The sequence below is a fragment of the Tiliqua scincoides genome, chromosome 3 (assembly GCF_035046505.1).
Source record: "Tiliqua scincoides isolate rTilSci1 chromosome 3, rTilSci1.hap2, whole genome shotgun sequence".
NCBI lineage: Eukaryota > Metazoa > Chordata > Lepidosauria > Squamata > Scincidae > Tiliqua > Tiliqua scincoides.
The window spans coordinates 97,378,700-97,955,415 of NC_089823.1; the positions used below are offsets into that span (position 1 = coordinate 97,378,700).

Consider the following 576,716-nt stretch of genomic DNA (forward strand, 5'->3'; position numbering starts at 1 on the left):
TGTGGTGAGTCCAGGCAAGCCCTTGTGCCATTCGACTGTGATACGATTCTGGCGATTGTGTCACTGCCTCCACTCCTCCTTGCCCCTTAAGGGGGCAGAGGCCAGGGCTCTCTGGCTGGGGTGTCAGGACGCCCCAGTTGTGGAACCACTGCCCAAGTATATCTACCTGAGAGGATGGGCTAAGAAGTAAAGTCATTCCTCACCCTCCCTCTCCAAGTTAGCCAGCAGGACAAAGGAATGGTATGGGCTTCTGGAGAAGACAGAGCTCTTGGGTTTGATCCAGCAGTTTAAACCTCTTTAGAAGACACATGTAGCTGATATTGTTTGCAGGAGCATCTACCTAATTTTCTCCAATGCTCAATCTTGTATCTTTGTAAATACAGCAAATATTACAAAGGCATCATAAGGATCTAGTGTCTTCCCATCCAAAGGTCACCCAAACCTGGTTTGTTCTACAGTTCCTGGAACTTTTCACAGCTAAGAGAAATGGCGCAAAAGCGTAAGTTAACCTAACCCAACTTTTTGTTTCTCTCTTATGCAAATCAAATAAGGCATCATTCTTGCTGGAGGGGCAGCATTTGAGACAATGTTCCTTATTTACCTTGGCAGGAACATACTACAATGTATCACACTGGAATGTGGAACATCCATGGTTACCACATAATTTCTCTCTGTTAACTGAAAAAGTGATGCTGTTTTTAACATACATCCCATTGCTTCCACTGCTTTCAGGCTAGCCAGGCAGCTGCTACATTTAGACTAATGATGGTGTAACGTAGTTTTAATCCTTCACACTCTTGACAACAATATCAAAAGAAACAAAAGCCACTGTAAAGACAGTGACAGATATGTCCACAACTCTGCAGAGATTCTGCTGGCACTAAAACTCTACTTGTACTGTACTTTATATATTAATTATAAAGATGTCTTCTTATACTGGAGGAAAAAAATTATCATCAGGCAGACTTCAAAACCTTTTCCCATTGTTCATGTCAGCCTTATGTTCTATGGCAAAGAATTGACCATTTCGTTTCTTTTCAAAGCCAAAACAAAACAACCTTCAGAATAATTCATATCTAAAATCAACACCAACTTTTGTTGCATGTTTACATCTCTGCTGCTAACCTTCCATTAGGAAAAATGGCTTCCTGGAATGCCTCAGGCCGTCCTTTTCTAATGGAAATTGGAGAGAAAATTATAAAGAAATTAAGATCTAATAAATATTGCAGAGTAATGTGTTAGAAATGATCAGTAACATGTTACACCGAAATGAATACTCATCACAATTCCACTGCCTGGTTACTTTCATTCCTACCCAGTCAAACAACCTGAGGTGTTATTGATTTGAAATTGAAAAGCAAGTTTCTTGGCATTAGGCTGAGTAATTATAGTGTATTAAAAACAACATTAGCATTCGAATATACTTGCATAGCTCTAAATCAAAAACTAGGGCATCCTTTTTTCAAAGTTGAGTAGTGCTACACCTTCAGTCATTTGCCATCTGTAGCGTCTTGTTTATAGGCAGACTTTTCAGGATGTTCCAGAGGGATAGCAGAGATGCAGCATAATTCTCTGCATGGTTACTCAGAAGTAAGCCCCGCTGTGTTCAATGGCATTTAATCCCAGATAAGTGTGAATAGGATCACAGTTGTAGCCTGTTGGGGCAAACCCCAAAAAGGAGTCTTGAAGCACTTTAAAGGCTAATGCATTTATTGTGTCATGAGCTTATACATATCTGCTAGAACCCATTTTGTCAGTCGCATGAAGTGGCATCTCAGCTGGCAGATACACTAATTACATGGGTAGATTGAGAAAAGAAAGTTGCGATCAGTACGGCCAAAAAGCCCAGGGAGTCCAGTAGGTCTGTCCCACTCTGTTCTTATTTTCTATACATTTAAGATTTACATAGAACTACCACAGACCTACTGGATCACCTACATTTCATGGCCATTTGACTCAACTCACATTTTGATTCTTTCCATCTATGAAGAATGTACACACACAGAATCTCCCTCTTCCTTTTCCAATCCAGAAAAAGGGAGAAGAAGCTACTGGTGTCACAAGAAGTGATTCAAGGGTTAGGAAGAAAGAACAGCCCTTTTCCTTTAATCCATTTCTGCCCAACGTTGCTATATGCAACAGGGACCAAATGTGTACACATGTGGGCTGGGTCAAAATGGGTTAAGGGAACTTGGTTTGTTAGGGGGATAAGGGGCAGCTGAGTGACATTCCTTTCGTTCGAGTTTGCTATAAGATTGAGTATTGTGAGTTGGTTGGGTGTCCTGTTCTGTTTGTTAAGGTTAACTGTCTGCTGGAAAGGAGGTTGGTCTAAGAGGAAGTCAGGTCAGGCTTAAATGTTTTATGTGTGGAATTTTCCCTGTTAAAACTCACCTTATTTGAGAAAAGCTTTTTGGTTGTATGAGCTTTGGCTATTTAACAAAATTATTCATAAAACTTCTTGTCTAGTCTCTGTATTGGGAAAAGTGTGCTGGGGATACCTGGGTTACTGGTTCTTTAGTTGGTCTGGTGGTTTATTTTACTAAGACCAGGGGGAGGGGTGTTTGGGCCTAGTCTCCTTCACAGTGGGCATATCACCAGGTAAAGGGGAGCAGATTTTGGCATGGCTCCTCAGATTGCAGAAGGTTTTAGCAGGCTTGCATGAGGAAGTTGCATAAAAGTCAATTTCAAGTAGTGTAAAAAACAGGAAGCAAGGCACTCTGTAGTGAAGCTGCTGTCTGATCAACCTTTATTTAAGCAACAAGTTGGCTTCTCAAGAAATTCACTTTCCAAAAGGTGGAGCCAAGATGGCATATGTCAAATAATGCTTCTGTAATGAAAAATGAAGGTTGAAATTAAAATTGGCACTATGCACTACAGTAGTTTACAACTACATAATTATTTTGACAGCTTTTTTAAAAAAATCGTGCAAGAGTTATCTCCAACTTAAACTTCATCCATAATTAAAATGTCACCTAAGTATGAAGAAGTGGTGGTGGAGCATTTGGGGGTAAAGTGGGGGAGACATCAGGTTGTAAGTGTAGAGGAAATGTGTTGGAACAGAAGCTGATACTTGAAAGGAAATAGGATTTTTCTGTGGAGCATGAGTTTTGCTAGTCACAATGAGAGCTAAGGAGTTTATTGAGGTACTGAAGTCCATCCCCTGGCTGCTGGAAACCCTTCTTAGATCACCCTTTAGCTTCTGAGATTCAGTGAGGAATTGGCCATACATTTTCAAAAATCTTGGCAATAATAAGAGTCAGAAATCTGCTTTATTATTTTTTTTTTTAAAGGTTCAATTTTTTTTAAAAAAGTGAATTGTGTCCAGTACCAATCAGGAGAAGTGTGTGTGTGTGTGTGTGTGGGGGGGGGGGAGTTGGTCCTTGTGAAGAACTGGGGTGCATACTCCCTGTATGGATGAAACTCTAAAAGTCACATTCTTAACATATTGGCACATCTCTACCTCCTGCAGTGATACCATTTTTTACTGCTCTAAGCCACTTATGCCAAATAAAGGCAAGAAAACAGAAAAGATTTTGCTTCCAAGTAAGTTAATATCCCAATAGAATGACACCCTTTGCTTCCAGCTCTATCAAGCTTTCTTAGATCAAGTTTTGCATCAAACACTGTCTCTTATCTTACAATCAAATCATATCTGATTAAGAGGTTTTTGTTCAGCACAGTATGTTTTTTACTAAAAAAATGAAAGAACTGCAATTTACATTTCTAGAGTAACCAGCACTGCTGATTAATATGCTCAACATTTCAGTGCCTTATAAAAATGATACTGGGGTGTTTGTGTCCTGGATGACTGTGTCCTGGTCAAATGTGTCCCAAGTTGTGGGAAGAGGGCAAAACTGGACAGGGAATGTTACAGGGGGCGGAGGGGGGCTACGGGAGGGGGATGGATCTGGCAGCAGTTGAGTGAGTTGGATCTTATCCTCTGTGGCAGCAGGCCTCTCTGCCCCTTTTCTCTCCTGGGACTTGTGTCAGTGAAATAGCTAGTGTAGGCTGAAGGAGACCCCAGAGGCTTACATAGGGGTAAGGGGATTTATATTCCCTTTCCCTGCTGAAGCCTCCAATCCACATACACACACCCATTGCATACAGCACATTAGTTTTTGGTGTAGCTGAACCAGCAGGGAGGGTAAAGATAGGATTGGAATGATAATACTTCATACACTCAGAGCAGCAAATGTTCAGTCAAGCTCTCTGGCTTCCAAGCATTTCTGCTAGTACTATAAACAGAATGATTCATTATATCCTGTACAGCTCTCTTACCCCACTCTTTTTCTCAATAGCTAGTCACCTCCTAAGAGTGTATAAAGCATAAGTAATTGTAGGGCTAAATAAAATGAAAAATGCTATAAAAGAATGCCACCATAGTATGTGGAAAAAAGAGCAACAAAATGTCTTCCAGCACCTTAAAGAATAATTAACTTAGTCTAAACCATCCATGAAAACTTATGTTGAAATAAATTGGTAGGTCTTTCTGCTGCTTCAAGACATGCTGTTTTTGCTGCAACAGACTAACACCTCTGGAAGCCGGCAAACAAACTATCGATAGTACAGTTGGACACTGGGGTCCAAATTTAAATCCCTAGAAAAACAAAAACATGCAAAAATTGGAGTTTGGAAGTTCCTTTTTGTGATACATTCTGGGGCAAACCTGGGAAAAGAAAGGAAACGACGTGCTACCCCGAAGTGGGTCTTTCAATGCTAAAAACACCTCTACAGGCATGGAAACAGCATGAATAGGCTGTGAAAATGTAGGAACCTTGATTTTTGCACTTTTTTTAAAAAAAAGTTCAAGTCAGGAGACCCCACCATGCTATTTTTAATGGGGAAAAAGCTTCCTTTGAAATCCAATGAATGCTTCTTTTCTTATCAAAAATAGTGCACGAGAGGCTGTGATCAAGATTATAACTGCAGTGGGGGGAAAGCATTACAGCCCCCCTTCTTTCCCCATTATGGTTTTAGCCCACTTCATTGCTCCTCATGCGCTATTTACACATGCACACACAGAATTGATGTTTGGGCCACAGAGTAAAATATACAATTTCCGTACAGGTGCCAATGTGTTTTGCCCTAACTTTGAGAGGATTTGAATGAGAAAACTGGCGTGGTGGAAAGGACAAACACCTTTCCCCCAGTGCCATGATTTACGTCTCCCATGACTGCTACCAAACTTTTAAACATTTAAGGAGGGTGGTAAACAATGTGCTACTTCAGAATGCTTTTAGTTAAGTTTATCTCTTGTGTAAGTAGTTCTAAACTGCTGCTACTATTTTATGATGCTGCTGTTTTACTGGTGGCAATTTGACGTTTATTAATTCTTTATTTTAATGTTTGGTTTGGTGCTTGTTTGATTTATGTATCGTAACTTGCCTTGAGTGTGATTTTTATTGTGGGAAAGCTTAGAGAGAAATTAAAGATAAAACAGGAGATCTGATTGGAGGAATTGAGGCATGATATCTAGTTTTGAGTTCAGCAGGAAATGTAATAGCCAATTCTGTCCAGATCTTACACTGGCAGATCTCATGACCCATTGGTGTAAGGGAGTGGTTCCCAAACTTTTTTGGGCTAATGCCCCCTTGAGGCCCAGGAAAAATTCCTAGCGCCCCCCACCCCTTTGCTTAATAGTCTACTGCAAATTCAAAACAAGTAATACAACACTATAAAAAAAGCCTATGTATTTGACAAATAAATCTAGTAAACAGTATTTAAAGTTAAATATATAACATTTAACATTTTTAATAAATAACATTTTTAAAAAGCTAAATTTGCATCTCTTCTGCAACTACGTTGTCTTCACAAGTTTAATGGGATGGATGTATTTGGTGTAGGGATATCAGCTTATCAACATCTGGCTGGAAGGAACTAAGGAAAAGTCTTAGATCCCCACGTTCAATAATGTTCAGTCTGTTTCTTTGCTTGGAAAGTAGGTAGGCGACTGCACTGAAGCCTCGCTCCACTAAATATGATGTAGGGAAAGCAATGAAGTACATCTTAACTTTGTTCCACAGTGCAGGGTATCGCTCAAAAATTTTTTTTTGTAACCAAAATCTTGATATGACTGTTTGAACTTTGGCCTGAGCTCAATGTCATTTTGGAGTGAAATAGGTTCTTCCTCTACCATTCCTGTTTCATCATTGCCAATATCTAGGAATGGATTTATCACCCAGTCTGGTATCTGAAGCAAAAAAAGATCCTGAAATCTATCAGACATGTCTCTGTGCAGCTCATCCAGGTGTGCACAATACACTTGTAGGTTATCGTCCGGTATGCTCTTCTCCTTTTCCAATTCAGAGAGGCTCGGAAACTGAAAGAGCTCACGATGGGCTATGTTACGTCTGAACAACTGTAACTTCGAGCGAAATGTGGAGAGAACAGATTTGACTTTGATAAGGCTAATCTCATTTCCTTGCAGTTGCAGATTAACTTCATTAAACTTTGTGAATACATCAGACAAGTAGGCGGTATCATGCCTGATGTTTCTTAGTTCATCAGAGAGAACAGGATTGGAGTCTTGGAAGAATTCAACAACTGTTCCAAAAACTGAATAGAAACGTCTCAGGCAGTTTCCCTTTGACAGCCATCTAACTTCTGTGTGCAACAACAAATGTTCAAAATCTTCATCGTTCTCAATGCAGAGCTGTCGAAACAATCGAGAATTGAGAGCATGTGCCTTAATTTTATTTATCGCTTTGATAATAGTGTTTAATGATTCGTGAAGTCGACTGCTTAGGTTTTTTGCGACCAAATGTTGCCTGTGAATTACACAGTGGACCGTAAACACACCAGGTACAGCTTTTTTCAAGAAACTGATGAAGCCACGGTAACGACCCGTCATCGCAGGTGCCCCATCTGTTGCACAAGCAAGAATGTTGGTAAGCGGGATATCTTTCTCCTTGAAAAAAAGTCTCAACAACACGAAATACTGACTCCCCTTTTGTATCTGTTTCTAGTTGTCTTGCAAATAACAGCTCTTGAACCAAACTTTCATCTTGACAAAACAAACATAAGCAAGAAGCAAAGATTGATTGCCTGGAAGAATGGACTCATCTAATTGTAAACCAAATTCTATTGTTCTAAGCATGCTGCACAATGTGTCTTCAATATTTTCAGCCATTTCATCCACTCTTCTTTGAACAGAGTTATCACTGAGAGGAATAGCTTTAATAATTTGTTCGGGTGACTTGTGTAGAACTGTGTGCAGAACCTCACTGACTGCTGGCAGAATAAGCTGTTCCCCACCAGATCTAGCACTTAGCAATGAGATGTTGTATGATGCACGCAAACCATCACTGGATTGCTGTGAAGTGCTAGCAAACATTACAATATTTTTCCTTTTCTGTAATTGTTCCTGAAGTGACTGAAAATATGCTAAGTTTTTGTCTGCTTTATCAGAGTGCACTTTATTCAAATGTTGTAGGAGCCTGGAAGGTTTCATGGCTTCATTTGAAAAAACTCCCTCACACAGTAGGCACATTGGTTGCTGCTCGTTATTTGGTGCTGGTACAAATCCATATTTCAGATATTCCACACTGTATTGCCTACACTTCTTTTTTGTTTGCTGTGTTGGAGCCATATTTTATTCTGGAACAAGAATATGCAAATTCTTTGCAAAGCACGCACTCACTATTTGCAGCAAACTTTGCAACCAACCTTCTCTGCAGAGTCTGCAGAAGTCTCCAGCAGGCCAAGTCAAGAAACACCTGTGCAAATCACATACCACTACTTGCAGCAAACTTTGCAACCAACCTTTTTGCATCCAGCATCAACCATCTTGTATATGTATAAATTTATAAATAAATATGTATAAATATATTGCATATATTTTTTATCTTGGGGCAGGGGGGTGCATGCATGATGGGATTTTCTTTGGGGCAGTGCAGGCAGGTCCAGAGGGGTTGGGGGGGCAAGACTAGTTTAGGCTGCAATCCAAGCCACTTCATTTCAGGGGGCTTACTTCTGAGTAGACACAACTGGGATGGGGCTCAGACTGGGAGATAGAGGCTGCAGGCGCAGGGGGGTTGGGAGGGGGAGATTGCTGGACTGGGGGCGAGCCCAACTGAGTAATGGACCTTACTTATGAGTAGACACAAGTAGGATGAGTAATGTTTTTAACGTAATGTATTGAGGCTGCAATCCTTAAGACACTTTCCTGGGAGTAAGTCCCATTGAATATAATGGAACTTACTTCTGAGTAGACAGCTTCAGGATTGCACACTTATACTTCCTTCTCCTCTTTTACCTGGATATCAATGGAGAAGGCTGCTGCTGAGCTGTGTTGGTCCCAGGCAGGCAGCACAACGCCGCTGTGGTGGCGATGGCAGGCACATGGCACAGGCAAGCAGCTGTGGCCACACAGGCAGCAGGCAGGCACCATGACCAGCGTTGAGGCTGTGGCCACACAAGCAGGGAGGCAGGCGGCAAAGCAGCGCAGGGGAAGAGCACTCACGAGGCTGTTGCCTCAGAAGTCTGGAGCGCTCTGAGCGGTGAGGGGGGGAGGAGCCTCCTTCTCCCACTCATTGACTCCAGGCAGAGAAAAACAAATCAGAGGCGTGCAAGGACAAAGCGCGCGCCAAATTCAAATGCTGGCCGCCTGGAACCCCTTTTCTTGGTGGTGGCCAGCGTTTTTCACCTGGCCTGACCTGTCACTGCCCCCCTATCGCCCACTTTGTCCCCATCGCCCCCTAATGCCCATTTTACTTTCAACGCCCCCTTGGATCTTTCCAACGCCCCCTGGGGGGCGCTAGCGCCCACTTTGAAAATCACTGGTGTAAGGCTAGGTTCACTGTTACATGAACCACTTAACAAAGTGGCTTGGAACCAACAGCAATCTGGAAGCCTTGTGCTGGCCATGTCATGCTACTGAACCAGAGCCAGAGCAGGTAGGTCAGTAGTGGGGGAGGATCATAGGAGATCATAGGTAGTTTGGGGCAGGGAGGAGGCTGGAGGAGGATCTCAGCGGCAGCAGTGCATACCAAGATCCTATTTCCCTTCCCAGCCTGAACCAAACCATGGAGTCTCATTGGCCTTATGCCAGCAAAAGGTTCAAGGGGACCCATCAGAGGCCAGATGGTCTACACACAGGTAAATAAAAATATATTTACTTAAGCTCTCTTGGGTCACCTACTTGTTGTTTGTGACTAGATTCTTATTGGCTAATACTGTGTTGGTGCCCTCTGGGTGGTGGTGCTTGGCACAGCTATGAGCAGGCAGAGGTGAGAGAAGTTGCAGGAGGAGGAAAAGAGAATGGCCACCTCATGAGCAGAAGGCAGTGCCAGCACTCTGCAGTGGGGAGAGGAAGAAATGCCTATAGAGTATATGGCCAATGGGAGGGGGTTGTAGCAATCACATCCAGCCAATTATGCTCCTTGGGTTTTTTGTTTTGTTTTGTTGTTAGAATATGGTTTGGATTTGGTAAATCTTCTGCATCAAATGGGCATAGGTATTGGCCTGTGGAGAACTGGATACATTTGTGCCTGCTTCCAGATGTGCCCTACCATTTTGGACACCCGGGGATTCCAGCTGAACCTTCACAACCCTGGTGATGATGATGAGATGCTGATGATGAGAAGGCTGCCCAAGGGCTGATCTGGGGCTGGGGCAAGCCCAGAGAAAGTGCCATGGGACAGGTGGAGGAGGACAGGTGAATCAATCCCTTCCCCACTGTTGAACTCTGAGGCCTCATTGTTGGGCCAGCAACCTTCAGCAACTTGAGGGATACCCAGCACCGAGAAGCTGTCATTGCCACAACCTTCAAGCTTTAGAGGATGAAGCATTAGATGTTGGAGATGTTGATGAGCCCTTGCTATCATCCTGCCCCATAGAGTTCAAGTTAAGATTCAGGTTCATAAAGTTCATAGAGTGTATGGTGAAGGAAATTCCCTGGCAGTTAACCAGATTTTTTTCCCCATAGGCTCAATGATTCAGTGTCCATTAATTCAGTATCCACTTGGTTTTCCAGGGAACCTAACCCTAGTGGATAACGAGAACTGACTGTAAATGAATGGCTCTCTGTCCTCAAAGGGCTCACAGTTTTTAAAAGGTGCAAAAGAATCACCAGCAACAACCCTTGGAAAAGACTGCATGCTGGGGCAATGAGGGACAGTTGTTCTACCTCTGCTGAAAAAGAGATAATGGTTACTTTAAAGGCACATCTATGCCATACTTAATACAGGTTCTATTTGACATAAGTATGGAAAAACAAATTTCAGTCCTGAAATGTTGCATCACATTTTCTCTTGTCCTGTGAGTTTTGTAAATTGAGAATTGCACTCTCCATAATCTTGAAGGATAAATCTGCTTGCTCATGAGCCTAGAGTTCCACTGACAAGTTTCTCTTCAAAGCCAACACATCAAGTGGCATATGCCACAGGACGTAGTGATGGCATCTTGCCTAGATGCCTTTAAGAGGGGATTGGACAAATTTCTGAGGAAAAGTTCATCATGAGTTACAAGCCATGGTAAGTATCTGCAAGCTCCTGGTTTTAGAGGTAGGCTGCCTCAGATTGCCAGATGCAGGGGAGAGCACCAGGACGCAGGTTGTGTCAGTTGTCTTGTGTGTTCCCTGAAGCATTTGGTGGGCTGCTGTTAGATACAGGAAGCTGGACTAGATGGGCCCTTGGCCTGATCCAGCACGGCTCTTCTTATGTTCTTACTCACCAATGAGAAGATGTTGTTATTAAGAAGAATTATCACTTGCTAGCATTTGGCAACGTGGTCACCCTAGTATGTTCCAGTTCCTTGGGAGCGTATGCAAGATGGATAAGTCTCCATCCATCCATTGCTCATGCTTCTTAGGCTTTGAGAAGTCTGCCTTGCTATGATTAGTATAAGCAATCAAGAGTACTAGAAAATAGCCAAAGTATTTGGCATGCTCTCGTATCCATCCTTTTGAAGAAACTCTGTTGACAAGTAAACAAAGAAATTGTATTATCTTCCAAATTCAGGAGATGACGAGGGTACAGAGATGTAGTAGGAGAGCTGTAAAGACAACAGATCACATCATATCACTGTGCATGGAGGATGACTCAGCAGGTATATTTGGGTCTTGTCTTCATTCAACTTTTGTACAAATAGAAAGAGCTCTACATTCCTCCTAAAAATCAGTATGGTAAAACAAGAACATCTTGTATTAATGTTTTTAAAACTCTGATATGATTAGTTAACACGCCTTCACAAGGGGGGGGGGTACTATCTTTAATTAATATGGGAACAAACCAGTGGCTTGGATCCCAAAAGCTGATCATGTCCACCAAAGGGCTGGGGCATGTCCAGTGGAATCTTTGAAGTCTTGCTTTTGAATAAGACTCATGCCTTATCAAAATCTTTCTTCAGAGTTTGAAAAGCAGTTTGCAACATGGCAAGACACTCCATCAACCCAAAGGAAGAAATCAAGGATTCCACTGGGCATACCACAGCAGCTCTTTGGATCCAAGCCAACGGCAACACAAACAGCATGGTGATGATGTAGGCATGACACAAGTATCTGCAACCAGAAATGGATGCAATGCCAAAGATACCCCACTACTAGGCCAAATTTAAGTGGACCAGAGGTATTAAATAGTGGGGCTTGCTGTGTCCTTGCAGCTCAGTTATAACTAGTGAATTTGAGGTCACTGCATAGTTCTAAAGTACATGCCAAAGCACATTGTAATTACTTTCAGAATAGTCAGCAAACAGTATGATTGAACTTTGCTCCTGTAAATGTATGTGTGGGAGAGGTGGTCTCCAAGTATGCTATTAACCCAGCTCTTGCCCCTGCCCCAGGTTCAGGCTAGGTTAAACTCAATTTATGGTAAAGTAGGACCTCAAAGGAATATCACCTCCACACTGTTTACATTTACATGACCTATGGGCCTGCCTTACTTTCTGAACTGGATTCTTCTAAATTTAGAACACAATGAAATAACAATTGCCTCACAGGATCAGATAAATTCTTCCATTCAGAAGGTGTTAAGTCCACATTGTATAGCAACTAAACTGTCAGTAAAATATGGGCAGAAAATATAATTAGGAATACTTGCCAGTAAAACAGGTAGCCCAATTATTAACAGTATTGGAAGCCCTGACACAGCCTGTTTGGACTCGGTGCAAAAGGGCATCCAGTGAGTATATTTATTTATGCTGGTTTGGATGGGTTTTTGAAATTTATTCACTATTAATGCATTCTTGAACATGAAGAGTGGGAGTGAATTGGGTATGCAAGCCTCTTTTTGCCTGCCCTATTTATGTTGGCTGGTATATCAACAATAACTTCTTGTAATGCTTGTATTGGATCTGGCTGCAGTCTTATCCACACTTACTTGGGAGTATGTCCCATTAAATGCAATAGAACTGAGCAGACATGTGTAGGATTGGGTTGTAACCAATCCATAGCCACATGGCTTATACTGTGTACACATGGCTTATACAACAGCATCTACAGATGGAGAGAGTATCATTAGCACATGGAGCAGAGAAATATAATTTAAACTTCTGGTTCTGATTCAAGCTATAGAAAGGCAATTACTCTCCAGTCTGATAGGAGGAAGCAGCATATGAAAGTGAAGCTCTCACATGGATGATGGACTCTGGCTTCCCTCCAAGGTAGCTTGAGTGGGTAAAAGAAGCAGTTAAGCAGGGAATCTACAGAAGAGCAACCACACAACGTACCTGCCTTAACGGAATAAAGATTTAATCCAACTTGTAACAGGAGGCAGTTTCAGTGTTGCAAATCTGAAGAAAAACATGTAGAATATGGAGGATATTAACAAACTTATCTGGGTCTTTATAACTTTTTTAGTTTATTTTTAACAAATAAGAGTTTGGATTTCTGCTCTTAGGGAGGTGTTTAGGCTTTGCTCTCCCCAGAAGTACAAAAGACTAATGGGACCCTTTTAGGGAAGGGAAGAGGCAATCAGGAAGGCCCTTGGTGAATCCCAGTTCTGGGCTTTTTCTGGGTGTGGACCTCCATACCCTCCTTGCATGTCAGGGCAATTATGCCCAGGCTCTCCAGCTGGAGTTTCCAGCTGAGCCCAGCTTTTCCTCCCTAATAACTGAAACTTGCTGAGGTGAGCTCACTGTGACAGCTAAGGCCTCCAACCTCCACTGAACACACCTAGGGAAACAGCTGAATTCTGAGCTCTGTAAAGGGGGACATTCCCAGTCTGCACCTGATATAAGTAACTCCTTTCTGCAACAGATCCTAGTGTAGCTTGATCCTTTGAGCCAAGAGAACCCCAGGCATGTCTGACCCCACCCTGTTTGATGTAGACAGGAAAAGGAGGCAGGGGTAGCAGTTATTAGTGCAGCAAGTCAAAGAAAATTTACAATTGAATAAAATGCAAGTATTAAAATGTATGAGGATTGAAGAAGTGTGGCAATATCCTTATTAATGCAAAACCATAGGGACAAAAAGTTACTTAAGAGCATACAGAGCCAATAACCTCAAATCTATTTTGTGTTTGTTATATAAATCATTTGCAAGGACCATTTGGGGTCACGTTATTGGCAGGTTTTATCTAAAGACCTGCATTTGTATTTTCAGTAATGTATAGGCACTCCTAAGCAGATAGCCATGACCTGGAAAAATCTTCTGTGAGGCCTCCCTGTGGGGGGAGGGCCTGCCCGGCCTTTCCAACAGGGACCCCTTTGTGGAGGCCTCAGACTAGTTTACCAGTAGGAAAGGGAGGTTATGTCACCCGGTGGCTCCCTCTCTTTGGGTTGGCAGCATTTGCCAGCTGCTGTCAGCAGATCCTCCTGCCTGCTCTTCTGACTCCCAACTGCCTTGTTATCCCTGGCCTTCAGGTTTATGTGGGGCAGACCCCCCCTTTGGCCCCTCCCCTTCCCTCACAGGGATGGTAACAAAAAGGGTGTGTCTTTGGGACTGCTCTTCCCTGGGCTGACCACAACTCCTCCCCTTCCTCTCTCTGTTTCCCTCCCACCTCCTCTCACCTGGAGCTACCAGGGTTGTTCCTGAGAGGGCTGGGAAGGCTGCTGCCTCTGCTCTGGTCTCTGCCTTTGGGGGTGGGCTGGCCCTGCCCACCTGGGTCTTGTATCTCTGCAGATGATGTTGGGAGGTCCAGCTGTGGGCTCCTGTTGTCATAGCCAGGTGCCCTGCCCAGCAAGGCAGGTCCCAGCTGGCTGAGCAAGAAAGTGCTCCCTTTCTCCCCTGAGGCGGGGGATGGGCAGCTGCCCAGCAGCCAAATGGCCTGCATCCTGTCTCCCCCCTCCCTCCTCCAAGGTGGAGGGAGAAGCGGGGGGTTCAGTGTGCAGTGTTCCTCTGCTGTGCTTTGCTGCCCACAGGAGTGCCCAGGCAGCGTATGGGGAGGTGGCCTCATGTTCCTCCCTGCTCCTCTGGCCCAGAAGTCTTCTCCCTGGGTAAGTTGGGGACCTGTGGGAGGAGGGGAACCCCGACATCTTCGTTCTTTAGATTTTCAATAGCACAGCAATGATAAAAAAGGGAGGATGGATTTTGATGGCTGAACTTGAAATAGTGCCCACTTACACTTCTGTGTTGTGTTCCTAGTGAATGCAGAGGACTTTTGAAATATAATGAGGGAGAACATGGCATTGAACCAAGGGCCTATGTGTACCTCACCCTGTTAGCTTTTGCTCTATGGCAACATGTTTAATAAATCAGCCGTATTGTGCACTGTGAGCCAAAGAATTAAAAGCGCATCAACTTTTTAATTGCCTGGCTCTCTCCTGAAAGCACTGCATGACACAGTTATCTTACAATGAAATAGGCCAGAGACATTTGACTGTGGAACATCTGTTGACCTTGTCTACTAGGGAGGAAGACTTGCAGGAGTCCCTTCGTCTTGCCAATCTTTGCAAGCAAGAAGCCATAAAACATATCCAGTAAGGAATAGCACATTGCAGTGGAGTTTGTATGAGAAATGCACAATGTTGATGCAATAGGAATGTCAGGAATAATGCCTTACAGCTAAAAAAGTAGACAAACTCCTGAAAAACAGCTATTGGATACCATGGGCTATCCTCTTAACACTTCCTATGTCCCTTAGTGCTCTTACAGCCCAATCCTATCCACACTTTCCTGGGAGTAAGCCCCACTGAATCTAATGGGGCTTACTTCTGAGTAGACATGCATAGGATTGGGCTGTCAAAGTACTTGGAAATAAGTGTAGCTTTTTTTTTTGTGTGTAGTTGCTTCTGGGTTGATGTACTTAGGAATCTAGCATCAAAACATGCAGTGATTGGGAGCTCAGCAGCGTACAGTAATGGTTGCATGACTGGTAGGCTGTTTATCTAGTCAAGTCCATGGGGCACTCCCATCCCACACACAAGTAACTTTAGAATATCATTTGAAATATCAAGCTGATTTTTTTCTGGTGTTGCTGAACTACTAAATCACTACTGAATGCATTTTTAGTCCGAGTGCTGTAGTAGTCCTAAATTACTAATGAGTGCATTTTGACCATAGTACTTTGCATATATACTGATTGAGACAGTGGGGGGCAGGTGAGGGAACAAGTGGGGGATGTTTTGCTTATTTTAGGAATCTAACAGCCCCAAACATCATGCGTGTATGAGAATATCATGATGAAATGTGCTGGATGAACTGATCACTAGTAGGTGAATTGACATAATGAAATCCATTTCAAGAGTTACTTGCATACAGGAAGTAATAGGTGCAGAAATTCCTGAAAATGTGGACCATTTCCTAAAGGTTTGTGCATTTCTGAAAAATTTCATCAAAATCCATTACAACGATGCAAACCTCACTTGCTAAATCTGGAGCTGATGAACGCTTGCTCTGATAAGGACATCAGTGATGCTGCTTATTTGTATTGTTTAAAAGTAGTTTAATACCACTGTTACTGCAATTTTGTGTGCTGTAGTAACAGCTACTGGGGGAGGGCAATTTTACTGTTCCTAGTGCCCCACGCTATTTCTGTATCATTCAAATCAAAGATGTTTCCACAAATTGTACCACTGAGGACTCTGGACCACCCAGACTGGACGCTAGGGGGCATCAGCTACCTGAACTGCAGCTGTTCAGATGTAGCAGAATCTCTGCTTGTCTACCTGCTGCAGTCAGAAATCAGCGACACTCTCATTAGAATGTGTTTGCTCTACTGTGAAGAACAGTTGGACTTGCAGATATTTACAGGCGATGAAACACTACAGCAACACTGACCTTTTCTTGATATATAATGCTGAACCAGAGTGGGAAAAATGCACAGATTACAAGAGCAATGCTACTGTTGCCTCATCACCATTTTGCTACCAAATGTCAATTGAACAATCACATTTTGTTTACAAGGTAATCATGGTATACTAAATTACAAAGAAAACTTTGGGCACATCATAAAGAAAACATCCTAAGAGAACATCTGAGCACTTGAGTTAAAGATCATTGTTGGGTATCAATAGATAAAGAAATAAATTTTACTAATTATCTTCTCGTTTTACCTTCATGACCATTTATATCTCACAATTAATCTACTTTAAATAAAATAACAAAAAATTTAATAAAATATTAATTTTAATGAAATTTTAAATTGTTTTCTTGTCTTTTCAGAATTTTAATTATATTTAATATACCCTGGATGATTGTGTCCTGGTCATTGGCGTCCCTGTATATTCATGTCTGGGTTTGCATCCCACTATAACCGGGCAAAAAACAAACTGTAACAGGGCAACAAACACCATGTCATATATGCTAAGCCTCTTATCCTAGCCCTAACCCTACATTTCAGTTTAAAAATTAAAAAGTACATCTAATATACTGGGATTCAAATGTCCAGGATGCAAAAAGAACAGCTGCAAATGTCCAAAACTGGGACACATTTGACCAGGACACAGTTGTCCAGGATGCACTGGTCCTATCACTAATTTCAGCTTCCTGTTTGTGCATGAAAGCAATCAACAACTTAACCTCAGTAAATATTTCTTAGGACCATTTCTTAAGACTTAAGGAGCTGCCATGCTGGATCATACCAATTGTACAGTTATCTCAGCAATTTGACAGTCAACCATAAGATCCAAAGACATTCATATACGTAGCAGGATAGCTGTTGTCTTATGTCTGCCTCCCATATCTACTGGACAGTGATTATGTCTTCATGTGTGAAGGTTCTGTTTCTAAGGGCGCAATCCTAACCCCTTATGTCAGTGCTTTCCAGCACTGACATAAGGGCAATGCAGCTCTGAGGGAAGGGAACAAACATTCCCTTACTTTGAGGAGGCCTCCATGAGTGACACCCAACTGCAGGATGCAGTACACATCTCATTGGCTGGAGTGCTGGAAAGTGCTGGAAAGTGCTGGAAAGTGCTGGAAAGTACTAACATAAAGGGTTAGGATTGCGCCCTAAGTAACTTACAGTCCAAGCCCAACATGCCCTGGACTAGACAGGTAGGCTGACCTACACTGCATTCAGAGCAGGGCTGGGCCAGGTTGCAGTGCAACTTGAAGAGGAATTCATTGACAATGTAATGTCAGTAAGAGGTCTTATGCCTTTCAGCTAGTATGCGTCCCAACATTTTTTCCACTGCCAAGGAATCTTGTAGATTAAGGGGCGAACTGTCCCCTGGGGGCTGGGGATAAGAATAGACCCTCAGTTTGGCTGTACTTGTCATAAGAGGCGACTTTATAGCCACTGGATAGATGGGACTCGTTAGCCTGGGAAGGTAGCTCATCTGAGAGAAGGAAAACTCTGATCCCAAACCTCCACTACCTTGTGGCTACATCCAGTTATGGAAAAGGCTTCAGGAGTCAACCTCAAGGCAAAATCCGGAGCCGGATTCCCTGAGGCAGTTCATGGCTGAACACAGTCACGTTAAGAACATAAGAACATAAGAACAGCCCCACTGGATCAGGCCATAGGCCCATCTAGTCCAGCTTCCTGTATCTCACAGCGGCCCACCAAATGCCCCAGGGAGCACACCAGATAACAAGAGACCTCATCCTGGTGCTCTCCCCTACATCTGGCATTCTGACTTAACCCATTCCTAAAATCAGGAGGTTGCGCATACACATCATGGCTTGTACCCCATAATGGATTTTTCCTCCAGAAACTCGTCCAATCCCCTTTTAAAGGCGTCTAGGCTAGACGCCAGCACCACATCCTGTGGCAAGGAGTTCCACAGACCGACCACGCGCTGAGTAAAGAAATATTTTCTTTTGTCCGTCCTAACCCGCCCAACACTCAATTTTAGTGGATGTCCCCTGGTTCTGGTATTATGTGAGAGTGTAAAGAGCATCTCCCTATCCACTCTGTCCATCCCCTGCATAATTTTGTATGTCTCAATCATGTCCCCCCTCAAGCGTCTCTTTTCTAGGCTGAAGAGGCCCAAACGCCGTAGCCTTTCCTCATAAGGAAGGTGCCCCAGCCCCGTAATCATCTTAGTCGCTCTCTTTTGGACCTTTTCCATTTCCACTATGTCTTTTTTGAGATGCGGCGACCAGAACTGGACACAATACTCCAGGTGTGGCCTTACCATCGATTTGTACAACGGCATTATAATACTAACCGTTTTGTTCTCAATACCCTTCCTAATGATCCCAAGCATAGAATTGGCCTTCTTCACTGCCGCCGCACATTGGGTCGACACTTTCATCGACCTGTCCACCACCACCCCAAGATCTCTCTCCTGATCTGTCACAGACAGCTCAGAACCCATCAGCCTATATCTAAAGTTTTGATTTTTTTGCCCCAATGTGCATGACTTTACACTTACTGACATTGAAGCGCATCTGCCATTTTGCTGCCCATTCTGCCAGTCTGGAGAGATCCTTCTGGAGCTCCTCACAATCACTTCTGGTCTTTACCACTCGGAAAAGTTTGGTGTCGTCTGCAAACTTTGCCACTTCACTGCTCAACCCTGTCTCCAGGTCATTTATGAAGAGGTTGAAAAGCACCGGACCCAGGACAGATCCTTGGGGCACACCGCTTTTCACCTCTCTCCATTGTGAAAATTGCCCATTGACACCCACTCTCTGCTTCCTGGCCTCCAACCAGTTCTCAATCCACGAGAGGACCTGTCCTCTAATTCCCTGACTGTGGAGTTTTTTCAGTAGCCTTTGGTGAGGGACTGTGTCAAACGCCTTCTGAAAGTCCAGATATATAATGTCCACGGGTTCTCCCGCATCCACATGCCTGTTGACCTTTTCAAAGAATTCTATAAGGTTTGTGAGGCAAGACTTACCCTTACAGAAGCCATGCTGACTCTCCCTCAGCAAGGCCTGTTTGTCTATGTGTTTTGAGATCCTATCTTTGATGAGGCATTCCACCATCTTACCCGGTATGGATGTTAGGCTGACCGGCCTATAGTTTCCCGGGTCCCCCCTCTTTCCCTTTTTAAAAATAGGCGTGACATTTGCTATCCTCCAATCTTCTGGCACCGTGGCCGTTTTGAGGGACAAGTTGCATACCTTAGTTGCATACGTTGCAAGTTGCAAGTTGCAAGTTGCAAGTTGCAAGTTGCAAGTTGCAAGTTGCAAGTTGCAAGTTGCAAGTTGCATACGTTCTGGCAACTCCTGCGACGCCGCTGAGAACCAACTGTATTGGCCTCTGCCTTTCCATTGGACCATTTCAGCAACGTGAAGAGGGGGGTTTTGCTGCATGGGTAACAGTCTATCCTCCATATCTACTTTACCCAGGCTTCATGCACTGGAGAGCACACTCTGTTCCAGAACCACTATTCAGAGCGCGATACCATAGTCTTCCAAGACTGAAGGATGCCAACACAGAAGGGGCAAACTGGAGGTGACACAGAAGAGTCATGGTCCATTTCCAAACCTAAGCCACTCACCCCTTGCAATAAAGCTGTGGGATGGATTGGAGCAACACCACAGTAATGTATGTGTGTCTGGGCTTGTCACATCCATGCTGCCCCAGGATGGCATGTCAAAGTGGTTTCTGTTTGACATTGCTTGAAAAAGGGAGGAGTGACATGGCTTCTCCTGTGACCAATTTCTCCAGTCAAAATTATTCTCTGTTGCTTTTTCATCCACATGGAAAATACATTATGTTCTTGATCCCTATCTTTTGCCCAGCAGGGAAAAAATGGTTTGGAGGATTTTAATTTTTTTTTTTTCAAGTTTGGGAAAGAACTAAACGCCTTCTATGCTGTACCGCTGCTCTAATCAAATGTACAGCCCTTTGTGGCTGCATGTCAGGAAAAACAAAGGGGGAAAATACAAGGAAAACCAATCATAGGTCTCCAGCATCATACCTACTTTGGTCCTAGCTGAACGTTATGTGCTGATCATGTTTTCTATCAGGTTCACAGTATGGCCATTTTTGATATCAACCAACTTATTGTGTTCAGCCACTGTCACTGTGCCATGACACATCTGCACCTGTCTAAACCTGTAGGATTTCTCAAATTTCCAAGGTTAAATGGAGAATAAAGTATGATGGGACTTGACCTTGCCATATCATAAAACTCTTTCTGTCTTGTCTCTTGTAGTTATCTGGAAGAAAGTCTGTCTTGCTGCTTGTGTTTTACCTTAAATGCGTATGGCATTACTGGAGGAAAGCTGACAGGAGCTAAGAAGCATTTGGTTCAGACCAAAGCATCCCTAAGGGATGAGGATGTAAATGTTAGAGATCATTCAGAAGGAGAAACAGTACAATTTGGAAATGGGCATACAATAGGATGGGACAGTGGGCCAGAGATAGTAAAAGACAGCTGGGGAAAAGGCACACATCAAGAACATTTGGAAGAGAACACACTGTGTAGGTGTTTATATCCAAATACCAGAACACTTTGAGTCAAGATGGGGAAACTGAAGTTCTTGGCTGCAAAGGAGAATGTAGATACTAGTGGCTATAATAGAAACTTGGTGCAATGGGGAGAACTAGACGGATGGGGCTATTCTAAGAGTAGAATAGACATGGAGTGACATAGCTTTATAGGTCAAAGAGGGTATAGAAGCCAACAAGTTAGAAAATGTAGGAGACCAAACTCTCCCATAGAGTCTCTGTGGGTGGAAATACAAGGGCCAGACAATAACCTGGTAATTGATGACATGCTATCATACTCCCAGGGTCTGCAACATCCTCACTCTGTTACCACCTGGGCATCAAAGGAGGGGGGATATTATGGTCATGAGCCCCCTGTTCACTGCTGCCATGATCTATGGCAGACAGTTGCAGCGGAACAGGCAGAGCAGCATACAGACAGCCATGCTGGCAAAAACGAATCAAAGAGCATGGGCTATGTGTGGATGTGGCTATAGGGGTTAGTGTCCAGTGTCAAATGCCAACCCAATGATTGGCACATGCAGTGTTCCTTCTGATAGCTGCAGTCTCCCAGCCAAGTGTTTCTGGTCGCAATGGTGCAAGGTGATAAAATGCTGGACGATGTGCTCTTTATCTGTTTCTTGTGACTGGGTGGTTAGACAGCAGCCTTGTGAGTAGCTGCTGTGGGTTCTAGACTTGCCTCCCCCTCTGCTTTGTCTCTGCCTTGGGCGTTTCGGACCAGTCTTGCCAAAGGCGAGTGCCTTCTGGTTAAGGAAAGTCTCTTGGCAGGGCTTAAACTCTTCTTGGCTGGATCCTAGCCTATGCCTTTGTGCAGTGAGCTACCAGTGGCACCCTGCTATGCTGAACACTATTGAGACTCTCCTTGTTACTTGACAAAGGGGATGGTTCCTTCCAGCTGGTGAATGTTTCCAGACTCAAATCCTTGCCACCAAAAGACTTATGTGTTCATTTTCCAAATCTGCCCTCTTCCAAGGGAACTATCTTTCTACCCTTGCTCTGCACTGCTCAAAAAAGGTATACCTTGGATGTGATTCCTGGCAGTTCTTTGGTGCTGATGCCATAGATACTCCTATAGGGGTTGAGGGTGCTGTGGCATCCTTGTGTCATGTCATGCTGTGGGTGCACAATGTCCTCCTTGGGACAGCTCCCAATGGTTGGTAGTGATGCCTGTTGCTGTGTTGCTCACTCCTAGTGGCTGGTGGGGCACATCTCCCTCAGAAATGGCCATTTATTGGCCCTATGCCTGCCCTAGCCCACTTCTTGGAAGCACCCTGGTAGTGCTTCTTTGGCTGTTTGCATTGGGGTTGGGTGGATGAAGTGATGGACTTCTTGGGCATTGCACCAATGCCGCACCAGCATTGTACCAAATATATACCAAAGTCAGGATGCCACTCCATGGATGACGGGCTATGTTGGGGTTTCCATGGATGCTGTCACCATTACTGGGAAGGGCTGCACCAGTGTTACTGGGAGGGTGTGCTGATGTGGTGTAGCCTGAAGCTTTGGATAAGGGGTTGTTGTGATGGCATTGGTGTGCCATCAGTGTGCCATCGGAATAGGATTAGGCCAAAAGTAGGAAAGGTACCAACATATCCAGAAGGAGGCCAGTGTGGCTCATAAGTGATTCAGAAAGGCGAAATCTTGCCCAATATAAGGGATGCAAAAGTGAAGTCTTCCCCAATGTAAGGGATGCATGGTGGATTGGAGGGGACCACTGGCATACCAGTGTTCCAGGCTACAAAGGATAGGAGAAGGGGAGTATTGGGGGAGTAGGTGGGGTGGCACAGCTCTGTATATCAAAAGCCTGATTCCTAACCAATTTTCCGGCACTGACATAGCGGTGCCAATGGGACATGTGCTGCATCCTGGCAGTTGGGTGGCACTCACGGAGTCTTCCTCAAAGTAAGGGAATGTTTGTTCCCTTACCTCAGAGCTGCATTGCCCTTATGTTGGTACTGGAAAGTGGGTAGGATTGCACCCTAAGTCAAATAGAAGTGATAAGGGATGAGGTTGTAGAGTATATTGACAAATTAAACATTAACAAACCACTAGGTCTGGATCAGTGGTTCTCAAACTTATTGCTACGGCAACACCTTGGAACCTGGAAGTGAGTGATGGTGACATAAAACAAGTCATGCAATGACATCACTGGCCTCTCATGTCCGGGTTAGGAAGTTGTTGCAAGCCTTCAAACAGTGGTAAGAGAATAAGGGCGGGCAAAAGGGCTTTTCTCAGTGTGCACTTTTTGTGTGGTGCAGCTCTGCCTGCTGCAAGGTGTCATGTGTGTTGCTTGGAAGCTCGCACTGTGATCTCCCTCCCTGCCGGGGCAATGAGGGGCCTGCAATAACCCAGCAACTGCCACATGATGCCCTAGGGCATCATAACGCTCACTTTGGGAACTGCTGGTCTAAATGGTATCCCCCCCTCCAAAAGTTCTTAAGGAACTCCAAAGTGACAAAGATGATCAACTAACACAAATGTTAGCTGTTCCCTCTGGGTAAGGGAACAAATGTTCCATTATTTAGAGGACACCTCGGAGGCTGCCCCCTCCCCCCTGCAGGTTGTTGCACTCACTACATTGGCAGGATTTTTTTTTTTTTTAAAGTAAGATTGGTCTGTGATTCCTGCCTTACTAACTGTTAGAGCAGTGGTTCCCAAACTTTTTTGCACTGGGACCCACTTTTAAAAATGACACTCTATTGGGACCCACCTAAATTTATGAGACTAAAAAAAAGTTTTGCTTCACCAGCCATGCTAGCCTCTGTTTTTTTCCTTTCTACTATGGTGGTGTGAGTTCCTTCTGGAGCTTTTGTTGAGTGTCACGTTCATCAGAACAGGACCATTCTGGTGGCCTTGTGTTCTCCTGTGCCTGGCCTTTGATAAGAGCCGAGGCGTGGTCGCCTACTCACAAGTAAATGTGCATATGTGATTCAGTTTCACTTTCCACGGGGCTCAATACATTTTCCTTGTCAGCTTGAAGGCAGAGGGGACTTCCTTCTCAAGAGCTGGTTGGGTCCTGTGTTCATTAGGTTAGGACCATTCTTGCATTCCCTTTAACCTGCTCTTCAAAGTAGACTGAGGCAGGTTTGTCTGCTCACAAGTATTATTATTATTATTATTTTATTAATTTGTACCCCGCCTTTTTGCCCAACGGGCACACAAGGCGGCTAACAAACAATTTAAAAATACAGCATGGAAGACAGTTAAAAACAATTTACAATGATTAAAAAGCTAAAAACAAAACAAACCCCGTGGATTTTCAAATAAAAAGCAAGAACGCCAGCCAGGCTGTCAACAATTAAAAGCTTTTTGAAATAAAAAGGTCTTCAGTCCACGCCGAAACGTTAGCAACGAGGGAGCAGTTCTCAGTTCTAAGGGGAGGGTATTCCACAGTTGGGGGGCCACCACCGAGAAGGCCCTCTTCCTGGCCGCCAGCCCTCTCACATCTCTTAGTGGCGGCACAGTCAAAAGGGCCCCCCCAGAAGATCTAAGAGCACGGGCCGGATTGTAGGGAAGGAGGCGGTCCCTCAAATACCCTGGACCTGAGCCGTAAAGGGCTTTAAAAGTTAAAACTAGCACCTTGAATTGGGCCCGGAACAGAACCGGCAACCAGTGTAGCCACCGGAGCAACGGCTTGACAGAGTCAAACCGACGTGCCCCGGCAACCACACGAGCAGCCGCGTTCTGTACTAGTTGTAATTTATGGACCGTCTTCAAAGGCAGCCCCACATAGAGCGCATTGCAGTAATCTAATCTAGATGTCACTAGGGCATGGGTTACTGTGGCCAGGTCCGCGCAGCTCAGGTACGGTCGCAGCTGGCGAATCAGCCGAAGCTGAGCAAAGGCTCCCCTGGCCACCGCTGCCACCTGGGACTCCAGGAGCAGCTGTGGATCCAGGAGAACCCCCAAGCTGTGGACCTGCTCCTTCACATGTACAAGTAAATGCACATGTACTGCTGTTTCAGTTTCCATAGGGCTCAATACATTTTCCTTGTCAGCTGTTAGGTTCACGACCCACCAAAAATCAGACCACGACGCCACTGGTGGGTCAAGACCCACAGTTTGGGAACCACTGGTTTAGAGTTATTTGATAATATTAAAAGACATGTGGATAGAGATGATCAAGCTGACATTGTATACTTGGAATTTCAAAAAACGTCTTTCAAGCTTCTTGAGTAACTCAGCAGTCACTGAATCAGAAAACAAGCTGTGTTATGGATTGTTACATAATAGACTGTAAGAAAAGGAAGCAGGCAAGAAGGAATAAGAAGGCAATTTTTGCAGTGCTGGTGTCCTTTGTGTTGGGACCAATGCTTTATAACTTGTTCACAAATGCTCTGGAATTAGGGGTGGCCAAATCTGCAGATAACACCAACTATTCAGAGTGGTAAAAAACTAATACAGGCTCCAAAAGGACTTTTCCAAATTGAGTGAATTGACAACCAAATAGTAAATGTAGTGCATTGTCAGTAACTGTAATGTGATGCACAATGGAACAAAAAAAACCAACTTCACTTAGGCACTGATGGGGTCAGTAGTCTGCGACAACCCCGGAAAGAGGTAAGCAGATCAGGCCCAGGATTGGCAGCACTGGTGTGTGTGGTATCCTACCCCCCTTCCAGGACATGATCCACTGATACAGGGCAATGCGGACTTGCGTCAGTGATTTTGCTGGTGCAGGCCCAAGTTGCCCCATTGTGGCTGCTGGGACTTACCCTGGGGCAAGGGAACAAATGTCCCCTTATCTCAAGGATATCTCCAACATGTGAAATCCCCCCATAGGATGTAGCACAAGCTGCACTGGTGCCACTGCATTGACACGGGGGGGATTTAGTTAGGATTAGGATGTACAAAAGGAAGTACGTCACATGGAGCATAATTAGCCTGCAGAATTTGTTGTCATAAGATGTGGTGATGGCCACTTGCCTGGAGGGCTATAAAAAAGGATTGGAGAAATTCATGGAAGTAAAGTCTATCAATGGCTACTAGTCATAATGACTATGTTCTACCTCCAGGTTCAGCACTAGTATGTCTTTGAACATCTGTAGTAGGTGAGCAACGATGAGAGAGAAGCATGCTTTCTTACCTGCTGGTGAGTTTCTCAGAGATAGTTGATGGGCCACTTTGGGGAAACAGGATACTAGACTACATGGGCATTTGGCCTGATCCAACTGGACTTATCTTACATTCTTATGGCATGTAACAGTACAATGATGCTGCAGGAGTGTGGAGTGTATACAGATCCTCCAGGTTTAACCTTGATAATGAGAAATTATTCAAGCCTAGATGGAGACATATATTGCAGTTGATATTGTGAGTACCTCGTGCCTCTTCTTGTAATATTAAAAAGCATTTCTTTACCTTTCATTTAGTCTATCAAAATATAAATTTATGCACAACTTCTGTGACATATGGATCTTAATTAATGTAGTATGTTTCCCATCTGCTAAGCAATAACTTAATGACAACCCATAGAAGGGATACACTGGAATTAAAATCAGGTCAACATGCCTATGTAGTTTTTGTGGGGGGAAAAACTGCTCACTGGCATAATTTAGCATATGAAATGTGTCTACAGGAGAAAAAGGCAAAATTTCATTGGAAATAAAAAAAGGACTTTCTCCTTCAGTTCAACCTGGAAAGGACAGAAGGAGTGCATTAAAAAAAGTTGGCTATCTAATCCAAATAATTTATTATTCCATTGGGACTGGCTCCATATCTTTAACTCGGTGCAGAATTTTTTTTTATATATCCTGGCCCTCAAAGTCCATAAAAACATTGCATTTTTGTAGTAAGTATAGAAAATATATATTAACTGGAGATTACTAACTGAAAAGATGTGGGTTAGGGGTATTTTGGCAAATAGAGCCTTTAATTCTTTAATGCCATTGGAATAATTAAGTTGCAATCCTATGCGTACTTATTTGGGAGTACATACTACATTTGTTTCTAAGTAACTGTGCATATCAGTCTTTATTTTGAACACTGCCAGATGATTATTGCTGGATTCAACTCCTGAATATCCTTCTGATGTTACTGAAGAGCTTGTGTTGTGGTGCCTCAAAATGTTTGAAAGCTACTTGCCGAATAAAGAGTCTAGACAGCATGAAAACGGGCAGTGCCCGAGGCTGCAACTTATGCACAGTGCTTGCGTAGAGACTCTATATGTGGTTGAGGAATGCATAATATACAATATAAAAATATCTGCCCTCTTGGTCCTAAAGACACAATTGTAAATGGTTCATTCAGTGCATTCTCTTTATTGGTAGGATAGGACAGTCAGTTTTGGTGTTGCCCAGCATACTTCTTCAAATGGGAATCTTGAATTCTGGGAGGAAAAAGAATTCTGTGTTGCTCCAAAACCTGCCCCCTTATGTACATACCAAGGAGTGTTTCTTTGCTCTCGTTTTTCACCCATTTTCTTCCACAGTGATACTTCTGAGACTGGGGCTACAATCCTATCCACACTTTCCTGGGAGTAAGCCCATTAACTATACTGGGACTTACTTCTGAGTAGACAGGCATGTCTATGACATGTCCCTGCAGGATGAGCAGAAACAGTCCGCCATCCCCACTGAATCCTGGGATTGTACACATTTACAGTGAGGTGACTTGACAGCACCAGAAAGAGGTTAAGAGGAAGATCCTCTATATTTGGATATCATCCAAGGGAAAGATATTGGGAGTGCCTTACAGCCCAATCCAATCCACGCTTTCCTTGACTCTAATGGGACTTACTTCAGGCCAGGCTAGACATGCCTAGGATTGGGCTGTCAGAGCCCAATCCTGTGCACGTCTATTTGGAAGTAAGTCTCATAGTAGTCAAGGGGGCTTACTCCCAGGTAAGTGTGGCTAGGATTGTGGTCCAAAGCACATGGTCTGGGTAAATCATTGAGGTCCTTGGAATGAGAAGCGGTGGGGTCAGGCATGGAGCTACACAAGCATGCAGGGCAGCCAGGCACGGAGCCCCGCATGCATGAACGGAGTTGCTATCCGTTCAGCACCACTGCGGTGGACAGCTACAGCGGCAGCCGTTTGCCGAGGCTCCCCCCCGAGCTGCAGAAAGGCAGCCAGCCTGGTCTGTGGAAGCGGGAGCGGAGAGTGCCTGGACCCGAGCGGGGCTCGAGTGGGGGTCGCGCGCGGAGGGGGGGGTTGCTGCTTCCTCCTCGGGGTTTCCTCACCTCCGGGTGGACCAGCAGCTGGGAGGGGGCCCTGCAGAGCGGAGCAGGCTCCGCCACCCGCTCCAGACTGCAGGCTCCCGCCGCTGCTGTGCTGCTTCCCCTTCCGACACACAGGAGCGCGTAGAACGTGGAGCGCGCCTCGAAGTCCGTGGCCGGTCCCAGCAGCAGCAGCAGGAGGAAGACCCGCTGGGCGGCTCTTGGGCTGGGCTGATGGATGGCCACGAGGTGCGCTCCCAGTGCGGGCCGGGGGGGCGGGGGCCCGTCGCTCCGACCCCCTGCCGCAGCAGGCGAGGCGCCCCCCGGGCACTCACCCGCCCACGGTGGTCCTTGGACTGCGGAGTGCCGGGAGGAGGAGGGCTCCCCCTGGGCTGGCCCGGGGCTCCCGCGAGCGGAGGCAGAGCGCGGCGGGCGCTCCCCTCCCTCTCCCCCTCCCGCGGCCGAGGGGAGGCAGAGCGAGCCGCCGCCGCCGCCGCCGCCAATGCGCCAGGCTGGCGGCGCAGGAGGAGATGACGCAAAGGGCCGCGCTCTCCCCCCCGAAAAGTGCTTCTCCCGGACGAAGATGGCGGCAACTTAGCGGCGCAGGGCCCCAAGATGAGGGGGGCCCCCGGGCGGCAGGAGGCAGCCAGATCCGCGCCGCCAGCCGGGGGGCGCCGTGCCCGGCGGGAGCCTCCGCAGCAGCAGCAGCAGCAGCCGCAGCCGCAGCCGCAGCGCAGCGGCACCAGCAGTAGCAGCGGCAGCAGGCAGAGCAGCCGCAGCCAGAGCCTCCGTGGCAGCCGCAGCAGCCTCCGCGCTCCGCAGCAGTTCCGGCAACTCCAGCAGCGGGAGGAGGCGGCCACCCGCCGGGCGCGCGTCGTGGGCTAGCGGGGGCTCCGGCCGGCCCTGAGGAGAGGGGGTGGGGCGGCCGAGCGCGGCATGCGGCGCCTGGCGGGGAGCGGGGGGCTGCTGCCGGCCGCGCCGGCGCCGCGATGGGGGCCCGCGCTGTGACCATGCCCGGCTGACGGGCGGAGAGGCAGGCAGGCAGGCAGGCGAAGGACGGCCCGGCCCGGCCCGGCCCAGCGCAGCAGCACCGCCGCCCTTCGCCCAGGCAGGGGGGAGCTTGGCGCCCCGCCGCCCCGAGGAATCCATGCCCGTGGGGCCGTCGTCGAGCCCGGCTGCGGAGCCCCCCTCGCTGTGGAGCCGGCCGGGGCTGCGCGCTCCCGAAATATGAGCAGCCGCCCCCCGGGAGGAGCCGGCTCGGGCGTGTGCTTCGGCCCGCGGGAGCCCGACAAGCCCTTCGCCGACTCGGAGCGGGCGCAGAAATGGCGCCTGTCGCTGGCCTCGCTGCTCTTCTTCACCGTGCTGCTCTCCGACCACCTGTGGCTCTGCGTTGAGGCCAGGCAGGTGGCCGCAGGGCGCCTCCGGCACCGGCACCGGCACCAGCACCAGCCGCAGGGCATGGAGGGGGCGGCGGCCCCCAGCGGCAGCCCCGCCGGCCAGTGCTTCAGCCCGCGCAGCGACGCCGAGGCTGCCTGCCGCCGCCTGCAGCCCGGCGGCGGCGCCTCCTCGGCCCAGGCGGAGCTGCACTTGCCCTTCTGCGACGCCTACACGCTGCGCGAGCTCTTCGCCGGGCTCGCCCGCCCGGACACCCTGAACTGCACCCTGGACCAGGAGGACCTCGACGGCCAGGGCTGCCCCGGGGACGGGGACGGGGTTGGCGAGGGCCGCCGCAGGGACGAGGATTGGCTGGGCGCTTGCCGGCGCTGCGTCCTGGCGTTCCACAGCTACGACCAGCAGGCGCAGGACCGCTACCGGGAGTTCGAGCTCGTCCTCCAGAAGTACCTGCAGGCGGAGGAGTACTCGGTGAAGTCGGGCCCGGAGGACTGTAAGGTAGGGCCCGCTGTGTCTGCAGGGGTCGGCTGGGCTTGATCCTGCCGGTGCCGGTGCTGGTGCTGCTTGCACTTGGGCGTTCCAACCTGCCCGGCTTGGGATCTCGCTGGGTGCCCATCCTCCGGCTCCCCCTTCCTTCTCCACGTGCGGTGAACTCCTGCCTCTGCCAGGGGCTGGCATGCGGCTTGGCAGGGAAGAGGGGGCTGCGTGCCAGTGAGCTGGACCCAAGAAGGGCGCGTGTGCTCCAGGTGGGGAGTGGAGCGTGGGGAGATGTGACGGGCAGTGGGCTCTCCCTGATCCTTACACGATCCAGTCCTGCCACCTCGGTTTGTTCACCCAGCTGGGAAGAAAGGCTGTCTGTATGTCTGTCATGCGCCTGGTGTTGTGCACAACTTTTTAGTGGCTGGACCGGTGGGATTGTTGTGATGGAGTTGAGTTCTGAACTTTCTAGGCACAGCCTCTCTCTTTGGGTTTATGTGCGCGCGTCCAAGAAGAGCTTTCCGAAACCATCCGCCGCTTAAAGACATCCGTTTGGCGTTCCTTTCTCTTCCCACCAGCCTCTGATGACCGGAATGAACCGTCCCGAATAGCTGCTTAGCTGGTCGAGTGCTTTCTGGGAAGGATAGCCTGGTTGGATATTGGCTGTGCAGGCTCCGCACGCCGGATGTTTAAAGTGTTTCTGGGAACGTGGGGGAATCAAAGCTTGGCAATTATCTGGGGAGTCCTAGAGAGTGTGGTAATTGAGTCAGAGAGGAAAGGAAGTAGTCCCGTGTGGCTCTTCCTCTTCTTCTATGTTCGTGTCAGTGTTTCAAGTCTGCGCTGTCTAATCTCTGGAATTGGGACTTGCTCCACATTTATGGCAGGTTGCAAGTAAGCTGCCTTGGAAAAACAGTGATGGCAGAGTCTTAGTGGTTGACTTGTTGCTCTTTGTAGGTGGCTGATTTCCCATTTTGCCTTGTATTTTGGAGAAAGTGCTGTCTTTTTGTTGCTGTTCGCGGGCTGACATGTTTCTCAGGTTGCTATCCTGTGAGTAAGCCCCAATGAAAACAATGGCCTTACTTCAGAGTAAATGTGAATAGCTTTGCCCAGTTTGCAAAACTAATGGTTGTCTGGGTGCTTAAAAATCCTAGGGACTATAGCAGTTTTTTTTAAAAATAGCCAAATAAAACTCTGATTATGGGCATATTAAATAAGTCCAATTGATTTTAATAGAAACTAGTTCCAAGGAAGCATCCTTGGATTATTCATCTGAATTACTGTATTTTCTTTAAGGCTTATCTCCACGATTAAATCTTAGAGCATCTAAAGGAATTTTGAATTTTGTAACTTTAGATACACCTAATTAGTATGAGCCATTTAATTTGTCTCATAAGAATACATAAGAATGATGTTTGGTGAGAGTATTTGGCTGCCAAGAAAACCACCTTTTTCTTTTACAAGGTCAACAGTTTTATTACAATAATTTTAAAGGTTGACATTGAACATATTACCTTTATTTACAAAGGAGGCGACAGTACAAAAGCATTCAGGTTGCAGAAGTTATTAGGATGCAAGCAGCAGTTTAACTTCTTCAGTAGTACCTTTAAGAGTTCAGGGAGTTACCTGTGTGTCAAAAATAAGGAACTGCTTAGTATTAAAGCAAAATGAGAAACTGTTTTGTATTAGTATTCTGAGTCAATTTCTCAGCAGCAGCTATTTTATTTGGTTAAGCTGCAAAGTCTGTAAGGAGTGCTATGAGATGTAACAGTATTCTGCAGGCTTGCACATGCTTGGCGCTGTCCATGGTGCTGGAGGTTCTTGGCGCTGTCCATGGTACTGGATGTAATATGATCTATGATGGAGCTTGACGAACCTATAATATCAATGTGTTCTGGGTGTTCCCCCCTTCCCAATTTTCTGGTTGTAACAAATCCTTACATTTGATGAAGTTAATCTCTAACCAGTAGCCACTGTAATGGCTAATAATATTTATGACTCATGTGAATTAGTTAACATATTAGAAAGTAACTGCAATATTCTGACTGTCCGATATAACTGTGTAGTTCTGATGATTATGTAGCCTGAGGTTCTTATTTTAGGAAAGTGGTCTATTACAAGCTGTACAGACCTCCTTTAATATAATGCTTAGATGTGCTCAAAGACCATAAACGAAAATAATATAGCAATTTCATATTAGGGAAGTTTCTGGAATAACTCAATATGTTTCTTTTGGTCTAGGTGACATTTTGTTATGGTTCTGCTTTAGGTAGCACTTATATAAGCTGGAGTTCCACATCCAGGCCACACTATGTCTCATTTAATTGTTCGGTGTGTCAGAGGCCACCTTTTGCTGTATATTAAAGGAAACAAGATTAATCGGCATGGATCTAAACAGCAAAGCTGTTAAAGCAGTTTCCATTTCAGACAAGAGACTGTTTTTTTCCAGTTTACAATTTGTACTTGATGACAAAATCAATGATACTTACTATGCATACCATCCCTTGTAGCATTTGTATTCTGTCATGTCTTTAATTTCTTCCTACCCAAGTAGCATTAAAGAGCAATTGGAAAGTAGAAACTACAGCATGGCTGATGCTCCTTCTGAAAATTAAGATATTCTAGGAATACTGTGTATTGGCAACAGTAATTGGCAAAGACTCTTAGTATTGCTTAGCTTTGATATTATTTCATTATGACACACAGAAGTCATGTTTCTCATGTTTCATTTCTAATGTGTATTTTTTTAAAATTGTAGCTCAATCCTCTGTGTGGTTACTCAGATGTAAGTCTGACTGTGCTTAATGGGACTAAATGGCCCAATCGTACCCTTTGCTGCCCACTGAAGCAAAAGTGCTAAAATGGCATATGATGGGGGGGCATCTCTAGGTAAGGTAATTCCCTTTCCTGGGGGTAAGCCTCTATGGCACAGGTGGGTATGCTTTGGACTTATACTAACTGAATAGCTGTTGTAGGTTCACATGGGGTCGGGTCTGGGAAGGGGGATAGGATTCAGTGTGCACCAGAGCCACCAATCCCACCCCCTCCCAGGCTTGATCTGCCCACCACTCTCCTCCATTGCCTCCGGCCTTCTGCCCTGTTATGTCCCTCCCTACCCTTGTTCTGCCCTGCCCCACCCTTCCCAACTCCCTTGCTGACTTACCTGCTCTGGTGAGCAGTGGGTGATGCAATAGCATGGCAGTTTATGGCGTAGAAGGCTCACTACCAGCAGGTGGCACGCATAAGATTGGAGCCTTACTTCCAGATAAGGGTGCGCAGGATTGTAGCCTTAGCTATCTTTTCTGTGTGGCAAACAACCTATAGATAACTTGCTATTATATCGTTATTCTGAACTAGAATAATATTTTTGCTGCCACAGCTCACAGTTCATTAAAAATATGTTATTAATTTCAGGGTATACCCTTGATATTTGTTTAATGGATCTGATGAATAAAATCAGGATTATTTTAAGACCTCAAGGCCTTGTGCTACTAGAAAAAGTATTCTGGCAATGCAAGGCCACTTATAGAGGCACAAAAGCAGTGCTGCCATCATGCACATCTGGGCTACAGCAAATAGGAAGCGACATGGCATGTGCATCATTGGCGCCAGAAGTCTCCACTAGTGATGGTGAGTTGGTGGAGATCATGGGTAAGGTTACCAGATACAAAGGGGGATAGAATGCCTATACCGTTAACCATTGTATAGAAAAGGGAATTTTGGCAGGTGCAGCTCCATTTAAAAAGTTGTACCTGCCAAAATTCCCTCTTCTCCACAATGGTTAAAGGTACAGGCGCTCTGTCCCCCTTTGTATCTGGTAATCCTAATCATGGGGAGGGGTGTTTGGGGGGCAGGGATGGGGAAGGGCACAGAGTGAGGTGGGGGTGGATTCCAGTGGCAGTGCCTTGCTCCAGGACCCTACCCCCACTTTTATAGGCTGCCTGCTCCTTTTCTTTTCTTGGACATATGCCAGTAAAATGCCTTGTTTATATCCAAAGAGACCCACAGGTGATTGGGCAGCCTACTGGGGTACACTGAAAATATTATAAAAATATTTTTACTTACCTCTTACTGGCTGTCTGGTTGCTTCCCCCACTGCAATGCGCAGCTGCATTGGTGCCAATGGTGAGGAACAGAATTGGGTAGTGGCAGCCCAATCCTATCCACACTTTCCTGGGAGTAAGCCCCATTGACTCTAATGGGACTTACTTCTGAGTAGATATGCATAGGATTGGGCTCTAAGGCTGTAAGCTTATACAAACTGTCCTGGGAGTAAGTCTCATTGAACAAAAGACTTTTGAGTAGACATGTATAGGATTGCGTTTTAAGAGACCTGGGAACTTTGAGACCACCTTTCCTTCTCTTCTCAATTAGAGTATACTATTTGTCAGTGTTGACCCTGTATGTGTGAGACCTGGGGGAGTTTCCGTCCTTTGCCAACCTCCTTAATGACAGCCTAAACAAGGCTGGCCCATCCATGATGTGGTTGCCTCAGGCAAAAGCTTGGTGGAGGGTGCCTATCTCTGTCTGCTAACTTGTGTCCTGTACTCCTCCGTCTCCTTCCACTCCCTGCCTTGGAAGATGGAGAGGGGTACAGAGAGAAAGAAATGAGAGAGGAAGAATGGAGAGAAGAATGACGAGCTAGAATGTTGGAGAATGGGTTGGGGGGCAGATGCTGGTGCATCATTATCAGGTAAGGGGAGCAGAATTTGTCAAGGCCTTCGGCTAGCCCCGGCTCTCATATTCTAGAACCAATAAATCTAATTTATTGGACAGATTTAGGTGATTCACTGACTTGACTGTATGATTTTCACTGGCAATAAAAAACATACTAATTAAGCATTACAACAGAGATTGATGTTAGAGATAAATATTTGCATTTGTATCGGATGTGGAATTACTTGGATTCTTGAGGCTTTTTGCTGGATCTTGGTTGTTGGTTTGGTTTTCTCCTGCTTTTGTAATTTCCTTTAATGCTTTTGCTTTCAATTTATTTGATTATGTTTGGGATTTTATTCTTATGAATTTTCTTGAGTTTTATTTTAAGTGAAAATATGAGTATAAGTTTCCTAAATAGTTAAGTGAATACAATTAATAATAGTATATTGATATTTATAGCAACAAATGTTCTCTTACCCTGAGAAGGCTTCCAGAGGGTGAAACTCCCACGTGGGATACAGAGGGCACCCTGTTGGTACTACAGCATCTTTGTATGGGGAGTTAGGATTAGGTTGTGTGAGTCACTTCGAGATTTTTGAAGGAAAAGAAGCATAAAAATAAACATAAATCAATACATCCAAAACTTTCTTAAGTTTGTATATAATAGTATAGTTCTGCAGTGAAGCAAGTTTTTGGTAGTTGTTAAGTGAGAATTAAGGCAACTCATAAAGTACCTGTAAACATTCATGTTTTTGAAAATTGTGATACAAAATGAATGTGATACAAAATGAATATGAGAAACATATGAATGTGAGAATTATTGCAAAGATATTTTTAGTTTCTACTTTCAAAACAGATGATTTTAAATTTTCGTCTTCAATTTTGTCTTTTATCATCAGAAGTTGTAATCTACCTTGGTAACACTGTGGTGTTATGTCAAGGCACTATCAGGTTAGAACAGTTGGCTTGTGGATCCCTGCTTCCTGTGCCTCTAGAATTGCTTATCAGAGGACGGGGTTATAGACTGTTTCCGCTGGAACATTCTTTCTACATCTTGTAAACTTTAGCCTGAGAAATCTGGTGGCACCAGAGATCAGAATGGTATAAATCTTCCAGGGCTGCAGACTTCCCCCAAGCTGGGCAGCTTCTCAGTGATGGAGGTTCCCAAGTGCTTTTTTTGAACCACTAGACTACGGATCTTCATCTGAATTTAATGCTCCCATGCCTTGGTCTGGGTACATGATATATTGCAACAATCACATTTAATAGTTTTGTTTTTATGCTAAATCACCAGTGTCCTAAAGCATGAAGGCATCTCAGTATTTTCATTGCACCAAAAGACAATGGGAAAACTCAGAGTCAATAACAATGGCATGAGGATAGGTTTCTCATATCCTAAAATTGGCCCATTGATAGGTTATCAATTGGTTCATTTCTGAACTTTTCTTTACAATGTTTCAATGTGAAATCAGGTAAAGGTATACTAAGACAACTGCATTTTGTGGTATCTCTTTTTGTTACTCCTTACCCAGAGTTAAGGGATGAAAGCAGGAGTGGGCATTATTGTGATCTGTGGAATTTTGTAAGCTTCCTTGGGTGTCCCAGTAATCGGGGAAAAGGTGGGGCATAAATAAATACACATTTTATTTGTGTGTATCACTAATTTTAATCTTGCTGTTGAACCATACCCAGCAACATTCATTGTTGCTGGGCAGAATGAAGTGTTTTCTACAGGCGTACAAGTTTATCTTCCTTCCAAGTACACATACTTGGGCATGTTCATGGCTCTTGTTCCTTCTCTTGGTCAGCACACACCTAGATTTGACCTATATATTTGAACATATTAAAGCCTTATGGTGAAAGATCCACTGGTCATTGACATGCCAGTCCTAACCAACTTTCCAGTGCTGATGCAGCCATGTCAATATTCTGCATTCTCTGGTGGAGGGCAGTCACAGAGGCCTCCTCAAGGCAGTGACATATCTGAGGAGAGGCAAGGGGGACAAATGCCCTGGGCACCAGGCCGGAGGGGGGGAACAGCACTGTAGCACCATCTACCCCGCGGTGCCCCACCTCACTCCTCTCAGGCAGGCACTCAGGGCCTTTTGCCCAGAGGTTTTCTAAGGGCCGGGAAAACAGCACCCTGCCTCCCCAACCCTCCAAATGCCTTGTAAAGGCCTTGGAGGGCCAAAAAACATTTTCATGGAAAAACATGAAAAAAGGAGGAAAAACATTTCCTCCTGTTTCATGGAGGAAATCGGAAGTGACTTTTTATGTTCTTAGAAGGCTTTCTAAGGGCTGGGAAGGCTTCTCTGGCCCTCAGAATGCCTTCTAAGGGAATAAAAAATTACTTCAGGTTTCCACCATGAAATAGGAAGTGATTTTTTTGGCCCTCCGAGGCCTTTCTAAAGCCTTTGTAGGGACAGGGAGGGTGCGTGCGACCTCTGGAAGGGAGGCAGGGGGTGGAAGCCCATCAGTGGGGGGGGGGTGGCAGCTCAGCCAATGGGGAGGTGGCAGCCTGTGGTCATGGCCCCAGGCGGTGCTGGGACCAGGACTGCCACTGCTTCAAGTTAAGGGAATGTTTGTTCCATTACCTTGGGGCTGCATTGTGGCTGTATCAGCACTGGAAAGTTGGTTAGGTTTGGGCTGCCAGTTCAGCATTAATGACTATTATTGGTTCTGTGTTTCTCAAACTGTGGGTTGCAACCCACCAGTGGATTGCGATCTGATTTTTGGTGAGTCGCAGGCCCTACGACCAGGAAGCTGCACTTAACTTGCTGTGTGACCTGCAAGTTGCTTCTGGGTCACTCAGGTGCACAAACAGTTTCATTGGCCATGCTGCATTGCTTCCAGGTCAAAAATTGGTGTTGCAACTCACAGTTTGAGAACTATGGCACACTGTGGCCACTGAAGCAGGTTGCACACTGGCTTGACTTGGAGGCAACTTCCAAGTTGCTCACCATGTTAGGTTGCAGCTTCTTGGCCTTGGCTAGGACCCAGATTCACAACAGATGATGGAGTGGATCACAAAAGTAAGTAGTTTGAGAACCCCTGGTCTAATCCGATTAGCAGTAGCTTACCAAGATCTCTGGTAGAGTTCCTTTCCAGTCATGTTACCTTAAGTATTTTTTGGAGAAGTTGAGGATTGAAGCAGGGGCTTTCTGCATGTAAAACATATGTGCTAAGCTATGGGCTCTTCCTTATATGATGCAACTGCAAAATGAAGGCTATTGCTGGAATGGATAGGCACCTTTTTTGTTACCCACTCCGCTTTTATACATTGAGGAAAACTGTTGAGTTTCCCGTTTCCATTAGAAACTCTGCATCTGATTGATGCTTGAATGATTGTCATGCAAAGACGGGGCTGCAACGAACAACCTAATCCTACTGGGCTGCAGCACTGGTGGACTGCACATACCACTGGTGCTAGCTGCTGTGAAGCAGTCATAAATCATGGTCACATACTGCCAGAGTGCCAGCGGGAAGGCTGGAGCCTTCCCACTTGTGCCAGTAGATCTATGAAGACCCACCAGAAGAGGTAAGCTGGTGGAGGGGTTTGGTGGGGAAGGGGTTAAATGGGGCAGGGGTTGGACAGAATGGTGGAGGGGTGGGTAGAACAGGGTGGTAAAGCAGTTGGGAAGAGGGAGTATCAGGCTTGAGATCGGTGGCAGCAGCTGAATTCCAACCCCCTTTCTGGCCTGATTCACCATCGTGGGTCAACGCGAACTTGTGCCAATGATTGAACTGCTGCAGGTTCACATTGACCCATAGTGGCTGTTGGAGTTTACCCCGAGGAGAACTCTAGCAGCCAAAAGTCCCCTGCGCAGTGCAGTGGAGGCTGTGCTGGTGCCATTGCATCATCGCACATGGATAGAATTGAGTCCTAAATCGCAAGCAAGGCTGGACTGAATTATTGCAGGCTTTGAGGGAGGTGCAAAGGTCAAGACAGAAGAGGGCTGGTTTCATCCGCACACTACAGCTTGAGTATCTTGATGCAAAATCATAGAAATATTAAGGCTTTTCACTGAATATTGTGAGCTGAGAGAACCGCATCAGAAATTAATTCTTAAAAACAAGCAACCAGGTTCAGATGGCAAAATCTTATCAAGGTCCAAGTGCAAAACACACATGCTGTGTAGTCCTAAGCATGTTTACTCAGATGTGAGTCCCACTGAGCTCAATGGGGCTTGCTGCCTAGTTAGAGTGCTTTGGATTGCACTTTTAGTTCCAAAGAAAATCAGTGAGCATTTTACTCATGGGCAAGTTGTTATTATTGGCACTGCAACTGATTTTGAAGCATTTTTATTTTTTCTGCCAAGGGGTGTAAGAAATATAGAAAAAGAATTCGGTATAAATGTAAGACGTAAATTACGTTTTTATTACAATAATGGAAAAGTACAGTGGCAGCATTAATTATTAATATGAAGTATTAATATCTGTATCAATTTATGTAAGGAACAGACAACACATTGTCAAGAAATCATAGAAAATAGAGCATAATTCTCTGAAGCATATTGTTTCAGAACAATATAAGCATTGACTTGGATAAGCAATTATTGTTCCAACTTTTCCCAAGCTTGTATATAGTAAGTTACTTTTGACTGGGATCTGCAAATACATTGCCATATCGCCAGTGAGAACCATAAATTTAATTTTGGTGACCAGTGGTAGAAACTTCTAGTGCAGTTTCTTCAACCTGTGGGTCACAAAGCCTCATGGGGGGGGGAAGGGGTCACAGCAACCTTTCAAAGCCTGTGCAAAGGAGGGCTTGGACCCAATCCAATAATGGTGCTGCCTTATCAAAACGGAGTTCCTGATCTCATCCTGCACAGCCGCTGTCTTGTTCTGCAGCTCCTAAGGCCAGCCCTGCTCTGCTTCCTCACAGAGTTGTGAAAATACAAGAGGTGGAGGGAAACAGGGTGGTCAGGGGAAGGGCTGGGAAGATTGGGTCCCAGGAGCAGGGTGGGATTGGCAGTGGGTCCCCAGTCTTATACTTTTATCTTTTGAGGTTGTGGCACGAGTAAGGTTGAAAACCACTGTTCTAGTGTAATCCACCACACAGGATATAATACTTTCAAATACTATTGCCAACATAGCGAGGAAGATAATGCCTTCTCCAAAGTTTTGATGTAAAATCCATATATTAGATTGTGTTCATAACAATACCTCCCCATCAAACTAACACACACGTACACCAAACTACCCCCTCACTACTGGAGCTCTCAAGCCCAGTAAGAATTCATAGACTCTTGCCTTTGACATTATATCAGCATTATGAAATTTTGCATGGTAGGATGCACATGGTGGGTGCCAAAACTGATTTTAACTGATAATAAGCCACAAATATCATCATGTTGGCTACCTTCAGTCTCGAAAGACTATGGTATCGTGCTCTGAAAGGTGGTTCTGGAACAGCGTCTAGTGTGGCTGAAAACGCCAATTCGGGAGTGACAATCCCTTCCACACTGGGAGCAAGTGCAGTCTGACCCTGGTCTGTCTCCCTGGCTATGGGCCTTCCTTCTTTGCCTCTTAGCCTCAGACTGTTGGCCAAGTGTCTCTTCAAACTGGGAAAGGCCATGCTGCACAGCCTGCCTCCAAGCCGGCCGCTCAGAGGCCAGGGTTTCTCACCTGTTGAGGTCCACTCCTAAGGCCTTCAGATCCCTCTTGCAGATGTCCTTGTATCGCAGCTGTGGTCTACCTGTAGGGCGCTTTCCTTGCACGAGTCACACAAATATCACTGCAGCAAATAGTTAATTTAAAATCATTCTTGATTGATATCCTCAAGGAGTTGATGCAAGTACAGTGGACCCTTGTTTTACAATGGTAATTTGTTTCGGAGACACTACTATATTGTGAAAATATTGTAATGTGAACCCAATAATGCATTTTTTTTTTTTTTGGTAATTCATTCCATGACCTTGGAAGCTGAAGTTTCTGTCACAGAACTTCCCTTTCTGAAAGGTGATTTAAAAGGTGCTTACAGCAGTCTTTAGGGCCATGATTAAAAGTTTACACAATGTTTAGTGATAAAACACAAATTACGAGGCTGTATCCTTCCTTCTGTGTGCATAACCATGATGTTACAAATGCTGCTACCTCCTCAGATTCTAACTAGAAGGCTTGTGTTTGCATTGGCTGTATCCTTTCCTACATGCATACAGCCACAGTGTTAGAAACATGCTATTGGCTGAGACAGTACCAAATACTTGCATTTTCATAGCTGATTGGCCTATCTATCACTCCTGAGGTCCTGTAGATGTCAGCTGTTAGTGAAATGAATAACTTATTGCATATGAACCCCCCTTTTTTAGACTATGAAGTGTCCATTGTTAAGTGATTTGCTTGTAAAGTGAATCCTTTGTAAAGTGAGAGGCCGCTCAGTTCAATCCACTGAGAGCCAAATCCTATCCAACTTTCCAGCCCTGGTGTAGCCATGCCAATGGGATGTACATTGCATTCTGTGATGGGAGCTAGTTACAAAGGGCTTCCGCATGGTAAATGTTTGTCTCCTGGCCTTGGGGCTGCATTGCCACTGCACCGGCACTGGAAAGTTGGATAGGATTGGCCCCTGAGGCTCCCAGGGTCTAATGATAGCAGTCATAATCATAAAAAGAGAAAACTGCTTCCTGAGTTTGAATTGTATTCTGGTTTATTTTCAGTTCTGTGTGATGCATGTTAATACAAGGTGCTTTGTATTTGGCACAATGCACAAAAGGTATGTTGAGAATGAAGAGACTTCTTTTGTTGTAGAGACTTTTTAGAGCTAGGCCACTTGGAGGTGGAGATTGAAATCTTTCCTTTGCTTGAGACTTGCTGGCAAGTCTAGCTGCTCCTCCCTCTCCCTTTTAAAGAGGTGATACAGAGCCCAATCCTATCCAACTTTCCAGCACTAGTGCAGCTGCAATGCAGCCCCAAGGTAAGGGAACAAATGTTCCCATAACTTGAGGGGGTCTCTGTGACTGCCTCCCCACCTTAGGATGCAGTGCACGCCCCATTGGCACAGATGCACCAGCACTGGAAAATGGGATAGGATTTGGTCCAAAGGCAGCAGGGTAAAAGATGGGAGGGGTTAAGTTCTGTGGAGTCAGCTCATGCCAAAATTGTTGGTGGGACTGCACTCTCACTTGGGGCAGTACAGCTGCCAGGTTAGCCAGCACCATGCAAAGGTACTGGTGTACTGGATTTGGTTTTGCTCCTGCCACTTCCCATACCTACCGAGGTTGCTTATGGCCTGGCTAGCCTTGTTTCTTGCACAGCCTGAGAGTGAACCTGTATTCTTTTCCTGGGCAGTGGAGCTGACATGAGAAAAAAGCAGCTGTAAGTAGTAACTTGCTACTTTGGGAACTTGCTAATTTGGGATGGAAATACTGCTAAATATCCTGGCTTGATAAAGCATTTGCTCATAAAAAGCCCATAACAGGGAGGTGATTAACAAGAACCCCTCACATGAGGCCTTGTTGCCAGATAGCATTCTGTAGATGGCCAAATCTCTCCCTAAACACCAAGAGGATGACCTGTTCTAGGCCCTGCCTACTAGTCTTCTCAGTTCTTCCTCCACTAATGTCTAGATTAGTGGTTCCCAAAGGCCTCCTTAGGAGGAGGCCCACATATTTGTTGGGGCGGGGGGATTGCAGCAACGTGATCCCCAGCATCACGCTGTTGCTGGGGATGGGAGGGGTTTTTTCACTTACCTCCAGTCACTGCTGGAGTTCTGGGAGATCTGGGTGTGTGTCTGAGGAGACCTCCGCAGGGCTCCCCAAGCCTCTGTAAATCTGAAAGATAGGAAACAGGTACTTCTGGTTTTTGTGACAAATCCAAAAGTGCCCCTTTCCTCACTTTTTACAGACTTAAAGAGGCTTGGGGAGTCCTGCAGAGGGCTCCCCAGAGCTCCCAGGATTCTAGTGCTGGCTGGAGGTAAGTAAAAACCCCTTTCCCCAGCTGTAGTGTGATCCTGTGGATTGTGTTGCTGCCTTCCCCCCCTCCCCACCCCTTAAAGGTAGTGCTTCCCTACCCATAGGCCAGTGCTTCCCTGGCTGGTGGGTCTTGACCCATCTGTTTGGGAACCACTGGCTAGATGGCTCATAGAAAAATACGGCTTTTTCCAAATAAAGCTAGAACAGAAAGGAGTCTTCACTATCCCTCTAAAGCAGGGTTTCTTATCCTTTTTATGATTACAGACTCCAAAGGATTGCCCAATATATCCCCATGCACCTTTTGCCAAACTGTTGAAATCCTCATCCTCATCACCAGTCCTTTTAGGTATCAGTATGACCTCAAAAGATGTCAAGCAAAACCAAGCTATTAACACGTGGACAGCTAGGAACAGAGCACCTTTTTGACAATGGTGGTAGTTAATAGTCTAATTTAAAAACAATTTTTAAAAAAATTGTTCACAGTTTGAATCCCTTACCCCACCATTTGGTTGCCATATACTCAAGGGGCATGGATACCCCCAGTTAGGAATCCCTACTCTAAAAAATCTCCTGAATTTCCAGTTACTGAATTAGTTATCGGTTTTTGTGCTTTGAAGTTGAATCCTGGTTGTCAGGACTGCTCTGAGATTTTTTTTGATTTAGGTTCAGTTTTGATACACTGAAAGAAAAGCCTCTCTGAACAGTGTCCTAGCTTCTGTCTGGGTTCAATTCCCTGGTGTTAAGAATAATAAAATGCATTCAGACAATCTCATTGTGACCACTGCTCTGTCAGCATAGACCGCTTCCTTTGATACAAACAATAGCTATATTCTAGTACAGTGGTTCCCAAACTGGTGGGTAGTGACCCACCAGCAGAACTGGAAGCAGGGCAATCCCCCTTAAGGGGAGTGTTTCTTCTCCAGTGGTAGTGACAGCGCCACAGGGATTGCAAAGCTGCCATTTCCAAGGGCCTTTTATACTTACCTGGGGGACAGCATTGGCCTCTTGCAGGGTCCTGGAGGCTTGCAGCCCCCTCTGAACTCCTCTGTAGCTGCTGTAAAAAGCCCTTATCTCCAATCTAATGCTATTTCCTGTTTTCCCACAAAAACTGGAAGTAGCTTTAGATCAGGGATAAGGGCTGTTTACAGCAGCCATGGAGAAGATCAGAGGGGGCTGCAAGCCTCCAGGACCCTGCAGGAGGCCAGCGCTGACCCCCAGGTAAGTAAAGAAAAGACCTTTGGAAGCACTGTTGCTTCCCTTCTCCCCACCCATGCAAATTCTCACCTGGATCCCAACTCCCCTGTAGGAATTTGGGAACCACTGTTCTAGTGTTTTGTGTTAGATTTCTGTTCCTTGGTCTCCCCTTCTTGTTTGCTGCACAGTTGTGCCATCATACAGGCTGTTCAACAAAAATTATATCTGAAGGGTGACAGTCTAGCACAGCCATTTTCAAGCACTGTGCCGTGGCACACTGGTGTGCCGCGAGTGGTCCACAGGTGTGCCACAGGAATTTGGGGGAAGGTCATTTATTAATAGGGCCAATGGGAGATGTGAGCCCCATACTGGCAGTGTGGTGTGCCTTGTCAATTGTCAAAAACCTGGTGGTGTGCCTTGATGATTTTAGTGCCTTGTCAGTGTGCCATGCGATGAAAAAGGTTGAAAATCACTGGTCTAGCAGATCCTGTCTTCATATCGACCACGTGGATACAAACATGAAAAGGTGCATGCCATGTGGGATTGGAGTTTCCAGCTTTTGAACTGGTCCCTATAGGTGTCCCTTTAAGAATTTCTCTATTGTCATTAGGAGCTGATCATGTTTAGCTCCACACCATGAAAAACTTTACCTGAATATTTTTGCATAGTAAAACTGTGTTAAAGGGGCAGCAGCAGGATATTTCTGGCCAACTGGCAAGCCTACATGAGAGCAAAAGCAGGCCAGGAGAAGTAAAATCACAGAAAAAGAAAAAAAAAGCAAATATGACAGGGTCGACACATCCTAAGTTCTATTTACTGTGGCTAAATAATCTTAAGTCCCAGTTCTTTGGCTGGGGACTGCTCTGTCATACTCTTGTATTGAATTATCAATTTACAGATAAAGCAAATCTAGAGTTTGTTCTGTTTGGGAGTGCAGAAAAAATATAAAAGCATTTGTGGAAATAGAGTTTGTGCTTAGGAAAAATAAGTAGGTATATAAGATCTGACCCCTGTTATTGCATTTCTTCCATATCTCCCTGCTTTCTTGTCTTTAAGTGGGGGAGGGGATTACTAGGTACTACTAGGTCTTTCTTCAAAATAACCACAGTGATGATCACTGAAAGCTGAAGGAAAATGAGAGTGGGAGAACCAGAGTGTGGGATGTTGTGCTGAAACTGGCTGTGGTTCAAATTTCTGCTCACTGCAGGAACCTCTTTGAGTGGGCTTGCATCTCAGACACCGCATCTCAGACTTACCTGTCAAGCAGGATTGTTTGGATGATAAAATTAGACCGGCATATATATTGGAAAGCCAGCATGGTGTCATATAGTGTGTCGGGCGTAGGCTAGGCAGACGTGAGTTCAAATTTGTACCTATAGACACAGCTTACTACGGTGACCTTTGGCTAATGATTTTCTGTCAGCCGATCTCACTATTGTGAAATGGTTTGTGGTTAGGTGGTTTGTGGAAATGGTTAATTGATTAATCCAAAGCTTACAACCCAGTCCTACGCCCCTCCCCCCATTGATGCAGCCTCACCACTGGAATCCATACTGCATCTGCAGTAGGGGGGTCAGTTGGAAAAGTCTCCTTGGAGTAAGTAAACTTTTGTTCACTTATCCTGGGTAAAGCTTTGATTGCCGCCATGGGACTCCTTGGATCTATACCTGCAGTTCAGCAGGCATGAGGCATGTAGCTGTGGTGGTAAGGGAGGTGGTGTTGGTGTTAGAATCAGCTCATGCAAGTGCCACGATACCGTCCCTGGTCTGCCTCCCTTCCAGCCCTCTGCCCTGCCTGCAATGACCTGGTTCTTCCCATGCCCCATTCTGCCTCTGCTGCTCTTGCACCCATCTGTGCTGGTCTGACATTGGGTTTCCTGCATTGCTGCTGGTTGTGGCAGTACATGCAAAAGGGCTGCCAGGGGCACAATGTGCATGCTACCAGAGGCCATTGTATGATAGTGGAACTCTGTCCCTCTGTTGTAAAACCCTGTGTATACTGGCCCAATCCTGCAAAGGATTGGGCCATTTTTCTTGGTATGGTTTATGTATTGAAAGGAGCCCAAACTATAATTGTCTTCGGAAAGGAAAGATTGCTATATATTGTGCTGTTACTTTTGGTCAGAGATAATATATAGAATCAAATCAGCAATCCATATAGTCCAACATTATGTGTGACACTGCAAACCATTGAGAAAGAAGCCCCCAGCAAGAATGTAAAAAAAACCAAAAACATATTTTTCTGATCCTTGATGTAAATGTAGATGTTCATGCAATATAAATTGACTTCTGTTTACCTTTTGAAATCCATTCTGTTTGGAAAGCTATCCTGTTAGGGAAAAGGCTAAGTTTGGCATTCTAGCTTTCTGTGCGCAAGGAATTTTTGAGATAGAGATACATTCAAACATTTTATGCCCTATATCTGATTCTGAAGTGGTACAGTCCTCGAGAACTGCATTGTACACTTTTTTTTGAATGTTTGAATTGGCTTTTAAACAAATAGTACTTCAAGCACTACCATTCCATGGGCATCTGTTGCAATTTCCAGCCCTCATATTTACCCATCATTATTCTACTCACTCATACGAATCCCTCAGGAGGTCTTCTGCCTTTTATGTTTGGTTAACCAAAATAAAATTGAGTTATCTGTAAAATTTTATTGTCTTCCTGTTCAGCTCCTGTTTTGCAGTCCATGAATAAGTCCTAGTGAGAGCCTGAAGACCTACAGTTATTACCTTGAGCTATACTCAAAATTGACCACTTATTTCTGATCTTTGCTTTCTTTGTATTATAGCTTGATCCTCAAAGCACTCAGTTTACAGGGAAAAGAGATTGTGCTAGTTGACAATGAACAGGCCTGCAACTGTTCAGCTTCATCAAATAAATCTGCTTAGCTTCAGCCACTGAGGCAGTGGCTTGTTCTATCACAAATAAGAGGCATCCAGAATGAGTAGGGCAGAGTCACCCACCTTTGCTTCACTTGTCATGCCAAACTGTTTATCCCCAAAGAAAACAGGCACAAGTAGCACTGATAATCACAGCTCTAGCACTGTCCCTTAGGATGTTGGGTGCTAGAAGGTGCAGTATTAGTGACAACTGCCGCTATGCCAGTACAGGCTCTGAGATCACGTTTTCCCTACTGGTGGGGCAATGCAAGATCGGATCAGGTTGTTTGCAAACTTTCAAAAAACAGTAATATTACAGCCCGCATATGTAGTGAGCTAGTATACTGAAGCAGCACTGAATTCTGATCCAGGTAGTCCTCAGTTAAAACCTTGCCTCAGCTATAAACTTACTTGGTAACATCAGGCAAGCCTTCATGATCTTGGAAGCTAAGCAGGGTCAGGCCTGGTTAGTACTTGGATGGGAGACCGCCTGGGAATACCGGGTGCTGTAGGCTTATACCATAGTCTTTCGAGACTGAAGGTTGCCAACCACCATCATGCTCTTCATGAAGAGCCCTTCATGCTCAGCCCTTCATCTGTAGCATGATGAAGATGATCATTGTCGTCGTCATCATTCTTGCACGGTTGTTGTAAGGAATACGGAGATATTGCATCCTGAACAGTTTAAAGTACTACAGGAATGCTAAGTAATGTTATGTCTGGTCTGGGCAGGAGGTCTGGTCTAGAGGGTTGAGACTCCGTCTGCCTGAAGATAACATCCACAAGGTCGCCAGTTCGAGGCCACCGGCACTGTGCGGCTTTGAAGCAGCTGACAAGCTGAGCTGAGCTATTCCATCTGCTCTGAGCGTGGGAGGATGGAGGCCAGAATGTGAAGCCAGATCGGAATGAAACACCTGAATGTAGTGGTTCTTGAAAGAAAGAAACTTCTTTCAATTGTAAAAATCCCTATTTAATAAGGGATTTAAAATAAGCCTGCCTATGTAAACCGCCTTGAATAAAGTCTTGAATAAAGACCAAGAAAGGCGGTATATAAATACCTGTTATTATTTATTATTATTTATGTAAAAAAGTGTCAGTAAAAAAAAATTGATGAAATTCATTGGGATAGAATGTCTCAAGGAATGCTGAATTGCAAACAGCCTGTTTAACCACTACAGTATTTACTATCAAGTGCTAGAGGGCCTGCTATTAAGGCAATGTTTTTCTTGTATTTGTTTCTCTATTAGAACCAGTCCACACAAACAGGTTGTTGTGCATTGAATGCTTAAAGTGTAACTGCATGGAGTCTGCTGCTCTTTGTGGTGAGCTCTTAATGTGCAGTCTTTTTCAATGTTTATCAGCTTTTTCCTCACCAGAATCCTGGTAACCTTTTTTTTTTTAAAAAAAATCAGTCTGTAATTGCCTTGTAAGTGTTGGTAGATCCTGTGGCAGGCAGCTTCAGACAAATGGGTTGCCTTGTTAAGCAGCCTGGTGACTGCATAATACTTGTTTGTGTGAATTAGGCTTCAGTAGAAGAACTGACTGCTAAGGGATACAGCCTCTGTAGCAGTGATATAATCAAGCCTCAGCTTCTGTAGATAGACACACATCATGATGCTGGGAATAGAATTTTTTCTGCCTTATTTGGATGATCCTTTGAACATATCCTTCCCTGCTGTAGTTCATGCAGGAATTCCCAGATTGTGCTATTTGGCTCTCTGCTTGAAGAATTGCAAGATATTGATACAGGGAGTGGGCACAGAAATATGGTTCTGTAATAATTCTGTGTGATTTTTCAGAACATGTGCTAACGTGCACAAAGGGGAAATCTGTTTTTGTCCTTAGGGACTCTGTGCAGCGGCCAATGGCACAGCTCAGTGGTTTGGTTTGGATGGAAGAGGGAGGTGAGTGTAATACTTGCGTGTCTCTGATGTGAAGAGTGGGCCCCTGTAAGTCCTGTGGCTGGAGATCATGGTGACTCAAAAAGGAACAGGCAAAATGAGTGTCACAGTCATTGGCTTTATAATTGGCTTGACAATTGATGTTTAGGTGGAAGGGAGAGGGTTACATGAGCCAAGCCCTTGGCCTCCTTGAAGCAGCTTCATTGGGCCTGTCTGACAGGTAGAAGTTAGCCAGTAGGAACACTCACCCTTGAGCTCCTGGGCGGTTCCCTGTCTCAACCCTGACCAGGGTTTTAAAAGCCCTTAGTACATTCTGAGCATGCTCTGCTTGCAGCTTCCTGTTGGAGATGACCAGGATGCAACTTCTGGTTCCATTGGTAACTGGGGTCAGTCTAGCCTAATTAATGCTATGCTGAGGCTTACCTTTTGTGGCTTCCATTGATAGCAATACCTGACCCCAAGAAGCAGGAGTTGGATTGCCTGGAACAAGGTGATTCAGAATCAGACGCTGTGGACTTGCCAGCAGCCCCTGACAGCAAAGGTGTTTTGCTCCCACCTAAAAACACCAACTCCCTACCTACGTCCACCTGGCACTCTCTCCTGGCCCCTTCACTGCTTGGCAGCGTACTTACCTCTGCCAGTGGCTGGGCCTCTGGAAACAGCACTGGTGGGATGATTCAGGCTGCTCCGCTGGTGCCGCTTATTTGCTGTTTGTTGCAACATGGGGCTGCTGTGTTGGTGAATCATGTTAGGATTGTGCTATTAGACAAATAACCAGGGATAGCTCTATCGGTGACCAGCCATAATGCATAAGAATGGAAACTTCATTCATGGAACCACTAAAACACTGCATTCCAGATGCCAGGAACAAATACCAGAAGAAGGGATCTGGTTAACAATATGTTGGCTAAGATAAACCTTGGTCAGATCCAGCAAGGCAATAATGTTATTGTATTGGGCAACTCTGTGTGTGTGTGTGTGTGTGTGTGTGTGTGTGTGTGTGTGGTTTGAAAGAGGCCTGAATGATAATTAAATTTTCCATCCAGTCTTAGTCAATTTCCAAGTACACATGTTTCCTGCTTGATGTTTAACTAGACTGAAAGCAGTAGCAAGTTATTGACAATGTTTTTGTATTATGTTAATGAAGATTGTGTGTGGAGCATCCTTGTTTATTTTCCTGAGAAATAGTTAAGAAAAATAATTTAAACTTTAAGCCTGACATATCTACCTAGGCATATATTGGATAATGGAATTATTGTGTTTTTTTTTATTTCCAGAAATTGGAGGGTATGTATTTTTCCTTTATTTCTTCGCATGTGAGTCTGCCATCCATCAGCACTGACCATATTAAAAAAAAATCAAAACTCATATTATGAACGTCCGAAATACTGTCACAGTTTGACAGTGTCCAGCATCAAACCTCTGAGTGCTTTGATGTGTTTTTAGAACAGAAAAGTTTTGAGCTCATAATACATCAGCAAAATACCTTTTGCCTAATCATAAATTATCATCAAAGCCTCTTGCACCTCAGTATCACTGCATGTTCTATTAGAATGAATGGTTTGCTATCAGAAGATTTGAACAGGGATATATTGTGATATATAGAGGTATATGAAAGCCCACTGGCTTCTAAGGCTTGAAAATATATATGGGGATCAGTTCAGGGACTACTGTGGAATAAATAAATTGTGGACTGGGCTTTTAATATCCCCAGCTGGCTTGTTAGTCTTAACTAGCTTGTGTGGAGTTATTTTTGATACGCGAATACCATTCTTGGATGTTGGTGGAACTAGGTGTGATGATGAATATGGGTTTGCTTCTGAAAACAGCAAGTCCACATGGAGTTCCCTCTCATCTGCCCATGCCATGTAGTCATGGAAACACTTAACATGACATTGCCATATTGCGCATTTCTCCCCATCAACAGAAGTCAATAATGAGCAGTTGGGGCGGGGATGCACAACATGGGGGTGCCACTTCATCTGTTGTTATAATGAGGTGTTATTTATCATCATGTGTCCTGGGCAAGAATTGTAAAACTATTCTTATCAACTACTGTTTCCCCCCCTAGATGTTCATTTTTCCAAGAAATCTGTAATGGAGACTTGTTTTCCTGGCCCATCCCTCCTATTATATTCTGAGTGCTTTTTGAGACTGCTTGAAGAATGTTTAATACTTCCTTTTATTCTTTTTAAGTTGTTTTCAGGAATGGAGTTTAATTTAAGGCTAACACTTCAGGCTATTGAGGATGTCTCAGCTTCTCCTACATGTTCCAAAACCATGAGTCAGACCCTGCACCAACTGCTCTGTTAGTGCCAGCTTCCAGCACCAAACTGAAGTTGGGAGCAGTTAGTCACACATAAAAATTGCATGGCAATGGTTGTGCATCCATATGTCACCTTGGAGATGACAGGCAGGCATCACTTCAGGCTCCAGTGCACTGGACTAAGACATTTGTCGCTTCCAAACTTGGGAAGATTTCATTCCACACAAATATGTGCAGGATTTATCTGTATCACCAGTTTACAATCATCAAATAGTCTTTATCCATTGCAGTCCTGGAACGCACCTTTAGTCCCAATCTGCAACATGGATATCATTTTTAATTTTTTTTTTCTGGATATGTCTCCTTAGGGTGATCTGAGGTAAGGGAGAACAGGGCTCGTGTACTTTCAGGAGAAGAAGAATAATGCAAATGTTTACCGGTCATGTGCCTTGAGTGCTGCACCTGCTGAAATTTGCTGTTCTATGCAACTATTACAGGTCAAAGACTTTTTTCTCCCTTTTCTTCTTTTTTTGTCCTCTTTGCCTTTGTTCTCTAAAAAAAAAAAACCACAAGAAAAGAGAAGCTAAAGTAGTGATGGTGTCCTGGTGCTATAGGATTGGATCATCGCCTATGTATAGATTGTGGCTCAGCAGTTAAAGACCTCAAAACCACACAGTGATGGTTGCCAGGCTTTTATAGGGCACATGTTCCCTGTGTTATGATTCATAATGTTACCTTGTAACATTTTTACACTATATTGGACAGCCTTATTTTGGCTGTCCATTACAGTGTAATACTGTTTGACTGAAGTCCCTTTTTATTCTAAAAATTGCTCAGTACTGATGCAGACGTTCTGAGAGGAGTGGGACAGTCACCTTTTCTCCTGGGGAAATAACTAATAGTAGTGCCAGAGTATCCTGCACACAAGGAAAGGCAAGCCTGGCTGAAATACAGTCGCTGTAATGCATGGGAAAACCCCAAATTTAATTCAGGTGTTAACTGCAGCAGAAAAATATGATCCTCTTCAAAAGTGTTTGAACTTGAAACAGTGTTTCAAGTGTTCATACACTGATTCTCAAATGTTTTCGGTGTGGACATGGCAAATCAGTTTCTAGCTATATGAACTTCAATATTGGAACTGAAGTGCATGCATTAATATGTAGCTGTAGACAAGGTATGTCTGAGTAAGTGAGAAAGTGGTGGACAGAGGAAGACACTTCTGCTGTCGCAAATTGGCTGCTGATGGAGTGCAGAGCTCCATTGGTGGCCATCTTGGGCGCACTGCTGCAAGTGGCTGGACCTGTCTGTCACCCGTCTGCAGCTGCTGCAGAGGGGCCAGGGAGGGGTGCAGAGGAGCCGGGGAGATGTGAAATGGGGTGAGAGGGGAGGAATTGGTCCAAGGATATCTACTGCAGACCAGGAGACTTATGAAGGAGGGGGTAAGGAGATTTAAATCCTCTTTGAAGCTTCCTAGTCCCCCCCCCCTTTCAGAATACAGCACACTCCTTTTTGTTGCAGCTGCACCAGTGGGAATGGTGGAAGAATAAGATTGGACTCTAAGGGCAGAATCCTAACCAGGTCTACTCAGAAGTGTCCTATTTTGTTCAATGGGGCTTACTCTCAGGAAAGCGTGGTTAGGATTGCAGCCAAAATATGTTTTTGGGGTTCTGGAATTGTGTTGAACATTACTGCACTGGCAACAGGCTGAGCATATGCCCTGGTTAAAAAGTACGTCGAACCCCTCTTTATTATTCATTTGAAAGCATTTTCCTTCCATTGTCAAATGTCTGAGTGCATTGGATTTAATAAAATCAAAGCATAATTCATATAATTACTGTATTATGATTAGCAGTATTAAAGAACTGAACATATTTTAAAGGTTTGTGACAAATGAAAAGAAAATGAAATAGGAGGAAATAGTTTTTAGGCAGAACTACATTCAATATTTAAATGAACACAGTCATTGTTGGGCATTCTCTGACACTAGAGTAGCTCTGAATGGAAGGTTCTGCTCTCTGACTTCACTGATGCAGTTGAGCTACTGAGTAAGTGGAACCAATCTTAGAAGCTAGTTTCTCCCAATAACTTAAGGTCTTCTATATTGGGTGCCCTTGTATAATGCATTATAAAAATTCATAAACCTATCAGTTAAAACAAATGGAACTTCTTGGATACATTAACTTGTTTTCCATGCTACCATTAACATAGGATGCTGTGTACCTTGGAAATACTGGAAGGCAGAGTGCTGGGCTTGGATTGTGTTCTACGTCATGCTAGTAAACATGTGTGTCAGATTCAGTTGCAATTTCCTACATTGTACTATGATCACAAACCATCCCATTGTAAGAGCCAGTACAATTGTTTGCGTTGGTACTGTTATATATAATAGGATTTAATATTTGTTACTGCATAGCTGGCCATATTTGCCCTGTTTTCCATATAGCATTGCTTCCTATAACATTGTTTCATTACAACACTTTTTGCCTGGAGTGTAATTTTTTACAGACTTGTAAAAAAAGAAAAATATGAATATCATAAAAGCTTGGTGCAGGAAAGTACATCCATCTGCATTATGCTGTAGGCAACAGAAACTGCATTTTCTGGCTAGTGCTGTGCTGATGAGAGCAGCGTACTCTGGCTTCAACAGGGTCTTTCACCTGCTACAAGGAAAATTCTTCAGGAGAGGAAACAGCAGGCAAGGCACTCTACCCTAGAAGCCTGTAGTTCCTAATGATGAGCCACTGCCTGGCTCATCCTCCTGGGAGCAGCTTCTCCCATCATCTTCCGCCACTGCTTTGTAGGAGGTGTATCACCAGCAATGGTCAGTTACACAGCAGGCTCTGACCTAATGCACTGGCGAGTACATCTACATTAGAGCCGTGTTTGAATTACCACCTGTAGCACTGTTTCACCTGGCGCACTGTTTTTCCAGGAACATAACCACAGCGTTATAAAAGGTGTTACTGTGTAGGATTTTAGATAGTATGCCAGTTCTAGTTGCTGTCTGTATACTACCGCTGGATACGCTTGCATTAGGTTCAGATTTCAGTTCAAGCAAAGCTGGAAGTCACCTTCTGTTAACTGCAGTGCTGTGTTTATAAAGGAAAAAACAACAACCCTTGTTATAGAGATGTTGTGATCAATGCTTTACAGTCTGTAAAAACATTTTACAAGTTATTTTTCATGTATATTTATGTAATTTATGTCTTTATCTAGGCATTTATATCATAAGCGGCAAGCCTCTGAACCAGGCATGTGTGCTTATGGTTGCTCTGCCCCTGATCCAACTGTCCCAATTCACAGTAGTTCAGGGGCGTATGTGCCTGATTTAATCTGAGGTTGTAAATGGAGTTCTTCCATTCCTTGCAATTTCAAGGGGCCACAGTGAACCTCAAGGCTGCAAAGCAAGGTTGCAGAGTATTGTATCTTGGGAGGGCTGCCACCACCCTGATTATGCCAGCTCTTCAGCTCAGAGATTCTGAGAACCTCCAGGCTTATGCCAGCCTGTGCAGACTCCAGACTCCTTCTCCTAGGAACCAAGCTTTAAGGTTCTGGACTTTGTTGTTAGCTAGGCAAAGCAGCTAGGCTGGATAGGTAGCTCCCATTCCTTAGTGCTCATGACCAAACACAGACCTGTAAAAGGTATTTTGGTTTATTAGAGAAAGGTTTAAAGTCAATTTTTCCCATGAAATGGGCATTCTGAGGGTTGGGAGGGCACATGCAGCCTTCCTGGCCCTCCAAACACCCTCCAGATGCGACCAGAGCATAGCTCTGGTCACATTTGGAGGGTCTGGGTGGCCTCTGCCTGCAGGTTCAGAACCTGCAGATGATGAAATCAGTGGGTACCAAACCTGTGGATAGTTAGGGTTCACCTGTATGTACAACTTAGCACATGCTTTCCATTAAAACAACTGGCACGTATATACTCAGTATTAGACATGGAGCTACAAATTGCCTTATCATAAGGTACTTGTTATATCTTAATCGGTGTGTCCCAAGTTGATTGGCTACCTGCAATGGCAGCTGAACCTCTGCTCCCACTCTGTAATTCTGTTGCTCACCGCTGGAGCAGCCAACCCACAAACTAGCTCACATCCCTTGTCCTGTGCAAACACCTCACCTCGCGGTCCTCTGCCAACACTGCTGGTTCTAAGCCGGGGTTGAAACCTCTCCTATCCCAGCATTGTCCCTGCTTGTGCCTGGCCAGGTTAAAACCAGTAGCAGCAGAGGATGAAACGGGGGGCACTTGTCTAATCAGACCCTGGAAGGAGGGCACTTGAGAAAAGAATTGCTGCAGGAGTGGAAACCTTCTCCTGCACCACCACTGCCACCACTATGATCCTCAGCAGCAACATTGGAGAAGGAGGTAAGCCTGCCCCAATCCTTGTCCTTTTCTCACATACTCTCCAAGGAGCGCATGCAAGGAGAGTGTGGGACAACTGCCAGGCATGTGGTGGACTAAGGAAAGTGGCACACAGGTGTGGGGTTGAAATGGCCACTCCATCAGTGGTCTCATTGCTGGGCTGCCTGGATTTTAGCTCTTGTTGGAAAGATTTGGAAAAATAAAAAAAGCTGAAAATAGAAATGGTCAATATAAACAAAAGGAAGAGATTATCTGCATTTAGAACAATATGCAGTGCTAAACAGAATAAACTCATTTTTAAAGCTTGGAAAATAAATATCATCCATAATCTGTAACTAAGGAGTAGCAATACATTTGGAAAGTAATAGTGTATTATCATAATAAGACTAGATCCTGTGCACATATGCTTGAGAGCAAGACCTGCTAAATCTATTAGGAGTTGTTTCTGAATAATTATGCTAAGTACTAGCCTCTATGTCATAGTAACTAGACCAAATTAAATATCTTGAACTCACGTTGATTTATTGCATTTATATCCCTCTACATCCCAGTAAATAACATTAAGAATGCTGGCATTTCATTTCTTATTTCTTTAATCAGAATCAGTGCCTGAAAGATCAATAGCTGTACCTGTGCATTAGTACCATGGACTGAATCTGCAAATTTTATACTGCATGTATTTGCTTGAGAGGTTTAAACGTAATTCCGGTAAAATATAGAAAGATGTGAGGCAAAAATCAACAAAGAAAGTGAGGAGAATAAAATGAAGTCTGCAAATATAAGGAAGGCCCAGCTTTAGCACATGGAATCCAATGGAAAGATAGATTATTATGCAGAGACACAAGAATGGAGAAATGTTGATATTTAGAAAGCCTAAGAGAATAATAAGTAGTTTTGAGTTTTCCTTGGTCTCCAGATAAATATAGGTTCATTTCAGTGCAATTCTGTGTATGTCTACTCAGGACATGAATTCAATGGGATTTATTCCCAGGTAAGTACATATGACTGCAGCCTTATGTCTCTAACAATGCTGAAGCCAGATATTGAAAAACTTACAAGTTTGCATCCTCCACATGGATTACAATAAAGTGTCAATTAACAGAATTTTTTTTTGATAGCAGCTCTTATACTACTACTATACATTTCACATCCTTAAGATTTTTCTTTGTTGGTAGAAATAACTACCAATGTTTAAACATTGCATATGATAAAGCACCCTTTTCCCAAATAACAGTGGCTATGAGAGGTGCTATAGAGTTAAATGAGACTCAGAATGGGTCACGAGCAAAAAAAAACAAAAATCAAGAAAGCCTGTTCTAGATCAGGTTATACTAGTGTTTCCTAAACTGGTGGGTCACAGCCCACCAGGGAAAATGGGGGGTGTCCGAGGAATGGGTCCCCGATGTGACAGGAAACTGGAAGTGAGCAGACTGGAGCTCATTGCAGCTGTGCGGAGGGTCGCAGACGCAGCTGCAAGTCTCGGGGACCATCCAGGAGGCTGCAGGATGCCCCCAGGTACGTGGAGATGTCTCTAGGTTCTCATGGTGCTACAATCACTGTGGTGCCATTGGGGCCATCCTCCCTCCTCCCTCCCCGCCTTCGCAACGACTCATAGCAGACCTAACTCTCTCGGAGAAGTCTTGGAACTGCTGTGTTACACAATATGATTTTGTCAAATAATGTGTGTTGAAATAAGCATGCAGTAAGTGTGTTTAGAATCAGATTTATCATACCCTCTCTTTAAAATTTGTCTATAAAGCAACTTGAATAAAGATGTGTCTTTCTTTAGGCCAGGGCCCTGTTTTTTTTGTTTCTTGGCAGGCATGCAGAAACCTCAATGACTTCCTCAGCAGGGCCCAATAAATCATTATGCCTCCCTCTTGAAGGTGGGTCTCTTAACAGGAGGATTCACTTTTGGCAAGTGGAGATTGTGCAGTTTTGAGTTTCATCATCTAGGAGAGAAAGCAGCTGCAGGAAATTTGTTTCTCAGCAGGGTTCCTCTAAACACCAGGTTACTTTTGGGGGCAGGAAAATTGTTTCTTTTTTTCTCTATCTTTTTTTTTTTTTTTAATAAAAGAGGCATAAAAACATACAAGTGCCTGCATTTGTAGCATTGTAGTGCTAGGTTAATTAGGAGATTCTAGGCCCCAGCTGTTTACCCCTGTATTTGAATAAGGCAGCCCAGGAAGCACACAAAGCAAGCAAGCAGATCAAAGTCAAGCTGATGAAGATTAAGCAGGTCTGGGATGAGTTGCTCAGGTAATGGGATAGTAAGGAAAGAAAGGGATATAAACTGACTGGATGTTATGAGTCTGCTGATAGGTGTTCCAAATGGATATTCTGTGGCTGGGATGATGTCAGCAGTTTTTTTTGTCTGTACTATAAGCAGAGGTGTCACTAGGGTTGGTGTCACCTGGTCATTGTGACATCCCCATGATGGACCTCCTCCCGTACCAGACCATACAGAATAACTTATGATATCATACGCACAGCCTAACTACAGCAGCGTCACTAGGGTTTTTGTAACCCTCATTACCATTATTTTAATACATAACAGTACAGGTCACCCAACAAATCAGTAACTTACAAAAAAACCAGTGTCCAACTTGATTAAACTCACACACCTAAATCAGAGTTCTACTTTTATGTCTGATATATGACAATGAGAGCTGACTCATACTAACACCTTATTGGTTCCCTGCTGTTTCGTAACAACACCTCATTGTTGCAACACTGCCCTACTGAACAGTGTCCTTAGTTTTGAGTTCTGAAAATCCACTTTTGGTTACATAAGGCAGTTGTGTTTTCCTTTTCTGGTTATTTAACCACAACCTTTGATAGAATACAAATACTTTAGCATGGTTTGTTTCATTGCAGCTCTGGCCACCTCCAGAGGGCTTAAAAGTCCTGAAACCATGGATTAGCTCTTACGGATACTGAGGACCTGCCTGTATAACATTATTTTCACAGTTTTGGCCAGTATTGGTGATACCTCCCCTGAGTTTGTCACCTGGTGCAATCCACATCCGTCTAGTGATGCCACTGACTCTAAAGAGTATGGTATATACAATCCTTTTTATGCTAAAGAAGGAGAAAAAGATGTTGCTATAATGGTGTGTCTTTTGTGTTTTTCTCTGGTTCTGTAAGAAGATTCTTTGTGCTGCCAGAATGTGAACAAATTGTGCACAGAGAGAGTACTAGAACAGGGTTTAGCAGCTGTTGGCACCAATAGCAGAGGTTTCTGACCCCATGAAGGCTCTTTTAAACCATGTTTGAAGAATGAAAAATGTTCCGTGGCCTCATGTGCTACCTCTTACACACAATTAAGGGCCCAAACCTATCCCATTTTCCAGCACCAGTGCAGCTTCAATGCAACCCTAAGTTAAGGGAACAAATGTTGCCATACCTGAAGGAAACCTCTGTGACTACCTCCCCACTACAGGATGTAGTGCATGCCCCATGGCTCAACTGCGCCAGCACTGGAAAATTGAATAGGATTGGGCCCGAAGTTTTCCACTTCCTGGTTTGCTCTATTCATAGTTTGATGTGACATCTGACAGCTCAATCCTATGCATATCTACTCAGAATTAAGTACCATTATAGCCAGGAGGGCTTACTCCCAGGTATGGATAAGTCTGTAGCCTGAGTTAGTCCTAACTGATTAGCGCAAATCATAATTTCCCTGGTTTGGATTTCATGACAAACTATGATGACAGCAGAAAGGAAGGAATCCATGTGGCTGCGGAGGGAGGGAGAGGAAATGTCAGATTCTGTGGGTTTCCCAGTCCCCCAGACCATGATTTGGAAGATCAGAACATTGACATCTAAATGAGTCCATAGAATGGATAGGTTTGTGTAAGGTACAAACTGAATCCAGTGCATGTTTATAAATTGACCCTATTTCTGAATGAGTTCCTGTTTTTCAGGCTGTGAATCTCAAAATAGCAGGCATCTGATTCAACACCCACTGTTTCTGCTCCTTCCTCTTCCTTTCTTCTCTCTAAATACCTATCAAGATTTATGAGCAAATGTCTTTCTGGTGCTCTAATGAAAATTCCCTGTTTGGTGCTGCTGAGAAGTTGGCATATGATAATAGGCTTCATAGTTAATGTTCAGTAACATCACCCTTTTACTTTTATATGTATTCTGCATCCAAATAAGAGAACCTGAAAATATAAATTCCACTTTACATATCAATGATTTATTGGATAATACTAACTTTTTACTTGTTATATTTTGAGTAATAGTTCTATAATAAGGATTATATAAGGATTATAGAACTGTATAACTTTTCTGCAATTAAGTGTCCGCCCAATATGGGAAAGACCCAATACAGTACTTGTTTGAGCAGGTTTGTACTTAGCTACTTGTCTGAGGCTTCAATCCTAATCACATTTTTCTGGGAGTAAGTCCCATTGGACTCAGTTGGATTTACTTCCAAATAGACATGCATAGGATTGTGCTGTGAGCTTTTGAGTATAAAAAAACTCCCAGAAGAAGGGAAGTTGGGAGAGAACTGCCTTTTTTATAGGCTGTTGATTTGGCACAAAAGTGGCAGAAATAACTGACAGAAGCGCTAAGTGATCTAAGGCCAGGGTGCCTTCTCCCTTATGTCTTTGTTGACATTATCTATGAAGCCCCTGTGCTTGGTACCTCTGCTTTCAGTGCTAATGTGGGTGGCTACCAGAGAGAGAGCCTTTTCCGATAGGGCAGCATCTTTCCGGAATGCCCTCCTCTGATATGTACTCCCTTTAATTTCTTTTTGGTGCACGGAGAAAATGGTGCTCTAGAATGTGGTGATCTGATAGGGCATGGTGATCTTTATGATTAATCTGTGCCTGCTGCTTTTTTGTGGGATTAAATATATCTTCTAAATGTGTGCGTTAATTAGAGTGGCCATACGTCCTGGTACCAGATTCCACCTCTTGTCCCGGTGCCCCATTCGGTTTCACATTTGTCCTGGAAGCCACTATGATGAACTTGGGCACAGCTACATACACAGCAGGCTTGCCTAGCCCTGCCCTTAGTGGTGGGCAGAGGAGGAAAATTCCAGGCACCTGATTGGTGCAGGGAGCTTGAGGGCAGAGCTTGCTGACAGTTGACATTTTTCGTTCTGAGGCTTTGCCTCAGTTGGGGCTGCCTTGTTTGATCAGAGCAGCAGAACTCTGTGTGTTGTTCAATTGATGACTAGCCTCGTGGACTCTATGTTCTTGTTCCAGTCTGTCACTTGGTGGTGAGGTGCAGTACTTTGTTTGTCACTTGTCAGGAGGTGTTTTTGTGCCTCTTTTGTGAGACTTGAATATTCTGTTGGTTAAACTAAGAGCACATTTGGTGACTTTCACTGTATTTCTACTGGTTATTATGGTTGGCAACCTTCAGTCTCGAAAGACTATGGTATAAGCCTACAGCACCCGGTATTCCCAGGCGGTCTCCCATCCAAGTACTAACCAGGCCTGACTCTCCTTAGCTTCCAAGATCAGGCATCTGCAGGGTAACAGATTTCACTACATTTCTTGAAACTCCATTTTCCTCTTAAGCCACCACACATTTCTCTTTTCTCTTGGTCAGTTTCCATCCCTCCTTTTTGGAGGGGAGGGGTTTGCTTTTCCTTCACTTTTTGCTGGATTATCCCCCCTTTTTTCTTGTTCTGTTCACTCGCTTCAGTTTTGTTACTCTCCACCTTTTTTGCCTTTTAGTCTTAACAGTACTTAGGTCTTACTTTTGCCTCTTCATAAAGGCAAATCACTTAGTTCCATATTAGTAAGTTTGGTTACCTGGTGCGCTACCTGGTTGGATGGTTCTCAAACATTTTAGTGTTGGGACCCACCTAAAAAAAATGACCAGCTGCTCAAGTCTCTGTGGCTATAATGGTAATTGGGCAGCAGTGCTCCCCCCAAGAGGCAGGTTGTTTAACCCTTGATGCACATCACCTAATCTACCCAGTCAGTTTCATGAACCACCAAAAATTGGATCATGATCCACTCGTGGGCCGTGGACCCACTGTTTGAGAACCATGCGGTTTGTGGGTTCTAATTTGTGATATTGGGCAGATTTTCCCTGTTTGAGTAATTGATTGGGGTGAGATTAAGTGGAGTGTGGTTATTAATAGTTTAAATTAGCTAATTGCTGTTAAATATTAATTGGTGATTAAATATTAATTGGTAATTTTTCATGATTGCTAATTGAGTCTAGTGCAAACTATCCCAAAGCTGATTGGCCTTGATAGCATTTCAACCAGTATATTTTATATTGATTAGTAAGGAATGTTAATAATTATTCCATAGTCTAATTTGTGATCTACCTCAGCACCTATAGTTAAAAATATTATGGTCTACACTATAGAACACAAATTAATTACAGCCCAATCCTGAGCTGCCTGGTGTGCGGGGCTGCAGCGGCATGGAAAATGGCTGCTACCGCATCCAGTGCACTCCAAGCAGCTGCCTCCTCCTCCTAGGGAGAAGGGGACGTTTGTCCCCTTCCTCCGGGTAAAGCGAGTAGCCCTGCAGTGGGGCTACTTGATTCTATGGCAACCCAAAGGTTGGTGTAGAATGAAGAGCCTCTGTGTTGGACGGCCAGCCCAACGTAGTGGCTCTGGATCCGGTGACGTGAAGCTCCGCTGGTTTTGCCTCCCTCCCGCCCCACTCACCCAGCTTGGCCCCTCTCCACCCTCTCCATGCTTTCCCTCCATCTCCCCCCACCCTGGAACGCCTCCTCCCTGCCTAGCTCCATGCCCCCACCTACCTCTCTGCTGCTCCTTATTCACAAGAGTAAGAAATTTAAGGAACTCAGGTGATCTTAGTAACCAATCCTACAGGTAAACCTAGGTAAAGTCTAGAGGTTTATAAAAAGATTTAAAAAACTCCTTTGTGGATTTGTCCTGTTCTGTCCCCAGTATGGTGTGAGTGTAAGAACCAACATCCCAATGGTGTAGTTAATGATCGTGTAGCCCAATGCAATCTCAAAATGATACCCCGGAAGTGATGTCACAACTGGAAGCGACGTCACACCCTGGCCTTTAAAAAAGTGAAAATCAGGGGAAAGTGCGCCTCCTTGCCCCAGCAGCTCGCCACCCACTTGCTCTGCTGCTTCCCCCCAGCCTGTGGCATAGCTAAGGCATCTACCTCCTCCTGGGGTCAAAAAAGATTTTATAGCCTCCCAGGACAAAATCAAATTTAATTAATTAGGTAAATAAATAAAAGTATGCTCCTTATTGGTTAGAGACATTGTGCTATGGTGAGGAGGAATGGTTATTCTCCCCCTGCTAAATATGAGAGGAGCACCACTTGAAAAAGAGCCTCTTTACCCAGTTACCAGGGGTAACTGTATTATGATACATGGAAATAAGAGCCGACTCATATTAACATCTTATTGGTTCCCTGCTGTATCATGACATCTCATTGGCTCTCAGAACAAATCAACCTCATAGGTCAGTTTTGAGTTAAGAAAATCCACTTTTTGTTCCATAAGGCAGCTGTGTTTTCATTTTCTGGTTATTTGGCTATAGTTTTTGATAGAAAACCGATATTCCAGTGCAGTTTATTTCATTGCATTCTGCATTAAATTACCTTTCCGATGATATATAACATGATGGTATTATTCATACATACAGAGCTTTTCACAATTTTGGCCACTAGTGTCAAGCTCAGCTTGTTGCCTCCCTAAAGCTTGTTGCCCGGTACGGTTGCTACCCCCTGCACCCCCTTAGTTACACCACTGTAACATGCCGAACTAAAGTGAGTATATCTAGAGTAGGGAAGTTACACAGAAAGATGTATTCGCTTTTCGATATGATTTCAGCTTAGTTTCCATGCCAATATTGCCCTAATCCATTGACCTGGTTCTTCCTTTGCCTTTCCATGATTCCTAATTACACCTTGATCTTGCCTTTTATTCCATCCCTTTTTATTTTGGTGTTTTAAAATAAACTCTTTTTATTTTACTGTTTACCCTCCTGGTCCCTATTCACCTAGAAGGGCACTGGGTGCACTGTTTCCCAGACTGCCAGTCTTTCTTATTGTCAGGTTTAAGGAAACCTTCTAAGATTTGGGAGTTCTTTGTGATGCTGAGGCAGAGGTTTCCTCCCATAGAAAATGACATCTTTCTATCTGGATTTTTCCTAGTGATAGCAGATATATCTCCCACCACTGAAGGAGATATCTACCATCCAAGCTGAAGTCCATGGGGATGGGGTGTGGAGGTGGGCCAGTTACTAGCTGGTAAGGTCTCTGCACCCTTTGTCTCTTCTGTAGATTTACTAAATGATGTGGTGTCTCAGACCCTTAGTGATGGCTGTTTTGTTGCCTAAAAGAGAGTGCAAAATCTGATAATATAGCAGCACCTCATTAGCAAAGAAAGTGATTGTTTATATCAGTGATACCTTCCATGCTGTAGCTATGAGGGTTCTGTTTCAACGCCTCACTTTATTTCATAGGCAGTACACCTAACCTGCCTGGTCCTTTATTCACAAGAAGGACATCCTTTTCAAGTACATTTAGACACAGTCACCAGCATTGTCCCCTGTACAGCCATAAGCGGTACATGGATACCTGATGCTTCAAGAGGTTATAGACCTCAGTAGGTATGGCTGATTCAGGTTGACTCTGTGACAGAGACAATGCAATGCTTGGAACCATTACTTCCTTATATCATCTTTAGGAAAGTCTTCTGCTTTCCTGACAGGTATGTTTTTCATTCTCCTAGCCCTCACTGATATGCCTGACATACTTTCCCCAGTTATTCCAGACAGAAATTCACAACTAAAGCTGAGGGAGAAATAACCTTCAGAAGTTAGTCTTTTTAAAAGTAGATTTTTTGACATTTGCATCAACAGCCTCTTGAAAATTCAGCTACCATTTCTCTCCCTTTGAGACACTTGCTGTCATATAAACCCTGATATTAGATTGGTGTGTTTGCCTTGTTTCCTTAGAAACCTTTCTGAATGATTTCCTGTAAAGGAAATTTATCGTCCTACATTTAGAAGGTATAGCTGCAAATGAATAATGTTTTGACAGAATTATCACAATTAAATTGCACACCTCATGATAGTATCCTGACCTGAATTAACCTAGTATTTACTTACAACTCCTAAATGCCCTTATTGTGATTATTCATTCAGTTGAGAAGGTATTGGGAGTCAAGTCCCCAGCAGGTCTTGAATATGAATCATTGGGGACAGCAGGCATGGATTCAATGCGCTCTTGTAACTCAGAGCACAAGCCAGGTCTGAAAAGTGTCCCAAATACCAGTGGGGCAGAACAGCTCATGTGCCAAAGCCTGACCTGTATAAAAGTTTCCAGATGAAACCTCTTCCTGTGATCTGGGCAACGTATGGGCTCAGAGCCCAATCTGAAATCCTTATTGCTACTGAAATTAGCATTCAGATAGTCTGCTGGCAGCGTGTGGAGCAATTGCTACCGGTTTGCTGGCGGTAAGGCCAGAGCACCCCCGTAGAGTGGCGGCCAGGAGAAGGCCTGCTGATGAAGGTAAATTGACAGGGGTGTGTGTGATTAGGGCAGATTGGGTTTGGGTTTGGGATGGAGGTGGGTTCAGCAGCAGTAGTGGTGACCACTGAATCCAAACCCCCTTCCCAAACTTGATCCCATGGCCTGCGTCAACTTGGACCTGCACCAACAATTTTGCTGGCGCAGTTCGGAACAGCATCCTCTTTGCTGCGGACGCTTACCCAGAGGAGTCCTCTGGGACTAATCCTCCTCAAATAAGAGAGGAAAAGGAGGGAGAAGCACCCATCCTTTCCCTTTGGTGCAGTGGCGGCCCCCTTCTCCCTCCACAGTGCTCTTTGTGTTCATTTTCAAAAAAGTTCTGCGTGAGCACAAGAAAAGGGCACTGAAGGGGATATAAGGCATGGAGTTGTCCTTTCTAGCCTCTCCCTGCTCACTCATCTGCAACCAAGTGAGGAGGAGGAGGTGGTGACAGTTGGCACTCAGGAACTTTTTTCCTGTGATGCTGGAGGGAGAAGAGCCCTGCTGTTCTACCAGTGCTCTTCTTACTTGTACTGAGCAAGCAGGAAGAGGATCAAAGCACTGACCAGAGGGGTTATGTTGGTGACAGATGGGGGGCGGGTGTCTCTCATCACTTTGCTGCCTCCTCCAAAGTGTCACCCTGTGCAGCATGTTCAGGTTGAACTTTCAGAAAGAGGTAAGGGCTGACTCTGTCTACACAAAGCCGCAGAGGAACAATAGATAGGGTTTTGGAATGAGTAGTTGGGTAGATAGAAACATTTTGCTAAGTCATCTGCAGAATCCTATGGAACCCCATGAAACTAAGGCCTCAATCAAAGAGCAGTCAGAACCTGTTTACAAAACTTTTTAAAAAGATTACATAAATACTTTGTCTCACAGAATCAGAATTTATAATCCCTATTCATAATGAGATCTTTGAACTGTAGTTCATATCAAATTAAAACTATAATCACGCAGGGCTTTTTCTTAACCCATTTCTGCCCAGCCACAGGTGTCCACATTTGATCTCTGTTGGATATATGCAACATTGGGCAGGAATGGCTTAAACAAAACCCATTTTAATAATAAGAATTAAATTTTTAAAAAATCAAAATTAAATTCAAATTTTTTTTTTTAAAAAAACCAGTTTTTTCTATCCTGATTTTTAAACATACCCCACACTATACATGTCACATAATGTGTAGTTTGGCCAGACAGCACAGCCTTCCAGTTCAGTAATTCTGAATGTGTGTGATCTCCATTGCCCTGTTTGTTGGCCTCCTTTTATACAGGAAAAACTGTGGAACCCGATTTTTAACAGTCTAGAATGGTCTTCAGCTTTTGGATTAACGCAAATGAATTCCATTAAGGGTGCTTTCTTTCAGTCAAATAACTGTCAAGTAGGGAAGTAATTTGTCTGCAGTGCAAACACTTCTGCATGGCAAAGAAGGAGCATCAGAAAATAACTTTAAATGAATTGACCTGTGGCACTTTGAGTTGTTAGCATGTCACAGATGCAATTGAATAAACATTCCTAAACGTGACATGCACTTTGCCTCTCCATTCTCTTTTACTATCCAACTTATGGGTAAAATGTTTCTCCTCTGCTTTTCTCTTTATCTTTTTTCTCTTTCCTTCTGCCCTAGTATGCTAATAAACAAGCATCAATTGCCTGTTCTGAAATCTTGTTTCCGTTTTACTCATAAAAGTTTATCTGATGCCCGATAATTTTTATAATAAATTTTAAGCAAGCACTAAAAGAAAGGGAAATATACAGTCTTGTAAAAACCCACTGTCCTATTTCTGGCAAGTAAGAAGAGCTTTCCCACAGCTGGTCAGAGAAAATTTTGTAAACTGAACTAGTTGTGTTCTTTTTTTTTTTTTCTTTTTTCAGACCATCAGCATTCCAAAAATGACTAATATGCATACACAAGGGCATAACATTTTTTATGGACTTCTTTACCAGGCTTATCTTAAATCATAGGAACGCTGGATGCTGCAGTGTACTGAGTCAGACCATTGGTATTTCTAATTCAGTATTGTCTACTCACTGGAAGCAGTTTTCCACCATGTCAGACAAGGGCCAAATATCTGATGCCGGGGATTGAGCCTGGGATCTTCTGCATGCAAAGCATATGCTGTATTACCAAGCTATGATCTTTTCCCGTGGCAGCTTGAGTGGTTGGAGTAAATGCTCTGGAAACAGACTATAAACGGAAACTATGTATTACTGCTAAATTCTTGTGTGCATGGAGAATAAAATGTTAAGTGTTCAACTCCATTTGTTCAACTCTAACCCTAGTCCAAACCCATACCCACAATCACCTCCCATTAATCTAGCATCTGTTCATAACTCAAAACCTAACGTTATACCTTGTGCACGAGAGGGTGTGTGGAAAAAAAAAATTAAATGATGTCAATTTTGTCTGGGAGCAACCCCAGCTGATCTGCCACTTGATACAGCAGTGGATGTGCTATCCACCACCCAAATTCTTCTGCCCCCAACCCCAGGTGGCACATGTGCCTATGTGTTCATCCACACATGATGCATACACAGACACACTTCACACAAAATACTCGCCCCCTTTTTTGGCTATTGGCTATTGGCTATTGGCGTATGTGTTCGCATGTGCCCTCCACTGCTTCCTCTGTCTCCTCCTTTGCTGGCTGCATCCTCTCTGCGAAATCAAAAGGAGAGGAAATGGTAGCAAGGTGGTGGCAAAGAAACTCTGTGGTGGCAAGAGCAACTTCCGCCTCCTCTTTCATTTCCATTGCCACCGTCTCTGGCAGCAGCACTGAAGGCAGGCCTCTAGCTCACCCACCCACTCACGATCCCTTCTTACTTTTTTCATCATTGCTTTTCCATTCTTCTTTACCAAGCAGAACTACAGAGTGGGCTAAAATAAGGAAGTCAGAGGAAGTACCACCTCACTTTCAAAAAAGGAGGCTTTTTCCTTTGGGAGTGGGGCAATCTGTCTCCTGACTTTCTCCTTCTGGTGCACTCTGCTGCTGTATTTGAAAACACTGTTGGAACAAAAGCAGACACAGAGGTAAGCAGAAGCAAAATGAGGTGACTGCAGAGGTGATCAGTGGCTGTAGAGTGTTGCTTGCACCCATCCAGGGCAACCCCTCTCACCTTGCCTCATGGATGGGCTAGCCTTGGCTTTGTGTTTGTGTGCTGCTGTTGCCCATTGCTTGGAGATTTCCATGCCAGTGTGAGAGCAGGAATGTGATTGGTGAGTGGTGATGGAGCGGTTTGAGTCTCTGTGGCATATTTTTGCTTCGTTACCTCTATTTGTTGTGTGCTCTTGATGTTGTTGCTGGGATGCTGTGGAATTTGAAATGGTAAAAGCTCTGGTCTAGCAATTGCAGGATCACTGTGTTTACTTCTTACTTGCAAATGAAAAAATTGGATTTCTCTTCTATAATACAATTTTCTCTTATGATTTTACTTGAACGTTGCAGTCACTCTTGGCTAACTTGCACAATTTAGATTTATCATGTAAACTAGCTGCAGCTTGCACTGAGGTTTTGTTCCTAGCTCCTTTTTATGGTGAGCTATAATGGAAAACTTCAGCAGAAGCAAAAAGAGACGGATATTGCTCATGCATTGTGCGTCACTGAAGAACTGTGTGCTGTGAATGCTTCTGGTGTTTGAATTGCTTAATGGTTTTTATGGAAAGGTACTCTTTTAAATACGGAGTCATTTTCTGGCAGAAAAGAAAAAGCATTGGTGAGGAGTTTGACAAAGAATTTCTGTGTAAGTTAGGTTGATTGGTGAAATAAAGGATATAGTATTTACCTTTTAAATTCCGAGATAAACCCCAAGGGAATTTGCAAGATATGGACATTTATCAAAGGTTCAGAATGTAAAGGCGTTTGGAGATGATTGATTGGTGTTTTCTGTTTGTGAGTAGGTGTTCAAAATCAGGAGGATTCCAACATTAAGGTTTAATTTCTTATAGAACCTGCAAAGGTAGTTTTTGGTCAGAATAGCTAATTGAACTATACAGTCTATTTTAGATTAAAATGTATCCATTAATCTAGTGGTTCCCAAACTTTTTTTGACTAGTTGTTTCCTTGACGTACTGGGCTATTGGCCATGGCTCCTTGATGCCACAAGCCAAGAGTGCTAGCAAACTCTGGCCAAAGTAATGCCATTTGAACACCAGCTCACTGCCTCTGGTCTGAACCCACAAAGGCAACATCCCCATTAGGACTACAGTTCTATACATTGTATAGGGTGAAGGATTTTTGCTCACAAATTCTTGGCTCCTCTGTCTGGCTTCTGCTTCTGCCCAGGGAGCCACGGCTTACAGTTTGGGAACCACTGTGATGACCCAAAGAGATCTGACGGCCTCATTGCTATTCAGGGTGCAATAGTGTGCTAGTTTCCTCTTATCTATTCCAAATCTGATGATGGATAGATTTTGATGGCTTTTCTTTCCAATTTATATCCAAAGTTAGCAGACATCTTGCATTTTAGCATAAAACCAATATGGGTATCCTCCTAGCAATAAGCACAGTAGCAATTTAAACTGACAATGCACAGCAGAAATTAATGTCAATAAATCTTCTGCAATGACAGGTTTTTAATGTGTTTATTTTGAAAACCATTGTTCTGGTGTGCTACTGCGGAAAGTAACATTTTTGTATTCCTTATTTCCAATTAGTTTTTTTTTTAAAAGCCAATTTAAAACATGGTGTATCCTTTTGGCGACGAATTGTAACTTTGGTATTATATGTAAATTATTCCAAGTTTAGGGAAAACTGTGCTTTTCTTCAGTGGGCATGGAAATTATGGTAATTTGCAGACTTATTTATTTGATTGGTTCCTGTTTAAAAACTAAATAATCATTATTTATTTGATCAGTCCCTCAATTTAAAAACCAGATAATCAGCGTGTAAAACTCTTTCATTATATATGAAACTTCTACTAGTCTCTTTCAGACATTGTATGGAAATGTACAGGCTGAATCTCATTATTTGTGAGGGTTCTGTTCTCAGAGCTCATACGGATAGCAAAAATCACATTAAAGCAAATCCATTCAAAAAATAATGTCCTTTTGCTCAGTAATTTAAAAACAGCCTTGCTGACCTTTGCAATGCATCAAGCAGATAATCAGTCTCTCTCCAGGTGCTTAGAAAAGTTTCACTCTGAACCTCAGTGCTGGAAAGAATGAATGAGGTGATGCACTTGGCAGCATTCTTTTATGTGCTCAGGGGGAAGGGAGGCGGTCGCTTGTCTCAGTGTGAAGTTGTTCTAAGTGCCTGGAGAATGATTGGTAGATTGTCTGCTGGCTGCCCTCTTTCGCATTCATGAGGCTATTGCTAAATGACTTTTTTCCCTTAGTTGGAAGGACCCTTCTCATTGCATTGAGATAAAACTGTGGGTGAAAAATCAGTGGATAATTAAGTTACACCTGTATGTGTGAAGTAACTACCAACCTTGTTATGTTCATAAGACGGTCTGAAGAGAGTCCATGTGCATTTAATTGTACACAAGAAGGACTTCTTTGTGTGATCCTGCTTTTTCGGGGATCCTGATTAAATGGTGAATCTAATTATATGCAAGGGGTAATTTTCAGAACTTATTAAGAATGCATGATGCTTGTGCATCAGGCCCATGCTCATCTAGTCCAGCTTCCTGTATCTCACAGCAGCCCACTAGATGCCTTGGGGAGCACACAAGACCACAAGATACTTGCATCTCACTGCCACTCACCTGCTTATCCTCTCCATGGTTTTTTTAAACATCTGAAAAGAGCTACAAGTCAGACCATTAGTCCATCTAGCCTCTGATGACTTTCCAAGGGCTCAGGCAGAGATCCTTAAGGACCCAATCCTATCCAACTTTCCATCAGTGATGTAGCCATTCTGATAGGGCATGTGCTGCATCCTGCGGTGAGTTGGCAGCCACAGAAATCTCTCAAAGTAAGGGAACATTTGTTCTCTTACATTGTGGCTGCATCAGCACTGGAAAGCTGGATAGGACTGGTTATTACCAGTTTATGGTCCTAGACTGTGGCCCCAATCCTATCCAATTTTCCAGTGCTGGTGCAGCTGTGCCAATGGGGCATACGCTGCTTCCTTTGGTGGGGAGGCAGTCACAGAGGCCTCCTCAACGTATGGGAACATTTGTTCCCTTACCTCGGGGCTGCATCGCAGTTGGATAGGATTGGGCCATGTGCTTGTACATCATATTACCAAACTACTGTTAATAATCTCTTTAGTGTTTGTTAGAAATTGCAAATGTCTGTAAATTTCAGTGATAAATACTACATACGTAAACAAACATGCTGTTTCTTTTTAAAAACTTAAAATATGTAAATATTTAAAAACTGAGCAAATTGCCTTCAAGCTAGATTCAAAGGGGAAAAGTTCAATAATATCAGAGTAGAAGCTTCTAGTTTCCTGCAATATTTTTTCAGTCCTTTGGAGGACAGAAAGATACTTTAGATAGGGTGAATGTTTGAATTGTTTCGCTCTAAGACTATAACAAGATTATATTGGATATTCAATCAGAAGTATGCTCAGATCAAAATGGAAGGTCACAGAGAGCCTATGGGCAAATCTTGTAAACAGAAATGTGCGATACCTTTTAATTCCAGAATTGTGTCTTTGGCAAACTAAAGATGGGATTACTGAAATCAAACAATTTGAAGATTTCAGCTTCTGTAACATCTAGCAGTGGAATTACTGAGACAGGCAGCCCATGGCCTCTTCTGTATCCAGCGTTGCCAGGAGCAGGCTGGAGGTCTCCTCAGGGTATGGGGATATTTTTCCCTTTATACTGAATAATGCCCCGGCCGGCCCTATGTGTCTTCAAAGCAGGCAGATGTAGGCACATGCTGAGACTCGAAGAGAGGTCTGCTTTCCACTATGCACCCCAGCCTGGAAGGAGTCAGTGGTGGTCAGGGATGAGTGTGTGATCCTGTTCTGATTACTAGAAGAATGATTGGAACAGGATCACAGCAGCCCCTTACCAACTTCTGTAGTGCCGGTGCTCATCCAGCTATGCTGGGGGTTAGGCGGCTGCCCCTGCCTTGAGTGGGGCCTCCAAGAGCACGGGGGCTGCAGTGGTTGCTCTGATTCATGCACCCTAGAAACAACTGCGCTGGTACACTTTGTGGGCACTGATGACCCTGGGAATTGGTATGCTCCCATGGGCATCATAGTGCCATTTCCCATAACTCACTGGGGCCTACACAATGTACCAGAGTCTGGTGCTGGCTAGGAAAGAGAGGGATGGGAATTCGGGTTGTATTTCTTTATAAATTATATGTAAGGGGTAGGCGGTTTAGTTTTACCTTCCCCCAGTTCGAAGAAAGAGAAATGCACGTGGGGAGGAAGTAGGTCATATTTCTGCAAAAGTGAATGTGAATTACAAGCTTCCAAAGGTTCTTTCCAGGACCAAGCCCAATGAGCTTTATTGGTATCCCTAGTTGATAGGGGGAGAGAGTATGCATGTACGTTTGCTTCTAGGGTGGGTTTTTAACAGAGACACAAACCTAGGAACTAGGTCCTGAAACAAACCTAGATGCCAACTCCAGCCTCTTATATTCATGGGCATCTAGCCTGCCAAGTGGAGATACAACTTCATGCATCTGATAAAGGGGGCTGATCGTTTTATTGTGGCACAAACTTTTGTTAATAGTTAAGTTTTAAGGTGTCACGAAATTCTTCGTGGTTCTTCCTGCAACAGACTGACAGAGTTATCCCTCTGGGATTTGTCAGTTTAAGGCAGCTTCATACTGAGGCAGCGTTTGAGTATCTAGGGATCATGATGAAGTGGATCAGCTTTTTTACGACATTTGGTCCTTTGGTTATACAGGTTGAGGCCTCTGTATCTGCAATTCTGTATCCGTGGATCTGGCTCAAAGTGGGTCCCCTGGACCCATGCTGAGCTAGCGTTGGCCCAACCTGAGCCCTCTGGAGGCAACCGGAGCTGTGTTCCGGTCACCTCTGGAGGGCTTTCTGAAGCCTGCAGAGGCCATGAGTGTCCGCCAGGGCCTCTGCGGGCTTCAGAATGGCTGTTTTGGCAAAATTAAAAAAAATTTTAAAAGGCAACTTCTGGTTTCCGGAGAGAAACTGGGAGTGACGTTTTTGCCTGTGCAAGGCATTCGCTTTACCACGCCTCAGAATACCCTATAAGGGCAAAAAAAGTCACTTCCGGTTTCCCTCTGGAAACTGGAAATTGTATTTTTTTTTTGACTGAAACAGCCACTCTGAAGCCAGCAGAGGCTGCAGGTGGATGTGCACAGCCTCTGCAGGTCTCCAGAGGGCTTAAAGCAGCCCAAACAGCAGATTTCATTATCTGCGGTTTTTGGTATCCGTAGGGGGTCTGAGAACAGATCCCCCGTGGATATCAAGGCCCCGCTGTAGAGTAAAATCTTTATGCCTATAAAGAAAATGGAAGTTTGTCCATGACCTCAATAACACAGTTTATCATCGGAGTCTTGTTCTAATCATATGTCATGTTTGTTTATGGCAACAAACTCCAGATTGACCTCTTTGGCTTACTTCAGATCTGAAGAATCGGACGTATTTCTAATTTTAAGCAGTAATCATATTTGACATTTGGAGTAGATTGAGTGGGAAGTAGCATGCAAGCACAACTCACCAAGCACAGTTGGGGCACAACCTTCATTTATTTAAAATAATAAAATGGGACCCTTGGCTAGTTTAAATGAAATGAATGGAGCAGACACATCTGCAGTGCTTTGTGGCTTATACGCAGCATTTCCTGTTCTTTGGAAGGTAAACTGTAATGAAGAATTTTGCCTGAAGCTGGAAAGCAGAAGTGTCAGAATTTGCTAGCCTATGCTACTTTTCGGACACTTGATATTTAGGTTTTCATCCACTAAGAGAAGTGGATTCGTACGTAGCTGATTCATACATAGTCTTTGCATCTACTTGGTACGTTTTGCAGTTTTGGCTCACATAGTCTCACTGGTTGTTGTAGGAACTTGTGTGTAAAATGCTGCGTAGGCATTGCAAATAATTTGAACTTAAAGGTTTGGAAAAAGTAAATCTAATGAAGCTTTGATGTGCTTCTGTTCCTGAACAAAATTTGTACTTTAAAATAGGCCTGTGTTTTGCCAAATCCCAATCCACTAGGCCTTGCAAGCCAGTCCCATCAATCAGAATTGCCAATAAGCCAAGTCACTGTCCAAAGTTAGGTTCCAGGTAGGTCAGTCCAATCCGTCAGGGTATCCAAATCAAAGTCCAAAGCCAAAATCCAATCACAATCCAGTCTGATTCCCAATTCCATAAACCAAGTCAGTCAGTCTCCTCTCCAACCTGCACTCCTATCACCCACAATCCATTCTATCTCAGGTGCTCCTTATATCCTGAGGGATCTCCTTTAGCCTCTAGTGGCTGCAGCTGTGCAGCACACCTCCAGCTACCACCTTAATCCTGCATTTACTCAGAGCAAGGGGCACTGTGGACACCACACCCCATCTCCTCGGTAATATCTTCCGCAACTCCAATACAGCCTGTACTGTTAATTTAAACCAGGGGTGCCCAAACCCCGGCCCTGGGGCCACTTGCGGCCCTCGAGGCCTCTCAATGTGGCCCTCAGGGAGCCCCCAGTCTCCAATGAGACTCTGGCCCTCTGGAGATTTGTTGTAGCCCACACTGGCCCGATGCAACTGCTCTTAGCGTGAGGGCCACTGTTTGACCTCTCGCCTGAGCTGTGGGATGAGGGCTTCTTCCACTGTTTGCTGTTTCACGTCTGTGATGCAATAGCGGCAGCAAAGGAAAGGCTGGCCTTGCTTTGTGCAAGGCCCTTTATAGGCCTTGAGCTATTGCAAGACCTTCATTCATTCATATAAGTTCCACCTCTAGTATATTAATTTATGTAAACTTATGTAAATTCATTCAAATTTTAAATGTAAATTAATTCTATTTTTCCCTGGCCCCCGACACAATGTCAGAGAGCTGATGTGGCCCTCCTGCTAAAAACTTTGGACACCCCTGATTTAAACTACTGCACTTTTGCCTAGGAGCCTAATGGAATACTCTTATTAAGCTACAGTAGCCCTGGAAGAGATAGTTTAATTGGAATAGGATGCTGAATAATTATGAACAGAATAAATAAAAATGCATTTTAATTCAAAATAAATTGTTAAATTAAAGAATTAGGTAGCTAAAGATGGGAATAGATGCAAGTTACCAATACCAACAGTGACTGATTTTCTTGATCAGTAGAGCAACAAATATTTTCCCTCCAGTTTTTCTTTCACCTGCTGTTCAGCTTGAGGTGTGTAGAGGGAAAATGAATATACCAAGTGAGACAGATGGGAGGCATTCTTCACGAAAACATGAAGCTACTTGTAGGCCAGGTTTTTTAACTCATTGTCTGCCTGTCTGTGTGTGCGCATTGACTGTGTGTGGAGAGTGCATGCACTGTCATTTCATGCATATCATCATCTATAAGCCTAAATTGGTTTCATGAATCAAAGGAGGAAATCAGGTTTCTGGTTCAGTATCCATACCTACAGCCAGCTCCCCAACCCATACCCTGAGTCGGCAGCCTGCCTACAATGCTCCAAAGGCATTCTGCTCCTACAGCTGGGCAGCCACATCCCCCAGCACCTGTTCTTGTGACTCCACACCATCCCAGGGCACGGTTAGAGCCACCAGAATAGCCTTCTGACACTGCTCCATGGTGTCAGTGTCCCAGATGACAGCCTAGAGCCTCTGTTCACAGGCCACAACAGCTGCCACAGTTAGCCACCCTCCACACATGCCTGCTCAGGGTGGTCCTCACTGACCTCAGGGTGGTCAGTAGGGCACAATCCTAGCCTGTGCTGGAAGAGGCTTGTGCTGTATCCAGCGCAGGATTGTGGCCATAAGCGGCTCAGCCAGAGGCAAGGGGAAACTTTTCCCCTTACCCCGGGGTAAGGGCCACTGGCCCCAATGGGTTTCCTTGGACTTGCACCACCTCCTGAGGTGGCGCGAATCCGAGGAGAGCGGAGCGACTTGAAGCTGCTCCATTCTCCCCAGGAATGGGGGTTGGGATCCAGCATAACTGCTGGATCCCAGCCCCACCTCCTGCTCCCCATCTGCCCACCCTGGGGCTGCCCACCGCCCACCCTCCCCCTGACCAGGAACACCTCCCCCCTGCCTTCCCCCGCCTCCCCAGCTGGGCCAATACGAGTGAAGAGGAGGAAGCCGTCATGGAGGTTTATATCAAGCTTTTGCAGGCCGGTGCTTCTCAGAGTACCGACCTGGCTTCCTCTTGAGGAGGCCTTATGGCACGTTTGCAACCCTCCTGGACCAGCGCAAGGGACTTGAGTCAGCCCAAGGGTGCGTTTGGATTGCACCCTTAGTCATGGTAGACTGGTAGAAAGAGTGAGCAAAACATTGTTGCCCAAACTGTGTTCAAGCGCCTGGAAATTAAAACTGGCTGTTGCCGAATTTCTTTATATGGTGGGGTGTCTCAACAATTTTGCAACTCACAGTGGCAAGGACTTGTGTGGTTCATGATGCTGTCGCTCTGGGGGATTCTGGCCTGTTGCTGATCTGGAATCTGTGTGACCATCTGGAGTTGACACGGTATAGGTGCCAATTAGCAGTGCCCCACCAGAAGCAGCAGATAGTCTGAATGCTTGGGTGTCATTTGGAATGTCATTTGGTGTTTTGTTTTTATTCTGATTAGAACGGAATGTTAACCTCGGCACTGCTCTACACTTTCTTATACAGGATGTTTTATTGATCTGGTTGTGCCCGAGCTCATTAAACACTGCTGAATTCAATGATTAGGAGAGGAGCAAAAGCAGTGTGAGGACTGACCCATCTGACAGCAGCAAAGTCTAATGGTTGCTCTGTGCCCATTCTGTACTGCTCGCTGGGAAAAAGCTGTTTTCAGATTGATGTCTTACAGCAAAATGAAGCCACCACAAAAACTAATCAGAGGCAGGAATACATATGCTTTTCGTGCAGTAAACGTTGCATTGCAAATTTGCCCAGAATGACAAATGTTTCAAACTTGCAAAAATATTTCCCTCGTACGGCACAAGCCCTACTGATGTTAATGGAAGCCGTATGAGAACACATAATTTCAGGATTGCAAGGGAACTTGCAGGAGGATTGTACTTATGGTTTAGTCATCATGTGGAAATGTGCTTAGTTTTGCTATGTTCAGAGTGTTAGGGAAGCTTGTTATTTAGCATCTTAAAGAACCATAGACCAGTAAAATATTCTTCTTGTACCAGTGTGGATCTAACCACTTTTGAAACTGATAAGCAGATAAAGATTTGCAAGAGGATGATTGTGGTAAAGAGAATGCTTTTAAATATGTCTAGCTTGAGCTTCCCGGATCCAAATTTGTGTAATACTGTATTTGATCCAAATACTTTCAAAGCATTGTATTTAGCTGTGTCTTCAATACTATGGGCAAAATGATTCATCTGATGACATTCTGGATCTGTGGCCTTTTACTTTAGTCTTGTCCATATTAATTAAAAAAAAAAATACATGGGTAGTAGCATGTTGTAGAGATAAGAAGCCCTGAGGGCTCTGTGGGCCCTGGAATTGTGTTTGGGGGGGAGATCTATATCTTATCAAATAATGGCCATACAGTCGCACAACATGGAAAGTAATATATATGGGTTAACATCCTGGAATTTGGCATTCCGGAGTATGTGTTTTTCTAAGAACTTATCTGTCTGTTCCTTCCAGGGGACACTTGCCACATCAGCTTGTTTGCTGAGGAAACCCTACACTGATTCTGGGGTATGTTCTTGGGTTTGCAATTGGTTCATGTAGAACAGCTGTTCTCAGGCTTTTTTTTTTTTTAATGGTCTCTGGTGCCTTTTACTCTCCTAAATGGAGTCTTAGGGAGCCCTGCAGATGCCTGTATGGAATCTCAGGGAGCCGCAGTGCTTGTGTGGAGTGGTGAAGCACTGAGCAGATAGCGGCCACTTGTGGCATGCTCGTGGAACCCCTGAAGGGGTCTCAGGAAGTCCAAGGACTCCTAGAAGCACACTTTGAGAAATGTACGGCACATTTGATGTAGAAAATTGGTTGGACCTTTTGCACTTTATCTTCACCCTGCGTATATCAAGAGGGTGCCCTAGAAACCAACCTACTGTGGCTGCCCGTTGTGGGAGAAGTTTGATAATGGGCAGTTATGAGAAGTGGTTTGCCATTACTGATCTTCTCAGTAAGGAATTTCTAATCAGCTTCTCTGGAACTGCTCTGTTTCTGAGAACACAGCTGGAAAATGATTGCCTTATGGATAAAGCTAGCTCAGTTTCACTGTAGTTATTATGTCTCTATAAAGTTGTTCCTCTAGAGAAGGCAGTGTGGATTTTCCCTAGTTATTGATGATTTTCACTCTGGCAGTAGTTAAAAGAGAAGTAATCTTCTCCATGCAATATTCTTCACTTATTTAAGCTGCAATCCTATACACACTTATGTGGGACCAACATCTGAGTAAATATGTATAAAATTGCATTGTAATTCTAACAGCTTGATCCTAACTAACTTTCCAGCACTGATGCAGTGGTGCCAACAGGGCATTTACTGCATCCTCCCGGGGGGGGGGGGAGGGGCTATCATGGAGGCCTCTTCATGATAAGCAAAGACCCTCGCTGAGTTTTAATGGGACTTATTCCCAGGCACGTTCTGCATAGGGCTGCAGCTTTAATTTATTTAGCAATTTCTTTGCGGTTTTATAATACAAATTTCCAGAACTTCTGGACAGTACTCAGAACATATGCAGTTAATCTTTCCTTTGAGAATTGCATCTCCAATAAAGATAACGATTTAGATTATATCAGTGATACCAAGCTTTAAAAATAATTGTGCTGAAGCATTAGAGATCTTTCTGATCTGTTTGTCTTAAATGTAATAGTCTTCAGTCTGGGAAAAATGTTAGCAGAGCTTAAGAAACTCTGATTTTTAGGGCAGCGGTTGTATTAAATCCCGGTATCATGACCAACTTTGAAGAGAGTCCTTGAGTGGAGTTTTTATATATTGAGTTGTGGAATAGAAGGACCGAGATACGGAAAGGCAGTAGGGAATGACGTGCTTTATACTATCACATTGCAGATATCCATGGCTATATTTAGTCAGCAGGCTGAGCAGCAGAGATCTACCAGTGCAAATGCCATGCAATTACTGCCTTTCAGTGTTAATTAGGGTAGGAAATTAAAATCCATGCTGATTCAAGTGAATGTTATGTTGGCAACACAGTGTGCACTTTTACTTACCTTCCGATACGGTGCTCAGTAACAACCTCCCACCTCTAGGATAAACTCTCTGGAAGGCTGGGAACCACTAAACTAACGCTCTTAATTTCCTGTGATGTCTGCCAAAATCCCAGATACCTCCTTATTCTCGTTTTGCTGCATCTCTTTAGGATTCTTTGTTCTTTGCAACTTAAGAGAAAAAGCAAAGTATTCCCTATGACTCGGCTTTATAATTACAGCCTGTTAGTAATTGCTCATTCATTCAAAAGCTCTGCCGCAATATTTTGAAACAAATTGCCATCATTCTGGTACTGCAATTAATCTGCTATTCAAAAAGGTATAGGAGGGCAAAGTCTTAATGCTGTGCACAAATACTTGAGAAGTCAAATTAGCTTTGGAGGCTGACTTGGAATATTTTATTAAAACTATTATATCCAAGACACAACTATTTCTTTATCTACTTGATAACCAAAGTCCCTTTTCCTGAATACATTTTCTTATTAAAAATAAAGAACAGAGAAAGAATTGTGTGTTAATACTACCACATGTGTACTCCCTACTGAAATCTCTGTGGGTCCTTAAACTGAAAAGAAAAGAATGGATGAATTATAGAGGAGGGTGAAAATTTACCAACAACATATAATGTAATGATACATTTTGCAAATCAATTCCCTAGAAATGAGATGGTGAGATTTGTGTGGGTTCGCTTCTCAGTTACTATGTACTATCTGGGAAGTTATACGAACCGCTTGGCTTAAACGGAGATGAATGCATAATTTTCCCTTGATGGCCTTTTGCAAAAATGCTAGATCTTTAGTATGTGTAAAATCCTGATTTGAAATGTTACACGTCATGAAATGTGGGCAAGAGTTTGGCTTCATTTTGTTATTTAGGGGGAAAAAAGTATTTGACAGAACAAAATACATGTCTTGAATAATATTTAACTCCTTGCTCAATTGTAAACAGTGGAAACATGACTAACAATGAAAACGATTGCTAATTTTCTCTGGCAATATATGCAAAATTCTGATGGGAAACCTTTAGAAACACATTTGTCCCCATGTAGTCATATCCAGGCAATTTGAACACTAGATGCTTCCTAATTCATCTGCATCCAACAGTAAATGCAGACTAAGGGCCCAATCCTGAAGGTACAGGTAGTTAACGCCAGCCCAGCACTGAAGGAGGCTCAGCTTGAACCTGAACTGGGCCGTTGCTGATTGGAAGCTGGCCGGCCACTGCCTGGTGCTCTGTGTGAAGTGCGGGGTGGTGGAGAGGTGCGTGGGGGCATCGGGGGAGGTGTTCCAAGGTGGCGGGGAAGGTGTGGTGGGGGAGGGAGTAGGGCAGGATCAGCAGAGCTCAGCTCTGCCAGATCCAAAGCCCTGCGCTTGGTCTCCTACTCTGCACCAGCTATTTAGCCAGAGCAGAGTCAAGTAGCCCCATTGTGGGGCCGCTTCCCTTACTTGGGGGAAGGAAACAAATGTCCCCTTCCCCCAAGGACCATAGGATGCAGTGGCAGCCATTTTGGCACTGCTGCAGCCTTGGGTGCCAGGCACCTCAGGTTTGGGCTATGAATTTACAGTGAGAGAGACGGTGATACAACTTGAATGATTCTGGGTTTAGAGCAAGTACTACTGCATTTTCTAAGATAGCAGAGGTGTGCTAGAGAGGAGCGTGGTTGTGGTCACACTGTAGTCAAAGGAGAATGCCCAGGAGAATGCCAGAGGAAGGTCTCTTGCACTACTCCTGAAGGAGTAGGGGGGCCATCAGGACTTTGGTAAGAGTTACTGTACTCAGTTCAATCCTCAATAACAAGACCAAACTTACTCTTATCTAGACTTAGATCTATTAATTTTTAGTATATTATGTTGTCAAGAGCCTATGTTAGGATGCTGTGATGGGTCGTATGTATGTTCAGTTGTATACTATTGTTATTTTTATGCTGGTCAGTGACTGTAACAAAACTAAACTGAACTGAGGCATACATTATGCAAGATCTAGTCTCATTGTGGTTTGGGTAGGACAATCCTTGGTCAGCATGATGACCAGTTAAAGGAATTAAGTTGAAGTTAAAGGCCAAGTTCTTTATATCAGTGCTCTTGTTCTGCTTTTGACTTGTCCATTTTCCCTGCATAAAGTTTCCTTTAACAGTTGGGAGCATATCCAAGCCTAGAGGGGGAGTATCATAGTCTGGGCTTTAAGCAGATTTATGGGCAACTTATGGCTGCCACGTGACCCAGCAGTGGAAAGTTGACAAAAAATTATTTTTTTGTCTGAAAATTCATTTTACATGAATGTCATTTTTATAAATTTTTATTGGTTTTATGGAAATACACATTTCCCCATCAACCTCACACTTTCTTAGAGGGTCTTCCCTACTCCGAAATTAGTGCCTCTAAAAACGGTCAAAGGCTGTGATCCCAGAACATGGTGAACTAGTGTTTTTCAGAGAGTATTCCTTCAGAAGGAACCCTAAAACTGCTCTTTATATTCCTTCTGCCTCCTAGCTTTACAAAAGCAGTGGGGGTCACTTGCTTCAAGTGCTTCCTGGGGATGAAACCAGCACAGAGTCGCATATGTGCACTTTTGTCTTTTAAGGAATTCTTGTGCAATAAATATCTCAACACGACTTTTTGAACTCAAGAATTCAAAGACCATTTTGAGGGTCCTGAAGAAGTGCCATTTAAGGATGAAATCCAAAACACTGTATCATGAAGTACATACAGATTGCACCTCTGCGGATAATGTCCAGAACCATAAGCTTATACAGGTCCAGCCTATTTATGCACTGATTTTTTATACACGGATTTGACTCAACACAAATGGCCCCTGCAAATGAGAAGGAATGTGCTGATCCCTGGAGAAGGGGAAAATGCATCCCTTTAAAATCAGTTTTAAAAAGTGAACAGTCCTTTAACAGCCTCCTTTATGAGAGAGAGAGGGGGGGCAGCTGGCTGACAATCCATCAATCCTTCTCTCTCCAGCAGACCTCTCCCTTCCCCCTGAGCATGTGAAAGAAAGGTGATAGCTTTGCATTGGTGAAGGGAGGGGCTGAATGAAGCTTTCTAAGCTCTTGGAGGAGGACTGGTTGATGGATTGTCCTCTTAATGATTCTTATCTTAGAGTCAGAAGGTCAGAAGGCTGTTTTTAAATCACTGGAGCAAAGAAACTTTTTTTTAAAGTTGATTTGTTATAGTGCGTTTTTTGCCATCCATGTGAGTGCTTGGAATGGAACCCACACGAATAATTAGTCTCAATGTGTAGTTTTGTCAGTGTTAAGCAAGTTTTTTCCCCTCTTTGCCTGCGGATATGAACCTTATTTCTTTAATAACTGTATCAGTTCTAAAGAAAGTGCAATGGCCTCAAAACTTTTAAAAATACATCTTTGTAGATCCAATTAACCCACAGACTCAAAAAATGAAACATCCTTTCCTCCAAACATAAGAATATTTATAGTAAGTTTGTTTTCCTTCATGAATGCCTGAATTTATGTGGGTGTAAATACTTGATCATTGTAAGCTCCCGTAGAAATGGATGCAGATTGATTAGCTTATATTTGGAAGCAATGCAGATAAAGTCCTTTAAGCAGTAAGAGTGGGAGGGAGTAATCTATGGAACAGCACTGCAACTTTAATTTGTTTTTGCCGAAGCAGAGACGATGATGGAGATGCAAAAGCGGAGAATGCAGAGAAGGACTTAAGTACATGTGCAAAAGTACCAATTTAGCTCTCCGTTCATATGAATAATTAGGAATGATGGATGTGGTGCAGTGTCCCAGTTATATTTATTGCCATACCTTGACATAGTGCATGCAGTACATTTGCTTCAGAATAGCCTGACTTGCAATTCAGTGTAGACTGTGTCCTACTTCCTTAAAGCATGCCAGGTGCAATTTGAAAACCAGAAGTTTATTCTGTGTGGTGGAAAGTGTTCTGTGCCTTAAGCATGTATCAGTATTAAGATGATATGAATTGATTCTAGGATAACAAATGGTGTGCGCCAGCCCAGATCCTACTTGCAGCTCACTTTGATGTAAACTGATCAATGCTTCACCTATTGAAAAGCATAGATTAGCCTTTTTTGTGTGTCTGTGCGCCCTTTCCAATATACCTTATTTTCATTAAAAAATGAGCTACAGGCTTTCTGGTCTCTCACTGAAGGAGATCATTAAAATGTCTGATTGGGTTCTTTGTCACAAGACTCTTGTGAATGTGATTGTTCAGTAGGAAATTGTATTAGAAAACCATCTGAGCACATTCCATGCTCAGTGATTAGCAGACAACTGGGAGCCTTACTTATAGGAGTTTAATATATTTAAGCTGCATTTTAAAAACAGCAGCCCAAGATTTGTAAATCAACAAACAGTTGTCATAGCTTTGGCATTTGTTTCTATGGTTAGTTGCTAATTAGTGCCTGCTTCAGTGGCCATATTGCAGATTACCTTTTCTTCAGCATTCAAATTCTGCAGTGAATGTAAAGGGATTATTTATTTGAAATATTTCTAGTTGTGTCTTTCTGACACATCAGAAGAATAACCATGGTGGCTTACAATAATATAACGATATTACAATTCTTATTTAAACCCAACAAAACTAAAATGCAACAGTGCAACGGAGTCAACAGAATTAGAAAGCTTGGGGAAAGCGAAGTGAAGTGGAGCTGTCCATTTAAAAACAAGCAGTGTTTGATCTAATTTGGGAGGGAGTCACATGATCGGGGTCTGCCCTGAAAAGTTCCAGTTCATCTAGTGGCAGTGGAGAGGCAAAGCAGGGTCTTGGATGAAAAACACAGAGTGCAAGTAGATTGAATTGGGAGAAGACAGTTCTTAAATTGTCCCAGAACCTAGCCATGTATATGTTCTAGAACAGTGTTCTTCAACCTTTTTCATACCATGACCCCAGTAAATCAATAAAGCAAGTATGAGACTGGGAACTCACAGCCAATCCCATCCCCTGCCCAGGACCAGTCCACCCATTTCAATCACTGCCCGCCTTGTTTACCCTTTCCTCATGTGTCTTTATGACAACGGTGTGAGGTAGCAGTGCAAGCAGGGCCAACCTGAGGAGCTGCGGGGCAAGGTAGTGAGAAGAGGCTGTGCAGGATTATAGCAAGAACTCAGTTTCGATAAGGCAGAACCATTATTGGATTGGATCCAAGTCCTCTCTTGCGCAGGCTTTGAAAGGTTGCCATGCCCACCCCCCCAAATAAGGCTTTGCGACCCCATTGGAGTCATGACCCAGAGGTTGAAGAACACTGTGATAGAGGGAACCACCATTTGTGTCCAGTTGTGAATATTGTCCAACTGTGTTTTGCTGCCGGCTACTGTTGAAAAGTACGTTGTGCTCTTTAGCCCGTTATATGGATGTCAATGGGAAGACTGGGAAGGGTATTCAAATCCCCTTTCCGTGCTGAAGCTTCCTGATTCCCCCCTCGGAAACAGTGCACCCTTTTTCGGCATGGCTCCACCCATGGGGGGGAGCATAGGACAGGGCTCTTAGGCAGGTGCTCTAACATATTTTCCATACCTTTTGAAGATGAATGGATTTGTAAATACTTTATCTCTTCTTACAAACTTTTTGTTAAAATTCCAGAGTTTTGTTAGATTTGAAAAATAAATACTGTTCATGAGACAAATGCTGCTGCTTCTTTTTGCTGATGCTTATATGATTATAAATATTGTATATTTTTTACTCCATAAAATGATTGAAAACCCCTAATCAGAGGGTGGTATGCAATTAAAATTAGTTATGACTAACTGCATTGACATTGATGGGACTCAATCCTAGACAGGTCTGCTCTGTGGTACTTACTCCCAGGAAAGTGCATATTGGATTGCCACTTTTGTGTCCCAATCCAATACTTTCCCACTGCTAATGCAGTGGCGCCAAAATAACTACTGCTGCCTCATGGGGGGGGGGGAGTTGTGCCAGTCTCCTCTGGGCCAGGGGACATTCTATGTGGGCCTGTGCTCCAGGGTCAGGTCTAGGATGAGGACTAGGATTTGGCAGCCACTTTGCTGAACCCTTCCCTTCCTGAACCTGATCCGCACTCCCACTACTGCCACCCCATTCCATCCTCCCATGCCCTGTTGTTGCTTTGTTCCACCCTACTCCCACCCAGTCCTAACCCCCCCCCCATTGTCCTTCCTGCCTTGGAGGGTTTTTGTAGATTCTCCGATGGGCATGGGAAGGCTCTGGCCTTCGTGCTGGTGCTCCTGCAGCACTCTGCTCTGCACACTGCTGGAGTGACTTTTATGACTGCCATAAGGTTGTTGCTAGCAGCAGAATTAGCGTTCTGCTATCAGCTGGCCCCAATAGGATTGGGCCGTGAGTTGGTCACTACTAACATATCTCATTAATTTCAGTGTGCTTAGTCATGACTGCCTTCCTTTGGTACCTACCTTGGTTGCCCTTTGGGGAGAAAGGCAGATTACAAATAAAATAAATAAATAAGTACCTTCCTTTGGATTCAAGCCTTATCCTGTAAAACTGATATTTTGTCTCAGTAATGTAGTGCTTTTATCATAGTCGGTTTTCTGCAAAACAGGCTCTTCAGTTCCATGGTGATTTTCATGAGGTCAATGCTGAAAAGGTCATTAGACAAGAAGTCTTTCTCTGCTCTTCTTTTGTATATCTTTTCCAAGGCCACTGTGGCATTATGCTATTCCCTTGACGTACAGTATAAGCAAATTTCTCACTCAGAATTAATGAAAATGGTGTGCACTGGCATGTATATCTAATTCAACCTTGTTCAACATAGCTATTGTGAAGTAAGAATTCCATTTAATCAAGATTCTTTTTTTGGTAACATAGAACATGGTAACCAAGTTTTTGGTAACATAGAATTTGGGGCATAACTCACTGCACATTGAAAACAAGGCCAGCAACATCAATAAACTATAAACTCTGTGGGACTTGATGATAAAATAGAAAGCTGTTTCTAGGTCAGTGATCTAAATCTGAAACTGGCTGATTGTGAAAAACAACCAACTTCTGAAAATATTTGGGTTAAATATGTCTGACGACTGCAATCTGTTCAGGATGAGCTACATGAGTGCCTAACTGGACTGCAGACTTTGTTCCCAGACATTACCACTTATAGATGTCTTGTGGAGGGATGTTAATTAAGTTAGCATACATGTGCATGATTGCTGAGTTCATCTTTCTGTTGATTAATTGAAAGCATCCTTTTCTAGGTATAACAAAGAGAAGGAAAGTAGGTAGAGCATTCAGCATAACTTGTAAAAGGAGCACAAGTTCTTGTGGCTGTTTCCTGTCCCTTAAACATGCTTAGGAGATTGGGAGCAGGTGCACACTGGCTTTTCAATGCACACTTCAGCTGAAGTGTGTAACCGTAACACAGTTTACAAAAAATGGGGGGGGGGGGGGGAGGTTTCTGGACATCTGCTTCCAAATGTTAAACCAGGTGGCTGAAAACAATTTTGCAATAAAGCAATTAAGCCAGAAAACTCCAACGGTCTTGTCACAATTATTGTAATTTCTGCATGCATGTGGAAATCTTTTATGAGATTGTTTTTATTCTTCTACATATTTACATAATTTTTTGTTATTAAACAAAATATTGAAATTTCACTAGCATACACTTAATTTGCAAGATGAAGACGTAAGCTGAATACTAAAAAGTCTGACAGCCCAATCCTATGCATGTCTACTCAGAAGTAAGCCCCATTAGGCTTACTCTGAGGAAAGAGTGGATAGCATTGGGCTGTAAGAAGCTGAACTCTTAAGTGAATTCCTAATTCATGTCATCGACAGTCATATAAAAGTGTACTTGGGTAAGAAGTGCACAAAGCATTGACAAATAAAGTATCCACAGGGACATATATCTTCAAATCTTTTTATGGATCAGGATGCAGTACCGATCACTGTGACGACAGTTCTCCAGATAAAGATTTTCATCTTGGGGTTGGATGTGTAAGCAAGACATTTCTATTGTAATCATACTCTTTTTTTCAGTATGAATTTTATCCTGCTGTACCTATCTAAAACACTGTGATGTCTTCAGTAATATTTCAAGATGAAAGTGAAATAAAGAAATAATTCATAATTAACTTAAACCATCATTAGCCTGTAGATAGAACAGAAAGGTGACCTAAAAATTCTTTAAATCATCATCATCATCATCATCATCATCATCTCATATTTATGAAACTGCCTAATTAAGCACTGTACAACAGTAGCAAAATATAGGTCTCTGCTTGAAGGCTTACAATTTCAAAAAGTCATGGCAAAAGGAGAGAAGAGGGAAAAGGAGAGAAACCCCCCCCCCCCAGAATCGTTGTTTTGATCCCAGAATCGTCAGAACACTCAAATTGGCTGTGGAGCGTTGCACAGCTAGAGTATCGGTGACAGTATCCTTTCCTTCCTATGGCCCAGTGGATCTCAAATTTTTGGTTCTCTGGAGCCCTTTATATTCCTAAAGGAGTTTCAGGGAGCCCTGCTGGTTCATGCTTAGAGGCTTGGGAGCACTTGGGAGCAAATACCCGTAAAAAGCTGGAACAGGAGGGGCATGAGGAAGAAGAGCCACAGACAGGCGAGGTGGGAGGGACAGACAAACAAACTGGGCAAGGAGAAGACGGCAACCACTTATGGTGTGCCCGTGGAGCCCCTGAAGGGGTCTCACAGGGTGCTGGGGCTCCTAGGAGCACACTTGGAGAAATGCTGCTTTACAGCCCAGTCCTGTCCCTGGTGGCTCCGCTGGGTACAGCGGTGCCAAAATGACCACCACTGCATCCAGTGGCACTGCCAGGGTTGCTGGAAGCTTCCTCGGGGGAATGGGACTTTCAAACCCTTCCCCTAAGTAAGGGTGCCAAAGCCACAATGGGTCTCCTCAATTCTGGGCCAGCTATTTTGCCAGTGCAGACTGGAAAAGCTCTGTGTCCCAACATGGAGCACAGGATCCAGTGGAGCAGGGCTCTGCTGGTCCCGCCCCCTCCTGCTCCAGTTCCTCCCCCTCCCCTCCCCCAACCCCCAAGGCCCTCACCACTGCCTGGATTTCCTACCATGCTCTGGGTGGTGTCCATCTGGCATACTTGCTTACGCCACATTTGCGACACCCAGCGCTGGTGCTGGAGCTCAGCGCCGGCACTGAGATTTATTAGGATTGGGCCCTTAGTCATTCTAGGCAGGCATCCATCCAATTAATGGACATGAAATGAACAGCATTTCAGCGAAGGGAGCAAGGTTTAGGAAGCGTACAAATAATACTTCTGAGTAAAGGCTAAGTTGTGGAAACCTTAGAGGTTGGCTTGTGGGAAATTGTGAACAATTTTTATGTGCCTTCACACCATGACCTAGTGCCTTTGTATAGATAAATGCTAAATAATAATATTTGGTCTGAAATGAGGGTAAGAGGAAAGGGCACTGCTCTTTTAAAGGGGCAGTGAGGCAGCACTGACAGTGGTAGCTACACCACTTGATGGGTCTGAAAATGGTTGTTGATGCCATAGTAACTGCACAAGTTGAGTGTGCAGCCCGTCATAGGTATTCTGGGTCCAGGATACTAACCAATAAGGTGAGCTTTAATCCAAGTCTGCACTGCGTAATGAAAAAGGGCGGAGGGATGTGGCTTTCACAGAAGATATCAAAGCAGTATAGATCAGTGCCAGGGGGCCATTTGCAGATCTCATGGACCCCCCAGTCCGGCCTGCGGGGAGCCCCCAGTCTCCAATGAGCTGGCCCTCCGGAGAATTGCTGGAGCCTGCACTGGCCCGATGCTACTACTCTCAGAGCAAGGGCCAACTGTTTGACCTTTCGCGTGAGCTGCAGGCCAAGGACTCCCTCCACTGCTTGATGCTTCATGTCTGTGAAGCAGCAGTGGTAGCAAAGGAAAGGCCGGCCTTACTTTGTTCAAGGTCTTTTATAGGTCTTGAGCTATCGAGAGATCTTCATTCATTCATATAAGTTCTATCTCTAATATATACATTTATGTAAATTTATTCAAATTTTAAATGTAAATTAATTCTTTCTTTTTTTCCTGGCGCCCAACACAGTGTCAGAGAGATGATGTGTCTTTCCTGCCATAAATTTTGGACACCCCTGGTATAGATGAGAGCCTGAGATTTTATGCAGGCAAGTGGAGCCATTTTGCAGCTTACTATTCAGATAGGGCAGTGGTTAAACATAGAGCTTCTGCAATCCGTGTGCAAATAGAGGCCACCTCTGCCGCAAGAGATAGCAAACTGTTGGCCCAATCTTATTTGTTCTGTACATCATTGGAATGATTGCTCTGGAAATCCAGCTTTCCAGCTGTGGCAAAATGTGACATCCTTGAGTCCACAGCCTGGCCACCACTGCAAGTGGTAAGCAATTGGCACTGCACGCCAGTGGACCCTGGACGACTGCTGGCACAGATAAGTGTGTGCAGGGGGGTAGGGGGGAGGTGGGCAGTGAGAGGGGCAATGAGGAGAGTGGATGAGGAATGGGAAGGGGGCAGGTCCGGTGGTAGCGACATCTGCCAAATCCTAACCCCAGCCTTGATAACCCCCTGGCCTGGGTCCAAAAACTCAAGTAGACTTAGTGGCCGGCATGGAAGCACCTTGAAGCTGAAACTCCCCTGTGGGATACAGCGGTGCCACACTGGCACTGCTGCATCACCGCGTGGGGAGTTAGTTAGGATTGTGTTTAGGTTGAATTTGTTAAGATTGGCTTGTGTGTTGCATTGCTGCTGCTCTTTAAGATCCTCGATTGATTTAATAATCAGCTTGAATTTTGAAGATCCAGTGCAGGAAACTGCTACTTGTTCAAACTAATTACTCATGGAAGCATGCGTGCATGTACTGGGTCTTGTTGGAGTGGGCCTATGGCAAATATACAATATGAAGACCTGCTGAAAACCTATTACTTGGAACCCAACTTATATATATTGCCAGTGGTGTCACTAGGGTTTGCATCACCCAGTAAGAGGCCAGCATGATGGACCTCCTCCCGTGCAGCAGGTGGGGTAACACCCTGTGGTGATGCACCATTGCTCTGCCCTCGCTTGTTTTTTGGCTGTAATGTTTGCTAGAATAGAGATATTTCAACATGGTTTGTTTCACTGCATTCTGCATGAAATTACGCATCGAATGATATATAGCATGATGGAGTTATTCAAAAATAACAAGATTTAAAATTTTTTGGCCTTAGTGCTGTCACCCCCCCCCCCGTGTGCGTCACCTGGCGTGGCCTGCACCACTTGCGCCCCCTAGTGACTCCACTGTTTGTCGCATGCTCATGTAAGTACTGTAGCTGTCGAGAAACCAAAGAGCAATATTTGCAGTATGAGGTCTGCTCATTAAATGGATGAATTTAAGACTTTATTGGCTCTACACATTCATGTTTAGATGAAACAAAAAAAAGATTAGCTAAAAGTGTTTGACTGTCTGACAGGCAAAGCTTCAGCCCTCCCCCCCAGAATATAAAGATAAGTGACTCATAAGGTCTTCTAAAGGTCAAGGAAAATTGATATAGAAATAAAACCACAGAAGGAACTGAAAGACTAAATGTCAAAGGCAATGATGAGACTGCGGGGAGAGGAAAGTTAATAAAAAGCACGAAGGATCAATGTACTGAGGGATAAATTAAAGTTTTATTCATGTAATGGTTAATGGTTTATTCATGCAATGAATGACACTCAAGAAGAGTAAATTGTCTAATTAGTATTATAAAAGTTAGAGTTACTGTCTATAGAGGTATCCTTAACATGGAAACTTAATACAAAAAGTGAAGATTCATTATTACTGGTAATGTATACCATTTTTTGTGTCTGCTTAGATATGTGTATATATTCTAGCAGAGGTATGACAATCTCCCTCTCATAATAGATTTGTGTTTTGTGTGCCATTCACTACATTTTTTGGTTCTGAAGCTGTACGTCTAACCTCTGCCTTATTAGAACTGAAAGCTGCAAAATATGCCCATAGGCTGGTGATAAATCTCAGGCCCCATCAGAGCTTTTGTGATACGCTGTGGAGGGGATACGCCTTGTCTCTTGGCTTTACACAGTGATGGATGCCAGAATGAAGACAATGTTGGCGTAATACAAGAATTTTTCATTCTTCTGGCAATCTCTGTATGCACACACTTTTTAGAGGAAAGGCCTTCGACTAAAAGTATCTTGTTCTGTGAGAAGTTTCATTTGTATGTACTGTTTCCTGTCTTTTTGGCTTCTTAGCGTCCTCGTCTTTTTAGATTTGGCTGCTTTATCTTTTCAGAATTGGCTTTCTGTATTGCAAAATTCCTTAGAAAACTTCTCGCCCTTGACATATTAATATTTCCTTTGCACCCACAGATAAACTGAACCCAAGAAGAAAAATAATGGGGCACTCAGAGGAGTGTCATGTGAAATATGGAAAAATTATAGTCAGAAATGTGGAGTAGAAATAGGTTGTGGTGGTTTTTTTTTTTTTTTAAACAAAACTGTGTTTTTATTAAAATGAAAATTCTCATGCAATTTTTATAAAAAAATAAACATACATATTTATTTACATGATTAAGGTCAGGGAAGTACAAAAACTATATTTGGCATTTTGTTTAAATCTCAATTATACAATATAATTAATATTAACACAATATTAATAGAATTATTATAATATTAACAATGGGTATTACACTGAAGTCAGCTCTGACCAAAATGATGAATGTATTTAAGGAAAAGATTTTGCTGATGGCTCATTCTTTATAAACCAAATGAATTCGGTACAAGTCATTTATAAAAGTGTCTAAATCATCCTGCTTATTAATAGGCATGAAATTGTTTTGTTACTTTTCTGTTAACGCCAAGAACTATACCTGTTGATGCCATTGTTCTAACCATGGACATTCTTGTCTTTTCCATTTGCTTGTTGTTTCTAACCTTGCAGTGCTTAAGAGCAAAACAAAACGTTTGTGTGCAGTGTTCTGATTTTGGTCAAAATACCAAACAATTTACAGATGGTTAGAAGCTGTAGTGTCTAACAGTCCAATCCTACCTGACTTCCCATGCAGCAACACAACAGTGTCAGCGTAGAGTTTGCTGCATTCTAGAAGGAAGTTTTGGCATCTGTTCCCCAGAGTAAGCCCCCACTGTCCCCATGGGTCAGCCCAGACCTGCACCAGCGATATTGCTGATGCAAGTCCACATGGACCTGTGAAGAGGGATTGGACCCAGGAAGGAGGTTAGGATTTGCTGAGTGCTGCTGCAGCCAAACCCATCCCTTTCCTGGGCCTGATCTGTCCTTCTCCCCATCCCATAGCTTCCCCATTCTGCCCACCCATACCCGTTCCATCCTCTCCCTGCTACCCTTCCACCCCCTCCACTACCTTGACTCAGGTAGCGGGCATCCCTGGTCTGTCACTTTGCAGACCTTGCTGCTTACTGCTTCCAGTAGTGGCCAGGGTGCGCTCTCCTGCGCTGTCACGTTTTCGACATATGAAAAACTCCTTACGCCACCAGTACATGCATTCCGGCGGTATAATGGGCAGATAGGATTGGGCCATTATTTTGTTAATTTACTTAAAAATGTTGTTTCTAAAACCTGTAGATAACTCTGAGCTCTCACCACTTATGGAAGTAGCTTGTTCTGTGATAGTCACTGTTCAAAGTTTAGTCACTGTTCATAGTTTCAAAGCTGTGGCATGCTGCAAATGAATCTGGGATGGGCTATATTGTTCCAGAACCTCCTGAATAAAAAATAAGTGCCAAAATAATCAGTGTTCTCTAAGATACCCATGGTGTATTGTGCTGGTACTGCATGTTATGATACCAGGCAATGGTCTGTGGTACTCAAACTTTTCCGGCCAGTGGCTCCCTTGACCCCCGTGGCTGTTGGCCATGACTCCCCATCATGTTCCTGAGGGCTGGAAGTGACATCATTAAACAGGAAGTGGCTAGAAATATTAACTATATTTATATTAATCATATCATTAATTAAATGCAGATCTTAAAAATATATTAATACACAGCAATATAAATGCTTATAAATGATCAGCTGCTGATCACTGTTGGAGACAGGATGCTGGAGTAGGTAGATTTTGTCTGGTCCAGGAAGACTCTTTTTTTTTTTAACTTTGTAAGCATACCAATAGAATTGTTTTATCAAATGAACTTTATGAACAACCAGTCTGACCAACATTACACACACACACCCCTGTGGACCCCAATCCAACTAGTCATTTCTCCCATTCTCCTTGGATAGGATTGAACCCTTTATTAATTGAATGAAATTAAATTTTTCCAGCAGCTGGTGGGGAAGACAAAAATAGACCATGAAAATATATCAGAGCTGATAAGGGTTTGGTTAGGAAGCTGATTTGTCTCCTATACTAGGAGACAGCTCCTTGCACAGCTCCTTGCACAGCTCAAGCCTATGCAGGCCTACTCAGAAGTAAGTCCCATTAGAGTCAATGGGGCTTACTCCCAGGAAAGTGTGGATAGGATTGGGCTGGCAATCACTTCATCAATGGCTGAGAAGTATTCCCTTCAAATAGCAAGATTCATCACTTTAAAAATACAGTCTTTCTTCTTCAGTCAAACAACAAGATTAATACATCACTTTAAAAACAGTACCCTTTTTCTGCTCCTGGCCAAGTAAAGTGTGTGCTTGTCTCTCCACCCCCCTTTTGCCAGGGGGGAGTGGAAGAGGGAGGGGGTTGAAAAGAGAGATTTCACATTGATGAGAAGCGATCCCAGGCTGGGAACTAGGAACCAACCAGACAAGGATCAGCGAGGGTTAAGGACTGCAAGCTGAGCATGCCTGGTACTTGCCAGACGGGGGCTGAAGTGGAAGAGCTTTGCAAACAACATGCAGCAAACACAGAAGGCGGCAGCCTTGGAGTGGAGGGAGAAGAGGGCGGGGTGGCAGCAGCCACTCTTGCAGCTGAGCAACTCCCCTGCTTTAAAAAAAGCACAGAGGCAGGCAGAAGACGGCCCGTATTCTACTTAGGAGTGTGACTGTATCACTGTGAGAGGTCATCCCTGCCTCCCCTATCAGTTCTTGGCGCCTCCCTAACGAGCCGTGCCTCACAGTTTGAATAACACTGGTCTAAGTGCACAAGAAGCTAAGCACTGTCTTGCTGAAACGAAGCTGTGTCAGGGCATAAATGAACAAGTACCAGGGAAACCCATGTATGCCTGCCAGAGATCTGTGATGGAAGAAAGGTGTGATATGAATAATGAGAAATAAGTTTCTGGCAAGTTCAGAAGACTGGAGAAAGATTGGTTACAACTATAAATAACAGCTAACTACTAAGCAAAGCTAATATTTATCAATCCTTATGATTTTTCCTTTTAAGGGTATGTGCCCTCCGAACTATCACAGCACACCTCTAACCACTACCTCAACAGAAGAGCAAATGGGCTTCCCCCCCCAGCCAGAATAGTCCCACTGCAGCAAGACTCTTCACCCCCCCCCCCATATGATTTCATCTGTTGTCATGTTGTGGCTACAGAATTGGTTAGCACACAGTTTCTCAATGTTTGTCCCTGCTGTACCACTTCCACCTATTGGAGTAACTGGCAATGATGTCATGGCCAGTTACTTCCAGTTTGGGAGGCCAGAAGTAATGCAAAAAACACCAGTAAGAGGCTCAGGAAGCCTTCTTTGAGCACATGAAAAGCTGGAGCTCCACCCACTAAGCCGAGCCAAGCCTCCTCCTGCTGCTTTTTGTGTTGCATTGCTGGTCTCACTGCCAGGCAGTGAGGGTCTGGGGATCCTGCGAGTACCACCGGACACCACTTCAAGTTCCACCAATGGTATGAGTACTACTGGCTGAGGAACACTGAGTTTGCACAGGATTAGCACTGAAAGGGAACCTGTTGCCTCTGAAATAATTTTATGCCGTCTAAGAAACAGTCAGCACTATCCCCTTTAAACAGCCCAGACCTAAGCTTCTCAGCGTGCAGGGCTGCTGTAGTGCCAAAATAACTGTGCGGCATCCTAAGCACACTGGGCAGCTGCTGGTGACTCCTCAGGGGAAGGGGACATTTGTCCTTTTCCCCCAAGTAAGGAATGTAGCACTGCAATGGGGCTATTTATTATTATTATTATTATTATTATTATTATTATTATTATTATTAATTAAACTTTATTTTTATCCCGCCCTTCTCCCCAAAGGGATCCAGGGCGGCTTACAACATATTAAAAAAAAAAGATTAAAACATAATTTAACAGATAAAAACATATTAAAAACACATTAAGAGAAACCATAAAAACAGTAATCAGATAAAAGTCAGAATAAAAAGAGCACAAAACAGCAGTTCAAGGAGGAATCACGCCTGTAAAAAACTAAAAGATGTATAAAAGATGTTAAAAAGGCCATAGAGTCAGAAGGCTTGTGTAAACAACAAGGTCTTCAGGCCTCGCCGAAAGGTCTCGAGGGAGGGAGCCATTCTCAAGTCAAGGGGAAGGGAGCTCCATAACGTTGGTGCCACTACTGAGAAGGCCCTATTTCTTGCCGCCACCCCATGTACCTCTTTAGGCGGCGGCACATGTAAAAAGGCCTTCTCTGATGACCTGACTCTGCGTTTGTCTATTTAGCTGGTGCAAAGGAGCCCTGCGTCAGGCAGGGAGGCCCATTGCAGGGCTCTAAATCTAGAGGAGCTCAGCTCCACTGGTCCTGCCGCCTCCTGCTCTTCTCCCTCCCTCCGCCATGCCTTCCCCCCTCCTACCCCCCACCCTGGAACGCCTCCCCATGCCCCGACTTACTCTGCACCGAGTGGCGCTCCACCAGCCTCCAACAGGCACTGGCCAGCATGAGCTCACGCCAAACCCACTCTGGTGCTGGGCTAGCGCTTACTCCTGCAAGCATGTCTTACAGCACATTTGTGACAGTGCATGTCGCTGGTGAGCCAGCGCACATTGTTCAGGATTGCGCCCTTAAGAAACCAAAGAAGAACTTTAGAACTTTTACCAGCCTGACTATGGGTTGTAAATAGTGCAGACAAAATATTCCTTTTTGAGTTCATTAATTTTGTCTGTGCAAAAAAGGAGGTCAAAGAACCACTTTTGTTAAGAAAACAACTGAAAGATCCAACTTGTGTTTAACGTTTGTTTTCTTAAAATATGGTTCCTATTTAAACACATGCAATCAAAAAGTAAATTAGTAGAAATTTGTTTGAATTGGCTCATTAGGTTCCACTGCCTAGCTGTAGAAAGCCTGGTTGTTTATATTGCTCCACTGTGTTTGTTCATTCAAGGTGCGTCGATCTTCAGTGCAGTTTTCCCAACAGTCTCTGTATGGAACACGTATGTATCAGCCTCCTGCTGTTTCTATCTAGCTTTATAATTTAAAAATATATTATTGGTAGGAAAAACTACAATACATTGAATAAATCTTTGTATTACCTACCTGCATAATCTGTGGCATGCAGTTAGTGATTTTTATGGAGCAGCTCATGTTGTAGTGTCGTCAAAATCTGTAAATTGTAATTAAATAAATTGCAATGCATACAGAGTGGGGAGGCAAATTTTTATTTTTCACTTTAGTTTCTCATTTCCAGAGTGTCCTGTAGAAAAGATACTGGGCTGACCTTAACAATGCCTTGAATTTTGTCTGGCCTGGTTTGGGACTTTTCAAGGTTTGGGGGAGTTCAAGGACAAAGGTAAGAGGCTCTCCAGTGAAACAGTAGGCTCAGGTCATGCCGGGGAGGCTGTTTTTGGCATGCAGCGGTCTCTAAAGCAACACAAATGGTCACAGTGCTAGAAATAGTGGAGAGTTACATGGTGTAGTTGTTTGGAAGTTAGACTTAGTCCTGGAATTCCAGGTTCAGATCCCTGCTCAGCCATAAAGCTTCCTGGGTAACCTTGGGCCCATCAATATCTCTCAGCCTAACCTATCTCACAGGGTTGTGAGGACAGAAGGAAGGAACCATGTACACTACTCTGAGCTCCTTGGAGGAAGGGTGGTAGAAAAATGTGATTGATTGATTGATTCATTAGGGTAACTGAAAATTGGGTGGCTCTGTTATTTAATGACCATTTCCCTAGTAGTAAAGCATTCCTGATTTTATTTATTTATTTATTTATTTGTAGGTAGGCAGGTAGGTAGTCAGTAGCCATATCTGATGTGCTCCCATATAATAAGTCAGTAACATGTAGACTGCATTCAAAATAATGTTTCTTTTCAAAAGCTCAGGGCAATTGCTTCCAGCAATGACATAAGGGCAATGCGACTCCAAGGTAAGGGAACAAACATTGCCTTACCTTGAGGAGGCCTCCATGACTGGCCCCCAACTGCAGGATGCAGCACATGGCCCACTGGCACAGCTATGCCAGTGCTGGAAAGTTGGTTAGGATTGCACCCTAGGAATGCAATGTGACCTAGTTGGGTGGGTGGGTGGGGAGGGGGGGAGATCACAATCTTTTTAATAGTAGTCCAGGGTTGTGTGTGAAAGAGAGTGGAACTGTGGTAGGAGACTTTAGGGCTTTGTCCTCACTGCACTTTTGCTTCTGATTGTGCCCCTCACTGTTTACTTTAGACAAGGTAAAAACAATCTTCTGTTGGCTTTGAGTTGACTTACTTTCCCCGTTTAAAATAGCAGTGTGGGGAATACAAATGGGAGCAAAATTACAGGAGCGCAAAACCCTAAAGCTTCCCATCTCTCCCACCACAGTTCCTGTCTTTTCTGCACCCCCCTCAGGCTACTGTTTAAAACAGGGGTGCTCAAACTTTCAACTTTAGGGATGCTGGACCTTTAACAAGTGTATAGAAAAGAGAATTGCAGCAGGTGCAACTTGTCATCCCACAGATGACAAGCTGCACCTGCTGAAATTCTCTCTTCTATACACTTGTTAAAGGTCCAGCATCCCTAAAGTTGAAAGTTTGAGCTCCCCTGGTTTAAAAGATCAACAACCAACCTGTTGGACCACATTGCATGTTTAGAGGGACATCAGACTAGGCCCTTATTTAATACTCCACTATAGTGACTTTCAGCCACTGTGCTGCGGCACATTGCTGTGAATGGTCCGCAGGTGTGCGGGAGGGTCGTTTGTTAGTGGGGCCATTGGGGGCAGCTGGGTGTGCCTTGTCAATTGTTTTTAAAAAACCTGATTGTGTTGACAATGCCTCTTCAGTGTGCCATGAAATGAAAAAAGTTGAAATTTGCTGCTCTCGTATGATTAAATCTTGTTTTTTTATTCACATTTGGAAAGTTCCATATTGGTACCCTATTATTTTATTTAGAATGTTTGTTTGCAAAACTGCCTGGGAGGCTCACAGAAGTCCTAAAAAAAAATGTCAAATATAAAATCCACAAAACCAAGAAAACATAACAGAGTGCTCCAACCAGCAGGATCAGCAAATCATCTGTTAAAGTCACGTTAGTTGATATGCTGGGTAGAGCTGAGCAAATAAGAAACTTTGCCTGGCAGTGAAAGGACTTCCGATTTGGCATGTGGCAAGCCTTCCTGGGAAAGACATTCCATTTATGGGCCACAACTGAAAAGGCCTCATTCTCCAATCATAACTGTTCCTAATTTTAGAAGGTGGGAGGACTTGTAGGAGGATCTTTGATGATCATCCTTGGGTTTCAGTTTGTAACCTAGCAGCTATGTTTTGGACTAATGGAAGTTTCCAGGAAGTCTTCTCAAGCACACCCTTTGTTCTCCTAATTACCAGTACTCTAAGAAGGGAGGGGAGTAAAAGAGGGGGCCCCAACAGACTGTAACCATTCGCAGTTAATGAGGAACAAAGAATCAAAGCCTGACAATGTTAACTTTTAACTGAAACCCAGTTTGGCTGCAGTTTGGATGACCCATGGTTCTAGTGTGGTAAGAGAAGAAGAAAAACCTCTCTCTCTCCTGCTCGCTCCACACGATGCATAATTTTATAACTCTCAATCATGCTACCCATGAAACAGTTCTTTTCCAAGCTGAAAGGCTCCAAAATTTATAGTCCTTCCTTGCTTTAGCTGTTGCTAGCTGCAAAAGAACAGTTTGCACTTTTGGATACACTGATGTGCAAGCAATCTTTCCACTGTGACATCAGAAGCAGCACTTTTCAACTACTGCTTTAAAGGGACCAAGCACTCCTGGCACCATTTTTTGTTTTTGTTTTGGTCAACATTTACAAAATCTGAAAGGTGTGCTCTTGTGGTTTAAGCTGTTATTCATCATCACGAGTAACATCATTCTTCTTGTCACCATATAACTTTACTTTGAAATTTCAAACTGACATTTTAAAATTTTGTTATTGATTTTCTAAGGCACTTTAGGACTCAGAACTGTTTTATAGCATTGGTTTCTTGTTTCTTATTCTTTCAGGTCAAGACAAGTTTTGAAATCTCCATTTGCTCTTTTTTCGTTTTTATAACCTGTCTTAAGCTGCAATCCTATACTACTTACATGGGAGTAAATCCCACTGAGCTGAGTAGGACTTATTTTTGAGTAGGCACACATAGGCTTGTGCTTTTAGACTGCACACCTATACGCACTGACTTTCCTGGCAAAAACCACCATTGAACACAGTGGGATGTACTTCTGGGTAAACGTGCATAGCTTGGTGTTCTCTGTAGGGGTCTTGGTTACTGACTGTATTCTGTCACTTCTCTTATGAAAAACTGTTGTTAGGTTAAATTCCAGTAAATCAGAGGCAAGAAATCATGTATCCTTAAAGATTAATGGTTTCACTGTGACGTGCATCTGGTTGGCAACCTTCAGTCTCAAAAGACTATGGTATAAGCCTACAGCACCCAGGATTCCCAGGTGGTCTTCCATCCAAGTACTAACCAGGCCTGACCCCATTTACTTTCTGAGATCAGACATGATCGGGCATGTGCAGGGTAACAGTTGCTGTCAACTGGTGATGTACATCTGGTGAAGATGAAACTGTTGCTTTCCAAGACTCGCACCACAATAAATTACCTTAATGTTTTTGTGAGTATTGTTTTTATTCTCCTTCTCTCAGATGAGCTGCCTTCCCAGGCTGACGAGTCCCATCTACCCGGTGGCTGTTTAGTTGCCTCTTACGACAAGTACAGCCAAACTGAGGGCTTATTCTTATCCCCAGCCCCCAGGGGATCCCAAACCTCCACTGCCTTGTGGCTACATCCAGTTATGGAAAAGGCTTCAGGAGTCAACCTCGAGGCAAAATCCAGAGCCGGAGTCCCTGAGGCAGTTCATGGCTGAACACAGTCACATTCTGGCAACTCCTGCAACACCGCTGGAACCAACCGTATTGGCTTCTGCCTTTCCATTGGACCATTTCAGCGACGTGGAGAGGGGGGATTTGCTGCATGGGTAACAGTCTATCCTCCATATCTACTTTACCCAGGCTTCGCGCACTGGAGAGGACACTCTGTTCCAGAATACTATTCAGAGCGCGATACCACAGTCTTCCGAGACTAAAGGATGCCATCCCATTGTTTTTATTGAACTTTATTCATATTTGTAAACCAGCTTAACCACCTCTCTCACAGGAGGGGAAAAGTGTGGGATATAAATAAACAAAGCAGTTGGTCTTTAAGGTGCCACAACACTTTTTGCTCCTACAGATTACTTAATACATTGTCTATTTTAGATATACAGTATTCCTACTATTGAAATGCATACCCCAGACTATAACAGGTGAATGCAATAAACACATGTTTGTAAAGGTACATATCAGGCAGGAACCAGAATTGGTTGTGACTACCTGTTCAATGTACACTGAGTCTCAAATCCAGGATTGCAGCTATGCAGTGTCTGAAATAGCTCTAAAGCACCAACCTTTCAGAAAAGAGGCAAGATAGTACCTTTTTTTAGAGCTATGTTGGGTAATTAAGGATGCAATCCTAACCAATTTTCCAGCACTGAGGTAAGAGCAATGCAACTCCCAGGCAAGGGAACAAACATTGCCTTACCTCGACTGCCCCTCAACTGCCCCTCAACTGCAGGATGCGGCACATGCTCCACTGGCATAGCTATGCCAGTGCTGGGAAGTTGGTTAGGACTGCGCCTTAAGGCTACAATCCTAAACAAACATATTAGGTTAAAAAGCTCAACTGGAAACACTGGGACTTACAAGTAGGCATACACAAGATTTCAATGTAAGGCTTCATTCCTAAGCACTTGAGAGTAATTTTCATTAACCCAGAGGGAATTAATTTAGACCAGACATGCTTAGGATCATGCTGCATGAGTGTTTTCACATATGACCCCCAGTATAAAGTGAGTTTAAGCTTGTGGCACTGCCTGTTCCACATTGCAGGACAAAAAGCAGAAGAGAGTCATAGTCCTTCCAATGACATTTTGCATAGTAGGCAAATATTCACATTGCATTCTGAAATAAAATGTGTCCCGGAAGAGCAGCACTAGTCATCATGTTTCAGCAGGCCAATCAATTGCCACATTTAATTTTAGCTTGGAGTGTTATGTTAATTATCTGAGTACTATTGCTGTAATGAGATAACCACAAGGTTAATCTGTGCCATGATCAGGATAAGTGTTTGATACCACTGGTAAATGGTTGTGCAAAGGTCTGAATGCTTGGGTGGTATGACTCAGGACTGCTCTCCAATTACCAGGATGCTTTTTATCTTGTTCACTTCCATCACTATGCATGCTTTCCTAAATTTGGGAGGAGGGTGGGGTGGGGGACCAGGCACAAAGCTATTTGCCATAGCGTGTTTGACACAGAACTACAATAATTCTTCTTTTTCCAAACGTGTTTGATCTATCTGAGGCCAAACAGTGACAGATTCATGTTTGAACTTTCCAGTGTCTTTTTCTTAGGGTCAAAGCCACAGTGGGTGTAGAGAAGATAATGCAGAATGGACGTTCCCTAATATGGTGTTCTGTAGCTTAGTGGAGCACAAAGGACCAAAGCAAAAATGCTAGAGGCAAAGTGCTTACCGGCGTAAGTGTTCCATGGATGCCCCATTGCATTTAAATATACTAATCATGTTCAGTGGCCTGTGCATGTATAGGGTCAACATGCCACTGATTGATTGTTGAAGTGGGTGTGCCACTGGTGTGCTAATGCTGCAAGCAAATGGTTGGCATATGTGGTGAGTGCACTTAATATGATTGTGCATGCATGGAACATTCACATGGACATGCACTTTACTTACAGCCTGCATCATATCTGTTTTAAGCCCAAGAGAAACAATGTTTATAGGCTAGTGTTATGACATCTGTTAAACCCTACGCAATTGCCCCTGGGTTGCCGAAAGGCTTGTGATCAACTGGGCTTATACAGAGGCAGCACTTTTATGAGCTGCTGTTGTCTCACAGCAACTGTTACCCTGCACATGCCCAATCTTGTCTGATCTTGAAAGCTACGCAGGGTCAGGCCTGGTTAGTACTTGGATGAGAGACCGCCTGGGAATACTGGGTGCTGTAGGCTCATACCATAGTCCTTCGAGACTGAAGGTTGCCAACCATTTGTCTCATAGGGAGTGGACCCACAGCTGCCACAGTTTGCCCCTTTGACAACTAGAGAAAGGGCCTCTGCAAAATTTGGGGGAAAGCGTGGTCCATCCAGCACCTCCATGCCATTTCAGCCATGTTGCGAGCTTGCTGGCCATCTCACATGCTCCCACACACTGTCGTGTGAGATTCTGCAGTTATTCAAAATGAGAGCATACCCTCCTCAATCTAAACTTGTGGATAAACATCGTTTTGAAATAAAATTTAGAGCATAGCAACAATACTCTCTCAAAAATGCCCCTTTCATGGTATTTTCTGATTTTAAGTCATAGCAAGATAGATTTTTCCTAGTGTTTTATTCTCCCTTGAAATCATATTGATGGTGTGTTGATGACCGAGCATTGCCTGGAAATAAATCATGTTATTCTTCTGGTCTATGGAAGCACAACAAGAAAAAGATTTTTCACATAGGATTATGCTCTCAGTTGGGAAATAAAGTGAAGTTACAGGCTGCCACTGAGAAATACATTTTTTCTTTACCCCTAGTGGTAATAAACTGCATCATACTAGTGAAGTTTTAAATGAGTTAGAGCTTTTTCTCATACAATTGCGGAAAATCAATTTCCTGGCAAACTTTCTTCTATAAGCATTCATTTCTTGAAAATTATCAGTTATAATAGTTTTAAAAGACATTGCCTTAAGTGAATAGAAAAATCAGATGACTTTTTTTCCTGCTGATGTTTTTGTCTGTTACATTTTGGGGTGGTGAGAATGGGAGTGAAGAAGGAGGAGAGATGGAAGGATGAAGACCCATGCAGGTTACATCAAATACAAAGGAGCAAATACTTGCTCCTTTCTCTCACTTCTTGAACTTCTGCTTTGTTTCAATTCAGTAACATCAGTATTGTTGCCACTTTAAGGTACTGCCATAAAGCCAAAATTAAATTCTTCTAAGGGCCCAATACTATGCATTACCCCCCCCCCCCAGATTCAGGTGCACTAAAACAGCTTGTGCTGCATCCTGGGACAGGGATGGGACGGGAACAGTCCAGATCTCTTCTGGGTAAAGGAATGTTCTTTCCCCTACCTGGGAGTAAACCTCCATGGTGCAGAGGGGTCTGCTCAGACATGTGCTAGTGAACAGTGATTCAGGTCAGCATGAACCTGGGTCATGGGATTGCATCTGGGAAGGGGCTAGCGTTCAGTGGCTGCCACTGCTGCCGAATCCACCCCGTTCCGGGAGCTGATCCATCCTTACTCCGCCCTGTCACCACCCCCACACCCCATTGTCACCCTGTTCCACCCTCCCCTGGCCCGTTCCACTCTCCCCCACCCTTTCCTGCCTCCCTTGCTGACTTACCTTCATTGATAGGTCCTGACGAAGCTGCCGCCAAGCTGTGCATTGTGGCAACCTTCCTGGTGTCACTCTGGCACATGCTCCTTTGCAGCCTGTAAGGCAGTCACTGTACCACCAGTAATACAGCCCCAAAGGCTTGGGCTGTAAGTGATGTTGATTTCAGCGGGAATGGCATACATATGTGTTTAAATAAAAACACTTAAATTTGATGGCATGTCACACACATTTTTCCTGGAATATTAATTCATTTAGGCTGCAATCCTATCCACACTTACCTGGGAGTAAGCTCTATTGATTATAATAGAACTTACTTCTGAGTAGCATAGGATTGGGCTCTTATTTCTCCATGTAGCTTATACACTGCCTTTTTTTTTTTAACATGTAGATATCCAAAGTGGTATATTGCTAAATGGTTGGCAACCTTCAGTCTCGAAAGACTATGGTATAAGCCTACAGCACCTGGTATTCCCAGGCGGTCTCCCATCCAAGTACTAACCAGGCCTGACCCTGCTTAGCTTCCAAGATCAGACCAGATCGGGCATGGAAAGACTATGGTATAAGCCTACAGCACCGGGTAGATGGGACTCGTCAGCCTGGGAAGGCATCTGAGAGAAGGAAAACTCTGATCCCAAACCTCCACTGCCTTGTGGCTACATCCAGTTATGGAAAAGGCTTCAGGAGTCAACCTCGAGGCAAAATCCGGAGCCAGAGTCCCTGAGGCAGTTCATGACTGAACACAGTCACGTTCTGGCAACTCCTGCAAAGCCGCTGGAACCAACCGTATTGACCTCTGCCTTTCCATTGGACCATTTCAGCGACGTGGAGAGGGGGGATTTCCTATCCGCCATACCTACTTTACCCAGGCTTCGCGCACTGGAGAGGACACTCTGTTCCAGAACCACCATTCAGAGCGTGACACCATAGTCTTCCGAGACTGAAGGATGCCAACAATATTGCTAATGAAAGTCAAAAATATTAAAACAGATGGATTAAAAAGCTATCCACCAGTGGTACAAGTAACAAAACTGCCACTAAGCAGCAACACAAAGGACACAGAAGCTAGATCACCATATATTTGTGTTATTTTCACCCTTAATTTGACAAAGCAGAAATAACAAACATGTAGCAGAGATGCCATATTACCACATCCCATGCCCACAAGTGAGACTTGATGAGGATTGGGTGCATGGAGAACTTGTTTGGCTGCTGCTTAGATAGAGCTTTCTGGAACACTGTAACCCAGGTGTGGCTGAGCAGCCCCGTGCTTCCATTTCCTGCTGAAGGGGAAACACAGGACCGAATATCTTGGCAACACACCAACAACCCCAGGTTTCCTCCCACCTCTGGACCTTGGGAAGTGGTGGTGATCACTGCACAACTGTGGGATGATACGTGTCCGCGCCTGCAGTTCCAAGGTGGCGAGACTAGGATTCACATGTCTTCCTCACTGCTCACCATGGCAAAGGGGCCAAGCAAAAATATGGAACCCTGTCTTTCAACTGCACTTAGAGTAAAACTAGAATTTTTGATTGATTGGGTCATAATTGTGTAAAAAACAACCCAAGCTAAAAGACAGCCTGGATTCCAATGGGAACATTAAACTGCACAGTACTGTATTGTTAAGTGTTACATTAAGTAGCGAACACAAGGTTCCCAACTAGCTGTTGAAATGCTTTATCGATTTTTCTTGCCTTCTCTTTTAAATTCACGCCGTTCTTGTTTTAAATGTTTATTGTGTGCGATGTTGTGTGTTCACTGCTTTGTAAAATTGTATTTTAAATGTTGTATATAGATACATTAAATTAATTTTAATTAAATTAAATTTTAATTTGAATTAAATTAATTTGCCTTATAACACTAATCTCGGTATAAGAGGGCATTTGAGGACAGGATTAATGTGGGAAGATGATGCTTTACCCTTTCCTTTGCCTGTTGATTTTTCCTGTCATATGTTCCTCCCCAGCAGTTTATTGCTTTATTTATTGCTTTATTTATTGCCAGATGCAAGAGAGTGGCAACAGGATACAGATATATTGTCTTGTGTGCTCACAGAAGCAGCTAGTGAGCCACTGTGAGATACATGATGCTGGACTGGATGGGCCTTGTCTTGATCGAGCAAGGCTCATGTTCTTTGTTTTCCCCTCAGCTAGGCTGTCTGTGGAGCCCATGATGTGGGAGAACAGTTTGAGGGGGATTGACAATGATGAGCCCAAGGAAGTTGGGCAGCCTGATCCAGTGGTGCCCCAGTGCCAGTGTGGAGTATTGCAAATGTGCAATTATGAGTAAGTGGCACTGGTGGGGAAGCCTGCACTGCAACTCAGCAGATGAAGCCCTGGCCACTGGTGGAGTGGAAGTGAGTGCCAAGTAGCATAGGGGCATGGGGAGAGTGGTAGGAGGGCATGGGGGAGAGCAGAACAGGGGAAGGGACAGGCCTGGGAAGGGGGCGGGATTGACAGAGGCTTCCTCTGCTGAATTGGGTTTGAAATTCTCCTTGTTGGGTTTGAAAAGCCGGACACAGGGCTTCTGAAATCTGCGCAAAAAATTTAGCCGGCGCAGACTCGAGAAGCCCCATTGAGCAGGCGGGGGCTTTGCTTGGGGCAAGGGAGCAAATGTTCCCTTCCCTCAAGGAGACCTCCAGCCTACTCAATTCCAGCACAGGATGTAGTGGTGAGTGTTAGCGCTGCTCCTATGCTGGATAGGACTGGGCTGTAAGTCTCAACCCCCTCTTGTCGGCCAATACTCTATTACAAATCTCCCTGCCCTGCATTCATATCAACCAGCAGGCAGGTGCTTGGAAAATGTACGTGCCGCTTTAGCTTGTATTTCCACCACATATGTTTCCCCCCAAAAAGTCTATGGTCTGTTTTGCAGCGTTACAGAGTCTGTGATGCCCTAGAGCAGGGCTTTTCAAACTGGGGCGTTGCGATGCCCCAGCCTGCGGGCTCTGGCCCCTGCCCCCTTAAGGGGTGGGGGCAGCCTGGAGGCAGGAAGGAGGCAGCTTTAGTGGAGGCGGGGTGCGATCGCCCCACATCTACTTTCACTGCTGCGGGGAGCCCTGCTGCAGGTTGCGCCGGGCTCCCTGCGCCCCTGGGAGGCTGCAGGGGCTTGGGTACGTGTACCCAAGCCCCTGCAGCCCCCCTGAGCGGCGCGATCCTGGGGATTGCACTGCTGCCTCCCCCCTCCCACCCATGTAAGAACTTAGTGGTTCTCAAATTCTCCCAGAAAGTTTGAGAACCACTGCCCTAGAGTAATATGACACCAAAATCGCTGTTTGTTTTTAAGAGTTAATTGGTTTGTTTTATTCCCACTGACGACACCTGGTCTCTTCAGTACTCCTTCAGGACTGCTGCTGACCCTTGGTGTACTTGCAAGAATTGATATTCACAGCATGCCGGCCAAGAGGAATAAATTAGAGTGGAGAAAGGTCCCTGGAGATGGTGGGTACTGTTCAGGCATGAATTCTGAAGAGAATGAGGAAATGACATATTTAAAAGTACAAGGGTAACCTAAGGCATTTATCTAAGTGTTCAGAGATTAGGACTTGAGTTATGTCAATAAATAATGACATCTGTACACATTGCTGTACCGCTGGCCAGCAGCCACAACATGCTTGTGACATGCTGCTTCACCCCTATGAAAACTGTTCATTGACATATTTTGTGCAAAAAGAAGAAGAAAAGAAATTGCAACAAAGTTTCATAGGAAGCTGCTTGTGTGATGAAGCTTCCTTGGCAAATCTGAGGGTTTTGAGCATGTATCCTTTTTAAAACTTCATCATTCCAATGTCTGCTAAGAGGTTTCTTGTTTAGGCATATATAACCGTCAAAGATTTATATGAGCCTAGTTTCAAAGCTGGGAGGGGATAAGGAAGAGAAAAGGCGATAAGGTATTTTGGATGGGAAAACGGGAGGGAGGGACAGAGAAAGCATAAAGTGTGCTAATGATGATGGTTGGCAACCTTCAGTCTGGAAAGACTATGGTATAAGCCTACAACACCCGGTATTCCCAGGCAGTCTCCCATCCAAGTACTAACCAGGCCTGACCCTGCTTAGCTTCTGAGATCAGGCATGAATTTCTCTGAATAACTTCACAACAGGCCCAACCTTGTTATACACGGATTTGGCTCAACACAAATGGCCACTGCAAATGAGAAGGAATGTGCTGATCCCTGGAAAAGGGGAAAAATGCATCCCTTTAAAATCACAGTTTAAAAAACTGCTTTTTAATGTTGTAGAGAGACAGTCATGCAAACAATTACAGGTATAACCTAATTATCCACAGATTTGTTAGAGGAAAACAGTCCTTTAACAATAGCCTCATTAATATGAGAGAGGGCAGCCTGCTGGTAATCCATCAATCATTCTCTCTCTAGTCACAAGGCAAACCCCTCCCTTCCCCCTCTGCATGTGAAAGAAGGCTAAATGGCAGTGATTATCACCTCCATTCTTTCCCCCTCTCTGTGGCTCCTGGTGAAGGGAGAGATTGCCTCCTAGTGAACCCTAAGTGCCTGGAGAGAGACTGATTGCCTCTGTGTGCATTTCAAAAGGTCAGCAAGGCTGTTTTTAAATCACTGGAGCAAAGGAACTTTGTTCTTTAAATTGATTTGCTTTAATACATTTTTTGCCATCTGCCTGAGTTCTGGGAACAGGAACCTGAAGATTGGGGAGCTCAGAGCTTACAAGTGCTGGGGAATTAGTCTTTAAGACTTTAGAGTTCCCTTAGCTGGAGGGATAGCTGTTAAAAGGGGTGGTGGCACCTACCATAGGGAAGTTTGCTCTGAGAACTCACACACCCACCTGATTATCGAGATAAAATTGATTCTGAGGAAGAGGAGAGGTGTAAATTATAGTTCAAAACTGCTTATACTTAAGCCTTGGCAAAGCCATAGCTGTATACAACATGTGTTTTGATACATTCAGAACAATGTTTCATGGGTGTCTCTGCTTAAAAGGGTAACTGTACCTCCTCCTAGGAGTGTGCTATATATTGTGGGGATCATTCTGTCATTGCAGAGTGAATTATAGGGCGTCATTAACTGAAGTTTTTGTGTGTGTGTTCATTGTATCACAAAGTTCCATCTCTGAAAATGTGCTCAGAGGTTTTTTTTTGTTTTTGTTTTTCCCTAACAGCCACTTTTGTGGAATCTTTTCAGTGGGGCTCAACTTTCTGTAGACTTTTGTCTTCAATGACACAATCCTTTTCATTGAAGCTAAGCAGGGTCAGGCTTGGTTAGTACTTGGATGGGAGACTGCGTGGGAATACCGGGTGCTGTAGGCTTATACCATAGTCTTTCGAGACTGAAGGTTGCCAACCATTTCATTCATGTCAAACTTTGGTATATGATATGGCAATATGATACTAATCTTGGTCTCTTTGGATGTAGGCAAAGGTAGATTTATTTGGGCTGCTGATGGGAACTTGTGGGGGAAACCAGGGATGGATTTTTGTGTGCAAGAATTATAAACTCGGTTGTGGTATTGAGAACCCGGTTTCTGGACTGAGTGTGTGCTGAGAGGCATCCTGTTCCTTCAGTCTGTGTGGTTGTTCCTTCTTCCTGAGACTATTTGCACTTGGCTCCAGTTGGTGGACCTCAGGTATTCTAGTAAAAACAAAGGAGATGGCACCAGCTTGAAGCCTGCCCACCACTGCATTTCACCATAAGCTTCCATAGGTGCATCTAATGAAGTGGGCTCTGGTCCATGAAAGTTTATGCCACATTCTAGTTCGTATTCTTTAAAGTGCCAGTGTACCATCTCACACAATTTGTTACTGGGCCCATTGGCCTCTTTTCTTTCCCTTCTGAATAACTGTTCAGGTGTTCTAAACAAACCATGCTAACCATTAGAGAGAAAGCAAAAAATATTTTGGGTCATCAGTGGACTTGGTCTCAGGCTTAGATGTGCAAAGTGTGAATGCAGTCTTCCCCCCCCCCCGCCCCCAGAGATTCAGCTCCTTCTGAACTAGTTTTTCAAATGAAACATTAAACTGGTTTGATGTCACAGTAAATTTGCTTCCCAGTCTTTCTTTAGGCTATACTGTGGTTGTCATTTGTAAATAATAAATAAGATATGTGTACAGATCAATAGGATTTTTGCGACACCGCTAAGCGGGCCAATAATTCTTACAATTAAAGTAATAATCCAATCTCCAAGTCTACTCTAAGAATGAGAGAGGAGGAATAGCCTTGGTCTGTTTTTACCCTCCAGTTTCATACAGGTTTTGAAATATGAGGAACATGAAGAGTCACACCAAAATTGGTAAATATATCTTTGAAACTGGGAAGTAATCAACCATATTTTAATTTCTTGAGGTGCAAGGAAGGATTGAGAGAACATGTCAGAGGGCAACGAACTGGGCAAAGAGTGCCCAGGAACTTTAAATTTGACCCCCCCCCCGAATCTTGTTGGATGAATTAAGCCATTTCTGCCCAACGTTGCATATATGCAACAGGGACCAAATGTGTACACCTGTGGGCCAGGCAAAAATGGGTTAATCAAGGGATCTTTGTTAAATAAGGACTGCTGCTGGGTAGTCTTTGTCTTTCACACCCAGTTGAGGGTGCAGTGGCTGTGGGAGCTGTTTTGTAACCAAGCCACCTTGACTGGACTCCAAGTCTGAACACCGGTGGATATTTTCTAACCTGAACCGGGTCTGCTCTCCCATTTATTATGGAATCTCTCCCACCTTTGCCAATGGCCATTCCTATTTCCAGCTTCTTGTGAAACCCCTTGAGAGGAGGGCTTTTATGTTAGCTCGGCTTAACATATTTCCCTCCGAGATGTTGAATGGCTGCTACTCTCGGGTTCCCTTCGATCAAAGGCGTTGCAATTGGTGTGGTATTGAGCCTCATTCTGTTTCTCATTTTCTCTGTGTCTGCTCAACTTTCAATAAACTCCGTTGCTCCATTTTGGGCCCTGTCATTTCTAGTTATTCTGGCCCCCCCCCATCTTCTCGCAGTGTTTCTCTTGCATGACTTCTCACACGATATTACATCTCTTGTTGCTGAATTCCTCTCAAAGGTCCTTACTGCTAACAGTTCTAAGCAGCCCTGATTGGTGTACGTGTGGGTGCAATCCCCCTGTGGTCATTTATAATTAATTGACATTTCGTATTGATGTAGTTTATTTATTTACTTAATTATGTATGATGTATGTATGTTGTAGTTTTTCCTTTTTGCTATGCCATTAAAGGTTGCTGAAATTGAATTGGACTGGACTCCAATAATGGAGTTGATAAGGAATTAGAAAGGAACTTGTGCCCCTGTGAGTACAAAGGAACTGATCTATCTTAGTTTGTCCCAGGCTACTCAGGCAACAGTGTGAAGCAAGCCGGAGCCTTGTGAAGCTCTGTGTGAAGCTCCCTGGAGTTTGGAGAGCTCAGAGCTTGCAAGTATTTCTCCCTGCATGCCTTGAAATAAAATGTCATGTAATATCTGGCAGGCACTAAGCACCATTCACTCATGTGCGCATGTGTGTTCCCTGCATACAACAAATAAAAAAGCTATCAGGCAACAGTTGGTAACTACGTGTGGAACAGTTGTATCTCCAGGTACTGTTAAAACAAGCCTACAAGTCAATCATGTGTATGATCATTTTCATTATGATCACTTTTTTCACTCTTTGACTCATCATGATATGCCTGAAAGAGCTTGCAGTGGCTGTTTATGATGCAGATGTTCTTTGTTTGCTTCAGTTCTCAAGGTCTTGAAAAAACTTAGTTGGTAAAAAAAAAAAATCTCCAATGCTGATTGCAAAAAGATGAGAATGGTAGGCTTTATCATAAGCATTTTCATCCAATGCATCTCTGTTTTTGGGAAGGTGTAGTTTAAGCATGTTGCACTGTTTGTTAAAGGATATTTATATACTGCTTTTCAACAAAAATGTTCACAAAGTGGTTTACATAGCAAAAAGTAAAAAAATGGTTCCCTGTCCCAAAAGGGCTGACAGTTTTAGAAAACACAGAAGAAGCAACAGCAAACAGCCACTGGAATAGATTCTATGCTGGAGTGAATGGGGACAGTTGCTCTCCTCCTAGCAGGAGGAGAGAACCAGCCACGGACCTCCGCAGCCCTGTGCCCGGGGCAAAGCTCCACAATGGTGCCCCCGCAGGCTGTCGCTGCCACCCTCGGGCAGAAATTTGCCCCCCCCACCTTATTAGAGGCTCACGGAGCCTCGCGTGACCTCCTCCCATGCCAGGGAAACCTCTGTGAGGTTCCCCGGCACTATAAACTATGCTTCCAGCAAACCGGAAGCACAGTTTCCACCCCTGTCGGGAGCTTCAGAGAGGCTTCTGCGAGGCCCTAGAGGCTGACGCTCAGGGCATTTGCTCCAGGTCTGCCTATGGCAGGCACGCAACTGAAGAGGACCACCACTCTAGGAAGACCACCACTTGAAAAATGGCCTGTTTGCCCCATTAGCAGACAAATGTTTAGTGCCCTGTACTTGGACCTGATCTCAAGAAAAAGGAAAAAAAAATATTTATATTGCATCACACTTGCTTAAGAACGCCTTTTTGGTTGTTTACCTGATATGTGTTCCATTTTGTGCTCTGGAAGAGCCATCGCTAGAGACAGTCTAAAACAGTTTTATAATTTTAAAGCATCCTTATCAAGTGTAATCACTGTCATATAGGTGGTATATATGTGTTTTATGCTTGTGGCTGTCAGCAGACATAGCCACGGGAATAAAATAGGCATAAAACAAATCACATACCTTCCCCCCCCCCCGAAGAGCACAACTACTAACAGCCCAATCCTGAGCTGCCTGGGGTGCGGGGCTGCAGAAGCACGGAAAATGGCTGCTGCTGCATCCAGCATGCTCCAGGCAGCTGCTGGTGGCTCCTCAAGAGAAGAGGACTTTTGTCCCTTTCCCCCAGGTAGAGCAAGTAACCCTGCAATGGGCCTGCTCGATTCTCCGGCGACCCAAAGGTTGGTGGAGAATCAAGAGCCTCCATGTCAGGTGGTGAGACTGACACAAAGGCTCTGGATCCAGTGTAGCAAAGCTCCATTGGTCCTGCCTCCCTGCTGCCTCCCCCGGAATGCCTCCCCCTATCCTCCCTCTACCTCCCCCCCTCCCTGGAATGCCTCCTCCCCTCCTCCCCCCATGACTCCACCTACCTCACTGCTGCTCAGTGGCCCACAGAACCGCCAAGTGGCAGAGCTCTGGTGCTCACCCGGCAGTAGCCCAGCACCAACTGGAGCTGGGCTACCAGAAGTGGAGCACCAGTGCTAGGGCTTGCAAACGTGCCTTATGGCCTTAAGACACATTTGCGACAGTGCCTTATGGCACAATTATACCTTATGGCATGTTTGCAACAGTGCATGCCGGCGGTGAGCCAGTGCACCAAGCTCAGGATTGGGCTCATAGTTAACTACTTGAATTAAACTTCCAAGAGCCATTTAAGATTTGCATGCTATTTGTAAGAAGAACTGCAATGAACCTAATGCTGCCAAACAGTAGTGATCCTGAAAGTGTGGAACCTCGCGTGCCTCTAGGACTGGGGTCTGCAACCTGTGTTTTCAGAGCCGCATGCGGCTCTTTCAGTCCTCTGATGCGGCTCCCCAGTGGGGGCTGGAAGCGGGGCGCCTTCCCCTTGGCCTCCGCCCAGCCAGCCCAGCCCCGAGGGCGCCTCATGTGCTGCGGGCGCTGGCTGCTGGTGAGTGCGGGGCGCCGATCCTCCCTGCAAAGCTGCAGCTCCTTCCCTGCAAAGTGCCCCCCCACGCGCACAGCAGCTCCTCCTCAGCAGGCAGGCAGGCAGGGGCAGCAGCGCTCTCCTGGACCTGCTCTCCGCATGCAGGCACCCACAGGCGCCCCATTGCAAGCAGGTGCGGGGGGGGGCAGCTAGGCACCTCTTCCCTGCACTCTTCCTTCCTTTGCCCTGCAGCAGGCAGGGGGCTGAACGGAAGAGGCGAGGCTGGTTGGAGGAGCGTGGGAGACGCAGCGCTGCTGAGGCAATGGGCAGGAAGGAGCGAGGTGAGCTGCATTCCTGTCCACACTTCCCTGGGAGGAAGCCCCGTTCACTCTACTGGGACTGACTTCTGAGGAGACGGAGAGGAGCCTGTCCACACTTCCCTGGGAGGAAGCCCCATTCACTCTACTGGGGCTGACTTCTGAGGAGACAGGCAGAGGATGTCCCTGGTTCTGGTGTTATGTGAGAGTGTAAAGAGCATCTCTCTATCCACTCTGTCCATCCCTGCATAATTTTGTATGTCTCAGTCATATCCCCCCTCAGGCGCCTCTTTTCTAGGCTGAAGAGGCCCAAACGCCGTAGCCTTTCCTCATAAGGAAGGTGCCCCAGCACCTACAAGGGAGCTACAAGAAGGGGCTACATTATAAAAATGGGACCTGTAAGAGGGGAGCGCATTATAAAAGTTGCATATACAAGAGGGGAGTGCATTATAAATTGGGACATACAAGGGGGAGTAATAACTATAAATCTCTTTATTGTATTGAAAAATACTAGTCATTAGATTTTGTATTTCATTGTACCTCTTTTACATTATTTTGAAAAAGACACAAAGATGACTATTTACTGTTGGTCAGGATTTTCTGCTGGGGGGGGGGGACCAGCCCAGTCTTGCCTATAGCACCAAACTGGCTAGGGCAGGCCCTGGGAAAATAAATTAGTATTTAATTTAAATGTATTTTATTTTAGCTCTTTCGTTTTTATATGTAATTCTAAATTTAAGATTATGGTGATCTTGTAACATTAAAATATGTTACATATTGTTTTCTCTGTAGCAGTTCATTCATTTCAAAAATGCAACACACTATAGTTTTTTTATACATAGCATAAAGGTAAAAAATAACTATATATGCAGTGTTATCTTCATTTTAGATGTCAAAAGGGTTTTGCGGCACCCGAGGTTTTCTTTTCTCCAGAAAATGGGTCCAAATGGCTCTTTGAATGTTTAAGGTTGCCGACCCCTGCTCTAGGATGTCATGGAAGCCTCACTGAGCCTCCCAACACAGTCAGAAAATGTGCGTCCGATTTGCTGGAAGCAGTTTAAGGCTGTGGGGAAGCCTCAGGAGGAGTTGCGTGAGGCTCCGTTTTGCTCCAGGTGAACGGGGGGAGGAGGATTTGTGCGCGCGGGGGGGGGGGTGGCATCCCACAGGGGTGCCATCACGGACCTTTGCCATGGGGCTGGGGAAGTTCCCCACTGCTGCCAAACAGAAACAGATGAAAACATCGCCAAATTAAAACACTGAGAAGATAGCAATTTGAACCAACAGAATTGAACATAGCATTGAATTGCTATGGAAACAAACTGGTTTTAAAATGCAGGGAAAAAACACATCAACATAGCAAGGAACCATTAAGCATTTGCTTACTCATGAGTAAAGGCAAACATGTAGCTCAGTTTTGCTTTCTACAGGGTTTAATACATTTATCAGCTTGGAGGGAGTGCTTCTTGAGTGGTTTGGGGGCTGTGTTCATTGGATCAGGATCATGCTGGTGGCATTACATTCCTCGCTGCATGCCCATTCCAATAGACCAAGGCATGGTTGCCTACTCACGATTAACTGCTCACTGTGGCTCAGTTTCACTTTCCATAGGGCTCCATGCATTTTCTTTGACAGCTTCTGAGCATCCTTAGAAGACTCTACAGCCAGTTAAAGCGGCAAAGCTCCGAGGGAATTAAGGGCTTAGAAACACAGTCAGAAGCACTCGGGGTCCACTGATTCTTTCCCCCCTTTCAATTAGGCTTCAGGGCAAGCTGCAGGTGCTCCTTAATAGCACCTTTCCCTAAGTTTTACTCCCAACTTATCCAAGGGTGATGGAGCATTCCATGATTCTTGGCTGAAAACCTGCCCTTGACTTATCTGTGAAGTCGCCTTATAGGTGAGCACCTATGGTAATCTCAGAATCCTAAAAAAGAAAAGGAAGAAAGTATGGTGCTTTGCTCAGTTTAGAAAAGAATGTTTTCCTCATAGAAATGTTCACATGCACTGCAGTATGCTCAAATGCCCTGCACATTCTTACCTCTGCTAAAGCTACCATGCAATTAAGGATCAACGGGGGACCGACAATTGCTGTAGAACTAACTGATATAACAGTGCCATTTTCCTATGGATAAATCTCATGACCTTAATTTTGTCTAACAGATATAATTAAGCTGATTATTTTGTGAAGGAAATAAAAGAAAACAAAACTCTTGCTATTACCAAGGCTTGCATTTTTTTTAATGAGTTATCACTTTGGAATGTTTTAATATCTCAATCTGCTGAGCTGTGATTCGCATAGATCAATTTGTTTCTGGGATGTTTTATCACTCAGTCAAGTTGTTTCCAAAATTAGGTTTTACCACCTATCAGGTTTTCACTTGGTCATTATATCAGGATTTGTTTTTAGTCCTGTGCTAGGAGTCAGGCTGAGGACAGTCTGTTTTTCCTATTTTTCCATCAGAATGTGTATAAGGGCTTTAGTATTGGGGTGGCAAGCTGTGCTCCCCATTTCTGAAAGGAGCTTCAGACCTGGCAGGTTACAATTGAGCAGCATATATTTAAATATTCCTGTTGGCCCAATCCTACCGCCGCCCCCCCATGCTGGTACAGCATCATCCAAAAGGGACACGCTGTATTCAGAGGAGAATGTTTGTGTTGGATTGGGAGGCTTTGGACAGGAGAAGGGATTTAAATCCTTTTACTGCTTTGCAAGGCCTCCTACTCTACGGTGGGTCACCTTGGACCTGCACCACCAGTTTCACTGGTGCAAGTCTGAGGGGATAAAGGGGATGTGGAGGCTGCTGCCAGAGGGGATAGGATGTTGTGCGTGTTGTTGCTGCTGGATCCACCCCCTCCTGCAACCTCCCCTGCTGTGAGTGGCCAGCAATCGCTTAACACTTGTAGGGAGGCTCCAGTCTTCCTGCTGGTGCTTGAGCAGTGAACTATTTATCATGTTGACAGAGTACAGAATGTTCATTCCACTGGTGGTTGGGCCTGATGGGAATGGACTGTTAATGTTTATGGTCCAGATTCAAAGAGCTACTTAACTAGCTGAAAGCATCCAGTGGGATCTTTGACTATTTTTCTTTGCCTGGTAAACTTCCATGCCTTATTCCCCCTTGCCTTTTTCAGTGTTTCAAAAACCTTCAAAACCTGTTTGTGGAAGTAGGTGGTGATAGGAGGACATGTGTATGAACACCATGAGCAGTGAAACTGCTTTAACAATTGTCAGCTTCCTCAAAACTATCCCCTTGGTGGCCAATTGTAACAAGTGAGGGCCCAATCCTATCCAACTTTCCAGCACTGGTGCAGTTGTAATGCAGCCCCGTGGTAAGGGAACAAATGTTCCCATACCTTGAGGAGGCATCTGCGACTGCCTCCCCACTGCAGGATGCAGTGCATGCCCCATTGGCATGGCTGCAATGGCACTGGAAAATTGGATAGGATTGGGCCGTGAATTGGCTCTAAAAACACAGGTTTGCTTCCTAAGTGTAGTTAGTCACAATTAACATCCTTAGCTATGACTAACAAAGTGGAATTTAATTCTGAATAAATATGCGTAGGACTGTGCAGCACATCCCATGAATAAGGAGTCCCAGACTAACTTATTTGGGACCACAATTTACAGGCTGTTGAGGACTACTACACATTACAACATTCTTACATAGGAGAGACTTCTGCATAGGAAATAGAATAATACTGATATATAAACATCTTCACATGTTACTGATTAGTTCTAAAGTATAATGTATGGACAATGCACATACTAAAAAAAACTGCATCCAATCATATCCAACATGTGTACATACAGGAAGTAATATCTGTTGTTCATCACATGTGACAGTTACTTACTAGAATTACATAACTCCCCATGTAGCAGTGAATTCCATGCAGGAGTATGAAGCAATTGTATAATTTTCCTACTGTTCCTGACCATAAATCCCAGCAGGAAAAAACACTCAGCTCACATTGGCCTCTGTTTCACCTTTTAAATGTGTAAACTAATCAGAGTTTGAGGAGAATTAAAGGGTTGTTATCCCAGGATAATAGATCATGTGAGCAGAATCTGGATCTGGTGAATTTTCATATTTACATGCAGCCATTCTGAATTATTACACTGTGCTGGGTTTTAAACATAGGCTAAAGCTGTTTTTTTTTTTCTGGTTAAAGCCTTTTTCTTCTTCAGCATCAGTCTGTCAAGTATCTGAAGTAGAGCAGTTTCTCAACATCAACACCTACTTCTCCTTCCTGCTGGAGTTCTGCCATTATAAAATGTAGGTTTATGAACATGGTCGCTTCCGGTAGCAAACTCCCCTCTGCAACATCAGCATTCAGAGCATGGATGAGATGCAACATCATTCTAAGAAATAAGCTGTTGATTGTGTGTAGAAAAACAAATCAGCAATAATAAAACATTTGATGCTGTGCTCCCTCAAAATCACAGTGGGAAGCCATACGTGTTTCCTTTGGAAAGAAAGATTGTCTCCAAAGTGAATAATTTGTTTATGATTGGTAACTAGTTCCATTTATAGCAACTCTTTCTTTCTGGTTTGAAATGCACAGCATTCATCACAGTATACCATGTATGCTAACTATGGACAGCTATCTATTCAGAAGAAGATTCATTATGCTTTGCAGTGGCAGTGTCTGAGGCTGCAATCCTTTATATATTTATCTGTGTTAAGCCCCATTGAATGCAGTAGGACAGTGGTTCTCACACTTTTAGCCCCGGGACCCACTTTTTGGAATGAGAATCTGTCAGGACCCACTGGAAATGATGTCATAACATAAATGATGACATCATCAAGCAGGAAAATTTTTAACATTCCTAGGCTTCAATGCTACCCATACTTATCCAGGAATAAATCCCACTTACTATCATTGTTAAAAACGTATACAGAGTAGCCTGTTAAAAGTAGAGTTCCCCAAATGCAGTCACATACCGTGGTAGCATCAAATCTAATATATTAAAAATAAAATATTGAAATGAATGGGGACCCACCTGAAATTGGCTCACGACCCACCTAGTGGGTCCTGACCCACAGTTTGAGAAACATTGCAGTAGGATTGACTTTTAAGTAGTCATACGTAGGCTTGCACTGAATGGGCAGTAGTTACATATCTTGGATTTTTAAAAGAAATGCACCATTGCATTTGCTATAAGGATTGTACGTACTATAATAACTATATAATACTATGATGGGTATGTGTACTAGAACTAGTGACTTCCAATAGCTTGTCAGTAGCCAAATGTTTTTGTTTTTTGTTTTTTTAGGGTGTGCCAAGCCTGGAGGAAAGTCCCTCATGAAAGACACTTTTCCCCTCCCCGAACAAAGAACCTGCCCTTTCCATGGACAAGTTTGCATTTTATTTTCTATCATAACCCTTAATTTAAATTGCCCACTCTGCTTTTGAGCTGTAGTGAACCCGTATCCTAATAACTCAATCTATATACAGAGCATCTTAAGAAAATGTACATATACTTGATAGTGTCAAATTTATTATGCTATAACTCACACATAAACTACCATATTATAATTTACACACATACCGCATAGGGTGTACACAGAAGCAGTTGCTTGAACCAGTTAATTAATTAATTAGACCATTGTTTACCAAAGTGTGGGTCGTGGGCCCATGTGTGGTAGGTAGCAAGCTGGACTCTCCTGCCTGCCCTTGCACTGGTAGGCTCCAAATCAGAGCCATTCAGAAAGGGGGTGGGTGATGCAATGGCGGAATGCCTCACTGGGATGCCTTGAAGGCCTCTTCCAGGTCACGCCAGGCCTACAACCCACTCTTTCCTCCATGGGTCTCAGAATGGCCTGCCGAAATGTCTGGAAGTGACTTTTTTTGGACACAACTTCCCATTTGGTTGGAAGTTTGGATGCTTCTGTGGGCCTTTCTGAGGTCCATGGAGACCAGTAGACTGGGTTGTGGGCCCGGCATGCCCTGGAAGAGGCCTTTGGAGCCTCCAAATGAAGCATATGAATATTACATTTCAACTCACTGTGGAGGATGAAGTGGGCTGCAACACTGAACAGTTTAGAGACTGCTGAATTAGACCAAGTGCTCTAAATATTCCCAACATTGGCATCTTAACACTGCTGACATTGTTGACTAAGGAATCTGAAGACATCCACCAACCATGTGTGCTGGGATGGTTCAACCCATCTCTTCAATTGCTTCCCTTAGATGTTTGAGTGTTGCAGGTTTTTTATATGGGAATATGTATGAATTAGAGATCATTCAAATGTATGTACATTTTTTTGAGACACCCTGATAGCTCAAAAAAGCTACCAATACCCTGCATCCCTGGATGATGCTGGATTACCTGAGCCAGCCTGACACCTTCACCATTCTGCTACCACTCTGGTTCATGTACCAAAGACAGTCCTTACCTAGGATGTGTAGTGGGAGCACCATATCTCACAGGCATCACCAGGAGAAACAAAGCTATCTCTTGGATCCCTGCTGAGTGTAACTCTCCCATGTTCATTGGTCCATCCATCCAGTAGGAAAATTTGGGGGCATGTTAAGGTTGAACTTAACAATGAGAGTTTGGAGTGCAAGGTTTACTGGAAAAAGATAAAAGGGTCCCAAATAGCTGGAGACATTGTGAATAGGACTTACAGCATCATGTTGATAAACAGCTAGGCTAGCATAGTTATACTATACATTATGCTATACATAGTAGAGTTATACTGAACAGGTTGTAGCTGCTTGTATGAATCTGTGGTGGAAACATCTAAGCTAATATGAACTTGCATGTTGGCAACAGTAGTGGGAAGCACTGTTTTTATGAATAATTTTTTTTAGATTGTCCCTTTGGGGACTGGGAACCTCCTCCTTCTTCACAACAACAACAAAAATGGTCCATTATTAAATATGTTTAGAACTATCAAGGGTTTTAAGACTACATGTTGCTGCTTTTAGTTACATTTTCCAGCAACCTTACACCTGCTAATGAACTTGACCAGAGGAAGGTCTTCTCCAAATTAGTTCAGAATGGGTTTACTGCATTTGCAGGACAATCCTGCAAGTTCCCGTTCAAAGGCATAATAAGAAAGGCAAATGAATAATAAGAAACATAAAGGATAGATAGGGAAACAAACATGCTAATATCTTCATTATTTTATAATGTGTAATCTACACATTCTTGTCCATGATTGGTGGTGCATTCAGTCTACCAAAAGGGATGCCTATGGGAATAGAAACTGTCTAGTCTCAAGGAAAAATCTGTTGATGCCCTTAGATCCTTTAAGTTGGAGGGGAGCCCAGATACAGTTGCAAAGCAGAGTTTGAAACCTCACTACTGGGAGTGAAACTGACATGGAACGTCTCCAGACCTTCTGAACTGTTCTGAGAATCCTCAGTTTTGGCTCCCAGTGTGAATCCTTGCTTTAAAGGCTGAGTGCCAGTATTTTGATCACAACATGGTACGGGAGCTAAGCCAGTAGCTCTCGGTGAGATCACACGCACTGGCTCGTAGGTGCCTATGATGACTCTACAAACACATTTCAGACTGAACTCCAAATTGCAATGGCTCCTCTACAAGGGTATGTTAAAGTTTAGACACTGGAAAAAAAATTCCTCAACACAAAAGGTGCTTCATTGAGAAAAGACATTTGGAAAACCCATGTAACACATGAGCAACAAATGGGGGTTGACAAATGCTCATTTGTTGTGCAATAAATTGATAATCCAGAAAAGTAATTAGACATTGATTCAGTCTTTAATTTCTCCAGTATGGCAAACTTGATTACTTTCCCACACCAGTTTCTACTGAAATCCCTATTTATGCTTCCTTTAAGTTACCCCACAGAAAATAAGAATTTTTTTTAAGTTTTGCAACATATTATTGCACATGCAAACCTGGGTTAAATTATGAGGGAAGGCTGGGAGATTGTTGGGTAAACTTCCACTTCTCATTGTGACATTCTTTTCTTTTTTTAAACGAACAAGTCTACTTTTTGTAGAGAGAGCTTCTTTTTCTTCTTTTTAATAGTTTGGTGATTTGAATTACCACTGTGAACAGAATGGTTTGGCAATTTGAATTACCACTGTGAACTTCAAGCATGAGATAGGAAGCACATGTGTCAATGAAATACTGGATTTAAAATTAACACACAATTATGTGTGTTCATTATGCTTCATTTAGGAGCCAAACTTCTCCAAACAATTTTCTCAAGCTTCAAAAAGATACATTTAATGAATTATGAATACATTTGATGAATTATCCTTAGTGCTTTTATATCTCACTGTGGCTGCAGATGAACAGCAGAAACCACAAAAATACTGATAGCATAATTATTGTTTATATGTAATGTATTCTATGCATTCCAATAAATATTCTTTTCATCCAAATATAATTCTTCTCCACACCCCGCCTCTTCTATTTGTAATTTTATGTTGTACAACTATAGTGTAATGATAATTGGCGACTAGCCTTTAGAGAGACATAATTTGCTTCTAATGAAGTGAGTAAAATGAAGCAAACTTCAGGTCAAGTGTGGTTTACTGAACATAAAACAACTAGATTGTGTACTAATAAACCTTTGCCACTGGGCTCCTTGCCTCAGAAATAATTTCCACCGGCTTTTATTTCTGGCTCTTAGATGACTCATACACTAGTATGAGCCTGTGTATAGTTTTGATATCTCTGAACCTTGCTTCAGATACAATCTACTACTTGTGCTGTAAAATCACCTAAAATCAACAGAACTTCTTCTGTACTTGCCCCAACATTGTGGAATTCTTTTCCCAGGGAGACTGGTTGAGTTTGCTCTACACGCCTTTAGATGTGCAGAATTTTGACTACAGTTCTATGTGCTACTATTTGGGAGTAAGCTCCACTGAATACAGTGGCACTTCTGAGTAAGCATAAATAGGATTTCACCATCTGTTGTTCAGGAACCACCCTTGTCATTTATTATAATTGTGATTTAAAATGCTTTTGTTAACTATGGAATTTTAGTATTTTTTCATATTGCTTTGAATGCTTTGACCTGCCTACAAACTATTTCATTTTTGCTTCATATCTGTCCTGGGCTTAACGAATTTTGACTGGGCTTGGTAATCAATGATTGTTTCTGCTGATCAGCGAGGCTTGGCTTTTTCACTTCTTGCTCCACAGAAGCAAAGAAAGTATGTCCTCATAGAGACTGTGTTCCGCCTTAATCATATTCATTGTTTTTCTGTTTTTCCTGCATCTTCTAGTATCCTTTCGGTATGCAATATGACAAATTTAGCTGCATCATATAAGTATAGAAACTATATATTTATTTCTATAGAAGTGTTATAATACTGGCCATTGTATTTTTTATCTTATTCCTAATAATCCTAGCATGGAATTTTCCTTTTTCATTCCCATTGCACACTGAGATGATGTTTTGATTGAGTTAACTATCATGACCCCCCAGATCTTGTTCCTGGCTAGTCACAGTTCAGATGCTATCACTCTATAGCTGAAGCTAGGACTTTTTTCCCCATGTGCATCACTTTACATTTACTGTATATTAAAAATTATCTCCCCTTTTCTTGCCAATTCACCCAGTTACAAGTGGAAGAAAGAATTTTGAGCAATTTACCATCTATTGAGATTTTCACTATCTTAAATAATTTTGGGTGCAATCCTGAGGAAGGGATGGGCTGGCCGGTCCACTGGTGTTGTGAAAGTGTCGTAAAGCACTTTTGCGCCACTGGGAGAGGAAGGAAGCCGGCCCAAGCCCTGTTGGCCTGGCACAAAAGATATGTCCGCACCTTTAGGTAAGCTGCTGCGGCTTTACCTGGAATAAGGGGAAGCTATTCCCCTTGCCTTAGGCTGAGCTGCTTTTAGCCAGCCTCCCTGTTCCAAAGCAAGTTAGGATTGGGCTATTTGTCATCTGCAAACATGATTTGTTCACTGCTGACTTCTATCACTGCTCTCAATACAGATCTCTAGGGGCATTCCACCTATTATTATTAAAAATAATAATAATACTTTTATACTGTTTTTCAACAGGAGTAGTTCCCAAAGCATTTTACATAATGAAATAAATCAAGAACTGGTTCCCTGTCCCCAAAGGGCTCATAATCTAAAAACATACAGAAGAGACACAAAGGCACCAGCAAGAGCAACTGGAACAGACATCAGGCTGAAGAAAGCCAGAGGACACCACTTTGAAAGGTGCCTCTTGTCCAATTTTGAAACCTTTCTGTTGATACTTACTCTCTGCTTACTATTCTTTGACAAGAGAGCACTTGTTAAATGCTTCTAAGAAGTAAATGATAGCTCTTGCATGCTTGCATTTTGTTGACATCCTCAAATAATTCTAAATGGTTAGTGAGATAAGACTTTCTCTATAGAAAAGCTATACTCAGTAGGACTTGCTCTTCTAAATATTGCTAATTCTATGTTAATTGGTTTTTACCAGTTTGTCAAAAATTAGGATAATTCTAGGAAAATACCATTATCCTAATTTTTGACCCTGGCAAACTGGTAGAAAGCCAATTAGCATAGAATTGGAATCCTCCCCACAATCCTTTTTTAAACATTAGTTTTGCATTGGTTACCTTTCAATAACCATTGGTTATCTTCCAATAACTGGGGGGTGGGGGAGAGGAATGGGGGTAGAGAGGCTGTGAAATGGGGTGAATCTGATGGTAATGGCTCATGTTGGATCCTGTCCCCTCCATCAGAATCCTCCCCACCCTCTTTCTCACCTTGCACTTGTGTTGGCTAAAGATCTGGAGCAGGTCGGAGGAGACCTGCAAAGTGGGAGGCTTATGGAGGGGCAAGGGAATTTAAATCTCTTTCCCTCTCTGAAGCTTCCCAATCTGAATATAGATACAGATACATCTGTACATCATGCTTCTTTTTGGTGCAGTAGCACTCACAGGAGGTGGGGCAAAGAATTGGACTCTGTGGTTCTAAGCCAAGAGCTTATTAGGTGAGTTAGAAGCTCCCATTTCCATTCTGTGGTGTATGCTATCCACAAAGACCTAGGCAGATGGAAACTGTTTGTGTTGTTACTGATCCTTTCAGTTGACTGATCCTTTCAGTAATCAAAAGAAAGGTATATCATGTTTGCATTTCATTATGTGGAAATACAGTACATTTGATTCTACCTTGAGTATTCCAGCTGGAAGATGTCTAGGTTGCGATGCCTGCCAGCTTACAGGTGGTATAATTCACACTCCTAATCAGCTTGGAGGAAATAACCAGCCTGCACTTTATGCTTTCAAGCAAAACAAAGATGTTAAGAAAATTGTTTTGGCTTTTTACAGCTTTTTTTTACATTTATTTAAATTTATAGCCTGCCGAGTCTTAAAGAGTCAAGTAAATGTGAAACCCTTGTGAGTGTGTTCTACTGATATTTTCACAGAGGAAAGAAATCAAGCTTCTTTTAGCATGATAAATCAATTCAGTGATCTTTTGGAAAGGCGGGGAAAGCAGGCAACTATAAATCATCAGTTTCTTGGAGTAATGAATCTAACATCCACAGTAATCATGCAATTTTACTTATCTGGCAATAAGAAAGATACTTTCAACAGCTTTCAGTCCAAAAATATGCAAGTGTGATAAGAGCTGCTGCTACTGAATTAACCCAGCAATTCTACCTTGGAATTCACATCCGGTCTGTGATAATGACCGATATAAGAGGCTGTTACGTGAAAATCCCCTTTTTCCTTTTGTGATTTTTATATCTGGTTATGTATTATGGACTAAAACTCATGCAGGCCAAACCTCAAAACACAGGACACACTTCCCCAGCACACTTTTCCAAAAACCCTGGTCAAAACCACAAGCACATGGATTACACAACCCCCATTTCCCTGCAGGTCAATGTACGCATTAGATATATGCAAAAGGGTCTCCAGATCCAATCACTGTTATGCAAACCCATTAAACCTCAGCACACAGGACAATCAAGTCAAGTCAAGCTCATGGTGACCACATCCCCATCCCCCAGTCAAGGAGTCTGGAAGAGTAAATTGTTGTCTCAATCACTATAAATCGTTGCTTATATGTCTCATTGTTGTAGCTTAAACACTCTTAAGTACCATATGCAAACTGCCTCCATGAAGTTCCTGAAGTTTCCAATGAGGGCAATGTAATAATTCCCCTTAAAACATAACAGCCCTTTTTGGTAACAAGGCTTCATCAAAAAGTGCATCATACAGGGCTGGCTGTGAAGTAATGCATTCCTTTCATTTATCTGTAGTTTCTGTTAGCCAGAGGTTAGGAACACCTATAAAATGCATCTGCTAAGGATTGATGAAGCTGCAAAATGAGGCCTATGAGGCAAGAACAAACTCAGAATAAAAGATAATATTATTTAGTAATGTGACATTTTATATCTGTGGAATTTTTTTCCTAGGGTTTTTTCCTTTGTTCCCTGGGGTCTGATCTGAAAGGTGCCTTGCTGAAGTTAGGAAGGTCTAGCTCTGGTCAGTGCTTGGCTGGTAGATTGTCCTGGAACACCATGTAACAGAACAGTTCTAACCTGCACTGGAATGGAGAGGCTGGCAGGCCTGCCCCGTATCCAGTGTGAGTTTCAGGCTGAAAGCAGCTCAGCCCAGGGCAAGGGGAATTACTTCTCTTATCCTGGGAAGAGCTGCTGCAGTCCCAATGGGGCTACTCAGATCTGTACCACCTAAAGAGGTGGTGCAGATCTGAGCAGCCCAGAGCTGGCCTGGGCTGCCAGGGAATGGAGTCAGGATTTGGAATAAGTGCCAGGTCCGGGCCCCAACTCCTGCTCCCTGCCCCCAGACTCCCCCCATGCCCTCCCAGACTCTTGCGTTGGCTGGGATTGGCTGGCACGGACTTACCCCATTCCATCACCATGGAGGCTGGATCTGGCCTCTGCAGGCTGGCGCACCTTTATGCACTGGTGCAGATGACTCTGGAGTTGGCACAAACATGCTTTACGACATGTTTGCAACCCTCTCGCAATCTTAGGATTGTGCTCTAAGCTTCCTTGGGTTCTACCATGGAAAAAAAGGCAAGACATAAATACAATAATTGAATAGCAATACCCTAAATGTTACACAAGTAGAGGGAAAGCAGAACTCCTACCCTGGACAATAGGCAGCTGTGAGGTACCTGCACACATAAACAGAAACGGCTCTTTATTTAAATCTCACTATAAACTACTCAACTGATAACTTGATTTTGATTTACCATGGTATTAATAGTACTCTCTGATGACTGTTTGACTCTGCCTTTTGCATAGTTGTGCAACTAATTAACTCATATCTCCTCTATTTCATTTTGAGTAGCACACTTTGAGGATTTAGTGTGTACTGGTATAGTGTGGGCATACCACAAAGAGTAATTTTTCTGAAAGGCTTTGGAGAATGTAGATGGTAACACCGTGAAGTAGCTAAATAACCCTGTTACTCCCCATAGTGCTGCCCCAACCTTGCTACTGGCAGGCCATTTGTGACCTCCATAAAGTGCTCCTTGCTGCTGGAATGCTAGTTCTGGTGGCAGGGAGGGGGATTAGGATTGGGCTCTTAGGCTACAATCCTATAATACTTTCCTGAGAGTAAGTCTCACTGATATAATGGATCTGTGCTCTGAATAGACATGTGAAGGATTATGCTATTAGTCCTATGACAATGCCAAAGACCTCAGCTAAAGTCCTGGGTTCAGGTCACAGCTAGTTGTGACTAAAAGTAGAACTACGCATTACACATAGTTCCTTTATCTTTTTCTTTAGGGGGGATTTTTTTTTTCCACAATACAGCTGCCAAGGCTGTAATTTGGTGTGGAAGGCTGTACAGGGAAAAAAGGCAGATACATCCCCAGTGGTGATGAAAGAATCTGGAGGGTGCAATTTTCAGCAGAAAAATGACATGAAGAGAAAGGCTTAAGAAACCTCTCTACCCTCACATGAGCATTCCACATCAAATTATAGCCTCAACAGATGCATTATATTAACAGTGCCTCGAAAAAGAAAAAAAACTACATGCCATGGACAGTTCTGCCATGAGTTAAATGAGTGGCTTAAATTAATCACATCAATCCTATGTATGTCTACTCAAAAATAAGTTCCATTTCTGAGTAGGGGCTTACGTAAGTCAGTAACAATGCAATCCAAACTAGTGCTGGCCTACCTGTTCCAGCGCGGGTTTCCAGTGAAAGTTTCAGGCCGTCTGAGGCTCAGCCCGAGGCGAGGAGAAATTTTTCCCCTTATTGTGGGGAGAGCTGCAACAGTCCCAATGGGGCTATTTGGATCTGTGCCACCTACATTAGTGGCACAAATCCAAGCAGAGCAGGAATGGGAACCCTGCCTTCCTCCCACCTCCTCCCCGCTTCCCTACACCCTTCCCCCAGCATCGGCCAAGCTCAACTGGCACAACTTTACTGGGCTCTGGGACTTGTGAGGGGAGGGTGCCGCATGTCCATACACCCTCCTATCTACCCGATAAAGAGAATGGCGATAAAATGCTTTATGGCACTTTCAGTACACTCTTTGGCTGGCGCAAGATACTTGGCCAATTGAAGAGGTGACCTGGATTGCAGCCTAAGGGCCCAATCCTATCCAATTTTCCAGCACCAGTGCAGTCGCAATGCAGCTCCAATGTAAGGGAACAAATTTTCCCATACCTTAAGGAGGCCTCTGTGGCTGCTGCCCCACCACAAGATGCAGTGCATGCCCCATTGGCACAGCTGCACTGGCACTGGAAAACTGGATAGGATTGGGCTCTCAGTGAGTAAGTTCCAGGTAAGTGTGGGTAGGACAGCAGCCTTAATGTCTTCTATTATTTTTTCACTTGTTAGTCATGACTAATGTTAACGGAATCAGGGCCATCATTAGTGTGAAGGGGAGACCTGAATAGACTTGATTGCAAGTAAAAATGCACAAGTGTTTGTAGCATTTCTACCTGTTTTTTCCCATGTTTCTTTTTACTTGAGCCCATTTTGATAGGAATCAAATGTTTACCATCTGTTTTCAGCATAACAGTATCAGAAATCCAGCCATACCAAGAGAGTTTCTGGTAAGACTGAATAGATAGTATTTATTTCAAGGGAAATAATAGGGAGAAATGCAGTTATGGAAAGACTCAAAGCCTGTTTGAGCAGTCCATGGAGGAGGAAATGAAACCCTGCGAAAGAAACAAGGAGGAAGTCCACATATTTTTGTAATTAATATTACATAATTCATTTCTGAATTATGGAAGAGCTGCTGCTGTTGTAATGAACTCTAAATCAGTCAGGTACTTCATTAGTTTGCCATGACTACTGTTATTAAAGTGAATATTAAATGAATCAGTAGTGACTGGCCCAGACCATTTATGCTTTCCCTACACAACAGTCTTATGGAAGGAAAAAGTAGACAGACCATGGATACTATTCCAAATTGCTATAATAATGGGAAGATCACTGACCTGAAATCTGTGTGCTTGAACTAAGGAAAGTTGTTGTTTCTGAAAACATAACAAAAGTGCATGCAAGGATGTCATGTTTCTCTTCCCAAATGATCCACGTTTAGTGACAGAAATGTACATGCCCTACAAAAGAGAATGGTGTAAAAAAACCCTTCCCATCAGCAGTGGTAAACTGATGACCAATAACAAATTGGCAGGAAAAGGAAGAGGAGCTCTTTTGTTTACTTAAAAATAAGCTTTTTGTGAGTGAGGCTGTGCCGCTGGCAGAACAAGCATTTCACCAGTGGGCTGTCCCAAAAGACATTCTGGCAGCATGCAGAGTCACACACTGCTGGAATGCTGGTGGGGAGGCTCATGTGTACCACAATTGGATAAGGCCCGCTAACACAGGTAGGATGGCAGGGGAGGCGGGATGGGGCTGAGGAGGGTGGGGGTGGGCAGAAAGGGGAGGTAACGGGGTGGAAAATCGGGTCCATGACAGGAGTGGGCTTGGTGACAGTGGTGGTTGCTGAAACCTAACCTCCTTGGCTTGATCTGCCTTCATGGGTCAAAGCAGACTTGTGTCTGTGATATTGCTGGTGCAAGTCCAAGTTGAGCCACCAGCCTGGCAGGGAGCTATTCTGCGGGAAGGGAACAAATTTTCTCTTGCCCTGAGAAGGCCTCCTGATCCCAAAGCTCCCCCATGATTCAGTTCAATTGTTAGATGCTGGAGCAATAAATTGAAGAGGGAAGGTGTTCAAGGGAGACTTCCTGAGTTTGGGTTGTACTAGTGCAGACTGGGGAGCAGTAGAGAACACTGAGGGATTTTCTAATCAAGTTAGTTAGATTTTTTTCCAAGTTAGATATTGACATAGATGCACTGTATTGATACAACACAAGATTGTCATGGGGGAAAGCTACCTCATTAAACAAGCACCCCACAGGCTATCCATTGCAAAGCTTGAAAAGGCTTTGCAGGCTATCTAAGAAATACATCAGCACGGAATATCTGAATGATCTACCACTCCTTGGGCTTCATCTCTAGCTCTCATTAAGAAAAAGAATGGTAGCAGTTGATTTTTTTTTATGATATAGATTTTATTGGATTTTTCAACAGTTACAATAAAATTGAAGAACTGATAAAAAAACTACATGTTCTTTACCTTTGATCCCCTACTTGATCTATCCTTTCCCTGTACCACATGAATTTAAGATAAAATGCTGCTCAGATGATCAGTTCTCCAACCATTAAGATAGTATACATGCACACACAAGGACAACATCTACAATATACAGGGGAAAGGAAAAGTAGAGTGAGGGGAAGGACATAGAATGGAGTAAGCAAGCTATTTGACCATTTAATTTGGGCTATTTAGAATTAATTTTTGAATAAATCAAAAATGTCTATGGAGTGAAATATTTTTCTGTAGAATCTTGTTAATTAAAAGCTTTTTTATTGGCTGCCAAATCTAGCATGTCTTCCAGCCAGATCTGTGATGCGATCCAAGCTTTCCAGTTTCTCAATATAATCTGTTTGGCAACCACCACAGCTGTACATAAACCCTACATAATCCTTGGCTAACTTCAAGCACTTGATTTTGTGTAGATTATTGAAAATGAATTGAAATAGCTATTTATCACGAACCCAAGCCATATGAAGGAGTTTGCCCATTCCCTTTTACACATGATCTTGCAAGTTCTAACTACCATAGATACTTGCCTAAAGGGCAAGAAATTTCTGCCAATAAATCAAGCTTAGATAATCTCCTTGCCTTAGATCATCTCCTTGCCTTATCTTCGAGGTCACTCAGGGGCACCTGCACCAAGAAGCAAGAAGTCAATGCAGATCGCAGAGATAATGAGAGGGCTATTTGTCTCCAAGTCAGTGGGCTAGAAGCTGTAGCCATAGTTAACCTTTTATTCTCCTCCTGAGAAAAAAACAAGACAGAGCTGAAGGCTTCCATTGAAATCAAGCAAGCCTTCTTCTCTTTAGTAGACCCTTCTGCAACCTCATTCCATTTTGCAAATGTTTGGCAGAGGTCTGGTTTTTTAAACACCAGGTTGTAATCCTTGTTTCCATCTGAAACAAAGTTCCAGGCTACAATTCAGTGCTCCATTACTTAAAAATAACACCCATGGGAAGCAATGGGTCTACTTCTGCGTAAATAAGGTTGCAACTATGTATTGCTCCACTTGTTCACAGTCATTCCTTGTTGCTTGTCTCTCCACTGTGAATTGAACTGCACATTCCCAGCTATGTGTTTTATGTTTTACGTTTTTATTATTATTATTATTATTATTATTATTATTATTATTATTATTATTAGGCATTTATGTACCACCTTTCTTGGTCATCAGATTTCTCCTCAGACTTTAATTCAAGGCGGTTTACATAGGCAGGCTGTTCTAAACCCCCGTAGGGATTTTTACAATTGAAGAAAGGTTCTGTCTTTCAAGAACCGCACAACGTTTCAGATGGATCTTTTATGGTCTGTTATCACTTTCTGGCCTCCAGATTCCTCCCACGCAGGCTGACAAGCAGCTCCTTCATTTCTCCAAGAGCAGGTGGAATAACTTGGCTGGGCTTGTCAGCTGCTTCAAGGTCTCGCCGTTCGCAGTGCCGCTGGTCTCGAACTGGCAACCTTTGGATGTTCTCTTCAGGCAAACGGAGCCTCTGGCTTAACACACAAGGCACCTTAAAGAAGGATTTGATTAATGGTTCTACTGGTATGTTGGTTACAGTACACTTAGGGCTCAATCCTAACCAATTTTCCAGTGCCGAGATAAGAGCAGTGCAGCTCCAAGGTAAGGGAACAAGCATTATCTTACCTTGAGGAGGCCTCCATGAGTGCCACCCAACTGCAGGATGCAGCACATGCCCCACTGGCACAGCTGTGTCAATGCTGGAAAGTTGGTTAGGATTTTTTAAAAATGCTTTTTATTTTATTAAAAACAAGTACAAAAAATTAAAAAATTAAGACATTGCAAGTTGTGTGACAAGTGAGGAGATCTTGAACTACATTTCTTTGTTCTGCTACAAAATCGTACAAAAAATTATCAAAACTTAAACAGTCTACACTTATTAAAGAGTACATTTTCCACACAAAATGAAAAATGAGAAAAACATAAAAATTAACTCCCCTATCTACTCATCAAATCCATAGAAAGTTGGTTAGGATTTGTGCCTTATTCTGATAGTGTTTACCCAAAGGATGTGAAGACCAGAATTTAAAATTTAAAGAATAGAGAAGTATCTTATGATCTTTTACTGTATTTTTAATAAATTAGAGATTGTCCAGTTCTTAGGTAACAATTAGTGGTAGGTTATTTTTCAGGATCTGGCCTCGGGTAAAATCAGACAAAGCTATAGTCAGGCACCCCCAAATTTAACCACCGACTTATCTGAGGGTCATAGAAAATTCCATGATCTTGACTCAAAACCTGCCCTTATCTGTGAGAGCAACTTAAGTATCTACAGTAAGCTCTCTGGGCTTCAGTATGGAGGTCCCCCCCCCTCAGTAAATCCGTATGTCAGTAAATCCATATGAAAATGTACTACAAAATGTGAACCGACACTAGACTAGCAGTAAGGAGGGTATATAATAGGAAAGGTCTATGACCCCTCTCTGTTACATTTGAATCTTTTGAACTTCCCAAATATGATCAGTAATGGTACATGAAAATCTAGGCTGGTCACTTGAGTTTGAAGAGTTCCACCAGTCTACAGCACTGAATGCAGAAGGCATTTCATTGGTAAATGACGGAGTAACAAAAATCACCAAAACAGGCAATTTTTTTTTAAGTATCAGAAAAGGTACAAATTCTCGACGTAGGGTCTATGTTAATTGTAACAGTTAATTAGCTGAGACAGCATGTAATCTTAAATTTCGATCGACACAGCAACATCATTCTCAGTATTAAATACAATGAGTAGAATTTCTCTTGGTAATGACTGAGCTTCCTTAATGGGACTCTCTTTTTCAACGAGGCACTTGTAGTTTTTGTTTGGAAACTCTCAGTCAATTAAGGTTGTGTGTGTGTGTGTTCATATGCATGTATTGTGTAATATTTCTTGTTTATATATGGTTCTGATCTTGATTGTGGCTTCTCCATGCACTGTTTTTAATGGGGAAAAAACTTCCATTCGTGTTTAGATTAACATCTAGTTTAACCTTCCTAGCAGTGTATATTGAACTGACTGCAATTTCCAGCACTCTCTCAAGGCATTGTAATAATAATAATAATAATAATAATAATAATAAAACTTTATTTTTATCCCGCCCTTCTCCCAAAAAGGGACCCAGGGCGGCTAACAACATATAAAACAAATTAAAACATAATTTCACAAACAGATAAAAACATATTAAAAAACACATTAGCAGAACCCATAAAAACAGTAGTCAGAAGAGTCAGAATAAAAGAGCATAAAACAGCAGTTCTTAGAGGAATTGGGCCTGTAAAAAACCAACTAAAAGATATATAAAAGATGTTAAAAAGGCCATAACATCAGAAGGCTTGGTTAAACAACAAGGTCTTCAGGCCTCACCGAAAGGTCTCAAGAGAGGGAGCCATTCTCAAATCAAGGGGAAGGGAGTTCCACAACATTGGTGCCACTACTGAGAAGGCCCTATTTCTTGCCGCCGCCCCACGTACCTCCTTAGGCGGCGGCACTTGTAAAAAGGCCTTCTCTGATGACCTAAGAGGACGAGCCGGATTGTACGGGAGTAGGTGATCTCTAAGATAACCTGGCCCAGAGCAGTATAGGGCTTTAAAGGTCAAAACCAGCACCTTGAATTGGGCCCGGAAACGAATGGGCAGCCAATGTAGCCCCCGGAGAAGCGGGCTGACAGAGTCAAACTGCCTAGCTCCAGTGACCACACGGGCCGCCGCATTCTGCACTAATTGCAGTTTCCGAACCGTCTTCAGGGGCAGCCCCACATAAAGCGCGTTACAATAATCTAACCTTGATGTCACTGTAGCATGGATCACCGTGGCCAGGTCTGCACGATCCAAGTACGGACGCAGCTGGCGCACCAGCCGAAGCTGAGCAAAGGCCCCCCTAGCCACAGCCGCCACCTGGGAATCCAGGAGCAGCTGCGAGTCCAGGTGGACCCCCAAGCTGCGGACCTGCTCCTTCAGAGGGAGTGCAACCCCATTCAGAGCAAGCTGATAATCCAGCACCTGCATCGAGGATTTCCGAACCAGGAGAGCCTCTGTCTTATCCGGATTTAATTTCAGCTTGTTAGCCCCCATCCAGATCCTCACTGCTTCCAGACAGCGCTCCAGGCCCTCAACTGCCATCCTGGAGTCTGGAGGAAAGGAGAGTAATCTACTCTAGAGGTGACCAGAGCATGGATAACCTTGGCTAGACTGGCTCTATTGGGGGAAGGCGGTAGGGCACAGCTGATACAACTAAATGGTATCTTGATAACATGCAAACATTTGAACAAGAGCAGGTACATTTAGAAGTAGTCTGTGATAAACTGAACCTAAGAAATGTGAGTTTCAGAAGGAGGTGACGTACCTGAGTCATTCTTTGAGTGAAACTGGGATTGCTCCAGAGAAGGAGAAAATTGTAGTCATGAAACACTGGCCTAAGACTTCAACTGTGGATCATCACTTCCTCAAATTTTGCTCCAGTTACTAAAGGGGTTTCTATGGATTTGATGGTAAGAAAGAAGAACCATTTCATTGGTCATCTGACATGACATGGCTTTTCAGAAGCTGAGAAGATATTTGTGAATGCTCAAGTCAGAGCTTATCTATATTTTAAGACTCAATTCATTTTTGACATTGATGTTTACAGTATGGGTGCTATACGGACGCAGTTGCTTGCTTTATTAAAACTTTGAGTGCTGCCATCTTTTAATGCAGCCACCTACCTCAACTCTGTGTTTTCAGAACTAAGTCGTCAGAGTGGAAAGTGACAGCCTCAGTTCAGGCTAAGTTTTTCTTCTGAATTCTATATTTACCTTGGATTGCACCATTTGGCGGTGAAAAAAATTCCACTTCTAATCTGAATTAGAGTTTACACAATGCTGTAGCTTGCTGGTACACTACATCACATTGCTTTGTCTTAGATTCTAAATGGAAAGAAGGTCAAGGCTCGTTTTCTGATGAGTGCCTCAGCAAAGCAGTTCGAAGACATTAAGAGCTTTTTGACAGCTCCCTGTGTTGCCTTGGTGTATAAGAAGACTCTTCCTATTGTTCTTGTGCTGCAAAGAGATTGCCTCTTTAATTTCTATGACTACTTGCCCACTTTGTTTCTCTCCCTCTCTCCCGCTCTGTCCTTCCATGGGCTGTGTATGATCCTTCCCTGATCCCTTCCTGATCTTTGCAGTGGCACTTCATGGGTTAAATCTCTGGGTATGATGTTGGGTTAATCTCTGACAACTCCTTCAGTGCACAGAGCCACTGCACCACCACACAGGGCTTTTGTTGTTGTTGTTGTTGCAAACATCCGCAGTCTATAGCATGTGGAACAATAACTGAGCAACTCTTTTTTTCTTTCTTCCTCTGCTGCAGAACCACTATCCAAATATAACCTCTTGTTGAAAAACCACCTGACAAGTCTTCTACAGCAGTTTTGCATCTAAAGCAGCTGTTTATGTCTTCCATATCTGCGCTTTCAGATTACAGAATGTGTAGTTTTCGCTGCTGCCCCTGCTGTTGTTCACTGCAGAACTCACAGCAGCTTTCTCATTTGTCACCTCCCAGAACTGGTTCCCTTCTGAAGTTTTATATACACTCAGATTAGTTCCTCACTAACTTACTTTTGAATGCTTTTTTTTTTTTAAATAGTGCTTGCAAACTGACATTTTTCTGTTGCATTTTTAAGGTTTTTGTTTCTTTTTCATTGTTTTTAAATCACCCCTAGCATTATGAAGGTTCGGTCTGGTTTTGCTGCAGTATATCTATCGAGGTGCTATCCAGCATCAAACAGAAGGAGAAAAGAGTGGCCTGCCAATGGGGGGTGCCATGTCAGAAATATGGCATTGAGCCAGGTAGTGGGTAGGGCATAAAGACCTATTGCTGGATAAGGACAAATCTGAATATTTGATTTATTTCTCTCCTTTCCCCAAAATGGGCAATCATTGATTGCAAATACAAAATATTCCACAATAAAATTTAATGAAGCAGCTAAAATAATAACAGATAAAACTAGCAACACTTGACTGACTTTTACCTGGTCCCCCCACCAACTAGCTGAAGGACAGATCACTTCTAGAGCTTGTAGTAGAAGCTCAAACTTGGGTGTTGTCTTATTCAAGCATGCAGCCATCCAGGTTGGCGGGTGCATCCACATGCTCAAAATCGCAGGCATCTGGGCAGCTATTTGGACAAATGGTCCCTGCAGAGTGGCACCCACGTGGCTCTATTTCAAGTGGCCACCCATGTGCAATTTGGGCATTTGCCAAGTCTCAAGAAGAAAAAAGCAGTGTCTATCCTTGCAGAAGATTGAGATTGGAAGAGTAGTGAGGTGATAGAATGGACTGTACCATTTCAGACTACAGATGAAAGATTAACAGATTTTGAATTCTGTTTCATATAAAAGTAATCTGCAAGCAGAAAACTGACCTTTCTGAGATAAAGATTCTATCTAACTTCTTGGCCAACTTTTCTGGTTTTCATTTTTTTTTTTTTTTTGTAATTTTTAAACACAGAGAAGACTAAAAAGATTTCCCTAGCAACAGTCTTTGGCGTATAATCCATTTTACCACTTCATTCTGCTGCATGTGTAGACCTAGTTTTTCTCTCCTTGAAGAAATGGCAAAAACCCACTTCATTTCTAAAATCCGACCATTTTTAGAAGAGGAGTGGATGAGAGGGAGATGGGCAGACCAATCCTGAGAACCGAGAACGGCTGCTGCCGAATCCTGTGCACCTCAGCCTGCCGCGTGAAGCACCTCGAGAGAAGGGGACTTTTGTCTCCTTCTCCTGGGTAAGGGAAGCAGCCCTGCAATGGTCAGCGGTACAGTAAAGGTCGGCGGTAAAGGCGTTGAGCCCTACACGAACAGACAGGTTCCGGTGGAGCTGAGCTTCACCAGACCTGCCTCCTGCCTCCCTGCTCCCTCCCCCTGGCACACCTCCCTCCCGCCCTCTCTCCACCCCCACCTCCCTGTCACGCCTCCTGCCCCCCTCTGCCCTCCCCACACCTCCCCCCTCCCCAGAACGCCTCCTCCCTGCCCTCTTCCTGTCCCGCTTACTGTGCCATGGCTCAGCAGTCCGTGAGACCACCAAGCAGTGGAGGATGACCACCCACTTGGCGCTTGCCCAGTGCTGGCCAGTGCTGGGCTAGCATGGTGCTGGCCAGGCGGTAAGCCTCACAGACGTTTGCGGCACATTTATGACAGTGCGCTCCGGTGCAAAGCTGGAGCGCCGAGCTCAGGATTGGGCTCTAAGATCAGATTCAGGTATCATGCTGAACTAGGATTAAAACATTGTTTAGTGTTACTGTCATGAGTTTTGGCAGTGGCATCACTGCAGGGGTGTGGACCGCACTGGGTGACACACTCAGGGGTGTATGGGACACTACTAATGGCCAAAATTGTGAAAATTTTGGTATTTTTGAATAATACCATCATGTTATATATCATTAGATGAGTAACTTAATGTAAAATGCAAGGAAACCAACCACATTAAAATATCTGTCAAATTTTTGACCTAGTCAATATTTGATCTATTCACTCAAAGGCTATAGCTAAATAACCAGAAAAGGAAAACACAACTGCCTTATGTAACCAAAAATAGATTGCCTTAACTCAAAACTGACCAGTGAGACTGATTGTTCCAAGACCCAAAGAGATGTTATGACACAGCAGGGGGACCAATAAGGTGCTAGAATGAGTCAGCTGTCATGTTCATGTATCTGAGCTAACACTAGAACTCATATTCAGTTGTGTGAGTGTCATCAAGTTGGCCACTGATTTTTGGTTAGTTACTGATTTGTTGGGTGACCTTATGGTTATATATGAAAATAAATAAATGAATAAAGTTAAGGGGGGGTGACACCAACCCTAGTGATGCCACTGCATTTAGGCTATGCATATAATATTGTAATTTATTCTATATGGTCTGGTATGGGAGGAGGTCCATCATGAGGTTGACACAATGAGCTCTTGCACTGGGTGACGCAAACCCTAGTTAGCCTCTGAGTCTTGGGCTTCAGAGCTCCTCAAATATACAGCTTCTGTCTCTTGTTTAAAACAAACTGGAATGTGTTGTATCTAAAGGTCAATCCTGGTTTGTGTTAATCAAGAGCAGGGGTCTCCAAACTTTTTGGCTAGAGGGCCACATTAAATATCTGGTGTGGTGTTGAGGGTCAGAAAAAAATTTAAATATAAAACTTAAATAAATAAATTAGAGATGGAACTTAGATGAGTGACTAAATGAATGAATGGGCTCATTCATTCAACCTCTCTGGCCCTCAGAACACCCTCCAGATGCAACCAGAGCATAGTGCTGGTCATGTTCAGTTGAGTGGGTCAGAGGCTTTCAGGGGACAAGAGGCTGGCCACAGGCCAGATAGAGGCTCGCGGTGGGCTGCATCTGGCACCCAGGCTGGGGTTTGGAGACCCCTGATCTAGAGATGTAAAATTTCTGAATATTTTGAAGTCATTTTTTGGGAGGGGGTGATCAAGATTTTGGGAAAAATTGAAGCATATTCAGTAGTTATTTTCATCACTCATCTAAACTTATTTCACTGTTTAGCAGCATAAAATGCATCATTTATAACTCAGCACACAAAATTACTATTTGGCATTCATATGAAATTTAATAATATAAATCCTTTGTTTTGGACTTGCATACAGGTGGCACTGTTTGAATATCTGCAGGTTCCAGACCCATGGGATGGGCCACGTGTAGTCCATTCTGGTAGGGTCCAAAGGTCCTTTTGAGGGCTTCAGAGGGAAGAAAATCACGACTTCTGGTTTTTGACCAAAAACTGGAAGTTGTGATTTTTGACCCTCTGAAGCCCACAGAAGGGTCTCTGGCACAGCTCCAGGTTCAGAGGGCTTTCAGGCCCCCAAAACCCGTGGATCCAACATTCGTGAATTTTGGTATCCATGGGGATTCCGGGAACAGAACCCTCGCGGATAATGAGGGCCACCCTGTAATTCCAAATATCATTTATGTCATGTCATTTATTTTGGCCATGTCATACATGCAACCTCATAGAGAAGTCAACGATGCTAGGAACTGTTAGTGGAACAGAAGAAAGAGCAAATAAAGAACATGCTGGCTTGACAGTATGCACAGTAATAATCATTTTCTACCTCTGTCGACTCTTATGTGCAAATCTTCATACCACACAGTAGCTGGCATCCTGAATGAGTGCACACTTACCTTAAAAATTGTTTCGCTCATTCCAAAAGAGAAAAAGTTCATCAGAATTGATTTCAATGTTCGCCCAAATTTCCAGTATTTCCACTGGAAAAATTGAAGACTGTCTTTTTTATAATTGGGGGGGGGGGTAGAGAGAGAGGTGGCCATGGGAGGAAAAAAAACACCTTATTTTCAGAACATTCCCTTTTTTCTCCCGTTACTGGTGTCTTTTCTGCATAGCTTTGTAAACTGTGAGTCTTTTGGGATAGGGAGCCAGTTTTTGATTTATTTGGTTTCTTTCACTTGTTTCAATTGTTTAATGTTGTTTGTTTTTGTTTTTTTTGTTTTTTAGATGAGCTGTAATTTTTTTTTTTTTTTTTGCTAATGATGTTGTTGTGTTGCGAGACATTTTGGGAGCAAATCCCTAGATAGATGCAGGGATAAATAAATCAATGAGGTGAATTAGCGATACTGGAAAGATAAGACAAAAGAGAGAGTGTCACTAAGCAGCAAATGCACAGCCTTAGTTAATGATTAGGGTTCAAGGTTATATCACGTTTTAAAGCTTCTCATCAAAATTTGTACAATCGATGAACAATGTTTTATTACCTTTAAAGAGTTCCTGTGGGAAAGACTGATGTAATAATGTGATCTAGTATTTCTCATGATGAAAATATAACTGACAGCTCAATCCTATTCCCCCCCCCCCATTGCAGCCCTGTAAGGCGAACCAGTGGGGAGGGCAGACCAAGAGGCTTTGGATGGGAAAGGGGATCTAAAACTTTTCTCTCTGTAAGAACTCGCACTCTGAAATGAGTCTCCTTGAACATAAGAACAACCCCACTGGATCAGGCCATAGGCCCATCTAGTCCAGCTTCCTGTATCTCACAGCGGCCCACCAAATGCCCCAGGAAGCATACCAGATAACAAGAGACCTGCATCCTGGTGCCCTCCCTTGCATCTGACATAGCCCATTTCTAAAATCGGGAGGTTGCACATGCACATCATGTCTTGTAACCCATAATGCATTTTTCCTCCAGAAATTTGTCCAATCCCCTTCTAAACCTTGGCAGCGATTTCATTGACTCAAGTCTGAGGAAAGAAAGGGGGCTGGGGAGGTTGCTGCCACAGAATAGGTTCTGGTGTGCAACATTGCCACTGGATCCACCCCATTGTTTATTTAGGTAAAGTGTTTTAAGCATTTTCTTTACAGTGGAGGCTGAAACAGTATGTTTTTACAGTTTTGTGTGCATGCACGTTTAATTACAGAAACAGTTTTCGAGGCTTTCACATTAATGCCTGGATTGTTGCTAATTACACTTCTGGGAGAAATGTATTATTTCAGATCTGCCAGATCACCAATGTGTAGATTGCCAACTCTCTATAAGGTCTGATACACTACTGTTAATGGTAAACAGTGGCCTGGTTCAGACAACATATCTGAGAGGCCCCAATGATACATATTTCCCCTCACAACTGAGTGCACTGTCCTGGTACCGTGTGTGTGGGGATAACAATGATAGAACATCTGAACCACCTCACATGCAATTTAAATACTACTTTAAAACAGCCGTAGTGATGTTGGTATCTTGTTTTTATAGGACATGAATATTTTGAGGCTGACAGAGGTTTTGCTCAAGTGATTTATGCATTTATTGCTTTAGAGGAGCTTTAATTATGTGAGATAGTTGGGGTGACCAGATGCAAAAGAGGAAAGGGTTTCCTGGCTATGGTATGGAAGAGAGGATATTAGCAGCTACAGCTTGCCATATAGAGCTGAAGAAAGGCTGTGTCTGCTGAAAATCCCTCTCCTAAGCAGAATAACTAGAGTCTTTGCTTTTGGTCACTCTATTTGGGATGCAGCATACACACTACCTATGCCTTATACACTTTTGATCACATCCAGATTTGTTAGGGGTTTTTTCTACTTTTTACTGCTTTTAAACTCCTGGGTGCAGGAGTAAAACACTCCATTTGAGCTTGTGCAACGGCTTCCAGCACATATGTTTACTCAGACATCCATTCCATTGTATTCCACCACACTTAGGGCACAATCCTAACCTGGCCTACTCAGAAGTAAGTCCTATTTTGTTCAGTGGGGATTACTCTCAGGAAAGTGTGGTCAGGATTGCAGCCTTACTCTCATATAAGTGTGTACAGGTTGTGTTTAGGCTGAAAATCTCATTCAATGAAATCAATTTTTAAAAAAATGTCCCTTTACTCAGCAGTTTAAAAATAGCTGTGCTTATCATTATAATGTAGGAGAGTGGCAGCAGGCAAATCAATCAATCAACCAACAACTTAGTTTCAGTTCACCACTAGGCAAGCAACCCCTCCCTTCCCCCTGGAGCATGCAAAAGAATGCAAAGAGAATCCAAAGGGGAGGTGATACACTTTCGATTTGCACTCTTTTGCAAGGGGTGAGGGAGGAGTTGCTTGCCTTGGAGTGAACTGAAATTAAACTGTTGATTGGTTGCCTGCCTGCTGCCCCCTCCTGCATTACAATGGTAAACGAGGCTGCGTAAAGGGATGTTTTTCCTTTAAAGGAAAACTTTTCCTTTTATTGTGTTGAGATAAAACCATGGGTGAAAAAAAAATCCATAGATAATTAGGATATACCTGTATAGGACTGCAGCATTAAGGCTCAGTCTTTACCAACTTTCCAGCAGTGATGCAGCTGCAATGCAGCTCTCAGCTAAGGGAACAAATGTTGCCCTACTTGAGGAGGGCATGAATGTCCCCCCCCCAACTGCAGAATGCTGTGCATGCCCTGTTGGCATGGCTGCTTAGGCACTGGAAAATTGGGTAGGATTGAGCCCACAATCTGCTTGTGAGGTCGGTTTCTAGGAAGTCTGGAATGAATTTCAACAACATGCTTTGATGTAACACCACAGAAAAACGTGTGTTTCTGGAGCCATGCTATCCACACAAAGAACCTTTCCAGATAGTCTCACAGTGAGAACTAAAGCCTCAATATAAACTTTCAAAGGAACTCAAAGGACTTCATATGCAGCAATTTATTACAGGAGTGTCCCAGAACCTGTGGAGATTCCATTCTGGAACCCCACCCCCCACCCCCACATATACCCAAAACTGTGGATATGGGGGACACCCCTGAACCTTCTTGCCTGAACCTTCTTGCTGTGCTCCACTCATCTCTAGATGCTTTTCTGAGCCCTACAGAGGCTGCATGCATCCACCCATGGCCTCTGCAAGCCTCAGAATGGCTGATTAGGCAAAAAAAAAAAAAAATGACTTCCAGTTTTTCTGTAAAAGTGGAAGTGATGTTTTTATGCCTTTAAAAGGCATTATGAGGGTCAAGGAAGCATAATGAAAAGGTATAAAAAGTCACTTTCCATTTTAGAAAAACCAGCAGTTGTGTTTTTTCTGCCTAACTGGCCATTCTGAGACCCATAGAGGCCACAGGTGGATGCGCAGAACCTTTGCAGAACTCAGAAGAGCCTCCGGAGGGTCGCAGGAGATGTGGGGGGCCTGCTTCTGTGGAATTGCAGGTAAGTGAAACCGTGGATACAGGATCCACACATATGGACCTTTCCCCTCCCCCATATTCAAAATAAATATTTGTATAGGAAATTTGTATAAATTACAGTGCACACTTACACTGTTTTAGTCCTATTGAGTTTAGTGGTACTTAACTGAATGACACTGATAACACTTAACTGATGACACTGCTAGTTTTTGGCTGTGTGTACAGTGTCACATATGACAAATTTCCATGTTTAATGTGCAACTGTTGCGAAGATGCAGCCAATTTATGCATTTTCTCCACAGCAGAGATTTACTTATTTAATCCAAGATTTATATCCCACTTTCTAGCCTCCAAAGAGGCTCCCATGAATGAACACAGTTCCATTAGGGTTGAATTTTGCTTTTCTGTTCAATAAGAGTTTATATGGATTAAACGATTTGCACAATTGAATAGTTCATGATGTATGTCCTCAATTCTAAAAATAATTGCATAAATGCAAGATACTTTCTTGGAATTTGCTCTTTGTTGCCCACAGTTTTAAATTTAAGGCAGAGATTTGTGCTGGAATAACAGAGAACTATTTTTGAGCTTCTAATAATGACATTATGGAGAAACCATTAAAAGTAAGCTTGATGTTTCTGTAGATTTCCATGAACATATAAGAATAAAATACATGCAATTTAATAGAATCTATAGAATTGCTTTATTTCTTGTAACTCCTGCAGTTTTTCAAGTATATTATTTATTCAGGCAGTTGCATTGTACCACTGCCATTCAGCAGATTAGCAAAGTGGCATAATGGCTTTAAAATATAATGGTACAAGATAATTTAAATTCTAATGTCCAGGCCCAAAGTTCAATTGTAACAATATCATTATATGATCTTTATCCCCCCTGGAGACCCATTAAACAATTAGAATCAGGATTACTATACAGGAGGTATGGTGCAGTAATTCAATACGTTCGTTCCTTGTCATACTTTTGAGATGTAGGTAAGGATAATTAACTATTCACTGAACTGTTTCTATCATGAAAGATTATGTTATCTCCGAGTATGAGATTGGAGATATTTGAGTTTGCTTCTTAATTTTGTCATGCAAATAAAATAACTTTTTCTACGCTAGAAAGCTTGTGACACATTTGGACATATCCTACATAAGGATGTAGGAATTTTGGTGCCCTGATTCTCGGCCTTTGTATTGTGTACTGATGCAGGTGTAATTCTCTTAGACAGGCCATCCATATTACTTTTAGATAACATAATACTTGTTTGAAAATCAGAGAGACTGAAGAACCTTAATGCCGGCTAAGTAGTGGCCCATTCCAAAGGCTACATCTTGACTCTGCCCTGCATTTTCTGATCTTCTCCAACCATTCCCCTGGCAGAATGTGCCACTTCTTAAGTTGTAGGGATGCCTTCTACTAGGAACTGAGAAGTTGCTCTGTAGACTACTGTGTCATCTCAGCGATCTCTGTGCAGCCTCTTATTTTCTAATGAAAGTGGCATCTCACAGGCTGTTCAGCAGGAAATGGGCTGTCCTTGGCAAAGTTACTTGGAGGAAAGATGTTGATGATGTCATTGTTGGGGATGAGGATGTAGCCCCCTGAGAAACTTTCTTGGAGAGAGGCTGGCCCCTCAGGCCGATGGTCATCATTGATCTGACTAAAGCAGTGGTTCCCAAACATACCTGGCTTATGACACCTCCGCAACCTCTTCTTTCCAGCTCAGCTGGGTGCCTCCATCTTGGATCTTGTGAAATCTCACAAGATCAAGATAGCAATGCCCAAATCTCATGAGATTTTGCAAGATCCAAGATAGTGGCACCCGGGGGAAAAGGTAGAAGACACCAGGGACATCTGCAGTATCCCTGTAAGCATGCCGTGATGCCCTAAGGCATCACAGTGCATGCATTGGGAACCCCTGGAGTAAAGCCCTATGTAATACAGGATATTCTGTTTCTAAAATGTCTTATAATTTAAATTGGCTACTTGGGACATAAGTAGTTGTGAGGAGAATGTTATTAAAATGCCTGATGTGGCCTTATCTATAAGGCTAATTTCATTTATGGAATCATAAATGATTCGCTCATTCACTCGCTCTTTTATTCTACACAGAAATTTCTGGATTTTTGCTTCCTTTCACCCCTCTTCCTGATCAGAATAAAACCTTTTCCCTGCCAGGAAAATTCACTGACATGAGCAATCCCTTTGGGTAATAATGGGAACTGTATTTAGATCTAGAGCAGGGGTGCCCAAACTTTTTGGCAGGAGAGCCATATCATCTCTCTGACACTGTGTCGGGGGTTTCAAATTTGAATAAATTTACATAAATAAATATATTAGAGATGGAACTTGTGTGAATGAATGAAGGTCTTGCAGTAGCTCAAGGCTTATAAAAGGCCTTGAACAAAGCAAGGCTGGCCTTTCCTTTGCTGCCACTGCTGCATCACAGACGTGAAACAGCAAGCAGTGGAGGGAACCCTTGTCCCACAGCTCATGAGAGGGGTCAAACAGTCATCTTCACACTTAGAGCAGTTGTGTTGGAACAGCATTGGCTCCAGCAAGTCCGCAGAGGGCCAGATGCTCATTGGAGACTGGGGGCTCCCCGCGGGCCGGATTGTGAGTCCCTGAGGGCTGCAAGTGGCCCCTGGGCCAGGGTTTGGGCACCCCTGATCTAGAGGAATGCAATTTTTATGAAAACAAAAATGGCAGAAATCAAATGTTCAAGTACAGTACTCAAGCCAGTAGTGTATATGATTCGATAAATTCTCCAGTCAACAAATTCTTATGTTGTTACATCAGAAGGTGGGGATTATCATGTGAGCAGCTGTGTCTATCCTAGAATTTAGAATTTACAGTTCAGCTGTTACTCTTGGATTTGACTAAATGTTTAATTGCAACCAAAGTTGGTAATCCATCTTTGTCATGTCCACATTAATTTATGTGTTTCTATCCTCATTTTAGACTTTAGGAGCTCATAGGACCAGATTACTGAATCAAGATATTTTAAAGCATAGACTAAATGGAAATTTAGGGGCCAAACCGGTTGGATCATAATCTAGTGTATGATGCAGTATGCTTTGGGTGTCACTTTACTGTTCCTGCCCATTCTACCGGTTTGTTAAATATATTAAAGGTAGATGTTTATGAAAAGTCAAGTGTCTCTAAATTGAACAAGTAGCCACCTCCTCTGACTTATGTGCTAATCTTTTCTTATGCATCCTTTTGTGTTTTGTCAGGTTGTCAGTTGTTTATGGAATGAATAGGTGTATAGCTGTTTAGTCATCCCTTCAGAGTGTAACTTACAGACACTGTTAAGATTCTGGTCTCTGTTTCAGCACTTGCACTCACAAAACATTAATGTGATAATGTGGCTGTCGGGATTATAAAAAGTACTTCTAGCTGGTTTTTAATAAATAGTAATGGAGAGCTTCCCGGACTAAAGGTTACAGTTTTTTCTTACTTTGCAAGTAGTCTTGGAGCTGATTTTGATGGCGCTATTCCTGACTGACTGCTTGCTCTCTAATGATCAGTCCTCATCGGTTTTTCAAATGAAGTTCAAGCCTGGGTCATTCACTGGAAAAGTGTAATTTTATCACTAGCAAGAACATCTAACACAAGCTGCTGGGCTTGTGCATGTTTTTCTAGAGATCAATTTCAATTTGAGACTAGTTAGCCATTTATTAGACAGAGAAGAGCAGCAAGTTGAGTCGCAAGACCTTTGGGAAGGAAGAGTAACTGGTTCTGTGCTACTCAATGCAACACTTACAGAGAAGAAGTGTGGATCTGGGTGTTATGCATACCTAGGCTCATGCCCGGAACTAAATATTCTGCAATTGGAAAGTAATTTAGGGCTGTTTACTCCTATCAAAGCATTTGTGATAATGAGCAGGACGGGACACTAGATTTAATCCTGCCTCCCATCACATTGGATTATTTGCAGATTTTATGATGTGGATATGTATGTGTAGCCACTGAGTGTTTGGAATATGAGACATTGTAAACCCCCCCCCCCCAAAAAAAAACCACAAACAAACAAACAAACAAAACAATTTCCGGAATGGGAAAAAAATTGACTTTTCAAAATTACTTTTTCCGATTGAGAAACTGATGGAAGTAAAACTGCAGCACAACAACAGCAAAATCCAATGCTTTTTTCCTAAGAAAAAATAATTCATAGCATTGAGATTTGGTTCTGATGTGACATGGAAATACCTTCTAAACAGAACCAGAAAATAGGTTCCCCCCCCCCCACCCCGGTACCTGATCAGATAAACATGTAGAATTTTTCCTCTGTGTAATCATCCTCCTAGGTTTGAACATCAGGATTGATCAGTTGTCCCAGGAGGGAAAGTCAGGTGGCAATGTAAGTGGTAGAAAGTGATCTGCAGACAGGTATAGTAGCATGGTGCGCCAAGACCGCCTGGACCACCAAGGAGCATTTAGGAAACAGTCCACCCCATCAACAAGCATCTTGTAGAACACCCTGGGAAGAAGTAGAACAGGTATGGTCAGGAAGTTCTGAATTATAGGAGTTGAGAAAGGCACCTTTCATAAAAGAGAGATTGTGGCCTTCTCTACTGCAAACATAACTGTGTTTTGCATTCTCATGGCAAGGAGAGAGATTAGAAGGTATCCTTGAAACCAGAAAATGGGGACAAAGTACTGAAGAGGGAGAGGCCACTTATGGGGATACACTAAAGTGCTTGCTGAAGTGTCTGGTGAGGGAGTTTGCAAAGCTGTTCATATTCCAGACAATGTGGAGGATCATTTGGATCCCTGGTGACCTGAAGCTTGTTCTTGGTACTCACACAGTTGATCATCCAGCTCTCTGAGCTGCTTGCATCCAGTGAACTGTGCTGTCTTTAATTTCTGATGTGGCTCAGGTATTAATTTTGAAAAAGCTGTTTAGATTGAAGATCAACATTAAGTTACATCTCAGGAGCTCCTGCTGCATCTAATAAATATGTATACGTTATAAACTGTCCAACATACTTGGTAATGAACTTTGAATATTTTTAAATTATTTTCATATAATTGTATTCATTTTGTATATACTGATTGATAAGTATACATGTGTTTTGACTAAATCAGCCATTTTCAACCACTGTGCCGTGGCACACTGGTGTGCCGCAAGTGGTCCACAGATGTGCTACAGGAATTTGGGGGAAGGTCATTTATTAATAGGGCCAATGAGAGATGTGAACCCCCATTGGCAGCATGGTGTGCCTTGTCAATTGTCAAAAACCTGGTGGTGTGCCTTGACCATTTTAGTGTGCCATGAGATGAAAAAGGTTGAAAATCACTGGACTAAATACTCACAGGCAGCAGGTTGGCGGGCTGCAAACAATTTGAAGCTAACAGGAAGCTACACTAACAGTGCAGGAGACACAGGAGGCAGTGACAGGAGGGCTGCAAACAGACATGTCATTTGTGCAGTGGGGGAATTTGTGAACTGTTTCATGTTAGCACTGCACCCCAGAATGCCTTGTGGCACCACAGTAACTATAGGGTCTGCTGCTATCCATGGTTTTGAGTATCCACAGCAACAGTAGGAATGTATCTCCCATGGATATGGGAGGAGGACTACTGTAGTCATCATGACTTGTAACCTTTGATGAACTTTTCCTCTATAAATCTGTCCAATCCCCCTTTAAAGACATCTAAGCCAGGTGCTGCTGCCACCTCCTGTGGCAAGGTGTTCCACAGATTAATTACTAGATGGGTAAAGAAATATTTTCTTTTCAGAAAATATTTCTGCCTATCCTGCCTCCCTGCCGTTGATTGCAGGGTTTGCTTTATGGCCCTCATAAATGGCCTTAGAGAAGCCTACAGAGCCACACATTTCTGTGCTGGTGCCAGAGAGTCTCCAAAGTCATTGTGCTTGGCAGAAGCATCCAGTGTGGCTACTTCTGGTAAGTGGTGGGTGGGCGCGGAAAGAGCGAAACAGGGCAGGGGGAGGAAAGGGAGCATGGATCTGGTGACAATGGCGCATGCTGGATCCTATCTCCTCTTTTTTGTCCCTTTCTTTTCTCAGATATGCACCAGCTAATGAGCTGGTGTAGGTCTCAGGAGTACTATTGGCAGTCAAGGAGCTTATGGAGGAGTACTGGGGATAATTGTTCTTCCCCATTCCAAACCTCCTGATCTACCCCCTCCATAGGATACAGCACATGTCTTTTCTGTGCTATCCTGCTTTGCAGACATAGGAGACTGCCTTATGCACAGACCCTTGGTTCTTCTGGCTTGATATTGTTGACTCTGACTTTTAGCAGCAGGGTTTCATAGTCAATTTTTTTTCCCCTGGCTGCAGATTCCAGCAACCTTCTGCATGCAAAGCACAAGCTCCACCACTAAGCTACGGCCTCTCCCTCAGCTGCTAGCAGTGAATCTGGAATCTGTAATAAGGTGCTGTTAAAAGGATCCAGGTTTTATGCATTTAAATATTAGCCGAACACCTAATTGAAAACCCTACTTCAGGTTGAAACAAACTAGCAGTAGCGTTATCGCAGCATGAGTGTGTGTGTGTGTGTGTGTGAGTGAAGAACACACTTGGGCTCTTGCACAGATTACTTTTAAAGCCACAAAGGAACAAAACTATCAATAGGAACATAAAATTGCTGTTAGTTTAATTGGTCTATTAACAACAAAAATAGAAAAAAAGAAAGAGAAAAGACTGAATCTGATACAATTGCCCATGAGTGGTGAGAGTTTGAATTTTTCCCCAAGAGCTGAATTCTCAGGAGAAAATTAAAGCCAAATCACTAGTTTCCTTGTGGATAATGAGGGTGAAAGTATACTTTCAGTGTAAGTCATTTGCCATGTTTCTTCAAGTCTTGATAGGGAGAGGACTATTGTTCTCCATTTATATAGCCAGTTTAGGGCCTTCCTAATGGAATTTCTCAGAATATTCACACATAGGTACCAATCTAAAACTCCATATGCATCCGCAGCGACTGTCACCCTGCAGATGCCTGATCTCGTCTGATCTCGGAAGCTAAGCAGGGTCAGGCCTGGTTAGTACTTGGATGGGAGACCGCCTGGGAATACCGGGTGGTGTAAGATTCTACGATAGTCTTTCGAGACTGAAGGTTGCCAAACCATATGCATCCACTCCTGAATTCTCCATGGAATATTGGCCATCACAGTTTTGCAACACAGTTTTAAACAAAATGACATTCTTATGTGGAAGATACATCTGTATTAAAAATTGCAAAAATCCTGTGCAGACTTCATAATAATGATGCTTAGTATTCATATAAATTATTTGACAGCAGTGATGTTCAACCATTTCCATCTCAAGGCACACTGACATGGTGCCGAAATTGTCAAGGCACACCATTAGGTTTTTGACAATTGACAAGGCACACCATGCTGCTAGTGGGGGGCTGACAAGGAGGATATCATGGGGTATCAGCAGGAGTGCAGGGCTCTTATTGTTTTTCCTCCACAATCTCACCTTGGCCACTCTTATTTCAGTTTGGCTGTAAGCCTGATCACATTTTTCTGTAAATGCCCCTGCCCGCTTTTTGCACACTGGAAGCAGAAACGGAAATGGGAATCACATCCTTCCCTCTGAGTTTGTTCCACCTTTAGATTACCAGCCAGTTGATGACTGAGCTGAGATTTCAGTTAGGCTGCACCAGCTCTCTTTGTCACTTGTGTCTTATGCACATGTGTATTTGCATAAGTCTGAACTTTTAAATGACCCTTCAATTTTATTGTACTGTTTGGAGGATGGGAAGTTGGGGAGGCATTTCTATAGTTTTGTAGTTTCCCTTTCAACATTCTTTCTTTTTACTGGTGGTGCCAGCAGCAGTGGCAGTCATGTTCCTAAATGCTTATTGGGTGCCATTTTTCTTCATTTTTACCAGCAAGTCACCAGACAGAGGGAAGCATTCATCTCACTGATTCAGCTACAAATGTCCTGAAGCCAAATCAGAGTGAGGGCAGGAAGTGACATGGGTAATAATAAAGAAAAGACTGGTGTCTGGCTGGAGTGGTTCAGGGGTTACCACCATCAAGATCATGAACCAATGGCTTGGTATGAGATGCTTTGTTATCATCAAAGGCTGAGCATCTCTTAATGACTCTGCCTTGCCCATTTTACAGGGACTGTAAAAATGAAGCAAGGGGTTTTTGTCATGGTTGGTGAGCTGCATTGAGGGTCACAAATAGACAAATTCATTCTGTTAAGTGCTGCTTTCTTAAGAGGTTCAGCCTTCTTGTTTTGCCATATGCTGTTGTGAACAACTTATGTGAGAAAGACTATGTGCTGTGGCTTCAGTAGTCCCTGCCTTGGAATGGAGAAGGATGAGAGCGTATCACATGTACAGCCAGCACTGTGCAGTGTTTAGTGTGTCAGACTAGAACTGGGGAGTCAGACTAGAACTGGCTTCACAATCTCCATTTGGCCATGAAGCTTACTGGATGACCTAGAACAGGGGTGTCAAACATAAGGCCGGGGGGCCGGATGCGGCCCACAGAAGCTTTTTATCTGGCCCTCAGGCTCTCAGCTGCTGAGCACAGCTGAGGTGTTACTGCTGAAAGGGCAGCCAAAATTAAAATTGGACTCTCCCATATCTTGAAATATGATCAAGATTTGCATATTTTCTCTTCTGTCATTTGCAGCTAATGAGTTCCTAAGCGAGAAAAAGTGCTTATTTTTGGCTGTAGCTTGTTTAATGACATCACTTCCTGCCTAAAGACATCACTTCTAGCCCTCAGCAGGTATCACGAATGCTATTCGGCCCTCTGTGTGAAATGAGTTTGACACCTCTGACCTAGAACCACCCATAGTATCTTAGGCTAACCTACCTCATGGGATTGTAGGAAGAATAACATATTGGGGTGAAAGAGGAGTCCATGTGTAGTACCTGGAGTTCCTTGGACATAATGAGGCATTCATTTGCACCAAGAGAAGTTATTTTACATCCTTGCTTTAATGATACCTGACAAGGGGGTTTATTTTATATGATTATTATCCAGAATTTCCCATCCTTTGACCTTTCTGTAAATGAAGGATAAAATCTTACCCCACAAAATGAGCACACACAAATTACATGCATTAGAACAGGTCTTCAGCTGAAATGGGTTTGATTTTCAAATTAGCCTGTCACCTATAACATTTTTTTTACTGATTCCCTGAGAGGGAGGAATCTTAGTACGAGTTCTAATCAGTAATCAGTTCTCATGGTATGATGAGAAAGCACTGTCAACAGCCTGTAGGCTGTATGGTGTAGCTGTTGGAGTTGTATACTAGTGTTATCAGCACTAGCTGTTGTATAGGAAGTCCAGGGGCTGGTTTGTAAACTCTCCACAAAGTTGATAAAACTTGGGACTAGCATGGCCAAATAATCAATTTTGTATAATATGAAGCATCAAGGCAAGTTTTTGCTTGGGAGAAATACCTGAGGATATTGTCTGATCTCGGAAGCTAAGCAGGGTCAGGCCTGGTTAGTACTTGGATGGGAGACCGCCTGGGAATACCGGGTGCTGTAGGCTTATACCATAGTCTTTCAAGACTGAAGGTTGCCAACCATTCAGGTCAGCCAGAAAAAAAAGTTTCAATAAGGTTTTCGGCATATTTTTTAGGGGAGTTCGGTTCTTAACTACTATTAAACCAAATGATTAAAAACAGATAAAAGGATCATTTTTGTTGTGGGAGAGAAGGTGAGTTGAGAACACTTGGAGTGAAGTGGAAGTAAGAGAAGTGCTTTGGAGAAATGGTGGTTAGGAGTGACAGAAGCAGAGATGTTTCAGAAGGAAACAAAACCCAGAAACAGAGCAGAAAAGAAATGGGCCCCACTATGGGATGAAACAATATTATGCTAATAAAATAATTTGATCTATTTCAAGTATAAAAATGAAAAAGCAACAGTAGACGGATTCCAATAAAACTACTTTTTAATTTTGTGTGGTTTCCCAATCAAACCCCTCAAACGGTGAATTCAAATAGGAGCTATTCTTAAAAACTGACATCAGAATGGTCATAACCTAGTGAAGCAGTCATCTGTAGCCTCAAACCATGTGGTTAAGTCCAACATTACTACCTCCTCCTTTTCATCTCAGTGCCTCCATATGTGATCCTCTCAAAAAGTGCACAGAATGTAGACCAGAATGTAAAATGTTTGTCATCTGTGAGACCCCCTGCCATTATGCAATTGGTTGGTGATTAGCGCAAAAAATGGCATTTGTTCATCTCTTTCACTGTCACATAAGCATACACACACAAGTACAAATGATACTACATGCACAACCATGGCCATTCTGTCACGGACACATAAAGAAGCATGCATTCTTAGTCTTCCCATGCACACAGAGCCACAATCCCTTCTCCAACATGAATCTCTAGAAATGGATCAGAAGAAGAAAAAAATAATAACCTTTTAAGGTATTTAGGTTGTTCGGAGTAGACATGCATAAGATTGTGCTGTATGTTTAGTATTATTTATCCAGCCTCACCAACACATAAATACTCCTTATGTTACAGCTTTACCTGCAGGAATGATTTATAGGGGTGAGTGATGATAAGTGGGAATAGTTTCCATGATAAATTTTCCTCATGCTGGGAAAAAAGATGGAATCTTTTTGTCAGGCATAGGAAAGGGGTTTTTTTTTCCCTCCAAGGCTATGGGATCCCCCAAATTTTACTTTCCCTGTACTTGTCAGCATCTGCTTTTATATTTCCAAATGCAGTATTTATGAAATTCTACTTCCATTTTGAAGGAGATAGTGATAGGAAAACCCCAAAACTAAGCCAGTGGGTGCTGGCTCTTAGCTTTTAATATGGAACTGGTTCAGATAACGTTGCCCAGTTGCTTCCCAAATCACGTGGGGAAGAGTGTATGCATGCATGCCTTCCCCCACCTGGCGTGCCATCCTGCCAACACATAATTGTGAGTTTGGAGAGGACAGAATGTCAGAACTACCCTTCACTGCACAATTTAGATACAGGAAAGTAGTATTTTTAAAAATGTGACAAGAACCAGTCAATGCTCCACCTCTATTGGATTATGCAGCAGTGGTACAATGCACCAGGTGGGGAGGAGGCATGCATGCACATATGTTCCTCCTGTCATAATGGTGGGACTGATCAGAGGTATTGTGCAAACTGGTCCCTAACAACTGAAACAGATGTGCAGAAATCCTATTTAATAAACATTATGTCACTAGCCTATACAATGTCAGACTGCATATAAGGCATCAGATGTCTCACAGAAGCCTCCCCAAGGTATGGGAACATTTGTTCCCTTGCCTCAGGGCTGCATTATTGTTGCACTTGGTGCTGGAAAGTTGGATAGGATTGGGCCCTAAGTAAGCTATCCATGATGACCCTTTCTTGGGTAGTTACAGTAGACCACATGTCCACATCATATTCAGATTATAAGGGGGTTAGGATTTTTTAGCCACAGTGTGTATCGTTTTGCACTTGTTTACCTTGGCTTTTATTTTCCCAGTCACTCATTTTGGAGAAGTGCTTTTGAAATTCTTCCGTCTGCTTGGGCTTTCATCAGGTTGAATGAGTTGATGTAACTGGCAGGGTTGGCTTCACTACTCACGTGTGACTACAAATACTGTATGACTAAATTAAGTATCACCAGTCCTGGTACAAACCTTTGGGGGAACTCACTGCTTCCTTCTCTCCATTGTGAGAACCGGACAGTTATTCTTACCCTTTTTCCTGTTAAGTTCACTTATAGGCTGGTAATTGACTATTCTTACCCAGTGACAGATACCTTTACTAGAGGCTTTTGTGAAGGACACTGTGAGCACAATCCTGAGTGCTCTATGGGGCAGTGCAAGTCCCTTGCTCTGGCTCAGTACTGTCGTAAACATGCTGTAAGGCATATCTGCATCTCCTCCAGAGTTGGTTGAACCAGTGCAAGGAAAACATGCTAGTCTGCGGAGGCTGCATCACCTGAGAGATGCAAGGTTGCACTGGCCAAGGGAGGCTGATGTGGGGGTTGGGGAGGGTGTAGAGAGGGAGTGATTAAGGTATTTTGGGGTAGGGGAGGGTGGGCTGGTGGACTGACCAGACTGGGGAGGTGGGTGGGACTGGACTCTGGCACTGAGGGATCCCAACGCCCACCCCTGGCTGGGCTGGCCCAACGTGGGCTGCATTGATTTGTTTCAGCAGATTTTGCTGGCACAAATCTGAATAGCCCCTATTGGACTGGCTGCGGTGCAACACAGGGTATGGGGAGTTCATTCCCCTTACTTCAACTACTCCACAGCCAGCCCCAGCCCTGTGTTGGATACGGGACAGGCCAGCTGGCCTGCCTGTTCCAGCACGGATTAGGATTGGGCTGCCCTAGAAGTTTTTGGGAAATTCTTTTTGTCCTCATAAAACCCTGTGAAACATTTTATGCTTTGAGGCAGTGTCTGGCTACAATCCAGTGTGCATAGGAATAGTCCCCACCAAATTCAGTGGGACTTAACTTTGAGCAGATGTTTTATAGGCTCAGGCTGTAAATTCTAGCCATTAAATACAGCCATTTACTGGTTTTATAAAAGGCAAAGCATATTTGTCTTCTTTTATTCCGGATCTGGTTTCTTGGTTAAAAAAATACATCAGTGCAACGGCTATTTTCCCCTCACTTATCTGCATAGGAAGAGCTTTAGTTGTATTTCTATTTGTATTTATTTTTGTTTCTTGTATCCAAATTATAGTTTCTTCTTTGATGGAGCTTCCAGCTGCACTAATTTGTGGACAAAGCCTACCATCAGAGCTTCTATAACTTTCCACCCACTGCATCTTTCCAGCCTCAAAATAATATCCTTGTTACTTAATGTGACTCATTTTTATGCTAGTCTGTCCTTGCATAGCTGTAAACAAAATTGTTTAACCTTTGAATTAAGCATCAATTGATATTCTCTTCATAAAAAAACCCCACATACATACATTTCGTAAAATGACGAGCAGTTTGGTAATATAAGTATTTTGCAACCATTAGTCATTCTAAGGTTCTAGTCATTCTAAGGCCCTTCCAGAACATATAAAGTTTATTCTATGTGACTGCGCATTTACATATTAGTTATCCTGCCTGCTCTGCTTCTGAAAAAAGAAAAAAAAACATGTCAAAAAGTTGTTTTCCAAAGCTGAAAGTATAAGTGGGCTGACTAAATAAAGCCAAGGGAACGTGGTAGCTAATTTTGTTGCAAAATGGGGCTTGTAAAATGTGAAATTCCAAATATGTGTTCCATAAGACATGTAATAATAGGGGTCTTTGGAGAGAACTGAATAGCATTTTCACTTGGTGTTTAGTAAGTTGGTCTATACATTACTGCGTTGTATACGCCTGCGTTGTCCCACCCACATTTCTGCCCCGTTTTGACTTCCCCACCTGTGGAAGTTGCACAAGCATTCATGGACAAATGCCATGGCATATGCCACTCAGCCTAATGTGGTGCCAGAATAGGTTGGGCTGCCCAATGAAAGGACCATTGTGTCATGATCAAATGCGTCCTAATTTTGGACATTTACGTCTGTTCTTTTTTTGCATCCTGGGCATTTGTGTTCCAATATATGTATATTTATATTAGATGTACTTTTTAATTTTTTAAGTGTAAAGACAGGGTTAGGTTTATGACTGGGATAAGAGGCTTTAGATATACGACATGGGGCTTGTTGTCCAGTTATAGTTTGTTTTATGCCCAGTTATAGTGGGATGCAAATGACTGGAACATGCAGAAACACACAAACACACACAGATGCGAATGTCTAGGGATGCATTTGACTGGAAGATAATAGTCTAGGATGCAAATACCCTAGTACTGGGCTGCCCTTGAGTTATATTAAAAGCTTTTTCACTGATCTGTGATAAAGGTTTTATGTTGTACTAACAGGCATGAAATATAGGGACTAACTGGGAAAGTTAGCTTGAGAATGAAGTGACACACAAATTTATCTTCAGCATGGTCATGTATAGTAATTATGTTTACTTATGACTTTTTATCTTCTTTTGGCCTGTCTCAGAGTGCCTATAGATGTAACATTTGTCTGTTCAATTTAATGCCATTTCTTCTAGTCAGTTTTGTATGTATTTCCACTGGTGACAGAATAAGCATTCTGTTTTCTTCCATCTAAGCTAGCTCAATTAAACTACGACCTGGCTTGTCAAATTTATCTTGAATTCAAGGAAAATTGTTATTTACAGTATTGTGCATGTCCTTCGTCTTTCTTTGAAAGTATTTTCTTAAAGCTCCTTGCGTTCATCGTTTGATCAAATTAGCAAAACTTCCTTTTTCAGTGATCTTATATAAACGAATCAGACAGAATCTAGGGTTTTTTAGGTGGCCCAATCCTAATTAGCTCTAGTGCAATGGGGCTGCATGGCCTTCATTGCATCCAGTACTAGTTAGGAGCAGTCTGGAGGTCTCCTTGGGGAATGGAGATATTTTTAGTCTTACCTTATGTAACGCCCCAACCTGTCCAACGGGGTTACTCAGATCTGTGCCACATGTTCGAGCAGCCCTGTGTAGGGTGTTCAGGCCCGTGACGGAGGATAGGATATGGCAGAGACCTGCTCTGCCAATCCCACCCCCTCTGGGCATGATCTACTCCCATTCTGCCCTCCTCCTGCTCAGAAATGTGCCTGCCCTGCCTCCATTCCACCCTCCTGCTGCCCCTTCTCTGCCCAGCGCAACTCTTACCATCCTGACGATTGGCAGCCAATCGTCATGATGTATCATCAGCAGGATGGCATAGGCATGTTTTACAGCATGTTTTTAACACCCAGCACCACTGCAGGGATGGCTGTGCCACAGCCGGTAAGTAGGATCACACTGTCACACAGTGAGACGTTAAACATATTGCTTGACCACACATGCCCTTTTCCTCCAACATTAATAGCAGACATGGGGAGAGGAGCAATTTAAATTGGGACTGATTGCCCTACCTCCAGCAACTATAGGTTAAGCCTGCTTATCCACGGATTTTCGATCTGCAGATCTGGCTCAATGCGTGTCTCCCAGACCCATTTTGAACCAGACTTGACAAGGCACCCTCCTAGGGTGACTAGAGCTCTGTTCCAGTCATCTCTGGAGGGCTTCCTGAAGCCTGCAGAGGCTGTGCACATCCGCCTATGGCCTCGGTGGGCTTAAGAATATTTCCTAAAAGTAAAAAGTGACTTGCAGTTTTTGGACAAAACTTGAAGTGACTTTTTATGCCTTTAAATGGCATTAGGAGGGTTGGGGAAGCCCACTTGTAGTTGGGGGAAAAAACCAAGCAGAACCAAACCACACATTTAACATAACAAGTAGTATGGCCCTATGATAAACTTTTAAGAAAGTTAAAACACCTTTGTTAACATTATAGATCTGCATGACAGCCATTGTAAAATGGAATTTACAATCCAGAACAGTTTGGATAATTACTGTCCAGCTGGTCTATGTGATTACTGTATAGGCATGCACTCTCACACCATGTGAATGTCCTGGCTCCTTCCCTCCCTTCTTGAATCCTTTGTGTAATTGTATACAGAGGTGGTTCAGGTGACTGTAGCAGCATGTGTAGAAGGGCAATTCATGGCATTGAGAGTGGTTAACATTATTTCTGTTGCATCTAAGAAGAGCCAAGAAACACAGGTACTGTAATAAGTAATGGATAGCAACTGCCACAAGTAGTACTGTTGCTTAGACTTTTAATAGGTATGAGTAATTGACTGGCAGTACTACCACATAGGTGGCATACCTATGCCATAGCCTCCTTCCACTCCTGGATGGTGCCTATGATGCACACTTTTTGCAATTCACCAATTGTACAAGATAATACTGTATAGTCAAAGTACAATTACTCAGAGGTAAGTCCACTGAGTTCAATAGACCTTACTCTCAGATAATTATGTATAGGATAGCAGCCTCGAGTCAGACAGTATTCAGATGTCTATGTCATGTTGGGAGTTGCAATGGAACTATAATTAGTATTTGTTTAGCTCAGCACCCAATCCTATCCTATCCAACTTTCCAGTGCTGATGTAGCCATGCCAATGGGACATGCACTGCATCCTGCAGTAGGGGGCATTCACTGAGGCCTCCTAGAGGTAAAGACACATTTGTTCCCTTACCTTGGGGCTGCATTGCAGCTGCATGGAAAGTTGTATAGGATTGGGCTCTGAGTGTGCTAAGGCTCTGTTCCTGTAATGGAAAGGGGTTTTTGACTTCTTGACTGGTAGTAGTGATAGCTGGAGTGGCGTATCTGCTCTTCACTAAGAAAGGTGCCTGGCCTCCTCATTCCAGTTACCAGTTCAAGCTGGAAGATGATCTTCATGGGGAGTTTATGATCAGCAGACCCCCTCTCTTTCTTTACAATGCATACTTACCCTGTGTCCCTGTATAGGAAACACTGCTGCAGCTTGTTGAGTGAAGGAGGATTAAGTCAGTATGCAGTTCCCCAACAATTCAGGGAAGGGAATGGGAAAAAGTTATAGAAGTCATACTTTGAGGCATGGCCCTTTGGAATGATTGGATAAGTGGATCTTAGTTATAATTGCTATTAACAACTGGTACCTTACTGTAAAATTACATGTCATCTTTTTATAAGTACCTAAGGTAAAATGACATTTCAGCATTTTAAACAATTCCAAGGATTAACCTTATATCTATTAATATTTTAGCTTTGCAACGTTCTTTTTTGTTTCTTTGTAGAGTAGCATAATCCAGAAATATGTTCTTGAAGTATTTCTACCTTCTCTGCTTGACTTTTTCTGTGAATGGCACAGTGTACTAAGTAGAAAACCACTGTGCCAGGAATCACAGAATGTTCTGCAAAATAACTTGCGTTTTGTAGCAGTTTTAAAATATCATCTGAACAAATGAAGGATTACATTAGATTATAACCATTGACAAGCTAGGTTATTATATATTTATACATTGGTTACAAAACTGGCTACATTAAGACTCTGAGTCAGGGCTTGGCCAGTGGTGCTTCTGCTCAAATTGCCAGTCATCTGCAAAGTGCATGTTTGGGGAGGGGGGAGGGGATCACCATGCTGGTCAGATTGGCACATGATCCAAACAATTAATGCACCAAAGCAGCAATGATAAGCACAAACTCCCAAAAGGAGAAGGGATTTGATGAGGTATTTCCTTGGGCCACCATCTCACACTGAGGCAACATGCAGAAGGTCCCCTAGCTTCTTCAGGATAGGATTTATCAGCATAAAGTATTTTTGGCAAGAATCAAAACAACGTGCTCACATGTGATGCATGGTAGCTAGAGAGCTTCTCTTTGGTGGGTCCAAAGAGAGAAGTTATAGTGGGGGCATTGTCTAGTTAGAGTTCAAATTCTAAACCGTCAGTCATGCTTTGTCTGTGAGAATATCCAACATATGACCAGTTCTGAAAGTTCAAATATGTTCTCCTTATAAGCTCAAAATCCAGGCTCCAAAACATGGAACCTGCATAAACTTCTAACAGTATGGGCAAGGGCAAATGCTGACCACTTTCAGCATTGCCTTTTGGAGAAATCTCTCTCTGGTTTTGTTGTGAATGGCCTCTGGGATAGTCAGGCAGAGGGCAGGATCTCAGCCGATAACTGGTGAAGGCTCCTTCACCCTGTAGAAATAACTTCAATCTTGTCTCAAAAAGCACTAACTCTGTACAACAGCAAACGCAGAGGCTGTTGGGTTTTATCAGCTAAAACATGTGTTTGTTTTAATTTATAGGACTTTCTCCATCTGCTGGCTATGTAGGTACCAGCAGAGATTTTCTCTTGACAGCAGAGCCACATTCTGTCACTGGAAGGTCCCTGGACATTAAAGCTTTCTAAGCAGATTGAAAGAGAGAGAGCACAAGGCAACAGCTGCTCTCTATGAAGTTCAGTAAAGCAGAGAAAAAGCAGTGAAGCAGAAACCTCATTTGGATCTGAAATACCTTTTTCTCCTCTTCGGTGTCCATCTAGCTTCACCTCTGACTGATCGGCCTGTTCCTTCAGCAAGTCTCAGATGCACAAAGGAGAGTACATGTACAAAGTCCATGTCTATGGGAGTGGGTTTGGGCTGGGGCACAGAAGACATTCAAGGTCAGTATGCAGAGAGAAAAGAGTAAGAAAATTTTTCTGAAGGACCATTTGAGAGGTTTGATGTACAAAAAAAGTACTTCATTCCAGAATACATTCTGGAAAAAAAAATCCATTCGAGAAGTCTCAGAAATGGGAAACTCATGTCAGCAAAGAAACAACCAAGCCATATGCATGAATTCATTTTTCTAGCTTCATAATTTTTGCCTAGCAATATTTAGGCTATATGTAGTGGTTCTGAAATCTTCTTCTTGGGTGTAAGAAAAGCAGGCAGGATCTTCTTCCGTTACCCAAATGCGAGAGGTCACCAGCAAGTAGGCTTTTGTTGGTGGTCTCTTGACAAATGAAGCACAAGAACAGCATAGGAGAAAAGTCCATTTGACTTTATACTATTTTAAGCTTTGCTTTGTCAGGCTGCTTTAAGCTACAAAAAAATAAAAGAAAACAATGAGTGTTTTTCTAGAAAGTGTACAAGCTCTACATTCTTTACTGCAAAGTATATGAAATGAAAACAAAAATGTATGTGTTAACTGTCAGAGTCTAAAACAGCCATTTTCAGCCAATGTGCCATGGCACACTGGTGTGCCACGAATGGGCTGCAGGTTTGCCGTGGGAGTTTGGGGTAGGGTCGTTTATTAGTTGGGGCATTGGGGAATGTGAGCCCCCTGCTGGCAGTACAGTGTGCCCTGTCAATTGTCAAAAGACTGATGGTGTGCCTTGACAATTTTAGTACCTAGTCAGTGTGCCATGAGACGAAAAAGGTTGAAAATCACTGGTCTAAACTGTCCTTTAGTTGTAGATTCTTCTTTTCTTTCTTTTTCTGAATGTAGCTGCTATCTAGGTTTCATTAGGCAGCAGTGTTTTTGTAAAAGTTAATAAGTTGGGGTGATAATGCTACACATACTATTCACACACATGCACAGGGATCCAGTGGCAAAGCTAGAGGGGGTGCAAAGCACTAAGTTTTGCAGGGAGCCTCACTTCAGTGTGCAAACGGCAACTTCCCTTTGGAGCCATTTAGGGTCATGAGAGCAAAACAGAAGTGTTCAGTTCTATTTTGATCTAGCGGTCTGGAATGGCGCCGAAGGGAGGGGGAGGGACCACCTGCATGCTGCGGTGAGACACCCTGCAAAATTTAGGGCTTTGCACCCCTTGTAACTATGCCACTTAAGGGATCGTCTTTGTCATTGTCATGTCACTGCAAAGCACAGGTTGACAGAAGAAATTTTTTCTTTTTTCTTTTTCTTTTTTTTGTTAAATACCGGGTCTGGGATCTAAAACCTAAAGCTTCAGTCCTAAACACTTACTTGGGAGTCAGTCCAGTTAAACTCAGTGGGTTTTGCTTCACAGTAAACCTGCATCCTGTATACTTTTCCCCCCTCTTTATGGACCATCTAGCTTTGCACTTTGGGGCTTGTAATAGGAGCTTCCATTAGTTTGGTATATTTTTTAGAAAGTTTTTTCTTTGAACAGTTATCCTTTCCATGAGAACAAGCGTCCCCATTACAACCTGCTTTTGAAACTCCCTGCAGGTTTTCTATGAAAGATGAGGCTTTTCTGAGGGGAAAAAAAAGTCTAAGTCTGAATATATTTTTGGGCACGTGGAATCCTTTTTTTACAGATGTATGCATGGAGTGCGTCTTAGTATTTTTATAGATTGTGTATTAATATGTTTTTTAATCCTCATGTATTTTATTCATATATTTTCCCTTTTTTCTTTCTTTGATGTTGTTGCATTGTTTTCCTTTCTTATTCACTAATAAACGAGAAGGGGGGGGGAAACAGAATGAGAGTAATAAAGCAAGTCCTTAGCATGCAATGAAACAATGATGCCACCTCTGGTCATGACATCACTTCCAGTGGATCCTGACAGTTTCTCATTCTAAAAAGTGGATCCTGGTGCTAAATGTGTGAGAACCACTGTTTTGAGCCGCTGTGAGATACAGAAAGCTGGACTAGATCAGCCTATGGCCTGATCCAGCAGGGCTGTTCTTATGTTCTTAAACAACTGTCTGATTCCCCCCCCCCCCCCACATAGCACTTCACAATCTCTTGTCCAGGTTGCTTATAACTGCTCAGTGAAGGAGAGTGGTAATTTCAATTTGCGCCTCCATAAAACTTACCTTTCTGACCACCCAAACAATATTAGGAGACAACTAGCTGGTTTAGGTTGAAGCATTTTTTTTTTTTTTTAGAGAATGAAATAGCTATGGAGTTTTTCACCTGTGGCTATTCTGTATTTTGCCCCATCTCCAGTTCCATTCAGATTGCTAGATTGGTGCTGGAGTTTTTTGTACTCTTTCTCTGTTCAGCCAGCTGCAGCCAACTTGTGATCTAATAGACATGTGTTTGATAACCCCCACTGCATATGGGAATTACAGTCCGTTGAGCAAATTCTCAGCCAAAGATATTCATACAAAGTAAACCTTTTGATTAATGTTCTATTTGCCTAACATACTTTATTAATCCCAGTAAGTTGCCAAAAAAGAATGCAGCATCGAAGCGAAATGGCCACAGATGGTTGGCTTTGTATTTTTAATCATACAGTACACTTCCTAAATCTTTCAAAAATGCCTGTTCTTGGAGTGGACTGCTCATGGTTAAGTAGACTAAATAGACTATTCATTGAATCCCGACTGTTCTATCACAAACACCATGACATTATTTTGCCAGAGAATAAGAAGTTGTAGCTGAAACATACTATATTCCATGTTTTTTGTACATTCCTCCATATTATCTGAACATGTGATTTGTTGTTGTCCATGCTGGTCTTATTAATAACAGAAAAATGTATGCAAAGGTACATCTTTTAGTATTTGTTGCTACAGTGGCCACTGTCCAACCAACAGTAGCATGTTCAAGCCTCTTGAATTGAATAGGTTTGACTGCACCTTGAATTAGAATGTGGCTGTTACTCTTTGCCCCTTGGATACTCTACCAAGAAATAAGGGTTGTGACATTTGCTTCTAGGTTGCCACAAGCCTAACTCTAAGCAATGGCTAGATCGTATTCACTAGTATCAAGCAGGAATAGTAGTGCCTTCAGTATAATGTCATTGAGGACAAATGGAAACTACCCCAGGGTAAATGGTAGCTGGAGTGTTATATACACATAAAATCATGTGTCTGTTTATTAGCAATTTTAGCAATTTCATGAAGTTACTGATATTGTATTGCACATTGGTGATTGACAGGGACAGTAATTATACAAGTAAATGCTTAAGATAAAGTCAAGATTTGTCCCAATGCATGCTTTCTTGTAATTAATCTTCATTTTAGTGTGCTCTTAGTTTCTGTAATAGAGCATCCTACTGAACTAAATCAGGCTTCTGTCAGTTTTTAAACATTAAAGGTTAAACTGTCAAATTTGATTTGTTTTCCTTTTTGTGATGATGAGCTACAAAGATAATAAAGGTAGGGAAAACAAAATTCTAAAAGGGCAATTCTGGTATTTGTTTCAGGTATTCATGAATTTTTCAAAATACTTGTAAACAGAGCTTTTATGCTGCAATCATAGGTAGGTTGCTAAACTTCTCTGGATGAATTTGCTGTCAGTATGTGGCATTCTTGGGGGAATGTCGAGGGCCAGTCACTGATATCTAAGCCTTGGGCGCCTTAAAAAAATTAAAAATTTTTAAATTTTTAACCCTGCCTTCTGAAAGTAAGTGCAAAGCACCCCCCTCGCTCCCCTTAGGGACGCGATCCTGGGAATCGCATAGCTGCCCTAGCCCCTCCCCTGCAAGAACTTACGGAGGGAGTAAAGCTCCCTCAAAGTTTGAGAACCACTGATCTGTGGTATGTCATCTTTTGACTTGCCTTTCTGGCTATCATTGCAAATTCCCTCTCCCCCAATTTGAGTTTGGTAAAGCATGTGAAGAAAGAACTTCTACTTTTGTGTGTTTTATGGCATACGTAACTGGACTTGTATTAGAGATCTGGCTTCCTTTATAAAGCAATTCATGACTTCATCCTCCAGTTCGTCTCTTCTCTCTGCTCTTTTTCCACTGGCAAACGTGAGCTCCTTGGAGACAGGGACTTGCCTGTTTATGGTTTAAAACATGCTGCCGACTGGGGGTGCAACATGCTAAATGTGCCTATTTTTGGTACACTTGGCATGATGGGAACAGCCTGCTACTTTTTACTGGTCATGAATAACATGCCAATGAAAATGAGCCCATGCAACACACACACACACACAAATTAAGCATAAAGAAATATTTTCTTTTGAGAGTTAGGACAGACAAAAGAAAATATTTCTTTTTCACCCAGTGTGCAGTTAGTCTGTGTAACCCCTTGCCACAGGATGTGATGATGGCATCTGGCCTGGCTGGCTTTAAAAGAGGATTGGACAGATTTCTGGAGGAAAAGTCCATCACGGGTTACAAGCCATGATGTGTATGTGCAATCTCCTGATTTTAGAATTAGGTTGCCTCAGAATGCCAGATGCAAAGGAGGGCACCAGGATGCAGGTCTCTTGTTATCTGGTGTGCTCCCTGGGGCATTTGGTGGGCCGCTGTGAGATACAGGAAGCTGGACTAGACCGGCCTTTGGCCTAAGGGCTCTTCTTATGTAAGCATTAGGTTGTTATATGAACTAATATTATTAATTAATATTATGCTTGTGGCTTTGTAGGAAAATCTGCAGGAAGGGGAATTTGTTTATAACAGAAAAAAAATCTCATCAGGGATGCATATATCATTTTTTGACATGTAAAGGATGTGATGTAGTCTACATCAGTCAGTATTTAACAGGAAAGCAGAATTAGGTCAGCTCTGAAATGTTAGATTATTCATGAGCTTTTGCAGAACTAATAGGTTTCTCAGCACATATGATTTGGTGGTGTGTGGGCATAGGCAATGGTTGGGTTTTCTTCTGTTTTGGCTGCTGTGAAATGTGAACTGCTTCTACATCAGGCACACAATTAGCAGAGTTCTCTACCTTAATTTGATTGTCAGCACGGATATGTGTGGGAGTAGCACAGACCATGGAAACGAAGTACTTTTCCTGCTTAATAACTTGCCAATATTATACAATGAAGAAATTAGAAGAAGCAAGAAGGTAATTTTATTTTCACTGGCTGTCCAGTGTTTTAGCACTTTCTCTATACAGCTGCTTATAACGTCTAAAGAGAGAGTTTGTGTCAGAAATCTGTATCCATTATAAGTAGATGACATGTAATTGATTGTTTTAGGATCTAAGATGCAAATATGAAGGCAGATTAAAATAGATGTTAAAAAAAAATCAGTTCAAAAATTAAATCAGATTCCTTTTAAAAAAATGTAAATACTAACAGTGCAAATCTGTGCATCTCTGGTCAAAAGTAAGCCCCTCTGAGGTTAATTGGAGTTACTCACAGGCAAGTGTACATAGGATTCCTGCCCAATTTCTCTTATACTTGGTTATTATTAAAGAAACTCAATAGAACATGGTTTTTCAAACTGTGTGTCATGACCTTCTTGGTGGGTCATGATCTGATTGTTGGTAGGTCACGAAGCTGAAGCTGATAACAGAGAATGAAAATGCATGGAGCCCTATGGAAAGTGAAACTGAGCCACACTGCATGTTTACTCATGAGCAGATAACCGTGCCTTGGTCTATTGCGAAGGGCAGGCCGAGAAGAATGGTCCTCATCCAAAAAACTCAGCCCCCCCCCAAAAAAAAACAACAAACAAAAACATCAGAGAAGGAAGTCCCTCCCTCTAAGCTGATGAATGTATTGAGCCCTTTGGAAAGCAAAACAAAGCTAGCCTATAGGAACTCATTAACTCTTGAGTATGAAACCATCCCTTGGCTTGTCTCTAATGTCAGACAAAAGGGAATGCATAATAGTCCTGATCTGATAAATGTGGAGCTCAACAGGTGCTCCAGAAGGCAGCCCCCCATATAAATGATAACAACAGAGGCTTGTGGCAAAGTGAAAGTTTTTTCTTTAAAAATTACTTAGGTGGGTCCTAATAGTTTGCCATTGTAAAAAGTGGATTTTGGTGATTTGGGAACCACAACTTTATTGGAAAGTGTCACTGTCTTTTCCAAACTTCCTCATTTCCTCTCATCACCTTGGGTTTTTAATGCTATTACTTTGAATCTCAATCTAGCCAAACAAAAAACATATTGGATTTAAAACTGATTTTGTCCCAAATCACACTGAACTGGTTTAAATATAAGAGCTTAAGGGCGCAATCCTAACCCCTTATGTCAGTGCTTTCCAGCACTGGAGGAGGGGTTATTGGAACTTTTTTGGTTATTTTTTGAGGTTATTGCAGGCAGGCTACATAGAGAATTCACTTGGTGGAAAAGGGCTGGCTTCCCCATGCCATCTCCCCTTATTTAATTGTTTTACTTTAATTTAATATTTATAATTAGTTTAATTTATTTATAGCCTACCTATTAGAGAAAATGGTGCAATTTCAGTGCTTGCTGCATTCTCAGGAAAGCACTTTCTACCTGATGATGTCACTTCCAGCCATGACATCACTTTCAGGTTAATGACATCACTTCTGGTGAATTCTGAACAGATTGTCATTCTGAAAAGTGGGTCCTGGTGCAAAACGTTGGAGAATCACTGCAATAGAAGCATATTAGCCCATGAGTTAACTGAATCACTTTCACCAGGTACACTGAGTTAAAGGAGGCTTTTCTATGTAAATGAAAAACTGCATTGATCTTTCCTCAGATACGAATATTTACAGAATACCTACAACTTTTTGTGAAATTTACTTCGAAACTTTTTGTGTATGATTAATATTTCTAGGGTACTGCAGCTTGCTTGACCTATGTAGCCAGTGAAGTTGCTTATAATTATAATTATAATTGTTTTAGGTTGTGAGCCCTTTTGGGACAGGGAGCCATTAATTATTTGATGTTTCTCTGTAAACAGCTTTGTGAGCTTTTCGTTGAAAAGCGGTATTTAAATACTGTTATTAATAACAACAACAACAACAACAACAACAACAACAACAACAGGATATTATCTCACCTTTTGACCTTTAAGGAAACCCCTAAGGTGGTACACATTAATTAAAATGTACAACAGCAAACTTTTCTCTCCCTTTTCTCCTCCTCATATGACAGTTGGTTCCTCAAGTCCACTGTGGCAATTTTAGCTTTTCTTAACCCATTTTTGCCCAGGTGTACACAATTGGTCTTTGTTGCATATATGCAACGTTAGGCAAAAATGGCTTAAGCAATAAATTTTATAACATGTACAACGCAATCCTATCTTGTGCTGAAACAGACAGGCCAGGAGGCCTGCATTGTATACAGCGCAAGGTTGGGGACTGAAGTGGCTCAGCTGGAGGCAAGGGGAAACTTTTCCCCTTACCCCTGGGTAAGCCACCATAGCCCAGTGGGTCTCCTTGGACTTGCACTACCTCAGCAGCTCCACAGGGAACAAGGTTGGGATCTGGCATAACGGCACATTTGCGACCCTTTTGGACCCAAGGCACAGTCAGGATTGTGCCCTTAATAAAATTGGTTCAAATAAAGTTATCTACAAAGAGAGATCCATACTAAGTAATGTAATAAAACTCTGGTAAATTGTAAACTAACATATTTACTGGTCAGATTTGTACCATTGTTTAGGAGCTATATGAAGTGCTATCAGTAGGGAACTAGATTTAAATTAATGACTTAAATTGGCCCTTACTTTGTGCTGATTTACCTTATTTAAATTTCCTTGATTTAAATGGATCCATCAGGCTCTAGTGTTTGAGTAATGTGGTTACTGATTTCCTGCTGTGAGGTATATCACATGAGACAAATCCAAGGTCTCTAGCTTCATCTATCTTTTGCTATTCAAAAGAAAAATAACATGCTTGTTTTTGCTCAGTGGTTATTCCACAAATTGACAAACCAACAGCTCAGTCCTACCTATCTCCCCACAACACTTGGCGATGCAGCAGTGACAATGTTACATCTCCTGGACCCTGTTGGGGGTTTGGGCCATAAGATAGACATTATAAATACAATTTTATATTGTTTAATTGTTTGAAAATATGTTTTTACTGGGACTTATGTAACGCTGAATAAAGATGCATTCTTATATTATGAACCTTTATGTTGTATCCTCTGTGATTCTTGATGTCAAGACTCATTGCACTGGCTTTTCTTAAACTTTTGCATTCTTAATAGATCAGGTTTAGTGTAAAGTATGAGTTTATAAGCCATGGTGTGTATGTGCAACCTCCTGATTTTAGAAATGGGCTATGTCAGATGCAAGGCAGGGCACCAGGATGCAGGTCTCTTGTTATCTGGTGTGTTTCCTGGGGCATTTGGTGGGCCACTGTGAGATACAGGAAGCTGGACTAGATGGGCCTATGGCCTGATCCAGTGGGGCTGTTCTTATGTTCTTATGAGTTTGAATCTAGGACTGTGCCAATATGGCCTCCCTTTCCAATTTTGCTGCTCTGTTTGTACTGGAAAGTAGGTGCATTTCAGTGATGAAGTGGGGGGTCCAGCAAAGTTTACCCCACTGACCAATTAGTCTGGCCATGCAATCCCCCCAGTGAGAGCAAGAAGCATCTCTTTCATTCAGATTTGGCTTCAAGCATCATCACTGATCCAAGTCTCATAGGTTTTCAGGTGTAATGTAGCCAAGTTGGGGTGAAGATGGCAAACCTTCACCTAGCTTTGAGCCAGCTGCAGTAAAAGTCTTCCAGTAATGGAGAAGGCACACAAGGGTCAAAGACTCCTCGGATCTCCTGGGCAGAAAAGAAACAGGTGTGGCTCTGACTCCTTGGGGTTCTGTAGTGGTGGTAAATGGAATCCTGTCCCCTCCCCCAACCGATGCAGCTGTGCCAAAAAGGCATGTGCTGCAGCCAGCGGGGTGGGGGTGGGAGGGAGGTGACCCAAGGACAATCGGGAGACAAGTAAAACATATTTACTTGGTAAGCCCTGGGGCTGCCTATAGGTCTCCTCGGACATATGCCACCACCTTTGATGGCATATCCCTGCAAAGAGAAAAGGGGCAGGAGGCTGGCTCCTCAATGGGGGGGGGGTAAGGATCTGGTGTGCAGCATTGCTCACCACTCCTGCTGCTTCTCCACCCCCATTCCTCCCACCTCCCAACCCAATTTCCCTCCCAGTCTGCCCCTTCCCTGCCCACTCCCGCCCCCACCACTTCCTTACCTAGTCCAGTGGGTGTGATGGGGTTCAGGGATGAGGCTGTGGTGCTGCTGCCTCTTGTGACAGCAGTGGCAGAATAGCCATTGATGGAATGCTGCGCTTGCCATCAGCAGCCATTTGACAGCAGCAGAAGACTCTTGCAGGTTAGGATTGTGCTGTAAGACAGCTTTGCTGCCAAGGTCTCCAGTCTGAGGCAGTGCCTTACAGATAAAAATAAAGAAAAAAGGTCTACAGCAAACCTGGGGAGTGCAACTGCTGCTTTCACCCAAAGTATGATAACCTGGAAGCAAAAACAGTGTCTCATAAAGCTTTTTGTCCATAACATACTGAAAGGTTCATTTCCTGGGTTTCGAGGTCATATGCACCAAATCTAGATTTTAACCCAACATTTTGCCGTATACTAGTGTAGCATTTTCAAGGGATTAAAAATTGAATAAAAACTAAAAGAAACAAACCCCACAATAGAATAACATCTCAAAAATACTAAAACTTACTAGAAGTAGGGATGTTAAAGTTTCACTAAGTGCAGACAAAAAACTTTGTGGCGCTTTAAAACTCAGTCAGTTTTAGTATCTTTGAGATGTTAGCCTAGTTTTTATGCAATTTCTAGTCCCCCGACAATGCTCTACAGCACTGGTTCTCAAACTGGGGGGGTCATGACCCACCAGCCTGAGAACCCCTGCCTTTTTTGTTTTCAGGGGCAGGGCAGGGGCAAAACAGCAGCAATGCGATCCTCAGGTTTGAGCTGCTGTGGGGGAAGAGGGGGCATTCTTTAATGTCCCTTACCTGCGGCTGGGGATTCGTGATCGCAACCTGAAAGTGGGTCACAGTTGCTTTTTTTACTTTCTACAAGCTACTGGGAGCCTTGCAGAGGGTTCCATGGGGCTCCCTGCACCCGTGGACTCCTGCAACAGATGTTTAAAAAAAGCCCTTTCTTCCCCCACAGCGGCGTGATCCTGGGGACTTGCTGCAAAGACTTTCTTTCTCTGGGGCTCAAACTCTGGGAGATTTTCAGAACCAGTGCTCTACAGCAGTGGTTCTCAAACTGGTGGGTCGTGAGGGGTCCTCAAACTGGTGAAGGGGAGGGAGCCAGCGATGCAATCCCCAGGATTGCTAAAAGTGGGTGCAATGCACGTGCAATGAATGTGCAATGCACGTTCGCTAAAAGTGGGTGCAATGTGCTTCTGTCTTGCAGGAGGTGCTTTACACCTGCTTTTAGCGAATGTTCCAAGCCTTGGTGAGCACTGTGCAGGGCTCCCCACACCTCCTGCAGCCTGCTGCAGCCCTGCCTTCTTGAAGTAAGTGCAAAGCACCTCCTCTTGCCCCTCTTAGCAATGCGATCCTGGGGATCGTGTCGCTGCCCTAGCCCCTTCCCCGCAAGAACTTACTGAGGAAGTAAAGCTCCCTCAAAGTTTGAGAACCGCTCACTGTTCTACAGAGTATAGGTCAAAACGTTGGATTAAAATCTAGACTTGGTGAATGTGGTCCTGAGCCCCAGGAAATGAACCTCTCACTATGTGATAGTTCTGGCCACGGAAGCCTTAGTTCCTATTTTTGTCCGTTCACCAAAACACCACTTTCAAGCCATTTGCTGAACAACCGTCAGCTCAGAACTTTGTTATTTGAAGCAAACACAATCCCCACTCCCATATTTGTTTTTGTTTCTTTCCTGTTTTCTCATTTTAATGAGATTCAGCCAAGAAGACTGACAGAAAAACCCACAACTTGGCACTAATCAGCAGTTTGTTTGTGTAAACAAAGCACTTGCAGCAATGTGTTTGTGTAAAGAGAATGCTAGCTTTCACAGAGCCTCTAAGCTCTTTGACCTGCAGATTTCTCAAAAGGCTGAGAAACAGACATCCAGTTGATCAGAGCATTCATCCTGTTCCTGCTACAACAGCTGTGTGGCTTGGAGTCCCAGTCTTACTGTCAAGATTGTGCAGCTGCCCAGCAGGGCAAGGAGGTCTGTGGCAGGGGAGCTGTCCATCACAAAGATCCTTAGCTTCCTACTTGGAATGGTTCTCTAAAGGGGCCAATCTCCCTCCTAGGTGAGAAATCTCTGGCTCTTCACTGGACTGATTTACCAGTCTAACTTTTGGAATTTTTTTAAAGAAGACCAACTGATAGGAGATTAGATGAGCTGATAGCAGTGGCTGATGGAAATAGATTAGAGCAGTGGTTCCAAAACTTCATGGAACTCTGTAAGTCTTTGCAGGAGAGGGGCAAAGACATGATGTGATTGCCAGGATCGAACCACTGCTAGGGATGAAAGCGTTGTTTTTTTAAAAACTTATCAGGGGCAGTGCCAGCCTCCTGGAGGGTGCAGGGGATCCCACTGATGCCTCCACAGTGCTCCCCAAGCCTCAGAAAATCTCAAAATAGCAATCGCATTTCACTTCTGGGTTCCCATCCAACCCTGACAGTGGTGCCATCCCTGGTGATCTCGTTGATGCCTTCACTCCTCCTCACCCCTTAAGGGGATAAAAATAGGGCTTCCTTGGCTGGTGAGTCATGACCCACCAGTCTGGAACTCTCTGGATTAGAGTATGCTAGAGAAGGTACACATTTAGGTCACAATACTAACCAGGTGTACTCAGAAGTAAGTCCTATTTTGTTCAATGGGGCTTACTCTCAGGAAAGTGTGGTTAGGATTGCAGTCTTAGTGTATGTTTTTTTTCAGTTAACATGAACTTTTGTAAAACTTGAAAACTTTATTTTGCAATCTTCCCCCCTTGTACTTAAGTAAACTTATTTAAACCTTCCTGCTTTTCCCTCCTTATGCTCAGTCCTTCTACATAATGGGTGACTAGCCAATGGACAGCCCAATCCTGAACCCAGTAGTGCCAAAAGGGTGACCACCAGATCCTTTGGGCGCTGAGGCTACCACTGGGGTCTTCTCAGAGGAAGGAAGCATTTGCTCCCTTCCTCCAGATAGACTGCAACAAGCAGCAATGGGTCTCCTTGGCTGTGCGCCCGTGTTTGAGTGGGCACAGAATTGAGGAGGCTTATGTTGGGCTGCCCAGCTCACAAGGGGGTTCAGGATGCAGTGACAGATGCTAACATAGTCTCCACCCCCTCATGGGCCCAATGCTGCCCTCCCTCCACCCCTTTCTGTCCACTCCCTGCCTCCTCCCATGCCCCAACTGGCCAACCATCCTCCAGGTGCTGAGGTGCAGCACCTTCTGGCTCTGGCCCAGCGTAAGTCCTCCGTCTGTCCCTGATGCCATGAACATACTTTACGGCACACTCATGACACTGGAGCCAGCGGTGTGTGCATACCACTGGCTTCAGGATTGGGCTCTAAAGCCAGTAGCCACAAACAAGATAACTCTGGCTAAAGATATGTAGGGGGACGGGGCAAAGGTACAGTGGAATTAATACTGTTCTTCAGGATAATGGGAGGCAAACAACTTATGTTACACTATCCGATCAAGGAGACAGAACAGACCACAGTGACTAGTGGTCACCTTTTTGGTACCGCTGGGTTCAGAACTAGCACGTGAGGCAGAATAAATTGTTCTTCACTGTTGTTGTTCAACAGCAGCCTCAGAGCAAGTAAGAGGCTTTGCTGCCCTAGCCCTTCCTGAAGCATCAGTAGAGCCCTAATCCTGAGAATACTTCGGTTCATGGTTCATCCTGCTGAGATGGAGACAGAGGTGTTGCACTGTCAGATATGCTCCATCTGAATTGGATTTGCTCTTTGACTCAGCACTATTTTGGTCCCTGGGATCATGAATGGCCTGTTGTTGGGTGGTGTGAAAGTGCATTGACTTTCCTGATCCTGTAGAGTTTTCTTCTGGGCCATCTTTCAGGATTAGTTTTGGAATGTTTGTCAGACCAGGATTCCCTGGCTCTCATTGCATGTCCTGGGGCTGATTGTGGGATCCTCTGTTTGATCTTGTCTGGTGTCGGTTCGGGGCGTGAGGTGGTTTTTCTGATGGGAAAGTGGCAGGACTTGACAGTGCAACAGTTCTGTAAACAACAGGAAAAACATGTAAATAGAAATCTAGAAATGACATTTTCACAAACCATGCTTGTAAAAGGCATGTGACATACAACTGTCCATATGTTTGTATGCGCACCTGTAGGCACACATATGGATACATGTATACATGGTTTCCTAGCATTTTCATTTTAATTGAGAATGCTAGTGCTTTATTTATAGGGTGTCCATATACCATGAAAAAAACAAATTTTAATACTACTAATAGCAGCAAGATATTTCACTAGAATAGCATAATAGCACATGTAAGGCAAAAAATCATCTAAGTGGAAGGAAAAGGGTGATAGTGGTGAGGCATTGGTCTGGTCAGGAGACCTCCTGGGCAGGAGGTCTGGTCTAGAGAGTAGAGCCTCCATTTGCCTGAAGATAACATCCACAAGGTTGCCAGTTTGAGGCCACTGGCACCGTGCGACCTTGAAGCAGCTGACAAGCTGAAGCTGAGCTATTCCATCTGCTCTGAGCATGGGAGGATGGAGGCCAGAATGTTGCGACCAGATCAGAAAGAAACACCTGAATGATGTGGTTTCTTGAAAGATAGAAACCTTCTTTCAAATTGTAAAAATCCCTACGGGGATTTAAATAGCCTGCCTATGAATAAAGACCAAGAATAGCCGCCTTGAATAAAGTCCAAGAAAGGCGTTATATAAATACCTGTATTATTATTATTATTATTATCATTATTATTATTATTATTATTATTAGTAGTAGTAGTAGTAGTAGTAGTAGTAGTAGTAGTAGTAGTAGTACAATATGGTCTTAAATTGTACTATGAGTGGGCTAAGGATCCTGCATAATGAAGCAGCAAACACCGAAAGGTGAATCTGATTGCTTTCAAACAGCAGGAAAGCTAAGGAAAAGGAATAATTTGTGTGATCATAGCAGTTGGGGGGGGGGGGGAAGGCAATAATTGTCAACACAAATTACCATCATGACAGAAGAACAAGCTTTATTGACATTTAAATTGTGTGGATCAGTGAGCTCTTTGGTATCTTGCTACATATTTCATTGAAAAACAGAATACATTTTGCACAACAATGTTTATTTTAAAAAATATACTGAAAGAAAATACTTGTAGGTTTATGTTTGATAGACAGTAATTTCAGGAACTGTTTCCTTGTAATGTGTATTTTTTGTCAAGTTGGCAAAATGACAGTATGGGAAAAGGGTCATTTTCTCTAATGAGATAACTTGAAGGATTTTCTGAATATTAAATAAATCTGGCTGAAAATATCTCTCATGCCCGTGTATAAGAGATTTTAAATGCTTTATTTTGTAAAAATATATTTAAAATGAGCTGACAAAAAGTACTTTAAGCAATTCCAGAATCATATTACCTTCGATATGCAAGATCCATTAGAAAGTACAGTTAGCTAATTACTGCTTCATTTTGCCAAATTCTTGGAAGTGCTTTTTTTAAAAAATGAATTCACATTTAAGATTGTGAAACAGCATGTAGAACTCCCAAGTATTTTTGCAGCCTTCCCCAGTATAAAGGAAGAAAAAACCAGACCATGGCACCTATATTGAAAATTTATTTCCTATAAGAAAGCATTAGCGACATAACTTTCTATCGGAGACTGACAAAACAGCAAGAGAACAATTAGTGTATCCACGTGACATTCTATTGGCAAGAAAATATACATATGTACATTAAGAAATGGTCAGAGAGAGAGAGAGAGAGAGAGAGAGAGAGAGAGAGAGAATGTAGACAAACCGTAGTTTAAGAAAAATCCAGATTTTGCCTTGAATCTTCTAATTTATACAGCAGCAAAGCTCATGTAAGACAATGTACATGGACTGAGATGATTTATTATAGTCCATGAGCAGTGGATGGATCTGGGAGGTCTTTTTAAAAAAATGAGATGTCATACATTTCAGGTTCTTATTAGAAAGCTAATAGATTTTCATACATTTTGTACGAAAAATAGTTTGTAAGGTGCATAATTACTGCTTTACCTTGTGCCACTTGCCATTTGGGGATGTTTGGAGTTTCAGGTTTTAATGGCAATATAATTAGAGCCTGCTAAAAGTACAGAGCACAGTACTGGAGAGTACAAATGGTCAGTAAGAGTATCATGTCCTGACCATTATGTTGTTCTGCTTAAGGCTGTGAAAGCAAAAGAATGTCTCAGTGCTAATCAAACAGTGACAGTATGCAGGAAGACTTTTTAGTAATGTGTAAAACAGTGTATAAAAAGGTGGTAGGGCAGTTGATCCCTGGGGGAAAGCCGACAGGAGCCGAAGGGTATCCGGTTCAGGACTCCTCATCCCTATGGGATGAGGATGGGGAGGTTAGAGAACAACAAGGTAAAGGCAGAGTAGGAGAAGAAATTGGGAATGGTAGCATGATGGGATGTGATAGATGGTTTGGCGCAGTGAGAGGATGCGGGGACAAAGGGAGAAATAAGTAGCCCATCCTGGGGCATTCCATGTACAAATGCAAATGCCTGAAGTCGCCGAGCAAAGATGGGAGAACTGGAATGTCTGGTGACAAGGGAAAACATTGACATAGTGGGCGTAATGGAAACCTGGTGGAATGCGGAGAATCAGTGGGATACCGCAATCCCAGGCTATAAACACTACAGGAGGGACAGGGAGGGGCGGGTTGGAGGTGGGGTGGCCGTTTATGTTAAGGAAGGGATAGAATCCAGCAAAGTAGAGATTGAAGGTGGGTCCGACGCCATAGAATCTGTATGGGTTAAATTAACAGGTCTGAGGAGTGATGTAATACTGGGGGCGTACTGTCATCCTTCAGAACAGAAACTGGAAGGGGACCTTGAAATGAGGAAACAGATCAGGGAGCTGACAAGGAGGGAAAGGGTTGTAATCATGGGGGCTTCAATTATCCTCATATAGACTGGGTCAATTTGTGTTCTGGTCACGAAAAGGAGACCGGATTCCTTGACATGCTAAATGACTGTGCCTTAGAGCAGCTAGTCATGGAGCCCACCAGAGGACAGGTGACTCTGGATTTAATATTGTGCGGTACTCCGGACCTGGTTAGAGATGTCAATGTTACTGAGCCATTGGGGAACAGTGATCATGCTGCGATCTGATTAAACATGCACGTCGGAGGAAGAATACCGGGCAAATCTTTCACAAAAACCCTTGACTTCCGACGGGTGAACTTCCCTCAAATGAGGAGGCTGGTTAGAAGGAGGTTGAAAGGGAAGGTAAAAAGAGTCCAATCTCTCCAGTGTGCATGGAGGTTGCTCAAATCAACAGTAATAGAGGCCTAGTGGAAGTACATACCACAAAGGAAAAAGGGCTGGACTAAGTCCAGGAGGGTGCCCGCAAGGCTAACCAGCCAAGTTAGAGAAGCCGTAAAGGGCAAGGAAGCTTCCTTCCGTAAATGGAAGTCTTGCCCTAATGAGGAGAATAAAAAGGAACATAAACTGTGGCAAAATAAATGTAAGAAGGTGATACGGGAGACCAAGAGAGACTATGAGGAACACATGGCCAGCAGCATTAAGGGGAAGAATAAAAGCTTCTTTAAATATGTGAGAAGCAGGAAACCTGCCAGAGAAGCGGTTGGCCCTCTGGATGGTGAGGGAGGGAAAGGGGAGATAAAAGGAGACTTAGAGATGGCAGAGAAATTAAATTAGTTCTTTGCATCTGTCTTCACGGCAGAAGACCTCGTGACCTCGTGGGGCATACCGCTGCCCCAACGGACCCTCCCAACCAAGAAATTAAGTCAGATAGAGGTTAAAAGAGAAGATGTTTCAGACCTCATTGATAAATTAAAGATCAATAAGTCACTGGGCCCTGATGGCATCCAAGAGTTACTAAGGAAGAATGAAGATGCTGATCTCTTGACTAAAATATGCAACTTGTCCCTCAAAACGGCCCCGGTGCCAGAAGATTGGAGGATAGCAAATGTCACGCCAATCTTTAAAAAGGAATCTTTTAAAAGGAATCTTTTAAAAGGAAAAGAGGGGGGACCTGGGAAACTATAGGTCAGTCAGCCTAACATTTATACCAGCCTAACATTTAAGATGGTGGAATACCTCATCAAAGATAGAATCTCAAAACACATAGATGAACAGGCCTTGCTGAGGGAGAATCAGCATGGCTTCTGTAAGGGTAAGTCTTGCCTCACAAACCTTTTAGAATTCTTTGAAAAGGTCAACAGGCATGTGGATGCGGGAGAACTGGTAGACATTATATATCTGGACTTTCAGAAGGCGTTCAACAAGGTCCCTCACCAAAGGCTACTGAAAAAACTTCAGTCAGGGAATTAGAGGGCAGGTCGTCTCCTGGATTGAGAACTGGTTGAAGACCAGGAAACAGAGAGTGGATGTCAATGGGCAATTTTCACAGTGGAGAGAGGTGAAAAGCGGTGTGCCCCAAGGATCTGTCCTGGGACCGGTGCTTTTCAACCTCTTCATAAATGACCTGGAGACAGGGTTGAGCAGTGAGATGGCAAAGTTTGCAGATGACACCAAACGTTTCCGAGTGGTGAAGACCAGAAGTGATTGTGAGGAGCTCCAGAAGGATCTCTCCAAACTGGCAGAATGGGCAGCAAAACGGCAGATGCGTTTCAATGTAAGTGTAAAGTCATGCACATTGGGGCAAAAAAACAAAACTTTACATATAGGCTGATGGGTTCTGAGCTGTCTGTGACAGATCAGGAGAGAGATCTTGGGGTGGTGGTGGACAGGTCGATGAAAGTGTCGACCCAATGTGCGGCAGCGGTGAAGAAGGCCAATTCTATGCTTGGGATCATTAGAAAAGGTATTGAGAGCAAAACAGCTAATATTATAATGCCATTGTAGAAATTGATGGTAAGGCCACACCTGGAGTATTGTGTCCAGTTCTGGTCGCCGCATCTCAAAAAGGACATAGTGGAAATGGAAAAGGTGCAAAAGAGAGCAAGTAAGATAATTGCTGGGCTGGGACACCTTCCTTATGAGGAAAGGCTATGGAATTTGGGCCTCTTCAGCCTAGAAAAGAGACGCCTGAGGGGGGACATGATTGAGACATACAAAATTATGCATGGGAAGGATAAAGTGGATAGAGAGATGCTCTTTACCCTCTCACACAACACCAGAACCAGGGGACATCCACTAAAATTGAGTGTTGGGAGAGTTAGAATGGACAAAAGAAAATATTTCTTTACTCAGTGTGTAGTTGGTCTGTGGAACTCCTTGCCACAGGATGTGGTGACGGCATCTGGCCTGGATGCCTTTAAAAGGGGATTGGAAAAGTTTCTGGAGGAAAAATCCATTACAGGTTACAAGCCATGATGTGCATGTGCAACCTCCTGATTTTAGAAATGGGCTTTGTCAGAATGCCAGATGCAAGGGAGGGCACCAAGATGCAGGTCTCTTGTTATCAGGTGTGCTCCCTGAGGCATTTGGTGGGCCGCTGTGAGATACAGGAAGCTGGACTAGATGGGCCTATGGCCTGATCCAGTGGGGCTGTTCTTATGTTCTAACTTTCAACTATGTCTTATGCCCATGTTCCTGTTGCTGACATATCTGGAATGGCAAGGGGATTTCCCAGGCATGCCCATCCCTTAACAATTACAGTATTGAGAGGTGACATCACATTCAATCACCAAAGACTAAACCTTTTTTGACACTCAGTTGGCACCCTGGTAGCTGGGTGAGAAGGACGCACATACAATTTTCCCATTCACATGATTGATATTCACACGTACGCCCCAGAGGCATGGGATCGCAGCATTGGAAAATGGCCCTCTGCGGGGAGCAGTGGGAGGTGGGAGCCTGTGGATCAGGCAATGATGGTGTTTGCCAGATCCTGTCCCCTCCTTTAGCATCCTCCCTGACCCTTTCTTCTCCTCAGACTGGCACCAGATACAGAAGAGACCGATTGTGGAGTGAGAGGCTTAGGGAGGGGCAACTGCCCTTTCTTCTCTGAAGCATCCCAATCTACTCCCCACTGGATATAGCACACTCCTTTTTTGGTGTGGCTGTGCCAGCAGGGAGGGGAAGCAGATCAGTATTGGGCTCTTAAGCACATAGTTGCTTAAATATTCTTGAGGTCTAAGCCTTACCTTACGTGCCGGAATGAACAATGCTACAAAATTTGTATTATCAATAACAGTGCTTACAGAAGAAAATGTAGAAGCAGATTTTAACAGAGAGAGATACTTTGTGGCAATAAATAGGAAAGCTGGCAGAGGCCAGGACCGATGCTCAGAGACTGTTAATAACAAATCTCACAGGTGTTTATAATAAGATCATCAAACATGCTGACAATAGCTTTGATTCTTTTGTGGAGCACAAACAACCAGCATTAAGTATTTGTTTGACAGCTATTTAAGATAAATAATATCCTAGATGAATTTTGTAAATTATTCCATGTGGATTGATGCTTCTTTTAAAATATACTCTGGATTTGGATTAGCATTGACCTGAAAGTACTCATTTTTGTCCCTTAATATTTTTAGAAACAGTAATTTTTTTCCCCTAATTTTAGTAATTTTTAGAAATTACTCCCCTTTGGGCAACTTTTCAATGCTTATGATGAAAGTGTTTGTTTCTTCAGAAGATATTTCTCTGTGTTTAATTTCTCTCAGTGACATCAGCTAAATCTAAATGCTGAAGGGCACAATCCTAACCCTTTATGTCAGTGCTTTCCAGCACTGGTATAGCAGTACCAATGGGACAAGTGCTGCATCCTGCAGTTGGGTGTCACTCACAGAGGCCTCCTTAAAAGTAAGGGAATGTTTGTTCCCTTACCTCGGGAGCTTCATTGCCCTTATGTCAGTGCTGCAAAGCAGTGACATAAGGGGTTAGGATTGTGCCCTAAATCTGATTGGGTACATATTATTGTGATAACTCATCTCATTTGCTGTACAATGCTGTGTTGACCAGGATCACTGATGTGACTAAAGGGCCCAATCCTAAACTGTTCCAGTGCCAGCACTGAGCTTTAGCACTGGCACTGGGTGCTGTAAAAGTGCCATAAAGCATGTTTAGGGTACCCACAGGGTAAGTGAACTATTGTTTTCAGTTACACCTGGGGAAAGCTTTCACCGCTGCCAAGGGACTCCTCTGGTCTATGTCTGCTATTTCACTGGTGCAAGTCCAAGGCATGTAATGGCAGAGGGAAGGGAGAGGGAAGGGGATAGGATATGTACTGTTGTACTGCTGACCCTGCGTGATCAAAATGGCACTGGTGCTGTGCTATGTATGCCTCTGAAAACCATTTTAACCCATTTTTGCCTGGCTCACAGGTGTACACACTTGATCTCTGTTGCATGTATGCAACATTGGGCAGAAATAGCTTAAACCATTTTAAACCTCTCCACATGGTCATTTACTCCTGGTAGGAATGTGAGGGGTTTCCTGTGGCTGCTCATGGAAGATCTAAGTGATCTGTGAAACAGAGTTGCAGATAGATCTTAATCCATCTACTTCAAAGGGAATTGTTTTATTTATTACTAGAGTGGTATTATTGAATTTGATTAAACTGTAATCTTGGCCATAAACTCACCAGGTGGTTTTAGGCAATTCTGGACAACTTTTTCAACTATGAAATAGCTATAATAAAGCTTTACATTAGGACAACCAGTAAGTTTCAATGATGGAAAGGTCAGAAAATGGGATTTGGACCAGGGAAATCTAGGTTTAAATTCCAGTTCAGTCATGAAGATCACAGGGTGACTATGGGTCAGGACTGTAATACAGGCATGCCCACTTATCTGCACGGGTTCCAGAGTGGAACCCCACGGATAGCTGAAACCATGGATAAGGGTGAACGTACATCCCTGGCCTCTGCTGAGCTCAGACTGAGCTCTGAGGCTCAAAACACATACTTCCAGTTTCACGAAGAAGCCAGAATGATGTTTTTAATACCTTATGAGGCATTGAGAAGCTCAGGGAAGGCCTCCAGGATGGACGTCTGGAGCTTCTGCTGAGCTCTGAGGCCTCTCCAGTGGTAAGGGGAGTAGAGTTCCCCTAGCCTCCAGAGGGGAAGTGCACTAGGGTGTGCATGCTGGGGGGGGGATCCTCGGATATGGCCCCCCCGTACTACTGACAATACAGCTTGGTTTAACACTGTTTTGTTAAAGCGCACTTTAACTTTTACAGTATTATTAAAATGGAAAAGGTGAAAATCCATAAAATCATTAAGAACTTGGTTTGGGAAAGTATAGCTGTCTGCACTGAACATTCAACCATTAGAAGCTGCATATTCTAGCTAGCACAGGACCAACTGCTTGCAGGAAAGGAAACAAGAAGCTGGTTGTTCCCAAAGATGAGTCACCATGTTGTGCATACTCCTGGGAGTAGCTCTACCCACTGCCATGTAGGAGGAGTAATGATAGCACTGGCCAATTAGATATCAGTGTCCAACCTAACGTCCTGGTGAGTACAGTACTGTGAACATATCTACAGTAGAACACTTGTAATTACCACCTGTAGGATTCCCTCACACAGTATCCTGTTTTTAGGAACATACCCACAGCGTAATAGGAGCAGTAGCATTCTCAGTGGGATGCACAGCACTAAGTTTTGCAGGTTCCACAATATGCCGTGTAAGCAGTCCCTTGCTCTCCCCTTCAGAGCCATTTTGGGCAGCAAGAGCAAAGTAGAGGAGATGTCTCCACTTTGCTCTTGCTGTGCAGATTGGTTCTGAAGGCAACGGGGAAGGGGCTGGTTACACAGTATATTGAGGCACCTGCAAAACTTAGTGCTGTGCCCCCTCCAGAAATGCTACCCCATAGGAGGTATACATAATTATTTCTTACAGTCTGCAACCTTGCAGAGTTACATTGAAGATAACATTGAATGACTCAAATGGCAGCTCTTGGAGCTCTTTGGAGGAAGGGTAGATGAACCAAAAGTCACCTCATCATCTTGTAGTGGTCAAATGAGAATGATTCCAAAGATTATAACATAAATGACATATAATAAGAATGGAAAGAGCTGCTTACACCCATATGAACATGTTTTTTTCAGAGACCCTTCTCTGGGTGCCTCTCCTTTGGAAATTAAGTGGGTGATGACTGGGTGGAAGGCTTTCTCTGTGGTGTTGCCTTGATTGAGAAATACTTTCCTCAGAGATGTTCGCCTGGTGCACACTTTATTTCGTTTTAGGCACCAGGCACAAACAATTTTATCTGAGCTTTAAGTGAGCACTCATAGTGATTCTGTAGTTGCTTCTGAGGTGTTACTGCTTTGTGTATTTTTTGTGTTGCTCCTGGTCTATTACATCTATACTTATATTTTTGTATTTATTGATCTTTTGTAAGTCACATGTTACATATCCTTGAGATGGAAAGACACAGGATTATGCTAATAATAGATAATGTCGATGCTCTGGGATCCTAGACATTGTTCCAATGGCCAGAATATGTCATTTAGATGCTTGTTGTATCAAGGCAAAAGGTGCAATAGTGACAAACTCAATTTCTGTTCCAGCAGGAAAAAAGAGGACAAGAGCTGTCTGCTAGAGGCATGAGTTGCTTGTTATCTGAGTTCAGCAGCAGGTCAGTTCCTGTCTCTGTAGGCTTGATAGCAGTCAACACCAACTACTAGAAGTTTTATTGGGCTCCTTTTCTCCTAGAATTATAGGAATGGTTGTTGTAGCCAAACTGCTGATTAAATGAAAAAGAGCTATCTTGGGCTGTCAGCACTGGAGGCCAGAGGAACTGCTGTCCCTGGTACTGGAGGATGTGTGAGAAAATGTATTAAGTACAACATACACAGAGATTCATGGTATTCCATTTTCCTTAAAATTGGCTTGTTGACAAGAGTGCAGAATACTAAATCCCTTGGTAAATGGTTACATACTGAGGACAACTGGCACTTTTTTTTGGGGGGGGGGTGGTATCTATGTACAGTATTTCAAGAAAGGGGAGAGAAGGCAAGAGGAAAAATAAGTGTTCTGACAGACAAGAAAAATAGGAACCGGGAGAAACCTTTCTCGCTGGACCACTATGTGCAAAGTTAATTTATGCTAAGTGCAGGATATAGACCAGAGGTGTCAAACCCATTTCATACAGCAAGCCAAATAGCATTCATACTGCCTGCTAGAGTTTGGAAGTGACATCATTAAGCAGGGTGTGACATCATTAAGCACATGATGTTCAGAAATAAGCACTTTGTTTTCACACAGGAACTCATTAGCTGCAAATGCCAGAAAAGAAAATATGCAAATCTTGTTCATATTTTCAAGATATGAACAGCCTAATTATCACACAGACAAATTATGTCATGATGCATTCCGGAGCGAGACTGGGAGGAGAAAGGCACCTCCATGTAATCCAGAAGTGGGTCTTTCAGGGCTAAAAATAAAGGCTTGCACAGTTTGGCCACATAAAGGAAACGCAATTTTGGTGCTTCTTTGTGTGTTTCAAGGGCTTTCAGATTGGACCCTGGTATCCGCTGGCATATGTGATGAGTCGGATCCACAGTGCTGGACCCTTGGATACCGGGACCCACCTGTACAATCAAAACAAAAAGAAGAGTTTTTATTCTATAGAGTTATTCTAAAAAAAGACTTTCCCTCAGAAGTTGGTAATAAATGTCATAAGATTTGTGTTTATCAAATTGTCTTCTGTTATAACTAGTATCCCTTTAGCCCCAAACAGAATGCAACTCACCTTCTACATAAAGTTTGATATTAGGCTTTCTTCAGAATCTGTAATTTCTTCACAGAAACGTTATGTGGAAATGAGGATATATTTGGTGGATATGGCTGTAAGCTGTTTGGCTGCCCACATTTGTTTTCTTTTGACATATTTCCCACTCTTTCTTTCCCAAGATGATATCAGCAGGGTGAAACAGAGGAAATTGGATGGAAGAAAACAGACAAGCTGCAACTTGAGCTTTCATTTATTATCAGCCAAATGAGAAAATGATATATTTATAAAGTAATTGTTAAAGGAGCAGGAAATTATCAGTTTACACGAGAGTATTTGGATCAGATTCCTGTAATGTGAGCAAATCATGTTTCTGGTGTTCCTTTGGATTGGGGCAGAACAAAACACAAGCACTTAGTAGCAATTTTAAGGAATAATTTTATTCATACTTGTTTCATTGCATAAACAGGCATAGCAACAATGCATAGAAAATTAAACATTACCCAGCACCCCCCAATAAAGACACAGGCAAGGGTATATGGTACAAAGGGCCACTTTATTAACTATTTAAATATACGTACTTCAGATTGCAACAGGGCCTAACAAATAAGTCATGCGGGTTCTACATGGGGGAAACGGAGCTGCCTGTCTACTTCCCCCTATAGTGATTTGGGCGACCACACCAGACTCTGGGCAGCGTCAGTACAAGCCTGCAACCCCCTTCATTGTCACCCCGAAGGGGCAGGGTGGCAGGCTAGCTCAGGCCACCCGAGCGAACCCGCGGTGCGCCTTTACCACCAGGCCGAGGTTCATCCAGCCTGCGTCACCCAGCCGGGAATGCCAGCATGACCAAGCGTGGAGTCCACCCGGCCCTTGCCACCCTGCGGTGTACACCGATATGACCTTACCTACCCAAAACCCGCACGACACCTGCCACCAGGGGGGTCAGCCTAGCGCTTGGCCCCTCTGCCCCACACGGAAACAAATTTCCGCAGGCCCTGTTGCAATTCAAGAAGAAAAATATAACTGCCCAACACCGAAAGGTGTACTCCATCGCTTCTGAACAATTGGGGCGCATTATAGCTGATGCCTGGGTGATAAATGACACCGACTCCGTAAAGGGGTATCGCCCGCCTCACATACGAATTTACCTTCTTCCTAGCCAATTCAATCTTTTTAACATCAGAGGCATAACGCCAAACACTGTGAGGCAAGAGGTCAGACCATAAGATGACCATCCCGCAAAATGCTGATTAATGTGGAGAATATCACTGTAGGCCTGAAGCCTCAAGGACAGTGTCATCCTCTGGCCCAGGTCGTTCTCTCCCAAATGTATAATGACGATGTGAGGCTGGGCATGGGCATGCACAAACTCATAAAAAGCAGGAAGAAGCTGATCCCACAGCATTCCCCGCCATGCAACTCAATGCACAGTAGCCAAGGAACCAAGCTGCAACTGCATGCCAAAGCTACTGGATGCCGCCCACTTCCTTGCCCAGAAAACGATGGAGTGGCTGAAGATAATGACCCGAACTGCTCCCGCCCTAGAACCTGTGGACAGGAAAAACAGGAATCACAATTCCAGAAACATGCATTCACTTAACCATATAGCACCTGGCAAAGCCAGTGCAAGTGAGCGCCCAACCGCTGTCACGGGACGAGCCCGGAAATATAGCATGCAAAACAGGAACATGTGGCACTGCCACTATAAACTTCTGGCAATGCCAGTACAAAGAGCGCCCAACCGCTGTCACGGGACAAGCCCGGAAATATAGCATGCAATACAGGAACTTGTGGCAGTGCCACTATAAACACCTGGCAATGCCAGTATAAAGAGCGCCCAACCGTTGTCACAGGCCACGCCTGGAAATTTCTGTGGTATCTGCATCACCCCTCGCCCCTACCACCAGGGCGAGAGGGCAATAGCTGAGCAAATCCCGCTCAGCGCTTGTAAGGCTCTCTGACGTAATATTTAAATGCACAGGAGCGCTAACGGCCAATCCTCTGAATGTCCCGGGCTGGGAGGCCGATATCAGCTGCAGCTGATGCAGCCCCAATCCTCAAAGAGTGCAGGCCGTAATCTTCCGCCGGAAACGCAAGGTCCGCCACTGCCCTGCGAAAAAGGACTCTAAACTGGAAAAAACATAACAGGTTAGGAATCAACATGGCAGAACAAGGCACCCCGAACCGTAGAACGTGCAGCCAAACAAGAATGAAGTGTCCTTACTGGGCACAATGCTAGACTCTGTGCCAGGCCCAGTCGCACTTTAAAACCCACCCCGCACTGGTCGGTTTCTGAATGACGGAGGGTGATAATGACCACATTAGCTTTAATAACTCATACATCCTGGAGCCGTAAGGCTCTTCCAAACTTGTCACCCGCTAAGGCACATAAAACCTCACTGGGGTGGGTGGAAGGCACCAAATAAATAAATAAATAAATAAATAAATAAATAAATAAATAAATAAATAAATAATAATAATAATGCTGACGTTCTAAACAGTAAGGACTCATAAGGAGTTAAACACAGCACCGTAAAACAATTAATTAACTTGACTAAAATCCCGGGAGTAATGGGCTTACGCCGGTCGGGCTTAGGGGGACAGATCTGCTTAAAACCCTCGACAAACTTGCGTACCCTTAATCTGTAGTAGCATCAGCAAAACCTGAGGCCTTGGCACAGAATGACAATGCTGCCAAGTACACTGATAAAGACTCAAAAGATACATTAATACCCTGCAGGTCTAAAGGAACTGCATCAAGTGTTCTGGCGGAATAGGCCAGACCTGGGGTACAGCCAGGGCAGACCGAAAGGCCTCAACTTCCCTTGCCTCACTTTGATAGTTGTGATGGGTAGAAAGTGCGAGCGCAGACAAAATTTACAGGCTGTGCTCTGCATAGCCAAGGGTCCAAAACCAAAGGGGGCATCTAGTCGGTTTCCCGCCACGCCTCTGGTGCCAGCTGACGAAAACGCTCTACCTGAAAACGAGATGGGGCGTCCGCTATGCTGTTGTCAAGACCCCGGATGTGCCTGAAAAACAAGGTGTTAATCATAAGGCAATGCAAAACAAACACCCTTCCCAGTCCCATTACGCGTGGGGACCGGGACGCCTGCTGGCTGACGATAAAACCACAGCTTGGTTGTCGCACGAGAAACGCACGGTGGAGTTGGCAAATTCCTCTGCCCATAATTGAACTGCCACCACCAGGGGGACCAGCCCTAAAAATCATGTCTATGGTAACCCCTTCTGAAACCAATGTATCTGACCAAGGGGCGGAACACCATCGCCCTCTAAATAACTCCAAATCCAAAACCACCCACAGCATCAGAGTGAACCTGCAGCTCTGCCCGAAGTAAACACTCCTGCTGCCAAAAGGATACACTATTCTAAAACTCAAAAACTGTAACCAGATTACCAAATTTGCCTTCATGTCATGGGTGATCTGCAGGCGATGGTGAGGCTTCTAATACCTGCCATGCAGGCATGCAGCCTCCTCAAAAAAAAAGGCACAGCAGGGGGAAACTAACCTGCAGGCAAAACCAAATGCCCCACGAAAACGTACAAATGTCTCAAGGACAATTTCCAAGCCTGGAGGCCAACACGAATTAGCTGCTGCAGCCTAACCAACCTATCGCCAGGCGGCCTACTGCACTGCTGTATAGTGTCTAATTCAATATCCAAAAACGTAATGGTAGTTGCGGGGTCCTCAAAATAATAGACCATTGAGGCGGGTCGTGCCCTGCACACCACTAACCACTCCAAAAAGGAGCCAAATTTTCCGAGAGGGCACAGGAAATTGCGCACCCGTTGGTGGCACTTTATCTAGATATAAGGAACCATTAAACTAAAAACTAAACAAACAAAAATCATTGGGGTGGACGGGCAAGAATCTGAATGCAGACACAATATCCGACTTGGCCATGAGTGCGCCATGGCCACAGTCACGTACCACCCCGATAGCTTGGTCCAAAGAATATATCGTAATGAACTAAGGTGTGCAGGGATCCTATCACTAACTGAGCCCCTGTAAAGATAGGACAGATGGTGAATGAGACGGAAGGTCAGAAGGACCTTCTTGGGAACTACACCTAAAGGGAACAACTGAACATTGGGAAACGGAGGAGACTTAAAGGGGGGGCGGCCCCAGACGGCCAGCTTCCCATTCCCTATCTATCTTAGCTTAAACTATCCCCTCCATACCCTTGGTTGACGGGAGATTCCTGGCCCAGGTAGACCCGGAGGGAGGGGGCGCAGGAATCTGAAATCCCTCGTCAAAACTTCAACTAACGATTGAGCATCCTAAAACTTCGGACACCCCCTCAAAATTCAGCAGACACCACTACTCTAATAAGGGTGGGCCACCTTTTCAGCTTGAGGGGGCTGACCGCCCCCCACTTTGGCCTGCCCAGCTTGGAGCCTGGGACACCCTTAAATCCTGCAAACTCGGGGCACACGGACACTGAGTGCTGGCTGTTGCACTGCCTGCAGACATGTGCAAGAGTGCAACCTGCCTTTCTGCACCGCCCCGTGGAGTTAAACTCATAGCAGGAGCGGGGGGGGGGGGGAGAATGCAACACACTCCTGACATCCCTGCCACTGGCCCAGCTATGCCCAGAGCAAATGCCCACTATCGGATCGATCGCCCAAATTGGACCGGGCCGGCTAGATAATTTGAACCCACAATTCGTGTTGTGAAACCTACCAATTGAGGGGCTAATATCCAGGTACTTAAAGCGCAGCTGCCCGTGCTGGCTGCATTTGATTAACTACTGAAGCATAAATAATATATCCGTTCAACCCATTATTCCAATTCTTATTAATTTTCTGCCTTTGACCCACTTGGGGGTCAGGCACTGCGTCGTTCACCTTCAAGGCTGGCTCAGGTTCCTCACGCACATCAGCACATAAACTAAACACATCAACAAACTCGCCTCGCTAAATTTTTCTTTAACTGCGAAGGCGAGGTGAGCACCCAAAGGCAGGGCCGCATCCCCATAGGCCACTCATGGATGTTCACTGGACCCTTCCATGGCTCCCTGAGAGAAAATGCTATACGGGACATTGGCATTAGGAGCGAGGCTTTAAGGGACACTGGAGAAACCCTCATTGGAGGCATAGGCCCTGCCTGGGACTGGTGCTCATCAGGGTCCCACGCCCGGGCTTGCACAACCGGCGGTCTGGCTGGAGCCTGTCGCTCCTTAGGCTCCTCCAATGGTTACTCTGTAAGAGAGGTTGTGTCTTAGGTTTGCCCCATGTCCCTTTCTGGTAGACCCCCTGGGGAGAGGAGCACCTGATGCGCTGCCACCATCACCTAAACTCTCCTTCCCAAAAGCTTCCACCTGTGCAACCAAAGCCCACAGCTCACCTGTATTATCCTCCTCATCTGAGGAAGAAATCAGTGCGAGCTGGGGGGGGGCCTTCCCCCCTGATTTCTCATTCATCTTGGGCATATAGACATATCAACAAAACCTGGGGGGGTGGCAACTGCCAGCCACTTCTCACCCTTCCAATATATTTCTATTAGAGAAATAAATATATATATAGTATCTCTGAGAGCCCAATCCTGTGCATGTCTACTCAGAAGCAAGTCCCACTATAGTTAATGGGGCTTACTCCCAGGAAAGTGTAGACAGGATTGTAGCCTTATTTATTCATTATGAACTCCTTATTTTTTAACAATTATTAATTAACAACAATTGTAAATTTTCATTATTAATAGTTCCCCCACAAAGAGGGGAGGATCAAGCAGGGGGTTTTGCAGTGAGTACTGCTGAACCGTGCTTCACAAAGCACTAAGCCCCAGCTGAACCAACCTAGGATGCACTCAGGGCACGATCCCAACCCGGTCTACTCAGAAGTAAACCCCATTCTATTCAATGGGGCTTACTCCCAGGAAGCGCGGCGAGGGCTGCTTCAGCTGGCTCCACTCCAAACCGCCCCCACCACTTCAGCCAGCAGCAAACACTGCCAGCCACTCACTCTTCACTAACGTGGGAGGCGCAGCCTGAACAGAAAGGGGAAATTGCCCGCAGCCACCAACAACCTTCAGCAGCAGGCAGGAGGGCGAGCGGGAGCCGTGCACACACACGGGAGCCTGCTGAAAGGCAGGCAACCCGCGCCCCCGCAGTCTAACCCAGCGAGCAGGGAGCTCAGGCAGTGCGCTCCAGCAGGCGCAGCCGCAAGCAACAGGCTTGCTACCCCAGCCGGTGGCGGGAGCCCGGGTCTTATGCCCACAAAGCCCCTGCAAGTCTTACAGGCAGCAAGGCGCCCCGCTGTCAACCTAACGAGCCTGTGGAGACTCAGGTCGGGCTCAGGCACGGCTCTTCGACCGAACGGACGTAGCTACAGGCCGTAGCTACAGCCCAGCAGCTGCCAAGCGAACGAGCGCGAGGCTCTCAGTCCCCGCTCGCCAGCCACCAATCACGTCAGCCACCAACCAAACAGGTGGCGCAGGAGCTCCAGCCGCCCGCACACGGCCAAGGGGAGCACAGAGTCACCCCTGCTTGAAAGCAAGAAGGAGATCTCTCCAGCTGCACTAAGCAGCCTCCGCCCAATGCTGCTCACTGCCCTCCAGGTGGAACCCCTAAAGGGCAGGTGGGCAAGCAAAGCTTCACAGCGGAGTCGGCTGAGCTCAGAGGCCACCCCACGTGGCCTTCCATCCGGGAGCATCACGCAGAGGTCCTCCCTTGAACGCTGCCTGGTCCCGACTGCGCGGGCTTCTCTGAGCAGCCTGCACGTGGCCCCAGACCAATTAGCCCCCAGCTAATCGGCTGCGAGGCTGGCCCTTCCTGTGTCTCGTGCGGGGGCAGGGTAAATGCCGGTGGCTAATGCACTTGCCACCAGAATTCTAATGGGCAAAATATTGATGGCAATCATTCTGATGTCTGTAGTACACGGCTATAGTATCAGCTGTGTGAGGCAGGAATCCAAACAGACAGCTGCCTCTCATGGAAAAAGGTTTTTACCCTTCTCCCGCCAAGAGTTAGATTCATATTTTCTCTCCCATGTGGCTGGTTTTCAGCAGCAACAGGAAAGCATGTGTTACCCAAACTGCTATACATTGTACATGATGTATAGTTTAGACCATTGATCCTCTTTTACCTACTTTATCATCCTTTCAATTTCTGATTCCGTGGTATTTATAATCCTGTGTTTATATACAATTTTTGATTTCTGCAGTTATGGCCCTACTTTGAAGGAGTTTTGTATTTACATTCACAAAGCTGCTTACAAAATCAATTGATACAAAATCAATTGTATCTTTAGGTTCTTCCCCCTCCCCCATAATTTTATTAAATCCATTGAGTGTGTGGGGGAGGGGGATTGAGCTGTTGTGTGCAGCCATATATGACAGCTACCATCTGTTGGTGGACCTCTGTGGACCCACCAGAGCAGGTAAGGCAGAAACAGTGGCGAACCTGGGTGAGGAGGGGGAGAAATGGGAGTGGGGAGTCTGTGGGAGGAGGTGAATCTAGCAGTGATGGTGCACACCGAATCCTTTTCTCTCTTTTTTGAGCCTTTTTGCCCCCTTTTCTCCTTGAACTTCTCTCCTTGAACTTGAATCTGCTAAAGAACTGGCACAGGTTTGAGGAGATCCATTGCAGAGTAGGAGGTTTATGGAGGGAGAAGGACATTTTAATCCTCTTTCCCTTCCAAAACCTCTCGGTGTGCTCCTTCCACTGGATACAGCACACTTGTTTTTTGATGTGGCTGCACTGGGAGTGGAGGAAGTATAGGACTGAGCTGTAAGTACTTGTTCATTCTACTAAAACAGTGTTTGCAATTCAAAATAAGGGCACCCCCGTAATCTTGTCATTCTTTTAAAACATGCTTTTTATAAAGTTTTATCATTCTTGCTTCTCTGGGTATTAAATAAGATTTTTAAACCCCCTATTACCTCCTTCAATACTAGGTTTTATGAGGGTGAATTATTCAATGTTTCTTCCTGAGTTGAAGGTGCTGGATGCCACCCAAGTGTTAATTAATGTGATTATTATTAGCTGTATGTCATTTGCACTGTCTGGAAATCGGTACCTTAATAACTCAGTGCTTCAGGTCTGTGTACTGCACTGAGCAGCTGATGTGCACCTCTCAAGTAAGAAGCAGTTGAAGATATAGAGATATGTGCTAGAATTGAATAGATCTGTTGTCTTTGCCCATAAGTTCTATTTTATATCTTGTAAACAGCAACAACATTATGCCACACTGGATTTTAATTCTGCAAGTAGCCATGCAAACTGTGAGACCACAAATTCTGGACTGTAAATCTTTACGGACAAGCTACATGGAAAACTGCCTGGTAATATTATCTTTTGATACTATATAGCAGGGGTGTCCAAAGTTTTTGGCAGGAGGGCCACATCATCTCTCTGACACTGTGTCAGGGGCCAGGGAAAAAAAGAATTAATTTACATTTAAAATTTGAATAAATTAACATAAGTTTACATAAATGAATACATTAAAGATGAACTTATATGAATGAATGAAGGTCTTGAAATAGCTCAAGGCCTATAAAAGGCCTTGCACAAAGCAAGGCTGGCCTTTTCTTTGCTGCCGCTACTGCATCACAGATGTGAAACAACAAGCAGTGGAGGGAGCCCTCATCCCACAGCTCATGCAAGAGGTCAAACAGTCGCCCTCATGCAGAGAGCAGTTGCGTCAGGCCAGTGTGGGCTCCAACAAATTTCCGGAGGGCCAGAGGCTCATTGGAGACTGGGGGCTCCCTGAGGGCTGCATTGAGAGGCCTCGAGGGCCGCAAGTGGCCCCAGGGCCAGGGTTTGGGCACCTCTGCTATATAGCATGCTACCAATAGAGAAATTTAAAATATTAGATTCAGAATATTAAAAATTTATTAAAATAATTTCACGCAGTTGGTTGCAAAATGTGGTCTTCCTCTGTATCTGAGGTGATATATGTTTAGAAGCATAGTGGTTAAAGGGAGAATCACCTTTAACTTTTTAGAACATCTGTCTATTAAGAAAGAAGCAAATAGCAATAACAGTGGTTGGCTGAGGTAATCTCATGTTGATCTCACTGGTAATACATTCATTCCCACCACCACCACCCCCCACACATAATATTTTTGGGATCATAAGTGTGAACCGCCAGAATAAGGACTGGCACGAAACACAATTTTAATAAGCAGAGTGATTCAAACGTTTGTACAGCAGTTTCAAATCTCTGCCTGCTTTCATAGCCCCTATGTGAACTGATGGTGTGTCCTGGGCAATGGTATGTCCTAGGCAGCACAATCCTAACTTGCTCTGGAGGAGGCAGGCAGACTGGTTTGCACTGTATCCAGTGCAGGTTAGGTGCGGGCTGTAGTGCAATTTGGAGTAAGGAGAATTATGTTCCCTTACCATGAGTAACGCCCCAGCCAGCCCTATGTGGCTACTTGGGTGTGTGCCACTGAAATCACTGGTGCAAATCTGATTGGCCTTGTATGGCCGATTGGGCTGGGAACAGGGTTTAGGATCTGGCCTAAGTGCCAGAACCTGGTCCCACTCCCCTCCCCTGCCTGGCTGGCCCACCCACCAACTCGTCCTCCCCCCGCCCTGGGTCATTCCTGTTCTACCCTCTCCCCTCCCCAAACCCCGTGCTGGCCTAGGGAGGCTGGTGCAAACTTACCTGCCTGTGTTGGATCTGACCTCTGTGGACTGATGCACAATCTTGTGCCAGCCCAACCGACTCACGAGGAGATGCAAACATGTCTTATGGCACATTTGTGACACTCCTGGGCCAGCACAAGGGACTTGTGCCAGCCCAATGAGCACCTAGGATTGTGCTCTAAATTATCATTTTCTGAAAATGGATACTTAGTGTTCCATTTAGGGGTATGTATCTAAATTATAAACTACGAGTATTACAACATCTCTACCCCACCCATTTTCATTTCCTGTTCTGAATTCAGTGGTACCTAGCATGAAATAGTAATTACGACTGCAGCTCACTTATTTATTAATTGTATCATCACAAACTTCTAACAATTTACAGATCAAAACATGAAGTCTTGTGTGCTGTTAGCACTTTCTTTTCTTACATCAAAGAGTATTAATTTACTTGGCAATAGTCTGTCCTGCACTGAAGCAGAATATGCATATAAACCAAATATTTCTTAACATTAAGAGCACAATCCTAAGATTGTGCTGGGCTGGCACAAGTCCCTTGTGCTGAACCGGGAGGGTCACAAAAGTGCTGTAAAGCACATCTGTGCTTCCTTGAGTGTCAGCCAAGATGGTGCAAGGACATGCGCTGGCCTGCGGAGGCTGCATCTAGCCTCTGTACCAACAGAGGAAGATAGGTCCACATCGGCCAAGCTCAGCCAGTGTGAGGGTCTGGGGGGGGCATAGGGAGGGCAGGGAGGAGGTGTTCCAGGCGGGGGGGGAAGGTGGGTGGGAGGCGGGCTTTTGGGTGGGCAGTGGGAGAGCAGTGTGGGGCAGTTCTGGGCTGCTTGAATCTGTGCCACCTCTTTAGCTGGCGCAGATCCGAGTAAACCTATTGAGGCTGCAGTGGCTCTCCCCTTGCCCTGGGCTGAGCTGGTTTCAGCCCCAAACTTGTCCTGGATGTGGGACAGGCCTGCTGGCCTCCACAAGTTATGATTGTGCTGCTCGAAGTTTAACAGAATGTTTTATCTCATAAGGAATCTGATAGTAACAATTACAAAATAACTGCGAGTCTAACACATACAGTAATATTATCTAGATAATAGATCTGGATGTTGGTGAGAATGGCATAGAGGAAGCACAGTGAATTCAGAATGAGTTCATATCTCCTCTGTTTTGCTCTAACAGCCTAGTAGGCTCCGGAGGGGAGGGAAGAGGCTGCTTGCATGCTGAGCTGAGGTGCCATGCAAAACTTAGTACTTTACATCCCCTCTAGCTATGTCACTGAACAAAAGTCTCTACCATCTGCTTTTGTCACCACATGCTATCTAGGGCAGTGACCACAAAGCCACAAGTTCACAAACAGGGTCTGTTGAGGACAGCTGGTTGAGAAGCTGAAGAGACGAGGAAAAAAATTTGAATGGATTCCATGTGCATCTGTAACTCTCACAGAAACCTGGTGGGAGGTCTGTTTCTGCTTGTAGAAGCATCATCAGAGGAACACAATTTCTGGTGGTTGTTTAAGACAAGAACTTCTTTATCCCCCCCCCCCAAAAAAAAACAACAATGAAAACTAATCCCCAAGAAAGGCAGGAAGGGAAAGCAGCAGGATGCTTCAATCTCTAGAAGTCTAGGGAGCAGCAGAAGCTGCCCTGCTGTTCTATGTTGCTAAAATCTACCAGGAGCTCTTGAATTCGAACATCAGAACTGCTGGTTTTCCAGAGATTGTTTACGGAGCTCATCCACCAAACTCCTATGATTTAAGTTCATCCTCTCCAATTGGATGTCCTGGAGGGAATTTACAATCAAAAAAGAAAAATCTTGCTGTAGCCTTCTGCAGACTTGGTCATTGGGCCTGGCAGAAGATACCTGTATAAACTTCTGCAGTTGTTTTTGTCATGATTCTGTGTATCAGCTGGAGGAATTTAAATACACTAAGGGCCCAATCTTATGCAGCTTTCCAGCGCTGATGCAGCCCTGAGCTAAGGGAAGAAATCTGCCACTGACACAGCTGCATCAGCGCTGGAAAGTTGGATAAGATTGGGCCCCAAGTTTCATGAAATTGTGAAAAGCCAAGTCTTTGATAGAGATTTGAGAAGGCCAATAGGATGTGTTTGTATGTTTTCAAAGTATTGTATATGCATTATTCAGGCCCAAATCCTAACCAACTTTCCATCACTGACACAGCTGTGCCAACGGGGCATGTGCTGCATCCTGCAGTTGGGTAGCAGTCATGGAAGCCTCCTCAAGATAAGGGGATATTTGTTCCCTTTATCTTGGTGCTGGAAAGTTGGTTAGGATTGTGCCCTCAGCTTCATAAAATGTTCTATTTTTGATAGTATTGTTACAGCTGGGTTGAAAAATATGCAGATGAAAATGGAAGTCAACCATACTCTGTTAGCATTTATCAGAAATTTAGTGCTCCAAAATATTACACTTCTATACATTGTAATCACTGTTATTTATTATTTCAGATGGCTTTGGAGTGTCTTTTGTCTGTAAAATTTTTATCTGTCAGTCCTAAAATGGTGCTGATCATTTTAGTGCAGTGATTTTCAGTGCAGTGACCTGAAAACATTTACTGGCATGCATCATCTGTTTGAAATCGATGGATGAGTTGTCCTCTTGAAGTCAGATGAGACTATACATGGGTTTTGAGTTATGCATCAGTAAAATATGTATTTTTTTCCATCAGTGGGACTTAATTGTTTGTATTTTTTTTTAATCAGCAGAGAATTGCAACGCAGGTTAGGGACAAAGTGGTCCATTTAGTTTAGTTTTTTATTTTTCTTCTTTACCTCATCTCTTTACCTCATACATATATACATTACTGTTCTTCCTGCCTTTCAAGATAAAGTAGATCATTTTTGCAAGGTGGCTTCTCATTCTGTCTTGTACAGTGGTTCCCAAGCTGTGGGTCAGGACTCACCAGTGGGTCACATTCTGATTTTTGGTGGTTCAAGTGAATCTGACAAGCTGATAGCGGACAAGGAAAATGTATTGAGCCCTGTGGAAACCAAAGGGAACAGCATATGCATTTTTACTTGTGAGTGGCAAATGTACTTTGGTTCACTTCAAAGGGCAGACCAAGGAGAATGCAATGCCACCAGAGCGGTCCCAATCTAATAAATGCAGGTCCCCAAAAACGCATGAGGCTCCCCCCCCAAGCTGACAAGGAAAATGTAATGAGCACTATAGAAAGCAAAACTGAGCCACATGTGTTCATTTACTCATGAATATGCAACCATATCTCAAAGGGGAATGCAAGGCTATCAGAATTGTCTCTATCTGAAGAATGTGGAGCTCAACTCCAGAAAGTGTCCCCCCACCATAGTAAAAAAGAATAAAAGAGGCTGGACCAGCTGGTAAAGTGAAACTTTTTTTTAGTCTCATAAAGCTACATCGGTTCTGATAGAGTATTGTTTTAAAAAGTGGGTTCCTGTGCTAAAAGGTTTGGGAACCCCTGTCCTAGTACTTTTCTATGTTTGTTTAATCCTAAAGATGATTTATAACTGCAACTTTGAGATCCCCAGATTTATAGCCCAATCCTGAAGCTGGTGGCTCAGCCAGGTGCAGCAATGCCAAAGCGGCTACCTCTGCATCTAATGGCATTGCTGAGGCTGCCAGAGCTTTCCTCAGGGGAAGGGGACTTCATCCTGCAATGGAGCTTCTCAAGTCTGTGCTTGCTATTTTGCCAGCGCAGACTTGAGAGACTCCATGTTGGACTTTTCAGCTGGACATGGAGTTCAGGATCTGGTGGAACAGGGCTCCACTGGTCCCACCGCCATCTTGCCTTGGCTCCTCGCCACCCTGCCCTCATTCTTACCCTCCGCTGTTCCCCAGAGGGTGCATTACTGCCTGGAGGTCTCACCTCTGGCAGCAGCTATCCTCCTCCTCCTGCCGGCACTGTAGCCGGCACCTGACTGGCGCAGGCCCAGCACCAGCGCTCCCTACTCTCCGTGTGCCGTAAGCATGCTTTGTGGCACATTTACGGCATCCAACACCAGCACTGGGAGGGTTCAGGATTGGGCCCTTAGTACCCAATTTGTTCTCTCAGGAAACAATTTGTATGGGATATTAGATTTGTAATGATGCTTCATCTTAAAATGGAGGGGTTAAACTTGGGAATGTGATTCCCTTGCTTTTGAGTGATTGCAGAACTGTTCTGTGAGTTATGAGGAGAATGTTTGACACAACAGTATATATTTGCTTCCTGGTGAGTTACAGAGGTTTGTGAAACTTCTTCCACAAAGCAGTTTAGGGTACAGTCCTAGTCAGCTTTCCAGCACCAAGGTACAAGCTGAACTCCAAGATAAGGGAATAAACATGGGAGCCTCTGTGTCTGACACCCAATGACAGGATGCAGCTCATACCCCACTGGTACAGCTATGTCAGTGCAGGAAATTTGGTTAGGATTGGGCCTTGTTTAAATGTATCACCTCAGTGTGCAGACCAATGTTCACTATTTAGTTTGTAGCCCACATACCTCTGCCAGAAATTTCTGATGGAAACTTATGGTAGCCTTGAGATAAACCACATGAGAGAAAATGATTACAGTGAGAGCTACTTCTACTGAATGCATAAACTTGGTGGACTTATTTGATGAAGGTTTAGAATGAGGCAACCTAGTTCAGGCAGTTCCTTAGACATGCTTTTGGCTCTGGGAGAGCCACTTCCTAGTCTCCTTCCCAATCTAGACATTCCCATCAGCTCATCCTTAACTAGGATTTGCAGTAGAAGTGACTTTTTCCTTGCTGGGCCTTTCCAGGCACTGTTGCCAGGGGGTAAAATGGCCCGTTAAGGTGGTGTCATAAAAAGTACCTGTGTTACTTGATGCTTTTGGTTTCTGCTAATTACTGGACCAGTAATTAGAAATTAGCTTCATTCAAATTAGCTGCTGCTGCCAAACCTGCCCCCTCCCAGACCTTATCTGCCCTCCTTCCCATCCCATCTCCTCCACATTCTGCCCACCTAACCTTCCTCTGCCATGTTCCAGCCCCTGAGCGGCCTTAGCTTGCTCCATCTGCTCCTGGGCCATTGGAGCGTGAATCTGATTGCTTGCTGCAGTTGTGAGTGCCATAAAGCTTGTTATGCTGGTGGAATGCACATTCTGCTGGCATAGCAGCTTGGTAGGATTTGGCCTTCAAGCCTGATACGGCTGTAGGGTGCTGCACAGTCCAGGTGGAAGGGTAAGCAGTATCTCCCAGACCTTTACACCTCAGCTCTTCTTGAGGTCTATGAAGTCCTCTTCACTTGCTATTTGCCTTCATAGAGGTAATATCCATGTAGGAATACAGAATTTAATGCAATAAATAACCTATGAAGAACGGTATAAGAGAAATTTTTGCATCAGAAGTACACTGATAAGGCAGCCAGTGCATATGTGCATGTGGTAACAGTGTTCTCTATATTTTACTTGTTACAGAAAGAATGCATTTTCCTATATGGAGGTTAACCCTAGAGGCAAATGTTAACATGTGAAGTGTCTCTGAATGCTAGTGCATTTGAGCTAGAATGGAAGAAATGGAGTAGGGTAATTATTGAAAGAGAATTGAAAAAGCCAGAGTGCCAGTGAAGCCTTGGGTAGGAGAACAAAAACTCCAACAAATACATTCAGCAGGCATGAGATCCAGACACATGTCCATGCATGGCAGGCCATCCGTGTAACCCTGGCCTGATGCCACATGTTCTTCTCAGGATTTGGAGAGCTGCCCAAGATCTACCTTTGATCAAATCAAGGCATTCAAAATTTATAGGTCAAGGCTATTTATCTCAGATTTGCTCAAGCAAAGCAGATACTGACCATCTGTAAGGGTATGTGCCTGGCTTCACCCTGCCAGACTCTGCACTGTGAGGTACAGGATAGCCACAAATTCTCTATGCATGAGATTGTGTGGGATTGATGCCATTTATCATGATGCATAGGGATGTTGTGGTCATCCTGTAGGTAGGGAAGAGCCATGGGTGCGCAGCAATAGCTGTGGATTGGCTTTTTTCCATTTTTGTTTGAGGTAGCTCCTCATACTCTTCTTATCTACCACTAGGCTGGCCGTGAACTTGCCTAATTAGAAATTTGAAATGGGCAGTGGAGATACAGCACACTTGTTCAGGGACCTAGCTGTTGCAACCAACTTGTCCCATTTATTTCAATGGGATTTAAGTACTGCTAATTCCTTGACTAGAGGTAGCAACTGCCCTAAATTACAAACAACTCATGACAGATAGTTATGCAAAACATTGCAAGATTTATTTATTTTTCCAGCCCTTGGTCATCATCTCCTAAAGCCATTCAGCTATCATACATTGACAAAAGCATCAGTTTTGACATTAATGGGTTCAGGAAAGTAACGTAAGCTGACAATTCTTGCAGCATTTCTGGCCTGCAAGGTTTGGAATGAAGTTAAATGTGACTAAGCAAATCTTCAGAGTCATAGGAATTTCTTTTAAGCTTCTGTATTTCTGTGTAAAGTGACAGGAAGCAATACGGTAGTTTTTTTCTGGAAAAAAATGCACACCAGATTAGTTAAGCAAGCACGTGTTAGTAATTAATAATAATTACTAATTTGTTAGTTGTTGTTGTTAATAGTAATAATGATAATACTTTATGTATTCAGTGTTTATCTGAGATAACTACCATGCCTGATTGCCCTGATATAACATCTTATCTTGGAAGTGCTCAGACCGAGTTTTCATACAGGAAAAGGCAGAGTGCGCATATTCACACTTGCTTGTTGCTATCCCTCCAAGGAACTCAGGATAGTTTACAAAGGTAAACAAATCAGGATAGTTTACAAAGGTAAACAAAGAGTTATCCTGTTTTATCCTTTCAACAATCCTGTGAGGAAGGTACCCATATCATTTCCTCCATGAGGAGAAAATCAGCTTGGGGAGGATGTGGATTGAAATGGTTTAGAGAAATCTTAAGCAGTCAAAGAAAAGGGCTAGAAAAGCAGCTTGGAAAATCAGTTGAAACAACAATACCAACAACAGGGTTTATATACTGCTTTACTATAAAAAGTTCACAAAGCAGTTTACAAATAAAATCAAATAATTAAATGGGTCCTTGTCCCAAAAGGGCTCATAATCTAAAATGATGCAGAAAAAAACCCCAGCAAACAGCCACTGGAAAAGACAGTTCCTCCCCCTGCTAAATATAAGAGGAATACCACTTGCAAAAAGTGCCTCTTGCCAAGTTAGCAGGAGAAATGCTAAGAAGCTTCTCCTCTGCAACTGTTCTTCAGCTCACATTCTCCTGAGGCTACTTTTGATTTTAAAAAAAAGTGTTGGGGAAAAGATGCATGTGACTGCATGTCATGTCAAGTTTGATCCTCCTTCATTTGAAAACTGGACTAAGGTAAGCAAAATGTCACTTACAACAACAACAACAACAACAACAACAACAACAACAACAACAACAACTAATAATAATAATAATAATAATTAATAATCATCTTTATTTATATCCTGCCCTTCTCCCCAAAGGGACCCAGGGCTGCTTACAACATGTTAGGGTTGCTACTAATATTTGTGTGTTTTTCCCTCACACTATAGAAGGTTATAGAGCGCAATTCTATACATGTCTACTCAGAAGCAAGTCCCACTGTAGTCAATGGAGCTTGTTCCTAGGTAAGTGTGGATAGGATTGCAGCCATAAACTACGCAAGAATCAGAATTGTTCTGGGCAGCCTGAACCTGCCAAGCAATAGCAGAATGATGTAAGGCTGCAGCTACATAACAGACAGAAATTCAGCAGGTGCTGCTTTTCCTGTCAGAGTGAGGAAGCTGAACGTTGAATTTGTGTCTTTCATGTAGCTGTTAAAGGGACTAGAGCCCCTCTAGGAAAAAAAAGTGGTGCCCTCACTTTATCGACGTTATTATAAATAACTGAAAATTGTCCCCTCATATGTGTATCTGCATTTGTGTTGGAAGGAATATACCTGGAATACAAACAACCGCACAGCTATAACCCTAGACTTGGGTGTGTTACAGGCCTACTTGATTTGGTTGTTTTTCATCTTAATTATGAAGTTGGAAAATGTGTGATGGAAGATGGTAAAGCCAAGCCATTACTGAGGAATTTTGGAGCTCCCTTTGGCATCCAACGTTTGTATTCTGATGCAAAAGATGCTCAAAGGTTAAGCCAGTATTTCTGTGGTTTCACAGTGTTCGCTGATATTTCTTGAGCCAAGTCTATTTGGAAGTCAGTTCTGGCAGTTACCCAAATGGAACCCTCTGGATCAGAGAAACCATAATGTGGAATACCAGCTGCTAGAGATAAACAACAAGGGACAACAATTTCCACTTGTTCTATTTGTTTACTTCCCTGAAACCTCTGGCTGATCATGGCTGGATGCTAGAAATATGTTGCTAAACTACATGGCCCCCTGATCTGATTTAGTAGCATTTGGATGAAGTAGATTGTGAAATGTGAAGTGTGGTAATTGGATCCTTTCACTGGTTGAAGAATATGCTTATATGCAAACCCCCCCCCCTTTTTTTTTTACCCATCACACATTCATTTCCTGTCTTTTCTCTTATTTGCTTCTGTATGTTGGTCTGTTGGCAACCTTCAGTCTCGAAAGACTATGGTATCGCGCTCTGAATGGTGGTTCTGGAACAGCATCTAGTGTGGCTGAAAAGGCCAATTTGGGAGTGACAATCCCTTCCATACTGGGAGCAAGTGCAGTCTGTCTCCCTGGCTATGGGCCTTCCTTCTTTGCCTCTTAGCCTCAGACTGTTGGCCAAGTGTCTCTTCAAACTGGGAAAGGCCATGCTGCACAGCCTGCCTCCAAGCGAGCCGCTCAGAGACCAGGGTTTCCCACTTGTTGAGGTCCACTCCTAAGGCCTTCAGATCCCTCTTGCAGATGTCCTTGTATCGCAGCTGTGGTCTACCTGTAGGGCGCTTTCCTTGCACGAGTTCTCCATAGAGGAGATCCTTTGGGATCCGGCCATCATCCATTCTCACAACATGACCGAGCCAACGCAGGCGTCTCTGTTTCAGCAGTGCATACATGCTAGGGATTCCAGCTCGTTCCAGGACTGTATTGTTTGGAACTTTATGTATGTTGGTATGACTTTGAATACCCAGCACTACTATCCAATTTTAAGGATGGTCCTTTAAAACAATGGTGTTCCTTTGCAAGGCTCAATGTTATCTATAAAATGTGGGTCCTAGGATCACCCAGAAATCAAAGCCTACTTCTGAACCAGGGCTGTTTTTTAAAAAGGCTGCAAAGTTACCATTTACCAAGCCAAGCCATCATTTCTGTGGCAGCCACACTGTGCAAAGTGGACCATCAGAGAGGGACATTTTGTTGTTCAGAGACATTTGTTGTCCTTGACTAATATCCAAGCACAGATGGCAGGGCCTAACAGGGAGGTTATTAAGGGCCCTGCAAGCAAGGAGTAGGGGATGATAAATGATGGGTAATTTCCCACAGTGGAAGGACCATCCAAAAGGCTGTGCTCTAATGAATACAGCCCAAGCCTCCAAAACTGTCTGAAGGATCTTCTAAGATTTCATTTTTTCTTTCAGTCTATAGCTAAAAAAAGTGTAGTGACCTTGGCTTTTGCCTCTGTGCTATCTCCTTTTATGTATCAGTAGCATTCAGTTTCCTGTCTTATGGAAAATGTTCCTCAACCTTCCACTAAAAAGCAGGCTATCACTCAACTGATACATTATAGCTGTGGTGATGATGGTTTCTCCCCCACTGTTTTTCTCTTGCAGTAATGGTTTCAGTGCAGAAATGAACCTCATAGACTTATTTTTTCAGAGCCTAAAATAAATAAAGAAAAAGGAAGACTAAAAAAACTGTAGAGTCTTTCTCTGTATCTTTGGTGATAAACACCTTGGATATGTAATTAGGATGACAGTTTTTACAGTAGGTAAATCTTTGATCACAGAATGATATAGTTTGAAGAATGGAAGATGCTAATCTCAGTTCCTGATTTTGACACAAAAGATAGGTTTAATCAGATTAAGGCCTTGTCATTGGGTTTCCTTCTAGCCTTTCTTTGATCAGCTTGTGGGTGCTGAAGTATATTAGCCCTGACACATTCTTTTGAACTTAAAATGGCTTCTTTTCATGCCAGTATTTATCTAGTATTCAAGGAGTTCGCATTTTAAAATGATGAATCATGACCTTAACTCTATATGTTTTGCAGTACAAATAACATTGTGCTCCTTGACAAGTAACCGTATTGCAACTTTGGATCCCATGAAATGTCAATGGGATTTCGGATTCTGCTTTGGCCACTACCATTTTTCAAGGTAGTAGCTGGTTGGATGCTAGTACTATAACTATACAGATACAAAACCACAGAATAGTGTAAGGAATGTTAATATTATCTGAACTACTAAGAATGGGCTTATCAGTGGACAACTAATAGTTATCTATCCCTTAAAAAAAGAATACTAGTGGTACTTGATGACTGGGAATCTCTTCCTCTGTCTCTGGAATGTGAAGGCTGAAGTTAAAGTTGGATTCCAAACTAGGAAAAATGGAAGACTAATAACCTACCTACGCTTTCTTGAGTGTAAGGATTTCTTTGGATTAAATACTTGGCAAAAAGGGTTACTAACAAAGCAGATATGAACCTTGGCCCATATGACTGCTTTTTCATATGACCTTGTTGTAAGTTTGTCTTCAGTATTAATTCATTCTCATAATTCATTATGAATTGACTGGTTGAATATTTCCACCACAGTGCCACAAACTAGTCAGGCTAGAGCCAGGAGCCCCTCAGATCTGCATACTTTCAGTTTGTGTTGTAAGCCGTCAGAGTTGCAGGTCAGAGGCTGTGAGATGTTCTAAGGTTCCAGTGTGATTCTGTGGATATAGGTAGCCCATTAAGATCCTAACCACTCTTTCCTGAAAGTAAGCCCCATTGAACAAAATAGGACTTACTTCTGAGTAGACCTGGTTAGGATTGTGCCCTGAGTCATATGTATCCAACATGGATTATAATATCTGTCTGGCTCCTCATTCTGTAGCTGCCTAAGACCCAACAATGACAAAACAGAAAGTACGTAACTTGGAAATTACCAGTTAGGTATACTTTTTGGATAGCAGGATGTATTTAAAAATTACATGGGCGTAGTTTTCCCCCTTAAAGTCATCATCATCTCCTTGAGCAGTATAGTATAGATTTAAATGTGTGAGTTTTCACGTGTGTGAAAGAGTAAGCGTATGTGCGCACTTGAAAGTTAAATCAATGGATACATGGACCAGAAACTAGATTATTTTTGAGTGCTGTTTTCAGCCTTCTAGTAGCTGGAAATCATTTTAGAACAACATTATATAACAGCTGTTACTGCTGGTGACCAGCATGTTAATGTTTTCTTTGTGTCTCTCATGTTGTTGTCAGGCCTGTTTCACAGATTGTGTTCAAGGACCTTTGTAGCAAAAAGGAAATGGAGTTAAGGGTTATGCAACTTCAGCTTATTTACAAGCAAATAGGTAATTGGTAACTCAGTCTGAATTGTCCTGTCATTCTGACCTAGAAATGTCATCCTAGAGGAGCATTTATTGCTGCAGCAATGTAGGAGTTGGTTGTTTTGTTTTTTTGTGTATTTTTTGGTAAGTCAGTAGACATAATTGATTGTCCTTAAGCCAAATGATTAATTCCAAGGGCCACACAAAGTGTAAACATTCCCTGAGTTGTATCAGAGGAGACCACATAAGGTCACTGTTGTTCTGACCTCAAGCTTTAAAGTCTGATCTGACTTTCACTTGTTTTAGTAAATAACTTGCTTTCGTGTGTGAAGACCGTGAGTCATTAAGGCAAAGATGGAGGATCCCTGATAACTCCACCCCACGCTTGCCTGCAAGCATTGCCGCAAAATGTATTGATCATACATCATTATTCCAGGTAATTATGTAGCCTTTTCTTATATTCTGTACTTTTGGTAACTTTTCTTACTGGCCAGTTGTAGTTATGGCTAGGAATACGCCTCACTGTGTATCCTGTATAGAATCAGTGTCTACCAATGCTGCTCAAGGAAAGGAGGGTTGTTTTCTCATGTTCTTTAAATGATCTCTAACCTATGTGCGATTGAATATTCCCTTTTGGCTGAACCTCCCCAATTGCAAACATGATGTGTTTTTGCTGGAAACTACATTACTCAAACCTCTCCTTTCAAAGTACCCAAGGAAATTCAGGGCACATCCAAATGGGGTCTCTGTAATGCCAGCCAGTTGTTGCTTTACTACTTGAAGTCGCACAGAGAATGTCCCCTCTGTATAATACACAGTAGGATGATCTTCCTCTCTTTACCCTTCCTGTATCTTCTGTATCTGGACATGTACCTCGAAACCACAGGGAAAGTATGGGTGGGCAATGGGTGGATGGATGATGTCATGGGAACTACCTGTATAGAATAGTTTTTGTATACTGTACCTGGATGTACAGGGCAGTATATATAGATTCATAATGACTCATATAACTGCAAGGTCTAGCATAAGGCAGCTTCCAGTGTACTCTACTACATTTCTGATTGTCTTTTCAGAATTTCTTATTAATGCTGCCTTATAAAGTCCGACACATATGCAGTACCTGTTTGCTTCAGTGTGAGAGACCGAAGGGCTTGTACAGTTGGTGAGACTATAGGTATATTTAGATAGCCATTTTCAAATTCTGCTCTGCTTGCGGCTCTCCAGGCTGTTTGCGATGCCATTGTGTGTGAGAAGGATAATATGCTCCTGAATACTTTTTCCTCTTGCCTCCAGAGGTTAGACATCCTTTTCGTCACTTGGCTCTTATTACATAGTGGAAATTCCACATTGCCATCGGTTTTCCGCTCTTCTGAGGTTGGCCATCATTTTGGTAACCCTGGTAACAGCCAACACACTGAATTAAGAGGGCATTAGAAGAAATGCATGCAGCAACAAATGATTCATTTGCTTTTTATATCAGTAGTCTGCACCCAAACTCCACAACAGTTCCAAGCGACTGTAAAGGATTATGAATGACTTCCTACAAAGAATCCAGAAAGAAACTGGCTGTTTATTGGTAAAATGTTGTTACTTCTCTTAAACATATCTTCTTGTCAGCTTTATCAGCTGAAAGTCAATTCTTATGTTTCCTTTTCAAATGCTGCCTTTTTGTTTCTTGCTGCATTCTACCGTTGTTGACAAACAATGAGCTGCTTAATAAATTACATTCTCCATCTGATAGACCAGTGTTTCTCAAACTGTGAGTCTTGAGCCCATTTCAGGTGGGTCCCCATTCATTTCAATATTTTTAATATATTCGACTTGAGGCTACTGTGCTATGTGACTGCATTTAGAGAAATATTACAGATCTGTACTTTTAACAAGCTACCAAGTATATGCTTTTAACAATGTAGCCAATGGGACTTACCTCTGGGTAAGTGTGGGTTGGATTGCAGCCCAGGATTGTTAAAAATTGATGATGTCACTTCTGGTCATGACATCACTTCCGGCGGGTCCTGACAGATTCTCATTCTAAAAAGTGGGTCCTGTGCCAGAAGTTTGAGAACCACTGTACCTAAAAGTGCAACAAGAGAGCATAGAAGTTTGCAGCATGTATGTGTTCCAGGAGCCGAAATTGGATGCAGCTTGGGTATGGCGTTCCGTGGCCTCTCTGGCTTTGGTGCCCCATAATTTATGTAGCTGCTCTCTTTTCATCCCTATTGTTGACCCCTGGATGCAGGATAGAAGTTTCATCTGTACAACTGATGTGCTGACCAAGGATGTTTATTAACATCCTTAACAGAGACAACACTGCAGACTACCAAAAAACTGTTGCAAACTTCAGAGAAGTCTAGTGCGAAATTTAGAATAGGAAAGATACAGCTAAACAGAACTCGATTTACTAGTGAGAAACATTTCCTTATTGTAGAGACATTTATCATCTTCAGCTTTCTTATCTTCAGTCTAGAAGAATAAGTTTTGATAGGGTATATAAACATAGTTTGATAGCACTTCTACAAGAGGCATGGGAGAAATTGACCTTTTTCAAGGTTACCTTTAGCAGCCATAGTGGAATACTTTTTTTTTTTTTTACAATGCAGTAAATGCAAAACAAAATCATTGTTAACACCTCATTTTTCCTCATTGTGTTAGACTTGTGTTACTTTCACAGTGTCACTATATGAGCCATTCTGTTTATCTTAAAATATAAGGGGAAATCTAGAGGGGCAGGATGTCAGTAGCAAAATTAAAAGCAGATACTGCCATCCAAATTCAAACTTGGTAGAGTAGTTTTTTTGTTTTTTTAATCTGTTAGGACTGAGAGCTTCCACTTCCTGTTATTACTGACAACACTGTATGGTATATATGCATCATACACACATAAAGTTCCTGGGATCCTATTAACCTTTGAGAAACTAGAAATGTGGTTTTTTTTTAAAAGGTTCTTAAAATGCAATTCAAATGGTTCGCTGGGCCGGCACAAGTCCCTTGCACTGGCCTGGGGTTGTCACAAATGTGCCATAAGGTGCGTTTGCATCGACTTGGGAATCAGGGAGGCTGGCTCAAAGACATGCGCCGGCTCCCCCATGCTGACAAAGGCCCTGGTCCCAGATAGTTTGTGCGGGCCTTTCCATGGCTGCTTGGGTCTGTGTCACCTCTTTAGATGGCACATATCTAAGTAGACCGATTGGGGCTGCAGCAGCTCTCCTTGGGGTAACGGCAAGCAATTTCCCTTGCTCTGGGCTGAGCCAGCCCCAAACTCACGCTGGATATGGAGTAGGCCTGCTGGCCTCCCCGTTTCAGCGCAAGTTAGGATTGCGCTGTTAAATATCTTGAACATCCATATGGAATGCTCAGATCTCTGTAACACAATCCTAGTTATACTTTTCATATATAAAAATATATTTACAACCATTAAGATTGGCTTGGAGGCCCTCCCCCCTCTTCGAATAGCCAGCTCTACCTTGCACAACACTCTGACTCCAAAGCCAAGGATAGCTGTGGAAATAACATCTGAAAAAGAGTGACACGCTCCTGATGCACGTGTATGAGGCTTTGGATGTGCCTAGAGCAGCAATTTTCAGTCTTCTTAATCTCATGGCACACTGATAAGGTGCTAAAATTGTTAAGGCACACCATCAGTTTTTTGACCATTGACTAGACACACCGCTCTGCTGCCCGGGGGCTCATATCCCCTAATGGCCCTGATAATATATGATCCTCCCCAAAACTCCTGTGGCACATTCATTCATGGCACACCAACATGCCATGATACACTGGTTGAAAAATTGCTAGTTTAGAGGGCTTTTTGGATTGCAGCCATTGCCTTCCAGATGAAATGCTGAACCTTTATTCAAGTGCTTTCCTCTTGTTTCTATATATGAAACAACATTTAACCACTGTGTCCTCTGAAAGAGACTATTAGCGCTGTCTTCCCACAGCACAGTTATGTCAGTGGCAAGAAGGTGTTTACCATTAAATAATTACATAATCAGTGAAATGATCGATTGGTTGCTCTCATTATTGCCAAATGAGATAATTACTGCATAGCAACAATCACTCAAAATAAATTGATTATTTTTCAGACACTCCTCAAACCTTTTGTACCTGTATTATTAGAACAAGCCTTGCTAATTACGTTCTGCCACTAGATAGTATCTGCTGTGCAGCTTTTCTGAATGATCATGTAGACCTGTGAATTTTATAATGCATGCTTCAGTATCGAAGGTGTTCAAAGCAAGATGATCGGCCTTCCTTCTGTCTTAATGCTTTAGTCACTTTGCTATTTAGGTATTCCACATAAAGCTTCATGAGCAAATTGAAATTCCGGCCTGAGGCCAGATTGATTGTGCATTCTGCAAGTGACAGGACCTTCACTCCACTTCACAAAACGGCAATATTTTTCATCATGTCCTCACACTGCATGCAGTAAGAAAGGAAAACTCACCCAAGTGCACTGTAAAACAGGGGACAACAATTAGGCCTATACAGCTTCCACTAATGAAAAATTTAAAAAAGCATTTTAAGATCTAAAACAACATGCCGTGCTAATATCACTGGCTACTGCACTGTCACTGTTTGGGGATAAAGCAAAAGTCTGAGATGTAGCTCTGCTTTGTCTTTTTATGAGTTTATTTCTATACCTTGCTGAATCACAGTCCAAACCACAACTCTAAATAAGCTAAATAATTAGCAATGGTACCTAAGGGTGTAGTTAAGGATTGTTAGGGAAAGCGGTTTGGGAGAAGGCAGATGGATCAAGGAGAATAGTGCCTAGTGGTTAGCATGCACAGACCTTTTCCTACTTCTCACTTTCCCTTGACTAGACCAGCAACTGAATGGGAGGTGGGGAAAGCCCTGGTAGTTATACTCCCAAGTGAATGTGTGTAGGCTTAAACTGTAGATCTTTTATTTAAATATATGTTCATTTATCAGGCCCAAATCCAAACAACTTTCCAGCACTGACACAGCTGTGTCAATGGGGTGTGTGCGGCATCCTGCAGTTGGGTGGCAGTCACGGAGGCCTCCTCAAAGTAAGGGAATGTTTGTTCCTTTACCTTGGAGTTGCATTGTCCTTACCTTGGCGCTGGAAAGTTGTTTAGGATTGCGCCCTCAGTCACTTATTTCCGTTACCAAGTTATGGAATATTTTATTTTTGTCTTACATGCACATACCCAATAACTAGATGTGAGGAATAAGCAAATAATTGCATGTAGCATGAAATAGGGATGGGACTCTCTGTTCCCTTCTGTTCCTAAATGATACCTTTTGAAGGAAAGTAGCAGTTGCATGTTTTCTCTTGTAGATAAATCTATGACGTCTCTGGCCATCTGAGGGCCCAATCCTATCCAATTTTCAAGGGCCAGTGCAGCTGTGCCAATGGGGCATGCACTGCATCTTGTTGTGGGGCAGCAGTCACAGAGGCCATCTTAAGGTACGGGAACATTTGTTCTCTTACCCTGGGGCTGCACTGTGGCTGCACCGGGGCTGGAAAATTGGATAGGATTGGGCCCTGAGTCTACAAATGATATGTAATCACCTTTGAGTTGTTAAAGTTGAGACTAAACAGGTGAATGGGTAATACAAATAGTAGTAGTAATATTTAGGAGTCTACTAAAACAATCCTGTTCCACGTTTTGCAGCAGTTTTCTGTGTACCAGAACAAAGAGTAAATCCAACCAAGGTTTGACTAACTACTGACTAACCAAGGTTTGACTAACTACTTGTAGCTTTGGTCAAGCTACATGTAGAACAAACCTATGCTTAGGGCTGCTGTGCTTCTTTTGATCATAATTAGCAGCTGCATGGGGACATGATCTGGGTTGAAAGTGGGGGGGGGGCTTTAATCCTTTGTCCACAGGATTGAATCCAGATGTTTCTTCCATGACTTCTATTTGATCCATAAAGAAAGAAAACTCCTATTAGTAATATAAGGAGCATTCTTTCTGTGGCAACTTGTGGCCCCTGCTGTGCCTTAGGTCTGTGGCAGCGCAAAGGGTTAAAGCCCCCTCCTCCCCAAGCAATCCTGATTCAGATTGTTTCCCTGTGGCTGATATTTATGGTAAAAAAAAGAGTCAAGCATGGGACAACTAAGTATGTACTTCTCAGCTGGCCTTGATCAAACAGCTGTGAAATATTCTGGCAGGCTTCAATAGTATAGTTCTGTTTATACCAGAGTTGTGTTAATAAAACTGAATTTGCCTTGACTGTTCCTCTGCCTGTGTCCATAAAATATCTCAGCCAGTCTTAATTTAACCAGGTTTTGTTTTATTTCTCTGAGTGTCAGGATCAAGTGAAGATTTCACTTTGTTTGTTTTTAAGTAATCATGCTGAGGTATGGACTTCAGCTCAGCTGTTTTCAAAGTGGTAAAATTGACATTTACAGAGAGAGCTAGCGAGCATGCCTTTGCATTGTTAGAAGAAAAGCTGGGATCCTGTTCAGAGTCAGAAAGTATCAAGTGGCAGCTGCTGTTAAAACTCAGACTTCACCTGGGTGCAAAAATATTTCCACCTGATAGAAAGCAGTTCAAGAAGAGCTGTGATAAGTAGGAAGCAGTTAGTTCCTTCCGTCTAGGAATTATGGTAATGGCAAATTTGACATGTTACTTGGGATTTTGCACAGATACAGAGTTGGTAGATCTTAAAACTAAATGTAGGAAAAACAAGGCAGCAGACATAATCGTAATGTTTGTTATGTCAAAATTATTAAAGTTGTTTATTCAAACAATGTCAAATGCATTCATTTAATGCATAACTTTTGTACTTGGTTTTTCAAATACGTTTGCATTATTTACCTGTAGTTAAGAACCATTATGCTATTTAAAAATATTTTTAATAGATTATTATTTTTTCAGTGCTTGTCATTTGATCTTGTGTCACAACCTTAGTTTATTGCTTTGCAATTGGTATTAAAGCATTGCTTCTCAAACTCTGTGCTGTGGTGGACCAGCATTCCCCCCCCAACTTCCAGGGACAGGCTATATGGCACACAGAGGGAGAGAAAGAGCTGCTAAGCTGTCTCGTGGCCTCTGACAAAGCTTGGTGCATGTTCTGGAGACTCCACAGCAGTGGCGTAGCTAAGGAGGTGCAGGGCGTAGCAGTTGCACCAGGCATCAAGCTTTAGGGGGGCAACAAGCTGAGCTTGACACTAGTGACCAAAATTGTGGAAATCTTGGTATGTAAGAATAATACCATCATGTTATATATCATTGGAAAGGTAATTTAATGCAGAGTGCAATGAAACAAACTGTACTGGAATATCTATATTCTATCAAAAGTTATGACTAATTAACCAGAAAATAAAAACACAACTGTCTTGTGGAACAAAAAGTAGATTTGCTTAACTCTAAACTGACCTATGAGACTGATTGTTCTGAGTGCCAGTGAGATGTTATTATGATATAGTATGGAACCAATAACTTTTTACTTATTTACTTAATTAAAATTGATTTTATCATGCAGGGGGGCTACAAAATCTTCTTTGATCCCAGGTAGCAGATAGATGCCTTAGCTATGCCACTGACTGGAGGGAGGCAGCAGAGCAAGTGGGTGGTGAGCTGCTGGCAGGAGGAGGTAGGAGCCTCCCAATTTTCACTTTTTAAAGAGCTTGGGTGTGATGTCACTTCCGGTTATGACATCACTTCTGGGGCAACATTTTGAGCTTGGCACCGGGCTACACGATAATTAGCTACGCCACTGCTCTACAGCTCTGATTTCTCAAGAAGCCACACAGGAACTACACTGCGGACTGGTAGCCAATAGCTCCCCAATTGGCACTGGTCTGCAGACCACAATTTGGGAAGCACTGCAAAAAAAAAGTTTGTTACCTTGCTATCCAGCAACTTTCAACTGTTGGAACCTTAACTTTACCTTTTGAGTATACACATTTCATTTGTTTTACTTCTTATTTCAACTTCTAGTCTCCCCTATTCTCTTTATTTGATAGGTAGAATCTCACCTCACTGTATACTCTGGTAACTTGTTATGGTGATGGTGGGGGCCATCCCAGATACCAGGCCAGAAGGGGGCACACGTGCACTCCAATGTTTGCAGTGAACAAACAAGACTCTTTAGAACTCTGGGGCATATGCGTGCTCACATCACTTGCTGGCGAATGCTTGCTGGAGACTCTTAGATCTCCAGAGTGCTTGCCTGCAGATGCTTTAATAAAGAGTCTCCAGCAGCGTCTGTTGGTAAGTGATGTGGCCACACATGCATGTCAGAGGTCTCTAGAGTTTTAAGTCTTGTTTGCTGGAGACTCTTTAAAACTCCAGAGTACATGCATGGCCACATCACTTACCAGCAGACACTCACTGGAGACTCTTAAGTGTCTGCCATCAAGCGCTTCAGAGTTCTAAAGAAGGGAGAACATGGAAGTGACTTGACAACATGACAGGATAACATTGCCTTTTCCTTGGGTGCCACTGCCCCTAGTGATGTTGTTTTTTTAATGCAATTGGAGGTACAAAGCTACTACACCTAGGCTTCTTGGGAAATGTCCACCTGAATGTTTGTTTATATACACCAGCTGGCTTGTGATTATGAAATTGTCCTTATATCTGGATGTTGACACAGTATGAATGACGAGAGAGTTGACACAATACTCATAAGAAAGGGATTTTTTTATGCAGCATCAATTCCATTGTGAATCTCTTGAGTTTGGAAAACGTGTAGCTTGGAAACTGGAACTGCAAATAAATCATATTGTATGTGAATGAGTCTTGGTAGAATTGGACCTGAGGAACTACTGGGTGATCTGATGTCAAGCTAATCAGCAACATCTTATTAGTACTGGAGATTTTGTTGTTTGTAACAACCAAGAAATAACTGCAGCTTTCATGTGTACAAACCTATAAAAAGAAAAAGACATCAATGTCAGTGACTTTGGGAGGGTACCTCACTTAGGACTACTCATTGATGAATCTCCTGGAATGTAGCAAAATTTCTTGGAACTTAATCCCACAATTCAATAATTATAAAAAATTGAAAAGCCAGGCCAACTTAAACCAGTGGGCATTTGCTATCCTGTAGGTTCTTTCCTCAAATGTGAACTTAAATATAAAAGGGTGGCTGGGAAACTTGAAAACATCTTCCAGTATTATCTTCACAGCATAATTCAAAAAAACAGATGCTTTTTTATTGTTCTAGGAAGTACTATACAATATTAGGATCAAGAGAAGGTTTCAGTTAGAGCTTGTTTGCAGCTGTAAATGACCAGGACAGTCACAGCACTTCTCCTTTGACTGCTCAGGAAGGAGCTTTGGAACTTATGAAGCAATAATATAATGTACCACTAAGCATGGGAAGAGTGCATTTTTCCCGTCACTAAGAACTATATAGCTCATCACAGCTTATTGAGAAAATCAGAAGGTATCTCTTGCAGGAAGTTATAGTGTATAACTATATAGTATATAACTATATATATGTTATACACTATATATAACTATAGTGTATATCCCATTTTTTGAAATTAAGCATCAAATATGTCCATGGAATACCCATGTTTGACATGTCATACTTGCCATTGGTTGAAATTTCATTTATTGACCCATCCTACGCCATTCTGTGGAAAATATTGGGAGCAAAATGTGTACAATGATGAGACATAAGTTCTGGCATTATCATCATGTTCATCCCTAGACAGACTGGGCAGCTAAATTTCCATTAAAGCCTACTCCTACGCACTCCAGGAACTTGATGTTATTTTTTTTGTTTTATTGTCTGATGTTATTTCCTTTTACTTTCCTAAACATTTCCAATACATGCACATTACAAAATAAATTCTCCTGGCAATCACTATTATTTCCACCAGAATTGTGTCCAACCCATCATCTTTATTCAACAGATTACAATAATAGTAAACATTTTTAAAGTAAGTAGTTTCAGAGACAACATAAATTCTCATTGTTCGGGGCTTAAAATGATCTCTGACTATTGAGGGTCACTTAGAAATAATTGGCCTATTTTAGCACTATCAACTGAAGAATTGTTTATCTGTATTCTTTTAACACATGGGTGAATGAATAACCAGCATCATTCCCAGATGAAAATAATCTGATTTCAACTCTAAGTCATGTAATAGAAATAAGTAGAGTGTTCCTGAAAAAACAAAATACAGTCTCCTCTTTGTTAAAAGTGAGTGAAATATGGGAGATGTGATTTTAGTCTGAACAAGGAAAAAAGTGCCAGAGGACTGATGACTGGTTGGGTAAGGGGTGTGAAGACAACATGAATGTTAAGGAGCAAGAGGGCAAGATCTGGTGAAAAAGGTGTATGAGGAATGGAAAAAGAAATGTCTTCATTCGCTAAACTAAGTGGGAAGAACAAAGCAGAGGGTATAGACCATGTATTCAGGGGAGTGAACTGAAGTGAGAATTCAAGATCAAGGAAACAAAGCCAAAAAAAAAGGAACAGGGTAATGTTCCTGTGCGGGAACTGGATCCCTGCACATTTAATCAGTTTCCCCCATGTATTGAATTAAAATTTGGTTATAGCTGTTTTTTGTTGTTTTTTAAAAATTTTCTGCAACACCAGACTGCTTGTGAAGCGAACTAATGTCCTGTACCAAAAGCATCCCAAGATGGTCCTTTGTTGAGCAATAGCTCTCCTGGAAGACTTGAAGAGGACAGAATTGAGAGGGTGTGTACTGTGCCAATAGGGCATGTGCTGCATCCTGCATTTGGGGGGGCAGTCTCAGCAATATTTGTTCCCTTACCTCAGAGATGCATTGCTCTTACTTTGGTAATGGAAAGTTGGCTAGGATTGCACCCTGTGTGTATCAATATTTTGCTGGGCTGAGAACCAGAACTGTAAGCAAAAAAAAAAAGTTGTAATGGCAGGGAATAAGGGGTTTCGGGTAAAAAAGAATAAATGATGGGGTGCACCTTCCTTGAAGCTTCATGAAGCATCTGGAAAGAATCTGCAATGGGAAATTGTATTTGTTTATTCATATTCTTTTAGAGCAGCAACTGTTATCCTGCACATGCCTGATCTTGTCTGATCTTGGAAGCTAAGCAGGGTCAGGCCTGGTTAGTACTTGGATGGGAGACCGCTTGGGAACACTGGGTGCTGTAGGCTTACACTATAGTCTTTCGAGACTGAAGGTTGCCAACCAACCATTCTTTTAGAATGCCACATATCCTTACACTGGAAAACACAGTATCCTATACTTCTGGGTTTTTTTGTTTGTTTTTTGTTTTGTTATTGCTGCCTAGGATATCTGCAAAAACAGGGTCATTGTGAAGTAGTTGTCATGGTTAGACATGTGCAGATCAGGAAAAAATAGGGTTTTTCAATCTCTCTGGCATTAAAAAAATTTTTTTTCCCCAGTGGAAAAATAGAAAATTTTAGTTTATATTTTAACTGTTCCACTTGAAAAAAAAAATCTTCTTCTGAAATAGTTTGTCTTTTAGAATGAGTGAAATGTTTCTGAGATATTATTGCACCTACCTCTTATTCCATCGAAATGCTTCCTGATATCGAAGCCAATCTACTGTATTAGGCAATTGGCCTTTCCAATATGCCTTAGGTATCCTATCTGCTTCAGATTCCTCCATTTTCTGCAGCATGTGAAAAAAACCAATGTGTGTACATTTGGCCCTTAATAGTGAGACTTACTGATAGGCTTTAACATTGTGATCTGAAAAAGTAGAAACAGGTTTTAGTTTTAGTATCAGAAGCATCACTACAAATAACAATCCCTCTTTCCAACTCTCTGGGGGAAAAACAGGGAAAGAGAGATTGTTGTTTGTAGTGATGCTTCTGAGAAAGTGTTATTTATTTATTTGTAGAATTTATACCCCGCTAAGGGAACTCAAGATGGCTGACAAATAAAATACTGAAAACTATTACAGGTTTTTGCAGTTTCTTCTGTTTGTGGATAATGCTGACATTATCCAGTATGGAGAGAAGACTGTTTTTAAGTTCAGATTTTATTTACTACAATATATCTATTTGCAGTTTTAATTTTTTCCCCTGTTATTGGAAATGGAAAAAACTAAGAAGTTTAGAAATCTTTGGCTGCATCGGCTTGTTGCTCTGTCTCTAATTCTGGCTATACTTAAAGTTATTGTTTAAATAAAACAAAGGCATCTATGCTTTCAATGTCTTCAACATACCAAACAATAACTGTGTATGTTTTAACTGTTATACATAATGCATTTTGTGTTCTTAAAGTAAAAAAGCAAGTCTGATCTCATACAAAATATTGTATGTATTTCAAATTTCCCAAATTTGATTTTTCCCTTGAAGAAAACAGCCCATAATTTCAACATTGCTATAAATTTTATATCTCTAGACATGCCACACTACATATATGCTGGTCTGTACTGGGTTTGACAGATTTTAAACTGTGGAGGTCTGCTTTGCTCATTTCTCAAGCTTGGTGGTCAGGTAACTGCTAGCTTTTCACAATAATTTCAAGTTACAGTGCTCATAACTATCTTGAGTAATTGACAGCAACATTTTCCCTGTAAGTAATGAACGTTCTACTGAAGCTTAAGCCATTTCCACCCAAAGTTGCATATATGCAACAGGGATCAAATGTGTACACCTATGGGCTGGGCAGAAATGAGTTAAAAAAAATTAAAGATCCCAAATGATTAAAAAACAAAACAAAAGTACTTTGCCTGCTCTTGTGCCTTTAACAGTACTGTGGAAAGCTTCAGCAGATGATGTCACAGGAGTAGGCCAGACTAGTGAAAGACAGAGCTACTGTGGCCTGTTGAAAAGTTTGCAACCCAAGACCAAGCATCATGTATAGCACTGGGATCTTATCCCACCATCAGATGACAGCAAAGAGGTAGAACAGGGAAGTAATATGCATAGAAGCACGGTTGCTTCTGAAGCCAATTAGCTGCAGCTGTGCTGCCGAGGAGATTTCTTCATCAAGCGTCAGTGACTATCTGTGTTCCCTATGATCATGCTCAGCTGAATTAATATAATACAATTAGCTTAGGTCATTCAAAAGATTAACTCTGGTGCCAGATGCAGAATATAGCCATTTTACTAGCAGGAAACGGTTTGCTGCCTGTGGGTCTCTGTGCACTTGCAGAGTTTTTAGGAACCCTTTCCTTTCAGCCTGCTATTTTCTTTGATGTGGATGAGCCAGTTATAGCAATAGGAACACTGCGAGTTATTGGAGTCAGGCTCCCCTAGCCTGAGGGCTCTTTCCACCCTGTTGTACTAGCTGGGCTTTACAACCTGTTTCCTAGCAGCAGTTCAAGATTATTAGTTCTTACTGGTAGATTGAGAATTTCCCCCTTGTGTTTCAGCTCACTGCACATATGGGATGATGCTAGTCATTTCTATATTTTACAGGTGGCCATATTTGCTATAAATCTATAGCCTGTATCATTCAGAAATACGTATAAGTTGTGCGTATAGAAAAAGTTACTTTCTATTCATCAGGAGAAGGAATAACGTCCCACTTTCATCTTTAGATATGGGCAGGAGTTCTTCATAAGATTCTCTCAAACTCCTGGAAGCAGGATATTAACCTATGTGTCCAACGTCAATATGAATCATAATTCTATCCTAGGGTTGCCAACATATTTTTTAGCAAAAATCCTGTGCCATTAACAGATATAAATTCAGCAGGTGACATTTTTTTGCTTTCTTTTCATCTCTGTGTTGAGAAAATCTTCATCTGTTGAATTTCCGTGTGCTGTACTAATACAAACAAGAATTCTGCCAGGGAAAAGGTGCCTCTATTATTATTATTATTATTATTATTATTATTATTATTATTATTATTATTATTATTAACAGTATTTATATACCGCTTTTCAACTAAAAGTTCACAAAGCGGTTTACAGAGAAAAATCAAATAACTAAATGGCTCCCTGTCCCAAAAGGGCTCACAATCTGAAAGATGCAAATGAATACCAGCAGACAGCCACTAGTTCAGACAGTGCTGGGGTGAGATGGGCCAGATTACTCTCCCCCGCTAAAAAAAAGGAGCACCCACTTGAAAAAGTGCCTCTTACCCAATTAGCAGGGGTATTCTATTCACCTGACTGTATGTCTTCAACCCAAATCAAACTTCTGTAAAACTCTGGCTTTAAACTAATGAACTCCCTGTATAGAGAACTAGTGATCATGTCCAGAATAGTCTTCAGGGAGAGGCAACCTGGTTTTCAGAAATCTCTTTGGGAATGCTCAGTCTCCAGTAGGGGAGCGGAGGCAGGAAGGGGCAGCAGTAGCTGCTCAGGAATCTCTTTAGCCACATGAGGGGTCGCTGGCCAGCATCTCTATTACCTTGGCTGTAAAAATGCTTGATTTGAGTACCCAGAAGGCAGGAGCAGGAGTAGATGCCCGCAGGCAGGAAGTTTGAAAGCTCTTTACTAGCCCACAATGAGGGCAGCAAGAAGCTGGGAGTTCAGGGAACCTCCATGAGCCTGACTTCTGGCAGAACTCAGGGAAGCTGAACATGGACACAGATTTCAGTCAAGGCTCACTTGCTACCCTCTGAGGCCTCTAGGTGTTAATAAACCACCCTCTCTTCTGTTTCCTTCCTGTGGGAACAACTCTCCTTCTTCTCCTCTGTATTCCACTGACATTAGCTGCCAAGGAGGACTGACCCAGAGCATTGTAAACTCCACTAACTTCTAGTGGGACACTGGAAGTGCCTCAGAGTGCAGACATTCTGAGTCATGGAGAGGCTGCCTGCGGCCTCCCTGCGACTCAGAAGACCTCCCAGATCTGACCAGGTCCTCTGTGAGTCCTCCGAACACAGGTTTGGAACGTGCGGTGGGTCAAATCTGTGGGTTCTGAATCCTCAGATAGAGCTTGCTTCCATACTTGCTTTCATGAGAGATGTCTGCTGGCATCTGAGTACACCAGGATTATTCACTGTGGTTTAAATTTGCATCAAGCAAATCTTTCATTTGCATTCCTGCCAAACACACAAAAGATCTGTTTTTGAAGGGTTGCTGTGATCACTGTCATAGAAGGACCGGAGGATAGCATGCTGACATAAGAAATGCACTGGGATAGAATTGATCTTACTCCTGTAAGCTGGAGGAACTCTTAAACTATTTTATTCCTCTGAGTTATTTAGTTCGGTCAGTGTTGTGTGTCCTTTAAAAAATGAAACTTCTTATCACATGTGCATACGTTTAAGGAGCCCAGATCCTCAGTGTCAGCCCCAGTTTGTTTGGGGTCTTGAAGCAAGACCCCACATACCCACAAACAGGGCCTCTGAGAGGAATTTTATCAGGTGGTGCAAAGTTTCTTTTGGGCCTCCTCCCAAGGGGATGGAAGGGGTAAAACAGAGTGGGGGAAGGTGGTGATGGGGATTGGCAGAACAGGGGCAGGGAGGGAGCACCAAATAAGGCAGGGAATGGTGGCAACAGCTAGAAAAGTCTTTGGAGCACAGGTCTACCAAGCTTCTCAATGCAGAGCCCAAGTCTGCCGACCCATGCTGCATCAGCAACTAGATGCGGTATTGTGGAAAACCAAGCACACTCCTCAGTCTCTCTAAGATATTTTAAATATAGAAAATCATTGTAGGAAATTAGCATCATCTTATTAGGCTTGTACTAGAATAGAAAGTGTCCTGTGTGAACCAAAACATACTTCTGCAGCTGTACTGCTTCAGCGGTGTCCCTGAGCTCTTATACTCCTTCATGGTAAGTGGATCAACAAGCCAAAAAGCTACTGTAGCAGGCCAGTTTCCGCCCACATTTGACACTGCGTTAAGGACACTGTGTTTTATTTTTTAGATCTGTTGTAAGAGGAAGCGTAAGGACCTAGAAAGTTGAGGATTCTACCCCGTGTGTGGAAAGAAATAAACAAAAATACCAGCTCTGGGTTTTAAAATCTTATATTGCAATACAAGGACGCAAATCAGCGGGTGCCTAAAAAGCTTGTGTGCCACCCATCTCTTTCAACAGCTTTTTATACATTCAAAAGGTCCATGCAGCACATTGTTAACATGTTGTTTGTACCTAGTTGCTTATTACTTATTACTGTTGTTTGTATCTTAAATTGATTGTTAGCCGCCTTGGGTGCCTTTCGGGGAGAAAGGCGGAAAACAAATCTAATAAATAAAAATAAATAGATAATGATATATTTACTAGTAATATTTATTTAACTATTTTAATTCCTTCCAGGAAGAGGAATTATAGGTTGTCTCTTGTCTTTTCCTTGGTAGAGTATCTCCATATCTCTGCTCTCACTTCAGATACATTAAATTGTAAGATAGATTAGAAATAAATAAAATATTGTTGGAAACAATTTCATGTGGGTGTGCACCAGCTTTGTTTGCCAAAGCACAAATCAGTTCAAAAAGGGTGCTTGTTTTGATGGGTTCACCCATTTCTACCTGGCCCACAGGTGTACACCTTTGATCCCTATTGCGTATATGCAGTGTTGGGCAGAAATGGCTTCACATTGCTATGGTTATTCATAAGTGGTTAAAAGTTTTGTTTTTTTTAAATCTCTTTTATTTGCCTTTCAACCTAAGATTATACCCTCAAATTAACCTTTATTGAATGACAGAACAGAAGAATATGAGTATGTTGCACCTGAATATCTGAAGGATAGTGAATGAGGGAGGCAGTATAAGGAATAGGCATTTCCTCATCAAGGAAGTGTCCTCGATGCTGTATAAATACTTGGTCTGTTTAATCTCTGATGGGGGAATAATTGCATGCTACATCTGCACAACTATTGAGGAGCATAACTCTTACAGTTTGTTCCTGTGTACTACAGAATGATGCCTGCCTGGTGTTTGATTCATTCTTGTTAATAACAGTGTCTAGTTGAGAAGTCTGTGATGGTAATTCAGCAGGGGAAAATCCTAATGGACTGCTATTGGATTGGTGTTGTAAAGTACATGTTGCAGGTTATTTAGAAACTTTCTAATCTGATTTTACTGAAGAACTAAATATATTTGGTAAAAGGGTATGATTCAGCAAGCATGGATCTCATGCAAATCTCATGGAAATGTGCAAAGGTTACATAAAAGCTTGGCCTGAAGTCTATAGTTCTTGTATTTAGTTTTGGTAGCTGTGACAGGGTATTCCTGTTCAGTAAGTGGCATCAGTTCAATTTCTTGGGTGCACTTTCAAACTCTTATACATAACTATCAATGCAATCCTGTGCATGCCTGCTCAGAAGTAAGCCCTACTAAACTTAGTAGGACTGACTTCCTGGGAAATGTGCATAGGATTGTAGCCTTAGAGGTTTTTCCTGTGCACACAAGCAAATGAAGGAACACCATAAGAATAAAATAGCCAGTTGCGTGCTCTCCATATTTTTAAAAAGTCAAACTTTGGTTATGGAGGTCCTTTTTCTACCCAAATACCTGTAATAGTGCTAAATGGCCCAATCGTATGGGCCTGCTGCACCTCTGGAACTTGCCTTCTGACAGCACAGTGCTGTTTACAGAAGTCACAAAATGGTCTGCATAGCAGCAGAAGAGCCCCAGTACTGGTAAATCGATGCAGGGAATGGGTGGAAGAGGAGGGGCAGTGTGTCAAGGCTGGAAAGGGGGTGATCCTATCCTCCTTATTGGCCTTGATCCACCTTCCTGGATCCATTCAGGCATGTAGCAGCAATCGCTGATGCAGGTCTGAGTAGACCCATTACGGCAGCAGAGGTTTACTCCCAGGCAAAGGCACAAATGTTCCCCTACCTGGAGAGACATCTGGGACTGTTGCCCTACAGAAGTCAGTGTGCACTCCAGTGATGCAGCTGCGTAAGTGGTGTGTGTGTGGGGTTAGGTAGGTCTGTGCTGTTGTCATCATTCAGTGCATTTCCAGCATTCACCACATTGGATTTTATAAAATGTGTCTGCTCCTTGGGTCTTGTGGGTGTTTCAAGGATAAATTTCTTACTAGAGCAATAATAAAGTAGTAGTAGTTACTAAGCAATAATAAAAATAAATACATAAATGATGGATGATGTCTGTACAGCATCCAAATGCACTACTGAAGTTCAAAAAGAACTGAATCACAGTGTTCTTCAACCTTTTTCATGCCACGACCCCAATATATAAAAAAAAAAATACATGATGTTTGAGAATGGGGACCCCACTGTCTATCCTGCCCCCTGCCAGGACTCTATCTGTCCACCCCATCCCCATTGCTGCCCACTCCTTGCCCTAGTAATGTCCTCCCAGTACTGTTTACTGTAACAAAATATTCTCATTAGAGAGAGCAGAAAAATACCATGAAGCCTGGCATTAGTGAAAGCTATTTTAGCACAATTGCCAAGAACCTGAGCAGAACTGGGATACAATCTCCTGGTACCTGAAGGGGTACACCAGATGCCTCCCCTTTTACCTGGTGGTGCTCTAGTTCAGTGGTCTTCAACCTTTTTCATTCTCATAAGTTGCTGCAACCCCACAACTAAGGCTTCCTGACCCCACTGGGGACCCGATCCCAAGGATGAAGAACACTGATATAGAATACAATAAATGAAAGTGATAGTCCAGCTTGAAGAACCTGAAGTGGGTCAGTCCAATAGTTGTCAGATCAAGACTGTTGAAGACCAGATAAGAATATGTGTATTATTTGTATATTAAAAATTCTGGACCACCTTCTCCCACCCATATCGTTATTATGAGGAGTTAGTGGGCTGTCCTGTGAGGATGCAAGGCAGTCCATAAATTCCACATAAAAACAATAAATCTAAATTAATAATGCGTACTTAAAAATAAAGCAGTCATCTCAAATAAACCAATGGAACAGTGATTTTTCAGCCACTGTGCCTGTTTATATTCAGTAGGAGAAGTGCCCCTTTTGATCCCAGCACAGTGTCCCTTCCAGTGGCTGTTGCTGGTATCTCCTTGCATTTAAGATTGTGAACTCCTTTAGGACAAGGAGCCATCTTTTTATTTAATAATAAATAATTATTCATATTTTAATATTGTTATTAACAATAATAATAATTATTATTTTGCTATGCTTTTGTTGAAAATTCATATATATATATATATATATATATATATATATATATATATATATATATATATATATATATATATATATATATATATATATTTCTTAATTTGAGACATCTGCTGACATATGTATTTCACTCTTTACTAGATATACATCTTATTAAGGTGAAATATCTTCTTGTGGTATTGTGAGATATATACACTGGCGTTTATTGTACTGTTTTTGGAGTTTGAAATGGAGCGATCAGTTATATTAAAATGAATAATGTCTCCTCCCTGCCCTATCCGTTTGGTAAAATATGGCTGTCATCTCAGTAGAGGTTGGAATTTTAAATCTGCTTCCCCCCAGTAGGTTCAGTGAAGTAAATTCATCTTGTTATTTTGGAGAAAACAGATTGAAGATTGCTACATTATTGCTAAATACCTGTGCATAATAACATGGGTTAGCCTGCCGTGATATGAGCAATGCCTATGCACTACCCAATATCTGAGAACCAAGTCAGTAACTGGTGTGATAGAGGAAAGTCTGTCCTGGACCCATTCAAAACAGTCTCTGCTGTTTAGTTTCAGCCAGTGTTGCAGTGTGGTTTTCATGCACCATTGCTTGGCTGGACTGAATAATTTATAGACATGTTTCACTTTAACCCATAATTCAAACTGTTGCAAGATGCCAGGCTCTTTACATGGATGATTTACTAACAGAGAACACTGCTTGTAGGTTTTCTGGCTTTTGAAAAAACAGGCTGTATTTATATTCCTGCTGCATTTTTCCAGTGGCCAATATTAGGCCTATTTCAGCTTGAGAGCAATGTGTCAGACACAGGTGCTAAGCACCAGCTGCAATGGGGTTATCTTTCCCTACTTGTTCCCTCCAGGTTTGCAAGTTCGCTTATTTAATCTGAGGAACAACACTAGCTCTACAGCGAAATGAGCCATTCACTCTCATAAATTAAACAGCATGGGTTAGAAGGTGATTTATTGTACCTTGTCATATAATTCAGAACTCATTGTGTTCTGTTCACAAGCTCTTCATTGTCCAATAGGGGCACTTAAGGAATCCCAGTTCATATATTAAATCTTGGGCGTCAATCATCAGACAATTGCCTGAGCATGCTCTTCAGAACAGTTTGTTCAAGTTTAATTAGCTGCAGTATTAATTTCTAGTTTGTTCTTTGGGTTTGAATTAGCTTGATTGCTGAAAGAATGGTGGTAGCAGAACGTTGGGTGCGTTATTGACACAGTGTTTTGCCAGTGTACTGAAGACACATATTCTTGCTCCACCAAGAAACCACACATTAAAGCAAGCAACTGTTTTTCAAAATGTGACTGTATGTTTGCACAATTGTGTTTTAGCTATAAATATAGATGTGGAGTCATCGAAGACAACAGTGCCCTTCATGTCCTTGTGGAAGGATCTGATGATGCTGAGGAGCCTGGGTGGACATCCGATCTTGGGGAGAATCCTGAAGAGGCCGTCCCTGCTGACCAGGTCGAAAGCCTTCATGAGATCTATGAAGGCTATAAAGAGTGGCTGTCGTTGTTCCCTGCATTTCTCCTGCAGTTGTCTAAGGGAGAATACCATATCAGTGGTGGACCTGTTGGCTCGGAATCCGCACTGCGATTCTGGATAGACGCTCTCTGCAAGTACCTGGAGCCTCTTTAGTGCAACTCGGGCAAACAACTTTCCTACAACGCTAAGGAGAGAGATGCCACGGTAGTTGTTGCAGTCACCCCTGTCACCTTTGTTCTTGTACAGCGTGATGATGTTTGCATCCCTCATGTTTTGAGGTACTCCACCTTCTCTCCAGCAGAGATTTCATGCAGCTCAGTGACGATGATCTCTTTGCAGCACTTTAGGACTTCAGCAGGGATGCTGTCTTTTCCAGGTACCTTGCCAAAGGCAAGGGAGTCCAGGGCCACGTGAAGTTCTTTTAGGGTTGGTTCACTGTCAAGCTCCTCCAACACAGGCAGACACTCAATATTGTTCAGCGCTTCTTCGGTGACTACATTTTCTTTGGAATATAGCTCAGAGTAGTGCTGCACCCAGCGTTCCATCTGCTGCGCCTGATCCTGGATGACCTCGCCTGTGGCAGACTTCAGAGGGGCAATTTTCTTCTGTGTTGGACCTAGGGCCTGCTTGATACCATCATACATCCCCTTGATGTTGCCCGTGTCAGCTGCTATCTGTATCTGGGAACAGAGCTGGAGCCAGTAGTCGTTAGCACATCTCCTGGCAGCCTGCTGGACTTTGCTGCGAGCAGCTCGGAGGACCTGCAGGTTGCGCTCACTGGGACAGGCCTTGTATGCTGCTTGATCTCTCCTCTTTTCCTCAATGACTGGTGTCAACTCCTCAGAGTGGGCTTCAAACCAGTCTGCCGTCTTGTTGGTCCTCTTGCCGAATATGGACAAGGCGGTGTTGTAAACGGTATTCTTGAAATGTTCCCATCTGTTGGATGCGTTTGCATCGGCCAGGCCTGGAAGAGATTCCTCAAGTGCTTGTGCAAATTCCTCCACTTTTCTCTGATCCCGGATCTTGCTGGTATCAATGCGAGGTCTTCCTTCCTTTTTCGTGTGATATAGTATCTTTGTTTGCAGTTTCACTCTGCTGCACACCAGGGAGTGGTCAGTGTCGCAGGCAGCACCGTGATAACTGCGTGTGATCTTGATGCTGGGAAGGCTGGAGCATCTGGAGAGAATCAGGTCGAGCTGGTGCCAGTGCTTTGATCTTGGGTGTCTCCAAGAGACTCTATGTTGGGGCTTCGTGTTGAAGAATGTGTTGCTGACACAGAGACCGTGATGACAGCAAAACTCTAGCAGGCGTTGGCCATTTTCGTTCATCTTCCCAGTGCCAAACTGACCTAAGCAAGTGGGCCACAAACTGTTATCAGCACCAACTCTAGCATTGAAATCGCCAAGGATGAACAATAGCTCTTTTACAGGGATCTTCTTGATAGTGGTGGCCAGGTCATCATAGAATTTGTCTTTGGCTTCTGCTGGAGACGACAGAGTCGGTGCATAAGCACTGATGAGTGTGACAGGTCCTGCTGATGACTGGAGCTGCAGGGACAAAATTCTTTCACTTCCCACAGTAGGTGGGATGATGGATTCCAGCAGGGTATTTCTGACCGCAAAGCCAACACCATGTTCCCTGGTTTCGTTTGGTGGTTTTTCCTGCCAGAAAAATGAGAAATTTCTCTCCTTGACAGATCTGGAATCTGGCAGCCTTGTCTCCCTTTGACATCCGAAGTGGCGTGAAGCAGGGCTGTGTTCTTGCACCAACCTTGTTTGGGATTTTCTTCGCTGTCATGCTGAAGCAGGCCTTTGGAACTGCAACAGAAGGCATCTATCTCCGGACCAGATGTGACAGAAAGCTCTTCAACCTCTCCAGACTGAGAGCAAAGTCCAAAGTCCAGCTGAAATGTCTGCGTGACTTCCTCTTTGCCGACGATGCAGCTGTCACTGCCCACTCTGCCAAAGATCTCCAGCAGCTCATGGATCGTTTTAGCAGGCCTGCCAAGATTTTGGACTGACGATCAGCTTAAAGAAAACACAGGTCATGGTTCAGGATGTGGACTCACCTCCCTGCATTACAATCTCTGCGCATGAACTGGAGGTTGTCCATGACTTTGTGTACCTTGGCTCAACGATCTCCAACACTCTTTCTCTCGATACCGAGCTAAACAAGCGCATCGGTAAAGCAGCTACCACGTTTTCCAGACTCACAAAGAGAGTCTGGTCCAACAAGAAGCTGACGGAACATACCAAGATCCAGGTCTACAGAGCTTGCGTTCTGAGTACACTTCTGTACTGCAGCGAGTCATGGACTCTCCGCTCACAACAGGAGAGGAAACTGAACGCTTTCCACATGCGCTGCCTCCAACGCATTCTCGGCATCACCTGGCAGGACAAAGTTCCTAACAACACAGTCCTGGAACGTGCTGGAATCCCTAGCATGTATGCACTGCTGAAACAGAGATGCCTACGTTGGCTCGGTCATGTTGTGAGAATGGATGATGGGCGGATCCCAAAGGATCTCCTCTATGGAGAACTCGTGCAAGGAAAGCGCCCTACAGGTAGACCATAGCTGCGATACAAGGACATCTGCAAGAAGGATCTGAAGGCCTTAGGAATGGACCTCAACAAGTGGGAAACCCTGGCCTCTGAGCGGCCTGCTTGGAGCCAGGCTGTGCAGCAAGGCCTTTCCCAGTTTGAAGAGACACTTGGCCAACAGACTGAGGCAAAGAGGCAAAGAAGGAAGGCCCATAGCCAGGGAGACAGACCAGGGACAGACTGTACTTGCTCCTGGTGTGGAAGGGATTGTCACTCCCGGATTGGCCTTTTCAGCCACACTAGATGCTGTGCCAGAACCACCTTTCAGAGCGCGATACCATAGTCTTTCGAGACTGAAGGTTGCCAATATAAGTAAACATAGAAGGATTTACATCCTAACTCTGACATAGGACTGGCATTTGAGTTATACCCAGCAGCACCTGACCCCTGTAAATTTCCTTCATGATTATTCTGTCGATCACTAGGTTGAAGCACACTTAATTCTGGACTGGATCATAAGGTGAGTGAGTGAGTGAGTGAGTGAGTGAGTGAGTGAGTGAGTGAGTGATTTTTGCAGGTAGACCGGTCAGCAGACCAAGCCCCTAGCTTTTTATGCCCCCCAGTTAATAATTTTAGAAGACCATGGGAGAGAAAACTTTTAATTAATTATTTTTATTAGCACAGCACAGCCAACTTCTCTGAAAATTGCAAACAAAAAACAACAAACTGGACAAGAAGAGAATCAGTGTTGGGTGCTAGTGGCAGGGAACTGTAGGTGATTAGAGCTAAGAAATTTATATCATACTTCAGGGTCCAGTACCATTAGCTACTATAAGTATTCTGAGAACTGCTGATGGTAGACTGAGCAATTTGTTGCTGACCGAATCTCATAGTGCACTTGAGGCAGGGTCTCCTTGTTGCTGTTCATGCCTATGTGTGCTAGATAGTGTACACAGGATCGACATATGTCAAGGAGACAAACCACTTGTTCCTGCAGGGTCTCCAGTGAAGCAGCTCAAGAACCGATTGATTCTCCAGCTACCTTTGCCTTTTCCTGTGGGATCCCCAAGTTGGCCAAGCCTGGGGACCCAGTAGGAACAGGTGATGATGGCTGGCCTGTTGGTCAAACCTCATTCCAAAAGCGGCCCAAGAGCTGCCTAATTTTCCAGCTGCCAAGGGAATAGGTAGTGAGGATAGAACAAGGCCTCTTTAGTCCTCCCCACTTCATCCTCATTTCTTGTTTCTCCAGTGCCTGGGGAACCAGCCAGCTGTCAAGTTGTACTTGGCTTGAGAATTGGCCAATATTCCAGCTGTCTTTGTTGCCTAAGCCTGGGGACCAGTGAGAGCAGCTGGCAGCACCTATTCTTAGCCTGACTGTTATAAATAGGCCCTGTGGGGTAAAGGAGGAGGTTGGTCCCCTTCCCTGCAGGCCTCCTGTTGTTACACAGAAGTGCCAGTTCCTGGAAGCAAGAAGCAGCCAGATCATTCCTGTCTTTAGAAGAAAGGCAATACACTCCGACTCAAATTACAGCAAGCTGCAGCTTTATTCAAACAGATCGGCACAGAACAGTTATATAGATAAGAAGTCCCATAAGTGAGACTCTTTTACAACCCCAGAGACAAACTCACTCACAAGCAACACAGAAGATATGTGTTATTCCATTGCAATGGATCTGATACACAGCTACAACCTTGAGATGGGACGCTCAGCTGGAGAAGTGAGACCTCAAGCCTAGCTGTGCAAACCCCTTTTATCTAGCCCCTGTGAAACACCGCCAAACACCTCCCATTCCTGTTCCGGCTCTTCGTCCTTTTCCCTTCTGGGTTGGCAAAGGTAGTCAGGTGGTTAGAGGGAGGTGGCCCCCAAGTGGGTAGGGGCCAACTCTTTTCTGGAACAAAGAGCTCCCATTACCACATTCCTTCTGTGGCCAGAATTTTTCCCTTATCGTGCAGCGCAATCCTATCTTGCACTGAAACAGGGAGACCAGGAGGCCTATGCTGTACCCAGCACAAGATTGGGGCCAAAAGTGGCTCAGCTGGAGCTGAAACTCTTCTCCTTACCCTCGGGAAAGCCACTGCAAACCCAATGGGTCTCCTCAGACTTGTGCCACCTCAGGAGGGTGCATAAGAGTGGAGCAGCTTGCTGTTGCTTCACGCTGCTTGGGGGACTGGGTTGGAATCTGGCATAACAGCCAGGTCCCAGCCCCACCTCCCACTCCTCGCCCGCCTGCCCCCAGCACTGCCCTCCCTCCACCCCAGAACTCCTCCCTCCCATCTCATCCCTGCCCTTTCCAGACCTTTGTGTCGCCAAGCTCAGCCAACGCAGCCCTCCCTGCCTGAGTTGGTGTGGAGGCTGAATTCAGCCTTTGTGGGCCAGCACGTGCCCCTGCGCCTGCCCAGCCAACTCTTGAGGAGGTGCAAACATGCCTTATGGTGATCCTCCTGGGCTGTTTGTGACATGTTTGTGATCCTCCTGGGCCCGTGTAAGGGACTTGCACCGGCCCCAGGAGCAATCAGGATTGTGCCTTTAACTTCTTGCACCTGCTAGTCTTCTCTGAACATATGCATCTGAAACTCTGTGGTTAGAGCTTGAGCCTTATCTATGTCAGGTTCACTAGCACAGAAGAGTTCCAATGGCTTCAGGAAGCGCCCCTCCCACACTGCAGATCAATTTCATTCTGCCATGATTGTGCAAGTCCACAATCTCTAGTAATACCTCCACACACCCAACTCCATTTGAAATGGTCCTCCCTGACCATGTTTGACTATACGGTGGGTTGGGGGTGCTGCCTTAGCTTGGCCCAGGCCCAGTTTTAATTAAAGTGATAGTCTATTTCAAGTTCAGGCATGGTCTCTCTAATATTGTGTGGTGTTGGTTAGTGTGCACTGAAGTGTTCTACCTCTTAGAGACAAAATATAAGGTTCAAAATTATCTTGTACAAAACAAAGAAAATGCTCTATGAGCACAATCCTAACCAACTTTCCAGCACCGACATAGCTGTGCCAATGTGGCATGCACTGCATCCTGCAATGGGGAAGCAGTCAAGGGGGCCTCCTCAAGTAAGGGCATGTTAGTTACCTTACTGTGGGGCTGCACTGCGGCTAGGTTGCTGGAAAGTTGGTTAGGATTGTGCCCTAAGGGACATAACAGAGCTGGAATAAATGGTGACTGTCACCATAAGCAGCAATATCCATGTCTCTATGTTAAAATTATCTTCATGTTGTCTAATATAATTCATCCATGTTCTCTGTTTCTTTCCTTCGTGCCAGTGACAATGGTGTGCAGTGTGGGTGGGAAAATACAGAGTGTTGTGTTGTCAACACATGGGTAAATCTATGACAAGTTACAGAGGAGGCGCTCAGTGCACAGCTGTAGTTTTTTGGCAGCAAATGATTAATCAACTAGCTGTTGAGCTAGAATTTTTTTTAAACTTTGAGACCATTAAACCACTTAGCTTATGAGAATAGTCATGAATGAATTGCTCAGCAGCAGTTGCACATGCTTTGCATGTGTGTCTGTGGGTAATCTATTCCTTCTGTTTCAATACAAGATTTGAAATGGCTAAAGCAAAACAACACAACACGATTTGTCTTCAGGAATGTAGGTCACCACTGAATTTGCTTTTCTGGATATGAATATTTCATATGAAGGAATTTCTTAAGGTCAGTGTGACACTGGATCCTTTTCTATTACAAGTTGTTCTAGTTTATATTGGCCTTTAGAAAACTAGTGTATACTAGAATGCTTGACTTGGCTCTGATTGTGTGTATTTTTCAGCAAGTGATCGTTTTGAATGCAGCTCTGATAGGTAGATAGAAAAATTATACAGAAGGGCCAGGAAGCACAATCACAAAAGATTATTTTATTACTTGCCAACTATATATTTGAGGGCATATTTCTAAATATTCATCTTTAAGGTTTAAATGTTAGAAGTTGAGTACAAAATAATAACTTGATATAGAAAGAATGTATAATTAACATAATACATAATATACATTGTGATATGAAGTTCTGCCTTGGCATCTGCAGGGATTCTGTTCCTGGAACCTCCTTGGATGCTGAAATCAATGGATAATCAAATCCATGGAATTTGACACTTCAGACCCTCCAGTCACATCCAGAGTCTTCTGAGGGTATGGCCTCCTCAGCATTCAGAAGGCCCTCTGGAACTCCTGTCACATCTGGGGGGTTCAGGATGAGCCAAATCTGTGGGTTTGGAACCCATGGTTAGTTCAAACTGTGGGTCCCAAATCCACAGATAGAGAAGCATGAGCTGTACACTGGTCTTTGAGGAGGTTTCCCTAATGCTTACCAAAGACGTTGCACAGTCATCATTCCCAGAGCTTTAAGAAGAAAAGAAAAATCGTGTATAAAACTTCTAGGCACAGACTGCTCTAAAATCCTTGTTAGCTTTCAGACATAGTTAGACAGATGTTCTGCTGTTTTTCATACCTGACATAATCTGCAGTCTGGGTGGTATGATATCAAAGGCACCAACAGATTACATTAATTTGTTAAGGTTTGCTTCACCCAGTGGTTTTCCTGTCTGGAAAGTGGAATATCTGATTAAACTTAACATTAAGAAGATCAAATGCCTTAGGATGGAAAATTCTATTTATTAAAATCTACTGTTAGCTCAAATTGAATCAGCCATAATGCATAACATTTTTGTTCTTATTTATCTGGATTCAACAGACATGAGTAACTGTAACTCCCTCTCCTTCTTCTGATGTTATTTGCTTTGCATCCTAGCAGTTAAAGCACTTCCTGTGAATTCCCCTGTTTAAGGAGGGTTTACTGGACAAATAAATTATCACAGAGTGGCTTTCATTAACCATTTGTATTGTTTCTCCCCAAATTTTCAGTAAGGGCTTCAGTAAATATTAGGTCGCTTTCCACTTCACAAGATTTCATTTTTCCCCCATTTCATTCTGGGGTTGAGGGGGGAATGGGAAAGACCCCGGCAATCTACTGCCACAGTTAAAAGTGAACCGTAGAGGCTGTAAATGTTAGATAAAGAAATCTGTGTTCAAATTTTTGCTCAGCTATGAAGCTTACCTGGTGACATTGGGGAGTGATCTGTTGTGATCTAATATTCTGTAAGTATAGTTGTGAAGCTGTAACACCACAAAGAGCTCCTTGGAGTAAAGAAAAAGATGAGCATACAATGCAGAAGACTTCAAAATGGGCTCCAGCTGCTCCTGAATCCCCCTACTTCTTTTTCAAATGGACCATTTATTGGGACAGGAACTGCTTTGCTTTCCTCTGTAGAGAACACTTATTAATCACACTGGTTCAGTAGTGCAACATCCTAATTTCTTCAGTTTGAATACCTTATAGCAGTGGTTCTCAAACTGGTGGGTCGCGACCTACCAGCTTGTGGTAAAGCTCCCCTGGTCCCTTTAAGGGGTGGGGGAGGGCTGAGGGCAACAATGTGATCCCCAGGATTGCATCGCTAGCAGGGGTGGAAGAGGGGTGCTTTTACCTACTGATGTGTGCAGGAATGTGTGCAGGACATTGCAGGAGAAGCTGGGAGCCCTGTGCAGCCCTCAGGGCTCCCCAAATCTTAGAATGTTGGAAAAACATGAGCACCCCCCCCCCCTCTGCAAAGACTTACCCTGGGAGTAAAGCTCCCGGGAAGTTTGAGAACCACTAGTTTATAGGATCAGCAACTAGTAGTGTCTCACTACACAGAGGTAGGGTGGTAGATCAAGGTGTCAACATCCATTTACTGAAGTGGCCTGAAGTGGTCTTAATGCTATGTTCAGCACATGCTCTCCATTTCTCTTACACTTCTGTGTTTGCTGCAAGACAATCAAGTGACATTCCTATGGAGACAACATATGGTCTAAGAGGCTTACAGTTGTTTTCTAGAACTTGGGTGTTGAGAACTTGGGCGTTGAGTTACATTATAGAATTTGGGCAGATGTATAGAACATAGGCATTGGACTTTGTGATCTTGTAGATCCCTTCCAACTTTATAATTCTATAAACTTGGAAGGAACCTACAAGATCACAGAGTCCAATGCCTGCCAATGCAGGTTGTCCATAGCTATCACATCCCTGATAAATGGCTATCTGATCTCTACTTAAAGACCTCCAGTGATGGAGAGTCTTCCAGCTTCTGAGGCCAACTGTTTTCCGCTGAGCAATCTGTACTGTCAAGTAGTTGTTTTTAACAAAATTAAAATTTTAATCAAAATTTTCCTTATAATTTAAACCCATTTCTCCTAGTCCTACCCTCTGGAGTAACCAAGAACAAATCCACTCCATCTATCACATGACAGCCCCTCAGATAAGTACTGTCTCTTCTCTAAACTAAATATGCCCAACTCTTTCCACCCATCTTCATAAGACACAGTCCCAACCCCCACTCCCCATCCTCCTAGTCACAGTCTTCTGGGTCCTCTTCAGTTTGTCAATATCCCTCTTAGGGCACAATCCTAACCAGGTCTGCTCAGAAGTAAGTCCTTTTTTGTTCAATGGGGCTTACTCTCAGGAAAGTGTGGTTGGGATTACAGCCTTTAACTGTGAAACTCAAACTAGTCAGGATATACCAGGTGGAGTCTGATTAAAGCAGAATACACTGGTTCCATTACTTCTCTCAATCTCAATACTATACTTCAATTGATGGAGCCTAGTATTGTATCTTTTTCACAAGCACCACTACTCAGGCAAATATCCCCAATATTATATACGTGCTTCTGATTTGTCGTATCCAGATGCAGAACTTTACATGCCCAACTGTGCAGGCTTTAATTCTATAGAACAGTATTTCTCAAACGGTGGGTTGGGACCCAGTAGTTGGGTTGCGAGCCAGTTTCAGGTGGGTCCCCATTCATTTCAATAATTTTATTTTTAATATATTAGACTTGATACTACCATGGTATGTGCCTGCATTTGGGAAAGACCTGTACTTTTAACAAGCTACTATGTATATTCTTTTAACAATGATACTCAATGGGACTTACTCCTGGGTAAGTGTGGGTAGGATTGCAGCCTAGGATTGTTAAAATTTTTCCTACTTGATGATATCAATTTTGGCCATGACATCACTTCTAGAGGGTCCTGACAGATTCTAAAATGTGGGTCCTGGTGCTAAATATGTGAGAACCACTGCAATAGAACTAGCAAGTAGCAGGAGATAAGCCGTGTTCTTCAAGCAGATAATTTAGACAGAGATCACAGATTAAATTAAAGATTGACTCTTTTATTTCTCAGTGAAACCATGATTCTGTAACTTGATAGAAGTTTTTTTTTTTTTTTTTGCTTTCCAATGAAGTGTGTGTGTGTGTTCTGAAGAGAATGAAAGACCTCATTCAGAGAGTGGCATTTATTTCTTCTTCAGCCATTCAGAACAACCACCTTATTCCCTCTTTTACCTAAAAAGATACATGAATTGGATAACTTGTTTAAAGAAAACCCTTGAAATATGAAGCACTTTAAAGAAAAGGTATTGTTTCAAATAGCCTCCTTTGCTTTCAGTCTGCAAAAGAGATAAAGGTTAAGAAGTTTTTTCCCCTCCTTTATTTGCAATGGGAAATAAACAAACACAAAGCGGCTTCTCAAGTTCATGTAGCCTGAAGGTTTGCTAATCTTTCATTTACTCATCCACTGTCATGAATTATACCTGCAGAATGCTCACATGTGCAACTCAAGTACACTGCCGAAGTCTTGAGTAAAATTCTGTTATGTCTGCCTTTTCACTTTTCCTTGCATAGAAATCATATAGGGAAGGGCAAACTTTCAACTTTAGGGAACCTGGACCTTTAACAATTGTATAGAAGAGGGAATTTCAGCAGGAACAGCTTGTCTTCTCACATAAATTCCCTCTTCTATACAATTGTTAAAGGTCCAGGATCCCTAAAGTTGAAAGTTTGCCCATCCCTGACATAGGGCAAAGACTTCCTGAAGCACCCAACAAACATAAGCTTCAAAATTTGCTAAGAAGCATATACAGAACTCAGATGTTGTGCTCTTGAAGCTGGTAATATCTCCTTGAAGGGACCCACTCTCTAGCTAGATCTTCCACTAGATCACTCTCTAGTCACTGAAAATTATTCCTGTGTATTCCTCAGTTGCCATTACCCATTTCCACTCCAGTGGTGCTTATGGAGTCCAACTGCACAGGCTTAAATTCTATAGAAACTAGCAAGTAGCAGGAGATAAGCCTTCCATGTCCTCCAAGTAGATAATTTAGAAGGAGATCATATATAAAGGGCACAATCCTGTCTGCTCACTGGGCCACAGCAAGTTCCTTGCGCTAGCCCAGGAGGGTCGCAAATGTGCCACAAACCATGTTTGCACCTCCCTTGGAGTAAGCTGCACCGGCATCCGGAGATGTGCCAGCCCATGGAGGCCACATCCAGCATCTGCGGCAGCTGCAGCAGGTGAGTCTGTGCCAGTCAAGTTCAGCCAGCATGGACCCGTTCCTGGGCTGCCGCCACCGTGGACGCTGGATCTGGCCTCCTTGGACTGGTGCAACTCCGTGTGCCGGCACAGCTTACTCCAAGGGAGGCGCAAACATGCTTTATGGCACGTTTGCGAGCCTCCTAGGCTGGCGCAAGGGTCTTGAGCAGGCCCAGGGAGCAGTGAAGGAGGGCAGGGAGGAAGTGTTTTGGGATGGGGAGGGCAGGACCCTGGGCAAGAAGCAGGAGGCAGGGCTGGGATCTGGTAGTTATGCCAGATCCTAGCCTCGTTCCTGGGCAACGCAGAGTGGCTCCAGGCTGCTCACTTCTGCTTGGATCTGTGCCACTTTATCAGGTGGCCCAGATCTGAGTAGACCCATTGGGGCAACTACGGCTCTCTCCGGGGTAAGGGGAATTTTTTCCTCTCGCCTCGGGCCAAGCCTCAACCAGCCCCAAACTTGCACTAGATACAGAGCAGGCCCACTGGCCTGCCTATTCCAGCACAAGTTAGGATTGCTCTGTAAGTCTTCCAAATTCTTTGGAGTGACAGTGGAACTATCCTGGTTGTCTTTATTTTGACACTTGAAATCAGGTGAGGAGCCATACATTTCTAGCCTATGCCCATAGGCCAGTTTTGGATTATCTGAACCCATGTGGATGGTGGAGGTAGGCTGATCTCCTGCATGGGTAGTGAGCTCTTTCTCCCCTCCTTGCTGTGTGACAGACTGGGGAAGATGCATCATCTGATCCATCTCTATAGGATGAACAAAACTCGGGTCACCTTTAGTGCTGATATAGAACTGAGCAACTTTTCCAAGCACCCCCCCCCACTCCTAACCTTTTCATTAAATTTAGAAAACAAAATTATGTACTCTTTTCTCTTTCCTACTCATGCATGAGGCATGCTGCTACAGTTTGTGATGCACCATGTCAAAAATATCACAGTAGCTGTGACTGTACCTTGTTAACACGGTTGTCCTTGCAATTTCCACCATACAGCAAAAGCAAGAGTGTCATCATGCCTCTTAGAAGCTGCCATACGTTGCTGCTGGACCGTGTGGGGCATGATGGCTCTCACAGTTTCTTTAATATGCAGCCTTTCTCAGGGGAGTTCACTTATTAGTATTCAATATGCCTGAATTGATTTTTTTTTTTAAACAAGATCGTTTCATAGGAAACCTGCCAACTCCCTATTAATCTTACTGTTCTCACTTGTTCTTCTAAAAATGCCCCTATTGCTTCCTGTTGGCATCCTTCAGTCTTGGAAGACTATGGTATTGTGCTCTGAATGGTGGTTTTGGAACAGAGTGTCCTCTCCAGTGTGCGAAGCCTGGGTAGAGTAGATATGGAGGATAGATTGTTACCCATGCAGCAAATCCCCCTCTCCACGTCGCTGAAATGGTCCAATGGAAAGGCAGAGGCCAATACGGTTGGTTCCAGCGGCATCGCAGGAGTTGCCAGAACATGACTGTGTTCAGCCATGAACTGCCTCAGGGACTCCGGCTCTGATTTTGCCTCGAGGTTGACTCCTGAAGCCTTTTCTGTAACTGGATGTAGCCACAAGGCAGTGGAGGTTTGGGATCCGAGTTTTCCTTCTCTCAGATGAGCTGCCTTCCCAGGCTGACGAGTCCCATCTACCCGTGGCTGTTTAGTCACCTCTTACGACAAGTACAGCCAAACTGAGGGCCTATTCTAATCCCCCAGCCCCCAGGGCATAATGCCCCTGTATGGGGTCCCTGTATGGTAAAACAAACGTGGAGCTATTTTTCTATCTAAATCTTTATAGTTTCTTGACGTTGCTATGCATGTCTTTCACAACAAGAGACTGTAACGTGTCACCTTAGTTTGATTATTTACTTGCTCAAGCTTGTGCTACTTATCTTTTACGTTCTGCCACCACTTAGGGTTGAACTAGCTGTGAGCCTGCACACAGAAGTTTACCTTTCTTAGGATTGTGCCATGACTTACTAGTTTTCAGTTGAAATTTCTCCCATTAAAATAGTGGGGTGTGTGCGTGTGCGAGCGGTGGAACTGTGGTGGGGTGAAATACTAACATCCTCTGTGCTGTTTATGTAACAAAACCGAGAAGGTAAACTTGCGTGTTTAGGGTCGCGTCTCGTTTGACTCTTACTATTGTGGTGCGCATATACTGGGATGACAGCAGCAAGCTGAGGCTAGAAAGAGTCCCAAAGAATCCTGTAACGGAGCCTGGCAAACAGAATAAGTTCAAGCCTGGGGTCAGGGTCTTAAAAGTCCATCCATTGCCATTTCTAGGAGTATGCAATTACTAGGTACAGGTAAGTTAAGTGAGAATTCAAAAAGGCTGCTGCAAACAAAACTGGAAAGGAGCAAGGATGCAGGGATATTTCTGTTAACTGCTTCATACACCACTGCAGCCTATCTGAAAGGATGATGGCACAAGATCGCAGCTTTTAACAGAAATGCTATTGACTTGCCACTCACCACACATTTGTCTTCCCATTTTTATGCTTTGGGCCAGGTGTAACATGACACTACATGCAGTATTTTTAAAATTTTTGTTAATATAATTTTATGTGTGTTCTCAGCATGCTTCTGAATTGTTCTCTAAGTGCTATGATGAGGAAATATCCTCAGTTTAACTGAGGGAAGTAAGTAGTTATTTATTGTTTTATCCTACCTTTCCATTCGGAAAGGTATAAATCATTACCAAACTTGCATGGCCTAATTTCAGGAGCTGGCAGGTGGGGCAGATGCTGAGGTGGGGAGGCCAGTCACGCCCCTGGGGTTGATGCTTCCACTGCCCTGAAGGAAATTTTCATGGTCTCTGCTGCTGTCCTCCTCCCAGTTTCTGGCATCACCTCCACCAATCCCCATCTCCACCAAAAGCTTCTTCCACCTGACTTGTCCAGATTGAGCTGCCCAGAAGAAAAGTGGAAAAGGCTGTGTGGGAGAAATGAGAGGGAAATGCTTGGCCCTCCAAACTTCTATGCTGTGAGGAATAGGACAGGTGGGGGAGTGGAGAAGAAGGTGGAGGATATGGTGGGGATGAAGAGTTGTCAGGCAGGCACTAATGGGCACCTTCCATGGATGTTTGTGCACTCTTTAGAGAGCACTATGTTGAGAGTGTTGAATCCGGAGCTAGGAAATATAAGGTTACAATGTAATCACTGGACAGACTTCAAGTGGAGATGAACATCATGGAAAACAAGGGGCAGCTGTCAAAATTGGTATCTCCACCATGTCTCATTCTTCCTCTCTCTCTTATAGCACTTCATGAAACTTATTGTGTGATATGATATGAAGTCTCACCACATCTTGTGCAACGTCTGCATTGATGGGGCAAAGAAACTTGCAGCAAATTTCTGTCTTTTCCCCTCTTTTCCCAGTCTGGCCAACGGGAACAAGGTGCTGAACAGGTGCAAAGGATTTTGTGGGACTGACTGAAGGAAAATGATAGATATTTTGCTGCATCAGTGACTACTGTTAATGCAGTTCCCAACTTTACATTCTAATTTGTTTCCCATTCGCGATAATCACCAATGCACTATTCACATATTCTATTCCCGTTTTTTAGAAGAATCCTTGTGTTATTTGTGTGTGTGTTTTCTTTTTGTGTTTTAGTAAGAGAGAGAGAGAGAGAGAGAGAGAGAGAATTATCAAATGCTGAACATAATTCATAAATTCATACTTTCACCACTTTTAATTCTGATGTTACTCTCCTTCTGCCCTTTTGAACTCTGGAGAAAGCAGCAGATGTGGATTGGTTAGAACTCTCCTCTTTCCACTTAGAAGGTCAGAGCTCACAAGCACTCCCCTTTCCGCAAACCATGGAGCAGCTTTGCACAAGGGATTCCAGACTCAATGAAGCTACACCAAGACTTTGTTGAACATGGCCATATGCAGGGCAGAACCATTATGAAGAACAAGGTAGCTTAATTGTGTCTGGTGAACCAGCATTCAGTTTGCTACTGTCAATCTGTAGATTGCAAAGCTTAGGAAATGAAGAATCCCCTGTAATTTCCGTTGTAATGGTACATCAGTTTCCACTCTTAAAAGGTCTCTTTAGCTGGATCAGGTTCTATTCTGCTGTTCCTTTGTGAAAAAATGGGTCTTTGCTTGGTTATCTTATTATTCTTTAGATACCAGCTACATGTTCATAGACAAAAATATATGTGTGTGCTACGTTGCTAACTTAAATTTTATTGTATGTTGAGAAAAAAAGATGGCTGTTGCAGAAAAGATATGGAAGAAGTTAAGAATACTCTTTCAAGCCACTGTAGTGTATGTTGTGCAGAGTGGGGTGCAGTGCAGAGCTATTAAATTTCACCAAAGGGTGACTTTGCCTTCTGCAGGCCTCCTAATGAGCTTTGGAGGGGATCCAGTTTCATAGCAGGAACTCTGCAGTTTGAAATTGTGCCTGGTATCTGCAGAGCTTTGAAGCTTTGGAAAATAAGATTCTTGGCTTTTTTTTCCCCCCACAGGACGCAATCCACTGGAAAAGTTTCTGCACAAACGCTTCTGAAAATCTGAGAAATGTGCTAGAGCTTGCCAAGGAGAACTTACTGGTGGATTCATCCCATAAGGGCAGCACTCTAATTCTTGCAAGGTCTGCATTCATTTGAAAGGTGTTTGAGCATGAGAACTTTTCCAGTTCGTAAGCATAAGGAAGTGCAGTGCCCTGGCATGGCGATCGTTAGTTTCTGTCCTAGTCATTGCCCTGTGCAGTATTATTGAATCACCAAAGATTTTTATAAATTCTATTGTGTTGCTGTAATAAATATGATCTCTGGACAAGCAAGGAATTGCAACCAGACTTTATAGAACATCTTTCATCCCTAAGCAGAGTACTTGTGGTCAGGGCTCCAGCCAGTAGCTTTTTAGTGATGTTCAGGTTGCACAGGGGAAGCGGAGATTCAGGAGAGGGAAAAACCAGGGATCCATTTTTCTTTCCCATTCCTTTAGGGCTATCCCTGCCAGTGCTGTATAGTACTAGAGCAGGCGTGCCCAAACCCCGGCCCTGGGGCCACTTGTGGCCCTCAAGGCGTCTCAAAGTGGCCCTCAGGGAGCCCCCAGTCTCCAATGAGCCTCTGGCCCTCTGGAGATTTGCTGGAGCCCACACTGGCCCCATGCAACTGCTGTCAGCGTGACTGTTTGACCTCTCACATGAGCTGTGGGATGAGGGCACCCTCCACTGCTTGTTGTTTCATGTCTGTGATGCAGTAGCGGCAGCAAAGGAAAGGCTAACCTTGCTTTGTGCAAGGCCTTTTATAGGCCTTGAGCTATTGCAAGACCTTCACTCATTCATATAAGTTCATCTTTAATATATTCATTTATGTAAACTTACGTACATTTATTCAAATTTTAAATGTAAATTAATTCTCCCCGGCCCTCGACACAGTGTCAGAGAGATGATGTGGCCCTCCTGCCAAAAACTTTGGACACCCCTGTTCTAGAGGGCCAGTTTTGGGTCAGACAACTGTGGCAGCTTATCTTGAATGAGAGAGTAAAGTGAGTGTGTGATCATCAAATGTGTACTTAGTGCTAGCTTAGCATTGTTCATATTGAACACTTTGTTGGTTCTAATCTGTGGTTCTAATTATGAGGTCTTAAGGAACTGAAACACTGCAGCAGCCATTTTCATCCTTTTTCATCTCACACTAACAAGGCATGGGCAGCTCAATCCTATCCTTCCCAGCGCCCAGGGAGGCAGCGGCACCGCCACGATGGCATCCTATAGATTCTGGGCTAGCACCGGGAGTCTCCTCGGGATAACGCTGCTGTGGTGCCAATGAGTCTCCTTGGAACTGTGCCTGCTTTTGAGCGGGTGAAGAGGAGTCCTGTGTTCAGCTTTCCAGACAGGGAAGGAGCACAGGCTACGGCGTCAGAGCTTGCCGCCCTCTCTGCCTCCCTCAGGCCTGTTTTGCCAGATTCCAAGGCCAAGCTCTGCCTGGAGAATTATGCCCACTTTAAGCAAATTAGCTTCCCTTCTTTCCCCCAACAAATGACCCTGGTTCTGCCCTGCAGTCCTGCTGAACCCCACCTCCAGAGTAGCTCGCCTGTTCAACCTGCAGAGGTCCTCTCTCCTGCCAGCAGCCTCCCACCACTACAGCAGCCCCTTGGTCCTCAGCAGGTCTTGGGTACAGCAGCCACACACCAAACTCCAGTGTCTCCATCAGTCTGTTCCAGAGTGCATGGAGGCTGCTTAAAACAACAGTAATAGAGGCGCAGCAGAAGTGTATACCACAAAGGAAGAAGGGCTCGACTAAGTCCAGGAGGGTGCCCGCGTGGCTAGCCAGCCAAGTTAGAGAGGCTATAAAGGGCAAGGAAGCTTCCTTCCATAAATGGAAGTCTTGCCCTAATGAGGAGAATAAAAAGGAACATAAACTGTAGCAAAAGAAATGTAAGAAGGTGATATGGGAGGCCAAGCGAGACTATGAGGAACGCATGGCCAGCAACATTAAGGGGAATAATAAAAGCTTCTTCAAATATGTTAGAAGCAGGAAACCTGCCAGAGAAGCGGGTGGCCCTCTGGATGGTGAGGGAGGGAAAGAAAAGATAAAAGGAGACTTAGAGATGGCCGAGAAATTAAATGAGTTCTTTGCATGTGTCTTCATGGCAGAAGACCTCGGGCAGATACCACTGCCTGAACGGCCCCTCCTGATCAAGGAATTAAGTCAGATAGAGGTTGAAAGAAAAGATGTTTTAGACCTCATTGATAAATTAAAGATCAATAAGTCACCGGGCACTGATGGCATCCTCCCAAGAGTTATTAAGGAATTCAAGAATGAAGTTGCTGATCTCTTGACTAAAATATGCAACTTGTCCCTCAAAACGGCCATAAGTGCCAGAGGATTGGAGGATAGTAAATGTCATACCAATCTTTAAAAAGGGAAAGAGGGGGGACCCAGGAAACTATAGGCCAGTCAGCCTAACATCTATACCAGGTAAGATGGTGGAATGCCTCATCAAAGATAGAATCTCAAAACACATAGACGAACAGGCCTTGCTGAGGGAGAATCAGCATGGCTTCTGTAAGGGTAAGTCTTGCCTCACAAACCTTTTAGAATTCTTTGAAAAGGTCAACAGGCATGTGGATGTGGGAGAACCTGTGGACATTATATATCTGGACTTTCAGAAGGCGTTTGACAAGGTCCCTCATCAAAGGCTACTGAAAAAACTCCACAGTCAGGGAATTAGAGGGCAGGTCCTCTCATGGATTGAGACCTGGTTGAACACCAGGAAACAGAGAGTGGGTGTCAATGGGCAATTTTCACAATGGAGAGAGGTGAAAAGCGGTGTGCTCCAAGGATCTCTCCTGGGACTGGTGCTCTTCAACCTCTTCATAAATGACCTAGAGACAGGGTTGAGCAGTGAAGTGGCTAAGTTTGCAGACAACACCAAACTTTTCCGAGTGGTGAAGACCAGAAGTGATTGTGAGGAGCTCCAGAAGGATCTCTTCAGACTGGCAGAATGGGCAGCAAAATGGCAGATGCATTTCAATGTCAGTAAGTGTAAAGTCATGCACATTGGGGCAAAAAATCAAAACTTCACGTATAGGCTGATGGGTTCTAAGCTGTCTGTGACAGATCAGGAGAGAGATCTTGGGGTGGTGGTGGACAGGTCGATGAAAGTATCGACCCAGTGTGCAGCAGCAGTGAAGAAGGCCAATTCTGTGCTTAGGATCATTAGAAAAGGTATTGAGAACAAAACGGCTAATATTATAATGCCGTTGTACAAATGGATGGTAAGGCCACACCTGGAGTATTGTGTCCAGTTCTGGTTGCCACATTTCAAAAAGGGCATAGTGGAAATGGAAAAGGTGCAAAAGAGAGCGACTAAGATGACTACTGGGGTGGGGCACCTTCCTTATAAGGAAAGGCTACGGCGTTTGGGCCTCTTCAGGCTAGAAAAGATACGCCTGAGGGGGGACATGATTGAGACATACAAAATTATGCATGGGAAGGATAAAGTGGATAGAGAGATGCTCTTTATACTCTCACATAACACCAGAACCAGGGGACATCCACTAAAATTGAGTGTTGGAAGACTTAGGACAGGCAAAAGAAAATATTTCTTTACTCAGCATGTGGTCAGTCTGTGGAACTCCTTGCCACAGGATGTGGTGATGGCGTCTGGCCTGGATGCCTTTAAAAGGGGATTGGACAGGTTTCTGGAGGAAAAATCCATTACAGGTTACAAGCCATGATGTGTATGTGCAACCTCCTGATTTTAGAAATGGGTTATGTCAGAATGCCAGATGCAAGGGAGGACACCAGGATGAGGTCTCTTGTTATCTGGTGTGCTCCCTGGGGCATTTGGTGGGGCCGCTGTGAGATACAGGAAGCTGGACTAGATGGGCCTATGGCCTGATCCAGTGGGGCTGTTCTTATGTTTCTTACAACTTGTGCTGGGCAGCTGCTTCAGCTGCCCTTCAGCCCAACAGGCTCTGTGCTCCTGATTTCTGAGGGAGGGAGAAGCAGCTGCCCAGCATGAGTTATGATGAGAATCAGCTGCAAAAAGTGGAGGCTGTGGTGCAGAATAGTAAAGTTTCACCACCATTGCACCCCTACAAGCTATCTGGGAAAACAGTGGGCCACACTTTGGAGACCACTGTTGTAGCATGCAGACTGGTTGCTTGCACATTGCATCTTCAGTTTAAGCAAGTTTATTAAAGAAACACCCATGCTACCATTGCTACAACTAAAAAACAAAGGTATTAGATGCAGTCAAAAGAGTGGGTGAAATCCAAAGGGGTGGTTGCTTCACAGCTGAACATGTCATTCTTTTTGGCACTTCCAGGTAGTAGCAAGCTGTACCCTGTGAAGACATTGTTTTTAGGAACAAGCCTTTTTTTTTTTTTTTTTAAAGGGACTGGAATAATTGATAAAATGTAGCTGGTAAAAACAAAAGTAAAATGATAGTCTCTTTACAAGTGTTGTCTTCTCCCTGTTGCTTTTTGATTGTATTTAATCAGAAAGCAGTATTAACACAGTTGTCTCAGGAATTTCCCCAGTGTTTATAAACAATTCTCGACTGGTCTAATTTTTTCAAGGCGCTGAGTGCTATATCCGCAGATACTTCTTTGAAAATGAGTTCCTAAGAAAAGCTTAAGAATCCTGTATTCTGTGTTTTGTCGAATATGCTTTGCATATTCTAGTCCCAGTGATTCTTCACTCTGTTAACAACCTGCTGTGCACTTAATTGGATTTACTTGCTGTACTCTTGTTCCCACATAAAGTTTGTCTCTGTAAGTATTCTTTTAGACAATGCTGTGTCGGAATTGGTCTTCCAGGAGTATAGTTCAGGGTGGATCTTCAAGCATGACACAAAATTCCTGCTGGCTTTTGTTTGCACAATTATTCCAGAAAAATTTATGTGGGTGGCCAATTTCAGGAGAAAGTTTTCATATATATATTTCTATTGTTGAAAATTCTTCCAAAAGCACTTGCATGAAGATGAACTGTACATTGTATATACTGTATATACTGTAATACTGTATATTATTATTGACCACACTTGGAGGCTGACATAGAAATGCATGCAAGTCTTACCTCTTAGCACTATTGCTCCTGCAGAGTATGGTAATTTCTCAATTTCGCCAAAGCTGCCCTAAACAACAAACAAATGATATTTATAAGCCTGGAGACAGAGAAAATTGTTTCAGAAAGTTGAAGGCAACTTAAAAGAGGAACCCCTGCTCACAGCAGGTGTTGGTCCTGGAGCAAGGCATTACACTGTGAGCCCCCTGTGGCACTCTACACTTGTCCCCAGATGACACGATGAGTGCTCCCAGGACTGATGATTCAGGCATTGGTCTAGCCAGCTTAGACCTCTGATGCGCACAAGCCCTTGGCGAGGGGCCCTTCTAACCAAACTTCATCCTATACCCATGCTGTTGGTGTTCATCCTACTCTCACCTCTAGAATCATGTTTGTATGCCAACAGCTTTTATGACCAGATGGGACTTCAGCTTCAATTCTATATGTTTTTTTTCTGAGTGAAAATGCCATTGAACACTATGGAGCTTACTTCTGGGGAATTATGTATATGATTGTACTGATAAAGTGTCAGACTGTGTATGCTAAATGTGTGCTTTCTATCTCTGCAGGATTTTTTCACGCCACATAAATTTTGACCCTAAGTGTGTGTACTGTGACAAGTGATGCCCATCTCAAACTCTTGCCAACTCTTTTAGAAACTACTGTCCTTATAAATGATCTTCTGTTGTTTTCTTAAGATGTTCCCTGTAGTACATGAGGATATCCAAAATAGATGCAGTTTGGGGTGATTTAGCTCCTTAACCATAGTAGAATTATAGCCTCTCGGACATCTTGTAATACATGAAGACATTCTGAAATTTGCTAGAGCTTTTTCCCTAGATCTTTTTCTTAAAACACATGAGCGTTTCCAAACCCTCAGTCATTCCAATAGCCTTGAGGGCCAAATCAGAATGGAACAGACATGACTAGAATCCCCTGCACCTTTGTATGACATTTATTTTGAAGATTTCTATCTTGCAGATTGAAGGTGGTTCATAATGAAATTAAAAACATCTAACAGTTTTGACCATTGAACGATATTGAATAGTGCTGAATATTCATAACAGTTTATGACTCCTATCATGAAATGTTTGCAGCTGCCATGAACTGGGTTCATGTTTTCATTGAGCTAACTACCCAAAATCTCTTTCCTGGTTTGTCACCAACAGCTCAAACCTCATTTGTATATATACATTTGGGATTTTTTTTTTTCCCTCAATATGCATCACCTTGCACTTATTGACACTGGACTGCATTTGCCATTTGGCTGCCCGTATACTCAATCTGGAGAGGTTCTTTTCAGAGCTCTTCCCAATCTCCTTTAGTTTTAACCAGTCTGAATGATTTGGTGTCATCTTGGTCATCTCACTGTTTGCCCCTAACTCCAGATAATTTATGAAGAAATTAAAAAAAACAACTCCATCCCAACACAGATCCTTGGGGGACTCCACTTCTTTTTCTCTCCAGTGTGCAAATTGAATATTTATTCCCACTCTCCACTTTCTGTTTCTGAACAAGTTACCAGTATATAAAAGGACCTGCTGTCTTTTTCTGTGGCTCCTAAGTTTACTCAAAAGCCTTTTGTGAGGGACTTTGGTGAAGGCTGTGACAAAGTGCTTCATCAAAGGCTCTTGATTACACTAAGTAGTTTACTGCTTAAACCACTCACCTGGCTGGTCTGTATTTTGAGCTCCTTCAGGACTCACAGACTTGTCAAGCCAGAGGTAGCCCACTATCATCTAATGGGGTGTTCTTCTTGGTAGGTTACAGCTTGGGTGGGACTACTCTAGGAAGATGTCACTGTGTAATATTGCAATATATTCAATCTGAATTTTCAGCCCTGTCCTTTTTTTTTTGTCAGATGTTGTGATATCCATACTTATCCAAGCCCCATTAGCTGGATCTTACTTTTGAGTAGATGTGCATAAGCTCCACATCATTTTGGACTGCAGACAGCAGCAGATAGAAACCTTTTTGCATTGTGAAGGACAATACAAATTACATTAGAAATGGGGCTTGTGAATTAGCGACTTCACTTTGTCATCATGCTGACAGGTATCAGGTATCACGCCCTACAGGTAGACCACAGCTGCAATACAAGGCCATCTGCAAGAGGGATCTGAAGGCCTTAGGAGTGGACCTCAACAAGTGGGAAACCCTGGCCTCTGAGCGGCCCACTTGGAGGCAGGCTGTGCAGCATGGCCTTTCCCAGTTTGAAGAGACACTTTGCCAGCAGTCTGAGGCAAAAAGGCAAAGAAGGAAGGCCCATAGCCAGGGAGACAGACCAGGGACAGACTGCACTTGCTCCCGGTGTGGAAAGGATTGTCACTCCCGGATTGGCCTTTTCAGCCACACTAGACGCTGTGCCAGAACCACCTTTCAGAGCGCGATACCATAGTCTTTCGAGACTGAAAGTTGCCAATACATGCTGAAAAGAAGGCGATATTCTGGATATTCTAGAATTTTGGGTCTATATTTTGGGTCACTTGCCAACGTTTTCTCCCAAGAGTCAAAGTCCTCAAAAGAATCAAACAGTGGAAAATATACAGTTTTTTTTTTCCCCCGAGGGGCTCATCTCCTTACAGTAAAGTACACCTTAAACAGGATTTTGGATAAACTTCTAGGCTAATTTCAGAGCAGAAGTCCAGCCACTCAGGAATAATTGACTTTTAATTCCTAACATTGGTAGCAAAGTGTGAATGATTTCTTGCTGACCACTTCATGGAGTATAGTTGAACTTTCCATTCTAATTCCCTATAGTGGATGGCTGTAGTTGGAACTTAGGGCCTAATCCTATCCAACTTTCCAGCACCAGTGCAGCTGCGCCAACAGGATTTACACTGCATCCTGTGGTGGTGGGGAGCAATCACAGAGGCCTTCTCAAGGTAAGGGACTGTTTGTTCCTTTACCTCAAGGCTGCATTGCAGCTACATCAGTACAGGAAAGTTGGATAGGATTGGTCCCTTAATTTATTATGCAGCAGGACTTGTATTTGCAGCAAAAGTCTCCTCAGACCCATGCCAGCTATATTGCTGGCATGTGTCCCAAGAGAGGAAGGGGGGTGTGGTGAACAGGAAAATGGGGGATAGGATACAGCATGTGTTTTTGCTATGTAGATGCACCCTCTCCATGCTGCTCCCTACCCTGAAACTCCCCCTCCCCACCCATAGCCTGTCCCCGCTGCCTTCTACTTGTGTCAGTGTGGGCAGAGGCAACACTAGGGTTTGCATCATCTGATGTGATAGCTCATTGCATCACCTCAATGATGGACCTCCTCCCATACCAGATCATACAGTTACAGTATCATATGCACAATCTAAATGCAGTGGTATCACTCGGATTGGTGTGCTCCCATTTCCTTTATTTATTTTAATATATGTATATGATTAAGGTCACCCAAAAATCAGTAATCAACAGAAAACCAGTGGCCAACTTGGTAGCACTCACACAACTGAATATGAGTTCTAGTGTTAGCTCTGATGCATGGAAATGAAAGCTGACTTATATCAACACCTCATTGGTTCCCTGCTGTGTCGTAACAACACCTCCTTGGCTCTTGGAACAATCAGTCTCATTAGTCGCTTTGAGTTGAGGGGAACAGGAATGGGTTGTAATTCTAGTATCAGGTATGAATAGTGTGGGCAGTCCAATTTTTGTAAAATCAATGCTGGATTCATTTAAACTGTGTGCAGCTTTTAAAAATTCTCTTTTGCAAGAAAGGTCTAAATGGGCTTCATTCTTTATTTTAGTCCAGACTTGGGGATCATAAGAAAAAATATGTATGTCATATGCTCTCTCCACTTCTCACCCTCCCTATTTTTTTGTTTTTGTTTTTTTACTGCCTTCTTTTCGCAAAGGCTCGGCTTTCGCAGGATCTCAGCTAGCTATCTTTACAATCTTTAGTGATAACAATCTAAAAGCTGATGGAGAATGATTTTTAAGTTTACATTATATGTGTTAAGATACCAAAAAGTAATAATAAATATATTATTATTCACCCTACTTTTGATTTTTTCACCCTACTTTTTCACCCTACTTTTGATTTTTTGAATTATTTTTTCTCATGGACCAACATGAGGACTAACTGTGGTTTGTATATTAAGGATAACAAAACCTTTTAACAAAGAGATAAAAAATGAGACGGAAGAAAAAAGAATAATTGACCATTCTACAGTGATGCTTTCAAGTAGCAAATTATGAGAAGAATTGTATCATTCACACTGTTGACAATTACTGTTTAGAGTAGACACATTGGTTTGTTAATATTCAGTATATGATTCCAACAATTGGACTCACACAGCAGACTAGCCAATTGTTAATTTTCCTACATAATGGTGTTGGAAAACTGTTCTCTCTCTCTCTCTCTCTCTCTCTCTCTCTCTCTCTCTCTCTCTCTCTCTGCAGTGCTTCACTCTGTAACATTAAGTTATGATTTTTCACTGAGACTTCTTGTCTGTCTGCTGAGGGGGGAAAAGGGAAAGAAATACTTTCCAAATGATATTTGATCAAATCAACGTGATTGATTTTATTCATCAGCAAAACGTAATGCAATTTAAGTGTTTAAAAACTACAGATACAAATAGACTAGCAACATTGCATTGCATAATGTTCAGATCAGTGCTGAAAAAAAACATTTAAAGTCTGATCATTAAAAAAAAAAAATTCAACAGTTAGTAGGTGGTTTCCTTTGGATTAAAGAGGGAGAGATATAAATAGGGTCTAATGAGCCCAACAGGAAATAATTAACTTTTACACATCCCTGGCACCCTAATAAATAATCCTAATTAGGACACTTTATGAATAGAACTGCAAGATTTATACAAAACTAAAGTGCAGTATATAATGAAGAACTGGCAATACTCATCAGCAATTGGTAGTTCCATGGTGGTAGACCTACATTAAGTATATATTTAAGTTTATATAGGCATAGGTTCATGGATGACAGTCACAGTTTCCCTTCCTCTGGAACAAGGAAATTGTGCATCCTCCTCTATGTTTTTAAGTATTTTCTTTTTCACCCCAGCATTCTCCTTTAAATGGCAAAGTTTTGTTTTTATGGACCTCTCCATTTTGTAGCAAAACTTCAGCAGCCTGTGTGCAAAGACTCTGTAGCTCCCACGCCAATAAACATTATATTATATAATGTAATAGCAATCTGTACATAAAACAATGTTCAAATGAGGAGGGAAAGTAGGGGCCCTTACCTCCTCCAATTTTAGCATAGGTAGGTTATGGAGTAAACTAAAGCTGGGAGGAGGTGTTCTAGAAGGCAGGAAGGTTGTACTCCCTGTGTCTGCCCTGTAAGTCGAGTATTAACATGAAGCACCAACTTGTATCAACACCATGACTCCATGGTTCTTGGTGTTCAACCTCCAGATGGCAGCAGTGGTATAGCTATGGGGCGGCCCAGCATTGTGTATTGCAGGGCTCGTCAACATGCCCTGCAAGCTGCACCTCTGCCACCAGAGCCATTCTCAGCGGTCTTCTCTGCTTTGCTCTTGCCTCCGGGAATGACTGATGGCGGAGGGAGGGGCAGCTTGCATGGCGTGTTGAGGCACCTTGCAAAACTTAGTGCTGTGCCTCCCTATGGTTATGTAGTGTATTGGCAACCTTCAGTCTCGAAAGACTATGGTATCGCGCTCTGAAAGGTGGTTCTGGCACAGCGTCTAGTGTGGCTGAAAAGGCCAATCCGGGAGTGACAATCCCCTCCACACCGGGAGCAAGTGCAGTCTGTCCCTGGTCTGTCTCCCTGGCTATGGGCCTTCCTTCTTTGCCTCTTAGCCTCAGACTGTTGGCAAAGTGTCTCTTCAAACTGGGAAAGGCCATGCTGCACAGCCTGCCTCCAAGCGGGCCGCTCAGAGGCCAGGGTTTCCCAGTTGTTGAGGTCCATCCCTAAGGCCTTCAGATCCCTCTTGCAGATGTCCTTGTATCGCAGCTGTGGTCTACCTGTAGGGCGCTTTCCTTGCACGAGTTCTCCATAGAGGAGATCCTTTGGGATCCGGCCATCATCCATTCTCACGACATGACCGAGCCAACGCAGGCGTCTCTGTTTCAGCAGTGAATACATGCTAGGGATTCCAGCACGTTCCAGGACTGTGTTGTTTGGAACTTTGTCCTGCCAGGTGATGCCGAGGATGCGTCGGAGGCACAAGCAGTGAGATTTGATTGATCAGAGTCCTTGGACTCTTTTATCTGTAAGTACCTCAGTCCTGATGCTGTTAAGGAGATAAAACAGTCTTCAACAAGAGTATTGGCCAAGTTGCTAAAAAAGAGAGAGATTGTTGATCTGGTGTCTAAGGATCCCGGAGGGCAGATGGTCATTCCTATTTCAATAGAGTTGGTCCTGCAGCAGTAGCAGCCAGCAGGGCACCAACAGGACCTGTTTGCCGTTCATTATGTCAGGAAGGTTGCTGGTTGATGAATCCCATGACTGTTGGAGGAGGCTATTTGCAGCTTGTTGGTGTGCTTTAGCATTTGTGCTAGGTCCTTAACTGCATAGCAGCAGCAGAATCAAGAGGCCAATACAGCTTTTATGACTGTGAATGTGACTGAATGTTTGCGTATATCCAGCGGCTGGAGGACAAGGAAGCGTCTTTGCAGGGTGAGAAACTTAGCTTGCAAAGTCAGGAGGAGACATGGAATGAGCACCCAAAGTCAATTGCACTGGAATGCCATGGAAGAGGATGAAAAATTGAATTATTCTACTGAACTCTAGAAGCTATAGGAAGGATAACCTAAACATCAGGCACTTTGCAGGTTCAGGTTAGGGAGGGAGGGAGAAGGTGGCATAGAAATGGGAGTGGAGAAGGATTTAGGGCCGATCCTAAAGTGGGCCAGTGCCAGCACTGAGCTCAGGCTCCAGAGCTGGGTGTTGCAAATGATGCAGTCATAAGAACATAAGAACAGCCCCATGGATCAGGCCATAGGCCCATCTAGTCCAGCTTCCTGTATCTCACAACGGCCCACCAAATGCCCCAGGGAGCACACCAGATAACAAGAGACCTCATCCTGGTGCCCTCCCCTACATCAGGCATTCTGACTTAACCCGTTCCTAAAATCAGGAGGTTGCGCATACACATCATGGCTTGTACCCCATAATGGATTTTTCCTCCAGAAACTTGTCCAATCCCCTTTTAAAGGCATCTAGGCTAGATGCCAGCACCACATCCTGTGGCAAGGAGTTCCACAGACCGACCACGCGCTGAGTAAAGAAATATTTTCTTTTGTCTGTCCTAACCCGCCCAACACTCAATTTTAGTGGATGTCCCCTGGTTCTGGTATTATGTGAGAGTGTAAAGAGCATCTCCCTATCCACTCTGTCCATCCCCTGCATAATTTTGTATGTCTCAATCATGTTCCCCCTCAGGCGTCTCTTTTCTAGGCTGAAGAGGCCCAAACGCCATAGCCTTTCCTCATAAGGAAGGTGCCCCAGCCCCGTAATCACCTTAGTCGCTCTCTTTTGCACCTTTTCCATTTCCACTATGTCTTTTTTGAGATGTGGCAACCAGAACTGGACACAATACTCCAGGTGTGGCCTTACCATAGATTTGTACAACGGCATTGTAATACTAGCCGTTTTGTTCTCAATACCCTTCCTAATGATCCCAAGCATAGAATTGGCCTTCTTCACTGCCGCCGCACATTGGGTCGACACTTTCATCGACCTGTCCACCACCACCCCAAGATCTCTCTCCTGATCTGTCACAGACAGCTCAGAACCCATCAGCCTATATCTAAAGTTTTGATTTTTTGCCCCTATGTGCATGACTTTACACTTACTGACATTGAAGCGCATCTGCCATTTTGCTGCCCATTCTGCCAGTCTGGAGAGATCCTTCTGGAGCTCCTCACAATCACTTCTGGTCTTCACCACTCGGAAAAGTTTGGTGTCGTCTGCAAACTTAGCCACTTCACTGCTCAACCCTGTCTCCAGGTCATTTATGAAGAGGTTGAAAAGCACCGGTCCCAGGACAGATCCTTGGGGCACACCGCTTTTCACCTCTCTCCATTGTGAAAATTGCCCATTGACACCCACACTCTGCTTCCTGGCCTCCAACCAGTTCTCAATCCATGAGAGGACCTGTCCTCTAATTCCCTGACTGTGGAGTTTTTTCAGTAGCCTTTGGTGAGGGACCGTGTCAAACGCCTTCTGAAAGTCCAGATATATAATGTCCACGGGTTCTCCCACATCCACATGCCTGTTGACCTTTTCAAAGAATTCTAAAAGGTTTGTGAGGCAAGACTTACCCTTGCAGAAGCCATGCTGACTCTCCCTCAGCAAGGCCTGTTCGTCTATGTGTTTTGAGATTCTATCTTTGATGAGGCATTCCACCATCTTACCCGGTATGGATGTTAGGCTGACCGGCCTATAGTTTCCCGGGTCCCCCCTCTTTCCCTTTTTAAAAATAGGCGTGACATTTGCTATCCTCTAATCTTCTGGCACCGTGGCCGTTTTGAGGGACAAGTTGCATACCTTAGTCAAGAGATCTGCAACTTCATTCTTCAATTCCTTAATAACCCTTGGGTGGATGCCATCAGGGCCCGGTGACTTATTGATCTTTAATTTATCAATGAGGTCTGAAACATCTTCTCTTTTAACCTCTATCTGACTTAACTCCTCGGTCAGGAGGGGCCGTTCAGGCAGCGGTATCTGCCCGAGGTCTTCTGCCGTGAAGACAGATGCAAAGAACTCATTTAATTTCTCTGCCATCTCTAAGTCTCCTTTTATCTCCCCTTTCCCTCCCTCACCATCCAGAGGGCCAACCACTTCTCTGGCGGGTTTCCTGCTTCTAACATATTTGAAGAAGCTTTTATTATTCCCCTTAATGTTGCTGGCCATGCGTTCCTCATAGTCTCGCTTGGCCTCCCGTATCACCTTCTTACATTTCTTTTGCCAAAGTTTATGTTCCTTTTTATTTTCCTCATTAGGGCAAGACTTCCATTTATGGAAGGAAGCTTCCTTGCCCTTCACAGCCTCTCTAACTTGGCTGGTTAGCCATGCCGGCACCCTCCTGGATTTAGTGGAACCCTTCTTTCTTTGCAGTCTTTCAGTCATGTCCTGCATGTCCTGCAACACCCTGCACGGAGTCCGTGAAGTCAGTGCTGGCACCAGCCCAGCACCAGTTGGCACTGAGCCCAGCACTGGCTGAATGCCGCCCAGAGCTAGGTGAGAGGGGGATGCATTCCCTGGAGCTAAGAATTGGGGGATGTGTTCTGGGGTGGGGGGCTGGAAGGAGCAGTCTCTCAAATCTGTGCTGGCAAAATAGTGCAGACATGAGAAGCTCCATTGTGAGGCTTGGGGCTTCACCCGAGGAGAACTCTGGCAGCCTTGGCAGTGCCACTTGATGCAACAGTAGCCGTTTGGCACTGCTACACTTGGTGGAGCCGCTGGCTTTAGAATTGGACTGGCCAAACCTGGAGTGTTTTGGAAAAGGCAATGGCTGGGTTGCAAGGCAACTCAAACACATTGGGAGAGGAATCTTAAAAACTAGATTTTGTTGTAGCCCAGTGGCATAGCTAGCCACCCTGGTACCAGGGGCAAAGTTGAAAAAGACATCGCACTCTGAAATGATGTCAGTTTCCAGGTGTGATGTCACACTCACTTTTTTTTAAATAAAAAACCTGCCTGTTTAGTCTGTGAAGTACTGTATTAAATCCACCCAAACATTTACGCAGCAGAAAGAAGTGTGTGAATTCTTGTTTGCATGGGTGGTAGATGAGTACCATTTTGCATGAAAGGTGTTTGATCAATCTATTTTTACTATTTTACTACTTATATAGTACTAACTGTGTAAATGGCACTGTAGAACAGATGAGTGGTGAGGTTCCTGCCTCATGATGTTGCCTTTTCCATAAATTTGATGTTCCAAATACATTATACCTGAATAAAAGGAACTTGCAGAGATTAGATTTAAAGGCCCTGCAGATGTCCATTGATGGGTAGCCCATTCAGGAACCAGTGATAAGTGATGCTATTAAATCTTTATATAATTTGGTTTCCGACCTCATCTGGAAGCAAATGTGGTAAAGCAAGTCCTGTATTAAGTTTAAGTAATTGTTTTCTTATGTTGACCCTCTCTAGATGTTGTTGTTGGCAACCTTCAGTCTCGGAAGACTATGGTATCGTGCTCTGGATGGTGGTTCTGGCACAGCGTCTAGTGTGGCTGAAAAGGCCGATTCGGGAATGACAATCCCTTCCACACTGGGAGCAAGTGTAGTGTGTCCCTGGTCTGTCTCCCTGGCTATGGGCCTTCCTTCTTTGCCTCTTTGCCTCAGACTGTTGGCCAAGTGTCTCTTCAAACTGGGAAAGGCCATGCTGCACAGCCTGCCTCCAAGCAGGCCACTCAGAGGTCAGGGTTTCCCACCTGTTGAGGTCCACTCCTAAGGCCTTCAGATCCCTCTTGCAGATGGATAAACCTCTCTAGATAAACCTTTGCCTTTTATGTGGATATTGCGAAATCTTGATCATGAACTGTGATTCCTGGAATAGCCGGATGATATTGGTCAAAAGCTTTACTGAAATGTGGACAAAAGGGAGGTGAGAAGTGGGCAGCCTTTTTTAGTGCTCCTAGATGGCTTGAGGAATGGCAAATCATACTAAGAGTTTATTGGGCAGTTCCTTGGCCATTCTGAGGGCTGCCCTCCCCTTTATTTAAAGGGGAGGAGATGGGGTGGCTCTAAGACGTGGTCAGGGAACAGTGCCTTGAGTGGCTTCAGGAGCAGAATTGGGCATCATGATGTGAACGGGGCTGAGTGGTTCATGCATGGCTGGGGTTTGTCAGGAGCGGATCCGCGCTTTCTGCACTGTCGCCTTCACTTGAAGAACAGTAGAGCTTATGTTTACCAATGGGATGAGCAGGTACACGCGGGAAGTGTTTAATGTGAACTCCAACACACATACCCCACTAGCAGCTCCATTTTTTCAACAGAGCTGCATTGGACACTTGTATGGAAAAGACACATGACTCCAGTCAAATTGAGTCCCAGATACACTCTTGACACAGTCACCCATTACGACTTGTGCATGAGTCATGGGGGCAGGACTTAAGATTCAGCTCAAGTCTATCCTTGGGGGATTTTCACATCTCTGACATAAGTTTTCTGCAGAGTCACTCCAAGATTCTGGTAGTCTTGAATGAGAATGGATGGCAAGATAAAGCTACCTTCATGTTGCTGGGAAAAATGAAGCATTGTCCTTTTTCAGTTGGGTCAGGGAAAATATATATTTTTGTAAAGAAGGGGAACACTATAGTTGTTCTAGGGTTATTTTATGGACACTCCTTTACCTAAACTGTATGTGCATTTGTTTGATTTTATCTTGTGGAATTGTGTTCAGCCCATTTTAGGAACCTTTCCTGGATATCTGGAAAGCTATCAGGATGTTTTTCAATTTCAGCCGTTAGTGAATACATTTTTCTGAGGTGACTAAGAAAGCTCACAGGTTTGGTTTTTCTTGGAAGAAGGAGCCATTCTGAACATAATGCATGGCATATGAGGGCAGAATAAAAATAGCCCATTGTCTCATCCTGTCTTTTTCTATACTAATATTTCCCTGTAGATGTAATTCTGAAAAATGCAAGTCTTCTAAAATAAAATTATGTCCAGGAAGCCCCTGTAATTATACCCTTAACTACTGCATAGTCACTTAATTGATTAGAGGCCATTATATTCTTAGGATTAAATTAAAGAATGATTTGACTTTTCATTATATAAAACAATTTCCTTTTCATTAAAGTCATCTTGAAAGGACATGAGTATCTAAAGCTTCAATGTTGTCCACAACTGTTTACCATTGTCATTATGTTGATTATAGTCATAAGCCCTTTTCAAATCTGGCATCTGTGTGTTTTCTTTCCTGTGTTTCTGTCTGAATATGCAGTTGCTCTTTTTACCAACAAAAATAGTTCTGAGGTTATCCTAATGGTTTTTTTGGTTGTTTGTTGAAACACCAGATATTGATCAGCATCTAAAGAACTCCTTGTGCAAAACCTGACATTTGTGTGTGTGGAACACTCTAGGTTTCTTACTTATGGCTATAGTTCCTCATTAGAGTTGCCAGACCTCAGGCTTTGACCCTGAGACTCAGGTTTGGGGATTTGTTCTCAGGATCTCAAGAGGCAGGTTTAAATGGCAGGACCATCTATGAGTCTTAGATTATTACCTTTGGAATGTTGTTTTCAGGTGTTGTGCAGTTGTATTGTTTTAAAGTGCTACTTAAAAATTCACTGGTTCTAGAACTGAAAATATTGCAAAAGAGGTCATACGTGTGTTTTACATATGGGGGAAATGGGGGGAAATTGGGGAAATTTCTAATTTTTCCATTGGATAATTAAAAAAAGCACAAAACAAACCAGTATTTTTTTTTTAACCTTTTCCCGTTCCCTCCATTTTCCTGGGATTTTGTACTTTTATTCCTAATCCTCTTTCTTGCTGGAACATATCCCTGGGTCCTATCTAGGTATTAGATTTTTATCTTTTAAGATTTGGTTGTCCTGTGACATCATATGTCATGTTCTGTGACATTGTGTCATCTCACCCCATAAGACTTAGGCTTTGGGATGCCAGAGACCTGGTTGTGATGTATTCTGGAGGCCCCCTGACTTTCTCGGGGAAACCATTCTGGAGGCCCCCTAACTTTCTGGAGTGGCTTTTGTAAGAGCACATACAGTTGATGGGGCTTGAAGAGTGACAGTATCTTTTTTAGAGCGTTGTACTGCTGTTAGCCATATCTCATCCTTGACCCAATTACTGAAGCAGCAGCAAGCATTTGCCTCTCTGCTGCAGAATTCCTATTGATCCCACTGTGGTGCCTTTATAGGGTACTTGTGCCTTGCTACGGATAGGCCACTATGGTAAGAGTATACTGAACTAGAAGAGTCTTTGGCCTGATCCAGCAGGGTTGTTCTGATATTCTTATGAAACAGGAATGAGTTAGAACCATGACAAACCAAGACTGCACAGAAAACATTTTATTTTTTTAATGTTTAACACTCTGTTAAACATTTCAGCCACACTAGACGCTGTTCCAGAACCACCATTCAGAGCGCGATACCATAGTCTTTCGAGACTGAAGGTTGCCAACAACACTCTGTGGAAAATGATTTCTCAAGGAACACCAATTTTAAAAAATTAAAATGAACCAAAAATAAAATAATTATGTGAAATATATATTCTAGATTTTTTTTCCTTGGGTATTTTATTGCACTTTGATCCCTCTTGTTGCTTTGATGAGTTGAAATTACTATGACTGGTGTCTTTACAGAGCCTTTCAGTTCCACCTCTGGTAGCAGAGGGAAGTAGCCTCACAGGTTACAGCTTCCATGGAAACTTAGGATAGAATTGACTGGTAAATTCAGCCTGGTAAATGCTTCCGATTTTAATTTTTAAAAGTGTTTGAAAGAGCAAGGGCTGTTTAACCCTCTCGCATTTTATTCTCTATTTGAATACATTAAGTGCTGTCTTTTTGCAGGTATGTAAAGCACTGGTGTTCTGCACTTTGTCATAGTGGAAGAAACATGTAATGAATTAATAAGATCCAATTACTGAGCATACTGCTGTTCTAACTAGAAGAGCTACTAAAGTGTCTAATTAATTTTTACTAATTGGCAATCATGGGGAATGGGAGAGAAGAAATTCACCACTTTTCATTGCCACTATGAAAACAGCCAGACTCAGAACCACAGACAAAGTTTTAATTTCATATAGGTGAGAATTACCCATGACACTATGTGTAATAAAATGCCGGATATCACAGCTGCACGTGTGGTGTACTGTTGCAGAAAACCAATGTTTTACAACTACATTTTATCTAAAAACATCTGGATAGAAAGACAACCTGTTATTGAATACTTGTAAATAGATTCTGGGCTTCCAAAGGATTCTGGTCATATCCTCAGGTCATTTTATATAAAAAGAATCCATAACACTAAGACAACAGGTGCAGAGACGACATGAACTGGAATGTTTATTGTGGCATCCAAGCAGCAGTGGACCTGCCTTTAACTCAATGGGGTAAATTCCCCAGGTGTGGAGTTCCACATCCCTCTAGGACCACACAGAAGACTGTTTGAGGCTTCCAACATGGTTGGAAACTGTGCTTTTGGTTTGCCGGAAGCACAGCGAGATGTCAGGGAAGCCTCAGAATGCTCCCCTGATGTGTCCTGGAGTTGTGCGAGGCTCTGCAACATTTTGGTGAATGGGGGGGCAGTGGCATCTCACGGGGGGCAGCATTGTAGACCTTTGCCTGCCTGCCTCAACTGGCAGAGGGGTCTGGGGAGGGTGGGGAAGGGTGGAATGGGGTTGTTCCAGGTGAGATGAGTGTGTGCCCTGGGTGGAGACATGGCCAGACTGGGCCTGGGAGGGGGTGGAGCCAGGATCTTGTACCTAGTAGTGGGCTGTTCAGATCTGTGCCACCTCTTTAGCCCCATATGGGCCAATTCCACATTGCCGTGGGTAAGGAGAATTGATTCCCCTTGCTCCAGGTTGCACTGCAGCCGGCCCCAATCCTTTGCAAGATACAGTACAGGCCAGCCGGCCAGCCTGCCATTTTCAGCACAGGATAGAATTGGGCTGCCCATTCACTGCCTTATAAATTGGTCCCAGTGAGCTGTAATGTTGCTCACTTCCTCCCTCTGAGGAGCCAGGTAGTGTAGGCCCTGCACAACACAGAATAGCTCTCTACGGATGCAATAATGGCAAAAAAAAACTTAGCTACCATCATCACTATGACGTGGGCCCTAAAATGGGCTCTAACTTGTTTTCTGTCAAACTTATGGGTTTTCTGCCACTGTAACTCTCAGTGTCTACCAAGACGAGGTTGACAAGAGCTGCACCTGAGTCATCTGTCCTAGTAGCAGCAAATTCCTCCAGAATGATCAGGAATCCACTTAGGTCCATAAGACTCTGGGAGCAGACCATACAAGTAGGGGGGTGGGACCAGCCTAGACTCCACCAGGAAGTGATCTGCCCGTGACAAAGCTTCCTTCATACCCAGCTCACCATCTACCTGCTCAGCAGTAAACACAAGGTCTGATGTGTGTCCCACCTCAGGCATTGAGGAAGAAATTACTCAGGCATTGAGGAAGAAACAGGCCTGTGGCTGCCTGAGCCACCCCTAATCCAGGGGCCTTGGGCACTGAATATTGAAGAACCAATGTTGAACCAGTAACTGGAGACAATCTAATAGCATGCCAGAGATCATATGGGCAGCTCAAGCAGCATGTTGGGCAGTATGCCATCAGAATTCCAATCTTATCCATTCAACAGACACTCAAACTGTTGGGTAGGGCACCTGGATAGGGGGATGGGCTCAAGTTAGACTGTTGAGATCCACCTCCCTGTCTCTGCGAACTTGGCTGCTGCATCACCTGGAAACTTGGTGGAGATAGCTGGGAGAGACCTACCCCTCCTGCCTCCTCAAACTAAATCTCTGTTATACATGCCAGGTTGGGTCCCTCCTCCAGGACCAAGCCCTGGATTGGGATGGTCTTTATTATTTACTGGCCTGGCAATAAGCAGCAGTAGCTTCAGGCTAGTGAGTTCACTGCTAGGACCATCAAGGTTCCAAAGTCTGGGGGAAGAATCAGAAAGTGGAATAGTGTGCCTATGACTAACCTTCTGTCAGTCTGACCCCCACCACCATATTTCCCCTGACTCATCACCTCAGAATGACAGCACTCACCCCAAAATAGTTCTAAAAAATGATGAAGCTCCTGGGTGGAAATGTGAATTTGTATGATTTGGTATTGTAAAGATGGTCTGACTTTTCCATCTTCATGTTAACTGGTGACCTGAACTAATCTGATTTAACAGCAGGGGGGGGAAAATCTGTTTTCATTAAAATTTTATAGGAAGAAGGAGACTTCCCTGTGATGAAATCACTTTAGACACGCCATAAAGATAGGAAGGGATTTATTAGGCCAGGCCACTTTACATCTACTCTTAGGCAATAACAAGTTCAAATTCTTAGAAAGGAATGTCTGATAGCTAGGAACTCACAGTGTAATGCTGTGCAGACTTACTTAGAAGAATGCTCCATTGAAAACAGTGGGGCTTATTAGTGAGTAAACAGGCTTGCACCCTGAGCTGGAGATCAGGATTTTCTTTGGGAACCATTCCCTCTCAGCCCTAGCTGCCATATGGGAACAATGGTATTTATGACCAAATCCTATCCAGGGACGGCATGCTGGATGTAGGGGCACAGGCACAGTCCACTGCATCCAATGAACCATCTTGAGGGAGATGCTGGTTGAGATTGGTTGAAAGGGGGCACACTTACCTGTATGTTGGCTGCCAGATAGTCCCCAATGCCAACAGCTCTGTTGGTGTAACCACTGGATGACTCCTCATTCTGCCCCTGCTCCTAAATCTGCCCCATTCTCACTTCTCCGCTAATGGGGTTCTGCTGGCAGCTGGTCTGTGCCCTGTAGCTTTCTGGCAGCTGCACTGGCAGCCATACAGCAGAGCCACTTGGCTATGCTAATGGAGAGGCTGCTATATGGCAGGGCGGTCCTTGCCTGACTGTAGGATAGGGCCACTATTGTACAGGATTTTTGTCAGAATTATATCAAGTTACTACATGTGAAGTGCTTGTCACACTCCAAAAGCACTGTATAAATGCTAAATATTTTTAAGGGAGATATAATGACATGTATTCATTTAAATATTGAATGCACATATTTTGGTTACTCTTGATCATAAAAACATTAAAACATGAAAATGCAATTGCAATCCAACAGAGCACACCAAGCTCTTAACAAGCAATCAGAAGATAGCCTGTTTGCCAGATGGATTTAAAAGTTATTAACAGAGAATACGAATACAGTCTTTGGCTTGAAGTTGACAGATTTTTTAGGAACACTTCAAATAATTTTTAATGAATGTTCCATGTTTCACCTTGATCTTTCTTATCAACGTCAAGGCATTTCATCCAATGTTTGCTTTAGTAGATATTCTTACAGTTAAGACCCAGAAAAATGAGTCTAAAATGTAAGTAGCTTCACTTTTGTCTATAGCCATAATACAAAACACCACTCTATATACCACAGGCATGCGCCTATAAGTTGATCTCACAGATTTCCAACCAAAGATCACAGAATGTTCCATCACCCTCTGATAAGTTGGGGGTAAAACTTGGGGAATGGTGCTTGTGAGGAGGGGCTACAGAGCCTGATTGAAAGGGGGGAATGAATCTGAGCCATGCCACTGTTTTTGAAGACAAGGTGCTTATGTAATACGGTGTGCCGTTTCCTCCCAAAACCAACAGAATTGAACATCACATTGAATTGCTTTTAAAAAAAAATACAGGTTTGAATCTGCGGAAAAGCATTTACAGTTTTAAAAATCAACCAGAACAAATGTAGCACCGATAATAATAATAATAATAATAATAATAATAATAATAATAATAATAATAATAATAATAATAATACAGGTATTTCTATACTGCCTTTCTTGGTCCTCAGATTTCTCTTCGGACTTTATTCAAGGCGGTTTACATAGGCAGGCAATTTAAATCCCCATAGGGATTTTTACAATTTGAAAGGTTCTATCTTTCAAGAAACCACAACATTCAGATGTTTCTTTCTTGATCTAGTCTCACATTCTGGCCTCCATCCTCCCACGCTCAGAGCAGATGGAATAGCTCGGCTCAGCTTGTCAGCTGCTTCAAGGTCACACGGTGCCTGTGGCCTTGAAGTAACACAAACGGCTTTCCTCCGCACAAATCCCTGCTTCAGTTGCTGCCAGACAACTTTTTATACTGTTCCCTGTCGTTTTAAGAGGCACTCCTGGGTTTGAAGTTAAGACTCTACAACAGAGCTCTGACAAATGTAAACAAAGCTGCTGTAAGTTGTCTGCAGTCAGTCCAAATGTTCCTCAGATGCTTCACCAGACCCTCTGCAGGCAGGCACTTTCAAAGCTCCTCCGTGCTTCTCCTGGCTGCTGTGACAACCTGAACAGTTGATCCCTGAGTAAACTGCAGGTAAAATGGGATGTCAATCTACGCTTGATTTCTTTGTAGAAATTTCTCATCTTATAATCGAGTATCTACAGTAGTTAAGGGAGAAAAGCAGGAGTAAATGATGTGGAAAGTTGCTACATAAAATTTCAAAGTGAATAATGTAATATGTTTAGTCAACATTGTGTTGTGGTTGGCAACCTTCAGTCTTGAAAGACTATGGTATAAGCCTACAGCACTCGATATTCATGGTCTCCCATCCAAGTACTAACCAGGCCTGACCCTGCTTGGTTTCCAAGATCAGACAAGTTTGGGCATGTGCAGGGTATGATTCTGTAATAAATTGGTTTGTCTTTTGAAGGTGCTACAGGAAGTTCTTTTGGGTTGGGGATGTCACTGAGAGCAAATGAGGGCATATGAGCATGAGAGTCGATAAAAAGAATTTTTAAAAATTGGAAATATTTTGGCCAAGGATGCTAAAAATTGCCAAAAATATTTTTCAAGCTCTCCCCCATAGTTCTGGCTGAAATTCTTCTTTGACTTAGCCTTAAATTGCATATAAAGTAGATGTCCTCGTTCCACATGATTTTCTTGGTCCCCACAGCCCAATCCTAAGCTGCCTGGCACAAAGAGGTGCCAAAATGGCTACCACTGCATATCATGGGTGCTGCAGCAGCTGTCGGAGTGTCCTCGGGGGAAGGGCACAGCTATTTTGTTGGCACAGACTGGAGGCACTAGAGGAACTCTTTGTTGGACTTTTGAGCCCAACGTGGAGCATTGGCTCTAGTGCAGCCAGTCCCACCCCCTCCCACCCTGATCCCTCCCCCACCCTGCCCTTCCCTCACCCTCTCTGCCTCAGAATGCCTCCCCCTACCTTCACAATCCTTACTGCCACCCAGAGCGCTTTCCTTGCTTTGGGCAGCGTCCATCCAGTGCTGGGCCTAGCGCCGAATGGTACTGGTGGCAGTGATCCCTACATGGAGGGTGCTGTAAACATGCTTTATAGCACATTTATGACACCCAGCACTGTTGTTACACTTGTACCGCTGGTGCTGACAAGCTGAGGATTGGACTCCCATTCTCTTCAAGATCGGTGAGCACAGAAACTGAAACAACTATAATGCTAAACACTTTTTTCCCCATCTCTTTGAGCTTAATGTTTTATGAACAAATAGATCATTCTATGTTTTGTGCTTCTGTTTGTTTGCTTGTTTGTTTTAAATCAAGCCTGAAGGAACTGGGCATGGCACTGCCTGACAAATCTTCTAGCAAGCTAAGCTTCTGCACTCTGGTGCATGTTGTATCTTATGTAAATGATGCCAAGTGTTATATAAGAAATGGAGTACTTGACACTGCCAAAAACACTTTGTACAGTACATGAGTATGAGTAGTACTAGTAATAGAAAATGTGAAAAGGATGCTTGAGAAACTAAATCCTGAGTTCTTTGGAAAGCTAAGCTATCATCATTTTCCAACTTGAGAGAGTTATTACCAGTGAGAAATCTCTGAACTATTGTGTCACCTAGCTTTCTGTAATACACGGCAAAGATTCGTTTCTATATCCATAGTTTCTCTCTATGTTTATGGGGTGTACATTGAACTGATACTAAGGTGGGAATTCCTTGGTAGGTAAGCGATGAACAGCCAAGGGTTCCCTGAATGCCAAGTGATGCAAACACCCAGTGTTTAAAGATGATCTTATGGTTGTTATAACTTTCTAGACTGGGAATATATAGCAGAATTGATGATTTTGCATGATGGTCTACCTCCAGTCTTCTTACACAACTCTATAGTATTTAGAGAGCTACTTCTTCTGTGATGGAAGTGGCTACAGCTGAGTAGACAACTTCTTTGTGGTGGCAACTTCTTAGGGGATCTGTAAAGTTTGTGAATAGCTTCCCACTTGTAGCAAGCTGAAGAGGGCACAGAGTCACAGAACCCTGGGTGGCACTCTTCTGGGGGGGGCAGTGCCACCCTGCCGCAGCCACCAGGGTCCTCCCCCCCTCGCTCATCCCCCTGCTCCCTCTAAAAGCAACCAGAGCTGTGCCCTGGTCAAGTCAGGAGAGTGTTCTGAGCCTTAAAACATAATTTCTGATTTTGCTGAGAAACCAGAAGTGACATTCTAAGGCCTTCTGGAGGTTTTAGAAGGCCTTCTAAGGCCCAAGGAGGCTGTGCACAGAAAGTTGGATAGGAATGGGCACTATATATAGATGACAATAGCTTTAAAGATGAAGACCGCAGAAAGAAACAAGTTTATATGCATAGGCTAGTTAATTTTTACTGTACATATACACCCCTAAATTCCCTTATTGAATAGCACTGAATGTGGATTGTTTAGCAGTGAAAATAAAATAAAAACATTCAGTTGTGTTGGCTTCGGTTTGGTCTAGTAGAACTTTACACAGTGTTTGAAAATAAAATCATTACCTTATTAGGAGGAGTGTTTCGTGTTTGGTTGGCACAAACACTTCTGGTGTATGTGGAATCCACATACATTCAGCACGTATGTAGCATGTCCTTGTTCTGGACTTCCTTTTTGGGCCAAGAAATGAAAACAAACTTTTTTGCAACTGATTGTAGCACTGCTTTGGGCTTTTATTGCTTTTCTGACATTGCAACTTCCACTCCACTAAAGATGACTTCTTGGTATTGCTTGGGTCTTCTAATTGCCTCCCTTTGGGTTTTTCGTTTTGCTGTCAGGAAAGAAGCTTAAAGCTTAAAAAATATTGTTTCCTCTGCTAGACCTAAACAATAAGATTTTTAAAAGATTTTTTTTTAAATGTAGTTTCCATGTCATGCCAAAAGCATATAGCAAAATTAGGAATAGAAGGATTGTCTCCAGAGGAGACTGGTTTGAAAATGTAATGCTAATTATTAGACTGATTTTCGAAGCCATTTCACTTAGTATTAAAAATAGTTTGTCACACACAAAGAAGCTTTCTTTTTGCAATTTAAAACTCAGTCATATTTGACAAAGTAAAATGATTATATGTGAAATATTATTATGATTAATATTAATATGGAACTTTGATGGAGTCCATTGCAAGGAGGCAATTTCCGCCCCCACACTGCGATGCTTATCCATAGAGCAAACTCAGGAATGTGAACTGAAGAGCTTTGACATGTCCCTGCCATCAATTCTAGTGCTTACCAAGAGGTCAAGATTTAAATTATTACTCCTAGGTATTGGAACACCCTGAAAGGATCCACAACTATTTATTTTATCCCATCTTTATATTCTCATTCTCAAAGTAGCTAGCAAATAAATATTGCTCAAATGATAGTGCCACATACACATGCATATATCTTATTAGCAAAACATATGCTTTTATTGCAAGGTCTCAGGTCCAGTTCCTGGCATCTCCATGTATGGGCTGGGAAAGATTCCTGTCTTTAAAGCTAGCCCTTGAACCATACTGAATTAGATGGATTAGAGATGTAGTGTAACACATCTGGACATTTTGAAGATATGGGGCAAAAACCAGGTATTTGGGAAAAAATGGAAATTTTGGGGGGAGGGGAAATTATAGGTGGGCCCTTTTTATCAATGGGTTTGGAACCCGTGGATTTGACTCACTGCAAGTTCCAAACCTGTGGTCAGGACCCCACTTCACCTCTCAGATGTGGCTGGAAGTGCATTCTGGTTGCACCTGGGAGGCTTTTTGATGCCTGGAGAGGCCACACGTGGCCTCTCTGGGCCTAAGAATGTACCCTGGAGGTGTCAGAACACCACTTCCAGTTTTTCCCAAAAACTAGAAGTGCCTTTCCAACACCTCCAGACATGACCAGAAAGTGCTTCCCATCACATCCAGGTGAGGGCCCAAACCCGCAGATTCAGTTATTCGTGGGTTTTGGTATCTGTGGGGGGTTGCAGGAATGGAACCCCCATGGATTCCAGGGGCCGACTTGTATATGCAATAGTTATTTTCATATCAAGAATAAACATATTACATGTGTGTCCCTGTAACTACCTGAAGGTGGGGTTCTGTTCTGTAACCCTCCCCCCCATGGATACCTGAATCTGCAGATCTGATCTGCAGTTAACTGAAACCGTGGATATGCCCCCCCTCCCGTATACTGTTTTAGTAGTATAAATGTGTCACTTATAACTCAGCATTTAAACTTGATATATATCAAGTTTATATCAGCATTTATATCAAGTTTATATCAGCATTTAAACTTGGCATATATAATACATGAAATGTTGTTGTTGGCAACCTTCAGTCTTGAAAGACTATGGTATCGCGCTCTGAAAGGTGGTTCTGGAACAGCATCTAGTGTGGCTGAAAAGGCCAATTTGGGAGTGACAATCCCTTCCACACTGGGAGCAAGTGCAGTCTGTCCCTGGTCTGTCTCCCTGGCTATGGGCCTTTCTTCTTTGCCTCAGACTGTTGGCCAAGTGTCTCTTCAAACTGGGAAAGGCCATGCTGCACAGCCTGCCTTCAAGCAGGCCGCTCAGAGGCCAGGGTTTCCCACTTGTTGGGGTCCACTCCTAAGTCCTTCAGATCCCTCTTGCAGATGTCTTTGTATCGCAGCTGTGGTCTACCTGTAGGGCACTTTCCTTGCACGAGTTCTCCATAGAGGAGATCCTTTGGGATCCGGCCATCATCCATTCTCACAACATGACCGAGCCAACGCAGGCATCTCTGTTTCAGCAGTGCATACATGCTAGGGATTTGTAAAAGTATAAAAGCCTTAGTTTTGGACATACATACTTGTTTTTGGACAAGTATGAATTTCTCCCACATCTGGCAGAAAGTTGCAGCTAGTATTTTGAGGTGGGTAGGTGGTAGAAGCCAAGGGAAACTATACAGAAGGGTAATTTCAGGAGCAACATCTAGAGCAGGGGAAAGAAAGGCATATTCCAGACTGTGCCACATAGGCAAACAAGGAAGGTAACAATAGGAATGGCATTGGACAGAGAGCCACAATGCTAGAGTAGCCCTTTTCTGAGCAAGGCGCTGAAGTGACTTTGAAAAATAGTAATACATCATTCCACAATTGAGTCCACTATGCAGTGGTCCCCTGATTTCATTGAACATCTACTGCCCAAGAACTGCACAAATAATCCCATGATCCAGAAAACAAAAACCACAAATCCTGGATGTTTAAATTCTGTGTTAACTTTCTTCATTTAAAAAAATGGAGCTCTTCACAGTCTCTTCTGATCTTCACCACTTGGATAAGTTTGGTGTCAACTGCAAACTTGGCCACCTCGCTGCTTAGCCCTATCTCCAGGTCATTTATGAACAGGTAGAAAAGTACAGGTCCCAGGACAGATCCTTTTGGCACTCGCTTTCCACCTCTGAATATTGCCCATTGACACCCACCCTCTGCTTCCTGGACCTCAACCAGTTCCTAAGCCAGGAGAGGACCTGCCCTCTAATTCCCTGACTGTGGAGTTTTCTCAGCAGCCTTTGGTGAGGGACCGTGTCAAATGCTTTCTGAAAGTCCAGATATATAATGTCCATGGGTTCTCCTGTATCTACATGCCTGTTGACCTTCCCTCAGCAAGGCTTGTTCATCTATGTGTCTTAAGATTTTATCTATGATGAGGCATTCCACAATCTTACCTGGAACAAACGTTAGGCTAACTGACCTATAACACAGGCCTAAAAAATTGAGGGTCAGAAAAGTTTTTCCCAAACTTTATGGTGGTTTGGTATGAATTTGGGGTGCCGATTTAAAAAATGGCATCTGTTTTGCCCTATCATGTCTATTTTTGGTGATATAGTATAGCCTCTTTAGTGGATGGTTCAAGCAGCTTCCTCATGAGGAAGCTGCTTGAACCATTCACTAAAGAGGCTATGCAGTGTCTCCAAAACTAGACGTGATTGGGCAAAACGGATGCCATTTTTGGAATTGACACCCCAAATATACCCAGGAATTGTTGTAACGTTTAAGGAAGCAAAATGTGTGTTGGCCTGTGTAATTACCCGGGTCCCCTCTCCTTCCCTTTTTAAAGATCTGTGTGACATTTACTATCCTCCAATCTTCTGGCACTGGGGCCGTTTCAAGGGACAAGTTGCATATTTTAGTCAAGAGATCAGCAACTTCATTCTTCAGTTCCTTAATAACTCTTGGGTGGATGCCATCAGGGCCAGGTGACTTATTGATCTTTAATTTATCAATGACCGTAGATACTCGCCTATAGTAGGTAAATTTTTTGCCAAGTAATCAAACTCCAATTATCACTTCGCCTTATCTCCAGGTCAAGCAGAGGGCAGAGCCTTTCAGCTCTGAAAAGTTTTGGTTCTTGCTAAAACTGAAGGTCATTTGGTTTTGGTTTTGGCTCTTGCTAAAGGTCATTTGTTTCTATAGTAACTTTCCTGGGAAATTCCAGCCAAAGTTAACCTTTTATTCTCCTGCAACCTGGTTCCTTTTTGCAAATGCATGCATGCATTTGGCAGAGGTCTCTTTTTTCAACACCAGGATGGGATCCTCCTTCCATTTGAAATAAAGTCCCAGGCTACAATTCAGTGCACCATTACTTAAGAATAACTCCCATGGAAAGCAGTGAGTCTACTTCTGAGGAAAAAGGTTGCAAATATATGCAACTGCATCTCTCTGCTGTGAATTGAATTGCACACTCTCAGTTATGTGTTATGGGTTGTATGTTATATGTAGAACTTCTGGCTTAACATACCAGACACCTTAAAGATGGATTTGATTCATGGATTTCCTGCAGTGGTTCCCAATCTTTTCCACTTGCATATCCCTTGGCAGCCCATTTCCATAAATTGTACCCTTCATATTAGCAAAATGTTTGTAATTAATAATACAAGCCTTCATCTCCTCCATATGAAAGCCCAGACTTCATGTATTAATCACAGTGTTTTCTCTTTTTATCTGTTTGAAGAACAGAAGACTCTGCCTTTGCACTGTTTTGCACCAGAAGTGTGCTGAGAAATTCTGGGTGATTGATCACTTTCCATATTATGTTCAGCTTTTTTACTGTGCTGGCTCATACATGAATTGATGACCAAAAACTAGCTATTGGTGGGGTTTCACAGCCAACTAGCTACCTCCCTTCCTGCCTTGCTGGTCCTTGCAAGTCATTCCTGCCTTGCAAGGCATTCTGGAGCACGGCCTGCCTTTTTCTACCATTATTCCATTCTTTTTCAAGTACCCCTAAAGGTCCTGTTGAGTGTCCCTGGGAGTGCATGAATACCAGATTGGGAACCACTGTTTTACTGGTATGTAGTTTACAGTGCACTTACTCTGATAGTGTTTACAAAACGGTGATGAAGACCAGAATTTAAAAAGAATAAAAATGTATCTTATGATCTTTTACTATGTTTTTAATAAGAGACTACAGTTCTTAGGTAACAATTAGTGGTAGGTTATTTTTCAGGATCTGGCCTGGGGTAAAATCAGACAAAACTATAGTCAGACACCCCCCCCTAAGTTTAACCCCCGACTTATCCGAGGGTCATAGAAAATTCCATGATTTTTGGCTCAAAACCTGCCCTTGGCTTAACTGTGAGATCGACTTATAGGCAAGCGTCTGTGGTGGGTCTGGAACATCTTCTCTTTTAACCTCTATCTGATTTAATTCCTTGGTCAGGAGGGGCCGTTCGGGCAGCGGTATCTGCCCGAGGTCTTCTGCCATGAAGACAGATGCAAAGAACTCATTCAATTTCTCTGCCATCTCTAAGTCTCCTTTTATTTCCCCTTTCCCTCCCTCACCATCCAGAGGGCAAACTGCTTCTCTGGCTTCTAACATATTTGAAGAAGCTTTTATTATTCCCCTTAATGTTGCTGGCCATGTGCTCCTCGTAGTCTCCTTTGGCCTCCTGTATCACCTTCTTACATTTCCTTTACCACAGTTTATGTTCCTTTTTATTCTCCTCATTAGGGCAAGTCTTCCGTTTACGGAAGGTAGCTTCCTTGCCCTTTACAACCTCTTTAACTTGGCTGGTTAGCCATGCGGGCACCCTCCTAGACTTAGTGGAGCCCTTTTTCCGTTGTGGTATACACTTTTGCTGGGCTTCTATTACTGTTGTTTTAAACAGCTTCCACGCACTCTGGAGAGATTGGACCCTCTTTACCTTCCCTTTCAACTTCCTCCTAACTAGCCTCGTCATTTGAGGGAAGTTGGCACTTCGGAAGTCAAGGGTTTTTGTTTTAGATTTATTTGACACTCTTCCCCCGACATGCATGGTGAAACTAATTGCAGCATGGTCACTGTTCCCCAATGGCTCAGTAACATTTACCTCTCTAACCAGGTCCTGAGAGCCACATATTACTAAATCCAGAGTCACTTGTCCTCCTGTGGGCTCTGTGACTAGTTGCTCTAAAGCATTATCTAAAGGATAGTTGCTAGCTGTACCCTCTAATATTTGTAAGATGTTTTTATTACTTGAGCAAGTACGTGTAAACTTGAAAAGATCCTGAAGATTATTGTGGTGGAATAAGAACATAAGAACATAAGAACAGCCCCACTGGATCAGGCCATAGGCCCATCTAGTCCAGCTTCCTGTATCTCACAGCGGCCCACCAAATGCCCCAGGGAGCACACCAGATAACAAGAGACCTCATCCTGGTGCTCTCCCCTACATCTGGCATTCTGACTTAACCCATTCCTAAAATCAGGAGGTTGCGCATACACATCATGGCTTGTACCCCATAATGGATTTTTCCTCCAGAAACTCGTCCAATCCCCTTTTAAAGGCGTCTAGGCTAGACGCCAGCACCACATCCTGTGGCAAGGAGTTCCACAGACCGACCACGCGCTGAGTAAAGAAATATTTTCTTTTGTCTGTCCTAACCCGCCCAACACTCAATTTTAGTGGATGTCCCCTGGTTCTGGTATTATGTGAGAGTGTAAAGAGCATCTCCCTATCCACTCTGTCCATCCCCTGCATAATTTTGTATGTCTCAATCATGTCCCCCCTCAAGCGTCTCTTTTCTAGGCTGAAGAGGCCCAAACGCCGTAGCCTTTCCTCATAAGGAAGGTGCCCCAGCCCCGTAATCACCTTAGTCGCTCTCTTTTGCACCTTTTCCATTTCCACTATGTCTTTTTTGAGATGCGGCGACCAGAACTGGACACAATACTCCAGGTGTGGCCTTACCATAGATTTGTACAACGGCATTATAATACTAGCCGTTTTGTTCTCAATACCCTTCCTAATGATCCCAAGCATAGAATTGGCCTTCTTCACTGCCGCCGCACATTGGGTCGACACTTTCATCGACCTGTCCACCACCACCCCAAGATCTCTCTCCTGATCTGTCACAGACAGCTCAGAACCCATCAGCCTATATCTAAAGTTTTGATTTTTTGCCCCAATGTGCATGACTTTACACTTACTGACATTGAAGCGCATCTGCCATTTTGCTGCCCATTCTGCCAGTCTGGAGAGATCCTTCTGGAGCTCCTCACAATCACTTCTGGTCTTTACCACTCGGAAAAGTTTGGTGTCGTCTGCAAACTTAGCCACTTCACTGCTCAACCCTGTCTCCAGGTCATTTATGAAGAGGTTGAAAAGCACCGGTCCCAGGACAGATCCTTGGGGCACACCGCTTTTCACCTCTCTCCATTGTGAAAATTGCCCATTGACACCCACTCTCTGCTTCCTGGCCTCCAACCAGTTCTCAATCCACGAGAGGACCTGTCCTCTAATTCCCTGACTGTGGAGTTTTTTCAGTAGCCTTTGGTGAGGGACCGTGTCAAACGCCTTCTGAAAGTCCAGATATATAATGTCCACGGGTTCTCCCGCATCCACATGCCTGTTGACCTTTTCAAAGAATTCTATAAGGTTCGTGAGGCAAGACTTACCCTTACAGAAGCCATGCTGACTCTCCCTCAGCAAGGCCTGTTTTTCTATGTGTTTTGAGATCCTATCTTTGATGAGGCATTCCACCATCTTACCCGGTATGGATGTTAGGCTGACCGGCCTATAGTTTCCCGGGTCCCCCCTCTTTCCCTTTTTAAAAATAGGCGTGACATTTGCTATCCTCCAATCTTCTGGCACTGTGGCCGTTTTGAGGGACAAGTTGCATACCTTAGTCAAGAGATCTGCAACTTCATTCTTCAATTCCTTAATAACCCTTGGGTGTATGCCATCAGGGCCCGGTGACTTATTGATCTTTAATTTATCAATGAGGTCTGAAACATCTTCTCTTTTAACCTCTATCTGACTTAACTCCTCGGTCAGGAGGGGCCGTTCGGGCAGCGGTATCTGCCCGAGGTCTTCTGCCGTGAAGACAGATGCAAAGAACTCATTTAATTTCTCTGCCATCTCTAAGTCTCCTTTTATCTCCCCTTTCCCTCCCTCACCATCCAGAGGGCCAACCGCTTCTCTGGCGGGTTTCCTGCTTCTAACATATTTGAAGAAGCTTTTATTATTCCCCTTAATGTTGCCGGCCATGCGTTCCTCATAGTCTCGCTTGGCCTCCCCTATCACCTTCTTACATTTCTTTTGCCACAGTTTATGTTCCTTTTTATTCTCTTCATTAGGGCAAGACTTCCATTTACGGAAGGAAGCTTCCTTGCCCTTCACAGCCTCTCTAACTTGGCCTCTAACTTGGCCTCTCTAACTTGGAATCCCACAGATTGCCAAAAATGTATTGCTCCTTAAATTATCTGAGCTATAGTATCTCTAAATTCTTATTGGAATAATATGAATTTAGAATCCTACTGTTAATTTTATTAAAATAATATGTAACGGAACACAAAACCCAGCTTCAGAGTTGTTTAATCTTGTTCCATCCAGGAGAATAGTTAACTGGAACACCACAACATACAGGAAGGCCCCAGTATCTGCAGGGATTCCGTCCTGGAATGCACCACGGTTAACTGAAACTGGAGATACCAGCGAATGCCCCCCCACCCTCTGGGGCTTCCTGGGCCTCCCAGTTCCTTATAAAGCATTTAAAATGTCACCTCCTGTTTCACAGAGAAACTGGAAGTAGCATTTTTTTAAACTGTTGTACTCAGTTTGAGTTTGACAGAGGCTGCGAACATGCGTGACCTCTGCTGAGCACAGAGGACCCACCGATGGCAGGGGGAGCAGAGTTCCCCTCGCCTCCGGAGTGGGCATGTGCGGAGAGGTAAGTGTATCCATGAATGTAAGTGGAAAAGAGAATCTGCAGATACAGGATCCGCAGATACAGGGAACCCCCCCTCCCCCTGTATACAAATGGAATGCAAATCACCAGAAAATTAGAGGAAATATAACTACAGACCACAAGTGTCTGGCATTAACAATAATACAGAAATTACTTCTTTAGCCTATTGGGAAAATAAGATACCTAAAGACTTTATTATCTTGTTTCAAAATAGCACGGATCCTACTGAGCTGTGAAGAGGCATTAAGGAAAGAACTATTCCATTAGTAAGGTAATAAAACACTTTTTTATTTCAGATAATACAAAATAAACTCAAAGACCGTCTGAAGGGTTAATTTATATTATTTAGCTTCACTGCCATGAGAAGAATTAAGAAATGTTCACTGTATTGCGTGAAATATGTGCAGTGATATCATAGAACATAGTATTACAGGAACATAATAAACCATTATTATAGAAATCTAAAATACAACATCCAGAATCTAAAATAGCAATATTAAGAACATACAATTACTCATTCTGCAGAGGAACTAGACTTACTAAGGATGTCATTGTTGCAGCAGCAATTTTGTACAATTAAATTCAGTTCATTGGAAAGTGAACTTTTGCAATAAAAGCAGGTGCCAGTCCCCCCCCCCCCCACTCTTGTCATCTGCAGCTGGAGGAGAGGATGCCAGCCAGCACAACAGCGGCAGCAGCATGGTGATTAGTAGACTCTGCCTACTTCTGGGTGGGGCTTCTCCCCAGACCATCCTGTGAGTTGGATGTCCTGTGGTGACTCTCGAAGGTGGGGACATCAAAAAGGTGTTCACCAATGTAGGTTGTTCCTTCTGGAATAACAAAGGCAAAGCCCCTCCCCCAAACTTCACTGTAGCATTCTTGAGAAGTGGGTGTCTTTAATGATTTATATATATGGTTATAGCTGGTTTGAAATGGGGCCTTTTGAGGCTTACACCGCTGATGCCAACTTTTGTATTTTGAAGCTGCTTTGACTGCTGTTTCTGTATCAGTATTATTTCAAGTCATGCTGTTGCTCACTCTAAAATTTTTAAATTCTCTTAACTTTGATTTTTTTTAAAGTTTTGGACTGTGTGCACTACTGATTTTTATTTATTTTTGTATGTTGGTTTTTATGATTGGTATTGTATTTATATATTTTATTGTATGTTGTACTTGTGAGAAGATAAGAAATCTAAGGAATTCATAGAGAATTGTCTTCAGTTTTGCAAGGGATGTTGTTTGTTCATTGGCCCCAAACTCAGAATCTTATATAACTCTTGCTAGAAAGAGAGACGGAAACAGTGAAAACTGTTTTCTTTAGTTGAGTGTGCCTGTTGGCAACTGTTTGTAGAATTATGTAAGGGAACGAGAGAAGAATTTTACAGATGATGAATATACTGTATTAGGAATATGACATGAGCACATAAGAAAAAAGTCAAAATTAGCAATTACTATGTGGTATGTAACTATACAAGATCTGTTAAAGTTTATAAAGGCTAATTGGGTAACACAGATTGTCAGATTAATCTGGCTACTTTGGAAATGAAGCAAAATCCTGGAAATAGTGAATTGTTACCGTAGAAGGTGAACTAAGTAGGTTAAGATAGCTTTATTGAAGAAATGACTCTTGCAGAGATGTTTGAAACTTTAGAAAAACATTTTGTCCAACAAGTGGTTACTACTGTTGATTATTGCCATGTGGGATTGGAGGTTTGGATCCATTGGGCTTCATTACATGAGGATAAAACTGCTAAACAGTTAGTAGTGGCTAATAGTCAATTCGATTAATTTCAGTTAATTTTACCTGCTGTGACATTCAGTGGCAACTGGGATTACAATTGGCAATTGGGCTTACTGAACAGGTTTCTGGAGATAGATTGCCTCTTCTTTGCATTAAGAGCCTCTTTGTGGTGTAAACAGACACTCTGCTGCAGGCTATGGAAGTCCTGACTGACTCATTTAGAACCTCTTTGTTTTGCTTTGACTACCATCATATATGTGGTCCGTCATTAAGCAGAAGGTTGTTAAGAGGTTCACCCCTGTATTTGGAACCATGTATCTGTCTAAGAAATGAGTGCTTTGTGGGTGTGACATAATGTTATGTTCAGGATACAGGTGAAAGTCTGTGTGATCTTAGTACACACCATTCTCTTTCATTTTAACTTTCATATCTGCCTGCCTGCTTGTCAACCACTTTCCAACATTCTGTCACACTCTACCATGGCCAAGAAATGGAACTGAGGGCAGGACTATCCAGATAGGAGCAGGCTTGATCTTTAAGTGCTGGCTCACCTGGAGGTGGGAGTAGGTTTACTGTGTGTCATTGTTGTCCCCTGAGATATCTCCAAGTGAGCAGTCTTCTAATGTCTGCAATAAAAGTGAATGGTTATCATTCTCTCCTTTAGCAAAAGAGCCAAACCTGATACTGGGTGGCTTCTCAGCACTGACAAACAATTTGTGGGGAGGGGGGTTGGAATCTGTGTTTGTGAGCATCCTCAACAGATCATTGCAGTATGGAAGCTTACTCTTTGCATCATCTAGCACATGATAAAGATGAACATTTTGGTCACCTACATATTCAAGTGGAGATCCACAAAAGAAATATACTGCAATGCGTTCCTACCCACTAGAGCAGTGTTTCTCAAACTGTGGGTCGGGACACACTAGATGGATCACGAGCCAATTTCAGGTGGGTCCCCATTCGTTTCAGTATTTTATTTTTAATATGTTAGACTTAATGCTCCTATAGTATGTGGCTGCTTTTGGGGAAATGTTACAGACCTGTACTCTTAACAAGCTATTATGTATATTCCTTTAACAATGTTAGTAAATGGGACTTACTCCTGGGTAAGTGTGAGTAGGTTTGTTAAAAATGTTCCTGCTTGATGATGTCACTTCCAGTCATGACATCACTTCTAGTGGGTCCTGACAGATTCTCATTCTAAAAAGTGGGTCCCGGTGCTAAATGTGTGAGAACCACTGCGCTAGAGCAATGTAGGTCAGTCATTTGGCGCTCCTGCTATAGAGGGCTGTGTTCAGAGTTCAGAGTTCATGGCCAGTCATGGACCTCTGTACTCCCGTATATTACCTGAGCACTTTAGCACTTAGTTTTGCTACAGAAAGATTTTCTCTCATGTAAATGAAAACAACGACAACGGAAAATGAAAATAATGAAAAATACACCCTGTTGGTATAATTGATTGGTATAATAATAACTGTTGCTTTGTGATACTGGAATTGCACATTGTGCACAGAGTAGCAGTGGACCTCCCATTGAATGAACAAGGCAAATGCCCCGGGCGTGGAGCCTCACGTGCCTCTAGGACTGCATGGGAAGCCTTTTGAGGTTCTCGACATGGTTGGAAACTGTGCTTCTGGTTTCCCGGAAGCACAGTTTAAGAGCCTGGGGAAGCTTAGTAGGCTTCCCGGGTGCGTCCTGGAGTCGCGTAAGACTCCATGCGCTCCAGGTAAGTGGGGGAGGGTGAATTTGCACACGGGGGGCTGCAGCATCCTGTGGGAGGCGCCATCACCGATCTTTGCCCTGGGGCACAGGGCAAGAGAGGTCCGCCACTGGCACAGAGATTAATTATACATACCTTTTGTTATTTTCTGTAAATAGTTCATGAATGTAACTCACTTTTTAGTCTTCCACTAATGCACATGAATTAACATGTGGGAATTACATTCATGTTCCCAGATATGATAATTTAAATGTAGTATTAGCACAATAAAATATGGCTTCAAAACAATATAATTCATTACCTATATTAGTCCTTCCTGTTAACAAAAATACATAGTTAAGTCCTGATGGAATGGATCAAAACACAGAGGAGTGAAACTATCTAATTGGGAGATGGTCTCTTATGATATTGAATTACACCAATAGTTCCTTTGACATTCCAATTCATATGTATAGTGGTTAAAAATTAGGTTAAATCCTTTTTGTTTGTTGTTCCTCTTAACATTCTAAAATCCCAGGAATGCTTTCATGTTAATCATCCCACAGTAGTGTTCGTAGCTGGATAGTGTATACAGTGAGTGAATATATCATTTTAATTTTCTGCAGTTGATACCAGATAAGTCAGAAATTCTTCATACAATTATATCTTTGCATGTATTTGGTGGACATGTAAATGAGTTACGGTTTACAAACCAAACAGTAATTACAGCTGATGTCTTGGACACTTTCAGAATCTAGCACCACAATCTAAGGAACAAGCTCTTTTAAATTCATATAGGGAGTCCTGTGCATGTGGTCCAATTTTTGTCTTTTTTCCTACCCAGCATTCACCTCAGAGTAGTCTTTAAATGTTTCCTGAGACATTATGTAGTTCAGAGGTGTTTATAGTGTGTGAGAAGTTCATACATGTACTGGATTTTTGGCTAGAACTTTTTATCAAATACAGATATTTCAATGTGGCTTGTTTCATTGCATTCTGCAGGAAATCCCACTTCGATTGATATATAACATAATGGTATTATTCGAAAATACCAAGATTTAAAAATTTTTGGTCAGTAGTGGTGTTACCCCCCTGGTGTACGTCACCCGGTGCAGCTTGTGCCCCCCCTAGAAACGCCACTGGATGGTGGAATGAAACAACACAGCTAATAATACTTGTCAGGACTGTAGTCAAGAATATAGTAAATGAGGTCTGATGTGATACAGTTTCTATCTTGTGATTTTGCTGAATGTGAGGCTTGGCTCTCTAATATGCAACTACCATGTGCTGTTTTCAGCAACCTGTAATGTACCAGTTCTGTGAAACCAGGTCATGTTCATTGGAGATCAGTTCTTCCATTAGACACCCAAATCATTATTACTAATCTCCAATAATGTCCCCACATCACCTTGGGAAATAGCAGAAAATAACTCTTGCAATCACTTTAGAAGATAATTGGGCTCCGGTGCTGTTGAGAGTAATGATGGAGTGCCTTTCACACTAATGCTACTCTGTCCAGAATTATGAGGAAGTTATAGATCTTCAGGCCCCATTATTTAGGCTTTCAGAGGTCTTAGGAAATATAGTGAAGCCAGCTTTTAGGTTACTGCTGTCCGGAGATGTTAATTCAAATAGCTTCACAAGAAAATTATTTGGACAGTCTCTTTTTTTATGCACTATCACATATTGGTTCTTTTATGCACTATCACATAATGGTTTCACACTTTGTTCATGATTGGTAGACTTGGCCTCTGTGAAAGAGAAAACTTGCATGCATCTTAGAACTGAAAAGTTCTAGATCAGTGGTTCTCACCCTTTTCAGCCCAGGACCCACTTCCGAGTATTACAATCTCGGGACAATGTCTGGGACCCACCGGAAGTGATGTCATCAGCCTGGAAGTGATGTCATGACCGGAAGTGACATCATCAAACAGGAAGTGTCATCACAGTGAGGCCAGAACCAGAAGTGATGTCATCAAGCAGGAAGTGACATCACTGTTCTTACCTAGGAACTCAAACTGTAAATGACAAGAGAAAATATTCCAGCTCAGAAGCTTTTTACAATTCTCCTCCCCCTGCTTCCATTGCTATCAAGCAAAAAAGAATAAAAATAAGACAACATCTGGTACAAAATATTTGTGACATATGCTCAGTACTTACTTTCAGCCCATTTCACATACAACCCTGAAGATAACCAAAATGATGGAAAAGGTCATCTAGTTCAACCCCCATTTCACATTTCACTCTCCAGCAACCCTGGAGAAGATCATTAAAATGCTCTCAGCCACATGCTCTGACCTCACTTTCAGTCCATTTCATATACAACTCCAAAGATCAGCTAAGTCATGGAATTGCAAGCTACGTAAAAGGTCATCTAGTCCAACCCTGTCTGTGGCTTCTCAGACATATTCTCAGTGCAGAGGCCAAGGCACATGGAGAGATGCATCGAATCTGTTTGACTACTTTTAAAGGTGTGCATCAGAGAAATGTTGGGAGCGATGGAACATCCCCCTCACCGCTGAAGGAGGAAGATAGGGATGCTCCACTGTTCCCCTCCCAGCTGCTAAAAGAAGCTAAACAGTGGGGTAGCTACACTGGAAGGGAGCACTTGCTTGTTGTGGCTGTGAGAGGTGGCAAGGTGTCAATGGTGACAGCGCTTTCCTTTATCTTTGCCAAAGTGAGGTGGCCTCCATGACTGCCTGCTGGCAAGATACAAGCACACGGGGGAGCCCACAGGGGTGGGCTGGGGGACTGTGAGGACCATCACAACCAGCAGCAGCAGCAGGCAAGGGGCACCCTGGCACCTGGTGATGGAGCAGGGGAGAGCCCCTCCAGCCTCCTTGCCTGCCTGTGCCAGGGAGAGATGAGGACACTGCTGCTGCCAGTGGAGTCCATGGGAGGCGAGAGGAAGCCTAGAGCGGCACCCTGGAGTGGAGCCTGAGGGAGGTGGTGGCAGTGGCAGCCGCGTTTGCACCTCTCTCTGGCACAGGCAGGTGAGATGGAGCCTGGAGAGACGCCCTGAGTGGAGCTCCTGGAAGGCGGTGGTGGCGGCAGCAGCAGGCACAGGCAGGACTGTGAGAGGGAGCCTAGAGGAGCGCCCTGTGCCAGGGAAAGGTGCCTACGCTGCTGTTGCAGCTGCTGCCACCGCTGCCTTCCAGCAGCTCTAGCACAGGGTGCCCCTCCAGCCTCCATCTTGCCTGCCTGTGCCAGGGAGAGGTGCGCATGCTGCAGTGGCCTGTGGAGCCCATGGGAGGTGAGAGGAAGCCTGGAGGGACGCCCTGAGTGGAGCCCCTGGAAGGTGGTGGCGGCGGGGGCAGTAGCAGCCTTTGCACCTCTCCCTGGCACAGGCACAGGCAGGGGAGAGGGAGCCTGGAGGTGTGCCCTGTGCCAGGGAGGGGTGCGAAAGCTAATGCTGCTGCCGCCGCCGCCACCGCCACCACCTTCCGAGGCTCCACTCCGGGTGTCCCTCCAGGCTTCCTCTCGCCTCCCATGGGCTCCACAGCAGCATGCGCACCTCTCCCTGGCACAGGCAGGCAAGGAGCCTGGAGGGGCGCTCACCCGCTCCATCACCAGGTGGCAGGGTGCCCTCACCTGCTGGTGGTGGTGGTGGTGATGGTCCTCACAGTCCCTGAGCCCACTCCTCTCCCTCCCTCCTCCACCAAGCCGACCCTGCTGTGGGCTCTGTCTTGCCTGCCTGCCAGCCTAATCAGGTCTACTGAGAAGTAAGAGTCAATGGGGCTTACTGCCAGGAAAGTGCGGATGGGATTCGGATGCTGCTGATGCTGCTGCCACCTCAGTGTACCTCAGGGCGCCACTCCAGGCTGCCTGTGAGGTCAAAAGGGAGCCAAGATGAGGGAGCACGCACCCGAAAACCTGCAGGCAGGCTCTCCTCTCCCAGGAACGGGGGCAAGCAGCGGCATGCTGGCTGCTCTGCGCCTGTGCAAGCCGCTTTTTCCTCTTACTCTGCGCCTCAGGAAGTCCAAAATGGTGGCGCCCAGGCTTTGCCCTCTTTCAAAATGGAGCCGCCTGGGTCTTTTTGCCCTTTTCCAAGATGGCGGCCGCCAGCTTCTTGCGACCAACCTGAAATTCTATCATGACTCACTTGGTGGGTTGTGACCCACTGTTTGAGAACCTCTGTCCTAGATCATTCACTTCCTCTGTTTCTTTTGCAATTACTGTGTTTACTTTAGTAAGTTCTAATTATAACATTTCTGACTGGAATGCTCGGTTAGAGTCATCCAACTTGGAAAGTGAGTACTTACATGTATAAATGTTTAAGGTTCAAAAATAATTGACTGTTTAACAGCTATAACATTTCTTTCTTTCTTTCTTTCTTTCTTTCTTTCTTTCTTTCTTTCTTTCTTTCTTTCTTTCTTTCTTTCTTTCTTTCTTTCTTTCTTTCTTTCTTTCTTTCTTTCTTCAAATCTTAACTTCCTCATAACAAAGCACTTTCTGGTAGAGGAAGGTTTATGGCTTCTTGGTCACCAATAGCTTTTGGTTTGTTTTATATTTAGTTGATGTGCTACATAGCTTATAATTTATAGAGGCAACAAGTTATACTGTATTGTGTTGCTGTGAGCGACATAAATCAAAGATTACACAAGACAGTCTGACCTCGGTTTAGAAACCCCTTCACTTCTAAAGGTCAGCAAGAAAAATTAAGAGCATGATCTGTGCATGCAGCACAGATGTGGCAGACTGTGGACTGTGCAATATGGTCTGCATCTCATTTCTGTTAATTTCTGTTTAATTCAAGATACACAAATTGAAACGTGTACTTGGTGTCAGGTATCCACCTGGAGAGCAAAGGGCCAGTTCAGTCACATGGCTATTTACAGGAATGATGGTGAGAGGCCAAAGATCCAAAGGCCAGGAAGCCTACACTTTCTATGTAATCACCTCCCCCACTGCCATTGATCCGTAGAGTTCAGTGCTCCAAATTTGACTGGAGCCCTGTTTACGTGTTACATACAATTGGATTTCTCACGCCTCCAAAATGCAGGTGAAGCTTTCTAGTTCCAAATCATACCCGTATTTAGTGTCTTGTGACCAGAGCCACTTCTTGAATTCTCTGAGTTTGGAAAAAGCAGCATTGTTAAACAAAGGAAAGGCTTCACCTTCCAATAGTCCTCAACAATTCATGATCAAGTGGATCAACCAAACTAGTTACCTCTCCATTGGGTGGGAATACAAAGGCAGAATCCAACAGGGGTTCTCAACTAGCAACAGAACAGAAGTCTTCCTGATTGAGTCACCCCCACCTAAGAATCCCATCAAATTCTATGGGGTAAAAGTCTGTTAAAGCTCTGAGCGCCAGAACCTTGTGTTTTCTGCTTCTTCATCTGCTGCCTGCTGTTCTATCTTGCTCTCCATGTGGAGCATTAATCTGCTGGTGCTGCATCAGGTCGCCCCCATTCCAGCCACCATCCAAGCACCACAGTGCCAGCCAGCACTCAGGATGGTAGCACCCTGCAACCTTATCCTTTGCAGCTTTGTCTTTTGATATCTCCCTTGTGTTTTAAGAAGCACTGAGAGTAGCAGTTGGGCCACTTTAGCCTAGTTAAAAGCCTAGTTATAGGCTTTAGCCTAGTTATATTACTTTTTTTAAAATTATACCACACATCCAAAGAGAACTCATAGCATTTGAAAAATAGACTCATCAGGGCAAGGACTAGAACCTTTCTTCCTGATGTACCCTTTTTCTCAATATGGGACTTTTTTATGGTATTAGGAACTTTTGGCGGAAGACTGTTTATAATTTTTATGTGTGGAACATTCAAGCCATAGCCCTGAATAGGATTGGGCCGTTAGTTGATTTAAAAAACTTAATATTGACATAATATTTACCAGTGAGTATTTTTACTATCTTGGGGGAAAATAATTAGTCCTATTTTAAGGCATTCATATCTTCAGTTACCTTCCAATAGTACAACTATTCAAAAACGTATTTATAATTATCAAACGCAAAGAGAAATTTGTAGTTAATACTAGTATGTAACACTACTTCAGAATCTCCACACAAGTTTGGTATGCCATGTTATTAATTTTAAAGGACAGTTTAGTGATATCGCAGTTGTTATACTGAAAGATAAACTCGGAGTAATGTATGAAGTATATAAAAAATGACAATTCAGAACTGTAGCCCTCAAGCATTAGAGATGTTCTCATGCAACATTCGAGAGCAGAAGACTTTTTAATGTAGTATAGAGACCAAACTGAGACAAACCAAAACAAAAGTAAGCTTGTCATGGGCCTAGATATACTTTACGTGTGCTTAGTTATATTTTACTCAGCATTGGAATGGAGCCTGGCAGCCCAATCCAATGATTCCGAGTGCCCAGGGCTGCAGTGGCACTAAAATGGCAACCGCTGCATCCGGTGAGGCTGGGAAACAGCGCCAGTTCTCCTTGGGTAAGGGAACTTATGCTCCCTTACCCTGTCTAAGACCCAAGCGGCCCCAATGGGTCTCCTCGGATCTGTACCTGCTATTGAGAGAGTGAAGAATTGAGGATACGCATGTTGGGTCTCCCAGGCTGGGGGGTGTGTGTGTTAGGATATGGCGGCACAGCCTACTGTCATCTCTGCCCCCTTTCCGCCCTGGAACTCCTCACCATGCCTCAACTCACTGCTCTGCCACCCAGTGCTTGCTTGGAGCTTAAGGTGGCATTTGACTGGCCTCCGCCCAGCGCTGGTTCAGTACAGGCTCGTGCTGAGATGGTGCCGGCCCAGTGGTAAATACCGCAGGTGTGCCTTATGGCATGTTTACATCATAGAGAGCTGGCGCTGGGCTGGCACGGGACCAATAGGATCAGCCCCTAAATCTGACAAATGCAAAATTTGTAAACATTTGTTCCATATGGAAAACTGTAAACTGCAATCAGATTGCCTAACTCATTCTTTAAGCATTTCTGTAGGAAAAACAAGTATTTTGACTGCCTTCTCCAAAAGTAGTTTTCGAAAGGAAATTACTGGTCTTAAAAAGGTATAAAAGGAAAGTAAACTTAGGGCCCAATCTTAAGTCAGGGCAGTGCCAGTGGCCAGTGCACTGCCTGGCTACTGCCATTGTGCAAGTACCGTAAGGCACATCACTACTGTCGGTAAGCCTGCAGCGCCGGTGCAGAGGCCAGCACCAGTTGGCACTGGGCCTCAGTGCTGGGAAGACGTGCCATGGGAGCGGTGACTGGTAAGTGTACCCGCCAGTCAGCGGTGAGGATTTTTGGGGCAGGGGGAAGGCAGAACTGAGTGGAGGGAGCGTGAACTGAAGGGAGGATTGGGCCTGGGATGGGGTGGGGATGGCAACAGAGTTTGTGGATAAATCCTATGTAATGGAAATGCGTGAGATCCTTCAAGAAGATAAGGTGTGGTGTCAACAGTGGCCCCTTGCTCTGGCAGGCAAGCTCTAACTAACAGTGGGCATGCTGCACAGCTGCAGTCACGAGAGGCAACCAGGTCATTAAGGGATAAAAGCAGCACCTGATGAAGGGAGAGTTTGCTGAGAGTTTGTTGTAGGAGGAGGAAAGCTTGGAGGAAGGAAGGAAACTGAACTGAAGGATTGATGGACTTGAACTGAAGGATTGATGGACTTGAGGAAATTATGGCTGATGGACCACTGGAACGGCTGATGGACTAAGGGCACAATCCTAACCAGGTCAACTCAGAAGTCCTGAAGTATTTTGTTCAATGGGGCTTACTATCAGGAAAGTGTGGTTAGGATTGCAGCCTAACTGACTAAAGGACAGAAGACTGCTGGAACAGAGACTGCTGGAGACACTGGAGATTGGTGTGTGGTTGCCACGCCCGAGACCTGCTGAGGACCACAGTGTTGCTGTGGTGGCTGGAGAAGCTGCTGGCAAGAGAGGGGAGGACCTCTGCAGGTTGAACAGGCAAGCTATCCTGGTGGTGGGATCCAGCAGTGCTGTAGTGTGGAACTAGGGCCATTCTTGGGGGACACAGGGGAGCTAATCAGCTTAAAGTGGGCATAAGTTCTCTAAGTGAAGCTTGGACAAGGAATCTGGGAAAACATCCTATGCCCCCCCACCGGCCCGAAAAGCCGACATGGGCCTCCTCGGTTCTGCATCCGCTAAATAACAGGTACAGCTACAAGGACACCCATTACCAAATGTGGAGCTTGACAGGGTAAGGGAAAAACCATTCTCTTACCCCGAGCAGACTGGAGGCTGCCCTGGCCCTATAGCATACAGCAGCGACCATTTCTGCACCACTGTAACACTGGGGCATAGGACTGGGCTGTTAGTGATTCAGCAATTATTTGAATTGTTTAAATCGGTCTTGTGGCAGGGGTAAACAAAGTTAACACCCCTCCAAAAAATGTCATGCATTCTGTAGGGTCATTTTCTTGCATATTCTAAAGAAATGGCAATCAATAGGAGGTGGCTACAGGAAAACTGCTGCTGATGACAGATGCGCAGCAGAAAAATAAAAAGGTCAAAAGAAGAACAGCTGCCAATACTACTCTCTATGACACCTGATAGGTCACTAATGGCAACCAGGTGAATTCTTAGTGGCGACTTCCATATAACCTGGCTCATCCTCTCCAGTCATTGGAGAGGGTCCTTTTACAGGTGCCTGTGGAAGTGGGAGGGATAGTGGCAGGGTGTAGGACCATTTCCATAGTAGCACCAACTCAGCACAATTCCCTCCCTCTCAGTTGACATACTGAGAACTTGGGGTGGGGGCGCAGAATGGAGAGCATATTGGGCTACTGATTGGCCTCCTCCTAGCAGATTGGCCTCCTCTTCCATATCCTAACCCTCTTTCCAGCCCTCCCGGTGTTACACCAGGCTTTGCGGAATCCAAGAAGTGCCACAGGGCAGACTTGGGCATTACTTCGGGTAAGGGGAATTATATCCCCTTATCTTGAGGAGACTTCCAGCTGCCTCCTAACCTGCACTGGATACAGTGCACATCATGCAGCCTGGCTGTGCTGGTGCAGGTTAGGATTGGGCTGCCTGCTGTGTCACCAAATGTATGGAACTCCTTCCCTTATGAGCTACAAACTGCTCCATCCATTGAAACATTCTGGCAGGGGCTAAACACATTTTTGTTTAGATTAGTATTTATGTAGGGTTGTGGTGGGGATGTTTTGTACTGTGTTTAGTTTGTTAATGTTTCTTAGGCCCAAATTCTAACCAACGTTCCAGCACTAACACAGCTGTGCCAATGGGCCATGCGCGGCATCCTGTGGTGGTGAGGGCAGTCACAGAGACTTCCTCAAAGTAAGGGAACATTTGTTCCTTTACTTTGGGGCTACATCGTGACTGCACTGATGCCGGATGGTTGAATAGGATTGGGCCCTTAGTGAGGAACTAGACTACTGCAGTCTAGACCAACTGTAGTTTCCAAACAGTCTGCAAAGCCAACTTCATGGAGAGCATATTACAGGAAATGAATATTGAGGTTATCAAGGCATGAATGATACATGCCAAGTATCTTATAGGACACAGTACAACTGGGTCAGGAGCAGCCCAAATCTGCAAATCTACTACTTTATGGGAATTGTGACCCTGTCTGGAACAGATTTACTTTGAGTGTCAGTTCTGCCAATCATTAATGGCTTAATGTCTGATGGTTCATTTTATAAGAAGTGGCTTATTTGGTCCTGACCCCTAGTAGAATTAGATTCACATGCTTCAATATTTTTTTATACAGATTTTATCCTGGGTCACATCTTCATCATTATGAGATAAAGTTCCCAAATCTTGACATAATAATAATAAAGAACCTCCTCAGAATTTGTGGTAATGGAGAAGAATACCTGAAAAGAGTATAGCATACACAACTGGCAACTACACACACTTGTGGATAAGATAAGCATGTCCTTTTCTCTCATAGTCTTGTAGCAGATGGTATGTCAACGGATATGACCTCTACTCTCACATGTCTTGTTATCTCTTTTTCCTTCCCCCTGGGGATCATTCTCCTTTATAGTTTGAGGTGCTTTTTGAAGTATAAGTTGTGAAGGAAAGCATGATTATAATAAGCTTGTTAGATCAAAGTGACATTCATAGTTCAGTAGCACAGCATTTGATCAGGAGTGCCATAGATTCACTGAAGGTTCGGTTTGGGACAGTGTCCAGAGAGCATATAGTCCAATATCATACAAAGCAACAGAATACATCATACCCAAGCAATCTATCAGGAATAGGGCTTGTCTGCAGTATTTTCCCATGTGATTTTCTTGCCTTTTACCTCCCATGGGTAGATACAACAAATTGGGAAATCTAGAGGAAAAAAGAGAGGTGGCAGTAGTCTGAATGACTTCCACAAAACAGTGGCAAAGAGTGCCAATCATAAGCAAAATAATACTTGTCATTTGTAGTGTTTGAAGAGTTTTTCATTTTTTTATTTTTTGAAGGGGCACTTTTGAACCCTACCCTGTACCTGACATAGTCCTTTGTAGTATGCAGGTTGATTCAATTTCACATAACAGTTCTGGCTATTCTTTGCCACCAGCTAAGGTTGAACTATTGCTCAAAGCATGTAATTGTATTGTTGGATTTTTCATACAACCAAATTCTCCCTATCCCTGTACAGACTTATATTTTATGAGTGTGTGCTGGCAGGCCTAAGTACAGGAAAGAACACAGGACAACTCTACTTTGCAAGAAGATTGTCCCATAGTGGTTGGAAAAAAAAAATGTAAAAGGAAAATCTATCAGGGGGATAACAGTAGATTGCCTCTGTATTTTCTGTGCATGTTTATGTATGGCATTGTGATTCTGTTTCATAATTAGGGATGGTTCTGATGTGAATCACAATGGACATAATCCTGTCCCGCTTTCCTCTTCCTTTCCTTCTTCCTTATTTTCCTCAGTTCTGGGCCTGCAAAATAGCTGTTGCAGATCCAAGGAAACCCATTGGGAAACAGGAGTCCTCTGCTACTCACTCCCCCCACTATGGGTTGCAGCACCCTTAGTGCGGGGGGGGGGGGGAATTTGGATAGGATTGGGACCTGAATTACAGTGATTGCAATGCTACACATTTACATGAGAGTATATCCCACTGAACCCAAGAAGGCTTACTTCTGAGTAAACATGCACAGGATTGCACTGTGTAGCATTGTGATGTCATTCATGACTAATTGGCTAGCAGAGGTCAAATGCCTTTGATAAGATGTTCATTACTGCCTCATTATTGTGGTGAAGATAAGTTCAAACAATTTTTTTTAATGGAGTCTGTTCCCACATTCTGCCCTATGACTAATCAATTGATGGTGCAGGATGTACAGTGTGAACTGGCCCTTGGGGACTAAGTGTGCAGAGGACGGTTGAAATCTGAATTTTACATTTGTAGGACTCAAACTATACCATGGTTAGAAAATGCAATCTCTGATCAATTGTATTTCCAATGTCCATTCTTCTGATGCCTTTTATAGCACAGATCTGATGAGGGTAATTTTTAAAATGATTAACTTGTTCTGGGGTAGAACATTGTGTCTTGTATTTACATCTTAGGCAGTAAGCAAAACTGTAGGTAGCTATGTTGGTCCTTTAGATAAAATATCCCAATTCAAAACTGATGACAGATAGCAGGCACCTGCTGCCAATGGTAAGAATTTACAGGGGTCGGGAGGGAGGGAGTGGAAATGGGGTGGGGGTGGAATGGGGAGGCATTGGGGTATGGGAAGAGACACAGGTCTTAGTTGACCCATGCGGTCTGTGTAGGCTGTTCCAAAAGGGAGACCTCCAGATGTCAAAACTCCCCCACCAGATGCAGCATTTGCTACACTGGTGCTGCTGCATCACTGTGTGGGAAGTTAGGTAGGATTGGGCTGCATATGAGTGGAGTGCCGCAAGGCCAGGTGATGGGTGAGAAGATGGGGGTGCCTGAGAAGGGAGAAGGTTGTACACTACTTCTGTCTGAGGTACCTGGCTGCAGGATGCTTTGTTAATGTTGCCCAGCTAGATGGAGGTGGCTTCACATATAGGCTTATGGATTCTGAGCTGTCTGAGACAGAATAGGAGAGGAATCTTGGTGTGGTGGTGGACAACTTGATAAAAGTGTTGACCCAATGTACTGCAGTGGTTAAGAAGGCCAATTTGCTTGGGATCATTAGAAAAAGTATTGAGAACAAAACGGCTAATATTATAATGCCGTTGTACAAATCGATGGTAAGGCCACACCTGGAGTATTGTGTCCAGTTCTGGTCGCCACATCTCAAAAAGGACATAATGGAAATGGGAAAGGTGCAAAAGAGAGCCACTAAAATGATTACTGGGCTGGGACACCTTCCTTATGAGGAAAGGCTACAGCGTTTGGGGCTCTTCAGTCTGGAAAAAAGGCACCTGAGGAGGGACATGATTGAGACATACAAAATTATGCACAGGAAGGATAGAATAGATGGAGAGATGCTCTTTTCCCTCTCACACAACACCAGAACTAGGGGACATCCACTAAAATTGAGTGTTGGAGAGTTAGGACAGAAAAAGAAAATAGTTCTTTATGCAGCGTGTAGTTAGCCTGTGGGACTCCTTGCCACAGGATGTAGCGATGGCATCAGGCCTAGATGCCTCTAAAAGGGGATTGGACAAATTTTTGGATGAAAAATCATCACAAGCCATGATGTGTACGTGCAACCTCCTGATTTTAGAAATGGTCTACAGAATGCCAGATGCAAGGGAGGGCACCAGGATGCAGGTCTCTTGTCTTGTGTGCTCCCTGAGGCATTTGGTGGACCACTGTGAGATACAGGAAGCTGAACTAGATGAGCCTATGGCCTGATCCAGCTGTTCTTATGGTAACAAGGGAGGGATTGCGCAATTAGGAGGGACCAAATTTACAGACTTGGAGCAGCATTCAGTTCCCTCTTTGTTCATCAGACAGGTCACTTGTAAAGAGAGTCTAGCTGCAGTATGGCTGAAGAATGAACTGTGAAATCCTTTATGTCAGGGGTCTCCAAACTCTGACCCGGGGGCCAGATGCAGCCCGATGCAAGCCTCTATCTGGCCCACAGCCAGGCTCTTGTCCCCTGAAAGTCTCTGGCCCACTCAACTGAACACGACCAGAGCTGTGCTCTGGTTGTGTCTGGAGGCTGTTCTGGGGGCCAGGGAGGTTGAATGAATGAGCCCATTCATTCATTTATTCACTCATCTAAGTTCCATCTCTAATTTATTTATTTAAATCTTATATTTAAATTTTTTTCCAGTTCTCAGCACCATGCCAGATATTTGATGCGGCCCTCTGGCCAAAAAGTTTGGAGACCCCTGCTTTATGTTATGTTATGTTCACCCAGGGAGAGAAGTCACTCATTGGCCTTGTTTCCGTTTATCTCTTGCCTTCCCAGCCTCTTTTTCTCTTGCACATTTCACCCTCCAATCTTGTCTGTCTGCGCATTCCATCTTTAAGGGATGGATGTTCTTAGCACATCTTTGATGAGAATGGAGATCATTTGACACACAGTGGGAGCAGATCCTTTTTTCCCCCCCATACTGGTCATCATGGCTAAAGTTGCCAATAATAAAATAATTGCCTGGAGAGTAGCTCACACAGACAATGCAAACAATGCAAACACACAACTCTATTGCAAACAATGGTCTTTTGGAAGCTGGCAAATATGAAAACCCTTGATTACCAACAAGTGTATTATTGCTTAGCAGTCATTAGACTAGAACCTAATTTGTTTAATTTCCAGGTCTAAAAGAAATTGTGAATTAAGTCAGCGTTGAGTGCTACAAGGAGATTAGGGCTTTGAGAGATGAATATATAAACTGAGCAGAAAAAATGTGTTTGGAGCATCGTAATCCTTCACTTTTGAAATAAGCATAATTCAGTAAATAGAGGCATATGCTGCACTTTTTTCCATTTAACATCAACAGCACCATACCGAGTTGTTTAAATCACCAGTCTTCAGTTTTATCTGAGCCATGTGTACATAGGAGAATGGATATATTTCAGTTCTTCAAACCATTACAATCAGCACTGCTAAATTAAATTTTAATATCATTTGTCATTGTCAATAGAGTCTTCCTTTAGGTATTCAGCATTGTGTATTTCTGGCTGAACGAGGAAGGCTTTGTGTGAATACAAAGAGGATTTCCTTGAATTGAGCACCAAAGACTCTCTCTTCAATTACTCTAGGCTGGATTATAGAGCTGGTACAGTGTAGAGGGACTACGAGACTGAGGGGTAAATCAGTTCCCTGGTTTGAATCTCACCTCAGCCAAACACTTATGAGGTGGCCTGAGCCAGATCAGCTTTCAGCTTCAGTTCTCCAGCTGCAATATGGAAATATGTGAATACTTACCTTAAAGGTAAGAACTATAGCATGATAATAAATATGAAGTACACTCAAAGTGCTATACACAAGTGCTGTGCAAGTATTTTATCATCGTCATCATCATCACTGCTGATTGGGTGTGCCTTTATTGCCTCTGATACCCTCGTACTCAGGAGTGGCCTGAACAGATCTGCTGCCTACTGGGGCAGATCCACCACCCCTGCTAGTGTGGACCTCCTCAGGGGGAGTGGGAACTTGCTCAAATAATAGCATTTGCAGCCACAGCTGGTTCCTTCTCACCTACCCAGCTGTTTAGGAAAGGAGAAGGGATGCGTTATGGTGTGGTGGAGCATGGTAAACCGGGGCCCACCCCTGCCATATAAACATGGAAATTGAGATCAATATGTTTTGTCAAAATTTTGGAATAATTTTGTATAGATTGGGCCCTTATATTCGCTGAATAGATTATGAGAACCCTTACTTGTCCCTAGTTGAGTGAGTGTCTACAACTTGGTTGGCTTGTTCTTCTGTGTGTGGAATTCCGAGAGGCATCTGGTTGGCCACTAGGGAGACTGGATGTTAACTTCTCAGCCTGTTCCAGCAGGGCTCTTCCCAAATGTCTATTTATTTATTTATTTATTTACTTACTTACTTACTTACTTATTTATTTATTTATTTATTTATTTATTTATTTGCTGCATTTATACCCACTTATCTCCCCAAGTAGACTCGATTCGGTTTGCAAAAGGGCAGGTACAAAAAAGTAAAAACACAGTTAAAGCGGTCATACTCTGCTCTAAAAATCCATAAAACTTCAAAAGATTAAAACAAGCATGACAAAACCACCATAAAACATAATTTACAACAGCAGAGCAACAGCAACGCCTAAAAAGGACAGCCTGTCAAAGCCAGATATTAATTTAAAAGGCCAAGATTCAGAAGGCTTGCTTGAATAAAAAAAAGTTTTCAAGCTTCACTGGTAGATCTGCAAGGAGGGAACAGTTCATAGCTCAAGAGGGAGGGAATTCCAAAGAGTTGGTGCAACTACTGAGAAGGCCCTATTTCTTGCTGCACCTCCCTAGGCAGCTTGTAAAAGGGCCTTCTCCGATGACCTGAGAAGATGGAAATACCCTGGCCTCAAGCCATATAGGACTTTAAAGGTCAAGACCAGCACCTTGGATTGAGCCTGGAAATGAATGGGCAGCCAGTGCAGCCTCTGGAGAAGTGGTCCAACAGAATCTATGCAACGTTATTTATTCCCTGTTTTGAAAATATACATTCAAACCTCCTACCTTGAAATAGATTGGTCAGATGCCTTAAGGTAATATTGGCACTCACTTTTGAGCCATTTATCTGTCCAGCAGAAAACATTTTGCTTTGAATTATAGTTCAAAGCTGCACTTTTAGATCTGAAAAGCCAACAGCTTGCTTTTACACTGGGAGATTAAGGCAAAAAAATTGAACTAAAATTCCCTGATCATAGAAAATTAGATGTCAGGGAGAAGACATCTTCTCTTCTGTGAACTGTAACTTGAAGATATTTTTTTCCATATCATGGAAGGTAGCCACAATCTTGCTTTCCTTCACTGTGAAAAATAGAGCTCAAGTTCAAGTTCTCTATTCCAGACAGAGCAATGCTACTGATGCTTGTCTTTTAGGCTTTTCCTTGTCTTCTTCCCAGAGTTTTGTGTGGTGATGATACAGTTCATTTGTTCTCTTAAGGAGAAAAAGACTGAGCTTTGCAACAAGCTTGCACTTGCAAAACTGGATGGGACCGAAAGTTCATTTATCTGCTGAGTTAGTACTTAATATAACTTGTGAGACCAAAGACTGTGAGTGTAAATGGGATCATTTCCACACTAACCTTGATCAGTTTTTTGCAGTATATGGATTTTGCTGTAATTATAACACGAGTTGGTTTTTAATGCGTAATTAACCTCATTAATCATTGTATTGAACCTGGTAGGTAATTTTGTGCATTAAAACAAAAATTAATCATTTCATGCATGAATAAGCGACCTTTGAGTCTTAATAGGATCATGCAGCAGTAATCCCAAGAGCACTAATACATTCAAGATAGACAAAACAGGTAGAGAACATTGAATAGGATTTTACTGACTCTGTGTAATGTACGTAATGCAGGGAGAAACACTGACTTATAAAAATTCTTTGTTTAACCAAATTCTTAACTTTGGACCAGTTCATAATTTTCTACTTACTTTTCAAATCAGTGAGACTTCTTTCCAACTTTTTGCATTTGAAAGTTGTAAGAAACCATATGTTTATTAAAAGACATATGACATCACGTTTTAATTTTCTTGATTTTCTTGATTAAAAAGGAAAACATTTTTTTTCAATAAAAATGGCATTATAACAAAGGTTACTTTCACTTTCAGTTGTGTTGCAATTTTGTCCTTCATGTGAATGTCCCATATTTTGCTACACCAGTTTGTACTTGAATGTATATTGGCATTCTTTCATCCGCAAGCTATTTGGTATTTTGCAGTTGTAAGAAGAAGCATAATCAATTGCCTTTTCTTGGTGGTAGTATTCCAGCAAGGGGTCTAAAGGTAAGCTGTAGACAGGGAGTTTTGTCAAGATGTTTTTTGATTTTAGTCCATAAGTGGTTTATTTTGGAACAACTTCACCCACAATGTAGGTAGGAGCCTAATTCCCCACAACCCTTCCAACAATGATTGCTGTTCATGAATGAAGGTATTAAATATCAGTCAGGCATTACTTTGGAAGAAAGATCTATATGTTATATGAGGAGAAATTTAGAGATGAGGAAGGCAGTTGTTAAGCAAAGTCTTGTGGTCTAATCTTTTTCCTCGGTCTGTGTTCTTTCTTTGTGTATGGTGAGTCTGAATCCAGTTAGGTGCCTAAACTTTGATATAGTTAGGAAATAATGTCTCTGGTTCAAGCTGAATATCTTTTAGTTTTGTTGCATCCTATCAGTTTTGGTGGGACTGAAGAATACTTCCTTTTCTCTAGGTTTAATCCAATTTGTGTATTTATATATTCATATCTCTACAAGATAGGTATTTCTTTTTCATTTTCCTAAATAACTAACCAAACCTTAATTAAAAAGTCATTTAGATGTAAGTATTTAACAACCCAATCCTACTCTTTCCCACGTGCCAATGCAGTCATGCCAAAATGGCAATCACTGCATCCTATGGGTGTGTGTGTGTGTGTTGTGGAAGTCTTCTCTGGGTAAGAGAACATTCCTTCTCTTACCCAGGGGTAAACTGCACAGCGCAGAGGGGTCTACTCAGACCTGTGCTAGCAAATTTGCTAGCGCAGGTACAGATGGACACACCCCATGGGATCAGGTCTAAGAAGAGGGCTAGGATTCATCCACTGCCACCAAACCCACCCCCTTCATGTATCCAGTCCACCCCATTCTGTCCTTCACATGCCTCATTCCACACACCTTCATCCCCGTTCTGCCCTCCCCCACCATCACATCTCCCCTATCCTACCTTCCTCCATGGGTCTGGGGTGATCCTCAGGTGGGGGAAGTGATCCTCAGGTGATACCAGGTAGGGGAAGACTCTGGCCCTCCCACTTGGACTCCTGCAGGCTGTGCGACTGTGCACTGTAGATAATTTTTTTATGACTGCCAAAGATCAGTCGCTGCCAGTGGAACACATGTTCTACTGGCAGCTGACCCACATAGGATTGGGCTGTAACTGTGGTTTCTTGTACCACAAAATAAAAATGAGAGTTCCCAAAGTGATTTGTACTATCCCATTTGATGGTAGGATTACTTAGGGAGTGCTGGAGGTGGTAGGTTTATGGCATAAGGCTGGCAAATGATACTGCAAGTTTCAGCCTCTACAACATAGTGCTAAAATTTCTATGAAAAGTATTGGAATATTTTGGAAATATACCACCAGAGCTCTAAGATCAGTATACCATGTTTTGAGAATGTGTGTTTCACCTTGTGTGGGCACAATCCTAACCCACTTTCCAGCACTGACATAAGGGCAATGCAGCTGCAAGATAAGGAAACAAACATTCCCTTACTGTGAGGAGACCTCTGTGACTGACACCCAACTGCAGGATGCAGCACATGTCCCATTGGCACCACTATGCCTGCGTTGGAAAGTTGGTTAGGATTTGGGCCTAAGTGTGTTTTCTCTTTGCACACTTAGAAATGACAGAAGCAAAACAAAATCAAAGAAGTGCAGACAATATAGTTTGTAAGTATGAATTTATATGAGCACCAACAAACCAGCAGCTGCCAATGTGCCTAATATGTGATAAGATATTTTCTAATGAGGCAATGAAGCCTTCCAGAGTGAACATTTGAAGAAGGCACATCTGGAGAAGGCAGACAAGAACTTAACTTTTTTCCATCTTTAAGAGTGCAATCCTAAGATTGTGAGAGGGTTGAAAATGTGCCGTAAAGCACGTATGCGCCTACTCCAGAGTCAGCCGTACGGGCTCACGAAGGTGTGTGGGCTCACGGAGGCCAGATCCAGCCTCCACAGCGTTGAAACGGGGTAAATTCGCACCGGCCGAACTTGGCCTGCGTAGGAGTCTGATGGGGTGTGGGGATGGCAGAAAGGAGATGTTCTGAGGAGGGGGAGGGAGGACATCGGGCAGGTCCATTGGCGAGTGGTAGGGGAGCGGGTGAACAGTTATTCTGAATTCTGACCCTGTTCCCAGGCAGCCTGGGCCAAATCTGGGCTGCTTGGATCTTTGCCACCATTGGGGCTGCCACGGCTCTCCCCGGGGTAAGGGAAACTTTCAGCCAAAAACTTGTGCTGGATATGGGCAGGCATGATGGCCTTGCCATTTCAGCACCAGTTAAGATTGCGTTGCCCGTCACAAATGTTGAAAGCAGCCAACACTGTCAGGTATGTTTTGCAGTGCTTCACAGCAAAACATTGATGGTTTGTGTGCCTCATAAGCATTTCATTGTTGATTGCTACGTTTGGAAGGCCACATACAATTGGCAAAGTACTTATCCTACCAACAGTTGGTGAGGTTCTGAGTACTGTTTTGCATAAGTCTCCATGCAATATAATGAAGATTATTCCTCTCCGTGCAAAGATGCATAGATGAAATGATGGAAATGGGGAAGATACATTGTGCAGCATTTTAAGGACAACAGAATTTGCCTCACAGCTGCATGAATCAACTTCATTGGGCAGTGAATCTTTGCTTCTTGCTTATGTGTGCTTTTCAAAACACAAGATTTGTCTCAAGAGTTGTTATATGCAAGACAACTAACAGATACTAAATGGGAGTCAATACAGACGTCCCTTCATATCTGTGGATCTAATATCTGCTGATCCAGTGGTTCTCCTTAGCCTCCCATGTGCATTAACATAGCTTAGGTGCTTCCTGCTGGCACCAAGCAAAAATGCTTCTTCCTTTTACAGGACTCTATAAGCATGCAAGCTTATAGCACAATGTGCAGGCAAATAGCCTGAATGCTTGAAGAGATTAATCAAATGTTAACAAGAAGCAGGAAATTAATTCCTTCAATTGGAACATTTCAACTTGCCCCCAGTGGTAAGCACTTCAGCAATGTCAATGGACATGTGGGGCCATGGAGATAGGATTCCCCTGTATCTATGATTTCCATATCCATGAGGGGAACGACACTGGAACACGTCCACTATGGTTATAGGGGGATGCCTACATTCCGTGTTGCTGAGCAGTTCTTCAAAGTCAAGGAAGTTCCTCTCACTAACATACTTTCTTGTGCAACTGATGGAGCACTATCAGTGACTGGTTGCCACTGTGGGTGTGCTGCTTACTTGAACAAAGCAGTGCCAAATGTCTTGACTGTTCACTGTGTCATTCATCACAAACATTTGGCTGCAAAAAACCTTAACGATTACCTTCACAAGTCAGAACATTACACACTCGTTGCTGCAGTGAGTAACACGAAAACCAATGCCCTCAATGACTGACTGTACTGGGAGCTCTGTGTTGATAAAAATGAAGATTTTGAACATTTGCTGCTTCATACTGAAGGTCATTGGCTATCAAAAGGCAACTGTGTGAGACACTGTTACCACCTTTTTGGCACTGTTGTGGTGTTTTTTTGAAGGCATGGAATACTTTGCTGAATGATGAACTCAAAGAGGTCAGGCATGACATTGCTTATTTATCAGAACTATTTGCAATATTCAATGAACTGCATTTGTAGTTTGAAGGAAATGAGGTTAGTCTTCTTAAGGCCGAATCTGTCTTGAAGTTTATTTCAAAGTTAACTCTATGGAGATGCAAAATAGACCATTGTGAGCTATACCAATTTCCAAGCCTGAGCTTGAAGAGATACAAGAAGATGACAATGAACCGCAAGTTTTTTGTGACCTTTTGGATATACTGCATGAAGATATGTCTGAGTGATATGAGAATCTTCTTTCCGGGGAAATTCCAGATCAGGTGATGAATCAATTCTCAGATACTGAGGAAACTGGGGTGGTGGAAGATGAACCTATTGAGCTACAAAATGACATTGAGCTAATACAAAGTTGATGAAATTATACCAAGAGTTTTGGTTGCAGAAGGAAATTTCTGATCCTGCACTTTGGACAGTAGTCAAGAAGCTCCATGCTATGTTTCCAACTTCATATTTGGTGGAACATGGTTTTAATGTTATCATCCAACTTCTCTCCAACCAAAGAAATCAGCTCCAGATTACTGAACATGTTGATTTAAGATTCCTGCTAAGTGACTTTAAACTAAACATTGGGAAACTGGTATTTCTTCATCAGGCCCATTCATCCCATCAAGAATTTACCGAATAGTGACGTACTTACTAAATGTGAAGTAGTTACTAAACAGTGAAGTAATTACTAAATGTGATATCTAAGATTCTTACTAAATGACTATCAGACTTTGAAAAGCTGGTATCACTCGATCAAGTTCATCAGTTTTGTTGAATAAATTAAACAAAAAATTTTATTTGTATCCTGAAATAAATGTGATAAGTAATTGTTAGTATACTGAATTTTACTGTAATTAACTTCCTTACTGGGTCATGCAAACTGCTATTCTGAATAATGCTTTTTATAAGGTGGGGTGGGAGGCACTGGGGATGAGTTTAGGGAACCAAGGGGGTGGGAGCCCAAACAAAGATTGGGAACCACTGCTTTATACTGAAGCAATCTGAATCTCTGACGGTGGAGTGTTTAAAAATTGCAGGAAAAGATCTTCCAAGCAGAACCATTTTTCTTTCTGTCACGTTTGGCACCGTGCTTCTCCCTGGCACTATTTTTAACCAAATAATCAGGAAAGTTCCTTAATTATCACTAAAGTTAGTATGCCCATATATATTGTAAAAGTGACACACTGCAGAAGAAATTGGGGCACTGAAGCAATAGGAAGAATACTAGCAGAAGAAAAAAAAAAAGGAAGAAAGACAAGGATTAATTTTCCAGGATGTACTTGTCATATTTTTTTCTGGTATTTTTAAAATCATGACTGTTTTTGGCATTGTAGTAAGAAAAGAGTGTGATTCCAGTCCAGCTAAAATTAGTGGTGACTAGCAGCCCAATCCTGAGCTGCCCAGAGGATGGGGCTGCTGTGGTGCCGAAAATGGCTACAGCAGCCATTACATCCAGCGTGCCCAAGGCAGTCTCCACCGCCTCTTCAGGAGAAGGGGACTTTCATTCCCTTTTTCTGAGTAAAGGAAGTAGCCCCCCAATGGGGCTACTCAATTCTACGACAGCTCTAGAGCTGCTGCAGAATCAAAGAGTTCTGTGTCAAGTCGCACGGCCCAACGCAGAGCTCAGGATCCAGAGGAGCCAAGCTGCACCGGTCCTGCCCTCCTCCTGCCCTGCTCCCTCCATACAGAATATCACCTCCCACCCCAAAATGCCTCCTCCCCACCTCCCCCCCCCACTCCCACCTATCTCTTTGCCGCCTGGCGGTTCGGGCGACTGCAGAGCTGCGGAGCACTGATTTTTTACCGAAGCTAGCCCAGCGCCGACTGGTGTTGGGTTGGTGCTAAGCCTTGCAAATGTGCCATAAGACATGTTTGTGACAGTGTGAGCCAGCAGTAAGTCGGCATGCTGAGTTCAGGATTGGGCTCTAAGTCTGTAGTGCTATTCAGATTTACTTGCAAGGTATCATCTGATCAATTTTGGAATCTGTTTTCATACTAATATAACAGCATAGTGAAATTTGCTACGCAAACCAGAATTTCTGGTTGCCATTCAACTCCTCATCCAGTCCCTATTTAAGCCACAAAACTGGGGAATAAAAGAGGAGTCTCTCATACTGTATTGCTGTTTGCAGTAGGAAGAAGCAGTGAGTATTTGCTTCTCTTCCCTACTCCAAAGGTCAGTACAGCAACATGAGAAACCCTCTTCCCCAGCAGGGAGAGAGGAGTCTCTTCTCATGTGATGCTGAGCAGTTATGCTCTCATGTGATACTGATCTCATCCCCAAAGAATAGGTTGGTACAGGCCTGCTCAGTGGGTCAGCGGAAAAGTATTAGTTCAGGAATGCCAACTTCTTCTGCTCCATCAGCATGAGGCTGGGCACATGGGGGTGATCTCTAGTGTCATTCTTTAACCCATAGGTTTTACCCCTGTTGTATATATGCAACTTTGGGAAGAAGTGGCTTAAGCACTTAGCTGTGCCCTCCATCCGTATCTGAAGAAGGACTGGCTTATAGAGTAAGAAAGATAGGATTACAGCCTAAGGGCCCAATCCTATCCAGTTTTCCTGGGCCAGTGCTGCTGTGCCAATAAGCAATAAGGTATGCATTGCTTTCTATGTTGGAGAAGCAGTCACAGATGCCTCCTCAAGGTATGGGAACATTTGTTCCCTTACCTCGGGGCTGCATTGCGGCTGCACCGGTGCTGGAAAATTGGATAGGATTGGGCCCTAAGTCAAACACAATGGGCTTACTTCTGAGTAAAATAAACATCACATTTCAGAATGCCTTTTAAAGCATAAAAAGTCACTTTTGGTTTTCCTCCAAGAAACAGAAGTAACATTTTTGTACCTCTAGGAGGCATTCTGACATGCGCAGCCTCTGAGGGCTTCAGAAAGCCTCCAGAAGTGACTGGAGCACAGCTCCAGTTATCTTTTGGAGGGTTCAGGTTGGCCAAGTCTGGCTTAAGGCGGGTCCAGGGGACCCGCTTTGAGCCAGATCTGTGGGTAGAAAATTTGCAGATATCACCTGTATTGCTCTGTATACGGAAGTGTCTCATTATGATTACTATTTACAATAGTTCGTAATTAGTAAAAATAATATAAATTCATATGATGTCTGCAACAATGCAGGAAAATAAACCAGGGTACAAAAAATGTTCTGCTAATATTTCAGGCAGATGATCCATTGCACATGTATCAGGTTAATTACAGGTCTGTGAAGCAAGTGGAATTTACAGCCCAATCCTAGGTGTATTATTATTATTATTATTATTAACAACAACAACAACAACAACAACAACAACAACAGTATTTATATACCGCTTTTCAACTAAAGTTCACAAAGCGGTTTACAGAGAAAAATCAAATAACTAATGGCTCCCTGTCCCAAAAGGGCTCACAATCTAAAAAGATGCAAAAAGAACACCAGCGGGCAGCCACTAGAAAAAACACTGCTGGGGTGAGGTGGGCCAGTTACTCTCCCCCTGCTAAAAAGAGGAACACCCACTGAAAAAGTGCCTCTTACCCAATTAGCAGGGGTTGAGTTAAATGGGACTTACTTCCAGGTAAGTGTGCATAGGATTGCAGCCTTACAGCCCAGTCCTGAGCTGCCCAGGGCGCCCAACTTCGGTGGCACCAAGAATGGCTGCCGCCGGATCCTGCACACCCTGGGCTACTGTGGGAGGTTCCTCGAGAGAAGGGGACTTTCATCCCCTTCTCCTGGGCAAGGTAAGCAATCCCGCAACAAGGTAAAGGCACTCGTGTACGGCGCCAAACCCTCCACGAGCGCCTTGGATCCTGCAGAGCGGAGCTCCACGGACCCGCCTCCCTCCCTCCCCCGGGATGCCTCCAGCCCGCCCCCTCCCTGCGTCATGCCTTTGTGTCACACTTCCTCCCCGCCCCCACTTACAGTGCCGTGGCTCAGCAGTCCATGAGACCACCGAGCCGCAGAGGCTGGGCGACCGCCCCGCGCTAGCCCAGAAGTGGCAGACACTGGGCTAGCACGGGCAGGAGCCTGGCAGAGAGGCTCGCAAACATGCCGTAAGGTGGCACGTGCTCGGTGACAGGTGACAGTGCTCGGTGTCACAAAGCTGTGCCGCTGAGCACAGGATTAGGCTCTTAATTGGTTAAAAATCAAGACATTCATTTTTTAAAGACTGTATGGTGGACTCCCTGCTTGTCTTAATTGTCCTCTATGTTAGTCACAAGTGCTTGCACATACATATGAGAGAATGAGAGGTGGAGATGGGGCTTAATGATGATAGCTTCCATTAAGCTAATGATGATAGCTTAATGGAAGAGCCAATACATTGCATGCAGAAAGTCTCAGTTTCAATTCCTGTCTTCTCCAGGTAGAGCTCAGAATGACCCCATTCCAAGCCCTGGAGAGGCACCTGTTAACAGTACTGACCTTGATGGACCAATAGTCTGATTCAGTATATGGCAGATTTATCTTTTCACATGAATGCAAGCATACCTATGTGTAAGTTTCCAATATCACTCTCTCATTATTTCTATTTCTAACCTACCTGTTCCCAAGAACTTGGAGTGGGTTACAACAATTTAAGAAAGGATATGCAGAATACTCAGTTAATGTAGAACTTAAAATAAATCCTTACATGCTGAACCCTGAATGTTGAATGTCAGCTCAGTTTAAACAGGAAAGTCCTGCAGCACCTTTCAGAGGTATTCCGGTCCAGGTTTCAATGAACCACTAAGGCAGTGATTTTCAAACTTTTTCATCTCACAGCACACTGACAAGGTACTAAAATTGTCAAGGCACACCATCAGTTTTTTGAAAATTGACAAGGCATGCCATGCTGTTGGTGGGGGAGATCACATCCCCAATGGCCCTACTAATAAACAACCCTCCCCCAAACTCCCACGGCACACCTGCATACCATTCGCGGCACACCAGTGTGCCATGACACTGGTTGAAAATGGCTGCTCTAAGTTAAGGAAGGTCCATAATTCAGGGGCACTGACTGAGAATGCCTCACTACATACCTCTGCTGTTTGAACTTGATGTGTGGACCTTATGTTCATGATATTACATTCAGCTACTCTCAGAAAACATGAGGAAACAGGAGAGAAGATTGTCTCTGAAGTTATGTAGGTCCAATGCTTTTTATCGGTAATGATTTGAGTTTTGAATGTGTATGGAAAGCAAATTCAAAAGGAACATAAGTCCACTGGAATGAAATTCTCAAATGTCTATAAAACTCCTTCCTGGAAATAATTAATGCCATTTATTGTTGTTTTATTCCTAGGTTCCTTTTTGTTTATTTGTTCCGTGTTTTTTTTTTTAATGGGGTGTGTGAGAAAGCTTCATTTTTTTTTTCAAGTTACTTATTCCCCTGATGCAATACTGACTTCAGTGGCATTACTTCAAAGTTAGTGCTTAGCTTTTATGCTCAAGGTAAGAAGCACAAAGACTTGAGAATAAGACTTCTTCAAATCCAAACAGGAAGTTAATAGCAGAAGAACATCTAGGACCCCTGCCTTGTGTCCAATTCAGTCTATGGCAGTTACTCTGTTATCACAGAGAAACATTCCTTCATATTTAACTATTACAATGCATTGTGTTGCTTTTGTTTACATTTTATCTTCCAGGCAAAAATAAAATCGTGACTCATGTAGACTTTGTTCTACTTTTCTTATAGTTATCCTCAAGTTATTGTGTCTAATAAGTACAGTGTAGTACATACACAGGTGCTACTCAGTGTTTATGTTGAATCCATCAGGTTTTCTTTGCTCCCCATCATATTACACACTACAAAAACCGGAAGATTAGGAGGAATAGCAGGAAGGGGAAAAAAACTTGAATTGGAGGCGATCACAGCATCTACAAGGAGGAAAAAAAAGGGAAATCCTGTGAAGAAACAGGAAATCTTGGGTGAAGGAAAATATCATAGGCGGGGATAACAGAGAGAGAAAATGGAAGAATGACGTGATATTGGGATGGGTCTATCTTCGTGAGAATGGATGATGGGCGGATCCCAAAGGATCTCCTCTATGGAGAACTCGTGCAAGGAAAGTGCCCTACAGATAGATCACAGCTGCGATACAAGGACATCTGCAAGAAGGATCTGAAGGCCTTAGGAGTGGACCTCAACAGGTGGAAAACCCTGGCCTCTGAGCAGCCCGCTTGGAGGCAGGCTATGCAGCATGGCCTTTCCCAGTTTGAAGAGACACTTGGCCAACAGACTGAGGCAAAGAGGCAAAGAAGGAAGGCCCATAGCCAGGGAGACAGACCAGGGACAGACTGCACTTGCTCCCAGTATGGAAGGGATTGTCACTCCCGAATCGGCCTTTTTAGCCACACTAGACGCTGTTCCAGAACCACCATTCAGAGCGCGATACCATAGTCTCTCGAGACTGAAGGTTGCCAACATGACATCTTCAGTCATAGAATCAAAAAGTTGGAAGGGACCTGCAAGGTCCAACCCACTGCCACTGCAGGCAGTCCACAAGTAAAGCATCCCCAATCGATGACTACATTCTGAGGCAGACTATTCCACAGCTAAAAAGTTCTTGCAATGAAGATCTTTCTAATATATAATTGAAATCCCCTTGTAAACCCATTTGTCCTGGTCCTACACTGCAGAGCAACTAAGAAGAAACCTGCTGTATCTTCTATCTGACAGCTCTTTTTACAGAGCATATTGAAAACAAAAACTCAAGAATACCTTATATATGGTATATATATGGTATTCTTGAGGTTTTTTTTTTTCTGCTCTGCAGCATAGGACCAGAACAGATATATATACAGAGAGAGAGAGAGAGAGAGAGAGAGAGGTGTTTCTTAACAACAGAGATACAGTCTCTGATCCCATTGCTAAGTGATTATGTTGTTATGAGGACACTGTATTACATGCTAGCTAGTCAATTTCACTCTGTGACATTACGTAGATGCTATACTGCATTCAGCCACTAGTGGCTGAATGGAGTATAGCATCTATGTCAGGGGTGTCCAACTCATTTCATACAGTGGGCCAAATATCATTCATGATGTCTACTGAGGGCCAGAAGTAATGATGTCATTTGACAGGAAGTGATGTCATTAAACAGATCAGAAGCAGAAATAAGCACTCTATTCTTGTGTTGGAACCCATTAGCTGCAAATGACAGAAGAGAAGACGCACAAATCTTGATCATATTTCAAGACATGGAGGAGCCCAATTATCATGAAGGCCACCTTTCAGCAGTGAGACCTCACCATTGCTCAGCAGCTGAGAGCCCGAGGGCCAGATAAAAAGCTTCTCTGGACCACACCCAGCCCCCAGGCCTTATGTTCGACACCCCTGATCTATCTAATGTCATGAAGTGAAATTGACAAGCATGTAATACACTCGGTGAGTGGTTCCCAAACTTTTTAAAAGTGGGACCCACCTACAAAAGTTTCACTTTACCAGCTGCTCAAACCTCTATAGCTATAATGGCGACTGGGCAGCAGTGCTCCTCCGAAGTAGCAGATTGTTTAACTCTTGATGCACATAGCCTAATCTACCCTGTCAGTTTCGAGAACCACCAAAAACTGGGTCATGACGCACTGGTGGGCCATGGATCCACAGTTCGGGAGTCATGGCAGTAGGTAATTGAGAGGGGACTGCAGTCAGTCCTTAAGTGGAATGCCCCTAAGCGACACACACCCGTATTGATCTCATTATTTAAAAGATTTATAAACCATGTTTAAAGCTCAAAGCAGTGTACAGTTAATATAATAAAACATAAAACACAAAATAACAAGTTAATGACAACAATACAAAGAGCAGATAACAAAACATCTAATAGAAAAAGACAATTTTATGTACTTCTCTTCTGAGCTTGTGTATGAACACGACTGCCTTCCTAAGGCTTACTGTATATTAGAGAGAAGGAGAGTGGAAACAGGAACACCTGAGTAGTGACACTGCCTCCTCTTGCAGGTACTTGACTCTGACTTGCCAGAGGCACAAACCACTTTGTCTGTGCCAAAGGGCTCTTTGCTTTCAGCATCCAACTTTGGGACTGTGGTCCAGAGGCATGCCGTTTCTTTGAGGAGGAGGGGAAAGTAAACCTTGGAAAGCAGATTTGTCCCTGGAATTTGTCGTTTGAAGGGAAAAAAGTGAGCAGTGCTTCAAGCAGGAAAGAAGTGGAGGCATGGCAGCAACACTGTCAGTCCTGGGATTGAAGCCATACTGAGGACAAAAAACCTCTAGCAACTGTTGGGTCATCTCCCCAACTAAGACACGGTAAGGAGTTGTAATTGGCAGGTTGCATTTCAGTAGTAGTTAGGGTCCTCTTTCATTCCTTTCCTCATTGACTCACATTCTCATGACAGAAGGAAACAGTGGTGAGGTTGTCTGAGGGTGCCCAGATAAAATCTGCCATCTGGTGAGGTCCTGGATGTGGAAGACCCTGATAGGTAAGCAGGGCCATTGATCCACTGATAACCACTGGGGTATTTTGCACTCTGAGACCTATTACTGAACCCAATTATCCTTGTGAGAGAGGGCTTTATGGGCTGGCTGGTGAGATCTTGGTTAGAGGAGGATGGTCTATTGAGAACTGTATGCAAGCTGAACATAAGAACAGCCCCACTGGATCAGGCCATGGGCCCATCCAGTCCAGCTTCCTGTATCTCACAGTGGCCCACCAGATGCCTCAGGGAGCACACAAGACAACAAGAGACCTGTATCCTGGTGCCCTCCTTTGCATCTGGCATTCTGACGTAGCCCATTTCTAAAAACAGGAGGTTGCACATGCCCATTATGGCTTGCAACACTTAATGGATTTTTCCTCCAGAAACTTGTCCAATCCCCTTTTAAAGGCATATAGGCCAGATGCCATCACCAGATGCTGTGGCAAGGAGTTCCACAGACCAACTACACCAGGGGTGCTCAATAGGTGGATCGCGATCTACCGGTAGATCGCGAGGCAAAATGAGTAGATCGCGGAGTGCCGACCCCCCCCTTCAGGTGCATCTGGGAGGAAACGCCGGGAGTAAGGCCCATTGTACTCAATGGGGCTTACTCCCAGGTAAGTGTGGCTAGGATTGCAGCCTCACAGCCTAATCCTAGTCTATTCAGGAGTAAGTCCTGTTATACTCAGTGGGGCTCAAGGTACACCAACATACATTGTATACATAAATGTTATATGTTATGATGGCGCGAACATTGTAAAAAAACTCTGGTAGATCTCCGGGCCTTGCTGGATTTCAAAGTAGCTCTCGAGCCAAAAAAGTGTGAGCACCCCTGAACTACACCTTGAGTAAAGAAATATTTTCTTTTGTCTGTCCTAACTCTCCCAACACTCAATTTTAGTGGATGCCCCTGGTTCTGGTGTTGTGTGAGAGGGTAAAGAGCATCTCTCTATCCACTCTGTCTATCCCCTGCATAATTTTGTATGTCTCAATCATGTCCCCCCTGAGGCGCCTCTTTTCTAGCCTGAAGAGGCCCAAACGCCGTAGCCTTTCCTCATAAGGAAGGTGCCCCAGCCCAGTAATCATCTTAGTCGCTCTCTTTTGCACCTTTTCCATTTCCACTATGTCTTTTTTGAGATGTGGCGACCAGAACTGGACACAATACTCCAGGTGTGGCCTTACCATCAATTTGTACAACAGCATTATAATATTAGCCGTTTTGTTCTCAATACCTTTTCTAATGATCCCAAGCATAGAATTGGCCTTCTTTACTGCCACCGCACATTGGGTCGACACTTTCATCGACCTGTCCACAGCCATCCCAAGATCTCTCTCCTGATCCGTCACAGACAGCTCAGAACCCATTAGCCTATATGTGAAATTTTGATTTTTTGCCCCAAAGTGCATGACTTTACACTTACTTACATTGAAACACATCTACCATTTTGCTGCTCATTTTGCTGGTACCTGTCTGGTCATTGGAGCTCCTGGGTTTCTCAGATTTGACTTTGTGAGAGGAGGGCAGACCTGGGGAACAGCTGTACTACCTAGGGTTTTGTCTTCATTTTTATTCTGATCTCCCCTTGACTGTTAATTGGGTACTTTGGAAATGTACTTGGGGAATTGCCCAAGTAGGGTAATTTGTTTTTTGTGTGTCAAGCAGAGGGGAGGTATGTGGTGGTAGGACAACAAAGCCTGTGTAAGGGAAGAAGGTCATGACAAGAGGGCTGCCCTGTTGGTGTACTGGCTGTCCCACTGCCCAACAGTCTCCCTCTCTGAGCTTATGGGATGATCTTGGGAGGGGTGTTGTTCTCCTTCTCCAGCAGCTAGTTGGATTTCAATATCAATGCTGAAGTGGCCTCCTCCACAGTAGTTCTGGCAATAATGGGTCTGCATAAAATCATACCTAGTCCCACTCACATTGATGGTTATGCCTTGGACAAGATGGGTGATCTGTGGAGGGGGAAGCTCAGGCACTCCGTTTGGCATTGATAGATCACTGCCTAATAGGGTTTAGACTGTTGCCTCTAGCCTCCCCAGGGACAGTAAACCCATTAAGGTGGTCTGTCCCTGGAGAATGGTGGATCTGGAGAGTTTCCTGACAGCTCTGAGAAATTTTCTTCCTTCCTTCCTATTGAAGCCTTGGTTGACCTCTGCAACAAGCAAATGACCAGAGTGATTAGCATGATTGCTCCCAAGCATCCTCTCCCACTGTCTCAGAGTTTAGTACTTAGCAGTGTTTTAAATATGTTAATTTGAATGCTGCCTAAGCTTTCTTAACATCATCGTTGGCTTAATACAAGGTATAATCTCAAGCAGCAATTTTCATTTATTTTCATTTCACAGCACACCAAGAAGATGCTAAAATTGTCAAGGCAAACCATTCTTTTTTGGACAATTGACAGGGTACACTGCACTGCCTGCTGGGGGCTCACATCCCCCAATGGCTCTTCTAATATATTACTCTCCCCCAAACCCCCATGGCACACCTGCAGACCATTTGTGGCACAGTGGTTGAAAACTGCTGATCTCAAGTATTGTTTTGCTTGTCTTTCATCAACAAATGCAGCATTGCAGAACTATAGATCTGGATGGGACTCAGTTTTGCCCTCATTGCCCCAGCTGTGAAATCACTTTCAGAAACACAGAGAGATTCTACAAAGCGGTCTTTTTGTCCTTTGCCTTGTTCTTTTTTGTCCTGTTAGAAAAATCAAGGCCTTTTCAGAGTCCAACACAATGCTTTGTGACACTAGTGTGCCACAATGTGAAGCCCACTCTTCAGCTTTTGTCAGCATACGTTCACTAGCTACATAATAATGCTTCCAGTCTGAAAATAACAGATTTTATTTCAACTCAGTGGGAATTCTAGGACTACAAAGGCAAGTGGACCAGAGGTCTCATTTCATTGTCAGCTGTGGGAGAGTTTTAAAGGAACCAATCTTCTTTCTCTTTCTACCAAAAACTTATCATTGCTCTGAACTTTGCTGTGCTTTTCCCTACAAATGTCACTACTCATCATCAGCTGTTCTTCAAGACTGAACAGCACTTAAGATTTCTAAATGCTAAAAAGTCAGACCACTCCAATGGAGTTTTCTCCCTGAATACCAAGGTTGCCAGTACAGACAAATGTGCACTGGATAGAATGTAGGACTTTAACTGGGTTCAAAAATTTCTGTTCAGCATGAATTCTCACTAGATTACCTAGATTAAGACACAGAACCATGCCAGTGAGGATAAACTAGGTCAACTCCACTACTGAATACCTTTCGAGGAGGAATAAAAATTTGTGAATAAATTTTATTAATTTATTTTTAAATCAATGTGTCCCAACCTGTTCTCCCATCCCCCAGTGTGGCTGACTGCAAAAACACATAAAGCGATGTTTTCTGTTCCTAAGAGATCACCAAAGATGGTATAAGGGTGGATAAAGGAGGCAAGATGAGGCAGAGGTTTAACTACTGAGACATAGCCAGTATATGAGGCTTGGCAGCATGGTTAAAACACACATTTGATGTTTTTGGCATTAGACATGTTTCTTTTTCCAGCACTTCTGATGTGTTGATCCTGTGGTTTGCTTGCTACCTCGAAAATCCTTTGAAGGGGGTTGAGTTAGAAGGTTTTGACCTGCCTAGGAAAGGTCCACTAATTATTCCCAGAGAAACTGGAATAGGTTGATTTGACGAAGGCTTTAAGTGTGGAGTCAATATGATGGTTTTTCTTTGAACTGCGAAGCAGCCTGAAGAGTTCTACATATTTCTTAAGTTTATAGGCACTAACTTTGGTTCACAAGAGCTAAGAGATTAACGATGAATATGAAGTCACATTTCCTGTCTGCCATGAACTCAGTATGTGGCCTTGGGCAAGCCAATATCTCCCAGTTTCAGCTCCCCAAATGACAACAGTACCTGCACTTCTCTTGCATAGTTGCAAATATTATGTCATGATCATGCATGCTAAGTGCTTTGGGTGCTTTGAAACATCATACACATGCTAAGTATTATTAATATTGGTTGAAACAAATAAAAATTTTGTCTTACTAATTTTTTTATTATCTGTTTCCTGGGACCAATAACATTTTTTTTTTTTTCCAAGAGTGCTTTGAGATACCTGTTCCATGTGCACACAAAGGATTTGAACGTTTGTGCAGGGATCTAGGTACAATGGCTCTTGACACACTTCAGTGGACTGGCATTGAATAAAGATGAATCACAAAGATCAGGATGCAACACAATACAACTGGAGGGATAAATATGCAATAACAGGAAAGGGGGTTCAGAAGATACGCTGCACATGCAGAGCTAAGCCCTAGACCAGCAATTCTCAACTAGTATGCCTCAGCCTCTACCAGTATGTGTCGCAAATGGTCCACAGGTGCACCATGGAAGTTCGGGGAACGGTAATTTATTTGTAGGGCAGTTGGGGGATGTGAGCCCCCTACCCGCAACATAGTGTGCCTTGTCAATTGTCAAAAAACAGATGGTGTGCCGTGACAATTTTAGTGCCTTCTCAGTGTGCCATGATATGAAAAAGGTTGAAAACTGCTTCCTTAGATCAGGGGTGCCCAAACCCTGGCCCAGGGGCCACTTGTGACCCTCGGGGATCCCTAATCTGGCCTGCAGGGAGCCCCCAGTCTCCAATGAGCTTCTTGCCCTCTGGAGATTTGCTGGAGCCTGCGTTGGCCCGATACAACTACTCTTAGCGCGGGGGCTGACTGTTCAACCAATTGCGCTAGCTGTGGTCTCCCTCTGCTGCTTGCTGTTTCACATTGTGAAGCAGCAGCTGCAGTGAAGAAAAGGCCAGCTTTGCTTTGCGCAAAGTGTTTTATAAGCCTTGAGTTATCGTGAGACCTTCATTCATTCATATAAGGTCCATATCTAATATATTAATTTATGTAATTTTATTCAAATTTTAAATGTAAATAAAATATTTTTTCCAGACTCACAAAACAGTGTCAGAGGGAGGATGTGACCCTCCTGCCAAAAAGTTTGGACACCCCTGCCTTAGATGGTAGTGGCTGCTCGGCAGTACAAGAAAAAGGAGAAGTTCCTAAAAGGAGAAGAGCTGGAATAGCAGAACGGAGGAATAGGAGTGAGCAGGGATATATCAATGACTAGGGGAATAAGCGAGATTACCCAGAGGGACCAGGGGATAGAGAACTGAGGTATCAGGGGAAGAAAAAGAGGGGGAGAAAGCTGGGGAAGGAAGGGAAAATAAACTAGAAAGAAATAAGTGTGTTCCAGCTGTGGGTAAGACTAGGATTTAGGTTGGAATTCCCATCTCCTGGAATGGTGGCCACGGGCAAAGAGAGATTAATTCAGTGAGTTGTAAAGCATCATACTCTTTTGTTTATCCTGATATACTGCTCTTCACCTATGTAACAAACCTCAGAGAAGAATTAAGTGGAAGAAGCAAGTATCCTTGTTCCATGGAGTCTTGTTGAATTAGTTGCGGGAATCATGAGTTTCAGAGGCCTGGGACTAATCTCTGGTCCTCCCTCTTTATGGGATGAAGATAGACCAAAGAAACATTCTCTCTCTCTCTCTCTCTCTCCCTCCCCCTCCCTCCCTCCCTCCCTCCCTCCAAGAATGGCATCAGTTTAACTGCAGATGAGTTATATAGTGTGTTTTGGGATCAGGGGTGTCAGTGACCAAATATCTATGTCCACTAGGAAGGCTTTGGGGTTGTTGCAGGAGTTGTGGAGCTTGCAAGCCAAGGTGCAGGAATCTCCAGTTCAGAGGGAGTGGAAAAGGGCTCCATATGTATACCCAGTGAGAGCTAGGCAGTAGCCTCAGCCAGTTTCAAGTAGTGAAACAAGACAAAGGTTCAGACTGTTTATCAGAGAGAGATAACTCGGTGGGGTTCACTCAACTTAGGGTAAAGGAAGGCATAGGAAAGAGATGAACAGAGGTTGAAAGTAGTCTACAAGAACAGGTAGTCTAATGTATCTTAGGTGTTGGATGGCACATTGATTTTCAGGTTGTTGAATGGATAGTGGATGCTTGATGTAACACCCATTGGTAATTCTCAGTCATTAGAAAGAAGAAGGAGAGTGTGTATACTGGAAGTCTGGCTCCTGTCTTTTTACTGGAAATTTTTCCATAGACCAACATAGAGTTATTGTGGCATGAGCACATCCTGGACCATTCTTTTTGTCTGAGATAGTTCTTGATAAGTATTGGTCATCCATGTGGATGTCTTCTATTGTACTGCAACCTTGAATGGTGTAGCTGTGAACTTTTCAATTGCTCAGAACAGTGTTTCTCAAACTGTGAGTTGGGACCTATTTAGGTGGGTTGCAAGTCAATTTCAGGTGGGTCCCCATTCATTTCAATATTTTATTTTTAATCTATTAGACTTGATACTACCATGACATGTGACTGCACGGGGGAAATGTTACAGATCTGAACTTTTAACAGGCTACTCTGTATATGCTTTTAGCAATGATAATCAATGGGACTTACTCCTGGGTAAGTGTGGGTAGGATTGCAGCCTAGGATTGTCAAAAATTTCCTGCGTGATGGTGTAACCTCTGGTCATGATATCACTTCTGGTGGGCCCTGACAGATTCTTATTCTAAAAAGTGGGTCCTGGTGCTAAAAGCTTGAGACCCACAGGCTTAGAAGACCTGTGTCCTGATTAGAATAAGACTCTTGATCAAATTTTCAGTGAAGTTGGTAAGGAAAACCAGGGACTAAATGCACATCTTTTGTGAGTACAAATGGTCTTGTTTAGTTCAGGGGCAGAAAGTTCCCAGGACACAGTGCTGTTTGCAGGTCTGAATAGGATGGTCAGCAAGGTGCAGCTAGTCATGGAATTTTTCAACAGCAAGACTTCCTGAAATCCAATGGTGGTGGGGGGGAGGGTGTTGCTGCAACGAAACAAGTGTTTATTAAAGGACTGTAGGACCTGATGCTCTCTTGCCATCAACCCAAGCAAACAATACAACACTGACCTAAGTCATGCTGTTCTGGCATCCACCCAGTCATCTGTGCCACTTTCTCTAAATTATCTATACGTTTCTTTGACACAGCAGTGGAAAACAATTCATATAATGGTAACTTTTATTTTAAAAAAATATTTTGAAACTGCATGCAGATAACTGTATGCTGGAATAAGATAACTCTTTGGTTTAAGTCTAATTAAATCTCTGTAGTTCACATAGTTGTTTGAAGGGTTTTATGAAATTACTGTATCTAGATGATCTTGGCTGAAGTTCAAATATCCGTATGTTCACACACACACCTTTGGATTACAAGAAAATGCTTTCATCTTTGCAACTTCGGGTTCAAAAGATTTGTTATCCTCAGAATGCTTACCTTTAAAGAATGCTCTCCTTTAAAATCTAAGTTGGACTTGTACAATACTGTACATTCAGGCTGTTTGATACTTATGTTATTTCTAAATATCAAGAAATCATGCACCCTGAGCAATGTGAGTTTTATTATCTTTCCTTCAAGGAGCCCAGGGTGGCATACGTAGTTACCCCCCCTTCCTGGTTTTATCCTCAGAACAACCCTGTGAGGCAGGTTAGGCTGAGAAATAGTTCAGGTTCACCCAGTGAGCCTAAGGGTTGAATGGGGATTTGATCCGGAGTCTTCCCAGTCCTCATCCAGCATTTGAATCACTATATTGCATTGGCTGAACAGAAACAGAATAAAAGGAAGCTCTAAATCTCTGCCACCATTCAGACAAGGCTGTGCATCCAGTTGAATGAAATACCTGCCCAATAAGGCTTATCATATTATCTAGCTGGTCCCATGGAATAAGCACAGAGATCTCAATTCACCACACGGTTAATGATACATGTTTTGATATTTGGGGTGCAAGACAGAAACTCCTCATTTCTTTCCCTGATGACAAAAACATAGAATTCCTACCATTAGGCAGTATGAGACTTACACTATGGAACTGGTAACTTCGGAATCCCAGGCTTGCCTCATGTACAGGAGCAGGCTGGCTTTCCCACAAAATACATATATTGCCATGACTGATGGTATAATCAGTATATAGACATAAACAAGCATTTGGAAGTTATTCCTCTCAATGGCTTTAGTGACGAGAAAGAAAATGCGAATAAATTTGAAAACGGGTCTCACTTGGCAGAGCGATTTTCGGAAGACAAGTGCCCTTAGCCACAATTGCCAGCATGCAGAGAAAGAGATTGCAGTTGGATGCCGAGACCAATCCTTATGACAAGGAGTCTGCCAGTAGCAGATAAAACAAAACAGAAGCCTTTCCACTCCTGATGGTGGCTTATCCTGCGTTGTTTTCTGCTTCTTTTTCTTGTAGATGCCTCTCGGCGGCCTCCATGATAGTGTTGGTGAGTATGCTTGTTCAATTCCCCAAATCCTGATAATCACTGAATACATCAAAGCAAATCTTACTCTTCAGCCATGTTTGATAGCTCCTTACAAGCCTCACCATATTCCTTTTAATTCAGACCCTGCAACCTACCTAAAAGAAAATGAGTTTTTTCCCCCCCTGCCCCTTCCATTTTCCTGCTTTATGACCAGGGTGGGCAAAGATCTCTTTTTTTTGGCTTATCTGGGTCATATTGCAACATTGTTATATTGGACCTTGTTGCCATCTAACCAAGCAGATTTTTACAAACTGCAGATTTTAGGGAAGAAAGACCATTTTTGTATTTGAGTACCGTCAATGAAACAAGTTTTAAAGTTGGTGCCTTTAGGCTTGGGGACAAAAATCAAGAAGGGGAAGAGTTGCTGTAGTCATATCTGATTGTGGCACCATGACATCAGCATGTTCACCATGTGATCAGTGATTGGCTAGGATCATGCAATGAAATCCTTCCATGTAAAAACAAAAATGAAGCGGCAGCAAATTGAGAAGAAAGTGTCTTCATACAGGCAAAAAATGTACAAGATTGTGCAAGTTGGGAGTGAGTTTGCAGGTTCTTTTTTAACACGTGCCCCTGAAATGGGAACTTTTGCATTGAAAACTATCACAAAAATTCAGCACCCCACTAGTACTAACGTGTATTGGAGAAGCATTAATTGGTTCAGTACAAATTCACTGCAGCGAGAACAGTCTTGTCGATCCTGTGGGGGCAATGCTTTCTAAAGGCTTACAAGACACTAACACTTCTGTTACATGTGTGAAGTAAATTCTTAGTCAAAGCCTTTCATGCATCTCGCTCATTCCCCACCCAATTTGTCTTGATATTTACAAGTTTAACACAATGTCTTTTTTGTTCCTCTGAATTATTTGTACACAGATACTTGGGAAAGGACCTTGGGAAAAGATTTCCCTTTTTATTTTGGAGAGAGCGAGAGAGAATGAATGCTGACCTTTAATTTCTGGTGTAGTCTCTTCTCCTAGTCCAGAAGGAAGCTAGTTAGTTTGAGCTCCTTGTTGGTTGTTGGCTAGAATGTTCTTTTCATTTGGCATGTAGGAACAGCCAGGCTTGCCTTTCATAAATCCCACAATGAAATGCATATTCACATGGAAGAATAATGGTGCCTTGATGTATTGTCTGTGAGAGATTAATATTTCTGAAGGTAGGAGAAATCGACCTAAGAAAGATACAACAATATGGCTCTAATAAACCATACTATGCTATCTGCAAGGCTTTCTTTTTAGGCTCTGGGTTTACCGTCATTGAATTCTGGAGTAGTGGCTCCAATCATGTTTTACTAGACAAAGTAAGCACAGAAGTTAAGCTGTGTGGGTTTTTTATTTTTAAAGCCTGATCAAGTATACCTGTAGCTAAGGCATATATCCCAGCTTTTTCCTATAAAAGGCACTATGTGAGCCTTAGGCCTTCAACCTCCAGGCCTTTCAGGAGAATGTTTTAAGACAGTGCTTCCCAAACTTTTCAGCACTGGGACTCACTTCTAAAAGCAATAATCTATCACAATCCACTAGACTGGAAAGAGATATTTTATTTATTCTGAACAATTAATTAATTATTAATAATAATTAATAATTCCAGGATTAATTCCAGGATACCCAGAAGGCTGAACTGGAGATCAAGGTGTCCCATTAGGGACTTCCAGACCAAACAAAAGGCTGAAACTGAGTTCACATGTGATCTGCGGCATGTCAATTACTAGATAAAATGGGAAAATGTGACATTTTAATTTGGGGGATGTGAAGATTATCTTATACCACAGATTAGCATTCCAGCTAACTATTTTCTTCTGCAAACCAGAAAACGCTGCTTGCAAAGGGTTTTTTATTTGTTTCACAAACTTTTCACAACCCTCCAAAAACTAATTCGCAACCCAGAATTTGGGAAATGCTGGTTTCACAGCAGGTAGTATCTGGAATGAACTGGGGAGGGGGGAATGCTGCCTTATCTACAGAACCAATTAATTTCAGTCTCAATAGCAATGAAGTGTTTTGACCATGCCCAATCATTTACGGATAGGTGCTGATGTACCTCATATCTTTACATGTAGCACAAATTCCACAGTCTGCCTCTGGATTCCACTTCTTTTTCCTGTTCCTCTTTGTCTTGGTGATGGGTGAACTTGTACGCACTAGTCTGATTTAAAATTGATAGTGGGGAAAAAAGAAAAAAAAGAGCTATCTGTGACAGATCAGGAGAGAGATCTTGGGGTGGTGGTGGACAGGTTGATGAAAGTGTCGACTCAATGTGCGGTGGCAGTAAAGAAGGCCAATTCTATGCTTGGGATAATTAGAAAAGGTATTGAGAACAAAACAGCTAATATTATAATGCCGTTGTACAAATATATGGTAAGACCACACCTGGAGTATTGTGTCCAGTTCTGGTCGCCGCATCTCAAAAAGGATATAGTGGAAATGGAAAAGGTGCAAAAGAGGGCAACTAAGATGACTGCTTGGCTGGGGCACCTTCCTTATGAGGAAAGGCTACAGCCTTTGGGCCTCTTCATGCTAGAAAAGAGAGACCTGAGTGGGGACATGATTGAGAGATATAAAATCATGCATGGGAAGGATAAAGTGGATAGAGAGATGCTCTTTATACTCTCACATAACACCAGAACCAGGGGACATCCACTAAAATTGAGTTTTGGGAGGGTTAGGACAGACAGAAGAAAATATTTATTTACTCAGCATGTGGTTGGTCTGTGGAACTCCTTGCCGCAGGATGTGATGACGGCATCTGGCCTGGATGCTTTTAAAAGGGGATTGGACAAGTTTCTGGAGGAAAAATCCATTACGGGTTACAAGCTGTGATGTGTATGTGGAACCTCCTGATTTTAGAAATGGGCTATGCCAGAATGCCAGATGCAAGGGAGGGCACCAGGATGCAGGTGTCTTGTTATCAGGTGTGCTCCCTGGGGCATTTGGTGGGGCTGCTGTGAGATACAGGAAGCTGGACTAGATGGGCCTATGGCCTGATCCAGTGGGGCTGTTCTTATGTGCTTTTGTTCTTATGGCTCAGCTTGGGTAGCCCCAAGTCTTCCTGGTACCCTAGGTAGCATGCTAAATGCTGTGCACTCATATCTGGTGAAGTGCCAGGATCTGCTCCCCTTGCTTCCTTGATTGTAAGGGTGAAGGAGTGGAAGAGAAAATGTGGAGTGGATGAGAGTGATGGGCTGCAGTGTTGTTGATATTCTAAACCACCACTGTCCAATTGCTCCTCACTTCCTCTTTCTTTTATAATATAGAATGTGGGGAAGGAAGAGTAGTGTTGTTGCATGTCACCCCCCCCCCCAACCAATCTGCTGCCTGAGGTGACTGCTTTTAATCAATCTCATGGATGGGCTGGCCTTGAGCTCACTCTTGGTGTTTTTAAAACAAATTCTTGCACAAAATTCTGCTGTACAAAGTGGCCCTGGTTCAGTCTAATTGAATCAAAGACTCAAGGGGAGGAGAAAAGTGTACTTAAACTGGGCTGAAAGGAAGAGCTGGAGTACCTTCACTAGCAAGAGCTAAACTGTACATTCTTTTACTTGATTAGAGGCTTAGGAGGTGTTAATTAGATTGAGCTAGATAATTAAACATAATCACATTTCTAAGGTCTTAAAGGGATGTTTTGACAAGAGCTTTCACATTCTGTTTGGAACAGAATGAAGCAAAATCTTTGAAACATTTTTAAAGCAATTCTGGAGTTTCCTCATCCAAACTACTAACAGAGTGAATTTGATGTTGCCATTCCTATTGACATACTGCCAGCAGCTCTCCAATTTCTTGTTCTGGTCTCCCAGAGTGCTCAAAGGATCACAAGCAGATGGGCTAAAGTTAACCATAAACTCTGACAATCTATAGGCTATAGGATTAAATCTGAATTGTAATGGTAAAACTATGTGATAGCAACCAAATTCATGGGAAAACAAATGCTGGTAATTGTTATGTTGGAGTGGGAAATTGAGAAGGGACAGCTTGTCTTGCTGTACTGATAAAATCTGTAGCCACTGAAATGCTGCAGAAGTTTTTTGCATGGGAGTGGGTTGGATTTTATCTTAAAGATCAGGTTCACAGTGATAGGGCTCTTCTGAACTAACACCACACTGGAACTTTCTGACTGCTGTTGAAGTCATTCATGCCTTTTTTAGTGGCTTTGGGTGGTGTGACATCTGCACCCTTTGTTGGAGGATATAACTATGCCCATCTTTGTAATTTTTTTACTTTATTACTGTGATGTGATTTGTTTAGGGTTATACACATGGAGCATAATATTGAGCCTGCTATGTTGGTTACCGGTTCGGTTCCAGCTACAATGCAAGGTGTTGACATTAACTTTCAAAAGACCCCCTCACCAAGTACAATATATGTAGGAACTTGTCCTGATATTATTGGGGAACGAGCGTTTGAGAATGTCCACTATCACCCAAAACGTTCCAGGAACTGAGCTGGATTCAGAAAGATTTCTTCATGTTAACTACAAAACCATGATCTCATAGATATATAATTATACCTGCACATCCTTGACCATCTTCTCCTTGGACGAGAATCAATGAGAATGTGGTCCAAGTATGAAAAAAGCAAGATGCCCTGTACTCTGAAGTAGGCTATTAGAACTTTCATGAACTGCCTGGAGGCCAATAAATGGTTGGATGGTGTCATTCTGTCCTTACGTCTCCCATTGTAGCAAATGTGAACTTTTGGTGGCTGCTCCTGATTGGTAGGTGTCGTACCAGATCATTCAGGTGTTGAGGAACCAGCACTACTTACCTCAGCATCTCCATTCAAAACTTCTCTTTCGCAGAAATTTGTTTTAACCATTTCAAGTCTAGCACCCTCTAGTCCCCATTCTTTTGGTGCACGTCCACATCATGGCTTGTGACCCATGATGGATTTTTCTCCAGAAATTTGTCCAATTCCCTTTTAAAGGCGTCTAGGCCTGATGCCATCACCACATCCTGTGGCAAGGAGTTCCACAGACCAACCACACGCCGAGTAAAGAAATATTTTCTTTTGTCTGTTCTAACTCTCCCAACACAATTTTAGTGGATGTCCCCTGGTTCTGGTGTTGTGTGAGAGGAAAAAGAGCATCTCTATCCACTCTATTCTTCCCATGCATAATTTTGTTTGTCTCAGTCATTTCCCCTCTCAGGCGCCTCTTTTCTAGGCTGAAGAGGCCCAAACACTGTAGCCTTTCCTCACAAGCAAGGTGCCCCAGCCCTGTAATCAGTAAACGGAATGTGTAATGTGTAACGTGTTCTAGTTGAGAGAGAGAGAGCGAGAGAGAGAGAGAGAGAGCTGCAGAACAATAATAAATTATGGAGGGAAGTAGGGGAACTTTGGTACTTGGCCTTCCAGGATTATCACACCCTCCTGCATTCTGTTTTTTTTGGAGAAAAAGTACTTTGATTGAAAGTTAATGGAAACTTTTCCCAGTAAAAATGTTGCTGGAAGGTGCAGTGAGGATTGTAAACATAGCAGGACAAAGCACTAAAGTTTTCCAACCCACCTCTGTCACGTTTTTTGTCTGAGCACAGTCCAATGAGCACTCGAGACAACACACATGGGAGAAAGGGCCACTTCATTAGCATTTTAATACAGCAAAGGAGGCTGAGACCTGCAGTTGCAGGGGCAGCGAAAACCCCTGCGTGGTGCGGAACCCCAGAACCAACTCCCTCTCCCAGGCTGGATGTGCACCCGACTCCAAGCTGCGCTCCGTTCTTGGGCAACGCAGCTCATCCAGGTCTGTCCCATAAGGCGAAGGCAGCCAGACCATGGGCTGTGCCGCCGCTGAGCCTCTGAGGAGGACCCCCGCGGTTCCGGCCAGGGCCCCAGTCAATGTCTTCATGCCGCTGAGCCACTGAGGACTGCTATTGGGTTCTGCCCTGCCTATGCTGTCTGAAGGTGCACTCCAAAGTCCCAAGCATGCCCCTACCGCACCACCTGCCAGCATAAAGTGACCAATTATATAATAGGGGCGCAGCCTCGCACCCATGGCACTCTGGGGTAGGCAAAAAAACTGCCTGTCATCGTCCAATCTTGACAGGCAGCAAAAAAATTCCTACCGGGCCCCAAACAGCGACCAGTACAACTCTGACTGCGTAATGGGTGGGTAGGTGTCTGCTCGGTGCCCACGAGCAAAGCAGGAAGGGGGGCTGTTGCTGTGTCCTTAAATTACCTCTGCTCCCCCCAGCCACAGCCCTCCACCAATCCCCTCAGGGGAAGGGGCTCATGTGTTCTGGCCAGGCCATACAAACTCTGATCTCCCTGCTGTAATTGGGCGATCGGGATTCATCATATTTCATTGCCTCCCACTTATAGTTTGTAAATAAGGGGGAAAACTACAGACCTTGTTGCACATTCAGCTTACTGTGAGATTTGGCTTTCATTTGCTACTTCTTCAGAAAGTGTGTGTAGTAGCTGAATCTGCCATATCACAGATGCATGCTACAATACATGTTAAAAGCCAGGGGTGTTGCTAGAGGGATATGGGGGGTGCGGGATGCATGAGGTGATACAATTGGGGGAGTGACATCATTGTTGGCCAAAATTGTGAAAATCTTGGTATTTTAAAATACTACCATCATATTATGTATCATTTGATGCATAATTTGATTCTGAATGCAATGAAACAAACTGCATTGTTTGTAGCTGTGGTTTATAATCAAATATCAAGCGAAAGAAAACACAACTGCTTTTTGTTACAAAAAGTGGATTTCTTTAACTCAGAATTGACCAGTGAGACTGATTGTCCCAAGAACCAATGAGATGACACAGCAGAGAAGTGGTAAGTATGAGTATGGGTCAGTTATCATTTCCATGTATCAGACCTAATAGAGACATGCCCCGTTCTGGAATCCTCTGCGGTTAAGTGAAACCATGGATACAGGCCAGCTCTCCCCCTCCAGAACAGAGGGGAGCTCTGCTCCCTTTGCCTCTGGAAGGTCCTCTGAGCCCAGCAGAGGCCGTGGATGTCCATCCACAGCCTCTGTTGTGGGCTCAGACCGAAGGGGGGGGCAGTTCCAGCAGAGCTCTTCTCCGCTGGATCCAGAACCCTGCACTGGGCCTTCCAGCCCAACATGTGGCCTCTCAACTGTGCACTGGCTTCTCAAAACTTGAGAAGCTCCATTGTGGGGTTTGGGGCTTTCCCCATGGGAAGGGGACAGTGAGAGGTCTCACTTCCTCCAGTGAGACCTCCAGCTCCTTCCTGGTGCCTGCTGGATGTAGCAGTAGCCATTTTGGTGCTGCTGCTCCAGTGTGTGCTGGGCAATTTAAGATTGGGCGGTTACTTCTCAGTAAACATACACAGGATTGAACTGCCAGGTTTATATTTTTTTTACTGTAAAACTGGGTCACTTGCAAAGGAAATATCTCTCTTAAAATAGGAAGAGATTCATCAAACCTCTCGACACAGTGAAATATTTCATTTATAGAACTCCATTAATTTGTTGTTTTTTTTTAAAAAAAAGACTAAGAGGTGTCAGGCTTGGGTGGTGGCACACCATGCATTTGTTAGTTCATGAGGGAAGCTCCGTTTAAAAAAAAAATCTGTATCATAACACCAGCAAAAAAAGGATTTAGAGATAATGCTGAGATGCAGGGGTGCCAAGCTTGAAGAGGGGAAGTGCAACTCCTGTGCAATTTTTAGTTTTTTTCAAGGCTAGGCGGAGCAGCAGCAACAGCATTTCAGGCATTTTTCAGCTGACTGAGCTTACTGAAAATAGAATGCTTTCCTTCATGATTTTTGCTGTTGCCTTAACTTCCCACACTAACCAGTGATCCATTCTCTGAATATCTCCTCTGCTTTTGCCGCCACATCTCCTTTGCCTTGTCCAAGTCCCAGATGCTATTGAAGAGGTGCAAATGTGCAAGCAGTGGTGATCTTCCTCCATCTCTAGAGCCAGCTGCAGTAGAGATGGTGATACAGGGCACAATCCTAACCAGGTCTACTCAGAAGTAAGTCCTATTTTATTCAATGGGTCTTACTCTCAGGAAAGTGTGGTTAGGATTGCAGCCTCAGGACTGCATCTCTGGCGTGTGGGACAGATACTAGGGGGTTTGAAAATCTTGTGTGTTGTCCTCATGGTATCAAGGACAATTCTGCTGATTCCAGAAGACTTGCACAGTCCAAGAGGGTTGGCAGCTTTCTATCACCCATATCTGACTCTTAACAAAATCTGCATTTGTTATATTGTATACTGTCACTGGAGCACAGAGGAAGCTTTTATTTCTTAAAGGTAGTGAGATTATCTCCACACATCACAGCATTTGGTGGACTGCATTATAATATGCTTTACTTTTTGAAAAATGTTTTCCCAAACTTTTTCACATGTATTCCACATGATTGGCAGCAATTTGCAAGTGGTGCAGCTTTTGTAGAACCAGAACATAGGTCAGAAGAATACTTCTGCAGACAAGCAACCTTATTAAAATGTGTGTTCTGTGTCATTAGCTATTGTTCTCACCAAATCCTGTCTGGGCTTGTTCCATGCTGAATGCTTTTGAATCTCAAGTGACTAAGTACTGATAACCAAAGCACTATGTGGGAATGATGGAAATAAAGCCAGATGGTAAAGATCTAGTTCTATAAAACCCTTAGAGCAGGTTCAGGCACAGCAAGGGACCCCACTGGATTTTTCACCAACTTCAAAAAGCAAATTGATGTAATGAAATTAGTCTGGTGAACATGTGCTTTATTAAATTCAGGCTTGAAATGAACCACACACACTCTTCAACTGGAGAAGGTTGTATTACCTGTTTTCCCTTATCAATTTGGGGTTTTCACAGTGGGTTGACAGTATCTAAGAGAGATGCTTTATCCATTTCCTAAGAGTAGCTACTTAGCAACAAATAAAACAGTAGAGCAAGTAGGACCTTTTCACTTCTGTTCAATCCTAGACAACCAAACACTCGATAAAATGAGGAGGCTCTTCCACTGACCTAGCAACCATACCACTTAATTAAAAGCAAACAGTGCAAGGATTGATCACTCATGTTGTAAGGGTAAACAGAGGGCAAGATGGATGAAGCTGTTAGCAGTTAGCAACTAGAACTCATCTCCCTGCTCCATGCCTCACCCTGTACACTGAGATTGAATTGGGAGAAGGTAGTTATTGCTACCACTACCTAAATCAGTGGTTCCCAAACAGTGAGCCATGGTTCGCTGTGGAAACCAGCCAGGAGAGCTGCAGAGTCCTCATGAAAAATTCACTGCCTTATACAACTTATAGGATTGTAGCCCTAACAGGGATCTGCAGCCAGTGGCCCAGTAGGTCAAGGGAGCTGCCAGTTGAAAAAGTTTGGGAACCACTGACCTAAAGCTATACAGAGCCCAGGCAGTATTGTACTTGCTTCTCATGCGTTGGGATTTCTGAATCATTCTTTTTCAACTTGTGCTAGTACTTATCTTTCCTTGCTCTTCACTGTGTGGATTCAGTAAATTCAGCCTTGCTTATTCAGCTCTGGGCCTGCCCATGAATGATAGTAAAAGAACAAATGAAAAACAAACCTACATACAGATAGACTTGGATGACTGGATAGTATGTCATTAGCCTCTTCTTAATCTGTTTTTAATGTAGTTCTTACATAAGATGTGCTAAAGAAAGTGCTTGCACCTACTTGTGCTTTCGTTTTCACTGATATCTCTAAGGGGAGGTAGGTGTTAATGGCATAAGAAATGGTGATGATATCAAGAGGAATCTGTGTTAGCAGTATTACCCACATGAGTAGCTCCTGTGGATTATAAAGAAGGCTCTCTCTCTCTCTCTCTCTCTCTCTCTCACACACACACACACACACACACACACACACACACACACACTTTGCAGTTCTGTTGCTATGTAGATTTAGACCAAGGATGCTAAAAATAGCACTCCCCTCCACCTTGAAAAAAGCAAAAAAAATTTATATTTCCCACTGATTGCTAGAATTTTTCTTTAGTTACAATTTATTTGCTGAATAGTCAGATAGGAACATTGACAATACTTCACTTTTATCCTGTGCTGCTACTGCACCAAAACCTCCCAATTAGGGTAAAACTGTTTTTCAACCAGTTGTACAGGTATCACCAGTGGTACTTAAGATGCTGTCTGGTGGTATTCATGGGACTCTTGGACACCAGGAGCACAATGAAACAACAGAGGTAGGAGGCTCGGCTCAGCTCAGCAGGTGGAGCTCCAAAGCATGCTTTTCTGCACTCAAGTCCAGTCCACCCTGAGCCTCTTACTGGTGTTTGTCGCATTGCATCTGGGCCCCCAACCCAGAGATAACTGGCAATGATGTCATCACCAGTTACTTCCAGTGGTACTTGAATAGGTGGACCATGTGAAGTGGTGCAGCAGAGGACAAATGTTGAGAAGTACTGGTGTAAAACATTCAGAAATTATGATCCATCACCTGAAAGCATAAAAGATCTAGCCCTATCTCCTAAAATAATGCCTTAATGGAGCGGTTCTCAAAGCTTTTAGCACTGGAACCCACTTTTTAGAATGACAATCAATAAAGATGCTCTTAATGAGGCAATCGTGTCTCTCATAGCCTGCAGCAGAGTCTCTCTTTACACAGCAGAGAGGCTTTTAATGCAAAGAGGCAATCCATCTCCAGTAGCCTGTGTAGCCAGCTAGTGTCTGGCAGTGTCTTTGTTTACACAACAAAGACAATGGATAGGACTGAATGTTCACTTAATGACCTAATTGCATAACAACAGGGATAGGAGAACATATCCCCATTGTTAAGAGGCGCACACCTGTACTGCCACATATCTGCATGACTTTGACAAAATTCTATACTCAAGACTAAATAAATTGTTGCATTACAAAATACAGGAAAGCAGGGAAGTCAGTATCAGTCATCTGGGTGAAGTATGTGTAATGTCCAGGGATGGAGAGATTAGAATGTGTTCTGTGTTCTGAGAGAGAGGACGGACACTGAAAGTACTGGGTTAAATACTGTGATACACCCTGGTCCTTGTGTGTATTTAACACAGAAAGTGATCATCACCTCAGGTCTGTTCCTCCTCACAGCTGCAGGTGGTGGTTTTTAAAAGGAGTGTTGCAGGCATTTTGTGCATGGGATTATAGCTACTTTAATTGGTTTTTTAATATTTTTATCCCCTGGGAATGTGCCTAAATGGAAAGGCAATTTACAAATTTAATTTAAAATAAGAATAGTTCCAGGCTGCTAAAAACTTGCGATTACGGCTTTCAAGTGATGCAGAGTGACTGATGATAGATTTTTTTTTTTCTGGAATAAAAAAAAACCTGAAAGAATTATGCCATGATCAAAAGTGGTGGCCCCATCCCATTTTAAACAAATGGAGATGCCACTTTTCCCTTTTACTAGCAAACTGTTATTGCTTCTTTTTTCAAGTCTTTTTTTAAACAAATGTACAGCAAATAAACATTAATAAAACACTACCCTACCTTACCCACGCTTGTTAAGGAGAGACAAATGAAGGGAAAGAAAGATATGAAAGAAGGCCAGGTCAGACTAAAAGGAAAGAAGGAAAGGGAGAGGTAAAGAAAAGGGTGGAGAGAAAAACCAGGAGTGGATGGGTGAAAGATAGGGAAACTGAATTTCCTTAACTCACAGTGCAATCCTACCCCTGCCATAAAGCACGTTTGTGACTACCTGTGAACCAGCAGCAGTGGCCTAAAGGCCTGCGCCAGCCTGCCGGTGTTGCAAGGTCAAATGCAAACTTCAAAAGCAAACTCAGTAGGCAAGAGCGGTGATCGTCTGCAAGCTTTATTTCGTTGCCAGCAACGGGCTTCTCAGGGACTCCTGTCCAAAGTGAAGAGAGCAATGAGAGCCATGTGGGAACTCTCAGAGCCCTCAGAGAGAGCAATTTTCCAGTGTGAGCCTCTCACTTATATTTGATTCTGGCTCCTTTGTTTGAGGAGTCTTACATTTCTCATTGGCTGGTGTGTGACATCAGAAATGGGGGCTTTCACAGGATTGGCCACAGATAACTTTACAAATATTTGATTGGTTGGTTTCAAGTTACAAGTTCCAAAAAAGGAGAAAACATACATTAGACATATAGAAAACATTGTTTCCAACAACCACTAGGTGGCACTGTTTACTCAATTACTGGCCTTTGGTATGTCTTGTGCTTATTTCTGACCCTGACAGAGTTACCAGTGTTATCTTTCCAAATTCCTTTCTGTCTGGTATCTTCAATCTCTGTGGAATTTCTGTCAACCTCTGTTTAAACTAAGCCCTTTTGGTCTTTCCTCTATTCTATGTGTGATTCTCTATATGTGAAACATATTTAATACAAGACAACTCTTCCTAATTAATTGTTGCAAGGACATCCTGCTTCCTGGCTCATCTTTATTTGCTATCTAAATCTGTCTCTCTTTGAGTTGTAACTCTTTAGTTCCAATTAAAGTGTCAGGCAACACCCAAGATAAGAGTCTTATCTGTAAGGAGTACCACATTTCAGTGTCTCCATGTTAATTAACTTTTGCCAGGCATCTGCTTTTCAAGGTTACATTTGAATTACATTTTCAAACTTGTGGCTTTAAGCCTCTTTTTCAATAGCTTTCCCCTTTCTGTGTATTTTATGCTATTATTAACTTTCAAATAGTAAAACTTATTCCTAAACTATTGCATCCTTATATATGTGTGTTAGTTTCACTCTATAACTATTAACTATTGAATATTGGAGAATATTTGGCATGCATGCTAACTTAGTAATTTATCTGACACTTCTGTGATACTCTGGTGTAAATAACTCTCTCAGTATTCATTTAAAATGGCAAAACTGTTTTTGTTTTTTTTTTTTTTATTTAAGGAAGCTTAAGTCTGCAAAAAAAAAACCTCTTCTTGCCATGGGTTTTCATGGTTCTGTTTAGTTTTCATTTGTCATACTAGCAATTAAGCTGAGATGGAAATTCCAGCTTCATACTCCCTTTTTGAACCTTATCTGATGTCCTTGACAGTTTGCCAAGAGACATTCCTTTAGTAATTTACAGGCTGTCTGCTGTTTGCAGACAGAGACCAAAAATGCTTTCTTTGTTCCAAACATGTGTGTGTGTTGGTATCCTTCAGTCTCGGAAGACTATGGTGTCACGCTCTGAATGGTGGTTCTGGAACAGAGTGTCCTCTCCAGTGCGCGAAGCCTGGGTAAAGTAGGTATGGAGGATAGGCTGTTACCCATGCAGCAAATCCCCCCTCTCCATGTCACTGCAATGGTCCATTGGAAAGGCAGAGGCCAATACGGTTGGTTCCAGCGGCGTTGCAGGAGTTGCCAGAACGTGATTGTGTTCAGCCATGAACTGCCTCAGGGACTCTGGCTCCAGATTTTGCCTCGAGGTTGACTCCTGAAGCCTTTTCCATAACTGGTTGTAGCCACAAGGCAGTGGAGGTTTGGGATCAGAGTTTTCCTTCTCTCAGATGAGCTGTATTCCCAGGCTATCGAGTCCCATCTACCCGGTGGCTGTTTAGTCGCCTCTTACGACAAGTACAGCCAAACTGAGGGCCTATTCTTATCCCCAGCCCCCAGGGGGAACATATAAGCGTATAACATATAAGCATGCTAAACATATAAACATAACATTTTCTCTATTTCTTAAACTGTAAACCATTAATTTGTTTTAAACTAATTTAGCTATTAACACCCATAGCATAGCATTGACATTTGGTTCATTAAACTTGTAAGCATTTGTTTGTTAGCATAAGTGACCTTTATGGCCTTATCTCACTGGTACTGCATTCAGGAACAACACCAGTCAGCACAGGTAAAGTCTTACCAGTAAGCACAGGGTAGTGGGCAGGGTGGCGGGGACATTTCTGGGTGGTAGGAGAGTAAAGAGTGGCAGGATCATTGAAGGCCTCCTCTGTCATACCCTAACCCCCTTCTTGGGCTACCAGCTAAATAACTGGTGTGGATCTGAGAAGCCCCTTAGGGATGGCTGGGGTTTTACTTGGGTAAGGGGAACTATATGGGGAACTGTCCCTTCCCCTGAAGAGACAGACCTCCAGCTGCCTCCTAACCTGCACTGGATACAGCACAGGCCTTGCAGCCTGGCTGGGCCAGTGCAGGTTTAAGATGGCTGACTATCGAGCCCTAGGAAACCTTAATTCACCATAACGCAACCAACCCCAGGAAAGTCCTGGATGCGCATCCAGGAAATGTTCCAGATACAGTTATTTATTCAGGAAAGTTTTGGTTCAGATCCTTATAACTACCCCTGCCCTGGAAGCAGAATGCTGGAGTTTTCATTTCCTTCCACACTGAGAACTTCCATGTTACCCGTTTTGGTACTCTATCTCCTGTAGAGACTTCCATTCCGTCCATTTTGAAGAGGTGTTTCCCCCCTTGGAAAGCCTCCAGCCACAATAGTTGTCCTCACTTTCAGAGAAACTGCCTTCCCTACCCACCAAAGGGCATCTTTTTGGCTATGCTTTCTGTTTTTTCCCCAGAACCCAAAGCCGTGCAACCTGGCCTCCCTTTTTAGAAGGACAGAATACTCCCATCTACCCAGCAGACTAAGGATAAGTACAGGTCGTGTCTTGTTATCCGCTGGGGCTCTGTTCCAGAACCCCTAGTGGAAAAGAAAAATCCGTGGATAAAAAGACAGTGGAAAAATAAAGAGCCGCTTTCACGTTTCTTGTGCCTCCATTGCTCCTAACAAGGTCATGTCTTGACACTCACAGGGGTTTGATTCTGGGATTCCCTGCTGATACCATAAAATGTGTTAAATAAAAGCAATTTTTTAAAAAATTAAAAAATGCTTCCCTTTAAAATTGTGGTTTAAAAATAGCTTTTCTTACTTGTAGAGAGGCAATCAGCAATTAGAAATGCAAAGGACACCTTGCCTTTCCCTGGCTTAGCTGAAGAATGGAATCAATTGCATGACTGTCTCTCTCTATCAGTAAGAAAAGCAGTTTTTTTAAACTGTTATTTTAAAGCATCTATTTTAAACCTTTTTTATTTCATGGCACACTGACAAGGTACTAAAATTGTCAAGGCACACCATCAGGTTTTTGACAATTGACAAGGACCATACTGCCAGTGGGGTGCTCACATTCCCCATTGGCCCTCCTAATAAATGACCTTCCCCCAAATTCCAGTGGCACATCTGTGAACCACTCATGGCACACCAATGTGCCATGGCACAGTGGTTGAAAATGGCTGTTTTAAAGAGATACATTTTCTCCTTCTGCAGGAATCAGCACATTCCTTCTCATTTGCAGGGGCCATTCTTGTTGAGTCAAATCCGTGTATAAAAAATCAGTGTATAACAAGGTTGAACCTGTAATTTCCCTTCTCTCCCTAGAACCTCTAATCCTTCCTCCTAAAACCTCCATTTCCCAGTACCTGTTTTAAACCACTTGCTACAGGTGTTTGAAAATGGTGTTATTTCTTTTACTCAGAAGTAAGCCCACTGTGTTCAGTAAGACTTTGGTTGAAAACCAAAGCCAGGAGGTCTGGTCTAGAGGGTAGAGCCTCCGTTATCCCGAAGATAACATCAGAAGGTCGCCAGTTCGAGGACACCGGCAGCTCCCTGAGCGGCTGAGAATGGTGAGACCTTGAAGCAGCTGACAAGCTGAGCTGAGTGATTCCACCTGCTCTTGGTGTGAGCAAGAAGCATCTTGGCTGCCCTCCATGTGAGAGATGGAGCTGCTTGTCAGCCTGCGTGGAAGAACTGGAGGCCAGAAGTGAGACCAAGCCAGGAAGATCCATTCTGAAACACTGTTGGTTCTTGAAAGAGAGAACTTCTATGATTGTAAAAATCCCCTTGAGGGATTTATAAATGCCTGCCTATGCTCTGCTCTGCAGGATCCAAGGCACTCGTGGAGGGCTCTGCGCCCTACACGAGCGCCTTTACCTTACCATTGGCGGTAAAGTGAGTAGTCCCATTGCGGGGCTGCTTACCTTACCCGGGGGAAGGGGACAAAAGTCCCCTACTCCCGAGGCACCTCCCGCGTTAGCCCGGGTCGTGCAGGATCTGGCAGCAGCTGTTCTCTGTGCCGCCGAGGCGGGGCACCCCGGGCAGCTCAGGATTGGGCTGTTAGGCTGCTACTGAAAAATGTTCAGAAACTTGTCCCTTGCTATTGTACAAACTAGATGGATGCCTTCACATTTTAATTGTAAATCTAAATTCAGGCATAATCCCCTACTTGCAGTCTGACAAGAACTGTACCATGTGACTCTTCTGATCATTGATTTTTAAATTAAATAGGAACATTGAGAGTCAGTCTTGTGGTTACATTGTTGAGCTAGGCCCAGGGAGACCTGGGCTCATATCTCCACTCAGCTGTGAACCTCACTGAGTGATCTTGGGGTGGTCACAATCTCTTTTAAACCTATATTAGAAGTTATCCTGAGGATCAAAGGGAATATTTCAGATATGCTGCACTGTTCTTGGAGGAAGATCAGGTTATACGTGTAAGGAGTTCTTTATCCCCTTTGTTGATGTTTTTAGATTCAAGCTCTGTCAGTGCTAAAAAGCAGTGCGAATGTAAAAATGTCTATCTCTTGGTTAAGCAATCAGGAACAAGTAACAGGACTTCATTCTCAAGTGCTTCCCAAACTTTCAGGGGCAGTGACTCCCTGCTACTTGTGCTTCTAGTCACCAAACATGGAAGTGCTGATGATGCAACAACTTGTAATATGATGACATCATCAGCACTTACTTCTGGCTTCAGTGACTACAAAGGACCTAAAATCAGCATTATTGAGGTAAGGGCAGGTGGGAAGACCCACAAAACCCAGCAAAATGACACACAGCATGCAGAGCAGAGCCTTTGCTTCAAGGACTGTTGCACTGCATCACGCTACTCCTTTTCCACTATCTTTTTCTTCACTGTATTTACAAGCTATGGTGGCCACAACCACTGCAATCATAGGGTTTGAGGAGAGACATGCCATTGCAGGTTTGGCAGGGTGTCGTAGCCTTGGTCTCACATTCCCAGGGTTTTGGGTGCTCAGAGTTGTTGGTTCTGAACCCTAGAGCCCTCAAACATCCCCTGTTCGGTAGTACTGCCACCACCCTGTAAGAGCCAGTGCCTCAGTTCAGGGAAACTGAGACCCTCTAGGCTTAACTATATCCCTTGTAGGCATTGAGCACTTTCTTTACTTAAAGTCTGAGTCCTCAAGTTTCTAGTCCACAATGAGGATTTTTGGTAGCTTGCTGAACGGCTAGGCAGGATTCTGAACCTTTGTCCCCAACAGACAATGAACCAACATGGTAAAAGGATTTTTACAAGTACATAGGGTTACAAAAAGTTACAAAGGCAGCAAATGCTAGAGGCATAAAACTTCTAGGAAACATATCGGCATAAAACAACAAAGTTAACTGGCTAACTCGATTATTCTCTAACCCTCACCTGGGTCAGCTTCTTTTGTAGATCCGCAGGTCAGTTACCTAAAAGGCCACATGGTCCTGGCGGGGCAGGACGTGCACCCACCACCTATCTCACCAAGAGACCAGACCAAAAAGACCCTGTCCTCCGGAAGTGGGGCTGGAAGCTCGCCCTCTCAGCTCTTCCCTCCCCCCTGGAGATCTGCAGCTGCATTCCATCCTTGATGGGTGTCTTTCTGGCTGCCTAGGTGCTACATAATCACCTTCCATTGAGTTGTAAATTCCTAGCAGCTAGGAAATGCAAGCCACTTCTGTGTTACTGTTTTAGCTTGGTTCAGGCCTTGCAATACTACTAGGCCTAAACTGTACATATTCATGACACAGGGTTGGGAAGGAATAGTGGCTGCACTGAGACTGGGAAAGGGAATAATCATCTGATTTCATTCTGAAGGATGTCATGGGAGCATGATAAGTTCCACATGAAGGCTCAGAAGTAACAGCTGATTTCCAACTTTTTAGGAAAACAGAAAAACTGTTACAAATCAAATTCAAAGGCATGGTCATCACTATTCACATCTCAGATACTTCAGGGTTGAAAGTCCCATTAAAATGAGCACTGAGTTGGCATCACTGGAATGTTTTGAGAACTGGAATCTTTTGTCATTAAGTTTCTATCCATTTTTTCAGACCAGTCTCTTTTCCTCTTCAGTCAGTCTGTGTTAACCACCATGTATTTCATTTTCCCTTCTGATCAGCAGTTGACACATTATTTTTCGCTACATCCTTTCAGGACTGCTGTATGTAAAACAAATTTGAGTCCCAACTCTTCTTCTAGACTTCAAGGTAGCCTATAATACTCCACTGCCTTCAGAGTTTTGACAGATTAGAACAGGGGTACCCAAACTTTTTGGCAGGAGGGCCACATCATCTTTCTGACACTATGTCGAGGGCCGGGGAAAAAGAATTAGTTTACATTTCAAATTTGAATAAATTTTCATAAATGAATATATTAGAGATGGAATTTAAATGAATGAATGAAGGTCTTGCAATAGCTCAAGACCTATAAAAGGCACAAATCAAGGCTGACCTTTCCTTTGCTGCTGCTGCTGCATCACAGATGTGAAACAGGAAGGGAGCCCTTGTCCCACAGCTCATGTGAGAGTTGAACAGTTGGCCGTCACGCTGAGAGCAGTTGTATCAGGCCAGCGTGGGCTCCAGCAAATCTCCGGAGGGCCAGAGGCTATTAGAGACTGGGGGCTCCCTGAGGGCCGAATTGGGAGTCCTTGAGGGCTGCAAGTTGCCCCAGGGCCAGGGTTTGGGCACCCCTGGATTAGAAAAATAAAAACTGTACGAGGAGCTTCCTTTGAGCTGACGTAATCTTCAGAAGCTAAGCTCCCTCTCCAGTCATTGTTAATCGTAGTTCTAATTTTGGTGTCACTTCACCTATTCACTTTATTGCTTTTATGAACACATTGCCCCATTGATCTATCTCAGTCATTTTCTAACAGCTAAATATTTTCTCTTCACAAGAATCTGCTCTTTGTATTTAGCTTCTTCCTCTCCTTTCCGGTGTTCCAGCATCATAGTGTTACTATTTCTTTTAAATAGCATTTTGAAAAAAAATGCATTGGGAAGCAGATTATATTTCCAAAAACACAAGAGACAGGATTCCCTGCTGAGGTAGTCTCTATCTAAGCTGGTAGATCTGTATACAGAAAGTGGCTGATACGTTTGCAGACAGTTTTCTTATGGATTCAAAGCAGGCACCTACATTTAAGCAATCAGTTGTTGTCGGAAGTCTCACCTTGAATTGTTACTCATATTTACAATGATATAATTTTCAGGAGATTGTGCTTTCATTGAATTGTGCAGATCCTGTCTATGTGGTGTCTTAGCAAACTGCTTTTAAGCTTGAAACATGGATTTCAATTGAACAGGACAGCAGCAGACATACACGCACTGAAACCCAATCAGGAAAGGCTGCCGTTGACCCATTAAAGGTGTTAAAGATAAAGTCATGTCCCATTATGAAGGTTTGAATGCTGCTGGATAACAAAAAGAGGCAGGGCTCAGTTTTGGCTTAAGGCAAAAAAGGCCTGACAAAATGTTGTTGCTTCTCTGTAGCCCATCTTTGAAACAGAGCTGTGTGTTATACTACAGCAACCATTTTCTACCACTGTGCCATGGCACACTGGTGTGTCGCAAATGGTCTGCAGGTGTGCTGTGGGAATTTGGGGGGAAGGTCATTTATTAGTAGGGCCTTTGGGGGGTGTGAGCCCCCCCCCCACCAACAGCATGGTGTGCCTTGTCACTTGTCAAAAAACTAATGGCGTGCCTTGACAATTTTAGTAACTTGTCAGTGTGCTGTGCAGTAAGATTGGTTTGGTTTGCTTCTACAACAGCTTTGGCAAGGTACTGGCAGAAATGACCTCGTTACCATATAGCAAGAAACAAGTTGTTTTTTAATATGTTGAAGCACATTCTTGGAATCCAAGAACTGAAGCAAAGCCAAGATGGTGGGTGGTGATTTGAATGAGTAGTTAACTTGTATAGTTTAGGATTTTTTCCCTCCACTAACAGCAAACTATTGCTACAGAGTTGTTTTATGGATGAAAATGGTTCTATGTGTCTAACTCAGTATTGTTGGCAACCTTCAGTCTCGAAAGACTATGGTATTGCACTCTGAAAGGTGGTTCTGGAACAGTGTCTAGTGTGGCTGAAAAGGCCAATCTGGGAGTGACAATCCCTTCCACACTGGGAGCAAGTGCAGTTTGTCCCTGGTCTGTCTCCCTGGCTATGGGCCTTCCTTCCTTGCCTCTTTGCCTCAGACTGTTGGCCAAGTGTCTCTTCAAACTGGGAAAGGCCATGCTGCACAGCCTGCCTCCAAGTGGGCCGCTCAGAGGCCAGGGTTTCCCACCTGTTGAGGTCCACTCCTAAGGCCTTCAGATCCCTCTTGCAGATGTCCCTGTAGGGCGCATTCCTTGCACGAGTTCTCCATAGAGGAGATCCATACTGATCCAACTCAGTATATGCAAGTAAAATTAAAATCATTACAAAACTAGTTCATTGACTAGTTCTAAATCTGGAAGAATTTCTTTGACCACTGCATAAACAGTCAAGCTGCAAAGAGTTCCTGGTTTCCAAAGAATGTGAAACACAGAGCACAGTCCAAGCTAACTCCCAGCCCCATCCTGAGCACAGGATGCTGCTGCATGATCAAAATGGCTACCACTGCATCCAACGTGCAAGTGGTCAGCCCATGGCAGCACCTTGGGGGAAAGGAAGAAATTCAGCAATGGGACTACTCAATTCTGCGGTGGCTCTTGAGGCAGCACAGAATCGGTTCGGATTTGGTGGGACTGAGCTCCACCAGCCCCACCTACCCCCTCCTACCCCACTGCCTTCCCCACCGCGCCCACTGTGCCTCCTCCCCCCTGCCTCTTCTCACACCCTCACTCACCTCACTCACCTCTCCATCTCTAGGCAGTGGAACACAAGCCCAGCTCCGGAGCAGGCCTAGCATGAGTTTGTGCTGGGCTAGCTCTGGATCTAAGGGTGCTAGAAAATAAGTAAGAACCCACAAATGCTCCTTTTGGTACTGTTCAGGATCGGGCCCTCAACCACTGCAATCAGTGGGGCTTGAAAGTCCATATCTCTGGGTGGATCATGCTTGTTATTTTTTTAGATAGAAGACCCTGAAAGCAGAATATTAGATTCCCATTTCATCAGCTCTGACGCTTCTCTTAACCCCACTTATTTCCTGTTTCCTCCTGCAACTAAGTTATCCTACTCACATGAAGTTCCTGTGAATTTATTCCTGTGGCTATTCGGTCAACTGTCCTATTCTTTGCTATCCTGAGACATTGCCTCTGTGCACATTTGAGAGGTTATATTTTAGTCCTATTCTTAAGAAGAGCTATCAAACTCCCCTCTAAGTTCAATAGAACTTCTGCATGAGAGAAGCCTCTTGGATGAGGTCTTTTATCTGAATTTTTCTTTCTGTCTTTTGTTCTTTGTGATATTTCCACACTTCAAATCTCACCTAAAGGCTTACTTTAGCCTATGCTAGACTGTGAAACTGCTTTTAATTCTGACTGTGGAGTCACAAGAAAAAATGTCATGATAGTTTTAGCTACATACATGGATCTCTACTAAGGAAAATGATATAAACTAGACCTAAAACCTCAGCAGTGTTAAAGTATATTTTCTATTAAAAATGTACAATGTAAAATACTGATTTCCCCCGCTTTCTGACAGTTCGTTTTTTGACGATCCGCTCTTGCAACGCATTTCAGTTATACCCAGAAGTCATTCATTCAATGCATGTGCCACTCTTTCAACCTCTCTCTGCTAAAGGCTAAAATTGCCCTTTCCCATGTTGATTTGCGTATGGTGCTTCAAATTATTTTGGTATGTGTGTTTGCGCGCCAACTTTAGCTCCGGTTCTGTTCCCATTCCTAAAGGTGTTAATGAGAGTCCATTTGCCAAAATTGTTAAAAAATTGGTATGCACAAACAATACCATCATGTTATATATCATTGGAAAGGTAATTTAATGCAGAATGCAATGAAACAAACCTCATTGGAATATATGTATTCCATCAAATGTTATGGCCAATTAACCAGAAAATGAAAACATAACTGCCTTATGGAACAAAAACAGATTTCTTTAAACTGACCTATGAGGCTGATTGTTCTGACAGCCAATGAGATGTTATTAAGATATAGCATGGAACCAGTAAGGTGTTAATATGAGTCAGCTCTCATTTCCATGTACTGTAATGTAGTTGCCCCTGCTAACTGGGGAAAGAGGCACTTTTTCAAGTGGTGCTCCTCTTATATTTAGGCAGGGGGAGAATAACCGTCCTTTTCACCCCAGCACAGTGTCTTTAACCAATAAGGGGCACATTTTTTATTTACTTAATTAAATTTGATTTTGTCATCGGGGGGCTACAAAATCTTTTTTGACCGCTGGTAGCAGGTAGATGCCTTAGCTATGCCACTGGCTGGGGGGGGGGCAGCAGAGCAAGTGAATGGCAAGCTTCTGGGGGGAGGAGGCAGGTTTCCCCCCAATTTTCACATTTTTAAAAAGCCTAGGTATGACATCACTTCTGGTTGTGACATCACTTCTGGGGTATCATTTTGAGCTGGCACCCAGCTACATGATCATTAGCTATGCCACTGACTGCATATATCCATATATCTCTTCATCACATGTGCATGGCTGTTCTTTCTACCCCTCTCTCATTCTGCCGCTACATAATCAATTGGCTAAAATCATATTATAAAGAATTGTTCTCTGTAATGTTCTGGTGGACATATAATCCAGTCCTCTGCATGCTTACTCAGAAGTAAGTCCAGTCATACTCAGTGGTACTTATTCCCAGCATAGAGAGCAGGATGGTGTAGTAGAGGCTGGACTTAGACCTGGAAGATCCAAGTTCAAATCCCCTCTAAGCTTTGAAGCTTTATGCATGAACTTGGGTCAATCAGTCTCTCTCAGACTCACCTACCTCACAGAGCTGTTGTGAGGAAAAATGGATTGAAGGAACCATGTGCACGACCCTGAGCTCCTTGGAGGAAGGGTGATTTTAAAATGTGATAAGATATAAATATGCATAATACCGCAGCCTCAGTGACCTTAATACTCTCCTAATGTGTGGCAGAACATCTGAAAATAGCTCTACAGTCTCTTCCATCACATCAGAAAGTATTCAATTGTTAGAATAGTTGCTTCAAACATCCTTTTTTAGGGTTCTGTTGATATTTTGGCACTGAGGAAAGTATGAGGGTGCAATCCTAACCAACTTTCCAGCACTGACATAGCTGACACTGACACTGCAGTGGGGCGGTAGTCAAGGGGGCCTCCTCAAGCTAAGGACATGGGAGAAAGGGCCACTTCATTAGCATTTTAATACAGCAAAGGAGGCTGAGACCTGCAGTTGCAGGGGCAGCGAAAACCCCTGCGTGGTGCGGAACCCCAGAACCAACTCCCTCTCCCAGGCTGGATGTGCACCCGACTCCAAGCTGCGCTCCGTTCTTGGGCAACGCAGCTCATCCAGGTCTGTCCCATAAGGCGAAGGCAGCCAGACCATGGGCTGTGCCGCCGCTGAGCCTCTGAGGAGGACCCCCGCGGTTCCGGCCAGGGCCCCAGTCAATGTCTTCATGCCGCTGAGCCACTGAGGACTGCTATTGGGTTCTGCCCTGCCTATGCTGTCTGAAGGTGCACTCCAAAGTCCCAAGCATGCCCCTACCGCACCACCTGCCAGCATAAAGTGACCAATTATATAATAGGGGCGCAGCCTCGCACCCATGGCACTCTGGGGTAGGCAAAAAAACTGCCTGTCATCGTCCAATCTTGACAGGCAGCAAAAAAATTCCTACCGGGCCCCAAACAGCGACCAGTACAACTCTGACTGCGTAATGGGTGGGTAGGTGTCTGCTCGGTGCCCACGAGCAAAGCAGGAAGGGGGGCTGTTGCTGTGTCCTTAAATTACCTCTGCTCCCCCCAGCCACAGCCCTCCACCAATCCCCTCAGGGGAAGGGGCTCATGTGTTCTGGCCAGGCCATACAAACTCTGATCTCCCTGCTGTAATTGGGCGATCGGGATTCATCATATTTCATTGCCTCCCACTTATAGTTTGTAAATAAGGGGGAAAACTACAGACCTTGTTGCACATTCAGCTTACTGTGAGATTTGGCTTTCATTTGCTACTTCTTCAGAAAGTGTGTGTAGTAGCTGAATCTGCCATATCACAGATGCATGCTACAATACATGTTAAAAGCCAGGGGTGTTGCTAGAGGGATATGGGGGGTGCGGGATGCATGAGGTGATACAATTGGGGGAGTGACATCATTGTTGGCCAAAATTGTGAAAATCTTGGTATTTTAAAATACTACCATCATATTATGTATCATTTGATGCATAATTTGATTCTGAATGCAATGAAACAAACTGCATTGTTTGTAGCTGTGGTTTATAATCAAATATCAAGCGAAAGAAAACACAACTGCTTTTTGTTACAAAAAGTGGATTTCTTTAACTCAGAATTGACCAGTGAGACTGATTGTCCCAAGAACCAATGAGATGACACAGCAGAGAAGTGGTAAGTATGAGTATGGGTCAGTTATCATTTCCATGTATCAGACCTAATAGAGACATGCCCCGTTCTGGAATCCTCTGCGGTTAAGTGAAACCATGGATACAGGCCAGCTCTCCCCCTCCAGAACAGAGGGGAGCTCTGCTCCCTTTGCCTCTGGAAGGTCCTCTGAGCCCAGCAGAGGCCGTGGATGTCCATCCACAGCCTCTGTTGTGGGCTCAGACCGAAGGGGGGGGCAGTTCCAGCAGAGCTCTTCTCCGCTGGATCCAGAACCCTGCACTGGGCCTTCCAGCCCAACATGTGGCCTCTCAACTGTGCACTGGCTTCTCAAAACTTGAGAAGCTCCATTGTGGGGTTTGGGGCTTTCCCCATGGGAAGGGGACAGTGAGAGGTCTCACTTCCTCCAGTGAGACCTCCAGCTCCTTCCTGGTGCCTGCTGGATGTAGCAGTAGCCATTTTGGTGCTGCTGCTCCAGTGTGTGCTGGGCAATTTAAGATTGGGCGGTTACTTCTCAGTAAACATACACAGGATTGAACTGCCAGGTTTATATTTTTTTTACTGTAAAACTGGGTCACTTGCAAAGGAAATATCTCTCTTAAAATAGGAAGAGATTCATCAAACCTCTCGACACAGTGAAATATTTCATTTATAGAACTCCATTAATTTGTTGTTTTTTTTTAAAAAAAAGACTAAGAGGTGTCAGGCTTGGGTGGTGGCACACCATGCATTTGTTAGTTCATGAGGGAAGCTCCGTTTAAAAAAAAAATCTGTATCATAACACCAGCAAAAAAAGGATTTAGAGATAATGCTGAGATGCAGGGGTGCCAAGCTTGAAGAGGGGAAGTGCAACTCCTGTGCAATTTTTAGTTTTTTTCAAGGCTAGGCGGAGCAGCAGCAACAGCATTTCAGGCATTTTTCAGCTGACTGAGCTTACTGAAAATAGAATGCTTTCCTTCATGATTTTTGCTGTTGCCTTAACTTCCCACACTAACCAGTGATCCATTCTCTGAATATCTCCTCTGCTTTTGCCGCCACATCTCCTTTGCCTTGTCCAAGTCCCAGATGCTATTGAAGAGGTGCAAATGTGCAAGCAGTGGTGATCTTCCTCCATCTCTAGAGCCAGCTGCAGTAGAGATGGTGATACAGGGCACAATCCTAACCAGGTCTACTCAGAAGTAAGTCCTATTTTATTCAATGGGTCTTACTCTCAGGAAAGTGTGGTTAGGATTGCAGCCTCAGGACTGCATCTCTGGCGTGTGGGACAGATACTAGGGGGTTTGAAAATCTTGTGTGTTGTCCTCATGGTATCAAGGACAATTCTGCTGATTCCAGAAGACTTGCACAGTCCAAGAGGGTTGGCAGCTTTCTATCACCCATATCTGACTCTTAACAAAATCTGCATTTGTTATATTGTATACTGTCACTGGAGCACAGAGGAAGCTTTTATTTCTTAAAGGTAGTGAGATTATCTCCACACATCACAGCATTTGGTGGACTGCATTATAATATGCTTTACTTTTTGAAAAATGTTTTCCCAAACTTTTTCACATGTATTCCACATGATTGGCAGCAATTTGCAAGTGGTGCAGCTTTTGTAGAACCAGAACATAGGTCAGAAGAATACTTCTGCAGACAAGCAACCTTATTAAAATGTGTGTTCTGTGTCATTAGCTATTGTTCTCACCAAATCCTGTCTGGGCTTGTTCCATGCTGAATGCTTTTGAATCTCAAGTGACTAAGTACTGATAACCAAAGCACTATGTGGGAATGATGGAAATAAAGCCAGATGGTAAAGATCTAGTTCTATAAAACCCTTAGAGCAGGTTCAGGCACAGCAAGGGACCCCACTGGATTTTTCACCAACTTCAAAAAGCAAATTGATGTAATGAAATTAGTCTGGTGAACATGTGCTTTATTAAATTCAGGCTTGAAATGAACCACACACACTCTTCAACTGGAGAAGGTTGTATTACCTGTTTTCCCTTATCAATTTGGGGTTTTCACAGTGGGTTGACAGTATCTAAGAGAGATGCTTTATCCATTTCCTAAGAGTAGCTACTTAGCAACAAATAAAACAGTAGAGCAAGTAGGACCTTTTCACTTCTGTTCAATCCTAGACAACCAAACACTCGATAAAATGAGGAGGCTCTTCCACTGACCTAGCAACCATACCACTTAATTAAAAGCAAACAGTGCAAGGATTGATCACTCATGTTGTAAGGGTAAACAGAGGGCAAGATGGATGAAGCTGTTAGCAGTTAGCAACTAGAACTCATCTCCCTGCTCCATGCCTCACCCTGTACACTGAGATTGAATTGGGAGAAGGTAGTTATTGCTACCACTACCTAAATCAGTGGTTCCCAAACAGTGAGCCATGGTTCGCTGTGGAAACCAGCCAGGAGAGCTGCAGAGTCCTCATGAAAAATTCACTGCCTTATACAACTTATAGGATTGTAGCCCTAACAGGGATCTGCAGCCAGTGGCCCAGTAGGTCAAGGGAGCTGCCAGTTGAAAAAGTTTGGGAACCACTGACCTAAAGCTATACAGAGCCCAGGCAGTATTGTACTTGCTTCTCATGCGTTGGGATTTCTGAATCATTCTTTTTCAACTTGTGCTAGTACTTATCTTTCCTTGCTCTTCACTGTGTGGATTCAGTAAATTCAGCCTTGCTTATTCAGCTCTGGGCCTGCCCATGAATGATAGTAAAAGAACAAATGAAAAACAAACCTACATACAGATAGACTTGGATGACTGGATAGTATGTCATTAGCCTCTTCTTAATCTGTTTTTAATGTAGTTCTTACATAAGATGTGCTAAAGAAAGTGCTTGCACCTACTTGTGCTTTCGTTTTCACTGATATCTCTAAGGGGAGGTAGGTGTTAATGGCATAAGAAATGGTGATGATATCAAGAGGAATCTGTGTTAGCAGTATTACCCACATGAGTAGCTCCTGTGGATTATAAAGAAGGCTCTCTCTCTCTCTCTCTCTCTCTCTCTCACACACACACACACACACACACACACACACACACACACACTTTGCAGTTCTGTTGCTATGTAGATTTAGACCAAGGATGCTAAAAATAGCACTCCCCTCCACCTTGAAAAAAGCAAAAAAAATTTATATTTCCCACTGATTGCTAGAATTTTTCTTTAGTTACAATTTATTTGCTGAATAGTCAGATAGGAACATTGACAATACTTCACTTTTATCCTGTGCTGCTACTGCACCAAAACCTCCCAATTAGGGTAAAACTGTTTTTCAACCAGTTGTACAGGTATCACCAGTGGTACTTAAGATGCTGTCTGGTGGTATTCATGGGACTCTTGGACACCAGGAGCACAATGAAACAACAGAGGTAGGAGGCTCGGCTCAGCTCAGCAGGTGGAGCTCCAAAGCATGCTTTTCTGCACTCAAGTCCAGTCCACCCTGAGCCTCTTACTGGTGTTTGTCGCATTGCATCTGGGCCCCCAACCCAGAGATAACTGGCAATGATGTCATCACCAGTTACTTCCAGTGGTACTTGAATAGGTGGACCATGTGAAGTGGTGCAGCAGAGGACAAATGTTGAGAAGTACTGGTGTAAAACATTCAGAAATTATGATCCATCACCTGAAAGCATAAAAGATCTAGCCCTATCTCCTAAAATAATGCCTTAATGGAGCGGTTCTCAAAGCTTTTAGCACTGGAACCCACTTTTTAGAATGACAATCAATAAAGATGCTCTTAATGAGGCAATCGTGTCTCTCATAGCCTGCAGCAGAGTCTCTCTTTACACAGCAGAGAGGCTTTTAATGCAAAGAGGCAATCCATCTCCAGTAGCCTGTGTAGCCAGCTAGTGTCTGGCAGTGTCTTTGTTTACACAACAAAGACAATGGATAGGACTGAATGTTCACTTAATGACCTAATTGCATAACAACAGGGATAGGAGAACATATCCCCATTGTTAAGAGGCGCACACCTGTACTGCCACATATCTGCATGACTTTGACAAAATTCTATACTCAAGACTAAATAAATTGTTGCATTACAAAATACAGGAAAGCAGGGAAGTCAGTATCAGTCATCTGGGTGAAGTATGTGTAATGTCCAGGGATGGAGAGATTAGAATGTGTTCTGTGTTCTGAGAGAGAGGACGGACACTGAAAGTACTGGGTTAAATACTGTGATACACCCTGGTCCTTGTGTGTATTTAACACAGAAAGTGATCATCACCTCAGGTCTGTTCCTCCTCACAGCTGCAGGTGGTGGTTTTTAAAAGGAGTGTTGCAGGCATTTTGTGCATGGGATTATAGCTACTTTAATTGGTTTTTTAATATTTTTATCCCCTGGGAATGTGCCTAAATGGAAAGGCAATTTACAAATTTAATTTAAAATAAGAATAGTTCCAGGCTGCTAAAAACTTGCGATTACGGCTTTCAAGTGATGCAGAGTGACTGATGATAGATTTTTTTTTTTCTGGAATAAAAAAAAACCTGAAAGAATTATGCCATGATCAAAAGTGGTGGCCCCATCCCATTTTAAACAAATGGAGATGCCACTTTTCCCTTTTACTAGCAAACTGTTATTGCTTCTTTTTTCAAGTCTTTTTTTAAACAAATGTACAGCAAATAAACATTAATAAAACACTACCCTACCTTACCCACGCTTGTTAAGGAGAGACAAATGAAGGGAAAGAAAGATATGAAAGAAGGCCAGGTCAGACTAAAAGGAAAGAAGGAAAGGGAGAGGTAAAGAAAAGGGTGGAGAGAAAAACCAGGAGTGGATGGGTGAAAGATAGGGAAACTGAATTTCCTTAACTCACAGTGCAATCCTACCCCTGCCATAAAGCACGTTTGTGACTACCTGTGAACCAGCAGCAGTGGCCTAAAGGCCTGCGCCAGCCTGCCGGTGTTGCAAGGTCAAATGCAAACTTCAAAAGCAAACTCAGTAGGCAAGAGCGGTGATCGTCTGCAAGCTTTATTTCGTTGCCAGCAACGGGCTTCTCAGGGACTCCTGTCCAAAGTGAAGAGAGCAATGAGAGCCATGTGGGAACTCTCAGAGCCCTCAGAGAGAGCAATTTTCCAGTGTGAGCCTCTCACTTATATTTGATTCTGGCTCCTTTGTTTGAGGAGTCTTACATTTCTCATTGGCTGGTGTGTGACATCAGAAATGGGGGCTTTCACAGGATTGGCCACAGATAACTTTACAAATATTTGATTGGTTGGTTTCAAGTTACAAGTTCCAAAAAAGGAGAAAACATACATTAGACATATAGAAAACATTGTTTCCAACAACCACTAGGTGGCACTGTTTACTCAATTACTGGCCTTTGGTATGTCTTGTGCTTATTTCTGACCCTGACAGAGTTACCAGTGTTATCTTTCCAAATTCCTTTCTGTCTGGTATCTTCAATCTCTGTGGAATTTCTGTCAACCTCTGTTTAAACTAAGCCCTTTTGGTCTTTCCTCTATTCTATGTGTGATTCTCTATATGTGAAACATATTTAATACAAGACAACTCTTCCTAATTAATTGTTGCAAGGACATCCTGCTTCCTGGCTCATCTTTATTTGCTATCTAAATCTGTCTCTCTTTGAGTTGTAACTCTTTAGTTCCAATTAAAGTGTCAGGCAACACCCAAGATAAGAGTCTTATCTGTAAGGAGTACCACATTTCAGTGTCTCCATGTTAATTAACTTTTGCCAGGCATCTGCTTTTCAAGGTTACATTTGAATTACATTTTCAAACTTGTGGCTTTAAGCCTCTTTTTCAATAGCTTTCCCCTTTCTGTGTATTTTATGCTATTATTAACTTTCAAATAGTAAAACTTATTCCTAAACTATTGCATCCTTATATATGTGTGTTAGTTTCACTCTATAACTATTAACTATTGAATATTGGAGAATATTTGGCATGCATGCTAACTTAGTAATTTATCTGACACTTCTGTGATACTCTGGTGTAAATAACTCTCTCAGTATTCATTTAAAATGGCAAAACTGTTTTTGTTTTTTTTTTTTTTATTTAAGGAAGCTTAAGTCTGCAAAAAAAAAACCTCTTCTTGCCATGGGTTTTCATGGTTCTGTTTAGTTTTCATTTGTCATACTAGCAATTAAGCTGAGATGGAAATTCCAGCTTCATACTCCCTTTTTGAACCTTATCTGATGTCCTTGACAGTTTGCCAAGAGACATTCCTTTAGTAATTTACAGGCTGTCTGCTGTTTGCAGACAGAGACCAAAAATGCTTTCTTTGTTCCAAACATGTGTGTGTGTTGGTATCCTTCAGTCTCGGAAGACTATGGTGTCACGCTCTGAATGGTGGTTCTGGAACAGAGTGTCCTCTCCAGTGCGCGAAGCCTGGGTAAAGTAGGTATGGAGGATAGGCTGTTACCCATGCAGCAAATCCCCCCTCTCCATGTCACTGCAATGGTCCATTGGAAAGGCAGAGGCCAATACGGTTGGTTCCAGCGGCGTTGCAGGAGTTGCCAGAACGTGATTGTGTTCAGCCATGAACTGCCTCAGGGACTCTGGCTCCAGATTTTGCCTCGAGGTTGACTCCTGAAGCCTTTTCCATAACTGGTTGTAGCCACAAGGCAGTGGAGGTTTGGGATCAGAGTTTTCCTTCTCTCAGATGAGCTGTATTCCCAGGCTATCGAGTCCCATCTACCCGGTGGCTGTTTAGTCGCCTCTTACGACAAGTACAGCCAAACTGAGGGCCTATTCTTATCCCCAGCCCCCAGGGGGAACATATAAGCGTATAACATATAAGCATGCTAAACATATAAACATAACATTTTCTCTATTTCTTAAACTGTAAACCATTAATTTGTTTTAAACTAATTTAGCTATTAACACCCATAGCATAGCATTGACATTTGGTTCATTAAACTTGTAAGCATTTGTTTGTTAGCATAAGTGACCTTTATGGCCTTATCTCACTGGTACTGCATTCAGGAACAACACCAGTCAGCACAGGTAAAGTCTTACCAGTAAGCACAGGGTAGTGGGCAGGGTGGCGGGGACATTTCTGGGTGGTAGGAGAGTAAAGAGTGGCAGGATCATTGAAGGCCTCCTCTGTCATACCCTAACCCCCTTCTTGGGCTACCAGCTAAATAACTGGTGTGGATCTGAGAAGCCCCTTAGGGATGGCTGGGGTTTTACTTGGGTAAGGGGAACTATATGGGGAACTGTCCCTTCCCCTGAAGAGACAGACCTCCAGCTGCCTCCTAACCTGCACTGGATACAGCACAGGCCTTGCAGCCTGGCTGGGCCAGTGCAGGTTTAAGATGGCTGACTATCGAGCCCTAGGAAACCTTAATTCACCATAACGCAACCAACCCCAGGAAAGTCCTGGATGCGCATCCAGGAAATGTTCCAGATACAGTTATTTATTCAGGAAAGTTTTGGTTCAGATCCTTATAACTACCCCTGCCCTGGAAGCAGAATGCTGGAGTTTTCATTTCCTTCCACACTGAGAACTTCCATGTTACCCGTTTTGGTACTCTATCTCCTGTAGAGACTTCCATTCCGTCCATTTTGAAGAGGTGTTTCCCCCCTTGGAAAGCCTCCAGCCACAATAGTTGTCCTCACTTTCAGAGAAACTGCCTTCCCTACCCACCAAAGGGCATCTTTTTGGCTATGCTTTCTGTTTTTTCCCCAGAACCCAAAGCCGTGCAACCTGGCCTCCCTTTTTAGAAGGACAGAATACTCCCATCTACCCAGCAGACTAAGGATAAGTACAGGTCGTGTCTTGTTATCCGCTGGGGCTCTGTTCCAGAACCCCTAGTGGAAAAGAAAAATCCGTGGATAAAAAGACAGTGGAAAAATAAAGAGCCGCTTTCACGTTTCTTGTGCCTCCATTGCTCCTAACAAGGTCATGTCTTGACACTCACAGGGGTTTGATTCTGGGATTCCCTGCTGATACCATAAAATGTGTTAAATAAAAGCAATTTTTTAAAAAATTAAAAAATGCTTCCCTTTAAAATTGTGGTTTAAAAATAGCTTTTCTTACTTGTAGAGAGGCAATCAGCAATTAGAAATGCAAAGGACACCTTGCCTTTCCCTGGCTTAGCTGAAGAATGGAATCAATTGCATGACTGTCTCTCTCTATCAGTAAGAAAAGCAGTTTTTTTAAACTGTTATTTTAAAGCATCTATTTTAAACCTTTTTTATTTCATGGCACACTGACAAGGTACTAAAATTGTCAAGGCACACCATCAGGTTTTTGACAATTGACAAGGACCATACTGCCAGTGGGGTGCTCACATTCCCCATTGGCCCTCCTAATAAATGACCTTCCCCCAAATTCCAGTGGCACATCTGTGAACCACTCATGGCACACCAATGTGCCATGGCACAGTGGTTGAAAATGGCTGTTTTAAAGAGATACATTTTCTCCTTCTGCAGGAATCAGCACATTCCTTCTCATTTGCAGGGGCCATTCTTGTTGAGTCAAATCCGTGTATAAAAAATCAGTGTATAACAAGGTTGAACCTGTAATTTCCCTTCTCTCCCTAGAACCTCTAATCCTTCCTCCTAAAACCTCCATTTCCCAGTACCTGTTTTAAACCACTTGCTACAGGTGTTTGAAAATGGTGTTATTTCTTTTACTCAGAAGTAAGCCCACTGTGTTCAGTAAGACTTTGGTTGAAAACCAAAGCCAGGAGGTCTGGTCTAGAGGGTAGAGCCTCCGTTATCCCGAAGATAACATCAGAAGGTCGCCAGTTCGAGGACACCGGCAGCTCCCTGAGCGGCTGAGAATGGTGAGACCTTGAAGCAGCTGACAAGCTGAGCTGAGTGATTCCACCTGCTCTTGGTGTGAGCAAGAAGCATCTTGGCTGCCCTCCATGTGAGAGATGGAGCTGCTTGTCAGCCTGCGTGGAAGAACTGGAGGCCAGAAGTGAGACCAAGCCAGGAAGATCCATTCTGAAACACTGTTGGTTCTTGAAAGAGAGAACTTCTATGATTGTAAAAATCCCCTTGAGGGATTTATAAATGCCTGCCTATGCTCTGCTCTGCAGGATCCAAGGCACTCGTGGAGGGCTCTGCGCCCTACACGAGCGCCTTTACCTTACCATTGGCGGTAAAGTGAGTAGTCCCATTGCGGGGCTGCTTACCTTACCCGGGGGAAGGGGACAAAAGTCCCCTACTCCCGAGGCACCTCCCGCGTTAGCCCGGGTCGTGCAGGATCTGGCAGCAGCTGTTCTCTGTGCCGCCGAGGCGGGGCACCCCGGGCAGCTCAGGATTGGGCTGTTAGGCTGCTACTGAAAAATGTTCAGAAACTTGTCCCTTGCTATTGTACAAACTAGATGGATGCCTTCACATTTTAATTGTAAATCTAAATTCAGGCATAATCCCCTACTTGCAGTCTGACAAGAACTGTACCATGTGACTCTTCTGATCATTGATTTTTAAATTAAATAGGAACATTGAGAGTCAGTCTTGTGGTTACATTGTTGAGCTAGGCCCAGGGAGACCTGGGCTCATATCTCCACTCAGCTGTGAACCTCACTGAGTGATCTTGGGGTGGTCACAATCTCTTTTAAACCTATATTAGAAGTTATCCTGAGGATCAAAGGGAATATTTCAGATATGCTGCACTGTTCTTGGAGGAAGATCAGGTTATACGTGTAAGGAGTTCTTTATCCCCTTTGTTGATGTTTTTAGATTCAAGCTCTGTCAGTGCTAAAAAGCAGTGCGAATGTAAAAATGTCTATCTCTTGGTTAAGCAATCAGGAACAAGTAACAGGACTTCATTCTCAAGTGCTTCCCAAACTTTCAGGGGCAGTGACTCCCTGCTACTTGTGCTTCTAGTCACCAAACATGGAAGTGCTGATGATGCAACAACTTGTAATATGATGACATCATCAGCACTTACTTCTGGCTTCAGTGACTACAAAGGACCTAAAATCAGCATTATTGAGGTAAGGGCAGGTGGGAAGACCCACAAAACCCAGCAAAATGACACACAGCATGCAGAGCAGAGCCTTTGCTTCAAGGACTGTTGCACTGCATCACGCTACTCCTTTTCCACTATCTTTTTCTTCACTGTATTTACAAGCTATGGTGGCCACAACCACTGCAATCATAGGGTTTGAGGAGAGACATGCCATTGCAGGTTTGGCAGGGTGTCGTAGCCTTGGTCTCACATTCCCAGGGTTTTGGGTGCTCAGAGTTGTTGGTTCTGAACCCTAGAGCCCTCAAACATCCCCTGTTCGGTAGTACTGCCACCACCCTGTAAGAGCCAGTGCCTCAGTTCAGGGAAACTGAGACCCTCTAGGCTTAACTATATCCCTTGTAGGCATTGAGCACTTTCTTTACTTAAAGTCTGAGTCCTCAAGTTTCTAGTCCACAATGAGGATTTTTGGTAGCTTGCTGAACGGCTAGGCAGGATTCTGAACCTTTGTCCCCAACAGACAATGAACCAACATGGTAAAAGGATTTTTACAAGTACATAGGGTTACAAAAAGTTACAAAGGCAGCAAATGCTAGAGGCATAAAACTTCTAGGAAACATATCGGCATAAAACAACAAAGTTAACTGGCTAACTCGATTATTCTCTAACCCTCACCTGGGTCAGCTTCTTTTGTAGATCCGCAGGTCAGTTACCTAAAAGGCCACATGGTCCTGGCGGGGCAGGACGTGCACCCACCACCTATCTCACCAAGAGACCAGACCAAAAAGACCCTGTCCTCCGGAAGTGGGGCTGGAAGCTCGCCCTCTCAGCTCTTCCCTCCCCCCTGGAGATCTGCAGCTGCATTCCATCCTTGATGGGTGTCTTTCTGGCTGCCTAGGTGCTACATAATCACCTTCCATTGAGTTGTAAATTCCTAGCAGCTAGGAAATGCAAGCCACTTCTGTGTTACTGTTTTAGCTTGGTTCAGGCCTTGCAATACTACTAGGCCTAAACTGTACATATTCATGACACAGGGTTGGGAAGGAATAGTGGCTGCACTGAGACTGGGAAAGGGAATAATCATCTGATTTCATTCTGAAGGATGTCATGGGAGCATGATAAGTTCCACATGAAGGCTCAGAAGTAACAGCTGATTTCCAACTTTTTAGGAAAACAGAAAAACTGTTACAAATCAAATTCAAAGGCATGGTCATCACTATTCACATCTCAGATACTTCAGGGTTGAAAGTCCCATTAAAATGAGCACTGAGTTGGCATCACTGGAATGTTTTGAGAACTGGAATCTTTTGTCATTAAGTTTCTATCCATTTTTTCAGACCAGTCTCTTTTCCTCTTCAGTCAGTCTGTGTTAACCACCATGTATTTCATTTTCCCTTCTGATCAGCAGTTGACACATTATTTTTCGCTACATCCTTTCAGGACTGCTGTATGTAAAACAAATTTGAGTCCCAACTCTTCTTCTAGACTTCAAGGTAGCCTATAATACTCCACTGCCTTCAGAGTTTTGACAGATTAGAACAGGGGTACCCAAACTTTTTGGCAGGAGGGCCACATCATCTTTCTGACACTATGTCGAGGGCCGGGGAAAAAGAATTAGTTTACATTTCAAATTTGAATAAATTTTCATAAATGAATATATTAGAGATGGAATTTAAATGAATGAATGAAGGTCTTGCAATAGCTCAAGACCTATAAAAGGCACAAATCAAGGCTGACCTTTCCTTTGCTGCTGCTGCTGCATCACAGATGTGAAACAGGAAGGGAGCCCTTGTCCCACAGCTCATGTGAGAGTTGAACAGTTGGCCGTCACGCTGAGAGCAGTTGTATCAGGCCAGCGTGGGCTCCAGCAAATCTCCGGAGGGCCAGAGGCTATTAGAGACTGGGGGCTCCCTGAGGGCCGAATTGGGAGTCCTTGAGGGCTGCAAGTTGCCCCAGGGCCAGGGTTTGGGCACCCCTGGATTAGAAAAATAAAAACTGTACGAGGAGCTTCCTTTGAGCTGACGTAATCTTCAGAAGCTAAGCTCCCTCTCCAGTCATTGTTAATCGTAGTTCTAATTTTGGTGTCACTTCACCTATTCACTTTATTGCTTTTATGAACACATTGCCCCATTGATCTATCTCAGTCATTTTCTAACAGCTAAATATTTTCTCTTCACAAGAATCTGCTCTTTGTATTTAGCTTCTTCCTCTCCTTTCCGGTGTTCCAGCATCATAGTGTTACTATTTCTTTTAAATAGCATTTTGAAAAAAAATGCATTGGGAAGCAGATTATATTTCCAAAAACACAAGAGACAGGATTCCCTGCTGAGGTAGTCTCTATCTAAGCTGGTAGATCTGTATACAGAAAGTGGCTGATACGTTTGCAGACAGTTTTCTTATGGATTCAAAGCAGGCACCTACATTTAAGCAATCAGTTGTTGTCGGAAGTCTCACCTTGAATTGTTACTCATATTTACAATGATATAATTTTCAGGAGATTGTGCTTTCATTGAATTGTGCAGATCCTGTCTATGTGGTGTCTTAGCAAACTGCTTTTAAGCTTGAAACATGGATTTCAATTGAACAGGACAGCAGCAGACATACACGCACTGAAACCCAATCAGGAAAGGCTGCCGTTGACCCATTAAAGGTGTTAAAGATAAAGTCATGTCCCATTATGAAGGTTTGAATGCTGCTGGATAACAAAAAGAGGCAGGGCTCAGTTTTGGCTTAAGGCAAAAAAGGCCTGACAAAATGTTGTTGCTTCTCTGTAGCCCATCTTTGAAACAGAGCTGTGTGTTATACTACAGCAACCATTTTCTACCACTGTGCCATGGCACACTGGTGTGTCGCAAATGGTCTGCAGGTGTGCTGTGGGAATTTGGGGGGAAGGTCATTTATTAGTAGGGCCTTTGGGGGGTGTGAGCCCCCCCCCCACCAACAGCATGGTGTGCCTTGTCACTTGTCAAAAAACTAATGGCGTGCCTTGACAATTTTAGTAACTTGTCAGTGTGCTGTGCAGTAAGATTGGTTTGGTTTGCTTCTACAACAGCTTTGGCAAGGTACTGGCAGAAATGACCTCGTTACCATATAGCAAGAAACAAGTTGTTTTTTAATATGTTGAAGCACATTCTTGGAATCCAAGAACTGAAGCAAAGCCAAGATGGTGGGTGGTGATTTGAATGAGTAGTTAACTTGTATAGTTTAGGATTTTTTCCCTCCACTAACAGCAAACTATTGCTACAGAGTTGTTTTATGGATGAAAATGGTTCTATGTGTCTAACTCAGTATTGTTGGCAACCTTCAGTCTCGAAAGACTATGGTATTGCACTCTGAAAGGTGGTTCTGGAACAGTGTCTAGTGTGGCTGAAAAGGCCAATCTGGGAGTGACAATCCCTTCCACACTGGGAGCAAGTGCAGTTTGTCCCTGGTCTGTCTCCCTGGCTATGGGCCTTCCTTCCTTGCCTCTTTGCCTCAGACTGTTGGCCAAGTGTCTCTTCAAACTGGGAAAGGCCATGCTGCACAGCCTGCCTCCAAGTGGGCCGCTCAGAGGCCAGGGTTTCCCACCTGTTGAGGTCCACTCCTAAGGCCTTCAGATCCCTCTTGCAGATGTCCCTGTAGGGCGCATTCCTTGCACGAGTTCTCCATAGAGGAGATCCATACTGATCCAACTCAGTATATGCAAGTAAAATTAAAATCATTACAAAACTAGTTCATTGACTAGTTCTAAATCTGGAAGAATTTCTTTGACCACTGCATAAACAGTCAAGCTGCAAAGAGTTCCTGGTTTCCAAAGAATGTGAAACACAGAGCACAGTCCAAGCTAACTCCCAGCCCCATCCTGAGCACAGGATGCTGCTGCATGATCAAAATGGCTACCACTGCATCCAACGTGCAAGTGGTCAGCCCATGGCAGCACCTTGGGGGAAAGGAAGAAATTCAGCAATGGGACTACTCAATTCTGCGGTGGCTCTTGAGGCAGCACAGAATCGGTTCGGATTTGGTGGGACTGAGCTCCACCAGCCCCACCTACCCCCTCCTACCCCACTGCCTTCCCCACCGCGCCCACTGTGCCTCCTCCCCCCTGCCTCTTCTCACACCCTCACTCACCTCACTCACCTCTCCATCTCTAGGCAGTGGAACACAAGCCCAGCTCCGGAGCAGGCCTAGCATGAGTTTGTGCTGGGCTAGCTCTGGATCTAAGGGTGCTAGAAAATAAGTAAGAACCCACAAATGCTCCTTTTGGTACTGTTCAGGATCGGGCCCTCAACCACTGCAATCAGTGGGGCTTGAAAGTCCATATCTCTGGGTGGATCATGCTTGTTATTTTTTTAGATAGAAGACCCTGAAAGCAGAATATTAGATTCCCATTTCATCAGCTCTGACGCTTCTCTTAACCCCACTTATTTCCTGTTTCCTCCTGCAACTAAGTTATCCTACTCACATGAAGTTCCTGTGAATTTATTCCTGTGGCTATTCGGTCAACTGTCCTATTCTTTGCTATCCTGAGACATTGCCTCTGTGCACATTTGAGAGGTTATATTTTAGTCCTATTCTTAAGAAGAGCTATCAAACTCCCCTCTAAGTTCAATAGAACTTCTGCATGAGAGAAGCCTCTTGGATGAGGTCTTTTATCTGAATTTTTCTTTCTGTCTTTTGTTCTTTGTGATATTTCCACACTTCAAATCTCACCTAAAGGCTTACTTTAGCCTATGCTAGACTGTGAAACTGCTTTTAATTCTGACTGTGGAGTCACAAGAAAAAATGTCATGATAGTTTTAGCTACATACATGGATCTCTACTAAGGAAAATGATATAAACTAGACCTAAAACCTCAGCAGTGTTAAAGTATATTTTCTATTAAAAATGTACAATGTAAAATACTGATTTCCCCCGCTTTCTGACAGTTCGTTTTTTGACGATCCGCTCTTGCAACGCATTTCAGTTATACCCAGAAGTCATTCATTCAATGCATGTGCCACTCTTTCAACCTCTCTCTGCTAAAGGCTAAAATTGCCCTTTCCCATGTTGATTTGCGTATGGTGCTTCAAATTATTTTGGTATGTGTGTTTGCGCGCCAACTTTAGCTCCGGTTCTGTTCCCATTCCTAAAGGTGTTAATGAGAGTCCATTTGCCAAAATTGTTAAAAAATTGGTATGCACAAACAATACCATCATGTTATATATCATTGGAAAGGTAATTTAATGCAGAATGCAATGAAACAAACCTCATTGGAATATATGTATTCCATCAAATGTTATGGCCAATTAACCAGAAAATGAAAACATAACTGCCTTATGGAACAAAAACAGATTTCTTTAAACTGACCTATGAGGCTGATTGTTCTGACAGCCAATGAGATGTTATTAAGATATAGCATGGAACCAGTAAGGTGTTAATATGAGTCAGCTCTCATTTCCATGTACTGTAATGTAGTTGCCCCTGCTAACTGGGGAAAGAGGCACTTTTTCAAGTGGTGCTCCTCTTATATTTAGGCAGGGGGAGAATAACCGTCCTTTTCACCCCAGCACAGTGTCTTTAACCAATAAGGGGCACATTTTTTATTTACTTAATTAAATTTGATTTTGTCATCGGGGGGCTACAAAATCTTTTTTGACCGCTGGTAGCAGGTAGATGCCTTAGCTATGCCACTGGCTGGGGGGGGGGCAGCAGAGCAAGTGAATGGCAAGCTTCTGGGGGGAGGAGGCAGGTTTCCCCCCAATTTTCACATTTTTAAAAAGCCTAGGTATGACATCACTTCTGGTTGTGACATCACTTCTGGGGTATCATTTTGAGCTGGCACCCAGCTACATGATCATTAGCTATGCCACTGACTGCATATATCCATATATCTCTTCATCACATGTGCATGGCTGTTCTTTCTACCCCTCTCTCATTCTGCCGCTACATAATCAATTGGCTAAAATCATATTATAAAGAATTGTTCTCTGTAATGTTCTGGTGGACATATAATCCAGTCCTCTGCATGCTTACTCAGAAGTAAGTCCAGTCATACTCAGTGGTACTTATTCCCAGCATAGAGAGCAGGATGGTGTAGTAGAGGCTGGACTTAGACCTGGAAGATCCAAGTTCAAATCCCCTCTAAGCTTTGAAGCTTTATGCATGAACTTGGGTCAATCAGTCTCTCTCAGACTCACCTACCTCACAGAGCTGTTGTGAGGAAAAATGGATTGAAGGAACCATGTGCACGACCCTGAGCTCCTTGGAGGAAGGGTGATTTTAAAATGTGATAAGATATAAATATGCATAATACCGCAGCCTCAGTGACCTTAATACTCTCCTAATGTGTGGCAGAACATCTGAAAATAGCTCTACAGTCTCTTCCATCACATCAGAAAGTATTCAATTGTTAGAATAGTTGCTTCAAACATCCTTTTTTAGGGTTCTGTTGATATTTTGGCACTGAGGAAAGTATGAGGGTGCAATCCTAACCAACTTTCCAGCACTGACATAGCTGACACTGACACTGCAGTGGGGCGGTAGTCAAGGGGGCCTCCTCAAGCTAAGGACATGTTTGTTGCCTTACCTTGGGGGCTGCATTGCGGCTAAGTCAGTGCTGGAAAGTTGGTTAGGACTGCGCTCTTAGTCTATATTATGTCAAAGATGGTTACACATGACACAATATTTCATTTGTTGTCACAAATTAGCAACTGAGTATTTTGATGGTTTCTCTCACTTTCCAGGTGTTTTTGTGCGTTTAGAAAATTGAAATACTTCAAAAGCGCTCTGCTTTGATGGAAGTGTCTGCAAGCGAGCTGAAAAACACAGTAATGAAGCATTTCCCCCCTTTCTTTCCAAATCTAGTCATAAATTATTAGCATTGATCAAAGGGACAGTCTTAATGGAACTGGCTTTGGCCTTTCAATAACTTTCTACCCAACCTTGTTCAAGCTTCTGCTATTTCTGTTGCCCATTTGTGACTTGTGGAAAGTCCTAGGCATTCTAGCCCTAAGAGTTGATCTGTGCATTGAACAGTTTTCTTGATAAGCAGGTGGCAACCCTGGCTTCTTCTGTTCCCACTCTGTATCATTGTGCTGCTGCACTTGGAATGATTTTGCAAGTCCAGTTCTCTTTAAATTTCATCCTCAGGTTCACATTTTTTCCTAACCAAGGTCAGTCACTGATGTTGCAGTTAATAGCTAGAAGAAGGAATATATAGATATGTATATGGCTAGACAACATCAAATCACCCTTGATTTTGACCCTGAGCCAGAGTGCTCATTGCCTCCAGGAAAGAATGCTCATTAATGCCAAAAGTCTGTTAAATGTGAATGCATTTATGTAAATAGACATGTGCATGCGCAAAAGTACATAGCTTAGCTTTTAATGAAGCAGAAAACACACGTTCATTCCAAAGTCTGTTAAATCAAGGGTTCACTGTATTCCAATTATCATGGGTTCTAATGGTTTTGTACTAAAATATGCGTAAAATATACATACACATACACACTATTAATAAAGCTGAGATTTATGTCTTGTTTCCGCTGTAAATAATGACTTACTATAGTTATTACTATGTTGCCATTGCTAGAAGGAGATAAAAATACTGAGGGAGAAAAGACATTTTACCCCATAATCACCTCTCTAGATAGTAAATGCTAAAAGTACTAAAAATTGTAGCCTTTCTAGAAGTACAATCAGTTCTACTAAAAGATTCAGAATTGTGTTAAGCATTAGTTGTTAAAGAGACAATAATAATGGTCCATTTATTATCACATTTGGTTGACAAGCCTTTGCAGGTCATGCCAGGATGGAGTCAATGAACACAGGTGAATGAAATGGAGAAGAGCCTTCTGTAAATCACAAGAGCCCATAACACAACAAGCAGGCAGCTTACACAGTACTTTCACACTCCTCCTTGTAAATCAGATTATGGGTAACTGTTGCAGAGAAAGGTTTTTAAAAGGAATTCAGTTTTTCCTTTTGAATGTTATGCACAACCCAATTATCCTCAACCCAAATCAAGTCAGTGGCTATCCTTGTTTCCTTTGTCTGTCACCAAGCACTTATCTCAAATCTCTTTAAATCAAAAGTCCTTCTGAAAACGCCCTCTCCCCTTTCATATGTCACTGTAGAAGAGCCTGGAGAAGACTACTGTATTAATCAATAATTAAATCTCAACTTGGTCTCGGTACTTCCATGTATTCAGCTGGGAATTTGGGGCAGGCCACTTGAATCCATTGAGACTAGCACTCTGACGGGCCAGCCAAAAATAAACTAAAATGTTTGTGTTTGTGAGATAACGGAGAGGAAGAACCTGGCGGCTGAGGGTGATTCCTTGGCCATTTATTAGCAAAGTCAGTTTAAATGAATTCTTAACCATCTCCATGCAAATCTCTTTGTCCTAAAAATGACTGTTCCATATATGCTAAAAAGGAAATAGAAAGTCTTTTTGTTTATTTCATTTGAAAAGAGACTACTGTTTCCTTGTGTCTTGGTGGTGAAAGGAAAGGGAGAGAACCACTAATGACTTTCTTCATTGTGCCTCTCTGAAGGAAAGGATTCTCTCTCCTGGGCAGTATAAATGGCAGAGGCACATTGTATTTCAGCCACAAAAAACAACTGAACATCAACTCATCAAGATGTGTTCCTTTTCATAAGATTCTTCTTCATCCTATAAAGTTAGCTGTCTGCCAAGGTGAGAGAGGGACAATGGCATATCTAAGATATGGCAGGGAGGGCGTGAGCCCTGGGCACCTCTTGAAGGGATGGGTTGAAGGGTTTTTATTAAAATCAAGTGAGTGGAGGCTCTCATTGAGCCTTAAAAGGAGAAGGGGGCAGCAATCAGACTGTAAGACAGCTGTTGGCTATCTGGAGAAAGGCAGCTGGATCTCAGCTGGATCACGAGGCTGCTGCTACCAGGTCCTCCTCTGGAAAAGAGAACCCAGAAGTGACGTTGATGTCACATGATGTCAGGACGTGCTGTGGCCTTTAACTATGCCCCTGAAAAGGGGCAGCCAAAACTTCAGTGCATCTCAGCTGGTTACTGCTTAACCCTGTACAGTGTTCTCCACACTACAGAGCATAAGACATATGGATGATGATCAGCATTTTCTTCCATAGACGCTTGCTGGGAACATGTACCCTAGAAACGTTGTGTGATTTTGAAGAAACCATGAAGTAAACTTATTACATTTACAAAACTCATTCCTGATTTGTAAATCTGAAAGCAGTTTTATGCTTCTTTCACTCCCAGCAGATGCGGCAATTTAATAAGTTTCTGCTGTCACCGTTATATGGAGGTTATCGCTCAGTGGTTATTCATTTTAAATGAAAACCTTTTATGAAAAGAAAACTGATGGTGCCCTCTTAAACTGTTGTCTTCTTTGACACAACTATTGTTTCTTATCAGTGATTCCTTCCCTCCACGCACTCTCTCTCTCTGTCACACTGTCACGCACACAGACATATTTACAAGAAATCATCATCTGTACTCAGTTTTGTCCATGAACAAAATGGGCTATTGGTAGCCCCACTGTAAGATGCATGGACTTTACGCGCATGTACACACGCATGTTTCTGAAGCTTAGCATCATTTTGACAGTCGGTTGCACATTGTAATTGGTGTCACTAGAAAAGGCCCTTTGCTCTGCAGTTAAATATGCAAGGTGGGGGCTTCTTGCAAGAGAGGTATGAGGCAGTTATTTTATACATTATTAATATTATACAATGTAATGTATTCTGTTTTACAGCATAATCTGCAGCTGGAGGGCCTCAAAGGACCTCCTGAATATGACCAGCATCCACAGATACTAAAATCCATGGAAACGGAGCCCACAGATAAGAAGGGCCCACTGTATATTCTAGGGCTGGCACAGATGTACCATGACCTATCCATAACCTAGCGCATAACCTCCCCTCTCCCAGTCCTCCTGAGCTCTACCATTCTTTAGTGCAGTTGTTCCCAAACTGTGAGCCGTGGAATTCTTGTGAAAAACCTGTAACTCTACACAATATATAGGATTGTAGCCTTAATGGGGAGCCAATGGCCCAGAAGGTCAAGAGAATCATCAGTCAGAAAAGATTTGGGAATCACTGCTTTAGTGCATCGAACCTGGCCTTCCACTACCACTCAGTTATGTAGGTAAAAACATCATGCAGGAGGTCCTGTTAACCAGGGTTCAAAAGTTAGTTTCAAAATATTAGTGGTTACTGCTGTTAATTTGTGACCATGGTTAAGGGCAGGTGTGCTTATGAGAAGAGGGTGGATTTTTACTCAAGAGCAGGGGTGCCCAAACCCCAGCCCTGGGGCCACTTGTGGCCCTTGAGGCTTCCCAATGCGGCCCTCAGGGAGCCCCCATTCTCCAATGAGCTTCTGGCCCTCTGGAGATTTGTTGGAGCCCGCACTGGCCCGATGCAACTGCTCTCAGCATGAGGGCAACTGTTTGACTTCTCGCGTGAGCTGTGGGATGAGGGTTCCCTCTACTGCTTGCTGTTTCATGTATGTGATGCAGCAGAGGCAGCAAAGGAAAGGCCAGCCTTGCTTTGTGCAAGGCCTTTTATAGGCCTTGAGCTACTGCAAGACCTTCATTCATTTATATAAGTTCATCTTTAATATATTCATTTATGTAAACTTATGCAAATTTATTCAAATTTTAAATGTAAATTAATTCTTTTTTCCCCTGGCCCTGACACAGTGTCAGAGAGATGATGTGGCCCTCCAGCCAAAAACTTTGGACACCCCTGCTCAAGAGGATTGGGGCTGGGATAAGGCAATATGCAATCCTTTAACCCAGTGGTTCTCAAACGTTTTAGCACTAGGACCCACTTTTTAGAATGACAATCTGTTGGGACCCACAAGAAGTGATGTCACTAACCTGAAAGTGATGTTGTGGCTGGAAGTTACATCAACTTAGGCTTCAAGCCTAAGCCATGATCAGCCAAAGGTTCCATTACACAGCACACTTGCATAGCTTGGAATTCGAACATTCTATCTTGGATCATTCTCCAACCTCACAGCCCTCCCCCCTTTCCATCATCCCACCTATTCAGGGCAAAACACCATGCCTCTCTTTCACCATGAACCTGCCCTGTCCAGCAGTTCTGTGCTCTGTATTTTCACTGGCAGCTGAGCTAGGTGCTACATGACCCATCTGAAATTGCCTTGAGACCCATCTAGTGGGTCCCGACTCAGAGTTTGAGAAAAACTGCCTTAACCCACTTCAACCCTATATCTAGGAATGGGCTACACTGGGTCTGTATCAGCCTCCCGTCTCACTTGGCTCTCACCGTTGCTGTAAGGCTAAATGAGAGAAGGCTATCTTGTAACTAATCCTGGGGCATTTGAATAAAACCACAGAGAATTCTGAATAAACAGTAATAAAACAATTGCCCTGCCTCCTGCAATATCTTTTGCTCATGTTGTTTTCTGTCCCTTATAACAAACTCCACAAGCCTAGGTAACAAAAGAAAAATGTTTAATACTTTGCATGAGACCAACCGTCACAAAAGTAATAAGTTTCAGAAATCTTCAGACAAGATCTTTCTGCTAAAATAAAAGAACCTCCATTATAAAATGAACATGCCCTTATGTTTGCTAACTCAATCACATCATGAGATGCTTGCAATTGTTTGTTAAAGGTTATCATCAGGAATTCCTGTACATGCCTAGAGCCTAGCTATGCAAGGGATGGTTGTGTACATTGCACTGCATTTTCTTTTTGATTGCCCTTCCCCATTATGATATTCTTATCCCCACAATAAAAACTGTCTTTAACCTGGTTTCCCTCTTTGTTCCATGCCATTCCATTGAATTGTGCCATGGCCACTGCACTTAAAAACATAAGAAGAACCCTGCTGGATCAAGTCAAAGGCCCATCTAGCCCAGCTTCCTGTATCTCACAGTGGCCAACAAGATGTCTCAGGGGACATACAGGACAACAAGATACCTGCGTCCTGGTGACACTCCCTTGCACCCTGCACTTGGTTTCCACACACACCAAACTGTATGTTACATTCATGGCTCAGTCCTGAACCATTATGATAGCTGGAGGGGGTGGATCTTTGTGGCAAAAGAGTACGCTGGATCGTATCCCAAATTTCCCAGCCCGCCCCACCCCCTTCCTCTCTTTCAACTTGCACTGGCAGAATAGCTGACATGGGTCCAAGAAGACCCAAAGGCCATCAGGCGGCCTACCAGGAGGTAAAGTAGAACATTTTCTACTTCTCATTTGCCTTCTGATTCCCCCATCACCACCATAGCAATGCACTGCGCACTCCGGCAGCACAGCTGCATGATGTTAAATGGTAGAATATAGGATTGGACTGAAGTTATATCAATTCAGCTTTCTTCATGGAACAAATAACAACCATGATGGGGCCCAATGGGGATTGGGATCATTTATTTATTTATTTATTTATTTATTTATTTATTTATTTGAAAACTTTCTACCCTCCTTTCACTTGCCAGGGTAGTCTACAAATTTTCATATAAACATACAAAACATGCAGTGTTTTTCAAACTGTGGGTTGGAAAACTTGGGTTGGAAAAGGTGGGTCGCGAGCCCATTTCAGGTGGGTCCCCATTCATTTCAATATTTTATTTTTCATAGATTAGACTTGATGCTACCATGGTGTGTGACTGCATTTGGGGAAGTGTTGCAGACCTGTACTTTTAACAAGCTACTATGTATATTCTTTTAACAATGACAGTAAATGGGACTTTGTCCTGCTAAGTGTAGGTTGGATTGCATCCTAGCATTGTTAAAAATATCCCTGCTTGATGACGTCACTTCCGGTCATGACATAACTTCCAGTGGGTTCTGACAGATTCTTATTCTAAAAAGTGGGTCCTGGTGCTAAACGTGTGAGAACCACTGCCATACAGTGTATAAAATATATAGGCCCAAATCCTAACCAACTTACTAGCGCTGACATAGCTGTGCCAATGGGGCATGTGCTGCATCCTGCTATTGAGTGGCAGTCACGGAGGCTCCTCAAGGTAAGGGAATGTTTGTTCCTTCACCTCAGAGCTGAGCTGCCCTTACCTCGGTGCTGGAATGTTGGTTAGGATTGTGCCCATTGTGTGTGTGTGTTATGGTGGAGGCTTAAAGGTTAAAGCCCCCCTCCGCCATGCGATGGGTTTGTTCTGTATTTTCTCTCCCACTCCAGTGTTTTCTGTTGATCGCAGAAAAGTTAAGCACTCTGGAGCCAGGCATGTCATTAATGCAACTTATGACTTGGCCCTGAGTTGTTTCCTGATGTCTCTTTCAAGGATTCCCTCTTTTTGGGGCAGCATAAGTGACAGAGCCACTCTATACTTTGATGTTGGCAGCAGGCATCACCCCCCCCCCCCAATAGCCTATCTTCACAGACCAAGAATGAGAAACTTGTTCCCCCCCCCTTTTTGAAGGGTTTTCTTAGCTCTGTAAATGAATTCTGTTTCGTGTTGCTTTAAGTATGTATTTGGATTGCTGTTTCTCACTTCTCTTAGCTGCTTTGAATGATCCATGTTGGTTGGAAAAGCTGGCTAGAATCAGTATAAATAAAATAATCAGATGGATAATCATTGTAATCAGAGTCATGTTTGGAACAGAAGCATGAAGAAAAATAATTGAATGTTATTTAATGAGAAGTGGGCAAACTGTTGGGAAAATGGGCAACAGAGGAAAATTATTGCTTTGATTTATTCAAGTGTTTATTCAAGTAGTAAACACTGTAAATATCTTTAAAAGATATGTATGTGTAAGGAAAATTGACAGTTCAAAATAATAGTAATACATTTAAAATGCAATTTTTTTGTAATTTAAAACTTTGTTCTCTCAGTGTATTACTGTATTGTACTTGTGAATTCCTATCTATATTCTTCCAAAGTCCCCAATTTATGTTTCCATTAAAAGCTTACACCAGCTGGCAGTTGTTCCATACAGTAGAACGAGTGCAAATGGGAAGATCTAGTATGAACCACCAAATTCAGACTGTGGTTTGGTTCCAGCTGGGCTTCCACATGTGTGTGAACTTAGTGGGAAGCTGCATGTTTCATGGCAAACAGATGTCCCATTTCTGTTTGCCTCCAGCGCAGAAAGCAGGAGTGACACGGGATGTTGTCCCTTCCATCTGCCCACCATGGCTTTTCCTATGCATTCTTCCCCCTGCCTTTCCTTACCCCAGATGGCTTCAAGATCAAGTTTCAAAACCAAATGAGGAAATGAGGCTGAATGGACAGCTGCAGATGCACAGCTGTGAGCAAAGGGTTAAGCACCCCCTCCCCATCTGCCACTTCTCCCTTTCTAACACCCCCCCCCCCGGTGCACCTCGGAAACAAAACAAGGAACTGGGAATTCCATTACCCAGTGAACATTGACTTCTGTTGTCAGAGTTCTCCTCTCATGGCATCTGACTTTGGCAGCTAATATTAGCTCTAGGAGGCGAAAATCTTCATTAGCTATTTATACTGAATTGAAAAGCAAGCCAGACATAGTGTCTAACAAATAAAGGGGCAGGTAGTTTAGTACAGAACAAGGGAGACTGGCAATGAAACAGCAACAAGGTGGCTATTATGGTGACTGAAAGTTCTTTGATCAGATACAAGGATATGAAGGAAGGAGCTTCTAGGTGCAGTGCCCAGAACTGCCTTGTTATTGGTAAAACAGAGGCCCATACTGTCCAATAATGTCTACCCTGATGAGCAGCAGCTCCCCAGCATTTTAGGCAGAAGTGCTTCCAAGCTCTGCTACCTTATGGCTCAATCCTATCAGGGTCTTATGCTGATGAATCTCATGATCTGTCAGTGTAAAGCCAGGCTTGCCTGACAAGCTGCTCTGACAGCAGGTGGTTTGCCACCAACAGTGTGGGAACCGGGAAGCCCCATACCAGTAGTGGCGGGCTGCTAAACCACTGCTGGAGCAAGTAGGTCAGTGGCAGGGGTGGTTCAAGAGGGGATCAGGGTCATATACAGGGTGGAGAGCAGGCTGGGGGTGGGAGGGGGAGAATCTTGGCAGTAGTGGCACACACTGAGATCCTATTCCCCCCTTTCCAGCCTGGACCCACCCCCAGGAGTCTTCTTGGATTTATACTTGCAAAAAAGCTGGCATAGGTCCAAGGAGACCCACTGGAGGCCAGGCAACCTATGGGAGGTAAGGTAAGGTATGTCCAAAAGGGAAGGTAAGTACAAAAGATTTTTTTCCTGCATGATCTGGGCTGGCACAGGTTAGGATTGGGCTGTCTGATTCTTTCATTGGAAACTCCAGTTTTTAGGTGATATCTGGCAATGTGGGTTTTTAAAAAATTAATGTTTTTTACTACTGCTGTTTCCTGGTTTTATTGTTCAGGTTGTTTTAATTTTTTGGGATATATATTTATGTTGCAAGTCCCCTTGAGTATGATTTATCATAGAAAGGTGGGGCATAAATGTTGAAACAAATTTATAACCCAGGACCTTTGGAATGCAAAGAGTGTGTTTTTTGCCTACGGAGTAGCACCCCTTACTGGCTGAGGAGGAAGAGCTAATGCAGTTCAGCCGAGTAATTTCTGTTGAGCCATTTTATTTTGTTTTTTTAACACCTTCAGCGGTCGCCAGCCACACATTTTGAAATTTACCTCTCCCGCCATGGGAGTTAGAAACATTATAATAAAAATGGAGTGCTCAGAATCTTCTGGTCCCAAGTTCTGTGCCAAATGGCAGCTTGTGTGTTGAATGAGATCTATTGCTGTAAACAGAGAATAAGCACCGGTAACGGTGCACTGGAACGGACTACATTAGAGCAAACAATGTTCTCTTTCTTACGCCTTCATCACCACCTATATGCACTATCTAATGGAAAGGCAAAACATATTGAGCAAGTTGGCTCCAGATTAAGGACTGCAAGAGGTGCTGCTGCTTTCAGACGTTTTTGACTGCTGAGACACTTGCTTAATAGATTGTCCAGAAGTGGCTTTCGGTTTTACATGCTGACACTGAGCAAGCTTCGGTGGCTGTGTTTCCAAAATTACTGGACCTGGCAGATTCTCAAAGCAATTTAGTTCAGGCTGGCATAGCAATTCCTTTACTTTCAGGGCCATGATTACTATTCTTTGGAACAAGTGAACCAAAAATACAGACTGCAAAGTCCAGTACGCATTGGATGCAGCACATATTATTTGGAAACAAAAGTCATTAGGTGGCTGCCAGTGGTTAGTTGAATGTAAACAAAACAAAATAAAAGGCTAAGTAGCAGAGGCTACAAAGAGTGACATCAGGCCTTTCAAACTTCACCAGAATGCACAGGATTGTTCAAGACTATGGTCCAGTGACTGGAAGACTTTTTTTCCCCCCGCTAATCTTATTTTCCTTTTACAAGTGTACATTTTTACAAATGCATTTTTTAATCATGTTCATTATAAATGTGAAAGCTGCACTTGACATTTCCACTTCACTGAGACAATACAGACAAATTGAAAAGCTTTGTTGCATCCCTCTTGTCTCAAGAGGGCTAGTGGTGGAACAGCAAGTGCTATATGATGCACAGGAATGCTAATGGTGAAAGTAACATTTGTGTGTATATCTGTTTTAAGAAAGCTAAAATGCAGTGACCAAAATTGCCACCTCGCAGATTATTCTTAACCAGAGATTATCAAACTTTGTCAGAAAAAACCTGCCCGTCATCAAAAAATCGAAAATACCCAGTTATAGCCAAGAAGATTCTAACATGAACTAATTGCCCCATATCTTCTCTTTGCTTGGGGTTTTTTGGGAGTAGGCTTCAGAAGGCTGAAAGGGACTGCTTTTTTAACCTCTTGCATCTCTCTCACGTTTAACATTTGTTTCCTCACATTGTGTATTTTCAAAATACTGTCCTGTATTTACATTTTTCTTTTCCCGGGCCATCTTAGCTCGACTATGATTTTTTTTTTCCTGCCACAACCACTATGGGTACAATCCTAACGCCTTATGTCAGTGCTTTCCAGCACCGGCATAGCAGTGCCAATGGGACATGTGCAGCATCCTGCAGTTGGGTGTCACTCACGGAGGCCTCCTCAAAGTAAGGGAAGCTTTGTTCCCTTACCTCGGAGCTTCACTGCCCTTATGTCAGTGCTGGAAAGCACTGACATAAGTCCTACCTCCAGGCTGAACTGAAGGCATACACAAAATCTAAGGGCCCAATCCTTTCTTTTTTGCCTGGTGGCAGCGAACCACTTGTGACAGCACATGGGTTGGTGCACTGCCAAGAAGGCCTGCACCTTCCCGCCCCTGCCATCGAAGGTATTCTGGTTCACCAATATGATGTCAGGAGAGGTGGGAGGGCAAAACAGATGCAGGGAAGGGGGCAAAATGGAGCAGGGAAGGTGAGTTGACCCACTATTTCAATAAGTGTATATTAATTGGTTTCTTAGGAACAAATTTTCCCCCAATAAATGTTGGAGGAAAAATGCACAGTGCCGAGCTCGTCAAGAGAAACAGACATCTCTCTGAAGGCTTGCAAATGAAAATTAAGATGGTCAAGTCAGCATGTTTCACTATATATGAATTTTTCAAAGGCTAGATGAACAAAAATGCACAGGAAAGAGTCAGGGCCTCTGGAGTTGAAATATTTGTTTAAATCTGATGTTATTAAAACCATGCAAATTTAAGCCCTTTGAGTGCCTGGTTTATTGGATATTTACTGAAGCTTCTTGCTACTATATTCACGGTATCATTATAAAAATACAGAGTACTGCACAGTATTAATCCATTACTCTCAAGAAAATCACATTCTGGAGTGTGGAAGTTGGTAATGATGCATAGAAGAGGTCAAGTCGCATAAGACTGTACTGGAACTAGTGCCATTTATCGTTTTTATTCATCCAAAGGTGTCAAATTTCTCCCTGCGGCTTTAAGGCTGCATAATGCTAAAACCAGGGCTCAATTGCTTTATGGTTCTGAGATCGCCCCATACTTAAATACCAGGTCTCTAGAGGTGATCCAGACCAAATTTTTGCATCAACCGATGTATGTTCCCCGATGTGTGCCGAATACTGTGGTTAGGTTGGAATCTGGTACCCCAAGTATAGAGATGTGGCTAAATGCCTTGCATTATTTTTTGAAGATTCTCTCGAGACAGGATAACTTTACTCATTTGATCTTTTTGGATCCTTTTGTAGGCACCTGGGAAAAGAGGTGCCTGGACTATTTTAATCTTTGCGATCTCTCCCCAGTGTCTTTAATGATGATGAGCCCGGGAGACACAAAAGAAATTTTGCATCAGAGTTGGTGGACCTTGAAATGAGATCTGCGAGAGCCAGACTTTCTGCGTATGTTTTTCTTGGGGATCAAGCTCTTTTACTTTCTCCTGCCAGATATTTTTATAATATCGTTATTCTAAAATTCAGGATTGCCTTTACTAAAGCCAGGTGTAATGTACTCTTATCAGCAGTCCTTTTGGGATGTTATGTAAGGCATCCCTATTCAGAGAGAATGTGCCCCTGCCATTATAATGTGGTGGAGACAACTGCCCACATTATTCTGCAATGTCCAAATTATGACAATTTGCGTTCTAAATTTATTTCCCCGATTTTCGGCGCTGTAATGGGGATGCAGGTGGAGGTGCAGCTTGCTTTTCTGTTATCTGATGTAAATTCTGATATATCATTCATGGTGGCCCGTTTCTGTCATGCTGCACAGTTGGTAAGAAAGAAAATTGAGAGTATAAATCTATGATTTTATGATTTTATAAATGTGTAAAGGGATGTCGGTTTTAATTTTGTGTATTTTGTTTTGTTGTTTGTGAGTAGCTGGTCGGATGATCGTAAATAAAGTATCTATCTATCTGTTCTGGAAGAATTTCAGTAAAATCTGCAAAGCAACTCTCATGCCCCCAAAATTGCCACTGAATTCCAACCACAAATTTCCTGACCGATAATAGGATTCTGTGTTCCTGGAGTGAGCAATTCTTTGCACTGTGGCACACTGTAAACATTGTATTACATCATGATATCACCATGTATCGTTGGTCTAGCAGTTTGGGAACAGTTCCTCACATTAATTATATTTAAAAACAATGTGAAATTCAGTAACTGCTGCACTCATGTCCAAAGATGTGTGGAAATATAGTTTCATGACTGTAGTACAGTACATGAATCTTATGTGTGAACTCTGCAGGTAATTCTAGAGCAGGGATGTCAGACATAAAGCCCGGGGGGCTGGATGTGATCTTTGGAAGCTTTTCATCTGGCCCTTGGGCTCTCCTAGTATCACTGTCAGCTGCTCTCAGCTGCTGAACTTTGCTGCCACTGGTAAAAGGGCAACCCACAAGATAATTGTGATCTCCCATATCTTGAAAGTACTATCAATATGTGCATATTTTCTCTTCAGTCATTTGCAGCTAAGAGTTCCTTAATGAGAGAAAAGTGCTTATTTCTGATCATGAACTGCCTAATGACATCACTTCCTGCTTTATGACGTCACTTTTGGCCCTCAGCAGACATCATAAATGCTATTCGGCCCTCTGTATTAAATGAGTTTAACATCCCTGTGATAGAGTCTGTGCTCCTTTCAGTGATGCATTACCGTGACTCTTTGGGCTCTCAAGAATATATCAGTTTCTTTTAAATGTAGTGAGGTCCAGAATCTGGCATCTTCACAGATGTAGCTGATGATGGAAACTGAGGCAGAGACAAGATGATCATGATGATGGCAGGAAGCCACTCTGGAAGGTTATGAAAGGTTGCTTGTAAATTCATCACATTGTCTGTGTCTGTTGGCCCAATCCTATGCATGTCTACTCAGAAGTAAGTCCCATTTTAGTTAATGGAGCCTACTCCCAAGTATCTGTGGACAGGATTGCAGCCTGCATGGGTGTGTGCATGCCACAAATGTGTGTTATCCCACAAAATGATGGGCATCTGACAACCTTAACTGAAACCTCCTCCTGCAGATCTTCCTTTTTATTAAAACAGTCTGAGGGATGTGAAGTTATCCAGAGCCACAGTGTTCTGACATATATAACTTACCGTAACCCAATTTTGTTTTTTTCTGAGCTAAAAGACAAAAACAAAGTTGTCTAGTGCTGTTGTGTTCAGAAAATGTGCAACTACGAAGTGTGTTTACAATTCCTTGCCTTCCAAAAAAAATGACAGTGAGCATCAGTGCGATTACTGCTCTTTGCCACAGGTTTAATGGCACATGTACATTTGGGTGTAGCTACAAGTGTTTTGAAGATCTCAGGACTATTTGATGCATAGTAGATGTTTTCAGCTGTCAACCTACAATCAACTTTTCCCCCTAGTGCCCATCCTCAAACTGATTACAGGTTATATAAATGCAAGTGTTGTCATTGCAGCAAAGCAGAACTGATGCCGCATACTAATTTATTCATTAAAGTGTAAATGAGTAAATTATGATTGGAGGTGGTTGCATGGTTTGCTCCCTCTACTGCTGTAAACCGCACATGTACGTTCCAGGCTCAGTGTCTCCTGAAAAGGCTTACAAACCTTTTAGTGTCGCTTGGCATGCCTTCACTACAGCAGTGATTAAAATGATTCATGAAGGAGGCCTCAGTACATACTCAATTGGTTTCTAGGCACTGAGAATCAGAATACTACTATTGAGGGTTACCTGGAAATGAATCTGCTAAGGGAATGAGATGTTTGGCTATATTCTGTTGATTTATGTGTGCTGTGATTTTTGTGGGATTAGATCTTTACAAATTGATAAACAGCATACAGAGCTCGTCGGAAACCCGTTTATCAAACCATCTTGTAATGACATCTTTGATTATTTTCATAATTTGGAGGGAATTTACATGCATGTGGTTCCAGAGTTACAAGATAACTGTGTCAAACTAATTCGTTCTCTCTCAGTTAGTTACAAAATTGATACATTACTAGGAATATAGTCAGAAAATTTCAGCCATGGCTTTTTTTTTTTTAAGTACGTTGTCCAAAATTCGTAGGTATCTATGGGGAATATTAGCTTGTTAACTTAGGGCCTATGACATGTTGATGCCATTCAAAAAGGAGTGCTTAAACATAGAAGTGCCTTTACTTTCCATATTCATTTATATTAGATTCATTAATTTATATCCTCCTCTATCACATGGACTCAGATAAATTTTTCTAAATATTAATAGCCCTCTCCCCAAGGGGCCCACAACAATATCAATGGTTTGGGGGAATAAAGTCGGCCAAATGGAATTAAAATGGCATTGTAAAGATAAAATCGTATTTAAAAGAGAAAGAAAAACTGGGGCCAGTCCTAATCAGATGAGTTGAATGTGTGGGAGTGATGAGGTTAACTTTTCCTTTGCAGTTTTCCATCAAGTTAAGTTGCTACTTACTACAAATTGCTGTATTCGAGGAAAACAGCAACTTCAGAGGTAGTGGCATAGCTAAGGGGAGATGGAGGGACAAGGCCCTGGGTACCACACCTTGAGGGGTATCATGGTACCTTCTCCTGCACCCCCCTCCCCACAAGCACTTGGAGAAGTTGCGCACTGCTCTGAGTGGCCAGCCACACAAGTGTTCAGTGGGAAAAAGTTAACACCCGCTTTATGGCTAATCATGTTTCTTTAAAATGTGTCCAACTGTCCAGTCTTGTACCACGCCTTGGCACTGATGCAGCCACACTGATACAGCACATGCTGCATCCAACGGGGGTGGGCAATTGGACAGTCAACAGGAGGTAAGGAACCCCCCAGTAGGCTGCTATGGGTCTCCTTGGACCTGCACCAACCACTTTGATGTGTAGGTCAGAGGAGAGAAAAGGGGAAAGGCAACCTGGGAGAGAGGGTATAGGATCTGCTGCTGCCAAGCTCCCTCCCCTCCCTCCTCTTCCTGCACTAAACTCCCCCTCCCCACCCATGATTTGCCTTTGCTGCCAACTTGCCAGTGCTTTTGAAGGCTTTTGGTGTCACTGCTGCCTGTGCTGTAGCACTGCTCATGTGCTGTTGCAGCTCAGAAGTGCACAACAGCAGCCTGGTTTTCATGCTGCCATAAAGAGCCTTGCTTTGCCAGAATGCTAGTTCCAGCATCGCAAGGCCCTGATAGGTTTGGGGCCTAACAGCCCAATCCTATCTAACTTTCCCCACCGATGCAGCCACACCATCAAGTGCACACTGCATCCAGCTTGAGGCAGTCACAAACATCTTCTCAAGGTAAGGGGACATTTGTTCCTTTGCCTCGGGGTAAGCCTCTACTGTGCCAAAGGGTCTACTCAGACCTGCGCCAGAGATTTTCCTGGTGCAAGTCTGAGTAGACTCAGGTACAGGATCAGTTCAGGGAAGGGGAATAGGATATCAGCAGAGCTGCTGCCACCAGTAACCACCCCTTCCAGCCCTTGGCACATTTCATCCCCCTGCCCCCCCCCACCCATCCCTGCGCCAACTTACCAGCTCCCACTAAGGCCACTGTCATGTTGCTGCTGCCATCATTCACAATTTGTGGCCAATCTGTGCTCTGTGGCATGTTGCATTTTGTGATGGCCATACAGCACACTGCATTGCTTGAGTTCCAGTGATACAGCAGCACCATGCAATTGGGCCATATGTGAATGAGTAGTTTGTCCCTTTAGTATCTGCAAGTTAAGCATCTGTTCTTTATGCTAAGAATGGAGCAAGGCACAGTATGCCTTTGAGAAAACATAGCACCTATTTTTAAAAAGAGGATCAGGGATGGGATCAGGAGAGTTGCAGACATGTCAGCTTAATGTCTGTCCTAGGTCAATTGGTACAAAGCCTTATTAAAGATAGAAATACCAGAGTATATTTAATTTTCATTTAAGGTTTCCTTAAACCGTTTATAATATGCAGGCTTCAAAGTAATTTCTAAAGGTGTTTGTGGGAGAGAAAATTAGAAATTTTTGTGTATCTTCATTACAGTCAAAGCACTGTTGGAGTTTGAGACATTCTCAAATCTTAATGCACAGACCTTTAAAAATCAATTATCACTTGTTTGCAAATGCTAAATGCTGCCATATCAAAGATTGCAAGATTGAACACTAAGACTGCAATCCTCTGTAGAGACTCCTGATATGCAGATGTAAGCCTCATTGATTTAAAGTAAAGTTATGTGTGATTCATTGAGTGTAGGGTCATAGGCTGCTTCTTTTGAAGGGCACTTAGGAGAAGAAACCCTGTGTGACCTGTTGTCTTCACAACAACGTGCAGCAGGAAGTTCCTTCCTTTTGATGTGGTGTATTACAAGCTAGGCAAGAATGAAATTTTGGTGACAGTGTGCTTGTTTACTTAAAAGACTGGACATACAGCATCTCCTGTGTCAGAGCAACAAGCTCATTGAACCCTTGGTGAGTGGGAAATGAAATTCCATTAGTGCAGCAGTTTTTCTGCTGTTGTTTAAATAGATCTTGTATAAGTAGCCTTCATGACTATCTCTCAACTTTCACCAGTGAGTCAAGACAATAGCATATTTGCAAGCTGTTTAGATAGTAAAGGCAATGGAAATAGGGGTAACTTTGTTCATGTCAGGGTGTAAGATAGGGGAAGATTCAGTTCAATTTGAGTAATGTGTGAGTGCTATAGTTAGAAGGACTCACACAGTCAAATGAGGGTATAGGATTTGAATCTATAACTTGAAATTATGGTGCTTGATATTATGGTAGGTGTATTTTCCTTTGGAATGAACACAGTCAAGGCAGGTAAAAGAATGCTCCTTGAAAAATCACCTTCTTTCTGTTGGCAGTAAAAACATTCTGCAGCAAGTATCTGCACTGCAGCTGAGAAGCCCCTACCATTGATCCCGACCCTGGCATAGAGGGACCTCTTTGTCTGCGGCTGAAAAGCAATTTGAGTATTTGTGCTTGCTTACTTCAGAGCATTTCCCCGAGGGAAGCTCTAGTCTATCAATAGGATCTGCAGCTTTCTGTATTATGGAATAGGGTCGGCAGTAGCGGAATTTAGCTCTCTCGCCAGCTGGCTGGGATTTTATAGATTTTTTTTTTTTAAAGTGAAAATCTGGGCACAAATATTAAAGCACACCGCCAAATTGTGAAGATTCAATTTGTGCAAAGGCTAGGGGGAAATTATAGCCAAACCTCAGTGGATACAGTAAAGTTGCGTTCCAATGTACACCAGGCCGGCAAGGCCCTTCTACAGTGCTCTCAACTGTAATGAAGATACACAGCCATTTCTAATTGTGCCTTCTGCAAATACTTTCAGAAATTAGTCTGATGCCTGTGTATTAGAATCCTTATACTGAGTAGTATGGCTGAAATTCTCAAAATGCTTCAGCGGCATCAAAACAAATTAGAAGGAATTGGTTTCCTATAGGGCAGCGTTCTTCAACCTTGGGGTCATGACACCTCAGTTGTGGAGTTGTAGCAACTTATGGGAATGAAAAAGGTTGAAGAGCACTGGACTAGAGCACCCCCAGGTAAAGGGGGAGGCATCCCTTCAGGTACCAGGAGATTGTGTCCCAGTCCTGTTCAGGTTTTTAGCAATAGTGCTAAAATAGCTTTCACAAGTGCCAGGCTTCAGGGTAACCTTTTCTGCTCTCTCTAATAAGAATATTTGTTGGAAGTGAATAGTGTTGGGAGGATGTTAAGTGGGTAGGGAGTGGGCAGTGACAGGGATGGATGAGCAGATAGCATCCCAGGAGGGGGGTAGGATCAATGGTGGGCCCCCAAACTCATTGTTTGTTTGTTTATTGGGGTTGTGGCACAGAAAGGTTGAAGACCACTGCTCTAGGGTAAGTGAGTAGATGCATGCAGCCAGTGACTTGGAGAGGTTTATGAGGAAACACTGTGTGGGCAGGTCATGTATGTTTTCTGCAGATCTAGCCATGACTTTCCTGAGAATGGTGGGGTTTTCAATGTATATGAGTATTTGGACTGGCAGCAGCTCTGCAGGGTCTCAGGCAGGGGTTTTTCTCAGGGATTGACCCTTCTCCCTTGGAAAGTTTCCTGAATGGACTCTCTCTCTCTCTCTCTCTCTCTCTCTCTCTCTCTCTCTCTCTCTCTCATGCAAGTTGAGTGCACATATTACCAGTGACTGAAGCATCTTCATTCATTCAGGGAATTTTACAGAACTTTGAGAGTCACAGTACTCCATTTCCTTAAGTAACCAGCTGACTGAGGGAAGCTGCAGGTATTTGATAACACTGAATAACAAAATTGAAATGAAAAACAGTCAGTATTCTTTATATACAAATTCATTATCTGCGAATTTGATTGCTGCGAGAGACAGAATTGCCATCTACCTCTCATTATCTGTGATTCTGTTCCCATTATTCGTGAATACTGTGCTGGTGCCACAGTTAGTTGGCAACACATCAAATGGGCATTGGTATTGACCTGTGGAGAATTGTTAGACACATTTGTGTCTGCTTCCAGACTTACTCCACCATAAGAACAGCCCCACTGCATCAGGCCATAGGCCCATCTAGTCCAGCTTCCTGTATCTCACAGCAGCCCACCAAATGCCCCAGGGATGAAACCAGATAACAAGAGACCTGCATCCTGGTGCCCTCCTTTGCATCTGACATAGCCCATTTCTAAAATCAGGAGGTTGCGCATACACATCATGGCATGTAACCCGTAATGGATTTTTCCTCCAGAAACTTGTCCAATCCCCTTTTAAAGGCATCCAGGCCAGATGCCGTCACCACATCCTGTGGCAAGGAGTTCCACAGACCAACCACACGCCGAGTAAAGAAATATTTTCTTTTGTCTGTCCTAACTTTCCCAACACTCAATTTGAGTGGATGCCGCTGGTTCTGGTGTTATGTGAGAGTGTAAAGAGCATCTCTCTATCCACTTTATCCTTTCTGTGCATAATTTTGTATGTCTCAATCATGTCCCCCCTCAGGCATCTCTTTTCTAGGCTGAAGAGGCCCAAACGTCATAGCCTTTCCTCATAAGGAAGGTGCCCCAGCCCAGTAATCATCTTAGTCGCTCTCTTTTGCACCTTTTCCATTTCCACTATATCCTTTTTGAGATATGGCAACTAGAACTGGACACAATACTCCAGGTGTGGTCTTACCATCAATTTGTACAACAGCACTATAATATTAGCCGTTTTGTTCTCAATACCTTTTTTAATGATCCCAAGCATAGAATTGGCCTTCTTTACTGCCGCCGCACATTGGGTCGACACTTTCATCGACCTGTCCACCACCACCCCAAGATCTCTCTCCTGATCTGTCACAGACAGCTCAGAACCCATTAGCCTATATGTGAAGTTTTGATTTTTTGCCCCAATGTGCATGACTTTACACTTACTTACATTGAAACGCATCTGTCATTTTTCTGCCCATTCTGCCAGTCTGGAGAGATCCTTCTGGAGCTCCTCACAATCGCTTCTGGTCTTCACCACTCGGAAAAGTTTGGTGTCATCTGCAAACTTAGCCACCTCACTGCTCAACCCTGTCTCCAGGTCATTTATGAAGAGGTTGAAAAGCACCGGTCCCAGGAAAGATCCCTGGGGCACACCGATTTTCACCTCTCTCCAACTTTGGCAAGTCCCCTATCTTCATCTTGGGGACTCCAGCTGAACATTCACAGCCCTATTGATGATCAGCAGCCAATGATAAGAAATCTCTGGAAGGTTACCCAAGGGCTGCTCTGGGGCTGGGGTAAGCCCAAGGAAGGAACCAAGAGACAGGTGGAGAATGGTGAAGGACCATTGGTGGAGGACAGATAGTAGAGGACAGTGGAGGACAGATGAAGCAAACCTCCCTCTCCACTGCTGAACTCTCATTGTTGGGCCAACAACCTTCAACAAGTCAAGGGATAGCCAGCATAGAGAAATTACCATCGCCACAACCTTCAACACATCAAGGGATATCCAGGATCAGATGTTGCTGGAGGAAGCATCAGATGTTGGAGATGTAGATGAGCTCTCACTTTCAGGTATTTGAAGAGTACTATCATAGCCTTCTCCAGGCTGAACATATCTAGTTCCCTCAACCTGTTCTCATAGGGCTTGTTCGTCAGTCCTCTGATCATCCTTGCCGTTCTCCTCTGAATCCACTCCAGTTTGGCTGCATCTTTCTTAAAGTGAGGTTGGACAGAATTGGACACAGTACTCCAGATGATGCCTGACCAATGCAGAGTAAAGCAGAACAACTTCTCATGTCTTAGCAGCTATGGTTCTACTAATGCAGGCTAAAATTGCATTCACCTTCTTTGCAGTGGCATCACACTGCTGGCTCATGTTCTTCTTGATCCATTAAAATTTTGGTGCCCCAGATGAATAAGGGCAGTTCTGGTACATAATATATATGTACACATCATGAATCTACTATAAATTTCCTATACAGGTGAAGCCTGTATCCATGGATTTTACATCCACATATCTGGCAAAATGATTGCCTCTGGAGGGCTTTCTGAAGCCTGCAGAGGCTTTGCTCTGGTCACCTTTGGAGAGTTTAAAGATGCCAAAACCGTGGTTTTTGGTATCTGTGGTTTTTGGTATGGGGGGAGGGGTTTGAGAAGGGGTCCTTTACAGATACACCTGTATACAGTAGTTGCTGCTGCAAGTGTGTGCTATGAAAACTGTTGGAAAGAATTGTCTGTTCTGTCATAAATTGAATGGGAAAACAGCTGTGTTGTGTCAAAACTGACATGTTATGTGAGAGTGAAAAAAAGACCAAGATAATTTTAATAAAATTTGAGTATTTCTTTTTCATTGCTGTCAGAGCTCAGCAGCAGACAGCTATCAAGTGGGAGCTAAGAGCCAGAAACCAGGATCCGTATCAATGTTGAGATGCAAAGGAGGTCAAGCCGGGGTCACATAAGAGCCAGGGAAAAATTATTATTGCTCAGGCAACATTCCAGGTGGAATAGGAAAGAGCCAGTGGCCACTGGGAGGAACCACCACAGTACCTGAAAACCCTTCAAGGCCGCATGAGATGTTACAGCTTGTAACCTTGGTGGCTTATCACATGGCAGCACTATGCGGAACCATGGGTTTTTAGTGCTAGAATTAGCAAAGCAAAGCTCACAGTTTATCAACAGGAAACGTTTGTTTGATACATTATAATTATGCTATTATATGAAATAAATATACATAAAAAGAGAGGCAAACTCAAGAAAAAAGAGTCAACAAAAGACGTTCAGTTTAACAAATGTAGAGGGGGAAAAATCTCATGTACAGAAATTAGAACATGTGAGAAAGTTGTTCAGCTGGCTGAACTCGCCCCAGCAGACTCCGCAGCCTCAGTGTTGTTGCCTCTGAGAGGTTGCTGTGGCCGGGCCACCGAGCAATGGGCCTAGGAGAGAGCACCAGCCATCGGAGTCTCAAAGGACTGTCCCAGACAACTGTAAAGACAGTAGAAGGATTATGGTGAACAGAAAAAGAGGGAGAGAAATAAGACAAGACAAGACAAAACAAAACAAAACAAAACAAAAGCAATAGGCAGAAAGACTTGTAAATCAAGGTCTAAATCAGGGGTGTCCAAAGTTTTTGGCAGGAGGGCCACATTGTCTCTCTGACACTGTGTTGGGGGCTGGGGGGGAGAATTAATTCACATTTAAAATTTGAATAAATTTACATAAGTTTACATAAATGAACATATTAAAGATGAACTCTTATGAATGAATGAAGGTCTTGCAATAGCTCAAGGCCTATAAAAGGCCTTGCACAAAGCAAGCCTGGCCTTTCCTTTGCTGCCACTGCTGCATCACAGATGTGAAACAGCAAGCAATGGAGGGAGCCCTCATCCTACAGCTCATGCGAAAGGTTGAACAGTTGGCCGTCATGCTGAGAGCAGTTGCATCTGGCCAGTGCAGGCTCCAACAAATCTCTGGAGGGCCAGAGGCTCATTGGAGACTGGGGGCTCCCTGAGGGCCGCATTGAGAGGCCTTGAGGGCCGCAAGTGGGCACCCCTGGTCTAAATGAAGACTTGTTGCTGCTAAAACATATGCGCTTGGAAGAGCTTTTTGTTAGTCATGGTTTTGCATATGCTGTGCAGTGAATTGTGATTATAATTCCCCAAAAGAATTACTCAAAAATTGGTGAGGTCAGAGGAGTGGTTCTGTAGGCAGACAATTGTCACTGGAGCTTGGAGGACGGCTTTACATCTGTCGGGGACTTTTCCTTCAGAAGCGCAGTGATAAATTAGTGTTCAGTTACCTCTGCATTCTTTATGTGTTTATCTTCTATCGGGTCTCTAGCAGCATCAAGTCTTCCCAGTATCAGCACATTATGAAGAAATATAAAGATAGCACTTAAAACAAACAAGTTTTAAACTAGGGCAATGCTCCCATCTGGCCTTTTCTCCTGTTTCTCACTGCTCCCTCAGCAGCATCCCCTGGGGTTCTCAGAAGATGTCCCAAGTGTGATATATGCTGAAGACTAACAAGACTGCTGTTGACATTCTTCTTTCCTGTAGTTCTTCGATTCTTCCCCCTTGCCTCTCACCGGGATGATTTTTCCCCAGACTTCATTTTCCCTCCACCTTCTCTCATACAGTCTGGGGGGGAGGGGAGCGGAGAGGCAGAAGAAAGCAGGACCAAGAGCCAGATGGGCAGGTATTGGTGTGGAGTTGGAAGCTTTAGCATGAAGAATGAAAAATGGCAACACAATTGGTAAAATAATTTTAACTGACTGTATGAATTCCTACCATCTATTTCTCAACTGTTTCCTAGCTGGGGTGCTGATGCATGCATGCATTATTTAAAAATCAAATCTACAGCTGTTCAAGAATGCCACAGACAGATTCTCAAATTTACCGTATATGAGCTGTCAACTGGAATGATCTCTAGGTGGACAACCCTTAAATTGGTGGGAGCTGCTGAGAGGCCTGCTTCACTTAGCTTGTGATCTGAACTGGTGCTAGGCATCAGGCCAGGTCATGCACTGGTTGAGGGCCCACCTCACTGGGCTAAGACCTGAACCTTCAATATCAGTGGCCATGGAAGCACCAAATGCCAGTGGGAGACACCATGAGGGGCAGTGCAGGGCTTTTCCCCTGATGGCCATTGCTCCACGAACCTGGCACTAACACTTCCTCAAACACGGCCTACTTCACACAGCTGCTATAAAGATTACTGAAAACGAATGCAGTGCATTTCAGGGTTCTCAGCTGGACATGGACAGGCTTCAGTTCTACATCAGGGTATCACAGAGCCTAAATGGCATAAAGGGTAGCATAAAGACCATGAGTTACCAAAGAGAGGTCACTGTGCACCATCCAACAGAATGACAGAGAATCCCATTCTGTCCATTTTGGCCACAGGTGTTGGGGGCTCTTTCTGACTTGTAGGCAACCCAGATACAAGTTGCTGAACTCTTATAGTTCTTCTCTCCAAACAATTTTGTGTAATCAGTGGCTCATCAATATTTCAATCGCTCCTAGCATTCCCCGAGAACCTGAGTGGAGAACAGAGATGCAACCCTCCACTTCTTATGGATGGATTTGCCTCTCTAAGGAGTGATAGTTTTAGGCTGAGGGAATTAGGTTCCTCTTTGTGTTCTTGTACTTGCTTGTAGTTAGTAAAGCTGCTTTTTTTGGACCACACTGTTGTTTGGTCCTTCCATCAGTCCTCCTGTGGATGTAAGTAGTTGTTATAAAGAGAGATTAGCAGCCCCAATCTGTACAAACATTGCAGCACCAGTGCAGCTATGCCAACATGGCGCATGCTCTATCCTGCAGTGGGGTGCCAGTCATGGAGGCCTCCTCAGGTTAAAGGAGTGTTTGTTCCTTTACCACAGGGCTACATTGGCTCTGGAAAGTTCTTTAGGATTGAGCTATTAGCATAGAACAGATAGCATTAACTGCCCTGCTTCCCAGAAGGAGAGCAGAAGCACTTAGTTTTCTAGCACTTAGTATTTCATGCCTTTTCAATGTTGAAGCCATGTACTATATTGTATCCGATGGCAGAGCTTTGCCACAAGGGTCTTTAGAAGCATTTCTTGGGCATTTAACTTGCCTGTTGATTCACCCTCTGTGTGCAGTGACTTCATTCAGCATAGTGAATGCCCTTCAGGGAGGAAAAAGCAGGGTATAAATACAGTAAATAAAATAGTCACTGGTAATAATACAAGCAACAATCACCCTTTCTGCAACTTGCACAGTCAGGGCCCTAAAATGCTTTTAACAATAGTTACACAGAAGACAACAGGGAAAATGTACCTATGATTGCTGTTAGGTTGTTAAATGTGGAGGGCAAGCTTCTCCCTGCTCTTGGTTTCCTCAGGCTGTAACTATATAAGGGGGAGCAGTAAGCAACGTTGGTTTTGTTGGAATGTTTTGTTCCTTTATGTGAGATATAAATGAGGCTAGTGAGTGAACTGTGAGAGTTTGTCACTATGCAGTAGAAAGCTGTAAAAGGGAGTAATTTTATTGTAGCTGAAATGGAAGGAAAGGTTATTGCCCTGCAGGTTGCCGTGCAGTACTAATACCCATTTGTCATGTTGGAGGTTTCCTGTAGCATTCTGGCTTGCTGAATTGTGCGCCGTGCTTTGTAACTCTAAAATGATACAAAACTACTTTTATTGAATTTGTATACACGGGTACAAGGATCAAAAGTTTGGGCTTTTTGCTAACCTCCTCGCATCGTTTGTCATGACAGAATATGACAAATAAATCTCAGGTGACTTGACTCTATAGCCCCCCCCACCCCTGCAACATTGTTTTGCAACATATGGGTACACAATGATCAACTGTAGCTTTTGGCAATTTGTGAATACAGTGAAGAACTACAGTTATGTAGTTCTTTGAATTCTGCTGCAAGTGAAAAAGAGACAAATGAAAGTTAAAGGGAACTCCTAAACCAAAGAGAGTGTATTTTGTATCCTAAAGAGTTAAACTCCCTCACTGTCTAACACATAGTTGTTATCTCATGTGATTTCTGAATTAACATATAGGTGTGCCCCCCCCCCTTTGCAGGGGATCTGTTTCACAGACCTGCCCCATGGATGCCCCTGTTCCATGGATATGGAAACCACAGATACGGGGACACTGTACAAACAGAAGGCCCCTCCTTCGCCTTGGCCATTACCTTTGGTTTTTGCACCATCACCCTGGCAGCATAGGACTTTCTTCCTTTAACTTACTTAAACAGAAGGCTCTACTTACAGCATTCAGCCTGCCACTAGAGGGAGTACAGGCAATAGCCTGGGCATGGGATGTTCTGTTTCAGCAAGTTACAGGAAGAAAGACCAGAGCTGTTAGCACAACAATGCAAAAACAGGTAACAGCAGCACTGGAGGTGGGAGAGTCCCTTATCCATGGTTAATTGAAACTGCAGATACAGGATCAGCAAATATGGGGACCTGCCTGTATTTAAGAACAGGATGCCAAAGCACCTGAATGGTGCCAGAGAATCACTTTGGTAAAGTATTGTTAAAGAGTCCAACTAGTAAGAGCAAAGAAGGTTTGTCTTGCTGCTGTTCCTTGCATTGCTGAGGAAATAGCTGAGAGGTAAAGCATTATCACCTTGCCTCTTATCACCTGCTTAATGGGCATTGTAACATCCATGGCAGGGGGGAAGCCCCTTCCCTGGGGTTGTTACCGAGCGTGAGGGGCTTACCCAGTCGATGAGCAGTGGTCGGTGGTGAATTAAAGGACAGGAAGCAGGTATGATAGCTCTACACAGGCGGCTTAATTGCATCAACCGTTTTACATTCACGTGGACCGTTACTGCACGGCCCACTGCAGTCTATGCTGACTTGTGCCATTGTCATCTGATCGGCTCAGGACCCAGCCCTTCTGGCTCCGTGGTGGTTCCAGCCCAAGCTTCCTGACCAGGGTCTGGGCTCTGGAGGGCCATAACTCTGCTGGCCGGGGTCAGGCTGGCTGGCCTTGGGAGGGCCCATGGTACCTCTGTGCTGGATCCCTGTTCAGCTAGCCACCACAGGGTATAGTTGGCAGCAAGCACCCGGCTCAACAACCCAGTCTCTCTAGGGTTTGCCCTCTGGGTCCAGGCAGGTCCTGGGCCAGGGAGGTCCCTGTCCCAGCCTCCTCTCTCTAGAGCGGACCACAGCCCCTTCCCTCTGGAAGCCTCTCTCTTTCCCCTCAGGCAGGGGAGACTTTCCCCCTCTGACTTCTCTCTGGCCTTCCACCCCTCTGGAGAGGAGCAACCTCCCTCTTCCCTCTCCAGGCTCCTTATGAGGCCAACCTCATGTCGGTTTAGCCCAATCCCTCCTGACCACCTGTCTGCCTGTTCCCAGCTGTTCCTTGTCCCTACTCCCAGGTAGGTGTTCTGCAAGGGCCCCCAGTCCTGATGACACTTGGGGCTTACTCCTGAGTAGGCCTCAACTCTAGAGGAGATCCCTGCTCCCAGGGAACTCCTGGCCACTCAGGCTGGGCCCAGGTGACAGGCATATAAATCTGAGCTAAGAGGACAAGCAAAAGTGCTTCCCTGCCTAGAGCTTCAGAAGTTTCTCTGCAGTGGTTTGTACTTGCATATTCTGAAATGCATAATGGCACGGCTGATGCCTTCAACCAAGGGTTTATTAAGTGAAGTGCAGCCCTGATCTCGCCCTTCCTGCCTCCTCTAAATTCCTTTGCTTCATTACAGCTCCCGTACTCTCCTTCTGTGAATGGAAGTTCCTTCTATTCCCAGAATGAAAACACTGGCTGCCACCCTATGTTAATATTTCTTTTCAAATCTTCCTCTAGCTAAATCAGCAGCTCCTTTACAGTTAGCATAATGCTATTCTTTTTGTTTTGTTTTTTTCCCATAATGTACTGCGACAAGCTTTTCAAACAACCGTAGCTCTGTTTTTCATTGTACCCAAGTCTTCAACATCTGGCACGTTTTATGCACTAATGGAACCATTTTCCAGACCAAAGTCTTTTAGAGGCTGACAGCCAACACATGTGTAAATCTGTGCTATTGTACAAGTGTGCACTGAACTTGAAAGGGAGAAAAAGCTCATCACAGATTAGGAAGAAAAGACATGGGAAACCCAGTCCTAATTTGCCCTGGAACAAGCAGGCCGTGTTGCCTGCGCTGTATCCAGTGCAGGTTAGGTGCCAGCTGGAGCACAACCTGGAGTAAGGGACTACTTTCCTCCTTACTCTATGTTGCACCCCAGCCACCTCTATGGGGCTACTTGGATCTGTGCCAGTGAAATCACTGGTGTAACACCATGCTGGTTGAGAGCGGCTCCTAGGCTGGCGCAAGGAACTCAACTCAGGATTGCTTTGTTACTTGCATACCTGTTTGCCACAATGGTTAAGCCCTAGGGTTCCTTCGAGATTTCCATTGACCACTATAGCTGCTTATTTCCCTTTTAGCACAGCTGGTGTACTGTGTGCTGTACAGGATAGAGTAGTGATACAGTATCTCTTCCAAAGGCTTATAGTCTGTGTTAGGTATGTTTTAAGCATATCAGGTAGTGTTTGTGATGAGATGGTCTTATTTCACAATGAATGCCATTTCAGATAGAAATTATTAACAGGAAAGTACTTTCTGAGAAATTAAAGAGAAAATGAAGGGAGAATTCATAATATATTCTTTGCCCCAACCCTGTTTGCATCATTACTAGCACCAGGCAGTCTGAAAAGATTATGTCTTAGTTCCATTTATGTCTTAGTTCTGTCTCTAGAATCATTGCTATGAGTGGCCATGCCAATATTTATATTCTAGTGAGACAGGCCAATGGCCTCCAGCAGTGGAGTAGGCCTTTCTTCATAATTCCATAGCTGTGAGGAATGCATCTGCCTCAGCAGGGGAAATATATGCCCTCTAGCCATATATAAATATATATTTATTTTTTTCCCTCTGCTAACACTCTATAGAATTTGCTTCCAGAATAGTTGATGTATTTTTCTTCTGTGTTTGCTTTCCTCAGACATTTTCTTGTGCGTATGAAAAAAAAAAAATACTTATTTCTGTGTCTGGAGTGAAAGAGTAACTGTTGGATCTTGCAAAGTGCATGGGACAGTTTAGGCCATTTGACATCTTGCCTCTTTTGCAGGCCATTGTCTTAAATTTCAGAATTAACCAACACATTCTGTACCCCATTCAGGAAACATTCCTATTTAAGGCGGTTTTTCTTGTGAAAGCATTTGTGGTACTACTGTTTGAAATCTTGAGGACAGAATTAGATTTGAAAATGGCAGCTGTGCTAGGAGCTGATCCTCTTTTTTACATTTGACATGTCAAAATCAATACAAGGTGATTTGCTCATGGTAGTTTCTGAGACTGTATATTGCCGTATCCGAATGCACTCTCATGTGGTGAAAAATGTTTCTTCATATTAAGCTTACATGTTTGTGGCCGTATCCTTCCTTAACCCCTGCAGAACAATGCAGCAATGCCAATGCAGCACCCGCTGAATCCAGCGGGGGATTTTTTGCCTTGGGAGGTCTCCTCATAAAAAGGAAATATTTATTCCTAACCCCCTCCCAGTCCAGCGGGTCGTCTCAGACCTGTGACGGAAATATCGCTGGTGAAAGTCCACATTGCCCTGGGTCCAAATAAAACCCAGGAACGGAGTTAGGATTCTGCTGCTGCCGCCACCGAACCTGCCCCCTCACAGATCTAATCCACCCTACCTGTTCTACCCCCGCACCCCTGTGTTGTCCTGTCCCACCCTGCCCCACCTCACTTGCTGTCTACCCTAGATTGGTGCACCTTTGCTGGTCTGCTCGCGTGCACGAGGAGGATCTGGCTTGTGGTTAGACAGCCACCATTTGAAATTTAAAAACTACATTTAACTTAAAACAAATTACAATCTTCTTGCAAACATATCATTGGCATTCCAATTCAGGGAGCTGATGCAAAGACTGACATATATGGAAATATACTTAGTTCACACAGAGCCCAATCCTATCCAACTTTCCAGTACCGATGCAGCTGTGCCAATGGGACATGTGCTGCATCCTGTGGTGGGAAGGCAGTAACAGAGATTTCTTCAAGATAAGGAAACATTTGTTCCCTTACCTTGGGGCTACACTGTGGCTGCATTGGCACTGGAAATTGGACAGGATTGCGTCCGCAAGCATCAAACAGCAAGAATGCTGTTTGAAACTGAATCTGCAAGTCGTTGAGAATTGGCAAACTGTCACCAAAGTATTTTGCAGTGGTGTGGAGAAATCCACATAAAGAGCCACTAGACACTGATGGTTTTCAGTTGTGGAGTCAACAGATTCAGATTCATGCAATCTCCACAGTGTCTCTTGTTCCTGTCAAGTAGACTCGTGCGTACACAGCAGAAGTTGAATGTGAATCCTGATTTCCTTGGTCCAACACCAGCTCTTTGTCTGCTCTACTGAACTATACAGATTCCTACAGCTGAGTCTTAAGCATAGGTTGGCAACCTTCAGTCTAGAAAAACTATGGTATAAGCCTACAGCACCCGGTATTCCCAGGCAGTCTCCCATCCAAGTACTAACCAGGCCTGACCCTGCTTAGCTTCCAAGATCAGACGAGATTGGGCATGTGTCTTAAGCATGTGTTTACTTGGAAATAACTTTAACTGTGTTCAGTGTATCTCATTCCCGGGTAAGTCTACCTAGGATTGTGCTGCTGGTAATGCTGACCTTCTCAACAAAGCTAGGTGTCAAAATGATGCAACACATAGTGGCAAATACTTCCAAGTCTGAACCGTTGCACATGGTTTTTTAAAAAATGTCAATAGAGCAATGTAGGAATTTGGATTTTAAATTTGATCCTTTCATATTTTAAAATTGTTTTAAGAGGAGCTTTTTGTCCATCCTGCATACGTTGAACACAGCACAATCCTTTGTTTATGGCATCAAAGCCCACACTGCAGCTTAAAAGAAGAGGATTGTGTTTGCAGGCTCATTCTGTGAACTAACAGAAAGAAAAACAGATGGCTCAAAGGAGTAAGCTCTTGCAAGAAGTCTCCACATGTGCTTGGGAGAATTATGTTAGCATAAATCTTCATTTTTCCCCCCTCTTGTTTTAGGCATTATATCAGTCTCCCTCTCACAGGTTTTGAATTCAGAGCAGTCTCCTGTTCAAATTGTAAGATGCAGTTCAGCAGTTTGTATACAAATTTCCCATAATTATTCCAAGACCAAAGACATTCTACAATGCCAGTGTTACCATAGCTACAAATAACTACAATGCTTTAAAGGAGAGAGAGCAGGAATCACCCAGCTAGAAGAAGGCACTCCCAATAAAGATTTGTTTTAATATTTCTTAGAGCATGCAAAATCATATTTGCCCTTGTTTTCATCAACCACGATCGTTCATTTTATGTTAAGTAATTGGGTTGTGTCTGCTTCCTTCCCATTGCCTTTTCAAATGTCTGATTTATCTCTCACAATGTCTGTGCTACCAACTTTCTCAGCGTCTTGAGGTTTGAGCATGGAATGATATGTAAACCATGTGTTTTTCCTATATACCATTTCTAGTTGGCTGCTTCTTTGAGCCAGCCACATGCAGACACATCTCATTAATTTTGGAGGGTCTGCAAACACACACGCACACAGAGCCCTGAAAGGCAAATCTCTTGGTAGAACGAATTACCATAATACTGATAACATGCACCCCACTTTCCTAGGCAGTGATGCATTCCAATGCTAGCACTGCTGGGTTTAGTTTCCTTTGAATGACACGGCACTGGAGTTTTATGTTGTCTTTGTGATATTTGCTTTATTTACTAATACACAAGCAAAGCATACGTGGAGGCATTTCTACAAGGCAGCTGATCCCCAACTAGTCCAGAGAGAGAGAGAGAGAGAGAGAGAGAGAGAGATTCTTCAGCACATGCCAATGCATGTAAGCCAACTCACATATCTTTCTCTGTCTCTGTGTCTTCTATAATGCCAGTTGCCATTTTCCACATGCAGTCTCCCAAGCTCTTGTCTGAGATCCAGCCCTGCAGATGAATGGCCCATTCGAGATATATCCACATTCTTTAAAGAATATTAAATTCTGTTGTGTCAAAAGTTTGACTTCCATCTGGAGTCCCTTTAGACAGACACAGTGATAGATTCATTATATCACTATATAGACAGAAGGTAAACTTTCAACCTCATATACTTATAAAGAGTGAGCAGGCTTCTGTCAGCAAGGTAAGTTGCATCTCTTTCTCTGAGGCCTGCCCGAAATGTGCAGTCCTTCCATGGCAAAATGCATCCAAGAGTCCTATCAGTGAGTGTCAATGTAGGTGGACTTGCAACGAAACATTCACCCCAATCTGATGGTTTCTTCATGGCAAAAGCCACGCTGGTTGTTCCCCTGGCACTGTCCTCTGAAACCTTTTTATAGAAGGTGAAAACATTCATGGACAGAAACCCACATTTGGGCCCAGCCCAAAACAAAACCAACAAACAGTCCCATAGCACCTTGAACATTAACACATGTCTTGTGTCATGAGCATGAAATTGACACTTTCCTATAAAAGCTCCTGCCACAATGAATTGTCAGTACCTATAAGCCACAGGACGCTGTTGACTTGAGGGAAAGTTTGTGTATGGTTAAGTGGTGAACTTGAGATCCAGGGATCCTACCAGCCACTAATGGAAATACTCCCTCTGCAGTTAGTATATCTTGAACCAAAACACTGGCAGGTTGTCAGGTAATGCACAACCCCCTGCCTGTTCTCTTCCTCCCTGTCAATCTGCTTTCACTGGCCTCTGTAGGACACACAGACAGGCAGACGGGCATACACATTCAGTCTTATCTGTCAATTCAAGGAAAACAGCTTGTGTAAAATGTAGACAGCTTACAAACTATATAATGTCAAGCCAAATGCAGCCATAGACTTTGATATTCCTGCCCTGCTAAGCTTAAGAACTGTGCCACCCAACAGATATTTTGAAAGGATGTCTTGGAAGAAAGCAGGAACATTACAGAAAGGATAAAAAGACAATGGAATGAAGTAATTGTAAGCACCCACAAAGTAGTTTCAGTGGTGATGAAAAGGGCCTATGAATTCATAACACAACAGGCCAACAGGCAGCCCAGTCCTAAACTGTGCTAGCACAGCCAGGACATATGGCCTGCGTTGCATCCAGTGCAGCTTAGGAGCTGACTGGGGGTCTCCTAGGTGTAAGGAGATATATTTCCCCTTACCTGGTGTAAAACCCCAGCAAGTCTCTGGGGCTTCTCACATCTGTGCCGTACATGCCTTTACAATGTTGAAATGCCTAGTTAGGATTCAGCCCTTTGTTGTTTGCTTCTATATTCATACTTGCATACACACACCCCTATACTGAAAATAATATATGATGAGCTCAATATAGGATTGATTTATGGAGGTGTGTTTCTGGATATCGGCTAACCAACTTTTCATAGTGTTATCCCTATAACTCAGCTGAAAATGTTCTGGAAACATAATTGATAAATTTAGGCTGTCATCTGTTGATCACTGTATACAGCCATTTGTTAAGATAGTGAACAAGCTTTAAGATAGGCTTGTTCAAAATAGTTTCATTTATTATGCGTAGACTAAATTAGAATGGAAAACACTTCATTAAAGCTGTTGGTACATCTGTCTTGCATGCACCATCTAAGTTAATGAGAACAGTTTGGTTATGAATGGATGTCAAGTGCCTGAAAAAGCCTCTGATATGAAACCTGCATGCTCACTCAGTAGGCACAAGCAAAATTAAATGCTTGAAATGGACTTCTCTCCTGTTTCCTGGTCATCATCATTCCCTCCACACATATATACTGATGAAGAGACATAAAAGAGCACAATGTGAATGGAACACAAATTCATAAGTAAGGAGAGTAAGCTAAAGAATATTCTAATGAAGAGAAATAGATTGATTGGTGTTGATAACTTAATGAGGTCTATGCTGAAATGCAGTGGAGAGGGAACATATAAAATATTTAATCTTCAACCGTGTGCTGAGTTTTGCAGGCGTATACATGTTCCAATGCCATGATTATTGGCTAGAACAGGGGTGCCCAAACTTTTTGGCAGGAGGGCCACATTATCTCTCTGGCACTGTGTTGGGAGCTGGGGAAAAAAAGAATTAATTTACATTTAAAATTTGAATAAATTTACATAAATGAATATATTAGAGATGGAACTTATATGAATGAATGAAGGTCTTACAGTAGCTGAAGGCCTATAAAAGGCCTTGCGCAAAGCAAGACCAGTCTTTCCTTCACTATTGCTGCTGCTTTACAGAAGTGAAACAGCAAGCAGGGGAGGGAGCCCTTGGACTGCAGTTCATGCAAGAGGTTGAACAGTCACCCTCACGCTGAGAGCAGTTCTGTCAGGACAGCACGGGCTCCAGCAAGTCTCCAGAAGGCCAGAGGCTCGTTGGAGACTGGGAGCACCCCGCGGGCTGGATTGGGGGTCCCCAAAGGCCGTAAATGGCCCCCAGGCTGAGGTTTGGGCACCCCTGGGCTAGAAGTTCCATTGTGCACACAGAACACATAGGGCCATTCAAAAGAGCTTCCTCATTTTTTTTAATTTTTTAAAATAGAAATGGCAACTCTACCTATTCTATTGAAATTAATGGAGATTAGCAGCCTGATGCTGAGGTCTGCGGCACGACTCTGCGCCACGGACCTCAGTCGCAAACGTGCTGTAAGGCACATTTGCAGGGCTTACCACTGGGTTCCTGCCAGAGCTAGCCCAGCTCCAGTCGGTGCTGAGCCAGGGATCATTAGAAAAATGCACAGAATAAAAATATATTTATTGAGGATGGATGCAATGTTCATTTCCATCCCTCAAATGTTCTCTATTCTTTTCATAGTTTACAGTTTTAAAAGTCCTTCCATCTTACAAGCTCAATGAGGTTATTGTTCCTGATTCTCTTAGGATCCAAGCAACATCTAATGACAAATGTGTAATGATGCTGGTTTACATCTCCTGCCACATCTCCTTGGTGAGTTTAGCTGAAAAAAAAAACAACGTAAGATGCAATGTCATCATATGCAGCATTTCCCTGCCCCAGTTCTGCTGTATGGGATGCTGTTCATGGGAGGTGGAGAAACACTGAACATGGAAATTATTTGCCATGTGTCTTTATCAACTGTGCAAAACCAGAGAGACATGGTAGGAGATGTGAATCAGTGGCAACTGTGACTTCTCATTTTGCCTTCAGTAATGTTGTCATTTCCTCGTATGACTGCCAGAAAAGTTTTTAAAAAGCACCTTTGTAGAAAGACAGTGGAATATGGTTCCCAAACCTTTTTAACTGACGGCTTCCTTAACATACTGGATCATTGGCCGCAGCTCCCTGTTAGGACTACAGTCCTATACATTGTATAGATTGGCGGGTTTTTGCTAGGATTCCACAGCTTGGCTGGTTTCTTCAGCTCCCCCGGGAGCCACGGCTCACAGTTTGGGAACTACTGGAGAGTTACCATATTAATCGTATAATGTACCACAGATTCAAAGGGTCAAATCTATCATGTTGCACTTGTAGTTAATGCAGATCAAAATTTCCTTCCACAAACTCTTCTTTGTATTTCACTTTCTGTTTCTCAGAGCAGTAAGTTCCTCTGCTTTCTTGCTTGCTAATTTATTTTCCTTAAGATGTTAAGGGTTGTTTTTTTTTGTTTTTTTTTAAACATGCCTTGTTTTGGAAATCACAAGTTTCTGCCTCAAACACTTTATGTCAGAACGTGTGCTAACCTCAGAGATTATAACTGAACTACTTTTAATTTGCCAGTGCCTGTACTCGTTATGAAGGCTAGGGGGAAGCACTTTTTTCTGTTGGAGATCAAGTTGAATTATTCAGTCAGGCACACATACTCATGTAATTGAAAGACTGTAATTGCTGTAGCACTTGTGCATGGTGATTGTTGTGGTATCTTGTTGACAAGCAGCACATCACTGAGTACTCCTTCCTGTGTCCATTGTCAGTTCCTTTGATTGCCAGCTGTTACAAGATGCCTGCCGTTCTTTGCCATTAGATATGTTTCTTTTAGAATTTTCTTTAGATACTTCTTTAGATTCACCCACCAACAGATTTGCTCCCCCCCCCCCAAATATATTTGCCAACATAATTTGTTAAGACTAGGTAAATAAGACTAGGCTCAGTTGGTAGAGCTGCCGTCTTATATGCCTGAAGTTCTGAGGCTGCCAGTTCGAAACAACCGGAAGTACCCGAGAACTGAAGACATACTGATATACTGATGAACTGACCCTTGGTGGCAGAGAGGAATTGCCATCAAGTGGCGCTTGGGAGGCGAAGGGCCAGAGAGAGGCCAGACCGGGAAGGAATCCAGCTGGAAGGAGGTGTTCTATGGAAGACTAGAACTATTCAATTGTAAAAATCCCTATGGGGTTTAGAACAGCCTGCCTATGTAAACCGCCTTGGATTAAAGTCTGAGGAGAAATCTGACGACCAAAGGAAGGCGGTATATAAATACCTGTATAAATAAAATTTCCTTGCAAAAAGCTGACTTTTTTTTTCTTTTCCCAACTAGGTGATATTTCCTATCTAATTTCATTGTTTTATTGTGCCTTATTCTATGTGTCTTTTATCTGAGTGTTTGCTTTGTACGTTTATGGTGAAAAATGGTGAAAACTACATTCAGGGTGAAAAACAGCTTGCAGAATTATCTGGATGACTAGAATAACCACTAACAGCTTGGATCTGTTTACATATGCTTAATGTATGCTGCCAAAAGTCTGAACTACATTTTTTACATACAGTTTTCCAGGCATTGGCTTCAAATGAAGAGTTGCATTAGTCACCGTCTGAATTTCAGTCACAGAGCTATCAGTATCAGTCATAGAGCTATCAGTGCCTCTTATCCTATGGCAGGGACCATAATTAGGGGTGCTTGTTTCTGGTGAATAAGATAGAATGACAGCTGGGCAGCCCAATCCTGTACTGGAACAGGCAGGTAGACTGGCCTGCACTTTATCCATCACAGGGTAGGCGGTAGCTGCCACGCAACTTGGAGTGAGGGGATTTATTTCTCTTTACCCATGTGGCACAGCAGCCATCCCAATTATGCTACTCAGATTTTGCCTGGTGATTTGCTGGCACAGATCTGAGCAGCCCAGTGTAATGCCGGCCTGCTTGGTAGGGGGATTAGGATATGGCCTAGGTTATTCAGGTAGGCCCCACCCCCCTCCTGGGCCCGGTCCACACTCCCCCCTTCCCGAAACATTCCTGTTCTGCCCTCCTGCCAGCCTCCCCAACCCACCGTGCTAGCTGCCCTTGGCTGGCACAAACTCACCCTTTGCAGGTTGTGATCCAGCACAGGGAGGCCAGTGCGCATTACGGCATGTTTGCACCAGCCGATCAAGTGCTTTGGACTGAACTTACTGAGCACAAGGGGCTTACTTCTGAGTAGTGGTTTGGGAGGTGGACTCAGACCTGGAAGATCCAGGTTCAAAGCCCCCCTTAGCCATGAAGCTTCCTGGGTGACCTTGGGCCAGTCACTTTCTCTCAGCCTCACCTACCTCACAGGGTTGTTGTGAGGAAAAAAGGAGGGGAGCAGCCGTGTGAGCTGCTCTGAGCTCTTTGGAGGAAGGGCGGTATAAAAATGTGATAAATAAATAAACACCATTTTCAAACACGTTTACACGTAGCTCAATGGGGAACAGCGTGCTTAAAGTGCATAAGGTCTAAGCCTCCAAATGTTCAACTGGCAATGGTCACTGTTCCTTTAAGAACAGCTTGATGTGCAGGTATTAGTAGATGATAATGATTATCTCTTTCCTAAAATGCCATCTACTGATGTCAATTTGCTTAGGAGCAGATCATAACTTTTTCTGGTCAGCTGGCAGCCCAACCTCCCAGGCTTTTATTTTAATTCTTCCCACCTCCAGTTAGCAGGGCTCAGAAAGACCTGTGGGATCTGCAAAGCAAGTTACAGTGGAGAGTTCTAGGCTAGATAGATCAATGCTTTGACTCAGTGGAAGGCAGATTCACATGATTGTATGTTTTTATTTATGCCCCCTGCCAAAGCTGGCCCATTCATGAGGCTGACTGATGTGGTTGCCTCAGGCAGAAGTTTGGGGGGACCATCTCCATCCAGCCACCCACCTCTTTCCTTCTCTTTTTCCTTCTCTTCCTCCCATTCCTTGACTATTAATCAGAGCACTAGTGCAAAGGAATTGGAAACCATGGGGCTAATTTCCTCTCAACTACTGAACAGGAGCAGGAACAGCCCACCTGACCATAGACTTGTTTTACAGGATCCACCCTACACTGGCACCGTACACAGGGCCAGCCTTAGCTCGATTTGGCCAATTCTGCCAAATTGGACTCTGCATGTGGGGGGCCCCCACGCTGCGGTGTAGGGTGGACTGCCCACAGTCAGCTGTCTGCATGGAGGTAGGCCTCTGTGCAGAGACCAGTGCAGTGAGCAGAGTTTGAGTTGGGTCCTTCTGTCCAACCCTGCATCTGATTAAACCACCCAGAAATTGGGCCATCCAGAAGCAGTTGGCAATGACACTCCGACATCTGTGTGTCACTGCCACCTATGTCCAGGATGTCATGCTCAAAAAAGACATAGTGCAAATGGAAAAGGTGCAAAAGAGAGTGACTAAGATGATTATTGGGCTGGGGCACCTTCCTTATGAGGAAAGGCTAAGGAATTTGGGCCTCTTCACCCTAGAAAAGAGACGCCTCAGAGACATGATTGAGACATAAAAAATTATGCAGGGGATGGACAGAGTGGCTAGAGAGATGCTCTTTACACTCTCACATAACACCAGGACCAGGGGACATCCACTAAAATTGAGTGTTGGGAGAGTTAGAACAGACAAAAGAAAATATTTCTTTACTCAGCGTGTGGTTGGTCTGTGGAACTCCTTGCCACAGGATGTGGTGATGGCATCTGGCCTGGACGCCTTTAAAAGGGGATTGGACAAGTTTCTGGAGGAAAAATCCATTATGGGGTACAAGCCATGATGTGTATGCGCAACCTCCTGATTTTATAAATGGGCTATGTCAGAATGCCAGATGCAAGGGAGGGCACCAGGATGAGGTCTCTTGTTATCTGGTGTGCTCCCTGGGGCATTTGGTGGGCTGCTGTGAGATATAGGAAGCTGGACTAGATGGGCATGGCCTGATCCAGTGGGGCTTTTCTTATGTTCTTGTGTTGGGTGCCATTGGTCCAGTCCCACATCTGTCATGCATCCTGGTAAATAAGGGGGTGTGAAACAAATTCGCATTGGGCCTTGCAGCTCCTAAGGCAACCCCTGACCCGACATGAGTCTTTATTATCTCAGCTTGCAATGTGCTATAGAAGATGAGTTTTAAGATAGGCTTTCATTGTTTTGGTAGAAACTTGCCAAAGGCTTGTAGAATGACTTCACTTCTGTTTTTTCAACATCGGGTTAAAGGCATGTTTATTCAGAAGGGTTACTTCTGAATAAACTGCTGAGTTATCCTTGGTTGATAGAATTATGACTTCAAATAACCTTTATTGATGGAAAACCTCCGAGGGATTGACTCTAAGGTAGTTTTTTCCTTAAAGGGCTCATCGTTCCTCAGCTATCTCTTTTAGGCCTATAGTTAGCAGTGAGGGGTGCACATACCTGACATTTTCAGTCTTATTGCAGTCTTCTGCTATTTTAATAATAAGAAACGGGGGAATTATTAATCGTTGATGTTACCGGAATCCTATTTACTGGTATGTAGGATATATGCATGCTGATAGGTTCCATGTGCTGCGCTAGCAAATGGCAACATATGCAATACTTGATTTGATTTTTACTTTTCCATACTGGCAGAAACATATGAATTGAGTTTGAATTAATTGGAAGTTCTTATGGCTTTACTGTCAGAGCTGTCAGGCAGCTTGTACTGATGAAGCTGTACAGGAAATTTTCTTCCGTGAAACGGGAAAAAAAAAAATCCTGTTTCATAATTTTAACTGATTCACTATTACAGTGTGCAGACAAAATAAGCTGTCTTCAGTTCTTGTCCTTTGTCGCAGGTGGGGAATAATACTTCCAACTAGTCCACAATCAAGTGGATGTCTGATGCTCAAATAATGAAGGGGGAAAGGATAGGGCTGCTGAGGGGGGGAGCCTTCCTTGTGAGGATATTCATATTGTGACAGGATCTTACAGATATATTCAGAGTCAGGATAGCGTGGTGAATGGTGGACAGAATGCTGTCTTTGGATGGGGCTCTATTTCCTGCTCAACCCTGAATCTCCAAACTTTGGACAGTTATAGTGTAATTTGCTCTACTACATCTCCTGACCCTGCTTGTTTTAGCCACAGTAAGTAAAAGGGCAGTTCAATCTTAAACTGTGCTGGCGCAGCCAGGCCACATGGCCTGTGCTGCATCCAATGCAGCTTAAGAGGCAGCCGTAAGTCTCCTTGGGGTAAGAGGATATATCTCCCATCTCCCCTTAACTCATGGTAATGACCCAGCCACTCCTATGGGGCTTCTTGAATCTGTGCCAGATACATATCTGGCACAAATCTGGGAAGCCCATGTATGGTTGTCTGAGCCTGGAATAGGGGTTAGGATACAGCAGAAGAGGCCTCTGTTGACCCCCTCTCAGGCCTGATCCTCCCACGACTCCCCCCACGCTACTTGGTGCAAATTTACCTCTGCCAGCCAGCGTAGAGATCAGATTTGGTGCTACTGAGCCGACATGGGCCTCTGCACCAGCCCAGCTGCCCCCCAAATATGTGCAAATGTGCCTTATGGTATATTTGTGACACTCTGAGTCAGCACAGGGACAGCCACTCCAGCTCAATAGAGCATTAAGATTGCGGTGTCAGTTGATTCACTATCATTGAGCTTGAAGTGCTGGCTAGTTACGGGGCATGGAATGGAAAGAAGTTGCTCAGCTTAGGAGGAGTTTCCACACTGGGTGGAGATGGTGGTGTTCATTTCTGATTATTTTCTCATCCCCCCAGGGGACTTTAGGTTTGGGGCTGGTGGCACCACTCAGTTCCTGAGAAAGGCAAGGTGAGGCCAGGCAGTTTAGTGTTACCAGTTTTCACAGTGAGCCCCCAAAGTTCAATATTTTAGCCTCCTCCTTAGGGGTCTCCAGGACAAGCAGTAAAATCTCAGAGTCAGAAGCAAGATGACATGCTTCTTTCTATAAGACCTGTCCCAAGTCCCAGCATTCTCCTCCGTTGGAAAGCTGGAACTATAAGCATCACTGATTACCTCAACAAGGAAGGCAGATTCTACATAGTTAAAATATAATTAATAAGTCATTTATTTTTCAAACACATCTTAGATCTGGATGAGGGTGTGGAAGGGCTGTGTGAAAACCATAGTGAGGAATTTTGATTTTTCTGATGACCCCCAGACATATAGGGCCTGTGCTCCCAATTATCATTAGTATTCTCACACATTTCACCTTTGCTACATACAGATGCAATACGGAGTACAAAACAGGGCTATCTGAAAATTGGGCCATTCTTTTTAGAATCTACAGCAGCCATGTTTAGAGTTTTTATTTATAAAATATTAGGATGAAAGTGAATCAAATTGCTACATTTAAAATAGCTAGCCAATTTTCCCTACAACTCATTTGTTGAGATTTTACAGCTCTTCCTGCAAACTGCTTTCCCCAAAACAAAAATCTTCCCTTATTTTCAACTATTAAAGCCTAGTTTTTATTTCCTCCTTTGCTATAAAGATGTAGCATATTTAGGATTTAGAGGTCTAGGTGAGGTAGGAGCAACTATTTGAAATTCCATGTTGTGTTTTATGCCAGAGAGGTCAAATGAAATGGTCCCTTTTGTCCTTAATATCTGTGAATGATATTCACTCCAATCCAGAAATCATTCTCTCTTTCCAGCCTATTACATTGCCTTTATAGGTTTTGAGACAATGGGTTCACAACGTAAGTACAGGTGCAGGCTTAGCTATAACTGAAGCTGGCATCTGCTGGTCCAGGTGTGGGTCAAGAGGTTCTTTTCCTCTTCATTGGAGTCTGGTAGGCTTGGCCCTGAAGCTATTTCAACTCCTGATTAGATGGCATACCTTCTTCAGCAGAGATTGAAGGCTTTTTGCCTGCTCTGTCAGAAGCATCACAAGGTCCATGAATGAATCTCAGTTGTTGCAATAATTGCCTCCTCCGTGAAGGATTAGGAAGCTGAGAGGGAATTTCAGCAAGGGAAAAGCAATCTGGAGCAGATTATTGCATATTATTTAAGATTATGCCTAGAATTCCAGTATATCCTCTCACAGTAATATGAATTCATATCTTGTATAATAATGTGGTTGCTATCAAAAGTGCCACCTCTTAGAGGTAGTAGTAAAGTTGTGCACTTGGAGCCACCATTCTAGTGACTTCCCTTTCCCATCACTGAGTCCACTACAACTCATTGCTCCCCGTCCCAGTGGATCCTGCACTATACTGGCTCTTTCTCTGTCCCTCATCATCCATCATAATGGCAGATATACACTCATGTACATTATTTATAAAACCTCATCCATTTCCTATGCAGCATCATATTATAAACATATCTGGGAAATGAAAGTGGCCAATATATAGTAATTAACAGAAACATGGGAAGTACTATTCAAAACAGTATGATACCATAGTGAAAACCATTTCTTCTTCCATATGAATTGCACCGACTGTTCTGGCCCATTTTTTTCCCCCTGATCCGCCATACAGACTATGAAGGGATGGGCTGAATATAGGTTGGCAACTCTGACTGAAGATATCTTAGATCCCTAAGAGAGGATCCAGAGAGCTCCTTTTGACTGACAAAATGTAATGTTGGAAATCCCTAGAGGTCCTAAGGTTCTGCAGGCTTGCTTTCAGTAGGCACCTGGAGAGTGGAGTGTGAGGAGTTCTTGTAGCATGAGGCAGTTCTCATTTGCATGGTACAGAGAAGCACAAGCACCGCCCTGCATCCTGGAACAGTTTACTTTGATTGGACCAGAAAAGGAAGTAGATACTCACTGGAGTCAGGTCCAGGGCAAGCTGAATGGAACCCTTTGGAATAATGATACTCAACCTGTATATGTATATTTATATTAGATGTACTTTTTAATTTTTAAAACACAAAGGAGAGTTATGGTTTGGGCTGGGATAAGAGGCTTAACATATAGGAGGGCTATTGGGTGTTAAAAAACAACAAGTCCTAAGAAAAACAATTTAATACTGCTCAGGAGTTAAATAGGATGACCACACTACTTCTCCATGCAGTCTCCATCTGAATTGAGGCAATTGTCCCCTCCACAAAGAAGGTTCCTTCCAGGGAGCTCAGCCAGCTCTAAACCTGTTCTGCAGGTCGATGTGTGTGTTGCATGCATTGTCATGCAGAAGAAGCAACCCAATGTTGGCATTTCTCTCAGCTCTCCAGTCTCCCAGGTGATTGTCATCCTTTAAGGCCTTTCCTTGAGATCCCGGAACACAGTGGCCAAACAGACAAGCAAAGTTTGTTTGAGGAGTGTGCTGTTTAGGCTGTTTGAGCAGTGAGCACCATAAGACAACTGCAGTTCAGACTTTCTCCAGCAAGAAGCTAATGGCCACTGTGTTCTGGGACCTTAAAGGAAGGACCTCAAAGGACACAATCACCATCTGGCTTCTTCTTCTTCTGCAAGACAATGCATGAACACACAGTGACCTGCAGAACAGGGTTAGGAGCTGGCTAAGCTCCCTGGAGGGAACTTTTTGGAGGGCATGAAGAAGCTGTCCCACAACATGACAATTGCCTCAATTCAAATGGATATTGCATGGAGAAGTAGTGTGGCCATCCTGTTTAACTCCTGAGCAGTATTAAATTGTTTTTCTTAGGTCTTGTGTGTTTTTTTTAACACCCAAGTGGCACTTACTTTCAGAATAGCCCTCCTATAACATATATAATATGAGTTTTGAGACCCAGTTATAGTTTGTTATAGTTATACTGCAGTTTGTTTGTTACCTAGTTATAGTGGGATGGAAATGACTGGGATGTAGGAGGGGGAACCAGGCACGAATGACAGGGATACATTTGACCAGGGCACAGTCATCCAGGACACAAATACAGGTGTGCCTCCGTATCTGCGGGGGGGGGGGGGTTCATTCCAGAACCTTCTGCAGTTACTTGAAGCCATGGATAACAGCAAATACCTGCTTAGTACATAAGGAGAGGAGTGGAGCTGAGTTCGTTTCTCATATAGAAAAGCTCACTGGGACAAAGTCAGAGCTCCTGGTCTAGCGAATCTTGGATTTGCTTTTGTGATCTCACATCAAAAATCGTGGGGGGGGGGGAGTGAAGCTATTTTGTGGGTCCCCTTTTTAAAGTGTAAAGACACCTTTAGCACTAGTGTAGCTGAAAATAGCAAATTCTTTTCTCTTGCTCACTTGTAGTGGTAGAGACAAAAATAATAGAGGTGATAATTTGCTAAGACTATCAATATTTTTCTCAGTCACATAGGAAGGCTATTAGGATAAGACTATGCCTGACTTTAATGGGCAGGGAAAGTCCTATGGTTTCCTTATCCACCCCATGCAAGAAATTAAGTTGACATATAACATATGTTCTGCCTCAGTAAATTAACTTGCAATAAATCTGGCCGCTGGGAGCACTTTCCTGAAAATTCTTCATAGCTCAAAGTATAAATAGATTGATAGGCTAATGGCAAGCTTCAGTTAGAAGGAAATGAAGTTTGCTAATGTCAGGCAGCAAGCATGGTTTTCTGATTCCCAGAGAATCTGGATAGGTAAATACAGTGGAAATCTTTTGTGTACCAAAACAAAAGACAAAACAGTAGCACAATGTAACATGTCATAGTGGTCTTCTCTCACCTGAACCGATTAGTATCAGGGGGAGGGGGACATGTCATCAGTCATTCAAAATGCAACTTTGGGCCCAGTCCTATCCAACTTTCCAGCTCTGATGCAGCCTCAATGCAGCCCCAAAGCAAGGGAACAAATGTTTCCATATCTTGAAGAGGCCTCTGTGGCTGTTCCCCCACCCCCCACTGAAGGATGTAGCGCACACCCCATTCACAAGGCTGCATCAGCATTGGACAGTAGGGGTGTGCCGATCCAGTGTGGCAAGACACAAGCTGAGTTCCGAATCCCTGCCCCCTCGGAGACACAACTGCGGGACTACAGCTACTGCAGAAGTACGTTTTGATAAACAAAGGATACTCCCCATTCTGTGTGAACCTAAATATGATGATGCTAATTTTCTGCAATGCTTTTCTATATTTAAAATATTTTACTAAGACTTAAACGTCTGTTTGGTTTTCCAGCTGTCACACCCTCCCCCACCCTGTTTTGTTCTCTACCCACCCCAATCTGCCCTTCCCGTCACCACCCTCCCCCTGCTCTGTTTCACCACCTCCTACTTTGGGAAAGGTTCCAAAAGAAATTTTGTATCCCCTGATAAAATTCCTCTCAGAGGCCCTAATTGGAACCATGACAAAGAATGGACTGGATCATGAGACATTCTCTCCCAATAAAAGACATGTGCACTCATGGAGTGTGTACATCCTCGCCTCTCCTGTCTAGAGGAATTCAGGGCATTTTTCTTTAATTGCAAGGAGCGGCTTTCTGAATACTGCAGCATACTTAAAGGGGCAATTGGACAACATTTTCCCATAATTAAAGAGAATGCTTCAAATTTACTAGGACTTGTGCACTCCATGAGTATGTACTTCTTTTAATGGTTGGGTAGGTAAATATAATCTGAAGCCAGCCCAGAGAGAACAGGGAAAATTCTGTTACAATCTTTTTTGTGAGTTGTTATTTTTATTTTTATTTTTTAAACAAGGTTGCGTCAGTGTGGCCTGTCAAATGATACTATTTTGTCCTTGCCATTTAACAATGGGCAGTGATCTTTTCCTGCTGATTTTATGCTGCAGTACAATTTAAACCACCAAGTTATATTTTGCTTGAGCCATTTCTGACCGATGTTGCATATACGCAACAGGGATCAAATTCGTACACCGATGGGCTAGGTAGAAATGGGTTAAAAAAGAATATATATAATAACTATAGGAATATAGCATCTCAAGTGCATGATGAAAGAACAGCTGCCTTTTATGTTATCTTTGAAAATAAAGTCTTGAAAATAAAGTAGAGAGGAAGAAAGGTCTGCATTTTACATTTATGGCCCAATCCTATTGCATAGTAGCGCTGGTGGAATGTGAGTTGCAAAAGCGCTGAAAAGCAGTTTGCAACAGCACAAAGGCCAGAGCTTCCCACTGGTACTGGTGGCCACAGGAACACCTGCTGGACAGGGTAAGTTTACTGCAGAGGCAGGTGGGGGAAGAGTGGGCAGGGGTGGAACAAGGTTGGGAAGGGTGGTAATGGGGTGGGCAGATTGGGCCCAGGAGGGGCAGGTTCAGTAGTACTGGCATGTGACGTATCCTATCTCCCTTCCTGGCCTGATCCCCTACATAGATCAATTCAGACTTGCACCAGTTATATTACTGGCATATGTCCAAGTTGACCCATTGTGGAATTGACCCATTGCAGAGTTAACCCATTGTCAACCCCCAGGGTAAGCTGCTGGGGCTTACCCTGGGGCAAGTGAACAAATGTCCCCTTACTGCAGGAACATAAGAACAGCCCCACTGGATCAGGCCCATCTAGTCCAGCTTCCTGTATCTCACAGCAACCCACCAAATGCCCCAAGGAACACACCAGATAACAAGAGACCTGCATCCTGGTGCCCTCCCTTGCATCTGACATAGCCCATTTCTAAAATCAGGAGGTTGCACATACACACCATGGCTTGTAACCCATAATGGATTTTGCCTCCAGAAACTTGTCCAAACCCCTTTTAAAAGGCATCCAGGCCAGATGCCGTCACCACATCCTGTGGCAAGGAGTTCCACAGACCAACCACACGCTGAGTAAAGAAATATTTTCTTTTGTCTGTTCTAACTCTCCCAACACTCAATTTTAGTGGATGTCCCCTGGTCCTGGTGTTATGTGAGAGTGTAAAGAGCATCTCTCTATCCACTTTATCCTTCCCATGCATAATTTTGTATGTCTCAATCAGGAGATTTCCAGAAGCAAAAATTCCCCCATGGGATGTAGCAGAGCTTGCACCAGCATCACTGCGTCACCATGCTGGAATTTAGGTAGGATTGGGCTGAAAATCAAATAACTAGACTGTAGCACAGACCCAGTGGAAACAGGCCTCATTCTAGAGTGTTCTTAGTATAATGGTTAATCCTGCCCTGCAGAGAACCTTGTACTGTTGTAGCAATACTTTATCTTTCTAGCAAAAAAATGATTTTCAGTGCGGGAAAAATTGATAACCTATAGAGTTGAGACTAATTAAATCCATGAGCTTGTGATACCTCCTCAAGGTAAGTACACAGAAAACTTTGACTTAAGCTCCATTGATGGCTATGCTCCTGATCCAATTTGTTTTTGTAAAGTTATGAGATAATTCCAATAACACTTTATTGAGTGCAGTATGGGAAGTATTTTATGAAGCACAACACTATTATTATAGCTGTTTGGAAGAAAGTTGTAAAAGGAAGAAAGCTTTGTTTTTTGGTTGGCCCAACCGTGAATTATCCTGTCATACAAGGAGCCTCATGGCTACAGGTAAATTCATCATGAAGCATAAAATGAAACAATTTTACTGACTTCAGAACTGATACGGAACATGTATTTTTCCCCGTAGCCAAAAAACTGTACAGAGCATCTGAATGCAGAGCAAGAGAAACTGTGTATGCAAAATTGTAGGGGCCTTAAGTTTAAGCATTCAGGTTATCTGATTTGAACTGATTGGCTAAGTGCTTTACTAAGTCATGTTTTAATGAATTTACATGTTTCACTAGTGTCGCTCAAACTCTGCTTGAGGCAACTATGTAATTACACATTTGACCCTTACTAATAGGAAATGAATGTAAAATTACATTATTTATAACTGTAGCAGCACTGAGATAGAGAGAAAAGTCAGAATTACGCATTACCTGGAAGGTGTTTTGTAGCTCCTGAGTTATTAGTGGGTAATATAGGAAGCTCAAGTTTCCTGGCAATCAAGAATTTATGAAAAGCTTATCTCCTGGGGTGGATTCGACTAGTAATGTTTTATCATTGTGATTGCAATTGCCATGTGAGCCGGGATTGTGAATCATCCTCTTTTGCAAGTTTGCCATATCTCTGATAAACATTTTCATATGTGCAGGCAATAGGCCAGTCAATAAGGAAAAGGAAAAGTCTGCCCCTATGATGGCCCCCATCATCAACAGAAGACTACCTGTTGTGTGGCCAGAAATCCACACCGCAAAGGATATTCAGGGCACAAACCTAACCAACTTTTCAGCGCCAAGGTAAGGGCAATGCAGCTCTGAGGTAAGGGAACAAATATTCCCTTACCTCGAGGAGGTCTCCGTGACTGCCACCCATCTGCAGGATGCAGCACATGCCTCACTAGCACAGCTATGTCAGTGCTGGAAAGTTGATTAGGATTTGGTCCTATATCTGGCCACTTGCATAACCCCCATTGCATCATAGAAAACCGTGGCATAAGAGCCTCATCTTTTGCAGATCTGTGTCAGCTTTGTCATCATGAGCATAGGTACAGACATAGTGGCAGAGACCAGTCTGCAGATTGCACAAAATCAGGCCCTTCCTCCCCTTTATAGGGGCAGGTGGCTTAGCCTGAATGGAGGAATGATAAACTCAGGGGAGGGGAGGGGGGTTAATTTGAGGAGATATTTTGGTTCCGCTCCATCACGAATAGATTGTAAGTTCAGCATTGCCAAAAGATGGAAATGACAAGCTTAATGTATGTAAACATATGAAGAACTTAAGCTTTCTTCCTGGATCAAACACTGTAATGTAATTGTGATTTTATTTCTTATGTGACAATCCATTAAAAACAAAACAAAAATCACCTTTTTTAAAAATTTTGGTTATGATATATACAGAGGAGTCATGTATTTAAACCATAACCATGTATCATATGGTTATGATATATACAGAGGAGTCAAGTATTTAAAAAACCAAAAATGTTAGAACAACTTTGAATCTTGACTAGTATGGATCCCCTTACTCCTGACTTGGGTAGGGCAGAAGCTTCCATATATTGCGGCTATTAGATCACCACCTCTCTTGTTACTATTTCTACATTTCGGACTGGGTTCCATCTTTCCTCATTAGTTCCAATACTCTGTAAGCTGGAGGGGAAGCAGCAACCAGTGGGTTGAACTGCTGTCCTGCCAATTGTTTACATTTGATTTTTTTGTATTGATTTTCTGTAATTCATTCTGGGAGCCTTGTTGATTGAAGAGCAGGGTAAAAAGTGCTTAAAAAATAAGATCAATATAAATATAATGCTTTTCCACTTTTCTGAAAAGAGAGTCAAAGTAGCCAACCCAAGTTGGGTGAGGTATCACTTGCAGATGTTCTATCCCCAGTCCTCAGGCTGGAGCCGTACATGATAGCTGATAGCACCTGCTAGCTGTTCAAGAGGGGAAAACTGGAACCTGAATTTCAGTTCTTTCCAACTCCTTGATCTTCACCAAAACAGCTCTTTTTAAACTTTTTTTTTACACCTTTAAAAAAAAGCCTGGTTCTGTACACAGAACTACTGTAGATGCATAAGATCATAGCTGAAATTGAGCTTTATTTTTTTTTGAAGTATGTTTGGCATTTTACATGTTATAATCTCCAATCAGCAAGATCTGGTTTTAAATGCTAATTCTACCAGCACCGACTTCTCCGTTCATTCATTCAAGGCTTAAATGCTGTTCATATGGCCGTCATGCGTAAAGTGAACATGCATGTGTGTGTGTGTGTGGGGGGGGGGGGGGGAGAGAGCATGGAAGCAAGCTCTGCACCGGATCTATGCACACTCTTCTGACCTTCTGTGTTTCCCCTGTAATTTACAAACTGTGCATACCTAGGACCATACAGACCATTGTGAACACACATACATTGGGTGTGTGTATGACTTGCTGTCATGATCCTGCTCCTTCCTCCCTAAGTACACGTGTTCATTTTGTCTGCTATATTTGTAGGAATAGGGATTTACCTTTTTTATCAATACCAAGTTACTAACATTTCTTACTTAAATATAATTTGTGCCATCTTAGTTTTGTATAATTTTTTTAAAGCCTGCATTAGTCATTTCCTCCTTATATATTGTTATATGCCAATCAGGACTTTTGCTGTTATACATTAACACTTTTGAAACATAAACACTTGATTCATTTTCATTTCCAGTTGACAGTTTCTTTTTCCCCTATGACAGTGTCGTTACTGTCTTATTTTCTTGAGTGTTCTAAAAGGACATCAGGAAGCTGCTGAATCCATTGTCCTCAGCATCACTACAGGTTTTTCTTTCCTGCTGCAATACTATCCTAATCCTATCACTTTAGCAATGTGCCAAATAGCTATTGGCTCTAGCAGGTGCCTGGCACTGATGTACTTTCTCAGCTTGACTCTGCTTTGCAGTGGATTCCATCTGGACTTCACCCCTCATCTCACAGGAGCAGTTCTGGGGCTTCTCGTTGTAAGTCAGGCGTGTCTTACCTTTTAAGTCCTTTCTGTGGTAGATACTGATGCCAAGCATAATTCTCATGAAAACAAAGGAAACATTCATGCCTGCGATGAAGGATCAAGAAAATACACATGAGACCTTTAGATGGAGTGATGGAGAAGACGCTGCAGTTCTCCATCACTGCTTAACCCAGATTAACCTCCTCATAAACCAAAGTAAAAACTGTTCCAAGACTTCAGAACTAAGGAAGTAAATTCTGTACATAGACCATTCAAATGGTGTGAGACAATTTAATTTGGTAAAATAAGCAAACAATGCACTTCACAATACATACCAATCAATATAATTTTATAATGCGTCAGTAGGCACTAATGTGCACTGTACAGAAACAATATACAGGGCCCAATCCTAGCCAACTTTCCAATGACAGTGCAGACTGGAGATAAGGGAACAAACATTCCCTTAACTTGAGGAGGCCTCCATGACTGCCCCTCACCACAGGAAGCAGCGCATGCCCTGTTGGCACAGCTGCATCAGCACTGGCAAGTTGGATAGGGTTGGCCCCACAAACATATATGTTCCCACTGTTAGACCCACAACCAAAACAAGTGACAGAAGAGTTCCTTAACAGGTGGAGACAATTTTCACAAATTGTTTGCCTCGTGTCCTTTCAGAATTCTTACAATGGGCATAAGGAACTGTTCAAAGTAACTTCCTGAGTTGTCTCTAGGTGGCATGATGAAAGGATCCTGCCCCATCTTTTTCATTCTATAATTGGTTGTTGTAAAAGTTTTGCTTGGTGCATATGGATGCAGGGAGAGATCTTCACCTCTCAGGTCACTGTATACATAAGTACGTGGAGGAAGCTGTACATCTAATTCCTAATCATTATTAATTGCAGTCCCAAAGCAAAGCTTTCGCTGATGTAATTGTGATAAGGAACTCCAGGGATTAATTTAACATAGTCACTTTAAATGAATTACTTGTTGTATGCCTAAACCGAAGGAAGAAATAACTGTGTGATTTATCACTGCCCTCACTGTATTAGCCTGCTAGAGAGAGGTTCTCCCTGGTGTTTTGTTATTGTGGTGAAAGAAAGAGTTTATTGAGATCCATGACCGTTGTTGCTTTCGGATATCACAGAAAAGCCTCATCAGTTTCAGGATACTTACAGAAGCAACAGTAGCATTAGATAATCTTGTAATCCATCCATTAAAGTGCTCACAATTAGCTTTCAGGGAAGGTAGTTGAACTCAGAAATCTACACCCAGGATTGTAATAAATGAAGAAGAGATAGAAACTGGGGCAATCGCTTCCGCACCTGCCAACTCTTAGGAAGAGATTAGAGTGCTGAAATTAAAAACGAAAAAGAAAGAAACTCACAGAGCAGCCTGATACTTTCTCCTGGCTCTGTGTGTTCGCGTACACGCGCTGCTCTGTGGTGCAGGGAAATGAAGATTAATATTTCAGATCGTTCGAACCAGGGAACTGCAGTATATGTCATAAATAAGAGAGTAGCTCTTCTCCAGGCATTATGAGGTTCCTTTCAAGAATCTATCAGTGCCTTTTGCGAAGTGCCTTTTCAGTCAGCAGCTGAGGGATGATCAGTATTTGCCTTCACACCTCATAGAGAATATGATAATAGATTTATTTTTTCTGCACATGTTATTCTTTGCTGCATGAGGAACTTGCTGGGATTCCACAAATATTCCTTGTTGTTAGTTTGTGCATTTCTAACCCAGATTCCAAATGGATTCATTGTGAGAAAATACAAAGCAGAGACAACTGGGACTTTCTAGCATAAAACATGGGCTGAAACAACATTGAAATTAATAATAATAGTTTATTATCATCATCGTCATCGGGCCATCGATCAAAGTCTTAGAATCTACACAATCTTGAGCAAAATAGAATGCAGAGATAAGTTTTGCCAACTCATTGCTGTGAATTTATCATTGTTTTCAACTCCCTTCTCCTTCAACCTTTAGATCATACTTAATCCATTTACTACAGGCAAGATAAGTGGTTTAGGTCTTTTGAAAACCTCAACAAATCAACAAAAAAAGAGATTTGGAGCAGCAGAAAAAAAAATACAGCACCAGACTGATCCATTTTCACAGTGCAATAGATATGCTGGGATTGAGTGAAACTGAAGCAAAGAGAGATGTTTTTTGAGAGTGGAGGACGGTGACTAGAGAAAACGAAGGAGAGAATACAAGAGTTGCAGCACTGTAAAACTGTCACAGATCTGACTGAATCATTCCACATAATCATGAGAGCTGGAGTAATGTATTGCTTAAGAGACAGCTGCAAGTCAGAATTTCCCCAATTCAAATCCTGCCTCTGCCATGAACTCCAGGCAACCTTGGGCAAGCCACCTCCCCTAAACCTCAGTTTAGGCAAGCCACCTCCCCTAAACCTCACACCAGCTGCAGTGTGAGATAATAATACTTGCAGTGCAATCCTATGCATTTCTACTCTGATATAAGCCCTATTGAGTTTAATGGAACTTACTTGCACAGGAAAGTGTGTATAAAATTGCAACCTTGCAGGCTTGTGGTAAGAATTACATTCAAAAATACATGTACAGTTTTTCATTTTGAGAAAGCTCTATACAGTGGCATCACTAGGAGGGTTGCAAGCCACACCGGGTGATGTGCATGGGGTGTGACGTGCACTAGTGACCAAAACTGCTAAAATTGTGGTTTGCAGGAATAATACCATCATGTTATATACCATTCGATGTGTAATTTATAGTAGAATGAAATGGAAAAAAACCCAAAAAAACTAGAGTGAAATATCTGCATCCTATCAAAATTTGGGTCTGCCCCCAAACACAGAAAACAAAAAGGCACTGTCTTATGTAACAAAAAAGTACGTTTCCTTAATTCAAAACAGACCAATGAGACTGATTGTTCAAAGAGCCAAGGAGATCTTTTTATGACACAGCATAGAACCAATAAGGCATCAGTAAGATAGCAACCTGGCCGGGGGGGGGGGGATGACACCACTAGTGACCAAAATAGCTAAAATTGCGATTTGTAGGAATAATATAATCATGTTATATACCATTTGATGTGTAATTTACAGCAGAATGCAATAAAAAAAACCATGTTGAAACATCTATCAAAAGGTATAGCCCAAAAACTAGCAGGCAGGGCAATGGTACATCACCCAGGTCGTTGCCCCACCCAGGTCATTGCCCAACCCACTGCATGGGAGAAGGTCCATCATGGGGGTGACTCACTGGCCTCCCGTACCAGGTGACACAAACCCTAGTGACACCACTGTCTCTGAACAAATGTTAAGTATTCTAAATGTTGTTTTGAAATTGCTCAGAGCTAAAATCAGGAAAGACCTATTGAGATATTTGAATCTTTTCGTTTCAAATGGAAAAAATGGCTCATATCTGGCTCAACTTTGAGAGTACATTTTTAAACCCTTGGAAACATATCCCTTGGGAAACATATCCCCGACACACAGAACTTGAAGGACTGTTTGGGATCAAAAGGTAAAAATGTTTCCCTGTTTGACTTGGTATAAGCATCTTGCTCTTGTTCAGAATAAAGTTCTCAAGATGCTGTTGTAGAGAAAATACAAGGGATAGCCTGGCCTCCTAATGCATTATGTAAATGCATAATGTGCCCTTAACTGAAAGGAGGGAAACAGCAACTCCAAGCAAGCAAGCTTGACTGCCCTAAAACAAATATCCTGCCCAAGTTCAAGGCACCAAAAGCCATCTTTTCCTTGTTCGCATGCCAGTTACTGTGGTTTCAGCCATTAATCTCTGCTCCCTTCATCTATTAATCAGTATAGCCAGGCAAACCAACCCATGTATTCAGATGTCCCTACAGAGTCACTGATAATCACAAGATGTCTTGCAACACAAACTATTAATCATGCTTGATTGCATGCATTCCTGTTCTCCAAGAAGTTCTTTTATCATCTTGGGAGGAAAGCCCCATGAGAAGAACAGGTTTGACTGAAGTTATTCTGCTTCCCCTGAGAAGGGGGATATTTCTGTAAGTCTCTTTAGGCCTGACTTAAGTTTGTGGTTTTCCACTGAATACATCTAGAACCCCCAAGGAACTCCTAAGGATGCCAGATTGTTTATATAGGATCAAACAACTGAGCTCACATTTCTATAATCATAATATTCCCTTTGGTCTGAAATCAAATCAGTCAGGTTACATCAAGGCTAGATATTTTTTTCAAAGATTCCTTTTTTTCCTTTTTCTTTGCACATTTGGACAGAGACACTGTTCCGTCTGCACAGTAATCTCTTCCTCAGGATTTTCATGATAAACTTATTCTCTCAGGATTTATTGCACTGTTATCAATGTTAAGTTGGGCAAAATTCTGTTTAGGATTGGTCTTCTTACACTGGGGGCCCATACAAAATTATACATTAAAGTGCATGTTTACAATTAGTTTAATGCATATTTTAAGAGGAGATTGTTCCTGGAAAATATTGTATCCTCAGCAGCTCATGTATGTGACAGGAATACAGAACAACTGCATTTATGATTTTTTAGATGCTGTTAAGATGATAATTATTTCCCTAAATTTGCTTTGATTCAGTTTGATCCCATTAATTATTTGCATTTTGTGAACTTGGACATTTTGCCCAGTAATTGGCATGTTGTAGGTGGGGAAATGATAAGACATCTGCTTATGTAAAGGCCTCCCTTTATTGATTCAAACCCATTTCTCATGTGGTATTCCACCCTAAAGCCTGTGATAGAAGGGTGTGGGGTGGAAACTATGGGAGAGCAGCTGTGTGAGTTATTCATGTTAACTGTTGTACCATTAGTATTCCTGGTAAGCTATACGTCCTAAAACTTCAGAGGTTGACAGATCAGACACCGGCTGAGTGCCCACCTGGCCAGGTTGCCTCCTAAATCCCCAGAACTTGTAACAGCAGTTATGCTGCGTGTGCCATCAGCCGGTCCATGGGGACCTGAAGCACCATGTGGTCAGTGCAAGGCTTTTCTACAAGGCCTGAGCAACTCAGCACAAGCACTGTGCAAACCTGCATAGTAATTCTGCATTCACTTAAATACAGAAAAGTCCCACTGATACGAACAAAGGTACATGCGTAACAAGCCAAGTCACAAATGAATAAATAACTCACGATACAGCCCTTGCAGGAGGGCGCTGGACCTCTCAGTACCATTGACCACGGTAGCCTTCTAGACTACCTGGTGGGGATGAACCTAGGAGGCAGGGTGTCATGGAGAACTGCCACTCAGTCCCTTGGCCTATGGTTCCAACTTATCCCCCTTGTTGTTGAACATCTATGAAGGACCAGGATCATGGCCTGGGAATACTCCTGGACCCAGCCTTGATCTTGAAGAATCAGGTGTTGCCAGCAGTCAGCAGAGCATTTACCCGGTCTTGGCTGGTGTCCCAGTTGCATCCCTTTCTGAGGAAAGCAGATCCAGCCACAGAGCTCCATGCCCTAGTCACCTGGTGTCTGGATAATTGTAATGTGCTCTGTAATGAGGCTGCCCTTGAAAATGGTTCACAAACTTCTCCTATCCAAAATGAGGCAACCCGTGTGTTTCAATGTCTCTTTCAATGACCCGTGTTGGTCATTACTTTGAAAGTCTTTTGCTTCTTGGATATCTGAAGGACTACCGCTTCCCCACATATCTCTGCCCGTACACTTTGGTCAGTTTTTAAGGTCTTACTCCAAATTCCATCTCTTACAGCCCAGTCCCACCTGTGATGAAGTGAGGCAGCAGTGTGAATGTGGCATCCACAGAATCTTGTGGGGAGGTTTTGGCCTCAGAACTTCTCCGGGGGCAGGCAGGTGGGTGGGAGGGAGCATTTGTTCCCTTCCTCCTCAGTAAGTCCCTTCAGGTCCAATAGGTCAACTTGGACCTGCACCAGGAATATTGCAAGCACAAGCCCACATTGAGTCATGAATGCAGATCAAGCACAGCAGGGGTGTCCAAACTTTTTGGCAGGAGGGCCACATCATCTCTCTGACACTGTCGGGGACTGTGGAAAAAGAATTAATTTACATTTCAAATTTGAATAAATTTACATACATCAATGAATATATGAGATGGAACTTATAAAAAATAAATGGTCTCACAATAGCTCAAGGCCTATAAAAGGCTTTGCACAAAGCAAGGCTGGCCTTTCCTTCACAGTTGCTACTGCATCACAGATGTGAAACAGCAAGCAATGGAGGGAGCCCTTGTCCCACAGCTCATGCGAGAGGTCAAGCAGTTGCCCTCATGATGAGAGCAGTTGCGTTGGGCCAGCATGGGCTCCAGTGAGCCTCTGAAGGATCAGAGGCTCATTGGAGACTGGGGGCTCCCCGCGGGCCAGATTGGGAGTCCCTGAGGGCCACAAGTGGCCCCCGGGCCAGGGTTTGGGCACCCCTGGAGCACAGGAAGGGAGTTCAGATTCTGAGGCCACCGTCACCAGACCCGCCCCCTTCATGAACCCAATCCGCCCACCCCCCCACCCCTGTTGACTCCCCATTCTGCCCTCCCCCTGCCCCATCTCACCTGCCCTGCCAACCTACCTGTGTCCATAAGCCTTACCTGGTCCCGCTGGCACATGCAAAGCTCTGGCCTCCCTGCTGGTGCTCTAGTAGTGCACAACTCCACATACTGCCCGAATGACTTTTGCAACTGCCATAAGGCAGTTTATATTGACAGAATGCTTGTTCCACCAGCAGGGCAGCCCAATAAGATTGGGCTGCCCATGAGGTGCAATTGGCAGGAATGAACTCAGGGCCTTTTGATAGCAGTGCCCAGATTGTGGGATCCCCCCCAACCCAACCCAACCCCACACCCCCCACACCCCCGGGCAGCCTGAATGGTCAGTCACTGGGGTTTTTGAATGTTTAGTAAAGAACTTTTTCATGCAGGTGTTTAATTTATAACCAGCTGTTCCTGTTTTTAGCTTTCTTGGCCTAGTAGTGTAGTTGTTGTTTTAATTTGTTGTGTTTTAAACTGCTTTTGTCTTGATTTATAATCATTTTAACTGTTGTGAGCCATCCTAATGGCCTCTGTGAGGGGCAGATGGATATGATAAAGTATATTTAAATAAATGAATAAAAGAGTATTAGAAACTGTATGTCTTGTGGCTTTTCCATCATGCTCTACTTTGTCTCTCTCCTTTCTTTGTTTTGCTTAAAACCCAGTATGATTACGAGCTCTCAAAAACTTTAAAGCTTGCTAATTGGTTTGTGCTATGTTACTTGATTCTAATGAAAGTATCATCCTGCTTTGGCTTCTAGTAGATCTACATTAGTACCTACAATTTTTTGAGTTCCATAACCAACATTCTCTGTTACTGAATAGTGATACTTTTCACTGGTACATGTTTTAATGGTGTAGAAATGGACAAGCTTTCAAGTTGTCAAGAACTCTTCATCAGGCAAAATGGAAAGAGGTATTTGAACTGTCTCAAGGTAAAAAGAGAGGCTGGAGAGAGAAAACATGAAGACACAAAAAAGAGATACTTAGAGAGGAACGTGGCGCCCTCTTTAGTCCAACATCTTGAAGTCTACCAGGATCCATAGAACCAAAACTCCTCTATGTCAGTATACTAAGGATAGTAATTTCAGGCTGCAATCCTAACTACACTTTCCTGAGAGGAAGCCCCATTGAACAAAATAGGACTTACTTCTGAGTAGACCTGGTTAGGATTGTGCCCTCAGTTCCTATGTCCCTGTCATATAGTTATAGATAGACATCACAATATAGAAAGTAAAACAGAACTTTCTTTCTGGGAAGAAAGAGGAAAGAAACATGACATTCAAAATGTAAGATACAGTGCACTGCCATCCCAAATTACAGAGGTCCAAGCTGCAGACGGCACTGTCACAAAGGTTCAGTAAATCCATTGATAGTGCTTCTGCACAAGTGCCATAGAGCTGGACTGGCAAGGGTGGGCCGTTTCAACTTCCGTTCACTTTGATTTCCTTACAGACCCCTGGAACCTAACTGGTATGTTGGTATGGGGCCTATAGCCCAATCCTAATTAAATTTCCCATGCCTATGCAAGCAGCACCAGCATGGATTATGCTGCACCCTATGGTGGAATTTCAGCTTCTGGAGGTCTCTTTCTGGAAGGAGACATTTGTCCCCTTGGGTAAGCCCCAGCAGCTGCAACGGGTCAACTTGGACCTGCATCAGTGATATTGCTGATGCAAGTCCACATTGATCAATCAGCAGTTCAGGCCTGGAAATAGGATAGGATCTGGCGTGCACCAGCACCACTGATACTGCCCCTCCCAGGCCCAATCTGCCCACCACCCACCCTCTCCCTGCCCCTGCAAAAGAAGCAGCGAATATGAATCAACCTATTTTCATTATAAGCTTTGAAGTTATAAACTGAAGAGAAATAGAGTTGATACCGCACACTACTGCACATAGGTACCACGCATTAACATGTGCATGTGATGTGTATGTCATTGGTTGGTAAGTGCTTGAATGGTTGGTTGGTTGGCAACCTTCAGTCTCGAAAGACTATGGTATAAGCCTATAGTACCTGGTATTCCCAAGCGGTCTCCCATCCATGTACTAACCAGGTCTGACCCTGCTTAGCTTCTGAGATCAGGGATGTGTAGGGTACCAGTTGCTGCAAATATACTGTGCTTGAATATATTACTCAAACATACCCTTTACCAATAAAGTGCAATCTAGCACTGGGGTCAAAGTTCCTTTCACAATTTACAGGCTGTGCTTTTAAACCCAGGGTTTCAGCACTTGTTAGAGGAGTTTGTCTAGAATGGGGCTCTGTAGTTAATTACATGTCCCCACTAAATCAGTTCAGAAAGAGATTGATACATGCAACACTCATGCAAAAACAAAAAGCATGAGCATTAAGTATGTCCTTAAGCTTAACTGTACGTGAGACAGACAGGAATCGCCTAGGAGATGCCTTTTGCCACAAGGCCAAATTTGCTGTGCAAGAAAGAGGCAGTTGTCCATGGAACTTGCCATGAATCAGACAAGGCTCCATCCAGGCCAGCCTAATGGGTGGCAATTGCTTTGATTAAAAGTCTAGCCTTCACTGTCCTTTGGATCTGAGGACTCTTGCCATCAGTCCTGTTTTCTAATAGCATATTACTGACTGCACTGAGCTTTCCTAATAGATATCCAGCACCAGATTCACATGCTTGCATTCATGTTTCCCTGCATGCATCAAAATAAAAAGAAACTAAAAGATTAGTCAGGCAACCCATGGTTCTTTGGATCCAACACTTAACATTTTCATTTCAAACAAATGCGGCTTTATTTGTGATGCTTGCGGTTATCCTGCTAGCAAACAGCATAAACAGCACAACTGCTCAGTGTGCGAAACACAACAAAGAGGTTTGTAGTATCCTAAGGACTGACAAATTTATTGTAGTATAAGCTAGTTTTGTGTGCTATGGTGTAGCTACATTATAACAGATGGAGTAATGTTTTGTGTTTGATCTAGCTGTTTAACTCGGGATCAACCCATTGATTTACATCATCCCTTTCAACTCAGTTAACTTCTTTTTGTTTCAAACATCTCCAGCTGCTTCTACAAATTCTCAAGTTTTTTTTTTTCAATGAAAAATTACTGATTTCCCAGATCTGAAGGGTTCATACGTTTGAACAATTTTTAGATTATTGTGCTGAACTCACAATAAGCAGTGCAATTTAGGCTGCAGTCCTAAACACACTTCCTTGGGAGTAAGTCCCATGGCATGCAATGGGACTGATTTCTGAATAGACTTGCATAGGATTGTGCTGATAGTCAAAAAAGGAATGTAGTTAAGGAACTAACAGCCCAATCCTAACTTGTCCTGGAATAGGCAGGCCAGTGGGCCTGGGCTGTATCCAGCACAAGTTTTGGGCCAGAATTGGCGCAACCTGAGGCAAGGGAAAGACTTTCCTCTTACCCCATCTCACGCTGCACTGGTTCCAATGGGTCTACTCGAATCTGCGCCACCTCAGGAAGTGGAGCAAATCCAAGCAGAATGGAGCGACCAGAGGCTGCTCCACCCAGCCTGGGAAGAGGTCAGGATCCGGCATGACCGCTGGACCCTGGCCCAGCCTCCCCCCTCCTAAAACACCTCCAACTCGCCCTCCCCACACCTCCCACCAGACCCCTTACCCCGCCGGGCCTGAATTCGGCGCTGTGCTCCTTGGGCTGGCCTCCCCAACTCTAAAGTTGGCACAAACATGCTTTATGGCACGTTTGCGACACCCTTGGGTGGGCACAAGTGACTTATGCCAACCTAACCCGGGGGTTAGGATTACACGCTAATTTCTATCCAATTAAAGTTACTGAATATTCACAATAGTGTCAATGTACAGATAACTTTTGTAGGTTTGTCAGTGGAAGCAAATAGAGATTTAAAGATTAATTAGAAAACACAGACTTGCACTAACTGGAGGGATAAAGGTAACTCTGAAAGCAGAACATCCCTTAGAACACCCTTCAGTGTTGCAGAACATGCTAGTTGATGAAACATTCTGTCTTGAATCCTTCCTTCCTTGATCTCTTAGGATAACTTTAAACTGGAGCATTATTATTATTATTATTATTATTATTATTATTATTATTATTATTATTATTAACTTTATTTCTACCCCGCCTTTCTCCCTGGAGGGACTCAAGGAGGCTTACAACAAGGTTAAAACAAATTAAAAACATAATTTAAAAACAGATAAAAAGTATTATTTTGCTTTGTTTCTCCCTGTGCCTTATAGTGGGCAGTTTTAATTGGTATCTATATAAACAAGTGAACCCTATGAGAAGTGCTAAATTATTTATCTCAGAGAATCATCAATCCTACCTGCCCTACTTGTAATTCTACCATACAATCTAGGGCTGATCCTATCCAGCTTTCCAGCACTGATGCAGCCAAAATGCAGCCCTGAGGTAAGGGAACAAGCATGCCTTTACCTTGAAGTGGCCTCCATGGGGGCCTCCCACTGCATGATTGAGAACACATCTAATTGGCACAGCTGCATCAGCTCTGGAAAGTGGATAGGTTTGGTCCTTTATCTGTAATCCTATACATCAGAGGTGCCCAAACCCTGGCCCTGGGGCCACTTGCGGTCCTCGAGGACTCCCAATGCGGGCCTTAGGGAGCCGCCAGTCTCCAATGAGCCTCTGGCCCTCCGGAGGCTTGCTGGAGCCCACACTGGCCTGACACAACTGCTCTCAGCTTGATGGAGATTGTTTGACCTCTCGTGTGAGCTGTGGGATTAGGGCTCCCTCCACTGCTTGTTGTTTCACGTCTGTGATGCAGCAGCAGCAGCAAAGGAAAGGCCAGCCTTGCTTTGTGCAAGGCCTTTTATAGACCTTGAGCTATTGCATGACCTTAATTCATTCATATAAATTCATCTTTAATCTATTCATTTATGTAAACTTATGTAAATTTATTCAAATTTGAAATGTAAATTAATTATTTTCTTCCCTGGCCCCCTCTGACAGTGTCAGAGAGATGATGTGGCCAAAAACTTTGGACACCCCTGCTATACATCAATGTTTCTCAAGCTGTGGGTTGGGACACACTAGGTGGGCCGTGAGCCAATTTCAGGTGGGTCCCCATTCATTTCAATATTTTATTTTTATTATATTAGACTTGAAGTTTGCATCGTATGTGACTGCATTTGGGGAAATGTTACAGACCTGTACTTTTAACAAGCTACTATATATATATTTTTAACAATGAGAGTAAATGGGACTTACTCCTGGGTAAGTGTGGGTAGGATTGCAGCCTAGGATTTTCCTGCTTGATGATGTCACTTTTGGTCTTGACATCACTTCTGGTGGGTCCTGACAGATTCTCATTCTGAAAAGTAGGTCCTGGTTCTAAATGTCTGAGAACCACTGCAGTACATACTTACCTGGGAGCAAGCCCCATTGAACTCAATGGAATTTACCTCCGAGTAGATATGCTTGGAATTGCACTGTTAGTTTCTCTAAAATATTTCTAACCCTTGCAAGATCAAGTGTCAGCCCAATCCTAACTAGCCCTGGAGCAGACAGGCCTGTAGGCCTACACTTCGTGCAAGGCAGGATTTGGGGCTGAAATCTGTGCAGCCCTTACCTCGTGTTGTACTGCAGCAGCCCCAATGGATCTACTTGAATCTGTGCCACCTAAAGAGGTGGCGCAGATCTGAGCAGCCTCGGGCTGGCCCAGGTTGCCCGCGACTGGGGTTAGGATCTGGCATAAGGGCCAGATCCTGGCCCCACTCCTTGCTTACCTCCCACCTGCCCACGGGCCCACCCACCACCTGCCCTCCCCCTCACACCAAAACACCTCCTCTCCAAGCTTGGCTGGTGTGGGCTTACCGTTGTGCTAGTGGATTGGGGCCTGCATCAACCACTGGAGGCCGGTGCATGTCAGTTCACCGGCCTCCCTCCTCAAGTTGGCTTAAAAGTGCTTTATGAATTGCGCCCTGACTGTCTAACTCCACAAGTTGTGCAGACAAGCAAGCTTTCCCAAACGTTGCAATGCAAACTTTTAGCAATTGTTTTCCAAGCTTCTTTCACAAACAGAACCTTGAAGAATTAACAAAGTCCTTGTTAATATTAGTTCAGCAACAGTCTTCACCCAGCACTGACATTTGAGCCTGTTTTATTGACAGATCATGTTATGAAAAGCATTCCGGAACGATCATGGGACTTCCTCCTTGATAGCAACTTTGCTGTGCTGGAGAAAAGTTTGTAGATATTCATAAAACAGTTTATAATTTTTACTATAGAAAAATTAGATTTGGCACCCTGGACACTTACTTCAGCATTACATACCCAAGTATATGATGGAATGTGAACCACTGCTCCATGTCCTTAGAGTCATTGTTCTTCCCCAGGATGTTCCATTTTTAGTCCATGTACCTTATCTTGAGTCCTCCTGTCTGAGCCATGCTCTCTACTATACTGCCCTTGCAATTCTTGTGATGGTGTCTAACTAAGGCCTATTAAATCTGACCAAACAATTCCCAGTAGGCTGATCCAAGGAGGGACTTCTCATGAAATAGTTTGCTTCTCTCATCACAAAAGATCCACCTTTTGTCCCTCTTTCAAGGGGACTCCCAACAGATGTGAAATGGTTTTTCCTGCAGTGTTGCAGGCACGTCAAGGGATGTGAAAAACACGGTGGAACAAGAGAGGGAAAGGGTTGGAAGGCTGCAGTTTGCCAATCTTAAATCAACACCGCAACCTCTTTAAGAGAGGTAAACCACAGTGATATTGGAGCTCGGGCACCTTCTCTCTTACCAAGAGAGAGGAAGAGTCAGACTGGCCTCGCAATAGCTATGTCGAAATGCACTCTGCCCTCTTCTCGTTATGCACTTCAGCCAGGATCACACATAAACTACGGTACAATCTAACCTCCTTGTCCCTCATATGAACAATGATGAGGTTCCATTGGAGTTCTCTCTTTATGTGTTTCAGCAGCTCACTCCACTGTGTGATCCAAGACACAATTGAATGAGAGTGAGAAGCTATGGGGCACAATCGTTTGGCTGCATTACCCATTGCTGCTATCACTGTGCCTGCACGTTAGCTTGTGTGGTGGTAACTCGTTGGGTCGGCCCAAGGCTGGTGGACTCTTCAGCCTGTGCTCAGCTAACAATATGGCCCATTAAAAAAGTTAGTCATAATTAGGCCTGTAACTCAAGGTAATAATAGTGGAAGTTGTATTAGTATTTCTGTTCATTAGTAGTACTAACACTGTCAATTTTTTCCAATAAAAAACCCCTGAAAGGAATAAAAGCCTTAGACGTCCTTCTGCTCAAGCAGTCCTAGCTAGGAAGTGTATTACACATCAAATATTCATTAGGAAGGAAATGAAAGGAGACGGGGGTGGGTGGAGAGTCGGTTTTCTTGTGGCGTATTAGCATTCATATGAGCTGATCATTAGGAATTATCATGTCACCTAGCTAGTTCCCAGCCTAGACAACAGGGATTCTGCCTGTCAATCACCAATCCCCATAAGTGCCCAAAATAGCAGCATTTAAGAATCGTTCTCTAGATTAGCTGTTTGAAGGAATTTAGAGCCTGAGTGGGGAGGAAAAAACTTTGCATCTCAACATGGGTTTCTCCCAATCCTGTGTAGACCTAGTGAGAACAATTTTATAAGTAGGTGCGCAGGAGTATATCATCATAGAAATCATTATTGGAAAGGGCAAGATAAGCAGCAAGATAAGGGCTGCCCAACAACTGATCTTAAAGAAAATACTCTTGACTTTTTGCTTTCTTTTCCCACCTACCATCATAGCATGTGGTTTCTGCAGATACAGCTGACAGCTTATTGCTGAGCTGAGTATCACAGGCCTGTCAGCTCTAGATTTCTCAGCTGGCTTTGATGCTTATGGAGACAGCATCCTCACCCTTTAAGGGGGGGGGGGAACAGCCCAAAATAGCTGCTGCCACAAGGAGAAGCAGCACTGGGTAAAACAAACAGCCACAACAAAAAACAGACAGTGCGCTCAACTTCAGTTACTAGATAAAAGACAGGCTGAGAATCTTGTGCATATTGCACGTCATTTAATTCCTTTCTAAGCTGCAAGGTTTCTTTTGTAAAGAACATTCACAAAAATAGTATGAAACATAAAAGTAGGAAGTTGTGGTGGGTGAAGTTTTTTAAAGGACAAAAACATCAAAGCTCCACCTCTGAAGTCGGTGTGATTAGATACAGTATTCATTGCTTCAGATAAGTCTCTAGAAAACACTTTTTGTTTAAAATAACCTGGGTTTCAATTAATACATGTTTCAGCATGGCTCTTCCATTGTTTTGTGTTCCTACAGTGGCAATACCATGACTGCCTTGTGCTGTTACAGTCTCGTTGACTCAGTGAGTGATAAGTGACTCATTTCCTAAGACAGATTTTCAGGAAAGTGAAATCACTTTCTCTGTGCTGTTCTTGTTCTGTGCCAAATGAGGAGTTTTGGTCACCAACAGTGGAGCAAAGCTGGTGAAAATAAGACAGTTGAAACTGGCACACATGATTTCAGTTCTGTGGCAGATGTTCCCTTTATTTAGGAAATGGTGTTGTGCCAATCTGAATACACAATGTGCAGATGCAGAACTATTTGGATCTCTTTATAAGTATCAGGGATCAGGGATCCTCACGAGATCAGAGACATGTCTATGGTCCACTGCCTAGATCCAAGATAGAACATAAGAACATAAGAACAGCCCCACTGGATCAAGTCATAGGCCCATCTAGTCCAGCTTCCTGTATCTCACAGCGGCCCACCAAATGCCCCAGGGAGCACACCAGATAACAAGAGACCTCATCCTGGTGCCCTCCCTTGCATCTGGCATTCTGACATAACCCATTTCTAAAATCAGGAGGTTGTGCATACACATCATGGCTTGTACCTCGTAATGGATTTTTCGTCCAGAAACTTGTCCAATCCCCTTTTAAAGGCGTCCAGGCTAGACGCCATCACCACATCCTGCAGCAAGGAGTTCCACAGACCAACCACACGCTGAGTAAAGAAATATTTTCTTTTGTCTGTTCTAACTCTCCCAACACTCAATTTTAGTGGATGTCCCCTGGTTCTGGTGTTATGTGAGAGTGTAAAGAGCATCTCTCTATCCACTCTGTCCATCCCCTGCATAATTTTGTATGTCTCAATCATGTCCCCCCTCATATTGTGCTACCCTTTAAAATAATGAAGGCAGAGCATGTGGAGCTCCTGGGTGACATCATGCCACAAGGCATTCTGGGGGCTACTGGAAGCCCCCATGCCTCTGCAATCACAGTGGAAGCTGATTGCTTGCTGCCACAGCTCTCGTTTCCCAGAGAGACTTGGACAGTCTTGGAGAGACTAGAACTTACAGCAGCAACAGCTAATCATCTCCTGCGATCGTGCAACCACTCTGAAACTGTGTGGCGCATGTGCTCAGGGGAGGCGGTGCCTGACTACATGTCCCTGCTCCACACACGTGTAGAATCAGCCTTTGCCTCCCTTCTTGGAGGAGAAATTGGGTTTTCCTAAATAACAGCTTGCAGCGTGATGAACCCTGCAAGATTACTTTGACTGGAGGCTGCTGCAGAACAGGAAAAAATGAACGCCTGTACAGGAAGTGATGATGGCTCTATCATATTGTCTCCATTGCTCTGAAAATGTTATCTCTGCACACAGCCTCAGTGAGAGCTAGACATGATCTGCGCTAGCAAATTCATTTATTAGCTTCCTAAAAATTCTATATCCTGCCTGTCCATTAAAATAGTCTTCAAGGTGGCTTACAGAAGTCTTCACTTCCAGTGTTATAAAGTGATATCTTTATATAGCATATAATATGTGGCCTTGCCTGCAGTCTTAAAAACAAATAATCAAGCTTTGTTTCACAAGCATGTTCCCTGATGAAGACCTAGATGATCTGCTCATATTTTGTTCTGACATATATGGAGGCCATACGTCACATTTAATTCTTATAATACTGTATAAAAATAATGTTCTGTTATCTTGAAAGGTGATATCCCAGCTGAATAGCTGATACTATGTTTGCTAATAAAAGGCACTGCAGTGATACTGTGCATATATAACAGCTGCTCACATCACATGCCAGTATTTGCTGGCCATAAGATTCAACAGCAGTCAAAGAAAAACATATAGGTATTTAGCTTTTATTCTAGTGACTGGTTCTGTGCAGATAACTTTTTGTATATCCTGCAGTGAGATTTTGTAGTAATATTTTGATCCACGTTTGGATCCAAATGTTTCAGTAAGTAACATCTGAATAACTGAATCATGTGCAACCTCCTGATTTTAGAAATGGGCTATGTCAGAATGCCAGATGCAAGGGAGGGCACCAGGATGAGGTCTCTTGTTATCTGGTGTGCTCCCTGGGGCATTTGGTGGGCCGCTGTGAGATACAGGAAGCTGGACTAGATGGGCCAATGGCCTGATCCAGGGAGCTGTTCTTATGTGGGACAGTCATCAGATTATAGCAGGACCAAGCCCAGCCCCTTAGACGTAGGGCCCCCTTGGTCAAATCAAATGTTATGCAAAATGTGTTGTGCATAATGTGAACTGATGGTTTTGGTTTTTTGGGGGCGAGAGTTGGAGCAGCCTGTGGAGCTGAAAAGAGAGTAGAACTGTGCCAGTAGGATCAGGGAGCTTAAGGACTTGGCCCGCACTGCCGTTCGACTCCCACTTGCACCCCCTCTGTGTGCTATTTAATGGGAAAAAAGCTGTGAGTAGCTTCTATAAGTAATAAAACTACAAGTGGCTAAAATGGGGAGAAGTCAGGGGTGAGGCTTATAGATTTTATTAAGTTTCCCTCCCCTTTCCTCATAATGTGAAATGAGCAATGTGGGATGGATGAGAGTTCTCCACGTCAGTTCTGTGTCAGTGATGATGACATGAACACTTCACATGCCATCTTCCCACCTTATGCAGTTCACAACCTAATCTTGTGATCGGGCTGTGCTGCCAGAACTAGTGCTCCAGCAGCTTAGCCCGACGTAAGGCGTCTCAGAGCGCAATGTCTTATAGTGTGCGACTGGGCTGCTGCTGGAAATGGCAAGAGGTACCAGCCACACTGCAGCAGCTTGCTTGGAGCCCCAGACCAGATAAGTCAGCCATGGTGGTGTGCAGTGGGCAGGGAGGGGGAGGAACCGGGGCAAGGAGGAGACTGGAGGGGTGGATCTAACAGCAATGGTGCATGCCAGATCTTATCCACTCCATTTTAAACCTCCTCACCCCTTTTCTCTCCTAGGACATATGCCATGTCTGAGGAGACCCATAGGCAGTCTAGGGCAGGGCCTCAGAGAGGAATTTTATTAGGGGGTACAAAGTTTCTTTTGGGCAAAGGGAGAGGGGTGAAACAGAGCAAGGGAGGGTGGTGATGGGTGAGCAGAATGGGGGCAAGAAGGGGGCAAAACAGGGTGGGGGAGGCTGGAAACAGCTGGAAAAGACTTTGGAGCCCAGGTCTACCCACTTATGTGGTATTGGCAGCTAGGTACAGTAATATGGAAACCAAACACACTCCTAAGTCTCTCTAAAATCTTTTAAATAGAGAAAATCAGCATAATCATATTTAGGCTTTAAGAATGGAAAGTGTCCTGTGCATACCAAGACTTGCTTCTGCAGTAGCTACAGTCTTGCAGCTGTGTCCCTCTGCTCCTATACACTCCTTCACGGTAAGCAGATCCACAAGCCAAACAGCTGCTGTAACAGTCCCATTTCCTCCCAGATTTGACACTGTGTTAAGGAGTGTCATGTATGCATTCCTTGGCCCAGCATATATGGCTTGCCAGTAGCTGCAGCCGCAGGTTGGTGGTAATGTCCCCAGCATCCTGTGCAGGCAACAAGTCTGAGTATAAATTTCTGGGGGCCCTCCTTTAGCTCCTGGGCCCCCTTTTCACCCTGGGCCCGGGTACAAATTACCCCCTTTACCCCCCTCTCCTAGGCCCTGGTCTAGGGTTTATGTGGAGGTAAGCAAAAATAATTTTAACTTACCTCCTGTGTGCCCTCAGGTCACCCCACCCCATTGGATGCAGCACATACCTTCTTGGGATGACTGCATCTGCGCTGATGATGAGGGATAATATTGGGGCCTCAGTTTTCCAACCGTGAATTAGCCGTGCGTGACTACTACGGCAAAAACTTCTTCCTTCACAACTAGATCCAGGCAGAATGTGCTGCTGGTAGTGCCCAGTGTGTTTTGTAATGCAGTGGATCCCAACACAGTGAATCATGTGACTCAACACTTTAACAGAGGAAAGAAAAATAACATCATCTTCTACTCTTTAATGAAAAAGCGTTCTGGAGTACTTAGTGGTGATAGTCATTAGGACTGGCAGTGAGCATTGCGGCAGGCATGTGCATTCATGTGAGAAGTATTATTTAATGTACTTTTCTCACTCAACTATTAGGAGATATTGGAAAATGGATGAATTAACATGTTAGTTTTACCAATTTTAAAAAAAAACATCTTTAGGCATAGCTTCCATTAGTTTTTTTAAATTTTTTGCAACATTTTACAAATGTTTATTTTCGTTTCGTATCTCTAGTCCAGTGGTTCTCAAACTTTTTGGTCTCTTGGGCCCTTTACACTCCTAAACTTGGGGAGCCCTGCTGGTGCACGCACGAATTCTCGGGAAGCCCCAGAGTGTTGATGTGCATATGAAGTGGCACAGTGCTCCATATTGAGCCAGTGTTTGAGAAACACTGTCCAAGACAGCAAATACATTTGATCCACATGGCCAAACTGAAACACACTATCCAATTGTCCTGGAAAATACCGCAGCAGCTACATTTGGTAACCTACATTTGGTAACTGGAGCTTGCAGAACTGCTGTTAGAACTTCATGCACACCCACATAGAAAAGGTGCAGGGTTTCATCCCAAATGAACCCTTGGGATGCAATCCTTTGCACACTTTTCTGGGAGCAAGTCCCACTGAACACCTGACATGGCCCGTCTGGCCACAGTGGCCTGTGCGCTGGTGGCATCAAGACTTGATTACTGCAACACACTCTGTGTGGGACTGCCCTTGAAGATAGTCTGAAAACTGATTAGTGCAGAACATTATGGCTTGGGTCGGGTGGTCATGGGGCATGGTGGTTTGATTCTGTCGGACCATTGCTTCAGTGGCTACACAGGCTATTGTTTCATTTCCAGGCGCAATTTACGGTGCTGGTTTTTACCTGTAAAAGCTTGGTATAAGGTAATCTGAGGAACTGCCTTCTCTGTGGGGGCCTTCCTGTGTATGCTACCTTTAGGTTAAGTACAGTAGGTGACAATGAGAGGTAGGACCTTATCTGGTTCAGCAGCGTGATTATGGAACTCCCTCCCTTTTGAACTGAGATCTCTGCTCTCCCTTGGGGTTTTCCAGTGTGCCGCTTCTTATCTGCTTGTATTGTACCGTATTTGCAATTTTACTGCTTTTATTTGCACTCTGATTGTTTTTAATGCTGGTTTCATCCACACTGTGCTTGTATTTTATGCTGCTGCTTATCAGTACCATGTTTTATGTATGCTGCCGTTTCTTTTATGGTTTCATTGCATTGCCGGTATTATATTTTAGTTTTTGCTTTGTTGCTCCCCATTGCCTCCCAGCCCACTGGCAGGTCATCATCATGGCCAAGAGCTGAGTACAGCTGCAAGAGGGGCATAGCCTGCCTGTAGCTCATCTGGGCCCAGCCCAAGCCGGATGTCACTGGCATGGCCTCCTATGCTATCAGCGCCAGTAGAGGCTTGCCCCAGAAGCCTCTGCATCTGCTTGACCAGCCACTGGCTTTGCTCAGGGCTGCCATGGTCACTTGCAACCTGCAGGCCATGGATTGGACCACCCTGACCAATAAAGTCCTAAATGGTTTAGGACCCAGCTACCTGAAGGATTGTCTCCTCCCACCTGAGTCTGCCTATCCCATGAGGTTATCACAGGTGGCTCCACTGCAGGTGCTGTCACCATTAACTTTAGATATTCAACAGGCAGCAACCCAAGACAGCCCATTTTCTGTTGCCACACCTCTCCCCACCCCTTAAGCAGATGACTGCCCCCTTCTTGCTGGCCTTCCATAGGGGCCTGAAGACCTTTTCATTCCACATTGCTTTTAATTAAGGTGCCACTGCCTTTTATTGGCTGTTTTGTTGCAATCATTACTGCTAATTGGTACTGTTTTATCTGGCATTTTATTTGTAAGCCAGTTTGAATTCCCAGAAGCGTGGAACAGTGGGGTTGTTAAATTACCAATTTAATAATGAATTAATGAAAGAAAGAAAAACAGTTTTCCTTACTGCCACGTATTGCTTGCTCACAACATGAAAAACTACTTGGGAACTATGGTACAGTTCATGCTCTTTATAGACAAGATTTTCACGCCACTGGCATTTAGATCAGCCATAAGCCACTCAGGAAATGAAAAAGTGTAAAGCTTGCTATGTGGAGTGTGCACTTTCCTTGCTCCCCTGAATTCAGGCTCAAGATGCTGCATGCCCAGTGGCTTCACTAGGGGGTACGGGCTGCACTGGGTGATGAGCGCAGGGGGGGGGGTGACACCACTTCTCGCCAAAAATTTTAAAATCTTGGTATTTTTGAGTAATACCATCATGCTATATATCAGTCAATGTGTGGTTTCATGCAGAATGCAAAGAAACTAACTGCATTGAAATACCTCTATTCTATCAAAAGTTATAACCAAAAAATCAGTGGGGTGCAACAATGCTACATTACCACACCCATTGCCCAGGATGTTGCCCTGCCCACTGCATGGAAGCAGTTCCATCCTAGGGATGATGCACTGGCCTCTTGCATTGGGTGGCACAAGTCCTAGCAATGCCACTGTGCATGCCAGTGAATTTATACCAAGAATTGAAGGGAGAAGGGTCCTGCTTTGAGAACGCATTTGTTGTCTCAGATGTAAAACAGAACATACATATTACCCAGAATGAGAATCTGCATCCACACTGGGAAATTGGATATGTTTGGACCCTTTCTCCTAAGCAAGGGTGTATAGGATTTTAGCCTTGAATTCTTACTGTGATTGTCCAGGATTAACAGTCTCTGTCCAGACCTATATAGTATTTTAACTGTCATCAAAGACTATATTTCCATGAGTGCCACCAATTAAGGGCCATTTGGATACTCTACAGCAGTGGTTCTCAAACTGTGGGTCAGGGCCCTCTTGGTGGGTCGCGATCCAATTTCTGGTGGGTCGCAAGAAGCTGGCAGCAGCCATCTTGGAAGATGGCAAAAGACCTAGGCGGCGCCATTTTGGAAGTGGGCAAAGCCTGGGCATCGCCATTTTAAACTTCTGGGCATTGAGACGCAACTAAGAGTGGCTTGCACATGTGCAAAGAAAGCGGTGTGCTGCTTTTCTCCAGAAAGTGTACTGCTGCCTTCCAGCTGGACCTCCCTCTGCACTTGGAGGCTTCCCTCAGGGGGGCCAATTGCAGAGTGCAGGCTTGGATTGCAGGCAGAGAAGGACCAGGAGAGATGTGAATGAGCGAGCCAGGCTTCTCTCCACCAGTCTTTGTCAGCTTGGCTGCCTTGATGGGATGGGCTGCCTCGGGATTGCAAGACAGAGCAGCTCCCCCCCCCCCCCGCAGCTGGACTGGGCTGGAGAGTAGGTGAAGACCTAAACACAGGACTTGGGTGAGTAGAGGCAGACCCATGTGATCTCCCCCCTTGTGAGTCTGCCTTGAAAGCAGCATCAAAGCCACCACCACCCCACTGCCGTTCTCGTCCTCTGCATCACAACCTCTCTCCCTCTCTGAAATTGCCTGGAAGCCACGATCCTTTCCTATCCTGGCTAGCATGTCCTCTCTTTATATCTTTGCTGGGGTGAGGGGGGATCCCTGGTTGCCAAGAGAGCAGCCAGGAGGGTGGAGAGGAGGGAGGGCAAGCCTGGCATGTGGGGGGGGGGAGAAGCACCCAGGGAGAGTGCTGCTCCCCCAGCCACTTCTCTGATGTGCACCCTTCCCATCTTCTTACTTCTCTCTTATGTTGAAATTCTGTCTACTCTGACCTGGGAGTAAGCCCCATTGCCAATAATGGGAGTCAATTCTGAGTAGATGTGCTTGGGCTTGGGGGAGATGAGGGAAAGCGTCCTTGCTTATCTTCCTTCTGAGAGGGATGCTACTGTTTTTATTTCCTTTATTTACAAAAGCTCAACCTACTTCTTGTATTGAGGTGCATGCGTAGGGTGCACTTGTTTCTGGCTAGTGCTGAGCACAGTATCAATAGCCACATCAATATTTGTTAGTTTCAAGCGCAATACAAGAAGTAGCTTGAGATTTTGTAAATAAAGACAGAAATAAAAACAGTAGTAAATAAATACACAAATATTTTGATGTTTTATTTTTTGCTTGATAGCAATGGTAGCAAGGGCAGGGAGAATTGGAAGAAGCTTCTGAGCTGGAATACTGTCTCTTCTCATTTACAGTTTGAGTTTCTAGGCAAGAACTTCCTGCTCGATGACATCACTTGCGGCTCTGACATCACAGTGATGTCACTTCCTGTTTGATGATGTCATTTCTGGCTATGACATCACTTCCGGGTTGCTGATATCACTTCTGGTGGGCCCCAGACAGATTGTCATTCTCAGAAGTGGGTCCCGGGCTAAAAAGGGTGACAACCTCTGCTCTACAGGATAACCCTGGGAAAGAAGGCCTGGGACTATTCTGCCTACCAGCAGTGGTGATCTTGTCCCCTGTACCACCTGGGGCAAGGACCGCAAAATGCTGTCCCCCAGTCGAGCACCCTCCCCACTGCGCGCAACCTCTTCCAGCCCTCTGAAAACCTTCTGAGGTCTCCAGAAGGCCTGAAACGTCACTTCCGATCTTTACTGAAAACCAGAAGTGGGCATTAAAGGTCCTCTGGAGGCCTCAGAAGGCCTCTGGAGGGCTGCAGAGGCTACATGTGGCTTTTCCAGCCCTCCCAAAGGGGTTAAGAAGGTGATGTCAGAGAGGGCGACAAGGAAAGCAGCAGTGGGGGGCAAAGAAGGCACCACAGTCCAGCATGCCTGGTGCCTGAGGCTTTTGACCCCCTTGCTCCCCAGGTATGCCACTGCCTGCCATGTTCCTAGGTTCCCCTTGCCAGACTGGGTATGAAGAAGCCTGTGTATAGCAAAGTGATTTAGGAAGACTATACATAAAACCTGAATGCAGAATTAAGTATCCTTTTTGTGACAAGTTCTTACTGAATCAAAAGTAGTTCATTATATAATAATAGATTGAAATAGCATATCATTAACTAAATACAGATTACTTTGCTTGTGCCTTCCTTCACAACTTAGTTAAACTGGAATGACCAATTAGGCATTCACAAACTTAGATACTCGAAGGTCCTTTTTTCAGGACATTTACAGAGTCCAAGAAGGCCCTGACCATTTGTTTTTAGACTCAACATGAACTACAGCTACCTACCTGTCTCCTGAGTAGCAAAGAGCAGAAGTTGCAAACTGAGACTGCAATCATAAGAACATAAGAACATAAGAACAGCCCCACTGGATCAGGCCATAGGCCCATCTAGTCCAGCTTCCTGTATCTCACAGCGGCCCACCAAATGCCCCAGGGAGCACACCAGATAACAAGAGACCTCATCCTGGTGCCCTCCCTTGCATCTGGCATTCTGACATAACCCATTTCTAAAATCAGGAGGTTGCGCATACATATCATGGCTTGTACCCCGTAATGGATTTTTCCTCCAAAAACTTGTCCAATCCCCTTTTAAAGGCGTCTAGGGTAGACGCCAGCACCACATCCTGTGGCAAGGAGTTCCACAGACCGACCACACGCTGAGTAAAGAAATATTTTCTTTTGTCTGTCCTAACCCGCCCAACACTCAATTTTAGTGGATGTCCCCTGGTTCTGGTATTATGTGAGAGTGTAAAGAGCATCTCCCTATCCACTCTGTCCATCCCCTGCATAATTTTGTATGTCTCAATCATGTCCCCCCTCAAGCGTCTCTTTTCTAAGCTGAAGAGGTCCAAACGCCGTAGCCTTTCCTCATAAGGAAGGTGCCCCAGCCCCGTAATCATCTTAGTCGCTCTCTTTTGCACCTTTTCCATTTCCACTATGTCTTTTTTGAGATGCGGCGACCAGAACTGGACACAATACTCCAGGTGTGGCCTTACCATAGATTTGTACAACGGCATTGTAATACTAGCCGTTTTGTTCTCAATACCCTTCCTAATGATCCCAAGCATAGAATTGACCTTCTTCACTGCCGCCGCACATTGGGTTGACACTTTCATCGACCTGTCCACCACCACCCCAAGATCTCTCTCCTGATCTGTCACAGACAGCTCAGAACCCATCAGCCTATATCTAAAGTTTTGATTTTTTGCCCCAATGTGCATGACTTTACACTTACTGACATTGAAGCACATCTGCCATTTTGCTGCCCATTCTGCCAGTCTGGAGAGATCCTTCTGGAGCTCCTCACAATCACTTCTGGTCTTCACCACTCGGAAAAGTTTGGTGTCGTCTGCAAACTTAGCCACTTCACTGCTCAACCCTGTCTCCAGGTCATTTATGAAGAGGTTGAAAAGCACCGGTCCCAGGACAGATCCTTGGGGCACACCGCTTTTCACCTCTCTCCATTGTGAAAAATCCTATGCACACTTACCTGAGAGTAAGTACCATTAACTATAATGGGACTTACTTCTGAGTAGACATGCAAGATCTTGAGCTCTGAGTCTTCTAAAGCAGCAGTTCTCAAACTTTCAGGGAGAGTTGAGCCACAGTAAATACGTGCAGGGGACGGGAGGAAGGCAGCAACTTGATCTGCTGGATCACACTGCTTTGGAGGGGCGCAGGGGCTTGCTGCCACTTAACAGAGCTGCAGCAGCCTTCTAGAAGTGCAGGGAGCTGGTAAATGGCAGCAAGTCCCTGCATCCCACCAAAATGGCGTGATCCAGCGGATCGCGTCACTGCCTTCTCCCTCCCTGCCTCTTCAGGGGGCAGAGACCAGGGCTTTCTAACTGGGGCATCATGGTGCCCACTTTGAGAACCACTGTCCTAAACAGAATCCTATCTTTTAATAGAGAAAAACCTTGCGGGGTGGGACAAAATTGTCTATCTATTCTTTGTGTAGTAATGTGAACCGAACCTTATGTTACACATCTTTTAGTTGGCAACCTTCAGTCTCGAAAGACTATGGTATCGCGCTCTGAAAGGTGGTTCTGGAACAGCGTCTAGTGTGGCTGAAAAGGCCAATTCGGGAGTGACAATCCCTTCCACACTGGGAGCAAGTGCAGTCTGTCCCTGGACTGTCTCCCTGGCTATGGGCCTTCCTTCTTTGCCTCTTAGCCTCAGACTGTTGGCCAAGTGTCTCTTCAAACTGGGAAAGGCCATGCTGCACAGCCTGCCTCCAAGCAGGGGTTTTGAAAAGCCAATGAGGGGAGTTCATTATAAGATAAAGTGTCCATTCTCCATTCTAAACTGTAACAGTTGAAACAATGAGTAGTTCAGGAAGTATAGAATTTGCAGAGGTTTTTTATTTTTAAAGGAAGTTATGAAGAAGTTAGAAAATGAATGGAAGATCAAATGAAATAATCAAATTGTGAGTCATTTTTAATGGTTAGAATTGTTTTCCAAATCTACAGTCATCCTTTTTCTAGATAATTTCATGCAATAGAGGCTTTAACTCTTAGATACTAGAGAAATAGAATTACTGTAACAGTATTAGGTTTAAAATAAGCTGGAGCTCAATTTGACCATGCCCTGGGGGGAACAAAAAAGAGGATGGATTGGGTCCTTCCATTTCCACTCCCAGATGGAGAAGGAAATCTTGCCCACTCTGGGGGAAGGAGTCACTCTAAACAGCGATATCAGCTTAAAAAAAACAAAAACAAACCAGCTTGACATGTTATAAGGGGACATAAAAATTAATTTTCAATTACTGCACGCGCCCACAGACATACTAATTGTTCTAGATGTCCCAAGCAAAAGGGTGTGGTTTCGAAAAAGTTATGATATGGCTCAGGAATGCCTAAGCCTGTGGTTTTCAAACTCTCCAGGAGTTTGAAAAATGCAGTAAGTTCTCGTGGGGGCGGGGGGAGACAGCGGGGGCAGGGGGAAGGCAGCGACGCGATCCCCAGGTGCAAGCGCCTGCAGGGCTCCCCATCTGGTTAGTAGTGAAAGTAAAGCGATCGAACTCCACTTCTGGTTTTGCGGAGGTAGAGCGCAATCGCTCTACTTTCACTTCAAACCAGATGGGGAGCCCTGCAGGTGCTCGCGCAGGGCTCCCCTCACCCCCAGTCTAATGCTGCAGGGGCTGGTGAGTCCCTGTCCCTGCAGCCCCCCTGAGCCACTTAATCCTGTGGATCGTGTTGCTGCCTCCTCCCTGCCTCCCCCTTGCCCCCGCCCCTTAAGGGGGCAGAGGCCGGAGCACACAGGCTGGGGCATCGCGACACCCCAGTCTGAAAACCTCTGGCCTCAGCCTAATGCTTCCAGTCAAATACTTTTCATTTGATGTTTTTGGTCTGCATGCAGGAAGTGAATTTGTGTTCACTGGAGTTGGAATTCATTAATATAAAAAGAGAGAAGTAAATATTGGTTGTCTCTGGAGAGTCCTTGATGAGTCAGTTCTTTGTAGAAGTGTCATATGCTGCTGATAAAAATAAAGGTTGCCACGCATTTTTTAAAGAAGTATTGAGTGGCTATTTTTACTGGGCCACAACTATCAGTAGTTCCCTTCTTGGCTTTTAAGCATACTCTCTCTTCAGTTTTCATTGATGCCTCTGATGCATCTTCAGGCATGTAAGGAAGTGGACTGTAGTCCATGAAGCTGATGCAGCAATGAATTTGTTGGCCTTTAAGTGCCACAAAACTCTTGGTTGCTTTTGTTGCAAGAGATGAAAATGGCAACTTCTCTGGAAATGGTCATCATTGCCATGTTGTTCTTATTCCTTCTGGATGTTTCCATTGTCTAGAACAGGCGTGTCCAAACATTTTGGCAGGAGGGCCACATCATCTCTCTGAAACTGTGTTGGGGGCTGGGAAAAAAGAACTAATTTACATTTAAAATTTGAATAATTTACATAAATGAATATATTTGAGATGGAACTTACCGTGTTTCCCTGAAAATAAGACACTGTCTTATATTTTTTTTGGCTCAAAAAAAAAACACACTAGGTCTTATTTTTTTTACATGTACAACAATCCACAGTCATTCATGTACAAAAATGGTTGGTTGACAACCTTCAGTCTCGAAAGACTATGGTATAAGCCTACAGCACCTGGTATTCCCAAGCGGTCTCCCATCTAAGTACTAACCAGGCCTGACCCTGCTTAGCTTCTGAGATCAGACAAGATCAGGAATGTGCAGGGTAACAGTTGCTGCAAATATATCATATGAAAATATCCCCTCAGCACCCAGGAGGATGCCTGCCTGCCTGCCTACTCAGAAGTCAGTCCCTTTATAGTTAATGGGACTTACTCCCTGGAACATGTGGAGAGGGTATTCCCTAATTGCCCAGGAGGATCCCTGCCTGCCTGTCTACTCAGAAGTCAGTCCCTTCATAGTTAATGGGACTTACTCCCTTTATAGTTAACGGGACTTACTCCCTGGAAAGTGTGGAGAGCCTCAGAGCCCGACAGGCAGGGTTGCCTCGCTTGCTGCTTCCCATCTCAGCTCCACCTCAGCGTCCTCTGCCCAAGGCAGCACAGCAGGCGCTTTCTAGGTGGCGCGCACGGAGTGCAGCATTCCCTGTCACATTTTCCACCCACCCACCCCTGCCCGAGGACCGCTTCTGCTCCTCGCCCCCATCCTGTCCCTGATCACAACTAGGTCCTATTTTCGGGGTGGGTCTTATTTTTTGGAGACGATATATGAATGTATGACAGTCATGCAGTAGCTCAAGGCCTATAAAAGACCTTGCACAAAGCAAGGCCAGCCTTTCCTTCACTGCCACTGCTGCATCACAGACATGAAACAGCAAGTAGTGGAGAAAGCCCTCGTCCCACAGCTCAGGTAAGAGATCGAACAGTCGTCCTCACACTGAGAGCAATTGCGTCGGGCCAGCACCAGCTCCAGCAAGTCCCTGAAGGGCCAGATGCTCATTGGAGACTGGGGGGCTCCCCGCGGGCCTGATTGGGAGCCCCTGAAGGCCGCAAGTGGCCCCCGGGCCGGGGTTTGGGCACCCCTGGTCTAGAATGTCAGAAGCCATTCAGAGATTAAACAAGGGTTTGTTTGGATGTTATTTTTTCCACAGTGTTCCTAAAGAAAGACTGGGAGTGGGTCCCAGGCTTGTGCCCTTCTTTCCCTTTTCATCCCACAATAAGGAGATGTGATCAATCAAATGGAGAATGCCTGAGATTATTTGAACCCAAGTGCTTTACTGAGGATTCAACTTCCTGGGCAAGATACCACATTCAAGAAATCTCATTCTCAAAGAGAGCGTGTGTTTATGAAGTGTGCTTTCATTCATGGAAGCATTACCCTGGATGCAACCAAATTAATTATTACCAAGTGTTGTTTTACATGTACCATAATAATAGTAAACCACCTTTAATGCTGCGTAGCAAAAATTCTAACAATAAAGACATGCCACTTTACAGAATGACATAAGCAAAAAAGATGCATCCTCCCAAGGAGCCTATAATATACTCTTCAACACTGGACAGGGAGACACCAGAGAAAGAGGAAGAGTGGAGGACAATAAAGAATGAATGTAGCAAACTGATGCCTGCAGTAATGTCATGTTGCTTAGGTCAGCCATGTACTTCTTTGTTTGCTTGCCATCACATAAAATGCACCTGGTGTCACACAGAGCCCTGCCCCCAAAGTGATTTTATTCCCTATTCATTCAATACACAAGGAGCAAGATTGATCCTTGTTGTGGCCAAGTGGTAATATTTGTGCTATATGAATAGTGTTCACATAACTACCATTCAGTTATATCTTTCTTTGGTGGATATCTGCAACACAAAACCAATCTTTATGGTAGTCAATTGTGATGGTAATTTTACTGGCACTGTAGTTGGAAATGCTGGTATTTATTGTCATAAAAACATTCTTCCATGAAATTTTAGCCACTCCCTGTTATTTAGACTAATTAACTTGTAATGGGCTATTCTTTCCCTACCCTCCTTTTACTAAGATCATATGAACCAATGATTTGTTTCATTATTGCATCTCATAAATTAATGGAAAGAAATTTATGATCTCCAAGAAATAATTTATAGGCAGTAAAACGGAACAGCGCTCTTACAGTCCTAAACACTCCTGTACGTAACAAATAATAGCCTACCATAAAACATAGAAAACACTTAGTGGAAGCCCTGCAGATGGTACGTATTTCTTGTAACAGCTTAATTTAATTTGGCAGCCAGGTTTTAATGCAATAAGTTCTTCAGATTTTACCACAACTGAGTTTAATCTTACTTGGTGTTTGCAAAAATGACAGTGCAGAAACACTGATGCAATCTGTCCTTGTCTACATTGGTCAAAATTCAGAGAAATATATCTGTTCTGATAGCTGGCATTTCAGCATTTTTCCCCTTAACAAATGCATTTTTTACTTAACAGAGAAGAACAGAAACTACTGAGTCATAATATTAGTTCGTGGAGACATACAAAAACCCATACATAGGAAGGCAAATAGATAAAATATTGGGAACAAAGTATTGCAGTCTGGCCTGCTTAAATTTCATTGAAACCAATAAACTACAAACATCCAACTGCCTTAAGTACCACTGATTTCAGCGGACTTCAGGTACTCCCAAAGTTCTATGAAAGGTGTAGTAGCATAGCCAGAGTGGAGTGGCGCAGTAAGTCCAGCAGGTGCCACAATGTGCTGTGTAAACGGCCTCTCCAACTTGCCACCCGAGCCATTTGGGGCGGCAACGGCAACACACAGGTGCTCACTGGTTGGCTCAGGAAGTGCCTGTGTGTTGCCATCACTGCCCCAGTGGTTCCCATGGTCAGTGGTAGGGCCCATTATATGGTGCTTTGTGGCACCTGCTGGACTTACTATGCTGCTGCCCTCCTCTGGCTACAGTCCTGGCAAGGTGCCTGACTGCTGCGTTTTAAGTAAACACAATCCAAGTGTGTAAATAGACTTCCACCTGGAACCTCCTACATGAAGCAGAAAAGACTACATCTAACTACTAGGTACTGTACATGATCTCCAGTGCTCAACTCTTTATGGATGTGCATACTAGTAAACAAACCTCTGTGTTAGATGCTGTGTACATGCATTGCAATTCCCTCTCCATTTTTGAGATGCAGTGAACCCAATGTACAGTTGCATACATGCAGGGACCACATATGAAACAACACCCCAGTGACCACTGTTCCAGATGTGGGTTTGTACTTACAGTCACATCTGGAATCCCACATGGAGGGGGAGCACTTTGGGAGAGTTGCAGAAGAAAAGTAGCAGGCAACCTCTGTTGCTGCTTTCCCACTCCTAAATGCCATCTTCCAGCACTGCTGATCTTTAGAAGAACATGCCATTGAGTTTTGTTGCACATACCTTGTAATGTGTAGTTTCACCCTAAGACCAAAGGCATGCCCAGGCCAGAGAGAACCTGTAACACTGGGTCCTACAGAGACAAGCACTGGCCTGAGAAGACTGCTGAGGCAACCTCTCCTCCACATTCCTGGGCCTGCTTAAGATCTGCATGGCCTGAGGGGAGAAAAGAAGATGATCCAGGAGTCTCTCATGGGTCGTGCCAGGCCAGTGACCCACTCAAAGTGGCTGCAGAAGCCTCCAGAAGCTACTCCTTTGGAGGCAACATCTTGTTTAACTAGTAGTTTATGGAGGCTTCTGCAGGCCATTCTGAGGTCCACAGAGGCCAATAGAGTGGGTTGTGACTCAGCGCAAACCAGGAGAGGCTTCCGGATGCTTTAGGTAAATAATTGTGCGAGCTTTGGGAGTGGACCCCAGCATCTGTGGAATTCCTTATCTGTGGGGAGGGGGGTCTGGAACCAAACCCCCAAAGAAATGGAGGGGGTTTTCTGTATTTGATAATAATTTATCAAATTATAAATACCCAAAGAGCTGCTCAAAACCCTAATAGGAACAAATGCCCTCCTACTCGTTTTCGTAAAAAGAATTAAAAGCATTTAAAAAAAAAACTTGAATGTAAACAGTATAAAGAATGATTTGTATTGTTGTTTTGATATTCCTACTAGTAATTAATCAGTTTAGATTGTTGGCGCTTAAAAAAGGGCACTTTTCTATTGGCAAAGTCATTTAATCAGGAATTGCCAAGAGGATTTAAATAGAACATTTGGCTCTTACATCATTTGATACATTTACTGATTTTTTTTAAAAAATAGTCGTATTGAAGCATTATTCTGCCATGTGTGCGGCACACATTAGAATACATTCCAGTGTCTCAATTGTGTAGTTGTAAAAACCAATGCCTAAGAAATCCAAGAAATGGATTTCTAGCCAATTGCTTTGGACTTGTGTTCTCTGAGATTTTGAAGATAGCATTTCACCTTGAACTGCATTTGCTGTAGATTTCTTGTTTCTTTTAATTCATTTAACTTTTTAAAATTACATACTAATTACTCACTCCTTGTCGACTGATAAAGCAGTTTACAATAAGCAAAATACTGGACAATACAATATGATCAATTTTAAATTGATGTTATCTGATTGTATGTCCAGAGACATTATATGTACATAGGGGCTACCATTGTATTTAAGGAAATTGAGAATATGCACCCTTGGAGGGGTGGCCAAAATTGTGAAAATCTTGGTATTTTCTAATAATACCATCATGTTTTATGTCATTCAATGGGTAATTTAATGCAGAATGCAATTAAACAAACCGTGCTGAATTATCTGTATTTCATCAAAAGTTATAGCCAAATAACCAGAAAAGGAAAACATAACTGCCTTATGTAATAAAAAGTAGATTTACTTAACAAAACAGATTGATGAGACTGATTTTTCTGAGAGCCAATGTGATTATGGCCCAGCAGGTAACCAATGCCATTTTAGTTCTCATTTCCATGTATCAAAGCTAATACTAGAACTCTTACCCAGTTGTGCGAGTGTCATCAAGTTGGCCACTAGATTTTTGTTGGTTACTGATTTGTGGGGTGACTTGTACTGTTATATATTAAAATATATATGTTTTAGGGAAGCATCAAGAAGAGGGTGGCAGAGTCCTGGAGGCATTTGGGGAAAGATAGAGAAGGCTGGAAGAAAAGGGCAGCGACAAGGAGAAACTTGTGCACTAGTGAAGGGAAGAAGAGACCAGTACAGTGCAGGTGGACCCCCAAGACCGCTGCACTGACCTCTGTCCCTATACCAATCCCCAGGGACAATGGCTACTTATCTAGAAAGGTAGTCCCAAGCCCTGGTTTGTGAGCCTTAGGCAGGGATCAAAGTCAGGCCCTGGAGACAATTGGAACCCTCAAAGCAAACCAATAGGTCATTGTGCTTCCCCCCCCCCCATGTAAAGAACTCTCAATAAATTGTCTGTAGTAGTACCCTTTAGTCAGCATTTCATAGACTTCTCATCCTCCATGTAACTTCATTCCCATCCTCCTTTGACATGGAGCTTCCACCCTGTCATGCAGCACTGGGGGAAAGAGAGCCCGCAAAGGCCCACCCGGCTTATTCCAGTAGTGCCTTTTCTAATGGAATGTAGCTACTAAGTTCTGCTGAAGTGTCTCAAGCCACAGCTCAAGGACTTGGGTGGGAATACTCATCCCCCATGGACCAGAAAGATGCATCCCTTCCAGTCAATGATAAGTATTGCATCCTCATGGCTATATGAGTATATACAGCATTATATTTACAGTATTCCATTTACTTGATAATGGCCTGAGACTTGCTTTATGTTTCAGCTATACAAAAGTGTTGCCTTTATGTGTGTCTGGTTCATGTATGAATAACCCAGTGCATGATGCATGATGTTCTCTCTCTCTCTCTCTCTCTCTCTCTCTCTCTGTGGGGGGGGGGGTAGCTTCATATTTTGGTATCACAGAATACAGCTTATAAGTCTTGCTCTTAATTTACTTTTTAAAAACATGTCAGCTTCCTCTGCTCTGGAATCCATAAAAAATTGATTTTCTACCACTTCCACAGCCATCCCTGGTTTTCATGGAGCTCAAGCCAAGACATATGTTTTATTGAATTGAACCCTTAGACAGTACATCATATTATGAGAGGCAACAATTCTGCACTTGAGACCTACACGCAATGTCAGTTCTCCAGAGGATTCTCTTTTCCATAGCAATTTGACATACCAACCTTTCTGCTGCCTTGCCCTGTTTAACATCTAGAAAGGGACAAGACCGGCATGTAAAAGCAGAAGAAGATGAAAAGGAGAGTCCAGAAGTAAGAGGAGTCTCCATCTTTGTCTGTGGAATCAGGGTGAAGTCGCCTTTGCGGCCAATATTCTAAGTGATATTGTTTGTATTCTAGGATACAAGAATGCCAAGTATCCTTGGCAAAGCTGGAAAGTTAGAAGAAAATAATACATCCTAGAGCTAGAGGAAGAAAATTCAGGAAAAACACATTAATCAAGAAGCATAACATAACAAAAACCTAAGAGTATTGTTTCTCACACTCTCTGAATATTTGTGATAGATTCTATTGTATCCAGTTCCAACCACACTTACTTAATTGATGGTGACATTATTGCAAGCTAGATCTACCGATGGATAAGACAAATGAAGAGTGGCATAAGAAGAGCCATTTTCCTGGTTTCTCATACAGAGGCTTTCGGTCGATTCCTAGCAATAACGCAAGGATTACTGCAATCTTAGCTGTAGCAGTGTAGCGGCAATACAGGAGAACGGGGTTTGCAGGAAAGCAGTTTCTTGCACTGAGATAAGATTTGCTGTTTCTGAACCATTGTTAGCAGATAATGATGCAGCTTTAGACGAAACTAATTTTGCAAACTTTCTATCTCCTTCTCTTGCAAGTAGTTAGATCTATCTGTAATCGAGCAGTTTCTGTCTTCTCTTCCTTCTCTGTAGTTCTTACTCATTTCCAAATGTGCACCATGTTTTACTTCTGTAATGCCTCCCTGTGAGGCAGGCCACTATTTGCTTTATGCAGTTTTTACCCAATATATCTCAGACAGAGATTTTGAAGCCGGGGGGGCGGGGGGGCGGGAGAGGGTTGGCAGTGTGACTCAGTGCAAATGTCAGTGTCTAATGCACCATCAAGAGAGTGGTAGGGAGATCAGTACCCCAGGGCCCATAATAATCCAGTGTCAGCACTGATTTGCTCTATGTGTAACCCAATCTTATCCTTAAGATACACAAGTGTATCTCCATGTACACCAGTGCAGAGACAGCCTTGCCAGTGCAGAAGTCCACTTCCCAATGAATGCACCATGGATGATGGAACAGTGTCAGAAAAACACTGCACTGGTTGCCACAACTCTGCCAATGGAGTTCCCAAATTGGGAAAGTGATTGGGGCATAACATGGGAAGGACTTGGGTGGGATGAGGAGGAGTTAATGTCTGCCACATCATAACCCCCCCCCCCAGCCCTTCAATTGGCAGATGCCCCCTATTCCAGAAAATGTTACACCAACAACAGATCTGGCGTTGGTATGAACAATCTTATAGGGAAGAGAAAAACACCAGAAAATTGTTCTTTCTATCACCACCCTCCTCATTTTTCTACCATGGCTACAATGTAGCCAACCACAGCACACCAACCCTGGTACAGTATATAAGTCCCGGAACACTGAATGGGGCTATAATTCTCTGGTCTCTCAAAGGAGAACTTTGGCAATAGAACTTTGGCAATAGAAACTTGGGTATGATGAGAACGCATTTGGCACACAAAGAAGGCGCTTTGCACTGTCTCTTGTCCTTCACAACATTTATGACAAGAGATTTGGTTAACATTTGTCTTCTTAGAACTCTTATTGCAGACAATTTATTGAGAATTCTTTGCACGGGGCGGGGAGGGGGTGAACATCATGGTCTGCTGGGTTGCTTTAGGGGTAGTCCCAGGGCTTGGGACTACCTTTCTGAGTGGGACTGCGAAGGAGTGGGGCCTCTGTGTTTTCAGGGTGTGCAGCACCCTCATTTTCTGTTTCCTGGGCATTGTGTGTGTGTGTGTGTGTGTGTGTGTGTGTGTGTGTGTGTGTGTGTGTGTGTGTGTGTTGTTTATTCCTAGGGAGTCGGGGGGTGTCACCCTGGTGGTGACCACTCATTGACCCTGTGCCTGCCTCACCCCTTCCTTTGTTCATCCTGGTAGCTGTCAGACTAATGTTGGTCCACCACTCCATTGACAACAGACTGTGCTGGGGTTTGCTAGGAGTGTAGGAAGAATTGCTGAGAGGACCCGCCTCAATGTAATATTGTCTGGTCTCTGGTGTTTCTCCACCTTCTCTCTTGCTGAACAGGCTTAGGATATGGCAAATCCAGGATTGATGCATCTTCACCAGATTGTCAGGCTAGGATGAGGCCATTTCTTCCTTATAAAAGCTAACTGTACTTTTCTACATCAAGAGCAGAAATATGCATAAAGTTAGCACTTAAAATTATACTTTTTTATTATTTATGAACTTCAGTAGTATGAATGCCTTTGTTTTATTAAAACCAATAAGTACAATTTATGTACAACTGGAGACAGGGTTGCAAGCTGCTGCTCCCAAAGTATACATTAGTGTTTGCCAGTTAGGAAAAAAGGGAAAATGTGTAAAAAAAAAAATGTTGAAAATAGAAAGTGAAGTAAACCAAAGGAAGATTTTATTATTTGAATTTGGAATAAGTGAGTGTGTAACATTATCATGCAGATATGGAAGAATTCATATTTGTAGAGAGAGAGAAAATTTCAAAATATAACCACCCATACAATGTATTTCAGTAGCAATACATTTGGATATTCAGTTAACAAACTGGCTGTTTAACAATATCACTTTAAAACACCGATTAAAAAAAAAATACTTCACAACTGTCAAGTGACCCACCCCCAAATTTCCAATATTTCTGTTTTAGTCCAGTGGCAGGGGACGGACGGACGCTGTTTTCTTCTGATTTTTTGACAGGCCTTCATCTCTATAAATTTAGGAAATGACTGTGCATATCACGTCCTCTTTTGCACTTTTAAATATCACATGAAGTCCCTTGAACCTCAAAGATTTGGGTAGTGACTGACAATGAGCAGGGTTTCTCTGCCTTAGAATGCTATTATGATTTTTTTTTTTCCTCCTTAGGAGAAAAATAACAGTCTTGTTGTTCTTATTGAATGCTGCATGGAAAGTTTATGGAAGCCTGCATCAGATGTTAAGACATTGCTTCATGAGAATCCACCTGCAAACCATTACCCTGCTATGAATCATAATGTTGAATGGGCCTATATCCATGTCAGCCTGCAAGTCAGAATGAGTCTGGCAAGAAATGAAGAAACATCTCAGCGAGAAGCATAAGAACATAAGAACATAAGAACATAAGAACAGCCCCACTGGATCAGGCCATAGGCCCATCTAGTCCAGCTTCCTGTATCTCACAGCGGCCCACCAAATGCCCCAGGGAGCACACCAGATAACAAGAGACCTCATCCTGGTGCTCTCCCCTACATCTGGCATTCTGACTTAACCCATTCCTAAAATCAGGAGGTTGCGCATACACTTCATGGCTTGTACCCCATAATGGATTTTTCCTCCAGAAACTCGTCCAATCCCCTTTTAAAGGCGTCTAGGCTAGACGCCAGCACCACATCCTGTGGCAAGGAGTTCCACAGACCGACCACGCGCTGAGTAAAGAAATATTTTCTTTTGTCTGTCCTAACCCGCCCAACACTCAATTTTAGTGGATGTCCCCTGGTTCTGGTATTATGTGAGAGTGTAAAGAGCATCTCCCTATCCACTCTGTCCATCCCCTGCATAATTTTGTATGTCTCAATCATGTCCCCCCTCAAGCGTCTCTTTTCTAGGCTGAAGAGGCCCAAACGCCGTAGCCTTTCCTCATAAGGAAGGTGCCCCAGCCCCGTAATCATCTTAGTCGCTCTCTTTTGCACCTTTTCCATTTCCACTATGTCTTTTTTGAGATGCGGCGACCAGAACTGGACACAATACTCCAGGTGTGGCCTTACCATCGATTTGTACAACGGCATTATAATACTAACCGTTTTGTTCTCAATACCCTTCCTAATGATCCCAAGCATAGAATTGGCCTTCTTCACTGCCGCCGCACATTGGGTCGACACTTTCATCGACCTGTCCACCACCACCCCAAGATCTCTCTCCTGATCTGTCACAGACAGCTCAGAACCCATCAGCCTATATCTAAAGTTTTGATTTTTTGCCCCAATGTGCATGACTTTACACTTACTGACATTGAAGCGCATCTGCCATTTTGCTGCCCATTCTGCCAGTCTGGAGAGATCCTTCTGGAGCTCCTCACAATCACTTCTGGTCTTTACCACTCGGAAAAGTTTGGTGTCGTCTGCAAACTTAGCCACTTCACTGCTCAACCCTGTCTCCAGGTCATTTATGAAGAGGTTGAAAAGCACCGGTCCCAGGACAGATCCTTGGGGCACACCGCTTTTTACCTCTCTCCATTGTGAAAATTGCCCATTGACACCCACTCTCTGCTTCCTGGCCTCCAACCAGTTCTCAATCCAGGAGAGGACCTGTCCTCTAATTCCCTGACTGTGGAGTTTTTTCAGTAGCCTTTGGTGAGGGACCGTGTCAAACGCCTTCTGAAAGTCCAGATATATAATGTCCACGGGTTCTCCCGCATCCACATGCCTGTTGACCTTTTCAAAGAATTCTATAAGGTTCGTGAGGCAAGACTTACCCTTACAGAAGCCATGCTGACTCTCCCTCAGCAAGGCCTGTTCGTCTATGTGTTTTGAGATCCTATCTTTGATGAGGCATTCCACCATCTTACCCGGTATGGATGTTAGGCTGACCGGCCTATAGTTTCCCGGGTCCCCCCTCTTTCCCTTTTTAAAAATAGGCGTGACATTTGCTATCCTCCAATCTTCTGGCACCATGGCCGTTTTGAGGGACAAGTTGCATACCTTAGTCAAGAGATCTGCAACTTCATTCTTCAATTCCTTAATAACCCTTGGGTGTATGCCATCAGGGCCCGGTGACGTATTGATCTTTAATTTATCAATGAGGTCTGAAACATCTTCTCTTTTAACCTCTATCTGACTTAACTCCTCGGTTAGGAGGGGCCGTTCGGGTAGCGGTATCTGCCCGAGGTCTTCTGCCGTGAAGACAGATGCAAAGAACTCATTTAATTTCTCTGCCATCTCTAAGTCTCCTTTTATCTCCCCTTTCCCTCCCTCACCATCCAGAGGGCCAACCGATTCTCTGGCGGGTTTCCTGCTTCTAACATATTTGAAGAAGCTTTTATTATTCCCCTTAATGTTGCTGGCCATGCGTTCCTCATAGTCTCGCCTGGCCTCCCCTATCACCTTCTTACATTTCTTTTGCCACAGTTTATGTTCCTTTTTATTCTCTTCATTAGGGCAAGACTTCCATTTACGGAAGGAAGCTTCCTTGCCCTTCACAGCCTCTCTAACTTGGCTGGTTAGCCATGCGGGCACTCTCCTGCATTTAGTGGAACCCTTCTTTCTTTGCGGTATACACCTCTGCTGGGCCTCTATTACTGTTGTTTTAAGCAGCCTCCATGCATTCTGGAGAGACTGGACTCTTTTTACCCTCCCTTTCAACCTCCTTCTAACCAGCCTCCTCATTTGAGGGAAGTCCGCCCGTCGGAAGTCAAGGGTTTTTGTTAGAGATTTGCCTGGTATTCTTCCCCCAACGTGCACGTCAAAACGGATCGCAGCATGATCACTGTTCCCCAATGGCTCAGTAGCGTTTACATCTCTAACCAGGTCCTGCGTACCGCACAAAATTAAATCCAGAGTCACCTGTCCTCTGGTGGGCTCCGTAACTAGCTGATCTAAGCCACAGTCATTCAGCACGTCAAGAAATCCGGTTTCCTTATCGTGACCAGAACACAAATTGACCCAGTCAATATGAGGATAATTGAAGTCCCCCATGATTACAACCCTGTCCTTCCTTGTCACCTCCCTGATCTGTTTCCTCATTTCAAGGTCCCCATCAGATTTCTGGTCTGGAGGACGATAGCACACCCCCAGTATTACATCGCTGCACAAGCCTGGTAATTTAACCCACAGAGATTCTACGGTGGAGTCGGACCCACCTTCAATCTCTACTTTGCTGGATTCTATCCCTTCCTTAACATAAAGGGCCACCCCACCTCCAACACGCCCCTGCCTGTCCCTCCTGTAGAGTTTATAGCCCAGGATTGCGGTATCCCACTGATTCTCCGCATTCCACCAGGTTTCCGTTATGCCCACTATGTCAATATTTTCCCTTGTCACCAGACATTCCAGTTCTCCCACCTTTGCTCGTAGACTTCGGGCATTCGCATAAAAGCATTTATACACAGAATGCCCCAGGATGGGCTGCTTATTCGCTCCTTTGTCCCCGCATCCTCTCATTGTGCCAAACCATCTATCACATCCCATCTCCCTAACTTTCCCAATTTCTTCTCCTACCCTGCCTTTGTCTTGTTGTTCTATAACCTCCCCATCCTCATCCCATAGGGATGAGGAGTCCCGAACCGGATGCCCCTCGGCTCCTGTCGGCCTTCCCCCAGGGATCAGTTTAAAAGCTGCTCTGCCACCTTTTTAATGTTATGCGCCAGCAGTCTGGTTCCATTCTGGTTCAAATGGAGCCCGTCCCTCTTGTACAGGCCCCGCTTGTCCCAAAACGTTCCCCAGTGCCTAACGAATCTAAACCCCTCCTCCCTACACCACCGTCTCATCCACGCATTGAGACCCCTGATCTCTGCCTGCCTAGCTGGCCCTGCACGTGGAACAGGTAGCACTTCAGAGAACGCTACCTTTGAGGTCCTGGCTTTCAGCTTCCTGCCTAAAAGCCTAAATTTGGCCTCCAGGTCCTCCCAGCTACACTTGCCCACATCGTTGGTGCCGACATGCACCACAGCCGCTACCTCTCCCCCAGCACTGTCTACCAGCCTGTCTAGACGAGAATGTCTATTTCAGAAGGGTCTTGATGGTGGGGGGGGGCCTTTATTTTGTCCCATTGGTGGAGAACAAGTGAATGTAAGCAGTAACAGCGCGCAACTTGGAGAGAAAGTATTCTGAAGAATAAAATGTAGAAGTAGAGGAGTAGGACTCTGTTCCTGCTTGGAGGAAGTGAAGGGACAAAAGAATAGAGTGAAAAATGATCCCGCACCCTGGCAATCACTTGTGGCCATAATTTGCTTTTGTTACATTGGTAAAGGAAATTGTTTCCAGCACCCACAGTACATCACAGTTTATGAGGCAGGTGCCTTTGCTGCAGCAATGAAAATACTTATGTAACATATTTACACCCCCACACATACAGAATTCATCTCACAATTGCATTACAGCTCACTCACACACACACACACACACACACACACACACACACACACACACACACACACACACACAGAGTGAGAGAGAGAGAGAGAGTACTTTGTGTGTGGAGGGGTGTGCAATAAAATGTAACTAATTCTGAGCAAAGGATTTTTTTACTGCAATACAGTAAAAGTGAAAAGGAGCCACTACAGTACTGTGAGAATAAATTGGGCTTACCTTCTCAACTCTCTAGAGAAAAAAGAGCTGCCTGCCAATATATACACACCGCTGCATTGTGCTTGAGACTTGAGAACTGCATGATTGCAACCGGCACTTTCCTGCTGCAGTGCAGGTGCCAAAAACAGTCTTCAGAAGTTGGAGACTGGGTGAGCTCATGTGATTGCCACTGGGGGTGTGAGACTGCTGGTGTAGCATCAGAAATGCACCCCTCATTTGGGCTCATGGGTTGACTGCCCAATCCTATCTCCCCGGCACCTGCACCCATGCCAATGGAGGCTGTGCTGCATGCTACGGTGAGAGGGGCAATTGGGCAGTTTACTGAGGTAAAAAATTTTTTTACATTGTCTTTGGGCGCCCTTGGAACTATGCCAGCTATATAGCTGGCACAAGTCCAGGAAAAAACAGAACAGAAAAGCGTGGACAATAAAAGGGGGTTAAGATCTGTCAGGTGCAACCATTGCCAGATCCACCTCCTCAACACACTCCCCAGTTCCTCCCCCAAATCATCCCATTTCCCCTCCACATCTATGGCCCACCCCCACTGCCAACTTGCCTTACCTGTGGTGTCTCTAAGGCGTCAGTGCCGCACCTGTCACCATTTACAGGACCAGCCTAGTGGTCTGGCTTTTGCACTTCCATAAAGGATCTTGTGCTACTGGACCACTAGTTCTAGCAGCTCAGTGGCCCAATAAGATTGGGGCCTGAGTCTGCGTCTTTCTCAGGATTGATTCAGATTTGCTTAAATATATTGGATTAGTCCTCGTGCAGTGACTGTTGCAATTTTGTGTTGTCAGTTATTTGTTCAGAACATCCCCATATGAAAACTGTGGTTTGTAATTGATTAAGATAAGATGTTGTAGAACATTGTTCTTCAACCTTGGTGTTGGGACTCCAGCGGGGTCTCAGTTGTGGGGTTGCAGCAACTGACAGGAATGAAAAAGGATGAAGACCACTGGACTAGAGCACCACCACGTAAAAGGGGGAGGTATTTGGTGTACCAGGAGATCGTGTCTCAGTCCTGCTCAGGTTCTTAAGAATTGTACTAAAATAGCTTTCATTATTGCCAGGCTTCATAGTAATTTTTCTGTTCTCGCTAATAAGATTATTTGGTTCAGTGAACAGTGCTGAGAGGGCATAATGGGCACAGGGAGTGGATGACAACAGAGGCAGGGAGTGGGTGGATAGGGTGTCAGGAGGGGGTGGAATGAAGAGTGGGTCCCAAGTCTCTTATTTATTTATTTATTTATTTATTTATTTATTTATTTATTTATTTTGGGGTGGTGACATGAAAAAGGTTGAAGGCGGCTGTTCTAGAACTTGGTAGCAGATACAAAAAGCTTCTGGCCCCTACCCAGCATTGTGCATGCCCACTAGCTAGGGTACTATGAGCTTCTGTCATATCACTGGCAATAGAAGTGATAATACTTTTAGAGGTAAGGGAGCAGGAAAGAGACTGAATTGTTGATTAAAATTTGACCAAAACTCGCCCTTTTAAGGATGCACAACAGATTGGCACCAAATCAGTGATGAGGGCTGCATCTGTGATTTTTTGTCAAAATCTAAAAGGGAAAAATGAGAAATTATAGGTATGCTTTTAGTGGTTCCAGAAACAGGAACAAAATGCTGTGCTTCTGAGCCTCACAGAAGCATCTTGTTACTCACTTGCAGCGGCGTAGCTAATGACTGTGTAGCCTGGTGCCAAGCTCAAGTTGTTGCCCCAGAAGTGATGTCACAACAGGAAATGACATCACGCCCGGACTTCTAAAAAAGTGAAAATTGGGAGGAACTCACCTCCTCCCCCCCAGCAGGTTGCCACCCACCTGCTCTGCTGCCTCCCCTCAGTTAGTGGTATAGCTAGCTGCTACCTGGGGTCAAAGAAGATTTGTAGCCCTCCCCAGGCAAAATTAAATTTCATTAAGTAAATAAATAAAAAAGTATGCCCCTTATCGGTCAGAGATACAGTATCGGTCAGAGATACAGTGCAGGGGTGAAGAGGAATGGTTATTTTCCCCTTGCTAAATACAAGAGGGGCACCACTTGAAAAAGTACCTTTGTATTATGATACATGGAAATGAGAGCTGACTCATATTAACACCTTATTGGTTTCATGCTGTTTCATGATAACATGTCATTGCAACATGTCAATAACATAATAACATGTCATTGTCTCTCAGAACAATCAGTTTCATAAGTCAGTTTTGAGTTAAGAAAATCCACTTTTTGTCCTATAAGGCAGTTGTGTTTTAATTTTCTGGTTAATTGGCCATAATTTTTGATAGAATAAAGATATTTCAGTGCAGTTTGTTTCATTGCATTCAGCATAAAATTATTTTTCCAATGATATATAGCATAATGGTATTACTCATACATACCAAGATTTTCACAATTTTAGTCACTAGTGTCAAGCTCAGCTTGTTGCCCCCCTAAAGTTTGATGCCCGGTGCAACTGCTATCCCCTGCACCCCCTTAGCTATGCCACTGCTCACTTGGAAGCAAGAGTACTAGATTGGACAGCCAGTAGAGCACTTTCTGTGCCCTTCTATTGGTGCCATTCATATCTTGCGAGTTCAGGAAATTCAGTTTCTCTAGTGGCAGTAAACTATGTACCATTTGCTCAGCATTAGCAAGGGGAAAGAACTACCCAATAAGAATTCCCAGCGGCAGAAATAAAATATGTAAACATATCCTATGTTGATAGCTGAAAAAGGGTAATCCAGTTTCTGAAATGGGTGTGTTTGTCTCTTGAGTTGCATCGACTTGCTTGTAGCATTTGACAGTCTCTGAGATTTTGTAACCACTTTCCTTTATTACTGTGGAATCAAATTTACCAGGAATAATTTATTTCCCCTGTAAGGGCGAGCATATGAGATATAATCAACCAATGTGCAAGAGAGTACAAACTCATCTGTTTCAGTACCTGCACAATTTAAACAGGGTCTTTTGGAAACAAAACACGAAGTTTCACCTAGACTGCTATCTTGTTAATATTGGTGATTTTTTTTTAATGGAAAACATGGTAGCAATCCTTAAGCAATTAATATAACATTTGTGATGAGAATATGTTTTTTTTTTTTTTTCCTTTCATGGTACAATAACGAAAATCCACCTGAAAGTGGTAATCATAAACCACAGATTAGCAATAATGTTTTTTTAAAACTGGTCACCTAGCAACTTTGCCACTACCTGCTGCCACTACAAATACACTGAAGATAACAGCTTTGTGGGTAATTACAGAACTTAAACTTTTACTGACACAAATTAAAACTAGCACAGATAAAATGAAAGAGGTTTAAATTGAACCAAGTTCTCTAGGAAATTATCCCCTTTCAAGCCTCTAGCTGTTGAATTTGCAGTTTTTATTCTTTCTCCCCCCCTCTCTCAAGTTCTCATTGTGTTCTTATGAATGCAAGGAGGGGAGGAAAAGGGAAAATAATCAGTTATTCTATATTGCTTTTTGATTATTATTTTTTTTAGTACTTGCTAATCCTCTCAGAAATGCTTAAATGACCATTATCCAGCAGCCTGGATAAGAATAATGTTAAGAAATCATAGCAGGTAATTATTTTGCTCAGGTTCTTTATTTAAATGTACGTCCTGCCCTTTTCTAACGGCTTTGGGCAGGTTTGAAATGTTTCAAAATAGATAGGGGGAAAAATTGACAATTAAAACTCTACATTTAAAAAAAAATCCACAGAAATACCCCTTGGTTCTGCATAATCTCTAGCTAGAAAAGTTCAGCCCATACAGAAATACCTCTGGATGAGGTGCATGTTTGCCCTTTTGCAGAACTTCCAAAGTAAGAGTGTCACATATATCCTTGCCAATATTTGGCTCCATGGGGTATGCCGGGTTGAAGCCCAATGAGAACATTCTGAGCCTAGCAGAATCTGGTAAGTCATAGGCAGACTGTGAGCCCAATCCTGTGGTCTGCGGCACGGCTCTGTGCCGCGGGCCACAGTTGCAAATGTGTCATAAGGCACGTTTGCAGGGCTCACCGCCAGGCTCCCGCTGGAGCTAGCCCAGCACCAGCCGGAGCTGGGTTAGTGCACGGCAGTTGCCCAGGTTCTGCGGCTTGGCGGTCTCCTGGACCGCCGGGCTGCGGAATGGGAAGTGGGGGCGAGGTGGCTGGGGTGAGAGGGAGGCATTCTGGGGAGAGTGGAGGCGTGTCGGGGGAGGGGGAGAGGCAGATCCATGGAGCTGAGCTCCGCAGGATCCAAGGCGCTTGTGGAGGGCTGCATGCCCTACATGAGTGCCTTTACTTTAGTGCTGACCTTTTGGTTGGCGCTAAAGACAGTAGCCCCATTGCGGGGCTGCTTCCCTTACTTGGGGGAAGGGGAAGAACATCCCCTTCTCCTGAGGTTCCTCCCGTGGTAGCATGGGAGGCACAGGATCTGGCAGCAGCCCTCCATGGAGCTGCCGAGCCTGGGCGCTGCGGGCAGCTCAGGCTTGGGCTGCCCAGCAGAAGAATAGGATGGGCCTTAAGCACAGACCAGAACCGAGTCAGTCAGTGTAAGGGAGACCACCTCTCTATCTGCAGTGCTATTCAGATGTGATGGCACACAGTTTGCCTTATTCAGCGGGCTCCTTAAGCTGCCGTAAGGCTTATAGGAAAGGAGGAGTCTCTAAGGTATATACAGCCTGAATACATATGAATACTAATATAAAAATGAACTCTCACACCTAGAAAATTAGTGCCAGTAAGTTTGTTATTGAAATTGCATATTTTGTGGGTTAATGTAGTCATGAACTGCATTGCCAGAGTTATTGGGGAGAGTGAAGGTTTAGATCTTAGCTATGAAAGGGAACAGTAACTGGTCCTCCAGCTGTTTATAGCCTTTCATTTTGCAACCTGGATCTGCAAGTAAAAATAAAAATAATTCATAATGATATTATAATATCATATTTGTATAGCATGATATTTGTATAGCTGGTATTTGTATAGCATGTTTCCAAACTTCCAAGTGCCCAGCAATGCACTTTTAACTACTGCAGCCTGGATTTAAATCTAAGGTGCCAGCACCATCTCCTGTGTATGTCTGGGATTTGCTTTACATAGTAAAACTGTAACTGTTCCATGTCAGATCTTCCTCGAACTTGATTTTTGCAATTCAGTTTGGCTTCCAGGGTTTTGACTTCCAAGACTGAGGATTTTGCATTCGCCCTATTAAGGGCCAAGGCTTTCCAGATGTAAACACAGCCACAAGGGATGTAAAATATCAGGTGCAAAATTATCGCAATAATCACAATTGCAAGGGTCAAACATTGGCCCTGGTATCTGAGTAGCTGAAGAAAGAAGAAAGCAGGTTTTCCTGGTCCATGCACTGCTGCTGAAACGATGCGGCTTCTGCCTCTACATAGTTTGTTTCCTTGTTCAATTAGTTCCATCAGTCCTACCACATTTGAAGTGCAGCTTGAAAGCACTCTTAAGCTGAAGGGAGAAAGTGATGATGGCGAATTTTAGAGTGGATATTTAGAATATGAATCTGCAGTTTCCGCCCCCAAACCCATTCTAGACCTGAGTCCTGATCTCCCTGGGCTACAGACCTAGTTCAGGATGAGATCTCCTGGGGCCATCCCCTATGCAATCAGTGACAGAGATACCTCACTGTGAGACCTTCATTAACTCCTGGCATTCTCTATCTCTCCATTTGCAAAACATTTTGCACCCTGGAATGTAGCATCTATCTCCTGTAAAGGAAACTTAAGTTAATGGGACAACTAGACAAACAAATAGAATGCATTCTTTTATCTTCATGAGTCTCTTAGAATTTTCTTCTAAGCTAGCACACTTACCTGACCATGAGCCCCATTAAATTCAACAGGGCTTACTTTTCCGTATACATGCTTAGGCTTGGGCTGTAACTTTGGCCTCTCTGATTTTCTTCTTTCTTTTTTTTGTCTCCTTAGACTGTCTACAAAGCCTGGCTCTGTTCCCAGTATTTTGAAGTCACACAGTCTCACTGCAACAACACAATTCCTTGCAAGCAATACTGTTTGGAGGTTCAGACAAGGTGTCCATTTATACTACCAGACAACGATGATGTCATCTATGGAGGACTATCCAGTTTCATCTGTACAGGTATGTCATATTTCAAAAGCTCTGAATTAGCTTCCCCTTTTGAACCCAGCACTGAATGAGGTCCCATTTGTTTTCAATGTCGGAGTTCACAAGCTTCTAAAGTTTTCCAACAAGCGTGCACAAAAGTACTTAAACCTGACAACAACATACCGGAATCTGGATATCACTGAAGATCATCATCGATCTGCCTTGTCATGCTACATTACCCTGTAGCACTGCTGCTGCCAGTAAGGGCTCCTGACCCTTAGATCTCACAGAGGCAATGCCCACTGAAGACAGTGCAGGGACAGTGAAGCATGAAGTTTTCTTTTTAATCCAGCTGTTGGTGCTGCTGTTTGACTAGGTCCAAAACAGGGAACGAGTCTGTCCCCCTACCAAAATAGCCTCCCAGGCTGTTCTCAGTCAATGTGGGAGTGAGACTTACTCATGCAGACTGATGTATTACTGTGGCTCTTGGCTCTGCTTCCATGAAAGGTGGTTGGTTGCAGAGGGGAGAACCAGGTTGGGGGGGATGTTTTTCAGAGCCTTCTCTTCAGTCCACCTGATCTTCCTGCTTGGTGCAGCTGCTTCTTTTGTGAGGTCAGGGCAACATTTTTCAGATAGACTTCACAGGCCGGTGCTGGTCCAGTAATTGCTCCTGATTCTGAATATGGATTGGCGGCATGTGGCTCTATACGCAAGTAGTCTCTGCTCACATTGGTAGGCAGTGGTGATGACTGTATTCCACGCGTATTACGCTGTGCAGACTACATGACAAGTAGCGTATACTCTTTTTCACTTTATGCAGCTGATGAAATGCACTGCAATCCACAAAACCTTATGCTGAAATAAATCAGTCTTATCAGTCTTTACAATCCCTTTGCTGTTTTAGCTGTCTCTCACTGACCCTTTTTTTTGTAAACTATGCATGCACTGCAGTAACGTAGTTATGGGGGGCACAGCACTAAGTTTTACAGGGCATCTAAAAGCACCATGTAAGCTGCCCATCCCCCTCACCATCAGAGCCACTCCCAACGGCAAGAGCAAAGCAGAGGTGCCTCCTCCACTTTGCTATCACTGCCAGGAATGGCTCCAAATGTAAGGGGGAGGGGCAACTGACACAATGCGTTGAAGCGGCCTGCAAAACTTAGTGCTGTGCCCCCTCCGTAGCTGTGCAGCTGACGCGCCCAGTATATCACTCTACTGAAGAAAGGCAAAGGCAGAGCATGTGGCAGCAGTGTCATGACATGGAGCAGGGCAGACGTAGATTTCAGTTCTCACTGTATGCACTGGGGTCGATGCATGAACCTGAGCTGCAGTCTGTGTGCCACATGCAGAATGTAAACACTGGGTCAACATGCAAACTCACCCTAGGTGCAGATCTAGGACATACTGAAGCTCCTTTCCAAAAGGTTAGGCGACACTGGCCATTTGCTCATCTTAATATGATTGAGGAAGAAAAATTATAGGTTATTAATACTGCAAGGGGGATCCTCACTCCCGGATTGGCCTTTTCAGCCACACTAGACGCTGTGCCAGAACCACCTTTCAGAGCGCGATACCATAGTCTTTCGAGACTGAAGGTTGCCAATACAAAAGGGGGATCCTTAATTATTGAACAGGAGCTATCCTTTATCATACCTCCTTTTGACACTGCTATTAAGTCTAATTTATGCATACAATATCATGGCTAATTAAACCTGTTGAAAATGTAGGGGAGAAGAACTAATTCTTCACTTTTAAAGATGAACTGCTGGGATAAAAATGAAAGGAATCTTGTACGCCCCATGCTGAACTCTGAAGCAGTGGCAAAGTCTGCGATAGAGCAGGAAATCCTGGAAGTCGCACACAGAACACAGTCATGACCTTAGCCACCTGGCATGTACAAGGACAGCCCGAAGAGCAGTGGGGAGGCCAGACAGAGGGATATGCTCCCCTGGGTTGCTGGCACTTCCCCTTACTTGCTCCTTTCCTCTGTCTGAAAAGACTTTCCAGCTGGGATGGACTGAGCAGGCAGTGTCAAGGGAAAGGAAGGTGATAGGATGCCATAAGCTCAACAACCTGCCCCCACTGTTACTGCTGAGTCCAGATAATAAAGGGTAAATGTTGTAATATCGATGATGCTATTAGCTTCTACATGAGTTTCTATGTGAGTTCGGTCTCACAAACACGTACTAGTACTCTAAGATCATGAACCCTTTGGGAACAGAAGTTCTGATTTGGAAAAATTTCTTTAAGCTTCTCTGAATGCAGCAGTGGACCACCCCAGCCCCGCTCCAGGGGCAAAGGTCCACAACGGCGCCCCGCCTGTAGACTACCGCTGCCCCCCCACGCAGAAATCCACCCCCCATTCACCTGAGGGTCACAGAGCCTCTTGCGACCCAGGAGCATGTCGGAGAAACCTTTGTGAGGTTCCCCGATGCTTTAAACTGTGCTTCTGGAAAACAGAAAGCACAGTTTCTGCTCCCTTTGGGAGCCTCAGAGAGGCTTCCGCAGGGTCCTGGTGCTTTGCGCCTGAGGCTTTTGCCCCTTCGGACCTTACGGTAGATCCACAACTGTCTGAATGTATTGGATAGCATAGGGCACATGCATTTCCTAAATGAGCACCTACAAATAAATAATGTTAATTCTGAACAGGTATAGCTCTGCATGGGGGGGGGGGGGAATAAAAACACAAGGTGAAAAAGATACAAGAATATTTTAAAGCCTTGAGGGTGTGTGTATGGCCTGGGCTTCCATGCTTTCTCTCAGGGAAAATTCAGAAGACGAAGAGCTTGGTCTCCCTGTTGCTCTCAATCCAAAGTCCTTAAGCACAAGACATGATTCAGCAAAGAGCATATTGGGACCATTGGTCCATCTCAGTCAGTATTGGCCACATTGACTGACAGCAGCTCCCCTGGTTTCAAGCAGGAATTTTTCGCTGCCTTGTGTGGAGACTCGCTTCTGAGTAGACCTGGTCATGATTGTGACTGTCTGCTGGCAAAGCAGATGATCTGCCACCCAGCTACAACCCTCCCTCCTTGCGTTTCAGATCATGAGTGATTACTCCTCAAGGCCACTTTGGTTTTTGGCAAATTCAGTGCTTCTACACAATGAGTAGCTATTATTATTATTAACACTCTAGGTATGCATGCCAAAAGTAGAAATCTCTTTGTTTAAAAAGACCGAAAAAAGTGTTCATTTTACCTGTGTTAGAGTCTAAAGAAGAAGTAACACCATATGCTCTTAAACCTCGAAACCTCTTTGCAATTTCATCTTGTACATATCTGAGAATGGCTTTTAAAGCTTCTGGAAATCCAGTTACCTCTCTTACTAAAATCTGACATGATGCCTCTGTGTTCCAGATAAGGTAAAGTACTTTTAAGTGCTACTGGTTTCAGTGGAGAGTTACACGTACAATACTAACTCCCACTTGTTTAAATGAGTGGAACTCAAAAATACTTGAATTGAGCATATAGACCATAAGAGCACATCTTGCCATTTATTCAAATTTATTATACATAACCAAATGCGAGAGCTGGTTTTATGCACTGAAATCAACCTTCTTCCTGGGAATAGATTCCCCTTGATACCGAAGGATTTAATGAGTTTTCCACCATCACAGCCAGTGGGGAATCCTTTCAGATTTAGAGTGTGTGGGAGGGAGACCTGAATGGTGGCAATGACTGTGGCAGGTCAAAGGAAAAAGGAGAAATTATGGAGGCCACTGTGAGGGCCCTGATAGAGACTGAGGGCTGAAGCAAACGTCCCCCAAGCAAAATTTGAGGATCAGAGCCAAAAATGAGGACAACTGAAATGGCTGCCTCAGGCAAAGAATTGCCTGTTTCTATCCACCTGCCTCCATTGTTCTTCATTCTCATATTCCTGGAATCAAAAGAGAAGAGGGTCACAGAGAAGTAAAGGCAGTATGGAGGAGAGGAGAGTGGTTGGCATCAGTGCCCCCTAACCCATACCTCTTTTCTTCGCCACACTTCCACTTTTCCTGTGCTCCTCTTTTCCTTTCTGAATCCAGGGAGCAGGAAGAAGAGGAAGCCTGGTGAAGGCAACAGCTGGAGAGCTCCTAGGTAAGCGTGGGATGACCTTCAGTATGTCACTTCAAGCATTAGGAGGACTTGAACTTGCCCTGAGAAAACCTGGCTCTGTTAGCCAGTGAGTCCTTCAACCTACATCAATGAATATGCTCAGGTCCATTGCCGATACTGTCATGGGGGACCACCAGACAATGAGGGGAGGGGGGAACAACCCCTCCCCCCTTTGCGAAATGGCAAAAACCTAAATCCAAGTAGTCTATGAAGTTTAAAATAATTTATATACAAATTACATTTTAATAATATTACGACGAAATTAAAAATTGTCATGCGCTCTGATGTCTTCAAACTCATTGTCCAGGGTATGGAAGCTGAGAGTAGTTATTTCTTATTAACTTCTTAGAGTTAATTTCTTCTTAGAGTTACAGTTTTGGAGCATGAATGTGTCACCTTTAAAATCTGGCCACACTTCTGTGCACTGCTCTGGACTAAAGAGTTTCTGCTAACCTTTTTTCCCCATTGACTACATTCCTGGAAAATAGTCCTGTGCTCTTGGAACAGTTGCCCATCTCCAGCTGATTGCACAAGGGTCCAGTAGAGGTCAGACCCCCATTTTTTAAATTAATCTGAACAGTCAAGGAGTCAGCCTGAAGAGTGTGGGCTAAAGCCCTCCTCCACTGCAGCCCTAGGCATGCAGCCCATAAAATAAGGCAAAAATAACAGGACAGAAGATCATACCTTCCTTCCCAAATAATCGTACAGGTTAATATAACGTTGAACCCGTGCCATTATTTGTGATATTCCCAGGAAACCCAGGAGTTTAAATTTAAAATTAAACTCAGATCCTGAGATTTCAGCCAGCAGACTGCAGAGCACAAATGTTGCATGCTGGCAATGAGCAAGACATTGTGTACAAATGACTATGGAGATTAAATTCTGTCAACTCTGGGTCTTTTATTGCAAGGATCTTATTGTAACATGTGATGGGTGAATGGGGACACCTAGTGGAGAACCATAAGCATTTCAACTCATATTAAATAACTATTGTGAGGTATTTGGTCTGCCAGCTGAGCATTCTGAATGCTGAACTCATTCACTCTACCCAATCCAGGAAACTCTGCAATCTGAAGGGCAGGAATAGTGTGTAATTCAGGAGCACAGCACTCCCAGAACCTTCACAGACTACCATTTCCAGACTTCTTTGGGGAAAATCAGATGGGTATGCTTGTATAAAAGCCATAAAAGTACACTGGGTGCAAACCGCTCAGGTTAAACCCCAGCAGCCGCAGTGGGTCCTAAAATAAGCATTCGGGAACTTTGGCTGTTTAATTCACGAGGCAAATCTTGACTGAGTACAAAATTGAGTATGGTTCCTAAAGTAGCTTATGATCATACAATTGCAGTCCTAAAGACAGGTCCTTGCCAGCCTCGTTGATTTCTATACAGGCTTCTCAACGTAGACGTGCCCAGGATCATATTCACAGTATAATTGCGTAGCAGGTTCAACTGCAATATGAACAGCAAGTACAGAATTATTACTTGTAACAACTTATTAATACAGTAATTATGGAACAAAGATGTGTGAGTAATGGTGCAATCCTAACCCCTTATGTCAGTGCTGGAAAGTGCTGGACAGTGCTATGTCATAACTCCAAACTGGAAAGCACTGACATAAGGGCAGTGCAGCTCCGAGGTAAGGGAACAAACATTCCCTTCCTTTCAGGAGGTCTCCGTGAGTGACACCCAATTGTAGGATGCAGCACATGTCCCATTGGCACTGCTATACCAGTGCTGGAAAGCACTGACATAAAGGGTTAGGATTGCGACTGACGTTTTGTAAAATATATGAATTACAAACAAGCTGACTACAAGTTCAGTTGCAATTAAGGCTCAGTTCTTTGTGTGTGTGTGTGTGAAAGAGAGAGAAACAACTGTGGTTGGCAAAGTGGTTTTCTGAACGGTCTAACTCACATCAAGACTGCAGTTTCTGGAAATGTTTTAAACTCAGCACACTGATGCATTCAGGTGCATTCAGCATCACCATATTAAAAAACAGCCATGTAAATTAACTTTCTGCTGTTTTTCTACTTGCAGGGCTCTATGACAACTATCCAACCAATGCAGAACCAGAATGCTGTGATGTCAGATGGGGACTATTATCAGATAACCAATCCAAAGGGACTATAAAAACAAGTGACTCAATGATGTGTCACCGGACATCACTCACAGTTTCATCAGCATCAAGACTGTGTAACAGCAGACTTAAACTGTGTGTTCTCGTATTAATTCTCTTACATACAGTACTCACAGTCTCAGCAGCACAGAACTCAACAGAACTGGGCTTTGGAGGCATAACAACTTTGGAAGATAATTCAACCAATGAGGACTAAAAGACCCATTTCATCTCTTCCCACAGGCACACAGCAGGCCCACATGTACTGCAGTCAAACACAAGAGACTGGGTCCTTTCGCCCTCTGCTCACTCCTCCAAAGGCCTTCTGGGTAATACTCCACAGATGGGCCACAATCCAAACAAGGACACATCAAATACAGCTTTTTATTGACTAAAAGGCTGTCTGCTGACTTAAATTTCTCACACCATTTTATACACTGTGTTTTAATGTTTGGAGTTTCTTTTTTTGGTTTGTTTTTTTGCACTTGTTAATACAGGATTTTATTTTTTGGACAGTTTCTCAGAGCTAAACTAAGTCTTTTCACTGTCTTATCTATTTCTAGTCATTGTGTGTGTTCATCCGATAGTTCTGTCTTTTACGTCTTGTCAGTTTCTATTAGAGGAAAGAACTGCTGTGGTTCCATGGCATAACTAACAGACAACTACCCCAACTCCTTTATCTGAGGCCCCTCACACCCTCCCTCCCCCACTACCCCAAAGCAGACAACGCCCGCTTGCTTTCCGTCCGTGTAATCACAATGAATGGGTGCGCGATTCCGATGAGCCTCTGCTGCTGTTGCACAAGTCACCCAGCTGGCTAAGCCCAAAATGAGGAGGCAGGGGGAAGCTAGCAGGACCAAGAAGTGCTCTCCTTATAAGGTGGGATCAGACAGTGAAATTCTGACATAAAAAAAAAAAAACCTATAACAAACTGTTGCTCCAATTCCCGTTTTCAAAGAAGTCCAGTCCTTTCTCACTGGTCAGTTGAACAGGAGCAGCCTGATTTAAAAAAATACAATGTGTGGAACTTGGTTAAGAGCTCGGCGAGTTGATTAGATGAGAGGCCTTCACAGTGGTGGTAAACAATTGACATTCATTGTGAATTACGATTTCAATTCCACTATCGTCACATAATCAACAGGTATCAGTCTAAACTAATAGGGCAAAGAGATTCAGAAGAACAAAGATTTCTTCTTCTTCCTGGCCAAAGCAAAACAAACAAAAAACCAGAGCAACAGCTATTAAGTTTGTGACTGTGAAGACACCCCCCACATAGTGGGTTGCATCTACAGAATTGCGAGCTAAAGGGAGCTGTCAAAAAAAAAAAAGATGTCCCAACCTCTCCTCCACATTGCTGCCCCATGAGAAATTGCTCTTGAGAGTCAGAAGACCCTTGGAAAGAGAATGGTCTGGGGATAGAGTGGTACAGGGTGGAATTTGACAAAAGTGGCAAATTTGCTAGAAATCCCTTTCTACAGACTTTCTTCCTCTCATGGTTGCTTGGGTACAACCCAATATGGCTTCTGTGAGAAACATTAGGTTTCTTGCAGAGAACACATAATATGTGGACATCACGTGACTAAACACACATCTCTTTGAAACACCAGCATCCATCCACCTTGTAATCTCTGGCCCAATCAGAGTTCCCAGATGAGTGTACTCTGGTGGTTTCAGATGTGTGTACACTTGTGCGTTAGGTCTACATGTCACAAATCTGCCAAGAGAAACACTGGTGTCTCCTGCAGCAACCCAGTGCATGAAGCTGGCCTCAATCTATTGCTTTTTTAAATGCAATGTGTTGGTTGAAACTATCCTTGGAACTAGAGGCGGGCAGGGACATTTGGGCAGAGGGAGAAGAGGAGACAGAATTATGTACTAGCACAACTGAAGAAAAAAAAAACCTGTCTTTTAAAAAAAAGTCAATAGATTAACCATTTTCATGAGTGTGCAATAAAATTTAACATGTTGGGCTATAAGTAGTCAAGGGGAAAAAAGAATTGCCTTTTTCATTGCTTTTTTTTTTTTTTTTTTTTTTTGGGTAGGATCATATCACCTGCTGAGTGTATGAGAACTTGCTTTTTAAAAAGGCTTTTTAGAGTTTACACTAGAATAAATGGAAGGAAAAGTTAATAAGGGCTGTTTTTAAAAAAATAAAACTTTTCATTCCTTCCTGTTCTCTAACTACACTTGGAAAGTGCACTTTAGAGCTGTTTGCTGTGTAGCTGAGAGATGAAGGAAAAGAGATAGGAACTATTCTCTTAGCAAACCAATTATTTACTTTCTAGCTATGAAATCCCAACCTCCCGCCCCCTTTCGAGAGACATTTCTGTTCATCACTGCGGTGTTGATATGCATTTTTATTCATGTTTTATGGTTTGTGTAGTTCTGCAGAAAAGAAAAAAAAAAAAAAAATCCCTACTGCTTTAGCAGGTTAAAATAATGCATTTGTTAAGATGTATAAGCTCAACTATTTTGCAAGACTTCTTGTTTTGATAGTGTTTTGCTATGACTGAGAATGAGGATCTTAAAATGACCTGTGCAAATACAAAAAAAAAGCACGTAAAATGCAGAATCCTTCAGCTTCAGTTTCTTTCCTTCCCCTTTACCCTCTCCCCTACCCACTGGGCATATGCAAATATTCTACGCGGCATAAAACATGGTGCTTTTTCCCCAGAAGAGCACGTCTTATGAATTACGCTGTACTGTGGAAATGCTCTGGAAATGGGAGGGAGGGAGAAAAAGCTTTAATCCATGGTAGAATATAGATTTCAAAGACTATTGGGTCTACCGCTAAAGAGTGCTGCAGCAATAACTGGGCTGTGCTACAGTACCAGAGGGATTAAGCTAGAGTCACGGGAGTGAGAAAGCACCGAGGTGAGCTCTTGTTCAACTGACCTCTCCTATTGAGCGTAAATGTAAATGGTCAGTAAACAGTTTGTTATAAACCTTGATCTACCTCTGCTGTGCAAAGGTCATTCAATAACATCCATTTCTGTGGCATTCATCACATCCTTTTGGTTCACCCATTAAGTCAACGCTCATCTATAATTTTTTTCTCTTTTTTTTGGTATTGTTTTACGCTACGCCAATACAGTGGTGAATTCCGTTCATCCCCACAGTTACAAGTGGCATCCAAAGAAGAGATGCTGGCTGTGCACTCAATGGACGCTATTTTGCCTCATGGTGACCTACTGCAGAGAATACCTTTCAAGAAATGGTTACTTCCTTCTCCCCTTCTGTTTTTTTTAAACGTTTTCTGGGGAAGAGAAACACAGCTCTTCTACTCCTTGGCTTCAGGCAATGGTACAATAGGAGGAAGAGAGCTGAGGAAAAACAGTGGCAACATTATTCACATACATTAAAAAAGCCAAACAGACAATGAGTAAAATGAAACAGGAAGCACAAACCATTTTAATTAAAGGTATAATCAATATTCCTTTCCTTTCCAAATAGGTGCCTGAAGTTACATGGTCTGTGAATTCTCTGTCACTATTTTTTTTTTCCCTTCTCAGTCTATTTCTTTCATTGATTTTTTTTTTTAAAGGAATATCATGTTCCCGAGGAGACTGCTGCTGTGATGTATGTTATTGTTTCAGCCAGGGTATTTCTACTCCAGCAGTGTGGTCTGTATTTTTTCTTAGTGGCAGCTAGGAAATCACACATAGACAAAAAGACTCTTTTTATGAAGTTCAGAGATACGTAATCATGTATGATGCAAAAACCTCATCCCATTCATTCCTCATCCCTAACAGTTTTCTTGGCACAAACCTGAGCATGCTTGATATTGTGCACCTCTTACTTTTGCCCGAATAAATTTGCATCTTGCCACTGTAGCTGCCATCTTGTTCCATTTCTCCTTGTACTGTACGACTTGGACATACATGATGAAGAACTGGCTTCAGAGAGATGATGCTCAAATATTTTAGCATACTGAATACAGAAAAAAAAAATTATGATACCTATTCACAATCATATAGAAGAGACTTTCCCCCCAATGTGTTTCTTGTTTTATTTTCTGAAACAGGGAAAATCCAGAGTTTGTGCAATATATGATACTGCAAAGCCAAATGTCAGATCACAGTCAGTGATATCTGTTATTTCCTTATTGCATTTTCATTTGAGAATACATTATATTGAGTTTTCCTTTCATTAAAGAGATAGAATACTTTTTTGCAAATATAGCTATTGAAGGCTGTCCTTCCACATGCAAAATGACCTATTCAACAAAACGGGGAATAAAGGTGGCAAACAGTAAGCCGTGCAAGAAAAGTGTCAGCTTCCAATGAACAAAAGAAGAATGAAAACAGGCAAGGTGGAGTTCTAAGAAAGACCAGCGCTTGCATTTTCTTAAAAACATAAAAACCTATGAAAGGTAATGGGATCTGTTCCCCACATCAAAGAGACAGCAAGTGGGACTGGTTGTGGGGGTTTCACACTGCCCTAGTGCAGCTATGTTAGAACAGGAGAGAACAAATACACTTTTCTTTTTCCTGTATTTCACATGAAACGGTGACCTTTTCACTCCCTTTGGCCAAGTAAGCAGAATGCTCTTCAGCAAACCTCTAATTAAAATTAGGGTCTTGGGACTCACTAGTCTTTCAGGGCACACGGTGCATGTGATCAGGCTCACAAAAACAACAGCAGGTTGCAATTTTTGTTATGCCAAGGTCAGTGGAGTGCTAGGCTTGTCAACATTAGTGACCTGCATGAATGACCTGAGATGGTGAAGGCAATGTTGCCAAAATATGCTGTGGTCTAACTATCTCAGGATAAAAAACTCTGACATAACCTCTGAATCTTTGATCATGTGAACAGATCCTATTTATATCTGTAGCATTATCCTTTCCGCACATAACTGCTAGATTGGTATTTTGACATGGGATACGAACTCCTTAGACAATTGTCGGCAAGGGCCAATATCCAAAGTTCTGTGCAACCAAAGGGATCCAGGGGTTTGTGTTTCTCAGCAGCATCCTCTCCCCAGTGTCATAAGGCATGTTTCAAACTGCTAGAACTTTTTAGATTTGGCACAAGGATCTGCTGTTCAAAGGAAATGGTCAAAATTCTACCACGAGTGGCCAAGCCTTTGGATGTACCAAGCTAAGCAAGTCTTTGAATCCTGACCACATAAATACTAAGAACAGCTTGTAACTAAAGACAGATAGAGGGATTGGACAAGTTTCTAGAGGAAAAATCCATTACGGGGTACAAGCCATGATGTGTATGCGCAACCTCCTGATTTTAGAAATGGGCTATGTCAAAATGCCAGATGCAAGGGAGGGCACCAGGATGCAGGCCTCTTGTTATCTGGTGTGCTCCCTGGGGCATTTGGTGGGCCGCTGTGAGATACAAGAAGCTGGACTAGATGGGCCTATGGCCTCATCCAGTGGGGCTGTTCTTATGTTTTTAGTACTGTGATACCAGATGCAGTATAAGCTAAGTGGCTGAGCTAAACACTTGCAAAAGAGAAATTTTCAGTTCAAATGCAACAGAAGAAGGGAAAGGTTCATTGAAACTGCTCCCAATTTTCCTTTTTCACCAATGACGTCACCTGTTTAATCATCCTGCAGGTAGTGGAACTCCCCACAGCTGCTGAGAGCTATGATTTTATCCCCCAGGATTCCTAGAGAGAGGACCGGAAGTGTTACCCCTCCCTCTGATCATTCTGAGGCCAATAAATATTAGGACAACACTTCCTACCCTTATTCTAGGACAGTAGTCTTCAACTTAACAAGAGCTGGGACCCACCTCAAAATCCAACCCAAAACCCGTGTTTCAGAGCCTGGGAGGCAACAGGCTTGGGAGAGTGAATGGCTGCAGTTCCTATTCTCTTCCTGCCTGATGTGTCACTATGTTGTTCAGCTCCTTCTTTCCTTCTCGATCAGCTGAAGGAGCAGGTGGGCCCAGTTGGAATGGGGCACAGTTGGTAACAGCACACACTCAATTCTGAAAGGTGGAGAAAGAAAGAGGAAGCAAAGTCAGGCAAGGCAAAAAACAAAAGTAGTGTTGCAGTGGGTGGGGGGAGCAGGTGAATGGGTGGTCACCTAATGGGGACTACTGAAGATTAGGTAGCTTGGTCAAGACAACCCCTCCAAAGACTACAGCAGAATTGATGTCAATTAGGACCCTTATTCCAGTCTACTGTTCAAATCATACCGATTTAAGCTTCAAAACCAAATAGTAGCAGCACTGCCATGATCCACCTGAGGCTGGGTTTTGATCATGACCATCTACTGAAGACCTCTGCTCTAGAGAAATGCTGAGGAAGCAACGGCAGATGTCAGTTACTGAAACTATAGGAAGTACCATCATTGCCAATGATACATTCAGTCAGCCTTCACTTCCTTTTGCACCCTCTGAAAAAAAAAAAAAAGAAATCACTGAAATGACTCCACTATCTTCACTGCCTGCAAATGAGGTAGCATAGGTTTTTTTGGGAGCGGGCATTTCAGTTCAACCCTAAGCTCACTAGCAGTTATTTGGTGAAACTTAGGTAGCTGTCAGCAAAATGGAATGGCATGTAGCTTAAAGAATAAACAGTCTTCTGCTAGAAAAGTCAACACGTTACATCAATAGTTTGAGTTTGCATATTAGATGGCCTTCACACCTGCATCCTTCCAAATCCGGCGTGGCTGGGATTCTTCTAACCATACACAACTTTATAGATTCATTGTCTTGTATCAAGCCACAGCATGTCGAAGTTCTGATTGTCTGATACATGTGGCTATTCTCTGGTGGCACTTCAGAGGGTTTCCAACAGCTCTTTGTCTGTCGTGCCATAAAGTATCTAAATGTGCTGAAAAAACCAGGATTTTACACAGCCACACATTTGATACACTGTGTTCGCAAACTAACTCTGTTTGCATTTACTTATTGTATTTGTATCCAACTCTTGGCATCTCCAAAGAAGTCAGGGTCAGTAAGGGTCACTCAGTTTTTCCTCTCAACAACACTGTGGGGCAAGGTAGGTTTAGAAATCATAGTAGGGGATCCAATGGCCCTCTAACCTCTTAGACTTGCATCCTAGTTAGTACAGGTGTGCCCCAGTATCCACAGGCTTTCCGTTCTGGATCGCTCCCCCGGGGATACCGGAAACCACGGATACGGGGGAATGCTAGTAAAAATAGCAATCCTGCAGCTTCCCCTGCACCCCATTAGGTTTATCTTTTAGTTTTGTAGTTGTGCTGGAAGTGTGAGTGAATCCTGCTTTTACTTCCTTGTTTAAACAGAATAGATCCTGCAGGCAATATGGTTGCACGCTGCAGAGAGAATGCTGAAAGTTAATAGGAAGCTCCTACTTGCTGATAATGTTCAGTTAGTGCCCTCTAATATTCAGGTTGGTTAACTGCAGGCTCTATACCGCTGCAAGATTCACCCGTGCTTCTAGCATGACTGCAAAACTAAAAGGTAAACCTAATGGGCATGGGAGGAGGGGGTGATGCAGGGGGCCCTGGATCCGTATCGGTGGATAACTGAAACTGTGGACACCAGATCCATGGATATGGAGGCCCGCCTGCACCTTGGTTATATTGTGGCCACTTGAAAGGGGTGCTCAAGTTAAAATTAATTAATTAAAATTAAGTTTAAAAAAAGTTAAAGTTCAATATTTTTCTTCCTGACTATTATGCATTTGGAGTAAGATCTTCATATAAAACCAAAATATTAGTATAAGAAGTTGAGCAACCTATTGTACAGCAAAGGATTTACACGTGGGGGATGTAGGTGCAGAGGATTTAAAGTCATAGGCGTGTGCATGTAGCTAATGAAAAAACAGGGCAGTGCACGACGTTAAAAAAGAGGTTTCCAAAAGCTCACAAGGGGACTTGCTTGCTTAAAGGCGCAACCCTGACTTGTGCTGGAGCAGGCAGGCTAGCAGGCCTACACTGCATCCAGCGTACGTTTGGGGCCAGAATCGGTGCAACCTGAGGCAAGGGGAAAACTTTCCCTTTACCCCGTGTCAAGCTGCACTGGCCCCAATGGGTCTACTCAGATCTGAGCCATTTCAGGAGGTGGTGCAAATCTGAGTAGAGTGGAGCAACCAGAGGCAGCTCCATGCTGCTCAGGAATGGGGTCAGGATCTGGCATAATCCTGGATCCTGTCCCGTGTCCCTCTCCCTGCCCACCCACCTGCCCCTGGGAATGCCCATCACCAGCCCTCCCCCCACCCCGAAACACCTCCTCCCCAACTTCCCCATGCCTTCCTCAGACCCCTGCCTCAGCCATGCTTGGCCAACACAAACGTACCCCGCCGGGCCTGGATTCGGGGCGGGGAGACCAGCACAACTCCTTGCACGGTCTCTCCAACTCTAAAGTTGACACAAATGTGCCTTACAGACAACTTGTGACAGCCTAACCTGGGGGTTAGGACTGTGCTGTAAGTTACAGAGGTATAACAACACACCTAAGCTTGTTTACTCAGATGTAAGCCACACTGTGTTCAATAGGACATATTCCCCAATAAATGTGTTTAGCATTGCAGCTTAAGGGACCATTATCCAATGTTAGATTCCTGAGTATAGGATTATAGCCACCTCCTTGCGACCAGCACACTTGTTATCCAAAAAAGAAAAGAAAAGAAAAGAAACAGGATCAGGGATTTTTCCCCCATAGCAGCAGACCCTTAAAAAAGGAAGATAAATTAGAGTGAACCAGCCCAGAAGAATGGGGTCTTTAATAAGAAAAAACTCCCCAAAGAAGAGTTTGGGCAATGGCATTTTGAGCAATCTCAGTACCATGAATGATTGATTGATCCAAATGGTTATACTTTGCCTTTTTCACCTCTGAAATGGCCCAAAGGCAGCTTATAATAATTTAAAAACAATGACGCCATAACAACAATTTGCACCAATTTAATTAAAAGAGATAGATAATTTAGGATGAAACTAACTAAATGCATGTCTAAACAAAAAAGTTTTAGCAGCTCGGAAAAAACACTAATAGAACACATGAAGGGAAGAGAGGTCTGGAGCCATGGTGCCATAAACAAAAAGACCCTGTAAGGAGTCTCCTCCAATCAAACTTCAAAGAAAGAGGGAACATGGAACAGGGCCCCAGCTGTTGACTGAAGTGAGAATGCAGATCCATGGAGACAGTCTTTTAAGTATTCTTTTCTCAACTATTAAGGGGTGATAAGGTTATAACCGATGCCTCAAATTCATCTCAGAAGAACACTGGGAACCAGTAAAGATGGTATAAAATGGAAGCAATATACTCCTGAGAAAGGCTTCAACTGGAACCCAATCTAGCGTTTTGTACCAGATGATCTTCAAAGGCAGCGCCAAGTAAAGTGCATTGCAGTAGCCCAAGCTAGCAGTGACGGGCAGCCTAATCCTGAGCTACTCGGAACGCTGGGCTGCCGCAACACCAAAATGGCTACCGTGGCATCCTGAGCTCAACTAGGCAGCCCGCAGTAACTTCTCGGGGGAAGGAGACTTTTGTCCCCTTCCCCCAGGTAAAGGAAGCAGCTCCACAATGGGGCTACTCAATTCTATGGCAGCTCTGGAGCTGCATGTCGGGCTGCATAGCCAGACATGGGGCTCAGGATCTGGTGATGCTGAGCTCCACCAGTCCTGCCCTTCTCCCCTGTCCTGCCTTCCCCTGCCATCTCCCCAACCTCCCCATCTCCTCCCACCCCGGAATGCCTCCTCCCTGCCTTCCCCCTCCCCCTCGCTCACCTCTCAGCTGCCAGACAGTCTGGGCGACCACCAGGCAGCAGAATGCAGGCCCATCGCTGGAGCTGGCCCAGTGTGGGCTTGCACTGGGCTAGCTCCGGCGCTGGACCCACGGTAAGGGCTTACGGCACATTTGCAACAGTGTGCCGCAGTGGTAAGCCAGCGCGCACAGGTCTGATAGGCCCTAAAACATGTGTGATACTGGTTAGATCTGCCTTCCTTAGAAAGGGTCCAGTTGGTGCAAAAATCAAAGCTTGGCAAAAGCACTCCTGATTATGGCCACCTCCTGACGCCCCAGGAGCAAAGTCATATCCAGATGCACTCCCAAATTGTGAACCTGATCTTTTATATGAGGAGTACTACTCCATCTAAAACGAGTAGGACTCTCAAAGCCAACTTGGCACTCCCACTTTCCAGCAACTGCTCCATGTTGTTTGGATTCAATCTTATCTTATTAGCCCATATCCAATCTATTATTGTGTGCAGACACTAGAGACTCTACTGTTTCCATAGAATTAGATGGAAAAGAAAAATCGTGTTGGGCACGATCAGGATACTCTTGACACCTCAGCCCAAAATAGCATCGGAAACCAGATGGAACTCTGATGAACTCCATAGCTCAGAGCTCAGGGGTCAGGTTCCCAGGACAGGTTAACCACTAGAATTGAAACTCAGATTGATCAGAATTCAGACAGTCAGACCCCAATACGACTAGAGTTGTGGAAGCACAATGTCCTTTATGGCAGCATGAAAGCTGAGCCACTGTTGCAGGCCGCCGGGTTGCTGCTGCTGCAAATAGCAAGAGATACAGCATGTGGCTCTAGTTATTTGACAGTAGGTGTGGGGAGGGGGGAGGTTTGATGCATTCCAAGGTGAGGAGAAAGTAGGGCAGGGGGGTAGGGAGTAGGCCGGAGGGAGGATCTCAGTGACAAATGTACACACCAGATCCCATCCCCCCTTTTTTGACCCGCCTTGCCCCTTCTCTGTCCTTGGACTTACACCACCTACATAGCACGTTTGGGTCCAAGGAGGGGTACCTATCAGGACCATCAGGGGACCTATGCAGGGGTAAGTAAAAATATTTACTGGTAGGTCTACTGATTGCCCCTCCCCATCACTGAATTCAGGATGTGGTACACCAGTGGGGCTAAGATGGGGGATAAGATTGGGCAGTCAGTTTTATCCAAACTGAGAGAGTTTGCGCAACACACTCAAACACTTTGCCCAAGAATGGTAAATTAGAGCAGGTCTGTCATTACCTAGTCTGAAAGCATCTAATATAGGTTGTTTTGTTTGTTTTTAACAGAGGTCTCACCACAGTTTGTTTCAAGGCCAGTGGGACTTTACCCTCCATTGAGGAGGATTCACACACTCAGCCAACAGATACTGAGACCACCCCTGGACTCTTTAAGAAGCCAGGAAGGGCAAGGAGGCATTAGTCAGCTTCCAAGCAATTTGTTCACATCCTCAGGTTAAATAAGCCGAAAACAACCCATTGGAACAGGATAAGCAAGTGCCATAAACACATCAGTATACCCTGACTTCAAACTGGAATCCAAGTCTGCAAACTAGCTTGGAATGAAAAAAGTAACAAATGAAAAGAAAAACTAGTTCCCTGAATGCAGCAAGTTAACTTCATCTCTATCACTAACTACCAGTGGTGTGTCTAACACTAACTACTGTAAGTGCTGCCACACTGTATCCTCCAGAAGCGACCCCTCTGGTCATGTCCTTAGGTGTTCTGAGAGCCAGAGAGGCAAAACACAGCCTCTTCAGCTCTCAGATGGCCTTCTAAGGCATCAAGAGGCCCTTAGAAAGGTACTTTCTATACTGGAAACTGGAAGTACCTTTTGAAGGCCTTCTAGAGGCCTTAGAAGGCGGGCCAGAGAGGCAGCTCATGGCTTCTCTGACCCTCAGAACACCTCTAAATGCAACTGGAAGGGTCATGCCTGGAGCGTGCATGGGGACAAGTTTTGCTGGTAGACTTCCCAGGTGACAGGAGAGGGGGCTGTGGATGGTGCCACTGCCCCCCTCAGCCATGCCACCAAAAAGCACTTGCACCCACTGACCCCCTTAGGTATGCCAATGTTAACTACTTATATTGTCCAAGGAATCTTTCGTCCTTGCACTTAGTGGAAAGTGAGGCTACAATGATGCACACTTTCCTGGAAGTAAGCCCCACTGAACACAATGGGACTTACATCTGAGTAGATCTGCGCAGGATTGCACTGTCAGTATGTTTCTGCAGTGTCCCAGAACTAGGGTTTTCATAGTCAACTGGCAGAAAAACACCCTCAAGTTTTCTAGTGGTGGACCTGCCATTAAGTGAAAGGTGCAAATACCCTGGGCACAGAGCCTCCTGTACCTCTAGGACCACACAGAAGCCTCACTGAGGCTCCCAACCCAGTCGAAAACTGTGCTTCTAGTTTGTTGGAAGCACAGCTTAAGAGTGGGGGGAAACCTCAGGAGGCTTCCTCAGTACATTCTGGAGTTGTGCAAAGTTCTGTTTCACTCCAGGTGAGTGGAGGGGGTGGATTTGCACAGGGGGGCAGTGACATCCCGTAGGGGGTGCCATTGTGGGTCTTTGCCCCAGGAAACAGGGCTGGGGAGATCTGCCACTGTGTGTCTGAGCTATTAAAAAAAATCTTGGTTTGATGATGTCATCAAGTTACCTGACCGGAGGACTGAAATCCACCTGGCTTCTCCATCTCACCCCTCTTACCTGGGCAGACAGGTTTGCTGCCTAATAGGCAAGGCAGACCTATCTCTAGGCAGACTAGCTATCTCCAGACAGGAAGAAGGACCACATCCAGCACATGGTTGGTAAATAATGGAGTTTCCAAAGAACAAGAATGCTGCCAGAAGGTTTTCCAGCAGCTCTAATCCTGCTGAATCTGCAGAGGAGCTTCTGGAAGTCAGAAGTGACCAAAAATAAGGAAAAATAGGTAAAAACAGGGTCTTGATCACAAACATCAACTCATATTCAGCATATTTCCAAAAACGGATGCATCAGTCTTCAATTTAGACAGACTGTTCAGAGGATGAAAGCATAAAAGTTGCTATTTGATATCATCTATGGACGTGAATCATTTTTCATGTGAAGATTTTACACTCATAAGAAAGCACCTATTTAATGGCATATAGTGGACTCATAAGAAAGCACCTATTTAATGGCATATAGTGCATGTCCTCGATTTGTATTTTTGTTCACACAGGAAAGGTTAAGACTAATCCTGAATTGCTTAAGATATTATGCCAAATATTTGAGGTAACATAGTTCATCATGGATTTGGAGCCTAGATCTACTTGGGCTCCAATTCTGACTGGCACCTGATTTTGTTCCTCAGCCTGGTGGGCACTCATACCTTGAAAATTAATTTTGTCATGGGGGGGGAGTGACAAAATTGTATGGGCCGCGGATGTCAAATGACCTAGCTATGCTACTGTCACTTTCATTTCACTGCCTTTACATGTCTCTGTCCTGTGCCAGCAAAATCATTGGTAAAGGACTAAGGAGCCCTTTAGGGACTATGGCCGCTTTTCTCAAGGCAAGTGAACAAAAGTTCACCTATCCCCAAGGATACTTCTCCAGCTGCACTACCCCCACCATAGTATGCAGCAGATTCCTCTTTCGCACACCTGCATCATTGGAGGTGGGATTTAGGTACTATTGGGCTGAAAGTTAACAAACCTCACCTTTTGCTTAGTTCTTGTGACTGGGCAAAGTAGAAAGAACTTGATAGGCGTCTCCCGCAGACAAAACTTGCAATATACTCAATGTTTTCATACAAGATAAGGCAATGGTTATGAGTACAGCACTACATTGTGCCTCCTCCATTTCCTTGAATGTCACACTGGCAAAATAACAAAGGAGAGTATTTAGACAGAATTGAATTTTCTGTCAGCTGGCAATGTTTGAGGTTGGCCACTAGATGGCAGTGCCGTTCTACCTTAGCAGGCCAAAGAGCTTTCTCAAAAATAATGTATAAAACCACAACTACATTTAAAAAACAAAATAAAAAAAAGTCAGTTCTCTAATGGTCAAGGCTGCACTTCCTCTGATGGATTTCCACCATAAAGTTAACTCACTGAAGATTAAACTAAAATCCCAATTTCAGTATTGTTGCCTGATTCAATACAATTTAATATTTATAGCTGAAAAGGAAACAACGAAGCAGGGATGGACTGGAGACTTGGCTGACTTTGGACGTGAATCGCCAAACATGCATTTTCTGTGACTCCTACGAAGTCGAGCTGCATATATTTGGAGACCAGAAGTGACTCGGGAGTTTTTCTCGGGAACAGGTGGAAGCTTGGAAGCTCTGCTTGGTGTCTCTGTGTGTGTGCGCTTGCTCCTAGCTGCTGTGGGTGAACCTCCCGCCCGCCCACTGCTTCTGTCCCCTCACTCGTTCTTCCCGTACTCTCCCAGCTTGACAAGCTGGGACACCTCCTTCCTCCCTATTTGTCTGTCCCTGGTATGCCGCTTGATGCTTCTTCTAAGGGCAGAATAGGGAGTTCTGATGTGAATAGAGAGGGGTGGGTTCATTACTGAGATTCATAAGGAACCGATGGGGCTTTCTGTACTGTTGCACTCACTTGAAGAACTGCAGAGCTTTTGTTTATAGATGGAAAGGGGACATCAGGGGAGTGTTAAATGAAAACTCACACACACAGCCTGCAGCTCTGTTTTTTTTTCCATGGAGCCATGTCTGACTCATTTACTGAAAAGACTCAGACCTGAGTCAGAGTCCCAGAAAGGCTCCCATTGTCCCAAAGGCTGCCCATTAAGACTCGTGCACGGGTTGAGTCAAAGGGCGCGGGGGCGGAACTAGATGAGTCTCACCACAGTGGATGGGCACATACCTGCAATGAAGCAAAAAGTGTTTCTGTACTGCATAACCAACTCCAGGGCTAAATGTGAGAATTGGTAAGAAATGAACTAGTTAATTATTTCACTGCTACCAAGAGCAAAGGATTGTAGCCTGTAAGGCAGACAGGTCCCTGCGGCCCCCAATTCAAGCTTCAGCTTAACAGTGCAGTTGTGAGAGAGTGCTGGGTTTTGCTTATTTCTTATTAATTCTGTAAGGCCTGGTCTAGATGTGCAACAGAATGAGGTGGTCAAATGAACTGCTTCACTTCTGACTGCAGCATGTGCAGGGATTACATTTTTTCCGATGTTTCTCTATGTTACAAACAGAAATCCAGCATCACAGGAAAAGGGCTGCACTGTAACCTTATTAGTTTTATATTTGCATTTAGTTTTGAACACAAACAAGAAACATATTTTAGATCTCTTTGTGATATGAAGAATATTGTCATGGCTTCAGAACCTCCCACTTTGTGAAGGCATAATTTTCCAAGAGGAAAAATCTCAGGGAGAACACCAACTGGCATTCAAGAGTGGAATCAAGGAAAATACATGGTCACATAGAGGGTGTGGGCAAAGTATCCAACATCACATCTCTCTCATTTTCAGTGTTCCAGGATGCTTCCCTGATTATTTATCTCACCAATATGACACACATTAAGATTTCTGAAGTCTCCAGTTCTTCTTCAAACTTCTTCATCCAACTGCAAACATTCAACAAATCAAAATATCCACCCTTCCCAATTTGCATTGTTTGCCTGCTTATCATAGTTCAGAGAATGGTGAAAGCAAAAGAAGGTTCTGCATCTGCTATTGCATCCTTGGTCACATCGCAGTGTGCGCCAGTAGCCTGCATGGGCATGCACATGCTTCTGTAGATCTTGTGTCTATGCAGAGTGTCTGCATATAGCGTATGTTTGGTCGATAAGGCCAATTGACTGGAAATACGTCTCATTGATTTCAAGGACCTTGATGCCATGCGGCTTGTTTTAAGCTTGGACAGTTAATCTGCCCTTAAAAGCCGGAACCTGTTCATACATGACCTTAACTCTGCAGTCTGCAAAAACGTGAGTGCCTTGAACTCCTCATTTCCTGCCATAAATGTTTGAAGCACTCACATGTCATGGCCACAGTGAGCCTCCATTTCTCTGCTATCAGCATGGCATGGTGATCACTTCCCTTTCTGACACTGCTCCTAACACTGAACTGAAGTTATTGTTTAGGGCTGACAGCGGATCACATATGGAGTAACCACATCCGTGCAGCTTGCCCAAAGAGAGGTACAGAGTAAATGTGCTTATTCCCCATGTGATTCATCTGTCCAGTGACTCCTTCATCCATCTCTTATAGGAGTGGTATAGAATCCAGCCCTGGGGTTGCAGACCACATGTTGTGCTGGGAACATATAAATAGAGTCTGTGACCCATGAAAGCCAAGTAGTCATTTGAGCTACAGATCTCATTGCCAGTTATATTTATGAATTCCATTCCAAACATTATTCGTGTAAAATGAGAAATATGAGGCAGTCAGCTTCTTCCAACTGTGCCGTTAAAGCATCACAGGGACCAGTTTTAGATTCCAATGGAAAAATTCACCTTTACAGTAGCAGGCATAGATGTTTATTTCTTCTAGACAAGCTTACCGCTTTGCTAGCATATTCACACACGCCATTCGCTAAGCTGCCCATCTTTCTTCAAGTCGATGAAAAAGCCCTGGTTCCATGACATTTCATTCTGGTTTAATCCCTTGTTGTGAGGAGAAGTGGAAAATGCAATCAAATGCACTTCCGAAACTCTTCCCTGAAGTGCTGTTTACTATATTGCCTGCGTCAGGCAGTCTGGATAGCTGGTGGCATCCAGAACACCCTCACCGCACCCATGAAAGCTGTAGGGGAACCACAGAGAAGATCATCTTCAAAAGCAACATTTCACAGGCATTGATGGAATGCTACTGCATGGACATCAGCATTTGTGGATGCGAGATGTAGAAAAGGAGATTCAACACACAGGGTGGGATGATACATACCCCATCTGAGCAGTACCAGGCAACGGCAGATGTGCCTGGCACCTCTTCTTGCTTTTGAGCACTGGTGTTCCCAGAGGGGGGAAATGCTTTTTCAGGCACAGGGACACCTAGGTAAAGTGCCCTCACACCCTTGCCTTCAGAGCCAGTCACAGCAGTGAAAGTAAAAGCCTTTGCTTTCACAGCCATGAAGGCCATGAAGGTTCTGAATCCCTGTGACTGAAAAAAGGTAGTGCTTTGCCCCCCCCCCCCAGGAATGCCAGTGCTTCTGAGATAGTTTCTTTAATCGCTGCAGGAATGATTCTACATATGCTGCTAAATCTACTTGACTCAGCAGCACATGGAGAGGGGCAGATGGGAGAAAGGGAAAACACCTGATTGAAGGAATAAACCAAGTAGCAAGGAGCGGGGCCAGGACATGCATGTGTCAGGAGCATGCGTGAGCTGCTTGGGCAGGCTAATCTGAACTGTCCAAGAGAGTCCTGCTCCCTTGTAAGTGGATTATAATGGGGTCAATGCTCACTTCAGCCTGATCAAAGACTTAGGGCCACATTAGTCTTCCGGTGTGTTTTCTTAAAATACAGACAATGGAAAAGTAAGCAAACATGTTCTTTACTTACCTCTCCCAGGTTGCCTGGTCCCCAGCAGCCCATAGCATCAGTGCACATGGCATTGGCATCACTGCATGCTCTGGGCAGGACTGGGCTATTAATCGTATGGCACAAACAGAAGAGGTTTATCAGTAGCCTCACTCTCTTGAAGTTGCTCTGTCAAGAGCCCGAATAAAAGCAGATGTTTTCTAAATGTAAATAAGATCATGTAGTAATCTTTCCAGGATCTTCTAGGAAATCTCATGGCTATTCAGAGGGGCCCTTTTCATTTCTAGCCTAATCTTTGAGTATTGCTGCTTAGCCTGCCATCCATAAGCCATCTGCTTGCATGAAGCCACGGATTTTGTCTGTGAGGTTGCCAAGCAACTCCTTCAGCCTGCCCACCTGATAGAATTTGTTTTCATTCAGGGCTACTGTTTAATCCCTGGCTGCCAGAAGATGGAGAAAATCACATTTAATTCTGTTAGACTCTAAAACCCAATGTCTTCTTATTGCTTTTGGGAAAAGGTGGGATGAGGTAGGACTGGGTAACAAACTGGGCAACAAACTGGGAGGGGTGATCTGATTGGTGGAATAAATATTTAGATTTAATATTGATCTGAATGACATTTCCTCACTGTATCAAATTGTACAATGGTTGAGACAGACTATATGGTTGGGAAAGAGGTAGGGGCTCTGGAGTATTTATCCAGCACACAAAGTTAGCCCCAAATACTTCTAGTGGTCCATCAGGCCAAACAGATCTGTCTAAATTTTAACATTACTAGAATTCTAAGAATGCCAATAACAATGGATATCAGAATAACATTAAATATAAATTGATTTTTTTCAAATCAATGCTTATAATATGAGACTGATTAAGGCTGCAATCCTATACACCTTTAGGATTAGGTAGGCTGATTCAGGTAGCCTGATTTGTGGTCTTCTCTGGGCCAAAAAACACAAGTACATTTAAACCACCATAGCTGCACCAAAGGAACCAAAACTTATTTTCGACTCATCTCATAACTTATCCTATGCCCGAACAGCAGTAAAGGGAGGGGGAAGAGTTCTGGAACCCTGCCACCTCAGACAACTTGTGGAGGATGCTTTATTTGAAGGCTCCTCTACAGAAAAATCTTCCTGCATAGAGGAAGTTAACAGAACAGGGAAAAGATTCACAGGCCAACACACATTTTGCTTCTTTAAATGTTACACCAATTCCTGGGTATATTTGGGGTGCAGATTCCAAAAATGGCATCCATTTTGCCATATCACATCTAGTTTTGGAGACACAGCATAGCCTCTCTAGTGAATGGGTTCAAGCAGCTTCCTCATGAGGAAGCCTACACCATGGCTTCCTCATGAGGAAGCTGCTTGAGTCATTCACTAATGAGGCTATACTATATCTTCAAAACTAGACGTGATAGGGCAAAACGGATGCCATTTTTGGAATCGGCACCCCAAATTCATATCAAACCACCATAAAGTTTGGAAAAACTTTTCTGACCCTCAATTTTGTAGGCCTGTGTTATCAACGTGAAAGTTCTGGCTGTAACAACTCAGTTATGCTTACTGGAGGCTATTTACCAGCAGTGGCATGACAGCAGCGGCATGGAGATGGGTGGATCAGGGGTGGATTGGGGTATATTGTGGAGGGGATTGTACCAAACTGGGGTGGGAAGCTCTTTAGTGGTTTTTCCCCATTCAGCTTTGGTCACTGGTGAATGAAGGAATCACATGTGAAGGAGACTATGAGGTGGTTCCTGCCTTCACTTCCCTGATGAATGACACCTGACAGGGGGAAGACAGAAGTGCTCAGAAGATGAAATCACAAGAAATCCCCATAAATGTGATTCCTTCGGGCACACAGGGGAGTGTGGGAAGAAGCTTCAATGACAGAGAGATGGTAGTGCAAACCTGCTATCATGTATAAACTCTCACAGGATAATGAACATGAACTACTTTGGGATATTCACAAGACCAGCAGACTTTTCTAAAATCTCAGAAAAGATAAACTCTTAAAAAAAACAAAAACCTTGTTTTCCTTCTCCATTATTAGTGAAAAAAATAAAGAAAAGAAAAAATGGGCAATATATAATACAAATAAAATATGTAACAATTAAGCACATATTAATAAGCAATCTATAAGAATATTAACAAGCAACCTATGCATAAATCTCTAAGAAAGGCTTCCACATGTCCAAAAATACACCCAGACATAGTTGCTATCTAACAGTACAATCCTAAGCATGGCTACGTAGAAATCCTATTGTGTTCAGTGGGGCTTATTGCCAGGAAAGTGTTATAGGATTGTAGCCTAAAAGCCATACGTTCAAATGTTGATGGAGTTAAAAGGTCCTCAGTCCATTGAATAATAGTAAGGGAGCACTTCTCCTTCTGGTGTTTCAGTAGAAGTCTTTTAGCTACATTTAGGGCACAAAGAGCCCAATCCTATCCAATTTTCCAGGGCTGGTGCAGTTGTGCCAGTGGGGTATGCACTACGTCCTGCAGTGGAGGGGCAGTCACTGGGGCCTCCTCAAGGTATGGCGATGTGTTCCCTTACCACGGGGCTGCATTGTGACTACACAGGAGCTAAAAAGTTGGATAGAATTGGGTCCAAAGAATCCATTTCTGCCCTGCAGTTAACTTGTACAAAATAGGCTAAGTGAAAAGAGCATAAGTATCAAAAAATATCAGCGTTTGTTGTAATACAGAATTAATACACCTAATAACATCTTCCCCAAAGAATATTATCTCGATACAAGACTACATTGTGTGCTTAACCGATGGATCAGGCGAATTACAATGCCAGCAATTGGATTCATTGGTCTATCCCTTACTATAAAGACACTGCAGCATCCAATAAACTCTAAAAATAATTTTTTGTTGAGTTTATTGCAATTTAAGATCTGCAGATATTGAGTGCTAGCAACTAAAGCCATTTTCCATTGATTGTATAAAACAGGGCAATCTAACTCTAGCGTATTCCATATCTCTCTAAGGTTTTGAATGTCACATTTATTAAGCAACATCAAGTATTTATAAACAGATATTGTAGGTGTCTTTTTCTCCATTGATTCAATCAGTAAAAGTGCAGGAGATTCAGAAGTTGATAATGCCACTGAGCTGAATTTAGACACTAACAAATGTTATTGTAAATATTACCATTTCGCCGATAATGGCAAATCATATTTAGCCTTCAACCTAGAGAATAAAAATAACTCCTGGTCTTGACCAATTAGTTGATCCACAGTAAAAAAAAAAAAATTGCCCTATCAGTCAAGATCTTCCACAAAAAGCACTTGTCAGGGCAGCAGGGGAGGATAGCCCTTGCTTTCCCAATAGCAGAATGAGAATGAGCAGAATGATGGAGAATCAGCATGGCTTCTGTAAGGATAAATCTTGCCTCACGAACCTTTTAGAATTCTTTGAAAAGGTCAACAGGCATGTGGATGCGGGAGAACCCGTGGACATTATATATCTGGACTTTCAGAAGGCGTTTGACACAGTCCCTCACCAAAGGCTATTGAAAAAACTCCACAGTCAGGGAATTAGAGGGCAGGTCCTCTCACGTATTGAGAACTGGTTGAAGACCAGGAAACAGAGAGTGGGTGTCAATGGGCAATTTTCACAATGGAGAGAGGTGAAAAGCGGTGTGCCCTAAGGATCTGTCTTGGGACTGGTGCTTTTCAACCTCTTCATAAACGACCTGGAGACAGGGTTGAGCAGTGAGGTTGCAAAGTTTGCAGACGACGCCAAACTTTTCCAAGTGTTGAAGACCAGAAGTGATTGTGAGGAGCTCCAGAAGGATCTCTCCAGACTTGCAGAATGAGCAGCAAAATGGCAGATGTGCTTCAATGTCAGTAAGTGTAAGGTCATGCACATTGGGGCAAAAATCAAAACTTCACATATAGGCTGATGGGTTCTGAGCTGTCTGTGACAGATCAGGAGAGAGATCTTGGGGTGGTGGTGGACAGGTCAATGAAAGTGTCGACCCAATGTGCGGCGGCAGTAAAGAAGGCCAATTCTATGCTTGGGATCATTAGAAAAGGTATTGAGAACAAAATGGCTAATATTATAATGCCATTGTACAAATCGATGGTAAGGCCGCACCTGGAGTATTGTGTCTAGTTCTGGTCGCCACATCTCAAAAAATACAGTGGAAATGGAAAAGGTGCAAAAGAGAGCGACTAAGATGATTACTGGGCTGGGGCACCTTCCTTATGAGGAAAGGCTACAGCGTTTGGGCCTCTTCAGCCTAGAAAAGAGATGCCTGAGGGGAGCATGATTGAGACATACAAAATTATGCATGGAAAGGATAAAGTGGATAGAGAGATGCTCTTTACACTCTCACATAACACCAGAACCAGGGAACATCCACTAAAATTGAGTGTTGGGAGAGTTAGGACAGACAAAAGAAAATATTTCTTTACTCAGCGTGTGGTTGGTCTGTGGAACTCCTTGCTGCAAGATGTGGTGATGGCATCTGGCCTGGATGCCTTTAAAAGGGGATTGGACAAGTTTCTGGAGGAAAAATCCATTATGGGGTACAAGCCATGATGTGTATGCGCAACCTCCTGATTTTAGAAATGGGTTATGTCAGAATGCCAGATGCAGGGGAGGGCACCAGGATGAGGTCCCTTGTTATCTGGTGTGCTCCCTGGGGCATTTGGTGGGCCGCTGTGAGATACAGGAAGCTGGACTAGATGGGCCTATGGCCTGATCCAGTGGGGCTGTTCTTATGTTCTTAATGGCACGGGAGCGTAGGGAGACAGCACAAGAAGCAGGCAATCCCAAACAGAGCCAAAGGAGCAGACACAGGCTTGTTTGTTGCAGAAGCATGTATTGGTGAAAGGAGCAGGCAGAAGAGTAGTCAGTCAAGCGGTCCAGAAGTCAGGGATACAGAGAGGCACAGTCACGATAAGCACAGTCCAAGTCACAGAACAAACATGCAGAAACTCCACCACAGCAACCCACATTTGGTGTCTGTTCTTGCCCCCATGTATCTGTTCTCTGCCCCCGGGGCCAGCCAATCAGAATAAGGCAACCTCATCATCACAAGACTGTCTTGTGACCCTTTCTGATTGGCTGTCCAGTGGTGCATTGCACCACTCCACCATAGCCTACATGACTCTGCACACATCTCTTCCCAAGTCACGTGACTCCCAGCTGCAACAGGTGCAGCTGATTACTAATCACATACAGGTACAGTGCTGCTGTTGCTTTAATTCATTTCATACCAGGCCTGGACATCAAGGCCCCTCCTGCCACATCCTGGCTTACAACAATTCAGGGCCTGGGATGCCAAAGGCCTGACAGCACTCCTTTCCAAACTTTAATTCAGGATTAACCCATAATGTTAATTTAGCATGTGAATACAGATGAATTTATATTTCCATGATATTGTGGCCCACAGATACCTAACCTAAGAAACTATAGGTGGAATATATTTACAAATGAGGGCCTTCACAAAAGGTAAACATACCGCCCCATTCTATCCCCTGCTAGCACACAGGATACAGAAGTTCAGTGCAGTGGCCATTGAACTCTGAGCACCATCAGGGAACCAGGTTGACTGGGAGAGAAAAGATAAATTATACTCACCTCTTCCACTACTGCCTGGTCCCTCCAGTCACATAAGGGACCATCCCTTAGAGCAGTTATTTTCAACCACTATGCCATGGTACACTGGTGTACCATGAATGGTCTGCAGGTGTGCTGTGGGAGTTTGGGGGAGAGTCATTTATTAGTAGGGCAATTGGGGGTGTATAAGCCCCCCTACCAGCAGCATGGTGTACCTTGTTAATTTTTAAAAAACTGATGGTGTGCTTTGACAATTTTAGTACCTTGTCAGTGCGCCATGAGACAAAAAGGCTGAAAAATCACTGCCTTAGATCTACACCAGTTCTTGAGTTGGCATAGATCTGTTATGCGGAAAGGGACATGTCAATCCAAAGACTCAGGTATAGGATTTGGCAGCCACCAGTATCACCAAGCTCTGCCCTTGTCCCACCCCCATCCATCCCATCCTGGCCAGATCACCACCCTGATCCTTCCCCCCCTCCACCAGCAAAACTGCAGCAATAGCCCGTCTTACCATTGTCAGTGGCATATGGCCTTTTGGGCCTTGCACTGGCAGCAGCACACCACAGACTGGCAGAAAGGATGCCACATCAGCAGGTCATATGTTATGCCAGTGGACCTCAGGGTCTGCCAGCGTATCACGCAGATGGCTGTTAAAAATGGTTTTGCAACATTAGCCTGTGAGACATGTGATGACAGTGTTCTACACCGGGGTGGTCAAACCCCGGCCCGAGGGCCATTTGTGGCCCTCGAGGACACCCAATCTGGCCTACAGGGAGCCCCCAGTCTCCAATGAGCTTCTGGCCCATCGGAGACTGCTAGGACCTCTGCTGGCCTGCAACTGCTGGTTGTGACCACCAGAAGTGAGCTGTGGGCCAAGTCAGAGCAAGGCCTTTATCGGTCTTCATGTGTTTTCTGCTTTTCCAGGGTATTATTTTAACCCTCCCCCCATTGCCTCTGAACAACTTATGTCTCTTTGTGTTTCTGGCTTGGACTGGTTTGGTCTGTATGTTTTCACTGTAGAAAAGGTGTGCGGCAAAGAGTCATAGTTTTCATGTGGTTCTACATGCTTGCATTATATAGTCCACGTGTGTATTATAAATCAGTAAAATCCATTCATTCATATCAGTTCCATCTCTAATGTATTCATTTATGTAAATTTATTCCAATTTGAAATGTAAATTAATGCCTCCTCCCCCCCCCTCCTGCAGAAAGTTTGCCTACTCCTACTGCACTGCTGTTTAGAAAGCATTTATACATTATTTCAAGGGAAGCTGGTGTGAAAGATACACTATAGCCAGACAGGAATGCTGTGTTGGGATTGCTCAGAAGATAACCTTCCTATGAAGAGTCAACCATTTAACTGTTTCCAGAGCTGTAACCTCAAATTGGTGCAGAAGACCCTTCTGGAAGTCAGAAACCTGGTTGAATCCATACCTGCGTGACCTGTAAAGGAAACTCTGTTCTATTCAGGGGCTCGGTTCTCTACCAATTGTTTTTTGCCCCTTGGTTATCATTAGTCCGCATGCAAGCCTATATCCAGCCGACTTGCTGGTAGGCTGCCAGTCAATGCCATGAGGAATTCTGCACTGCTTCTCCACAATTATCTCCACTAGTAAAGATTCTGAAGGTGGTTTCTTAGGAGTCAGAGGCTGTTTCCCAACAGGGAGGACTATGGCCTGCAGTTATACCATGTTTGATTGCACTGGGACTAACTCTGTGCCCTTTGATTACAACTTTTCACTTTCACATTATCACAAAATGAAAAAAGAAACAATAATTGAAGGCTTTCCCCCTCCTTCTGCTTTGTTCAGAACAATATAAATTTTTTAGCTGACAGTTTGTTCCCGCCACAGCCTGTAAAAGAAAGAGAAACAAGAGAGGTCTTTCAATGGACCAAAATGAAGTGTGCATTTCAGTCAGCAGATTTCTGAGGGATACCATTTCCTGCCTCCAATCCCATTTTGTTCCTGAGCCCTTTTAAATGTGAGTTTCAGTCTACAGCAGGAAAGTATCTCTTTGCCTTTCCACAGCAGGTACAAAGTATCTTTGGCCAGCACTGTAGAGCTGCAATGTGGCTTTCTAGGGCTCACCTCTTGACGGGTCCCGGTTACGTATATAAGCCTATGAGATTCTGACTCTTCCTTGCTTCTCCAGAGAAGCCAAAGACCAGAAAATGAAACTGGCAGGAGTGCAGAAGGACAAGGCACAGAGATAAGGCAGGCAAATGCCTGGTGATCATGGTAGTTAGGCACTCAGGGCATGGCCTACCACAGGAATCCACATACCTCTTAGGGTGACCAGAGCTTCCAGAGTCGCTACTGTGTTCACCTGTAGCAGCAAAAGCAACAAAGAGTCTTGTGTCACCTTTAAGGTCAACGAGCTTTTTGTCACAGAAACTTTTGTGAACTCCAGTCCGTGGTATCCGATGCATGGTGAACTGTAATGGAGTCCATTTCCAAGGACAACAGTGTCATCTGGTGATGGTCATCTTACCTCCGGCCCTGAAATTTTGCTTGTTTGAAGAGCAATTACTTGAACAAGTTCCTCTTGGTAACTTTGAAGGAAGGCAAATACATGAAACTGTGACTTTCAAATATATTTTCTCCACAAGGTACCTCCACTGGGCACCACAAAGTCTGCTTCACTTGTGCAAACAAGCATTCTAGCAGCAGATATAGTTGTGGCTGGAAGAGCAACAGCAGGAGAGAGAGCAGAGCCACTCAGAATCTAGTCAGAGGGTGTGGGGGAGCTGTAAACTATCTTTGTTAGTGAAACACTTGTGGGTTGCTCTCCTTACTTTGGTTAGACTTCTCATTTGTGCCTTTTCCCCCTGTCTTGTTCTGTTTGTATAGCAATGGCTGCAGTTCTTTTGTTCTTGCAATAAAGTTCTTAACCAGACTCAGCTTTGCTGAGTATCAATCGGTATGCGACTGATTGATTCCCTCAGCTCTGCTAACACTTGTTGAACCCAGTCCTAATGCATGTCTACTCATAAGTAAATCCAATGATAGTCAATGGGGTTTACTCCCAGGCAAGTGAGGATAGGATTGCAGCCATTGTGAACAATGTATGGTTCCTATTGGTTTCCTTTTTGTCCTTAGTGGTACAGAGCAGTGATGCATGTGCTAAATGTCCACATACACACACCCCACATATAGGTTGGGGATACACAGGTATTTGCAAAATACTACAATCAAGGCATTTCATCATTAGCAGGATTTGCCAGCTCTGCCTAAAGCTATTCCTGGAGATATATTTTCCCACCATGATGTATGTCATTCAGAATGGGAGGCTAAAATCCTGCTAAAATATCCAGGATTGTTCTCAGTAGCCTTCTTGAGACAGATGATGCTTCTTGGAGACCTTAGCCTTATCCTGGAAGGCTGGCAACCCTAGTGTCAGGTTGTATCTCAGCACCTGCATGTGCATCGTGCTTGCCCCTGTAGACAGCTACCCTTCTCCCCAGCTGACTTGGCTCCAGTTTGACTTGCAGAGATGTTCCTTCCTTTCCTACCATTAGAGGATGGAAGAGAAAGTGCTGCTGCTGCCTTGCGTTACTCCTGGGCCCTCTGTGATAACACAGGGGCCCTCTGAGGGGCCCTCTGATTGGCCACTGAGGCCATGTGAGACTCATGGGATGCTTTCTTCTCTCAGTCAGACTTGCTCTGATATTCAAAAGCACCCAGGGAACAAACCTAAGTTTGTTGTGGCTCTCATGAATGTCATGAGTGCCACAGTGGCACAGAACTTGTTCATCAGAAAATACAGTCCCTGCACACAAATGTGTATTTTTTGCATTGACTGGTTCAAAGGTGTTGCAACGCATGTGGCATCTACAATATCAGAACTGCCCTGCACAGGGTCTTGCCCCAGAATGCCTCATCTGTCATGCTGCCCCTAGTTATTAACCATTGGAGAAAAGTCATGGAAGATATTTAAGGGTCAATATGTGCCTTTTTTGAACAGGGCAAATATGAACAGTTCACGTATTCCCTTCAGTTCCATACAGCTGGGAAGTCATGATTAATCAGAAATTCTAGAAAACATTTATGACCAAAGACTGTTCTTTGTATTGAAATGAGCGCCTCAGGTTGTATGATCGTCATCACAGACTTCCATAGTAAGGAACCAGTCACACGTAAGATGCAAGAGCTTGTAACAGAACCTGGACATTGTTTTTAAGAAAGAAAAGCAACTTTGGGATAGGGGAAATCAAACTGGAAAATGACAGGAAGGGGGGATGTGTAACCCTTTATGCTACAAATTCCCTGCCACTTGGTGATTTTCCTCCTATGGGTCTCGAAATACATGTTTTTCCTGACTGTTCTCCGTAACAATATTCAAGTGTATTGTTTTCACCTAAAGCAAAACACCTTGATGCTTCTGCACCTTTTCATATATGTACCTCCTGATTTCTGACAGCTCAGACCATTCACACCAAAGCCCTTTTTATTTTTATTTTTTTTTAAGGAGGATTTGGAATGTATTAAAATTCCACAGCATCACTGAAGAACTGGGGAGAATTTTCCCTTGAAGAGGCTACTTCCCTTTTGGTAATAGCTCACGCGTGAGGAGAAGTTGCATGACCTTTAGTGGGAACATGATGTCATTTGCACAGCTTGTGACCACCAAGTCATATCTGGTTCAGTGGATTGTCTGCCTGGGATAGCAAGCATGGCGATTTCAAGCATCTGGCAGGGCACAAGATGTGGTTGCTGGACCACACTGGACTTGGTTGTCCCAAGCTGCGCAGGCATGAGTTATGGATTGCAGCCGTCATGTTTCTCACCATGTCTTCATTTTTGCCTCCTTCATTCGCTCATCAGAGTATACTGCCTATGGGCCCAATCCTATCCAACTTTCCAGCACTTGGTGCAGCTGTAATGCATCCTTGAGATATCTTATGACTCTTACTTTCTCCCCACCACAGTATTGGCATGGTTGCACCAGCACTGAAAAATTGGATAGGATTGGGTCCTATGTTTCTTGGGGTGCAATCCTAACCCCTTATTTCAGTGCTTTCCAGCACTGGCATAAGGGCAATGCAGCTCTGAGGTAAGGGAACTAACATTCCCTTACTTTGAGGAGGCCTCTGTGACTGACACTGAACTGCAGGATGCAGCACATGTCCCATTGGCACCACTATGCCAGTGCTGGAAAGCCCTGACATAAGGGGTTAGGATTGCGCCCGTAATGTTTCCTTTCATTTGGACTTCCCCGTTGTTGCAACTTTATGCCTTTATTTTTCTTCCATCTTCTTTATTATTGTGTATTATTCTATTTGTAGCTCAGTATTTCATCTGCAGTCAGCTGCTGGCATTACTCCGCAGAGGGCTTAACATGACTATGATTTTCAGTGACCCTGACTACAGCACCCACTAGCAAAAATTCAATGATTATTATTCTCACAGATGTATTTATGAAAGCAGGATTTCTGGCTCTCTTTGGGGTATTATTTTCTCAGCTGGCTCATCATGCATTTTCCAAAAGAGGGGCAAAATACCCTTATCTAGTGAGCGATTACTCACGGCTAACAGTATATTATTTTAAGGAAGTACAGTTAATTTGCACCAGTAAAGTGAATCAAATCCTACCAAAGGTTCAGAAGCGAGTTCCTCTCCCTAGGTACTTTCCCAATAATGTTAGTTGCATTGCTTGCCTTAACATTGTTAATCTAAGCTGTGAGCCAATACTTTCCCCCTTTTTAATAAACTTTTGTTGCAAATCGCACAGATTACATATGTCTATTGGTTGCACCCCACAAGAACGTGGCTGTTTTACAAAGAGAAAGTAAAACAGACTTTGCTTCCCGGCTGTCTATGAATTTGTCCAGAACAGGAAAGCATCCAAAATGGTAGCTCTACCATGAATTCTGATGAGCTGGCAGCCTACTAAGCAGAATGCTTGACAAATCCTCTATTTTTTATGCTACCCCTGCCCCCTGGAGGAATGCAGGAGTTTCCTCTTGATAATAAGCATTGTTTTTCCAAGGGTGACAGAAATGGATGTAGTGCATTTTCAAGATAGAAATCAAGGTACTAGGAAAAGGATAACGGAACAGTACTGGGTCTTGCTAAAGGCAACATTTGCAAAATCAAGAAGACTGCCTTCCAAAGTTTTCAGATTGTATTTAGCATTAGCATACAGGGCGGCCCTCATTATCCATGGGAGTGGATGTGGATGTTGGCATCACCAAAATATGTGGATGTTGGAAACAGCCAATTTCTGGAGGCTTAAGCCCCAGGGTGGGTCACCTGTAACCCTCTGAACCCAACCGGAGCTGTGCTTTTGAGGGCCGTGGAGACTGTGTGCGGCTTGCCAAACCCTCAGAAGACCTTGTAAGGTCTCCAAAAGGCTGAAAAGCACAACTTATGGTGTTCTGCTGAAATCTGGAAGTCATGCTTCTCAGCCTTCTGTAAGCCTTACAAGGCCTTCTGAGGGTTGGGAAGGCTCTTCAGACCCCACCAGAGCATGTTTTCAGAGGGCTACAGGTGGCCCCCCCATGGGTTTGGAAACTGTGGATATTCAAATCCGCGGGTACTGAACCTGCAGATACCAAGGATTGCCTGTAATTCTAAAGAGGGGAAGCCCACACATTGTTTATTGCTCCAAATTAGTAGGGCAGTAAATAGGGTGGTGTAATGCCCTCTCCTTAAAGTATGCATGATGCGAATCTTCAGGAATGTGACTGCCATACCAAACAAGAACTTACAGCACAATCCTATACATGTTTACTCAGAAGTAACATTGTATTCAATGGGGCTTACTCAGGTAAGTGTGTATAGGATTGCAGCCTTAGAGGCTGCAAATTCAAGGAGGAATTTTCTCCATCTATCCATCCATAAATCTTTATTGGCATTAAAAACAGTAAATAACAGTAATAACAATAATAACAAGAGCCAATGCAGTGGCTATGTTACCAAAGAGAAAATCACAGCAAGGAACTAATGAGGGGAGAAAGGAGGGAAACAAGGAAAAAATATAAGGTCAGGGAGGGAATTTTAACTTGAAAACAGCGGCAAGATAATCTGCTACAGCATTAGTGATAGCCACAGAGCTATCACTTAAAAGGACAAGTAAAGGTTCAGTGGAGAAACCAGAGAAAAGACAGGAAAGGGTTCAGATATGTGTCTCGAAGGGCTTGGTGGGCTGGACAACGAAGTAGTACGTGAGCCACTGTGAGCCACTGTGTCCAGTTCTAGAGAACAGAAAGGGCATAATCTGCAATCATGTGGGATCTTGGAGAATCTGCCAGAATGAACAACTGAAGGGAAGGTGTTAAATCTCGCGAGCATAAACACTCTCCTTTTAAAAGGGTTAATTAACTTACTAAAATAGTTAAAAGGGCGGCCGAGTGAGGGGAGAAGGCCAAAAAACTGAGGGGAACAGATAGGATTAAGATTAGAAAAGAATTGATTGGATTCAGATTCCCAAAGTTTGGATCTAATGTTTGAATGGGCCCTATGGAGATCAATATCAGCCAGAAATTTAGGGGACAAATCCGAAGATAAAAGCTTGAGATCAATAAGTTGGAACCACTTAGAGAGATATGAGTCCTTTAATAGGTCTTTTAAAAGGGACGCAGAGTGAGTGTTTAAATGTAAATGAAGCCAAAATTTGAAAGTAAGGGACCATGCGATGGTGGAAAGAAGGTGGATCCCTAATTCAAGCATGAGGGTGGATAATCTAATTGAATTGGGGACCCCCAGAATTCGTCTAAGGAAAGAGGCTGCGACTTTATCCAAATCATGATTCGCGGCCTCTATCCAAATAGGACACCATACAACAATTGGGAAAGGATTCTAGTTTTAAATATTTGGAGAGCAGCGGTGACATACTGGTTGCCGCTAGAACAGTGAAAACGGGCAATCGCGTTTAAGTGTAGTGATGATAAAGAGATAACAGATTTCCTGTGAGGGAGCCAGCTATGCTGGAAGTGAAAGGTAATCCCCAGATATTTAAAAGTTTGGACTTGCTGAAAAGAAAGGAATTTTCTCATTGCAGTTGCAAGGGACTTTTGCTGAACAGAAATTACCTCTCTGAGTAAACATTATAGAAGCATCTTGGCCATGAAGATGGGCATTGCCATATAATGGAATGATATATTGTTATGTAAACTCAGCAGTGTTGGGAAAACCCAGCAGGGCTTGAATCGAGTCAAGTCACTGAGTCACCCTAATGTGGAAGAAATCTTAATGTTCAGGCATCTACAACCCTGGCTGAAGCTTGTTAAACTAGCCAAATTCAGATATGTAAGAAGCAAAAATGATTGTATCAGCCATGTGATACCTCTATTTCTCAAGCTGAAAATTCCATCATTTTCTCATCTGTCCCATTATTGGTTTTCCTAACAGAGCATGCAGGAATCTCTGTAATTTATTACACCACAGTCTCCAAGACACCACAAGTTCATCATTTTATTCACCTGCAAATGTTCATTCAAAAGGCAAGAGGCCTCAGAGATATGGTATGGTTTGCAGTAACAAATAGTATTCAAGAGCAGAGCATAAATCATGTTTTTAGGCAAGATAAAAAGTGCAGCAGTGAATCTAAACATCATATATCCTGAGGTAGGATGAATGTTGCCAAAAGCAACAACTTGGTGTGTGTGCAAATGATTTTTCCATCAAGCTCTTTACAAAGTTTCTTGAAATGGATAGTTTCTGAGGGCAAACTCAAGACAGTCCTCTGCAACTCAGGTTGCAATCCTATACCAGAGGTTCTCAAGCTTTTAGCACCGGGACCCACTTTTTAGAATGAGAATCTGTCAGGAACCACCAGAAGTGATGTCATGGCTAGAAGTGATATCACCAAGCAGGAAGAGTTTTGACAATCCTAGGCTGCAATCCTACCCACACTTACCCAGGAGTGAGCCCCATTGACTATCATTGTTAGATGCATATACATAGTAGCCTGTTAAAAGTACAGATCTGTAACATTTCTCTAAATGCAGTCACATGCCCTGGTAGCATCAATAAATGGGGTCCCACATGAAATTGGCTGGCGACCCACCTAATGGGTTCAAAATGACCTGCAGTTTGAGAAACACTGCACACATTTACCTGAGATTGAGTACCACTGAATTCACTGAGACTTGATTCCAAGTAGCCATGCATAGGATTGTACTGGCAGTTAACTTTGGAAACTGGGATTTAAGTATTTAGGATGACTTCAAGCAACTGAAAAGTCAAACTCTTGCTAGGAAAAAAAGGGCAAGGTAAAATGCATGGCTAAGAAACAACATATACAGGTGGGACCTCAGTATCCACTGATTTGACTCACCACTGATACCAAAGTCCACTTTTAAATGCCTGTAACAAGGAAAAAAGCATCAAAATCCAATTTCCTACCTTTGGACTTTTCAATAATTTCATTCCCCTAGAGTCCATTATTTATCCCATCTAGTAGCTGAATGAGGTATAGTGTCTAGCAATGCATTCTGGGGTGACAATGGAGGAGCAAGAAACCCAGAAGTGGGTCTTTAAAGCTATTTTCCCACTGATTTGGTATCCACTGGGGTTCCAAAATGAAACCCTAGTGGATAACAAGGCCTGGCCTGTACCTTACATATAGGTGTGTGATGTAATAATATCCTGATGGAATGTTTGTCTTAAGGAAAAAAATGGTTCTTGAGGGCTGCAGTTTTGAATGCTGGTGACTTTGTCTCCTCAGTAAAGGTTGTTGTTATGACACAACATGAAATTTTTCATTCTGCAGGGGATTTGGGAATGGATTTCAGCATCAGGTCCTGGAGGCCCTGGTCCAAAGACTTCTACCTGAGGGGCCCCCATGCTACCTATGCCCACTCTTGATGCCACATTGGACACTACTATTGTCATTAGTACTGAGACGTCAGGCATTGGTCTAGCTGGATGGGCTTGCAATGAGTGTGGATCTGGCCCATCCATGTGACCAACTGAAACACTTGCCTGAGGCAGCAAATTGGCAAGGAGGTGCCACCTCTGTCCCTCTGTCCTCTACTGGGAGGGGGAGAGGCTGGCATGTCACCTGTTATGGTTGGGGACAGCATTTGGCACACTGCCTCAGGTGGCAGGGGTTCTTCTGCCAGCCCAGATATGGGTCCTCACTCAGTGCCTCACCTGGCTGACCTTCTAAGTTTATTGTCCCTGTTGTGCTCCTATGAAAAGGGATGTCAGAATTTGAAGTAGCAGGACAGGTCCTTTCCTTGAGAAAGGTGCTAGATTCCTGTAAGGTTCTGTTGCTGGATTAATCCCTTTATCAATCTGACATCATTAGTCACATGTGTGGGGTCACAGGGTCACTTCCAAACATGGTTTCAGTAAATTGTTGTCTGTGGATGACTCTACAGTAAATGCCTGCAGAAATTTAGATATCGTAAAGAGGTATTAAACCTGTATTTACAGAATATAATAAAAGAACAAAACGTGAAGCTGAGGCATGTGAACTATTGGTCCACTGAGCTCAGTTCTGTTCATGTTGCATGGCAGTGGTTCTTTGAACGTTTCAAACTGGTATTTCCCAGTCATGTCTGGAGATGCCAGGGAGTGAACCCTCATACCTGTCATCTCACAGATTTTGGTGGTTTAAAATTCTTTCCCATCATCTCTGGTCAGATATAGGAACCGAGTATTTCTACAAGTTATTGTGACACTATGAAGCTTTCTACACATGAGAAGATGGCATTAAAGCCTCCCTACTGGTAGAAAGATGAAGAGGCTTTTCAGATAATTTGCCAGATCCTTAAGATAAAATTGGGAAATATATTGACAAACCTGCCCCTGCCACCAACTTGTTTTCGTGTTTTGGAATTATCATTCTATAACTGCCCTATTTTATTTTAATTTTTTTAATGTAACTGGAAAAACATCTGACACAATTAACTGAAGCTCCAAATAAATTTGCAATATTCATTTCAGGCCTTGCAGAAACCATCCTCTGGGCTGACAAAAGGTACAGCTTGCATGTCTCAGTGGACCATTTTAATGTGTGTGCATGCACTTTAAACTAATTGCATAGCTCCACTCTCACTCTGCACATGCAGTCGATGTGGAGAGAATACAGCATCATTCTGATAAACACCCGGTAATGCCACCTTATTACAGCAGCTGTTTCCCGATGGAGAAATGCTCTTAGAGATTATCATATTGCCATTTGCTATTGCATTACATTTGAAAGCCCCATAATAAACACTGTGGCATGTGTTGCCTGTTATAGATATCCTGCTCATACCGTTAAATACTGCAGACCTGTGTCCTGATCTGTTCCACACACGACCCTAACCATTTGACTGATTCGTCTGCCAACCCGAGCAAGACTCTGCTCATCCAGCAAGAGATTTTGCTCTCTAGTTCAGCAACACCAGAGTAAATTATTTCCCCACATTTCTGTTAAGCTTTCAAGTGGTTCAAGTAGCTCTAAACTCTGCATCTTTGGCTCGGTGAATGCCCCGGCTTTGAATGACCTGGGTCTTTTGTTTCTCCCTTATTGTGATTCTCTCATAAGCGTGAAGGGATCTCTCTCAATGAAGTGGGTTTTTCAGTGCTGAGGCTTTTGCTGAGATAACCCATCCATTCAAGAGCGCGCCCTTTGGAGAAGCCCTTCAGATTGTTTAACGAAGCAAAGAACTGGAAAAGGACTTTGTTCTCCTTATCCACCTTGGAGTTCTGTAGCATTTAGCAGCACACTAATGTATCCGGTGTGCTGGGTGGAGAACACTGTAGTTGTAGCAAATGCTGCCAGCACCACCAGGAAAGGTCATTTCGGAATGTTTAAATTGCTACCGTGTGCTGTTAAAAAAAGAAAAGAAAAAAGGAAGCAATAATAAAATACAGCAGCATTTGATTTACCAGAGATTTGCTCTTTCCACTTATTCAAAGCTTGATGAGTTTCTTTGTTCTATAAAGAATATAGTGTTGCTGGTTAAGGCTCTGAAGAACATGACAGGCTGAGTACCATTTAGGCAGTTTTTGTGATCTTGGAAGCTAAGCAGGGTCAGGCCTGGTTAGTACTTGGATGGGAGACAGCCTGGGAATACCGGGTGCTATAGGCTTATACCCTAGTCTTTCGAGACTGAAGGTTGCCAACCATTTGTACTACTAAAAAAAATTATCATTAAAAAATCTAGCTGAAGACAATATACTTTCCTTACAAAAGACATTGCCTCAATCAGAGCTCTGCGCACACACAGAACTCCACCATGTGTGGTCCTGCCCTCATGGATTTAAATGGAGGGGGCAACTCTATGCATGTCAAGGAGTACATGTGGTGGTCTATCCTCCTCTCTGAAATGAGTGGGAGAAGCTCTGAGTAAGCTCCAAATTGTATATTCAGGTCCATGTACCTGCTGAATCAGGATGTTTTGACTGAATGGCAGTCCAGTTCATATACAGTACAGTATATGAGCGGTGCTGTATAGGAAGTTCTGCTATATTATTTTGTTGTCTGGTTATTGGGTGATCGTGAAGCCTCTGACAAGATTACACACAGCCATCTGACTTGTGTGGGTGTCTGGGATGGAAGCATTCTTATGGTATGGCATGCCGGTCACCTGGAACAGCACTGCAATTGATGGATAATGCATATTATTGACAGTATAGCTGGAATGTGCTATACTCTTTCATTGTCCTTACTATTTTCTGTTCTCCTAAGAACACTGGTGTTCCTGACAAATGAAATTTCATCCACTAATATCTCTGAATGTTGAATCAGAACTTATGTGAGTCTGAACTCACAACTTCCGGGTCTGAAAAAAAAAATCATTTTGTTTCTTACTTTAACAATTTTTTTTTTCTGTAGTTAAAAAGTCATCCAATAAACTGCCACAAGGTCTGGGCTTGTAACAATGACATTGACCAATGTGTAATAAACCTCGGAAAGATTGGTTAGAGAAAGTGGCTGTTACAGCTAAAATGATGCTGAAAGACAGAATGAGAATGCAATCCGTTGTAGGTAAGAAGGTTTTGAATAAATAGTAGTTACAACAAATGCAGAGGAAAACAATATGAACATACCCAAATGTAAATGATAAGGAATGTCAGGGCAAATATAAGAAACTGATGCCAGACTAAAAGGTTCCGAAGCATGTGTGATACAAAGAAGCACTGACTGTATATTGTGACTTGATTGCCAGCTCAGCAGAGCAAAGTTTCTATGTTTATAAATCCCTGATTCAGGAATTATTATTGCAAATGCAACACAGAGGAAGGGAAAGATACAGACTAGCTCTGCCAGCATATGTCTGCACATTTAGTGCATATGGAAGGAGATCATTTCTGCTGATGTATCGATCAGTGCAGACGCTCGAATCAGCAAAATCGGAGGTTACACAAATAACCCCTGTCCTATGAATGTTTCCTCGTAAATAAGTACTGCTGAGTTTGATGGGACTATTTCCAAATGAGTGTGCATTGGATTACAGACTCATGTCTTTGTATGGAACACCACAGGTAACTTGTCATTGGAGAACAGGAGTCTAAGATAATGAATATGAATTAAGTGGACACTGGTTGGACAGATAAGAAGATACAATTTCACACCAGTGTGTTCTCATATAATTCTCATATAATCGATCTTGTCTGATCTCGGAAGCTAAGCAGAGTCAGGCCTGGTTAGTACTTGGATGGGAGACCGCCTGGGAATACCGGGTGCTGTAGGCTTATACCATAGTCTTTCCAGACTGAAGGTTGCCAACCAACCATAACTGCAGAAGACCTCAGCTATACTAACTTCCTAACAACTGAAACCTAAGTGCTGAGATCTCTGCTTCCAGAATGCATACCATAAGACTTAAAGATTATTTCATGCTTGATGCAGCTTTACCATAGTGCAGGGCTTTTCAAGCTGGGGCGTCGCAATGCCCCAGCCAGAGGGCCCTGGCCTCTTTCCCGTTAGAGCAGAGCTTTTCAAATTGGGGTGTCATGACGCCCCAGACTGTGGGCCCTGGCCTCTGCACCCTTAAGGGGCTGGGGCAACCTGGAGGCAGGGAGGAGGCTCAGGGGGCTGCAGGGGCTTGGGTGCACTTACCCAAGCCTCCTGCAGCCTCCCCGGGATGAGGAGAGCCCAGTGCAACCTTTGGCAGAGCTCCCCGCAGCAGTGAAAGTAAAAGCGGAGCGATCGCGCTCCACTTCCGCTTTAGCGGATCCTGAGCAGCAGCTGCCTCCCCCCCACCCACACTGCCTCCCCCCTGCCCCTGCTAGCACTTACAGTGGCTCAAACTCTCCAGGAGAGTTTGAAAACCACTGTCTTAAAGGGTGGGGGACAGAGGGGAGGCAGTGATGCGATCCCCAGAATCGCATCGCTAAGGGGGCTGCAGGGACTGGCCTGTACTCATCATGTACATTGCGCTCCACTTTCTATTTTGCAGAGGTGGGGCGCGATCACTGCGCTTTCACCTTTTAAGCTTTGGGGAGCCCTGCAGATGCTCGCGGAGGGCTCCCCACACCCCAGGGAGGCTGCTTCAGGGACAGGTGAGTACATGCCAGTCCCTGCAGTCCCCTTAACTACCTCCCCCCCCACCTCTACAAGAACTTACTGCGGTCCTCAAACTACCTGTAACTTTGAGAACAGCAGCCATAATGGTTTGATCCAGCTGACCATGATCCCTTCCTGAAAATCAGTGCCACAGCTGCTGTTGGTACTACTGACTGGTGCTGCCCAATACTCTCTGCATAGCACAGCAACACTATGTACAGAACTAATAATTTGGAAATTACCACCTTAAGTCCTATTAAATGCAATGGAGCTTATTTCTCAGCAGTCATGCATAGGGTTGCATTGTAAAGGTCCAAACATATGGTCACCCAGTGCTGCTGGAATTTGTGTTCCAGCAGCGCATGGCTCTTTCCAGTGATAAGAAAGTCAGGCAGCTGCCATGTGTGCTTCTGCTGTAGATGGGCAACAGCATGGCAAATGCAGCAGTGGTTCCTGGAGCCTTCATTGGTGCCAGTAAGTTAGCAGTGGAGGCATGTCATGGGCAGAGAGGGGGAGAGCAGTGGGAATTTGGGGGAAGACAGGGATGGGGAAGAAGAGGGAGGGGTTCTATCTCCACAGCACTAGCATCTGCCAGATCCTACCCCCACTTTCCCAACCAGTCCTGCTCCTTTTCTCTCCTTGGACATATGCCAGCAAAATGGCCGGCACAGGTCCAAGAAGACCCATAGGTGATCAGGCAGCATGCCAGCAGGGGGGTAAGAAGAAAAAATTATTACTCTTGTTCATTGCCTGATTATCCTCTCCAATATTGGATTCAGCGCATGTCTATCAGTATGGGTGCATTGGAGACAATGGTGGGGGATCGGCTTGGGTGGTAAGGCACATTGTATATAGATTACTTTGGGAACAGATACACTGTAGAGAATTCCACTGGAATGAAAGGCTGAACTACTGATTTGCCAAGTCTCTGAGTGTACCTCAAGAGACTGAAGTCAGGAGACCTTATCACTGCTACCCTGCATTATATGTAAAGTCAGCACAGCAGTAGGAAATTGATTCAGAGCCGTGGAAGGCGCTGTTGAAGCTGTTTTTCCAAAGGAAATCCTTCCCCCCACTGGTGCTAAAAAGATTGCTGTTGGTGAGAGGGATGCTGCAGATACCTGCCTTTCTTCCCCAGCAGTAGCAGAAGAGAGCATGTGTGCAAATACAATTAGGGAGACAGCACAGCAGAGGGCAGGTTTCAACACCCCCAGACCACTGCCTCCTGCAGCCCAGCCCCACTCCTGCAGCCAGTAGCATAACGAGAGAGGGGGCAAAATGGTACTACAGGTGCCATGATGTACAACACATGATGTAAGTAGCCCCTCTCACTCACCATTGGAGCCATTCTGGGCATCAATGGCAACGTGTAGGAGATGCCATTTGGTACCAATGGCTCCAATGGTGAATGGCTGTCTTGGTGAGTCCAATTGTGACTTACAGTGCACATTGCGGCACCTGCAGTACTTACTGTTTTGCCCCCGTTATGCTTTAAGAAAGATTTCAGAAGGTCTATGTTTGGCTCTCCCATTATCACATGTACTTTACCTTCAATTGTCCTGCCAAGCAGTAAGACTCCTACATCTGCACCTGATGAGAAGCCCAGTAAAGCAGGGGAGAGGCATGATTCTTCTCACTAGCTGGCAAGGTGACCAGCTTGCCATGTGGTTGGATGCCCACCTTGATAACCTAGCAATTGGCAAATGGTCATTGATACCTATTCTGATAAGCAAGACACAGGCAAGAATGACACACAGAGGAAAAACTTCATTTCTTTCTAGTCACAGCTATCCTTACAAGTATTTTGAAAGCCACAGAGAAGGAAGTAGAGTCCAGCGAAGAAAGCAGTACACTGATGCAGGAAGAGATTCTAAACAAAGTGCTCATATTTCGAGGAGGAACTGCATGTTTGCGGCTTGTGCAGTTTTCTGAAGAAGCGTTTCTTTCTCAGGCATGTTTTCTTGTCTATAATGTGACTGTTTAAGGGCATGACCCAACCAAAGTTAAGCACTAGTGACTGTAATACTTAAATTTTCCCAATGAAAATCAGTGCCATTTAAAAGTGCTGAAATGTGGCAGGATTGTGCCCAAAATGTTTTATTATTTTAAATACTATGAATTCCCTTATTTTGAAATAATGAATTAAATTTTTTTCCAATTTTTTAATAATCGATGCCAGCATTACAATCTTTTACATCATGAGCTGCCAAGCCTAGGATTGGAGTTTCTCTGGTTGGCTCAGGGACACTTGAGCCTCTCCCCCTCCTCACCACTGCAGGGGGTTGGTGGGAGACCAGAGCGGAGTGGGGCCGGAGGGCTCTTAAGGGTACCCGAGCCGGGCGCACTTCCTCTTTCCATGTGGAGATGCAAAAAATTACTGACACCCACCCATCCACTCTTAGAACAGTCTGATTTTTACCTGTATTGGGGCTGGGTAGGAATTTTTCTGTTCACCTAGATTGGCCTGTGTGGGCAGTTTTTTCATGGACCCCAGACTGTTGGGGACAGGAGGGGCTCTCTCAATCTCAACTAACCTTGGTCATTTTATGCTGCAGGTAGTACGGTTTAATCCCCTGGGGACTGGGGATAAGAATAGGCCCTCAGTTTGGCTGTACTTGTCGTAAGAGGCGACTAAACAGCCACTGGGTAGATGGGACTCGATAGCCTAGGAAGGCAGCTCATCTGAGAGAAGGAAAACTCTGATCCCAAACCTCCACTGCCTTGTGGCTACATCCAGTTATGGAAAAGGCTTCAGGAGTCAACCTCAAGGCAAAATCTGGAGCCGGAGTCCTTGAGGCAGTTCATGGCTGAACACAGTCACGTTCTGGCAACTTCTGCAATGCTGCTGGAACCAACAGTATTGGCCTCTGCCTTTCCATTGGACCATTTCAGCGACGTGGAGAGGGGGGATTTGCTGCATGGGTAACAGCCTATCCTCCATACCTACTTTACCCAGGCTTCACGCACTGGAGAGGACACTCTGTTCCAGAACCACCATTCAGAGCATGACACCATAGTCTTCCGAGACTGAAGGATGCCAACAACAGTACAGTTTAGAAGGTGTGACCATGGCCTTTGGTGCATACCTTGGAGCAGCAAAGGCAGGGCTGAATTCATTTCTGGTCCTCAGGGGCCCAGCGGCCTAGATGGGTGGTCCCTGGCCAGGACAGCAAAGGCTGCCTCAAGGGCTCAGTGGTGAGAGATGACCCTGTGTGGTCTGGCTCCCCCAGCCCTTTGCAGGTTCATGAGGGTAAGCTATGCCACCTGAATAGGGGCAAGGCTTTAGTCAGGTGCATGCCCTGATGATCCAGCCTCTGCACTACAAGTGCTTTGCTGCCATGGCAGCTGCAGGTCTCAGTGTCTCTTTCTCACTTGCTGGTAACTTATCAATAAAGTGCCCCTTCTCCCATATCTGTTGTCTTGAGTGTTCATTGGGCACTGCACAGCCAAATTCCTTGGCTCGTTTATTTTTTTTTATTTCGTGGTAGGCTAAGATTCCAGTCCCCTTCTTTTTATGTTAATATGGTTGCTTGTCTTCTTGTTTTGTTGATGTCTTTATTTTAAACACAAACTGATGGTTACACAAATAGTTAGGCAGATTAATATGATGATCTACTTCTATTTATAAGCTGGATCGATCTCTTTGGTAGCAAAGCAGCTGATAGCACTCAGTTTCCTCAGGATGCTTTTTCTCTCCTTATCAGCTGCTACATGAGGAGTCTTTGAGGAGTTAATTGATAACTATGACCTTATTAAACAAATATCCTCTTGTCTCAAGCTATGAAGACAATTACTCATTAACAAGTATCATAATTTGGTTGCTATGCAGTTTGAAAAATAGGAATTCTGATATAGCTCAGATCAGCATGCCTTGTTGCAACCTGAGCTCTTTAAATAAAAATTAAAAAACACACATTTATTAAACAGTTTTACATTACCGCTAGTAACTTTTTAATAGTATATGCAATAATCCATAAGTAGTAAATGTTTATGTCAAATGAAACAGAATATGGGAATCAGAAAAAAAACAACCAGGAAGAAAATAAAATAAGGGGGAGGGCTAACCTTATAACGTCTGTATCTCTTAGGGACAGGGCATGCTACATTTAGTATTTGTACTACCCCTCAACAGAACTGGTGAACTTCATACGTCTGTTGGCTCACTTGGAAATTTCAATCACTTGGAAATGACAATGTCAAGTACTCACTCAGTAGAGAATGCAATAGCATCAAACTATATTCTCTGTGTCCACACCTCTTTTCTTGCCATGTGGCAACATGACTGCATTGCGACGCTGTCTTTGGATCCTTGGTGATCACTTCTTGTGTCATCATCAAACTTCTGGGTTGTCCATACTGTGCAGTTGAGTTGCCCGAGCTCCATGCTGTGCAGAGCTCATTTCACACTGTCCAGTTGTATAGCTCAGAAGCAACCATGGGATCACACTCATGGATGGAATAGTATCAAGCACTTGCTTAGCAGAGAATAGAACAGTATTAATGACTGATTTCTTTTCTTATAAATTAGGAATCTGCGTATACTAGGATTGATTGTTCAGTTATCCAACAGACAAATGAAAGAGACTTCATGATTATCACCCAAAGAATCAAGGGCAAATTAGGAGAAATGTGCATTCTGGGCCAATATATTCCCAATATATAGCCCAATATATTCTGCTGCCTGAGGCAAAGGATAAGATCCCCCCCCCCCATTACTCAGTAACACAAAGACAGAAGACATCTCCTGTGGCTAGTGCTGTGAGAACTCACAGTTATAACCAGCTTCTGGACTGAGATAAACACATATTCATTTGGACCTACAGTTCACTTTTCCAGAATCTGCTCTAGTATTTCCTTTATGCCAGCTAAACCTGTTGGAAAATCAGGCGGTGTCACAGGGTTGGGCAAGTGGCCTTTTCCTTTAAGAGAGATTTTAAGCTGGTTGCTAAGTAGAAGAAGTGAGGCTGTCCTGGTGTGGTTCATTTGTAATTTGGAATATAAAACCTGGGTGTGGGTTCACAAAGAAAGGGAGGAAAGCTTGGGTTAGTGCTCCTTATGTTGGAGCATGTTAGAAGGCAGCTTATGTATTATGTTGCTGACTGTCCTGCAATGTTGGTAATTCAGTAACCTCACTATCCTGTAGATAAGCTAGCTAACTTGTTCTTGTTTTTGTATGCTATTGTAAATGCATGATACTAATGTTTGTGGAGCAACAAGGTCTCCCTTAAGAACTAACCTTTTCTCGTAATAAAGTTATTCTATTTTGAAGATTAAGTGCAATCCATTTTATTGACCAAGGGAAAGTATTTCAAAAGAACTTGGGTGCTTATAGTGTTATAAGTGGACCACATTATCCTCAAGGGTTAGGTAGATTAGGCTGGTGAAAGAGGATGCAGGTTGCATCCTGCCAGAGTTTTGCATCTCTCCTTTTAGCTGGAAGGAGGTTAGCTGTCACCTTTCCCAAACACAGGTGAGTTTCCCATTCCAAACTTTCCAGAGGCACTTCTGCATCAAGAAAGCAATTCCTAACAATTAATAAATACTTCATTTTTAGAGACATCAGCAGATCATTCTGAACCTTTACGAAATATTTATTATGATATTTGAACACCACCTTTTTCAATTAGACTCATGGCGGTTTATAGAGGCAGATTGAAAATAAATATATTTTTTTTCACTTTTCATATTCACTCTCTCCCCTCCCCATCAAATCCCAAACTCTGATCAGGCATTACTTTAAGGTGAAACCATAGTGAAAGGTTCATTCACAGTACTCACAAACCCATAAACACCATCATATGCTACTGAGGCCATTTGGATCTCCGAGGCAGAGATTGCAGCAAGAGGTTTTCAAAGGAGAGATGCGGCATGCACATTTAACCCTGGGTGAAGTTCTCAATGACCCTATTTCATTACAGGGTGCCTCATTTCAAGTAGTTTCAGGGTTTATATCCCTTATTAATATTTATAAATTGCATCCAAGATAGGAAGGTTTTCATCATCTACATACATATTTCATGACATTCTTATTTCAATGTCACAAAACCTGTGGTCTCATTGATACTTGAGATTACAGTAAGGGTGTGGGGGGGAGCGGTGAGACTGGTTGAGTCATGGGATGGAAGCAAGAGGTTTCTCTTTTAAAATGTTTCTACTTCCACAACTACTAGAGACATATTATCAAGCATTCTGATGGCACAATCCTATGATGCCTCTGTGCTAGCGGAGCAACCACTCTGCCAGCGCAGACTGTTGCAAATGTGCCATAAAGTATGTTGTGACAGGGCACCATCTGTGCCCGCCAGCAGGAAGGCTGAACCCTTTGTGTGCACGCCAGTGCCAGGAGCAGTGCATGTTGGGAAATCTCTGCACTGAGCACTGCGAAAGCAGAACAGGCAGGGAGGAGGGTGAAGGGAGGGCATTGACCGGGTGTTGGGCAAATTGGGCCTGGGAGGGGGCAGGATTGGCAGTGCTGCCATGTGTAGTATCTTTCCAGGCCTGATCCACTGACAATGTGGACTGCTGCAGCGATTTTGCCGACACAGGTCTGGGTAGCCCCATTGCGGCTGCTGGGGCTTACCCTGGGGCAAGGAGACAAATGTCCACTTACTCTGTAGCGACCTCAAGCAGCCAAAATTTCCATGCAGGATGCAGTGTAGCCTACACCGGCACCGCGGCATTGCTGTGTAGAGCTTAGGATTGGGATGCCCAGCAATAAAGCCCTAAACTACATTGTTTATTTAATACTGAAACATACAGTTGAACCTGTTGGGAAGTGGGCAAAATACCACTCACAAGACAGTAGGCGGCATATTGCCCCAGTGGCAGATGATTCAGATGCTACCTGTCTTGAACCTTTACTCTGCCCTCTTTGGGTGTTCCCTACGTGTCTCTCCCCCCCCCACCATGTTGATCTCCCATGAATGTAGTAGACCTCTCTTCATGAGCTGTGATCAGCTGCATGGAGTCTCCCATGCCATGAGGTCTCACACACCCATGCAAAGGAAATAGCTCTAGGATTCCCTGTTCCAGGACCTGTATAGTTAACAGAGATGCCTGTGAACTCAGGCAGCCCAATCCTATCCAGTGGGAGCAAAGCCCCCCCAACCCCGCCCACTGTGGTTTTGCTATGTTTTGCTGGGTTCTGTCTTCTTGTTTATGAAAAACACTAACCCCTATCCCTGCAAAGGTGCATGAGTGACTGCACATCTAGTCTGACCCCTAGGGCGCAATCCTAACCCCTTATGTCAGTGCTTTCCAGCACTGATATAAGGGTAATGCAGCTTTGAGGTAAGGGAACAAACATTCCCTTACTTTGAGGAGGCCTCCATGAGTGACATCCAACTGCAGGATGCAACACATGTCCCATTGGCACCGCTATGCCAGTGCTGGAAAGCACTGACATAAGGGGTTAGGATTGCGCCCTTTGATATGTAACTCTTATTCCTTTGGTGTGGATAAATCTGTTTGACAAAACAAATGGATATTTACATTTTTCCTTAGAAAGAGTGAATAAAAAAAATTCAGCCAAAATTAACAATATTTAAATCATATTTATTTCAATAAGAATTTATGTTTCAAATTCCCACTGAGATCAATGAGATTTAAGAACTGCTAATTTGGGCCTGTTTGTAGTTAGAGTTCTCCTACCCAATTGAAGAACTTCTTCAGATTATATCTGATTTTCCCCCCTTCTCCAAGTTGGAAATCAAACTACTTCATTTTCAAAACTGAAATAAAACAAAATTTAGAGCAATTATTATCTGTGATGGAAAATGAATTATGCATGCATGCAATCTAGTATATGCATTATATACAGAAAGAGACATTAATAATGAAAACCTCATTTCTACAAAGGACAGATATTCTGGAGTGACATATTCTGCAACGGGAAAGTAATTACAACTTGTTGTCTGGCTTAAACTGACCTAAATCTAATACCATGTAGATACCTGTAAACTAAGTCATGAACTGACATATAACCCTTCCTTCCACCAAGGTCTAAAATTATATTTTGGGTTAATGTTTTGTGTTCTTTGCTCAGTGAAACAATACTATTGCATCAGTTCCAAGTAAATCATATTTTAAAATGCATATAGTATGATTGTATATATTTCTAATATTGAAAGATTTGCTTAGGTCAGATTCTTCATGTGATTCTTCAAAGTGAGAATTTCCACTGTAACTCATTTAGCCATTGGTTGTGTCAAACTTTGGGCATTTCTATATCTCAACAATTTTTTGGGAGGCATGTTTACATTTTTCATCACCTGATGGCCACCTCTGTTTGCATGCAAATGGTTACCAATGGTCAATAAATCTGATGTTCACAGCAGCTCTGCGATCCCGCCTTAAATCAATGTAAGCTGACACAGCCCAGCCCCTATTGTGGCCAAGATGCCAAACCCCAAACTGGAACTTCAGGATATAAGTTAAGTACTGTAGAGATACCATTGCCTAGTTCTTAGTGAATGGGCTGAATGGCGAAAGCCTTCAACTCATGAGTTCCTTAGACTTAGCAGGCTTGGTTAAGCCACAGGAAATTTATGACATCTATGTTCAGTTGTTACCAATTAGTTTCTGACAGAGTCCAGCATTCATTTCATGATTAATGGTAAATTGAACCGAACACGGCTCATTCGGTCAAAATTCCAATGATGTCAAAACCAGTACCAACACTATCCAAACAGGACACATGCATAGAGGCTCTTTGGTGCATTTGGATTCCATTTGTTTTTGGGATTGAGGGATCTTGAGGTGCTTACCATGTAGCGTAGAAAAGTAGTTGACCCTCCCCCACCTTTTCTTCACCTCCTAGATATGAATATAGGAGAAATCTTGCCAGATAAGGCCAAAGGCACCCTGTTTCCCACAAGCTCTTTCCCAAAGAGCTACCTTTGGGAAAGCCACAAACAGGAGATGAAGGCATATACCTCTCCCAGTACTGATTCCCCACAAATGCTTCCCCACAAACTCACGCTGCAGCTGAACCTGGAGTTGGCATATAGCTATCATGACTAGTAACCACTGATCAGACTTGTCCTCTATGAATGTGTCTCCCTACCATTTAAAGTCATCTAGGTTGACAGCCAACACCACATCTTGTGGCAACAAATTCCTCAGATTTAGACACTGTGGGAAGAAGTGCTTCCTTTTTTCTGTTCTAAATCTTCCACCAGTCAGTCACATGGGGTGATCAGTGGTTCAAGAGTTGTGGTAGAGGAAGAAAAATTTATCTCTTTTCAAAGTGGGAAAGGACTGTCTGCCAACCACTGCCCTTTAGTGGCCATCATTTTTGCTTACAAAGCCCAAATGCTGCATCATCTTGGAGTGCTCTCAGAAAATCATGGCCACTCACACAAATAACATAACCGTGCTCCATGTGCCTCTTCAGTGAAGGATTGATTTATGTCCACCCAGAGCAGTGTCTCTTCATGATTGTGAAATTTTCTCCCAATAGAGATTTATCAGGTTCAGACTCTTGAGAATACAGTATTTTTATATATGTACCTCCAAGACTTAGGATGGAATCAAGCATCCTGCCATTGTTTTATTAATCTCTTTAATAATATTGCTGTTTGGTCCCAGGAGCCAAGACTCTCCACATCGTTTGTCCTGGATGGCAGGCAATCTGACTTGGCAACTGCATAACCTGACAGAATTCTTGCCCTTATGTGGCACAACCATGCTGTGTCAGAAGCAGTGGGCAACTGTTTCACCAAATTCCCTTTTCAAGATTGTTCTAGAGAACCTATGCCCACTTTCAGCTAATTAGTTTCCCTTTGTTCCTCAACAATGGCCCTAGTTCTGTACTGCTGGATCCCACCACCAGGGTAACTCACCTGTTCAACCTGCAGAGGTCCTCCTTCCTCCCCTCTCCTGCCAGCAGCTTCTCCAGCCACCACAGCAACACCTTCGGTGTGGCAGCCACACACCAGTCTCCAGCAGTCACTGTTCCAGCAATCCTCAGAAATCCATTTACCCATCTCTCCATTCATTTATTGATCAGTCAGCAGGTCTAGCCCATCAGTTTAGTTCCCTCTCCTTCAAGCTTTCCTACTACCCACACCCTTTCCTTCCTGCAGGTGATGCTTTTATTCCTGAGGGCCCTATTGTCTTCAAGAGGCTGCAGCTGTGCATCACACTCACTGCAATCTGTGGTCCTGATGTTAACCCCATGCTTGCCATCCAGAACAAGGGGCCACTGTTGACGCCACACCCTATCTCTTGAGGGATCTTGCACATTTCCATTACAGCAACCATAACTTCTGTTATTGTGGCGGGACTAGAGTCGGGTCAAGACACAGAGTCATCAGTTGTGGTCTTGCATCAGCACTGAGCCTTTGTGCTGGATATCACAGGTTGCCATCTGAATGCAGCAGTCTTAGGGTATTTTTTTCTCTCCTCTAAGTTTTAGCAGACATAACTTTGAGAAACTGTCCTACTAAGGTCAGCACCGGTGGTGGCATTTTATATGCAGCACATAATCCAGTCAGATATCTTTGAAATAGTTCTCTTCAGAGAAATAGGTTGGAGAACCATTCTGAAAATATATGGTCATGTGGAATGTTTTATTATTCACAAACTTTCTTACACCATGCTTTATTTTCTCTTGCTTTTCTGCATCAAAAAAACACCACATAGAATTTCTGTCAATTTTCACAGCTATTTCATGCAATGAGCCAACATTTAATTGCACTGGATGTTTGCAATATTCAAAATATGTTTTAAGTGCCGTTTGATGGCAAAATAAAAAAGAATAATGTCTTTCTAGAGGAAATGTTTTCCATTTCAGTGGCATGTTTAGTGTTACCCTCTTAGCGCCATTTTGCACAATTAATTTTTAAAAAATAAATCCCACTTTCAATAGTTTCCCCCTAAGCAGAAAATAAATGTTTAATAAAGGAGACTAAAGTTAAGCCTGAATAGAGCACCTGCAACCATACATTTTGGCAACCAGCAAATGGAAGATTATTGGGAAAAATACTGCTGCTATATCATTAAAGGGGGGGAAAAATTCAGCATTCTCAGTTTTCATATTGTCTCCCAATGTCGGTGTGAATTGGTTTTGTTTTGACAAAAGTAATTAAGGTGTGGAGATTTTGAGTTATTCTGAGGTTTGAAACTAAAGCTTGTCTCATTTATTACTTCTCATACATCAATTGTTTTCCACTTGGAATGACCTTAAAGCTGCTCTAGTGTAGTCACCTTGAAGGCAAATTCTAGAACTCTCACGAGAAGCCAATTCTTTATTTCCTTGCTACTCGCTTGGCATGAACAACAATGTGTGAACTGACTGGGCTTTTTAAAAGAGAAAATGCTAAAGAGTCTGGCAGAGACTAGCTGTTCGAAGCAAAGTCATTGCCCCTCAGGTGAATAATGTCAACAAACCCAGCAGTAGACTCACATACACATAAATGCATTCTAGTTCTGAAAAGACCAACTGAAATGTCTGCATTTTCCACAGATTTTGGTGTGCTTTATACAGCTGCTGCTTTGTTCTTCTAGTTTCAATTGGCTTTATTGCATTTTACATTATCCTCTTTAGTATTGACTGATTGCCAGTCACCTTCATTAACTTGCTTCATGGTGAAATGTTACTCTTAAAACTAAATAGTTTACATTTTTTTTTAATTTTGAAATTGCTGCAAGCATAAGTGAATGGAAAAGTTGTGAACCTTAATAGGTCCAGATCATTGCAATTGACATACTTTTCATGATATGCTACAGGAGTCAGCAACATATGCAAAACTAGGTATATTCATTCTAAAGCAGTCCCTTTTCTTCACAGATTATCTGCCCCGCTCAATCCTATCAGGGTCTCATGGTTGGCAACCTTCAGTCTCGAAAGACTATGGTATAAGCCTACAGCACCCAGTATTCCCAAGCGGTCTCCCATCCAAGTACTAACCAGGCCTGACCCTGCTTAGCTTCCAAGATCATGATTTGTCAGTTTAAGTCCCAGCCCAATTATGGAAAAGCTGCTTTGCTGTTTGGTAGACTGAGGCTGCCAAGACAAACAGCCGGAGGCCATGCGTAGATGTCAGTTGGCCTCTGAGCCTCCTCTATCCCCCATCTTCACCCATATGTCTGAGGTAGGGGACAATTGGGGAAGATCATGGGTGGATCAGGGCAAACAGTGGGCTGGGGCCAAGAGGAGGAATCTCAGTAGCAGCCACACACAACGAGATCCTTTCCGTCCTTTCCAGCCTGGTCCCAACCCCAGGAGTCTCCTTGGACTTATGCCCACAAAAGAGCTGGTGTAGGTCCAAGGAGACCCACAGGAGATGAGGCAACATACAGAGAGGTCAGTTAAAAAGTATTTTACCTACCTGTTCTGGGTTGTCTAGTGCCCACCCACAATAGCATGCAAACTTCTTTGGTGGTAGGATTGAGCCCTATGTCTCTTTCTCCTTTACTCCCCTGCACTTTCAGCACAGAAGTCTGCAAGATTAAGAGATGCTCTTTTTTGTTCTGTGTTCCAGTTCTGTTGCAGGCTCCTACCTAGAAAACTGCAGGTCATTTATGAAATAGAAGTGAATGCAATCACACTACATTTTCAGCCAGGAGTTAGTATTTTCATCATCAAAGCAACTCATGTTTGTTAAGGGGCAATCCATCATATATACTGGAGTCTCTTCACTTTCAGTTCTTGACAGTTCTGATTTCTCAGAGTGCCGATGGGGGCTCACATAACTGTACGGTCTTCCATACTGAAAATCCTGCCACATAAATATGGCATGTCAGGAAGAAGGATTCTGTCCCAGCCAAGCTGGCATCTAGTTTTCTGCGTTCAAGGAATATTATAGAGGAACACTCAAATACTTACTTGCCACGTAAAGCAGGCCAAGCCAGGCACAGGTTGACCACTTCAGTGAGAACTAGGACTGGTAAGTCCTCTAAAACCACATCTACATTTTTTCCAGTAAATCACCTTAGCAGTGGTGTTTGGAGCTGAAAACTAAACAACTTCCCAACACTTCCCCTTAAACACTTCCCTTTATTTTAAAATGAAATACAGAGAGGAAACTTTCAGCCCAGTTCTATTCTCTCCCCCCCCCCCTCTCCAGAGGCTTCAGCAGGAAAGGGGATTTTAATTTTTGGGTGCCAGTGGGGCATGGCAGCATAAGCATTGCATGCCATATGGCTGACCACTACAGTATTAGAGATAGAGTGCTCAACTAGAGGGATCTGTGCTCTGATCCAGCAAAGTAATCAGTCTGCCCTACTGAAGAGGGATAGACGTGCTCTAAATTCTCAAGCCTGAAACAGATTTTATGCTTCCATCACACTTAATGTCAAATCAAGATTGGTGTGGAAGTGCCCTGCAGGTGTGAACCAAAACATGGAGCAAGGCTGATTTGCATGAAGCTATTGTATTGGCAACCTTCAGTCTCGAAAGACTATGGTATCGCGCTCTGAAAGGTGGTTCTGGCACAGCGTCTAGTGTGGCTGAAAAGGCCAATCCGGGAGTGACAATCCCTTCCACACCGGGAGCAAGTGCAGTCTGTCCCTGGTCTGTCTCCCTGGCTATGGGCCTTCCTTCTTTGCCTCTTAGCCTCAGACTGTTGGCCAAGTGTCTCTTCAAACTGGGAAAGGCCATGCTGCACAGCCTGCCTCCAAGCGGGCCGCTCAGAGGCCAGGGTTTCCCACTTGTTGAGGTCCATCCCTAAGGCCTTCAGATCCCTCTTGCAGATGTCCTTGTATCGCAGCTGTGGTCTACCTGTAGGGCGCTTTCCTTGCACGAGTTCTCCATAGAGGAGATCCTTTGGGATCCGGCCATCATCCATTCTCACGACATGACCAAGCCAACGCAGGCGTCTCTGTTTCAGCAGTGAATACATGCTAGGGATTCCAGCACGTTCCAGGACTGTGTTGTTTGGAACTTTGTCCTGCCAGGTGATGCCGAGGATGCGTCGGAGGCAGCGCATGTGGAAAGCGCTCAGTTTCCTCTCCTGTTGTGAGCGAAGAGTCCATGACTCGCTGCAGTACAGAAGTGTACTCAGGACGCAAGCTCTGTAGACCTGGATCTTGGTATGTTCCGTCAGCTTCTTGTTGGACCAGACTCTCTTTGTGAGTCTGGAAAACGTGGTAGCTGCTTTACCGATGCGCTTGTTTAGCTCGGTATCGAGAGAATGAGTGTCGGAGATCGTTGAGCCAAGGTACACAAAGTCATGGACAACCTCCAGTTCATGCTCAGAGATTGTAATGCAGGGAGGTGAGTCCACATCCTGAACCATGACCTGTGTTTTCTTCAGGCTGATTGTCAATCCAAAATCTTGGCAGGCCTTGCTAAAACGATCCATGAGCTGCTGGAGATCTTTGGCAGAGTGGGTAGTGACAGCTGCATCGTCGGCAAAGAGGAAGTCACGCAGACATTTCAGCTGGACTTTGGATTTTGCTCTCAGTCTGGAGAGGTTGAAGAGCTTTCCGTCTGATCTGGTCCGGAGATAGATGCCTTCTGTTGCAGTTCCAAAGGCCTGCTTCAGCAGGACAGCGAAGAAAATCCCAAACAAGGTTGGTGCAAGAACACAGCCCTGCTTCACTCCGCTTCGGATGTCAAAAGGGTCTGATGTGGAGCCATCGAAGACAACAGTGCCCTGCATGAAGCTAGATCACCAGCTAACCATATATATTCACAGACTATTTGAAGCATGCAGATATGAAAATATGCTGATTGTCATCAGGCAGAGACACAATCAGATACTATCCATTCTGATTGGCAGTAGCCCCCTGAGTCTCAAGTCAAGGTCATTCCAATCCTGCTGTGGCCATTTTAAACCAGAGATGCTGGGAACAGAAATGGGACCTTCTGTGTTTAAGCTATGAAACGATGGTCTCTCCCAAACGAATGGTCTTTCCTAAACTACGGCATTAGGAGGAAGACAAGAAACAGCTCCATGTATTACAGCACTGTTTTAAATGGCATTTCAGATGTGTCTCATAAAAGTGTATACATTCCAGGAGTTATGCTGCTGCACTGTGGCAGTTTTAAGGTCGTGAGTAAGTGGTGCTTTGTTTAATAAATAAATCCTTGACTGTGTGCTAAAAAAAATGGAAGGCCAAGGTGAATGCTGCTTCATAATCCTGGCGTGTTTAAAAGCCAATGAAATAGACTTTTGTGTAGGCTTTGATTATGAAGAAAGCCTGCCTGGGGGGCAAAATATTATTAACCCACCCTTACGGATTTCTGTAAGTGCACATTATTCTGTAAGCTTTTGGGAAACAGAATGAAGTAAATTTATTTTTTTTCCTGAAAATGATTGCATACTGTGACCTACTGTTCTCATTTTGGGGGAAAAAATTATGCCCCAATTGCTTGCAGAAATTCAGGTCGTATGGTCAGTACCTGAATTAATTATCTCATTGTGACTGATTGGGGCTAGACCAAATAATGGCTCGTTAGCATTCAGCACCACTGCCAAGCTGTATTTTGCATGCCAGAGCATGGCCTGCCCTTTTCTATTTAACATCCCCCCCCCCACACACACACACACAGCCTTTTCTTGAGTTGTGCTCGTCTGTTCTGCATGTCCAGAGAGTGCAATTGCAAGAAGGGAAGATATAGCTTCAGAACACAGCAGCCAGCAGGACTTTTACAAAACTATGCATTTCTCTGATTTACTAAATTCTTCTGTTTTGCAAGGCGATCTAAATTTACATATAGACATGATGAATCAGGCAGCAAGGGGCTGAAACTACACATTATGCAGTTCTCTCACTGGACCTCCAAACATATGTATTTACTTTTTCTTCAAAGCAGCCACGGGGTTTCCAAATCTGATTGGAATGGCAGCACTGAGATTGTTTAAATCTGATTGTCCCTCCCAACCAATGCTATTTTTCCCCAATCTGAATTGTCCATCCCCTCCACCACTCCCCAAAGCTGTTCTGAATTCAGGGAGGGAGAGAGAGAGAGAGAGAGAGAGAGAGAGAGAGAGAGAATGTATATGACAATTTCAGGGTGGGGGAATGATTTAGGATAGGGAAATGGTGCAGGGAGAAAGTGTTTATTAACACCTTCTTCTTCAGTGTCACTACTAGGTTCTTATTTGGAGCCCTCTGTAGCTGCTTTAAGGTAACAAGAGCAGAGGAAAGAACCAGTCATAGATTTTCTGTGTAATACTGTTTGTCATTGAGCCCCAAGCTTTTAGAGACTTCAGACTTTGCATTTGTCCTGCAAAACTTAAAATGCCTATAAAGAGTTGATCTTACACTGATGTTTCTTATCCACTAGTTCACTTGTGAGATCTTTCAACTCTCCCTCTGTGATTTCCTTTCAAATGTAAGCTGTCTGCTAGGATCTTTCTGTTTACACTCATTTAAAGCAGTGCCACTCTTCCTTTGGTTTGCCTCTGTTTGCTCCTTGTGGGAGACGAACAATAGTTGTTTTTTTTTTTTAGAGTTAAAGAAGATGCTCCTTATGATGTAAACGCTCATTTCTTTGCTCCACTCACATTTCTGGTCTTACAGGTTGCAAAGCACTATAAAAACCTGTGTGATTGGACTCAATCGATTGAATGAATACGATACTGCTGTCAAATTACTTAACTCTTCAAAACGCCTGTTTTATGTCTGTAGCTTTTGTCTCTCCCTTCATGAGCTTCCTGTATATTAATACCAGAAAACCTATCAATAGCTTTTCACCCTGACATTCATTTTAATACGTCTTCTCAGTATGCAACTTGGGAAAAATTTGGTAATTTTCAGTTACAAATAGACTATCTGAAAAGTTCCATGAAGGCAACATATATGGATTTCATCTGGTATCATGGGCCTTCAAGGAGTTAACTCATTCCCCCTCCATGTACTCATTGAATGCATGGAAAGGGAAGTGGGGCCATGTTTGTTGCCCATCCAATGGCCATGCCCCCCAAAAGTCATACATTCAAGAGTATGAAGGGGTTGTATTGCATAGGGCACTCCGCACAGTTGGGAATCTCATCACCAGGCTTCCTGATTGTGTAGATGCAGATGTATGCTCATGAGATGTATGCTCATGGAACGTTAGGACAATGACACCTGGCTTCTCTGATGACCTGCAAGAAATAGACGACGCACGCAAAACAGCTGTCATCGACATGGAGCTGAGCAGACTGCAGATGGACATCGTCGCCCTTCAAGAGACTAGGCTGCCAGATTCCGGATCTGTCAAGGAGAGAAATTTCTCATTTTTCTGGCAGGGAAAACCACCAAACGAAACCAGGGAACATGGCGTTGGCTTTGCGGTCAGAAATACCCTGCTGAAATCCATCATCCCACCTACTGTGGGAAGTGAAAGAATTTTGTCCCTGCAGCTCCAGTCATCAGCAGGACCTATCACTCTCATCAGTGCTTATGCACCGACTCTGTCGTCTCCAGCAGAAGCCAAAGACAAATTCTATGATGACCTGGCCACCACTGTCAAGAAAATCCCTGTAAAAGAGCCATTGTTCATCCTCGGCGATTTCAATGCTAGAGTTGGTGCTGATAACAGTTCATGGCCCACTTGCTTAGGTCAGTTTGGCACTGGGAGGATGAACGAAAATGGCCAACGCCTGCTAGAGTTTTGCTGTCATCACGGTCTCTGTGTCAGCAACACGTTCTTCAACACAAAGCCCCAACATAGAGTCTCTTGGAGACATCCAAGATCAAAGCACTGGCACCAGCTCGACCTGATCCTCACCAGACGCTCCAGCCTTCCCAGCATCAAGATCACACGCAGTTATCATGGTGCTGCCTGCGACACTGACCACTCCCTGGTGTGCAGCAGAGTGAAACTGCAAACAAAGCGACTGTATCACACGAAAAAGGAAGGAAGACCTCGCATTGATACCAGCAAGACCCGGGATCAGAGAAAAGTGGAGGAATTTGCACAAGCGCTTGAGGAATCTCTTCCAGGCCCGGCCGACGCAAACGCATCCAACAGATGGGAACATTTCAAGAATACCGTTTACAACACCGCCTTGTCCATATTCGGCAAGAAGACCAACAAGGCGGCAGACTGGTTTGAAGCCCACTCTGAGGAGTTGACACCAGTCATTGAGGAAAAGAGGAGAGCTCAAGCAGCATACAAGGTCTGTCCCAGTGAGCGCAACCTGCAGGTCCTCCGAACTGCTCGCAGCAAAGTCCAACAGACTGCCAGGAGATGTGCTAACGACTACTGGCTCCAGCTCTGTTCCGAGATACAGATAGCAGCTGACACGGGCAACATCAAGGGGATGTATGATGGTATCAAGCAGGCCCTAGGTCCAACACAGAAGAAAATTGCCCCTCTGAAGTCTGCCACAGGCGAGGTCATCCAGGATCGGGCACAGCAGATGGAACGCTGGGTGCAGCACTACTCTGAGCTATATTCCAGAGAAAATGTAGTCACCGAAGAAGCACTGAACAACATTGAGTGCCTGCCTGTGCTGGAAGAGCTTGACAGTGAACCAACCCTAGAAGAACTTCACGTGGCCCTGGACTCCCTTGCCTTTGGCAAGGCACCTGGAAAAGACAGCATCCCTGCTGAAGTCCTAAAATGCTGCAAAGAGATCATCGTCACTGAGCTGCATGAAATCCTCTGTCTCTGCTGGAGAGAAGGTGGAGTACCTCAAGACATGAGGGATGCAAACATCATCACGCTGTACAAGAACAAAGGTGACAGGGGTGACTGCAACAACTACCGCGGCATCTCTCTCCTTAGCGTTGTAGGAAAGCTGTTTGCCCGAGTTGTACAAGAACAAAGGTGACAGGGGTGACTGCAACAACTACCGCGGCATCTCTCTCCTTAGCGTTGTAGGAAAGCTGTTTGCCCGAGTTGTACTAAAGAGGCTCCAGGTACTTGCAGAGAGCGTCTATCCAGAATCGCAGTGTGGATTCCGAGCCAACAGGTCCACCACTGATATGGTATTCTCCCTTAGACAACTGCAGGAGAAATGCAGGGAACAACGACAGCCACTCTTTATAGCCTTCATAGATCTCACAAAGGCTTTCGACCTGGTCAGCAGAGACGGCCTCTTCAAGATTCTCCCCAAGATTGGATGTCCACCCAGGCTCCTCAGCATCATCAGATCCTTCCACAAGGACATGAAGGGCACTGTTGTCTTCGATGGCTCCACATCAGACCCTTTTGACATCCGAAGCGGAGTGAAGCAGGGCTGTGTTCTTGCACCAACCTTGTTTGGGATTTTCTTCGCTGTCCTGCTGAAGCAGGCCTTTGGAACTGCAACAGAAGGCATCTATCTCCGGACCAGATCAGACGGAAAGCTCTTCAACCTCTCCAGACTGAGAGCAAAATCCAAAGTCCAGCTGAAATGTCTGCGTGACTTCCTCTTTGCCGACGATGCAGCTGTCACTACCCACTCTGCCAAAGATCTCCAGCAGCTCATGGATCGTTTTAGCAAGGCCTGCCAAGATTTTGGACTGACAATCAGCCTGAAGAAAACACAGGTCATGGTTCAGGATGTGGACTCACCTCCCTGCATTACAATCTCTGAGCATGAACTGGAGGTTGTCCATGACTTTGTGTACCTTGGCTCAACGATCTCCGACACTCATTCTCTCGATGCCGAGCTAAACAGGCGCATCGGTAAAGCAGCTACCACGTTTTCCAGACTCACAAAGAGAGTCTGGTCCAACAAGAAGATGACGGAACATACCAAGATCCAGGTCTACAGAGCTTGCGTCCTGAGTACACTTCTGTACTGCAGCGAGTCATGGACTCTTCGCCCACAACAGGAGAGGAAACTGAGCGCTTTCCACATGCGCTGCCTCCGACGCATCCTCGGCATCACCTGGCAGGACAAAGTTCCAAACAACACAGTCCTGGAACGTGCTGGAATCCCTAGCATGTATTCACTGCTGAAACAGAGACGCCTGCGTTGGCTTGGTCATGTCGTGAGAATGGATGATGGCCGGATCCCAAAGGATCTCCTCTATGGAGAACTCGTGCAAGGAAAGCGCCCTACAGGTAGACCACAGCTGCGATACAAGGACATCTGCAAGAGGGATCTGAAGGCCTTAGGGATGGACCTCAACAAGTGGGAAACCCTGGCCTCTGAGCGGCCCGCTTGGAGGCAGGCTGTGCAGCATGGCCTTTCCCAGTTTGAAGAGACACTTGGCCAACAGTCTGAGGCTAAGAGGCAAAGAAGGAAGGCCCATAGCCAGGGAGACAGACCAGGGACAGACTGCACTTGCTCCCGGTGTGGAAGGGATTGTCACTCCCGGATTGGCCTTTTCAGCCACACTAGACGCTGTGCCAGAACCACCTTTCAGAGCGCGATACCATAGTCTTTCGAGACTGAAGGTTGCCAATACAATGCTCATAGAGCTCCTTCACACTAATGTTAAGTGCATGATGGCAGGGGGAGTGGCCAATGGGCAAACTGATGTCAGGGTAGGTTGGGCTAGCAGGTATAGATTCACTTGCCCTTCACTTATTCACTGAATGTGGGGGAAGAGTGAACAGGCCTCTTATCATTGGGTATTGAGACAGCGACTTTTTTTTTTTTAACTAGTTTAGTTCCTGGGCCTTTATAACAGCTCCTTGACACGACAATGTAGTACAGTAAATTTTCCTGCCATAGAACTAAGAAGAAGCCACACAGCTATGTGACTATTGTTAAAGACATGGGGAGTAGGGGCAGTTTTCTAAGAAGTTATCGGTGACAACACTAATCATGGATTAAAATGGCTAAAACAACGCTTGGGTCTAATTATCCCAGATCACAAAACTCAATCTCTCTGGTGAAGCAGGGTGAGGAAAATGGCACTCACTTCTGCACTGTAACAGCCTGCTTTTCTCTCCCCCTAATCTATCACAGGTGGCCAGAAATCGGTGCCTCCTCTTTTGTATAAACGCTCACTGTGAAACATGATTTATTTCCGCCCAGGTTTTACAGGAACTTTTTGAAGTACTATGTTTTACAGGTGTGTGTTCTCAAAGGTTAAATGGAAACCAGTCCTGACCATTATACTCTTCAAACATCCCCTCTAATTATGCAGTGTGGTGACTGTGGCATATCCCCCACATTTAACAGCAGCTCGAAGACACTGAACTGAAAGTTGAATAAGCTATTGAATGTGCTTGGGCATACAGAAATCTCAGGAAAAAAGATGCTGTAGATAATTTTGCAACTGGTTTTAAACCACAATACCAGAATTTTGTTGCTTTAATCAATTGACTTGTCACGAGAGCTAGAAAATCTCACAACAAAATTTAGGGCCCAATCCTATCCAAATTTCCAGCACCGATGCAGCCACCACAATGCAGCCTCGAGTTAAGGGAGCAAACATCCCTTACCTTGAGGAGGCTTCCATGATGATTTCCCCATGCAGCATAAGACCCTATTCGAATGGCAGCATCAGGCTGAAGAGTAGGATAGGATTGGGCCCTTGGTCTAGCAAGTGGAAAATTCAAGAACACAAACATCTTATTTTCTACATTTCGAACAGATTTGTATTAAATTACACACAAATTGGCATTCAAGGATTATTCAAAGCATTAACATTCTCACTTGAAAATTAGAGCATTTGCTAAAGCTGTTTCTCCATGTTAAACAACAGCAGCACAGGAAAAATTAGAGAGAGGTCTAGACCAGTGGTTCCCAAAGGTTTTAGCACCAGGACCCACTTTTTAAAATGAAACACTATTGGGATCCACCTAGTTTTACCAGACTTTTGAAAAAGGAGATATAGAAAAAAATATTTTATTTATTTATGAGTAATAATAACCAGAAAAAAAGACCCACAAACACTTATCTCTCTATATTTACACAAGTGTCCAAACTGCAGGAACACAGCTTCTGCAAGATAGTAAGCAGCTACAGTATGATTTCTGATTAGCCCCAGAGCTTGAGCCAATTAGTTATCTGATCTTTCCATCATCCTTTGGCGACCCACCAAAAATCAGGTCATGACCCAACAGTGGGTCCCAACCCACAGTTTGGGAACCACTGGTCAAAACACATACTCAGAAGAGCAGAAGTATCTAAACTGTGCAGCCCAATTTCCCACAAATATGAGAAAGCATTCAAACATGTGGTTCCTAAATACAGGTAAGGCTTGACAAACCACATGCTGCCCACAAAGTCCCACCTTCATGCCCTGCCAACTCCTGAAGCAAAGAGGATGCATTTTGGCTCCCTACTACCACCAAGTAAGTCAGTAGGGGCACAATCCTAAAGTGGACTTGGGAGGAAGCCACATCGGCGAATCTAGATACGCTGATATGCGGAGGCTGGCAGAAGCCTCCACGGCAGCTTCCTTGCAGCTGCTTGTGTCGGCGCACCTGCGCCGACACAAGTGGCAAAGGTAGGCGTGGGGGGCATGGAGGAAGCGGGAGGGAGGCGTTTCTAGGTGGGGGAAGGCGGGTGATGGGTGGCCCTGGGGGTGGGCGCGCGGGGAGCTGGAGGCAGGGCTGGGACCTGGCAGTTATGTCAGATCCCAACCCCCATCCCCACAGAGAATGGAGCAGCTTCAAGCCAATCTGCTCTCCTCAGACTTGTGCTCAGTTCTGGTCACCACATCTCAAAAAGGACATAGTGGAAATGGTAAAGGTGCAAAAGAGCGACTAAGATGATTACGGGGCTGGGGCACCTTCCTTATGAGGAAAGGCTACGGCATTTGGGCCTCTTCAGCCTAGAAAAGAGGCGCCTGAGGGGGGACATGATTGAGACATACAAAATTATGCAGGGGATGGACAGAGTGGACAGGGAGATGCTCTTTACACTCTCACATAACACCAGAACCAGGGGACATCCACTCAAATTGAGTGTTGGGAGAGTTAGAACAGACAAAAGAAAATATTTCTTTACTCAGGGTATGGATGGTTTGTGGAACTCCTTGCCACAGGATGTGGTGATGGCATCTGGCCTGGATGCCTTTAAAAGGGGATTGGACAAGTTTCTGGAGGAAAAATCTATTATGGGTTACAAGCCAGGATGTGCATGTGCAACCTCCTGATTTTAGAAATCGGCTATGTCAGAATGCCAATGCAAGGGAGGATGAAGTCTCTTGTTATCTGGTGTGCTCCCTGGGGCATTTGGTGGGCCGCTGTGAGATACAGGAAGCTGGACTAGATGAGCCTATGACCTGATCCAGTGGGGCTGTTCTTATGCTAGCTCCAGAGGTGGGTGCAGGTCTGAGGAGACCCACTGGGGCCAGAAGCCCTTACCCAGGGGTAAGGGGAAGAGTTTCCCCTTGCCTCTGGCTGAACCACAGCTGCCAACAAATCTTTGCTGGATGCAGCACAAGCCTCCTGGGTTGCCTGCTCCAGCGCAGGTTTGGATTGTGCTCTAAGTCAGGTCCCAGTAAGTCAGGTCCATGTGGATGCTTACTGGGTGAAAGTAGGGGAGCAGCAGTGGGCCATCTTCTTTTTCTCCAATGTTATTTTAAGGTTCCCAAAAGTTGCCCCCTGATATGTGCTGGGGTAGAAATACCACAGTTACCACCTACTCCCCACTGTGTCCTTGTAACCTTCCCCTTTGGGAGAGAAAAAAAAAGTTGCAGTTGGGGAGCATTCAAAGATCTCCTCAAGGTAAGAGAATGTTTGTTCCCTTACCTTGGAGCTGCATTGCTTCTGTGTCAGTGCCAGAAAGTGGGTTAGGATTGCACCCTGTATGTTTTTTTTCCCCTCAATAACTGTTTTTCACCACCTTGAATACCTTGGCAACAAGGGAAAAGGCAGAACATCGATATTTAAAAATAGATAAATAACAGCCCAGTCCTGTCCTGTCCTGGAGCATACAAGCCAACTGGCCTGTGCTGCATCCAGAGCAGGGTTGGGCTGGGTTGCAGTGCAACTCGGAGTAAGGGGAAATCATTTCCCATACCCTGTAATGTGTGCAGCAGCCCCTATGGGTTACTCAGATCTGTACCACCTAAGTAGGTAGCAAAGATCCGAGCAGTCTGGTGTAAGGCCGGGCTGATTGGGAGGGCAGGGTTAGGATCCAGCCTAAGTGCCACATCCTGGCACCACCCCCTCCAGGGCCCAGTCTGCCCAGAGGCCCGCCTGCAACCCGCCCTCTTCCCACCCTGGAACACCCCTACCCTTCCCAACCCCACCCCACCACTGCTGGCCTAGGGAGGTTGGCATGAACTCTGCGTTGGTGTGAAGGCTGGATATGGCCTTTGCAGGCTAGCACAAGGATGTATGCTAGCCCAGTTGACTCATAAGTTGGTGCAAACATGTCTTATTGCATGCTTGCAACAGTACTGGGCCAGCACAAGAGACTTGCACCAGCCCAGCGCAATCCTAGTATTGTGTTCTAAAAGAAGCAAGAATGCCTTACAATGGTTATGGTAATTCGTTCTTCTACTTAGGGAGTGTCCACAGAGTCTGGAATCTGGATTTAGGAAGAGCTGAGCTCTCTTTCTAAACTTCTGGATGTTACGTACATTGAGGAAAATGATGTGAAATATCTGACAATGAAATATCAACTTTCCTCCAGTAGAGTGGTGCATCCTCCAACTTCAATCGCAAGTGTCTGAGTTCAGAAAGTTTGTGGGAGGTGGGCCAATTGCATGAGCCCAAGGCCTATTGATTTCCATGGAAGAGACTGAAGCAATGACTCCCATCACTGAAATCAATAGATTTAAAAGTATTTAACTTTGGCTGGATTGTGTCCAGTGTAATTAGGTCTACTATAGCACAAGGAGGTGGTTTATCTCTGCAGTGAGCTGCATTAATTCCCCCTTGACATGAGTCCAGGTCAAATGTTATGAAATTTAGCTTCTACAATTATCTGTTTATCTTACAAAGTCTCCTTTGTAATTTCTGAACAAATAGATGAGGTCAGGGATGTTAAGAGAGAAGTGTCATATACAACATAATTAGATCATATGCGATGTAAGGGAATTTGGGTCTTATTGCCAGCATCAGAGATACAATTTAGGGGTTTAAAAAGAGGCAAAATAAATCAATTATTAAGCCTTGAGGCATCCTTGGATAGAGATAGTAATAAATCAGACTGATAGTCTAAACACTCAATGATTCTCCCTATTAACCAAATAAGATCAGAACCAGGCCATCATTCCTGATGAAAAGCAAAATTTAATTAGCTAATCTACTAGTGTCATTTAGTGAATCAAAAGCTTCTGAGGGGTCAATGAATCTTGCCCTCATCAGCTCATTATCTTCCATCACTAACAAGATATTAAGCAACTTCACAGGAGCTGCTAATGTATCAGAACTGGCTAGTATTGCCATCATTAAAGGGAAAACCAGCATTTATTTTCCATTATAAGCTTTTAAAATTACATCAAAATTTCTCTAAATATGTATTAAGCATTCTGCTCTTTGAAGCTACCTTTTTCACTTTCATATCTGTTCGTTTTGATGCTCACCTTTTGTCCAGTTAGAGCTGGCATGTAGTGATCACATGAAAACAGAGTTAAGCACTTCTATAGGTACTAGGTAGAATGAAGGACTAATGAGGGCTTTAATACTGCACTTTTCTAACATTGTTTAAGGTATTAAGGTACATGACCCAATTTTCTCTACAGACAGGAGGAGGGGAGTCAAGGAGTGCTATCTCAGAGTTCTCCATCTTTCTAGCGAAGGTAGAGTCAATTTCTCTTTAAGAAGATCATAAAATCGAAGTCGCCTAGTGGTGATTTCACAGAGGCTGTAATGGTCAACCCACACATTCAGAACAAGCACATCAAAAATTTCTCGAGGGCACAAACCACTTCAGAAGGCAGGTTGGGGACCACATGATTGAATGCTTACCTATAGCAACAATTCCCTGCCAATGGAAAGCTGTAGGTCAGGGAAAAGCAGTCTTACAGTATGGCAGTTTCTGGGGTTAATGTAAACAATTATATTTTAAATCTTTCCCCCCATATATTTAACAATAATGAACAGTAGGGTCTCCCATCCTAGAAGTCCTAGTAACATGTTTGTGTTTCAAACATGTTCTCTCTCAAAAATGAGAACCCCCAAATTCATTGTTCAGCTCCATGGCTGCAAAGAAGCTTGGGAGACCTGGGGCCAGAGATTCACACTGCCCCCACACCTGCATCCAACCTGGGTCTTGTGTTTGCACAGTCTGCACACTCCCCAGGTGAGAAGCACAGCTGTGCCTACCAGCCCGCAGCATAGCAATGGCAGGCCTTCCACACCTCAAAGTCCTGTCTGCTCAAGCAAATGGCGGTGTATCAGTTTTCCCATTTAATTATCAATTCAAGGTTGTGGTTCTTTCTCACCACTTACAATGTGCTGCCATGTGACAGATAAGTGCTAGGACGGATACACCATTTAGCATTTTATTTGCACTTGCATTGATCCACCATGTGCGAGGCTGGGAACATAAAAGGAAAACTCTGAAACAAACTACAACTGTAATATGAAAAAATTAAGCATAAAAAAATGAAACAGATGATCACTATAAAATGGTAAGTAATAAAGGCATGTCTTATATTTATGCATATTTCTGTATATTAAAAGACTACCAATCACTTTCAGGTTAATGACGACTATGCCTGTTCTATTATGACAGCAGAGAATATTCTAATATGACAGCCCATAACAGCCTCAGGGGAAGTTTAATGATCAATTGTGGCAACAATCCACAAATTAAAGGCCCCTAGTAGCATGCAGAGCCAGGATAAACTGTGTGGGCTTTGCAAAACCCTTTCATTCTATCATGCCAAATGATCCATGGCTTAAGGGCTCACATTTATATAGCACATCCTAATGGGTCTGAGGGAGCCATCATGGTCCCTCAAGTAAAAGGCGCATGAATAATAGGACTTGTCTCATAAGTGTCTTCCATGAGGCACTGCTTTGGGGAGCCATCAGAATGTGTTAAGATTTAGCAAGCATTAATATTCCTTAGGCAGTATCTTAAAGCTTCCTATTTACAGGTTTTTAAAAGCCCAAAGTACTGAAGTATATTACAGTATCTAAACAGAATTTTTTAAAAAAGACATATTCCTTTACTTTCATGCAAAGGTATATTGTAGCACCACAGCTCAACATATCTTCAATTATGGCTTTGTGGTTTACCTTCTACAAGCTGGGTCCATGGCTTGGAAAGGTTGGATGGACAATCGGGGATCATTTGGCTGCAGGGATAGTTAGTAGTTCAGGATGGTAAGTGCATAGAGATGGGACAGATCTCGACCAGTTTCAGGATTCATCTGCAGGATGGAGGAGTTCATTTTCTGACCTGATTTCAGAGTCTGTGTGAAGACCACATACTCCAAAATGGGATAAAAATGATCCCAAAGTCTTTGCGCTTCCATTGAGGTGTGCGCACTAAGACTAGTGGCACTAAGCCAGGTGAAAAGCAGAAGTGGGTTGAAACTGTGATCTGGAGCATTTCTGAGGTATGGAGAGATCTGCAGAGGGGTCATTGGGCTCCCTGCATCCTCTGGAGGGCAAGAACAACCCCCAGTAAGTATAAAAGAAGCCCTTTTCCTCCAGCACCAGTGTGATCATGGGAGCACAGGTGCTATCCCTTCCCCTCCCCTGAAAACTTGGTAGGTCCCAAACTCTCCTGAAGAGTTTGGGAACCTCTGTCTGAAGCTATTCCTAGAGCTTTTTATTTGTCCAAAATACTGTAATTTGGAAATTCCTGGAGGCCATGTTAAAATCTCCTGGACTGCTTTAGTAGTCACCTGCATATTGATGCTGATTCTTCAGATCAGTCTCGAAAGCAGTGGCGTCGCTAAGGAGGTGTGGGGGGGTATGGACCACACCGGGCGACGTGCGGGGGGGGGGGTTACACCACTAGTGACTAAAATTGCTAAAATCACAGTTTGTAGGAATAATACTGTCATGTTATATACCATTTGATGTGTAATTTACAACAGAATGCAATTTTAAAAACAGCATTGAAATATCTGTGTGCTGTCAAAAGGTATAGCCAAAAAAACCAGTGGGGGCAGGGTGATGGCACATCACCAGCCCACCACCCAGGTGTTTCCTGCCCACTGCATGGGAGGAGGTTTGTCATGGGGGTGATGTGCTGGCCTCCGGTACCAGGTGATGCAAACCCTAGCGACGCCATTGCCTGGAAGGGTGGCAACCTTAGGTTTTAGCTGTATTAAACAGAGCACTCCTGAAGAGATTCACAGAGGGCTTCTAACTTTAGAAGGCAAAATCTGTGCACAGCACCCCGGCTCCCCACATAAACTCAGCTCCTTTCCCTCCCTTACAGATGTATTTCCTGTTGTTTAAGGGAATACACTTCATACTTTGACCAATTTTCTCAAACTTGTTAAGAAGCCCACATTTGAATGAACTGGGAAACTTGAGCAAATTGCCAACAACTTGCCTTTTGGCATAATTCATTCTTAATATAGTAACGGGACATTCTTGGTGCAGAATGCACGGTTTTTAGTAAAATAGTTTATGCTCTCTGGGCATAACTGTAGATTAAAACCCACAATTCCATGACAAGGTTCACAAATGGATTGTTTGGGGCCAACTTATAAATTAAACCCTTTGTCAAAATACTTAAAAAAAAACCCCAAGGAATTGGAAAGTCTTCCTAATAATTTGTTGCAGTACACATGTAGATACTGTATGAGCGTCAATCAGAATTCCTTTCAGCTTGTCATCATACTGCCGAACGTTTAATAAAAATGAAAGGTTACCCAATGACAAAAGAATTCCGGTTCACTGCATAGAAAAATGAGTGAGTAGCGTTTCCTCATGAGCTAATAATTGGAAAACATTAACTCTCTCCAACGGGCTTTGTGAGCTTTCAGAGTAGGTCTTATTGTATGATATCAAGTTGGTAAAAATACATGTGGATTATGGGTCTTATTGTATGATATCAAGTTGGTAAAAATACATGTGGATTATGTTCTTTGAAAAGGCAAGGAAATTGAGCCATTTCCTGCTTGAATACAGAAGCTGATAATTCAGGTGTTCTTAAACAATGTCGTCAAACGAGCCTCTCTTTTCCTTTCAAGATCTATGGCTCAACCGGGAGAATTGTGTTCCATGGAATGATGCTTTCTCAAATATCTAATTCCGCAATCATGCACAATTATAGAAGCCTGGGAGGGAGGCAGCCCACTTTTGACTGGTGCACTGAACACATGCTATTAGTCATTGCCATTAACAGTATACAAGCTGACTGTGATTCTTTGGTAACCTCATGTACAGTCGTAAGGCTGCATTTTGAGCTCTGGAGGGTCACATAGGCAGTGCATGGCTGCTGTGACATCTATGATCAGAGAAGAAAAAATACTGAGTATCAGACTTCTGAAACACAAATGGGCTCCCACAAGTCACATCACGCCAGAGAATCACATAGCGCTTCTTTCATTCAAGACTTAAAACATAAACACCTACATCATAGCCATTTCCAGAATCCTTCCTTTGTGACTTTTATTTGCCTTGGGTCTGAGTTATTCCCATGTTACTAAATATGGGGAACACCCCTTGGCATCACCTTTGGAGTGCCTTATCTGCTTTTCTTAATCATACAGAGTTGCATTTTCTTCTCGATGGTGTCATCTGAGGAAAAACAGATATGGCACCTTTGTGCTTTCCCGCTGCTGCATTCAGGAACAGGTAGCAACCTGTGAGCAGAAGGCAGCTGTTTCAGCATCTCAGTACTTTCTTCTATACACTGTAACCTTATAGGAAGGTGGCGAAGAGGAGTGGTGTCATTGGCAGACTGCTTTACCTGGAGGCAAAGCAAGGAACAAACATCTGCAGATTTAGGAAGGTTGCCAGCTCAGTGTGGCATTATCCAAATAAGGTCATTAGTGGATTTATAACACTCAGCAAGCAACAAGCTTTAAAAGAGGGCTAAAAAGGATTTGATACCGGCTGTGTTGGCGAGCAGCCTTTAAAAATGGGCATTTATGTTGTGTACAGCGGAGCTTTTCTCTTTGAGCGGTCAAATGGAACCAAAAAACTGAAAGTTTCAGACATTATTTCTCCTCCACCCTGGATTTTCTTTAGCAGTAAGAAAGTGAATATGTGTACTCCCTCCCCACCATGGGGAGAAGTGAACAATTAAATTGGGAAGTCTCCTATATCTCCAAATGCAAGATTGGATTAAATTATTTTAATGATGACATTAAACCCTCTTTGAAGGATGGAGATGAAATCCGCTTCTCTTCTCTCCCCAGTTATGATCAGTGTTCCTGCTAAGCTACGTGGCCAAGCAGCCGCTCATCTCTCTGCTGAGCTCTATGCAGCGCAGAGCTTGGCAACCTGGAAACTTGACGACAATGATGTGCTGACGTCATTGCCAAAGATCGATAGGTGGCATTGCAGCAAGTGGCAATGCTGCACAGCTGCCAAAGGGCTCTGCACACCATAGGCCACATAATCTTAACTGTTTTTCTCATACTCGTTGAAAATAAGAGCATAAGGGCGCAATTGTATCCTGCACTGGAACAGGCAAGCCAGGAGGCTTGCATTGTATCCAGCACAGGATAGTGGCCAGAAGTAGCTTAGCCAGAGGCAAGGGGAAACTTTACCCTTACCCCTGGGTAAGGGCTGCTGGCCCCTATGGGTCTCCTTGGACTTGCGCCACTTCTGGAGGTGGCACAAGTTCAAAGAGAGCGGATCCCAGCCCCGCCTCCCACTGCCCACCCGCCTCTGGGGCCACCCACCACCCACCCTCCCTCCCCCCCCTGCCCAGGAACACCTCCCTCCTGCCTCCTCCATGCCTACTTTTTCCTCTTGCATCGGCCCAGTTAGGCCAACGCAAGACTTGGCAGGGAAGCCACCACAGAATCTGGATTCAGCCTCCGTGTGTCGGTGCATCTGGATGCACCAACGTGGCTTCCTCGTAAGGAGGCACCTTCCTGGGCCAGCGCAAAGGACTTGTGTCCGCCCAAGGCGCAGTTTGGATTGCGCCCTAAATAAATAAACTGTTACATGTAACTTCCAGAGAGAAGTGAATGGAAAATCATCTACCCTGGAAGTGTCTCGTGTCAATTTCAGTTTAGATTCGAGTACCATATTTTTCGCTCCATAAGACACACCTGACCATAAGATGCACCTAGTTTTTAGAGGAGGAAAACAGGAAAAAAAATATTCTGAACCAAATAGTGTAATAAAATATTTAATAAACTATAACAGAACAACATTTGAACCATGTAAAGTGAACAGCAATCAACAGTAGCATTAAGAACCATTATCACTGTCATTAACAATTGGAGAGACTTAAAGGTTTGAGTACTCTAGTTTTCTGGAAACTCCAAGAACTCATCATCTCTAGAGTCAGAATTTATGAAGCTCACAAAAGCAGGTGCACACAAATAGGGGATCACATTATCTTTCTGCTACAATGATGTTCTGCCAAATTCCAATCCACTGGGCCTTGTGCCTGATTAAGGCTGATCAGTCCCCCTTGTGCAACTCACCAGTGCAGCAAGCAAAAGTGAGTCCAGTTCCAGTCCACAGATGCCAAGTAAATCAGTCCCATCAATCAGAGTTACCAAATCAGAGTCCAGAACCAATAAGCCAAATTACAGTCCAAGGTTAGTCAAATCCATCAGGGTATCCAAGTCCAGTCACAATCCACAGTCAGATTCCAAATTCAGTTAGTCTCCTCTCCAACCTACACTCCTTCAAAACCCACAAACCCTTTCTGCCTCAGGTACTCCTTATATCCCTGAGGGCCCTATTGCCTTCCAGTGGCTGCAGCTGTGCAGCACACTCTGCTGAATGCCCAGGCCTTACCCTTAAAGGGGCCACTGCTGACACCACAGCCTACCTCCTCACCAGTTCTTCCATGATTCCAATACAAATGAACAAGTGGAAAGTCCAACCACAACTTGAATTCTCAAGACACAACAAACCTCTGGATTTATGGTGAGAACCGAGCCTTACCTGGGGCTTGTGCAATAAGCAAACACTGGCATTCTGACCAAGGAGAAAGTTTTTTCTTTGTGATGGGGGGGGGGGGCTTACATTCAGATGCTGGATGAGGTGAGTGAAAGCGCCCCTCCCCTGCTGTGTGAGTGTGTGGGGGGGGCAGAGCATCTGTGTGTGTAAGAGAAGGGGGCAGCCTGTGTGTGTGAGAGAGGGGGGGAAAGTGTTTGTGTTGCAGAGAAGTTGTGATGCTCCAGGCTTGGGGTGGGGGGAAAGAGAGGCTGTGATGCTCCAGGCTTTGGGGGGGGGGAGGCTGTGATGCTCCAGGTTTGGGGGGCAGAAGAGAGAAGCTGTGATGCTCCAGGCTTGGGGGGAGAGAGGATGTGATGCTCCAGGCTTGGGGGGGGGGAAGAGAGGCTGTGATGCTCCAGGCTTGGGGGGGAGAGAGAGGCTTTCCTGGGAGTAAGCCCCCCTGACTCTAATGGGACTTACTTCAGAGTAGGCATGCACAGGATTGGGCAGCGAGACTGCCACCCCACCCATGCTTTCCTGGGAGTGAGCCCCAGTGACTCTGTGACTTACTTCTGAGTAGACAAGCGGGCTTGGGCAGACTGCCACCCCACCCACGCTTTTCTGGGAGTGAGCCCCACTGACTCTGAGACTTACTTCTGAGTAGCCTCTGACTGCCGGGGAAGCAGAGCGAGCGGGCAGGGGGCGGGGCCAGGGCTGGGGCAGAGGTTTTTTTGCAGTATTCGCTCCATAAGACGCACACACTTTTCCCCCCACTTTTTTTGGGGGGGAAAAGTGCATCTTATGGAGCGAAAAATACGGCATCTAATTGGATTGAATAGTAGCATACTGACAGTTTGATCAGATATAATGGACAGAGTGCCTACACCTTTAACCACTCTATAGAAGAGGGAATGTGGGTAGGTGCAGCTTTTTAAACCCTTCCATGTTGAGCTGCACCTGCCCAAACAACCTCTTCTGTTAAAGGAATAGGCACTTTGTCCTCCATTGTACCTGGTCACCCTGCATAGTTATAAAATAATTGAGATTGTCTTTTTCATGTTAAGACCCACTACAATGAAAGCCACAGTTAGTATTTCCAGGTGCCTCCTGTTTTAAGGGATTGCCTCTTATTCTGGAACATCACAGAGTATTAGAACAACATAATGCAGGCCTCTTATTTAACACATGCCAACCCCATATCCAATGAGCCAGCGCCACATTTCTGAGACTTTTATAGCTTTGGTTGGACAGCTCTAAGAAAGCAAAATTAAAAGGGGCTCTGGACAAACCCACATATGATAAAGAAGTCCCAAAAAGTACTTGAGAAGGAGTTGTTTGTAAATCTAGAATTGAAGGGCATGATCCAGCCAAATCTGTGCTCAATTTAAGTCTTGTTTTGCAGTCACAGAGCCAAAAGTATTGATTTATTATCCTCTTTAGAACTGCATGGCTAACAATTTGACTAAATCTAGAATCTGGTTGTTCCTCTGAAATAGTTAGACAAATAACCCACTTGCTGATTTTAATAGCAAGCTATAAACATCCTTTCTCAATTAGCTTTGGGCAAATCAAACGGATTTTCAAATAAAATTTGTTGTGTTTTAATTTGGTCAGGAAGCAAAGATTACCACCCTAGTAAATCATCATTATGCACACAAATGCATGCGCTCCATTTGGAAAAATAATTAAATGAGTAATTATGGCAAAATGCAGTTGCATAGCTAAACAGCTACCCATTCCATCAATGATACTACTGAGTACAACTTCTCCACCATTAAGATAGTTAGTTTCCTGACTGTAACATAACATTAAAATAAAAAATGATCGCATGTGAAACTGTTGGGAAAAAAGGGGTTTGGATCTAAATTAAGCAGCCTCATATAGCAAATAATCCTTTTTCTGGTTGCTTCCCACCAACCCTTGCTAACAAACAAACAAAAACAGGAGCAGAAGCCACAAAAAAGATTTCAAAGAAAAAACACTTTACCTACAGTTTAAAAGTATGTGCATCTCTATTAGTCAGACAGATCCTAGACTGTGGAACAGGGAATCCCAGAGTTATTCTCTTATTTTCTCAGAGAGTTATTCTTTCTCTGTGTCTGAGACCACATGGAATGGGGGGGGGGTGTGCTCCATTCAGCTGGCAGAGCTCATGGAAGGAGGTTCTGCTCAGTAGGAGTTCTGGAGAGAGAGAGAGAGAGAGAGAGAGAGAGAGGTAGCAAGCACCTATATCAGTCCAAGAGGGCAAAAGCAAAGGTCTAAGCTGGTGATTTTCAACCTTTTTCATCTCATGGCACACTGACAAGGCACTAAAATGGTAAAGGCCCCATTTTACCACCATTTTACCACCAGGTTTTTGACAATTGACAAGGCACACCATGCTGCCAGTGGGGCTCACATCTCCCATTGGCCCTTTTAATAAATGACCTTCCCCCAAATTCCTGTGGCACACCTGTGGACCACTTGCGGCACACCAGTGTGCCACGGCACAGTGGTTGAAAATGGCTGGTCTAAGCCATTGTTTCTCAACATTTTCCCCCTGCTGTACTCCCTTGCATGGTCCACCTATTGGAAGTACCACCAGAAATAACTGGTGATGGTGTCATCACAAGTTATTTCTGGATTGGGAGGCCAGACACAACACAACAAACACTGGTAAGAGGCTCAGGGTGGATGGGATAGCTTTTTTGAGCATGCAAAAACTGCATGCTGGAGCTCTGCCTGATGAACTAAGCCTGCTACTGCTGCTTGCTGTCTTGTATTGTAAGTCTTGCTGCCAGGTGGTGGGGGCCAGGGGGTCCTGTGTGTATCATCAACACTACCTCAAATACCACTGGTTGAGAAACACTGGTCTAAGCAGTAACATATGGAGTAGGGGACGGGGACTGGCCCCCAGTGTTGCACCCAGAGGGCTGATGGGTACACCATTCGAGCCCCTGCCAAGCAGAAGCCTGCACCACATTTGATTGCGGATGGGCCCTCCTACTCTTCCGGAGGCTTCAAACAGCTGAAAATATCTCTCCTGAAAGTGATTTGGCAGTGCATGTGATCACAATGATGTCATCACATCACTGCCAAATGACTTCCAGGTGTTGCACGATCCTTTGGTAAGTACAGGGGGCCGTTGCACAGCACAGGGCCGGTAACATGGGCTCCGGGAGGCACACATGCTTGGGATGTCACTGGGTCTGATGGAGGGGGTGGTAAGGAGAGGTAGAGGGGAAATATTTTTCTTTACCTCTCCCAGGCTCCTGATCACCCCCAGCATAGCATGCAGTGCGCACTTCCATAGCACACTTCTATGCTACAGTGTGGCAGGGGATGGGAGTGGGCTTTTAAGTTTGTAACTGATTTCCCCTTTGTGAGCCAAAGCTGTTTCTCTGAAGAAGCACAAACTGCTCTGAAATAGAGATGCCTGTTTAAAAGCTCCTATCAAATGTAACAACAGTGTTGTTGTTGTTGTAGAACAGAAACACACACACACACACACACACATTTCCATTTGGATTAGTAAAATAATCCCTGTTATTCACTTAAGGCATGCTAGGGCACAGATCCCTTCCCAATTCAATATTCTTTTTCTGGGCCTCCTGACTTGTTTACACAAGTTGGATTCTTTTCTGGCTTAAATATTTGCAAAACACTGCGCCTTGCATTGATTATTACTGCTTAACAGTCACAGTGATTACATTTGAAAACTGAACAAACAGTACAAAAACAATCATGGTGATGATTATCCCACTACTCATATCTAGTTTCATTCTTAATTTGGGTTAGTGTTACTGACCTTTACTTTTTTTCAGATAATATTTTCACAAACGTAAACTCTGGAGCAGCGGGATTTGTAACAGTGTTTGTTTTGGACTGGTTACCATATTCTGGTTGAACCATCTTTTCCCACCAGATACGTACTGGGCACAATCCTGAACTCACCTATAAGAACTCACTAACCATCCACTCTTCAATAACTTTTCCCAGTAGATCTAAAAACAAAAAAAGTCAGCCAAAAAAAAGTTATGCAGCCGTCCTGTCCTTATGGATTCCACTCTGCAAATGCAGACATTTAAAACTGAACGATACGTCATAACTCTCCCCAATTTCCCACATCATATCTCTAAGCCTACAGTCCTAAATACAATTACAAAAAAAGAAAAGAAAAGAAAAAGAGTTTGGAACTCAGCTGTAAAACATTAACAACTGCCACTTTCTTTACAAACTGTGTCACAATCAGGCATTATGCCATAATAAACTGCCGGTGGGACAGATGCGCACACTATCGTAAATGTACTCTAAGGCAAGTTGTGGCAGTACAAACAATAGCTGCACAAGTAGTAAGTCTGGCACCAGTCTGCTGCCTCTAGTTGGAGGCCTGCACTCACTGGATCATGTAGGCACTCTGCTGGTCAGTGAAGGGGAGTAGGAGGAGGATGGAATGAGGGTGGGGAGGGTGTGTGTGTATTGGAATATCTGGCGAGGAAGTAGGCTGTGGTGTCAGCAGTGGCCCCTTTAAGGGTAAGGCCTGGGCATCCAGCAGAGTGTGCTGCACAGCTGCAGCCACTTGAAGGCAATAGGGCCCTCAGGGATATAAGGAGCACCTGAGGCAGAAAGGGTTTGTGGGTTGTAGAAGGAGTGTAGGTAGGAGAGGAGACTGACTGACTGACTGGGCTTATTGACTTAGGAATCTAATCTTGGACTGTGACTTGGTGTATTGACTTTGAACTTGGATACCCTGGCTGATTTGACTGACTTACCTGGAACCTGACCTCAGACTGTAACTTGGCTTACTGGCTCTGGACTCTGATTTGGCAACTCTCATTGATTGGACTGGTTTACTTGGAATCTGTGGACTGGAACTGGACTCTGACTTTTGCTTGCTGCACTTGTGAGTTTAACAAGGGAAACTAATCAGCCTTAAGCGGGCATGAGGACCAGTGGATTGGGATTTGGCAGAACAATGTGTAATGGGGTGGGGAGCAAGTAGGAAGGCGGATTAGGCTCTGGAGGGGGATGGGAACATGGCCACGGCTGCCTCCATATCCTATCCCCCTCTACAGGCTTGGAAGCCAGACACGGGGCAGAGATATCACTGGCGCATTGGAGTAGCCCTATTGTAGCAGTTAGGGCTTTACTCAGGGTAAGGGACAAATGTCCCCTTGTGTGGAGAAAACCTCCAGCAGCCACAATTCCCATGCTGGGTGTGAGGCTGCACTGGCACCACTCTATCACAACACAGGACTTTTGATAGATTTCAGCTGTCCCCCCTCTGGTATTTTCTGATATGTACAATTCATGGCAACACTTCCCACTCATCACTACTTTGGAGAGATGGTTCAGTACAAAATAGCAATATTGGAAGAGGGTCAAATCAATAACTACTGCAACATTGAACCGTTCATTCTGTGTGGTTGGTGTCTTGACATGTGGATTGGACAGATGATGGTACCCCTGCCCCCATCAATACCATCTCTCCCTGTCCTAAGGCTGAGGGGCATATTATTTTATTATGTTTGGGTAGTATGCTAACAAAGTGCATTCCTGCATATCCAATTTTAAAAAAACAAACAAACTCCAATTCACTGTAAAAAAGAAAAAGGACCTTTTACAAATAATATAGTAGATGAAATGAGTTAGTACTGAGAAGTATTCGGTGAAAAAGGGAGGGGTTACTGTCATTCTATTCTAAGCATACCCAATCTTTTAACCCTTATACCAGTTTATAAGCTTTCTAAGAGTTATACACATAGATTCTCCAGTAATATGTGGTGTACAAAAGCAAAACAAATTGCACAAAGCTTTTCAGTTTCAGAAGCTTCTGAATGTAGGATACAATATTTAAATTAGGGCACAATCCTAACCAGGTCTACTCAGAAGTAAGTCGTATTGTGTTCAATGGGACTTCCTCCCAGGAAAGTGAGGTTAGGATTGCAGCCTAAGTGTATATTTTGTCCTGCCCTGTATTTTATTTGCTTTGTCTGTGGATCTGTATGCCGTATTTCATAAAACATGTCCTACAAAACTTCACATTTTTGACAAATACGCGCTCAGGATCACATTTGATATAGGGTACTATAGGTTGGAGGAGGGTTTGCTCTATGCTTCAACTATTTGATTTCACAGAAGGTAAATTCTATCAATCATCTTGTCCTTTACTGTCAGGAAAGCAGCTTCAAGTTTAATTCTATAAAGCAGGTAATAATAAAATGGGCAAAGAGTCAAAGCAGATCAATTAAATTAATAGCCAAGAAGAAGAAATATATCTGTTCTGGATTTTTCATATTAAAAAATAAATCCATTGGAAGCCAAACTTGATGTGCAGTACTCTTGCTTTGAAATAAAAAATGCAGACAGGAAAAGTGTAGATGAGGGTGGGATGATAAGATCAAGCCCCCATTTATCACTGTGCACCCATTCATGCCAGCTGTTCAGGGACATTTGTCACAAGCAACCAAGCACTGCTGCTATTGTGTGGCCCTTCCTTTCAATGAGCCTTGCACAGAGTGTTCTGCTAGCCCCACTGGAATGAGTGGAGGCAGTTGAGCCTGGGAGGATTGAATGGTTAGATCGCATTTTATAGTAAGCAGATGGTCCTGCACTGAGGAGGGAATGAAGCAGGGATGACATGTCCAGCACAGCTTGATGTGAGTCGAGTCACGAGTCTCTGCTGCCCATGACTCAAATCAAAAACGAGTCCTAATGGGTGGACTTTCTAAGTCACCAAGAGTGTTATCGCAACTCGAAAAACTTGAGTAACAAATCTTTCCCTTTAAAAAGCCTGTCGTGGCTCCTATATTTTATTTTTAATATATTAGACTTGATGGTTTGTGACTGCATTTGGGGAAATGTTACCAATCTGTACTTTTAACAGGCTACTATTACCAGAATGAGATCTCTTGTTATCTGGTGTGCTCCCTGGATCATTTGGTGGGCCGCTGTGAGATACAGGAAGCTGAACTAGATGGGCCTATGGCCTGATCCAGTGGGGCTGTTCTTACGTTCTTACTATGTATATGCTTTTAACAAAGATAATAAATGGGATTTACTACTGGGTAAGTGTGGGTAAGATTGCAGCCTAGGATTGTTAAAAATTTTCCTGTTTGATGGCATCACTTCTGGTCATGACATCACTTCCAGTGGGTCCTGACAGATTCTCATTCTAAAATGTGGGTCTTGGTGCTAAAAGTTTGAGAACCACTACCATAGAGGGAATATAGATTGTCAGACAACTGTTTCTGAGCATCTTTGTGAATATGTTCTTAGAGAGATGAGTTTAATTACTATCCAATCCTATCCAATTTTCCAGTGCTGGTGCAGCCATGCCAATGTGGTATGCACTGCATCCTGCAGTAGAGGAATAGACAAGGAGGCATCCTCCAGGTCAGGGAACATTTGTTCCCTTTCCTCAGGACTGCACTGCTTTTGCACGGGCACTAGAAAGTTGAATAGGATTGGGCCCTCAGTTCTATACACTCTTTCCTGGGAGTAAGTCCCATTGCACACAGTGGGACTTACTTTTGAGTATACATGCATACGATTGTGTGGCAAGTTTTATAGATCCATCAGGGAAGATGAAATGATGATCCCTATGCCATGGCCTGGTGAGATAGCCAAAGGGATGGCCTTTTTACATAATTAAATAGCAGGAGAAACTTTGTCTTCTTTAAGTACCATTCATTTCATCAATGTTTTGGCAACGTAAACTCCACACGTTTGAAAGTCCAATAAACAATGGTACCAGTTTGTGGTGTTTTCAAGTCCTCACAGGGAAGTTATATAGCCAGTGGTTAATAATTAAACCATAATTGACTTATTGCTTGATGAATGGGGGGGGAACAGAATGCTATTTGTTAAAAAGAAAAATAATGTATTCTCCTCCCAAGGTGCATGCATGCATTCACACACACGTAATTGTAATGTAGATGCAGCATCTGCTTTTCAGGCAATCCCTGAACCTGGCTTGATGGAGGCTTTAAGGAATGAGGTCAAGCGATTCATGTCGGGTCACACAGTCAATGAATTCCAGAGTTTACTTTGAGTCCAGGCTCAGAGATTTCAGGATCCCTGCTGGTTTCACTGGAGCACAGCATCTCCCTTGACTAATTCATAGGGAACACAGCCTCCCTAGTGGAGACTTCATTATGAAGCAAGCAGAAGGAATGCTAGCATATTCCCCCCCAAAATTAGACCATGATATGCAGATAATATATTTATTAAATCCTGAAGAATGAGAGCATCAACAACAGCAATATACCCAATGTGGTCTTCCTCATTCAATAGTCTTCAAACCTACTGCTTGAAAACATCACCACTCTTTTCTTAACAAAGAAAATATATGTATGATCTCAGTTAAACGCTTTACTTTGGGCCCAAGTCCTATCTAACTTGCCAGCACTGATCCAGCCATGCCAACAGGGCGTGTGCTGCATCCTACAGTGGGGTGGGGGGGGGAGAGACAATCACATAGGCCTCCTCAATGTAATGGATTGTTTGTTCCCTTGCCATGGGGCTGTACTGCGGCTGCATTGGAGCTGGAAAGTTGGATAGGATTGGGCCCATATGTTACCTGGGGTGTTCCCATGATGAAAGACTGCCTCCCCTCTCTTCGCTATTATTCAGATGATATAAAGATCCGAACTGGAGATTCAACATAAATGCCCAGTCATGGCACTGATCATTTCTCTTCCCACTCCTGATCCCTCCCACACATCTTTTTTTAGGGATTAAAGCTTCATACGTGGACCTTTGTGTCACTAGGCATTTGTGTGGAGGCCTTGGCTCATGAGTCTCATAGTTCTGCTTGATGGAGAAGGAATGTGTTTCTCCTCCAGCACACAAATGACCCCCAGGTAACATATGAACTAGAGTATGACCTTCATCAGAAGCCTATATAAGCATACTTGGCCATTCACTTTAGTGTAAGCAGTCAGTTTCTTAGAGTGCCAGCCTATGCATATCTACTCAGAAGTAAGTCCCATTATGGACAGTGAGACTTACTCCCAGGTAAGTGTGGTGAGGATTGCAGCCTTACAGGACAATCCTATGCATGGTTACTCAGCAGAGAGTCTCACATTCTTCAGTAGAGCTTGCTCTCAAGGACGGGTGCTTAGGGTTGCAGTCTTAAAGGTCTGGCCTCACTGCAAACAGCCCATGAGGATGCACATCCGAATGAAAATTCACATCTGTATCACAATGCAGATGGTCTCACTGACATTAATGGATGTACCTGTAGATAAAGAGTGGCATGCATAGCACCATCCAGGGTCAATGGTCTTTATGGCACCTGCCTAGACTTGATGTACTTAGTCCTTTGACCTGTGGGTCTTAGGGTGGAATTAAACATTACAAGAAACATGAACCTGCTGCTTTGTGTGTCTTTCCCCCTTCTTCTCAGGAATGTACAGTATAAAAAGACATGCGATGTCAGGTCATCTCACTGTATATTTCCCCATCCTTGTCTCTTTCATGTAATTGGCCATCAGCTGCAGGGGAAGAAAAAATGCAGTGTGGCGATGATGCCACACATGGAATATTATGCTGGATTATGCATTCCCAGAAAGAGAGGGGAAAGAGACACAGATTGACGGTAGCTCTGTGTTTCTTGTTATTGTCTAGTTCACCCTTGAAGAATAAGCCCTCCTCAGAGAATGAGCAGGAGCCAATTAGACACACAATCTCTATTGGTTTTTTGAACTGTCATTTCCATTATCTGGGTGGCATTAGTTCTGGTGAACATCAGCAAGGGACATGATTTTCTGTTTAACAAACACTAGTCAGATGTGGGTTAAAAAGTACCATAAATCTACTAATACATTATGATAGCTACTGTAAATAATAAAGGAATGCCTGTCTTATATTCTTTCAGAGGGATGGAGAATGGCTTTAATTGATAGCAGATGCTGCTGCAACAGTGAAATAGACTGTTAAATTTTTTTTGAAAGATATACGTTTGAAATGTGTCAATTGCAGGGATTTTGTATGGCCTGGAGGGGAGAAGTTATTGTTAAAATGAAATCTGAGTAAGTAAAAAATTCATCTGCACAGAGATAGTTTTGTTTCTCCCTCTAAGGATCCCAAAGAGAGTAGTTCCTGAAGGGTTTCCTTTCTTATTTATGTGCCTGCTACCCAGATCACACTCAATGCTCCATCATCTCAACACAGAACAAAACAGTACACTTAAAAGCAGAACAAAGCCAGAAATGTCTCTCCTCGGAAAGTACAGTGCAGGACAAAGGAGACACGGCTAAATACACAAATTACATACAGCAATGTTCCTAGCTTAGTAGGACACCTCACATACCTTATTCCAGCTTCAGACAAGCCTATCAGCTCCACTTGCGTAGATGGTCTTATGGCAGTTGCAGAAAACACTTTGGAAGCATACTAAGTCATGCACTGCAAGAGCAGTGCGGCCCCTTGGGTGCTGGCAGATTGTCATGGGCCTGCTGACAAAAGACAGCGAGTGGGAGAGGTGGGGCAGGGGGAGGCAGAATGTGGTGAGGGATGGCGGATCTGCACTGGGGCAGGTTAAGTGGCAGTGGTGGCTACTGAATCCTAGCTCCCTACCTGGACCCAATTCCATGGTACAAGACCATGTGGATCTGCTCCAGGGATTTCTCCATTTACCCTCGTGTTCCCTTACCCAGAGAAGACCTCAGCGACCTCCCTCACCCTGCAGGATGCAGCAGTAGCCATTTGGTGTTGCTTCATCAGTTGGGGGGAAGAACAGGATTGAGCTGTGTGCTTTTTAAATTAAAATTGAGGGTGTGTGTGTGTGTGTGTGTTTAAATCTGATCATTTTCAGCACTACCCTTTGCATCTTTACTCAGAAATAAATTTCATGAAGGGCCCAATCCTATCCAACTTTCAGCACTGATGTAGCCATGCCAACAGGGTATGCACTGCACCCTGTGGTGTGGGAGGCTGTCACGGAGGCCTTCCCAAGGTAAGGGAACATTTGTATCCTTACCTTGGGACTGCATTGCGGCTGCATTGGCCCTGGAAATTAATAGGATTGGGCCCTGAGTTCAATGGGATTATTCCTATGGAAGTGTATATAAGATTGCAGCCTTTGATTTGGTGAAATCTGGTTAGGATCTTTAGGAACCTATTCTTTCTCCTCTGTGAAGCCAAAGTATTTCCTGACATCTGCTCTGAATTTGTTTTTCTTCCTTTTCTGTGCCTCTTTTCCTTACAAACTTCACTGGAGTGCTTGACTATTTACAGTAAGGTTAACAGCCATTTATATCCCAAGAGATTCCAGCAGGAACTCTTTGACCACCAAGTGACATATTCAGCTCAGAGGTTGCTGTAACATAGATGGCATATGCAATCTACCATGCACAGTGGTTTGCATAAAAAGAAATGAGGCATACATTTATAGCTCAGCCTGCAGAGGAATTCTACAGATGCAGAATGGTTTGTCTAAAGCGATAGAAGACACTGAAATCAAAATATAACTAGAATTTATTTTCAGAGATGAAAAACTCACAATTTGCTCTCTCTCTCTCTCACACACACACACACACACATGCACACACACACACACACACACACACATGCACAGAGAGGGAGGGAGGGAGGGGGAAGAATTTCTTTTGAAATAGACAAACTCAGTTAAGATTTTTTTAAAAATGGAGATCGCCTCACAGCCACATGAAAACCAGGAGGATCCATTATGGTTTGATATATGTCTTATTGACTAAAAATATTTGTTGCCCTGATAATGCTATGTATGATCCAATCCTGTGAGTTTTCAACCTATCTGCAATACAACCAGAGGTCATTCTGGCACCATCATGGACTTTATGGTAAACACAACATGGAATATATTGGTGCAGGGTTATCTATTTTAAATCATACCTGAGGTTTTTTTGTCCCTTTGTTCTTATTTTTTTATTTTGCTTTTTTACAAGTTACAAAAGTCATGTACCTAAAATAAAATATCAATGTAGAAAGCAGTACTGGGTGATAACTTTGGGCAAGGAAAGTATGGACTAGAAAACAAATGTGAGAGAATAGATAATTGCACTAGGCAAAGTTGGGGTAATAATAATACTCAAAATACCTTGTTCTTTACATCACTTTTCACTCCAACAGTTCTCAATGATCTTATTGAATATCCTGGCTTATCATTTAGCTTATAATGCTTCTCATTGAGCTATACAATGCAGGAAGTATGAGAGAGTGCATATATGTGTGTATATATATGTCCTGAGCAAAAGCGAGTAATCAACTCTATTGTTTCAACTAGGAATGCAGTCTCCTGACACACAGAGCAACTTAAACTAAGCAATTGTAAGTCTACATAACTGTAAGAATTCATCCCTTGTGTGAACCTTGGTTTGATGCTCTCCATTCTGGAATGGCAGCAAACATTATCACACATTTATTATGAATGGATATTTGGACATAGGACAAATGGACATCCATGGCACATATACAGGTATATGTCCAACTCTTCAGAGCCCAATCCTGTGGTCCATGCCATGCCTCCGCGGCGCGGACCACAGTTGCAAATGTGCCATAAGGCATGTTTGCGGGGCTTACCGCTGGGCTCCTGCCAGAGGTGGCTCAGCTCCAGCTGGCGCTGAGCCACTGCCCGGTGGGCGCCCACATTCTGTGGCTTGGCAGTGCCTGCGACCGCTGGGCTACGGAACAGGAGATAGGGGCGTGCCCAGGGGTATGGGGGAGGCGTTTTGGGGAGGGAGGAGGCATGTTCGGGGGCATGGGGGCGTTCCGGGGGGCGGGGGAGAGGCAGGTCCACAGAGCCAAACTCCGCAGTATTCAGGGCACTCGGGCAGGGCTGCGCGCCCTACACAAAGTGCCTTTACTTTAGCAGCAACCAAACAGTTGCCCCTAAAGTGAGTAGTCCCATTGCAGGACTGTTTCCCTTACTCAGGGGAAGGGGACGAATGTCCCCTTCTCCTGAGGAGCCTGGTGGTAGCCCGCCAGGAAGCTGCCAGGTCCCGCAGCTCCAGGCAGCTCAGGATTGGGCTGCCCGTCTGTAATATCTGTAATTATCTTGCTATTCAAGGTCCCCCTGTTGGTCAAGGTGCTCAATGAGAACCATCTCTTCACTTTCCTTTTTCTATTTTTCTGTGACCACCAAGAAGAGAAAAAAATAGATCCAGATTTGATTTATTTTAAAAACATATTCATTTCAGATCCAAGGAAAATGGAATCTAAAGCAGGGGTGCTCACGCTTTTTTGGCTCGAGAGCTACTTTGAAACCCAGCAAGGCCCGGAGATCTACCAGGGGGGAAGGAAGCGTCTGACAGACACCCCCTTTAATGTATGGAGCCCCTGCTGGAGTCTAGTCAGTTTCGTCAGTTTTGTTGCTGCATGCCTGAAGAGCAGCTAAAGTGTCAGTTTCAGTGTCAGTTTAGTGTCAGCTAAATATGTCAGTTTTGTCTAGTCACTAGACGAAACTGACATATTAACAGTTTGGAGAGACAGGGCTCCGCGATCTACTCATTTTGCCTCGCGATCTACCGGTAGATCATGATCCACCTATTGAGCACCCCTGCTTTAAAGGATTGGTTAGCCACTGAGTATTAATTTCAGATTAACATCTCAGGCAGTGATGTAATGAGAAGGGGAGCTTAAACTAGGGAAATTTATAAGGAGGGGGGTTTTATAATCTAGTTCTAGTGTAATGATTATGAAACTTTTAGCACTGGGACCCACTTTTTAGAATGAGAATCTGTCAGGACCCACTGGAAGTGATGTCATGAGCAGAAGTGACATCATCAAGTAGGAAAATTTTTAACAATCCTAGCCTGCAATCCTACCCACACTTACCCAGGAGTAAGTCCCATTTACTGCCACTGTTAAAAGCACATACATAGTAGCCTGCTAAAAGTGCAAATGTGTAAAATTTCCCCAAATGCAGTCACATACCAGGGTAGCATCAAGTCTAATATATATTGTAGGGGCCTTCCCCTGGAGGGGCCTGGAGCAGGCGTGTTCCTCCCCAGGGAGGCCTCAGATTGGCTGGAGGGAGAGGGGGTTCCAGCACCCTTCTCCTCCTCCCTAGCAGAACTGCCAAACCTGGCCTAGGAGCAGGCGCTGTTGACCTCACAGCTCCCTGCTTCACACTGACTGTCTCTCATCCCTGGCCTCCCTGTTTTATGGAGCAAGCCTGCCCCCTTTTGCCCCTCCCCTTCCTCCAGGTGGGGCAGAAAAGGCCCTTCCTGTTCCTGGCTTGTTTCCTTCTGTGTTCCTTGTTTGCCCTGCCAGCCCCCTCTGGCTGGTTGAGGTGAGCCAACCTGCCCCCTTTGGGGGCAGTGAAGCCTCCCCACCCTGGGCATGGGGTGCCTGCTCCCTGGTAAGTCGGGGGTCAGGGCATCTGGGAGGGCCCTGACATATATATATAAAATAATGAAATGAGTGGGTATCCATCTGAAATTGTCCCATGACCCACCTAGTGGGTCTCAACCCACAGTTTGAGAAACACTGATCTAGTGCTCCTGGAAGAATGAGGCAAATTTTATTAAAAATTATGTTCTAAAGGATAAAAATTATGAAGAGTGATTCCTAGAGAGTATTGGGGAATTTGCATTTCTGTACGTATGCATAGTAGCTGGTGATCAGGATATCCAATCAGGATATGGCCTCTTTTTTACCATTAAACAGAAGAAAGAACAAAGGAGACTGATAGTGTATAGAGATGATTTAATTACCTGATATTAACCCATTTCTACCTAGCCCACGGGTGTATGCATTTGATCTCTGTTGCGTAAATGCCTTAAAGTCGGTCAAAGAGCAAATTATTTGTCTTTTATTCACATATAAATATATTGGTGCTCAGACAGCTCTGTAAAAGACTGGCATTGGTCATGAGTACTGCACAGAACCAAAACTGTCTTTCATGCAATTCTAGACTTCATCAAGGCTCATGTTTATTGCATGTGCCAGAAATGGTGAAACAACAAGATCATCTGCCCAACAAACAATTTGTAAATACGATCGACTTCAAAATGTTGCATTAAAAATAAAACATTATTCATCCCTTTTCCTCACTCAGAACTGGTTCAAGACATGGACAGCACAATCCTAACTTGCACTGGAAAAGGCAAGTCGGCGGGCAGAGGCTTAGTCCAAGGCAAAGGGAAATAATTCCCCTTACCCCAGGTAGAATCACAGCAGCCCCAATGGGTCTACTTGAATCTGCACCACCTAAATAGGTGCTGCAATTCTGAGCAGCCCAGAGCTGCCTGGGAACAAGGCTAGGATCTGGCATAAGTGCTGGATTCTGGCCTTGCTTCCTGTTCCTGCCCCCCGCCCATGGGCCTGACAACAGCCAGCCCTCCCTGCGCCCCAAAACACCTCCTACCCGCCCTACCATGCCCCAGACCCCCACACTGGCCTGGAAAAGCTGACGCAAACTTACCGATCCTGGGGCCTGTGTCAGCCCGGGGAGGCTGGCGCGTGTCCTTGCACCAGCCTCCCCAATTCCCAAGTTGACGCAAATGTGCCTTACAGCATGTTTGCGACAGTCCTGGGTTGGCATAAGGGACTTGCGCCGGCCCAAGGGCACTTTAGGATTGCGCCCTAAAGGTCACAGTCACCACACCAGGCACTGCAATCTATTGTCCCTTATTGAGAACACATGGTTAGACCAGCAAAGGCTCTTGAGGAAGGATGTGGCATTGCCATGAGGAGAGTGATGTGGAGATGCATACCGGAGCTTCAGAATTTACACTTCTGAATCTTGTACAACCATGGATTTAATCTGCAAGGGCACAGTGTTTTGTATTGTGAATGACAAGTTAAATATCATGCCGTATTTAGATTGGCTTGTGTTTTTCTCTACTGGGGACCAGGGCACCCAGAGGTTTCCTTGAGAACTCTCGGCGGCTGCTATTTTGCCCAGAACAAAAGAGAGATTTTGGCCGCTGGGCATGACTAAAATTTCTATGAAACACAAAGTAGTAGGTTGGACTCTGTGAAATCCCCGAGTGGCTGTAGGAGGCAAGAGGTCTTTCCAGGTATGAGAGGGAAACACTTTGGATCTGGGGTAGCAGGGAAAGTATGCAGTGACATTTCCTGTTTTGAACTGTTCCTGAACCCGGCCTGATAGACAGTTTGCAATTGGAAATGACATGGATTTTTCAACTTGAGCTGCAACGTGTGAAAGATCCATGACATCTCTGCTTAGGACAGCCTATGTTTTATCTTGGAAGTCTCCAGCAGTTCCATCCCATTACTACTTTCCTTATGAGATCTGACAAGAGCTCTGCTTGAGGTGGTTTTGCTATGATCTTATGTACCATAATTCAGTCTTTTTTGAAGCCCTGTATTTGCTGAGCAATGAGGAATGGCATTGTTTCTAACGTCTTCATTTAGCTTTCATAGCAAAGAAAATGTAGTTCACAGCGCCAGGCATATTTACTCAGAAGTAAGTTCTACTGTGTTCTGAGGGACCTACTCCCAGGTAAATGTGCATAGGATTTACCACTATTCAAGTGTTTTAATTTCTGTAAAAATGTGGGTTTATGATGAAAATTCTGGATTTTTTTGCTTGTTTTTCCACCTAATTTGGACCTTTCTATCACCTCAGGCGCTTCTATGATTCCTCAGCATCCCAAAGGAGCCTCAGTCAACCTCCCTTGTTTTCTCCATTTGTAGGATCATCAGTACCTTGTTTTGTATTCTCATATCTTTCTCCCAGCTCCTTTGATATTTGGCAACTTTTAAATACACACCTTGTGTTTTTACTGCCAGGTCTCAGATCACCAGCACATCTTCCAGAAGCAGCAGCCATTATTTCTTTGTTGCAGTTTTTGTTGATCTTCTTTCCCAATTAAACAATAAACAAAGCACTTAGCTTTTTGCTAGCAAATTGGTCTGTGAAATCCACCTGATTGCTAGGAGCAGCAAATTCAGGGAGTCACATGACCCCCCCAATCCAAACCCAGGGATGAAATGTGGCTCATACCCATAAAAAGCAGGGTTAGCACACATTGCTCTGCGCAGCTGCCTAGGTCTAAAATCTAGACTTTCTGGAGTTCCGTGCGGCTCCTCCACCCCATTTGGTAGAAGAGGGTGCAAGGACCAAGTACCAGAGACAATATGGTACGGAAATTACCCAGAGAAGTTGCTTTGAGTTTGTTTTATTTGCCATTTGCCTTTTAGCATCCTTGCCAGCTTTGCTGCCTCTCTTTTTTTTCCCCTTCTCCATTTGTTGGCTTCTCAGTGCCTTCTTTGGTATCTTCATATCTTTCTCCCAATTCCTTTGATATTTTGCAGCCTTTGAATACACTCCTTGTATTTTTACTGTCTGGTTTTGGTTGACTAGAGCAGGAGTGGGTTGCCACAACTCACCGATCACCCACATTCCTCTACTGTTTGATTTTAACGTGACTCCCTGTATTTGGGAACTCTCTGTTATCTTGGGAGGAAGGTGGCCTCCTTTGACCTGTCATGAATCGAGTTGGAGTCAGTGATGTCGATGACTTGAATTGTCCAAAGACACGTTTTTGGGTGACTCAAGTTGAGTTACCACAAGTCAAGTGCCAATCCTAATGCTGAAGGCGAACAACAGAGGACCACCAGCAATACTTGCGCTCAATGTGAGCTGCTCATTTTGGAGACAAGAGTGCATGGAATCATGAATCTCTGGTCTAACCAAACATGGTAGGGTAAAATCCTATCCAACTTCCCAGTGTTGATGTGGCTGCAATGCGGCCCTGAGGTAAGGGAGCAAATATTCTCTTACCATGAGGTGGCCTCCATGACTTCCCCAACACTTCATAATGCAGCATGCACCCTGTTGGCATGGTTGCATCAATGCTGGAAAACTGGATAGGATTGGGCCCTTATGCACCAGTTTTTCTAATACAGTATACTGAAATATGCACCAATGAAGAGCCATTTTTACCTCTGCAACCTGTCATATGTCAAAAGAACATGTGGACAATAGCTTAACACATCCACAGTCCAATCCTACCTAACTCCCTGCACGGCAATGCAATATTTTGAGAGCCTAGCACCATGTGGGTGGGTGTAATTGGATGAGTCCTTTGCACTCCATTGTTGTTCAGCTGGAAGGGAGGACAGTGATTGGTGGAAAGTATCTATTTGCCTCATCCACATGGTGTCAGGCGTTCAATATTACTGCAGTGGACCAGAAAAATAAGTAAGTGCACATTAATTTAGAAATGCTTGAACAATGGAAACCATGGAGAAAATGATCTGAAATTACTAAACTAAATTCTCACTGTCTCCTTTTCATACATCTGTATGGCGGAGGAAAAATTAGATATCAAAGAATGATAATCTGTGCTTTATCTCTTGACACCAACTTACATTTCATTCCATTATGAATCTGTGTCTGATTAAGTTTCATTTGCTTCTGGCTAAATTTAGTTATCCTCATCCATATTACAGCAGGCTATTTAAAAAAAAATACAGCATAAGACAGCTTTCTTCACTAGCATATCTGCCCATGTTTGCATTGAATTTTTCCACTTAAAAGAAAAAGGGAGGAGGAATAAATTGTCTCCAGTGTAGATACTGCTTAATATTAAATCCCAGTGGTTGTTTTCATGGAGAAGGACCCAGGCAAGATAAAAGACTAACACAAGATTCTACTGCACCTGTCTTTAAGAAAGGATATTCAACTGTCATCAAAAGTATATGAAACATATCTGTTAGTAGGATGTGAATCTCAGAACGTAACGTTGAACATGTTGAGAGAAATGGTTAGTGCTGGTGGTTTGTAAGTAATAAGAAATTTTATTAAATCTTGAGGATTTTTTAAAAAATAAAGTTGATGGCAGTGGTTCTCAAATTTTTTAGACTCGGGACCCACTTTTTAGAATGACAGTCTGTCATGACCCACCGGAAGTGATGTCATGACTGGAAGTGGCCATCAAGCAGGAAAATTTTTAACACCTCCCATATGACAAAATCAAATCTAATTAATTAAAGTTAAAAGGTTATAATAAGTGTAAATTTAAACATTTATTTAAAATAAAGAACCCTCCTAACCTTCCCAAGCAGTTGCTGATCTGTTTACAAAAAATTCCCCAAACATCCCAAAGGCTGCAACACTATCCATACTTACCTGGCAGTAAGCCTCATTGACTCTCATTGTTAAAAGTTTATACATAATAGCCTGTTAAAGGTACAGCTCTGTAACATTTCCACAAATGTAGTCACATACCATGTTGCATCAAGTCTAATATATCATAAAAATAAAATACACATTGAAATGGATATGGATCAACTGAAATTGGCTCACTAGGCGGGTCTTGACCCACAGTTTGAGAAATGCTGGTCTATGGAAAGGCATCAGGAGTGACCTTGCCCTACCCCCAAAAAAAGTTTGCTGAGAAATGCTATTTCCTAAAATATTTGTCTTCTCAAGATGCCTTCTTAAAGAAAAACATTAACCATAACAGCTTTCCTGCAGAACTCCTGAACACAAACAAAACACTGACAGCTGTACATATCATTGACAGAATGGAAGGGTAGCTGTCAAAGATGTGAACAGAACCATACTTTGAAGTGAATATCCCCTCCCAAGGGACACCTCTATTTCACAGACATCACTAGCCTTCCATCACCTTTTTAGTTCCTCACTCATTCCGTAAAAGCATATATACAGGTACAACTGGAAAGCTTATGGTAGTAGGTTGACTTGAGATCTATTCGGAGCATATCTGGGCTGCATATATCCATATGATCTGGGATTTGAATAAGGCTTTGGCTAAATCTCTCAAACTCATGTCAGGTTTAAGTCCAGTCAGGCTGCCCTTTCACTAACTGGGACAGATTTTTATACATTTAAGCTCTGGACAGGATCTTGCTCTAAATCACCACTAGAAGAAATAAAGAAAAGTCACAGGAGTCTAGTTCAAAGAGAGCAGCACAGAGGGATGCAACTTTCAAGCTGTGCTTTGGAAGTTTCATTTTAAATGTAGCTGCCGTGTATCTTTGGGGAATGGCATATGGCATGTGCTCCAGATGGATAGATAATGATAACACGTACAGCTGGATGTCTCTGGCATAGGTGGTCCAGCTTGCCTCATGCCAGCTGGCTGGCAGCAGCTAGGTCTGAAGAATGATTTGATTACCCACAGCTGTTGCACAAAGTCAACACGAAGGGGGGAGATGGAAGATGCTATAACAGGGGAGGCCAGAAGGGGATAGCACACTCATCTGTACCTCTATGAGAGACTGAGTCTTCGTCAAGCTGCAGAACTTCTTGGCAGACTTGATTCATGTACAAAGCTGTCATTTAAGTGATGCGCCTAAGATGATGGTTAAGACAACAAGTTTCTATAACTTTATGGAATCATTCATTGCAGACCGATTGGATTAAGATGGAAACAGGACTGGTAGCCTCCTGTTCTCTACCGCAACTGTCCTGCAAAATGTACAGCTTGCTTTTGTTTTTGATGTGTTTGATCTGTAAATGAAGGAAACAACCCAATCCCAAAAGAAAAGAGTGCTGAAACCATGTGAAATTCTCTTACATGTGCCACTCCAACAGAAGTAAGGGCATGGCTGCTAGAAGTAGGACCTTCTCAGCTGTGGCACCGCAGTTATGGATCTCCCTTGCCTTATGAAATGCCCCTCCCTTGAAATGTTCCAGGGGGGCTAGAAACATTTTTATTTAGACTAGCATTTTTGTCATGTCGGGTTCTGGTTGAGATTTTTTTGTATTGGGTGTTTCGATTTTAATACTTTATGCCTGCTTTTATTTATGCATCTTTTTTTGCTGCTTTTATTTATCTGTGCTTCTACATTTTATGTTCCTATATTTTATATTTTTATCTACTGCTGCTATTTTTATGACTTTTCTGCTGCTGCCTCTGGCTCTTTGCTGTTTTATTCCTGCATTGTTTTTATATTGCTTTATAATAATAGCTTTATAATAATCATATTGTTCGATTTTAGGTAAGCTGCCTTGGGCACCCATAGCAGTGGGGGAAAGGTGGGGTAAAAATATATTAAATAAATAAATAAGATAGGGGAGGACACAGAAGTGGATTTTTGTGTGAAAGTATGGTGAGCTGCACTCAGCTCAGGTGATGAAAACAAAGTCCTATGCGTGAGCTCAGAGGAACGCTTTCCTTAATTTTAAGGACATGCACACACAAACACAACACAGACAAACGCACAGAGAGAGAGAGAGAGAGAGAGAGAGAGAGAGAGAGAGAGAACTGAACCACTATTTTGAAGCTGGCACTTGATGGTAGACCTCAGGTGTTCTAGTAAACAGCAAAGTAGATCCCACAAGCCATAAATCCAACCACTCCTGCTGTACATTATACTCCATAGTGCTATCATCAACCAGGGATGGCCAATTTCCTCTCTCAGGGCAGTGGCTGGGTCTTCCTTAGCCAAGCTGCTTGGCAGATCAGTCTTCCCTTCTGTGGCCATGGCACCACTCCTTCTCCAGTGCACAATGAGAAGAGAAGTAATGTCTTTGCTTGCTGAAGGATGTTTCCAGTGCTAAAGAGATGACATTCCAGAGGTGACAATGCCATAGTCATTATGGCTTCCTATCATTTATCTCTGAGACAGAGAGAGAGACAGAGAGAGAGAGAGAACTGGGAAGGAAATCTGAAGTGATTATGCCAATTGCCTGACCAGCACCAGATTACTGGTCCCTCCCTCCCAGATTGCTGGCACCCCTCTCGGATATGGTGGGGGGGGCCACAAAAAAATCAGGGAAAGGGCGTGATGGGACCATGGACTGCAAGTTGGACATCACTGTCATAGATCTTCTTTGTTTGCCCATCAGCAGCAGAAAGCAAAGGGGATGGGAGTTTGGTGTGTTTTTTGCTCTGACACATTGAGAATCAAAGAGGTTTGGGAAGGTTCCCAGTCTTTGGCCATTCTAGTGAACCTGTTCCAGACTTTTCATTAGATTTCATTCCTTCAGCAAGAGGGAAAGAGAACACTTTCTAATGAAAGCAATAAAGCAGTAAACTCCAAAATGAATTCTCCGATGGCTTGGCCATCAGGGCAAAAGCTTTGCTGGTGCTGACCTAGTGTGCTGGCACAAAGCGCCACTCTGAAATTCCATTAAAGAGGGAGCTGGAAGACATGAACTCAGGCTGACATTAAAGCGGCATGTATTTCATTTAAAAGTACATTTATTCAATTAATGTATTTATTAGGGAAAACTCATTTGTAAATCAATTACCGGAGGTTGTACGCTTCCCTTCACACGTTTGGGCAAAACAATTATGATCTCGCCACCATTACTTATGGGCATTGCAGCGCACTTTTGTCAACATGCAAACCAGGAGTATGTGTGTATAATATCAAAGAGGTGAAACTCTCAAACTTTGCAAGCGCTTGAGGCAGAATCAAAGGACTGCTGATGGAAACATCCATTCCCTGGCATGCAGGGTGAAGTATAAAGGCTGGCAGCCTTAATTTGGATCCTGCTATTCAGTCAGCACTAATTTAATTTTAAGGCACAGGCAGCAAGAATCATCTTTGGTCACAATGAAATTAAGTGCTCGCTGGCACCACTTCAAGTGTGAGGTGGATGTTTTATAGAATAATATAGTATAATGTGGACAAGTTCTGGCCCAGTATTCCTGAGCCTATCAATGTAAGATACAAATGACTACATGAGGGAAGCCTTCTTTGACCTGTGGAATTATGTCACAGCAAAAATGTCTTGACATTCTTTTCTAAAGGGGGGGTACATCTTTTATTTCTCTTGCAGTAGTTCTAGATTGCTTTCATATTAAAATACTCAGAGCAATGTACAAATTTAAAACCACTTAAACCCACTAAAACATCAACAAAAGATGACAGTAAGATCCAACAATAGTTAATTCAGCTCACTAACATTAACTTCGCCATCTCATCCCTAACAATGAAACAAAATTAAAAAGATGTAAAAATCATGGTGTTTTATAGGGAGTGCTTTACTGTTTGTTTAATTTACTGTTAATTTAATAACACAGAGTTTGTTTTTTTTATTGTCAGCTCTTTCACAATTGTACCAAAATATCCTCTGAACAGCTGCTCTTTTACTGGTGAGTCAAGACCCACAACCAGGCCAGACCTGACATAAGGTCAATCACACCACCAACATTTTCTCTGTCGATGATGAGATTTTTTTAAGAAGGAGGAGGTGGAAATACCGTATTTTTCGCTCCATAAGACGCACTTCCCCCCCAAAAAGTTGGGGGAAATATGTGTGCGTCTTATGGAGCGAATACTGCAAAAAAAAAAAAAAAAAGCACTCCGCCCCCTGCCCCGCCCCCTGCCAGCTCGATCTGCTCGGCTTCCCCAGGCAGTCAGAGGCTGAGCTGGCCTGTGGGGGGGGGCTCCTGCCTTCCCTCAGCACCCGCGTGGACTGTGGCAGCGCTGGACGGAGCGTGAGGGCGATGAGCAGGGCTCCAAGGCACTGCAGCCCGTGTCTACTCAGAAGTAAGTCTCAGAGTCACTGGGGCTCACTCCCAGGAAAGCATGGGTGGGGTGGCAGTCTCGCTGCCCAATCCTGTGCATGCCTACTCTGAAGTAAGTCCCATTAGAGTCAGGGGGGCTTACTCCCAGGAAAGCCTCTCTCTCCCCCCCCAAGCCTGGAGCATCACATCCTCTCCCCCCCCAAGCCTGGATCATCACAGCTTCTCTCTTCTGCCCCCAAACCTAGAGCATCACAACCTCTCTCCCCCCCCAAGCCTGGAGCATCACAGACTCTTGCTCCCCCCCAAGTCTGGAGCATCACAGACTCTCTTTCCCCCCACCCCAAGCCTGGAGCATCACAACTTCTCTGCAACACAAACACTTCCCCCCTCTCTCACACACACAGGCTGCCCCCTTCTCTTACACACACAGATGCTCTGCCCCCCCCCACACACACTCACACAGCAGGGGAGGGGTGCTTTCACTCACCTCATCCAGCATCTGAATGTAAGCCCCCCGCCACCACAAAGAAAAAACTGTCTCCTTGGTCAGAATGCCAGTGTTTGCTTATTGCACAAGCCCCAGGTAAGGCTCGGTTCTCACCATAAATCCAGAGGTTTGTTGTGTCTTGAGAATTCAAGTTGTGGTTGGACTTTCCACTTGTTCATTTGTATTGTATTGTATGGGAACTGGCGAGGAGGTAGATGTGGTGTCAGCAGTAGCCCCTTTAAGGGTAAGGCCTGGGCATTCAGCAGAGTGTGCTGCACAGCTGCAGCCACTGGAAGGCAATAGGGCCCTCAGGGATATAAGGAGTACCAGAGGCAGAAAGGGTTTGTGGGTTTTGAAGGAGTGCAGGTTGGAGAGGAGACTGACTGGGTTTATTGAATTTGGAATCTGACTGTGGATTGTGACTGGACTTGGATACCCTGATGGATTTGACTAACCTACCTGGAACCTGACCTTGGACTGTAATTTGGCTTATTGGCTCTGGACTCTGATTTGGCAACTCTGATTGATGGGACTGATTTACTTGGCATCTGTGGACTGGAACTGGACTCACTTTTGCTTGCTGCACTGGTGAGTTGCACAAGGGGGACTGATCAGCCTTAATCAGGCACAAGGCCCAGTGGATTGGAATTTGGTAGAACATCATTGTAGCAGAAAGATAATGTGATCCCCTATTTGTGTGCACCTGCTTTTGTGAGCTTTATAAATTCTGAGTTCTTGGGGTTTCCAGAAAACTAGAGTACTCAAACCTTTAAGTCTCTCCATTTGTTAATGACAGTGATAATGGTTCTTAATGCCACTGTTGACTGCTGTTCACTTTACATGGTTCAAATGTTATTCTGTTATAGTTTATTAAATATTTTATTACACTATTTGGTTCAGAATATATTTTTTTTCCTGTTTTCCTCCTCTAAAAACTAGGTGCATCTTATGGTCAGGTGCGTCTTATGGAGCGAAAAATACGGTAAATGGGGAAAGTGGGTTCCATATTTTAGGTTGGGACTGGATTGGAAAGGTGGAACCTAGGCCTGAGAGACAACAGCTCTGAGGTAATTCCTGCAGATGTCAACTGCATGTGCTTCTTCAATATTAAGGCTTGTCAACCATTCTGACGAAAAAGTGAGCTTCACTGGGTTTTTATTTTCTGTGTTTACTCTTGGGCCACTTGTGAGAAATGCAAGGGCCAAAACCATTGCCTTCCACCCTACCTCAGACTTTTCTTCAAAATGTACACCTTATGATAGACAAATTTTATACAGGCCTGGCTCCACTCCTGAACACACCAAAACCTTTGAATTTTGCCCCCAGCTCCACCTCCACCTCCCCAGCTCCAGATTAAAATGGTCCTTTCTCAAGACCCACTCACGACTCCTAATTTTTTTATTTCAAGCAACTCTTAAACTTTCTAGATGTTGTTCTAGGATACTGATTTTCAAACTTTTTCATCTCACAGCATATTGACAAGGCACAGCATCTGTTTTTTGACAATTGACAAGGCACACTACACTGCCAGTGGGGCTTACATCAATAAATGATCCTCCTCAAAACTCCCATGGCATGCCTACAGACCATTCATGGCACACCAATATGCCGCGGCACACTGGTTGAAAATCACTGTTCTATGAGGCTTAGGGCTTGCGCCAGGAGGCTTGCACTGCATCCAACGCGGGTTTCTGGCCAGCAGTGGCTCAGCCAGAGGCAAGGGGAAACTCTTCCCCCTACCCCTGGGTAAGGGCTGCTGGCCCCAATGGGTCTCCTCGAACATGCACCACCTCTCGAGGTAGCGACAGTTCAAGGAGAGGGGAGCAGCTTGAAGTTCCTCCGTTCTCCCCGGGGATGGGGTTTGGGATCCAACATAACTGCTGGTTCCCAGCCCCGCCCCCGGCTCCCCGCATGCCTGCCCCCAGGGCTGCCCATCGCCTGCCCTTCTCCGCCCAGAAACACCCCCCTCCCGCCTCCTCCCTGCCCCCTACGCCTACTGTTGCTGCTTGTGTTGGTGCGGAAGCTGCCGCAGAGGCTTCTGCCGGCCAACGCGGCTTCCTCCCACAGAGGCGCAAACGTGCTTTATGGCACTTTGTGACCCTCCTATGCCGACCCAAGGGACTTGGGTTGGCATAAGGCGCCTTTTGGATTGCACTCTTAAGCTCTGGGAAGTATAATGATCTCTCACAGAGCTAAGAAAAAAAGTTCCTTATCCAGTTATTGAAGCCCCTTGCCCTGTGGGCACCAACCTTGGGAAATTCAGAAATTAAAGTGTGCCATTTTCTATATAAGCTTTTACTTCCTGTTTTTTTTTTCCCCCACAATGGAGAAGATGAGGCATACACTATTTTTTCCTTTGCTTCTGAGTTACTGCCCATTTTATTTATAGAGACTTCAGTCTGAAAGCTGTTAAAAGTAATAAACCCTGTCTTTTTGAAGAATACAACTCCATAATTTAATTGTGCCTACAGGCAGCAAAGACACAGGCAAATAATTGTGCTCGTGTCATTCAAGTGTGAAATCGCCAGCATGGCTTGAAATGTAATTTGAACAAACCACTAATGCTTGGTCCTGTTTTGGACAACTACAATTCCATTTCTCACTTCCCTTCAAACTGAGTTTAATGAAGTGTCCCAGAATCAGAAAGCCTTCTCCTCTATCATGTCTCACATGGCCTATCCTTTTACCACATCACAAGTTTTTTTTGTATTGTAGCAAGCCTACAAGACATGCATTTATGTAATTACATTATGTAAATAATATAAGTAGATAAGTTGTTTAATACTGTGAAAACTACAAGGGAATATGTTGAAAGCTACTGCTTTCAGTAAATATCCGCAAGAAAAATAGGATTTCTACATCCACAGCAGACTCTTCATTTTGCTTCCACTCCATACTCAAGGAATGTACACCAATGTTCATTAAGAATGGTCATGACCTTTGGCGGTAAGTGTAAGGCCTCAGTGCTCAGACAGACAAAAGTTGCTCAGAAGATTTAAACCGCCCCCCCCCATCCTGCTTTATCCTATTTTTCTCTTCCTGAACCAACATTTGTTAAATATCTGACAGCCCAATCCTGGGCTTCCCTGGCATGCAGGGCTGAAGTAGCAGCAAAAAAGGCTGCTGCTGCATCCTGTGCGCTCAGTGGGCAGTGCCCGTGGCTTTTGGGAGACTTTTGTCCCTTTCCCCCAGGTAAGGCAAGTAGCCCCACAATGGGACTACCTGATTCTACAGCGATCCAAGGGTTGGCGTAGAAATGACTATGGGGGAATAGTGGGGGATGGCAAGCTAGCGTGGGGTGGCGAGCTAGCATGGGGCAGCATGGTAAGTATAGCATGCTCTGCAACGTGCCATGTAAGCAGCCCCCCCTCAATGTTGGAGCCATTCAGGGCAGTAATGGTATGTTGCCATCACTGCCCTGAATGGTTTTGACACCGAGAGGAGGGGTCGCTTACATGGCATGTTGCAGAGTATGCCGCACTTACCGCACCACCCCCCTCTAGCTCTGCTTTCTAGCCCTGGCCCCCATTCATTTCAATATTTTATTTTTATATATTAGACTTGATGGTACCATGGTATGTGACTGCATTTGTGGAAATGTTGCAGACCTGTACTTTTAACAAGCTACTATGTATATTAACAATGATAGTAAATGGGATTTATTCCTGGGCAAGTGTGGGTTTGGACTGCAGCCTAGGACTGTTAAAAATTTTCCTGCTTGATGATGTCACTTCCGGTCATGACATCACTTCCGGTGAGTCCTGATAGATTCTCATTCTATAAAGTGGGTCGCAGTGCTAATGTGTGAGAACCACTGGTGTATTGGATTGCAACCTAAGATATTTCTTCTTTCACTAAAGCTGACTTTTGATGGTAAGTACTAGAACAGAAAAAAATTAGTAAGCTTTTACATTCCCCAAAGCCTTGGAATGGGGTAGACTAACTCCAATCAATTAACAAACAAAAGCTGCAGTCTTAAGCACACTGCCTGAAAATTAGTTCCATTGGTATCAATATGACTTTCTTCCAAATAACTGTCTTGAAGATTCACCCTTAGCATTAATCTCTTCTCTGCTGAATCCACTGCTGTAGTGTGAAAAAGGAATTCAAAGACCAAATTCTGAATTGACTGGCAATTTGAACTTTGAATGATCACTGCTTAGTGACTGGAGGAACATGAGTGCTAGGTTTAGAGATGGATAAAAATGAAAACTATTCTGTTCTGACAAATCATTCTAAAGAAATTGAGTCTTTTTTACCTCCCCACATCAGTGAAATGATACTTAATCCAGTGACATGTAAAAACTCTATGAAATGGTCTTTTTACAGGAGCCCTTGCGTCAAAAGATTTAAAAAAAAAAAGTGAACAGCATTCTTAATGGAAGATAAACGGTTGGTCGGATGGATTTCCTCCTCCCATCAGATTAATCTCAAAAAGCATCTCTAAGACTAAAGTTTAAAACATTGTTAAGAGGCAGCTTCACCTCTCTCAGAAACTAATAGCTGCGGCTTACCACCTATGCCCTACACATGTGAAATGTTTAAAATATTTGGCAGGAAATTTTCTTCCCAAATTTGGTTGGGTTTACTCAGTGAACCCAATGTGAGATAATCCAAAAACAATTCAAGTTCAGCAAAGGTTGGGAAAATATTATAGCAAACATAAAGCTTTGCTGGAAAGCTTCTTTGATCTTCAGATTATCAACTGCACAGTTTCTAATTTGACAAATTTTTAGTGGCAAAGCATAATATCTAAACATTCTCCTTTTGTCATAACAGATTAATCCCTTAAGAATGTGATTTAAAAGCATGGAGGAGCAAAGGTTACCACAAGATTTGTAGGAAAGAGAAAAACCTCTTCAGACACCTAAGTTTTTTTTTAAAAAATCAGCAAATGCCATTAAATTATATAACCAAATGCTTGACATGGATTGGCATTGCCAGGTCATTCTCAGTTCAGGTTATAGCAAACATGCATCAGCTTCAAAGAGCATTGTGCAGAGTGCCATAGACAGAATAGAAAAAACCACACTGCTTCATTTCTTAAAAAAAACCTTCTGCTTATGTTTCAAATCATCCAGATGGCGTGGCAAGATAAATAAGATCTATAGCAATCGCATGGTTTTATTGTAATTAAAGCCTATTGCATTCATACTAGCCAGCAAAATAACTTTGAGAAGCATTTACCTAAAATGTTGCTAAGGAAATTAAAGCAAATTTATAGTGACAACAATGTTTTTGAACTATCATTCTTCACCCACATGCATACACACCCCAAGACGGAAAAGGCTGAGGCCTACACCACTTACTGTAAGAACAGTGACTGATAGTTTATGAACCAAAGTGATTCACAATTGATTGTATGAAGTAGTTGTGGCAGGCACCTTATGGAGGGGGCAATGGGGGAAAAGCCCAAGGGCAGAAAAACCCCAAGCAGCATGCCCCCATCACCCTTTCTTCACTTGTGAAAAAAGGGGTGGCTGTTTGGACTGAGCCGCTCCAAGCAGCCACCCCTTTCCGAAGCAGAAGCCAGCAACCCCATTGGCTTCTCTTGCTTTGGAAAAAGTTTTTTAATGGTGGCTGTTAAAAGAGCAACTCACTCCAAACAGCTGCTCCTTTCCAAAGCGGCAGAAACGAAACAGCCCCTCTGACTTCCATTGCTTTGGAAAAAAAAAATTTAAAAGGGTGGACCAACAGAACAGCGAACAGTGGCAGAGTCTTCTTCACCCCACTGGCTTCTGTCACTTTTAAATAAGAGAGTAAGAGGTGCCTGGCTAGAAGGAATTATGGCGATATCATCACGTCACCGCAGTTACTTCTGGGTGAGAGGCTAGCACTGTCATTCTTAGCTCCCAAGTGGCAAGACATCCAGGACCACCAGTCCTGGAGATTGTGGTTTCTTCAGCCAGATGACTATAGCTGAAGGAAAACATCTGGAGACTGTTCCATATGTATATATAACAATATTGTAAAGACCCTTTTCAATTCTAGGACAGCCTACTTATGTAAACCACCCTGAGTATATCTGAAGAGAAATTTGAGGATGAGAAATGAAATGAATATACAAATAAATATTCTCTTGCTGGATACTGCATTGGAGGTTGTTACTACAAGGTGGGATATAAAATGTATCTAAAATAAATGGAATTTTTTTTTCAACTGGCCTAGCGGCAACCTTAATACCATTTACTTCTGTTCATTGGTTGTAGAACATGAAAAAATGCATGGTGTATGGGTTGTTCTCTGGGGAGGGGTGAAAGATTCAACTCTTGGCGAAAGTGTTTGGAATGCTTTGGAGCTTTCTAGATGGAATCTGAGTGGAATTTTTAATTTTATTGAGGTAGGGATGAATTTAAACCTTAAATTCTGTCACAGCTTTGGTTACCTATATGTGTGAACATGCACTCGAAGAATAGTATTTTGTTGTAATAGTTTTTTTGTTCTCGGATGGTACAGGTCCAAAACTCAAGGGCCTAATTCAATAGGAGAGTCTTGTGTAGCTCCCATTTATTTCAAGTGGGCTTCTGCAGGAGAACTCACTGAATGAACTGAGCATGCTCTGGAACCTCTATCACCAGGGTGGGTTCTGCTGGACGTTTTCCAATCATGCAAGGAACGGACCACGCTGAAACAATGTGGGAAACCAGAATTGGCAGACTGCTTCTGCAATGCCTGGTTTGTCCACCTCCTCTTCCTCACCTAAAAAGGAAGTGCACTCTAGAATCCCCTGTAACACTGTCAAAGATTCTAAGGCACAACTTAAGCATATGAGGAGAGCTAACCATTGGTTTCCACCCTACCAAGGCCACCAGCACAGTAAGAGGGAACACATTCCTGGACCACCTCTGAAATAGTCATTTTTACACAGCTCAGTGTTTCTCAGCCAGTGGTACAGGTACCATCAGTGGTACTTGAGGGGACATCAGGTGGTGCTCATGGGACCCTGGACCTCTGTTGCCAGACACCGAGACCAGGACCGCGATACAACAAACAGTAGTACGAGACTCCAAGCATGCCTTTCCATGCTTGAAAAAGCCCTTCCATCCATCCTGTGTCTCTTACCGGTGTTTGTCATGTTGCATTTGGCCTCCCAACCCAGAAGTAACTGCCAATGACGTCATCGCCAGTAACTTCAGGTAGTACTTCAAATAGGTGGACCATGTGAAGTGGTACGCCAGGAGACAAATGTTGAGAAACACTGGTGCAGCCCAATTTTGTACCTATTTACTTGGAAGCAAATCTCTTTGGATTCAAGGGGACTAAATTTGAGTCAATATGCACAGGCTCAGGCTGTACATGTTTGAAATCAATCAAAGTTTCTCTCTCTTTTTTTAACCTCTGTGACAAAGTGTATTATCCTAAAGCAAGTTTAAAAATACACTGGAGGTTAGAATTTTCACTGCAAAGTGACTTATAAACATTAAACCTATAAGCATCTAATCTCCTTTTGAATCAAAGACTAGTCCAAGAGGGGGAGGGGGGAATAAAGGAGATCAGCATGGCTCAGAGAGAACATTTAAGCTGAAATAAGCCACACACACACACACAGAGAGAGAGAGAGAGAGAGAGAGAGAGAGAGAGACCTAACCCAAAAACACATCCAATGGTGCCAACCCAGCTGCTTTTGCAGTCAGCCAAACAACCACCCTTTGCTGCCAAAGAGAACATTAGGGGAAGCAGCTTGGTCTTTGGGTCCTGCAATTACTCAGCCACAGTTCCAGATCTATTGTTTCAATTTTTTAGGCTATTCTTTCTGGAACAGATGCTTTGTTTCTGAGTTATCAGCATGGTACTGTCCCTGGAATATTAATTGTTGCCAACAGCAAAAGCAAACTCCCTGCACTGCATCTTCTGTCAGCTTTGGCTGTCCTAATTCCCACCCCATCCCACTGAATGTTTCGTTTCCCCCCTCCCAAAAAAATGCAAAGCCCATCCCTGAATTTCTATCACTATACATTTTCTAGAGCATGGACGGATTGTGAGCTCAATGGAGGACAAGCCTCTGCTAGAACCCCTCTGACCTTGCAGGAAGATAATGGGAGAAGAAAACAACCCGGCCTCCCTACGCTCCTCTCAGGGTGAGGGTTAGATCATGCGTGTTTTCCCCTGAGCTGGAGAATACCCTTGGTGGCAGCAGGTAGCATGTGGGCACTAGCCCTGAGCTGGGATGCGGAAGGATAATTGCACTGTATAGAAGAGAGGAAAGAAAGAACAGAAGAAGGATAAATGTGCTGACAGAAGTTAGGAGAGATGGCTTCCTTTAGCCACCACAACTAGCCACAGTTCTCTTGATTCAGGAGCTGCTTCCGCAAGAAAGGGAGGCTGAGCCCCAGGATTCACTCCAGCATTGGAAGACTCTGGGGCAAAAGGTCTGCAAAGGCCCTCCAATGCTACGCACTGCCTGTGCTTTGGCAAGCAGGTCCACACACCAGCTACCCTCCTGCCTGTGGAGGTCAAGGACCAGGCACCAGATGAACAACAGTTCTCCTTTACTGTTGCCACCATAGTGGTGGGTATGGCCCAGAAGAGGACTTGTCTCTGCTGCTGCCACCTGCTCTGCACTGCCTCCTGGGATGTCTGGGCCCCAGCTGCCTGACTAGGTGATCGTGAAGAGCCACGGCAGCAGGACTGGTCAAAGGATGCAGTGTTGCCAAACACACACACACATGTCTATAAGTACATGTGTACATACGCACACAGTCTCAGGCCCAGGTCTGCCTGGCCCAGAAGGGAACATGGAGAAGGCATGGTGGCATGTAAGACCAGAATTTTAAGTGGCGGTGGATGAAGGAATGCTTATGAATAGCTCTGTTTGGACAGGCACAGGTTAAGTGAAGAAAAGAGAGTCAGACTGCCAGTGGTGGGCAGCCCAATCCAGCACACTTCAGACAGCTGCCACCTCCTCCTCAGGAGACGGGAACCTTAGTCCCCTTCTCCTGGGTAAAGTAAGTAGCCCCGCAATGGAGCTACTCAATTCTATGATGACCCGAAGGTCGGCTTAGAAGGAAGAGCCTCCATGTCAGGTGGCCACAGAGGCTCTGGATCTGGTACAGCAAAGCTCCACCAGCCCTGCCTCCCTCCTTCCCAACTCCCTCCCCCGGCATGCCTCCTCCCCACCCTCATACCGGCACTAGAGCCCGTGTGCAGACGGTGAGCCAGCATGGACTGGATTGGGCCCTGAGTTGGTGGGCCTCAGATGGCCTAAAGAGAGAGAGAAGGAGAGGATTTAGGGGAGGTTTAAAACAAACACTGAGGAAAGGAAGTTTTCATAAGGGATTGAGAGTTGCTAGCGTTATTACCCATTCCTAACTCACTCCCCATGCAGTGATGCAGCAGTGCCAGCGCTGTGACCACTGCATCCTACAGGGGAGTTTTGGCCACTGGAGGCCTCCTTGGGGTAAGAGTTCATCATAATAATGTAAGGGAACAAAGGGATGTAAATTGGGGAAATGGCAGGTGTCTAGAGTATGGAACAAGTGTTAATTGCTGCAGCCACTGGAACAAAGACCAGTATGTGGCTATACCAGAGCTCAAATTGGTGGAACCACCCTGAGGCCAAGCAGACCTATTTAAATTGGATAGCAGGTTACTTCAAAGTTCCTTTTGGGTCTAGGCAAGGCACATGCATGAGCCTTTCAGTTTCAAGGAGGCAGGTAGAATAAAGAGGAAAAGAAACATGACTTTTTAACAATGCCAAAGCTTCATGCTTTTTTGGCAGTAGCCCTGGGGCAAACGATTTGCTACACTGAGAATAAAGAAGCTCTGCAACATCCCTGTGGACCCTGGTACTGGTGGTGAGTGGCAACAGTGAGTGCTCACTGGGTTGGCTGAGCACAGGTGTGGATCTGTGCATAAGCATTGGTTCTAGCAAGTTCCATCTGGGGACCCACTCCTGCTAAAACTTCCTGTCCCTCTGAAATTACTGCAGAGGGAGGGGCAGAAATGAGAACCTTGGATTCAGAGACAGGCATTTTTTGGAATGCTGTCCCCAAATCTGTCTCTTTCCAATGATTTCTTCAGAGCAGGCACTGGTGCTCGGGAGATATTTACCATATGAATTTTTCAGTCTATCACCTTTTTTTCTTGTACATAAAGGGGATTTTAAAACATTCTACAAAGAATGCTCACAAAGGGCACATTGCCTGTGCTTGAGACTCACCTTGTGACATGGAAGTCCTTCTCCTCCCCTGCTGAAAATGTCAAGAGGCAGATTAAAAACCAAACAGATGTAGTTCCCTTTTGTCTTGGGAGAATAAATACCGGAGCTGAACGTGTTCCAGCACTTTAGTTTTGTGTAAGCAGGCAATCTAATTATAAAGAAAGGTAGTGCCAATCTTGGTCTAGTTACCAAGAGGCCTGAGCTGTACCAAATGCCAACAAAAGTTAGCTTTTAAATTAACTAGTTTGCATATCTATTTAAGTTTTTAGTCCACTTCACTCTGAATGCTCTTAGTGGATAATCACAAATGTAAATACAAAAAATATGTGTTTAAAAAATTAAAATCAAAATGGCAGTAAAACTCAACCCTGCTGAGTTGGCTCTGAGAGTCACCTGGCTTTTTGTAGCCAAAGAAGATTCAAAGAAATAAATTTTAAGCAACACTGTTGTAGTGCTGCCTGAAGGTATCTTCCTTTTCAGAAGATTTGTGCTTGCAACAAACATATTGTATGCTATAGAAGAGCCAAGACAAAAATGCAGCAGGAGAACCAGCTGTGGTGTCGGCTAAAATGGCAGCTCCTTTTGTAGCTTAAAACAAAGTAGTTGTTGGCAGTCCTCCCACATTCTTCATAAGGACAAACTCGTCCTCACACCCAGCAGGGTAAACTAATTGGCGGGGGGCAATCCTATCTTGTGCTGGAACAGGCAAGCCAGGAGGCTTGCATGTATCCAGTGTGAGACAGGGCATCACAGTGACTCAGCTGATGGTAAGAGGAAACTCTTCCCCTGACCCCCAGGTAAACCACTGAAGTCCCTATGAGTCTCCTTGGACTTGCACCATCTCCTGAGGTGGCACAAGTCCAAGGAGAGCAGATTGACTTGAAGCCACTCCATACTGCTCGGGCAACGGGGTTGGGATCCAGCATAATGCCAGGTCAAAACCCCACCTTCCACTCCCCGCCCGCCTGCCCCCCAGGGCCGTCCGCCGCTCACCCTCCCCCCACCCCAGAATGCCTCCCTCCTGCCTCCTTCCCACCCACCCAAGTCTTTCATCGGTCAAGCTTGGCTGACTCAAGGCTCAGTGCCTCCATTGGCATGGGGGCTTAATTCAGCCTCTGTAGGCTGGCGCGCCTCGCACGCTGGCCTAGCAGACTTACAAGGAGGTGCAAACATGCCTTTCAGCGTATTTGTGACCCTCCTGGGACATGTCCTGGCCCAAGGGCGCTTCAAGATTGCATCCTGTGTCTTGCGCTAATGAGTGAATGGAACTTTTAACAGCATCAAACATTCTTCCATTCAGTAGCAAGTGGCTGGAAGTAGACATGGTTAGGAAAGAAGAGACCAGAACCTCCACTGCTAAATTAAACTGCTTAGTACAGGACAAAAATTACAAGTTCAGTGGTGTATGTGCACATATGTGTGAGCAAGAATGAGTGAGGAGGGGGTGAATGATACCCAATGGCACAATTTCATAAGGAAGTGCATGTGCATGTATTGCCCATGAACCATTCTACCCAACATAGTGATGTGGGGCTGAAATTCACAAACCACCCCTTGTACAATTTAAATATTGTTTTAAAGTAGTATTTACAACATGTGACAGGGCAGTTTGGACATTCTTCCTCCCCCATCTGAGAATGTAAGGATGGAGTGGTATACTGGGGGGGGGGGTAGATATGTGCTGCCACACCACTTCTCATGTAATTGGGCTGCTGGTCAGATGGTATTGTCTGAACTGGCCAGAGAGACAAGTATCTGATCTGACACAGCTGTTTTGACATATACCATTTTTGTTGTTGGCAACCTTCAGTCTCGAAAGACTATGGTATTGCGCTCTGAAAGGTGGTTCTGGAACAGCATCTAGTGTGGCTGAAAAGGCCAATCCGGGAGTGACAATCCCTTCCACGCCGGGAGCAAGTGCAGTCTGTCCCTGGTCTGTCTCCCTGGCTATGGGCCTTCCTTCCTTGCCTCTTTGCCTCAGACTGTTGGCCAAGTGTCTCTTCAAACTGGGAAAGGCCATGCTGCACAGCCTGCCTCCAAGCGGGCCGCTCAGAGGCCAGGGTTTCCCACCTGTTGAGGTCCACTCCTAAGGCCTTCAGATCCCTCTTGCAGATGTCCTTGTATCGCAGCTGTGGTCTACCTGTAGGGCGCTTTCCTTGCACGATTTCTCCATAGAGGAGATCCTTTGGGATCCAGCCATCATCCATTCTCGCGACGTGACTGAGCCAACGCAGGCATCTCTGTTTCAGCGGTGCATACATGCTAGGGATTCCAGCTCGTTCCAGGACTGTGTTGTTTGAAACTTTGTCCTGCCAGGTGATGCCGAGGATGCGTCGGAGGCAGCGCATGTGGAAAGCGTTCAGTTTCCTCTCCTGTTGTGAGCGAAGAGTCCATGACTCGCTGCAGTACAGAAGTGTACTCAGGACGCAAGCTCTGTAGACCTGGATCTTGGTATGTTCCGTCAGCTTCTTGTTGGACCAGACTCTCTTTGTGAGTCTGGAAAACATGGTAGCTGCTTTACCGATGCATTTGTATACCATTATCTTCTTGCCAAATGGTAAGTAGTGCAGTATTTACAACACATTAGATCAGTGGTTCCCAAAGTTATGGGTCATGACCCACTATTAGGAGCCAAACCTGGGACATTCCCCCTTAAGGAATGAAAGCGGTATATAAATACTGTTGAAAAGCGGTATATAAATACTGTTGATTGATTGATTGATTAAGGGGAGTGGCCCAGGAATGAGTCTCTGACAGCGCTGCAGCTATCGCAGTGCTGCCGGGACCCAGGGACATCCCCATGTACTTGGGGCATCCTGCAGCCTCCTGGGAGGTCCTGAATGCTTGCAGCCACCTCCATGACCCTCCACATGATTGCAGTGAGCTCCAATCTGCTATCAGAGCTCACTTCGCACAAACTGGAAGTGAGCTCTGATAGCAGGTTGGAGCTCATTGTAGCTACATGGAGGGTCATGGAGGTGGCTGCAAGCCTCCAGGTCCCCCATCCTGGGAGGTTGCAGGACGCCCCCATGTACATGAGGATGTCTCTGGGTTCCCGCAACGCCACGATCACTGAAACGCTGTTGGTGCAACCCTCTGCTCCTACCCTGCTCCCACAAAGACTAAGAGCAGTCCCAATGTCCAAGAAGGACTTTGGAAACTGTGTATTAGATAAAGCTGTGTATTAGCAAACTCTGAGAAGGAGAGCCTGGTAGTACAGTTAGGTCAGCATTTTCAACCACTGTGTCCCCACGAATGGTCCCCAGGTGTGCCATGGGAATTTTGGAGAGGGTCATTAATCAATAAATTTATCAATTTATCATTTACCATTGGGGGATGCGAGCCCCCATTGGCAGCACAGTGTGCCTTGTCAATTGGTGTGCCTTGACAATTTTAGTGCCTTTCCAGTGTGCCGCGAGATGAAAAAGGTTGAAAATCACTGAGCTAGGTAGATAACTGGTTCTAATAACAAAACTTCTGGATCAGAAGAAACCACACTGAAAGAGTACAATGATGATTTCAGTTTTGAATTATTTAGGTAATGCTTGTATAACCCGACCCCAACCACAATTACTCAGAAAAACACTCCACGTCTACTCTATGATTCTCTGATTGCTAGAAAACTTGGAAAGCATTATTTAGCCTCTCCTTAGAAAGAAAAAGAAATGAAATATACTCCCCAAAGCTTAAGTTTTGTACAAGTGTAGTCCGAGAGATGCAAATTACCACAAAAGTTGAAAATGAGATATTTTTACACCTAACTGAAAATAACTTGGGACAGCACAGAGCAAAGAAAATCTTGGGTGGGATATAATCTTGGGGCCATGGAAGTTCCATTGTCTCATCATCCGCTTGGATTACAGGAGAGGGTACTTCAACAGTAGCCAGGAACATGTATCTATTCTTGCAGAACGCATACTTTATGCATAACATATCTATAAAATTTAAATTAGACTTGAACAAAATTCGCAACAGTAATTTGTTGGATGGTTTCTTCAAGGAACTAAGTATGACTCAAAGGGGGATTATCATGTTTTACTGACAACCAGGTGCAATGTGCATTTGGCAAGATTCACAATGCCAATATCTAATAATTCTTCATTTGGTCACTCTCTGGTGTCTGCAGCAAGTCTTTTGGCATGGACACAGATCTTATCATGTTGCCATCTGCTCTTCACAAAACCAAGTTTTCAACAAGTATCTGGTATGATTCCAACAACGTTTTTTAACTTGAAAAATTATCTTGGAACTCCTATGATCTCCATCCCATCCAACATGCAAAATATAGGGCTGTGTTGGGGCCTCTGAAATTATTACCAGCTTTATTGTAGATGGTCCATCATCTTTTTAAAAAAAAAATTTGGTTGACAAATCTTGAGTAGTTCCACTGGCAGAGCAAGCAGTCCCAAGTGATTGTGGAACCTCCAAATTTGGATGTTTTCAAGGAAGGTCTAAATGAGTATCCTTTGAATACCAATAACTTTCCAAGCAAAGGACTACAAACATTTATGAGTGTCTTCCAGCCATTCTATATTTTAATCTCCTAGGCCTTGCATGCCCTCAAATGCCCCACCTTTGGTTTGCTGTTAAATTACCTTGTTGGTTTTCTAATTGGAAACTGTCGTGTTTTTATAGGTCATATGAGTACACAGGTATGTACTTTAAGATTAACCAAAGGTATTGCATGCTACCTTTATTGCAAACAAGGAAATTATTTCCAAGTGAATCAGAGGAGTGACTCATGAATTGCTAAGTCACATGTTATATGCTCTGGGATGGGCAAAAAATGGAAAGGGAACATCTGAAAAGCCTACATATATGATTAATTTGTCTCCGTATCTGCAATGCCTTTCTGGAAACCATTAGGAATAACACTTGAGTAGGAGCCCAATCCTGGGCTCGGCACGCCGGCTCACCGCCAGCATGCACTGTTGCAAACATGACATTAGGCACATTTGCGGGTCCTGCCATTGGGCAAGCGCCAGTGGTAGGCCGGCGCTGGGTTACCGCTGGGCGGGCACCCAACCTCTGCTACTCAGCAGTTGCATGGACCATGAGTAGCAAAGAGGTAAGTGGGGGCGTGAGGGGAGGTGGGGAGGAGGCATTCCGGGAAGGGGGGAGATGAGCGGGGAGAGGGAGGGAAGGAGGCTTTACAGGAAGGCGGGAGGCGTAGAGAGGGCGGGGGAGGCATGCCAGGGGCTGTGGGTCTTCACAATTACTATTTTTTCTAATTTCAGATTAAACAGTAGGTCCCTTCCAACACTATGATCCCATGATTCCAATTTTGTGCTAAAATTCAAGAGCCTCTAGAATAGGATCACAAGTGGATGTAAAATTACAACAAAGGTAGTTAAACACTGATGACAGTTTTATTAGTAAGTTGGTTTAAAGGAGATGGATGGTGTTGTGTGTGTACAATCTGCTATGTGCATGTGAGCACAAGTCATTGGAAAAGCCTGTTCCATAAAACCTAGATTGGCAAAAAAAAAAACCTAGCACAATATATGTATATTTATATAATTAAATAACTCTACCTATCATTAACTTTTTCTAGCTAATGTTCTTTGCTAGGTGGGGCAGCCACATTTGTGCAGTTTCAAATATGGGAACAGGGATGAGAATGGAGGAGAAACAGCAGTGGCTGGCACAAAGCCAGGTTGAGGATGGGCTAGGAAAAGTAGGGTGGTCTTTCTCCCTCCCTCGCCCAAGGTAATCCATCCTTTGCTGTCCTTTCTCTGGGTTTCATCAACAGGCTGGCCCTGGAGCACCAACTGCCATAGATATATATGTTTTTAATTATAGATGTTCCTTTGCTTAAACCAGTTATTCTTTAAACAGCGCTGCCAGATCGCAAATTAAAAGGCCAGTTTTCCCATATAATTCTAGGTAAGGCAACACAGTGCCCCCTTACCAGCCATACCTTGACAACGGACCTGCTTTTTAGTTTTTATTTGGCCTTTTGGTTCACTCACATCCATTTGGAGAAGGATATTAACAACCTATTGAATTTAGGAAGTGGTTAGCCCAGAAGTTCATAACACCTGCAGAAAGCTATCGTACTTCATAAAAGCCCATAAGTCTCATCTGAGAGGATCTAAACTTTTAGTAGCTTTTTATACACTCCTGTTATCACGAAATGCTTAATTTAAAAGGAGCTTTTCTTGAGCATGCATATTTATACAGTCATCTTTAATCACACCACCTCCAGAAGCACCGTTAGGCACGAACCTGCAGGCCTAAAACCTTCTTACTAATAGCACCTCTCCAGATTAGAACTGAGTGATTTGGAACCAGCGTGAGCCTTCACTTCAGCGCTTCTGTTCAGTCTTTTTCTATGATCGAGAATATTTTTCTCGTGGCCTTTTATTTTCTCACCTCAGTAATGTCAGGCTCAAGCTGGTGTCAGAATTAGAGCGATGAGAAATTATGCACAGTGTTGTCTTCTTCATCGGTTCTATTTGCAGCAAAGACAGCTTGCAGTGCAGAGGAACTCGGACACGAAGGCATTATTAGACATTCTGTGCAGGACATACGTCACCTGAAATAAACTGAATTCACTTTTTCTGCTTCACAGTTTATTTTTGGTATGAAAGTAAAGCTGTGCTGTCCTGTCCTTCACCATCTTTTATGCACAAGAACAAAGCTGTAGTCTGAATTCTCAGTAACATGGGAGCAGCACAGACAGCTATAGGATTGCCAAGGTTGCTTCGCAGAGCTTGGTGTTGTATCTTTAAATTCCTTCGTACAATGGGAGACAAGGCAGGTGTGGCTCCTACTGCCATCCCCTACTCAGTCCCGCCAACTGTTCTCTCTTTCCTGCCTGCTATGAGGCATGGCTAGACTCTGTACTGCCACAAAGGATGGCAACACGGAAACCTCTTCTCCAATGCACTGGAAAGTGGGAATCTCTACCTCACAGTTTAGCTGCAGTGGCATCTCCCTGTGTGCCAGTGGTGTCATCCTAAGTCCTCACCCCTTCTGGTCTTGCTCTAGCCCTGTACTCTTGTGAGAAAGGGCTAGCTTTCCAAAGCAGCTGTTCACCACCCACTGTCCACCACAGCACCTCTGAGCCAGCTGGCTAACCACAGACGAGTCACTCACTGCAGTACTTTTTGGCCAGCTGCTACCACAGTGCCTCTGCTGTCCCCTCCTCTGGAGGTGTCACCCAGTGTGATCCATATGTCCTGCACCTGGCTAAGAATGCCACAGGTCACCTGACATTCATCTAAATGGATGCCTGATTTTGCTCCTCAGAATTAATGACAATCAGGCCCATCCCAAACCAATCTTGCACCTGAAGCAGCATCAAGGTCTGCTGCCCACTGCCAACCCATATGTTCTCCATCACCTCCTCCTCTGCTGCCACTTCTTCTAACCTGATGGGGTAGGGAGGATTCCATATTATGAAGAATATAGAGGTGCTAGTAGTATAAAGTCCAAGGTATTCCAACCAGGCTTCAAGGGGGGGGGGGTATTAACTGACCAAACTGGAAGGGGGGGGGGAGATTCAGCATCTCAGAATCCAATGTTTGCAGGCTTAACAACATGAATTTATCTCAGTAGTGTAGCTAGAGGGGGCAAAACGGTAAGTACTGCAGGTGCTACAATACCATTTGGTTCAACAAAAACCTGCTCTTGTTATCACAGCCCAGGATGGCTCCAACAGCTAGTGGGATGGCTGCTTACACAGCAAGTTGCAGTGCCTGCGGTACTTACTGTTTTGCCCACCCTCCAGTTACGCTACTGATTTATCTGCAATTCTGTTTCAGGTCTAGTTTTTTCAAAGACAGAAATGGAGAAATATAAGAGGGGGAGGAAAATTAGGGCTGCCCTCCTATACACACTCTCCTGGACCACCCATTGAGCACAATTAGACTTTGAGTACTGTAAATATACATAGGATTGTACAGTAAGAAACCCTCGGAAAAGGAAATGGGAAGAGACTGGACTTCCTCTGAAAGGACACAAGGCAATACAAGATGTTAAGGAGGCCTAGAAAGAGAGGAACCTGATGGATGTATTCCTAAAATATATCACTTGTAGCCATTCCTAGGAGGAAAGGAAATCCATTCAGGTTCTTGTTGGCTGGGAAGTAAGCTTCTCTACAGAGACTCCCACCAGAGACAAGAGCCCATCTGTTTGACCAGCTCTCTAGCAAGCACAAAACCAGACCTTTGCTTGAAAATCACAGTAGCAATAAAAGGCTATAAGATCCCATTGTCCCTTGGACAAACATATCTTGGACCCAACAAGTGTCATTAATTACATTTAATTAACTCTGGCCCTTTGACCCTGATACAATCAGCCCAAACTGCCTGGCAGTTCTTTCTTGTGCCCCAGAGGAGGATGGCAGCCTGTCAATCTATTCCTCTGCCTGGTCTGGGTAGAGGCCAGGGCAAACCACAGAACCCTTAGTGACAAGGCTCCAAGTGTTGTGTTTCCTGGAGTTACAGCCATTTAAATAGCAATACCATTTCCTTTTCCACAGAGCACACAAATGGGACAGAGTCCTGCTGTGTCCAGGCCTATTCCTGGTGAGTGTATGTGTATACAGAGAACATATCATTTCTGCTTCTACAACCATTCAGGAGTTAAAATTAAAATCATTTCATTCACCTGAGAATAGCCCAGTTTTCTTCTCCAGTGCTTACTAAACATCTCCTTCCCTCATTCTGATGCCTTCAGAATAGTCTTGGGGTTGCCAGGTTGCAACTTACTCGTAGAAATTCCTTTTTAACTTTAAATTACAGCTGAATCCTGGAGTCAAGTCATCCATGACTTTTTCCACCCATTCCATCCCTGGTTCTGGTGTCTACCTCTCATCTGCGTTAAAAATAATGGGAAGAACAAATAACCAGGAATGGAATGGGTGAGAGAAACTATGACAGGCTTGGCTCCAGATTCATCTACAATTTTAAAGTTTGAAAGGGGGTTTTGGGCTGCAGACTTGTATGTTCCTCATACTGTAGCCATTTGGTTCCTAGCTCTTTGCCTTTAACAATGACACACCAGGTGCATTCATCAGGTACTGCTCTTTCCATTGGTGTACTTTTGAGAAAGCTGCACCTTGAGAAGTTCTGCCTGTCACGCAGCAGTTAAAGGCACAAAAGTCTAATAAGGAAACAAGATGCTCAGAAATCTCTATCCTCAATGAAGAGCTCCCAAGGTATTGCACTGGTTCAAAAAAACTCCAGACTTGTAAATCTTGTGGGAGGGTATAGGTGCGTTTTACAGCATCGCTAGCAGAAATTAGGCCAGTTTCTATCCATCACTTAAGTGCCACATTTCCCAGAAGAGATATTGCCACTTGGCTGCTACGTTAGATAACTCTTCCTACTGGAGGTTTCTGCAAATGGTTATAATTAAAATGGAGTTAGTGTGAATTACTTTACATTTTTCTCTTTGGGGATTGTAACTGAAGACTATGGCCTTCCCCCTCAGACATGGTGAAGTGATTTTAAATCACATTTCTATTGTGCCATTGCCCTTATCCTGTATCTTTCAGTATGCAATTATTGTGAAGCACGGGAGCAACTGGGGTGGCATTGGGGGCAAAAGTCCCAGGGTGCTATGCATGGGGGCAGCACTGCAATCCACTGCCCCTGTGCAGATCATTCCCCCCCCCCGCCTTTTATCTTCACAATCTTTTTATGTTTTTCCAATCTGCAGCTAAATCTGTTTGAACTTCACCACTTTTTCTGACTAAATTTGCTTCCAACCCCTCAGCTTTTAGTTAGTTTGCACCCGCCGCAGTGCCACCCATTAAGTGACCTGCTGTTCCATTGCCATGCCACAATGTGGCTTCACAATGTGAAGGCTTTCGGTTTGAAAAGCTGAAAATTAAAAACGGAAAAAGGTTAAACTAGAGATGATACAGGAGATCTGAGAACAATAGCTTTGTGGTTGGAGGGGGGATTGATTGGAGAACAGACTGGGGGGGCCCTAAACCCCTTCCCCTGCTAAGGTCCAGATCTAAATCCTCCACCACCCCTGGGAGCTGCCATTCAATCTTTTGCCGAGCCCATAGGTGTACACATTTGGTCCCTGTTGCGTATATGCAACGTTGGGCAGAAATGGCTTAAAAGCACCAAAGTCCCTATTCCCTTGCATCATGACTAGTTTAGTCCTGTGTAGGATAATATCACGTGACCTTTTCTGAATTCTTTGTATTAGAGTTGTTGCATTTTTCATCTGTGACATAATGGATTACTGGGCACTTTCAGTTTGATTTGGGAGTTATAATCTATTCATCCTACTCCAGCTACCTGAAACAGGAACCAATGTTAACTGGGGAAAGAGGCACCTCTTAAAGTAATGTTTAGCAGGGGAGAAGTAACTGTCCCTATTCACCCCAGCATTGCATTGCTCCAAAGAGGCTGTTTACTGGTGATTCATTGGTATCTTTTTAAAGATTATGAGTCCCTCTGGAATAGGGAACCATCTTTTCATTTCCTTTGGTATATAAACCATGTAGGAACTTTTAAAGTTGAAAAATGGTATTAAAACCAACTTCATCACTGTCATTAACCTTATTTTGCCTATAAATCCTCTTATATATCAATCTGATCCTATATTTCTTTTGCAGAAGGACTGAGATCAAAACTGTGGCAGATAGGGATGGTGCAGCATCATGGCTGAAAGCTGTGAATTCAGGATGAAGTCTGTGGTTCAAACCTTATCTCAGCTTTGGCCTGACTGGGTGATTGTAGGAAAATTGTCATTCTCTCCATCTCAATTGCTTTTCCGTTCTCTGTATGGAAGTGTTAATGTTGGCCTACCTAACAAGACTGTGGCAAGGATAGAACATTTGTGATGGAAGCCATGGGTAAAGCATTTACCCCTGTGAGTATTTCATGTGGCTTCCATCTTGTTTAAATGCTTTTACCATGTGAACTGGACCACATGCACGTAGCATTGGTTGCCAGCGTTGTTTCAATAGCTGTACTTCTGCTGTGCTAACACTGCACTGGTTTGGGTGTCCCTAGAAGAAAAGAACGTTTTAATGAGATGTGAAATTTGGGCTGCAATCCTATGCACACTTTCCTGGGAGTAAGCCCCATTTAACACAATGGGACTTATTTCTGAGTAGACATGCCTTAGATGGTGCTGTTACATTGCTATTCCTGGCTTCTCTTGCATCTCAGTCAGGCATTTATTGATATATGTCATGCCCTTTGAACTCTTGAGATATGCTATTTACTAAGTATTACTATTATTACTTCTGTTATTAAGCACTTTGCAGGCACAGTGACAGGAGAAGCTCTCTCAGGAAACAGATAAACAGGCAGGGAATGGAAGAGTTGTCAGCACAAGATTATGGACATTATCATGTATTACGGCTTCCATTCCCAGTGTGTTTTACTACTTAGTTTGTAACGTGCCAAGCGTTGAAGTTAACTGATATGGCTGTACATTTCTACATTTCAGGCTGTACAACCTCTACATTTCAGTAGAGGTTTTTTGAAATGAAGGTAATTTGTTAACATGTCGAAATAATTTTTCCCTCCTTTCAAATTACAAGGAAGTCTGGATAAATAGAATGCTCTGACTGAATTTTTCCAGCTCATTCCGCTCTGTGGCCTTGGAGGAGAAGCATATTCTCAGCAGAGGCTGGGAATCAATGCAGTAAACAAATGCAAGAAGAGTGATGACGACTCCAGACACAGATAAGGGCAAGATTTTCCCAGGGGTTACGTGGGAGAGCGTGTTATGGGTGCAGACAAGACTGGGCCACTGTCTGAGCTCCAGCGGGTGCTAGGAAGGAAGTCTCCCAATGGTGAGTTTACTGTGCTTCTTAAGCAGTTACATACAAAGCAGACAGGAGAGGGTTGGTCCCTCTTAGACCCTACAAGAATCAATCGGAGGAAGCCTGATGCCATAGAGCTGTTTCCTGTAGCCTGTGTGGGAAAATGAGCCTGAGTGCAAAGTACAGCCAACAATTAGACAATAAATTATGATAAACAGGAAAAATAGCATTTAGCTCCTGAAATCAATGGGCTGGAGTTCCCAAAGCATTCACAGCATTGACAAGTGAATCAAATTTTAAACAAAAAGCATTGGATTTGGGAAAGAATGGGCAGTCTTATCTGCATGGAAATGTTCATTTTCAGCATGAAACTAATGAGGTTGGTAAGTTAAATGATCACACATACTCCAAAAGTAAGAAAAAAAAGTAAAGAAAAACTCTAAAAGTGAGATTTTTCTAAACTGGTAGATGAATAATCTTTCACCTGATTTGCAGTGGAGAAAAGGCTATGAGGTCAAACATGCTTACATTTGAACTGTTGCCCTGAATAAGGAGTTCTACACATGTGAGGAGCAGCAGGGAGTTGGGGGTGGGGGAGAGGGAGAGTTACTACACCACAGACCTATAGTGACATCATAACATTTTAAATTTACTTAAAATCAATGGAGATTCCTTAGGAAGACAGGAAAGTGATTGCATGGTCACCCTCTGAGGGTTAATCATCCTGATCCTCCCTTGTCTTTTACCTGCACCAGCATCTGAAGAATCTGAACTGGATGGGATGAAACCATTTTAAGGAATAACTGAATTAACACTTGCTGGAGAATCACAGGGATCATTGTTAACAGCCATTGTAGGAAATCCAGCTGGCATAAATACTAGCATGAAATTATGGACAGAGATGTCTCACATACTCACTGCTGTCTGCTGTTTCTAAATACCCTAGACCGGCAAGGAAATTCTCCAGATAAGATAGTTCTTTTACACTGCTGTAGTTTCCACTGAAACCAGTTGGATTACATTAGCGTAAGAGGTCAGCAAAGCATCCCCTTTGTAACATGCATAGGACACGTTGCTAAATGCAATAAACCAGCAACTTATGAACACGGACAAAAGGTTCACTTGAAGCAATCTGATACTCTTTGAAAGTAGCAGCCTTCCCACTGCAGGCTAGAACTGCATCATCCATAATGAGACCAATAGCAGAAGAAGCCTGGGCTGTTATCCCATCGGAGAGACTTGTTGACACCTCATATTGATGTAGGCAGTTCATGAAATTCAATGGGGTAGATAATAAGCAGTAAAATTATTGACCGCCTTTTGTGCTCACTCTGTGCTTTGTAAGAACTGCATATCTCAGAATTGTTCGGAATTCCTCAGACGTTGCTCAGAACTGGAAGATACGCACACTCAAAAGGTGCTTTCCTCTGTAGATTTTGGGGCATCTGTTTTTCTGTGTGAGGCTCCATTCCCCAAGCAGAGAAGTACACATGCAAGCACAGACCCCATCTATCCAGTTTATCAAGATGCTTTCAGTTGACAGGCCTAGTCTTTTCTTTTATGTAGAAACATAGCGGTGAAATAAGATCTGACACAATGCTGTGAATATGTCCTTCTCATGGTGGGGACCACCATGCAGAGAAAAATAAGAAGTACAAATGTGAAACTGCATTTATTACATCCCAACAATTGGTTCATTGACATATGTCTTATTTTAGCAAATCATTTGAAGACCATGTTTAACTCCAGGGTGGTGGTTGAGGTCCTGGAGTGCTGTCTGGAGGCAGTGAGGATCTGGATGGGGGCTAACAAGCTGAAATTAAATCCGGATAAGACAGAGGCTCTCCTGGTTTGGAAATCCTCGACGCAAGTGCTGGAGTATCGGCTTGCACTGAATGGGGTTGCACTCCCCCTGAAGGAGCAGGTCTGCAGCTTGGGGGTCCACCTGGACTCGCAGCTGCTCCTGGATTCCCAGGTGGCGGCTGTGGCTAGGGAGGCCTTTGCTCAGCTTCGGCTGGTGCGCCAGCTGCGGCCATACTTGGATCGTGCAGACCTGGCCACGGTGATCCATGCCACAGTGACATCAAGGCTAGATTATTGTAACGCGCTCTATGTGGGGCTGCCCTTAAAGACGGTTTGGAAACTGCAACTAGTGCAGAATGTGGCGGCCCATGTAGTTACTGGAGGTAGGTGGTTTGACTGTTCAGTCCGCTTGTCCGGCGGCTGCATTGGCTGCCCATTCGTTTCTGGGCCCAATTCAAGGTGCTGGTTTTGACCTTTAAAGCCCTATACTGATCTGGGCCAGGGTATCTTAGAGATTGCCTACTCCCGTACAATCCAGCTCATCCTTTGAGGTCATCAGAGAAGGTCTTTTTACAAATGCCGCCGCCTAAGGAGGTACGTGGGACGACAGCAAGAAATAGGGCCTTCTCAGTAGTGGCACCAACATTATGGAACTCCCTTCCCCTTGACTTAAGAACTGCTCCCTCTCTTGAAACTTTTTGGCGAGGCCTGAAGACCCTTCTGTTTAGACAAGCCTTCTGAGTTCCTGGCCTATTTAACATCTTTTTAACATCTTTTTTAAAACCTGGTTACAGGCCTGATCTTTTTTATGATTTGCTGCTCTATGCTCTTTTACCAGACTACTTTTTTATCTGACTACTGTTTTTATGATATGTTGTTAATATGCTTTTATCTGTTTTTAAATTATGTT

At 43.7% G+C, this 576,716-nt stretch overlaps 1 protein-coding gene and 1 pseudogene across 1 annotated transcript; one reads left to right on the top strand and one right to left on the bottom strand.

The window, feature by feature from the left end:
- Positions 1-29,110: 29,110 nt before the first annotated feature.
- NALF1 (NALCN channel auxiliary factor 1) lies at positions 29,111-459,486 on the top strand. The gene is made up of 3 exons (XM_066621343.1): positions 29,111-29,773; positions 452,918-453,089; positions 459,191-459,486. The coding sequence occupies exons 1-3, from the start codon at positions 29,111-29,113 to the stop codon at positions 459,484-459,486; spliced, it is 1,131 nt and encodes a 376-aa protein (XP_066477440.1).
- Positions 433,666-433,785, bottom strand: LOC136646930 (5S ribosomal RNA; annotated as a pseudogene).
- Positions 459,487-576,716: the final 117,230 nt, after the last annotated feature.

Coding starts and splice junctions, on each gene's coding strand:
- NALF1 (XM_066621343.1), top strand. CDS start 29,111: ATGAGCAGCCGCCCCCCGGGAGGAGCCGGCTCGGGCGTGTGCTTCGGC. Junction 29,774..452,917: donor CGGGCCCGGAGGACTGTAAG/GTAGGGCCCGCT, acceptor TTGTCTCCTTAG/ACTGTCTACAAAGCCTGGCT. Junction 453,090..459,190: donor ATCCAGTTTCATCTGTACAG/GTATGTCATATT, acceptor TTCTACTTGCAG/GGCTCTATGACAACTATCCA.